A 572,282-nucleotide genomic window follows, 5' to 3' on the forward strand; every position below is an offset into this window, starting at 1 on the left:
CAAAAGTTTCACCAAATCCAAAGTAGAGTTAGCCCATGATCAGAATCCTTGGAAGTCACTGCCAGATCTCTGCCTTTGGGGGAAATGTGCACAGAAGAAATCCTGCAAGGAAGGCAAGGGACAGTTAAAAGGAAAAATCAGGAAAAAAAATTAAATTGTTTGCTCAGATTTATACCAAAATTACCTGTCAAAAGAATCATGTTTCCCCTAAACATGAAGCCTTGCTGGGGTTTTTTTTTCAGTAGGACTCCAGTGACATGCTCTGTCACCCTATTCTTGAGACTTTTGTCACGAATTGCTCTCCTGATAAGATTCAAGATCCTAACATGCAAAATGAGACAAAGAAGATGGATATGGTGGGCTGGTAATTTCATGTAGCACCAATAAGTTGGTGCTATATGAAAGTCTTAACGAAAATATGGCATGTCTTCTTAATGAAAAAGTTCTTTTTCATTTTGGTTAAGACATTTCAGTTCATCTAGACACCTGGACAACAGCTGGGTTGCCTTCTGAACAACAGGTGCTTAAAACCAGGGTTCAACTCAAAAGTGGCCACAGGGTGGGGGGAGCTGAGAAAAAAAACACAAATCTGACTCAAAATTTTGCACAGAATTTGGTCAACGTAGACCAAATCAGTGCTGAGGCAGGGAGATGGGTGGATGCTCAGCAGTGTGCAACAACTAAGGAGAATGGGTTTTCAGTTGAAGGGGGAGAAGTATTTTTAAAGGGCTCCTGGCTGAGCTCCACATCTTTATTTTTGCTTGGTTGAATGCAGCTGAGAAACTGGTCACAGAAAGGTTTGCACCTCATGAATCCCTAGGAGACTACACCTGCAGTGACTACCCCCATTCCAGGTACAAGCAAAATAAAAGAACTCAGGGCCAATTTACTTGAAAATCTTTTCCAAGTCCAGCACTGTCTTTGGATGCATCAGTAAATTTTATCTCTAGGCCCACCTCTGAGCTAGACTAGCATCCTTGTCAAGTTAGTATCCACCATACAGCATTACTTTCCACCGCCTTTTTTCAGATCTCTGGAGTGGCTGTCGATGCTGGGGTGTACGGCCACCTCTTTATTTTATCTGGCAATGTCAGCTGCAGCATGCTGTCACCTGGCTGAGTTCTCAAAATGAAGTCCAGGGCTGGAAATACTGAGGCCTGCTGAGAAATGTGGTACCAGCTGAAGGCATTGTTCAACATGGCCTTCGTTGGGGTATTTTCTGTCAAAATAAGGTAGGGGGTGTGTGTGTCAAAATTGATGACTTTTCCACGGGATAATTCTACCCAGCTCTGAAATGCTCCTTTTTCTGTCCAAAATACCTCAGGCATGTCATCTGAAGCATCAATATTTCCTTCCCACTGAAAATATTTGGGGTTTTTTTGGAATTGCAGGCATGGGATTGTGTGTGTGTGTATGTCATCTGTGTTGTCATTTGGTGGCAGAGGCAGGTCTGAAAATGCCAGGGACATTGTTCCTATAAACAAGTTTCTGTGTGTGCACTAGTGTGTCTGTGAAAGAAAAGAAATGTGAGCTTAACCGTGGTGATGCTGGACACCTTCCAGCTCTGTAGCAGGCTGCAATGTGGGTCACAGGCTGTTTTATGAAAGCTGTCTCTTGCATTGCCTTTTCTCTGGCTGATGCTCTTTAAGCATCACCACTGCCAGATCACGTTCCCTAGGAAGCAGAGAGGTGCCAGGTCTGTGCAGCCAGTTTGCTTTGCCAGGCAGCATTCAGGACAGGTAACAGCATCCTTGTTCTGAATACATTCAGGCAAAACTTAAAGCCAGAATAATTAAAAAAAAAAATAGTGCCATCCTGCAAGCAAGCACTGCTCAGTGCCACCGTGCTGCTGGCAGGGCAGCACAGAGCCAGTGATTCAGCTTCAAAATGTTGTCTAGTAAATCAGCAGCAGTGCAGGGTGTCAGCTAATGCCCTGCAAGGACAAGGTACCTAAGAAGAAAGGACCTTCCAAAACAAAACCAGGGGATGCTGCTTAATGTGGGATAATGGAAGGACTTCTAGGTTTTGAGTGATGCAAATAGACAGAGAGGAGATCACTTCTTCACCTGTGGGAGCAGTTCTTCTCTGCCCATCAAGAAGGCTAAACCCTGGTCTGGTATGTTGTTTCGCCTCCCTCTCACCAAACAGGAGAGGACAAGCTGGTGTCAGAGACTGCATCGTGAGCATGTTTGAATTTAAACTTGTAGTTAAGGACATTGCTGGATCTGGATCTAAATTTCTGAGGGTGAGGTTGGTGCAGTGAGCAACACCACGGCTTCTCCTGGCTGCTCCCATGGTGTCTGTTTCTGCCAAACTTCTTGACTGCCTTTGTATGCACGTGTGGCCCCCTCTGCAGAAAGAAGACCAGCAGTTTAAAACTTTAAGATAATTCTTATTTTAGCTTAAAAAGCACATACACCCTGCCTAAAAGAAGAGTTTCGTGTTCATACCCAGAGCGAGAGAAGCCACATGGGGATCTCTGAATGAATATCCCTGAATGGAGCTGAAGGAAGACCTCTTTAAAAGACTCAGGTTTGAGAAGATGAATAAACATGGAAGCCGAGCTGCTTGGGATTCACTCTGGGCTCTCTCTGTGTCCTGTAAGTGCCTGCTGGCCTCTGAGGCTGGAGCAAAGGCTGGTGCATCTGGAGGCGATGCTGAAATAATGAAGATTTTGCTTCTGCAGAGAATCACGAAGCTGTGCCATGGGGAAAACAAACATGCAATGTCTAGAGAACAGAAAAAAATAATCACAGAATTGGACCAGAAAGCCCTCTTTTATTCTGTGTTTTCCATGAACCACAAGGCTACATATTACTGATTTAAAAAAAAAAAAAATATGCTGTCAACCACATTATGGGGATCTGCAGATTTTTGATTGACCTTACAACTTCTACTCCTCCTGTCAAACCAAATCAAAGCCCAAATCCCAGTCCTTCCCCCAAAATGCCTGTATTGGAGAGATGTTTTGGATCCGAAGACAGATCCACAGGCGAGGGAGCCCAGCAGATATTGGTGGGTCTTCTCAGCACACAGGGCAACACGTGAGGAGTGACAGGGCCCTGCCAGGGCTGAGCAAGAGGGAAGGTGTGTGGCAGAAAGACACAGTCTCCGTGACCCATGTGGGTGGATTTGGCTCCTTTCTTTGGAAATGCTATCGACGGTGGCAGACACTCCCTCTGGATGCTGTGAACCAGGCTCCCAAACCACCCTCACATGTGCAACGTGGCTTTCTCACCTTCTGCCAGCCAGAAGCTCCCATGGGGCGATTTGCCAAGTACAGGGAGGGACGGGAAGCAAAGGTGGCATTAGGGTCTTCAGCATGTGCATTGGCTCTAGTCTATGGGGCAGCAACCTCCAAAAATATGCAGAAAGCAAGCTTTGGAGCTACTTTTTCCTCCATTTCCCACCAGTGAATGGTCTTGAAGGGATTTTGCACCTTCATACCAAAGAACTGGGAAGTCTCAGGGAAATACGCCTGCACTACACAAGCAGTGTCCAGATGCGTAATATTCAGAGCAGCATCTGCCAGGATGATGGTCTCTAAGGCCCCTCTGATCCCCCAGCTAGGATGTGTCCTCACCTTGGTGGTACAGCTAGCAACACAGGCACTGAAAAGCCCCACCAGTTCCACCCATGGGAGACAGCAGTGATCACCTGGGACAGGTGAGCGCATCCCTGTGTATTTGCTTTCTTTCTGAAACTAGTCATTAGAGAGGGTGTCACTTGCTTTCAGCTGACAGCAAGCAAGGCGTTGTTACAGGAGTCTTCTTTACATGTCAGAACTTTCTCACGGTCAGAAGTGCTCCTGGGCATGGGAAGGGTAGAGAAAGGAGTGGTGTCGCCCTCTTCAATGTATGTCTCATGCATTGAGGAAACACTCACACAAGCCAGGAGGAACAGGAACTGTGCTGAGGTGATTGCATCAGGTCCTTTGCATCAGTATCTCACCATCCCAGCCATTTCAGTACCTCTTTCTCTACCTTGACCTGCTTCTCTCAAAATGAGGAGGGTTTTCCTGTTTTCCTCAGGCCTTTCTCCCTGTTCATGAGGCACCTTGTGCTCTCCCTTCAACAAGCCTGCCAAGCCCTGTGGTACTAGGGGAGCTGGTCTGCTTCTAGGTATCTCTGACCATTTCAGAGCAATGGTAGCACCTCACAGCTGAGCTGGAGAAGACAACTCCAAGGGGCAAGTTAGTGCATCTGGTGCCCCCACAACATGCAGCTGTCCCTTTAGGGTTACCCACAGACTCAGTCCTCCTTTAGCAGCTCTTCTTGTTGCTCTGCTGTGAGTCCTGTAAAGTCGTCCCTCCGTGGAGCCAGATCTTGTTTCCAAATCCTGCTGCATTGCTCCCAGGCCCTCCTCCCACCTTCCTTCAGCACAGCACACCTTTCTGGCCAGAATCCATCCAGTATCATCATTAGAAGGTTCGTTGATCCCCAGAATAATACCTGCATGTTCTTTAGCAAGCACTGACTTTAGTTCATGGCTGTTTTGCCCTATGTGTACTTTCATTGAGTCACACAGTGCTTGCTGACTCACAGAGAGCATTCACGTGAAAAGTGGCAAGAATAGTAGGATGCAGGCTGGATAGCCTCTCTCTGATAGCTTCTCTCCCAATGGGAGGTGAATGAGGCTCATCTGTTTAGTTTAGAAAAAGCCCTCACGCCTTTGTGTGCATCCATATGGAAGGAAAGTTTCTGACAGATGAGGTTTCTAATTTATAGGCAAACACAAAACCGAATCTAGAGGCTGGACATGGATACCAGATGAATGTAGGCTGAAAGCAAAGCCAAATGTTTTCTATACAAGGTAGCAGAGTACCTGGGGAGCGTGGAGAGCCCTCCATTATTTAACATCTCAAGTAAGTACTTGTCATGGAAGGGAGAAAGGCACACTATATATGAAATCTCAGAAGCAGCCCTGCTATGTGCTTCTAGTGAAATCTTAGTCCTTCCTTGTGTTCTGGTCAAACTTTACCATATTATGTCAGTAAAGGCCAGAGATATGGTACCTTTGCTCCGAACCACTCCCAAAAGGGGTGAGACCCTTGCAAGACTCAGGGTACACTAACCCTACAGCCCCCCCCCTCCTTCATCCCTGCAGGCATTGCAGCTCTACCAGGAGTGAAGAAGAAAAACACTATCCATTCACATGTACAGGATGCCCTGGCAGACCTCCCGTGGGATATGTTCAGGGCACTCCAACTCGGAAAGGCCAGGCGGGTGCTGCTCATCTCCCCGCAGTGCTCGATCTGGGACTCAAACACAGTGATGTATGTCTCTTGCAAGCTCCTTTCGGAGAAGGTTTTGGCAGACAGGATAACCTCCACCAGAATGGAGGCTGAGCCAAAGCCAGCTAAAGCAGGTGGAGTGATTTATCGTGCTGGAATAGCTATTTCATATTTCCCAGCTCAGCCCTTTTGCCTGGCTTGCAGATACTCACCCTGGGTGTGTGAAGGTTCCCTGTGCCTGCACAGTGTCTGTGCAGCTTTAAGCAGGCCCTTGATCAAAACATCCGAAGCAAAGCAGACGTAATTTCTCTAGCTAGCTGTGCTGGACCCTGAGGACTCTGGAAAACTGCAGTAAGGTCCCCACAGCTTCTGGGATGAATGAGGGCCATGTTAGCGGCACTGAAGGGATGACAGCCAGCTGTGAGTTTTGCTGGCTGCACGTGTGTTTACCTCATTCATTCACATCTCACATGTAGGGAGCTGTGGATTCAATTAGAAAATAATACCCATTTGCAGCTGATTGCCTGAGACATCAGCTTTAATAGCAGCTGGAGAGAGTTAGATGCCTGAATGGGTTCTGAGCTGCACTTCCTAGTTATTATGCTTCTAATTATGGCAAACCTGCTATTTGTCAACAATGTTTTATCAAAGGTGGGGAGACATGACACTCATCTTTTGGGAGGTGGCTCAGACTTTCTATTAGGTATTACACAAGATGGAGTCTGCCATATACCTGCTTGCCTTTCAAAGAAGCATCTGGGCTTTTTCTGTGGCAATGAGAATGTGTAGACAGCCTCGGAACAGTCAGTCTGGCAGCTTGGTGGCATACCTGTTTCTCTTCTGATACACAGGGAGCTTACACAGGCTCTAGGTTATTTTTTACTCCATCTGGACCAAATCTGTGAGATCGGTTCTAGAAGCCCTTAAAATTTTCATTCCAATCACACAGCAAACAGCTGAGGGCAAAACTTTGCTAAGAGGTTATATGTCTGTAAAGAGGGCATGAACAGTACTTCTTGTTCCTGTTACAGCAATTCAGCAAGGGTTAGTCAGCGGATGTTGGTAGTTTGGTCTTGAGAACTCCCTAAGACACAACTTTTCCTGCTGGAACTTGGTTCAGAAAAGCAGCACTTGTCCGTTATACAAGAGTGTGATATGCTCTGCTTGGCTTGACGTGGAACATACAGCAGGAGATCTCAGGCTGTCTAATCCAGCCTCCTGCAGTCAGAGGCAACCACTGAGTAGTCATTCAGTCCTGATAGGGACACAGGGTTGCGCTCCATAAGCTATAGAGCAGTTCTAACACTCTTAAGCAAGCTTAAGATTCTTTCCTCCCCCTGCCCCCCCCCCCCCCCAAACAAAACCCTCCCCCAAAAGCAACAAAAAAGCCTACTCCAGAAAGACAGCAAGAGAGTTGAAGGTTATTGCCAATGTCCTCAGTACCTGCAAGGGAGAGGAATTTTGTAACTGAAGTTCCCATGTAACAGACAGCAAAACAACTAACCCAACCCTGCTTTTACTAGCCAATTTGATTTTAAATTCCTTCCTGATTCCAGATTTGATGGTCTGTTGAACTCTGGGCAAAACATGCCAGCCAGGCACTTGGCAAGCTCACTAGCATCCATAGATGCAGCATCCTCCTCCATACTTAGCTGAGGTCAATCTCCAATGTTCAAGCAAGGTTCGTTTCGAGTCTTTCTGTCAAGCACGATTTCTGCTTGCCTTTTTCATGTGGCAGTCCTAGCTGTGGCAACTGCCTCAGGCACTGACAAAGTCTATCTCAGGACATGCAAAGACAACTCTTTTTGGAGTGTCCTTGGTAGGGTACCCATCACTGGCTTCATGATGAACCAGCATCTTGCTCTTGCAGAGGGATACAAACAATGCCATTGGTGATACTAGCCACTTTCAGGACAAAAAGAGACCAAAGATCCCAGAGAACTGGAGCTTCAAAACAGCAGCACTGACAAAAAACAGCCTGTCCTGTGAAAATCACAGGAACCAGTTCTGGGCAGAGTAGAGGCATAGTAAGCAACTTTCACCTTTCTGTGACTCTACTGCACATCACTGTAGCCCATGTGCAATGTATTAGGGGTATATAATAATCCCACAAAGAACAGGTGACTATAAAACTACAAAACACCAAAAAGCATGTAGTTAAACCAGAAACTTAAGTGTTAACATGTAATGAGGTCTCGTGGTATTTCCTACAATCTCTGAAGCCCCGAGGCCCCTGTGGATCTGAGAAAATCTCAGTATTTTATTTAAAATACCTCCAGAAGATAGAAATTTATTTCCCACCTTGTGGAAAAACTTGAGTTTGTTCTAAAGGCATTTATTACCTGTTTTAGATCTTGTGAGGTTTTAGGGGCTGGCAAGACATAAACCACCTTGTTCATCAGCTGGATTTGTGAGACTGAGCTTACTCTTTCCAGTTTCAAGGATGACACCAGACTGGGAGGAGCAGCTGATACACTGGCAGGCAGGCAGGGCTGTGATCCAGGGGTACTGCAATGGGCTGGAGTACCGTGCCAGCAAGAATCTTAGGAAGTTTAGCCTGGGGTGAAGCAACCCCTCACACCAGGACAGACTGGGGGCTGGCTGACTGGGAAGCAGCTCTGCAGAAAAAGGCCTGAGGATCTTGGTAGACAAGAAGTTGAACATGAGTCAGCAGTGTGCCTACACAACCATGAAGCTCAACTGCGTCTCAGTTAACGTTAGCAAAAACACAGCCAGCAGAGTGAAAGAAATTATTATTCCTGTTTCACACTGATGAGGCTGCCTCTGAAGGGTTGTGTCCAGTTTTGAGTCCCTTCAATGCAAGAGAGGTATCAACAAACTGGAACAAGTCTGGCAGAGGCCACCGAGATGGTCAGGACCTGGAGCACACGGCATATGAGGACAGAAGCTGAAGGACTTGTCCTTGTTAAGCATGAAGAAGACTCTGACTCTATCGTCCCTATAATCCCCTGTTTGGCAGAAGCAGACAGCAGCTAGATTCCACCCCTACACACACATCTTGCTCTTCTCCAGGCTGAGCATACCCAGCTCCCTCAGCATCTCCATGTACATCATGAGCTTCTCCTCATATCCCAGCTGACTGCATCTGTCCTACTTGTGAGAGCTGCCACCACTGCAGTTTGTGAATGCCACCGCAGGGCAAAGAGCTGGGGGCTAGGGGGACGAGGAGCAAATGAAGTCACCAATGAAGCACTGATGTCAGTCTTTGCACCAGGATCCCTTCGCTTTGCAGAAGCTGAGGGCTGTGACTAGAAGAGGCAGAGAACCCGCTCTGCTCCGAACTGCTTCCCGAGCCCCATCACTGGTGTTCATCCATACCAGTTGCCTCTCAGAAGAGGATGAGGTTTTCTCACTGTACTTCAGGCACACCATGAGCTATGAGCAATCATTTGGACTGGATGGCTGTTCTGCAATCCACTGCCTACTCTAGGGGGATTAGCGTATCTAATGAGTCTCCTGCCTCTTCTAATTGTTGCCCCTATACAATTACTGAAAAACCTGCCTCAACATGACCCACTATTCTCTCCCCGCACTTGCTAATTGCCACAGGTCCTTACTCCTGTGCACGTGGCTATAGCTACTGGGAAATGTTCTCTTGCTCAGATAAAAATTGTAACACAGGCATTTAAACTGGGTGGCTGTGTTTACTCATTCAGCTAGAAAGAAATAGCTGGGGGAAGAGCCAGCTGAGCAAACAGCATGAGATGAGGTGAGACACTAATACTTTGTTCAGGCCTGTGCCATGCAGCAGGATCCAGAAGACGTGTCCCCAGTGAAGGGCCCCAAAGGGAAGCGCTCCTAACCAACCTATCTATGGTTTAAGAAATGGCCCGTTTTGGGATACTGAGCATGGACTGGCTCCAGAGAAAGCACCAAATCTGTAGGTGTTAAGCTCCTCTGAATAAGCCTAAGGTACGGCAGAGTGAATCTACTTGTGGCTGACAGCATTGACGTGTCTGAAAGAAGCTGAAATAAGTCCTTGAGGTCCAACACAGGTACTCCAGTCATGGGTGCCTCTATCAGGAAGTATTTGTCAGTCATTTTTGTGTACTGTTATTCTGTTTTGTCTACTAATCCCCTGCCCAAATTCCTTATCTTCTATGACATGGCTCTGGCCAGTTGCTTTCCAAAGTTGAGAAGTGAGCAACCACCTGACAATCTTCCATTTTCAGATATCCTCTTCAGGCATCCTCAGATGTTTCTTCACCCTTAGTGCTCTGTTAGGGAATTGAAACAGGGATGAAGTTCCTTGGTTTAATTTACCGAAGACTGTGATAAGAAAGAACAAGGACTGCAGACTCCTCTCCAGCCAACAGATTTGCTGATGGGGTGAGACAAGTCCCTGAAGAAGTTTGTTGTTTTTTTCCTACAATGCCTGCTTCTCATCACTAGCTATGTTGGCACCAAGCACAAGCAGCAGTTTTAGATTGCAGACCGCTGAAGCCAGGCAGAATGACCCCCTGTCCTGGGTCTGCATCATGGGGTTTATGTGAAACTGAAGCCATCTCTTTTCTTTCTCTCTCTTTTTTTTTTTTTTGTTTCATTTAAGTTTCATTCAGGATTCCAAAGGAAAAACAAACAGTGGACACACGTGTACCAGGTACCAGTTGTATTTGGAGTGCATCATCCCAGATTTTTGCTCAGATTAATCTGAAAACTTCCTTCTGCTGCCCTAACAATTCAGAGACCAGTCAGATTCGGTAGTACAGGTACGTGCAGATGCACATATGTTTCAGATACAAAGAGGGAACAATGAAAAGGTGCCTGTAAGAGTAATCATCATATCCCGATTGCACGTGTATTTTAATTTAGTTTCTTTCTACTTCAGAGGACTGGCACCTTTTACACAACAGGCCACAAGTTCACAAAGTGCTGTGCCTTGAAATGTTGGGTAAAGAATGTCCATTTATGAACTATATAAACCATACAGAAAACTTCAGTGCATGCTGGCCACCCATGTATCTCAGCAATGACTGGTCAAATTACACCTTGAAGAGAAAGTAGAGCCACGGAGTATGACTCCTACAATGAACAGGCTTCATCTAAACACAGTAATTAAAGTGTTGTGCAACCACTCTGCTACTAAGTATCTGTAATAATTATGCCCCAGGAAAGTAAGCCCAACACATGTTCACAACCTTCCCCTAACATATGGGTTGTTTGCACATTCAAGTTCCCATCCCATCTTCTTGGCAGCTTAGGAAAAGCATCTAAAAATATGCAGCCACACTGATGAAATGGCCCTCTGACAATGCCACTCAATTCAAAGGCTTTGGAAAATCATCCTGGAAACAAAACTGGGTGGTAGGTTCAAGGTTCAGACATGAGCTTCTATACTCATACGTTCAAATAACAGCCACCATTCCACGCACACCAGTGTCACCAGCTCTTGCTGGTGTTTCAGCCCAAGTCTTGTTCTCCTGTTTCCCCAGTGACTGTCACACACTCATTCTCAAGCAAGAAGTCCCAGGAATCCGTCTTGCAGACTTCAGGATCCCGCCGTGAATCAAGTCTAGAAAAGATCGAAAAGTTCTGCCTTCTGGTGAGAGGGCTCAGTCATGGTGAAAGGGCAGCCAAGAGGATACAAAGACCTGGGATTTTATTTGAGCCCTGCTGTGTGCTAACAGTACAGCCACAACTAGCTCAAATCTGTTGTGACTGACAAATGAAGTCTGCTCAGATACCTGGTCAGGGTTTGGCTGAATCCGTGTCACTCTGATAGCCTGGAAGCTGACAGCTGGTAGAAATAAGCCCAGTTTCTTTCTTGTTTTAAGCCTGTGGTTACTAAGGTCCTCCTACTACCACTTTTTCCTGTTTGTGATCTTGAGGTCCAAGACCAACAATTGTAACATGGGAACATTTCCAAAAAGCTCACAGATAAAAGATATACAGTACCAAAAAACCACAGAAACCCCCAAATAGCCATTGCTCCTGAGACTCTAATACTGATCCTTAAACATCCTTCTTTTCTTCACACACGGGCTATTTCATTTGCATTTCTTATTAATCTTTTTCCTTCCTTTTTTTAAGACTGTTTCACATGGCTGGATTTCACAGTGGTATAAGCAGGACAGAAGACAAACAAACACATGTAACATAGACTGCACCGTTCAAGTAGTCGGGTAGACAAGGAATGGGGCTTGTTGCATTCTTTCTGGCATAATTTCGCCAATTTACTGCTTCTGAATTACCTGGAAGCCTATTTTTTCTCCAGCCCAATATCTGCTAGGTGTGTATCAGCCAGTGGACCCTCATCTTCATCTGAGTGCGACTGCATTTGTTATTTAGACTGTGTGACTGGTCACTGATGTCACCTATCATTTCTTCCAGCTCACTGCATAATAATAAACCACAAATAAGACCAGTTCCTGCTGAAACAACCTGAGCTTGCCCACAGACCTGAGGTTCTTAAATAAGACAGCCTTTCCCCGGGGGATACTTGACAAGTTATGATCAAACCTCTGCAAGCTGAACACCAAGTATTTTCAATTTCCACAGCAGTAATGCCATAAGCCTCCGCCACAAGATTATAAAGAAGCAGGAGGAAACTCTTTCTGGAGAAGTGGCCTCTGAAGAGATGGTAAGGAGACGAACCCCTGTCATGCCAGAAAATGCCCCAGTTTTTTGGAAGGACATGGCTTTTCCTGGGCTAATATTTGATATAGGTTTGGGCTTAACAGTGAATTCTGGAGATCAAAGGGATGTTTATGCTTAGCTGCCCCTTCATTCTTCTGCTTAATAGGAAGGAAGAAGAATATTTATGTCAAGTCTGGATGTTCATATTCTTGTCACTGTTGTTGTTATTATATATATATATATATATATATATAAATCATAGGAAAAGAAGAATTGCATACTGACGTTCCCTCTGCATTGCTGCTCTTTACCACATCAAGGGCAAGCCAGAGAAGAGGCGTTGCAATATTCCATCGGTTTGATGAATATGGAAACAACCCAAGGCCCCTGGGACTTGATGGCTGCCACCACTCTCTTTGCTTGCTCCATGCCATGCGCTGCCTCGAGAGCAAGATGGACTGGCCATAAAGAAAGGATGCAAAATGTCCCAGACAAATCCAGATAAACTACCAAATCTGGGAATGCCTTGTGGAGCCCAGCCCACATTCCAAGCCTGGTTGAGGTTCACTCCTCTTGACTCATAGCACAAAGTTGACAAACTAGCCACAAAGGCCTCTGAATTCTCTCTGTAATTAATTAGCCACAGGAAAACCTCAGAGAAGAGAGAAGGGAACAATTTAACACAGCTCTCAGAATGACACAGGATGCTGCAATTCTGAAGAGTCAAACTTGTCCCTTCTTCTGTCCCAGAGGCCATCCCTCTGAAGGGAAAGGTCCCATCTCCAGGACAGATGGTGATTTGGGGGTTAGTTTTCCAAGTCATGAGTCTGGCTTCCTTCCACCTTGCAAGTTTTATTCAACAGACGACAAAACCAAGCAGTATTACTCAATGGAAAGCTTCCCGTCCACTTCCATGGCAATTGAAAGAGGCCTCATTCCGTTGCTGACCTTCCTGAGATGCCGCTCCTGAGACATGGTCTGTCCCTCTGCTGCCCCAAACACCTTCTGCTGCCTTAAGATCCACATCTAGACAACAGCATGCCTTGTGTGCAAGGCTCCTGCCTTCTTCCCCTTGCCTCCATCTCATGGCTTTATCATGATACTGGTTTGGGACATGACGAGAGCTTTTTCTTATACAACCCTGCATCCACAGTCATCTTTGGTCACATCATCCTATGTTGTTGGTATTTCCCTCAAATACATCCGCTTAAAGGGTTTGAGAATAATTTAAGTCTGCTGAGTGAAGAGGAACTTCTACTGTGAGGGGAATTCTTCGTCTCCACTCCAGCCTGCATCTCTGGTGAGTGAGTCCCCTCATTCTGGGCTTGCATCTGTAACCATCTGTGACATTTAAGAAGAAGCTGAATGGATTCATCATCACAACATGGTGTGCAGCAAAGAGTTTATAATTTCCCAGCCATTTACTTAAATTACTATACAATAAGTGAATTGAGCTAAATAACAATGGAGAGAGGGGAGAAAACGGTCTTGTTGTCTTCCATTTCAATACCCCACCTAAGTCCCAAATTTACTACCTCATTACATCTTCTGATGTGTTCAAGAAACAGGAAGAAGAGGGACATGCATATGCTTTAAACCACTTATCTAATCAAACCTTCTGCTAATTTTGGAGTGGGAAGGTTGCAAAATAAAAGATATATTTTTCTCTCCCAAATGCATACTGTTAAAATGGCATCTGGTGTACATTTTTCCTCTTGCCCTAGCCCATCCTACTGTCACCTCAGTGGAAGCTTCTTCTCCGTGGGTGCGTAAGCCATGATTCAGCATGTTGCCCTGCCGTGAGGAGGAAGCCCATTTCAGCCAGGTATCGGTCTGTGCATTGGCTGCTCTGGGAAATCAGCCTCTAGCAGCAAAAGCATCAGGGTAGTCAAAGCCCAGCAGGGATCTTGCTGTCCAGGCTGTACCCACAAAATTTCCAAGTGGAGATCTGCAGCCAACCTGCTGCAGAACAAGTAGCATCAAGCCTAAGAAGGCAGGATTTCACGTTGGATGGTTTCTTCTAGGTTTCCTGTGCAAAGCCCCTGCTTGCAGGTGCTAACACATCTTTTTGACTCCCCTGTCTGACTCATGCCACTCTGATTCTTCTGTTCTCCTAACAAACAACAGCTGTGTGGACACATAGCAAGTTCAAAACTGGTGGACTGTTCCAGACCCTTTCCAACCTATTGCTCCGAGCTAAGCTGGTCTCACCTGCCTTTCTACAGACTTTTGCAATTGTGTAGCTCAGTTTAAGGTCCAAACTGGAGGGCACAGTTGCTCGTTGAGGGTTGCTGGGCTGCTCTTCCAGAGCCCTCTTGTGGCAATGAGAGCCAAGTAAAGGCCCTTGTATCCCTGAAAGACAAGAGGATTTGGGGAGGTGCCCTGGATGGGTTTTGCCATCCTGCAATGCACACCAAGGACGGAACTCAGAGCTGACCTCAGCAGACATCTCTGCTTGGCCGGAACAGGAACGTTTACACCACAGACCAATTGATGCAAAACCCCAAACAGTCTTCTGTTCCCAATATTTGTTGCTGTCCTTCTCTCAGTTTGCCAGGGAAGAAGTTCTAGCTGATGCTTCCAGTATCAGGCAACACAGTAATTTTGAATGCGTTGGGAGCTTAAGGAGGCTCACAGATTTTAACAGAAACGCCTCATCTGCTAAATCTGGATTGGGTGCATTTCCAGGTTAACCTACATGTGACCGCAGCCAACCAGGACTCAAAGTTCAGCCAGAGATTAACCTAAACTTCACCTCAGATTTTCACCCAGAGCCTACCTGAGATATGGTAGACCATATCTCAGGTGAAAAATAGACCCAGGAGGCTCACATCATGTGGCTTCTGGAGCTGTCACCACAGTAATACTGAACAGTGGGACAGGTGGATGTCACTGATAGCATCCTACTGCTCCTGCACCATGCCTAAGAGCCTCTCAGGTCTAATTCTCAAGGAAGATGACAATTCATAGTTCTCCTTCCACTCCAAAACACAGGTGTGCATCTTACTCTTCTACAGCCTCTTGTACAAAGGAGGCTGTGGGTTTTTTTAAGGTTTATTACTGTCATCAAAAGAGGCAAACTCTATGTGTCCAGTCAAATAAACCAGAAGGTAATGGGCTTGCAATGCATCTTTTCCCCAAAATGCACAATGTCAGTGTTACAGCAATTCCTGCTCCATCTCATTGTTTTATCTATCCAAGGCCAACCAAAAAACACATCTTCTTTAGCACAGTGATCCAGATAAAAATGTGACCTTGCAACTGAAGCACCACAAAAGTGTCTTTTTTCCTACACAGAGCAGTTTGATCTGCTAGGAAAGGTGCACACAGCACAAGCTGTTATCCTTGCTCCCAGTTCTGAAGCAAGAAGGGAGCGCTTTTGTTCAGTTAACATGGTGGTTTCCATAGGATAGAAATTCCTGCTGGAGCTGAAGATAATGACTGTCTGGTCTTGACTCAAGAAGTCCACAGGGCAAAGGGTCCTTCAAACTGTAGAGGTGTGCTGTTCCTGTGAGTAATTAAACATCTGTGCTGTTAAAGATGCAGGCTTGCATTTATTTGTATTGTGCAAATGATTTACTTTGTAAGATTTCTTGTGATTTTATTTCACAGGATTGGAGAGGTATGATGACAGCTTCATTTACCTAGTCCAACCTCTGTTAGCCAAAGAAACCCCATCATCATCTCACCTTGGGAGGAGGGAAATTTTCTGTTTAATGGAGACAAGAGGACACATTGTCCAGGCAGCATATTACATTCTTCCTCCTGAATCAAAGTTTCATTTTCTTTTTCTTTTGACTCTTCAGGATCACAAGCTGAAAGGCAGACAACAACGCTGCTAGTGCGTCCCTGAGCCCTGCCTTGATTTTTACAGCAGAATGACACTCACAGCTCACATTTGGTGTGTATTCCTCTACAACCCCCAGATGCTTTTCTGAAGTACTGCTCAGACAGTTATTTTCCATTCATAAAAAAATCATAGCTCACACACTCACAAGGTCTTTAATTCCATCCAGCTAGCATGGCATTGGGAATTTAATTTCTTCTGAAGTACAAAGTGCTACACCTGTCTTTTATTAAATTCTTTTCTCACTGATTTCAGACCTCTGCAGTTAAACTGATCGTGCTGGACTTCTAATCCTTGCTGTCAAAATTTTTGTGATCTGGCCCCACAAATTAAATACATGCCCCTTAGTCTTTTGTCCAAATTATTAACAGAAATTTGAAATGGCATCTAGGCTGTGGCACATCTGTTGAAGGTGTATCTGTAAAATTCTTCCAGTTTGACAGTTACCAGCAAACTGCTGGTAACTACTTTTTTTCCTCTGTTTTAAATAAGGATGCATATAGAAGGCATGCCTGGTGAGGAGCAGGTGAGGACTTTGGGCCTGTCTAGTTTGGAGAGAAGGAGACTGAGGGGCGATCTCGTTGCTCTCTGCAGCTCCCTGAGGAGGGGAGGTGGAGAGGGAGATGCTGAGCTCTTCCCCCTGGTATCCAGTGACAGGACACACAGCAATGGCTCAAAGTTGCATCAGGGAAGGTTTAGACTTGACATTAGGAGGCACTTCTGTACCAAGAGGATGGTCAAACACTACAGCTGCCTTCCTAGAGAGGTGGTTGATGTCCCAGACCTGTCAATGTTGAAGAGGCATTTGGACAATGCTTTAATATGCTTTAACTTGTGGTCCGCCCTGAAGGCAGCTGGACTAGATGATCATCATCAGTCCCTTCCAACTGAACTATTCTGTTCTGTTCTGATCTATTCTATGCTATTCTATACTTTTAACAAGAGTCTAACCTGTGCTATAATTCCTGACTTGATCCTGAGACTGCCACCTGGGGCAACCTTGAAACATCTTCTGTCAAGACGCATCACACTTATAACCTGCCCTGGTTTCAAGGCCAGCTGACCTACCATACGAGAACATTAGGTTAACTTGGTATAATCTCCCATACCAACCATAAATGTATTGGCAGCACTGAAATGTTTCCATAGAATTTTCATTTCATGCAACATTTGCTGTTGAAGGCTCTTGACAATCAGGCTGCTTTTCAGTAAATGCTTCAGTGGAAGCACAGGTTTTGATTTTGACCATATTCAGTATATAATTCATTAAATGGTATGACAGAGCCAAAGAAAAACAGATTATGCATCTTGGTCACCCACATGACACCCACTCCTACTTGCTCACCATCCCAGAGGCCACCAGCAAGGGTGTCCCCACAGCAAAGTGTTCAGCTCTCCTTTACAACATCTGTGGCCACTACAGGAGCACAGTGCTTCCCATCACAACATTCTTTAATCTCACATCAAAATCCATGCCAAAAATACACCTGGAAACAAAAAAAAAAAAAAAAAAAAAAAAGTTTGGGTATTTTCTTCTGCTGCACCATTTAAAGGCAAAAAGACTTTTCTTTCCCATCACAAATGGAAACAATTCCTATGTTTCCATCTGTCAGTGAGTGATACTGCCCTGAAAATGCACAAACCACTCCAAGACAGAGGCAACAATTGCACTGAGAGGCACTTCTCAGAAAATAAAATTTACAAGTGTTTTCCATTTTTACGATATTAATTAAAGCACAGGGGGAAGTGGTTTCTAGTCCTGTTCTGTGAACTAGCTTTTTCCATTTTCCTATAGATTCAGGGAGGTGTGGGAAGCTGTTAGTATGCAGATAATTAAAAGAAGATTAATTCCAACTTGATTCGCTCTGATGCTCAAGTCTCAAAGAGAAAGAAGAAGCTGCAATGCACAGGGAGCTACCTGAACACTACCCCTGTCTTCTGCTGCTCAGAGCTTTTCCAGGCAGAAGCTGCATTCAAAGTGAGCCCTGTGGGGTGGGAGATGCTGAAAGGGTCTCTGGTGCTGCTTCCTAAAAAGCCTGTTATCCTGATGTCAGGGTTCCTACGGCAATGGGAAAACTGAGTCATCACAGTGGTAGAGGAGCGGGGTTGGCATTGAACACTTCCCCACATAAGCCACTGCTTATATGAAGTATCCAGCTCATACCTATGCCTTCCACACCCCTGTCATGCACTTGAGGTGATCAGAGGGGTTCCAGCTCTTGCCACCAAATTTAGGGGGTTTTTGGCTTTCCTATTTTAGTAAAAAACTCTTTTGGGGGCTGTTGGTATCTTTTTTTCTTTGAAAAGACATAAAGTATTTTTTCCAAGGTGGCAATTTAATGAGAAGGAATTTAAAAAGCAGGCCAGCTCTCAGTAACCCAGGCTGACTGCATGACCCCCACACCATTTGGAGCTCATGGCCAGCCACTGCTCTCCGTACAGGACCACAGAACAGGTGGCCACCATAAGGACATTCCCTGTTTACTCCCTGCACAAAGTGGGCAAGATCTGATCCACTTTCCTTGGGAAACAGTTGCTGAAAGTGTGTCTTCAGTCTCTGCCAGCAGATGCCCAATGTCCCATCTGCTCATGGAGCTCAGCCTGTCTTCAGATGCACTACTTTTTCATCACCTGCTCCTTCATCACTGTCATTTCCATTAGCAATTTCCAGCCTTCCCGGAGGAGCTATTGGGTCTGTTTGCCATCTGTCTTTCTCCTTCCCCTGAGAACATTTGGACAATGTTTCATTTAGTAGTGTTGGTTTTTTAAGTAAGTTCAACATCTTTTGATAATAAATTGCTCTTTATATCCCTTGGAGGCACTTCCGTCTCCTTTGGTGACCTCTTGCTCTTTCTGGGTATTACCATGGCTTCATGTTCGCCTGCCCCCTTGCCATTTCATCAGTCCAATTTGATGACAGAACAACCCCTCAGCCATGATCCTGTTCTTCTGGAGAACGCTTACTACTACCCAAGATTACTTTTCCCCTTAGCACCTTAGCACTGCTCTTTTCTCATTTGCATTCTTTTTGCATGAAATCTCCATTTCATTCCTTGAATTTCACTTCACATCTTTACTTCTGGTACTCCCTTTTCTTTTGCCTTTGAAAAACAAAGATAATAAAAGATTAAAAAATATTATTTTTTCTAATTAAACTTTTATCAGTTTTGTTTGAGACAATAAAAAGGATTTGTGGATACCGAACACAGAAAGGGACAAATATGAATAAACCTGAAGATTCATCTCTGTTAAATAATTGGAACAGGTGGACAAGATTATATTTAAGGCAATGCACAGAGGAGAGAAGAGCAGGAAATGAATGCAAAATCAGAGTGCTTTCACTTAGCCAACTTCTACAGGCGAAAATAAAGCAAAGTTCTTCTAATCTGATAAAAATACAGAATTGGGCAAATGTATCACTTCACCTAAAACTGATTTTTGTCTGTCTTTTCCATGTGGGGATTAACAGAATTTTTCAAATTTCCTTTAAAATATTTAAAAAAAAAAAAAAAAAAGAAGCTCAGATTTCCTCCATCACATGCCTGCTAAAGCTGAAGCTTGAAGAAAGACTTCAAGCACAAGGCTCAAACTAATACTGCAAAAGGTAGCAATGCTGGAATTTGCTTTACAGCAGCAGTCTCACTTCACCTCCTAAACCAAGATTTTGCTCTGAAAATTCCAGACTGAGTTATTGGTTACTGGAGATGAAAATGCAAAGTGTTGAGGGAAACACCAAAGGGAAGCCTACAGAGGAGCTCGGCAGCATTTCTGAGCTGTCTGCTCAGCTTCCATGGTTTCCTTTGGTGACTCCAAAGAGAGATGTCTCCTCTTCCATGTCCTACCTCTTCTTATCCTTTCTTCTTTCATCACCAGTTCTTCTCAGAGCAGCAAGGGACTTTCCCTAGGCAGGTATTACCAGAGTGCAGACCCTTGGCCACCATGGTCCTTTGCTATCCTTCCTTCTCTCCCAGGTAATTTTTTCTTGGTACCAGCGCACTGTTTGTGGTCTGCTTGATATTTCAGTACTTTGAAGCAAGAAGTCACAACAGACTCCTAAAACTATTTTGCTTGCTGTATGCAAAAGCCATCCCTTGGAGGCTGTTGCTTTGTTTGCAGAGGGGCTGTTGGGCTGCCGTTGCCCAAGTGCATCAATGCATCAAGGATGTCATACCTGTAGTATCGCAGGAGACAGCTTTCCCTGACGATCCAGGAGGCTCTGAAGGGGATGTTCACTAGCCTGTGGCTCTTCTGGGCTTTATATGTTCAAGATGTAAGTTGTGGTCTAGTCATGGTATGTGCTATGGTTTTTGCTGAAGCGTGGGTACTGTACTTGGGCTGCAGGTTACTTCTGCAGCCCTGTCCTTTCTAGCAGGCAGCGTGCAAAATAAATGCGTCGTCAGTAGAGGGGCTCCTGAAACCGGGCTGATCTCTGCTCTGCTCCCTCTTACAGAAAAACCCTGACTATGAAATGTAAGACACATCTCCTCTTACCCTCCCAGCACTGCTATCATCCAGACAGCGGTATGCAAAGCTGAACCAGTCTCCTGAGATTCCTAAAATCATCCTGGCTCCCAGACCGAGCCTTTCCTTCTTCCACTTCCTTTTTTTCCAGAGCTCTGTTCCTCACTTCTGTATGCAGCTAGTGAGAGCTATGTGGCTTGAATTTCGGGGGGGGGGGGGGGGGGGGGGGGTGCGGGTCTGATGACCACCTGTAGCCTCCATTGGGAGCTGACACCTCCTAAACTTAGCAAGCAAAATTTTATAGCAGGCTGCCCCACCAGCTGTCCCATCCTACCACACCAATAGAGCCAAAACCATTCCCCAGCTATGGCGTTTCAGTCGAGAATCACAACTGTACCTTGCGTTTTTTGTTTAGGGTTGCGAGGGCTTTTTTTTACAAGAAGAGGGAATACATCCTCTACTTATGTATTAGTGCCAAGCTGGTGAACTTCTGGCTCAGGTGAGTGACATAGCGAAATTCTGACTCATTTGCAACAAGGAAGGAAGCAGAGTATACTGTGTGCTCAGAATTAGGGGCAGCAGGCAAGATTATAGCTGGAAAGGCTGCCTGCTGAGAGCACAGTGTATTTAGAATCATCTAAAATTATTTGTGTGACTCAATACTGTTTTCCTAACACTGAGAGCTGCATGTGGCAACTCTGCCCCTTAGGATGCTCTTTTTATCCTCCTTGATTTTTTTACTTGTGGATGAGAAGGGGGAAGAAAAATGAAGAAGAAGGAAACTTCCCCTGTTGTTTAATCAAAAACAAACAACACTTTGCACTTCTGCAGCAATTCAAGGTGTTTTACAGATGAGCTTGGAGGTGTTGGACGTGGACCTGGGTTGGTATCACCTGTTATCTGCTGCTGTACACAAGAGCAAAGTGAGCTGAAGGGTTTGTTTGTCCTGTCCCTTTCTTTCTGCCTTGCAAAGGGAGTTTTACACAGTCAAAGCCATGGCAACATGTGAGCCCCACTGTGATACCTGCAATGTCTAATACCGCAATTTGAGGAGCCAGAAGGACCCAACAGTAGTAGCACTAGGAAGTGTTAAGGTCAGAGAGCAAGGACTCTACTACAACTTATTCACCTTCATATTACAGAGGTCTTTGGCCATCCAGAACTACCAAATAGCATTTAATTTTCTTCCCATTTTGGTCAGCTGCTCAAACCCCATTCTCCCCTCACCCATATCAGTGTGCATCTTCAGACAAATCTCATCTGATGCGATTATGTAGAAAGTGATACCTCCTCGCAGGGCACAGACTTCTCTTCAGAGAATCTACTGAATGAGCTGTCGCAGGATTTCATTTCCTTCCCAGGTAATAAAACCAGGTATCTCCTGTCTTTTCTTAACCTGCTTCACATCTGGTTCCAGCCATTATATTTGCTTCTGTCTACTGGATCAAGCAGTACTTGGCTGTCAGGAATGCTCTGAGGGTTCCCAGTGGTTGGAGATCAGGACCGAGCTACCTCTTTGACAGCTCATTTGAGCCCAGCGCTTGCTGGGAAGCTTAAAGGCGAGACAGTTTAATATCACAGTGTGTCTCTGCGGGTCCAAATGGACCTCATGCCAGGTGGGTGAGTGGGCACAGACACTGCTGTGCAGTCATGATGATAACATGGCAGTGCCTGAGCCAGCTACTCCCTTCAGTGAGTCATTATTTCCCCTCTTACCTCCTTCCCTAAACAGCTTTGCTGACAAAATTAGCAGCTACCTGCTGTATGCTTAGTACTACCATTCACGGCACAGAAGAAAATATTAATTCATCATAAATGGAAGCAAATGGACCCACATTAAGCAGGAAGCAGCTTATACTTGTATTATTGCATCAAAGTCAATGGTATGCTTTGACTCATCTAATAGAGGCCATCGCAGAGAAGAGCCTGTTAGGCAGAACAGAGGAAGTCCAGATCTGGATGAGAAAGCAGCTAGTGACACCAGGAGCCATCTCCAAAGCTGTGCAAGTATCAACCACAGCATGTTTCTTTCTTCAGATCCCCTTGCACATCACGTAGCTATCTGGGCTGGAGCTCCCCCGATCTGCTTAAACCACAGAAAAGGGCAAATGGGCCCACAGCAAGAGGCGTCTTAGCCTTCTCCCTCTCCACAAACACCTCCAGTGCCCAACACTTGTACTCTGAAAACTAAAACTGCAGAGAGCCAGAAAATCCAACTGAGAAGAAGCATGGATTAATGTGCAACCCGTGTAGCTGGATGCTCTACCTGACTTCTTTTGGATTCATTCTTTTTGTCTGGGTACTTGTCATCTATCCAGGATCTACTGGTGGAAAGAATCTACTTTCCATTCACGGAAAGAGCTTTTTTCATCCTAGAGGAAAGACATCAAAATGAGATGTCAAGATGAGAAATGGGGGCTGTCCATATAGGCAACTGACTGCTACCTGCTCACAGCCAGAACATCTGCACAGAGATCATCACAACAATGAACGAGGCCTTAGCTAATCAGGTCCTTTTCCAGATGTCTTACAGTCATACTGCAGAGGATACAAGAAGTCACAGAAATGCTCTTTAAGGGCAGTCAATACATTGATGAAACAATTGTTCCACCACCAAAATGTTGCTCCCACCTTGCCTTCTTCCCCTAAATTGCTTTCTCCATAATTAGCATCCCAACAGAAGCACATTTCAGCCTGCAAAGAGACAAGCCACAGATACGATGGCTTTTCCTTCTTGTTCATTCAAGGTCAGCTCCAGTCCTAAGGCACCAGCTTATTTTTTCCAGCAAAGCGTTACAAAACCATGGTAATGGGATCGACCTCTGCCTGCAAGCTGCTAATGACTTCCTGGGTGAGCACCCAGGGAATGGAACCACTCTGGTCTGCATGCCGCTGGGGGAATTCATTTGCTGGAAGAGCATTACTTAGCTGACTTTCAGCACTTTCACGGAAAAAAGGGGCTCAGCAATGACTGGGTGAAACCCACAGCTTGCCGGGGGGCTGGCTGTTGTCAGATGTTGTTAAATCTCACAATGCTGCACAGCCACTGCATGTCCCTAGCAGACAGGGTGTTTTCGTTCAACAACTATTTGGGAGCAAAGTGCACCAAGTACCTTAGGCAAGCATTATTATTAACTCCGATTATTCACCACTGGTTTTGCTAATACTCTACACCTAAGAGAGGCCACAGTGACTCAGATCCCAGGAGGCCAGTGAAGGAATGCACAGACCACGGTACAAGCAGGCATGAGCTCATGTTGCAAGCAGGCACAGCAAGGTAGATGTGGTCCAGAGACCTCGCATGCTGTCTGCAGCCCCGACCTGGCTGCAGAGCCCCCCTCGGGCATATGGCAGGCACGTGAGGAGGCTGCATCCCTCATTCCATGTGATGCGGATCAGGAAAAGGAAGGGAAGACGTTTTCCTGAGAACAACATCTGTCACAAGATGAGACTGAGCCAGACTTGTGTGTTAAGCTGCCTTATGGATAAGGTCTAGCAATTGAAATGGCTCTTCAGAAAATTAAATAAACCGAAAGCATGTTGAAAACAGGCCTGTTCCTGTTGGCATTTTGAACCCAGATTCGTTCTGAGCTCTGACTTGCAGAGGCATTCCATAAGTTCAGAGGATGGAAGAGATGAGCTTCTCTACTTCAAAATGTCCTGAACAACCTGATCTAGCAGTTAGGGTGACCCTGCCTGGTGCAGGGTTTGGAGACAATGCTCCAAATCTCTTTATGATACTACATTTCCTGCTGAAAACTGTATGAAGGGAAAAGCACAATACCTCTAAGTTTTACAGGTCTCCTCTTTTGGCACAGGTGTTTTCAGCCTCTAACAGCCAGCACAGGCCTCTCAGGAAGTGTATGTCCCTCTCCAAAGAAACATGCACGGGCACCAACCCTTCCAGGACTGCTTATTAGCACCTTCTCAGTGTCCTGTATTTTTTTGCAATTGCTGGATAAGCAAAAAAATCAATAACGGTTTCTCTTGTCCTTCTGCTGAACTCACAGAAGGACCAGTTTACCCTGGAATAACTCAACTGGCTTTGCAGCCCTTCAGCTGCACAGGGATCCGCAGGGACCTACAAAGACGGTCCAACTTGAATATTGCAAGTCAATAAATGTGGGAATCCAGTGCACTTGATTTTCAAGTTGCCTGGTTTATTAACTCAACAGCATGGTCCGGTTGCCACAGAAAAGGGCCGTGAGCCAAGTGTCCTGACTTGTCAGGGCCCGGAGTGCACACAAACATACACCCAAAGGCTCCAGTTCAGACCAGCCCTGGCCCTTCGGTTCCTGCTGGAGCTGTGCTGGGGTTTTGCTCAGCCACAGCTGTGCCTCTGCCTGGCCACGGACCCTATTGGTCCAGCCTCTCATCTGCACACTGGCTTCCTGAGTGGACCTGGAGCATGTCTTGTCACCGTGAACTCACCTGATGTTCTTCATTCTTGGCTGAACCTGGCTGTCATCTAGCCCTGCCTTGCCTGGGTGCTGTGAGTTGGGGTTTGCAAAGCCCCTGCCTTGCTGGCTGTGTTACCATGCTTGGCTCCTGTCCTTTAGGGAGGACCTAAGGCTGGTCTTCACTGCTCCTGGATGCTAGCTCTGCTATTGAGGTCCTCGATCACCTTGGGGAAGTTTTTCCCATCCCTGCTTGCTTTAGCTCTGGGTCTTTCCAATGCAGCAATTAATGATGGATGGGGACTGCAGCCCAAGCCAGGCTCGAGTCACCAGAGGAGCCAGCCAGGTATGTGGCTGTCCTCCCTCGTGTGGCTGTCTTCAGTTTAGCACTAGATTAGACTTGTTCAGGATTTTCCCTAGACTTAGCTGTTGTTCACATAGTGCAGAAAATGGGCTTGTCACATCTTGTCCCATCAGCAGAGGGGACAATCGGCAGCACCCAAATCTGGCTGGGCACTGTGAGCTGAGCGTTTAGCACCAGGAGCTTGTTAGGAGCTGGGAGGTCTTCTGTGGAGACACACAAAGGTGGGCACAGGCCAAAGTGTGACTGATTTCACTGTCTGTCTTTATCTGTGGTTTGAAGATACGCAAGCAATTATTTTAGTTTTGTGAATGTGCACCAAAGGTGTGGCTTTCTCATAAGAGAAAGAATTGGCTTAAAAAAAATTATCAAGATCACAAACCTGGTTCTAATGCTGCTTCAACTTCCAGCTGACCAGGCAATCCCTTTCCTCTGTGAAGAGGTGGTGGATATTTTTGCTAATTGTGCTTTCTGGTGAAGTTTCCCAGTGCAGTCAGACTTCTGCCTGGGCTCCCTCAATTTTTCCCCCACCAGTGAAAGCCATATTTACAGCTGGTGGAATCTTCAAAACCAAAAAGAAAACAGGGCAACCAAAGCCTAGATTGCTGTGACAGTGTGACAGCTCTAAGTCTGTAACATTAGATTTGCTTATGAACCCTTTCCCTCGTGTCTGATGGATCATCTGACATATATGCATCCAAACTGAGTGAGCTGGTGTAGCTGTTTCCAGCTGGGCTTCGTCTCATCCCAGGGTGGGTGTATAAGCTGAGCAGATGATTCATTCTCTGCAGGTATTAGTCTTTACAGTCTTTACAGTCCTATCATAAGCTTCAGAAATGTTGCTTTGTTGTTTATCAGCACCTGCTTAAAAACAAACAAGTACAAAACCAGTAATGCTTCATTGCAACAATCTCATCAAATTTGGAGCTGAGCATCTAACAGCAGAGAGATGTAGGTGTGCTACACTGCCTTCTTTCTGCCACCCAAAAACATGGATGAACAAATGAAATTTTAATGCTATTCTAAATGGGGGAAAATCCCTACTGGCAGGAAAGGGTTAAGTTCCAATGGAATCACCCAAAAAGGAAGACCAAGGTAGTTTTTCAAACTTTTTTTTTTTTTCCCAACCTTTTTTTTTTTTCTTCTCCATCTTCTTTCCCCAGACCTTTCTCTGGGTGGCAGTCTCTTTTTCTTCATTCCCACAGAAAAAAATAATCTTTTACCTTGACTGAGGAAATAATGTGTGCTTACAAAAGCAAAGAACTACCTTAAATTGCTTGGGCAGCAGGAGTGGTTAGTTCAATTAATTGCCTTAACTTTGCAGAAACATCTGGCATGCTGTTTACATCCTGTGAGAAGCAGAGTTCCTTTAGGAACGGAGTAAAGAAGATGAATGAAAATCTGCAAAGACTCACCCACACACTTCAGCAAGCATAAGATCTTTAGCCTCTTGAAACCACCCTGCAAAATGCATCTGCTCACACAGAATTTCAGAGTAACACAGCTTTCAGGTGCTCACAGGAGCTTTGATCCTAAGAATGGCAGCAAATGGGGATGATGAACAGAGTCTAATTATCATAATTGTTATTATTATTTATTATTATTATTATTGCAGGTAGAGTTAGACTGTCTGACACTGGGAAGTGTTCCTGGACTTCATCCAGATGTGTTCCAGCAAGGACACAAGGACCAGAGACAACATGATGCACACTGAACCACAGGCTGGAGCCTTCATCCACAACCCGTATGTGTGTGAGCTCGAAAAACATGACCAGCATGGCACAGAGGGCTTCACAGGGTTCATTGTAAAAGCTCTGTGTGTGTGGAGGAGGTGGAAGAAACTGCAAAAGCAGCCGGAGAAGACAGCGGGGAACAAGAACCAGAGCCATGGACAACTTGACCCCTGACAAAAGAAATTTAGTTTCTTGAATGGAATGCTGGCAAAAAGAGGTTTCATTTGTTTCCAGGCTTCTCTTCCAGGAGACAGGATGCTGTGTCCTCCTCAGAAACAACATTGCTCCTCATCAAAGTTAAAGGACTGATTTCTAAACCACAAGGATGTTTTGAAAAGTCAGGGCAGATTATCTGGCTTTGCATGTGCTGTGGTATGCAGTGGGTGCTCCAAAATGTAAGGTACCTGGCAGGTGAAGACCTTGGTCTCTGACTGATGGGAAGCTCCAGGGAAGGTGGCTGGCTCAGGGACCCTTTCCTGACCCACAGCACGATAAGCTGGCTCCCCTTGCTTGGAATCAGTTGTGAAACACACATCTTCCCCAAGGCTCCAAATGGCGAAGACTTGGGTCAGAATAAAGAAAGTGACTCCAAAAGTGGTATAGACCCAGTAAGAGCCATTCCCAAACCTCCTGATGAGTTAAAACTCTTCATGCTCAATACTTCCAAGAGGCAAAGACCTGGTGAACTAAGAAATCTTTCCCATGTTTACCAAACACAAAGCGACAGGGAGAAAGCAATTTTTTAAAAAAATAATCTTGTAAATAATTTATTTACCAGTGAAGGGACCAACTCCTTCTGTCTTTCTCCCTGCATCTGGTGTTGCTATTATCTTGAGCAGGCCACCAGCACAGAGCAAGTGGAGACGTGTAGAATGGGTGGGTTGGTATGGTTCATCTCATACATCATCTGCAGCTAACTGCTGGGACTGTATGGAGCTTGCAGGCTGCAGGAGATTTAATTAGAAAGAGATGTATGCTGCACTGGGGACAGGGCTCTTGCCTTGGCATGCTGTGTTTCTACACATGCTTTTGACACCGAATGTAAATGTTTTTCCTTCTTCCTAACGTCAGTTCTTCTTCCAATAAAACTGATGCCTGACTGGTCCTGTGAGAGCACAAGTCCCAGTGTACTCCCTTAACGCAGTGGGGAAGCTATTTTGAGACTCTCAGCCTCACTTGTTCCTTTCTTTCTTTCTTGCCAGGAAGGATGTTTGTAGCCCACACTGTTCCTGGAGCCCATTTCAGGACAAAGCAGCAGGCAAAGCCCACTGAAGTGGGGAACCCTGATGGGGAGCCCAGGAACACCCCCAGCTTGCTGGGTCACAGCCACCACCTGAATGCTACCCTTCCAGCAAGCATCTGCTTCCCTGCATTTCAGTGCACTGCCATGCAGGAACATTCATCATATGCAGGCAGCAATGCTGAGCCAAAATTAGAAAGAATCATTTCTAACAGGCTAATAAATTAAAGGTGTCTTTTGCAGAACCTTCCCCTGTGCAGGTTAGAAGGTGGTGTAGCTTCAGTTTAGCCATGGTGTATCGGTGGTCTCACCTTGTGCCTTCCCTGATGCTTTCCAGCTCTGCCTTCTCTACCTGTCTTTCAGACCCTTCAGCCACCTTCCTTCATTATTGCTAAAGCCTAACCAACAACAACTTCAGTCCTTTATCTTGAGGGGGCAGCTCATGTACACAGCTACCCGATCCAGCTCGTGTACTTGAATATGGAGAAAGAAAATGGTTGCTCTGGAGTGAATACAGGATAGCGACACACTGGGAGGATTCTGCTGACACCACACGCCAAGGCCATGGCATGCACTGCTGGAGAGCTTTAACAGAGCCCGTTCAGAGGTTTCCCAGTCTCAGGACTGGTTTCTGTTCTTTTTATTGATGGTATATTATTTTCCAAGCTCTCCTCTGAACTGAACAGGCATCACTGAATTTTGAAATGATGGATGGCTTCAATGTCTCTCACTGTTGAATTCCCAAAGGAGCAGAGTGGAAGCCACAATAACTGCCACTTTGAGGCTTGCCTTGGCCACCACATTAAGTTGTATCTTCATCAGGAGTGATCTCTCATTCCCTGAGTGGGCAGAGATCTTCCACTCTCTGGAGTTTCTTGTCAGTGACATTTTTAATACAGTCTGTGCTCAGCCAGGGTGTGACAGCCATCAACCTGTGTCCAAACACTGTAACACTTCGTATCACTAGGCATCATATCACCACAAGTAAAGATCTCTCAACAACCCTGGTTCTGTCATGCTTCTTGCAACCTGTGGTCATCATCTTCCTCACTTGCTGTAGCTTTATCTCCTCAGCTCCCACAGAGCAGCTACCCGGAAAGCAGCCAGTACCACCAGGTTCTGCATCCAACAGAGCCCAAGAGGAAAACCTGAGACAAGCCTTGAGACCACTGGCATTTCCTCCTGACTGTTTGGCCCTCTGCTACCCCCGTGCCAAAGACCCTGGAGAGTCCATTGCCTGTTCCTCAAAAGGCTAGATCCCAGAAACCTGTCCTCCTCTTGTCTAGGACCTTTGGTGCAGATGGACTGGAGTATTGATTCTCACAGTTGTCACCTCATTCCTCCAGGTGGGGAATCTTGCCCCCTACCTTATATCCACGAAGGAAGAGCTGAACCCATCTAGGAGATGAGGTATTTGGACTAAAAGGTATGTCTGTGTGCTCTTGCTCTAAGGTGCAGACTCCATCCCCTCCGGGAGTGACCTAACAGTAATCAGTCCCCGCTTTCGAGAGCCATCTTCTGCCAAGAGACTAATGGACGAGCTTTTCTTGGGTTCCCTCAGGCTTTCTCCAAGCTAAGTCTAGGCTCTGGGACTATGTCAGACACCTGCTCTTCACAGTCAGGGCACGAGGAGACCTGAAAAAGCTCCACCACTGCTGACAGTCTCAACCCCATCCCAGTGCTTTGGGCTCAGTGAAGCCAGGCAGTGCTGGACTTTTGCCTCAAGCTCCTTCCCAGCAGTGTATACAAAAGTGTCACCATGTGTGGCCCAACTGGACTAGTCTAGTTATGGAAAACACCTTGGTACGTACCCCTGGATACCAGCTATGACCTCTTTTACACATTTTCATCAACCCACTCTTCCTAAAGCACAAGCCAGAAATAGACTGTGGCAGTGACTCAGAAAGGGAAAGACGAGGAGAAGAGTCATTCTGACTCAAATACTGAGGTGGGCCTCCAGAGGATGGCACGTAGGACTCTTTGCACCAGCACTCACGGCTCTCCGTGTCTCAGCTGCCAAAGTTCCCTCCCCAAAACCTGCAGCATGCTGGAAATGTTGCTGCTTCTCAGTAGAGGAGGTGATGCTGTGCTGACTCCGCAGCGTGACTCAAAGGCATCACTTCTCCAATAGGTCTTGACCATGGGCTGAAGTCCCAGTACCTTTATCTGGGCTGGTAAATAAAATGGGCCAAAGCTTTCTATCTGGCCTAGAGGGCAAGCAGCATAGGAGCTCACATCTGCACAACTAAATTGTCTTCTCTGTCTATACATCCTGCAAATATCACTGTGCTGTTGTTTCACCTGAACCGCGGCCAGGCACTGCTGCGAGCTGGGACAGTCAGAGCCACAAGTCCCACAACTGAGTTCACAGCCCAGATCTAATTAGGAAAGCCAAGATAAAGACCACTCATGTTTAACTGCTTTCCTAAGCTGGTCCAACTCTTCTTAGCACCAACTGCCCAGCTAACAACATCTCATCCACAAACAACCCCACTCCATTGCTCCACTTGCTGAAGGTGTAGCTGAATGGGAGGCTTTCCCATGGGAAAGAGGAGATAATTCACACCAGGATGAACACATTTCCCCAGAAGGAGAGAGCAGGCCTTCATTATCAGAACCTAAGTGATTTCCCTTTTCTTTCCATTCCTGTTTTTCTCATGTTTCTCCCCTTTGTCTGGCAATATAAGCTCAGGCAACAATATCACATGGACTCCCTGGGTCTAGAAGCATGTGTTAGATGGCTGTGTAAAACAGGGCAAAGTATCACAAAATACAGAGAAGGGTAGTGCCAGAGAATAGTCCTATCCCCATCCCCTCCATATCATCAGGAGCAATGGGATCTCTTCCCAGTCTGCTCAACAAACAAGCAGGGACTCGGTCCACCAGCCCAGGGCAGGCTCACCTACAGCAGGGAAAGCAGGTTGACAGAAGATGCAACCACATCCTCACCTCTTAAAGAAGCACCTTTGGCTTCCCATGCTTTCCTCACCATCTAAAGCCTAGTCCACAGGAGTGTTAGTTCCTCTGGCTGGTTGTGAAAGATCATCAGAGACCAGAAGGAGCTGAGCAGTCCTCTGGTTCCTGGATAGTCATCTCATCTATTCAAATGTCCTTCCTTTTGCAACTTGGGGACTGAGGAAATATCTGTCCCAGCCATCACTTCCCTTCAGCAGAGGTCAGGAGAAAATAGCTTCTATGAACTAGCTAGAGCACTTCTGAGATCAGTTTCATGTCCGTGACCACTTACAGTCCTTCAGCCCCTTCCACTCCAGAATTGCTCTGCCCGAACCATTCAAAATCAAGATGGTCTTTGCGTCCCCCAAAATACAAGGATGTTTGTGACCTGAGCTGAGAAGAGGAGTTGCTTGCTTTCAGACTTTGTCCCAGTGCTTGATTTTTTACAGCAGGAGGTTTTGACTCAAAAAAAAAAAAATTATAGCTTTTATCAATGCAAACACTAGCTAGAACTAGGAAAGCCTCAGCTTTTCATTTTCAGAAAGAAACCCGTAGCTGCCTTCCTTCTACCAAATGTCATATTCTGCTTCAAAGCTGGAAGGGTCTTGAAGATGTCAGAATTTTTTTAATCCATCATTTTGCCTCACATCCTTCTGGGAAACAGACAACTCACCTGAGCTACAACTTTCTAAAAAGGTCAAGCCTGGGCCAGGCAGGCACCAAGGACATTGTTGCTTGAGTGAATAACATTTTGCCTAGAGATCAACCCCATCTTTTAAAGGAAAGCATCAAGGAAATCTCAATGCACCTTTCTGCACCTGGACCAGCACAGCTCTTTCAGGGAAGGAAGCCAAACTGCTGCCTAGCTCGTTAGTGCTGTGCAGAACCCCAGCAAAAGGCTTTCCCATCTGGCTGTCCACATCCATACAGGTGATGTGCAGCCACCGGAATTGCTCTCTCGTGCTTGCTTTTCCTGGCTTTTCAGAAATGAGCAGCATCTAATGTATCTCAAGGGCCAGGTCCTCTGATTTTAGAAAAACCTGACCAGTACCACTGTTCTTTAATTTAAAAAGTCGTTTAGTGTCTGATCACAACAAATGGGTCCATATTTTTAAGGTCCCACTGAGAAACAGCAAAAAAATAATACTTTAAATAGAGACACATTGCTTTTCTCAGGAAATCAGATAAATTCTTGAAATTTATTTAATTCAGCAATTATGGAGCCTTCTGGCAGTGTTCCTAGTCATACAGGTGGTAGATCTGTGTGCACACAGGTGCATTCCTCTGATCTGTTTCTGACCTTGATTACGCCAGAGTTAATTCAAGTGAGTATTGCTGGCCAGGAGGTGCTTCAAACTTATGCTGAGGTGGCAAGAGTTTCCTCTGAGAACTTTATTGTCACATCAGCAGCACAGAGCAAAACCAAGCACATCAACTTTCTGTGGCGTGCATCTCATGACACCCCAGTTTGCAGCGTGAGCCAAGCCCTCCTCATGAACATGTAATTGTCTCTGCAGTTTGATGAGATGGGCATATAATTGCTTTTGTTATTGCCATCTGTGGGTTAACCACAGCTGACCCTTAACATTTTTCCCTGTGCACAAAGGAACTTCAGCTTCTGTGTCATAAAGGTTTGTTGCTAAATGGAAACTAAGCTGGTCACAAGGCTCTCAGTGACAGAGAGAGCACGTCGCTCCTTCTTCTTACTCTCCCACTGGGGTGGCTTATAATTAGCACAGCCCTACCAACAAAGCAGTGTCAGATTGCAAACACGCTTCTGGAAGTTATTTATGGGCAGGAGCAAACACGTTTTGTGTAAACTTGCATTGTGGTCTGGCAGGTTACCTCTGGGAATTTCTTGGTTGGAGCTGCAGTTTCAGCTGGCACTCTGCTCCAAGCAGCACAACATTCACCAGCCCTTGGCAGTGCGCTAGGAAGGTGCCTTGTCCCTCTCATCCCTGGGAGAATGTGGCTTGTGTTTGCTTTGGCATGGGCAAATTGCACCCTTTGATGAGTACTTTCTCCCTTTTCAGTGCAGGTCTGCAGCCTTCCTACCGTTTCACTCACATTTTGGCCTGGCAAGAGAGAAAAGAATGGAGAGGACCATCCAACTGACTGCTCTTCCTTCGCTCAGTCTGATGTTAAGTTCTGTGACACCGTGCCGTTTTGCATTTCAGCAGACCGACACAAAAGTCATGTGTTTGGCACCTTAACAGGATGCTAGAAAGAGAGAGGGAGGTGGAAAGAAATAAAGACCTTTTTGCTAGGTGTCCAGGAGACACAACAGCAAGGGCGGTTCCCCAAGAAAGCATGGGAGGGAGGGTTGAAGACCGTCTGTAGTCGCCTCTCACAATCTGGTGTAGTACTTACTTCAGGATGGTCATTTTACCCAGGAAAGCATATCTTTCTCAGATCATCCTTGGAACTGGCCATCACTCAAGCCTGACTCAGAAGGCAAGGGAACAGATTCCAGGGCAACACATTGGCTAGGGGAGGAACTGATCCCTTGGCTAGTTTAGGTCTCTCCCAAGGTTTAGACAGCGGCTGAGCAGGATGGGTGAAGATTTGCCTGAGGTCATTTGTTGGTGCCCAGGGAGATCACATTCCCTGTGCCCTAACTTCCCTCTTTACTCTCTTGCCACTATAAGGAGAGGGAGGCAGGGGAAGGAAATTGAAGTGCTGAGCTCCCACAGTAAGAGGGGCCATGCCCATAACTGGAAAGCAACCTTCCAATGTCTCATGTCTGAGGAACGTCCCTGAGATCTATTTATTTGCTCCTCAAACCATCTCTTCCTGGCTGAGGCCCCTGCAGCTTGAGCTATCACCTGGAAAAGACATCCCAGGGCAGGAGACAGACTGTGGCACTGAGAAGCACCTGGGGAGTGTGAGGCTGACAGCTGGCATTGCTCTTGAAAATTGTCTTGGCTGAGGCCCTGACATTTTGTCCCTTTTCCTGACATGGGACTTGATATACATGCAATGTTGAATCATCATGGACCACCAGCCTGACCTGATACGTGCAGGAAGATGCATGTCCCTGCTCATCCTAGACACCTGACAGAAAACTGCACCTGGAAGCACCAAAGGTCTTACTTGCTTTGGAAAAGCTGGTTAATCCAGTTTGTTTGGTGTGAAATAACATTTCCCACTCCTTACCAAAGGGAAGGCCTAAAACTAATTATCTGGAAGAAATCAAAGGCTGAAGTGCCTTATATCTCAGGTACTCTAATGTGAGCTGGAAGCTGTATTTAATGATTTTTGAATGTATCAGAAAAGGAAAAGCCATAGGGCTGGTATCATGGAAGGCGGCAAATCCATCCTTGTAAAGACAATGGATTTAATCTGGTTCTAACATTTTTGGTTAGATTTTCTCCTTATGAACATTTTGATTGTTTGAACCTTGCTCATTTACTTACTGATTTTTTGATGCAATTAATACTCATTTCAGCATTGCCATCAAGAGCATCTTTTCCTTTGCTTTTACAAACAGAAAGCTGACGCCTGCTCTAATCAAAAGATGCACTCACTCCAGACATGTGAAATACAGTACCACAATGTGCATTACAATGCAATTGATAAATTACATCAGCTTGTCACTCCCAGGAAGGGTTTGTTACTGAGGTAAAAGGAACAAACAGTTGCAGCAAGAGATGGTTTGTTTTTTCTTGCTGATTTATGTAAAAGCTCTGTTCCAGCACTCACTTAAATGGAAGTGTTAAGAGAAGAATACATTGTCATATGAATTCATGTAGGGAAATGCTCTGCAGCGTATAGAAGAAGAGATGCTCACAATGCTGTCTTCATCACTTGGTCCACTTAGTTGCTTCCATTAGGAACAAAAGTTGGATTGTTTAATGTGGAGGGAAATGGAAGGAATAAAATCTTATGAAGAAAAATGTCATAAAGAAAAAAGAAGAAGTATAAAAGATGATTTAAAAGCAAAGAAAAAGAAGAATGGATTCAAATTTACTCTAACAAACTTCTATCACATCAAGACATTTTTCACTTTGTTGTCTCAGGAGATTCTTTAAAACTTTTTCATTTTCATTCTGAGCAAGTTGCAAGAAAACACCGAAACCTGGAGAATCTTTGTCTGGTTTCCTCCCCTTGCCATTGCTATTCTCAGCATGGCTTGAACAATTAAAGGCTCTACAGCCTTTAATCCAACCGAGGACCCCAGAAGGAATCTAGTCTCTCCCTCTGCTGCCTTGCATATGCAGGCAGTACTTTAAGGCAGTACTGGTTGATAGCTGTGTCTGTAAGAACTACAATGTACGGACAGGTGAGGACATGTCAGGACCACAAATGTGGCAGGAAATATACGTCTTGAAGAGCTCACACCTACCCATAACTTTGGCTGAGGAACATCAAAAATCCATTTTTATTAGGGTCAGGAGGAAAACTGTCACATGTGGTAGGGAAAACTAGCATATAACTCCTGCTCCAACTCTCCTTGAGTCTTTTTGTGCCTTTCTGAGCCAACCCGGCTGTATTTTTGCAGTGTGCCTCATAATCTTCTAAATACTGGACCAGACATTCACCTAGGGAGCCACTCCTGGCTGCCTGCCATCATTTTGCAGTAACGAGCTCATGCATGGAAAGTCACCTCAGCCCCAGGTTGGAATCTCTCCTGGCGTAAATTCTGCTTGCCTCTTAGATGGCATCAATCATTCATAGCCTCGTCCTGCTCAGAGCATCTGCTTCCCATTCTCTTCCTTAGTTTCCTCCTGATTAATTAATGAAATTGTTGAGTGTGGTTGCCGGAGAAACTGCCATTTCCTTAAGCATTTTTGCCCCTCTTTATGGGAGAAATCAGGACATCTTCACAGGAACCCTGAAAGGACAGCAAGCTTGAACAGGACCCACCTTTCACCTTTCACCGGCACAAAAGAGGCTAAGACACCAAAATAGAGCCAGGCTGTTCCCAGGCTGCCACAGTGCCTAAGGGCAGAGGTGAGAGCACAAGGAGAGGAAGGACTATGTGCTTTTCCTGTCATACTCAGCATCCAAGGGGCAAATAAGCCACTCTCCAGGCAGTTTTCCCCTCGGGTAACATCTACAGTGGCTCTCAAACTCCTACCCCTGATATCACATGGATAACGTGAACCTTGGTGCAAGGCAGAAGTGGGAAACCTTGCACTACCACTGCCTGCCCTCTTCCACCCCTGCAGTTCGGCACCTAAACTCCCTGGCTGTATGATCCTGATCACCTGGGCAGCTTGCAGGTGACCAGCACCTCAACCAGGGAAAGGCACCACTAGGAGAGATGCGGCTTATGTGAGCACAAAAGTATGGCGGCTTCTCCGGGAGCCTATGGCAATGCTTCCTCATCCAAACGAGCCCCAGGGCCAGCACAGTCAGGGTTTTCCAAGAGGAGCTGGGGGCAGAAACAACAGTGATATTAAATGCCCTCTTCAGCTGCAGAGCTGGGAAAGAGGGCCTGGAGAGGCTGAGCCTCAGGTCTGTGGTGGTTTTCCCCCTCTCCAATGCCCACACATCGTGCTTCCTGCAAGGTCCAGGCTGCACAAAGAAGACTGCAGAGTGATGCAAATCCTGCCTCCCAGGGCTGCCAGGGGACCGCTTCCATCCTTTGCAAAGGCAGCAGACATGCCTACCCTGTGCTGAAGAATGACCATGGAGCTTACTGATGTGATGAGATAATGGACAACATTGGTTCATTTATGGGTGAAACTCATTACAAGACAGCAATTGAGACATAATGTGAAGATAAGTGCCTCGTGGCACAATTTCGTAACTGATGAGAAGTCCGGTGAACCACAGTATCTTCTCTGGATGCATTCTGGCTGCGCTCCTGCATGAGACAAGAACCAGCATTGGAAAGACCCTGAAGTGGATGCTGCTGGGGGTTGTCTCTCCTTTAGCACCGAAGGCAGGAGCTTTGATTTCAGCCTGCTTGTGTCACCGCCACTACTCAAAGCTATTAGTGCCAGTGCTTTTCTGCTATTGTTCTTTTTCAGAAGTGTTTGCTGATGACCGAAAGGGCTCATGGCATGCTGCTTTCTTAGGCTGACTCTCTCTTATTTGGCTGAAGGAGAGAGTAAAAATCACCTCTGGCAGCCCAGGGATGCTTATGGTCCCACTAGCTTTCACTCACAGCAACAGAATAATCCTTAAAAATGGGACTTGAATTCTACTTGATGTTAAAAAGCAAGTAGTACAGCCACTGGAGGCTGATGAGATATGACACAAGACAGCAAAATCACTGAATTTTGATATTGGTCAGCAGAGATGTTCCAAATGTCCCTCACCAACTTTTCGTTCTCAAGCAGGCAAGTACAGTGTTACATGCACTGGCCCAACCATGGGAGACCACTGGATGGGTCCAAGCAAGCACCAGCACTGGCAAGTGACATGTTTTTTTGACCTGCCATCATTTTGGATGGGAGGTGGCTTGCATCTGAGACAACTTTGACTATTACAGCTCTCAGTAGCTTTTAGTACCCCAAGCTCTAGGCTGGATCCCAGAGCAACTAAAATCAGTGTGTGGGGGCATCATTATCCATCTTTCAAGGGAAGTTAAATTAAGCAACCTGGTCTATGCAGAAGGAGTCCTGGCTTGGGAACCAGGAGCTCCAATTTCTAACTTTGCTACTCACCTTGGTAGTCTTGGTCTCCTCTCCCAGTCCCTTCTCTGGCCACAAAACCTTTCAGTAGGGGCTGCTTCCCACTCTGCATATTCACAACCTCTAGCGCTCTGAGCACCGAGCCACTAGAACTTTACGTAAGCTAAAAACAAACAGGAAAACTCAAGTCTTTGGCTTTGTCTCTGCAGAGCTTTTGGATTAAATTCACCATTTCCCTGGGGAGAGCAAACCTTCAGAGCTAGTTACATCAATAAAAGAAGAAAGGAGGGTCCAGCCCATCACTGTTCTCTCAGCCCCAGAGCCTGTGTATTCTGTGTCACCTCTGCTTTCCCATTTACAGCCCAGCTTCCCCCGCTATGGAAACAGGGGTTTGCAAGCCAAGTACCGCACCGACACTCATAAAGAAAAAGGGAAGAAAACAAGCAGGGCTAGTGGGTATGAGCTATATGGTCTGGAGCTCCCCTGATGCCCAGAGTAGCACTGGGTACCCAGCCTAAGGGACAGAGACTTGCTGTAGGAAAGAAGAACCTGCTTGGTTTACAAGCAGAAATATCTGAGAATTTTTTAATGAGGATTTCAGTGGATACAAATTGTTTCCTGGATAATGGCTAATGACAGCTAATAGGGACCCCAGAAACAATACGACAGCACCTTCTTGTTTTCCGTTGCCTGTAATTACAGTGTCCAGCTGTTATTTTCATCCTCCTAAGTAGTATAATGGACAATTGCATTCACATTTCTACTCCCTTATTTTGCCAGAGATGTCACCATTCCTATTTTTTCTATAAACATAGCAGTGCAAGATTTCTTCCCCCTCCCATTGCTTCAGTTCTCATCTAAAGTAAAGAGGCAGAAGCCAGTAAAAAGTTTATTAGCAGACCTCTCTGGAGGATCAATTTAGCATAGTTATGCATAATACAGCTTTACTTCTTTTATTTTTCCTTAAATAAAAAAAGATATAAAGGGAGTTGTTTTGAATTTATAAGCTGATGAGACAGTGAGTAACGGTGAATCACTGTTTAATATTTTAGTCAACCATCTGCAAGGTGAGCTGTACTCCCATCTCATATTGCTAGAGCTAAGAAGTCACCTCAAGTTTCATGAATAGAATCAGCCTTGCATGATCCCCAAAAGGCTGTATTCAGCACCAAAACCAATCATCTCCCATCCAGGAGAAAACAAGCACAACTATAAGCTGGGGGGGTGGGGGGTGGGGAGGTGGGAGCAGCAGAGGGTGTGAATAACACTGAATTTAAAAAGCCGCAAGGGTGAAGCTGACTTTTTGGTTAGCTCTCAGTGATGCTGCAGGAAGAGCAGGGAAGTTACAGGGATGTCACAGGGATGCAGCTTTCTGGCCGTGCATGGAGGACAGTTCTTATGGCTGCTGTGGCTGGCTTGTGCTTGCCTCATCTTCCTGTGCTTCCAACACTGCTACTAGCGCTCCAGAGGCACTAAACTTCCAGACTGGGATTTTCCAGCCAGTTTCCCAGAAAAAGCAAGTACAATCTTCTCTCTCCTGTTTCTTCTTCCTCCAGCCCAGGGACATACGCGGAACATCTCGTGTCTCAGTGACACAGCCACCCCAGGAGAAAGCACGACAGTGCTTGCAAGGGAGGAGGATGCAGCACATTCCTGTGCAAAGGAGGTTTGCCAGCAGTCTGGCACCTGCAGATCCACACTGCCAGGGGACACACACGCTGTGCAGACCAGTCACCTGCCCCACCTGCAGGGACAGCGCCAAAGCAGAGAAGGTGCAGAGCCAACTGTATCCCTTCCAGTCTTCACATGGTGCCTCTCCCACTGGGATCAGCCCAAAGACTGAAATCCCAGGTGGCTCAGGAAAGCTTGCTGTTTCCAAATTTCCCCTTCCTTCTGCTCCCAGTGTTGAAATCCTCATCAGCCTCTTGGTCTTAGCCACTTTCATGATAGCTTGTCTCTCCAACTGGCTACTTAATGTCTCCTGCCCACTGCTCATACCCAGCTCTTCTGCTGCCATTAACAAGAGCTGTCTCTCCAGTACATGCTACCCCAAAAAAAAACAGGCTCTAGGCCCAGCCTCTCAGTCTGTCTTTCTCCAAGGGCATCTTCAAGTTCCTTCCCTTGATTAATGCATGTTAAGACTGACTGATTTCATACCTTCCATCTCTGTAGCTGCTTTACAGCAGGTAAAAATGCAATTTCCTCTCATTTTTCAAGTGTCACGAGCTTTGTGAACCATGACAATGTACATTGCTTACTGCTGTTCAAACCCCCCCCCCCCCAAAAAAAAAAAAGTCTAATGGGATATGAATAACAGTTTTGCAATAAATGTGAAGTTATTAAATCACTGTAGAGAGCCAATGCTACAGAGAAGGGTACTGCAAGCCTCTGTGACCAAGCAGAAGTGTGGCTCTCTGTACGGTGCAGGCAGAGCAAGACAGCTCCAAAGGAAACTACATCAGTCACCCTGGGGCTGATTTTAAGGGAGAGGGGAAACCTTCACAGCTTTTTACACATCTTTTACATCTGGAGGAAGACCACTTGAATCCACTCTCTTTATGTTGCTGTGAATGACAGAAAAACTTCTGGTGCAACCAGCTCCTCCACAATGTTTTACTTATATACACGTGAACGAGCAGTTTAGTCTCTGCATTGGTTTGCAGACCTTTCTTCCACAGCAAGCGTTTCAACCACGATGCAGTGAAATCTGATGTCAGCATGAAGTTAATGGTCATTCCTTCACTCCCTAAAAATAACCTGCTTCATAATGTGTAACAGACATTTTTAGAAGCTTAGGGGAGCCAATTTAGACAAGAAAGGTGCCTCCCTCTCTTCTCATGCCAATGGTTCACCACCCAATCCTGTAAAATAGTACGCAAACTTGATTTTCCATAGCTATTTCTCAATGTCCATTTTTTTATTGAACATAATGAATTATTTTTTTTTTTTGCCTCCAACTGAAGGAGGCATGTGGTGTCTTATCTCAAACAACATGTGGAGGCACCATGTTCATGTCACCTCCTGGACTTCTCACTTAATTGGGCAGATTTGGCATTGTTTTAGTGCTAAAGCAGCCCCTGATACTATCCAGGGTTCTTGCCTCAGAGATATTATCTGGCACTCCAAAAAGCGTAGATTTGTTCTCTGAATGCTCTGTTTCCTCCATAAAAATTCAAAAAGCTTGCTCGCAAGCTTGAAGGTCGTATCTTCAAGGACAGTAACAGAACAAAACCAAATATTCAAAGCAGTACTTTCATTCGTCTTTTCTAGGTCTTCCAAGTGAAGCAAAATAAAGAACAAGGGACCTTCCCACCCTTTCAGTTTTTCAGACATAAGAAAAATCTCCAAGCAAACACATTTCCCTGTTTTTTTGAGGTGAAAGAAGCAAAGGAAAGAGCTGGTAAAGAAAAACAGAATCTTCCCTATCTCCTTAACATTTAAGGAAGGAAAATGTTATGGATTTTTAAAATTGAACATGAAGCCCTCTTATTTTGATCCTTTCCCCAAGCTATACATGCCCTGATGTGCTCAGGAACACCTTCCCAAAGTCCTCTCGAGCCACCCTTGACTCTCCATGCATTCACCCACCCTGCGGTGCAGTAAGCATGGCCTGAGTGATAGTGACCGCTCAGTGAGACAGGGGCCCCCATCTTCACACCATACCAACGCCCTTTTCTCACTGAATCCACCACAGGACAAGATAAGGAAAGAGAGGGTGAAACACTATCATAATGCTCCAGTTCTGCCAGAAAAGTCCAGTGTGAGAGTGGAAAAAAGACACCCTCCCACCAGCACGTACGGTCATTTTGCTTTCCTGGATTTGTCTGAATCTCTTATTGTTCCCTTTTCTCCGCTCACTCGTCGTACCACACAGAGCTGCGATCTGAAAGCCTTGTGTGTATTCATCAGTGCTTCAGAGCAGATGATTCACCTGCCCCTTTTTATAATTTTATCTCCCATCAGCTGAGAAGTCAAAGTCTGTATAATGCACCATTGTTGTTTCCAGGAGCGGGCTTGTCGCTGTGATACGAATGATACCAGGAAAAAGGTATGATTTGAATTGAAACAGAGTTGGCGAGTAGCATCCTAAAGCTCCAGAGCTAGCAGATTAAAAATAACAACAATGAAATCGTGTCTTCTAACAGCTGGGAGGGAAATAATAATGAATACAATAGCCGTGACTGCAGCACTGCGTGGGAAGATGAAGTTTAGAGGGTGTATTGTCCGCTCTGGGTAGCAAATAAACAGTGCTGCTTGTTTTACATCCTTTACAACCAATTGTATCTACACTCAAGCTCTGCCTCCAGCCTGGCTCCCACCCTGTGTCTGGGAGACCTGTATGGGTCTCCAGGAGAGGAGGTCTGAGAGGGGCATCTGCCCCGTGGGCCAGCAGCTGCCCTTGCTTGGCATAGAAATATCGAGGAGGACAGGGACAGAGAATACATCTGTGTCAGCTCCAGCTCAGGCTCTACCCTGGGTTATTAATCCCTGAAGGGCATGAGGTAGCCATGCAGAAGAATGGATTAGCCCCTCTGGCAGGGAAACCTGACATAGTTCAGGGTGACGCGCAAGGGACTGAGGTTTTTTCCTGCATGATCAGCAAGCATCAGTGGGGTTTGCTCCACGGCAAAGTGCTCTCATGCCACAGATGGGCAAGCAGCAACTCAGGTCAGGTACTAACAGCACCCTACAGCTCTTTGGAGCTGAGCTCTGCTCTCCTAGGCATCATATTTTTTTGTTTACCTCAGTGCACCTCCGCCAGCTTCAGTAGAAATGTCACCTTCTGGCAGCTCTAGGAAATTCTAGATGGGTCCTTGAAGGCCACAACTCCCAAGCTGATCCTTCAGCTTCCTCAGTTCAGCTTTTTCAACATCCAAGCACCAGCTCCCAGAACAACACGTGAAGCACTGTTGCCTTCTAACCCTCAATCTATGAGCCTCCCTCTCCCACCTATTGCATTGGTGTTATCCCTAAAGCCAATGATGTTTGGCCTTTAAAATCCACCCCAAATACCCATTTCCCCCACCTGTGCAAAGCCATGTTGCTCACCCATCTACTGAACATCTGAGTTACTTCCTCAGATAAAACACGATAAACATCACTTTAGCAGCCAAGCATTTTGAGACAGGTGAGTCAGGGCTAATTCGTTCTCAGCCCTCCGAGGAAAATGTTGTAAATGAAGATGACATGCACATCCCTAGATGTTAATATACAAGGCCTAGAGAGCAGCACCCCACTATTCAGGTCTCCCTGCCCAGAGAACAGCTTTTTGTCAGGATGTTTCCCTGTTACCCCAGCCAACAGGCTGTGAAACACCCCAGCACCATGGGGCACCTCTTGCCATTCAGCTGGCTTAGCATGGAGCTGATGACAGTGCCAGTTGCTGTGCCTGGAAAAAGATGGAATGACAGAAACCAGTGGCTTTTGCCAGCTGCTGGGCTAGAGTGGCCTGATCTGAGAGAGCATTCAACCCTCCCATAGTGTCCAGATGATGAAATGCATGTTTGTTTCCCTGGTTGCTGGTGTTGTCACCCTCTGTCCTGCTAACTGAATGGTGAGGGCAGAGTCCTGAACACAGCTGTAACTTCCCTGCTCCACTCTGCTCACAGAATTGAATTATCTATCACAAAGGATTTACCTTGTTTTTTTCTGAATTGTTACTGGATTTTGCATGAAAGTAGGCCAGGTGGAAGCAAACAGCCTCTCCATTGTTGCTGGATGCCTGCCAGCAGGGCCAGATTCACACACACGGGAGCCATAGGAAGGACACTGAAGGCATGCCTCCCTGGGGACCACCTTGCAGAACATGGAATGGGGAACGCCCTCATCTCCTCTAAATGTTGACTGAGATTGTTTCTTAGTTAAACCAGAGCTTATTCATTCTTGCAGGAGAAGCATTCACCCATTGTGCTGATGTTATTGATGGTAGGTAGGTTGTAAAGCTGCACAAGACATGCCAGAACCTCACAGGGCTCACAGCAGCCAGCTTTTAATGTGATGCCACACACTGGTGTAGAGCAATTGCTATCCTTGCCTAAGCAGCACATTGAGGATCCTGCAGGCATGCCCCTTTTTCACTATGAACCTTCATTTTCAGGGCAATGGTTGAGGCAACATCTTCCCCTCCATCCATCCCAACCTGCCTCATCTTGTAACATTTTGGGATTTAAGGCCTGGCCCAGCTTGTGGCTTCTTCTGACAAAGGTGACCACTGCCCTGAGACTTCTCATCCTGCTCACCATTTTCATTGCATCAACCCTGATGTTTGTGGGGTTAGGCTGGGAGCAGGATCAGGGAAGTGATGTTGCTGGTGGGGGGTGGAGAGATAGAGAAAAAAAGTTTTGTTTTGAGGGGAATCAGTTCCCCAGACGGTTTGATTCAGGGAGATGGAGAAGTAGGAGGCATACTCAGGGGGAAAGGCAATTAATGACACTTCAGGTGGCAAGACCTTAGAAGGTGGCCCCACGGCTCCACCTGTAGTTAAAGGAGGAAAAAAGGATGTATAACAGCTCCCAGGCTGGGCTTTGGCTCCCAACCACCCTCCCTGGAGGCAACATATGATAAGCATCTTAAAAGACAGAGGTGGTGCTAATATCCTCCTACAGTGGCAAGAAATCTTTCACTGCTCTAAGCTGTGATTTCACACAGGTTGGATTGATCCTTCAGTTGCATTGCCACCAGCAGAGCTATTAATCACTTCTAGTACGAATTAGCCTTCAGTGACTATAAATTCTAAGCTGTTCCTGGGGGCAGCTGCATCACGTAACCCTCACTGCCCCATGGCGTGAAAGGGACAGTAACGTGAAAAGCAGTGACTTGCATAGCCACCTGGTGTTCTTGGAAAAAGCAAGCTTTAAAACGGAAATTGGCCAAGAAACAAGTATCCCACAAGAGTATCCAAGAATTGGCATGCTCCTGCATGAGGTGCTCAGGATAATATAACAATGTGTTATCCTTCTAAGCACAGCCCAAAATTCATCCCTAGCGCTACTCAAATAAAACAAGCTCTGAAAGCAGTGTCACTGCCACAACATCAGCTGCAATATAACTTCCGAAACAGTCTGTCCTCCTGTGCCCATCAGGATCATGTATTGCCTACCCACTGATCAACAGAGCAATGCGGTCAGGTATGTGTCACGTAGACCTGGCCAACGGAAATCTGAAACATCCACTAGAGCATGACTGCTGCTTGTTCTCCACAAAGACAGCACACCCAAGAAATCACATCTGCACTTATTTCCTAATGACAGCCATCCTGCAAGGCAAACCAGAGCACTACACAGTATTTACTATATTCCTTCCTCCTTAAAAGAACTGCTCCCTTTGCCTTGAAATCATCAGCAGACTTCATCTTACTCTTTGGTTGGTAAAGCCAGTATTTATCATTCAGAATACACTATGGCTAAAAGCCACCTTACACTTCATCACCAGGACAAAGCATCCCACACCACCACCATTCCAACAGAGAACCCAGCGCAGCCCTCCATGCTTTCTAAGGTTCCCCTGTCATCTGGGAAAAGTCTCCAGACGTGGCATGGGAATCCTCCAGTACAGATGGATCTGGTTCTTTCTTGTGGCTGGCTGATGGATGTGGTGCTGAGCACCAGCTGCAATGGTACACCTGCGGCAACTGTCTCCAAAGGCTACTATTTTTGGAAACACAGCCTGCTTGGAGAAAGTAAATGGGTTAATTTTGCTTGAGAAGAGCCCACCAGAAGCTAAGGACCTGCCTTGGTTTACTGTCTACTTCTTCACTGCAAATCCACAGGAAACTCAGCTAACTGTAAACACGAGGATTTTGTAGTTATTGAGTGAGCAGGTCAAAGCAGACCCCATCTGTGCTCCATTTTCTGCAGAGGAACATGCATACCTCCAAAACAGTGCTACTAGGTCTTAAACCTTTTCCATCTGCTGCCTGCAATGGTTGCCTGGACCGTAACAAACATGTTGGTGCTTCCAGCACCCAGCAGTGATTGATGATGTGTTAAGAGGACACCAGTGGTTCCGGTCTATTTACGTTTCCAAGGAGCTTGGCTGGGCTTTGTGCTGTCATTTTCTTTTGGTATACCAGCTGTGGGAGACCAAAGGGTACAAAAATTACTGCGATGCTCAAGCAAGGAAATGCTAGTGTTGAGAAAACATCCTATTTATGCCACATTTTAAAAGGAACCCATCTTTAAGAGTTTTAAAGAGCTGCCACTAGCAACAAATGAGGCTGCTAATTTGGCCTGGCAAGCAGCGTTTGCTAAACACCATTTCAGGTTTTAATTCATCACATGTAGATTTGGAATTGGAATTCGACTAGCAAAACCATCATCAATGTGTTTTTGCAATCCCAGCTCCCTTTCTTTTCACATCAAGCCTGTCTCCCCCTCTCCCTCTGCCTTGCACAGCTGTCAGCTGTCATCAGCCGGGAAGGCAGATGAGCCAGTGCCAGCCCTGCAGATCCGACCCAATCTCCTGCGGAACAGATGCCCAGGCCCCAGGTCCTCTTTGCTCCCCAGCCCCTTGTTTGTCTGCAGAAAGCGCATGTGCTGCTTGCCCCCTGCAAAGGGAGGAAGAACAATTTGTTTCCTGGGAAGCAGACAAGGGATAAAAAGCTGCACGTATTTGGGTATGCTGAGAACTCACATCCAGGAGCCTGCTCGTGCCACCACAGAGCAGAGGAGGAACAACCGCTGTGTCCCCCCTTCCCCCCACAGGGAGCTCTCCTGTTTTCTCTCAGTTTCACCACCATCACGAGATTGCTCATAGAAGGACGTACTGATGCTAGCTTGACTCCAGCTGTGCCAAAGCAATGGCAATTCGTGGGGAAAACTCTGAGGAGTTAGATCCTCCCTCCAGCACAGATCTCTGCTTCAGGGCAAAGTGGACCCTTCCAAGAGCTCTGTGAATAAAATTCCCCTTTTTCTCACCCAGGTGTTTCACCACCACCACAACTGCAGCTGGGGGGGAAGGTTGCAATGGTTCTGGCACTAAACATTTGCTGTGGAAAGAGTCCTGGTACCAAAAGGGAGCTCTTGGAGGAAATGTGACTGTTTGGGCTGTCCCCCAGCACAGCCCTCTCACTAGTCTGATCACCCCGGTAGCTTTCCCTGATCCGTGCCCAAGTGAAATACTCCTTCACACCCACAGGACAGATACAGCCATGGTCTCTAGCTAGGAACTAGGTCAAGGACTCCGACTTCACTTGCACAGAAAGGACCATTCGACATGCTGTACTGCCAGCACACTGCCTCCCGCAGCAGCCAGGAGGGCATCTGCCCGTACACAGCCTGCCGTGGGACAAGCACAGAGCCACCCCTTTCCTGGCATGTCCTGCCAGGGACAGAATTTGTATGTTTAAAGCAGGGAGTCATATTTACATTGCACCATGCTCCAGTCTTCATATATTGGAAAACAAACATTTTAAACGGGAAAGAACTGAACCAGCAGTCTCTTCTCTTTCACGTTTCTGGCATTTTGATATCTACTTATTCAGTATTTTACATAGCTTGCTACCATAGAGCACAGGAGATGAACATGACATTGGAGCAACTTCCAAAAATCAGACCCCAGCTTTTTTTGCAATTGGGCTTTTGAGAATTAAACGTAGACTAAGGAGTGGGGGATGCCTGTGCCAAGAGAGCTGAGCTGGTGGCCAGGCAAGAGCCGTGCTGCAGGAGGAGGGCAGGATTCCCACCCTGCCTCTGCTCAGCTGGGCTGCTATTCCCAGGGAAAGGAGCTGTCTGGATCCCAGTGAAGGAGTCATGTTTTGAAAACCGCTTTCTGAATGAGTCAGCAGAGCCATCTCCCAAGGCCCTGGAGCCTGCCACAGGAAAGAGCAGATAGTTTTGTTGGGGTTTTTTTTCCCTTCTGCTGTTGAAGTCGATTATTCACCATCCTGAAGCATGTCACCAGCCTTGGGAAGCCATTTTTTGAGTAGAATACTTCCTGACTTTTCTATTTCTGAGGAAGTTTTCCAGCCTGTCTTGCTGCTGTTTTGTCAAAGCCAGTTTGTGACAGCAAGGTCTGCAGGAAAAAACAGAGCAGGGCAATACGTTACCCCTGGTGTACAGATGCTTTTCCCTTCCAGGTGGGGAAAGCTGCAGCCACCGCAACCCTCTTTATCAGAGGGACACACTGAAACCTCTCTCCCTTCAGAGACACCCCCTTCCACTTCTCTCTCCCCTCCTCTATTTCACAGATGTCGAATACCTTTCCTTTCAGAGGTGACCTCACTGGCACACACCTAATTCAATGAGCAGCTTGGATTTACCCTCAAGTCTGCTGCTTCTATTTCAGGCCTGTGGAAGGACCAACAATGTGTCCTTTATCCAGTGATAGCTATTGCTTTAAGAAAGATATGCGCTCTCTTGCCTTGAGTTTCTCCAGTCAAGGTAACTGACAAAGTTAAAACGACTTAGGGACACAGTAAGTGCTTCCTTCAGCTCTTCAAGTTAAGACTCATTCAAGTTAAGAACATTTTCAGAAGAGAGATGCCTGATCCAAAACAGACAGCTCTCTGTGCTGTTCCTTCATCCTGGCTATGCAGATTTGACACCCCCAAAGGGCTAGCATCTCTCATCTCCACTGTGGCACAGGGCTACAAGAGTTAGCTTTTCAACCTTGGTCACATTCTGGCTTGACTGTCATTCTCTGGACAGTTTTGAACCCATGGCTGTGTCAGGCACAAAACCATGGCTGAAAGGCAGTTTGTGAATAGCTGGGGCAGGAGGTACCGCGTTTGCACACTATGAGATGGTCAAAACGTGACATTCCCCTGGTTGGCACAATGGCAAATGTGAAAAAATGAGCTCTGTTTTACATACCCATGCAAAACAACATAGCCTGGCTGGTCCCAGAGAATGAGCTAGAGTTTTCTCTCTCAGCCTGGGGACAGGGAGGGGGTCTTCTGCAATACAAATACATAGAAACAAAGAACACTGATACTCCAATGCATCTGCCAGCATCAGCTTGGAGCAGGCAGCAGCCAGGAAAAACAGTACCTCCACAGTATATCTTAACACATGGCAAAGTGTAAGCTCTTGATGAGGCCAAAATCTAAAACTCATAACCCCCTCCAGACATCTAAAGTCACAGACACAACCAGAGATTCTTATTTCAATCTTCCCCACTACCTCTTCTTTTCTCAGCCCAAACTAAGCTAATTACTAGCTCCTCTCTTTTCCCAGAAAGGCTGGGTATCTCTTCATACTTGCAAGCCAGCCACCCCTATCCCTCTAGTTGCTTGATTGATTAGCATAATTAAGTTGAAACCAGAGTAATTGCTTCTGACCTGCCTCTACTTGGAAGAAGCAGCTTCCATTCCCGACCTGGGAATGGACTTGTGTGCTGGCAAGCATGTCTGCCCCCTGCCCCTCCCCCCAGCAATGCATCTGTCAGCCTGCTAAAAGATATGAGCTCTTCCTACAGACCACGCTCCACTGGCTTCCTAAGGCAGGATGCTAGGCTGCTTTTTGTAGGCCCTTTGCCATTAATAAATGTACATCACTAAGAAACGGCTTGATAGCAAAACGGTCAGAATGGCAGTACACAAAAATCAGCATCTGGCTGCACTTGGCTAGGATTAGCTCCATCAGATGAAGCACAATTAATGCTAATTTGTTGCTGCTGCAGCCAGCTTTCCTACCTCTGACATCCTATGGGAGCAGGGATTACCATTGAGCTACCAAGATCATCTGAAAAACAGTCGTGGTCTGCTCCTGGAAACAAGTTTTACATCCAATCCTTTATAGTCCAATACCTCTTTTTGTAATACTTTTAAACTCAAGCAGAATTACTGTGATCCCTTATTCTTATCAGCATAGCACAAGGCCAGGTAATTTGCACCAGCAATTTCTGCACTGACTTCATTCATTTATGATCGCTTTGCAAAGCCATCCAGTACCACATTATTCCCTGAAAATGACTGTGTTTTCACACAGATCAACTACTAGGGTGTCAAATACTCTGTGCTATCACAACTCAGTAGCTCTGACTTCAATCTATACTCAGACCACCTTGCTTTAGTGTGGAAAAACAGCTGGCATTGTATTTTATCCACAGCTCCTGATTTCCCTGGGCTCAAGGCACCTGCAGCAATCAGAAGCAACAAAAACAATAGATATGACAGAAATATCCAAATGCCATTAAAACAGAAGGCTCCTGTCTGCTTTTTCCAAGTCAGTATGCAGTGGAAGTTAAAAGACAATGTCTTTTCAACCCCTAGCTAATGCATCCTGCAGACCACAGAAGAGGGTTCAGGGTACACTGGTATATCTCAGAGGGGGTTTGTGGGCTTTTTCTTTTTAGTTTCTCCCTCCTGTGATAACCTTTTACCCCAGGCTTTGTGCTCTTTGCGTGTTTATCAGCAAAGCACATCCAGATGCCCTTCAAGGGAGAAATGACTCATACCTGACTCACAATCGCTCAGGCAAAGCTGCAACCTTTAGTTCATTTCCTGGGAGAAGCATCTGTTAGTTTCATCTTGGAAGATTAAGCATTTCTCACTGTCATTTTACAGATCGAGGCATTTGTGACTGGCTGAGGGAGGGTCAACCGATTCTCTGCGATGGATGGAAAACAAACTTCTCTGGGTAGTTGAAGCGATGCACTCAGGATTGTGAAGATGCTCTTCAGCAAGTGTTGCCAGCCCCCTCCCTGTATGTAACTCTCACCTACCAAAGGACCTCTAACTTCATCGAATGCCTTCAAAAAAAAAATCACCCTCCCCATGACAAGTGTGCAACTGTGTGAAGCAGGCAGCCGGCACGCTCCCTGCCCACATTATCCCCACGCTGTCACTGTCCCTCTCGCTGGCTGATGAACTGCCACTTGGGAAAGGCAAAGTGCCCTCCTGTCTGTGCTCCCTGACTGCGGCCACAGCCCCCAAGCTGCCTATCTGGCAATAAATAACGCACACACAGAGAGGCCACTGCAGAAACCACCTTGTTTCACCAGGCCAGCAACTTTTCACCCCCAAAGGTTTCCCAGCTGTTTCTGCCCAGCCAAGGGCCTCTTCCTGACATGACCTTTCATTCCCAGAGGACGAAAAGGAGCAGATCCACCAGGCACACAAAACCAGGGCAGAGCTGGAAATCTATTGGTATCATTCTATCTTCCCTTGGCAAAGCCTTAGCTCCTCTTTAGGCTAAGTCCCTGTATACAGGACTTGTTTCACATAACTTTAGAACTTGAAAAGAGAGAGGTATCTGCCATGTATCCCCCTTTTGAAAAAACAAAACAAAACAGAGAGAGACCTAGTGAGGTTACTGCCCCATCCTTTGAATGCACAAGTCTTAGGACCAGAGGAAGATAGCCCGTTCCCCCCCGTGAGGACTTGATCACATGGATGGTTATACACAGACATCCCAATAAGCCCAAGCCTGCCATGGTATATGGCTTTGCTTTCCTCCTTATGCTTCCAAATAGCACGGAAATGCTAATAATTATGTGTAGCCCTTGGTGTGCACATTCCTCTCCTTACCACTGTCTCCCGTCTTGGCTGAATAATCACAGATAATTCACTTGTCTGGATATGACTCACAGCTACTTTATTTCACACAAAGCAATTTCTAATTGCATGTTGTATATCTGTGTTATGAAACCCAGTGCTAACTGTTATTACAAAATTAGTGCAGAAAACTCAAGGGGAAGGAAAACCACAGTGAGAAACCAAGTAGCAGCCCAAAACTGTGTCGGGTTTCCCATCCCTAGTACAGGAAGTTTTCCCACACGGATCCAAGCATTTCCTAGTCACTCACAAGGTAACTCAGTCAGTGAGACAGCTAGAGTCCTTCTTCCTTTACCCACAGATGGGCTGAAAGTATTTTAGCAACAGAATACAATGGGGATTTGGTCTGGCTCTGCTCGTCCTTGTATCTGAGCTCAATATGCTTTAGAGCAACACTGACGCAGTCACACGTGGCAGCGGTGAGCTACCAGGGAGGCAGGTCCTGGCCCCTGCCAGGTGTCCCAGTTCTCATGGCACTTTCACAACACTTTTCTGTACCTCTGAAGGGGCAGTCGGTCTACCAGAACGTATCATGGCTGGAGAAAACACAGCTGATGTTATAGACCGGACATTTTTTCCCGTTTCTGGGTAGGGCCAAGTTGGGAACATGTGAGTTTTCAGCTCTGCTCAAAGCCTAGCTCCATCTGCTCCTGTGACCTCCTTCAGAGCATTGCCATTGCCACACACTTTGGACAAAGTTGGGTGAAGCCTAGTGGCAGGCAGAGAAGGGATTCAGCAGTTGGCTGAATTTTGTCCCCACTTCTAATGCAATGGCTAGACGGCTCAATAAAACAGAGCCAGGGAGAAAGATGAACTCCAGAACCCCGATCATCCAAACTACCTAACCACTCATACACTACAGGTAGGATTTTGGCCCACACCGACTGCATCTTTCCGTAGGACGTGGCTCGAAGGACAGCGCACACTGGTGACCACTCCCAACAGCTATATAAACAAGGTCAGTTCAGGCTCTGTGACCCTGTATGTTCCTCTGACACCGTCCCAGCAGGCTGTACTTCCTCACAGTCCTACATACCACATGCTCTCAGTTTTGTGCTATGAAAACATTACTCTTGGATACTTAAACACATCCCTCTTGTTACTTTGAATACTTTGAGCTAGAAAAACAGTCTTACAAATGAAGACAGGCATGTCTTGCTATCCACTGAGGATGTATTTCTTCTCTAAATATTTACAACAAGATGTGGGCAGAATGGTGAGCTCGGGGCAAATCATCAACCATCCATCTGCATCCACAGAGACTAGAAAGGATTCCAACCCTGTGTGAAGAAGGGAGCTGCTAGATGCTGTGAGGAAGCGCCCACAGGCAGTCAAAGACCACACAAGGGAAAAGCAATGCCAAGCAAGACTCCCCATGCATGCTGGGGAGGCAGATTTTCAGCAGCAAGGGGTGCTTAAACACCTGGACTAATTGCCACGGGGCGCAGCGTTCTCCATCACTATGAATATTTATACAAAGATGGGACAGCTTCTGAGAAGGAAACCACAGCTCAGCCCGAAGCTTTGAGGCATGAGGCAGAAGGCATTGGGTGGGAGTCACTGATCTATACTACGCAGGTGGCCAGCCTGGAAGAGTTAATGGTCCTTTCTGGCTTCGGAGCCAGAGGAAATACTGTGATTGAATCAAACACAGAAAACCCACAGCAGCAGAGGCTCAGCTCTAGAAGACTGCCAAGCCTGCAGCTGGGCTGCAAATGAAGCACCCAGTCCTCCACTTGCACCGTTGGCAGTGAGAGCTGGTCCCAGGACCCCAGAATAACACATGTGCTCAGAATAATCAGGATTTGAGCTGTAAGAAACCACCAAAAACAAATAGGATGGATATGAGGCAGACGTCTTGTACCCAAGGAAAGCAAAACATGGGGACAGGGCCAAGTGACCATTCAGGCCCACAAGGGAACAGGCATGGTGGGGAAATGGGCGTCATCTTCCCTCGAGTGCCTCTCCGCCTAACCCTGTGATCCCCTCTGGCTTCATTCATGTAAAACACAAGAATATGAACGAGAAACCCTGTGAAGTGGAGAGGAGGAGGGGGAAAGGAGGAGAAAGGATTTCACGTTACCAGGGCAACCGTCACCAGGGCAACTATTTAATTAATGAGCTGCTGATGAACCCTACCAATATGGTTCCAGTGAAGTCATGCTGTAGTAATTGCCAGAGTTTCATTCATCCTGTCCTGGTGGGGGCTGTGCGGGCAGCCGGGAGAAGCCTGCGAGTTCTGACAGCCGGGAGCACCCAGCTTGCTGAATGAATGGAAAGAGCGCGCGTGCCTGGGAGCGTGCTCCATTCCTCCTCCAAGCCAGCTCCCCAGGCGCTCCAGCACGGAGACCGCGTGCTGCCCGATCCGTTTTACAGTCCCACACTGCCAAAGGGCAACCCGGCTGGCCTCGTGCCACCAGCACAGGCAGCGTTCACAAGCGGTCTGCAGAGCCAGCTCTCCTCCTCCCCGCTCTGCCTTCCACCCCCAGAAGATGATAAGGGAAAATAAGTAAATGAGCTGGTGATTTGCCTTCTCTGGCTGGAGGATTTCTCTTTGCACTCAGCAGACAGCAGCATAACAACTGTACGGGCTTCTCAAGTGGAAAAAAAGCTCCTGAAAAACACAGGGAGGTCTTGACAAGCTACATACGTACCAGGAACTCTAAGGAGATGAGGGGCATTTTGTATGGGAGGAGGATAAATAAAATACCACAAACGAGATATATAAAGCAAAAAATACTACCAAAAGTAAGCATCAGGCCAGATAATTTACCTGTTCTTATGAGATGAGAAGACGCCTCTTGATACTGCAAGTCCCGAAAACACATCACACCGCTACCCCGAGGTGCTACCTGCTCCACAAAGATCCGCAAACTTCACAACACATGGGCATGATTTAGACTGATAACAAGGACAGGACATCTTACAGTCATATTTGAAAGTCATGACTGAAAGGCATGGAAGGGTAGAAACTCAAGTGCTACAGGACATACCCTGTTTTAGCATTTGCTGTTGACAAGCTCATTTTGCCCACTTTAGAAAACATAAATTAGCCTACCAAATATTTTCATGGCAGCTGGGAGAAATCACAAGGATATACATCCCATTCACCTAAATCTCAGCCCACAGGATTAGCTTTGCACCCTGGAACTGCCACCACAGTAAGCATAACCATACATTGTATAGAATTCACTGCACACAATACTGACCATCCTGGAGATCAAAGATCAGGGCCAGAAGTGGTGAGATTTGTTTTCCCAGCCTTTAAACAAGCACATCTACATCTGAACTGATCATCCAGACCCCCTTTATATCAACAGAGAGAGTTAAGCCCCTCCTGTTGGCAGTTTCAGATGTCTATCCAAGGATAATTTTCTTCTAGAAGCACCCAGGTCTCCTCCCAGAGAACACAGCATCTATCAAATCAGTGAGTATGGATGGAAACATGATGGACCTCTGTACGCAGAGGGACCTGTTCTGATACAGCATCCTCATGCCTCATTCTCCACATGAGCACTAAGTTGGTCTGAGCCAATGGTTAATTATAGGAGCATGGTTAAGTATACCTGGCAGGAAACAGTCCACGCGCTCGTGTGAAATACCGAAGCACCATCCAGGCTGAGTTGTCTCTGAGATCATATTGGCTGATCTTCGATTGTCTGGTACTTCAGGAGCACAGCAGGAGAGAAAAAGAGGAGTCCGGATCACGCCTGCCTTCTGGGGTGGCATGTCCTGTCTGAACTCTGAAGAAAAACATTTACTCCATAGCCTAGGATCCAGATCACAGGGGAAAAGCGATCTTCCAGCATCTCTCCTTTCCCAAAGAGCTAGGCGTAAAGCACAAATACTGGCTGAACAGACAGAGACAGATTCTTTTCCATACTACAGAGAATTCCCATTCAGGTCAACACGATATATTCAGAACCAAGCTAAAACTCGCCACATCAACCTGAGTCCCAGGGTGCTTTGGTATGTCTTGTGCCAGCTGCTGAGGAACACCAGCTCTGCTTTCTGACACCATCAAACACTTTCCAAAGAATTTGTTTTTGAGGCTTCCATTTTCAGCAGGGTCCAACACTGTATTTTGGATAAAATGGTGCTGACAGAGCAAGGGAACATGGCAACATCCCTGATCTCAGCGGCACACGGCTACCATCTTCTGCCGGCTAGTAGGACATGAGGTCTTCTGGTTTGGGCTGCAGATGAAACAGTGAGACAAGTTAGCCTCAGCAAGGCACCTGTGAAGTCTGTTAAGAGGAACACAAGAATTCTTCTCTGAGCAATTACTTTCAATTTCCTTGGTCAGGCCAACTGGGGACAGGATCAGCAGCAGTGCCATGGGTCCCACAAGAACACCATGCTTGCAGCAACCCTCAGCTCTTAGGGTCGCTTTTAGATGGGTGTATTTAAAAGTGAACAGAAGTTTGAAAGACAGATTATATACAATTTGTGAGTACACAGCAATTAGCTGTCGGCTAATACACTCACATAAAATGGCTGGGACTAACATGCAGCCCAACTAAGGGGACCCAGGGCTGACTGCCTGGACAGTAGGCTCAGTCACGTGGAAGAGGGCTAGTTTTTACTGCTGCTTGGAGTGGGCTACACCTTCATCTTGCTGAGCTGCAATCTTCCAACTCCCTGCTGCTTTCCCTCATGTTTTTTCCACCTTTTAACATCAGTATGCGCCCAACTGAACCAGGAAAATCAAACATACTCATTTGCCCAAAGAGCAAAACTTGGCTGTTTCCCAGAACCTTGTCAGCCATGGAAATCAGTACTTGTGTAGGTCCCAGTCTGCATTATTATAGGGAACATCCACGTTATAAGCCACCTAGAAACACCACTGCTCACAAGGAAGTTCATGCTGTTTTTCCACCATAAGGACCTGAGCCTCCATGACTGCAACTTCGTTAGTAAACCATGGCTCCCTGTGAGCTAGGAACTGGATGTGAGAGGGGAGACATCTCACCTGACTTTAGGTGCCCATCTTAGAATGAGACAAAGTCCAGAGTCTGTAGGGGGGAATTCAGGCGGCTAGCACAGGGGTAGAGCATGGTACTGGAGGTATCTGAACCTGGACAGATGAATCATAACAAAGACACTAACAGTTACACCGAGCAATGAATTCAGGCATGCATTGCAACACTTAGGTGGAAATGAAGTGCCTAAATCCACACTTAGTACCCAAGATCTCCAGCCAGCATCCTTCTCACCCCACTGACATTTAACTCACCTGCCAACACTCAACCTGGCTGGCCAACTACTGCCAAATCTGAGCACTGTCTGTTCGAGACCAGATCCACGCCTGAAAACAAGGTGCTGTTCTAGGTGATGTTCTGAAAGATGTGGGCAGAGAAGCGCACTAGAAGTGTCTCTACCAGAGTGCCTCTCTCCTATTATTATTGCACACTGATAGCGCTTGTACAAGAGTCTGGTTGAAACATTGCTCAAATCCCATAAAATCTAAATTCAGTTTCCTTTAAACTTCATTTTGGGGCTCTAAATACAAACAACACAGTCACTCTGATCCTAATCTGGCACCACTGAATCACTCTTAATTCCTCTGGTGGAGAAGAAAAAAAAATAAAATCAGGATACACCTATTGCCCAGCTTCCAGGCTCATTCTTTCCAACATCCAAAAATGAGGCAAGGCAGCAGCTTCAAAATTTCTTTTAGAAAAAGTAAATCATTTATTTTTTAGAAAACTAAAATCTTCCCATCGGTGCTGTACTAAAACATCCAGGGCAAAGCACTGCTTTGAAGCAAGAGCCACCAGGACCCCTCAAAACCCAGCACACACAGGTTCTGCAGCGGAGGTCTACCATTTTTTCCCTGAAAGCCCTTCTATTTATACTCATCTTGGCAGGCTTGAAAGTACCTGCCAGATGGACAGATAACTGACATCCGGAAACGACACTCCACCAGCTGCTGTTAGCAGGGGTTGGGAAGTGTGGGGGCTGGTTAATAAGAAACCACTTACTTCCTCACGGCTGCTGGCTGCCCGCTGCCTTCCTAGGGCTTAATGGAATTTGGAGAGAGAGTATTTCAAGTCAGACCATCTGTCAGCACACATATATATCAGAGCAGTCCCCGCACCTTACTTGCATGTTAAGCCCAAGCGTTGTTTCCTCGCAGGAGTCTTTGTTGGTGCACTCTCCCTCCTCTCTCTGGCTCCCAGAGTGATTCCCACGGGGCAGGGTCTGACCATGGATGGTACTTGCTGCTGAGCTGAGACCCACGCCAGCGAGCAGAGGGCTCCTCGGAGAGCTGTCAGCTGCAAGATAAGAGGCAGCCGTGCCCAACAGAGGGGAAAGAGGAGAGAACTCACTTTCACACCGCTCTGAAGCTGTAAGCATTCAGACCACAGGCAGCCCTGGGTTGAAAGACCCTGGGGGTGATGCTGGACACAATGCTGAAGGAGGTGGCAGACCACTTTCCTTGCAAATAGAGCAAACCATGTCCTGGCCTACGTTAGATGAGTGGTCAGCAGAGCAAGAAGAGTAGTTAAAAAGTCATGCCAGCTCTTTACTCACTGCAATAATCACAAAATTTGAAAACATACCCATATCTGGGAATTTTCTAACAGTTTTCCTGATTTTATGTTCTTTGCCACTTAGTTTTGCCAAGAATTTCCCACTAGGCAACATACAAACTGTGTTTTTTAACATCCTGAAAGAAGATTTCTTAACCTTTCTGCATTTGGTTTTTCATCTGTAATTTCAAAAACTGAACACGTGCTTTTCCTTAAGCTGCAGGTAGCCTAGCATCATCACAGGACTTCAGGAACAGGGGCTTTAAGACTAACTGCAACTTGTGGGAGCCCCCTGAAAAATTCACAGGCATTTTCCCCATGTTTCTCTTAAACACAGTGTTTTATTCTTCTTTTTAACCTGAAGGAAGAGAATAACATTTTAACAATGCTTAGGCTCCCATGGCAGGTTGAACAACTGGGCAATAAGCTACAAGCGTTTTTGCAGTCTGTTGATTGAGAGGACCACTGGAACAATGCCACACGTGCCTTTACGCCGCATCGGTGCCTGTAGTTGGCTAAATTCCCTCATTTCTCCCTCTGCCTCCACATCCCCATTTGTTAAACAGCACTGTGATGCCATCCTCCTTCATGAGCTCCCGAGAAGCATGATTTATAACAGCAAGGGACTGCCCTCCTTCTGCTTAAAGGGAAAGACCCCTGCCTGCACGCAGAACCTAATTAAAGGGAGTTTGACCGATAGATTAGTTTTCAGCTATTTTTGTTCTCCAAAAACCTAGGCATAAAAGCAACTACTCTGTTCTCATGCATTAAAATGGCACTTACCTGTAGTTCATTCACTGCATTTATTACTATCTTATTAATGCATTTGCCAGCAGAAGAATAATAAATAGGAACAAACAATTGTTTGGATATTTCTTTTTCTGGGCCACATTATTTCAGAAAACTGCTTTATACTAATAAGATACATAAGTGACAAACAATGCAGCTCCTCTGGGTCTATAATCCCATTTATAACTAGAATAATCTTCAGTAACTCTGCTGAAATCAAAGGAGCTACTTAGAGTTTAAGGGCTGGTGCTGAGATCAGCATTTACCTAATGCAATACCAGCTACACATTCCACTGCTCCTTGACAGTTTTGCGGGCACTTCCAATTTCACCCAAGAGTGCCATTTTTCTTAAAGCACCAGATCTTGAAGCCTTAATTTGTCTTTTTTTTTTTTTTCTTTCCCCTGTCTATTTCAATCCCACTGAGTTAGAAAGAAGTCCGAGACATTCCAACAGGAAGAGGCAATTGACAGCAAATTATTTTAGATAGTTTCACATTTTCCCAGGTGATTTCACATCTCTGAAGGTGTGCTTGAGTTTGGAATTTAGCAATGCCAGACTAATTCACTGAGTTGCTGCAAGCCAGTAAATGGCCACTGCTGACCCCTTGAAAGCCACAGCTTTAGAGGCAGCGGCATCAGTATCAGGTACATTGGACAGCCCAGTAACTTAACAAGGCTGATGATCATGCTTCAAACTTCTTCTTCAATACACTGGGTCTAAAAAAAATCCAAAGCCGCTCTTTGTCTCTCCCTAGATCCTGCCTTGTAAATTAATTTAGTTTAAATTCCTCCTATCTAAGAGAGGCCAGGGCTCCATTAAAAATCGCGCACTGGCACCAATGTGAAGCATTTGCTTTGGTAACCTTACTAGGCTGACAAAAAGGGATACGTAGAGTTAAAACTCATTAATTTCTTGCAGCTTGTTTTGCTCAGATGAGTCTGTCGTTCCTGCTGCAGCAGCATGACCTTGAAAAGACCTTGCTGAATGCATGTTCTGTCAGACTCCCACTGCCCATATTCACCTCCTTCATGTCCAGGAAGATACTCTAGAAGTGAGGAGCTCCTTATCCACAAGATGGCAAGGGATGTTCAGGGATGGCAAGAGCTGCCCTGAACAGTATGTTGCTGCCTACTTGTTGGGGCAGTTGTAGTAATACATGGGTGGTCACCAGCAATGAGTGAACGATATTCTGGGCGTGGAAACCAGAGGAATGAAACAGGAGAAGGCAATCCTGGCCTTCCAGTGAGCTCTAGGGATGGTAGTGCAAACCTCAGTGGTACCAATGCCACAAGCACAAGGGGACGAACAGCATGATGCAGGCAGAAACAAGTCTGGAGGAATTTAGGGCTTCTTCCCTGTTAACATTTAGATGTCTCAGCTGAAAAATTCAGGAAATAGCTGGTTTTCTGCTGGGACAAAATTCCTATTTTAAGGTAAGTAAGCCGCAAACAGGCCCCATTGCTGAAGAATGCTGGCTCTGGTTCTCTTCAGTACAGCACAGCCTCTGTTCAAACTTGGTTCGGTTTTACATTCTTCCTGTGCTTCGCAGCTGTCAGCACGACAAAGTCACACTCCTAACCTCCCAGTCCTATCGCCAACAGCCAAGGCAATGACAACCTTCCACTGTAGTGTCAGCCTAGGAATGATGAAGGAAGACCTGTAGGTAGTCACTAGGAATAGGACATAACTATTAAAAGTTGCCAGTTGATATAAGTACTCCATTTTCATTCATTCCAGCATGAAATTTGCTGTAAGGGCATAGTCTCAAGTGTTCTGGAACAATAATCTACAGCACTGCAATTCTTGAAGACCTCTTAATGAAGAGAAACACTTAAAATTAATACTTGGCTACTAGAGGAATTGGCTGGTTCATCAGCACTTTATTACTGTTAACATATTATCTTTCCCACATAAAGTTTAATTCAAGCAATGAGAGAAGAGAGTGACACAAGCAGCAGCAAGCCCAGAAATGTCAGAAGGGGCAGTAAGCCCCACCAGCCACCCCAGACTTGTCCTGGACAGGGACAGCTGATAGAAAGCAAAGCCACACTAGAATCAGAGAGCTAAAGATAAGTTTAACCTATTTTTAAAATAGTTGAAATCTCATAGGCAATGTCCCTTATTTTGAGAGTTAACATTTCAAAACAGCCCAGTAGAAACTAGGCCACAACAAAGATATTAAGAGATTAGGTATCAGTTCTGGAAGATTTGTTCAGTTTTAGTAGATGTATAGTAGATCACATGATGAAGTGAAAAAAATCTGAAAATCCCCAAGTTCAGGATCTGGGCATTCTGGTGAATTCCAGTCATATTCTGGAATTACCTAAACTTCTGGAATTCAAAGTAGGAGGATGTTCAACAGAAATTTTTTTGTAGCAGTTACCGATTTATTTATGGAGGAATTGTTTGCATTAGTCTGCTTTTTGTCAGTTTGGCAATTTTGGTATATACTGATGAATATTTAAAGAAATACTAAATCTATATGCATTCCTTACACTTAATTTCATCAGAGTATACAAGATTCTTTAAATGTCTGCTCCTAACTGTAAAGCAAGCAACATTTCTAACAGTATTTCAGAAAGAGCTTCGCATCCAAAATGATTCCTTGGTTTCTGCAAGAACACTTGAAGCCACCAAGAAATCCCTCAATATACCTTCACTTTTGCTTTGACAAAAGGACCCTGGCAGGCCCAATTTCTTCTTGAGTATGTGCGTCTCCCAGTTTGTCAGTAAATATAGGTGAACAAAAAAGGCCATTGCTTGAAACTGCTGTCCAACTCAATTTGGCTATTGCCTTTGTATGAAGGGTGTGAAAAGGCCCTTTTGTATTTGCAGAGGCTTGGAAAAGGGAAATAAGGACCAAGATAAAACCATGAAAGCACACAGATATTCAAAGACAGCGTGTTAAAATGAAACTGTCCTGGACAGTCACGTTGCTTCCTTCCTTATGGGAGGTTTACTGGGCAGAGAGCACTCTGCACTGAGCAACACCGCCCGGTGAGGGGCTGAGAGCAGACCTGGTGTCCAGATCCTACAGAGGCTTCTGCCCGTGATGGATCAAGTTCTCCACTTCTCCCAAGCAAAGTCAATGCACTAATGCACTAGGAAATGAGTTGCACACTTTGGTTCAGATAGAGATGAGTCGTCTTTACCTTCCCCTGAACAGGATTTACACAAAAAAGAATTCATTCTCATGCCAAACTCATAACCCAGTTCAATTACTTGATATAATAAATTGCTGAATCCAGTGATGTATTGATTCAGTCTTAATTGTGACTTTATTTTCATCCTTGTCTTGTTCTTCTTTAATTAGTTTTATGAAACTGTAGTAAATTAGCCTAATAACGTGCTTGATAAGCACATACTTGCTCATTTTTTTTCTTTTAGTAAAATCCATAAAGAGTACACGTGGCTAGTCTACCCCTTAAAGTCACATGAACATTTGATTCTGCCTAATATCTAATGCCCAAATTCAAAGGCACGTAGGACCCAATGCCCTCCCTCCATTTTGCTGAAGGCTTGGTGAACCCAGCATGAAAAAATTAGTGCTGCTTCATTCTGCACAGGACTCCTGCTTGTAGGTTAGTTGTGTTGGCATTTGGCTAATTCCCAGTCACCATACAAGCCATCCCACCAAGCAATGCCAAGGGCTAGTGCATGCTTTCCACAATCACATGCTGCTCTAGGAAAGGTGTCAATTATGTGGAGGAAACAGTCCATGCACTCATGCCAGAAACAAGTCTGAGCTTTATAGATGGGCTCATTATCAGACCAAACCAAAATGCTCAGTCCGGAAGGTCTCTGTTCCCCAGTCTATAAGAGCCCATTCCTTTGTCTGTGCTGGACTTTCTGCACCAAATCGGAATGCCTTCTGGTAAGCAAGTTCCCTGACTAACTTGTCTTCTTTCCACTTCACCATCCATCACCCAAAAGGTTGGTTCCACTACCTCTTTCCAGATACCTTCCTCACTGCATTGCACAAGTACTACCAAGTCTCTGCATCCCAAAGACTGGGGACCGGCTAGGACTGTTGTGTCCTCACAGAGGGGACTGGGACCTTCAAAGAGAGACTGGAACAGCAAAGCCCTGAAAACATCCTGTGCCCCCTACCACTTCCACCTGAAAAACACACTTCCTAGTCTGGAGGAAGGGAGAATGCGAACAGATGTCTGTGCAGACATGCAGCCTAGCTCCAGGTGCACAGCATCAGAAATAAATGTTTAGTGAAGAGTGTCATTCATAAGCATCCTTTATTCTTTGACTGTGTTAGCCTCTGACATAGGTTGTTTTCTGTGTCCAGAACAAACAACTTAAATCCATTAAAAAAAGAAGTGGACAATAAAATTCATAAGGATCTTCTTTAATGAAAGGGAAATCTATCAGTTGCTGCCAGAAGAGCTGTGTTATCATAGCATTGTGTGTCTAACCATGTAGTTTAAGCCATATTTCAAGAAGGGAGGGTGTTCATTAGCTTTTGTTCCAATCTGTAGTTTTCTTGTCCCTGGAGCAACCTTACATAACACACCCATGCCAGAAACAAAAACAGAGGGCAAACGTTCCTTCCTTTTTCTTTCAGTGTAACTCCACTGGCATGTGGTCCCCAGGGTAAACCCCCAGTAAGATCTGGCTCTTCCCCCACCCCAAATGAGTCCTTAGCCTCCCTCAATTCTCTGTCTGTCTGACTGCCAAGTTAAAGAACAATTACCAGCAGAACGATCCCCAGATGAGCGCTGAACAGGAAACAGGGTCGATTAACAAAGGCAGAAAGATCTCCAAACCACAATCAGGGTCTTCTGCTCACTTGGAGCTCTGCCTGGCACCACTGGGGGCAGCCCCAACACATCCACACCACCCTGGTGCAAAAGGGACCTCTGCTTAGCAGAAGGGAGTAGAAGGGGGTAAGACAGTGGGAAGCTGATCCTTAATGCAGGCACAAAATGAGACACTCATCCGTAACAGTCTGGAAATCCACAGGTGGATCCACATACCCTGGGAACCATTACCTGGAGTATTTAAATCCAGACTGAGCCAGCACACACTCCGTAGGAAAATGCCACACTGGGAAGTCTCATGGTTCAGACCACTGCAGCCCTCCCAGGCCTTCCAATCTCTTTCTATACAGCCCTCACAAAGCACTATGGTGATTTTTCCTCTTTTGAAAACTGCGTTTCTCACCTATACCATATTACCTTGTGAGGAGAGAGCCCCTGAGGTCCCTGGACCACAACCAACCCTGGGGACAGGGCGCAAAGGCTCAGCCACAGTCAGGACTTTTACCCTCCAGGCAGACAGTCAAAGACAATTTAGCCCTTTATTACTGTAAGCCAATGGTCACATCTCTAGCAACAGAACAATCATGCCAAATACCATTTCCAGTTTGTGAGCCTTCCCAACAAATGAATCAGTTACCACCCCTAGCTGGGATCATTACACAGCCTTGTTCCCTCCTGCATTGTTTGCTCAGTAATACTGCTCTGTGTCTTCATTAACTAGCAGTCATTTGGAAAGAAAAAACCATAATTCATATTGCAGAAGTCATCGTCCCATGTACCCATTCACTCACCATTCCTAATTAAGTTCATGAAAGATTAATTCCTTAATGATTATGATTTGTAATGTTAATTAATTAGCTGCTTTTCCATTAAGCATTCAGAGGTTTACAGCATTACATCGATTCCTTAATTAGCCTGTGGCAAGTATTAAAAAAAAAGTAACCTGCTTCATTCTCTTTGTCCCTTAGGCAAATTATCTGCTGCTTGGTCTTCCAGTCCATCTCCTTTCCGACTCCATGCAGAATCCCTTTTCTCCACTGCAAATGTGCCTGCTGTACTCACTCATCTCTCTAAGAGGACAACATAACCAAGGAACAGGCACAGTTGACTCATGCCACTCTTTCCCTGGGGAGAAACTACTTTGATACGAACCCTGCCTCTCTTCATGCCCCCCAGGGTGGGCAGACCTGCAACTGAAAAGCTGCCTAGCATCCTGCTACACCAGGACAGCCCTTTCCAACTTTTGGCTTGGCATGAGAAACCCCAGGATTACTGAGCTCTGCCCGATGGCAGCATCAGGGACAGTATCCACACTGCAATTCCAGTTAGCCTGCCAGGAACTCCCTGCATCTTCAGCTTCATCACAGTTTCCAAGGCAATTTCTTCAGCTCCTGGTGTTGATAGGGCTTTGGAGGATGCCCACAGGGGGTTTGCAAGCTCAGCCTCTCCTCTCTGCCCTGATGGCAGCAACTAGAAGCTCCACTAGTCATTAGGCTGAGGCTGTAATTTGGAGTGAAAATTTTAAATTTCTCCAAGACTTCTGGACAAGCTCTAATTCTCAGCAATGCTTTTGGTTGGGTGCATGCTCTAGATCTGGCACTGAATGAGCACAGAGCACAGGCATTCCCCTTTAGCCCTTGCTGCATTTTGGGAGACTCAAACCAATGCCTAAGCTGCTCTGAATAGTGGTCCCAGGCCCAAATTCCCACTGCACTTTCTGCTCCATGTCTGGTCCCCGGCTGCCTGCGGAAGAAGACTGCTGATCTCTCCTAGAAACTGCAGAGGTGTCCATGTCAGGTATGGTCACCATGCAAATGGGGATGCAGAAGACAGGAGAAGGGACTCATTCCCTACTTACTGCACTACACTCAGTTCCTACAACAAATCAATCCCATAGCTGCAAGCCCTCCGCTTGAAGTCCAAAGCCACCTGTACTATGTAGATCTCCTCCAATCCCCTCTGTGTGGTAAGCAAAGAAAGGAAACCCACCAGCACAGACTCAGTTGTCCAAATAATTTAAATGTACGTGTAAGAAAGGTGCGAGATCAACTTCTGTCTACCTTCCCCCTCCCCTGTCTTCTCTGCAGGTTTTTCTACTGTGGTCGTTACCACGGGGTTAGCCCCTGCAAACAACAGGGTCTGTAAATGTAGGAAAACTGGGATTTGCAGGTTCCCACATAACACCAACGTGCCCACAAGGTACCAGTCCTCAGTGGGGGACACCTGTCAGAAGCACAACAAACATGGAGGGAACAGAGCTCCCTCATTTAGGCCACCTGGCCAGCATATATTGTAGAGGGATAACAGCAGCAGTAGTCTTGCATTTGCCAAAATGCAGCCTACGGAGTATTTCCTAACTAATTACTATCCCATGCATGCACCTCTGATCAGAAACAGCAGTGAAAGCCAAAATTAAGTGGAAAAAACAATATTGTAAACCACACACATCCTTTCTGCTGGGGCTCAGTAAGTGTAAACCAGTTGCGACACACTAATCTCCATGCAGGCACTTCCATTACAGCAGTGCTTTTCTGTTTAAATATGAGGTGTTTGGATGATTTCTAGTAAAACCATCTTGCACTGAAGCAAACATGCCTTCGGACAGCCACATCAGCCTGATGAGATTGTTGGTGGCTAAAAAAAGTAGAAAGTTATCCCGTCAACATCATATGCATCTGCCAGGAAGACTCCACACCAGCTGGTGACAGGGACACATGAGGATTTGAGACAGAGACCACAACTGAGCCACGTCACCGGATCACCTCAGGTGACTTTTCAGTTTAGATGTTTCTGCCACTCTAAGTAAATCTTGTCCCTGTGCCTGGCTCCCAGCAGGAAAAGCTGAACAGCTCTTGAAGCATTTCTCTTCTGCTCTTCCTACTGTCATTACTGCTTGGTGACTCACTCCCAAGTATGCCTACAACCTGCTAAGCCATTGCTGCTGGAAAGCCCTGCCAAACACAACAGTGCAGCATAATCGGATTAAATACCACCTGTCTCCCTCCTCCCCTCCAGCACCAGCACAGGCAAGCCTGTGAGCAGAGGAGACCCCAGCCCTCCAAAATGGGGCTCTAAGTGAGACACAACAGGGAGCAGACAAATCCTGCACAAATTAGCAGGGGAAAGGGGAAGGGAGGCAGCCAGGAACAGCCCTTGCTACCTGCTACCAGTCCTTGTTCCTAGCTCCTGGAAGCCTGTGGGATTGCCAAGCAGGGATCTGAAAGGCTGGGTGAGGTCTTGCATGCTGCCAGCATCCTCAGCTCCCCATCCTGCACAGCCTTGCCGCTCGCGTGGTGCTGACAGTTCGTGCTGGAGCACCCAGGCCAATGGAATGGGCTGTTTCACACTGAATTATAGATGCCTCCAGCACGGCAAGGAAAGGAAGCAGTTGTGCATTACTGATTCTGTGGGGATGAACACACTACATTAAAGTACAGTATTTTCCAGCTGACAGCATACGTGGTCCATTGAGCTCTTCATCCTAAAAAAAACGTTGCGAGCAGGCAACACAGAGTACGTGCTGCGAGCAAGGCTGCCACCACATGGTACAAAGACAAGCCTGTAGACTCCCTGAGCCAGAGCAGGGACCAGGGAAAAAACACCCTCACACCTCTAACCAGCACTGGCCTCATTAACCAGCTATGGCCAAATCCTGATGTTTCACCCGGATCAATTAATTTGGTCAGGAATTGTCCCTTTTGCACCCTTCCCTCACCTCCAAATCACTAAAATCTGTTGCAAAGAAACCACCAGAGTCTTGCAAAACTGGGATTCCTAAGACACAGGTGAGATCTGGCTGTTCTCACTAGGGAAGATTTGAATCAAGTGAACCGGTTCAAAAGTCCCCACAGATCAGAAAAGTCTGAGCTCAGCAGAGCCTGAGAGAACTGACAGGCAAAAATATACCAAGCTCCTGCAGTTCCTAAACTCACATTGCTTGCAGGCGTGGAACTAATCCAAAAGCATGATACTTCAAATAATGGCTGGGGAGCCTTGGCCTCTCGTGTCGAACTACAGAGCAGTTCGGGTAACTGTGATTCTGCTCTACAATAACAAAACCATCTGCAAAAGACAGAAAATATTTTTTCTTCTTCCTTTTCAGCCACCTCAAAATATTCCCTAGAAGTATGGGGGAGATAGGAGTTCAAACCTAGAGGAAAAATAAGATTTTTCCATTACACATGAAAACTGCCTTTTTCATGCCACATGGAAAAAGATCATGCAGGCAACAAAAACATTTCAAATACTGTTTCAAAAAAAACCCCTTTCCCTAGAACACGGACCTACCAATATACACCCTAGATGCTGCCCCAAATGTAGAAGCAAGAAAAGTAAGAGAAACTACAACTCTGTAACAGAGGAGTATGGGGCGGGGCAGGGCAGGTCATAAGAGGGTAAGGGAGAAGCAAAGCTGAGATTTACCTTCCTCCAGCATCCTCAAGGCCAGACAGTGTTTGGGGGATTCCTGCCTTCTGCAGGTCTTCCATCCAGCAGCACCACTCAGAAAACGTGCTTCCAACAAGCCCCAGGCTTTGTCACCTCCTCCTCGTTGTGTTGTTCTCCTCCCTTGATGGCTGGCAGGTTTCTCAGAGCGCACAGGTGCTGCAGCTGTGGCTGGCAGGGGTGCAGGCAGCAGGATGCACACATGCCCGCCGTGGGGTGGTACCCGGACACTGGCCTTCGGAGGTGATGCACAGCTTTCGGCAGCGCTGAGCCTTCGTGGGGATGGTGTCTGCCACCTTTGCAGCAAACCCCTCTCCATCTTCAAGCCGTCACTTAACTTCCTCGATTAATTCAGGTCTTTTTACCCTCCATTTTACCAGACAATCCATCAGGCAGACAGACATCAAAGCCTGACTGACCCTGACCGTCATATACCAGTCAACTTTGAAATTCTAATGTGTAGTTCATCCTCACTCCTGGAGACTATAAAGTACCTTGGTTAGATTTTCCCAGGACACGAATCCCTTCGTTTATGGGGTCAGAGAGAGCTGCAGTGCACATTGCCACGAAATATGCTCAGGGCACAGCACTGCATTAACAGGGCACAGGGAAAATGGAGATGCTGACCCTACTGTCTGCCCTCCCTTCCACCTGCCCTCCCTCTGCCATGGTGATAACTACCAGCAGACCTTTCCCTGTGCCATGAATCAGATACAGTGCCCTTGTCCTACAAACCCAGCCCAAGGGCACTAGAAGCTGGACAGAAGCTCTTCTGGGATTGAGAAGGGGACCATCGGCTTTGCCTGCATTAGGCATTTCTCGAATGACCGCTCTATTCACAGAGCCTTTTCCTGCAGGGTGAGGAGACAGAAGAGGGTGCGAGCCTGCCTCTGAAAGCAGCTTTGGATGGACACTGCCCTGGCTGAAATCATCCACTTTGTGAGAAATAGGTAGACATTAAGGAAGATGCCTTTGACTTTTCAAAGTGTCTTCATATACAAAAAGGTAGTACTGGATCAATTAACTTTCAAGCACTGTGCTGATTCAGTAGCAGCTTTGCTCCCACCCCCATGGATGACCTCCACCTTTTCACAGCTGAAAAGAGTTTCTGCTGACCCACCAGCCTGGTTGTTGTTCTACAGCTGCAGCTTATCTGTGGGGCTTAGACTCAGCACCTAGGAAAAGTTGAGTAGTCTTCCAGGCAGATACCTTAACCCTGTCTCCTTTTAACAGCTTGAGCAGTCAGAAGAAACTTTTACAGCCTGTCTTAAAAGTTTCTGCTCCTTGAGAAAACTTTTGACATAAGAAATGCCACCAGGACCAGCCACCTCCCTCCAAAGTGGTTATGATCCCAGGGCAAATCACTAAGACCAAGTGCATTTCCCCCCAGCGGGATGGGTGGTCCTGCTCTGCCATTCATTATTTGAACCGGTGCACAGACAGACAGGGGAAGGCAAAGCCAGCCCCTGCAAATCTGTCCATGACCGATCAAGATGTGCTTAGTCAAGTTGAAAAAAACAGCAGAAAAAAAATTGTGGAGGAGAGAGGAAAGGAAAACCACGTTGATTTCTGCCGATCAGGGCACCCCTTCGGAGCTTTTGGAGGCTCCAGGGACTATTAAAGCCCTTGTTCCAGACTGAGTATCACAGCAATCCACACGCGTTTCTCTGCTGGGCAGAAGGTTGTCGCTTTGTGCTGCGATGGTGACTGGCGGCATGAGCAGATCCTCCAGGAGCAGGTGGGTAACTCACAGCAGCCCTTTCCCCACCGTCCCACAGCACGTGCAGCGGTCTCATCCAGCAGCACTGCCCCAGAGGTCAGCAGCACTCCACAGGGCCATAGTATGCTGCAGAACATGCAGCCACCAGGAGATGCTCACCACCTTCTGGGGAGCAACCGCCACGTTACACACAGATGGGAGGGAGCCAGGAATGGATGGTGGGCAGCTGGCCAGCCAGTAAATTAATTTCAAAGACAAGCAGGTGATAGATGGAGTTCATGTTGGAAACAGGAGAGGATAAATTGCCCATCTGTGACTGATACAGCAGAGAACAGCGCAGGATGGAGCAAAATGAATGGGCACAGAGGGATCAGGGAATAGACTGTATATATAATTGAATCCCTGAGGCCTGGATCCTGTCCTTTGGGCTACACGGGATTGCAAATGTAGGAGCACCGCTGAAGTGAATGATTCATGGGCTGTGTGTGACAGATAGGACCCCCAGAGCAATCTTTTATTGGTGTGGGGGCGGGAATGCCACTGACAAGATGGTGAGGGAATGTGATGAGATGAGGAGCTTCCTCCACATCTTGCTGTGAACCTTTGCACACAGCCTCTACAAAAACAGCTTGGAGGAGTCTACCAAAATTAGAGGTGATGCCACAGCCCAATGCCTGGGACCTGGCCAGGGAGGCAGCTTGTCAGCTGGAACCGGTCCCCCCTGCCCAAACCCAGACTTACACCAAGAGCTTATTCATTGGCTCGGTGCTGCTGACTTCTTCCCTACAGGAATCATTGTCAGGGAGACAAAAATCAGCTCTTTCCCCTCTGTCCTTCTCTGTGCTGCTGCTGTGCCGTGTTCAAGTTGGCAGAAAGGGCCAATTAGCAAGTGTCAAACCATTTCTAGGGCATTCCCAGTCTCACCAGAAGCAGGGGGCCTTCAGTGCCTTAGGAATGAGGCTTTTGGCATTGCCACCTCATGTTGATGTGCTAAAAGGCAGCTTGGAAGCATTTTTTGATTGTTCTGTGCTATGTTCCTTCAAGGGTGTTGATTGCTTTCACCCCAGTAATTACTCAGGTGGAAAGACAAGTGCCAATACTTATGGCAAGAGACCGGCACGCATGGCACAAGCACAGCTGGGACGTGCCCAAGCACTGTGCCCTGCCAGTCCGCCTGAAGCAGTGCAGGCAAGCCAGCTGCACCGCAGTGCTGCTTCAGTGGATGTAAACATCCTCTGCCATATGACTGGGCATATGACTATGTGGATGTAAACATCCTATGCCATATGACTGTGTCCTCTGCCACAAGAGGACATTAACTGCAGGTTATGTGTGATTGTAGCACCCTGCTCACCAGCCTCTACTCTGCAATAGAGGCCATCAGCCATGGCCAGGAGAAAACTGGAGCAAATGAGCCACCTGTGTCACCTTCCTGCCTGCAGCATCCTGCAGGAACCTGTTCAAGTGGGAATTTTCCTGCTATTAAGGCCACCTATGGTTTCTTGCTCTGCAACTTTATTTTTTTCTTCCATTTTTAAATTTTTAGCATCCACCACAAGCTGTGGTGGAAGAGGATATTCCATGTCACACTGCTGAACCATCCACTTCAAGGCAGCAGGCAATCCAGCACCTTAGTCTCAATCCTCCTGGCACCTGGACCTCTCCCTGTATCTGTTTTAAGCAGATGAGGTGACACATCAGCTTTCTTTCGAGACTGTGAACTAATTCTATACTGAGAACTGATGTCTCCTAGCTTGTTTCCAACTCACCCTGCCACCTAAGCCCTGTGTGGTGAATGTGTGAAGGATGAATCCATTCCACAATCAACCAAATTCTTTTTGCTGCACTTTGTTGATATCTGCCTTAATCACTGGCTACTTCTTTTATGACATGCTTATTACTGACTGTATATAAAACCTATTCCTATTTTGCTTAGCCTGGTTGGGGGAGATAGGGAACAAACTTTCTCACCCTGGAGTAAGCTGGGGTCACTCATGCCATGACCTTGTGCCAGAGGTTGCCACTTCAATCCAACATGGCTAGGGTACTTGGAGATTTTTAGCAGTAGGTCTTTGCTCATCTAGCTGATTTGCACAGCTGATTTGGAATGAATTCATCATCAAGAAAAGCTTTTAGACAAAGAACGATAAATGCCATTATAGAATCATAGAATGGTTTGGGTTGGAAGAGGTCTTTAAAGGTCATCTAGTCCAACCCCACGGCAATGATCAGGGACACCTTCAACTAGATCAGGTTGCTCAAAGCCCCATCCACCTGGCCTTGAACACTTCCAGGGATGGGGCATCCACAGCTTCCCTGGGCAACCTGTTCCAGTGTCTCACCACCCTCATCGTAAATAATTTCTTTCTAATATCTAACCTAGATCTACCCTCTTCTAGTTCAAAACCATTACCCCTTGTCCTATCACTACAGGCCCTAATAAAATGTCTGTCCCCATCCTTCTTATAAGCCCCCTTTAAGTATTGAAAGGCTGCAATAAGGTACTTTCTCTTCTCCAGGCTGAACAACCCCAACTCTCTCAGCCTTTCTTCATAAGAGAGGTGCCCCAGCCATCTGATCATCTTCGTGGCCCTCTTCTGGACCCGCTCCACAAGGATCATGTCTTTCCTGTACTAAGGACCTTGGAGCTGGACCCAACACTCCAGGGGGGTCTCACGGGAGCAGAGCAAAGGGTCAGAATCACCTCCCTCGACTTGTTGGTCACGCTTCTTTTGATGCAGCCCAGGACACGGCTGGCTTTCTGGGCTGCAGGCGCACATTGCTGGCTCATGTCCAGCTTTTCACCCACCAGCATCCCCAAGCCCTTCTCCTCAGGGCTGCTTTCAATTTATTCTCTGCCCAGCCTGTATTGATACTGGGTTGTCTTGGGTCACAGCCTTGCTGGTATCTAACTGCTGGACAGCAGAAGAGTATGAAGTACACGTAAACTCACTAAAGGAACTTTTTTCTTTCAGGGAGTCATATACATTTACATAGAAAAGTGACTGAAGTCCAAATAAATTCTAGCTGCCAAGCGCAGAGGGTTATTCCACTAAGCATAAGACAGCAACAGACCTTATCTGTAGGGATGTAACTCCTAATTATGTATTCCTTCCTGCGGCCTATATGCAGGGATCATTATTTTCTTCCGTGTTTATTAATCAGCTACCTGATGTTAACAAGAAGATAACTTCTAGGAGATATGCAAATAATTCTGCAATTTTCTTTTCCAGTGACTCAGCATTCATATAAGAAATGTGTTAACAGGATACAAAGGCTGTTAAGAAGCCCTCTGTGTAATTATCCTCTTCCCTGCCTCCAGTTCTGAACAATTTATGGAAGAAAAAAGGCATTTTCTAACAGATATTCCATCTTGCCAGAAGAAAATTTGTGTAAGTTATCTTTTCTTTCTCATTTTAAAATCTCATTTCTTTCATTTTCCCTTCTCTAAAGACCTGTCTCTCAAACTTTATTCAGATTAGGCAAAGTTAAATACTCTCAATGGAAATAATTTAAATGAAATTAAATGCCTTGAGTACTGAGGAGGCTGGACTGGCACCAACTTAAAATACAAGTGCCACACTGAGAGTTAACAGAGCACCTGCAGGTTACTTTTCCACATTTTCCCTGCAATATCGAGAGGAAGCATCCAGGACAGAACACATGGCTGCGAATGAGTTCATGGTACTGTCAGAGAGAGGCAACTGAAGCCACATTTAACCAAAACGCTCTGGTTCAACCCATTTATCTGGGATCAAGTGCCTCAAATTGATGAGCACATAGTTAACTCATTGGAAAATACATTAGCGTGGAGAACGTTTTTTGTGGGGTAGCTATTCTCTTAGGTGACATGATGACAGTACATATCCATCTTGTGTTTGCTGTGCTGGAGTTGTTCAGGAGAAAGCTTGGTCGGGCTGCCAACAGCTGGGGCACTGAGCTCTTACAAGAGCTTTACACTTAACTGTTTAGTGACGTGAACTTAAGAAATGAGCAACTTAAGAGGTAACTCCTACCCTTGGTTTTGCTTTCTTCACCTTCAGCTGGCAGCTTTTCCTTTGAAAAATGACACGTTCGAGAAGTAAGGGAACCCACCACAACCTAACTCTCCAGTATTTAACCCTCTGATACTCCTTCTCCCAAGGAAAGCGCTCTGGGACCTAAAGGTCCCCCAAGGATGGCAAATACGGCAACTACCACACCGATAACGAGGTGGCAGAAAGATGCCCTCTTCTCAAATGACTTAGCAGGCAAAGCTGGGGCAAAAACTTGAGCAAAGCTAGGGCAGGAGAGCAAGCAGAGACAAAGACCCCCCTACATGCTTCGCCAGCCTCGAAACATTCTGATTAGGCATCTTGCTTAAAATATCCAAGCCAGAGGCTTTTGCTCGGAACACCCCTTGTGATGGGTGGTAATGTCAAAGGTGTGCTCTGAATGGAAATCTAACATTGCAATCAGTTGGCAGAGGTTACCTGGAGGAATAAGAACATATTCAGCAGGTAATAAAATCATCTCCCTGGGATGCCATGCGGGCAGGACACGCTATCGGAAACACCCAGGAGAAGAAAAGCCGTGCTTGGAAGGACTCGGCAGCTGACACGGAGACAAGAAGGATGTTTGTGATGCCTACGTATGTACCTATATGGTACCTCAGAACACTTGGTGGGTCTCAGCCCCAGCTTTTTACACAGGCACAGCCCATCCCACAAGGAACCCATACCCTAGATTTTAGGAACTGCATAAAAGCAATTCCGGTGCCAGCCTCTGTGTAAAGCTAACCTCTGGGCTCTGCAAAGCTAACCACTCCTACCAGCGACTAACAAGTGAGATACTCCTTGGACAGCAGGGCTGCCGAGACACCCAGCCATGCTGGCAGGGCAGCGTGCCGAGGTTTTCCAGCCCCCGTTGGCCTGGATTCCCATGACTTCGGATGCGAGCGGTTTGGCTTTATCGCTGGGGCTGTATCCATTTTCTCTCCCTCTCCACTCATAGCTCCACATGGGCCACCTCATCCCTTTATGATGGGACAGGGGCTATGACCTTAACAGCCACATGGCACTGCACACATTTCCAGCTTCCCCACGCAGCCAAGACACTGCAATCAAAGCACAACTCCAACGAGGCCAAGTCCAGCCGGGAAGCCGGGAATGCTGGCGTTACAGCCCACCACTGGTTCCGCTGCCCTCCTGCCCAGCCCGGAGGGGAGCGCGGGTGCAGAGCTGGTAGGGCTTCGGCGCTTGAGGAGCCGCTGGCGACTGGGTACCCCGTGGGGACCTGCTGCTAGGGGAGGCACGGACTCGCTGGCCCAGGACAGCACCGGGGCACCGTATCCCCACGTCCCCCAGCAGCACAGGGGAGGGTCCCTGCCCTCGCTGCACCCGCGGAGGTGCTGCCCGACCCCCGGAGGTGCTGCCCGCCCCCCGAGCCCGCGGGTGAAGCAGGGACACGTCCCTCCCCACGGGTGCCACCGCTCCCCGCGGCGGGTCCTGTCTCCCTCCCTCTCCCGTATGGCGCGGGGCCGTCCCGCTCCTGTGGGTGCCCCGCGGGTCCTCAGCCCTCGGGTCCCCCCCGTGGCACCCCCGGCCGGCCCCGGCGCTCCCGCCCGCCCCCGCCCCCGCCCGCGCCGCGCCCCGCGCCCCCCGCGGCCGTTGCGCCCCACGCCCCGCCCCGCCCGCTGCCGTTAGTCTGTCCGCGGACATGGCGCTGTCGGTGCCGGTGCTGGTGCTGCTGCCCGTCCTCCTCGCCGGTACCGGGCGCACGGCGCCGAGGCAGGGCGGTCGGGGGAGGGGAGCCGGTGCCGGGGAAGCGGGCCCGTACTGTGCCCCGGCCGGTCCGGTCTCGGGGAGGGGGAAACATGAGCCGGTACCGGGCACCGGCCGGCTTGCGGGTGCGGGATCGAAGCCGGTAGCGGGCGTCAGCCGTCCGGGGGCAGGGTGGAGAACCGGCACAAAACGGGGCCGGACAGCGGCTGGCCGGGGGGAGCCAGGAGCGGACAGCGGCTGGGGTCGGGGGGAGCCGGGAGCGGACAGCGGCTGGTCGGGGCCGGGGGAGGCCGGTAACGGGCGCTGGCTGGTGCCAGGGGGACCGGGAGCGGACAGAGGCTGCTCGGGGGGGCCGGTAACTGGCACTGGCTGGTGTCAGGGGGGCCGTTACGCTGGTTGGTGCCGGGGGGGGGCCGTTAACGGGCACCGGCTGGTGTCGGGGGTCCGTTAACGGGCGCTGGCTGGTGCCGGGGGCGGACAGCGGCTGGGGCCGGGAGGAGCCGGGAGCGGACAGCGGCTGGTCGGGGCTGGGGGGGGGCCGGTAACGGGCGCTGGCTGGTGCCAGGGGGACCGGGAGCGAACAGAGGCTGCTCGGGGGGGGGGGGGGCGTTAACGGGCGCTGGCTGGTGCCGGCGCGGGCCGTTAACGGGCGCTGGCTGGTGCCGGGGCGACCGGGAGCGGACAGAGGCTGCTCGTGGGGGGGCCGTTAACGGGCGCTGGCTGGTGCCGGGGGGGGACGGGGGCGGACAGAGGCCGCTCGGGGCGGGGGGCGGTAACTGGCACTGGCTGGTGTCAGGGGGGCAGTTACGCTGGTTGGTGCCGGGGGGGGCCGTTAACGGGCACCGGCTGGTGTCGGGGGTCCGTTAACGGGCGCTGGCTGGTGCCGGGGGCGGACAGCGGCTGGGGCCGGCGAGGGCCGGGGGCGGACAGCGGCTGGACGGGGGGGCCGGTAACGGGCGCCGGCTGGTGCGGGGGGAGGTCGGGGGGATCCGGGCGCCACGCGGCGCCGTTAACGCCGGTTACTCTCCACAGGGCTCCTCTCGACTCCCGGAGCCGTTGCCAGCGTCCCGGTGAGTGCCACCCCCGCGTCCTCCCCGGGAAGGACGGTCCCAGCTGCCCTCCCGGCGCCGGGCGGCCCCTTCCCCAGAGCCCCGGGCCCGACGCCGGGCGGGAGATCCTGGCCTTGGCTCCGGACCCCGGGGCTGCGCGGGGGCTCCCCCGCACCCGGGGGACCCCGGGAGCCCGGCACCCCCGGTGATCCCGTCTTTTACCAGCTCCATCTGCCGTTCCCTTCACGGGGACTCGCTGCCCCCGTGTCCCGCTAAGGTTACGACGTCTGGAGGAGCGGTGCCTTGTCGCACACGTGTGTCCTGACACCGCAGCCAAGCCGCGAGCGATAAATGCCCATAAGAGCATGAAAGATAAGGTGGCAGCTCACGATTGCTGTGGCAACTCCTCTTGAGCGCTGCCCTTCGGTATGAGCGTGCCAGCGTTATTCAGGAGCCCCCAGAGCAGAAAGCTGGTCAGGGACCCCTGTCAAATGGTGTTTTCTTAGATTTCTTATGTACCTGTCTTCCCTAGCCCGCCTGCTACAAGTATGGTGGTGTGCCTGGATGCCCAAAGGACTACAATCCAGTTTGCGGGACCAATGGAAAGACCTACTCGAATGAGTGTGTGCTCTGCTTTTCGAACAGGTAGTGGCTCGACGGGCATCCCAACCTTCCCTTCCCTATTTGCAAGCAAAATATTCCCTCTGACACCCCAGTTAACGGATAGATTAGTGGCTTTGGGTCATTCCCACTCTGAGGAATGCAGTTTTAGCAGCCTCCTCTCAACTGTCAGCCCCTTGCAATAGTTTTATACCTGTAAATGGCTTAGGTCGGATTCAGTTAGCTGGGATTACCGAATATTCGCTTTTGTGATTCTTGAGGAGGAGCATCATAGAGGGGGGTTGCCTGTTGTGTTCATACAGTGCCACATTACCATTAAATATAATGCTGGACTCTTCCACACTCGCCATCAAAAAACATGAAAGATCCCCCACAAAATGCAGGTTTTATGACAAAATGTTTACATTCAAGATCCAATCTCCTGTACTTGCTTTCACAGAGAAGAGTAAGAATGCCTAACGGAGAAAATACCATTTTGCCATTCAGATTTTCTAGAAATCAAGATGGCTTGATATTTGAGAGAGGGTATTTTATTCTTTTATAATTTAATAATTTTTTACAACAATTTGAAACCAGAAAATCAGTATTTAATGAGCAGTGTTACCCCCCATCACAATTGACTGGAAACCTCTACAAAACACCCTCTCAGTACAAACTGAGAAGAACTGCTTGTGGATTGAATTTCATGGTGAAAGGCAATTTATATTAACGAAATAACAGAATTTCTGTTTCCAGCAGAGGAGAGAAGCATGAGTAGCAGAACAGCAGTGATGGGCATTTACAAAATTACAGATAGATCTTAAGAAAGGGAAGGCTGAAATATGTTTCTGATTTTGGGGCAGGGGGAAGATAGTGACCAGATAATTTAAAAAATTCAAATGATCAAGAAAGAGGGAACACAGGCCAGAATAAGAAAAGTGTCAAAGGTGTCAAAGAGCATTTAAGGAAATAATATTTTCAAGTGTTGAAGTGTGTCAAAGGATGCTTAATGGTATGCAGATCTGCAGAATTTGGTGACGTTTTCACCACAGTACAGCACAAACTACCTTAGCAAATGACAAACTGCAAAGAGAACTGGTAAACTTACAGTTGGGGGCTGGGGAGGGGAAAACAGGGAATCAAAGGGCACACACAGTACAGTCTGTGGAAAGGCAAGAAAAGAGGTGCTGGCATATTACATATTAGGAGCCTATCCATCTTTGTTGCCTAGAATGATGTTAGAGTAAGTTATTAAGCAATTGACCTGTAGACAGCCAGAGGTAAAAAAGAGAGTAAGTAAAGCTAATACAGATTTGTCAGAGATAATCTGATCACATCTGTGAGATTTAGGTTTTTGGCAAGATAACTGGCCTAGCAGAGTAGGAGGAAACAGTAGTGTTGCTCCATGACATTAATAAGGCATTTTACATAGCTCCACTTGACATTCACATAAACAGACAAAGCAGACAATTAATGATTCAGCTGAAATTTTTAAAGGATGAAAACAGCCGTTTGAAATGGTGTGGTTTAAAAGCAGTAATCAGCATTTTACAGTCAAATGGTAAAGTGAGTTTTCCTTTAGGTGTAGTATATAACTCATGATTTTTGTAATGCATTTGGTATTGGCACAAGACAATACAATTTGTAAAATAGCATAAGATACAATGATCTGTGCAGGGCAGTGTCAAAATTCCCAGGGATCTGGAAAAATGGACTGAAATCAGTACAATAAAAGTCAAAGAGAGGTGCTAAGTATCACACAGAGAGAGTGAAAATCCATGTCATAGAGATACAGGCAGGAGAGTGGCTCACGACCTAAACAGTGTATTTGATCCTTTGTCAGAGCAGAATGACAGTTTTTGAGATCCAGCCTTACATTTCTAGGATGTTTCATTTTTTCAACATGATCCCTCAGTTCCAGATGGGTGCATGGCAGATTCCCGAATACAGCACTGCACACAGCACAAAGGGCTCTCTAGCCAAACCTGCTGTTCGCTTCCACTCAATTCCTTAAGTGATTTGTGATGGGGCTTACATCTTATTAATATAAGATGTAATAATGTACATGTTTTGTGTGATGGGATTTAATCCAGTTACACACACAAGATAGATTTTTATCTTAACCATCTTTTTTTGCTGTCTTTTACATGCTCAGAAACATATTTTGGTCTGAAGGGACACCAGGTGGTCAGATACTATCCTGATTATTTTAATAATTCAGTAGTTGGTGTACTCAATGGCTTTCCAGTTCAGTCTGGAGTTGTTGTTCTGAAGTGTTTAATGTGGCACAAACACAACACGGTTAAAACACTTTGTCTTATTGGAAGAATTTCAGCTTTGATAAACAGTTCACAGCCATAAGCAATGGTCATTTCACTTCGAGGAGTCCAAGGTACAGGCTGTCACACCCCTTAGGAGGGGAGAACAAAGAGATCTTTCTGCCCTGCTTAACAAGCTGCATGACCAGTAGTTGCTGAGATAAATAGTGTAATGTGGTGATGTAGAAACAGATATATAGGCATAGCCCATAGCGAATTACAAAACAATTACTTCTAAATTAACTTAGGTGATTCTCAACAGCCAACTTCCAGGTCACTTCCAGCCTGTGTTTAAGCCCATTAAAGGACTTTTTAGAGGGAGTTGTTTTTCCCTCAATGGCCAAGACAGTACTGTCCATGGGTTCTTTTAGCCATGCAAGATGATGCAGGCACCTGGAAGGCCCCACCTGCATCAACAGTACTGCAGGAGAGGTGGCTGTGGCTGATCCATGATAACATGAGACGCCTGGAGCAAAAGTGCAGCACAAACTCTGCCCATCCTGGTTCCGCAGTGCAGGCTGTTAACTGTAAGAGCAAAGTCACTGTAAGACCAAAGTTGGTCTTCTTCCCTCCCTTTTTCTTTTTTTTTTTTTTTTTTTTAGATGAGATCTAATCCATTCTTAAGTAGGTGCTCAAATGTGCATCCCGGGTCTCCTCCATACGTAGTGCCCAGTAGCATTGACAACAGCTGATCTTAATTTAAACCTAGTCTGGCTGTACCACAAGCTCCTTGGAAACAGATGCAGCAGCCTGAGCTGCCTCTGCAGGGTTTAGCCTAAGGGCTGTCCTTCAGCCGGAACTTTTCCTTACATCTTTACATGTGTTTTACATTCCCTGGGCTTGGTTTTTCCTTTCATATTCCTAATCTGCTCCACTACTTCTGGTTAAAAGATCCCTGATACAACTATTAGTAGAGATTATCCCTGCTTTTGGGTGGGTAGTCATAAGCCTCTTGAACTTCATGAGGGATAAACCAGCTTGATTCTATTAACACAGGGAAGCAAACTGAAGATCTAGGGCAGTTTGCATTCTATCACTTTCTTTTTGTGTCTGCACTTGTTTGGTAAACTGGGATTTGTAAATGGAGTGCCCCAAAGTACTATGTATGGGACTTCCAAAGGAAAAAAATATCTGATGTTCCCCAGCAAAGGGACACTTGGCTAAAATTTCCTTAAGGAAGATTCCAATGTTCACATTCACATTTTAGTGAAGCCCGAGATACAGAAATGCATCAGGATGCACACCCTTCCCACTGAATTCATGTGAAAGGGAGAAATGTGTCAGCATTAGAACTGGCTCCCACGTCAGGGACTGTGAAGTTTGACTCGCATTAGTGCTTTGTGATGGACACGTTAGTCCTCATGGCAAGACCTGTCATGTGGTTTGATACTTCTCGGATTTGCAGATGGCTTTACCAGGTTTTTATAGGTAGCAAAGCCTGAAGTGAAGCTGTCTCTGTTAAGTTACCAGAGTGTGATTCATAAATCTTTGCATAACAGTTACTTCGTGGTGATGTTTGCCATAAGTGATGCAATTAAATGCATCGCTGCATTTAATTGAACACACAGAAAGACATGGGAGAGTTTGCTTTATAAAATGTTTCTGTTAAATTCAAGTGTAGTGCTTCTCTTCTAAATTATTTTTCTTCTGTTTGCAGTGAAAATAAAAAGAATGTCCAAATTTTCAAGATGGGAAGGTGCTGATATGGCAGACGGCCACTTTTCAAGAAAATGAGAGAGGGACACAGGCAGTCCAAATGGAAACAATGCCTTAAATGTACCTTCTGTTTAGCCTGTCTTAATGAATAAACTTGCTGGTTTAAACAAAATAGTGTTACTGTGATAAACCTGAAGTTTATAAACATAGCCATTGTACACTTACCATCGAACCCTGATTTATTTTCTCACGTAAGACAGATCATAGGGTAAGAAAGAGATGCCCTGACTGTATGCCACTAGGTCAGTTGTTTGGGGAAGGAAATGAATGTGTACCCAGCACCATTCCCACAGCACCACCTGGCAGCAAGGGGCCCCAGCACCTCCACTGCTGGCAGCACTGGCTGCAGTAGCTGCTCATTGTTTCTGGGAGGATCTGAGCCCACAAGTGCCACTGGCGGGATTTTCTGTGGCAGCTACCACACTGGTGATGGCAGCCAGACATGTACCAAGCCTCTGCCCCACTGCAGGTCCTGCTGGTGGAGGGCAACAAACTGGTCACTCTCTGCTTCTACCCCAAGGAAGGGCAGTTTTGGAGCGCTGGAGGCATGGGCAAGGGTACACACTGCCCTTGAGGCCCCCAGCCCTCTGGGCTCTGTTCCCTGGGGCACAGGTGTCACCACCCTGGGCTGGCACCTAAGAACCACTTTCCATGGTAAACATCAAAGCAAAGTCAGAAAACTCAAGACTGATGTAAAAGGGTGCGCTCCGGAGTGGGTCTGGCAGACCTTCCCACAGTGAGAGTGTGAGAGCACCGAGGTTCAGTCTGTTCTGCTGAACACCTCTGTTCTCGGCGTGTTGCTTGAGATGAATTGTATTTTGTTTGTCTTACGGTGCCTTGGTAATACACGGATGACTTCTACCTTTGATCCAAGCCAAGTGGCACCTGCTTTAGCCCTGGCCCCACACAATGGCTTCGTCAGGCTTTGCTGGGCAGCAGAAGCGCAGGCAGAGACACACGGCACACCACGCCTGACAAACGTTCACAGGTCAGTGGCTTTGGTTTTGAAAAACAACAATGCTTTTGTCTTATAGTTCCTTTAAAGGGTCAAAGCTATCCTGATCTTCCAGCACATGGGCAAAAGCCTGCTTTCATTTCCTTCATGCAAAGACTAATCGTTGATGGATGTCGTATGTGGCACAACTGGAGGAGGGCTGGATGCTTAGGATAAAGCAGTGAAGTGGAGACATGAATATGTGGCTGGAAAAGAAAGATGACCAGTGCCTCCCAACAAAATATCAGTTGTGGATGGAAAATTAATATCTCTTGGTGGCAAATCCATTTGAGAAAGTTCCTGTGTGCTCCCAGCTGTGTTTCCACATCCACATCTGGAAATTTTCACTTTTTCAGATTGTACCAAATGCCAAAGCAGTTGTGTGCTATGATGTGAATTAACAAGTGGATGGAAACAATAAGCTGGTTTGTTTTGGTTTTTTTTTTCTATTTTGATAACTAACTGTGCTTATAGGAACTTAACAACTCCAGTCTCATTAACTGTAAAAATGTTTCTACTGTATTTGACGGAAGCGTGCATAACATTGCATTGTTTTTGCAAAACTCAGGAAAAATATCTGGTTTTGTGAACACCACTAAAAGAAACAAGTCGAAATAAAAAACAACATGTAGACTGACAATTATAAACACACTAGAGCAGAGCTCCCAGCATATGAATGCTTAAGTTATAACCTAGCTTTTTTTTAAATCTTCCAAAACCTTGTTGTACTCCAGTTTGGTGTTTATGAACCTTCATAGATCAAAAAATTGATGTCTCAGAATTTCAGTATGGTAGATTTAATTTTTGTTTTAAAACAGTTTTGTAGTGTGTGTGGGACAGTGATAGAAAGGCTTAATCATATCATAGTCCTCACTCAGAAAAAATCCATTTCAAACTCAGGAAAAAAAAAACCTGTAAGTACTCCAGTTGGGTGTTTATGAAGCTTTATAGCTCAAAAAGATGGTGAATTTCATAATGATGGGCTTCATTTTCCTTTGATGTTAAAAATGTACATTACATTTATGACAATGCTGGTCTTATTCATGTGAAGAGTAGGACTCACACTTCTGGAGTAAGACTCTAAGGCTTCCCATGAAACCTTAAGACAAAGCTTTCAAGTACAAAGAGCCCTCACCTTTCGTTTAATACGATTGCCTCCAGTGGTGCTCTTAGAGGTCCATTTTACATGCAGGTGAGGTAGGAAGGCATCTAGATGACAGAGTGCTAGAGCAGCAAAAGTAGCAAAGAGGGAAAGACAGCCTGTGGGTCTTGCATCAGTGGCTGCAGTGGCTTGACACTGCTGATTTGCATATGCTCTGATTGCCCAAAATCTGGATAACAATCCAGTTGTTACCAAGATTGTCACCCAGCTGCCTCTTTGGCTGCAGCAATGGTTTCACTGCTGGCGACTCTAGCCTCTGCTGCTCAGGGAAGTCACCCAGAAAGGAGATTTTTGAAGCCAGACTATGCTCTCGTCCTTCCTATTTCTGGAGTCACTGAATTCTGAAGGTGTGTTATTTGGAGGGGAAGGTGATCAGACAGGGTCAGAGCGTGATGAAGTACCCAGGCGCTGAGGCTGCAGCCACACTGCACTGGGTCTAGCAACCCTCTCAGTCTTGGCACCCGGAGCTACTTGGAGCTGGCATCAACTTTTCCACTAAATCAAGGCAGAAGTATTTCTTTTCTTTTGAGATTACTTTTCTTTTAAACTTTTTACATTGCTCTTCTTATTGTAATAAATAAATGGAATCATGGAAAGCAAGAGTTCCCCAGAATCTCCTGATCTTTGCAAACTTCTTTTAATTTGACTTTTATTTTCATGTATCTTACTGTTATTTGCCCTCCCCAGGCAAACTGTTTTTTGGATGGAACAGTTCTGAAAGTTTGTTGCGACTGCTGTAGCTATGTTGCCCAACTTTCCTTTTGCTCTCTCTTGTTGCATTTTAAATTGAGTTCTTTCTGTTCTTCAAACTGTTTAAACATACAATTCCAGCTGGAGCAAAGTGTATTTCTCTTTAACAGAGGGACTGGTGTATAGCATTGAGTCATGCTGTACCTGGCTCTGGTGGGAATTGATAAAATCCCAGCCTCCCTGAAAATAAAAATTGACTAGTATTGGACTACTCACCAGTGCTTGGTGACCACATTTAATTTATCAGATGCATTAAAATCCATATGTCACTTCGCTTGCTCAAAGTGTTGACTGGCTTCTACTCATGGCATCTATGCCCTAGCTCAAATCAGTAACATTGAAGGATGTTACTGTAACCTTTAGACACCAGCAAACCTTATGCCAAGCATCCTCATTAGCTTATTACATTTGTATGAAGCTAACAAGGGGTTATACTAGCTGAATAGCATGGTTGTGAAACAAGGTATGAAAGGATCTCTTTTCTGTCAGAGCTCGGACGGTTCAATAATATTTTGATTAGGATTTTATGATATTTTCTAGCTTCCCCAGATCAGCATGGTCTTGATCTGACTGAGAAGAAAATGTGCAAACATGCAGCTAGGTCAAACACAGATCAGAAGATGTCTTATGACTTTTGCTAATGAAGGGTAGATATGGTTTTGTTCCTGGTTGAGCTACAAGAAGAGCTTTTTTAATTGATTAAATTCCCAGCTCTCCCTCCTGTGGAAATATTAAAAAAAAAATTGTCCAGGAAACACATGTAAACAAAATGTTCCCTGGACTCCACGCACTGTTGCCCAGTAGACCTGTGGGTGTATTTACTGGGACAGCTGGGTTCTAGCCCCCAGCTGGGCTGTGGGTAGTTTGGAAGCACTCAGCCCCTTTGCCCTAGGCACTCTTTGGAGGGTTTCCAGGTTTTCTGAACCAGAGGCAGTAACACACTTGGGTTTGAACAAGGAGGAAAGCATCTCACCTCAAATTTCTGGCAGAGCCTTTCAGGACTGGAGATCCTGAAGTTCTCTTGGGTGTGATAGAAACGTATCAGACCCACCACGCTTCCACTTAAATGCTTAAGGCTCAACAAATATTGCTAGCTGTTGAAAACTCTTGTCTATTGGAGAACATCTATCCAAAGGTGCTGGCCACTAGCAGTGACCCAGGAGTGACTCCCTCTGCCTCTCAGGTACCAGTGCAGTGTTAGCCCGTGCTCTCACATAGCTGCTCCCTCCGGCCTGGGTGGCACAGAGCCAGGAGCAAGAGCAGAAAGGAGAGGGGAGCCAAGGTCTGAACCCTGTGGGAGACAAGTCAGCATGAAGGGCTTGAACTTGGGGTTTGCATCTTTCTCCCTAGGTGGCAGCATTTGTTTTCTTGTCAATCTCATTATATTTCGTGTTCTCAGTACGGGTGTAGGAAAGACCTGTTATTAATAACTATCATTTGTACACATAAACATACGTGTTTCTTTTCATCCGTATTATTAGTGTTACCAGTGCGCAGTCAATCTCATTTACCTGGCAAAGCTAACTTGCTTTTTTCCTCATCATGGAATCCAGATATGTTTGCTGAAAGAGACTCTACAGTACACCATTTTGTAAAAAATTTATTCTGTGGGTAAATGCCTCATAGATGAACCTGTGGCATTCATTGCCATGCGCAGGATTGCATTGGGTTCTCTCTTAGCTTTACGATTTTCTAGCCGGTCATGCAGCAGTTGCTTCATTTTCTAAACCATAAACATTTATAGAAGCAGCACAGGTTTCTGGACAGAGCATTCTTAGCTAGATAGCCTCAGAAAAAAATAGTAATTTTCCTCTATGACTGAGTCTCACCTTTACATTGAGGAACAATTAACCCTTTAAAAGTGGTTTTTTTTGTCAGCTGTTGAGAAATTAAAATTCTTGGACACTCGTTTTATTTTACCTTTTAAGCAGATCTGAATTCTTCTTCCTGACATTAGATGCAAAAGTATTTAGAACTGACTTAAACTTATTCCTGCTTAAGCCAGTGTGTTCCAGCTTCCCCAGTGACAGAGGAGAAGAGACTGAAAAATCCTTCCATGAAGCTCTCTGGAGAAGAGAATAGGGCAGGGATTGAGATGTTGCACTTGTCTAGTAATAGTCCAGTGTCATTGTAGATCCTGTGGGATATTGCAGAAAGCCTCAAACTGCTGTCCTGGAAAAGCCTGGGTTTCCTGGGGGTCCTTTTTCTTATCTGCCAGTCCCCTTCAAATATTTTGGATACCCAGCAAGCTGCAGATATCTGTAAATGGACATCTGAAGTGAGCTCTCTCCATTTCTTTTTGAAAAGCATCCGTCAAAGTGGTGAGTGGCTCCTTTAGGAAACTTTGGGGCTGTCTACATTAGCTATCTGGATGCATACCCTTACAGTCCGGTAAGCACCAGGAAATTCCAGGTAGCTTGGTTTTCTATGTTAATTTCTAAAAATCAGCTTTGCAATCACATGGGATTCAGCACTTTCCTGCGGATCTTTTTTTTTGATGGAGTAGGTAGTGGTTTGTAAATGTACGGATATGCTTGCCCCACAATGTTCTTGTCTTCCCTAAGCTTATGCTGGGAGACATAAATACAACTAGAATACACAAATCAGTAGTGAAATGATTGTGAGTGGGAAGTCATGTCAGTGATTAAGTTTGTCTAGTAAGAATCATAGAATCATTTAGGTTGGAAAAGACCCTTAAGATCATCAAGTCCAACCATAAAACTAACACTGCCAAATCCGTCACTAAACCATGTCCCTAAGCACCACATCTACGCATCTTTTAAATACCTCCAGGGGTGGTGACTCCACCACCTCTCTGGGCAGCCTCTTCCAATGTGTGACCACCCTTTCAGTGAAGAAATTTTTCCTCCGGCACAGCTTGAGGGCATTTGCTCTTCTTGTATCATTTGTTACTTAGGAAAAGAGACCAACACCACCCTTGATACAACCTCCTTTCAGGTAGCTGTGGAGAGTGATACTGTCGCCCCTGAGTCTCCTCCTCTCCAGACTAAATCCCAGTTCCCTCGGCTGCTCCTTAAAAGACTTGAGCTCCAGACCCGTTGCTGGCTTCATCGCTGTTCTCTGGACACGCTCCAGCACCTCAGCATCTTGTAGTGAGAGGCCTGAACTGAACCCAGGATTCAATGTGCAGCCTCACCAGTGCCCAGTACAGGGGGACGATCACTGCCCTGGTCCTGCTGGCCACACTGTTTGTGATACAAGCCAGGCTGCTGTTGGCCTCCTTGGCCACGCTGGCTCATGTTCATCTGGCCACCAGCCAGCACCCCCAGGGCCTTTCCCACCAGGCAGCTTTCCAGCCACTCCCCCAGCCTGCAGCATTGCATGGAGTAGTTGTGATACAAGTGCAGGACCTGGCACTTCTCCCTGTTGAACCTCATACAATTGCCCTCAGCCCACTGGTCCAGCCTACCCAGATCCCCCTGCAGACCCTTCCAGCTCTCTCAGCCCAGCCCCGCTGTGCACAACCCACTGAGCAGGGTTCCCTGTGGCCAGGTCATAGAATTAAGAAACAGGAGACCCATCTGCCAGCCCAGTCACTGCATCCTGAGAGAGATAGAGATGGCAAGGAGCATCCTCCTCCATCCTGGAGCCTCTCTGCCAGACATGCTGGGTACAACCAACCCTCTGACAGCCCGGTGCCCTGGCCCCACAAAGCTGGAGCAGGGGGAGCTCCCAGGAGCAGGGGATGTCCTGCTGCAGGTGACCTGCTCCCTAGGGTGATGAGGCTGTCAGAGCAATGAGGGAGCCAGCCATTAGCACCTCTGTTGTGCTCACCCAGCTGTCCCCATGGCCAGCCATGTAGACAAGACTGTCAGCAGCTAGCACCCAGGTAGCTGCAACGTCTTCGTCCCAAAAGCAGCAAAACCCAGGTTGCTAAAGGGGAAAAAAAAATTAAGTTAGTTACACAGGGCCTCTGAAACCCCTCTGTGACACCCAGCAGCTGGAGCAGAGAGCCAGTCTCCGTTACATCCTTCACTGTCACCCTGCAAGTCATTGTGGTCATCTGCCAGTGCCACAGGGGCTCCGGTGGTGCCCCAGGCTCTGTGGCATGTGTCATATGGAGACAACCCAACCTGTTCGCAGTCCTGAGGCCTGCAGCGATGCCCCAGAAGCTGATGGCACCAGAGTCACCTCTCAGCAGGTGCCCACCGTGGCCTCGTGCCACCTGCCCAAACTGGCCCAACAGAAACCACAGGGACCACTGCCGGCCAGTGTGCCTGGTGCCACAAGGCGGGCACAGGGGCCAGGGGCACTCTCCCTGCCCCTCACAATCAGCAGCACCCCTGGGCTGCCCAGCCTGAGACAACACAGGGCAAAATGTCGTCCTTGTCCCTCACGGTGAAGGCTGAGGAAAGCGCCTGGTCCCAGCGGCGCAGCTACAGGCTGGTGCGTACCCATGCTCACGCCACTACGGCCCTTCGCCCTCCTCGCCATGGACCCTCAGCACAGCATCCCTGCTGCAAACAAGAGGGCCATGCTGGTGGCAGGTTCGTGGTCTGGCAGAGCTCATCCCTGCTCCAGGGAGGGAAAAAGTCCCCTCCCTGACCTGTATACAAGTATTTGACTCAGGGCTTCCAAAATCCGGCAGCTTCAGCCTAGAGGTTTAGACCAGGACAGATTTCAGGAGGCATTTTCCAGCCTCCCCACCTCCCTGACTCACTCCCTAGAAAATGCACAGCCATCAGAGTCTCTGGGAGGGCACTCGCTCCTCTCCACATCCCTCTGGCACTCCAGGAGTAGAAAGCAGATCTGCATGTCTCCTCTAGCCTCTTCCCTGCCTCCCACCAGTGCCAGACCCCATGCTTTCCTGGGCTGGGCACGGCGGGCAGCTGGCACGTGTGATGCCCTGCTGGCTCGCTGCACATGCTAGGGCACGCTCTGCCTACAGGCAATGGCAGAGCTGCTGAAAAGCCTCCTGGCAAGAAACTGCACGTATCTGCGCCTGGTTTAGTCACTTCAAAACAATCTGGTTAGTAAGAGGGAGAGAAGGGAGGAAGACTGTACCCCAGGCAGAGATCGCACATGGAAATACCAATGAGATGACACGGTTCTCTGGGAAGCATTGGAACAACTGGAAGAGCAATAAAACACCACAGTTTCCATCCACGCAGCTATATCCCACAGACAAAGAAAAGGCAAGAATCCTATTGGAAGTCACATTTGATTTGTATCTATCCGGCCTGGATCAGTTCTGATGCTGAGGAGAGACAGGTTGAGCACTAAAAGGAAAGGAAAAAGCATGAAGAAGAGTGCAGCCGAGGGAGTCGCTGAGCTGGGGTGGGCAGCAGGCAGCCCTGCCCCAGCAACCAGGGCAGCAAGGAGCCACCTGTGCCCACCTCCTCCTCCTCTTCCCCCTCCTGAAGTACGGTCTGAGTGAACACTGTGTGCTGCTGGCGCTCAGGCTGCAGCTAGTGTTGCCGCTCTCCCAGGAGAAAACTGATCAAAAGATCAATGATTCAGTCAGGTCCTTGTGTTTTGGGGCATCCAACAAAGGCAATTGTTAGCTGCACCTTGCAGAGCAACTGATCTCTTACGCTGTTCTGGGGAAAGTGAGTTTTGCAGGTAGAAATCTCGTCTGATTACCTGCAAGAATTGTCCTGTGAGTCAGTATTGGCTGGTTAGGGAACTCTTCTCTAACTGAATGGAAGCCAAAACATTCTGTAAAGCCTTGTTTCCAGCCACATTTTTTGGGTTAGTAGCCAGAAAACCCGAGCACATCAAGAAAGAAACACTGGAAAACAAAACAGAAGATGGGTTTTGTGGTTTTCCTTTGCATTGGTGCGTTCAGGTGGAGAAGGGGAGGTTTTGCTCTCTCTCTCTCTAACAACTGGGTTGCTGTGGGGAATCTCTGGAAAGCACACATTTTTCAGCTCATATACTCAGAAAAAGACAAAAATCTCTGCTTTACGTCCAGACAAGAGGAGCCTCATTTTCAGGAAGGAAAACATGGACAAATTCAGGAGAGACACACGCACAGGCAGTATGAACAAGTCAGAAAAGCTGAACTGTATCCCATTCTCTCCTGGTGGCTTGAAATGTTGCTTCCTTGTGCTCTTCATCTTCTTTCCATCCTGTCTCCATGCAGCATTAGGACAACATTTGGGCCAGGATGGCCATGAGCTGTGTGCCCAATGCCCCCACAAAGTGACTGCAGCCAACATGTTGCCGTAGTGCAAGCGCTGGATGATATTCAAGCCTGTGCAAGAGGTGTCCAGAGGACTGGGATGCTGAACACACACTTTCACACTGTCACTGCAGGACTCCCAGCACCTCTGAAGCAATTCCAGTGGCATGTCTCAGCCTGAAACACATCGCTCCCAGTGCAAGTCTGGGCTGGGTTCACAGGCTAAGGGAAAAGGCTTTTTTCCACATTAAAGACTTTCTCTCTGTTGACAGTAATGAACAAGGGAAAAGAGGAGCCGATCCCGCTCCTGCAGGCCAGGTTACTCACATTTTGCAATGCTTGGGGCACACGCATGGAAGAAAATAAAAGAGAGCCTACAAACATCAGAAAATCTTTCTGCGATCTATCCTGTCTCCAAGCATGGACAAAAGCAGGTACCGGAGCAGAGCACAGGCACGGGGCAGGTAAGTAGCAATTACCCACCAGAGCTCCCCCAAGCACATGGCAGCATGCAGTTCAGGGCCTCTGCCTGGACCTCCCCTCCCACGTGGGGTCTGAAACCCAGGGCTGTGTCCTGCTGGCAGGGGTCTGCTCCAGCCCCCTTGAATGCACCGCAGTCCCTCCAGCAACGGCTACTGGAACCATCCCATCAGACACGTCTTCCAGCCTGCTTGCCTCCACCCATCGCTACCCATGCTCCTGTCGCTTAGCACCAGTGATAAACAGTATATAGCCCCTTGGCCAGGCGCCTGCCCAAGGCATGCAGGATCAAGTCTTGTCCCGAAAACCTCCTCTGGCAGCCACTGAACAGCACCACTTGGTTTATCAGGCAGTGAGGCTATCCCTGTAGCAAAAAAGCACTCTTCCTTGATCAATATAATCCTGCTAGGAAAATTGGCACAGATCTGCCTGCCCTTTGGCACAGATGCCTTCACAATCCCCTTGTCTTGGCCTGTGTTTCCCACCACGTTACAAAACCACTCAATCTTCAGGACAGTTTTGGCTCATTGCTAAGCATATGGCAGGTCTCTGGCCGGGGTTTGTCCAGCCACTTCTCCCCAGGGGCAGGGCTCGCTGCCCCTGGCTCCAGCCAGCTCCACAGCTTTCTATATCGAGCGCCAGTTTGCCTTTTGCTCTGGCAGATAATCTCAGCCATTGCAACCCCTACTCAGCTTCTCATCAGCCCTTTCTCCAGCCCTTCTGATTTTCCAGCATCCTCTTCCAGCTGCCTGTGAGCTGAGTGAAAAATCTGCTCCTCCCCACTGCACCCCACCCTGCAAGGTGCCTCTTTTTAAGCTGTTGTCTAATGCTTCCAGCCCACCCCACCGGGAACCGCAGGCTCCTGGGCGCTTTAACCGAGGAGAGCACAGGTATTTGGCAGAAGAGGATGCCCTGCCCTTCTCCCCATCCCCAGCCACGCTCCTGCCCTGTGTCTCAGTGGGCTACAGCCGCAGGTCAGACCCAGGACCCGGTCCTGCCCCCCCTATACACAGCCTGGCAGGATCATAGGGCTGGCCAAGGTGACAGCAGGGTCAAGAACGTTACACCTGGACAAACCATTTTGTGGGGGACGTGGTGAGATGAGAAGCCAGCCCCACGCTGTCGTGGCTGCTGCCGTGCTCCATCAGCAAAGCCAGGAGCCGGGGTCCCCGCAGCAGGGCAGCGGGTGACAGCCTGGCCAAGGGGGCAGCGGCGGGGACCCCAGGGCCCCCGTGGGGGCAGGAGGGCTCGGTTGGAGCACAGATGAGCAGCTGAGCGTGGTTTCCGCCTCACCCCGCCTTCACCCTTCCTGTACCCCTGCAGGAAACAGCCCCAGCGGCCCTCGCTCGGCACCCGCAGGACGACGGCCACCAGCCCAGAGCGTGGTGGGACAAGACCCGAGGACTCCGGTGCCACCCGTCCGCAGAGACCCGCAGCGTGCACCAACCATGCGTTGAGCCCTGCCAAGGAGAGTGGATGCCAAACCTGAATTACCAGCCCAGAGAGTGGCTGTGGATCCCGGGAGCTCCTGTGATTTGCGGCAGGTTTTTCAGGTCCCCGCCTGTCACACACACGTGGATACTTAAGCAGTCACCCAAGGACCTGCGGGGTTCTTCTTTTACACCCTCCTAGTCCGTGCCAGCTCCAGGTAAGCACCGGCTTTGAGCTGGGGGTGCTGGGGTGGATTTGCAGTTTGGGATGGGGAGGGGGGTGGAAGGAGGAGCTGACCTGTGCTTGCTGGTGCTTGAGAGGTTGGAGCAGCACCCAGCAAGGCTGTGGTGGGAAAGCTGCATGCAGGGAGGGGGACACACAGGCAGGCAGAGACCCCAGGCTGGGGGTACCACGGGGACCTGCCTCTGCTTAGGCAGCCACTGTGCTCGTTTGCTTTGTTCCCATCCGATGTTATCTCTAAAAGGCTGAACAGCTAGTTTACAGGATGCATGACAGGTGTTTTTTCCTTATTTATGGCAGGGTCTGGTTTATTTTTAAAGCCTCGGTCCCACCTTATCCTGTGCGCCATGCTGGCTGATGTTATCCACAGCCATCCCACAGCAGGAGGACAAGCAAAGCTTGGGACAGGACACAGCTCTGCAGCAGAGCAAGGGAGGGCAGGAGGGCTCGTTTGCATTGAGAACTGCTATTTTGATCCCTGCAGTGGCAGGAAATAACTGCAAGCTCAAACCACACACAGGTGCCTCCAGCCTGATCCCAGCCCTGACAGTGGGGAGGGTACTGGGGAAGGGGTGAAGAAGACCAGCAGGGTCTATGGGGCCCCATCAGCTGGGCAGGAACTACTGCTCAGAGAGTTTTCCAGGGGCTTCAGGTGCAGAAAATCATTAGAAAGCCGCACAGCCCGCCAGCTATTGTGTCTGCCGTTCAAAAAAGCAAAGCTGAGCAAACAGAAACCATGTCCTTGCTGGAAAAGTGGCTGCTTTCTGCCAGGAGAGTAAACGCTGACTGCAGCAGCGCTGCTCGGCCGGCATGGTGGGAGACAGACGGGATGTTTCTCTCCCATCTCAAGGCTGAGCTGGGAGCCCTGCTAGTAACCCCAGGGTGTCTCTGGGGAGCTGGGTGCAACCACAGGACACAGCATAATTGCAGAGGGACATCTCTCTCCACCCCGCTGCTCCTACCTAGGTCAGGTCAATGAGGACCGTGTCCAGCTGATTTTTAGAGACCACCAAGAATGGAGGTGCCCCCATCTCTCTGGTCCCTGTCCCCATGTTGTACCCCTCCACACTATGAGTACTTTTTCCCAATATCTGATCAGGCTTTCTCTTGCTGCAACTTCCATCTATCAGCCACTGCCTTTTGTCTTCTCCTTCCAAAATGACCCTGAAGGCGCATTTAAATGCCCCATCAGCCACACTAAGAGCACCAGGTGCTGCCTGCACAGCCTCCGTGTACACAGTGATGCTGGCTGGAGCCACCCGCTGCCCAGGCAACCCCTGAACCCCTTGCGAGCTTCGGCTGGTGGCTGCTCTCACGTTGCTCCACCTAAAACCAAGACAGGCAGAGCCAAGTGTGAATTCCCCAGGGCTCTCTGGCTCTACACGTAGGACAAAGTAGGTGTCACCAGTGCTGCGGTTTCACTGTAACAGTGCATCTGGCGTTGTCATTTCCGCCTGGGTGTGTAACCCCCAGCCACCCAGCTCTCATCCCCATGCTGCCCAGGGGAGACAGCAGCAGGCATGGGACTGCTCACAGAGCTGAAGGATGACCACAGCTCCCCAGCCTTTCTGAAAGCCAAAGAGATGGTTTACATCTTTTTCACCGAAGAAGCCATTTTTTTTTCCAATGCCTGCAAAAAAAGGTAGGCAGAAAAAAGTAGTGAGCAGTGGTGCTTCTCAGCAGCTGAGTGGAACAGTTGTGATACTCCATATTTCTGTCAGGCTTAGAGAAATGTAAGGAAGAAAAATCACCTCTCCTGTATAGGGGAGAGGTCCTGTGCAGCCTGAGGGCCAGGCTCCAGGCCTGTCTTTAAATGTGGCTCCATTTAAGCAGCTGATAGTTGAGCAGTGGTCCATATGGCCAGTCAGTCCCTAAAGGGACTCCTGGTACCCTCAAGTCCTGTCATATATCCCATTTTTAGCACCCAAGAGGTTCCACATGCTGGGTGCCACATGGTGCACAGGAGCCACATGGCTCCTGAAGACCTCCAGGACCTAATGGAGCGATATGGGGAGACCTGCAGAGCCCTCCAGGACCCCCAGAGGTTTGACCTTTTCCTGAAAGTCATCTCACAGCCGTCAGAAGTAGGAACTTTTCTCCCTCCAGAGCAGGGTAGAGGGGAAACAAGGGTAAACCATCAGGCATCACATCCTGGGTGCCGGGGCACCCTGAACTGCCAGCAGGTAGAAGATACTGTATCCTACAGGGAAATGCCTCAGGAATCTGGAGATTATCAGAAAGAGAAACAGTTGTGTAGATGAAACATGAAAGTTAAAGCACATATTCCCTATGCAAATCAATGCACACATGTTAATGTACATTAATGCAGCAGGCTGCAAACGACGATTTATGAGCCACCAGGACATGTGGCTGCTGTTGGTCCAGCCTGGATGTGATCCAGAGCTGATAGGAGCCCTGAGGTGACTGGGCTTTCTAGGAGAAGAGCAGGTGGCTCCATGGGGTGCTGATCAAGGAGCAGATGAAGAACTTGTGGCCTGAGCTTGGCCTCATCTGCACTTTGCCCTCCTGGAACGCCTGGCAGCCACGGTGCTGGAGAGCAGCACCTCAAGTCCATGGGATCTCCTTTTCCACCTGCACCTTTTCCAGAGGTCTCCAAATGCCCAAGCTAGGTGAGAAGCGTTCACCTGGTCCCCACCAGCTCACACACGTGAGGGTCTGCCCTTTGTCTGCCCCTTCCTCTAAGGACACCTCCGAACTGAGCCGACCCCAGGGTAGCCCAGGCAGCTGCTGCCACACACCAGTGGCCACAACGCTCCGCAGACAAGGCCAGCTCAGCTCGCAGCACCTGGGGTTGAAGATGGCCTTTCCCTAGCCTATCTCGGGGGGTGGGGTGGGTGATGCCATCTGCCAGCACCATCATGCTCAGAGCTGCTCCAGCCCTGCGCAACCACTGTGTTAAAATCAGGTTTTACCAAGTGACTCAAGGAGAGTGGGTTGTTTCACAATCAGCCCTGGTCTATTTATAAGCCTCTACTCAAATGCCAAAGGATCCTTTTATTAGTCAAAGCACCTCCTGCAGATGAGGCTTAGTGGGGCCTTTGCTTTTTGAGGTAAACCTCAAAGAAGAAGCTCTCTCCAGCCTCTTGTGAATAGCAGAGCTGGCTCTCTGCAAGCTGCAAGGCAGTTTCGGAGCCGAGCCCCATCCCAGCACTGCTGTCAGCAAGTGAGAGCCCTGGGGCACTCGGTACACCCCAGGGTACCCAGTGAGCTAAGGTGAGTTATCCATCAACGAGGAAAGCAGTTGGGTTTAAAGCTACACAGCAGAGGTGCAGCATGATGGAGGTGCCCGGGTTCCTCCCAGAGCCAAAGGGAAGGAGAAGCTGGACTGCAAGGTGGAGGCAGGCAGCAGGCAGCCCAGAGGAGTCCCAAGGTGGGCCAAGGGCTCCTGGCAGCCCCCGAAAGCCAGCAACACCAACTGCCCGCCTGACAGGGACGGGCCAGGCAGCTCGGACAGCAGGAGAGCAGATCAAGAAAGGCCACATTTTTGCACCCAGCTCCTCCCCCGCCAACACCCCACAGCTCGGTTTCGGAAACACCAAAATGATTCAGCATCAAGGGACTCCTGCATGCTTTGTGGGGGCAACGCCTCGCATTTTAGTTGACTGAATTGGCAGGCTCGACCCTCTGCCATGCGGGAGCCAGCTCGGAGCCCTGCAGAAGAGAGGTGTGGGACTTCGCCACGGTGTACTTACTTGTTTTGCTTGTGCTTTTGTGCCAAGTCTGCCAGAGATTCGTGCAAAGCACCAGTGGGACAAAAGTTACTCTGGAGGGGAATGTGGGTCCCTTGCTCCTGCCATTGCTGGGAGCACCTATCACTGACCACAGCTGAGGGCACTGAGGGCTTGAGCAACGGACACGCACAGGGTAAGGTCCTCCAAGGACTGACCCTTCACTTATACACTGAAAAACAAATAAATAGTTGAGTGATGCTCAGGAACGTGACTAACTGTTTATGCCCATGCGTGATAACATTAAATATTGGTAAAAACAAAGCAGCTCATTGCCAGCTTTGTGTGATGTCTGGCCGTGCCGCTAGGAGTAGGACCAGGACAATGATCAGCAGGGAAAATGGGGTGATTGCTGGGTCTAAGCCCACACTCCCAAAAGAGCCTGTGTCCTCTGGTTTGTGATTTCCTTGCACAAACTTGCCTGGTTGCTGGGGAGAAGGAAAAAGAAAACCCAAAAATGCTAGGCTGGATGCCAGATACTGGCCCCTTACCCAGAAGATGAATAATATTTTTTAAACTAATGTATTTAAATTAACCGACTCAACACGCCTGGTGCTGTGACATCCCTCCCAAGTGACGCTCAGGCCTAAATATGGCTCTAAACAGGAATCATCCCCACGGGAGTCACACTGGCTATAAATACAGCAACGGGAGCGCTGAGCAGAGGACGGGCTGCTGCTTCCTGCCAGCCGAGGATGGTGAGGCAGCTCTGCTGGGCAGGCACCACAGCGGGGAAACCGAGGCAGGAGCTGCTGGGGGGGCTGCGACTCCCGGCTGCGCTCCCCTGCATGCCTTTGGTACACAGGACTTGTGCCCTGAGGTGGCCAGAGGCCACTGGGAGGGGCAGAGCTAGTGGGGACAGGGATGGCAAATCTGGGGCTCAGCAAGTGTGGCCTCACCAGCCGCTCCCAGCTTGGGCCGTGACGCTGGCTCCTCTTCACAGTGACTGGCCCACAGCCCTGCCCCAGGAGGAGATGGCCACTGAGAAGCCAGTGACTCTCACTGAGGAGCAGCTGGAGATCCTGGAGTACAACTTCAGCAAGGTGAACAAACATCCTGACGGCACCACGCTGTCCCTCATCGCAGCCGAGACCGGGCTCTCTGAGGAGCAGACCCTGGTGAGTGTGTGCCCCTCGCCCTTGCCTTGGCACCAGCCCTGCTCCCCCTGTGTGCCTCTGTGCCCCACACACTCCCTGCATCTCCTGCTTATCCCATCCCCAGCTCTTTATCATACTCCCAGCACCCTTCTGTCCCCCCACATGCTTCCTACTGCACCCTCTGCACCTCTCATGCTCCCCACTTACTTGCTCCTTACTTGCACTCCTGCACCGCTCTGCACCCTGCATACCCCTTACCACCTCCCACACTGCATCCACAAGTCTCCTCTGCACCTCTGCAACCCCCACTGCACCCCTAAACCCACACTGCACCCACAGGGCTCTACTGCCCCACTGCATCTCCGTGTACCCCACAGCCACCCTGTACCCACATTCCTCACATGTTTCTGCCCCTGCATCCCCAAAGACCCTTTCCCCTCTAATTGCAGCCCCTTCACTCACTGTTGTGGCCTCCCACACAGCAGCCCTGTGCCCCCCTGGGACCCCTGTGCCCACCCTGCCTGGGAGCCCCATCCCCAGCCTGCCTGGAGACCACACTAGTGCTTCCCACAGCCAGAACAAGGGCACACCTTGAAGGTCACCAGCTGTCTGTGGAGCCCCAAATATACAACCCAGGCATGCTGTCCTGTCCTTCCAACCCACTCCTGATAGTCTCAGGTGCCTAAACCACTGCTGGCTTTATAGTCTGAAGAAACTACGATCATTTTAAAGCAGATACAGGATAGATGCAACTCCTGCAGGTTGTGCCATGGGACACACTCCTGCTGTGCACACGCACCCTCACTGCAATTAGCTACTTCAGCATCCCTAAGGCCAGATACTGGGCAAGACTTTCAGCCTCCCCAGGAGACATAGAGGCCTCCAGATGTCCCTTCACAGGGACAGACTGCCACGATCTGGGACTTCCACCAAGTCCTGTGCTCCACTAGACCCATAGCAGCATTGATGGGTATAGAAAAGAAATCCAACCCACTGAAAAGTACCCATAGCAGCATTGATGGGTATAGAAAAGAAATCCAACCCACTGAAAAGTTAGCAGCATTTTGCAGAGAGCTGCCAAGCCTGGCTCTCTTTGGGCAAAGCCAAAGGAGATAGGAGAGACAAGCTGGCAATGCCCCCATTTCATCTGTCCCAGGGAAGGATGCTGGTATAACACCCATTGTACTGATAGCCCTTGGATGGACTGGAAAAGGAGACCAAGGAGACCCTTCCTTTCTGGCGTTTGTGACAGGCAGGTACCACTGCTTGTTTGAGGCAGCAAGGAGGCAGTACCCCTGAAATACATTTTCTTCCTTAGAAATGGCACTGCTTCATTTTTTTTTTCCCTAAAGCAAGTTGTAAACACAGGCCATATATGCCAGGACACCTCTGGAGATGTCTTAAAATCTTCCCTGATAGCCACCTTCACTATGAATCCAGGGTGCTCCCAGAGATCTGGAGATGAAGGTCATGTTAGGGACAGGACTGAGACTGGGATGGTAAGCTGCAAAGTGCCTGCATTGCGTATGGCACAGAGAATCGTTGCTCCTGACATCTGCCGTGCTTTATCGACTAGATATACCAGCTATTTTAATAAAAAGATTAGTAAAAATGAGATGCAAAGAGCTATTGAGTCAACAGGAGATGATGGTTTGGGGCAGGAAGGGAAATTTTCGGGAGGAGGCTGGGCAGGCAATCATCTGACTGGATGTGGTCCAAAGCAGCGTTAGTGCTGGAGCTGCTTGTAGAGAGTGCCGTGGTTGTGCCATTACAGACCACAATAGCTTCAAAAACAGCCATGAACAAATATAGCAACAAAACGAACAGCAACAAAGCAAATCACAGGCACATTCCCAAACAAGAGGCTGAGCTGTGCTTCCGGCACGCACGTTGTATTTCTCCTTTTACTGAGGTAGTGTGGCTTTATGCAGCTGCATTTTATCTGATATTTGAAATTGTGGCTGTGTTCAAGTGGCATCAGCAGCTCCGGGAATTGGCTTAGAGATGTTAAATTACTACAGAATAACGTAGCCATGCATATTGCTTGAGGACTAAGATAATCTTTAACCCATTTTTTAAATCTATTTGTTCTTAAATTTGTTGAAAGCCACTGTGTTGTCTCTCATCCTTTCTGAAGCAGGCCAGCTTTTGATTCCTGTAATTTTTGGACCAGCAGTGACTGTTTCACTGCTCCAGCCATTTAAACTGACACCACCCAGCAGCTCCTTACCCAAACTCTTACTCTGTTTGCAAGAAAAACGTGGACTCACAGCAATAAAATAAGGACCCACTCATGCCGTCAAGGTCTGAAGTGAGCAAGAGAAACGAGTTTGAGAGTGCACACCTAGGTAACAAGCCCGTTTGGTGAGAAGCAGCTGTCCTGCTGCCTGTGCTGCCTGGGAACAGTGCAGCACCTTTCTACAAGCTAGCAGCACCGTGAGTTTCCCTCGCCTGGTCCGACGTGCTGGCTACATCTGCACCTTTAGCAAGGTTATTTGCAGCCCAGAGCACTCAATCTCTGTGTTTGGGGGTTTGTTTTTTTTTCTTTCTCCAGAAGTGGTTCAAGCAGCGCCTGGCAGAGTGGAGGAAGTCTGAAGGGCTGCCCTCAGAAAGCGGTTCTGTCAGGGACTAGAGGACGCTGCTCCGATCCCCAAGCCTGATGTAAATGATGCTGAAGCTCTTCAGAGTGGGTTTCCTTGGGGTTCTTCTGTTGCAATAGGTTTTGAGATACAAAGTAATACCCTGCTATTTAACATAAGTTTTATTTAAAGTGTACATAACCAGGAAAAAAAATTATATATATATATATCTATGTGTGTGTATACAGCTTCTGATGGCTGCATAACCTGTTTAGTGATTTCCATCCGTTAACAGCAGCTGCAGAGGGCAAGACAATCTCATGCCCTTGTCCCAGGCTTGCAGAAAAGCTGTCCTGAAAGATTCAAACATAGAAGTGCGGAAAAAAAGTTTCTTTTCCTTATGATCAATAGAGGCAAAGTATGTGTGCTAGCTTTAATATCATCCAGAGAGGAGGGCATCTGGAAAAGCAGATGTTTTTCAGGTGATCTTAAGTCAAGATGCCTGAGTCAGCTCTGGATATTGGCAAATCAGTGCCTACACCATAACCAGACCAAGCCAAGCCCCCCTTGAACGTTCCTCACATTTCTGTTAAAGGTCACCACAGGAAAAGAACTGGGCTTTTTTTTTTTTTTTTCCCAATGCATTAATAAAGAAAAAGTTTTTTTGCTGAAAGGAACTGTGTTATGTCCCTGCTTGTGCTCCCTGCCCCAATGGCAGGAGGCAGACTCCTTCCTCTGGGAGGGCAACTCTTCTCCAAGGCAACCTCAATGGGAACTGCATGTTTTCCCTCTTACCACAGGGATAGCCCACAGACATGGGCAACCTCCTCTTCTAGGGCACCCACAGGTCCATCCATGGCAGCCCACACAGCCCCCAAGCCCTGAGGCGGCAGAGGCTGGTGGTGCTGGGTTCCTCCGCAGGGTGAGAGGCCAGACCCCCACCTCCTTCTGGCCATTCTCAAGCCTGAGGGATGGAGGTGTGCTGGGGCTCTTGCACAAAGCCCAGACCCTCATCCATCCTGGGACAGAACAACGCATGGGCTAAAAAATAACCAGTGCTGTTTCCCAGTGACCTTACCTTGTTCAAAGGGTTCAAAAATCCTCTGCTTAAGTGGATTATTGAATCAATTAGTAGATCCTCTGATTAATCCTCTTCTGGTTTGTGGCCACCTGCCTCTACTCCTTTGGAAGGAGAATCAGCTTTAACACAGGGAAGATTAAGATACACTGGCACTGAAACTGCCACATGCTCTCATTCATGGGTTTTGTCCCTTGCTGGAGAGCATCTCTCCTGCCTCAGTGTCTCCAGCCCCTCACCAGCAGTTGGGCTGCCAGCGCGAAGCACTCCAAACCCATAGGACACAGATAAAATCAATCTCCCTGTGCCATGTCCCACACAGGTTGCGGCGTTCCCCTGCAATCCAGCTGCCAAACTGACTCGCACTCAGACTCGACTGGAGCTCAGAGTTAGTTCTGCAGAGTCTGGCACCGGTATCTGTTTTCTCCTTAGTGTTTGCAATGTGCCTCCTCCCTTACACCGAGGTGAACTCTGCTTTTTTGAGTCAGGCTCCAGAAATCCCAGTGCAGAGCTCCATTATTTTGCCCAGGGTCACACAACTGAGTAACTGAAACGCAGAGATTTAACCTGCCCGGGTAACTTGTATCAAAGCTGCATGCAAAGCAAAAGGCTGGATCTGCCGATTCTCCAGACATTTGAGAAAACGGGCCCCAGATCCAAGCCGACTCCATGCACATGCCACCCCAACGTTTCCAAAGTCTGGACAAAAGCTTTGCACCTTACCAAATCCAGGCCTGGATCTGGAATTTTGCAGCCTTTTGTGTTTCTACTTCTGCCACAAGCACAAACCTTTGAGTCTCACTAAGAAGATCTCTAAACTTCAGCAAAAATTTTGAAACCCAAGGTCAGAAGTTGTGTTGCATCAACCTACTGTGTGCTGTCGGCCTTGGTTTGCCGCACTTCCTCGTGTGAAAGAACAGTTCTTGTGCTGGCTTCCCCCAGCAGTTGTTTCATTACTTCTTTCACTATTACAGCAAAAAAATAAGAGAGAGAAACTCCAGACACAACCTGTCCTAGGGGGAGGGCTTCCCGTATTATGTCAAATCCTGCTCATTTCCCCTAGTGACTATTTCGCCTTAAGGAATGACCATTTTATGTAACTCCCCAGATGCTTGTAAGAAAGTGTTGCTGCTGGGTGCTGCCTCTGCGCCAAGTTCAAGGAGGTTTTCCAGCCACAGCCCAGCCCAAAGGGGATGTTCCGAGGGGTGGCGGGGGCAGCTGGCACCAGCAGTGGGTTGTGTTTCTGGGCGAGCTCAGTGGTTAATTGGATGAGCCAAATCTTGGATCCGAGCAGGACAAGCTGCCTTCTTAGCAGTGTCCTTCACCGTGAACGCATCTGGGTCGCATCGAACCAAGCCTGCGGGAGGCCGGGGGGAGCAAGGACAGGGCTGGACAATTCCGACCGGAGCAGGGCCAGCTCCCAAAGCGGCCGGCCAGCTAACACACCTCCACCTCCTCAAGGGAGGACAAAAGCGGCCATGCCTTCGCTGCTGTCACCAGCACACCAGTGAGAGGGGCTGCCCCACCTCTCAGTGAAGCTGTCCCAGCCAGGCATTCCCTCACCCTCTTTGGAACATCCCACCCAGCACTTCCAGCAGCCCAGGCTGAGGCCAGATGCGTCATGCTGGGTGGCATTAATGTGCTACACTGTGCTATGTGTCAGCTGGTTGCTTTTTATAATTGCAACTAATAATTAAGAAGTCCCAACCAATCATTCCTACTGGTATTAGAAAGTTCCTAATTATTCTTTTTTGATCCTACTTCCACCTCGAAAAATGCTTCTAAAATCACAATCCATGTAGCATTAGCACACCCAACCATGTAAAATCCACACATTTTGGAAGTGGAAGGGCAGTGGCTGGATCACACTGGCCAAACCCAAATCAACAAGGTGCCATGGCCTGCACAAAATGGGCTGACAGCTGATCATCTCCCCGTGGGAGGGGAGCAGCACCTACCTTTTGCAAGGCTGGACCAGTTTCACAAGCCTTGGTGTGGCCACCACATGCTTTGCAGCCTTCATCACTGGCCACTCAGCATCCCACAGGAGCACATAGTCAGAATGCAACCTCTTTTCCCTAGTCAGCTCCAAGGTCCAAGGGCTCGCAATTGCCTCCCGAGCCAACTTGGAAACGTGTGGAAGAACAGGGAGGAAGGTCCTTAACATGCTTCTGGCATTCAAGGGTGACTAGCCTGCAACTCAGCGTACTCAGGTTCACAGCCACTAACTGCACACAGATGGGACATGATCCTGCTCACAGCTGTGTCTGGCACCAGACAAGCTGTGGAAGGAGAAACCACTGTCCGGCCAGTCCCACCGCCTGCCCTCCAGCCTCTTCTTTCTCACAGTCCTTCGTCCACCTCATCCCCCAGCACTGGAGATCCCAATTAGACACTTGTTCACCTCCCCCCATCCCCACAGCTGCAGCCTAGGCACAGGTCTGCTGTTCTCTGGGGATGTCTCTGGGGGTCAGTTCATGCTCTGGATGGAGGGTGAGTCCTGCTCTCCAGCCCAGGAAGCAGCTACTTCAGCCGTGCAGACAACAGCATGCTGAGGGCTGCCATGAGGAGTGCCAGCAGCACCTGTGCCCTCCCATGCAAGCTTCAGGTGATGCTGCCTTTCCCCACGAATGACAGATTCAGGAAAGCTGCACCCATAGCAGCAGCTCACCCTCCTGACCCAGGGCTCTGTGAGATGCTGGAACCGGGAGGATGCTCTGGCCAAGGCCACGATGTTTGTAACCCGTGCTGGCACCTGCATGGATTGAAGGATGGAGGAGGGATGTGCGGACACAGCTCACCGCAGCAGCCCACAGGGACACACTCCCTTCCCAAAGGGGTGGGCTCCCAGCACCCTTCCTCTGCAGACATGGGCACATGAAGGAACGCTCCTACTTTCTCAGCACCCATTATTTTTCTTTCACCTGAACCATCAGGTAATTTTGGCACTATTGGGATTTGTATGTTTTAGCCAGTATCACTTTTTTCCCCTGCTGTCACCCACTCACAGCCAGGAGAGGAATGCCTGTAATGAGAGCCTGTGAAGGCAGGTGAAAGCGCAGAGAAATTTCTTTCAGCATAATGTTTTTCATATTCATCTTCCTGGCTGAAATAATATCATTTTCCTGCAAAGGAAAGAGGTTCAGATTTCAGGCTAAAAGTGCTAGTGTAGTTAACCGCATTCCTACAGCAAAAGTGATTACTGCTCCAGCATGGGACTTCTTCCCCTATTTTATTTTGGTTAGATGCCAAGGTCGCTCCAGCACAGCCTGACTTATTTCCCAGCGGGAGACTCCATCCAGAAAGCCTAGCCTTTGCCATGGAAATGAGCGTAATCGGAGATTGCCCCCAGCCCTTTCACCCCTGCCAAAGCAATGACCCGCCTGAAAGGAGCGAGTTCAGAAATATGTCTCTAAATTAGGCTTCTGGTAAAACACTATTAAAATATAGATAGTGTTTGCAGGCTCATGTCCCCTGCATACACAGATAGGAGCACAGCTGCCCAAGTACAAACATGCCTGTACTCCCTGGGAGCTAAACAGCCCATTCCTATCAGGTTTCTCCACTTTCCCAGGCTGCTTTATCAGGGGATGCAGCCCAGATGACTCCCTTGGCTCTCCTGCTATTCTAGGCTGCTCCAGCCTGGCTGTTTTCTGTCTCTCAGCAGGGAGATTTGCTTTCAAAGGCAGCATCTCACCCCAAAAAGGCAGTTTCTCTCTGCACACAAACCCCAGCAGAACCAGGCAGCTTCTCCCCTCCATAGCACATCCATGGGCAGGACGCAGAGTGTAAAAACTCAGGACAGTTTGCTACATCACTGTCCCCTCTAAATGTCCCTCAGCCACCTCCTCACCTCTCTGGGCAGCAGGAACTCTGGGTGCAGCACCTTTGGCCGGGCAAGATCCAGGATCTGTGGGGAGGCCTTACTGCTCAGTGCAGCTGGTGAGATGGGCTGGGCAGGGGACTGGTGAGGTCTGGAAACAAGAGTCACAGCATCGCCGCTCGGATATTCTCCCACACCAGTTAAACCAGGTTGCCGCTGGGATGTTTAAGCCTCATGTTTGCTGCGGTAGAAGGCAGCTTTATCTTGTGGCCATTTCCAGTGTAGACGCCACTCATCCCATGCAAGAATCCAGAGGTCCCAATCCCAGCAGAGCCCCTGCTCTGCATTTTGCCCTCTGTTATACCCACCCTCTGTTCCTGTATTTATCACTTTGAAGTTGCACTGATGCTACAAGACCCAAGGGCCTACCTGCAGCACCCTATCGGCTCTCTGGCCTCCCACCTTTGCTGCAGGTAAGCAGCCTGGTATTTTTTATGTTCAGACAACTTCTGCAGCTGATCAGAAGGGAAGCAAAAATCTACTAGGGGAGGACAGTCCCAGATCATTGATTCCCATCTGCAGCTGTACAAGAAGACAGATCTTGAGGAACAGCACAGAAGAGTTAGTAAAAGGCAACTGACAGAGAACGTGATCCTAGCAGATGGTATCCTAAGTCTGGTTAAACATCCGTGCCTGCTGCGTGTACAAAAGTTGGCACTGGTGCACATGAAAAAGCCACGAACAAATGGGCATTTACACTTGACATGTCCTGACTTTAAAGGTAAATGCCGTTTGCATATGCAGAGTCCTCTTTTAAGCGCTCTCAGTACATTGCTTTCAAAGTCTAGGCCTTTCCCTGGACCATTTCAAGAAACCACTCTGCAACACAAACCTGGCAGCATCTCTGTTGTTCAGCTCTGCCAATTTAGAAACCTCTTTGTTGCAATGGCTTAATAACACCTTGTGCTCTTGCAGTTCCTTTCATCTTGGGATCTCCCAAGGCTTGCCTAGTGCATGCTCATCCAGCTTTCCAACAGCCACAACTGTTGGAAGATGCCCGTCATCACCAAGGAAGAGGTGAACAGAGGTGAGCAGAAAGGGCTGTCAGACAGGCACCGTTAGTCAGAGGCACAAGCTCTCAGGAGGATGACAGCCCCTGAATCGATGGCAGTGGCAGAGGAAAAAAACCTACAGACATACGTGTCTTGACATCCCTCCAGGTAGGGGGAAGCCAGAAATGCAACACAGTTTCATCTCCATTCTTATTGCTAGGACTTCTTACAGACTAGCAACCACCATCCCGTCTCCGAGAGCTTCACCCCCTCCAACAGAGCTACAGATGAGCTCTTCAAGTAATGCAGCATCACCCAGCACCACCGAAGTTTACATTTTTTACATAATTTTTCACTCCTATTGCCAAACAGGCTGGGTTTTCACCATGCAGTGACAGCAGAGGTTTAACATGAGGCAAGAGACCTGGATTCCTTCCAGGATGCTGCGAGATTTCTCTGCTCATGGCATTTCCTAACCTTTATCCTCAAGATTTAGGCCAGGCTCCAAAAGGATGCAGGGGATCACTAATTGTGTCCAGGTGCCTGGCTGGGCTGCATCAGCCCCAATACAGACAGGGAACACTCTAGGGACAGTCCCTCTATAGGCACAGGTGTGACACATACATGTTTCCATCAAGGCATACATGCATGCACATGACATCTCTGCCTCCAAGCCAAAGCAGAGCTGTTGGCTGCGGGAGGTTTGTTACAGCAGAGGAACATGCTCCCATGTGCTTGGAGACTGAGATCAGGGCTGGCTCCTGTGGCAGCTGATCCAAACCCAGAGCTCTAATCAGACCAGTAACGACCACATGTTGCAGAAGCCCTTCCCACAGGCAGGAAGCAGGCATGAGGAAGGAAAAAGGCACCAAAACCTAGTAACCCCCAGTTCCTCCTAATTCTGAGAGTCAAGCACTCAGGGTTAACTGTGCTCCCATAGCACTTTATTCCCTGCTACAGACAACCACTGTTCCAAGCACAGCCTGATGGGTCTCAGGGCATAGAGCTCCCTGTGGGGCAGCAGTGGAAGGAGAGGGACATGGCATCTCCCTGTCCTCGTTTCAGCTGGGGTAGAGTTAATTTTCTTCTCCGTAGCTTGTGCAGTGCTGATTTGGAGTGAGAATAATGTTGATAACACGCTGATGTTCTTACTTGTTGCTAGGTAATGTTTACACTAAGTCACAGACTTTTCAGTTCCTTGGGCCCTGCCAGCGAGAGGGCTGGAGGGGCACAAGAAATCAGGAGGGGACACAGCCAGGGCAGCCGAGCCAAACAAGCCAAAGGGTTATTCCATACCACAGAACATCATGCTGAAATAAACTGGGGGGGACTTGGCCAGGGCCTGCCAGTCGTTGCTCGGGGACGTGCTGGGCATCAGTCAGTGGGTGGTGAGCAGCTGTATTGTACATCACTTGGGTTTTTTTCCCTTCCCTTTCGATTTTATTCCCCTCCCCTTCTCTCTCCTTTTCATTACAATTGTTGTTGCTATTGTTGTTATATTATTTCAATAATCAAATTGTTCTTATCTCAACCCTTGAGTTTTACCTTTTTTTTCCTGATTCTCCTCCCCATCCCTCGGGGGGAAGGGGGGAGCAAGCGAGCAAGCAGCTGTGTGGTACTTAGTTGCTGGTAGGGTTTAAACCACAACGCTCCCCTTCCCCTGGGAGCCAGCACATCCCCCGATTAGAGAACACCTCTGAGCTGCCTCCTTCCCCAGGATGTGCTACCACATCACTGACCTGCACTGGTGCTTGCCAAAATCTCACTTGGGTTTGGCCAACACCACTGTTCTTGATGATGGTCGAGCTGTCACAGCTCCCCATGAGAGGGTCCAGATGGTCTCCTGGTTTCCCCACACAAGCCTGGCAAGAACAACAAGGGTGTGAAATTTTAGAAACATGCACAAGTGTGAAATGTGCTTGCTGGGGTCATCCTTCCCTGCCTAGGATGGGATGCACACACAGTCCTCGTGGCTCCCTGCAGCTATAGTGCTGCTGCCTAAGTACTCACCTTCTCTGGCACTGAATTTCCTAATGCTGTCCAGGTGGTTGCTGCCAACTCAAAAAGGAAAGAGCCTTCAAGTTATGAGTCTGATTTTACAGTTACCAGTAGATGCGCAGAAAGGGTCATTTCATTACATCTCTGAAACCCCTGGGGGAGTTTCATGATTGCATTTTTCTTGCCTCACCATTACCACCTAACTATACCACAGGTATGACAGCAAAAATAATAATAATGTTACAGCCAGGGTGTGCCATGGAAAGTGGGTGAGGTTTTGCAGCACGTTAGTGGTTACCCTCCTGTGCCCAGGGCAACTTTGGAGTTGCTCATCCTCCACCGAGAGAGAGGCCATGGTGGGAGAAGGTACCAGGGTAGTCAGGACAGGGAACAGCACGACGATGAGTTTGTGGAGCCTTTTCTGAGCACAATGACCCACATCCAGACAGGGGAGAAAAGATGTTACCAAGAGACTGTTGCTCTGGCTTGTCAAGCCATAGTTTGACTGTGTAATGCAGACAGCAACTCTGTTGCTAATGCTGGACCATGTCCTTCAGGACACAGCAGCTTGTGGGTCCGATGAGGTCCAGTCTCTTTGCACCACAGCACCATCACACCCCACAACATCTCCATGGGGCTCCGCAGGTGGGGCAGCAAAGGCAAGAGTTGGGTCAAACCCAGTTTTTGGATTGAAAACAAGACCAAGCTGAAGAGAGCCCCTCACGCACTGAACATCTCAATCTGGGTTTTTGGAGCCACTTCTACTCGAAGGGAACACAGTAGCAAGACAAGGCAAAAGTTCTGTGTTGGCTGAGGCCACATCAGTCCCCAGCCTTCGTGCAAGGGCTGTCTGAGCACCATCTCCCCTGGGATCATTTGCACAAGCTGCTTTCTTGGGTTCTGCAAGTTCTTGTACCCTGTCGAAATTGCAGAAAAGGCCAAACATGCCATTAAACATACAGTTCAACCAACAAAGCATAAAGAAGCTACTGCTGTACTCAAGGCCATACAAGCCACTCTTGAATCCCCCTCCCTCTGCCTCCATCCCTTGCGAGAGTGCAATTAAGGGGTATCTCTCTCTCTCCAAGTAACTTACCACCTATTTAATCTGGTGAACTCACCAGCCCGTGGATTTTTGTGCTATCTCTTGGATTGCAGAGACGTGAATTTGCAATTCTGCCCTCACTGCAGGGTCCCTTTGGGACATGGCAGGGAGAGGGGGAAGGTACTTTTCTGATTAATAATGTGCCATGCAACACCAGCAGGTAGGAGATGGATGATCTCCCAGCCCACAGGAGCCCAGACAAACAGAAACGTGTTATCAACACTCCTGTGGTTTACTGAAAGGCACCATGGAGACAGCACTGTTCCCACATGGCTTTGGGAACACAGATGAAGATGTATTTTTTTAATTTATCATTTTATTTCAGTCTATTTAGCACAGAGGTCTTAGATGCTATAGAGACATAGGAACACAAATGGTCTGTGCCCTAGGAACAGCACTAAAAATGTTTTTACTGAATATTCATCAGACCAAAACCTTTCAGGAAGATCAGATATCACAGTCTGCTCCTACTGACCAAGTGTCCCTGGCTCGAAATCCCAGTGGCTGGGAAGCACTTGTGCTTTGTGAGCCGCGGTACAAAGAGAAGGACAAGACAATGCCAGTGCCACAAGTGCGTTGCAGAATTCCCTGGTGTTATGGACCAAGCCTATACCCAGCCACTGGGGCTGCAGGTGCCTGCCCCCAGCCAGCTGGGGGACAACCACACGATGCAGGCAGCTGTACAAGTGCCCCACCGTGGAAAAAGCAGAGAAGGTGAAAGCCTGGGGTATTGCTTCCCTGATTAGTATCACCTGGCAAAAAAAGCCGCATAGCTCTACAGAGGAGCAGGGACACCAACAGAGATGCTTTGCTGACAGAAAACAGTCTATGCTTTGGGCACACACTGCGGTTTCTCCGATGGAGCAGATACCTCTAGTGAGACGCCAAGCCCTAACAAACACTTGCCAGAGAGCTCAGCACCACAGAGACCCTTGCAATGGCAGGCTGCTGTTAGAGCACCCTCGGTGCATGCTTCCTGCGAGATGCCTGCTGAGTTATCTCCCCATCACATCTAACCGCCGGTCACAGCCAGCACTGCAAACACGGCTCCCATTAAGATCCCACAGACAGAACTGCCTGTAGGACTTTGGCACCCTGCCACCAGTTCAAGACGGGACATGCTCATGAAGGCAGCCGTCATTTCAGGAGCCAAAAATGAGTTTCAGCTGTTCATTCCCAAGCAGTTCCCCAGAGGCTTTTCCTTGCAAAGGTGCAAGGAGGTAAAGGATTACCACAGGAAGGTGTCCCCCTCAGCCTAGCAGCGTCGCAGAGCTGGCACCGTCTCTGCAGGCAGGCTCATTGCTTTTCCTCCACTGCTGTCACAGATCCACAGCCAAACCCTGTGCAAAGTGCACGTGGCATTCGTGACCCACACCGCTGCCTTGGTCACTGCTGCACAAAGCTTGCACCGTGACCCAGCCAAGGAATGAGTCACACGTACATCCAAATCAGATCCCTCAACTCACTTGACAATTGTTGGTTTGTTTTCCAATTACAAAAAAAAAAAAAAAAAAAAAAAAAAAAAAGATTCCTCTCTACTTTTTTATCATGGCAAAAGCTCTGGACAGACAGGGGTACCCACACAGGATGCACCTGCAGCAGCTCTGCAACTTGACAGAGTTAAGCTGCCTCACTCACAAGGGGACAGCCCTGGGGGAGCCTTTGCCTTTTGTGCTTGCCAGCAGGGAAAACTCTGCTGCAGACAGACACAGACACACCTCCCCTCTGCCCCTGAGCCCACAGACTCATTGCTTAAGGGGGATCAGGTCCCTTTGAGACCAATTCCTCGTAAAGCAGAGTCCCAGCTTCCATTTTGAAGAAGCAGGACAGAGTTGTTTGTCATGAGAAGCAGAGGGAAGGGCAAAACCAGGCATCATTTCCTCTGTGTGTTTATCATCGCGTCATCCAACATATCAACTCACCGCTCAAAGTAAATCCCTGAGACCTCCCTGAGAGATGTGGGGCACAGCCTGGACACCAGCCAGGAGGCTGAGCCTGGGAGGGTTTCTTACCTGTGGCATGAGCTTGCAGACAAGTAACAAGAAGCTGCAAAGACAAGAAGAGGTGAATTTAAAGGCTGGGTAACTTCTGCAGCTCAGGCTGCCTGCTCTTCAGCGTGAAATAATCACAAGGCAGATTAACTTTGTGCATCTCCTTAGGATACAGTTGCTTGCAGGTATTTGTGTTGGGTTTCCCCAACAGCTTCCCGGTGCAGTTGCACAGCAGCGCAATTGCACATGAAGTGCTCCCCTCCCACGAAATGCTCCTCTCCAGGGGTGCTAGCAGCCCCCGAGGCTGCAGGACAGAGCACCCCAGCACCACCTCCCCTCACCAGCACCCTCCCCCTGGGACGAGTCACAGCACCCACTGCTAACCCGCAGGCTCCCACCTGCCTCAGTGTGGCCGCCCCTTATTCCTGTCTTCAAGCACTTGAAGGGGACGTTTCAAGAGCGTCGGGGGACCAGCAGCCGTACTAAACTGGGACTCCGCAGCAATGCGAAACAAGCTGGCATGTTTTAGGGGTGGGGGGCAACAGAAGAACTAGAGATGTGGTGACACCAGTGCCATGGTGAAACCAGGGGCAACTTCGGGGAGCCACGTGTCCTGACGGTGGCTGCAGCCCCACCAGGGGCTGGCATCGCTTTGCCCAGCAGACACTCTCAGCTACAGTGCCAGGGGGCTGCCAGCACCGCCAGCTGTGCCGTGCCCAGGAGCCCTCCTGCCATCACAGCCCCGAGACCTGCCATGGCTGGGGGAGGGGCCAGGGGGAGATGCCACCAGAGCGGGAAGGGCTGCCCCACTGCCTCCGCCACTTCATCCCCACCCACCGGCACGGGGCCAGGCCACCACCATGGCGTGAGCTCCCAGGTCTAAAGGCGAGACCTGCTTTAAAGGTGGCCATCCGAGTAAGGCCTCCAGGGTCCCCAGCAGCACTCCTCATTGGAGTAAATGAAGCCCAGACCACTGGTTAGGGCAAAATTTTCTGCTTTATGCATCTGTTCCAAAGGACAAAACCGTAAAACGCTCATACAATAAACACAGCTGCAAATCAGGTCCTTGACAGATCTGCTCCCAGATCACGCTTCCTGGAGCGTAATTATGAGGACACCGGGAGAGTGACACGCATCAGCCACTCACATTCCTCAGCTGCTACGCTAACAGGAATTACTCTCAAAAAACAACAGGTTTTTCATATGTAAGGCTGATCGCTCGAGGACAACCTGGACTAAACTGAAATAAGCCGCTCAGCCTGATGAGGGAGTCTCCCACCTTTGGTGCCAATTTAACTTAAACGCTTCCAGTCACTAACTTAAATTACAGTTTTGTTTTTCCCCTGTAGGCAAAGAAACACCTCATATCTTATTGCTTTCATTTTTCTTGTTCTTACCCACTAAAGAAGCAGTAACCAACCCAATTTCCACAGATTACTCGTTTGCCACTCCCTTAAAAGCTGGCTCCAGTACAGCAACAACAAAAATTGTCACTGTCAAAACTACTAGTCACAGCACTTCAAATTTCTGACACTGTCAAGAAGCGAGGTCTCCTTTTTAACACAACACCGCTGTTAACAGGGTTCTGTAAAACCTGTGAAGTAAATGTATTTGAATTTTAGCCTGAGACACCAACCCAGGTTAAATTCACTGGATACGACTTTGTTCCTTTGAAATCAATGCTCGATTCCCACCTGGCAAGAAGACATCTCAGCCCACCTAAGCTATATATCCCCTTAACTCTACTGTCTGAGAGACTAATTTACCCCTAAAAATACGCTAAAAAATAGACTACTTTTCAAATGTATTTTCAAACCACTATAAATTACATTTTCTTACCAATTAGACATCATTTTCAGAGGAATTCCACACCCACAAGGAAAAGATACCTGAACATTTCAGTCACCATGTGGCAAAGTGACCAAACACTAACACCTTGTTTCCCTCAGCTGCAAATACGACATTGTAGGAGAAGAGTTGTCACTGTGTTTCCAAAATGAGCTGCGCTATCAGCTCCTTGGCATCCTTCATGCCAGAGGAGATCTCGGAGCCATCTTCAGCCACGTGGGTACCAATCAAGAACATCTTTCTCTTGTCCCCAATATCAGACAGTGCCAGAGCATCATGGATATCGGTGATGCAATATGCACCTTCGAGGTCCTGGTAAGACAAAACCAAAATGAGCCTGTTAGCTGCAAGAGGCGGCGGCACCATTCCTGCGTTGCAAGAGGTGGCAGAGCTGTTCCCACTTTGAGCTGCTGCTTTTGTCCAGGGAGGGGAAGTGTCTCAAAGGCTCTGGGGGCACCATTCTTAGGTACCTTCTATAAGATCAGGTTCCCATGCCCTAAAATACTTCGGGCGGGGAAAGATGTTCATCCTTAACTAACTTCTTCCCAAAGGAATATGGGTACAGTTCTGTTTCTAGTAATTTCAGTGTTTTTGAGAACAATGGAAGACTTCCTGTACAAGGCAGACAAAAGTCTTGCTGGCCCAAGACACCAAGCGCCTAGCACAGAGTTATAAGAACAGGGCAAACGTACAAGAGCCATACCCTGCATACCTTCTCAGCTACCAGCACTTCTAACCCTGGGACCTAGAGAATCAACAGTAAGATTTGTGTTTCATGAAGCCAAAGCTTGCACTCGTGTTCAAGAGTAACACAAACGACTACTAGCAACATGCCTAAGTTACTAGAAATTTAGGAGGTAACAACATGAAGCAAACTGAGCACATGGCACCCCTAAAAGAAAATCTGGGCATAAAAACCGTGGGCTGTTCTGTCACCTGAACATACCACAGGCACAACTATATTCTAGGTATAGCACCAGTCACTGACACTTTCACAAAGATCTCAGGAGAAAGCACTGCCTTGGGAAGAAAGCTGCTCTTTCATGCTTCAGCAGCAGCCGTAGGAGCAACCAATCAGACAAGTGCTTCGCTTTTCAGTTGCTGCTAGGTAAAGCAGCACTTCTAGACAGATATTCAGAACAGAAACTTGACTCCCATTCTAACTCCTCTCCCTTGCAGCTCTCAAACCTTGCAACTCTACAGCAGTTTCCACCAGTATTTCCACCCACAGCTCTGCACATCTCCCGAGCACAGGACGTGCATTTTGCAGGTCCAAAACTCAACCTCAGACTATTTTATTTTGGCGTCAACAGGTGTCCCAGAAAGACCCTCAGCTCCCAGCCACGTGGCTTCCTTACTAGCACGAAGTCTCCTTTGAAAGGTGTTGTTGCTGGTTTTGGAGCTGCTGCCAGCCCAAGCTCAGCTAGCAGCAGGGAACTCATACCTGCTTGTTAGCCAGAACCACCACCGGCAGGGTGGAGTTGCTCTGGATCAGTTGATGAAGCAGCTGTTTCGCCACAGGCAGTCGGGCATGATCGGCCGAGTCCACCACATAGATCAGCAACAGCACTCTTGGCAAGTACATCTTCCAGTAGGAACGCAGAGATTCACTGCCCCCGACTGGAAGAGAAGACAGCAGCACAGGATTCACCAAGTAACCCAAGCAGCACTGCTCCCCGAGGTGCTGACAGCAGGCCCCGAGCTGAAAACCCGAGGTATTTGGGTTACCAAAACTCAAGGTATTTGGGCTACTGTATAGGAGACTGGAAATAGCTTTATTTTTTCCTGTCAAGTCTCATGCAGGCATATGTGTATGCTCGGGGGGGTGGGGATATCTTTCCATTTTAAGCCATTGAGAGGATTCTGGACTCAGATTCTTTATGGTTGCTTTCTGCCTTGTTGGTTCTTGCTCTCAAGCAAGTAGGGAGAGTAGAAAGAGGGTCAGTGTCCATAAACACCACGTGAGAATGTCCCCATATAACCTATCTCCACATATCCACCTCATCTTAAGACAACGCAGGCCTACAATTTCCAAAGAAGACATTTAGCTCTGAGGTGGGGAGAGCTCTCATCAGATCTGTGTGACACTAGGGACTAGTTCAGAACTCCCACAGCTTTCATACCGTCAATAACCAGAGGTGCTTAGGAAGAGAGAAAAATCAAGCCCCAGCAGACTCTTCAGGGAATCCTTGGGAGAAGTCTTTGCACAGGATACATTTCTACCTCGGTTCTTCTCTGCTGGATACAGAGGAAAACCATCCACCCTCAAAACCAGGCTTCATAACAATTCTGTGGTGAAACCATATACAGAAAGTTACTCGAGATTGTTGTTCCCATCTGGGGACAAAAAGAGTTTGGGAGTTTGCTGAGCTTAATAGGAGCAGGACTAGCTAACAGTATATTAAATATTTCCGATGTGTTTTCAGCTCTCCAGGTCTTCTCCTAAGTACACCGCAGAACCACTCGCTCAAAAGTACCGAGGTGCTCAAAAGACACGGGTGAGCCTCCCAAAAATAGCAAGTTTTCAAAGCAATACATCTGGGATTGCCTATACCTGTCTCCTGCCTTACACAGGAGCTCTTGAAAAAACTGACTGGCCGGTCAGCCATCTTTTACTGCCCTCAGTGACTCTGTTCTGTTTCAAAGCCATTTTGCTTTCGCTTAAGTCAAAATGATTCAGTAGTTTCAAGAATGTAGCAGGGGAAGCAGGGCATGTCCACCTCTTCTTCAAGAGCCCCAGTGTATCTGCAGGCAGAACTACAAACCTGCCACTGCAGAAAGGAGACAAAGGGCTGTGACTGACACATCACACTTGGGACAGATGCCTCTGATTCTGTACTGTGATGTTGTGGGGGCTCACCACCATTCCCTTTGTTAAGTGCATTCATGCATAGCATAACCCAGGGGTCAGCAACCTCACAGGGAACTCTTTCCCAAACCAGTAAGAACTCAGCAGAAGCCAAGAGCTCCTATTCCTTGCAGAGACAAAGTACCACCCACTTATCTATATGATGGTACAAGGATGGAACAGTTTCCTGTTTGTCTAAGCCAGCAAAATAAAAACCCTGCTGATTGCTGCTCACCTTGTGCCACAAGATCACAGCATAGGCTGCTAACCCCTGGACTAGGCGATGGTGCAGACTGAATAAGTAACCAGATTAGAGAGCCATGCACGGATTTACCTGGCTGAAACTGGCCTGAGACATTTCATTTCCCATGGGTCTGATTGCAGCCATCACATCTCAGTCACTACCAACCTGGACCAGAGAGGGAAGGACGACTCAGAAACAACAGGTTCTGCCATGCGGTGTGCAGCCCTGGGCCCAGGCCATCCCCAGGCAGGAGCAGAGATACTGTGGGTTTCTCCAGGCTCGGCTAGGCCAAGCACTTCCACACAGGAAACACAGGTATCTCATACCTCCTAGGAGAGTGACACAGACTACAGGCATCTCTGGAGGGATGATTTCCCCAAGCCACTGCAGAGATTCCTATGGTAGTAGGACTAGGAATGAAACTGCCTTAGTGGCCTCCTCCTCACATCCCAAAAACTTACCTGGGAACAGCACAACTCCTTTAGGCCTGCTGACAAAGGTACAGAGGTGTCTATGGGCTAGCTGCTAACTGAGCCAGTCGAGCACTGGTACGGTGAAGTGCAGAAACAGCAGGAACAAAGAGCAGCTTCTGCCCCCACAGAAGGCAGGCACCGATGAGGCTAAGATGTCAGCCTCTCTGTACCAGGGACTGATGCGACTGCAGGGCCTCTACCTTCCCCACCGGCTAGCTGCACCTAGAATAGCTGTGACACTCCAACAGCATCATAGATGCTCTCTGCAGGCACAGATAACACCCAAAAATCAGTGCTAAGGACAACACAGAAAGTTCAGCAAAAACCTACAAACACTCACAAGCCAATAAAGACTAGAAAACACAGCTTATGAGGCTTTTAACAAAAAAGTATGAAGGTTTTCTCCTCCTCCTCTCTTCTTTCACGCTATTGACTCTTCTTCAGCTCTTGCCCTTTGCCAGGCGTGAGCCACAAGGGGAAACCGTACAACACACACTGGCCCACTGGCCAAGGACCACGACACAGGGCTTACTGGGGAGACCTCCGCTTTGGGCTGGTTTAATGCCACCAGGCTTGCTACCCTTCCCTCTCTGGGAGCAGAACTCCCTGGAGGACACGGCTGAACGAACAGAGACCTTCTCTAGCACGAAGTCTATCATGTCCTTCAAAAAGCAGGGTAGGAAAGCTGAATCCCCAAGGAGAAAATAATCACAATTTCACATTATCTGAGCAGGCATAAGGGAACTTGGGGCTTTGAAAACACGGGCCTGACCGAACCCTAGGGCACAGGACAGGAACTGATTCTATGTTCCGTACTAAAACAGGTGCACTCACTCTCCAGGAATTCCATCTGGGTCTCTTCAGTGTTGATGCAGATGGCATTGAAGCCCTCGGTGGGAGTCACGCTGCGCTTGCCACGGTTGGTCGCCAGGGCCTGGAGCACGCTGGTCTTCCCAGCCCCATCCAGGCCCAGCACCAGGATCTGCTTGCCGTGTCCCTGACCCTGCAAAGCGAGGGGCAGCAGGCTGAGCCGGGTGGCCGGGGCAGCGCACAGCTCGGTGGGGCTCCGGAGGGAACAGCGACAGCCACTGCACAGCGGCGGAGAGACGGGGCCCGCCGGGCACGAGCGCACGGCGCCGGGAAGCCGGGCCGGCCTGCCCGGCGCGGCCGCATGGGGCTGGGGAGGCCAGCGGAGGCCGCGGCCCGGCCCGCCCGCCCAGCCCACCCCGCCGCGCTGCCAGCGCAGCCCCGCCGACCGGCCCCGCCGGCGCCCCGCGCCCCCGCGGCCTCACCCGCCGCCCCGGCCCGGCCCCGGTACCTGGTCGGCGGCGGGCGGCGCGGTCCGGCTCCGCTGGCAGGCTCGGTCCCGCGCCCGGGCCCACCAGGCCCAGGCCGCCACGGCCGCACCGCCCGCCACGGCCAGGGCCGCCCCCCACCGGGCGGCGGGCGGCGGGCGGGTGCACATGGCCGCCCCGCGAACCGGCCCCGGCCCCCCCTGCACGCGCACAGGCGCGCGCGCGCGGCGCCCCCCGGCGCCAGCCGCGCTCCCCGCTGCGGGCGCACCGGCCCCGCGCGCCGCCGCCCCCCGCCCCCGCCCCGCAGCGGGGTTTGCCCCCGCCCCCGGCACCGCGCCGCTCCCGGCCGGCCGGGGCTCCGGCCACGCGTGCCCAGAGGGGGCGCGGGGAGGGCGCAGCGCTGCGTTCCCCGCTCCGGGTCACCCTCCAGCAACCGCACCCGCCGGGCACCCCCGCTCCCCGGGCACCCCCGAGAGCGCCATCTCCAGCAACGGCCGCTGCCAGCGCCTCCCAACGCTGCTCCTCCGCGCCCCGCTCTTCCTCCTTCAGACCCAGCCCCCTCCCCAGATGCTCCCAGTCAAGGGTAAAGGCCGGATTCCACTTCGGCTTTGACTCCGTGGGCACTCAGGCTGTGCTGTCGGGGTTTTTTAAGCCACAGCAACACTCCCCTTGCTTCCCACCTCTTCGGGCCCTTTACATTCTTCCCGGGACAGCAGCCTTTCCCTTTTAGCCTGACATCTGACTACTCTCCCCCAGGCGCTATTTCTACACACTGAACATCCATGTACGGTGTCCTGGTTTCAGCTGGGATGGAGTTAATTTTCCTCTTAGTAGCTGGTGCAGTGCTGTGTTCTGGCTCTGATGTTTTTAGTTGTTGCTGGGTGATGTTTATGCTAAACTTGTCAGTTCCTTGGGCCCTGCTAGCCAGAGGGCTGGGGGAGCACAGGGAACTGGGAGGGGACACAGCCAGGGCAGGTGACCCAAACTGGCCAAAGGGATATTCCATACCATATGGCATCATACCGAGTACATAAACTGGGGGAAGAAGGAGGAAGGGGACTTCTGGCATTATGGCATTTGTCTTCCCAAGTCACCATTACGCGTGATGGAGCCCTGCCTTCCTGGGATGGCCAAACACCTGCCTGCCCATGGGGAGTGGTGAATGAATTCCTTGGTTTGCTTGCGTGCACGGCTTTTGCTTTACCTATTAAATTGTTCTTATCTCAGCCCCCGAGTTTTACATTCCTTTCCAATCTTCCTTCCCATCCCTCTGGGTGAGGGGGAGCCAGCAAGCAGCTGCATGGTACTTGGGTGCCGGCTGGGGTTAAACCTCAACATATTGAAAAAAGTTTTTGCTACATTCAGACCAAAGCACGTGTTTCAAGAGATGCTTAGGGGGTCCCTGTGGGGCACCAGGAGAGCAGACACATCTTCCATCTCACCACCAGATCCCACTTGGGAAGTGCAATGCCTCTTCAATGCAGCCCATCACCACAACCAGCCGCTTTGTTTTAGCTCACTCCTGTTTTGCCAAGCCCCCCAGGATAAGGCAGCCGGCTTGCAGAAAAGGGGACGCCAAGTCAGCTGCCACATGCTTTGCCGCGCTTTCTCCTAACAGCCTTGTTGTCCCCCTTCACATTACCTTCTCCTGCATAATCCAGCCCATATGTTGTTTTCCAAGACCCTTTGTGCCTGTGCTTGTTAGTGGTCGATGACTGACTGGGATGAGACAGAGAAGACAGTGCTTGTGTCACACAGACACACTGTCAGATAATCTGTTGAATGCCTTCACTAACATACAGAGGAGGAACATACATTTCAAGTTCTTGATTATTCCACATCTTTTAAATGTTTGGCAACACAGATTTCTTCTCAGGGGCCGCGTCTGAGTTTGATGGCAATACCCTAAGTCACAGTGAGGGCAAGCACGAGGAAGGAAATACGGTGAGCAGACACAGCATGGTGCTTATACCAGCCCACCTCCCCCCAGAACACTGACAGGCAGGACAGAGATCTGGATGCCAAGAGTCTTTCGCCAGCGCTTGCTTTTGACCTTTATTCTGCAACCAGCATCACCTATTGAAGGAGGGAGGTTACACATCCTGCTTTTTACCATCCTCCTTTAGCCCCTTTCTTCTTCTTCTGTTGCTGTTTCTTCTTGGTAGCTGGGGCACCAGCTGGTTTTTGGTGCCGGGGAGGGATGACGTTACTTGTGGCCGATACAGCTGCAGCGCTGCCGGGCCGAGGGGAGGTAGGTGGGCTGCTGGCAGTCCTACTGGCATCCCTGCAGGGAAGATGAGAGAAAGAGGTATCACATGTGCTCACAACCACCTGCAAGATGTGGCAGTACTGCAGGAAGCTGACAGCAAAAAAAATAGCAGCTGCCCCATAAGACAGCATTAGGTAGTGTTATGTATGGGAGGGCACTCACGCAAGGAGATCTTAAATAAGCTTCAACATATATAGAATGCTGATGGATGATGGGAACATGTCTGAAAGGGCAGGCAATCCCCTTCTAACTGATGTTCACTAGACAGCGTAAGTCCTCAACACTGAAAGCAAAGCTAAGTTTTGAACAGACACAGGACAGCTCACACAACACATGGGAAGCCTTTCAGGCCCCCACGCTCAGGCAGTACAAACCCAACATACTTTCTCTCTCCTTAAACACAAAGGCATGTTTGTGCCAGCTCTCCTTGCAAACACTGCTCAAGCCAACAGTGCCACAAAAGGCTTTTCATGCTTCTGTTTTGAGACGGCTGCATAAAGAGAAACTATCAGACAGCACTGGCAATTCCCTGTGTTGCTATTATTTTAGAAGTACTTCCTTCTCTCAGATGCTAGTAAGTCACCATCTTGCTGTCAGGCCTCATACACAATGGTAAACCCTGATTCCAGCTTGAATAGAGTCAGCTTAGAAGGAAATAGAGTGTTTTCCAAAATCATGGCTAATTGCTCTCCAGCTGGCAAAAGACTTGAAAGCAAATAGCTTGAGAGAAAGCATGCAAAATCAATCTCATCATCAAAGCTAAAAAAGCACACTGAAAGACTATGGGCATTTTATTTGCACCCTGGCACCTTCAAGCACAACTATAATATAATTTTGGGTTTCAGTAACCTATAGGGATCTTCAGGAAGAACAGATGGTAGAAGGTTCCAGTGGCAAGGTACAGTTTCACTTGTGCTACCCACAGCTGGCATGACAAGAGGCACAGAAAAGCAGCACAAACCCAGCCCTCCCAGCCACCCAGGAGCGATTCCCCACACCAAACCCTGCAAAATGGGTACTTACAGTTCAGAGGAGCCAGCTGTGGTTGAACCCTGAGTCCCCTTGCCAACCTGATCCTTCTTCTTGCCCTTCTTCCGTCCACGATAGTAGGAACGCTCTCGCATTGGAAGCCACCGCTCAGGGTCGGGAGTCACCTTGGGGTCATAGTTCTTAGGCAGCTTTCCTGCAGAACATGCAGTGCCGGCACATGAGAGTCGGGTCAACGCACTAGAGAGGCATCACCAATGGATACACGTGGGGGGTGGGGTGGGGGGTGGGGGTGGGGGGTGGGGGTGGGGGGGGTGGGCGGGGCAAAGAGCCCAGCAACCCGCATCAGCCTATCTGGGTGTTGCTCTCACTTCGATGGAAAAATGCCCCATCCAAACAAGCTATCATGAAGATCTAGGTTCACAGGGACCCAGTCCCAGCAAGGGCTCCTGCTCCTGGGAAGCTGAAGGGTGGCTATTTGAAGAAACAATCTGGCTAGCTCTCTGGAGCTGTGCCCTGTCAACAGCTAGGAAATGCAACTTACCCTTCTTTTTTTTCTTCTTCTTCTTCATATCCCCTTGGCTGAAAAGCAAGAAGGGAAACAGCCACTGTGACACAGCAGACAAGTCAACAAAAAATAGCTCTGGAAGAAGCTAAACCATTCTCATCTTTCTCAAACCTTGGTCTGCTGCTACCTGAAGCTCCTTGCAGTTAAAACAGCGGTCTCCCTTTCCACCAGTCTCCCGTCAACAGCAATGCCCCCACCACACCAGGTGTAGTTCTTGTGGCAGCCCAAAAAGTGACTGCACCAGAGCTACAGCAGCCTGATTTACCCTTGCTCCTTCTGCTGGTTGTCTCCAGTGAGCTTCCCAGCTTTCTTCCGAACATAGGTTGCTCCATGGGAGTTTTCCAGCGCATCAACATCTACTTTCAGTGACAGGGTGTCCGAGGAAGGCAAGTGTTTGCTAAGACTGCAAGGGGCAAGTTCAGGAATGCAAACTAGCAAGCAAAAAGATAATCATCCAGGTTTGTCCAGATACCAACAGACAACTTCAGCTTGAACAGATCTGGCCTGTAAGCAATGCAGACACCAGGCAGACCTACAAGCCTAGTTCTGTCTCTCTCACCAGCTTCCCACACAAACTGGGATGAGCTGCTTAATTGCCATCTGCCTCATTTTTCCCTCCTTTGATACAGGGACAGAAGCAGCAACCACCTCTGAAACCTGCACAGGGTGGCAAAAGCAGTATATGAACCTGGTATTTTGGGTCAGTGAGAGCTTATTTTATCAGGCACTTTTTTTTTTTTTTTATCCTGCATTACTACCACAGGTTTAAGATTCCAACACAACAGACTGGGAAGAGCTCCTATTTTGGTTCCACCTAGTCTTAAGTTACTAATTCTCAGAGAGAAGGAGGCCAAAGACAAAATGATCCTGGGATCCCACAGTAATCAAGGCAATTAGGGAAATAATCTAGCTCCAGACAACTTGACCTGGATATATAGCTGTTCTGGAGATGTTCCTTGCCTTTCTTCAGGTGAGAGTGAGTCTGTATTCCCCGCACAGCAGAAATCCAAGGGAGCAATGTCCAAACATCTCTTTCTTTGCTCTTATACCACCATCAAAAGGATACACTTTAGCTTTTTCAGGGTCTACCAGGGAGTAGGCAGAGATGAGCTGTGCCAGAGTATGCACATCTTTTGGGTTTTGCCTTTGTAGGGGGGGAAAGAAAAAAAAAATGAAAAGGACCAAGTTACCAAGGTACACACTCATCCCAAAGGCTGGTATCACCATGCAGTGCTTGCTGCTGCAGCATAGCTGCTATCTGTGGAGACAGGCATGTCAAGTCCATGGTCTCCTCCAGAGCACTAAACATCACTGGTGTGGACAAAAAGAGGTGCAGACATCTCCACAGTATCATGAAGCAGGCAATGTGTCCTGGTTTCAGCTAGGATAGTTAATTTTCTTAGTAACTGGTGCAGTGGTGTGTTTTGGATTTGGAGTGAAAATAATGTTCATAGCACACAGATTTTTTAGTTGTTGCTAAGTACTATTTATACTAATTCAAGGACTTTCCAGTTTCTCAGGCTTTGCTAGCAAGAGGTCTGAAGGGGCACAAGAAATTGGGAGGGGACGCAGCCAGAACAGCAGACCCGAACAAACCAAAGGGATACTCCATACCATAGAACATCATGCTGAGTATATAAAGCTGGGGGAATAAGAAGGAGGAAGGGGGACATCTGGAGCCATGATGTTTGTCTTCCCAAGTCACCATTACGCGTGATGGAGCCCTGCCTTCCTGGGGATGGCTGAACACCTGCCTGCCCATGGGGAGTGGGGAATGAATCCCTTGTTCTGCTCTGCTTGCACAGCTTTTGCTTTACCTATTAAACTGCCTTTATCTCAACCCACATGCTTTCTCACTTTTACTTTTCTAATTCTCTCCCCCACCCCACTTGGGAGAGTGAGCAAGCAGCTGTGTGGTGCTTAGTCACTGGCTGGGGTTAAACCATGACACAATAAAAGACAAAAATCTCTCAGTTCATAATAGCAAAAGCAAGTCAGCAATCCCCCAGAAAAGATTCCATCAAGTGCGTAACAAAAACTAAAACCTAGACATCCACAGTTCATGTAGCACTACAAAAAACGATGCATCCCAGTCTCCAAAACAACCTTCACTGCACACAAGAGGTTTCTGGGACAAGTCAAGCAGGGTTTCAAGTGAACATTAGCTATAGATCAAATTAATTCTCCTTCCAAAATATGGCTTTTCATTGCAAAAATGCCCCTGTGCAAAATCAACTCTAAAGGACAGTTACCAGTCAACCAACCAGTCAACATCAACACACACAGTCAAGACACTGTCTCACTCCAGAGAGCTCCCTGTTCAGCAACCACCCAACTCACTTCCAGAGCTCCTCCAAGTCGCTGATTGCTTCCTTCTTCCTGCCGTGCTTTAGTTTGAAGTTGGCAGCTTCCCTTATCAGTGACAAATGGACAGGAGACTTTGGCTGAAAGACACAGCAGCCACCATTAGCTCCTCATTATCACAGCATGGAGCCCAGCTCTAGCTGGCTTTAATGCCCAAGACCTGACCAAGGAGAACTGAGTTAGCATCCTGTCACACAGAAAGGACACCACCTTTGTACTCTAGGATGTGAGGCAGAACTGCATGGCACAAGGCAGCCTGCTGCTCCACAACACTTTCTTATCAGGAAGAGGGCCTGATTGCTACCTTTGGGCACCCACAGCCACCACTCTCCCCATCTGACAGGTGTTGCACAGCTTATCTAAAATAAAACGAACGCTCACAAAACAGGAGCCAACAGGTCTCTAAAACCCCAACTGGATGAGCCGCTGGGGCTAAGCATAAACAGGAGAAGCTGAGCTGGACCAGCTAGAAAAAAACTGAGACAAATCCTTGCACGTTAACTCCTCTGGTTTTACTTGCCTGGAATTGCTGATACCACTGGATAGCCTGTGTGAAGACCTCAATTGCACTGTCAATGTCCTCTTCGTGACTGTACATAGTCACCAACGCAGACACCTGCAAACATTCAAGAGCTGCTTACAGCACATCTTCAAACAAGCCATCTATAGCCAGAGAGTCAGCAGTTAACTGACGGGATTTCCTAAAAGTATTGTTAATGTAAGCCTCCTGCTCTGTCCCTAAAAACCAGCTGTGCTAACAGGCAGGATACCCAGGTGATACCTTCCTACCCAGGTCACTCCCAAAGAAATGACCCCAACAATCCTCCTCCTACGGTACAACCTTAAGACTGCATTCACGGAAAGAACCTCCTTGTCTTGGCACTTTCTTTGCTTGCCACTGGACAGTTTTGTTAGAAACCCCTTTTCTTCCCACATTCTCTATCCTAAGAGCCACAAAAAAAGAAATTGGCACTGAAGAGACGATACAGACACCACCTGTTTGTCTACATCCCAGTCACAACCAGAGGTGACTCAAGGCAAAGAGCTGGTGTTGCTGACTGCCCCTATAAATTACTTTGACCATTCACACTTGCAATTGGAACAGATCTACAACTATCAGCCTCCACACAAAAGGCTTATACAGTACATGAGCATTTTCAAGGTCATCAAACATGAATACCGTATGAGGACATGTGTGCAGATCGGGCTGATGCTGTGGGGATGGAACACACGGCACTTTCTCCCCAATATCTGTTGTTCTAAAGCTGCTTCAAGAACATCCCAAAAGTACATACCAGGGAAGCAGCTCCAGTCATGTTATGCAAGTAAATCCAGGCAACACGCAGGTCTAAGGGACTGTGAGAGAGTGGGAACATAGCCAGAGAGCATCTCTGCTGACAGGCAGAGTACATCTCTGCTGACAGGCAGAGTACTTCTGTGGCTAAGTTCAGGCCACCTGATGCAAGTTATAATCCCACCTTTGTCCAAAACAAGGAAGATGGGCTCAAAATCCCTGCAAACACTCAGTTCAAGTGAAAACCACAGGGAAGAGGCAACAAGGAGCGGGCAGTACAAAGCTGTGCTACAAGGGAAAAACCTCACACAGTTCAGACTGAGTTTTGCTTACCATACCAGGCTTGTGCTGCAGTTCTTCTATGCTCCTCAGGATCATGCAGGCTTTGGTTACACTGCCTATAAGAGAGACCAGAGGAATATGCTCTGAATGGTGTGGTAACACTTCACCCCGCCAGTAAACTTCCAGCCAAAGGTAAACAATGGGGACATAACAGTCCCCTTCTCAGAACACCTCCCCCTTTCCCAGGAATAAAGGGCAGGCCTCCACACAAAGGACTCTTCCACCCTTGCCACATCCTGCAAGGGTTCAGAAGCAAGCTTTTGCAGGCAGGGTCTTCTCTTCCAAGAGCAACTCTGCCATCTGACTGTACACAGGAATGGTACCATCAGAGAGCCCCCACTGCTCCCAAGACCCTCCTGCTCCAGAACAGATTTAGCCCTATTACTCACAAAGACTGTGTGCCAGAGACCTGTGGAGCATGGACATCCAGACATTAAGCCGTGAGCACATTCTGCCATAGCCATATATATAGAATACCTGACTGAAAGCATCTCTGCTCGCCCCCTGTCACAACTGTAACTGCAGCAAAGATCACCCTAAAGCCTGTTTTTCTCATCCCTTGTACCATTATCACGTGCAAACATCTTGCAACAATGGAGGACACTGGATACCTTGAGCAATTTTTAGCTGGGCCATCGTCAGCTTGATCTCAGCTGCACTGGCAGGGTGCTGGTCTGCAAAGTCCTGAGAGACAGAAGAAAGAATTCAACATGTGTGTGGGTACCAGGTTGCTGCTCTGCTGAATCATATCTCAAGCTCAGTCACAGCAAACCGGCAACAGCCAAAGGAAGCTTTCCAGCACTGGCAGGCTTCAGCACACAGCAGAAGGTTCCAAAGTGTACCAGTGGCCCATCATCCTCTCAGATTTCTGTCCCAGGCCACTCACTCCCTCCAAAACAGAGACTGTTGCAAAGCACTTGCAAGCAGGGCAGCAGAGCCCACTGCTTACCCTAGAAGTCTACTACAGCTTCCCAAGCCTAAAAATCAAGAGGTGCAAGGGAACTATTTCCCCTTAAAAGCAGCATCGTTCAGTTGGGTATAAATGCTTTCCAGCAGCGTTAAACCAAACCAAAATAAGCACAGTCAGATACCCTGCAAAATTTAAACCAGACAAAAACTAAAGGATACAGCAAAGGAGACCACAAAGCACAAGTTTAAATAGAGCTTGGCCAACTTTCTCTGAACCTACCTGCAGAAGCCCTACAGCCTTTGCATGCTGCTTCTCGCGACACAGTTGGGCTGCCTGGATAAGCACAGGGAGCAGATGCTCAGGACTCTGTGACTGCAGGCTTGCTGACAGCTTGCGGCACTGATCTGCCTGAGAAGTGGGAAGAGAGAACACATTTTTCTTAACCTCTGCAAGCACCTAATGCAAGGCTAACATACCAGTTTTATCTAAGATGTTATTGATGGCTTCCCTGAAATGCATACACAGAACAAGACAAGTCCTCTTGGCGGCACTTCAGATGCATCTAAGAACCCCACACAGCCCTTCTGTCTCTAGTCATCTCCACACCACCCTCCCTACAGCAACACTCAAGTCACTACACAATAAGCTGGCTGTTCTTTTAGGGATAATTTTTTTTTCTCCTCACTTATGTGCCTAAAACAAGTTGTCTTATCTTCTGACACAGAACAGCTGCATATTCATTTTTGCCTAGCCAAACTCCTGTGGAGTACATCTGTAGCTATTTACTGCAGATCAGTTTCGCCCACCTGGTTAGTGTACATTGCCAGCAAAGCTTTGTTGAATTCAATCGCCTGAAGCTGTTTCTTAGAAAGTTTATGCTCAACACCTTCTGCATTGGTCAGCTTCACCTTCTTCTTTGAGTCAAAAACATTTTGGTCCTGGGGAAATGACACATCATTAGAAGATTTCACTACATTCCTTGAAGAAGAAAAGGTCTCTGGGTCTGCAAATTAACTACTCTTTAGGAAAGAGTCTTTCCTAGTTATTTCCCTTCTCTAGACAGAAGCAGAGAAGCAAGCTGAGTAACCCCCTTGAAAGCAGCAAGGTAATTCTATACCTTGTTAATGGTGATGATGTTATTCGCAATGACAGCAAGGAGTCCTACATCTGTTGGCCTGCAGGTAAGAAAAGTAGAAAGCACATCGTTATTAAGCAGTGGTCTTTCTACAAATGCAAGACTGAGCATTTGTTTTAGAAAAGCCCTTACTTCAACTTGATTATTTGATTGTAGAGCTGTAGAGCATCCTCTGTACGACCCTGCAGTTGCATGATATAAGCCATCTGACCATGAATAATGGCCAGTTCAGCCTCAATGTCTTCCTCTGTCACATCCTGAAAGCAAATCAAGGCAAAAAGAAATGAAGCTGCCATCTCACCTCTCTTCCCCTGGCTTCAGCATTCTGCTAGCAACCATCTATGAGCTATCCTGGGCAGTATTAGCAGCAAGGTATCCCAGCTACTACAGGTGAAGGCTGTAACCACAGCACAAACACAAGCATATCTGGGTTAAACCAGGAGAAAAGAAAGCTTCACCTGCTCCTGCAAGAATCTGAAGATACCCTTAATTTGTGCACTGAATCTGCCCCTCTGCTTGAACCAACAACCGTGATTACAAATTTCCTGTTTCCCACCACCCACCCAGCGTGTTCATCCTCAGCAGGGGTGGGTCACAGGGAGGTTTCGAATGACCTGTACCCCTCCTGCCCGCACCAGCACAGGCAACTGTGCAAGGCACACAGCAGCAATCAGTTTGCAGCATTAGCTCCCCTTCTGCAAACAGCCATGGCTGCTGCCCCAGCCTCACAAGCTGGAACCAGCAGCAGTAGCAGGTCTTGCAGGGTAACCCTGCACCGCAGCTTCGGCTATCCTCTGGCTATCTGCAGTACACTTTATGAGAGCACCCTCGTTCATGCTGGTGCAAAGCGAGCACTTTCCAGAACAACATCAAGAACTTACAGAATCTTCTGACAGCGATTGGCGACACAGGTCTAGAAGGAAAACCAAATTGAAGAACACAATTCAGAAGGCTTTAGGGCAAAAAACTGCCTAGAAGCATGGGGGACCATATACTTTTTTTTATGTATCCCTGAAACTTCTGCAGCATTACAAAGGCACATCAGACTACAAGACTGATTAGGGATGGGACTGAGCCTGAGCAAGATGACTAGATGATGCAGAAGAAATACTAAATGCACAGGAGATACTGTCTCTCCCAGAGCTGCCTTCTGGGAATGGAGTCACACACTCATTTTCCACCCCTGAGCAAATTTCCTTAAACCTAGCTCCTCATCTTTTCCATAGGGATCACTCAGCTGCAACTGCACTCACCATCTTAGGAGTTATTTTAAGTGCTGCAAAACTGCAATACTCACATTACACCACCCTTTACGGAGCAGCAATTCCATCACTTTTCTGTACACACACCAGCCACTTAACTTTCCCATATACCTCACCGTAACATCACTTGCTTTGCTCTCCAAAGGACTATTATCACATATAGGCTCAAATTACACATGCTTAATAAACCAGTTATATGGGAAAGCTGCTATTCTACCATCAAAATCGGGACAACAGACTGACCTATATACCTGCAAGAGCAATTAGATCAGAAAGAAACTAATTCTTCCTAATTCTCCTCCCCAGCCTTTTTTTTTTTTTTTTGCCTTTTTTTTTTTAAACACATACAAAATCCCCCTTTCACCTCGTAGGAAAAAAATCCTCTTTACAAAAAGGTTCATTTATTGGCTTATACTAATTTCATATCTAATTCAGACCATGAAGTTGTTGGGTTTTTTTTATAGTGTATGTTTACATATATACATATACTAAAAAACCAGACATTAGAATAGGTGAAACATTTCATGCTTATGAGAACAGACCACACTCATGTCTACTTCCTACTTCAAAAAACTGCTTAAAGGCACTGAACACCAACCAGGGGGCTGTAACAGAGTTAGGAGACTCTACGTGCTGCATGGCTCTGGAAAAGAGCTGCAGAGGAACGCTTCTACAGAAACACCAGTTCTGTCAGGAAACATCGGGAAAGCTACAACAAAAACTGACCAGCAGCAGGATTTAAGTTTTCAGAATCTCTTTCCCTCTAAGTAAGTTTGTCTATAGAGAACAAGTAACTACTTCTACCACACAAAGCTTCCCTCTCACCTCACCATGTTTTTACCTTCTGCTTTCTGTAGTTTTTTCATTGCTTCATTCAACTTTCCTTGCCCAATCAATGCACATGCACTGTTATAACACAGCTCGTAGGTAGCTTCTCGAAGGCCCAAATCCTCCTAGCATGAAAAGCAAATGTAATACTGAATAAACACCAATTGATCTAGACAGATTTAACAGGCAACGGACACAAACTACAGTTTTCATGTACATTCAAACTAGTCCTTGCAAAATACAATCAGAGGCAATTTTAAAAGGGCACACACCTGGCAAATAAGTCACAGTGCAAAGGATCTTCCCTCACACTGTACAAAGTCAGAGGCAACTGACAAGGCATGAATGACACTCAAGCCTGAACTTGGGGACTACTCAGGCTGCTGGAAGAAGGCAGGTAAGGACCACTACTCTAGAGAACTAGAAAGTGGATCCACAACACTGAATAGAAAGCTGAGAATGCTGTGCACACCCCTCCAAAGACAAAGACTTCTGAAAAAATGAAAACATTACAGTCTGCACTGTTCATTAATAAAAATATTCCCAAGCACAGCTAGGTAATCCGGCCAGTTAACTTTACCCTGGGCAAGAGGGTAATGAGACAGGGGGAAACGCTAGTCATCACAGGTGTTCTGCCTAACGCAGGCTCAGAGAGATGTACTTGTGCTCTGCTTTGACATCTAATAATATGAGTCTACTAGAGATCAAGTGATGTGTAAGTGTAACTCATGAACAATAACAACATTTATTCCTCCATACAAGAAAAGCACTAGGTGATCTTCAATACGCTCAGAAGTCATTAAGAGACATGAACACATTTCTATTCTGTTAAATATCTATGATTCCATACCCTTTATTCGTTGGCTCTCACTCCTACACACATACACACACACACTTACTTACTGGCATCACCTTCTCCCACGTGCTTTGTGCTGCCACAACAGCAGAGAGGTTGGTTTTTCTCTCTTCCTCATACTCATCCTGAGAGTTGCGGATGAGATCCCTGTATGCAGCCAGACAATCATCATAACGCTCCAACCTGTACAACTGAGAAGGGAAAGGGATTAGCTTCAGAATAGTATTTCCCTGTGTACACTAGTAACTACAGCCCCCTTACTCCCTCCCCGTGAACTGGGGACAGGGGACCATCATATGTTTTCAGCTGACAGAACTAAAATTTTGCATCTACTTTTAAGGGCAAACTCTACAGATATTTGTACAAGGACTCAAGCAATGACACCAGACACCTGCACAGAAACAGCACAGTTCTTACTCCTAAAATAGCTTCTTCAAAAGCAGCAGTTTACACAGTTTTGCCTTCAAACAGCCTTTTTCCAGATCACTTCACATCTCTGTGAGAGGTATTAAAGGAATGGTCTTTCATGCAGCTAAAAGACGACAGCCAGTTCTTCACAAAACTGTGCTGATTAACCAGGGAGAACCAGAGAAGAAACAGAACTTCTTTTCTGCTTCCCTCCCAACACCCAAGATGTCAGGTCCCACAAACCATTCCTGGACAAGTACCTAATGCAGGCAAATGGCTCAACCACAAATAAATCTCATCAGCTCTCTTCCATCCCCCATGAGCCAGATTACTATTATCAGGCCAGACCCAGGAAGGGAGAGGGAGTCACAAATGTACTGCTTTGGTTCAGTGGCAGTAAGATGACAACTCTGTCTCTAGCAACAGGTGACTGAAGCTCAACAGAAGCTGGACCAGTTGGGAACTGCACCTCTTCTTACCTTCAAAGCAGAGAAGGAAATTCTGTCCCCACACTTGCCCTACATTAGAAGGGGGACAAGGCATCCAGCATATAAAACTCCCACCAGGAAGAAAAGCTTGTAATTACCACTTGTCCATAAAGCTCCTTCAGTTTGTCTGTCTGCTGGCTGGCACTCTGAATGGTCTTGAGAGCATTTTCAATACGATTCAACCTGTATTCACAGTAGGCCTTCTCAAAGGCAATAATGTCACTGCAAAGACAAGACAAAGGCTGACAGCACGCCCTGTAGTCTTCATTCAAAGCATTCACCCACTTGAACACACTTGCTTAAGCAGCCCTTACTACTCACCGCTACATAACCAGAGCCAAACACCAGAGGTGAGAGCACATGATCCCAGATTACTGAATTATGTATCTGCCCAGCACTGAAAATACATTACATCTGCTTTGTGTTCAACAGAGAAGGAATATCAAAACTTCACCTAAAACAAGAGGTTCCTTTTGTCTGGTGTTTCCAGACACACGGCATTTCAAATCCGTCCCTCCAAGCCCACCCTGCCCTCCTACTTACTATGCAAATCGCATGCTTAAGGATAGAACAATACTAAACTTCATTATATGACTCCTTTTTAAGGAGAAAGCATAACATTACAGAAAAAGAATGGTTACTGCAAACTTTCGAAGACAACTGCCTCACACAGAGAAAGGAAATTGTATAAAACACAGTCCCTCTTATAGTTTGATACTAAGCCAATGGTAACATTAACCTATTTTGAAATATCAGTGCAGGAGAAGTGCAGCAAAAGGGTTTGTTGATGTTAACATAAAATTGGCTTCAAAGCAAGCTCACACCAGCAGGGAAGCTTTATCAAATGAGCAGAGCCTTGAATACTATGTTCCACCTACACCGCAAGTTACCACTTAAGCCAAAAGAAAATTAATCAGTGATTCCCTTAGTTCACGACTGCTGCCACTTGTCACCGGCTATTTCTTTGCCTATTTACAATTATCTCAGTCCAGCTGAGTATTAAGGGAGTCTGAAAAGAAATGAATGGCATTAAGAATTAAAGCAAAGCAGTGGGCCAGCCTCAGTACGGGACAGGACAACTTCAAGACAGAGCAAGAACCACCACTTTCCCTGCTCTGCAAGATACACAGACAGACACACGGCAGAGCAAAGCTAAAGAAATTCTAGAGAACTCTGAAGCCAGTTGAATTTAGAGAAATTACTCCTACTCCTCACCATCTACTAAAAAAACAAGCTAAGAAACTTGTAAGCGTTGACCTACAGCTCAGTCAGATGGCAACATACATGCTGCAACTACTCTTTCAGGTTTCAGAAAGCAGTTGTGGCCCTAATGGGACCCCTGGCATTAGAAGTGCTCTGTCCACAAGCATATACACTTGTGTTTTACCTCAGGTCTCTTCCAGCTCCCTCTCAGCACAGCATGTAAGCTGGAGCCACTTCCCCACCTTTTGTCTGACACGTGTACGAAAGAAAAGTACTGGTACATAATAACTAGGTAAAAGAAATTCGCTCTTCTAGAAGAGGCATTACTCCCTGTCGCTCCAGGAAATAATGGATTTGTGAATAAGGTAATTACATTTTATAGAGCTGTGAACAAAAATGAGGGTGTATTTCATCACACTGATACTAGAAAGTCCTTAATAGAACCAGTATCTGAAATACAAAAATTTTGTTGCCAGGCAGTTCTTAGGTAGCAGTTTTCATCCTAGTCATTGCACAAAGAGCACCTTTTTTAGGAAGAAAATTAGATTCTGCTTAAATGACACAAATAGGAAGCCTGACCTGTTCCCAGACACAAGTGGTCTCCAAGGTCCTGATTTTGCGAACGTACACAAAGGGCTTGCATCACCCCAAAAGCTAAGCAGTACCTTCAGACTGTTGAAGAAAGGACCCCAAGGAGCAGCATGATGAGACAGACAAGCAAAGCTAACAGCTCTTACTGCCACTGGCAAGGGCTTTTTCCTTCTCTCTTCACTCCCTGTGAGACCCGTCTTCTTCCCTTGTACCAGCTATGGTGTTCAACCACGTCAATGAGCAGAATCAGCTCATGAAGGTGGCTGAAAACTAGATTAGAAACAATCCCTTCAACAGTAACAGCAAGATATTAGACTCTCTCAGACTCATCCAGACCACCTCTCACACCTTGAATAAATCAATGTTTCACTGAGAAGCCCAATCCCAAGGGCTGTGAGCACCTCCTGCTCTTTATTTTGCTGCCTATTAGTCCCTACCACTGAAGCTGCAGCAGCTTCTCAAGGACTTGCTGTTTCATATTTCGTGGAGTACAGCAAAACACAACTCACCTGGTTAACACTTTAGTGTGGGTGTTTATTACACTGAGGGCTTCCTTGAAGTTCCCGTTCTGGATAAGACACACTACTTTACACTGAAGTGCAGTCACATCGTCTTTGTTGATCTGCAGTACTGGAGGGAAAATCAGTTTCAACACAATGCTCTAACTCATTATTAGTCACACTATGGGTCCATAAGAGCCATATGCTTTTACAGTTGCAAAAACCCATCACAGAGAGCTGTCACGTCAATTTAAAATGGTCCTGGTATGGGTTGCTTTGGCTCAGATCATGAAACAAATTCTGTCAGGATAAAGAATCCAGTATAAATACTAAACTAACCCAAAGTGACCACTGTGCTAACATGCCTGGAGCAGAGCTGCACCAAAGGAGCTGTACACAGCGGAACAAACCTTTCACTGGCATTTCACTTCCAAGCAGAGAACACAGTGCCAAAGCCTGAGTGCCACGTAAAGCGTATGCAGGAAGAAAAACACCTGATATAGAAGAACAGCATGGCTCTAGACAGGCACCCACTTTATATGCCTTCTGCCAGTGGAAGACAGTGAGGGAGAAGAACTAACGAGAGAGAAATATGTTTTGGTGGTTTGATTTGTTCATGTGATCCCAACTCTCAGATGCGCTGGAACAGGAGAGGAGCCCCTACTCCCTACAAATGGCAAAGACAGAACTTTAAGCCATAACATGCCCTCTATTGCAGTCCCATTTTGGATGCCAAACTATCAAAGCAAAACATCTCAGTGTGGACTCCCACACTCGAGCACGTTATCGCTCCCGACTCTACTGGTCCATACACACACCACTACTCCTCTAGTTCCCAGGGGAAAAGCTCTTCCTCCTACGCTCAAAACTGAAGGAAAACCCAGGAGTAGCTCGGAAGGCTTGGCCCACAGCAAGGGCTGCGGGATGCAACAGAAGCCACCGATGGTCCCGGGGCAGGAGCAGGGCCTGGGGGGCTGCCCTGCTCGGCTCCCCCACCCGCTTCTGCCTCCCCCCCCCCAGCCCAGGAAAGCCTCGGGAAGCGCGCCGGGCCGCCGCCGGGACCCGCAACCCTGCTCCCGGGCCCGGCACGGAACCCACAGGCGGCAACCGGAGCGCAGCCGTGTCCCCGCCGCCCTGCCCCCGTGCTAGGTCAAGCCCGCCCGGGCAGAGACCGCGGGGAGCGGCGCCCCGGGAGAGATGTGAGGCGGGGAGGGCGGGGGCGGGACACGGGCGCCCGGCCCGCAGGCCGCCTTCTCCCGGCGGTGCGCGACCCCGCGGCGCGGCAGGGCCCGGCCCGACGCGGCGGCGGGGGGCGGCACTCCTGTACTCACTCACTTTTGTTAACGGACTTGAGCGCGCGGGCGAAGTCGCCGTTCTGGCCGCAGCGGTTCACCTCGCTCCACAGCGCCGCCGCGGCCCCCGCGCCGCCGGCCGCCGCCGCTGCTGCCGCCATCTTGGAACGGGGTGGAGAAACACGCCGGGGGGCGGGGCCGGCGGCTGCCCCGGAAGCGGAAGTGCCGCGCGCACGGGCCGCCACGTCGCGGCGCCTGCGGGCCTCCTGCGGTTCCGCGGCGGGCCCCGGCCCGGCCCCTCAGCCGCCCCCCCCCCGGCCTCCCGAGCGCGGCCGGTACCGGGGGCCCGCCCGCGGGGCTGGTGCACGGCCGCGTCCGCCGCCGCGCTCAGCCTCTGCCCTGGTACGTCCGGCAGCGCGCGTGCGGTTTGGCTTCGTGAAAACATTGCGCGCAGCTCTGGCCCCTCGGTTACTGCCCAGTCCCTCGGCTCCGCTTCTCTTCCAGTGTTTTTTCTGAGGAACTTTTTTTTTTTTCTGCCGGTTAAGACTTTAACCAACGCTTTTCCCCCTCTCAGAGTAAACTAAAAAAACCAAGACCATTTCCTTTCTCTGTGTAAGGCAGTTGTCTTCGAAAGTTTGCAGTAACCATTCTTTTTCTGTAATGTTATGCTTTCTCCTTAAAAAGGAGTCATATAATGAAGTTTAGTATTGTTCTATCCTTAAGCATGCGATTTGCATAGTAAGTAGGAGGGCAGGGTGGGCTTGGAGGGACGGATTTGAAATGCCGTGTGTCTGGAAACACCAGACAAAAGGAACCTCTTGTTTTAGGTAAAGTTTTGATATTCCTTCTCTGTTGAAGATGTAATGTATTTTCAGTGCTGGGTAAATACATAATTGTGGTATGAAACACAGTCCCTCTTACAGTTTGATACTAAGCCAATGGTAACATTAACCTATTTTGAAGTATCAGTGCAGCAGAACTGAAGCAAAAGGGTTTGTTGATGTTAACATAAAATCGGCTTCAAAGCATGGGGAGGGGGAAGGGAGCAACTGCCCCCACCGAGGGGATTTTCCACCAATTCCCCTTGCTTCTGCTAAAAGGCAGCTGTCAGGTTTCAGAAATGTCACCAGTGATTACAAATGTTTCAAAGGCTGTTTCTCTTCAATAAAAATTTGTCAGAAGGTGAAGGTAGCTATCGCTTTTTATAGCAATACCAACATAGCAGAATTTGGACTTCAAACACAAACTGAAGATAAACTGCAGGTGTGAGGTGGGACCAGCAAAGCCAGCACAGCGCAACTCCTACTGTGCTGGAGTACTGAACCTCTTCTTATAGAGTAGCCCAAAGTAAACGAGACAAACATCACTTGCTCCAAAGGACTACGGAGTAATCTGTTGACATCTCTTCAACAGGAACGACAGCCACATTAAATAAGAGAAAAAAACCCCAATAAATACTTTAAACAAAATACTCTTTTTATTAGAGTATTTTTGATGAAGCATACAGAACAAGATTGCTATTTAAAATTTTTACTGTTCAAAGTTTTTCCTTCTAGAAGGATGGTAATGCTATCTCAGTGCATATTATATGGAAGGATCATACCTCTCAAGTGTCTAGCTCATAAATCATATCAATGCTGCACATACTCAGTGTGCAAGCAAAAGAAGGGAACACTATAATGCAATTAACATACCAAAAATGCACCACCAATACATACATGATCAGCTCCGTGGACATGTAGGCTTAGCAGCACAGGAATGAAAAATAAAACAGTTCCTGACCACAAATAAGGAGTCTGTAACAGATTCAGAAGATTTGTACAAGACCTAAGTGTTCCTCCTCTGCAAGGACTGCAAATTTAGTCACTGGTTTGGAAGATTTTCCAAAGCATCCATTGTGCTGGGGACAGGGATGCAGAAGTCTCACTGAAAAAGGTGACAAAACAGCCCTCACACACCTCTGAACGTCACCATTCCAGGCAGTCTGGTGAAACACTTACTCGTGGCTGCAAGTCCATCTGCTATGGGCAGGCTTCTGCGCTGGGGTCTTGGCACCTATTTCTTCCTCTACCAGCACTGATAAATTTGAGCTCGCATTTTATACACAGGGTGACACTAACAAAGCAGCGCATGTAGGGAGCTTCATCCCTGCTGCCTCTACCTGCTGGTACCAGTTCCTTGAGCATATTGTGTAAGTAACTACCATTACTACCAGACTTCAAATATTCAAGCTTTATTCTTTGTCTACATCTGTGCACAAATACTACAGCTAGGACCTGCAATTCCATGCCTTTTCATACTGCTCCACTGTTAAGCAAAACCTAAGCAATCATCAGCTTTTATTTATGCAGCGTAAGTTTCCTTAACTTTTTTTTAAAGAATTGAACAAAAATTAGTTTATAAGTATGTTTGGTCAAGTTTATCACTGCATGTGTTATAACTGAACTTGGTTAACTAGCACTTCTCAACTATCTTGTGATGGAATGTCTACTGGCAGATTTCTTTAAATGAAAAATCCAGACAACTGAGAGGTATGCAGAAAACTTGTCTTAAATATTTGAATATACATGTGCAATCTTACAGAACACAAGCTACAGTTACAGACATAACATTAAATCTTATCAACCAATAGTGCATAAGAACTTAAAAACAAGTCAGTGAAATCAGTTCAGCCATTGACTTCCTAAAGAAGTCATGCCTCAACTGCATTGTGTGTGGGGGAAGGAAAAAAAACAGAGGGGAAAAAAAATCATTCTTAGGCTTAATAGAGTTTTAATCTACATTTGAAAAGCTGTTTTATTACATATATATACTATGTATAAAATAAATTAAAAAGGGGAAGGAGTAAATAGCTTTGTATATGCTTCAAATTAACACAGACCAGTAGTTCCATAAATGAACATTTTACCATCTTTGTGGTAAAAAGTTGACATAAAAGTTCAAAACCATACAATACTTATAAATAGAAAGAGTTCAAAAGATTTTTTTTAAAAAATTGAATTTAAACATCATTTTCCCTTACCCTACAATACACATTTTGTATGTCAGAGCATTGATAACATTTACAGAGTATTTGAATGTCACATCCACACAAGAATCTGTTACAACGCAGGTAAAAGTACTAGTGGTGTTAAAAGTTAGGACTTCTCCCAAACAACTCTACCTGCTCCTCAGCCTTCTCCTGAAATGAAGGCTATCAACATTCATCACCCAGTTTGAGGTATGGGCAGATGAAAAATCTGCAACTGGTACTCCCTGCCCCGCCTTGCCTCTGCTAAAATAACAGCAACAATCTATTGATCTGGTAATTGACAATGGTGGTGCACAATCTCTTACCTCCATTCAGCATTGATATAACTTAATCACTATATATAAAAAAAGTTATTTTGAAACATAGTATTAATGCTTAACTTAAAAAAAAACAACAAAAAACCCCATCCACCCCAACTTTAAATCTTCTTTGAAACCATGTTTAAATGTTCTTCCAGATTTAAAGCTTCACATAAACACCAGACAGAAGGATGACAATTTTAAACCAAGAGAGCACCTAAAAACATACCATAGGCAAAAATGAAATCAATCATCTCTCCACTTCATAAAAACGTAGAAACCCTGTCAGCAACAGTAGTACACTCAGAACAAACAAGGTGAAAAGGAGCATCTAGAATACTCAAGAGGCTTGCTACGCTACTTCTCTTTATTGCCCATTCTCTCATTTGTATGGATGGCCACTGCATGACAAGATGCCTGTGATAGTTCTCTTATCTTCCTTTCACCACTGCTGCCAGCTGAAGTCGTCATTGCTGCCAAAGACCAAGAAAAATCCTAGGATCGTGGCAAAGATGACTGTATTCCCCGTAAGAACAAGTGCACACGCGCCCCAGTAAATCTGTGAACAAGGGGACTTTAGTTAGACACTTTGAAATTAATACTGATAAGACAAAAGGTAACATCTTAACATCAACTTCTATGGGCCATGATGCAAGAAGGTGGCATCTCATTATTTGTGGTTATGCCAAGAAGGCTGGGTTTACCCTAAATGAGTCAACCAATTCACATATATATATATATATAAAAACACACACACTTAGCCAAGCAGCACTGCAAGTTTCTTCTAGCCGCATTCAAAGCGCCTGCTCTAGCAGGCACAGCTGTTTTGCTGTAGCATCCAAAAATAGTAAAGTAAGGCTAGGCAACAGCATCACACACATCTGCAGCCCAACTATACTTGCTAACCATGCTACAAGACTCTTTTAAACAGATAGTTAAGGATGCAGGTCTTCCACATGCCATCAGGTATCCCAGTAGCAAAATAGGAGGTGAATGTTTTCCAAGGAGAGTAAGTGGATTACTCAAAGGGTGTGAGGCATTCAAACCACTCGTCTGAGGTGTTCTTGCCTAAAGAGATTTTATGAACATGCACTCCATGTTTTTTTACTTAGTAATGCTCCCTGAAATTCACACAAATAAGGTCATCTTTTAAATTATTTTAACGAAAAGTCGTATACTGGGGAAGATATAACAACTCAGAAATTTAAAAAATAACACCAATATCATTTACAGGGAGTGCAAAAAGTGCATTTTCTATTTGGTTACTTGCCTGTTAAGTTTTCACACTATTTTCTACCTTGTTTTCCCTGCATTGCATAAAGGCTGTTAGATTCATTCCATGACCACATGAAGCAACTAGCCATCATGACATTCTGCCATGCTTCCATTTCTGGTTATCAGTTTTTCTTGCCAAATGAATTCTTATTCCACTGCAAGCATCTTAAGTACTTAAATATTTATAAGAGTTGCTTAGTGCACGAGAGCTTTATTTTCAGTAAAAAAAAACCCAAAACATAAAGAACAAGGTTTTCTAGGGGGGGAAAAAATCATAGATTGAAATATTACTAACCAGTTCTGCTCTCGCAAACACTATCGGTAGCCCAAATGCTGAGACAACAATGCCTGTTGTAAGAAATATTGCTAGCTCCTTGCAGGCATTACTTGTAGCATCTGTGTCATCTACTAATCTTCTTGCTATGCAGTACGGGATAGGAGAAAGGATGTAAAAAAACAATACAAACAGTGGCCAGTACTGGCTGAAAAAGAAAGAAGAAAAGTTAAAGTTAACTCTATTACTTCCTGTTCTTCCTAAAATCAATACAAGGCATTTTCCCCACTGAGCATCCACATTTGGGAAAGACAGACAACATGCCCAGAGAAAGCAAATCCTTCACTTTGGAACAAGCTGACATTAATCCAATAGACCACATTTGTGAGCGGCTTCAGCTGACCTCAATGGCAGCAACAAAGCACTCACTAATAGGATATTCATAAAGCACGATGTCACTCTGCAAGCCTAAACCTAACGCCATCTCACAAGATGAGGTTAACTCTTCAGTTTAGTGTGTTAGCTTTACATCAGAATTGCAGAGATACCTTTGTAGAGCCCTCACATCATTTTGCCCATAAGATTTCAGTGCACATTCATGGAAGAGTATTATTCTTAGCCAATACTCAGCCACCATGGGGCACGGAGACTTTTTTTATTTTTAAATCTGAACATAACCAACAAAAACATACAGAAATTACACCACCATATTTAGCAACATTTTCTTTTATTGCTTGCAGCTGCACATTGTTTCAGTAAAACCTCACTGCACTGTTCGAGGGGTGACTGCACAGCAATCTTCCTAAGGGTTTGTGTCACCAGCCCTGGTTTTATAACAAAAGAAAGCTGGCATAAGAAAACTAGTCGTATATGTAGAGATCTGCAATTCACAACCACTAACAGAACTATCAACAGGATTTTTGATTCTTATTTATCAGTAAATAAGTCAATTTAAAAGATTTTCTGTAAAGTCAGCATTCACTTGCAAAGGCCTAACCTTCTGAACATTTGGTCTACTACTTCATAACTCCTGAAAACTAAGAAATGGGAATCAGTAGCCCAAAAGTACAGGTAACAGCTGCCATTATGCCCAGGTGCTACGTTACTGAGTGTGCACAGCCAGGGTTCCACCTGATAGGCACTGACAGCCCAGCTACTGCAGGGTACCCAGAGAAAATGCAAATGCTTCCCTGATAATAAATACATACTTGCTACCTACTTCAGGAGGTGCTGTCTGCTTATCAGCCAAGAGGGACAACACTGGAGACGTGTCAGAGGACAGTGCATCTTTAACAGTTTGCAGGTGGTAATTTAACTTTCATTGACTTCGCTTTGATGTTCATGGATGAACACATGGCTGGTCTTTTTTTTTTTTCTGTCTCAATCTTTTGGAAGGAAAAAAAAAAAAAAAGAAACCCCCAAACCCCACCTACACACAGAGGGCTCACCAGTCTACAGTTCTGAAAGGCAAACCATTCTGGAGTTACAGACATGCAAAAAGAAATGAAGAATAGGAAGAGAGTGCACGTTACTTGTATTGCGGAAGGGCACATCCAAGCATCAAGAACATTAGTCCGACTGCTCCCCCAAAGGACAGGCTAATCAAGGCTACAACGAGAACACAAATCGACAGCAGGTCAGGGCTCCAGCGCAAAGCAGCGGCCGCGACCTCCGAACGAGCGCCACCGAGAGCCCGGCGTAGCGCTATCCCCCGCCGAGCCAGAGCCCCCACCGCCCCCCGGACGCCCGGCGCCTCCCGCCAGGCGGAGGGGGCTCAGCGCGGCCCCGGGCGCCCGGCGGAGCGGAGCTGACCGGCTCCCGCGGCGGCTGCCGGCCCCTCCCGCCCCAGGAGGGCCTCACGGCTCCATCTCCTCACGGCCCGCACCGCCTCCCGCGGGGGCGCGGACCCGCCGGCGGAGGCCCAGGGCCGCCCCCGCCCGCCCCGCCCGGCCTCAGTAGGTTCCCGGGGCGCTCGGCGGCCCACCAGGGGAGGGGGCCCTCGCCGTTGACCAGGGCAACCGCTCCGCCGCCGCGTACCTTTGATGCCGGCCATGGCGCCGCCCGTCCCGCGAGCCGCACAGGCGGAGGGGCGCGCGCCGGGAAGCGGAACTGGCGCGGCCGGGAGCCGCTTCCGGGAAGGGAGTGCGCAGGCGCTGAGCGCGCCCCGCCCGCCGCCGAGCCCGCTCCGGCCACGTGACCCACCCCACCAAGCCCGCTGCCGCGCCGTCACCCAAAGGAAAAGTCCCCTCCCTTCGCCGCGCACCGCTCCCTCGCCCCTATTGGCCCTGGGGGCTACCGGGGCGGGGCTTCGGGGCGGGGCCGCAGTGCGCGTGCTCCCTGTCAGGCCCCGCCTTTTCCGGTAGGCTTATCCAATGAGAGGTGCCTCCCCAGGAGAAGGGGGTTGACTCACCTCCGGGCTGTCAGGGGCGCTGTCATGGTGGCCGTCGGGCGGGCCGGGGTCTCCCCCGGGCTCCTGCTCCTCCTGTGTGCTGCCGCCGGCCCCGCGCGGTGCTGGGACCAGCCGGGTGAGATGTGTGGGGCTGAGCATGTCTCTGCGAGCCCCGCTGCTGTCCCTTCCATGGCGGCAGGGTGGGGGCTTCTCCTCACGGCCTAGCGCTGCGCAGCGCCGCTGGGGTGGCGACGGCGGCCTGGGGCGGGGGCGTAGCGGGGCCCGGGCAGGAGGGCTTTTTGGCTTGAGCTCCCTTTAAATCGGCCTGTGCCGCAGCAGTTGCCCCGCCGCGCGGTCCCCGGCAGCTGCGCGCTCAGGGGGGTGGCCCAGCGCCCCCACCGAGGGCAGCGGGGAGCCGCCGCCTTCCCCTCGGCGCGGCGGGCGCTTGCTGGAGCTTCGCTTCACGGCTTTGTGCCGTCAGCCCCTTCCCGAGGGGAGGCCCCGGTGGCTGCGGTGACCTTTGTGCTGCCTATTGCAGGGAGGGTGCTGCTGCGGGAGGTGCGGGCGCTCACCCTGCGCCGAGGCCAGCACACCGCGTCCCGGCGGACACCTGCCGTCCCGCAGCTGCAGTGCACGGGAGGCACGGCTGGATGTTCCCGTACCCCTGAGGTTGTCCAGTGTTACAACAAAGGTTGGGATGGCTATGATGTGCAGGTAACTGTTTAAAACTTGGTAAATGTTTAATGGCATCCTATTCCCCCAGATTTGGTAACTTTTGAAGGAGGGTATAGTCGTGGGCTAGCGTACCCGTTCAGTTTGCTTTTTGTTAGAGGACCTTTGACAACTAAAACAACCTAAATACTTCTTGGGTTTGGATTTTCCAGAACTGCTGCGGGTATATCCCTGAAGGCCCTAATGTAAAAACACAGCATAGCAAACCTTCGCTGGCTTTAATTAAAATGTTCCTCAAGTTTATAAAACCAAAGTTTTGTGAACCCCAAAGGGTGCTCTTGCTACTGCTGCATGATTTCCATTTTTTTGTGAACCTCAAAGGGTGCTCTTGCTTTGATATTGCTGCATGGGTTTCCAATTTTTATTAGAGTTGGAAACGCAATAAATATTTGCATCTCTTCAGCCCTACCTTTTAAAAACTAAATTTCAGACATAATTACTTCCTCTTGCATGTTAGTGCGTCAGTACTAGTCAGTAAATAATTATGTATTTCTGTTTTGATAGCTATTACGTACATTTATGCCAATAGATTAACCAGGAATCGAGCATAAAGATAATTGTTAAAACTGATACAATATTGTAAAATTACAGTCAATTTTGAATTGGCAGTTGGTACTGCTGTCCTGGACTATTAATGCAGAAACTACTTCCACCCACCCCCATTACGTGTCACTTGCAGTTAGAGGCGATACCTAAGTTCTGTTACTTCAAGGAAATGTGGGACTGAGGAATCCTCATATATTGAACTGTCAAATCGCATTCTGATTGTGAAGTGTTGCATATGAGTGACGAATGATGTCTGTCCCAATTTTTCATGATTTCTGTGTGGATGCAAATGGAATCAGGTGCAGTGAATTTCAGGCTTCCATATTACGTTTTTGTAGATGCCGTCCAGTTTATGTGGGACAGGCATTTATTAAGTAACTGTCGCACAGGGTACAGAGGTTTGGGTTTTTTTAAAGTGTTCCTATACCAAAGAAGGGATACTTGAAAAACTTGTTCTGTGAAGAAAAACAAAATCTTCCAGAGTTGTAACTGTTCTGTGTTCTGAAAGATCGGATTTTTTTTTTAACTTTAGGATTTGAAAAAACATTCTTATTTAACGTCAGTTTGCTAGTCCTTTTCAAAATAAGAGTGCTCAAAAATTTCTTACCCTGTGGCCTTTTACATAATTTGTTAGTAATTATAGCCTTATTTCAGAGCATATTTGGAGAATAAAACAGGTATTTTCATCTCTGGAGCAGGTTTTACTTTGTATTGTGTTTATCTTTTCAGTGGGAGTGCAAAGCAGACTTGGAAAATACCGACCGTTTCGGACAAATGGAAGTGAGCTGTGAAGGTTACGATTATCCAGATGATCCTTACATCTTAAGAGGCTCCTGTAGTTTGCTGTTCAGGCTAGAGCTGACTGAGGAAGGTGAAAGGAAAGTGAAGAACTCTGGAAGCTTTGGCTCTAGCTATTATCAGTCAAGAAAAGAATCTTCCGATTCTGGTGCTGGAGCGATCGTTATAATTGTTCTTCTGGTTCTTGCTTTTGGAGTGTACAAGCTCTTCCTTGGTAACCAGCAGCCTCAAACCCAGAGTTTTGGGGGCAGTGATGGATTCACTAGGCCTTCCTGGCAGAGTCAGCAAACACCTCCTCCTCCTGGTTTTAAGTCCACCTTCACAGGTAGGGTTCTCAGCCATTTAGAATACTCAAAAGAGCAAGCAGTGTTGTACTGTTTTATGTGCAGTAACTGCGGGTGGGATAGACTTAGAACCAATGCATTGGCAGTTGACTCTGCTGCACTGGCTGCAGCGTTGCATTCTGTTGTTCTTTGTTCAAAAGTGAAAATAAGAACTTGGTTTCCCATAGGCTTTCAGGGCAGGCTATGCAACAAGCTGCCCTTTGAGCCTTTGGAAATGCTCAGCAAGTGTTCTTTTCAAATGCTGTGAAACAGGAGGGTAGTGGGAGGGAAGAGTAATTTTCGTAAGTGATCTGGAAGAGAGAATAGTCTTGCCCAGGCAGAAACAAACGGGTGCCAAAGAAGCACTTTAAAACTTTGCAGAAGGATCTTTAAGCCATTGGGCTGCTGACTCCTGATTTCATTCACAGAGCAGTTGATGCAGTTGAGTGCCATGTAGCAGTCCTCCGTTTTAATAGGTGCTTCAGTGTAGTCCCAGTGGCTGGAAGATTTGGTTCCCAGAGCAAATAACAGTGTCTGTGAACTATCATTAGAGGTGCAGCACCTCAGCCTCATGTGATGCCTTTCATCTGAAGTTGGAAATTGTATAAGCAGTGACCGAGCTACTGCTAGGAAAAGACGCATTTTATCTTTTCCCAGAAAACTGATGACTTTTGTCACTTGAAAGTGGTCAGCCTTAGGTGGTCATGGTGTCTAAGGGAAATAAATGTTATCCATCGCGTGTCTGACCGACTCATTTAACCCTGCAAACATGAGATGCTCACAGCACTGGAATGCAAATTACATTCTGACAAGTCGCATAATCTCAATCTTTTCCTTTTTGGTTTTTGTTTGTTTGTTTGTTTGTTTGTTTGTTTTTGTGGGTTTTTTCATGAGAGAAAGGGGTCTATCAAGTCAAAAAATAGAACAGATAAGGCTTAGTCAAAAGCTTGTATTTTAGTGATGCTTGTTAATGCTTTCTTCCAGGTTTCCTCGAGCCACTTGGCCAACAGAGGGTGCCAGTATAACTCTTTTGGATACCCTTATGCAGGGCATGTGCCCCAGAAACTTTCAGATGTACCTGCAGCAGAAAATTAAAGGGATTCTGCTTCTGTGTTACTAGTGGCTTTGCAAATCGGTTTCGATGTAGTTCTTTCAGACTTCAGACAGTCTGCCTATCCTGCATGTGCATCTGTGACTTTGTGTGGGCATGCCACTTGCCACTGGCATTACTGAAACAGTTACTAAGAACCATGGTTATAAGAGAGGTCTTTGTCATACTGGGAGCAAGCAAAACGAATGAAGAGTTACTTTCTCTTTTTCCATCCTGTTTGTTGTCAGTTAACTGCATCACTGCATTTGTCATTGCAAGAGTCTGAAATCTAGCGAGGGTAGGGCCTTGAAAATAAGTTTTCGTGGTAATTACTGAAAATACTTTGCACTTACATGGCTCCCAATGTGCATGTTAAGGCTTAAGTTATGACATTTTTAATAATTAATGTCAATGATTTTTCCTTAGATTTCAAAGTAAGGAGGAAAACTCCTTGAATGTGGGGCCAGCTTAAAAATATGAAGTGTTATGCTACTTCATGCATTTAGTGTCTGCCTTACATTTAAGCAGATCTCTGAATGTGTACATCTTTGTGTTCGGGAATGTATTTTTAGTCTTTGAAAATCTGCACAGTAATGGAAAGCAATGTTGTTGACTTATTGCTGTTAATATTTTATTTGCTTCATTTTAAAATCCCCTTAACGTGCAGAATGTGTCCTGTGAAACTTGTTTAGCTAGCCTATCTTAATTAAATTCTACTTTTTCTCTGTTAGTGGTTTGACATGTTCCTTAATGTTTACTCTAGATATTTCAGTAAAAAATGACTCAGTTTTCTGAGTCAACATTCAGCCATGGTGCTTTTGAACAAACGAGTTGGTTCATCTCCCTGATTAACATTGTTTTTATAGTAAATTAAGTACTTTTTTGTTGTTGTTGTTGTTGGTAGTGTTCCAGATCAGCATAGTTTAATGGTTATTGACCCAATAAGCATTCATTTTTCCCCCAATGCATTCAAAATGAAATTCAACATCAAATCGAATGTAGATGTAAACTGATTGTTTAAACGGGGGGTGGGGGTGGGGGTGTCTCTTCCGTAACTATAAACAATCCACACCAGTTTGGTGACAAACTAAGTCCTGTAGAACTTTTACATAGTAAATCTTGCCCGCTTGTGTAGGTGGGCATATTTCAGAGAGGCCCTGATGTTATTTTCAGTCCTTGCCTTTTACACTTCCTTACGTGTTAAATCTGTGGTTGAAGCTTATTCTTGCACCCATGTTTTTCTCTAGACCAGCAAATGATTCTACTTCGGTTTTGCATTTTCTCTTTTTTTTTTTAAATGGAAGGCATTTTGTTCTGAGTCAGAACCTCATGTTATGCAGGTCACAGGTAAAAAAATGTGTCTTTCCTCCCCCCCACAACCCACTTGATACGCTTGCAGTTTCAGCAAGGTATTTGTCAAGCTTGGTGACTCACGCATAATAAAAACTTTGCAATGTGATTGCAGTTAGCATATCTTTTGATAACAGATACCAGACTAGGATTACCAGAAATGAAACAATACGAAGTAGTTTAGCCTTTAGGCTGAGCCACTGTTACTCAAAATGTGCAGCTGTTCTGAGTGAGATTAGAAGCTCTGTGTTTTAGTGGTTATTTCACTGTTTGGTTTTATGTATTTGATTTCTGTTCCTGTGTCTGCTTCTGGCTTGCTATGTGACCTTGAGCAGATTATTCTTTCTCCATTTCCTTTTCTATTTTTAATCTAATTTGTCTGTTTGTAAATCTGCAGGCAGGAATTCTTTGCCATGTTTTGCAAACATCAGGGCTGTGAGATTGAACGGAAGCTAATTTTAATGTAAAACTCTTTACATTTGTGTTCATTTATGTTTTTTCCTGCTTTCTGAACTGTGAGGCCTTTCAAGTTAAACTTGATCAAGGATCTACTGAAATCAGGTGGAGTTTATTGTTTAATTTTCCATTATCTTTAACAGGGGAGAGTCTTGTTGCAAGAGCTAGCCTGAGGATTAGGTGGCACTAACAGATGTTTCCCATTTTTGTTTTGTTTAAGAAGACAACAGCTTTGGGACTCATTCATCTCCTGGAACCGATTCAGGACCAGGATTTTGGACTGGGTTAGGAGCGGGAGGCTTGCTAGGCTACTTGGCTGGCAGTCACAGGTAAAATATGCATGCTCTCAGACTCCAAGTGTTTAAGCTTTCAGGGGGTATGTCATATATACTCTGTTTACATTGTTTCTAAGCTTTCAGGCCTGTATTGTTCAAGCTGTAAAATCCTACCTCTAGAACAATAGAGGAGCAGTCTATAGCTCCACCAGCAGAGCCATTTTAAACATGTTTCTGGGGAACTAAAATTGGGAGGACGGAGGTTCTTTATTCTGCTTTAGCTAGCTGATTACTCTGACTGGGCATGGCTTGCAAATTTAAGATGATTTTACATTTAAATGTTCCATCTGCAGACTTCACAGATGATAATAAGCATAAAACTGTCTGCAGATAGGTCTCCTGTATCAGTGTTATCTCTCCTAAAGTCAGTCTGGATGGCAGCTGCTCTTCTGTGATACCTGGTGTGGTCAGATTAAACTGCCTTTAATCTAATCTCCTGAAGGCCCATGTGTTTAAATACAGGAGGTGTGGTCTTCCAAAGGACTTGCAGGTCATACATAAGTTGCATTTTTGGAAAAACGTAACAGAAACAGCATTCAAAAGCATTTTCAGTGCTGGAGTAAACATCTGTTCATCATATTTGCTAAACACTTTTAAAATGCGTTAGGTTTAGATAAACAGTTTAAAGGGAGCAATTGCTGCCATTTCAGCCTTCGCTAAAGAAAATACATGGCTCCTGCAGGGAATCTTTAGAGCCCAGGCAGTTTCCTTTAGTGATCAAATAACTGCATGTGTATCAAGTCTAATCCTGGAGGAATTCAGTAATGTAAGAGATTAAATATAATAACAGAAGTTATTATACATAAGGGGTTTTTATATTGAAAGTTTGGGAGTAAGATCATGTAGACAGGAGTGTGTTAAATCATCTTCCTCCATTGTAAAGTGCGGGGTTTTGGTAATGACAGAAGCCTTATCAGGGTTGCCTGTTGAGGAAGTGAAAACTTGGAAGATAAGATAATTTAGACCTAAAGTGTCTAATGTGCAGTCTTGATCTCAGAGTCAAGTAAAATGAAACTGGGACCGTGATGCTATCAACAGTGGAAATTAACTACAAAATTACTTTGAATAGAGCTTTAGATGTCATATCTTGGATTCAATTACCTTTAAGGTCTTTTCCAACCAAAAGGATATTATGATCTTGTTTTATTACATTAATCCCACTGCAAATTCTTAAAAGGTATAATGTGTTCAAGGTTTTATTGACTATTTCTTAAGTCTCAAAACCATGAGCCTTGTGTTTAAGCATTATATTTATGTGTTATCTACATGCAGGTTGGTTCCTTGATTTACACACACACCCCATTTCAGTAGCCACCTCTTATGGTACAAGATTAGAGGCCTAACTGAATATGCAAGTCCAAGTGCATGAACAAGCTTCCTAACTTGGGCATCTCTTCCTTTAAAACAGTCTTTGGCCCACTATTTTTTTTTTTTTAATTTTTAGTTGTTTGAAATGATGTGCCTGAAAATGCTGGTGTCAGAAAGTGTGAGAGAGTTCTTCATAAATTTAAACAGCAGGAAATTCCATATCTATAGAAGCAAGTAATGTAGATCAGCGAGTCAAACACTGATATATAACCCTAGATATCCTTGCTCTCAACATGTTAATTACATTAAATAAGGAGGTTTCCAGCTTTGAAACAACTGTCTGCTTACAGTTTTCCCTCAGAGATGCAGTCCACTTGTTTGGAATGGTAACTTCTTAATTTTTCATAAGGTCACTACCAAAGTCTTCCTTCTACTCTGTCTCTCACCAGAGCACAGCCACGTTCCCCATACTGCAGTATGTGGACAGATCCCGCAGCAGCACCTCCAATGAATGGGCAGTCAAGCAATTCCACACAAAGCAGCAGTTCGGGAACAAGAACCGCTTCTGGTAAGGCGAAATACCTTTTAATCTCCTGAAGCTTGAGAGGCTTTGATCTATCAAAATTAAACCTCAGATGTTAGCTGAGGTTTAGCAAACATTCTTTGTTTTATTTTACCAATTGGTATAGGTGGGCATGTAACAATGTCCCTTATTTCCATTTCCTGTGGAAGTAGGGCAGCACTGTGGGATGTGAAGCTCCCCAGGCCTACAGTGAGCATGGTACCACTGTTACTGGGTTTGTCTTCATCTGTAAGGTGCATTAGTTTAAAGCTTTCCCCTTTGGTGTGCACTATACATGCCCTTCTCTAGAAAACATCAAAAAAACTGATTTCTTTGTAGAAAGCAGGTTGTCTAATCTGCAAGAACAGAGTATTTCAGGCCAGTCAGCCCACAGTTGTTTGCTGTTCTACTTTATGTAAATATGTTTAATTCATCTTGCTTGCCTCCTTTAGCCTTTTTAGAACTAGAGAGCTCAGTGGAAAGATTATGGTGGAGCTGACAGTGTTTTTGGTTTTTTTCTTTGCAGGCTTTGGGGGCACAAAACGAAGATGAAATTCTTGATGTTACAGGATCTGAGTGATTGAACTAACTCTTCCTGTGTACTAGTACTTTTTTTTATTAGTAGTAGGCTTCAGAATGGATATGAGGTATGAAGGACTAGGCAAAGGATTCCTCTCTTTCCCTGTGGAAACGTGGACCTTCACTCTTGTTTAGAGTATCACAGGTGCTGGAACATCCACTGTTTCAAACCAGCAGCTTCTCATAAGACACAAAATAAACTCATCCAGGTTAAGAATGATGTTACAGTGCCTATATATCTGTCTATGCTTGAGGAATTACGGCAATGATAGCCTTACCAGATTTTCAAAGCAAGTGGCTTACTTGTGTTTGGGGCTTAACTTTGTTGAATTTGGAATTTCTCAGTGTTCTTCTTTTTCTTGGTGGTCCAGCATCTGAAAGGCCTAGTGTGTAATCCACCTGATACCTAAGGGGTGCTGGTTTTTTGAAGCTACTTCTGTTTGTCTTCATAAAATTCATGTGAACGTTACTGTAAGTGCAGTCAGCTACGAAGATGAGCATTGGCATTTTTCATTAGTGGAAAAAAGCAAAACTATAGATATACAGAGACTAACATTACCATAATGCTTGTATCTGTGCTATATGACAGATATAAAATTGGAGCCAAAATTTGCAGATTTGAGGACACTCCCATGTTTTAGGGTTTATTCAAGTGGCTGTGCAAACCTGGGGAATTCTGTGTATAAATTGGAGGGGGGGGGACCCTGAAATGAGTTGAGATGGTCCTTGTCTGATTTGGACAATTTTTCTGGAAGGTGGGTCACTTAAATTCAGGTGGCTACAGACGCTTTGCCCATATTGAGGCTCTGGACTTTCATTTTTACAGTGGCTGTCAGCAGTGCTGTGACAACTTACGTGAACAATCTGTCCTGCTAAATGATCTGTCCAGGACACAGTAATCCAAAGATGCTCCTTGCTAAAGGGAAGGGAGCAGTCTTAATCCAAAGCTGATAGTATCTCTAGAGCATGGCAGGCCCTGAGACTAAGCAAAGAGAGGAAATTGAATGTCTAATGAGATGTAAACTCCCTCAAATGTGGTTTTTAAAAAAGAAGTGCTGTCAAAGAGCAAGAGGCAGAGAGGGTTTGATGTTTTGGGGCTCTGAGAAGTGTCATATAGTTCTGGCATGATTGACTGTGCCCTGGGAGAGGCATTTCTGCAAAAAACCAAGAGAAACTACTCAGGACTGGGGTAGGGGGAAGGACTGAAAAATGGGCTGCTTGATCACCAGGTCTTCTCCAGAGGCCATCCTAATACCGCTTAGAAGCGTGTGTGTGCACAGCTTTTCTGTGCCGGTAGCAGTCTGAGAACCACAACTTTCATTCTTGTGAAAATACTGTCTTGCAGTTGATGTAAACTATTACAGCAAAAGCAAAGCACTGTTTTGCTGCTACAGGCTGCACCTCCACAAGGAGATTTAGCAGGGATGGTTAGTCTGAGGTGGTGACTTCAGTGTTACTCATCAAACAGCAGCTATGTCCATTCATGAGTACAGAAATAATTGGCTCAAATGATAATACTTGAGTTCAATGTGTGGTTTAAGCAACAACCACAAAAAATACATAGAAATCTTTAAGGAGTCAATGGAAGCTATAAAAAAGTGTAGAGCTTGCACTGAAAACATGAGCATTGTGATAAAATTGATAAATTGAGGATAAAATACTGGTTTGCTTCTCAGAGCTGCTTGAGGACTGGGGGGGAAATTTCTTCATTAATAGCCTGTTCTGTCAACCTAGAAAGGAAATAGCAAAGACCTTACTGTTGGCCTATTAGAAAGTTTTACTGTTTGTTAGGGACAGAATATGATAAATCTTTATCTTTGTGACCAAATATAGCAAAATAATTTACTTTAAATTCAGAGTTTTTACTTATTTCTAGGTGTATTCAGGTTGCAACTTGTACAGTCAATACTCCCTGCCAACTAATTACGCAACAATGAAACTGGATTTTTGCTAACTGGGTAGTTTGAAGTGAGGTTTGCTCTCAAATTATGATGTGTTGTGAAATGTTTTGGACAATGTTTTTACTTGTATTTATAGTTTCTGTATGAAATGTGATCTGATGCATAAACCTGATGAATTACCATAGTTCGTGAATCTGTTTATAGCACGTTTTTACCCTTCCCTTTAATAAAGTAATGAAATAAGTAAATAAGGAGTGTTTTTGTCCTTAAAGCACTATTCTAAGACCTGCAGGGATGGCACTGTCTGCTTTTCAGGGTCAGCTCTGTCTCATTGTCCACTTCTCAGGTGGTATAATAACATCATTTACCCCCAGTTGCAGAGCTGCTAAGCTGCATATTGTTTTACCAGAACAAAACCAGACTGAGTTATTTTACTGGTTGGATTTTCAATAGCAAAATAATGCACCACGTAAGGAAATGAAAGATTTCTTATAAATCAAAGTTTCACATATGTCTGCAGAAAAGCTCCGTTATGTCGGGGAGTTCCTGGTTTTACAAGGTAATTAGCTGAAGCTTTCAGAAGCAGTTAACGATCGCTGCCGCTGTTCCCAGTTGTGGATATAGCAGAGCTTTACCCTGGGGACAGCAGCTGATGGATCTGCTTCTTATACTGAGAATGCATCCCTGCTGAAGAGGGACATGGCCTGCTCATAGAGGCAGTTCAGCTTCTTGGCAGTGGTAAAGCAGGGTTAAATGGAGGCCTGCAAATTCTGATATAAAAGTTTCCTTGATCAGTGATCAAGGATGTTGGTGAGGCTCCTGAATGAAAAGGACTTGTGGAAGAACTGATGCTTGTGAGAAATCTTAAGCTTCCTTCCTAAACATCTGATCGGAAGGTCCTAGTCTTCCTCCTCCTCCCGGACAGAGTTTTTGGCAGTATCTTCACAGCAGCTTCATAGTTGCAAGGCATATGTAAATGCCTAAACTGTTAAATGCTGTTGTAGGATAATTGCAGTTCTGTTTGGCACCTTGGACTAGTTCTGCTCACACGCTGACATGGCTTACATCCTCACACAAAGCTAAAGCTCATTACAGGAACGAAACTCCTGGTTTTACAGCTGACTTCCCCTGAAGCATGTGATGAAAGAAAAAAAAAAGATGCACAGAGATAAGCTTTCTCTGTGCCATTCTGTCTTGTGACTCAGCTCCCAGGTCAGATCTTCGCTAGTTCTGCAGACTGGCATGCTATGCAACTTGGTTTTTTCTCTGGGTACAAGGTGTGTGTTAGATTTACCAGCAAGGTGAGATGGTTGGTTGGTTTTCTTAATAAAAAATAATAATCTTCTGTGATCATCACTTTACATCATTAAGTTCCAAAAAGGAAATTAAGTCAGGTGGCATGATTTCCAGCACTAGAAGTTGTTGCACAGAGAAATTGCTGGAATAAAGTAGCATGCAATGGCTGCCTGCACAGCTATGTAAAAGCTGAAAGCACAGTATTTGTACACAGGCTGTTGTCCATTTAGCACCAATTACAAATGTTGTATTTTCCCCTCTGTAGTAAATTAGTATCAGTTCTTGGTATTTTCAGAGTATGTATCAACCAGTGATTCTGGCACAGAAATAGCCCAGCTCCTTCCAAACTGAAGTATATGAGCAAAACCACAACAGTTTAAAAAAAAAAAAAAAGTCTCACGGAGGTGCAATCTGTTCCAAGAGACAGTGCTGCTGTTTAGTGTTGTGTGTAATAAAGCATACTGCTGGGTCCTTTGTTCTCCTTTCATACCTATTGGGGCAGTTCAGGGCTAAGTGTTGTGCAGGAGAGGCTCCATAACCCTCAGCATTTTGCCGAAACCTTCCTTTGCAGCCAATTTTCTTGTTTTTGCAAATTTGTGCCTGACACAGGTAAACTTCTCTTTCTGACATCTCTGTTTCTATTGCAGCTGTGTTTTGCTGGTGCTGATGAAAATAATCAGTAGACTGTTTATGTGGCCTGTATTTCTTCTCTCCCACAGTCTTCCACCTTACAGTTCCCCCTGCTCCTGCTGAGTATCAATGTTTCTTCAGTAGGGAAGTGACAAGCACTTGCAAAAAGTACATTGAGCTGGGAAGGACTGGAAGAGGTTGAGGTGAAGTCAAGGGAGCAAAATGTCAGGCTGCAAATTTACCTTCGTGGGCAGTATGTCTGTGAAAAGAACTTTTTCAGCGGTCTGTCAGAGAGACGTTTTTGCCAAGGGTACAGTATTGGCAGCTGGTGGCTGGAGCAGGTCAAGGACTGGTGAACTGGCAGCATGGAGAAAACCTGAAAACATCCTCTCCATCCTACCTTAGGAATGACTAAGACTTGTACAACCAGGAAGCTGGCCTAGGTTGTGCTATCTCAGCCATTCCACAGGCATGCCATTGCAAATCCTGCAGGTAGATGTGCGTTTAAAGATACCAGATGCTTCTGAAAATGCCACAATGCTATCGCCAAGCACAAGAAAGGGGACTTGGCCCTGCATCTGTGTGTTTTCCCCGCTGCAGTGTGTCTTGGAATGAACCAAGAAGGCCAGAAATGGGAAGAGCAGCGAGCAAGCATGGTGAAGGGTAGCAAGTTTACACCTGCGCTAGCCAAAGTCAGGCTTGCAGGTGGAGTCTTTGCCCCCAGTATGTCCTGCTGGATTGCTCTTCTTCCACAACAGCAGGAAATATTAGGCAGCTCTGACAGCAGTTGTGTCGGGATTGTTTTACTGGGGCTGAAAGTTTCATCCTGTATCTCTAAAGAAGTCCTAAGGGCGATTATCAGAGCTATGTGCTGACACCTTGTGCTCCGAGGGCCACCTGAGCCATAGCCCAGTTCAGTCTTCACCCACTGTGAAGTTTGGTGGATGCAAATCACTGTCTGCTTGAACAGCAGTTCCTGCACAGGGAGTTGGTGCTTGTTCACTGGATTTGCTGGGACTTCCCTGGCACAGAGACTCTTGTGCAGTCTTTGCTCTCCAGCTGCATTTGGATGTCGTACAGGATCCTCTGAGATTTGGCCTTGAGATCATGGCCCCGAGATCATGGCCCCTGCTAGCCATCTTTTGTATGTCTCCTGTACCCTTGTAATCAGCATGTGGACTTACTTATTGAGGCAGCACTGAAATTATCAGCAATCCAAAATACCTCTTGCTGCTGTAATGGGAGTTATTCATCTCCCAGTCAACTCCTGTAGTCATTTTTGTGTCATTTAGCAGCTGTAAACGCATCACATCTGCTTTAATGGACAGAAAACAATTATGGTTGAGGGGAAAATAAAAAAAAAAATTAACAGATAAAATGTTGAGGTGGGACAGCTTTGCAGAGCTGACCTTCATGCTGGGAATACTTTATCAACATTCTTTTTCCAGGAGGAGGAGGATTACTTTATTGCTGTGGATTTATATAATACCACCAGTGCTTTCTGCACCACTCCAGCAAGAGTAGGAGACTTGGAACGGTAACAGGTTTGGTGTTCAATAAGGTCAGACCTGTTTGGGGGCTCTTTGTAGCTTGCAAGGAACTGGTAGCACTAACAAGTGGAGTTAGATCAGTGCAGAAATTCACGTGGTTGCAGCACAGAGAAAACAAACTGCTCTGTGCTGTTCCTGAAATTGAGGTAAAAATCAAGCTCAAAGCAGGCTGAAACAGCTCAGAAAGTTGTTCCTGTCTTTGCTTTGGAGTCAAGGAGATCCTGTTCAGCATAAATTGTCATCTGCTGCTGACACCTACTGTCAGCAGCGAAGGGCTCTTTTCCTTATGTAGGTAAATCCTGCATCCTCATCCTGACTACTGGAAAAGCAGCCAGCCCGCCTGGGTCACAGTGCAGTGTGATTCTCTCCTGGCAAGCTTGGGTGGTTAATTCTACTTGCTCTCCTTCATAACAGGTGGAAGGATTTATTTCCTTTTTAGCAAGGAGTGGAGGATTAGGCTGTAACTTAAGCGAATGTGTATAGAGCTGAAACAGCGCAAACGTAAGTGATGAGAGGAAGACCACACTTGAATGAAGTAATCCAGTTTTACCCAAGGTACTAATACATTTCTTTTAGTTCAACTCATGCAGCTGCTAAAGAGAAATTAGGTTTTGGACAGATACTGACTTTTACATTGCAAAGCTGCTTTGGGCATAACTGAGAAACAGAACTTTCTGCAGCAGCTGAGAGAGAAACATGAGAGAAACGTGAGCTGCTCCGACAGCGTTCAGCCTGAGAAGAGCAGGGAGAGCAAGGAGTCCCGGGCTGGAACCAGGGAGTGTTTCTAGCCTGAACGTGCTGCAGAGGCATCTGTTCCTCTCCAGTCTCTGTTTGCTCAAGCACCTGAGAGGCCTCATGAAGCAACGAGAGCTACCACTTCACCTCAGCTTGGCAGACCTCCAAGCCGAGAGGCTGTGGGTGAGGGAAGGTTGTGTTTGATGACCTTTGGACAGCACGTCAGGAGAGGCCCAGGAAGACAGCTGAGCTATGGGAATGTTTTATGCCCTGGAATGACAAATGAAGCAAGGGCAAGGAACAATCAGCAACCTTTGAAAAACGATGTGGGATGCTCTGGAGAAGGCAGTCGATATGCTGGAGTGTGATGCTAAAGGAGCTGCATCCCCCGGTCTGCACGTGGCTTACAAGGACACTGTATGCATTCAGCTGCTGGGTCAGGCCAGCCCTGCCATTCTCTTCCTCTCCTTCCAAATGTATGGCCTAACCATACACGTTTACAATCTTGCCAGCTCAGAGAGACATGCACCTCCAAATACAAACCCTCCGGTTTAGGAAACTCCTTACCGCAGCATATTTTAGAGGCCAAAACCACAGATGAAATGGAAACGATTAGGTGATTTCTCAGAAAGTCAACACATCAGTGACTGAGCCATTATGTGACTTCTGGCTCAAAAATCCCTAGATCTTGAATTCCAGAAGCAGAAGGTGTTAATGGCCTCTATCAGAGTCCAGTATTGGGGTAGACAGAGCCTTCCTCTGAGGCAGCGTGACAGTTCTTACATCCTTATATACAAAGACAAGTCTCCTAGCACCACTTCCTAGTGCAGAAAGGTAATGCTAGCTGATAAGCACTTTTCCCAGCGCAATGTACTGAAATTCTGCAAACAGCATGCCTGTAACTGCACAAGAGCTTTTGCTGGCATAGGTGGAAAGAGAGAAGAGTACAGGTATTTTGCATTCCTGACCCAATATATGTGCTGGGTAAAAAATTTAAATGTAGACCAAACTTCATAATAAAGTTCAGATGGTTGGCACCCCCTTACTCAGCATTTCTGTTAGACAGATGTTTTGAATAAGCAGTTGCCCTTACTGCATTCAGACACCTTCACACTTTGCTAAACAAGTGTTAATTTTTCAAAGTGTCAGACAAGGGCAGGTAACATTACCATCTTCCAGGAAAATTTATGCGTGAGACATTAATGTTAGGACTTTGATGATGAAGTAAAATCCACGTTCTTTCATCTCGGTAAGTGGCCTGATCACCCACTGAAATCGGGAGAAAAGGCATGGTTAACATTTTGGATGACTATGCCATTTGTACCGAACATCCTAAATAAATGAAAAGCCAATTATGAAATACTTCGTTTGTGTTTCAAGAGATGGAGCTGTAGTCTGTGCTATTACACCATGTGCTGTTATTACAGTGGTCACGTAACATCTAGATCTAGAGAAGATCTTAAAATGTCACAGATCTTAACAAATCTCATGGATCTTAACAAATGAAATCTCAGCACACTAGTCTGCTTTTCCACCCAGGACAGGGGGGTTGCAGGAGCTGCTTCTAGCCTTAGCAGTCTACTTTTGTAAGTCATGCAAGATCTGGAGGGAGAAATACCTTTAATTAGCGTGGAACAGAGCTTGCATTTTGCTTTTTCTTCACTATTTTTCTTCCATAAGCTTTTTCAGCTTATTTTTCCCTAACGATGCACCGTGCTACTCAAGCCCACAGATTTCAGGTTACAACTGCATCTGTCCTGGAGAAGGTCTCCGAGCAGGCTGGCTGCCTGGCAAGGGGAGAGTTAACAGGGCTGGCATGATTTTACTATCCTGCAGTAGTGCCTCAGGGCCCCAAGCCCAAACTGGGGGAGGAAACCGATGTACCAGGCTCGGTATCTCCCCAGTAAGGCACCATCCCTGTCCAGCTGGTGCCCCAGACAAAAAGCTGGGGGCAGAGGTCGCCCTGCAAGGGGGGGAGGTGGGGGCAGGGAGGCGTTATGTCCATTCCTTCGCTACCTTGTGGGCAGTTTTGTTAGTCCAAGATGAGCTGCAGAGGTACTCAAAAGAAGAGTGAAAAGGGAGAGAGTCCTAACTGAACTGGGGTGTCTGTCTGGGAAGTGGCAGCTGGTGCCCAGAGCTGTCAGTTTGGGGCTTTTTGGTTTTTCAGGAAAAAAAAGGGGACACACACACACACACACACACTAGAAAAGTAATTTTCTCTGCACAGAGCACTGAATGCTCCGTATTTAAAAGAAACGTTAGGCCTGGTTCAAACCTGGCCATTAGCCAGTATTGCACTGGTGCAGCTGCATCAGTGAAACCTCTGGAAACTGTGCTGCAGCCCCGCAGCTTACCCTGGGAACAAAAAGGCAAAAAACACCCTCGGGGGCTTCGTCCAGCCGGTAAGCAGGTGTCCTGCCCTGTGTGCCTTCCCCAGTGCCGAAAGCCACAGCATCACCACCAGTGATGACCTTTGGAAAAGCCTGTAAAACTCCAGGGAAGAGCACACAGAGTGTGCTTGGGAAAATGCTCATCCACTTCACTGCTTCTGGGGGATTATTTCAGGCTGGTGAAACGATGTTTCTGTTGACTGAACAATTACCAGAGCCAAAGAGGAAAGGACACATAGCTTATGTGTTTAGCTAGGCCATGTTTTCAATTTTTCCCCCCACCCCTGGTACAGTCGTGCTGGTGCAAACAGTGAAAGTTGGAGAGCTGGGCCGGAGTGAACAGGGACTTGATAGAATGAGATACATCCTCATGTCTTCTGGAAAAAAACAAGTGGCAAAGACGTTTTTACTGCATTTCTGCCTCTAACACTGGGTGTAGTTCTGTCTTACTGCACGGTTTCAGGTACCCTCCCCTCATCACTGTCCGACCCCAACCCCTTTTGCCCCTCGGACTGCAAAAGTAGAGCTCTCCCAGGTAGTCAGGCTCAGGGATAAATATTGCCTGGGTGTCAGAGGGTGAGCCTGTGCCCGCAGGAGGTGCGAGAACAGGCAGTGGCTGCTGTGCTGCGGAAGATGTGGCAAAGGCTCAGTGCAGGAGGGCATGGAGGAAGAAAGCACTCGATTAAAGATGGGGTGAACATCCCAAATGGGTTTGGCTGAGTGACACTCGCAAGGCAGTGGGCATAGGAAGCCTGGGGAGAAGCAGGCATGAGAGGACTGTGGGTTAAACCCAGAGGTGTTCAGGGAAGTTTGGTGGAATTTCTGAACCTGAGTGGAATAAGCCAGGCTCTTCCCAGCAGGAGAGTTACTGACAGCAGGCGTGCAGCATGGAGTTTGACTTGCTGGGAATGAAGGGGCAACCAAGGGACAGGATCATGATCAGAACAGCTGAGCCCCACCACACAACGAACCTCATGTTCTTTCTAAAGAGGGCCTTCCTCCTCCCTTATTCTTTCTCTTACCCAGTAACTGCCCATTACATCCCCTCTCCTGCCCACGTAATCCCTGTCGCTGTCAATTAGCCATGGCAAAGAGCTGAGGGCTGTTGCTTAAGAAACAGTTGCTCATCCAGATAACTGTTGTCAAACACCAGGCACACTATTTCCTACCCTGCCGTCACCCAAGACAAAAGATGTACAGCTCCAAATCCAGTTATACCAGTGCAATCTCCCCTGCTCCTGTAAGAGAAAGGCATTTAAAAACAGGTTTATGTGTTGCAGCTGCACCTCTGTTCAGGCTGTAGCACTGTAACTCCAAATACAACATTACCCTCCCCTCAAAACAGTTACTTGGGCAACTTTATTTGTCCAGCTCAGAAGCCAGGAATCGCTCCAGAGGATCGGGTGCTGTGTGCCTAGCCCTGACACCCAGCCGTACAGCTTCCAGCTGCAAACTGGGGAGCAGGTTTTCCACAGCACTCAGTACCTACCAGCTCTCCCTTCCATGGCCTGAAATCATTTGGAAACCGCATAAATGGGAGCTGTGTAAGTCTGGTGGCACAAAATTAACCATTCCGAGCATCTTGCAATGAACTGGACTTGACAGCATGTGTTTGTGCCAGGTTTGTGCTTGGAGCCAGGTGGCTGTGGTGGGTCAGGTCCGGCAGTGGCAGCCTGAACACTGGATTTAACTGCTCGGTAAAATCACAGCCACAGCAGTTGATAACAGGCATACTTTAGCAGCCAAAAGACATTTTCAAAAGGCTGTGTAAAAATAGGTAGAAATATTAAGCCTGATGGCTTTTAAGGAAATGCCCTGTGAGTAGAAAAATTATTTTCAGTAAGTACTTATCTCAAGAGTCTCTGCCTTATTTGAGCATGATATTTTGTACTGAATAAAATTATGGTTTTGCCAGTTTGCCCCTTCACAGTATCAACTCCTATCCAAGAAGGTAGCAAAGCCATAATAGATGCAATCTATTCTGTGTGCTTTTCTGAAAGAGCTTAAGAATGAGTAGCTGAGTCTCGATAACCATCTGTAAACTGGTATTCCCACAAAGTGTCTCCGTATTACACTTGGTTTTAGGCAGAAGAGCTAACGTGGCATTTCCACTGACCCTGCAAGGTGAGGTAAGTCAGCCTTGCTGACCAAAGAGGAGCTTTTTGCAGAGGTAGTTTTAATATGGTTTGTTTTTTTTTTTACTGATCCTGTTCACCACACAGATGCAGAAACCTTCCTGCTGGAAGGAAGGAGGTGCCACAGCAGAATGGCTAGGCGTCAGAGAATTTTACTGACCATTAAAAAAAAAAATGTATTAGATTCTTGTTGTCATGAGACCTGCATATTCTGAAAGCTGCAGAATGAGCTTCTTCAAAAGGATTAAAAGCAGAATTTCTGAAGTGCAAATGATGCTGCAAATGGCTTGAAATTTTGGCCCATTCTGGCCTTCAAACAGGAGGTGTGTTTTAAGTAGCATATGACACAAAACAAAAAAAAGGAGACCTTTTTTAAACCAGGCAGCAATGCTTTTTCTCCACTAGCACCAAAAGAGAGTCCTCTTGGAGCACAATGCTGCGAAGTCTATGTATCCTGTGAGGCTCTGAATAGCTTTTTAGAAGTTAATAGATCCTACATTATATTTTTAAAGCAAGTGCTTGTAGGGCCTATTTTCCTGGCAGTGAAGCAATTAATATGTAAGTTTTTTAGAACATTGGAACCATAAACACATATTTACAACACTAACATAGACAGTTACAGCAAACTGGCATAGAGTACAAAAGTTGAGAAATCTGGTCAGACTGGTTTCTGAAAGGTAAAGAGATCTCTGTTGAAGTGATAAACATTAAAATACTATTAAGATAACACTAATAGTGGTGCTTTCAGAGAAGCCTAAGCAATCTGGTCACTCAAAAAAACCAACAAAAAGACACAACAGATGAGGAAAACCAGGCTGTGAAAAAAAGCAACCCCGAACCAAAACAACTGCTTCCAGAGAATGAATGGGGAAGGACACTTACGTCAAATCCAATCGTGAAATTATACACAAAGGAAAGAACCTAAGTTCCCTTAGGAACCTCGAGTCATCTAAAACACTTTAACAGTTCTAAATGTGGTGCCTTTATTTTTGTAACAGATGGATGTTAATATTGCAGTATGCTTTCTATTACAAACCCAGTTTCGACTCCCTGCTTCCCAGCTGATCCAGAATGGAAACAATCCATCTTAGCGTTAACGTCAAGTTCCTTGTTTTGGCAGAAGTTTTTATTTACCATTGCATTTTTCTGCAGACATTACAGGCTTTGATGTGGATCATTTCTTTCAGGATACATATTCACTGCAGAATTATTTACATTCAAGCTGCTCGAAAGCATCCCAACCACAAAATAATTGCTGTAGCCACTTCCGTGTGCCACTAAGATTTCTTGGGGTGTACATGTGGGATTTTTTGGAAAGCACTGGAGAACAGCACTTGACTGCTGTCACAGCTAAGGAGTGGTGCAACTCAAGTTTTAACCTATAAATCTGATGGGGCACCCACTAGAGTTAAGGGGGTTTGTGAATGGCTCAGACTTGACTTAGGGACAATGTTCAATTTAGAGCTCAAAGGAGCTTTTCACTGGGGAGCGCATCTTTTGTGTGGGGCTGGGATAAGGAGAGCATTGAGCAAAGAGCTGTCTGTGAATAAGGCAAGTTCATCAGGAAGAGGGGTAGGCAACGGTGATGTCAAAACTACTTACGGAAGCTAGACTAAAATTGTGTTGGATTTTGCAGAGCCAGGTATATTTTCTAAAATACAGCGAGTCGCATCCATGTATTTTGGAAAGGCAAAGCTTTGCTGTGAGTCTGTCCTCCCAGGCACTCGAGTTTCTCTGCCTGAAGAGCAGCTCAGGCCTGCTGCCTGTTAACACCAGAGCACAGCTGTGGTCTGAGCACCCCCGCTGCAAACTGGAGCAAAGCAGGAGGAAAGATGCATGGAGGTGGCAAAAGCGCGATGCTTTGGCAATAGACCTCAGGTCAAGATTTTAGGGGGACCTCTTTCAAATAAATCTGTAACATAGCATATATATAAAAATTTATATAAAAAATTATATAAATATATATAAATCCATCCCATGTCATACCCGTATTACAGAGTTCCTCTTCTGGATGAAGGAAATGACAGGCAGGCATATATGGAGGCTGGAGAAAGGGGCTTGCCCTTGGGAACTAGAAATACCTAAGTAGAAGCAGGGCCAGCTGGGAAGATTTGCAAGCGCAGAAACATTTCTGTAATGGCTACCAAATGAGTTTTGAGGGTGTGCAGGGGAATTATATGATGAAGAAACTCTTCTAGAAATGTGAATTGTAAAAGGCGTTTAAAAATTTTTTGCAAGAGGTGGGAAACATCAAAACACCGTTAAACCAATCTAGAAAATGAAGCCTCATTGAAATAAAATTACATTCTTAGGTTATTTACGTGCTTTGCGGAGTTTGACTCAGAAGCTTTCTGAAAGCTGGAAGTGCCACATTACAGCTGAATTACACTGAAGTGGTGCAAGGGTCCATTTTTATATTTCCCTGGAAAAAACTCCCAAACCTGCCGCATAAAGCCCAAATCACCACAGGTCTTCACCAGACACTGAAAAGAAAGATGCAAATAATTGAGCTGTGATCAAACCATGGCAGGGTTTTAAGCCAAAGGGTGTGTGGTGGCAAAGAGGGTGCCCAGGCGCACCCCGAAGCCCTGCTGCACAGGCTGGGAAGGTTACTGCTCGCCATCTGCCACCGTACTCGTCATGCTTTGGGGCGAGCTTTAAAACCTTGACGTTTGCCTAAATAGCGATTTAAAGTAATTATGTGGGCTTGGATTCTGATAAAACACGGGTCGAAGTGCCTCTGGAGGAGTTAGCAGGCTGTAGTCTGCATCCCGCGGTCTGGTACTCGCAGCCTGACCCCGGCACCTGTACGGTTCGATTAAATTAAATACGGTGCAGTCGCTTTGAAGCTGAAGTCCTCGACCTGGCCTTAAAGCCCCCGGGCGGTGTGTTCTGTGCTGGTCTTTACTGAACAACCACTACAAACCCCCCCAGTTTTCAAAACCCGGGGAAGAAAAGGGCGTATGAAATCCCTCAGCCAGCCGGGGGAGAAGCCACAAAATGTTCTGCAACTTGACTTGACGCACCACGGGGCCTGGGCGTATTGGCAGCTCAGCTGAGGTGGAATTGCTGTCGGGATATGGACTAAACAGGAACAGAGCAGGGATGCTCGTGAGATATCCACTTTAAATATCCGCTAAAACATCTTTGTCCTCCTTCATTGCCAAGCTTTGAATTCTCTACTGCTTTCCGTACCGAGGACAAAACCCTCCTGTGCTTTCCCCGGCCCCGGAGAGCTTTCCCCGGCCAGGGAGGCCGCCCGTGTGCTGCCCGCGGCCCGGTGCAAGGCTGGCTTCAAGCTGCCCAACGGGACAAGGAGGCTTCGGTTTCCGTGCACTTCCCGGTGGTGCCGGTTCGTTAAGCACCGGGCTCCCGCCGAAAGGCTCCGGAGCGCCAGTCGGCTCAGCCTGAGGAATCTCGGGCCCAGCGGGACTCTTCAGACCCCGGCGCGGGCCCGGGAGGGGAAAGCACCACCCGGGCGCCGGGGTTCCCCAATGGGGACCGGAGCCTCCCGGCGCGCCGGCGGGGCCGGCCGCTTTCCTGGCGCGCCCCGCTGCAGAGACCCGCCGCCCCGGGTCTCCTTCCCGGTTTCGGAACAAAGAGGCGGGCCCCGCCGCCGGGGAGCTCCGGGGGAGGCCCGCGGCCCCACGGCCGCCCCGCGCTGCCAGGGCCGCGGCCCGCCCGGGCGGAGCGGGGTGGGGGCGGCGCCGGGGGCAGCACCTGGCGCGGCCGCCCGGCCCTGCCCGCCCCGCGCCGGACAAAGGCGGCCGCGGTCAGCCCGCCGCGATCCGCCCCGGGGACGAACCGGCACCGCGGGCAGGGGCCGCCACCGGCACCTCGGGGGGTGGGGGCTTCCCCCGTGTGACCCCGCGGCCCGCCCCGCTCCCGGGTCACCCCATCGGCCCCGGCCCAGCCCGCGCCAGGCCCCGCGCCCCCTCCCTCCCTGGCGAAGGCCGGGGGCGGGGCGGGGCGCGCGGCGCCGGTGGGGGCGGGCGGGGCGGGGCGGTGCCGCCGCTGCGCGCTGTGTGCTGGAATGCGCGGCGCCTCCCGCCGCGCCGCCGCCGCCAGCAGCGCCTCCCCGCCTCGCGCGCGCCCGGCCCCGCGCGCCCCGCCCCGCGCCCCGCAGCAGCCGCGCGGCCGGGCGGCCCCGCGCCGCCGGTGAGTGCGGCGGGGCCCGGCGGGACCCGGGCCCGCGGGAGGGGGGAGCTGGGCCGGGCCGGGCCGGGCCGGGCGAGAGGCGCTGTCCAGGGCTGATCTGCGGCCGGCGGGCGGGCGGGCGGGCGGGCGGGGGTGGCCGGGCCCGGCGGGGCGGGCCGGGCCGCGCCGCGGGGGGATCAGCACCACGGCTAAGGAGCCGTGGCCGCCGCCTGCCGTCGCGCCGGCCGCGGGGGCGCTCGCCGGGCCTCGCCGCCGCCGGAAGGCGATGCCGCCGCCGCCGCCGGCCGGGCCGGGCCGGGCCGGGCCGGGCGCAGCCCCAGGCCTCGGGCCCGGGCGGAGGCCCGGGGCGCCGCTCGCCCTCCCGCCGCCGGGCACCGGGTGGGCGCGGCCGCGGTGACCTTGCCGGTACCGAGCCGCTTCCCCCGCGCCGCGCCCCGGCCCCGGGGCCGCTGCCCTGCCCTGCCCTGCCCGCCGCGGGGGGGAGGAGGAAGCCGAGCCCGTGCCTCGCCTCCCGGCCCCGGGGCGGGCGGCAGGGGGAGCGGCGGGCCGGTCGTGCCCGGCCAGGCCCCCCCGGCGGCGGCGGCGGCGGCGGTCGGGCCGGGGGCGGCGCGGGGAGGGCTGCTTTGTGTGGGCAGGCAGAAAATGGCCGCATGCCTGGCAGGGAGGGCGGCGGCGGCGGCGGGGGCACGGCCCGGCCCGGCTCCCCCGGCCGCCTCCCCCGGCGGATGTGCGCCGGGGCCGCGGGGGGGGAGCGGGCGGCGGCCGTGCCGGGCCGCCCCCTTTTGTTGGCGGCCTTGGGCCCGGCGGGGTCCCTGGGCAGTCGGGGGGGGGCCCTCGGAGGGGCCCGACGGCCTCAGCACCCACCCGCGGGCGCCTGCGCCGCCCCCGGTGTCCGACATGGCGGGCCCCGCGGGAGCTGCTGGGTCCCGGCCGCCCCGTGGGAGCGGGTAGCGCTGCCGGGCGGCCCGGAGCCCGGCCGGGGCCCTGCGGGACCAGGGACGTGGGGTCCCGCTGTCAGCGCCCCCCCACCTGGCCGCCGCACGGCGGGGCCCTGCACCCGTCGTCGGGCGGAACTGGACGGCCCTTGTGGGGGAGGAACGGGACCCCCCCGCCCCCCCGATGCCGAGCGTGGCCTGTGGGAGCGGGGAGGACCCGGCCCCGCGTTCTGCCTCTGCCGGCCCGGTGCCTCGGCCCGGAGGTCTCGTTTTCTGGTGTTACCTGGAGGGCAGCTTGGGTAGCACGAAGCAGAGGGGGCTTCTCTGTCACACTGGGGTACTTAGCGGTGTGCCTTTTGTCTTCCAACAGAGTTCCTGCCATGGCAACTCAAGTGCTGGGACAGTCTGGTGGCAACAGCCTCTTTCCTGGCAGCGCTAATATCGGCATGGCATTGTCCAATGACATGTATGACTTACACGACCTTTCCAAAGCTGAGCTGGCAGCTCCTCAGCTTATTATGTTGGCAAATGTGGCCTTGACAGGAGAAGTCAATGGCAACTGCTGCGATTACCTGGTTGGGGAAGAGAGACAAATGGCAGAACTGACAACGGTAGGGGACAGCAACTTCTCAGACAGCGATGGAGAGGGTATGGAAGATACCCAGGCTGCGGAGAGTGACCGCGAGGCACCTGAAAACGTGGAATTAAGCTCTCTTGACGTTCCTTGTGCAGAAACCCAAAGTCCAGCTGTTTGCCCCCCTCCTAAGGCTCCCAGTGTGGACAAAGATGTCTCACTGGAAGTGCTGGGTACTCCAGAAAGCACAGAGGACAAGTGTAAGAGCTTGAAGAGCAAGCCGTTTCGTTGTAAGCCTTGCCAGTATGAGGCAGAGTCTGAAGAAGAGTTTGTGCATCATATCAGGGTTCACAGTGCTAAGAAATTCTTTGTGGAAGAAAACGCAGAAAAGCAAGCCCAGGTGAAGGAGTCTGATTCTTGCACTGCAGAAGAAGTGGATTTCTCTAAGGGCCCAATCCGTTGTGACCGTTGTGGCTATAACACTAACAGATATGATCACTATCTGGCTCACTTGAAGCACCACAACAAAGCAGGGGAAAATGAGAGAGTCTACAAGTGTACCATATGCACTTACACTACCGTCAGTGAATATCACTGGAAGAAACACCTAAGAAATCATTTTCCCAGGAAAGTGTATACCTGCTCACAATGCTCCTATTTTTCAGACAGGAAAAACAATTATATTCAACATATTCGAACTCACACAGGTAAGTCTTTTAATCTTCTTTGATTTAAGCGTGGTAAAGAGTACTGAGAAACTGATAAATGAAGCAAGCCCAGAGTCATCTGTTTGCCAAGTTTGTTCCACCCCGATAAAGCTTCGTGCTCTCTCTTGGTGCTACCAGATTAATGCCTTGTGGAAGTGTGGATTTGGTTTGAGCTCCAGTCTGCAGTCTTTGAGGACTGAGAAAATCTCTCCGTGTCAGGGGCCCAAGAGGAGATGAAGAGCATCCCATTTAGTAATTTTAAGCCAGTTTTTTGAAGGGGGCATGACAAAGCGTGCCTGTGATGATTGTCAGGGTCGACAACACAAAAGCCCAACGCATTGTAAAAACAAAACAGGCAGGTTGACAAAAGGCGCCTGAATCCCATGGGTAGTTTTGGAAATGGTATGTTCAGACTGAGCTGAAACTCTACTAAGCTGTAATTACAGAGAAGGAAGAGCTGATACACAGACTGAAAGGAGCCCTCCACCATCTACAAAGTCAGAATAGGAGTTGAATAGTGTTGCCAGTGAATTAATTCCTCTTAATGTACAGGGGCCCCATTTTTTCTAAGGTCTACATCAGTGCAGTAGCCAGAAGTAGACATATAACTTTTGTTGGCCTATAGGAAGCCCTCGAGGGAGTCTTTGGCCTGATTTCCTGTCTTCTGCTAACACCGGTTTGTAATCTCAGGGGGAAGCGTGAGGCCCCCTTCTACTCTGGTTTATACCAAGCGGAGTCGGCGGACCTCCAGTGGTGTTGTCGTCTGGCGAGCTGGGGCCACAGCTGATTTAGGAAGTACCTTGCTTTGTATCAGAGCCTCGCCAGCCTCTCACGTGGGGAGTCCTGGAGCATACCCAAACTTGAGACTCCTCTCTAGAAGAAGATTTAATAGCCACCTCACCTCTTCAGGTGGTGAGGTGCACTTGCTTTGCCTCCTGATCCCTTTTGTGGAAGCTGGAGGGCAGTTCAAACCTTTCTTGCAACTTCTTAGAAGCTTTTTATTTCCACCTTGTCAAGGCTTTTTCCACCTTGTCGAGGCTTTCTGAGGAGAGCTCAGACTTGCCAACCATCTTCTAGCGTGCTGACCTGGCCCGGTTCCTCTTTATTGTAGGCTGTGCTGGCTGAGCGAAACACTGGGGAATTTCTCCTTTGAAGTCATGTTTTGTCACAGCAGTGACATGAATGGTTTGGAGGCTTCAGTTCGGTTGTCTGCAGCTGTCTGGAAGGGGAGGGCAGCACTCGGGCTGCCTCAGGGCTGGGCTTGAGCTCAAGTGTGCAGAAGTTTGTGTTCGTCAGCATGCTTTGGTATCTGCTTTGACGGGGTTGGGAGGGTCTGCTGGGATTTTTAGTGCGTTAAGGCATACTTTTTTCTCTTGACAATAGCCACGTTTAGAGGATACCATCCGTTTAAAAATCAGTCCTGTCTAAATACTTTCCCTCAAACAAGTAAACGAAGATTATTGTGAGAGATGTTGGGAAAATGGTGTGGTTTACATCCTCTGGTTTGTTTTCTTTGTTTGTATTGTGGGAGATAACAGGAAAGAGACCAGGTAAAACTGACAAAATTACAGGAGGAAACCCTAAATAAATCTTACGGGGAACTCTTGGCCAAATGTAAGCCTATCCTGTGGTGCCTGTCTGTTTTACATTTGTCTCGACTTCAAATTCATCCCTGCTTGTGTTTGTACACGGCTTTAGGTTCCCACTCTGATCTCTGGAAGTTCTTGTTGAGTTTTACAGGAACTAACCATAAAAGCATGTTTGCTGAGGAAGTGCTCTGTTATCACTGCATTTCACCAATTAACAGGGAACTGTATTAAAATTAAAAAAAAAAATTCAACCAAGTTAAATTATGTGGGATATTGTTCAGTTCCTCTTTTCTCCTTTAAAAATAGTGGTGCCATCGAGGTTTCTTGTTCTTTGGTTTGTCACGTCTTTGCATTATTTTAATTAAGCTGAAATGAGTGATTATGATTTCAGCATTCTTTAGTCTGCCCTGGTAGTTGTTTCTTTGCTAGCTCTTAACTAAAAAATTAAGATCTTTTAGCCAGTTCTCACTTGATAAAAATCTTTCATGTATGTTAGTAGACTGATTTAGGAATGTGCCTTGTTTCCCAGTAACACTAATTTTGTGGAGAAGAGCTAAGGGAAGAGTGTTAGAAGAATGAATAAGCTACAGGCAGTTATGTTTATATGCCAGGCTCGAAGTTTCTGATGGTATTAATGTGTAATCAATTGCCTTAAAAAACCACAAACAAATCCACAATACACAACCCCCCCAAACAATCTTCTAAAAAACAAAAAAAAAAACCACCCACAGATTTTATAGTCAAAAGTATTTGCAGACTGTTAATATAACAGTACTGAATTTTATGAAACCTGAATGATTCTAAAATATCTTTGGATTATAGTTTTCATTTAAATCTTAAGAAAAATATTTGTTGGAGAAGGGAGGGGTCATACAAACTTAATTTTCTTCCTATGTTATGGGTTCAGAATGTTAAGAAGAAAGCTGGAATTGTTTCTTTGGTTTCCTGATTGCCAATAGGTGAAATAATTTTGGATAGATGCTTGTATTTCTCTCCTATTTTTTGTACTTCACCTGACTTTCTCTCTGTGGGAAAACCCCTCCTTGGAGATAATTGGTTTCTGCCGTGTTTGAGCTATCCATTTTTCTGAAACACTGACTGTACAGAGTACAGTTTCACAGGATCAAATGCTCTGCTGCTGCTGGAGAAAGGCATTCTCAGTTTCCTCCCCATATCCTGGGACTGGTTGATTCAGCTCAGTAAAATGGCAGTAAAATACTCCTTTCCTCTTCCTCAGGTTGATTTTTCTGCTGGTTAGTGAGCTGAATCGACTAAGGACACATAGAAATGCCGGAGCTTGCGGCCAGGGGCAGGGAGGGAGGGTTGCATGCTAGTACCTTGCTTGGTGGGAGAAATACCTATCCTCTGCCTGTTCGGGACCACGGGAAGGCAGGCAGAAGTTACCTGCTTTCCTGCTGTTTGCATCCCTGTTGGCAAACAGGTGATTGTGAACCCGCCCTGTCATGGAAGATAACCTTGTGCCTGTGGCAGGCTGCTGACAAATATGGGGGACCTTGGGCAGGGGTGGTTTCAGGACCCTGCAGCTGGTCATGAGCTTGTCAGCTGGGAAAGCTACATCTGGAAGAGCCTGTGTGCTGCCCAGGAGGGGGTGGCTGCAGATGTTCAGGGCTGGTGGGGCAGAAAGATCTGTCCTTGTGGCAGGGACAGATCTACCTGGACTTGTTTGTGCTCATTAGATACGTTAGACCAAGATTTGACTTGATTTACCCTATCATCCACACTGCTGATCCTGGAACTGTACTATACGCAGGACAGTGCAGCATTGTTCTCTATTTTTTTCCAATTTATTTGTTAGAAGCAATTTCTAGAAAACGTCTTATTTACATAGCCCTGCAGATGATTTTTCAATTACATCTACTTCAGGCAGTCACAGGGTGTTCAGTGCCTAGCTTTGGGCTGTCTTTTTTGGTTGTCATAGGGGATCTTTCTTGCTTGTCACTGTGTTGGAAGTCTGGTGGAAGCAGTTTCATTTCAAGCAGACAGAACTTTTAATGGCATTATAGAGAGATGATCTTAAAGTTGTTCACTGGTGTCAGTCTGCCTGTTCATTTGCATAGAGTTAAGTGCCTGCTTAAGCTTTTTCTAGGTTGGGGCTTATTGAAGTGTCTTGTGGAGAGGTTTTTTTGGTGGCTTGTTTGCATATAATGAGCTTGTAAAATTACAATAAAAATCCTTTGGGGAACAGCATTTTATAAAACAGCCCTTACAATGTAGTCAGGCATTTAATTCTCAAGGGGCAAAACCACATTTTGAATTAATTGCATTCATCATACTTTAAATCTAGTACATTTTGTTGCTGTGCCCTATATAAAATACCTGAAAGAAAGCCTTTTCCACATTCCTGAGGTTTTAGGTAACTTTAAAGACAGGAAATTTCAGGTAATGGGAAGAAGACCTGACTGAATATTTCCAGGACCTTTGGCCGCATATTTTCAGATTGTAAGGAGTCATTTAAAAACAAAATAATTTCTTTATAATGAAAGGACTACCCTTCCCTTGTACATGACAATCTTATTATGTGCCTTGCACCAATCTTCCACCTTGTTTTAACTTGTAGGGGGGTGGGGTGGGGGATTATGGTTGTTAGGGTGAATTTACCTTTAAACTGCTGATCTAATCAAGAACAGTAGTCTAAATGTTTGATGGGAGGAAGAAACGTGGGATTAGTCTGCACTGCAAAGACCACTTCTACTCCTGTTTTGGCAAAGGCCAGCAGTGGAGCCTCCCATCACACATTGGTAGATGAAGGTCTGTGCTGCTGCAGATAGAGCTATGGAAAGTGAACAAGTAGCCAGTGTGCAGGGCTTTTGCTGACAACCAGGACTCGGTGATTTGGAGAGCATTTGGTTGTGTGCTTCAACTGATGCAGCAAAATGCTGTAGTGTAATTCTAACTGTGATTGGAATAAATATTACAGCTGAGTAACTTACTTTTCCCTTCCCAGCTTCACTCCTCTCTTCTGTTGGGAGTATCCACCTGAGGCTAACAAGTGTTTTTACAACTTGCAGTGGAGACAAGGCCACCTAGATCTCTCAGCTGTGCTAGCAGTTTGGGGCAAACACTCCTGGTACTTACCTGGACCTGCCTAACAGATAGTAATTCTAAAACTGTCTGCCTTTATTTGGGGCTTGTCTTCACTTGAAAAGGATTTTCAAGTGTCATTGTACACTGAGAGTTACACAAGCTAACTGTCCCTTGTGGAGACCTAATTTATGACAGGTTAGTTTCCATTAGTTCTCCAGAAACAATAACTCTGCAGGCGGAGGGATTTGAGTCGTCAAAATAAGTGTTGCTGCTACACTTGAACTTTTGCTAGCAGCATTGTTTCACTGAGCAGGGCATCATGCTTTTCCATGCTCCAAGCTAATTTTACTCTGCCAATAAAACTTTGGAAGGAGAGACCTAGTCTCTATCTGCACTTGTGTTCTGGCAAATGCAGGTCCATGCTGAGTGGATGGTTGCTCCTATCTTAATCCAGATGAAACATGGAGTTTCAGTTAAGGTGTTACATGAAGCAAGAACATACCTGGTTTCTTATCGGGTCTGTATCTTTTGTGCATCTTTTGAGTGCTGGGAGAAAATACTGTAGGAAAGTCAGTTCTGTTGGTTTAGGGCTTCCTAAAGGTGGCTGTCCTCATCACCTTTTGGCTGAGGTTACTGTCTGACCCCAGATGGACATGAGGCTGTGCCTCTCTTATATTCTTCCTCTTCACTATCCTCGTTCACGCGGGAAGACAACGTTGCACTGGTCCAGCTCAGGCATATGCTTCTTGCTGTGTCCCTTTGGTGAGAGATGATGTACCCTCAAATACAGCTTGGGGAGCTGTCACAGCCTCACGTGTATGGCTCAGTAACGAAGTTCGGGGATCGGCTGTGTTTCAGTAACTAATTTGCTGTTTGTTTTTGCAGGAGAGCGACCCTATCAATGTGCGATGTGTCCTTATTCCAGCTCTCAGAAGACCCATTTAACCAGGCACATGCGCACCCACTCAGGTTGGTAAGGGGCGGCAGCAGCATGACTCGGGGAAAAAGGGGGTGGTTTGCAGAATCACAGCATGGTTGGAGTTGGAAGGGATCTCTGGAGGTCATCTGGTTCAGCCCTGCCTGCTCAAGCAGGGACACCTAGAGCAGGCCGCCCGGTTCCCTGTGAGATATCTCATCCAGTACAATCTGAGCTTTAGCTCCTATTTTAACATGGAAGGTTGTCTTTACCTGCTAAGGAAATCCTAAGTGTCTGTAATAGAAGTGATATCTTTTTCTTTCCTTTTTACTTTCCAAGGTGTATTCTGAGGTTCACAGGGCTGCCCTAGTAGTCCTAGTAATCTAGTAGAAAATACAACATTGTGATGATATAGGAGCAGATTCTTGTCTTCCCTCTGCTGCCATCACTCTGCTCAAATCAGTGAAGCTGGGAAAATTTTGAGCAGCTGAGAGTGTCCTCTGTGATGTTTGTGATTTCATCTCAGCTGGGGTTCTGAGGGAACCTTAGCTTTTGCTTAGTATTACAGAAAGATGTAAAATAGTGTCTGCTTATGGCAAGGAGGCACAGAGGAGAAAAAGCAAACCCAGAGGGTGTTCACAAGTGACTCAGTCTTGTGGCATTAAAAGACAAATTAGCAATTTTCACTAGCCTTTATTTCCCCTTACTGGTCGTAAGTTCTGGTGTTACAAACATCTGCTCTCACTCTCTTGCAAATCTCTTGTAGAATAAATTAATAGCATTTTTGTGAGTTGTAAGAGCACAGGCATGCCAGACACAAGTACCATTGTCCTTTGTGACCCTTGCAGGGGAGTTCAGGTAGATCTCAGCCTGCGCTTTTGGTTTGCTAATATCTGAATTGACCAGACCTAGGTGAATTCCTAATCCCAGGAAACAGTAGTGGAAGTCTCCTGAGCAGTAATTGTTTCAGTTTCAACAGATGAGGCTTTTAATTGAAACCAGAAGGCAGGCAGTTTTAACTATAGTGGAGGCAGGGTTTGGACCGATTAAAAATAGCCAGCTTTAAAATGACATGACAGTATTCTCGTTTGGGAATTTTGTGAATGAAGTATTCTGCTTCCAGAAACAAAAATAATTTTTCACTGAACCTCTGGGCTAAATGTGAATTTGTAAATGGTTTTGTCAATACTGAGCCTGGAAACCATTTCATGAACATCTTACTCTCCCCTTTTCTGTGCAATGAAGTCTCAAAGCCAAAGCATATGAGTAGTGGGATCTGCCCTTGGCCCTTGACTCAAAGGTCTGGCAGGGAGGGTGTGAGTTGTGCCGACAGAAGTGGGAGTGCACTCTTGCTATCAGGGGTGTTTTATTAATAGCTATCATAACTTCTGTTGCATGTCTTGCTGCATTGTCCAGGCAGCTGAACCTTTTCTGTGGCAATTTCTGGACTTCTGCACTTTACAGGCTGGCCTTTTAAGGCAAACTGGTGCTGTATCTTTCTTCAAATGTCAGACAGTGAACAACAGTGGCTTAGAGCCTAATTCACAGCTGTATTGCTACATGTCCTTTCCACTTGTGCAACAAAACCCCTGGATTTAGTAGAAGTGATGGACAGAAACTCTTCACGTAGAACCTTTGAGTTACCCTGTTGCATCTACCTCTGAATGCTCTGTGCCGTTAGAACAGCTTGTTCGTGTGTATGTAAGAGAGGCTGTTCCTGTTGTCCTCACGCTGTTGATAAAGGTCCGTACTTGCGAGAAGGATGAGCAGTGAAGTACATCAAGCTTTAACTTGTGAAAAATGTCACCAGCAAGTGGGTGGGAAAAGGAAGGAAGGAAAGAAGATAGGCTGAAGGTAATAGGGAATCGGAGTAACCCTTCTTGAAACAATAAAGAGATGCTGCAGGCAGATGTGAAATGATCTGGAGTCTTAAGCAAGTGTCCCCATTCCTTCCTGCCAGGGAGGCAGCAGGAATTACAGAGTTTGTGAGGGCATTGCAGATCAGTAATGTGGCTAACGCTGGCTAACACAAACAGACAATGCAGGCACAGTGATTTCATCTTCACTGCTAGCTGCTCTGGTCTCCTGAGTCATGCTGCAGAGGAGCAGCACGAGTACGGGCAGTATTGGAGCAGTGGGTTGCAGGGCTGGGATAAGTACTGTTGTGCTGTGAACAGAAGGGGCTGGAGTCAATTTTCAGTGTACTTGGGAAGTGGCACGTGTTAGTTCTGCAGGTCAGTTTTGAGATGCTGGTTCAGAGCTCAGGAGCGTCCCAAATTCCTCAACTGAATCTGCGCATGCACAGATGTTCTCAAGGTATTTCTGGACTTGAGTTGTTGGGCTAGAAGTGTTTTTCCTATTTGCTTTGATGTGTAAATGAAAAGCCACTTCTGCTGCAGCAGCATGTACTAAGCAGAACATGTCAGGAACACTTCTGCAAGAGTCATTGCACAGCTGTAAATGCAGATGTCAGTAGTAACATGATGGCTTTAGACTGCATCTGGCTGGCTTGCCAAGAGTAGCCTGCAACCAGTATGTCACGTGTTTGAGACATTATAAGAGTGAATTGAATTATCAGAGGTAAAGATCATCTGAGCAGTGTGCCCTTTTCACATGCTTTGGTATTAGCTAGCTTCTTTTCCCTCATTTCCTTTTCAATGCAAACTTGAAGTATGCTAAATCTGTGTAAAGTTGGACTTTTTTGAAACGTTTGTGTGAAACTGCTATTCATCAAATGTTACATTTCCATTTTTCTACAATGCATTCAATGGACCAGTTGGGTATGGATTCCATTTGCTAATATTACTGTAGAGAGATCTCTGCCGGTATGTATGCATAGCCAGAACCTGTGACGTTGTTACTGCTTGTTTGGTTTTGGACCCCCTTCCTCCCACCCCTCACCCCTTCTCTCTTTTTTGTATTTTGTTCTTAGTGTCTTGTGAATGTGTTTGTGACTTGTGGATTTCTTATGTTGACTTCACCTAATTTTAAAGGCGCATGGATCATTTTTTTTTTTTCCTTTTTGAGTTTCATATTCCTGTATCTGTATTAGCGGGAAGTGATTGCCCCACCCACCCGCCCCCCATGCTTAATAATCACCGTCATTCCCTTCCGCCCTTCCTTCCTTAGGTGAGAAGCCGTTCAAATGTGATCAGTGCAGCTATGTGGCCTCAAACCAGCACGAAGTAACTCGTCACGCAAGGCAGGTTCACAATGGGCCGAAGCCTCTGACTTGCCCACACTGTGACTACAAAACAGCTGACCGCAGCAATTTCAAAAAGCATGTCGAGCTCCACATCAATCCGCGCCAGTTTCTCTGTCCTGTATGTGATTACGCAGCATCTAAAAAATGTAACCTGCAGTATCACATCAAATCCAGGCATCCCGATTGTTCTGACATCACCATGGATGTTTCAAAGGTGAAGCTACGGACTAAAAAGAGCGAAGCTGACTTTTCTGAGAGCATTAATGACAAAGCAGAGAAGGAACAAACAAAAGGTGATTCAGCCGCAAAGAAAACTGAGAAAATTGTGAAAGTGGAGAAAAAAGATAATTTGGCAAAGGAAAAGAAGCCGACGAGCAATGTTTCTGCAGGCCAGGTGACAACCAGAAGTCGGAAATCAGCTTCAGAAAACAAGGAGGTGGATATTAAAACTGAGAAAAGTACTGAGAAAACATGTAAAACAAAGAAGAACAAAAGAAAGGCAGAGGCTGAAGTAACCTCCTCAAGGCAAGAGCCTGCAAATGATACCTCAGCAGTAACAAAAAAGAAAAAGAAAGTGGAAGCTAAACCCAGAGACTGTCAGGAAGCTCAGAAAAGTGATGCTGTACCAGAGGAGGAGCCTAAAAAGCAAAATTCATGCCTTAAGAAAAACAGAAAAAAGAAAGCTCTGAAAAATAAGCACACTAAGAAAAGCAGTAAACCTGATCAGGAGAAGATCGAGGAAGAGGAGATGCCAGAGGAGTGTCATAGCACAGAAGAAGATGGATGTGTGAAGCCCGACACTGAGGGCAGCAACCAGAAGGAGCAAGATGCCACTGACACAGTGGCATTAAACAACGATGGTGATCATGCTCTCAAGGGGGAGAGCACCGATCCCAAAGGAAGCTGCGTACAAGACTCAGGGCAGCTTTGTCTGCCAGCTCAGGATGCAAACACAGAAGCTGAGGTAGAGGACCAAGAAATGCCTGCTGCAGCAGGAGAGAGCGAAGGCACTGTTGTTGAAAAAGAGGAGGAGAGAAAGGTAGAGAGAGGGGAAGACACTTGCTCTGAGGAATCTTCCGAGGCAGCGTCTTCTGAAAAAAGCTTGGATGTGCTCATGGATGGGGTACCAGATCTGGTGCCTGAGAAGGAGCCGGAGGAAACCTTCGTGGCAGAAACTGTGAGTAGCTCAGACCCGATGGACCTGACCAAAACGTGCCTGCCAGCGACAGAGCCAACAGGAGATGCCGTGCCAGCACCTGCGCCCCCAGAAGGGTGTACGCAAAGCCCTGAGGTTGCTCTGGCCTTATCATCTCGGGATAACACAGCAGTGAGTGAATCTCAGGAAATGGATGAGGACGAGGGCATCCACAGCCACGAAGGCAGCGACATAAGTGACAACATATCAGAAGGAAGCGATGACTCGGGGTTAAACGGCGCTCGCTCTGTACAAGAGGAAACAAGTCCAAAGACGTCACAAGGAGCTGGGGACACCACAGTGGCCAGGGAGAACTATGTGTGCATTTTTTGTGACCGCTCATTTAAAAAGGAAGGTGAATACAGCAAGCACCTCAATCGCCACTTAGTCAATGTCTATTACCTTGAGAAAGCAACAAAAGGGCAGGAGTAGAAATAGCTGTGGTTTGGGGGAATCTTCTTTTGTAAGATCTTATACAGCTTAATGTACAGATACTGTAGATTTATTTTTTTTTTCTTTTAAGAGCAGTTTGCTTTAGTGTCTGCATTGGTTTGTTTTTTGGATTAGTTTTTTTTTTAAGTTGAAAATATTTTTGACAACTTTTTGTGTAATTGTGAACTCATTAACTATTGGATCTCTTCATTAGAGAAGGCAGGTAGGGTGTTTGAGACTGTGTGCTGTAAAGTCAGTGTAAGCTTCTAGCTGTTAGCTTATGCAATTCTTTTATAAATTGAGTTTTAGGAAGAAGACTGTAGCTAACAATACACAAGTTGGATGTTTGTAGAGCCATTGGCATTAGTTGCTTTTTATTCTAGCAGCCAGCTCTTCTCTCTGTCCCCTTCTCCCCCACCACCTTTTTTTTTTTTTTTTTAGTTCTTCTCAATGTGTCTTGATGTTCAAAGTGTTAAACTACTTGATGGTTTTTCTACCAGGAGGATAGCTAGATAGCTTCTATTACATAAAGAGCACTTTGTAAAAGAAATCAGAGTTGGCTAGTGATGAACATAACTGTTTAAGATAATTGTAATTGTGAACGTACATTTCAGATCCCCTAAGCGTGAATGGTGAGCCAAAATCTGGGAGTAGTCCTTCCAACTTTTGATTGGAGAACCTCTGTCTTGATTAATATCTTAATGACTATGATATGTAATTGGCTTTGTTGTGGGGGAGCAAGTTTGTTATTTTTAATTTCTGCTTTTTTTTTTTTTGATTGTGCTTTAAGGGCTTAAAATATTGCACATTGTTTTTGATTTTTACCTATGCAGTTTAATCCTTTAGGAATAGCGCTTGTGCAGTACGTGTACACTTTATATATGCATGTTTGGTTTTGTTTGTGTAAGGTTTTTTTTTATTTGGAAACGTTCAGATTCGTTGCTTACCATGGGACAGTTTTCTGTGATGCTCTTTACTGCAGATTTTACTTGTTTTCCTGGGGTATTATTAGTTTTGCATGAAGTTGCTGAAATTGTGAACTGCTTGGCTATATATTTTTGACTGGCTTTAAAATTGTATAGTTTTTGAGCAAAAGGATACCAATGCAATTTCTAAACACTTTTATAGGATTTGTTTTATCATGGAAATGCCACTTCTGATATTTTGAATACACATACAGAACAATAAATTCTAATTTATAATTTGGGATCACCAGACAGGAAAATACTCACTCTCGGTGGGAATGGTCCATGGATTCCTCAAGCCCAGGTGACTATTTTTTTCCCCTCTCCTTTTCATTTCTGTGGTGGATGGCAGTCAACTTTCATGAGCTTAAAACAAAATAAAATAGTAGCAGTGACAGAAGTACGGTTCATCAAAATCTAACATCTCACCCACCAAAAAAACACAGATAAAGATAAATCAACTGGTAAGCAACAAACCTGGCATTAAAAACTGTAGGAATTCCTGCTCCTTATTCATTCAAGTTGTATTTAATAAAATCATCCTGCTTCCATGCAGAGAGAAACATGTAAGTGATCAGATTGTCATCTCAGGTCTACATGACATACCAGGAGTTTTTAATTCTAAACAGATTTAATTTCTGGCACACACAAACCCAAGAGAGATTGTATACTTACTGCTTGTAGTCAACCAGTGCCAAAATGTAAACAAAATCCAAACCAGCAGGGAAAAAGCAAAACCCTCCAGTCCCATCTTACATTCTCCTGACTGTCATTAGCCGCCTTTCCAGTGGGAGCAGTTTGGGGCAGCTTCTCTGGTTGTCAGCTCCAAAGAAGCAAATCTGGAGGCAGGTGTTACTTGGAGAGTGGATTTGAGGAGCTCAGTGTTTGTCAGAGCACTTTATGGCAAATACTCTCAACGTAAGCTTTGGAATAAACCCTATTCTTCTCTGCGTGTCCCCGCAGCATCTTCCCCTCCGAACAACCCCACTGCCTTGAATGAATAGCGAGCAACAATACTACGTTGCTTCTGCTTTTGGGAGAGATTGGTAATAGGAGGCCAAAGATTTGAGAGGGAAGGTATCCCTCGTGGCAGAAATAAATTGTATAATGTATAGTGAGTTTTTGTTTGCTTAGATAGTGTTCAATCCTTACCTTGGCTGTGACAATCATTGTCAACTGAAGATCAAGTTGCAACTATATTTATGTTAAACATTAAGAAAATAAACCTAGTTGAATTGTTTTCCTAAACAACCAGTTGTAATAGTCTTAGATGTAATTTTTTTCTTCATAATACTGTTTCCTTTATATATAAATGTTGCCACCATTTGTGAGCGATGTGAGCAGATGCTTGATATTCCAGTACTGTGTAGAGGTTTTTATAGCTCCCTTCAGATCCTTGCAAAGAGCCTTTGCCATCCTGTGAGAGACTTCAAGGACTTTAGCTGTGTTCAAATAAACTTGTGGACTGGCCTGATAATTTTTCTGGTTTGTTTTTAAATGAAAATAATGGTGTCAACTGACTAAATCTCTCTCTGTGAGTTAAAAACAAAGATGTGGTTCTCTGAGATCCTCTGCTGCAGATTTCCGTGAAGTGGTCAAAGTTTCAATGCTTTATCCGACAAGAACTCTTTGAAGACGGCAGTCAGCTCCTGTTCAGCAGTGTTTCTTACCACAAGATTAGAAACTGAAAATAAATTATTAACATATTGAGAAGAAAAGTTCACTATTTCTATCTGAGACCCATGAACAATGTCCTGAAATGCCTAACGGTGGTGCAGAACAGTGTTGGAATTCTCTGTTTGGTTAAGACCAAGGTTTGGGAGCATGTTATGGTAAAGCAGCAAGGATGTAATGCGTTATGTGTATCTAAAATGTTAGACATTGCTAATATTGAGTATTTGAGGGGGGATGCAGGTCAGGTAACCCACCATATACGGTGGTCTTACATTGGTATAGCTCCCTTTAAACAATGCCTTTTTTTTTTGTGTGTGTGTGTGTGTGTGGTCTTTTTCAATATTCTTAAATTATTTTGTGTTGGTTTTGCCAATGCTAGTGTTTTTGTGTTTTCTTGGCAATAATACCTGTATGAGTGTTCAACCTCCAGTATGTGGTTGGAAGGATTAGCACATGGACACCCCTACACTGACAGCCCTCTGTTGAGCAGCGCAGTGTTTTGGGCTTTTGCTGTATGAATCCATACAAAGTCACTGCCCTGAGAAATGGTCTAGAAGTGGGTAGGTAGGTATTAATAATCCGTGGTGTTGTAATTGCTATTTCTGGATTTTGATGATCTAGTCTGGAACTTTAGTCATTGAAAGAACAAGAACGTTTAACAACTGACAGGCCAGTTAAGACATGGTAACACCATTGATATCAACAGTTATAATTGATTTCAACAGATTTAATGTAGCTGAAAGGTATTAAATCGAATTCAAGAGTTTTCTTGAATGTCAGTTGTGTAGATATGTGGCGTGCGTACAATATTAACAGAATCCAAATAGCTAATGGAATTGTTTTATGTGTACATATATTCCCCACCCCCCCTAAAATTACACTAGCTAACTTTTGTAAGCTGGCATGGAAACATGTTTATGATGTTTAGTTGCACCATGTTTGATGCTTTTTCAGTGCAATACTTGTATTCTCTGAATTAAACCAAAGGTAATTTTTTTTCATGCTCTCTCTACTGTAGTGCATGACAAGTCTTTTCTACGTTTGTAATAGATGTAAAACAAGCCAGATCATACATCCTGTTTTTACCTAAAACATGTATAAGAAGTCTTTTGTTCAAAATGTAGTATAAAGTTGAACTAAATTGCATTATATTAACCCTTACAAGTGTATTTTCCTAAGCATAGTTATGATTAAATAAACTTTATTAAGGAACTTGCAGTTTCTATCTCCCACTTATTAATGGCTATGCAAACCATTTGTAACTCAAGGCAGGAGCAGCGCAGGCTCAGGACCTCCAGCCAGCACAGTCTGGTGGAGCCGGTACGTATGTGCCATGTGTGTGCACACACAGACCTGACTGCAGGCGGGATCAGCGACTCCAGAAGTAGGTTCTGCTTCAATGGACTGCATTTGTTTCCCTGTCCAGTGAGGTCGGGGCAGAAGGGGGGAGGCGCGTGCGTACAGGCAAGGTTCAAACCATAATGCCAGACCTGTTTGTGACTTGGCAGGACGGGCCCGATGGGCAGAAATGCAGCTTGGTGGAAGCTGCAGAATTTAAACTTGGGGTTAATTCCATTTTATTCCTGCATTCCAAAAGGGTCTGTGGTGCTTTCTCATTTGGGGAATTAACAGCTTTAAAAATTATGTCACCTGTCATCTCTACGGCTACAATACTGTATAGACTGGAAATATCTTGAGAGCTGTGGAGCCTGGTATAGCTGCAAGGGTGACTTCTCATATCTCTGCCAGCCTGGACCTTTTAGAAAACCTGAGCTGTATTAGCCTGTGATGCTAACCTGCATTCTATGGCTTGGTCATTCTTCCCTCCTACTAACGCAGAACAACTCCTATTTGCCCAGGGATCAAGGTAAAGAATATTTGATGAACTTACGGAGATAATTGTATATGCAGCTGCTGCAGCTTTGAACAATTAGGGACGCTCCTGGAAGTGTAAGAATTGAGCTATTGTCTTCTCTGATTAAATGTTTCCTCATAAGCGATGCTCTCCCCACCCCCCGTCATTTTTGTCTGTCAGTGGGAATTTGGGTTTCTGACCATGCAGTTTGTCAGCAGCAAAGCGCAGGGTGCGGCGCTACGGTGGGACACAGCCTTGGAGGGCTGCAGGGTGGCAGGGGCTGTCGTCACCTGGGCAAGGGACAAGTTTGGGGTTGCTCCCCTTGAAGTCTTGTAGAGAGCATGCATGCAGTGTTTGGTAAAGCCTGTGTAAGGACGGAGCGGGGGTGGTAGCCGAGCCCACCCAGGGGCTGGGAGGGAGATGCTGTGAGCACATGGCTTGGAGGCGGCAGGGTCTGGGTACTTGGGTGCCTCCTCGCCCGTGCTGGGTGAGTTAATGATTTCAGACTGGATCGATGGAGGCGGCCCTGCCCTTTGTACCACCAGCTAGCGCTGCCCCCCACCCCCAGCAAGGTGTTCCGGGGACAAGCTCAATGAAATGAAAGAACACAGGTGGGTTGGCAACCTAAGAAACCATTTTCCCTTAAACCTGTAGTCAGCTAATCTTTTGCCTTGACTAACTCCTTGCACTTTGGCAGAAAACCTGCTCGTTTTCTCCTGGTAGACAGCCAGGAGAAAACCTGCTAGGCTGAAAAGATGCTTAGAAACTGCTTTATGCTAAGGGGTTTTTTTTACAGAACTGGGAAGCCGAGCACAAGTGCACGGCTCTGTGGTACCTTGCAGGCCAGCTTGAGCTCCTGCCCACACACCGAGGTGCCCAAAAAGTGAGTTAGCTCAAGTGGGGGATGGCTTGTATGGGGTCAGAGCAAGCTCATGTTGTAATTCAGCTGCCTTATTCAGGCTTTGCTGATGCTCGGAAGGAGCCAAAATGTTCCTGATTTTGGTTTGGTGGTTGGGCTTTGTTTGTTTTTAAAGCTTAGCCATGCTGACACAAGTGGCTTTGCCTTGTTCGTGTACACTATAACCCATACGGAGGAAAAGGTAATTCCAGAAGGGCAAAACCCTTCCCTTGGGGAGGTTATATTTTTGAGCTTGGTAGAGTGAGTTGCCTGCAACTCCCTCCTTTGCTGGAAGCACCAGACCTGCAGCAAGGCAGTGTTGAGGCAGTGCCCTAACACCCCTGGGCTCAAGCCAGGCGACTGAACTTGTCCCTTGCCCCCAGGCTGGTCAAAGGAGCCATTCTTGGTCTCCTTTAGCCCTGCATATGTCAGAGCACTCAAACTGCTGTCGCCCGCAGCAGAGGCTGTGCTGGAGGTGAGGGGACAGGCGAGCTTTGTGGCGGGGTTCATTTCCGTCACACGCAGGCCAAGGAGAGCTGTGGCAAAAAACTGAGTGGGAAGATGGTGACTGGTCCCTTGGTGAGGACGCCAGGGACAGGAACGTCGGCAGTGCCCTGTGGCTGGTTACAGAGCGGCAGGGCCACCTCCTGAGTGCTGGCGTAGGTGTGTGCTGCCTTAAGCAAGGACTCAGGACGTGAAACCGCCCAGGGGCAGTAATTTTTAAGCGAATATTTCAGGAGCCTATGCTTGCAGCACAGCATGCACTTGTGTGCACTTGCACGGCGCCGCTAACACACAGCTGTGGCATGGCAGGCAGCACCGCTCGCAGCATAGCACGTGCTCCCCCGCCATAGCACACGGTTGCCTGCCCTGGCTGCGCTGTGTTCAGCATCCCTGAGCCTGGCAGTTGTGGAGGAAAACCAAAAAGAAGGCTGAGCCCCTCTCCAATTACGGTGCTGGGTGTCCAGGTTCTAATAAAGGCCTCTATGCTACTGTAGTCCTTCCAAAGGGCACAAAGCTCGGAGCTGGCCAGAAAAACCCTGCAGGTTTGAGGGTTTCTTTTTTTTTTTTTCTTTTTCTCGTCTTTCTTGATTTCAGTGCTGCCTGGTGAGGCTGGTCTGGGGACCTGAGGCACAGAATAATTCAATGATGTGGCCGCAGCCACACCGTGGCACCCAATATGTGGCATGGGACATTACCACCAACTCATCCTCAGCAGCAGCTGGTCAAGAATTTCCCCTGGTGCTTGAGGACACTGCTAGCTGACCTGCACAGATACAGCTGTCCCCTGCCACTGGAGGAACCACTGGGACAGGTCAATGCACCACCAAGGGCATGGACCTACCACCGAGTTTCTGCTCCAGCACCAGTCGTGTGTTGGGCAACCTCCAGCAGTTCAGCTACAAGATCAGTGAAGACAGTTGCTGGTGAGAGATGTTTATGGGCAATTACAAGTTGTGAATCACACGAAAATCAGCAGGAAGCAGATGCTCCATACTTCTAGTCCATCAGGCTCCCAGCCCCATGCACTTCTCCCCACGTTACAGGCTATTTTGGGAGCATTGACAGTGGGCAAAATTTCAGACTTTGCATGGGACTTGTTCTGCTCTCACCATGAAGAGCAGCAGCTATTTTTCTAGGCTGGGAGTCCCCAGCCATGGGCAGCTCTGAAAAGAGAATAGCCACCGGGCAGGGAAAGGAAGCTGCTTTTTTTTTGGGGGGGGGTGAGCTGGCGCCACATCGGATGCGTGCCAAAGCAAACCAACCCGCAGGCTCCCAGCTGTGGTGGCACGTCCCTGCTTGCAGGGCAGCGGGGAGATGCAGCCCTGCCTTGCCTGGCCCAGCTTTGCACTTTGCCGGGAGGTCAAGGAGCACCCTCGTCCAGGTACGCAGACCCCCCCAGGTGCTGTAACCCCCCCACTGGCACACCCAGCCAGCTTTAGCCCTTACCCATTCGAACCTGTCCTTCTGTAGGATTTCACCTGCGTTTTAACTAACTACCCCATGGGGAGCTGTGAGCTGGTTTTCTGTGCAGTTCTCCTGCAAACTGAGCGGTTCTGCTGAATCTGCTCTTCTGGTGCAGCCGGAGATGATTGCACCCTGCTAGTGCACACTGGGACACCCATGAAGAGCAGACCTTTCCAGGCGCTTGGACCTTCCCAGCCTTCTCCTTATACCTCAGTTTTGCACAGACTCAAACCACCTTCGCTTTTGACTCCTGTGCAAAGATGAAATTGGCCATGGTCCACAGGCATGGTAAAAATTGTCTTACCTTTCAGGCTGTCTGGCATAAACCAGACATGAACCCTCCCTTTGAGAAGCATTTCCAAGCAGGTCTTCAGCTCCAGTGTAATTCAGCCCTGGGAGCTTATAAAAGGCATGTCTTTGCTTTCATTGAGGCACTAATTGCTTCCACATTACAACCTCCTGCGTGCGGAGGTTTAGCACGGGTCAGGAGCACCCGTTTTTTGTTCCCAGCTGGGGCTGTCGCTAGCTGGCTGCTGCTTTTGTGGCACAGCACGGCTTTTGCAAAAGCCCTACAGCACCCGCCCAGCACCAAGCCCCTGTGCTGCCCCAGCTCACTGCTTGCATGTCTGGGTTGGATGCAAAAGGATGCTGGGCATGGGAGGTGTGCATGCCCCCTCCCTGCACATCTCCATTCTGGCAGCAAGACTTTTCTCCTGGGTATGCCTCCGGCACCCCCTGAGCCCACGTGCAGCCCACCTGTCCTTATAGAAAGGCTTGGGGTTTTTTTGTTTTGGGTTTTTTTGTTTTTTTTTTTAATTATTATTTCAAAACCAGGGGACCTGCTACACCAGACACTTGCCTTGGCTGCAGTTTTTCACATCCAGCCCCTGGGCTGAGGACCACCGCTGTGACAGAGGCAGGTCTTCCAGCTGCTCTTTCTGCATGCAGAGCTTGTTTGCCTTTCATGTTGTGCTTTTCCCAGACGTACAGCAGCAGAGGAATGTTATAGGGGATGCCTGGTTTGGATTTGTCAAGCTAGTTTGAACAGACCGCAGCCAGACCCTTGTCGTGCCTCCCAGTTTAGCTGAAAGCAACGTGCCTTTTTCCATGCCTTTTTCCATGCCTGCTTGCCTGGGATTGCTCCACATAACCCCAACAAGTGAGGAGGTGCAAGCTTCTGCTTTCCACTGTTTTACCCCCCCCCACCCCCACCCCCACCCCATTACATCAACTGTGTTACTGGCATGAGACAGGTTCTCCTCAAGGCACAAAATGTTGTGTATCTGTGCGACAGTGTAAGCAAAACCCAGTGCCTGTGTTAGCTCTGGCTGGAAATGTCATTTTAGGCAGCAAGATGGGGCTGGTGCCAGGTTTCTGCAGGCTGGCCCTGTTGAGCTGTCTGAACATAGCTGCAGTGCAGGCTGGTGAAAAGGCAGGTTTTGCCATCAGCCAAATTAAAGCGACTTCTCCAGCCCAGGCTGCACACCCACCAAGGAGCGTGGACAGACAGTGTTGGGAGGGGGAGCTGGAGTAATGCCCCGCCGGGCTACTCCCAGGCCCAGCACTGGGGCCAGCAGCCCATCAAAGGTCCATCTGCACAAGCCTAGAGATGGACAGGGGCACAATGGCAGACAGGAACCCAACTGAAGGACTCCTGAGGAACGAACAGCCCTTTCAGGCCATCAGCCCCTCTGTCCAGGAGCAAAACCCATCACTGTACGTCTTTGTCTTGGAGGAGTTCATCAATGTTTATAAACACTTGGAGGGATGGTGCATAGAGGACGGAGCCAGGCTCTTTCCAGCGGTGCCCAGTGACAGGACCTGAGGCAATGGGCACAAACAGAAACACGGGAGGTGCAGTCTGAACATCAGGTAGCGCTTCTTTACCGTGAGGGTGATGCAGCCCTGGCACAGGTTGCCCAGGGAGGTTGTGGAGTCTCCATCCTTAGAGAGGATGGTAAAAAAACAGCTAGACGCAGCACTGGGGAGGCTGCTCTAGGTGGCCCTGCTTGAGCAGGGGACTTGGACCAGGAGACCTCTAGAGGTCACTTCAACCTCAACCGTACCATGAGTCTGTGTATCATGGAGCTCTCCAGGTCACCTTTTGGGCTAAGGAGGATAGCTGTCTAGGGGCATGGCACATATCAGGGCATGCAGGGGAAGAACACCTCGAGATTGCACAGGACTTGTTCAGGGGAGGAATCAAAGGTGAGAAAAGGAAGGGATTTAGGGGACAAGTGTGGGAAATAAGAGGGGTAAGGGGTTAAAGAGGGCTAGCTGTGTGTAGTGAGCTCACCAGTATGCTTGTCTGGCCGTGTCCTGCACCTGATCAGCACAATCTGTCCTCTGTCCTCATTAAATGCCTTTCCTTCCTGGGTGAGGGCTCTGTACTCTGTGTCCACGTGTGTGTACGGGAACGTGAAGGCAGCAACTGGAATCAGACCGTGTGTGTCTGCGTGCTGTGTGTCCCTGGTGCTGCAGCTGAAGTGGGGACAGGCACGCTACCGCTGGTGAAGATCAAGCTGGACTAGCTGGAGAACAGGTGAAACAGACTGGGAGAAAAGGGATGTGGGAGTCTCCAAGGGCCAGCTCAGGGCATCAGAGCACCTGGATGGCTCAATGAGAGCGTAAGGCATCAGTAGTGTGGCCAGCTGTGGGTATATTGGCAAGACCAACTGTACCCATAACTGGAGTGGGGCTGCAGCCGCAGGGCCTCACATCTCCAGGTGTCAGCAACTGGGCAAGTGGCATCACCATCTGGCCCAGCAGCTGGAGGGATCCACCGTGTGTGTGTGTCTCTGTGTGCACACATGCATGCATACAGGCCATTGGCGCTGTCTGTGTTTGCATTAAGGGCCGTGTGTCTGCCTGTGATCTGTGTGGCCAGACACGTATGTGGTGTATATGTTGCACTCTGTGCCTACTGGGAATACATCTTCAGCCTCGCTAGTGGCTGGACCTGGCAGGATGGAACGGCAGCAGCCTCACCTCTCTTCAACTGTCAGGCCCGGCATGATACGCTTTTCTCTAACACTGGCCTTCCTGCCGGAGCTTTCATGTAGTTAGCAGGATGCTTATGCCCACACAAGCATGCTTTGTCAGCGATTTGAAAACGATACGAAGGAGTAAAGTTTTTGAAATGTTTTATTCTACACCTCAGTTTCAGAAACCTTTACACAAGCTACAGAAACCAAATCAAAGCAGTGAGTTGCAAAAGTTTCCTCTTCAGGCATATGAGCTGACCTGCTTTTCATTAGTTTACCCTTCCTATGTCCAAGAGCAGGGCATTGCACTCCCTTGGACTGAAAGAACCTGATTTCTGGTCAATGTTGTTGAATTCCTATCAGCCACTAGTAGGGTCATATCCACACTGGAGCAATTCCCCGCTCCTCCCCACTCCCTCCACCTCCTTCACCCTTGGAAACACTGTAACACCTCCAAGACAAGTTGATTTCTGACCTGTGGGAGCATGTCTGCAAGAGAAGGCCTACTCTATCAGCAGCAACACCAGCCCAGGGCAGGCAGGTGAGCTTCCATCCTGTATTTCAAGAGGGAACAGGTACGTGGATTTGCTCACAGGTACTGGCAGGTCCCAGGGAGAAGCTGTTTCACCTCTCACAGCAAGGCACCAGCCAGGCAGCTCATTCAGAACGGCTGCAGTGCAGCAGCTGGATCAGGCGTGGACTTGCAGAGTTCCCCCAGGCCTGCTTTCAAATATGTGCCCATCTGCCTTTAAAAAGGAGTCCAAGCTCCCTGGAACAACAATAAGCAACAAGGCTCTCCAGAGGCTGTTCTGTCTTCTGCCTTGCTCAGATGATGGGAAGTGCTATCTCCTCCCTGTGATTTTCAGGTTTTCCACTGTGGAGGGAGGCCTTTTGGTCCTGTAGGCAGCAGTGCCTGCGATGCGGGCTCCTCTGATGGTACTGATGTATGGCAAAAGGGGAGGCTCCCGCACCACCAGTGCGGTGCCCCTGGGAGTATAGGCTCGGAGCAGCAGTTCCTCTTTCGCGTGAGCCGTCACAGCCACCCAGCCTGCACAGCCAAGAAACCCACAGTCAGCCAGACAATCACTAGGATCAAAATGAGGGTTCTGACACAAACGCAGTGCCTCCCATGTTGGCTAAGAACCTGAGCTACCCAAGTGTGATTTGTTTGAGAAATCAAGCTCAAAGGTAATACCCAGCCCTTTCCCAACAGAAGGCAGCACCTAACCACAACTTACACTCCCCAGACACAGTTCTTTCCTGATGAACAGAAGAGGAACGGTGGGAACTACCAAAACCACAGTAATAAAGCTTTCCAATCCATGGTGCTTTCCCTCTCAGCTGGACAGCTGACAGTGTCACAGCCATTCCTGATGCTGTGGAACTTGCATGGCAGCCAGAGCATAAAGTATTCCAGTGCTGTTGTCCTGTACAAGCACGGCTGCCAATCTCCATTCTTGGAGGTTGCCAAGCCTCAGCTGGACAAAGTCAAGGCTGCCCTGATTTTGTGTTGGTAACAGTACTGCTCTGAGCAGGAAATACGGCTTCAACCCTTCAGAGGCCTCTTCCCATCAAAGTTTCTACGATGCAGACTCCATAAAGCAAACTAATGAAAAAATATTATATTACCTGCAGAGGAAAGCTTGATATCTGCGACTGCCTCAGTGGTACCAACTCCTTTCAGTGTAATGTCCTGAGGGACAAGTGGGGGGAACTCTTTCATTCGTTCTTCCCCACCCATGGGAACCTAAGATCAAAACATGGAGAAAAGATGTAACAGTCAAGAGATGCTTCAGCACTCCTACCTTAAACTGGTGAACAAGGCACAAGTAGGAATAAAGATATTAGACCACTGTTAGCCAAGAGCTGGCCTGAATACCCTACAGAAGTTATTTCGGGTTTGCCAAGACCAGAATCAAGATCACACCTGGACCAATCCAGTGAGAGCTCAAGATGTAAGCAAAGATGGGAGTGCCCACTGCAGGACCCAGCTGGCGGCTCAAGCCAGCCAGCTTGATGTGAGTGACAGCACTTGCTCTCGATGTGCACAGGAATGGAGCTACCACTCAAGAACAGTTCACCCTGTCCCACTCGATCTGCACATGCTACACAGTATGTGGCAACAGCAAGGAAAAAGTCAGACCACCAAAAGATGAAGGGAAGTGCAAAGGATGCGGTAGGGAAAGAATAAGGAAGGTACATTTTTTAGCTGCAATCTGTTCTAAAACCTCAACCTGAAGTTTGCCATTGAAAATATCCCCATTGCTGCCTGCGCTTTAAGGCTGTTCAAAAAAACCCAAGCATCACAGAACACAGCACTGCAAATCTTATCAGCCTGAACAGAGGCTCTGCTGAAAATGCATCATCTTGCGTGCTCTCTCCTAACACAGCCGCAGCCAGGCAGTCTGCAAGACTGCTCCACATTGCAGATCTCTACTCACCCACTACAGAAGTCCCAAACTCCTGACACATGCTGGGTTTCCCCATCTGCTGCACCCCAGACAGGGCACTTCACCAGGTGGGATGGCCTGCCTGCCACCAAGAGCCCACAACAGCACCTCCTCTTACCTTTAGGAACTCTTCGGCAGCATGCTTCTCATAGATGGCATCTGCATTACTCAGGGTAGCAATGCGGACTGGCAACAGGTTAGAAGCCATGACAGTAAACCAGGCAGGCTTTTCTCCCTGAAATAAATAACAAGGAGAGACTGTTACTTATGACGACATAAAAGCAGCCCTGAATTGCTCTTTCCTGCTCCGTTTCTCTTCTGCATGTTGAAAATGTTTGGCTGATGTCCCCTCCTTGTCTGAGGGGCCCTTACCTCTGTCACTGCAGACCAGCCAGGGTTTACATAAACAGGGGAGCTGAGCTTTCAGGAGAGAAGTGCCCATGGCTTGACCATCCTGCCTCAAAGTACCCCCAATAACACATCCCCTGCCATCACACCTGCTCAGCTCAGGCAAATCATCCAAGAGTTATCTTTGCTCTTGTTTAATCCCAAAGAATAAACTCAGTGTGGTTATTTAGCATGAGAGGTGATGGATGTCTCCTGTTTGGTGCTTCTTCTGCCACTTTACATTTCTAACACGCACCTCTCATCAAACCATACTTGGTTCCAAGCTGCTCTCAAGCTATGCAAAGACTGAACGTGGAACAATTTCAGCAGGCACTCTCATCACTTCTGCATGCACAGCAAACAAGATCAGAGAGGGGAGAGACATCTACAAAAACTGCTAGCAACCTGAAATAAGGAAACTCAAGTATGGCAATTCCTTCAAGTTCATCAAAGACCTAATCTGAGGCAGAGGCTCCTCTGTCATGATCTGAGCACAACTGTCTTCCTTCAAGGTCTCTGGAGGATGTAGATACACAAGACATACAGCAATGCAGGGAGATAGATACCAAGGACTTGCAGGGCCTAAACATGCACAGCTCAGCTTGGTAGGAGCAGCATTACATGGAGAACAGGCTTATAGCACAAAGCCTAACTGCCAACCCTGCTGCACTGGACACGTCTCTGAGCCTGATCCTCTCATCAGGAGATGATGTGACACTTCTTTACCCTGACCTCAGGTTCCCCAGGCTGCCACCAGCTGTGTTCTCGACAACTCCCAAGAACATAAGTCATCCCTCATGACAGAACAAGCCTTGGACAGCCCTGCGATTGCCTGACCTTGCAGTGTTTCTGCAGAGGGTGTTTACTGCCAGCAAGTTGTCACCTGCACCACCATCGTACTCTGTCAGGAATGCAAATTCAGGTGCTTTCTTGAGTCCCTGACAGTGCCCAACCAACCTGCCTAGGAAGTTCTTTTCCGAGGGCTTTGCCCAAGACAGCATTGATAAAGACAGTTTGTCTTCTGCTGGGTTGCTATCCTCACAAACAGCATTTTTTCCGAGTAAGGCATTATTCCTCTGTGCTGCCAAGCCATTTTTTGGGATGGGGCTCTGTATGCTCACCTTAACTATGATGGTGTTATGCCATACTGGTGTGCTATTACTTACAGAATGCGGCCCCCTCCATCTTTCTGGCTTTCTTCCAGCAAGTTGAGAGTGTCCCAAGAAAAGTACCAATTCAACATTTCTATGGTGATCTTAGAAAGCTGACTGAAACAAAGTAATAGCCATACACACACTCCCTTCCCAAAATAGGGCAAACTACTGAGGAAGGCATTATTCTAAGTGCTAGACCCAAAACTCAAAGAAACCACCCCTTCCAGAGGAAACATAATGGGAAGTCAGCTCCGCACAGTTCAGTAAAGGTGTATGGCATGAGATTTCTAATAAATGGAAGAAATCAGCAGGGACACACACACAGCACCTTTAAAAATATTTTTACAGAATACATGTACGTTTAATTGCTTCCCTGGGCAAATTCTTCAGAGAGGTCTGTGTCAGGGAAGAAAAACACCCATGGCTTTTCTCTCTTGGAGGACAGCTTTCACAAAACACAGAAATGAGGAAATCCACCTATCTTCCCAGTTAATTCTGTCACCCTCCTTCCTTCGTCCCTCCCTCCCTCCCTCGTGTCTTTGTAGGGTTATGGGAAGCATGTTAAAATGAAGGCCTTTGCCAGCACTCAAAAGCAGTTACTGTTATACAATAAATATTGCACATTGGTAACAAGTATCAAACCTTTCTAAGGCAACTCCCCATCCCAAGGCATTTTGACTTTATGCAGTGCTTGATGAACAGATTCATCATCTCAAAAGCAGCAAAGAAAGGTTCTAGGAAAGCTACCCAGAAAGACTTGTATCATCTAGTACTATAGTAAGAGATGAAGGGCTTGCTCACAAAATCCTTTCTTCTTCCCTTACCTGCAAGTAGTCTACACGTCCCAAGGCTGCTAAAAACAAGACCATTCCTGGTCTGAGAATAAAGGTCCGTGGAATGATGGCCTGTGTTGGCAAAACCAGCTTTACTTCTTTCTCTGTCAGGAGATTTAAAACCTGCAAAATAAATTGTACTGCTGCAACTCATTCCAGATGTTTCAATGGGGACAATGAAATGAATATTGGCATTATATTGATAGAAGAAAAAGATCAAGTAGAGCAGTGTGAAAAACATCTGACAGAACAGTTCAATTCTGGTCCACACAGTAAGTGAGAAGCAGGAGGAGGCAGGGATGTCACCAGTCCCCATGGCAATGCAGGGTCCATAACAACTACACAGCCTCAGTACAGTCCTTGCACTTCATGCTCTTCAGAACTTTCCTATCTCCTTGCACTTTTTAATCTTCCCAAAAAAGATGACCTGCAGCTCTGCACAGATATCAAAGCAATCAAAAATCAAAACATGACTTTTTTTGGATGTGTGCGCTACACCAGCACTGGCTTCAGAGCCACTGCTCTACTGAAACACTGAGGTAGGCCTGATGTATTTGAGCTATTAACAGGAGCACTGCAGATCCTGTTAGCTTTGGGAGAATGCTTTTGCAAAGATTTGTTTCAGTCACACCCTGGTTATTCTCCTAAGCTCCACCTTTTTCAGTAGGCTGGTAGAGCTAAAAGAGTGCAAACTTCATTGGGTGATGCTGGTATAAACTTGCTTACAGCCTTATCGCTTACTTCCCTTCATTTAGACGTTAAAGAAAGTTTGATGATGCAATCACATAGTTCCTTTGCAAAGATCACAGTATGTGCTATTCAGAAATGCAGCAGTGTTAACACAATGAACCCTTCCCAAGTAAATACAAACCATATTTTAAAACAACTGCCCAAACCAAAAGAATCTCAACCCCAGGACTGCTGCATGAATACTCTCATAAGCACAGCTAAGGCAGAACAGTCCTCCCAAACCATGTCATCCCAAAACACAATACCACAGGGTACCTACACAGTTTTCCTTTATGATCCCTGGAGTGTCAAAACACCAGCGAGCATCCTTCACTTCGTTGTCTGAGAACTCCTCTCTTTCCTCACGCTTCCCAGGGGAATGTCTGGGATCTTCATCTATGCTGTAGGAGAGCATGTCAGGATCAAAGTCAACCACAGAGCTAGACTTCTGCCGTTGAAATGTTCTTCCAACTCTTCCTGGATTAAAATGAAAGGTTTTCTGGTAATTAACTTGCCTTTCCTTCAACGGGACATCTGTCCCTTCCCTTGCTTAAGAGATGCACGCTGGTAAAATAAAGGTGATACAGATACTATGTGGCTAGAAATGTCTGTGTTCAAAAGCCAAGATGCTAAGAAATCCCTTCAATAATTCTTGCTTGGTACTCCTCAAGCCCCAAAATCTTAGCAGGGGCCAGATTACACACACTCCATTTTTTCCATTTTACAGTGAAGGAGGCTGCCTTTTTTCAGTGCCTTACACTGTCAAACACAGAAATACTTGAAAATCAGAGCTACCTGCTGGCAACCCCCTCTTCTGGATACATACTAAAATGATATACAAGCACCGTGGCCTGCAGCCAAAACATGATTATTTCAAAATGAAACTTGTTTTCTTCCTTTGGGAATGAGAATGGCCTATAATGCAGTATCACTGTGAACTACTAAGCTATCAGAACTAGGTTAGCAGATGCTGATGGGAGGTGCACTGCACAGAGGAAACCTCTGCAATGCTACTACAACAGCCAAAAACAAGTACTCAAAATAAATATTAATGATGCTATTTACAGAGGAGCTAGAGATCTTGCATCCATTACTCAGGGAACAAAACTAGTCAAAATAACCTGAATGCAAGTTTGGGAAATTTTTATTGCTACTATAGAGAGCATGTTCTTCCTACAATTAAATGGAAATCAGCTCTTTCAGAGTGGGAAGAAATTACTTGCCAAAACCAGCTGTGTTCTACAGCAAATTGAAGAGTTAACAGTACTTTGTGTAATGCAGTACTTACATAGGGGCAGAGGGGCAATTCCTTTTACTAAGGCAATACTCACCCACTAAGTAACCTTGTTTTTTAAGGCGATTAAGGTACTTTTTTTCTTCACTGCTTAGCTGATCTTCTGTTTTTGTTGCCTCCTCTTTCAACCTCTCCTGCCTTCGGAATATCCTGTCACATGTAGGATTAATAATTGGAAATTTCAACAGGTTCAGTGTTGTTCCTGCAAAAAACCAGAATGCACATTTGGGCCTCTGACTACCTAGCACATTTAAGTTCCGAGGAGAAGAAAAAAAAACAAAACCAAAACTTCGCAACTTTTGGATGAAACCCAGTAACATCAAGTTGGAGGTGGAACTACAGCTGTTCCCATAAAGTACTAGTCTCTCCAGCCAGGGTAGCACACGAGGCATCCATCTGCTTGAGATCTGCTCTCACCTATGGCTTGATGAAATGGGTCTCTAAGCCAAGTGGTGCCAAAAGACTGACCATACACCCCAGGCAAGTCCCACCTCCAGGAAGCTTGGTTTGGCCTATGACTGTTTTACAGGTGCTCACCAGCTTGCCTCCTGGTCTCTCTAGACCTGAGGGCACCCCCAGTTGCTAGGGACATGGCAAGGCACAAAGACTGGGTACTGTCCCCACTGGCAGGGGAGCACGCAGCCCAGCTCTGGTTTACCAGCCCCCTTAGCGCTGAGATGTACGGCACCCTCTGTGCGCACTTCCCACCCTCGCTGCCCCAAGGAAGGTGACGACTGAAAGCACGGCACAGCACTGGAGCTTGCTGCCCCGAGGAAGGTGATTGAAATCACAGCACAGCACTGGAGCTTGCTGCCCACAATAGTGATGCTTCAAGGTGGTGGGCACCCATTCGGTGACAGGTCCTCTCGCCCCAGGGCAGCCCTGCGGGAGGCCCGGGGCTAGGCAGCCCGAGTGCCCAACACTGTGTGTGATTCCACCGTGAGGGGAAAAGCGGCGCCCCTGACCTGGCCAAGAGGAGATGGTGGCCCTGTTGATGATGTCAGGGGCACGGGTCTTGCAGTAGTCAGAGTACAAGAGGATGTTGAAGAGCGTTGACTTGCCGGAGTTGGTGGCACCCAGCAGGTAGACGTCACCGGCGCACTTCCAGGACTGCTGCAGCCGGCTGATCAGCCCCTCCAGACCGAAGCCCGTCTTAGCACTCACCAGGCGGATGTCCACCAGCGGGGCTCCGTGCAGGCCGGCCTGGGCGCAGGCCGCCGCCACCCGCTGCCGCAGCCGCCCCAGGTGCCCGGGGGAGTCGGCGGGCAGCAGGTCTACCTTGTTGCCTACCACCAGCAGCCCGGCAGCGTTGGCGTCGGGGCCCAGCAGCCCCAGTAGCTGGGGGAGCACCGGGTCGGGCAGCTCCAGCACGTCGAGGAGGTAGAGGAGGAGCGGGCCGCGGCCGTGGCGCGGGGGGCGGCGCAGAGCGGCGCTCACCACCTGCCGGTGCTGCTCGGGCGGCAGCTGCAGCCGCAGGGCCCGGCCGTAGCGGGCCAGCCACCAGCACCGCTGGCAGACGGCGCCCCGCAGCCCCGCCGCGCCCTCCGACAGGCTCCGGTACTTCTCCGCCGGCACGAAGCCTGGCGCCGCACCGTCGCGGCACTGCAGCTCGGCCCCGCAGCCCGAGCAGCTCACGCCGCTCGGCGGCACCGAAGGGTCGGGCCGCCCCGCCGCCACCGGGCCCCGCTCCCGCCGCTCCCTGCCCGGCTTCCCCTCCCGGCGGCGCGCCGCTACCGCCGCTGCCTCGTCCGGGTCCGGCTCATACTCGAGGAAGACAAACCGCTCCTCCTCACCCCTGCCCGCCGCCCCACGCCGCGGCAGCGGGAGCCAGGGCCGGGCGCGGCCCAGGCGGGCCAGCAGCGCCGGGGCCAGGCGGTGCATGGCGGGCCCGGCGCCCAACGGCGGGGCGGGGGGGAAGGGGAGGGGAGGGCAGGGCAGGGGAGGGGAGGGCAGGGCAGGGCAGGGGGCGGCTGCCAGCCGCGCGTGCGCAGCCCCGCTGCCTTCTGGGAGACGGCGCGCACAGCCGCCCCGCCCCGCCCCGCCCCGCGTGTGAGGTGCGCAGGCGCCGCCGTGCCGCGCTCTCGCCGCCGCAGTCCCGGGCCGTTGGGCGCCGTTCCCCGCCAAGCCCCCAACCCCCTCCGAGTCCCGCTTTCGGCCGCCGCCTCCCGCGGCTCATCCCGCCGCCACCATGTACGACGCCGATGAAGGTGAGGGTGCCGCGGCTGCGGGCCGTTCCCCGCTGGGCCTTTCCCGCGGTTCAGGCCGGCGGGGAGGGAGGGAGCGGGGCGGCGGGGTGGGGGGCACGGTGGGGTTTCTGGGCTGCCGGGGGAGTGCCGGGGGGTCCCTCAGGATCCCTTCGGTCGCCGTGTGCCGGCGTCGCCTCAGCAGGTGAGGAGGGATGCGGAGGTGGTGGGAGCTGGGCTTAAGTGTTGTGCTTCCACGGCAGATATGCAGTATGATGAAGACGATGATGAAATCACCCCCGACTTGTGGCAAGAAGCCTGCTGGATTGTTATTAGGTGAGCTGCTAAAACTTACTTTTCCTCACACTTCAGCTATACGAGCCCTTGGGCTTACAGGTGACATCCAGTTCGTTCACTACACGTCACAGAAGCTGCAGGCTTGGTTATGCTGAATATGGTGTGTTGTAGCATGTTCAGAGCAGAAGGGCTTTAAGCAGAAGCAGCAGGGTTGTCAGGGGTTAAGAAGCCCTACTGATCCCTGGTGGGATAGGATGCGCTGTTTCGAATGAAGTAAGAAGTGATTTTGATTCCATACCAAGCACGTGCTTTTGCCCACCACCCTCACAGCTGATGCTGGTATGAGAAAATAGATACGTGGCTTTTTCACTGTGTTATGTTTTTCTAGCGAGACATGAACAGGCCTTGCAGCTCCTTGTGACTGTTAAAGAGTGGGATGCTGTGTGGAACTGAGTAAAAAGTGTTTTTCTTGCTAAGTGCATAATTTGTAAAATGTATATGACTGATGCCTTAGAGTAGCAGATGCAAATGAAAGAATAGACCCGTGGGTTTGGTCCCATAGGCAATCTGGATGGAGAGCAGAGATGAGAAACTTTGGAGGCAGAAGGAGATCTTTTCTTTTGCAGTCCAGTGGAAAGTGCTACCTTTGCTTTCAGTCAGGTGAGAGGTAATTAAGGGAAGTCCTTCAGCCAAAGCTGCACATCACTCCATATGATGAAACACTTCTTTTGCTGTGGAGGTGACCAAGCACTGGTGTGGGTTCCCCAGAGTCTCTGTCTCCATCCTTGGTAGTATTCAAAACCTCTCTGGACATGGTCTTGGGCAGTCAGCTCTAGGTGACGTTGCTTGAGCAGGGTGAAGGGACTCCAGAGGTCCTTTCTAACCTTAATTGTTCTGTGATACAGGTTGCCCTTCCTCTTTCCCCTTGTGCGATAGGGGAGTGTGCCAGCAAGATTCACTGTGGCACAGAATGATAGCCAAGGGTGTGTTGTCTTCTTTGGTGAAGCCTGAAGTTATTGGTAGGGAGATAGTTCTTACATTTTCTCTAGAGATCTTGGCAGCAACGGGGCAGAAGCTGAGGCAGTGCAGGTTCCCTGGCTGTCTTCAGGAATGTGAGGTAGAGGAGCTTGCTGGTAGGAGCTAGTGCAGCAGACATGTTTAGGTCATCCCATTAAAAGTTAGGATGTGGGTCTTCCAATTTAGACTTTGATTTTTACTGTTAGGTTGTGCTGGGTTGAAGCTAGGTGACACAAAGGCTAAGGCAAATCTGGAGGAGTGAAGCTGGGAATCTCTGTGTGACTGGAACAGAGGGTATCCAAGCTAAGGAAAGTTCTGAGAATTGTTACTGACTTAGGGGTATGCACTCAGATTACTGCAGCTTGCAAAAACAGTTAAAGCAAAGTAATTTACGTACATTATTGAAAACTAAAGTGGAAGCTGCTTTTGCTGAGGTTTGTCATGATGCTTCCCTTCTAATTTAAGTAGATTGTGCGTACAGTTGTGGCTCAGACAAAAGGTGGCAGCATGTCTGTCTTTCAAGCAGTGAGAGAATTGTTAAACATTTTTGAGCATCTGTGTTTGAAACTCTTACCTCAGGAGAAGTGAATGTGTTTGATTCTGTGCTGTATTTCATGGAGTTCGGATTATTTTGTAATATATCTTAAGTTTGTTGATGTATGAAGTACATGAATAAAATTAAGATCTTTTATTCATTAATGGCTTTTTTTTTTAGCTCCTATTTTGATGAAAAGGGTTTAGTCAGGCAACAGTTGGATTCTTTTGATGAGTTTATTCAGATGTCTGTGCAGAGAATTGTTGAAGATGCTCCACCAATTGATTTACAAGCTGAAGCCCAGCATGCCACAGGAGAAGTGGAAGAGCCGGTAAGTGGAGACCCCCAGCAAAGGTGATGTGTTTTTACAATGTAAAATTATTTTAGGTGGGTTTTATTCAACCCCCCCAACCCAAGAGACAGAAATAAGTCTGAGTTATGACACTGCTTATGTAGTCAATAGGACAGAAGTATGAACTCCTTGGAGTCTATGAGATACATGGACAAGTTTCCAGATAGTCAGGTACATGGCTGAGAAACATGTGCAAGAGCTTTGTTATCTGTAGAATCAAACTTTCCTCTCCTGTAGAGTTACTCTCTCTTGCTGGTTGAGTTGAGAATTTGTTGGTTGCGTTGTGAGATGACCAAGAACAACTGGCTGCTGCAGCTCATGTTTTCAGTTACTGTATGCAACCGCATTGACAGGGATGCTACTACTTGCTCTACTGAGCAAGTCAGATAGCCAAAAGCAAACGATATTTTGGTGGGATTTTGATTTTCAGTAGCTTTACTGTGGCAATAAAGGTTTATAGCTGAAGAGTTCTCTGTTAGCTTTCTTTGGCCAAAATTAGGTCCAAGTTTTCAGAGTGCCATTGCTTGTCACCTTCCATTGGCACGACATTCCAAAAGGAGAACAAATTATCTAAGGTCTATGCTGCATGACGGCTCTTCTACAATGTGTGTAGGAGGTGTGTCCACCTTCTACAGTGTCTATGGTGCTTTCATCTGTGTCCCTCATGTGGTGTGATCCCTGTTCCATAAGTGCAGATAGTGATGATCTGTTGCCCTGCTGTCAGTCACTACCTTGCTGCTTCCCTCTAGAGATTTAATGGAACTTTAGGACACCCAAGCATCGAATGTGTTACATGTTTTGGCTGTTCCTTTGTATCTTTTGGTTGGCAGACAGCTATCCTGTAGAGAGAATAACAGATTTCTTTTAGTTTGTTAGACAAACAGTTCTTAAACATTTATCTCCCTGTAATTCTTTTTATTGATTCTTCTGTTATTCTGTGGATATTATTGTGGAATTCTCTAGCCGTGCAGTTGTGTAGTTGCTATATGCACTGTAAGTGATTATGGTTCAGATTGCAAGCATCATTTGTGCCTGGCTTCTTTTTGCCCAAAAGCTACTATTTTACTTTCTCAAATCAGAGAGGTTAGTGTCTTACTCTTATTTAGCAAATTAAAGTTCTTAGGAATAAGTCTAGATATGAGAAAAAGGAAACTTGCTTTTTCCTTCAGAGTCACTTGCTAGCAATCTCTTGCCTTGTTTGAAGATACTGGATTAATTTAAGGAGGCTGAGTATATAGGATTAATTAGACTTTTTGTTTCTTTCTCCTGACGCTTCAGCCTCAAATTTTGAAGGCAATTTAGAGCACATCAGAGGGTTTAATGACTGTGTTCAGAGATAGGAATCACAGTAAATGAGTTCTCCTTGAGTGCTTGCCTGAGAACTTGGGAGACTTGGTACTATGCAAATCCTGGAAAAAGGTATTTCTTTGGGTAAGAATTGAGAGAAAATTTTTGACCTACAAAATATTTGCCAACAAGGCTCTGCTACCTACTATTATAGGAAGCTTTTGTGCCTTATAAATATCAGATTGTTTTCAGGTCTTTCTAACAATTCAAGTCTTAAAACTGATCCTATAGAATCATCCTAAGAACTGTTCTTACCCAACTTGCTGTGTTTTCAGTTATTGATAACGGTTATTCTTCTCCAGTAACGGTTTTAGTTAATAGTAAGTGAGAGAGAAGATAGTGAATGGAGAATGCTAGTTACTAGTATATCTTGGGGATAGAGCAGCAATGACTCTTCAGTTTGTCTGAAAGCTGTGGGGTTTTTAATGAATTGATGCAATAATCCGTTTAATCTCTAGAGGAAACAAAACCACTTAGCACAGATGTTAAAAAGGTGGTTCCTGTGCCTCTGTGCAAGACAAAACATATGGGATAGATAATTTGCACTTTAGCCTTTAATAATGAGTCCAAAGAAAAGGCTGAATATAAGGACTTGAAAATACATTTTAGAAAGGCTAAAGCCACTTGTGACATGAACCATAAGCCAACATTTTTTTTCTCTGCATTGGAGCTTGCTCTGCTAGAGCAAGTGTTGCTTTGGTGGTGTGCTGCAGCAGAGTCCTTATGGCTGAGATAAGGTAAAACACCTGCATGGAATTCAAGTTTTGTTTTCCTAATAGATACTCTCAACTGGCTTCTAGGCAGATACTTAGGTGGGGTGGCAGCACTGTAGTTCTTTATTTGTGTTAGTTTCTATTCTGCAAAGGGACATGGTGGGAAATAGCAACTTGAAAGGCTTGTACAACGCTTTCTTCAAGCTGTATACATGCAGGTCTGGTGATCTGCTTATGTTTCTTTGCATGTGTGGATTTTGGTCTGTGAAGGAACGCTTCGTGAGTAGCGTGGCTCATCTCTAGGTCATTTTACATGTAAGGAGGCCAAGAGCCAAGCTGCCTCGGCATGCTTGTGCATCAGGACTGAGACCACACATATGAAACACTTGAACAAAGCTACTGTTGGGTAACTGCTGGCTTGCTTTTAAGTTCTAACTCCCCCTACCAGATACACAAGTGCACTTTGAGTATTGTTTTAAAACTTTTACCACTTTATTTTAAATGCAAGGTGAACTGAATGCTCTAAATCTCCTTGCACTAGGATTCTGAGGAGTGAGTGGCTCTCGGAGCAAAGTGAAGAACATGAGAATTGTTTGGTTGCTGAAAGGTATCTGTCCTTTCATCCCCACAGTTTCACTGTAACACTTGAAAAGATTTATGTGGAACTGAAATAAAGCTATTGAGATGTTTTATACATGGGAGCAAAGCTTTATGAAGCCTCACGCCTTGTTTGATATGTCACTATCTCGTATGTGTTGAAGCAGATTCACCTTTTTATGTCATAAACCCAACAGTTTTATTTATTTACATAATAAATATCAAAGTAGACATATGCATGGCATATTCTGTTTGTTAATATATTTACAGACTTGGAAGATTTTGAGTTTGTTAGCTACTTTGTAGGAAGAAGACCTTTTCGGGTACTTTGTTCTTCTCTTACCAATGTTTTTGACCCTTCAGTCTCTTTTGTTTTTTTCATTAATGAGGTGTTCAGAAATTATAGAATCATAGACTCATTTAGGTTGGAAGAGACCTTTGAGATCATCAAGTCCAACTGTTAACCCATGACTGCCAAGTCCACCACTAAACCATGTCCCTAATGCCACTTATAGGCATTTTTTTTAAATAGCTCCAGGGGTGGTGATTCTACCACCTCCCTGAGCAGCCAGTTCTAATGCTTGACCACCCTTTCAGTGAAGAAATTTTTTTTAATACCCCATCTAAACCTCCCCTGCTGCAAGTTGAGGCCGTTTTCTCTTATCCTGTTGCTAGTTATCTGGGAGAGGAGAACGGCCCCCACCTGCCTACAACCTCCTTTCAGGCAGCTGTAGAGAGCAACAAGGTCCCTCCTGAGTCTGCTCTTCTCCAGGCTAAACAGCCCCAGTTCCCTTAGGTGCTCCTCCCTAAGACTTGTGCTCCAGACCCTTCACCAGCTTTGTTGCCCTTCTCTGGACATGCTCCAGCACCTCAACGTCTTCTTTGTAGTGAGGGGCCCAAAACAGGATTCGAGGTGCAGCTTCATCAGTGCCAAGTACAGGGAGACAATCACTGCCCTTGTCCTGCTGGCCACACTGTTTCTGACACAAGCCAGGCTGCTGTTGGCCTCCTTGGCCACCTGGGCACACTGCTGGCTCATGTTCATCTGGCCACCAGCCAGCACCCCCAGGGCCTTTCCCACCAGGCAGCTTTCCAGCCACTCTCCCCGAGCCTGTAGCATTGTGTGGGGTTGTTGTGACCCAGGGGCAGGACCCGGCACTTCTCCCTGTTGAACCTCATGCAACTGGCCTCAGCCCATTGATCCAGCCCATCCAGACCCCTCTGCAGAGCCTGCATGCCCTCAAGCAGATCAACAGTCCCCTGCAACTTGGTGTCATCTGCAAGCTTACTGAGGGTGCGCTTGATCGTGTCCTCCAGATCATCGATGAAGTTACTAAACAGAACTGGCCCAAACACTAAGCCCTGGGGAAGACCACTTGTGACTGGTTGCCAGCCAGATGTAACTCCATTTACCTCCGCTCCTTGGGCTTGGCTGTCCAGCCAGCTTTTTACCCAGCATAAAGTACACCTGCCATGAGCAGCCATTTCCTTCAGGAGAATGCTGTAGGAGACAGTGTCAAAGGCTTTACTAAGGTCCAGGCAGACAACATCCACAGCCCTCATTCACTAGGTAGGTAGTCTTGTAGAAGATCAGGTTTGTCAAGCAGGATCTGTCTTTCATAAACCCTTTGCTTTGAGTAGTTTTTTGATTTAGTAATCTGGAGGGGGATTGTTTTCGTACCTTCAGCTGAGGACATGTGGCAGCATTGATTGTTAAACTTTAGGGCCACTCTTGAACAACCAAAATGGATGTTTCTTCCAGTACAGGTAAATGTCTTTTTATTTTCCAGCCCCGGTATCTGTTGAAGTTTGAACAAATCTATCTCTCCAAACCTACACATTGGGAAAGAGATGGAGCACCCTCACCTATGATGCCCAATGAAGCCAGACTGAGAAACCTTACGTAAGAATGAACTCTGTGGTGGATAAACACAAAGAAGGACTGGCTCTGCATTATTTATTGATAGTCTTTTTCAATTTATTAGTGCCTTGAAAATGTAATAATTACTGCTGTATTTATATTTTGATGTCTAGTTGTTAAGTCCAGGTGATGATTTGGTAATAATGGTTAATATACCAGTGAGTGCTTGAATAACTGCATTCATTATCTTCTGTACAACCTCGAGTAATAACTGACAGATAACACAGTGGTGTTTTCATTCTGTAGGTATTCAGCCCCCTTGTATGTGGATATAACTAAAACAGTTATTAAAGAAGGGGAGGATCAGTTACAGACACAGCATCAGAAAACTTTTATAGGAAAAATTCCTATTATGTTACGTTCAACATACTGTTTGTTGAATGGCTTAACTGACCGTGATCTTTGTGAACTGAATGAATGCCCGCTTGATCCTGGTGGCTACTTTATCATTAATGGATCAGAAAAGGTAAGGGATTATACCTTCCACAGCCATCTTTACAGACACTCAAGTTCTGTTACTTGTTTCAATACGTTTTGCCATAAGGATAAGCACTCTTATTCCAGTGTATCAAGGTTACTCTAGGCGCTTGTGATCTTGTAGAAAGATGGGCTTTTAGTCCTCTGTCAGATATTGAGACACCTTTTCTTCTCTGAGGCATGCATCCCTTCAGTTTCACGAACTGTTTTGCGTTGAATGCCACTAAGTATTCTAGATATTTTCCTTTCCATTTTCAACATTGCAGAGGAGCATGCACTCTAATATGAGGTACTTCTTCACTCAAGAATCTCCTCCAGTTTGTTCACAGCTGTGTAGATACATTTTGTTCTAAGAATAGGTTCTTCCCTCCATTGCTGTGGATTCAGCTTTAGCAAAATCATATCCTGACCACGCTTGTGCCTCACTAATGAAACTGCTGGGTTTTTTGTAACTGACACTTGGGCAAACACAGCAAAAGAAATAGAATTGTATTTTTTTTCTTGGGGAGGAAAAAAAAATAATCTGGCTTTGACTGTCAGAGCTGGGATTAAAATTTAAATGCCTCTGTAGTGCTTTGGCCTTGGAAACAGCGAAGTGCTTTATCAGTGTTGTGCCTAAAGCTAACAAAAGTGTCTCAGCACAGCTAGTAGATGTGGTAAGTACATCATAGAGAACAGTGTTCTCAGAGGCTTTTATTTTGGTTATTCTATCTTATCTAGGTGTATGTTTTGCTTAGTACTATATTTTTAAAATGTAGTGTAATCCTTTTGAGTTTGGCAAATTGACTTCATGCTGTGCGGTGCTCTTAAGGCACCTAAAGCACTGTACTTGTTACTTTCAACATGCCCTTTTGTCAGTTATTTACTAATGTTTTTGTTTCTAACACAGGTTCTGATTGCTCAAGAGAAAATGGCTACAAACACAGTGTATGTGTTTGCAAAGAAAGATTCAAAATATGCGTACACAGGAGAGTGCAGATCTTGTCTGGAAAATTCCTCTCGACCAACCAGTACTATATGGGTTAGCATGCTGGCCAGAGGTGGGCAGGTATGCCTAAGCGTTAATTACCCCTGCCCTGGGGCTTACAACAAAGATTGTGTTAGGAGTTTTGTTACTGTCCTTTCTCTTCGTGTTATTTACCTTTGGGATTTGGAGAAGAGATTGCTTCTGATGCTAAGTTGTAAAGAAGGTAAAATTAAATGAAAATATATTGTTTGTCACAGATTACGCCTGTCTCTGGGACAAATAATTTGAGGATTGAAATGAAGACTCCATTTGTGGCAGGTTTTAGAGCAAGGCTAAAAAACAATTTTAGTATTACTGTAAATGAGTTTTTAGAAAATCCAGAGAAGCTGAGTCCTGTTTTTTTTTGACAAAGGATGAGAATAGGAGCAGGGACCCTGTCTTTGCTGACGGCCAAGCTAGTGTTTAGATGTGTTTTGCAGACCACATATTAATTCATATTTAACATCTAATTGTGCCACCTGTGAGGGGCAGTAAGTGCTGTTCATCACTTCAAAAGCAGAAGGTACCAGTACCCATTTACCATTGCACTGATGTTTGGAAACTCCCAGGCATCTTCCAAGAGTAACTTTAATAGAAGCCTTACACCACTCTAGCTCCTGATGGCTGGGGCACTCTTTAATGGTTGTCCCTCAGCATTCCACAGTGTTTGTTTCTTTCTGGGAGGAGGGAGCAGCTATTGAATAATTGCAAGAATGGAGAGTCTTACATAGTGGATTAGAAAAGCTGGGCTGAAGCTGACAGAAGGAAACATGGATGGGATTGCTCTTTGCAAATACATAAAGGGAGAGAAATGATCCATATGGGTGAACAAGTAGTAGTACTTAAATTCCTTTGTATCAGCAAAAACCTTCCAAGTTTTTGCAGACTTCTAAAGTTAGAAATGTTTTTAAAATAAAAAAGTCACTACTGGAGTAAAGTTTCAGAATAGCTCCTTAGCTGGCCTGCTGAGAAGTCATGGTTTCCTGCAGTGCTTGAATAAATACACTTACGATGCATCATCCAAATCCAGAGAGATACACTTATTAAAGGCAAGGTCATTTAAGACTAATGTATGTTTTTCCCCATCTTTTCAGGGTGCGAAGAAGAGTGCTATTGGTCAGCGCATTGTAGCGACTTTGCCATATATCAAACAAGAAGTCCCCATCATAATTGTCTTCCGTGCACTAGGCTTTGTGTCTGACAGGGACATTTTAGAGCACATCATATATGATTTTGAAGATCCAGAAATGATGGAAATGGTAACATATGTTAAATAAGTTATATCCTGGCTTGACATTTGGTGATGTGTAGGTGTGGCTAATCATCATTCAAAGTACTGTTCGTTTTCCAATTTAAATGTATTACTTTATTGTTTTTGTGGGATGCCTGTTGGAAATGTCAAAAGTTATCTGCCTAAGCCTATTCTAATGAGTATTTTAAGTGAACAGAGTGCAATGGACATTTCAAAGAGTTAATATGTATTTGGAGAGGTAGGGTCTTATCCTGCTGCCATTGACTAATTGTAAAATCCTGATTTATACCTGAAACAGCAACAGGCCTAGAATGTAGTTGAATGAGAACTATTTTCAGATGTCTAAACTATTTTTGTGTGCTTCCTGCATGCTCCCTTACTGTTTTCTGCTGCTCTTGAAAGAGCTACTACAGTAAAGCCAGAAAGAACTGGATTGGTAATTAGCAGTTCCTGAAAAGAATCGTTAGCAAACTACTGCATAGTTTCTTTCAACTCCAACAGGCACTAGATACTACAGGATTTTGCTGTATTTTGTGCATTAGGTCAAACCTTCTCTGGATGAAGCATTTGTCATTCAGGAGCAAAATGTTGCTCTAAACTTTATTGGATCAAGAGGTGCAAAGCCAGGTGTCACCAAAGAAAAGAGAATCAAGTATGCTAAAGAAGTCTTGCAGAAAGAAATGCTCCCGCACGTTGGTGTCAGTGACTTCTGTGAAACCAAAAAGGCCTATTTTCTAGGGTATGTCAATATTTTTTGTCACACATCTGCACATGGACCCTGAACACAGATTTTATTCACATACATGGCTGGAAGAATGCACTGAATGGTAGTTTGTTTTTAACTTCAGCCTTCTGGATACTCAGTGATAAACTTAAGGGCACTGGTATATTTTCATAGCTGAGAAAATGCAAATGCTGATAACAGGAAAAAAAATTAAACAAAACAAGCCTCTAGCATGTTCTGAATCTTAAGTTAGATATGATGTCAGTGATAAGCCTCTAACACATTCTGGATCTTAAGTTAGATATGAATGTCATTGATGATTCTTTGACATCACATTGCATGGACCACACATAGAAGTTGATAACTAATGTGTAGATAATTACTGATAAGCTGTCTGTAATGTAGACCCACTCTAAAATTACTAGCACATCCTTTTGATCGCTGCTCATTGGTATGCAGATGAACTGTAGCATCAGGAGACTTACCATTTTACACTTGATTCTATGAGCTTAAACATAGCCTGTATTACAGTACAGGACAGACATGCAGCAGAAGATGCATTATCATCATGATGTAAAAATTTAACTTCTCTCAGTAGTTACCTGAACTTTCAGTGTGTCATTCACCTCTAAGGACGTAGGTGCTGAAGAGGTCTGTTTTAGGACATAAGTATCCTAAAGATCTAGAATGGACAGCCTCTAGGAAACAGTTCACTTGATATATCTATGAAAGCATGTAATCTTTGTTGTGACTGTCTGCTGTCAGTTTAAAACATAAACTATCTTATTTGCTTAGGTATATGGTTCATAGATTGTTGCTGGCAGCACTGGGAAGAAGAGAGCTTGATGACAGAGATCATTATGGCAACAAAAGACTGGATCTTGCTGGGCCACTGTTAGCTTTCCTGTTCAGAGGGTAATTATAATTTATACATTTTCTTTGGACATAATTAATGGTAGAGGCATTGCCAAGTCTGTGCTTCTAAATTAGTCAGACTATTCTGCTGCCTCTGATAGTCGGTCTTCGGCTGCACAGCCTGTATCTGATTAGACTTTTTTGTGGAGTGGGTACTTTAACAGTAAGTGGTTAGCATCAACTTGTTTTGAAGCATATTTTGTGCATGTTCACAAACAGGTTAATTTGTTGTGGGTTTTTTTTCCTCCTCCTCCTCTAGTTACAAATTACTTGCTTCTTTTCAGGAGGCCAGCGACATTTTTTCCAAATAGTGCTGAGTAAGCTGAATTGCTACTGTACTGTTTAATCATGTTTCTTGGCATCTTCTACAGAATGTTTAAGAATTTACTGAAGGAAGTGAGAATATACGCACAAAAGTTTATTGACAGAGGGAAAGATTTCAACTTGGAGCTGGCAATTAAAACAAGAATTATTTCAGATGGTTTGAAGTATTCGTTGGCAACTGGCAACTGGGGTGACCAGAAGAAAGCTCATCAGGCCAGAGCAGGAGTATCTCAGGTACAATAGCTGAATAAGGCATGGTAATACTTGTCAGTTTACAGAGGAGTGAAGCTATATCATGGAAGAGTTTAATACTGCTTGGCAGCCGTGAATATTGTATGTTAAACAGAACCATTTTTAAAAGGAAGCTTTCATAGCTGAAACAGATGAAGATCCAAATAGTTGAGCCCAGTGTGGGGTTTGGGGGGGGTTTGTTGTTGTTCGGTTTTGGCTTTAGCTGTTGTGTTCACTGCTAAACAGTTGGTGTAAGTCTTGTAAAGGCTTCTTGTGTTACAGCATATGCTTGTGTGCCTGGTCAAGTCCTAGTCCCAGGGAACCTTTAGGGAGGATGGATTTCTTCACTTTAATTACTTCCAGTGCTTCACAGGTGGTTAAAGAAACTTGAGTGACACCTTGTAATATAAGTTATTCATTCCATACCTAATGACGATGAGCACTAATTTTATTAGCCCAGAGAAGTGCTTAGTTGAGCCTGTTTCTCATAAAAGTGGAAACAGGAAAGAGGTGACGGTTTTTAATGCTAGCACATTTTGTTGTCAGGAGCCCTGGTGAGATCATTAATTTGGGGAGAGCAGACTTAGGAAAGGGGCAAAGATGGTAGCTGTCCCTGGATGGTATGTTGTTGGTGTAGGAGGGGCTGGTTTGCTTTTTAAATAAACTCTCACATTTCAGGCTGTAAAAATAAATTTTCTTAAATTTTTGAGAAGCCTTGAGCAGACTCAGAGAAGAATGTAAATGCTGATTTGCTTGTGACAACTAAATTGTTAGTGTTTCAAACTAAGTTTGAAAAGATCTGTATCATTGTACTGGTAGCCCCTCCTGGTGAAAACACAGCTTAAAAAGTATTTTTACAAGTATCACTCATTCTAGTTACCTGATCAGAGTAAGCTATACTACAAAAACCAGCTCTCTGCTTGGATAACTGTGTTTATGCTGGGCTTTGCTGTGGTATAAGCATGCTCTGAAGACTTCTGTCATTACAACACCGGTTAGGAGCTTGTGATTTTAAGGGTAAACTTAGTCTAAGATTAGTGGAGGTGAACTGAAAAGTGTAGCTAACAAAAATCAGAGCTATTTTAGTTCAAGTACATCATTTCTAGAGGGCATTGATCCTTTGCTCTAATGTATCATGATGCCTGTCCACAACACACTTAAACGTTGACTGACTGAATTCCTTACTACACGTAGGTGTTAAACCGTCTGACTTTTGCATCTACACTTTCCCATCTGAGACGCCTGAATTCTCCAATTGGTAGAGATGGTAAACTAGCCAAGCCCAGACAGCTGCACAATACACTGTGGGGGATGGTTTGCCCTGCTGAAACCCCAGAGGTAACAGAAGTAATATTTATGTCAGTACTTAGTCATGTCTAACTGCTTTTATCTGCTAGTCATTTTATAGCCGTGGCACTTCTGATGATCACTTGCACTTGTTTTATTTTTTTAAAAAACTGCTGACATGAATATTTAGCCTTGTAGCTAACTCTGAATTTGAATGGTAGAAATTAATGAAGTACTTTCTACATAGCATGTTTTGTGTCCAGTTCCTTGAGGACTTGAAGTTTTAAGTCCTTGCATCTTCTTGGGGGATCTCTTTATTTGGAAATGCAAATTAACTTTGTGTTTCTACCAGGGTCATGCAGTAGGACTTGTGAAGAACTTAGCCCTGATGGCTTACATTTCTGTGGGGTCTCAGCCGTCCCCAATTTTGGAATTCTTGGAAGAATGGAGTATGGAAAACTTGGAAGAAATATCTCCAGCAGCAATAGCTGAGTATGTGCAAGTGAAACCATTTAAACAGACCTAAGCTTTTGCTCCTGCACAACATTTCAAGTGTTTGGGGTTTTTGTTTTATTTGTTTGGGTTTCCCTTTTTCTAGTGCTACCAAGATCTTTGTTAATGGCTGCTGGGTAGGAATACACAAAGATCCAGAGCAGCTCATGAATACCCTAAGGAAGCTCCGTCGTCAGATGGACATCATTGTGTCAGAGGTATAAATTTTACATAGAGTTTGGGTGTCTTTTTAGATGAGAATGATGTCTTGATACTATTTTGCAAGTTCCAAACAGCATTATTTGCAAGTCTCTTTCTGAATATACTTCACATTGCCTGGAATTTTTTTGTTTTAGGGATTTTGGAGGGGTTGGTCCTTTTTGGGTTTGTTTGTTTGTTTGACGTTGTGTGTGGTTTCTTGTTTGGTTGTGGGGTTGTTTTATTCATTTTGGGGGTTGGATTTTGTTTTTTTTTAAGAGAGGATCCAGTTGAAAAAAACAGTTGAAAACACTCTTTTGAAATGCTTCTGTTTGTAGGAGTGTTAATGTTCTGTGTTGCTGCTAGCACCTCTGAGGTCTTTGCTTTAGGGAGCTTTGTTATCCTATTTTGTTTTCTGTAGTTCTGATTGCAGCTAAGACTTTGTACTCATGGAGTGCTGCTTTCTTGTACAGGTCTCAATGATTAGAGATATTCGTGAGCGAGAAATCCGCATCTATACTGATGCAGGCAGAATTTGTCGACCTCTTTTAATTGTGGAAAAACAGAAGTTGCTGTTGAAGAAGAGGCACATTGACCAGCTGAAGGAACGAGAGTATAACAATTACAGGTGAGATATGCTCCTGAAGTTCACTGCGAGTCTCATTTTCCATTTTGGAAGCTGCAAGTTCCCTCAGCTTGGAGAGAGAAATGTTTAAAGCTTTGTGCAGCACAAAGATGCTTTCTCTGCCTAATTAATTTTTATTAGTTTAATTAATTTTTTTATCACACTGAGGCAGTGCTAGTAATAATAAGCTAGGGAAGGCCTTGTTCTTGTTGCTGCTGAAGAGAATAATTTTATGTTAGCTGAGTATTTCAGACACTGGTTATTCAGTTGGCAGGATCTCGTGGCCAGCGGTGTAGTAGAGTACATTGATACGCTGGAAGAAGAGACTGTGATGCTGGCAATGACTCCCGATGACTTGCAAGAGAAAGGTGTGGCATATTGTTCAACATACACACACTGTGAGATTCACCCATCTATGATCCTGGGAGTATGTGCATCTATTATCCCGTTCCCTGATCACAACCAGGTCAGTGCATCACTTCTGACATCCTGCTTTTAAAGTTGATAGAAAACCCACAGATGTATATGTAAAGAGCTTTACATACATATATACTGATCTTCCCTTGTCTGTCTAGTCTCCCAGGAACACATACCAGTCTGCTATGGGTAAACAGGCTATGGGAGTTTACATTACAAACTTTCATGTTCGTATGGATACACTGGCACACGTGTTGTATTATCCTCAGAAGCCCCTTGTAACTACACGCTCCATGGAGTATTTGCGATTTAGAGAGTTACCAGCAGGTATGTTGTTAGTTAATGTTTAATTAATAATTAAATTAATAATTAAAAATAAAAATTTAAATATTAAAAAGTTATTAAATAAAAATACTACGGTTTAGTTTAAACTATGTTACAGATGTTGTGTGTAGAATACCTGAATATTTAGCAAATGCGTGTAATTTAAAAATTAATTGTAAGTTAATAGTTAACTTGTAGCTGGGCACCTAGACTGCAAAAAATAACGTTGCTCGTGTTGCAGCTGTAATCACTTCATCCATATAAGTCTGCTAAAATCTTAACTGGAAAAAAATGCATTTGCTGTATCTGTATTTGCTAGTTCTTCACAAGGGGTCACTCTTGACTCTTTTCTACCCAAAGTTGCACTTGGTGATACTACATGGGTTTTGTGTGTGGGATGTGGAGATTTTATTTTAGAAAGCACAGAACAGCTTCACTGTAGAGAATACAGCTTACAGAGTTACAAGTAATGCCTGTTTGGTATGTGTGCATCCTGTCAAAGTATTTGTTCTGTGTATTATAGGTATCAACTCGATTGTAGCCATTGCGTCATACACGGGCTATAACCAGGAGGACTCTGTCATCATGAACCGTTCTGCTGTTGACAGAGGCTTCTTCAGGTAAGACTTTGTAAGATTTTTTAACTGCTTGGAAGAGAAGGGGGGGAAAAAAAAAGGTATACTGAATTGTCCAGAGGCTCAAGAAAAGTTTATCTTATACTGGAAGACACTATTTTCCAGATCTTTCTAACCTGAGAAGCACTTTAGTATTTTTTTCTTTCTTTTTTTTTTTTTTTTTTTTTTTAATGGGGGTGGAGAGAGCAGCACAGTGAAAATGGTGAAATGTGCATCTTAGCAAAACACAGTGAGGAACGGTTCATCCTTTGTGTAACCTGACTTCCCACTTTGTCTTCCCAACTCTTTCATTTGGATCTTTACTACGTTTACTGTTCTTTGTACGATAGTTAAATGAAAAAATATTTGGACTCCTTGCTGTTATATTTTCATATAACTCTTGCCAGTTATGAAAACAGTTATGAACTCCTTAATGGCAATATTGCAGCTTTGTAATACAGTCTTGTCCTCAGTAGCGTGACAGTTGCACCAGTAAAGATTGGCAGGTTCCTCTCCTTAGTAGACCCTGCTGTTGGGACAACTGATGTGACTTTGTGCATTATAATTTTTAGATGGCTGTGCTTAGCTGTATAGCTGGTCAATGGGTTTCTAGTTTTGCTCATTTTCTTCTTTTGTCCAAGTTGAGCCCCAGAAGTGTGTGCTTGGTATCTTGGATCTACTGCCTTCCAACGTAGAATAAGTATGAGACTATTAGACTTTTACGGCTCACATGAATCTTTTCTAGAACCTCCTGTGTGCAGTAGAACAATTAAATGTGGATAATACTTATCTGAAAGGCTGTGGCTTTGGTGTGCTGGCAACTGATGCAGCAAACAAAAACCCTTAAAGCCCCAGAAAAAAGCCTGTTTAAATTGAAAGTTTTCCACTACAGCTCGGTTGTACTGAGTGTGGTACTGCAAGGTAGCAGCAGAAGCCTAAAAATGCTTGCAAAATGGCAGGTATAAGGAGAAAAGTAATACGAAAATGGTATGGTGAAAATATGAATAATCTTTAGGAATAAATACTTCTGAGATGTCCAAAAGTCTCTGCCATTCATCAAAAATTAGCGTGCTATCTATAGGTACTTTGGCAGTATATGAAAAGTGACCAGCAAAATGCCATCTGAAGCTTTTTTGTTTGGTGAGGTGTTTTTTGGTTTTGTGTCCATCCCCACCTTCCCCTGTGTCGTCCTCCCCCATGATGGTCAGATTAACAAGACTTTAGAGGAAAGGCGGTGTGGCATATGAACATTATTTGTTTTGGTTGTCATTAGTAACAGTAGCCATAATAGTGGTAAAAGGATGATTCCAGTGAAATTGAGATGCACAGATGAGGAAAAAATGATGCTGGTTTCACTGGAGAAGGCTTTGTAACTTTGTTTCAGATCTGTGTTCTACCGCTCATATAAAGAGCAAGAATCTAAAAAAGGATATGACCAAGAGGAAGTCTTCGAAAAGCCTACACGTGAAACTTGTCAAGGTAATACACAGGAGAGTATGAAGGCTGAGGTTTTAAATGAAATTTTTGTGGGTGAGATTGTTACTGCTGTCAAACTGATTCAGTCTTTATTTTGGGACCTACAAAATAGCAGAAATGTCTGTATTAATAGCATAATACATCAGTGTGAGATATTTGCATAAAATTGTCTTTAGACATTTTAGCAGTCATCTAAAGTTGCAAGCAGATTTGTTGAATTTCTACAGAACATCAAAGTCAGTATGTTGAAAAATTTGGGAGTCTAACTTCTTTTTGTCTTTTTTCCCCAAGGTATGAGACATGCAATCTATGACAAACTTGATGATGATGGTTTGATAGCACCTGGGGTACGTGTGTCTGGGGATGATGTGATCATTGGCAAAACAGTAACGCTGCCAGAAAACGAAGACGAACTGGAAAGCACTAACAGACGTTTCACAAAGAGAGACTGTAGCACTTTTCTGCGAACTAGTGAAACTGGCATTGTAGATCAGGTCATGGTAACCCTTAACCAGGAAGGATACAAGTTCTGCAAGATTAGGGTGAGCACTGATGTGTGTGCTTTCTACTTTTAATTATTTTTGTTCTGTATTTAAATTACCAATTGAATATTTTCCTATGGCTTACAGGTACGCTCTGTGAGAATCCCACAAATTGGAGATAAATTTGCCAGCAGACATGGTCAGAAAGGAACTTGTGGTATCCAGTACAGGCAAGAGGTAATTATTTTTATTTTTTTTTTCTCTTTCCTTCTTAACATTTTATCTCTGATCTTCTTAGCATTGGAACTGCCTTCAGTGAGTTGTCTGTGGAATATGTACTTGGGCACATTGACTTAAATTTAGCTAAAGTATTTTTTAGAAGGGGACACAGCTGCTTCTTACATGGTACTTCAGTGCCTTTGAAATGCTTTAAAAGATATCTGAATCCATGCAACTGCTTATCTTAAAGCTGATATTCTGGGAAGTACTGACTCTGTTTCCCTGTTCTAGGATATGCCTTTCACCTGTGAAGGCATCACACCTGATATAATTATCAACCCCCATGCCATCCCTTCCCGTATGACCATTGGTCACTTGATTGAGTGTCTTCAGGGGAAGGTAAGAGGAATCTTTTACACTGCATGTCTAAGCAATGTGATTTTTTTAATTTTATTTTATTTTATTTTTGGTAAAGATACTACTCCTTAGTAGGTGTTGATCCACTAAAAAATAAGGATTGTTCTCCAGTTACTTGATAGCAAAAGCAGGTTTGTTGGGGAAGACCAACAGTCCTGTAAATTTTGTCCAGCATGTCAGACTTAAAGTGTGCAGTCTGATCTGCTGCTTTTATTCCAAATATTTCCTGTGACCTAGAAAAAGGGGTAGCAATATTGATGATACTGTGCATTTTAAAGAATCTCACTATAAATTGTATAGCTGATAAACAACCAAGAGAGGGTACTGTCACAGGCATGGAAGCTCAAGTTCTGGCATTAAGAGTTAAAACTGAAGCAGCTTAGTGTTGTCTAACCAGTCCTTCAGAAATCTGACAAGCTTTTGCAAATACCTTCTCTGTAGGTGTCTGCAAACAAGGGAGAAATTGGTGATGCTACACCTTTTAATGATGCTGTGAACGTGCAGAAGATTTCCAATCTTTTATCAGATTATGGCTATCATCTAAGAGGAAATGAGGTATAATCAAAATATCAATTCACTGTAACTTTTTAAATATACATTTGATGGATAGTAAGGCTTATGATTCAGTGATTGCATTGACTGTTTCAGGTCCTCTACAATGGCTTCACTGGTCGCAAAATCACATCACAGATCTTCATCGGTCCTACATATTATCAGCGGTTGAAGCACATGGTAGATGACAAAATCCATTCTCGTGCAAGAGGGCCAATCCAGATACTTAACAGACAGCCCATGGAAGGTAGATCTCGGTAAGGATGTTTATTAGTTTCTATACAGTGTTTTCTTTTTCACTGATGTTTTTAGCCCTAAAAATTAGTTGCCTCAGCTTTGCAGCTAGAACTTCATTAGCTCACCCCAGTTAGCTACCCATTTTTGTGTGTTTGGCTTAAGATGATGTACTGGGTGCAGGTGTCAAGGTTTTGGTAGCAGGAGGTACTGCTGGGATGGCCTCTCTGAGAAAGGACCAGGGACCCTGTGCTGGACGCAGCCAATTACAGCTGGCTCCAACAGATCCACCACTGGCCAAAGCTGAGCCCATCAGCGATGCCGGTGGTGCCTCTGTGGTAACATACTTAAGAAAGGGTAAAAACCAGTGTGCAGCAGCTGTGAGAGAAGAGTGAGAAAATGTGAGGGCAACAGCCCTGCAGATACCCAGCTCAGTGAAGGAGGGGGAGCAGGCGTTCCAGGCACTAGAGCAGAGCTTTCCCCTGCAGCCCATGGTGAAGCAGGTTGGTCCCCCTGCAAGTTCATGGGGGACCATGCCAGACCACCTCCAGCCTGTGGAAAGCCAATGCTGGAGCAGGCTCCTGGCAAGAGCTGTGATCTGGGGGGGGACCTATGCTGCAGCAATCTGTTCCTGAAAGATTATACCCCGTGGGAAGGGCTGAGGCTGGAGCAGTTTGTGAAGGACTATCCCATGGGAAGGACCCCATGCTGGAGCAGAGAAAAAGTGTGAGGAGGAATGTGTGGCAGAAAGGAGCTGTTATGGACTGAATGCAGCTGCCGTTCCCCCTGTGACCACAGGGAGGGGAGGAAGGAGTTGGGAGTGAAGGAGCAAAGTTGAGTCTGGGAAGAAGGTACAGGAGATGTTTTTAGTTTTGTCCTTGTTTCTCACCATCCTACTCCATTTTTAATGGGCAATAAATTAAACTAACTTTCTCCATGCTGAGTCTGTTTTAGCTGTGATGGTAATGGGTAAGTGATCTCCCTGTTTTTATGTTGACCCACGAGCTTTTCCATCTTACTTTTTCCCCGTCCTGTCAACATGGGGGAGAGTGCTGCTTGGTAGGCACCCGGCAGCTAGCCAGGGTTAAATCCACCACAGATAAGCAGAGAATGATTTAATTGTTTACCTCATTTTGCTCTACAGTTGTGCTGTGCTGTTCGCTGTCTGACATCTGCTTTAGAAATGCTCAGCAGCAGTTACAAATTACCGTGTTCGCATTCTCCCTACCAGTTTTATTCTGAGTTGTTACAGGAAAATTAATGCAGAGCTTTACTCCTGCCTTGTAATACTGCTGTTGTGTTTCTGATAAGTTACTTGTTCCACCACTAAGAACTGACGTATTTTGCCAATGAACTCAAAAGTTGAGGCTTTTTTTTCCTCTTTTTTTTTTCAGTGATGGTGGCCTTCGTTTTGGAGAAATGGAACGAGATTGCCAGATTGCCCATGGAGCAGCCCAGTTCTTGAGAGAAAGATTGTTTGAAGCTTCAGACCCATACCAAGTCCATGTCTGTAACCTCTGTGGGATCATGGCGATTGCAAACACAAGGACTCATACCTATGAGTGCCGGGGATGTCGTAATAAGACTCAGGTACGTGTGGTCTTTTTAAGCCAGAATCATGGGAATTCAGAGCCATTGCCCTTGTGACTGCCCCCATTAAGATATTTATGCTTGCAGAGCTGGGTCCCCATGGGAGGTCTTTTGTGTTGCACTTTTTTTTTTTTTTTTTTTTTTTTAAAAAAAGTGCTCTGTAGTGTGTACAGAACTTGGTTACAGAACTATGTCAGGGGAGAGTGGCATCAGAGATAAAAATAGTTGCCTTAAACAGGCTTGTCCTGCTAGGGACTTTAGCGACTCTTAACAGTGGCATTGGGGTTACTGAAGAGATGTGTGCTGGAAATCTTAACTGCATCTACTGCACATCGGGCACACTTTGTTATGCGCATGTTCCCTTGTTCAATGGCTCTTGTTTAAGATCAGCTCCCTTGGCTGCAGGTTTTTCATTAGAAATGTGTTCTGGCTAGCTGCTCTGTAGCTTCTACAGACAGTCTCTAGCTTTCCTCTTGCTTTGTTACTGTCTGTGAGTAACTCCTGTTAAGTGTTTTCATGGGTAATTTCAGATTCACTTTTGAGCCAAAAACTTGCCAAGTGATTTGTGTAGAGGGTGGTGGAAGTTGATGATTTTGGGGTGCTTATCACAAGCCTTTTGAAATCTCTTTTCAGATATCTTTGGTTCGAATGCCCTATGCCTGCAAGCTCCTCTTCCAAGAACTGATGTCTATGAGTATTGCACCTCGTATGATGAGCGTTTAGCCTTTAAAAGGGCTCTCTGCTCTCATCTTTTTGGTTTTTTTAAAGTGCTCAGGTTTTGTTTCATTTTGTGTAGGTTGCGTTTCAAATAGTTTTACTCATCTGCTGTGTGCTGTTCAAGAGTACGTTTATTTCCTGTAAATAGAATTAAAATTTGTAATCAGACTTGTGAATTTCTTTATTTGTGTATCTGTGAAAGAAGTATGCAAGCAAATTGGTAATCAAAGAATAAGGAACTTAAGAGGGAATGATTAGTGAGCCAGAAAAAGCCAGAGGTTGCAGCTTTCCAAAATACTAATCTGAAACTGTGTGTAAGTGAAAGTCCTCACATCACACCACATCACAGCTCTGCACCATCATCTGTGGAAAAACAAAAACATGTTATGCTCTGTACTGTTCCAAGGGGCAATATCACAACTTGGGCAGTAGCACAGTGCACAGGTTTTCTGATGTCTTAGCTGACAATGTGGTCCTGACCCCGTCTTTCCTTCCTTCCTTCCCTACCGCAGGACTACAGCAGCAGGGGGATGGTAACAGATGGCATTTTTCTGGGCTGAGATCACCTGGACATGGGACACAGACTCCCTAATCCCTGTAGTGTGTAGCTGTGATGTCTTGACAGTTTGTTCAATTAATGTTATCACTTTCCTTTAAGGCATTGTGGACTGCCAGTTTATTGTTTAGCTACAGCATGCTTACTTGAGAGCTCTCCTACAGCTGAAAAGAAACAGCTGTAACATGCGGTGTGCATACAAGGAATAAACCACGAGGCAATACGCTGTGAGACTGCAGTACTGCGTAGAGCTGCTGCGAGAAGGTGAACAAACACCTTCTATTCTGGGGTGTAGGTAACGCTGCTCATATGAGGCACAACTCAGTAAAACTCCATTTCATTCACATCCATAAATAAGATGTTTGAAAAGGGATTAAGAGACTAGCTAAAAACCTTTAGCAAAGTTCCTACACGTAAGGGATACTGGGATTAATCTACTTTTATTTCAATGCCAGGTGCCATTAATATTCTCCTAAAGGAAGTTGTGCAGCTACTCAGGGATATAAGGATACAGAAAATCAAGACTATATAGTTTGGATAAAGTTACTGGGATTAAAGCTAAGGATTATATCCTGAAAGTGAATTTGGACAACACAGTATTCTCTAGCTGGATGCTTTCTTTCCAGTGCCTCTGCCTCTAGCATGGTCACAGTCACTGTTCCAGCTCTCTGCATTTATTCTGAAGCACACATGGCTGTGGCACTAAGCCATCCTCTTTGCAGCTGGAATCAGGGTGGGTGGTTTGCCATCAGCTTTGCACACAGCCTGGTACAGAGGACCTGGGTTTGAAAACTGGCTGCAGGGTAAAGGCTTCAGGTCTTGCCTGGAGGCCTGCTGTGGCGTATCTATACCCTCCCCGGTTTGACACCGCAGCATGGAGAGAGAATGGCAGGGACTGGGATGTTTCTAGGATGAGGAAGAATAAGAAAGTGCAGGGATGTGGCAGGAATTTTAAGTGCTTGAAGTTCCCCCTCTGTCTTGGGGCTGGTTGTGTCACCAGCGCTCCCAGGAAAGATGGGCAGGTTTGGAAGTGTCCAGAAAGCACTAAAAAGATAAATTTAGGTCTGGAAAAACACTGAAAGTCATTTTGTAAGAACCCCAAAAGGTGTTTTTAATTTGGTATCTTTATCTCCAGTACTTTACAGCAGTTGGGGGGTTATTTAACGATCCCTTGAGAACTGTAGCAGCTGAGATTTACTGGAAATGTTTTGTCAAACCCTGTAAAAACTGCATGTTAGACTGGTATTTCTAGTGTGCCTTCCCCCCCCCCGCAAAAGGCATTAAAGGGAGGTGGTCCTTCAGTATGAAATAACTGAGCAAATTGTTAGGGGACAGAGCTGCTGAGTGTTCAGCCACGCTACCTACCTTTGGCCAGGGCTATTTCATGCAGAGCTTCCACAACATGGATTTTTGCAGAAGCTGTTGCCTCTCCTTTGGCATTTGATGCATGACACTCATATTCTCCAGCATCCTCTTTGCTCAGAGGAGATATCTAGGGAAGAAACACACACCCCCCATCGCGCAGTAAGTATCCTGTGCATAGGTAAAGCTGATTCTGTTTTAAGATATCTTCTGTAACCTGTCAATTGCTGGAGACATAACGAGATGACCAGAGTGCATGAAGTAGCAGGTTAACCCTTAGGAACCCCGTGGTATTTCTTCTGCTTGTCCTCAACAGTCTGGTGTGGATTGCAGTGGCTCTCTCCAGCGGGGTTTGGGACAAGCACCCACTCCCGTGGATCGGCCCAGCTTTCTTTGCTGCTGGGCCAGGCTCCATGTGCTGTAACACTCCCTCCTTGTCTTCTGTTGCCTCCCTAGTTTGGAGATGTCAGAGCACTGCGTGCTTGGTAAGGGCAGGGAGAGAGGAAGAAAAGGCCTTCCTACAATACGCTCAATCCAGTCAGTCAGTTCAGCAAAAGCACTGGCTCAGACCCTTCCTTCTCTCCCCTTGTTTCTACCTCTGCTCTTGCAAACACACCCTAAGCTGTGCTCCCCTGCTGCCAGCTTCTCTGCCGCTGGGAACCATCTTGCAATTCCCTTACTGGGATGCACAGCAGCTCCCTCTGATGTGTGGCAATCACCGGTTAGCCTGCAGGTACGATTGTAGCTCCGGGGTCTGTTGAGTGAGAGCTGATGGCTTCTGTGCTGTGCTAGTCTGAGGCAGGTGATGTGCTTTGCTGAGGAAAGGCCAGTTGTGCCAGATCTACAAGGGCTCCTCAGCTGTGGGTGGCTCTTAGGGATGCCTTGCATCTGTACTGATTCCTTCCTAGACAGGGCAAGTGTCTTTCCCACAAATGGCAGCAGGAAAGTAATGACATACAGAAAGGAGATTTTTTTTATTTAAGGCTAGCCTTCCCTGATCACAGAACGCCTGCTTCTGCATGCTAGATGGAGGTGAAAAACTGCAATGGATAAGGCTAGAGCCAGCAGTCTTCACGCCTTACCCTTCATGCCTAATTCACACCGGTTGTTTTCCTCTAAATGCCCTGTCCATTGCCATGTGTCTTCTGTACAGTTCTTTGTTCATGACCTGTTTGCAAACTGTCCTACTGTTTGTGCAGCTCTATGCATACAGCAAGTACTTACGAGCACCCAGCCAGTCACTTCGTGTTTCTCAGGGCCGCCTCGGGTCTGGATAGCCAAGTTTTCCCGGTCCCCAGGCAGAAGCTCCATCCTCTGGACACCATACTGTCCCCGAATTATCTAAAAAGAAGGGCAGGAAGGGGTAAGAATTTTGGGGCTAATTTACGCTAGAACTGGTGGGACCATACCTGCACACAGACAAGACCAATGCTAGTTTCACATCAATGTGTTTCGGGCAGTAGCAGTGTTTTTTCTAGTGCCAGCGTTTCTTCTTGGCCTCCGTGTGCTGCAGCCCCAGCACCCCAAGTGCCTCAGCATCTGCACTGAGGCTGCATTTCCCTGGCCTCAGACGGAACGGACAGAGCAGCACAGCCTTCTGGCGTGGATGGTGCGGGGCAGTGGGGCGTGCGAACGTGCCCTGCACTGACTGGGTCTGACAGAACTCGTGCTTGTTCCCAAGGCTGTGCTTAGCCGGGAAGCGGTGCCTGTGCTGAAGGAGGATTTGGCTGCCTGCAGCTGCTGGTAGCCATACCTCAATCCAGTGCAGCAGGCTGGAGGAGCTGCCTTCTGGCTCAGGACTGCGAGGACAGCAGGAGATGACTGATGTCCTTGTTTGGAGAGGCTCCCCTGCAACTTCCCTGATGATCAGGCTGTTTAGCGTGACAGTAGCAAAGAACTGAGTGTCTGCATGTCGCTGCTGGAATGGGCTCTCCCTGCGTGACCAACAGGCCACAGCAGCCCTGTAGGTTTCTGCTGCAGCAAACCAGGCCACCCCTCCTGCTGGGCTCAGCGTCGATGGGACAGCAGCAGTGCAGTTACCCCAGTGCTGCATATCTGAGCCCAGAGCATGGATATCCAGCATGGGCTAAGCGGTATGCAGCCCTCGTTATCACCAGGTCGAGCATCTCTCGGCCATGAGGAAGAGGCACAAAAGGCAGAGAGTGCTGACAGTCAATGTAAATACAACATCTGCTTGTAAACAAGCAGAAAATCCTGCCTGAGTCAACGTGCCTACGTTGTGTGCTCACACAACAGTCTGCCCTGGGACCCCTAGGAATAAAGTTTGCTGCCTCAGAGCACAGCAATCTTTGGGCCAATCTATTTTTTTTTTTCTTCTCTGTAGTATTCTTAAGCTAGTATTGTTTCAGCTTTATTGTAAGACCCCTCCCAAGTGTCCACAAACCTGTGGCATTTGAGGAGGCTACAGGTGCCATGCAGCGGCTCTCAGCCCCTCAGCAAGGGTCCCCCCTGCCCCAAGCCAGGTGTTACCAGCATGCTGCCGACATCGGTGTGCTGCTGGAGGTAACTGCCCCATGCCGTTCCTGTTCTGACATGGGTGAGCCGTGTCCAGCCACCTCGGAGTCACTGCCGCCCGCGGGGTGACAGCAGGTCAAGGGACATTCCCCGCGTGCTCTGAATACCAGGCGCTACCAAGAGAAACACAAGTCCTGCTCTGCCTCGGGATCAACAAGAGTTTAGGAAAAGCAAAGCCTGAAGACTAAGCAAAGCCAGATGTTTGGGGGCGGACAGATCTGCACAGATGAGAGAACTCATCGGATGTCTGTGTCTAAGGAGGGATCTGCTACGGCTCATTTTTATTTTATGCTCACCAGGCAGTTTCAGCTGCCTCAGGTTTGCTGTGCTCTAAGAGCTCCTAGTAGGGCCCTTACCTTGTTCCAGGTGAGGACAGGGGTTGGGATGCCCATGACTTCACAGCTCAGGTAGATCTGTGCTCCTGTCACATTCCAGATGTCCTTAGGAGGGGTCACAATGGAGGGTCCTGCAAAAAGAGAGAAATTCTTTTAAGGACTGGGTGACTGCAAGCCTGTCTCCTTGCTAGCCTTTTAAGTGGGGCCAGTCAAGTCTGATGTGTTTTGAAGATGAGGTGGAGGGGTCCCTGCCTGGAGCAAAGCTTGCTGGACTGATCCCACATCACAGCACTTCCCAAAGCTACACGTGTGTCCGACCTTCAGCTGTTGAGGCTGATGGGCGCTTGCCCCAGATGGAAGCTCAGGTGCTGAGCAGTTCAGGTGCTCAGTCCACCTACTTGCAAGCCTGAGGTCAGAGGTAAGACAGTGTTTGTTATCTCAGGGGCTGAGCAGGACTTTACCGACGGCTGCCTCTGCTCACCGTGCAGCCAACCAAGTGCAAGGTGACACTCAGCTGGCATGGAAGAAAGGACCCCCACAGGAGACTGGGATCCCCAGCTTCGCAGCATCCTTCTTCCCAGCATTATTTTAACATGCAGCGAAGCCCGTGGCAGCTGGCTAGCAGAAATCAGTGTTACGCTGCTCCTGTTTCACCTGTGTGCAGTACCCAGCCGAAGGAGGCTGGCTGGAGGGTGGCGGAGCTCTCCCTGGGGGGGATCTGGGAAACGACCAGGTGAATGCAGGGCTCCGTTTTTCCCCACGGGTTTCCAATCCCTGGTTAAACAGGGAATTGTTTCCAAAGCCAGATGGGAACAGAACTGTTTTGCAGATCTGTCTGGGGATGTTTACCCCTCGGGCTGGGAAATGTTGGAGACGTGACCCATATCCCAGGAAGGGAAGAATGGCCTTTTCTGTTCAGTCCCTCTTTAGTGGGGCTGTTTTGCAAAACGTGGCTATTAATTCCCCACAATAGGAAGTGCAGACCAAAGGAGCACATAGTGTTTATTTCCACTTATTGACAGCTTGAAGAACACAGCAGCTTTTCTCCTTCTGCTCTGAAGATGCAGGCAGTTACAGGAAACTGAAGCTCCCATTAGGCTCCACAAGGAGAAGGCATTTCCTATGTGAACATGTGCTCCAGAGCCAGCCTGACTGAAGCCCCTGGGTATGCTGGCTCATAGACCATGGCGCATTCCCAGCTCCATAAAAGAGGGGCAGATTTGGGTCCTGATGCTCTTTCTCGGGTCCTAAGCATGCACTGACCTCAGCCCTGCATGCACACCCGGCCCTGCAGCCCTCTCGCAGGCACTGGGGAGCAGGGTTCAGGTGCATCCCACTGCACCAACGTCTTCCAGCAGAAAGCTGGTATCTTTTTACCTCCTTGGGATCCAAGGGCAGATCCACACCAGTATCATCAGCCAGGGGATGCTGTGGTGGCTCCCCACTCCTGAGCAGCTGGTATAATCCCTGAGAAGTATTTGGTCTTCTGAGACTTTCCTGTCCAGGAATGAGTGTACACAGCCTGATGGTGGGAAGCTGCTAAAAGACCACAGGTGACTGCAATCCGAATTCTCCATTAGAGAGGTATCCCAGTCCTGGTTTTAATAGGAGGTAGCTGTGTAGAAGCAGGAAAATCTTATGTGTAGCCCTGGGCGATGGTTAAACCCACACCTAATGATCCGTATGGGCTGGTTTCCTGGCAGACATCACAACCCAGGTGCTCCTCATCTGCACTGAACTGAGTCTCTCAGCTGAAAAAAGAATTTAATCAGCATTTCGTTACCTCTCTTGCCCTGTTGTTGGTTCTGCTGCTGCATGAATTGATTCCTGTGCACTGGCCAGAAGAGGGATGTGTCAGAGCCACAGCACCCTTTCCCATCTGGAAGGGTGCTGCAGTTATCCTTGCTCTGGATGGCCCAGAGCAGATCCGTGCCTCTGGACGGTGCCCAGCTCTGCACTCTCTGCAACACCCCGCTGGAGGCTGCTCCCCTGGGTACAACCATAGCACAGTACGGCGGGGTGACCCCTGGGGCTGGCACCCCCAGTGCACCCCTGCCCGAAACACCGCCTGGCACCTGTGAGCAGCAGGGCTGTGGCCAGCCCAGGCAGGGCACTGCCAGCCACGACAGGGCCACCTCAGGTCACACACTCTGCTCCCCTTCCCCAGGGCAGCCGTTTCCTGCACAGCCCTCCTGTTCTTTTTCTGGTGTCCCTTGAACAATAGGGACAACAGGGCACTCAGCAGCTCTGGGGTGGGACCTGGATGTCCCCAGGCTTCTTAGCTTACACCATGCTCTGCAAGGACCTTCAGCAGATGTGCCCTTGGCACAGCCTCCTGCTGCTGCTGCTGCCGCCTCCTGCTCCGAGCCATGCAGAACCTCCCACACGCAAGGTGCCTTTCCTAGGGCACAGCCTGGGGTCTGCCCCTGTGTGACACCGTCCTCTTTACCACCAGTTGCTGGGGCTCTCCATGAAGCAGTAGAAACACAGCTGCCCCCAAATGACCACCATCTCCCACCACAGACAAGGAAATATCCTGATTCTCAAGTTAAAGCCAGGTGGATGTTAAGGCACCATTATGCTTTTCTAGGATCTGGCTCAATTCCTTCCTGGCTGGGAACTGCTAGCATCCAGCACACCGCCAAATCCACTGCCGAGGTGTCGCCTTAGCTGCCGCTCAGTTTTCCCCTGCATCAAGGACCCAGACACCCTCTGCCCACGGATGTCCGCCTGCCCTGCCAGGAGCAGGTCACATCACGAGAAACTGCTGGCAGGGAAAAAGAGAGATTTTTCTACCCACCTCCTGGGTGAGGAGAAACCTCCCCTGGAAAGGGGACTGGCCTGCACAGCTCTGCAGCAAAGCTGCAGCTGGCTCAGCACAGCAAGAGCCCGGCTATTAGAGGCAGCCCAGAACGCCAGCGCAGGATGTACATCCTGATCGAACCGGGAACGGGAACATAAGACTCTGCCTTTGGCTGCAACATCAACTGGGAGCATCCACAGGCCTCGGCTTCTGTGCCTGGGCTGGGAGGGAATACACATCCCGAGAGATGCAAGTGTCATGGGAAGAGTCAGTGCGGTCTCTCGGGATAGTTGATTTACATCCAGCCAGCCAAAACCCTAGAGCTGAGCCTCTTCCTCCACTAAAAATAAATGAGAAAGGCCAAGAAGTCAGCAGATTTAAAACAAAATCACGACAGGCCACAGCAGCAGCTAGATTCCCACCACTGTGAGCCCACACCCAGATGCATGGCAGCCACCCTGCTTTACTGCCTGCATGGGTCCCGCTCACGTTCTCTCCCACAGTTCCCCCAAAGAAGCCAGAGACGGACACGGGACACGGCAACCTGCCACAACGGGGCAGGCAGGGGATGCTTGAGCCTTGCAAGGACTTCAGCGGATGCAAGGACATCCCTTCCTGCAAGTCACCCCTCTTGCTTTGGGGGTCCTTGTGAAGGCAGCAAGGCCACCATGCGCTCAGCTGGACTGGAAACAAGCCCACCTTGTACAGAGCAGATGACTTGATTCCTTCCAGCGAGGAGTCCCCTGGCCCCGCAGCCTGTATCTTAGAGACCTTGCTGCTCTACTTGCAGCACTGCCCGGGACGTTTTTCCGCCTGCTTCCTTCAGGCTGGGGACTTGTGGGTTGCACCTGCTGACAAAAATGGTCACCACCATCAAAGTGGCAGAGTGGTCTCCGCTCCCCACCAGGACCGAGCCCGGGGCACTGGGGATGATGTACAGGCTGCTTGCCCCGACTGCGGAGGAGCTCCCTGGCCAAGAGGACGTGTTGATGGAGATGAGCTGCTCTCTGCAGGCACTTCAGGCATTTCCTCCCTGCTCTGCCCCATTGTTCGTTAAGACAAACGGCCCTCCCTGGCCCTGGAAGGGGGTTATATACGGAGCCAGCGAGCTCATTCACCTCGGGACAGGAGCCTGAAAGCACAGGGACTGTTTTTCCTGCAGATGACAGGGAGCTGACAGCCTGCGTTATGTCAAACGCAGCATCCGGAGAGGAGTTCCCGTTGCTGCCCATGTAGTCGTTTTTCTGCTGCAGCAGCAAACTGCAGAGCCTGTGACTTCCTCAGCGATGAGGCTATCATTTGGCATCTGCTCCTGACACCCCTGCCACGCCAGGCACCTCTTCCTCTGCTCAGCCACAGCTGGCAGAGATCTGGCTTCTCCCAGCCCCTCACCTGCCCCTGGACGGTCTATCACAGCTCAGGGTTCCTCGCTGACCTTCCTTTGATGTCCACATACACACAAATAAATCACACTCCAGCAAGCAGAGCAATAACTTTTCTGCTAAAAAGGGGCTACAGGTATGTCACTAAAGGCAAAAATAAGCTTGACGTTAAGTACTGTGGTGTATGCCCTGGTGCTGAGGCGCACATGGGAAGTCCCAACCACAAACGTATGAAGCTGTGTCCCTCACGGTGAAGCTTGCGTGGGTGCCAGCTCGGTTCCCACCAGCCCTCCTGAGCACTCCACAGCCATGCCACAGCCCCGGGTGAAACACAGACTGGGAACACTTCCCATCAGACGGCAAATCGAAGCAAAAGCTAGACATTGTTCACACCCACAAGCTCTGGCAAGTCTGAAAATAGACCCACTCCAGTCCCCTGAGTTGCTGGGAAAGTATTTTCCCTTCAAAATAACTTTATAAGGAGAAGGGGAAACCTTCCGTAAGCAGCGTCTACTCATTCTAGCTGGCACGACCTCAGCCGCTCCCTCCCCAGGTCCCTCTGCAAGAGGCAGCAGCGGATGGGAAATGCATGTGGTTTTTCCCCCATTCCCAAAGCTGCCTGCTGCTTTTTTTCCTTCTTCACCTCCTTCTGAAGGCATTGCTCCTCCTCCTGTAACTTGGCCTTGAAGAGACTAAGGAGTTTCAGAAGGAAGTTCCAAGACATCTCGACCAAAGGTGATGCTGGATGGTAAGACCTGCTCAGACGGTCCCCCGCAGACTTCAGCAACCCAGTGACCCAGGGAAGGCTGCGAACATGAACACAGATCTTCCCCAAGCCCTGGAGGCTTGAGACCGAGTCAGCGTGAGGTAGGGCCCTGGGCCATCATCTATCTGCCATGGATCTCCTCCTGCTTCCCACTCCACCAGGCTCACCGTGGAGCAGACCAATACCGCTGGAAATCCCAGCTCTGCTGTTTCACCATGGTTCGGGAACGCTGCCTTCGGAGACCTTGTGCATGACCTTTCTATGAATACTTACCAGTCCTCCACAGGGTTTATGCGTAGGTGGGACGGAGAATGGTATGGCCCTGCAAAGAACAACACCCCAAGCCCCTTCTCCCCTACCCAGCATGCCGGATGGGTCTGCGCTGCCCCCAGCACTGCATCCTCGTGCAGCATCCTCAACCTGCATCTCCGAGCGGGGGCAATGGGAAGGCCAACATGGCTGAGGCTGCTCTGAAGCTCAACTGCAAGCTTATAGCCACACTTGCCCCTGGAAGCAGCCAAATGGGGAAAGGGCAAGCCCTCTGAGCAGAGACAACACTGCCCTTCCCAGCGGGCTGCCACAGACTAACCTCTCTCTTGCCTCTTCCCCCTGTCCTACCCTGTTTGCCACCTTCCCTCCCGTTTGCTGAAGTATGCTGTCCCCAGGGTCCAACAGGCAGTAGCTTTCTGCAAACACGTTTGCTGCTTCCCAGCCACATCCGGATGCACCTCTGGATTTTTTTGTCCCAGACCTCCCAGACAAGCTCTATCAAGAAACTTCCCTCCTCCCGGCTGCCACCTCCCCTCTTCTCTTCGTGTGACCTCAACTGAGAAGAAAACTGTCATTATGGCACAAGGATGACCAGGAGCTAAAGCCTGGAAAAAATGTGAAAAGCTTATGGTAGGAGACATGGAAACAAGGCATGCCAGCATTTATGCAGGGAAAAGCAAGCAAGGCTTTCAAAAGTCCGACCTGATTAGACTTGTTAGGTGGTAATCTCCTGTTTAATATGAACCTCAATCAACCTCAGCCCAACAAAGGATTAAACACTTTTTTTTTTTTTTTTTAAACACAGCATGCCTTTGCAGCAACAGAAAAAACAAACACGGGGAGGAATTTGCTGATCTGTAATCATTCCTTCCTAGTGATTCTGCCTATGCTGTGATGATTGAGCATGAAGACACAGGTGAAATATAGGATCCTCTCGGGCAGTGGAGGTATTTGCGTAGTGCTCAGCATACTGGTGCTCGCCAAGGCTCTGAGCTGCCAAGTAATATATTAAACAGCTTTGCTAATGAGATTTTAGCATAGCAACCATAAAAACTCAAGCTCCAATGAACCAAGAACTTTTCAAATAATTAAAAGCATTCTAAGGCAGATTTTATGGCCTACCCTACAACAGTGGAAAACCCCAAAGTTACAGATTAATTTAAAAAATATCAGCATAAAGCTTCAGCCCTAGAAACTCTGTCTCGAAATCTCAATGCACTGTGTGCTGGGAAAGGAAGCACCATGCTGAAAAATGTCATATTCCCACACCATGCTCCACCTGCAAAGAGGCCGTGGTACAAAACAAAAGGTGTAACCTTACCACACACCTGCACAGCTCTGCTCTGCCACAGACTCTCTGGACACAGCACAAAAATGCTGCCAAGATCTACCTGCAAATGCAACGCCTTCCTTTGTTGTGAGAGAAAGCAAGTGGCAGGCCACTGCTGCATGCCCCCCACTCCCAGCTGATGCAGAAACCCCAACCAGCTTCCCAGGAAAACTAGAGATTTCAGTTCATTTCCAACCACAGATGACTTCGCAAAAATGTCTCCAAATCTCTCTTTCATCAGCAAAGAAGGAAGCACTCATAAAATGGGGATATTACGTGCCTTAAAATCCAGGAGAGGAAAAATGGGAGGAAAGAACTAAAGCAATCAAAGTAATTTGTGAACTAAAAAGCACAAATTCAGAAGTTTCTTGAAATATGTGATTGGATATGAACTGTGCTCTCTGGTGTCTAAAACAGCTAGCTGTATCAGGAGGAGGTGAGCCAACGTCAGTAATAACAGCCGTCTGCCATCTCCCAGAAGGTTTTCCCCCAAACCCCTGTTTCTGCTCTACTCTGGCACTGGATTAAAAAAACCAACAAAAATCAAACACCAAACCACCCTCAAAACTAAAATATTTCTGGCAAAGCCTCAACAGCTGAATGTGCACGGAAGGAGCCAACAGATGTGATTTATGTTTCTTGTTTTAAAATTGATCTATGGGAACCCTTTGTTTGCAGTGCAGATGTAGCTTCGTAGGACACTGAGGCACCAGCAAAGCAAAACCACTGCTGGGGTCAAGTGGCAGGAATTTTGGGGGAGCGTACTTGCCCCTGGGGCCATCAGTCTCCATGGGAGCCTGGCAGCCATGATCCTACATCCATCAGCCCATCTTTAAGCCCTGCAGACAGCCCAGAGACCTTGCACCCACCTTCCCGAGCCCCAGAGCTGGCGGGTGGTACCTTAGCAAAAAACCCCTTCTAGGAGAGACGCTGTCTGGGCTTCTAGCAAGCCAAAACGATACCCCTCTGGGGGTTCAGCTCAGCTCGGTGACTGGGATCTTTCTGCTGGTGAAAGAGAGATTTAGGCAAATTTAGCGCTGGTTACAGTCTGCTTTAAAAGAATCTCTCCTGGTCCTGCTGTTCATAAGCTATGCAGCCTGTGGGCTGGATCCTGTAAGGTGCTGAGCCCTCACCACCACAGGGCAAACCCCTGCACGTTCCCAATGCTGGGAAAAGACTTTAACGGAGCCACAGACATTCAAGCCACGTTCAGATCAACAGGAATAAAGCAGGCTGCTTGGTGAGCTGGCAAATCTACCTTCGCCCACAGAGACGCCAAGTTTCTTCCTCGGGGAGGTCCTTGTAGGTAGGTACCAAGGAGAGGCAGGTACCAGTTCCCTGGAGAGTGAAACGCTGCTCTCCGGTGTCTGCCGAGCACTGCTCTGGGGTACGCTGCACTGGGGCAAGCACAGGCACTTGGCTTCCACCAAAAGAGAAGTGAGCGTAACATATAGAAGCCTTGACTCAACGGCAAACAACTTGGAGACCCAAACCCTGCTGGAACAGGTATCAGGGACTTCAAACCATAATGAGGCAAGTTCAGCAATATTTCCAGCAGCCACGACATGTCCCTTGAAGCACGTTTTGGCTGGTAGCTAATGATAACAGATACTCAGGGGTATTTTCCCTTCTTGCGCTGGTTAGGCAACAAGTCTGTGCCTGGTATTTTTCAGCTCAGAGAGATCATCGTGCCGAAAACCCTGCTAGCTTTTCGATGGGGGTTGGTGCTTTGAAGCTGTTTTTCTGCCTGGCTTGAGCTAAGCCATGCAGCCCTAACTCTTCATGCCAGCTGGCTCTGCATGACAGTGGGCACCATGGTCCTCCCACCCCAGGTCCTAGCTGGCCGTAAACAGCCTCAGTGAGGGCACTGCAAAACTAATTTCAGCCTAAATCACCGAAGCCACCAACTCCATAAGAGGCTCTTCCAAACATCTGTGCCCAGGCAGGAGAGAGCGGTGGCAGAGGGCAGCTCCCCAGATGTCGCAGCAGCCTCCCCTCCTGCCAAGGAGGCCACTGGAGGTGGCACCCCTGACCGCTCGTCCCTGCCTCACCAGCGGGCTTCTGCTTCGTGCCTGGGCCTGCCCTGCCTGCAAGAGCTGGCAGCAGACCTGAGCGGAGCTGTGCGTATCCACAAGCAGAGTGCAAAGGGCCAATCCATTCAGTGCGGGAAAGCAGCTGGAAAACTTCACAGCATCCACCTCCTGCATGGCCTCAGCACCAGGATTAGCTAAAAAGAGGCTGCTGGGGCGCAAGGGTAGAGACAGGATGCAGGCAGTGGCTCCCTGGCAGGGAGCAGGGCAAACCCTGAGCCAGCTGTGAGCGCAAGCGTGAGGGCACAGGACAAGCCCAGCCAGAAGGAAGCACCACAGCATCGCTTCTGACTCCCCCAGAACAAACACAGGCAGCTTGGCCACGCTCTGCTAACACAGCACCACCAGCAGCCAGACAGCCTCAAGGAGCTGGGAATCAAGTAGGGTGCCTTCTTCTAGCTGCTCCCAACAGTCCTGTCCATGTGCAACCCACTCCAGGAAGGACGGGCTGGATCCCTGCATCTGCCAAGCGCAGGCATAGCAAGGGTTATTTCCATCCTCCCAGTCTCTTCTCAACTGTGTCTTCCTTTGCCCTCCAGCAGGAAGTTTTGGCTGCAATGGAAATACCTTTTTCTGCATGGCTTCACTATTTTTGTACAAAGAACACAGGCATCAGACCCGAGATGTCTGGGAAACAAGCAGTGGAAAGAGAATCCCAAGGACAGGGTCAAGGCAAATAATGTAGGGCTGAGAACTGGCTCCTTTCTTTTGCTATTTAACAACAAAGAAACATCCAAGTTTTTCCCAGTCAATGGACAGCATCTCTTAGCAAGCAAAAGCTGCCGAGCATTGCACAGAAAACCTGCGATAGGCACCATCATGAATATGGAAAGCTCGACTAGACGTGCACTTGGTCAGCTCTGTCAAATATAGTTTTAATGAACTTTCATCCCCCTCGAAATACGGTGGAAAACCATGCGTCTCAAGGAGTATTTTGCATGTTAAGCCTTACGTAGCCGAGTGCTTTGTTTTCCAGCGGCTTCACTCATGCCCACATGGTGCTGCCTATGCAAGTCGGTAGGACCGCCCCTCCCAGCAGGTATACATCCTTCGGACCCTCTGAATACCTGGTACATACAGGACAGAGAGGGAGACAAGGTGAGAAAGAGGGTATGAAATGCAACCTCAGTTAACCAAGGAACAGGAGCCTGTCTTTCAACTGCTTGTGGGCGATCCCTGTCTCAAGCACGTACTTCAAGGCACAAGAAGAGAAGGTGGCTGCAGTTAAGTCTCATTCCCACCTTGTCTGGGAGGTGACATTTGAGCAAACAGCGGCAGGAATCATGAAAAGGAGAACCTGGCAGCATTAGCCCCATTTGCACCTGTCCCTGCCCTGTCTCCTGTCCTGCCACCCTCAGCATGCTGTAATGCCAGGCTGCGTGAAGAGGAGCATCTATCAATTAAACCATTCCCAGATGTGTTCCCTTCTTCCCCTGGATATCTCATCTCCAGCTGCCACCCTTCCTGCTGATGACAGCAAAGGCCAATGGCAGCCACAGCTCTGCATTTACTCTTCCCGAGGACCAGTTTTCAAACAGGATGTACACAAAGCCCTCCCTCTCCAGCTCTATTTGGGGGAAAAAAAACCCAACAGCAACAAAAGAGCAATCAAACACAGTTAGGAACCACTGCTGGAAGCATGTTTTTCTGAATCTCTTGTCAGACTTGAAAGGCTGCTCACTCTTGGACCCAAAGGATGCATCCTGATCATCCAGTGCCTGCATGCAGACACCTCGGAGCCCACTGGCCTTGAGCAGACAGCCCAGGTCCCCCATCCCCCAAGGATTTCCCTCTGTGCAAAAGCTGTCACACAAATGACTGATGCAGGCAGGATCCTGCCTGTTTGTGGCCTCCCTGTGCAGGATCCCACCCTAGGCAGTGCCTTAAGGAGATCATGTCCATTTGCAGCAGGGAAACGGCAAAAGCCAGAATTTCCACTTTTTGACCCCCACAGCATCTAGGTTCTTTTAGAAACCCAGAAAAGTGCTGCCTCCTGTCTGGAGAGATATTGAAAGAGGCTCTGCCCTGGGGGGCTGATGGGGTGGATGTCCTCTCCTACCATAGTTCCAAAATCCCTGTGGAGATTACAACTCCCCTCCTCTCCCCACCCAACAGTCCTAACTGCCAGGCTACAGAAATACTTCCAGATGTCTGCCCCGTGTGTGGGCTAAGCCCCTGCCTCAGCTGCGAACCACAGAGCTCTGCGTATCACCAGAAGGTCCACAGCACCAGGGAGGCTCACGCAGCCAAGGGAAGGCTCAGAAGAGTGAGTTGCAACACTGCTGAGCAGCAGTCCACGTCCCTCCTGCTCCCTTCCGCGAGCTGCTGGGTCAGAGCTCTGCCAGTAGCAGGAGCCAAAAGAAGAGCAGCTCCCCAGAGCGACAGAGGAGGGGACATCTGGCCAGTGGCTCAGCACCACATGCTTCAGCAAAGTTCTCAAACAACAGGTAACAGCCTGCAAAGGTGTCCTGCTGCACATCCCAAGGGATCTTCTCCAAGGAACGGATGCAGTTTGTGCATGGAGTGGCTGTCCCACACTGTGACCCTCTTCAGAGAAGCTGCTGCTGTGATGACCAGAGGATGGAGAAAGTCTTGTGGGAGCTGTTGTTTGAGGCTGGCAGGTCGGTGGCTTCCCACCATGCTCTCTAGCTGCTATGTTTGCATTGACCTCATCAAACTCTGTCTCTGTAGTCTGGGTCAAAGCCCCACCAGGCCCAGCCAGCAGCCAGGGTCCGAGGAGGAAAGTGCACTCAAGGCTTGGGGCAGTAGGTTGTAAGTACCAACACCTGTTTTGCCACAATTTTGCATGCATTTTTAGGACTGCTGCAACGGTCTCTTGAGTCTGCTGGCCAGGAAATGCTCCTCCAAATGCTAGACAGAGGCCGTTCCAGTCTCATCCCACATCAACCTGAGGGCTGAAGCTCCTGCCCTCCAAGAGTTAACGCTGTACCACAATGTTCCTGGCTAATATATAAGCCTGATGTTTTGCACAAGGTTTGTGAAAAGCCACACAGGACATTTAATGGGCAACATCAAAGTGCATAACCCAATCCTTACCTAGCCCTTCATGCTCTCCTGGGGAGTTTCTGAAACTTTTTTTGCAAGACATGCTTGGCCTCGGTTATGGGAAGAAAGAGGAGGAGGAGGTGGAGGCTGTGACCCTACACATACTGTGTTTATGAAAACACTCCTCCACCAAAACGGCATTGGCGCCAAGTACTGTCCTTGAGACGTTCCATAAATAGCTGCACGCTACGTCCCGGCAAAACCCACTCCCTGAAGCAGCCTGAATTTCTAGCAAAGGCTCTGTGGCAGAACAATTTCTTCTTTGAGCACCATCCCTAAGCTAAAGCTTGGGAAGAATCTAGCTCTTGGCTGGAAACGTTGCAAGCGCAAACCTCTCTGCGCAGCTTGCTGGAAAGTCACTGCTGTTTTCACTTCGCACCAAAGCAAGCCAGCAAATGTTGGCTCCGAATTTCTGGGGTGTTCATATCCATTTAGCAACTTCCTTTTCTCACTGTCTGCAACCTTCCTCTGCCCGACCCTGCCCTGGATCGCTCAACCCTTTTGTCCCATGTCGGAACATCCCAAATCGCGAGCTGCGGGCCAAGTACGGAAAGCAGGGCAGTGTGGTTCCAGCACTGCGGGAAGCCGCGAGCGGGCGGCCAAGCTGCTCCGCATTTCTGGGGCTGCTCCAAAGTCTCACTCCAAGTTGAGGCAGCACCGTCCGACCGGGGCTCTCGAGGCCCTTTACGGTGGTTTCGAAATCCACCCGACTTTGCAAACAAGCGCCCCGAGGGGACCCAACAGAACAAGGCGTACCGCCACCAGCTTTCCCACCGTGAATCCAGGGCAGCGCAGCCGGACATCCACCCGCCCTCCCCGACGGCAGCGCCCGCCACCCACCCCGGCCCCCCGGGCCGCTCCCTGCCGCGGGCGCCCGGCCGCGCTCCCGCCGCCGCCCCCGCTCCCGCTCCCGCTCCCGGCCCCGCTCCCGCTGCCGCCCCCGCCCCGCACCTTGCTCGCAGGCGCCCTTGCTGCGCTGGCTGATGGCGGGCTCGCCGCGGCTCTGGGCGCGCAGGCTGGCGGCGCGGAGCTGGCAACCGCTGCCGTAGGTGAGCCCGTCGCTGCCGCACACCGGGTACCGGCTCTTGCAGAGGCACACGCCGGGGGGACCGGCGGCGGCGGGGGGTCCCGGGGCCGGGCCGCCCTTGGCCTTGCGGCGCTGGCGGCTCTTCACACACTCGAGGCCGGGGGCGCAGCGTCCCCCCGCCGCGCCGCCGCCGCCGCACGCCTCGCCCTCGCCGCGGCCGCACTGCCAGCAGCAGCCGCAGGCGTCCCGCACCCGGCCCAGCGGGCAGCCCCGCGGCGGCAGCGCCGGGCACCGCGCCGGCTCGCAGGGCCCGCAGCCCCCCGCCGCCGGGGCGGGCACCGCCAGCAGCAGCGGCAGCAGCAGCAGCGCGGAGGGCGGCATGGCGGCACGGCGATCCGCCCCCGGCAGCCACTTAAGCCGCGGCGGGGGAAACCCCTCCCCGGCGGCGCCGGCCCCGGCCCGGCCCCGGTCACGGCTGCGGTCACGGCCCCCGAGGCGGCACCGGGGCGCCGCCGCCCTCGCGCGGTCTCGGCTCTCGGGGTGCCGTCCCGGCTGCCCCGCAGCTCTGGCATCACGTCGGTGCCCCCGTCCCTGCCGGGCTCAGCCCCCAGCCGCGGGGCTGCAGGGCCCCGGTGACCGCCCGAGCCGCCGGCCTCCAGCGGGAGCGGGGAGGGGAGCACAGCTGTCAGGTTCAAGCGCACATACTGGGGACAACGTTGTCGCCCGCTGCCTTTGTTCACCTTGGCTTGTCGCACCTGCCCCCGGGTGGCTCCTGAGGGATCCCCGAGGGGCTGGGGGATGTTGTCACCAGCAGAAACTGCGAGTATTCCTCGGGCAGCACTGGGAGATGCTGCTTGAGTCTGTCGGGATGGTGCTGAGAAAGTGCAGCGCCCCAAAGCATGGCAACGCTGTTAGACCCCGAGGGCGGTGGGGCGTGCAGGGGTCTCTCATCTGCCCTCAAGCTCATTCCCCCTCCCCGGGCCTGGCTGCACCTGTGGGGCTTCATCTCGGGCAAGCAGTGCAGGCTGAGGCGATGCTCAGCCCCGGTACTGCTGGACCAGCACCGCGGGCACTGCCTCGGCACTGCAAGAGGGAAGGATGGCAGTCATCGGTGTCCCTCGCTGCGAAACACGGGGATGCGGCACTGCCCAGTATGGGTTGTCAGAGGTTGTGTCCTACTGGGTGGCCCCTGCGTCACCGTGTCCTTTCCCATGTGGAGCAGCTGGGGGCTGTGAGTCAGACAGACTGGCTGAGGGGGGCTGCCAGTTCCCCACGCTCCCAAATTTGCACTGGAAGGACTGACCCGATTGTGCCTGCTCAGCTGCTGACACTGTGGGAATGGGCTTCCACTGTGTGCTTCCTTGGCTCCCTGGGGCCCACCAAGGGATGGACATTCCACCTGGGACATCATGGCAACTGCAGCCATTTCCTTGGATTTCTCCATTCCCCTCACCCTGGATGTGCTTTGTGCTGTTCTCCTGGGAAAGGGGCTGCCCTCATAACCAAGCAGTACACCAAGCGCAAGGTTTGACACATGGGAATTTGGGGTTTTGCTTTTGGTTTGTGGTTTTTGTCGTGTGGTGGTTTTTTGTTGGTTTTTTTTTTTTTTTTTTTTTTTTCTGGGTAAGTCACACAAAAAGGGGTGAAATGGACAAAGTATTAACAGACATCTGTGAAACCCAGTTCTAGCTATGAAATCCATTTTGCACAGTTCACCTCTTTCCTCTGTCTCCTGCTAGTTGCCAGGCATCTCCCTCACGGACCCCCAGATTCCTGTTGATCAGACTATCACCAGCCCTGATACCCCTTGGGCAGAGACCCACAGGGTGTTTCAGGAACCTGCAGCAGGTTACCAGAGTGAGCCTTTCTGACATGAAGTCACTGTCAACGGTCCGTTTGGTGGGAGGAAAGATGTAGCTCCAAAAGGAAGAAGGACATCAACGTGTTTCCTTTCCTCCCCTCAAATCTCTTAATTTGAGCCTCTTCAATCTCTTCAATCTCCAAGCCTCTGCTTGGAGCGGTTTTTCCTCCCAAGGAGGAGACGGTTCATACTGTGGTGCAGAAGGACCTCTAGTGTCCCTTTGTAGCTCGTGCTTTGGCCTCACAGCTCTGGCTCTGCATTTCTAGATCTCAAGACCTTCCTACATACTGTGGAAGGAGATAAGGTCCCCATAGTGGGTGTAGGGAGGTGGCTGGGAAACACAGACTGGGTTGCACCTCCCTGGGGGGAAGTCAGCTACTGTAAGCCCCAGGGTCACCTTGCTTTGCTTCCATGGCTCCTCCACATTCTTCTTTCTTCACGCCAGGGACTTCCGCGTGCCTTTTTGTGCGCCACAGGCTGCTCCATTCAAATGTATTCTATTAAATGCTCCTGGCATCTCAGTAGTGAATTTTCCACTGTGTTTCAGTGGATGCCAGCATAAATCTGGGGATCCATGTTGTGCTTCTTGGGTCTTTTGTTGGGTTCCCCGCCAAGATCTGTGCTTAGTGTTCAGCAGCATTAAATTTTCTTGAGCAGACTGAATTCAGTTAATCAGTGGACGCTACGAGGAATACAGTGAAAAGGCTCTTAGGTGTTTTGATCCACTTCATCACGGGCATCCCCGATTTCACCATCACGATGGGCCTGCGTGCACCACTCCTGTGAGAAAGCGTGGGGGGTGGGCAGGTGGGGTGGCCTTTCCCGGGGGGAAGCTTCCAGGGTCTCTGAAGGTAAGGGGGAGGTTGAGCAGACGGTAGGAGAGACTGTCCAAGAATGGACGCAGACGGCTTTCAGATGTTGATACATTCCTGAAGCGGCCATTTCACCTGTGCTCGGCTTCACCCCGCCAGGCAGCCCCCCGGCTTCGCACGGGCTCTCAGGATCCAGGGAGCAGCAGGGCAGGTCTCTGAGCCCATGGAAAGCTGTGGAGGGACACGGGCGGGTCACTCGCCGAGACGAGTAATTAAGGCAAACGGGTGCCTTTTCCCCACTGCACCCCGCGGTGCCCTGCCCGCCCTCCGCCCTCCCGCCGCCGGCCGGGGGGACCAGGCAGCGCCCCCAGCCCGGCAGCGCCCCCAGCCCGGCAGCGCCCCCAGCCCGGCAGCCCCCCCAGCCCGGCAGCCCCCCCAGCCCGGCAGCGCCCCCAGCCCGGCAGCGCCCCCAGCCCGGCAGCCCCCCCAGCCCGGCAGCGCCCCCAGCCCGGCAGCCCCCCCAGCCCGGCAGCGCCCCCAGCCCGGCAGCTCACGCGTGCTCAGGCAGGGCTGCGTGTTTACCGCTCCGGGGGCGGTCGCGCCCGCTGCGGCTCCTCCCGCTGCCGCGGCACCCGCCAAGTTTCGGTTTCGGTTCCGTTTCCCCGCCGGGGCGGGGCGTTCCCGGGGCTGCCGCCGAGCTGCCGGGCGGCCGGCGGGGACCGGCGAACGGGGAGATGGCGGCGGGACGGCGGCAGCAGCAGCGGCGTCGGCGGGGCCGGGGAAGCGGCTCCGCGCAGCGGCCGCGGCAGACGGGAGGTAGCGACCGGGGGAGCGGGGGGGGCGGCCGGGGGCCGGGGCCGGGAGCCTCCCGGCTGCGGGCTGCACTCGCCCCCGGAGCCGAGCGCGCCGAGGGAGGCTGTGCTGGGCAATGGGCACGGATCTCCCTCAGGCTGCACGCACGGGGGAGGTGCGAGCAGGGTGGACGGCGAGCCTCCAGCAGCGAGTGGGGGCAGGCTGTGCCGGGGCGCACCTTTCAGCTTGGGCATCCCGGGTCTCAGGCGCCTGTGCTGCGGTGGGGCTGCACACGAATGACGGTGTCTGGCTGGTGCCCCGGGGTCGGGGGAGCACCTGCAGCCCCTCAGCTGCAGACCAGAAGGGACATCCTTCAGCTCTACGTAGGCGGTTTCTGAATTCTCCGTCATTGCTTCTCCAGTAAAACATCCGACTTCAAGGCATCCCACCCCCAAGGCTGTGACAAATCTGGGGTGATCAGGTACCTCAAGAAGTGCTTTATCTCCCCGGGACACTCTCCACAGCTGTGCAAAAGTAACGGAGTGTGCTTCTTGCTGACGTTTCGCTGATCGTCTTGGCAGCTGGTGGCAGAGCAGCCTAAGAGATGGAGAAATGTCTTTTAGTGCTAGTCAGGAGAGTCATCTGGCATGAAGTGGGTAGGACACTGAAACCCCAAGGGGCTGGAGAAAATAAGTTGTACACGCTTGTCTCACTTTTTCCTGAGGAGCAGAAGCTCTTGGTGAAGGCGGTAACACACAGAGAACTTGGGGAGGGGGCCAAGATGGTTAGGATGCCCGCTGCCTTGGCGTGACTGTCGTGCCTGTCTGTATTTGTTCTGCAGAACACGTGCAGTCGCAGAGGAACGAGAAGGTGCAATGCTCAAACCACGATGCAACACATACCCTTGTTCTCTCCCCTGATGGGAAGCTTTCCGAAGGCTGGGTTACAGCTTCAGCCGCCGGCTCTAAGACAAGGTAAGAAGCTTTCATGGGGTGGAGGTTGGGATGGGAGCTCTCAGAAAATGCGGCCCGCTTTTCCTGAAGGTAACGTCCCTGAAACGGAGGCACGCTCCTGTTGTAGAGAGGGAACTGGAACTTTAACCTTCCATTACTAGGTAGTAGAGTGAATCAGCTTACAGGCGACCTATATTTTTCCGTGTAATTCCCGCTAAATGTGCTGGGATTCGGTGAGCAGACGATCTTCATCCTTTACTTTGTCTCATGGCACAGCATCTATCTATTTTTTTTCTCCTTATTTTTGTAGGCTGGTGAAAGAACTAGGAAACAAAGATATTGTTCAAATAGCATGTGGGGACGAGCATGCCATGGCGCTAACCAGAGGTAACCTCTTTCAACCACATTTTTTCCTCCAGATGGGAGTCACATTATGGCAGGCTTGCTCTCAGAAGGGAGTGTTTGAACAACTTCCAGTAGTTGGTGACACCATTAGAGAGCAATGAGCGGTGGGTAGGGGACACAAAGTGTGCTGGCTGTCCCAGTACCCAGGGACCTGCAGCTCTGTCTCCCTCTGGTCCCTGAGCACAACCCCTCTGCAAAGGTGCATTGTGGAAAGCAGACATAGCCACCTCGCTCTGCGGTCACCAGACCTGCTCACTCTTAAGTTGGAGCACCTCTCTGGTTGGTTTTAGAGGTGGAAGCACACCCTGCCTTTATTCTTGCTGTGCTCCATCACACGGGCAGTATGGGACCACCCCAAAGGGGTCAGAAGCAAAGAGGGACTTCTAGCTGCAGGTGATGGTCTCACCTTGGAGCTCGGTCTCTGAAAACAGCGCTGATTTTCGCTCCCACTCCCAAAATGCAAACACTCAAAGGAAGCAGTGAGGCTGACCTGTTTTCTTTTGTTCTGTGTGTGAAGGAGGTGAGCTCTTCACCTGGGGCCAGAACGCCCATGGACAGCTCGGAGTGGGGAGCCAAACCACGTGCATTCCCAAACCACAGCTGGTAGAAAGACTGAAGGGCATCTCGCTCGCTCAAATTGCTGCTGGAAGAGCTCACAGTGCTGTTGTATCACTCTCTGGAGCTGTGTACTCCTGGGGAAAAAACGATTTTGGACAGCTGGGACTTGGAGACACAGAAGGTAAGGAAGGACAGCAGTAGGAAGGTGTTTTCCTGGCCAGTGAGCTTCCCGCAGACACAGGAGTGGCTCCTCAGGACTGTCAAGCCCCTTTAGAGCAGCGGTGGATGGTAAAGTCATTTGGAGAAAGTATATCTGGGTAAGTTCTGTTTCCTGACCAGAAAGGTCATGCAGGGACTTTCTACAGAGAATTTCCATTCATTTTATGTGGCCGACTGGATAGCACAGGCTCTTAAAACCTCATGTCTCAGAGGTCTCTTTCCACTCCCATTCTCTCTCCAGGCAGTCTTGCATGAAATAAACTAATTTTATACCTCTCTGCCTTCTGTAATTCTCTGTAAACACAAGGTGAGAGAAGAATTAAAATCACCCATTGTCTTCAAACCTAGAAGGCTACAGCAGAGGTGCCCTAGCCAGAGACAACCTGAAGTCAGTGGGATCTGAATGAGCCCACACCCTTGAGAGTCAGATATTTTGAAGCCAAGTGCCTTTTGGCAAGCAGATGTGAAAGCACTGCGTTGTTTCAGATCAAATGTAAATGAAAAGACAATCCTATGAAAAAAGACAGAACATTGTAAGAAAGAATATGTTATCATGGAGGGTAGAAAACAACTTAAACCCAAGCTGTAAATGCATGAATTCCTGTAAGAGAGGACTGAAAAGTGCAAACCCTCCGTATTTTCTAAATCTTTCTTTGTGTGAGACCCCCCAGCACTCTTTCACTTTAGCAGCACTATCTTCTTTCCAGACAGGAGCTGCCCATCGTACATCGGAGCGTTGGAGCACTGGAAGACTGTATTTATCTCATGTGGGGCAGATCATACTGCAGTTCTCTCCAAGGTGAGTCTGAAATGGAAATTCAGCGTCTGAGACCTCACCCTGCAATAAAAGATAACATTGCTGAAAGTCAGCACAGAGAAACTGGGACGGCAATGCCTGCTTCCATCCGAGTTTGAAGCCGATCCCCAAGGGATGCTTACTAAGCTATTGGGAAAACTGGCCTTTTCTCACATTCCCGTCACCTGCACGCAAACTTTTGCAGGGATGTGGTGAATGGGAGTTCTGGGGCAAAGAGGTGCAGTTCCACTTACAGTACTTTTTGAAAATATTTTCTTTTTTTATAGCATATTGGGGACTTCAGAAAATGTGACCAATACCTAATTCACTTGGGTTCACTCATAAAAGTAAAATTCTTAAGTGACAGGGAGTTATTCTCAGGAGCTAAATTGCTTTTCTCAGGAGTTAAATGATTTGGCCATTACAGTGTAGGGTTAGGCTTGATGTGAACGCCACCTGGCCACCTGCGTTTGAATCGGGGATGTTTTGTATCAAGTCCCGTTTAACTGTGTCATGCCGGCTGTCACTCCGTGGTGACCATCTGAACATCATTAATGATGCGGCGATCCTGTTGTTTGTTCCTTCACCTTCAAGGAGGGGTTGGTGTGCACCTTTGGAGCTGGAGGGGCCGGCCAGCTTGGTCACAACTCCACCCGGAATGAACTCGTGCCTCGTGTGGTGGCTGAGCTGTGGGGAGCGAGAGTCTCGCAGGTTGCCTGCGGCAGGTGGGACAGTACCAATAACATCCCTTCTAAGGTCAAGGTCCTAGGGGAATCACTGGAGAACAGTAGGGAGGGGAGTCACCGGGATGTTGAACCTGCATCCCGGTAGGTCAGCACTGTCAGAATATTGACCACTCTCCAAGTGTAAGCCACCCTTCTGCCCCAGCAAAAGCAAAACCCTCAGCCCCTGCCAAGCAGAGGGAGAGGGCAAAACCCCAGAAGCCCTTGGTTTTTCGATCTTGTAAGAAATGAAGGGTGTACTGGGTTCCAAAGGGCAAAAGCCTGTCAAAAGCCTTTGTCAGGAAGGTCACCGAATTCCTTTTCGCTTTGACAAACTGGTGCGTCCTTAGAAAGAGTTAAAGAGCGGTGGTAATTACCCAATTTCATTCTGCCTTTCTGGAACTGGGCCAGAAAAAGTGTCCTGTCAACTTTCCTGGGCTTTGTATCATGCTCAGCAGCACAAAAGTTGTGCTTGTAAAAACGGCAGGACGTGAATCTAGCAAGGCATAACCCTTTATTTTTGTATGTGGAACCCGGGTAAATCACTAATATTAGAGGACAGTATAGATTTGAGTCCTGATGTTCCTTTATTGCTGCCTGTTTATGCAAGGAAGGGTTCTAAGACTTTGGTTAAAAGGATTCTGCAGCTGGACCTTCAGGGCTTCTAAAGACAAGCCTCAGCTATCCCCTCTGAAAACATTATCTGTAAATTTGGTTCTGACTAGCCCAGTGGTATTAGCTTAGTATGACCATTTTTCTTTTTCTGAACAGACAGCACACCCTGGTCTATGTCCCTTCCTTGGACAAAGTCTATTTCTTTGGTTCTGGTGAAGAAGGACAGCTGGGAGATGAGAGAAAGCCTAATCAGTTGATACCACTTCCCATCGATTTACCAGTGAACTCTGGAAAATCCTGTCAGGGTAATGACCACTGCAGATGTGTACAATCTGTATCTGTTTCTCCCAGGGAGATGCTTGCTTTCTTGATTTCATGTTTACACCGCGAGACTAACATTACATCTCATGCTTGCTTGGTCATCCCAATAGATTCTACAACGGATAATTCCATTTGCTGCTTGATTTATCATTGTGGGTAATGGCTGCATAGAATCAACTTTTAGACAGACAGCTACTATCTGAGGGCTTTTTTTTACTGTGTGCTGTGTGCTGAACTCTCTGAAGATAATGACTGTTTCATCTTTTTTATTTGTTCACAGAAAGCAACATGTCACAAAAGGTGATCAAAATTATCGCAGGAGGAAACCAAAGTATTGTCCTTTGCAAGGACAACCAGGTATGTGCATATTTGATCATGGCTTCTAATTTAACCATCGTTCACGTTACTGCTGGAAACATTTGGATTTTCTGTCCTGCTTTTAGTGCTCCAAGTTCATATACATCTCTTGCAGTTCTTTCCAGGCTTACCCAGAAACTAACTTGTATGCAATACTATATATCTGTTCTGTGGTTAGTGCATCTGGATCATGCTGTGATTGACCATTAATTTGTTCATACTTAGGCCGAAATCTTGTAATGATTGGCTTGAAAAAAAGAATCCCATCTGCTAGACCTGTAATCTTGCCAATATTTTCATGCATTTCACACAGAATTCCTATTTGAATGGAATTGCCACTCTGAAGGGTGAAGAAGTGGATGCATGGATTTCTAATTCCAGTTTGCAAGATTGGAACAGTATAAGAAAGTAAGTCAGAAACCTGCTGGTTTGTTGGTTTTTTTTCCTCTGATACATGATCTTCTCTAAAAATTCTTATTTCTGGAGACTGTTGTAGGAACTGATGTTCAGGAATTTAGCTGAGATGGAGTCTTGTACCAGCACTTCTTACCTAGTTTTTTGCACAGGAAAAGAAGAGCTGTTCATAAGCAACAACCCTTCAATAACCCTTTTGCAAGAACAGAGCAGACTTACTGCTTGCCTTTGGAAGCCTGTCCTCCCCCTCGTCTTGAGCAGAATGGTTATTAAGTTGATGAAGAGCCGACAGGTTAAATCACCAAAAGATTCAGTCTGCAGACAGACCGAGACCTTGTGCAAAAATTGTAATCCAGAGTACCCAAACTGGAATGTTTTGTGTGTGTCAGCATTTAAAAATCAGTGATCCCTTCTTTAGTTACCCATTTTCAAAAGCACTTGAAAAAGGGTAACACATTTTCAAAAAAAAATTACCCATTTTCAAAAGCAGTAAGTATATACTACTGTGGGAAACCTTACACTTAGGGCTGAGAATTATGATTATGTAGCCTTTTTTCAGATCTTACGTGGGAGGTTATTTTCTTTGGCCAAGTCTAATCCCAGCTGCTGATTTTGAGCATTTAAAAGTGTTGGCTGATTTGGATCTAAGCGTTTCCCTGACCATTTTTAGTGTGGTTTGGATCATCTGGAAAGTGGTTGTTGAGAGGGTTCTTTCCAGATCTCAATAGGAAGGGCCTGACAGCAAATATCTTAATAAAATAGCTGCTTTAATAAGAGTAGAACCAGGAATACAGGTAGTGAGTAAGCCTAGTGTCCCTTCAGATGCTGGGAACCCAGCTTTCACACAGCAGCAAATGGATACTCTGATGGATTTTCCCCCAGCCTGCTACAAAGGCCCTGCCAGTGGAGGGGTTCCTCCTCCAGTGCCTTTTATTTTGTATAACAAACCTAACCAGATGTTGAGGTTTAACCCCAGCTGGCAGCTAAGCACCACACAGCTGCTTGCTTACTCCGCCCAGTGGGATGGGGGAGAGAATCAGAAGAGTGGAAGTGAGAAAACTTGTGGGTTGAGATAAAGGCAGTTTAATAGGTAAAGCAAAAGCTGTGCAAGCAGAGCAGAACAAGGGATTCATTCCCCACTCCCCATGGGCAGGCAGGTGTTCAGCCATCCCCAGGAAGGCAGGGCTCCATCACGCGTAATGGTGGCTTGGGAAGACAAATGCTATCGCTCCAAACATCCCCCTTCCTCCTTCTTCCCCCAGTTTATATATACTCAGCACGACATCCTATGTTATGGAATATCCCTTTGGCCAGTTTGGGTCACCTGTCCCGGCTGTGTCCCCTCCCAGTTTCTAAGAAACTGAAAAGCCCTTGACAGGGTCTGACCCTCACCCAGCAACAACCAAACCCACCCGTGTGCTGTCAGCAGTGTTCTCACACCGAACCCAAACCACAGCACTGCACCAGCTACCGAGGAGAAAATTAACTCTGTCCCAGCCGAAACCAGGACACCAGATACCATCCCAGCCTGTCAGGGGAAGGTATCTCCATCATAACACCCACCGACAGGAGCAGGTTCCCTTACAAGGCCCAGGAGAGCAGGGCTGGCTTGCTGGAGATCGCCAACTCCTTGAATACAATCTCTTCTGCAACACTGTCAGTACAGTGGTGCTAAGAAAACTTTCATGTGGTTGAGTGCAGACACACTCGTATACACATTTTTTGTTCTTTCAGTATTAAAAACGTGAAGTTGAAAGGATTGACTTTGGTTTCTTTTTTACCATCAGGAATATCAGACTCATCTTTTCATCTGAGGCTTGCATCAATGGAAGCTTCCTGGAGAAAAGGTAGTGTGCACGACTTAGACATAACAGAATGTATTGGCTGCGTGAAAACTGATACGGAGGAGTGAAAATTGGCTACTGAATGCATTTGGTGCAACTGGCGTCACAGGAAGGAGTATGAAATGGAAACATGGATAGTAGGGGCTTCCTTAGGCAAAAAATGCACTTTTCTGGCAACTCGTCTGGAATTTGCAGGGCAACTGCTTAACTCCTTCATAAGCTTTAATTTCCTTATGTACCAAATTTGTACCAAACATGACGCAGAAAGTGTTATTTTAGGCTTCGTATGTAGAGAAGATTAGTCGTATCTGAATTTGCGAGAAGCAAGTCTGTATTTTTCAAAACCCAAGCTAAAATTAAGGGGTTTATCCCCCCAGCCATATTGAAATTTGCTATAGAAGCTCACATCTGGCAGATTATCCTACGGTGACTTTTCACAGAGGATGGTAATCCCTTTAGGCAATGTTACAGGTCCCAAAGGCTCCACAATAGCTCCTCCCAGCGCAGAAGTGCAAGTCATTTTAGGGTGAAATACAGGAACCCCACCATTAACAGTACACAGCCACACAAGGCAGGAAAGACAGAATATTCAACAGGTCACACCACAGTGAGGATATCTTCTTAGAACAGATGAAATTATACCCGCTGGAGCTGGGGCTGAACTTTCCAAGTATTTTCTGATGTTAGGGTGTTTCACTGCTTCGTCAGTAACAAACCCAGCTTCTCACATGAGTTGGTTTTATTTTTTTCCTTTGTGATAGAGACAAACATTTCAAAACTTCCAAAGAAGTCTCAGGTGTAGACGTGTCAGAAGTGAAACATTTTTATGAGAAGATCAGCATGCAGCCAAAAGTCTTTCAGGAGGTAAGGATCTGATATAAAGATTCTCACTACACAGTTACTGAGGAGCCCTGGATTTGTGCTTGAAACTTGGGAATTTCATGCCAACCTAATTCATAGATGATTTTGGCAAAACATAATTGCCTTTTTAATTCTTGTCTTTTTTTTTTTTTTCCTTTGAAGGTGCAAAGGGAGGTGGAGAAGTTACTGCCATCATTGTCTTCCTCTCCCATCTCACCTGAAAATTTCAGAGTCTACTTGATCTTGCCTTTCCTTCTGCAGGGAGAGGATGACAGCTCTTACCATTCTCTCAGGCTTCTAGCACAAGCTATCTTGAAGCTCCAGCCAAAGGACCTACAAACTCTTGGTAGGGTTTTATGATGATAGAACCAAATGATTTAAATGCTTGGTCATTTTCGTCTGCAGAGCAAGAGTTAGTATTGCTGATGTAATTTGTTCCAGAGTTCAGCCTGAAAGAAATGCTTTTGGTAGAAACATGGGGACTATGCAGCAAGACATAAGAAAAAAAAAATCTCAGTCTGAGATTTCCTAATTTTTGTAGTGCAAAATTGAGCCTTTTTTTTGGGTTTTTTTTTTTTTTTGTTTAGTTCATTTGATTAAAAGAGAAAATGTAGCTTTTTCCAGAAATGGCAGTTATTTGCATGTTACCTGTGACAGATACTTCACTAGCTGTTTTCTTTGCAGAATGCCTATGGTCAAATCTAGAAACAGCCTTTTTCAAGGAGCTGGTCACTATATATCAGAGGGTTTCGGAGAAAAACCTGATTGATTTTTTCCTGGAAGTCACAGAAAGCCTAAGAGACCCCTTCAGCCTGCACCCACATGAAACAGTGACTCTGCAAATACTGCAGATTCTTTACCAGGTGAGAGAGTCTTTGGACCCTGATCAGATAGGGTGTATCAGTATGAGCTAGAGTATTTTAATCCTTTTTTACTTGAATTTTCTGGGTTTCCTTCTTACAAGGGAACATGTCACTTGACATGGTTTCAGGAATCTTTTCTGCTGTACACCAGCATAGCTTTGAAGGAATCCTGCTCTGGAGTTGAGTCTGGTTGACCCTCTATAGAAATGAAGAGCTGAAGGACGTTACAGGCCCTGCCAGGGGGAGGGATGCTTTCGGTGGTGTGAGGAGCACATGCATCGATGTGTACAGGGCTGTGGACGTGGTGTCCCATTCCCCTTTCTGCTGGTGAGATCCCTCACCCCAGTAACTGCTTACAGCACTTGAAAGACAACCCTCCTGCTTGGCGCATCGTGGGTGCCACAGTAATGCTGTGTGATGCTTTAAGAACCTGTTGCCTGAGAAATTTTCTGGGACAACAGAGCATCTTCAGCTGCACACAAGCAAGGGGAATAAAAGGGGCAATAACTGCATTCTTCTTGACAACCATCCTTTCTCCTGCTGAGATGTTCAAAGTTTAGGAAAGTCAAGAGCTCAAGCATGCACTTAGTATGAATCAAAGAGTCGTTAAATTTTGTTCAGAGTTGAATATCCTTTTGTCTGAGAATGCAGATTTGGGCCTCAAAGTTTAGACTTTTGAATCTGCATTTATCTAGATAAATAAACTCAGAAGTGCAGCAGGCCTGCTCCTCCGTAAGTGGCTACATCATTTGGAGCTTTACATGTTCACCGTCCTCCCAAAGATCCTACCTTTGCCAGGCAACAAGTATGAACGTGAATAGGGAACTTCAGATTGTCCTGCAACATGAAAGATACCCAAAGTGAAACATACCTTTCCTCATGGAGTCTTGTTAAGGGATCTTCACTGTAAATGAAAATTGCTTTCCTACTAGTTTATACGTGGCTTTCTGAGACTGGTCACTGCTGAGCGCTGTGCTACTCGTAGCACTTCTATCCTGCTTCTGTGCAGGGTCTCAGAGCTCTTTCTGCTGAAAGCCCTGTTACTCCTTAGTTCTGTCTTGCCACACAGGCGCACAGCTCGCTAGATCTGCTCACACCCCTTTTCATATTGCATGTATCAATGCAGGTGAACTCCAGAACTGGTTTCAGAGTACAAGCAAACAACTTCTATGTGCCTCCAGTGAAAGCGATTGTCGCATTATGTTGGTCCTTCAATAAAGAAGTAAGTATATAACCTTACCAGCCGTGCAAAACACTCCCCCCCCCCCCTGTTTTATTGGCATGAGTTGATATATATGAAGTCAACTCTAGATGCTAGCCCAGTACCTCTCAAAGACAATGTATTTTCCCTAGTCCTCCAGCTGTTCTAAATTATGCAAACCATTCACCATCCCAGTTTTTTAGCAGCTACAATAACACCTTCCTTGAGATGACCCAGAGCTGTCCTCCAACATCTTAAGCAGCTCTGTTTGTGTTGAACTGATGGTCAGTGTGAAACAGCACCATGAGAGGATGGTTGCTATACTTCTTGTTCCTCTGGGTTTTATTATGTTTAATTAACAGAAATATTGTGAGGTCTCTTTAAACTTCTACATAGAAACCCTATTGAGCATTTCAATTTATTTAAATCTAAAAACAAAGCCGTGGTAATAAAAGATAATCTGTGAAATGGTTCATTTCTTGATGATACGGAGGAGCGAAAATTGGCTACCAAATGCATTTGGTGCAACTGGCGTCACAGGAAGGAGTATGAAATGGGAACCTGGATAGTAGGGGCTTCCTTAGGCAAAAAATGCAGTTTTCTGGTAGCTTGTCTGGAATTTGCAGGGCAACTGCTTAACTCCTTCATAAGCTTTAATTTCCTAATGTACCAAATTTGTACCAATTAACCAGAGTGGAGGAGGTCTGAGAAACAGTATAGAATCAAAAGCCAAAAAGGACATTATCTGAAGTTGCTTCCTTATCACACTGGAGGTGTAACACTTTGAAGTAGATTATTTTGTATACCAATATCTACTGTTGAGATTACAGATAATAAATGCAACAGGTTTTAACAACAATGTACCATGACCTGGGTATCCAGGACATTTTTACAGTGTGTTTTGGTTTAGCTGAATTACAGAAGAAGCTATTAAAATCACAATCTGTTTTATTCCTGGGGCACTGTAACACAAGTGTCTGCTTGCGCAGACAGCTCAGGTGCCTCTCCAGCGGGGTTTCCCACTCACAGAGGTGTTTAGAAGCTGGTTTTAGAAAGCGTGCCTCTGTTGGTGTAGCATTGATGTACAGAACAAGGGCATATTTCAGAGATACGGGAGTTTGCCAGGGTACAGACTGGCAGTTCAGTCTACACATGTATCCCCAAACTCTGATTTTGCAAGAGAAAAATCAACACATCTTTTTCTTTTCCTTGTCATTTCAGACGTCCCTATGGATGCTGAGCAAATATCCATGCATCTTTGACATGCAAGACAAGGTCATTGTTCATTATACAGAATGCAAGACTCTGGCCAGCACCTTTAGAGATGTAAGTGTGGCCGATTTTTTTTCAATCTAGAAGAGATAAACACACTGCTAACAGACTGTTACTTCTGTCTTCAGAGACACTTAACAGCATTAGTCCAGGAACACTGGGATTTTCCAGTCAGAAGATGGTGCCTTCTGCAAGACATATGGACCCATCTAAATGATGCATCAACGCAGCAATTCAGAAAGATCTTAAAGGTAAGATACCAAAGTATATTATTTGTTAGCTCCAAATACATTGCTGCAGTGTTCTTTGGTTTTCAGTGTTACTAAAGTATTGGTAGAAGGGTTTCAGTATTACTGAGCATACAGCAGAACAGCTACTCATTGAATTATTACAAAACATGTTCTATGGGGGATGCACAGTAAATCCGGAGGGCAGTATCTTACATTCTTATTCCAGGTAGCCATCAAGCTTTGTTGCGGTAAGTCAAATGCAAGTGGCAGTGCTATTTACTGTGAGGTTGCTTTGGAGTCATGTAATAGGATTGCTCAGGAAACCGGTAATTGGTGAAGTCCATTACTACTACTGCTAGGCTGACTTTAAAGACTCTAGGCTGGTTTGCTGTACGTGAAAAACCTGGTCGCTGGGGTGCCAGCCTTAAGAGGGCAGCAAGCAACGTAGCCACAAAAGCCATTTCTCTCATGGAGATGCTGCCTGAAGGGAAAGAAGGATAGTAACAGCAAGAGAGACGAAATACAGCTGTATTTCTAGCCCTGCCCTGCAAAAGCTGTTAGATTGCTGACGTGGGAGCAGGGCACCTGCCCAGAGAAGAGCTCAGCTCAGGGACCATGTGCCATGTCAGTCACTGACACAAGGGCTGTCAAGAGTCTGGCACCACACCTGCGCAGCGGGAACTATAAACATCAGTACCCTGTTACCCAGTTCTGGTTCTTTCCAAGTGAGCCTTCTTGCCAACCAGAGCTGTCAAAGCTTTTCCTTCCTGTACACTTAGAAGATTCACAATGGGTCCGAGAGTTACCTTTCCTTCCCCCTTCCTCACAACATCAGCTGAAAGAGGCATGTATTTATGGAGGTGAGAAGGCTTGCCTCTGTACTGTCCTCTAGATCTAGTCTCTCTCCACTGATTGTACAAGGAGCCCCGATAAACAGTTGCACTTAGCTAGTCAGCTCTCGAATACACCTCTTGTGGGCACTGCCTTTCATACTGCCCATCAAAGCATTATTTGCTCAGCAGCAGCCTGATAATTTAACTGCACTGTTAGTATCCCACCAAGAGACACTTAAGTCTGTAGTATTTACAACTTGGTGCTGCATTCCTCCACTTTTCAGCAGGTAAGGGACATTAATGTGTTTGCATTGCAGCTACAAACCACTCAGGAGCAAAACATAAACCAGAAAGCTTTGTAATAGATTATTGTAGCATTAGCCTGTCCCCCTCGTAGCTGTGTCCCATTAAGACATTTTGGCAGACAGTACCAAGAACTCTGCATGTGACATCCTCATAGTGGTCTGTCACTCCATTCTCCAGTGTTGCTGTAAATGAAAACAAGGAAGGTTGAAGTATTTAGCAAAAGTATCTTCTGTTCCTGCACTACTGAGGAGAAGATAGTGCTAAGGGGAAAGATACTCTACATACTTAACATTTGTAGCTGCCAACCTGGCTACCAAATTCTGGGCTCAGTTTGAGTGATTTTTACTCTAACATGTAAGCAGATGCCTCTTTAACAAAGATGACCTAGCCTGGCTATGAAACCAGGGCAATCAGACACATTTAACAAATAGTGCAGGGACACACATCTCCTAAACAGACACTGGAATATGTTGGAGGCCACTCTGACAAAACCCCCAAATGCAGAAGTACATCCTTTCTGTAGTGCTGTCATTTCCCCATCTTTTTCTTACCAACCCCCACCCCAACAAACCCCCCAACCCCTGAAAAAAAACAGCAAACAAACCAAAAAACCCAAGCAAGCAGCTATTGGACACACAGACATGGCTATCATCCAAGTAAATGTGTCTTCATTTAACTCAAGTTTTGTTATTAAACGTCAGCCTAATTATGTTCTTCTGACAGTGAGAGAAATACATTTCAGTACACACATCGGTTCAAAACAAAGCCAAAGCTTGTAATTCAAAGAACAATTCCTATCGCTGCATAGTTATTGCTTATTATTTAAGATCAGTTATTTCAGACAGGGTACAGTTGTTCCTCATAAAACCAATCACCACCTAGAAGATATTAATTTGTGCCACTACAAACACACAACGCTCTTGAAGGGATACACTAGAAAGAATTGATGCTTCTTGTTATTCCTCCTCTTTATCTGCCTTAGTAGTAATTAACAGGCTGCTGCAGATGACTTCATACAGTTCCAGCTACTACTAGGAAAATGATGACAGTCACTAGCGCCAGAAGGGAAATCTCTCAAATCAGCTGCAATACCTGATGAGATTAAATAAATGGAGCTGCTTTAGAGAAGCCCAGGGGTTAGCAAATGCATCGCACTAGTTGTGCCTAAAAAGCTTAATCCCCATCCAGGTCCACAGGTGGAAGAATACATAAACCGGTATTGTAACAGGAAGGAGGAGACTGTAGAAACATAAGCTGTTTGTGCTGGTGCAGCCCTGTGGGAAGGTTTCATCGACACTGGCCGAGTAAAACAAGCCCGCTAGGGACAGGAGGGGCACCAGCACAGTCAGCGTGGGCAGGGAGGGGAGCACGCCTCCTCCCGCCATCAGTCCCACCAGTCCCAGTAGGCTGCTGTGGCTGGCGAGGCCTCAGGGCTGCTTCAAGCCCTCGGCTGGGGGCTTCTTCTGAGTCGTCCTGGCAGCCTCCGGGATCATGTTCGGGATGCCATCGATGACGGGGTACGCAATGCCCAGCTCCTCGTTAATGAGCTCGTTGGTAGCCTCTTCGTACCTGGCCAGGCAAGCCGGGGAAAAAAACCCAAAACAAACAACAAACCACAATGAAAAGAGGCGTGAGTAACCTGGCCCGGCCCCTCGGCAGCCCCCCTCGCTCGACCGGGGGCAGCAGCGGGCCGAGGGCGGGCAGCGGGGCGCTCACCTCAGAGGCCGCTTGGACAACGGGCACACCAGGAAGCGCAGCAGCGACGGCTCCAGCGGCTGCGGCCGCGCCGATCCCGATCCCTGCCCCGGGTCGGGGTCCCGGCCCTGCCCGCCGCTCGCTGCGCGGCCGCCCGCCGCCCCCCGCAGCACCGCCGCCCCCCGCAGCACCGCCGCCGCTCCGCGCCCGCCGCCGCGCAGCATGGCCGCCGCCCCCGCCCGCCGCGCCGCTTCCGGTGCGCCGCCGGCCCGGCCCGGGCTGCGCCGCGGTGCGCCACGGGGGTTCCGCTCCGCCCGCGGGTGCCGCTGCCGCCGGCGCTATGGGTGTCTCGGGGCTTGCAGGTGTCCTTCGTGGGCGAGGCCGGCCAGGACGGAGGCGGGCTGACCCAGGAGCTCTTCAGCGTGGCCGCCAGGACCCTCTGCCAGCCCGGTACCGGGGCCTTCTGCCGCCTGGCCTCCGGCCTGGCCTGGTTCCCCACCCAGGTAAGGAGCCGGCCCACGGGGGCGGGGAGCCCGGGGCGGGGGCAGTCACGGCTTTTCTTACCTGCTTGTTTTTTAACCAGGTGCCGAGCTGTGAGGACACCTTCCACCGGGTCGGGACGCTGTTCGGAATGGCCCTGTATCACGGGAGCGTGGTGCCTGTCCCCTTCCCCAGGGCTCTCTATAAAAAGCTGCTGGGCCTGGCGCCCACCCTGCAGGACCTCGAGGAGCTGATGCCAGTCGCAGCCCGGTACGAGCCAGCCGTGGGCCCGGTGCAGGCCAGCCGCAGCCTGAGCTCTTGCTGGGAGGCCATGGCCAAGGCTGGGCTCACAGCTCAACACTGGGCGCGGAGATCCCCAGGGCTGTGTTCAGGGTGCCCGTGGCAGCTACGTTGGCCACCATGGAGCTGCTGAAGGCCACAGCTTCCCAAGGTGGCCCTTGCCCAAGGCACAGATGTTGCTCTTAAACAGAGGCCGGCACTGCCAAAACTAAAAGCCAAGCCCCATGGCTTAGGAGGGGTCAGATTTCTGCTCCGTGTAAGCTTAAGTCCACGGAGTGAACATATAGTTCCAAACGCTCTGAGCTGTAGTTGAGACTTGAAAGAACTAAGCACCCAATTACTAATGTTGGTTTTTTCTCTGATTTGCTAATTATCAGTTTCCACAATGTTACACACAAGCACGGTGTTACCATACGCTGCAGTTGTGCCAGATTTGAGAGCCCGCATGCAGGGTTTCCACGAGCTGGGAAAGGAGGTTTCAGGCAGATACAACAGGGACAGGTGCTGCTGCCACCAACGTAAAGCCTCTAGGTCTCTGATGCCCAGTTTTCTGTGCAAGTGCTATAAATAGCCGAGAAGATGGGAACCCCATCCAACAAGCCAATGACTGTGTCAAGGTGCAAAAGAGTCCTCAGTGAAGTGAAATGTCAGCTCACCTGCAATACTTTGAGAGGTGCTGCACCCCAAAACAGTTCTTTCAGATCATCCCTCTGATCCACAGTTCCTCGCTAGATGATATCTGGAAGAACTCGGCTGTGGTCCAAGCGCACTTGCTACTGAACTTTGTGTAAAGTTATCCCCACAGGGTGTGGTGATGGACTTGCCTGGAGTCCTTTGAGGTGAAGGCATTTGCCCTCATCTCTTGGCAGCAGTGGGATGTAAGTGTATAGATCAGTTTAGGGCCATACATAAAGGTTCTGTGTGAGTATAGGTGTTGTGTATATACGTGCATTTAAATACTGCTTGTGAAAGGGTGGTTTTCAGCAGAATTTGAAAGTGCATTGAATGGTCACGTTTCTTCTCTGTTTTTTCCTCCTTGTTTTTTGAAAGGAGTCTTCAGGGAATTTTGGATGAAGAATGCGATCAAATCCTCGAGAGCCTGGACATGGACTTCACGGTAAAACATTATTTTGCCCTTCAGACATGCCATGTATGTACTCGGGCAAGATGGTGTCCCACTGCAAATGACACAACTTGTCTGTAAACTCAAACTAGTAAGAGTACCATGTCAGACCCTGTAGAAAGAAAGAATGATAGATGTAGCACATATGTATCTGTCATTTATAGATGTAACATCCAATGTTTTCATTTGTTTACGTAGATAATGGAAGAAGGAGGTTCCGCGGTTGCCATTGAACTAAAAAAAAATGGTGCCAACATTCCTGTCACTAGGGATAACAGGTCAGTTTTATTTTTCCTATATCTGTTGTCTTGTTGTGAGTGTATGAAATACCATATCTATATCCAGAAAGTACTGAACATCAGCATTGTGCTGTTGGTCTTGGTCCAACAGGTTGTATGCTTTCAGTTCTTGATTTACTTTCTGCATATGTACCAGACATTGGCAGTTTGTGTAAGCAGTGGGTAAGAAGGGGATCCTTGGACATCCTGGCATCTGCATATACAGACATGCTTGGCCTTATCAGGGGAATTCCTAACAAATGTATAAAATACCCCGAAACAATATTTTCTTGGAAATACAGACAGTTTGTCTGGGAGCTCCAGCTATAGGTACACCTGTATAAGTTTCTTCTTAAAAGCAAAATGCTGCCTGCTTATTTGCATATATGGAATGTATCTTGTATATAACAGAGAAAGAGCGATCTATCAATCTGTTGTGTCAATATTAACTTCAGCACAGGGGAGAGAGAGAAATTCTATGGCCTGAGTTTGAGGACCAATAGGGATGCGTGAAAGGGCTGTTTAGGAAGCTTGAAGTATAGTGTTTACATTGAGTTGATTGTACGAGTGCAATGTCACTAGACAAATCCCCATCACAAATGCAAGGGTAAAACTGTACTGATAAGCAGCTGTGCAAATACCTATTTTGATTTCAGGGCATTGAATTCCTCAGCATTCAGTGGGGGGTTTGCTGAATTTACACCATTTAGGGCTGCTAGGTTCCATCTTACTAGTGACATGTCTGATAGGATTTCATTGGACTGTTCACATGAAGTACAAGGAGTGTTATCAAAATGAATCCATGTTGGCCAGCATTCTCTTTTATTTGTGATGATCCTCCCAGCTTATTCAGTGAATAAATAATTGGCAGTGTTGACTGCTTTCAGTAAGGACTGAATCTTTACAGTAGAGCAGGTCATACGGAATAAAGGAATAAGGAATAAAGTCCTCTATAATTCCCCTTTTAAAAAAGCACCTATTGCATTGCTTGTTTGATGAATGTATCTTTGCAGGAAAGAATTTGTTGACTTGTATGTGAATTACGTGTTCAATGAATCAATACGGAAGCCATTTGAGGACTTTATGCAAGGGTTTTTAAGAGGCTGCCCAGCTAGAAAGTGGAAGATGTTTCTCCCTGCAGAGCTCCAGATTGTTCTTCAGGGACATACAAAATTTGACTGGCATCTGCTGGAAGAGGTATTGGATACAAGCACAGCGCTTTCTGCTATATCTGCTGAGCATAAGCTCTTGACATGTTCCTTTGCTGAGTGCATAGGTCATGAACAAAAACCAGAAGCTCAAGGGACTTTTTGTTTTTTGTTTTTTTTTTTTAATTGTGTCACCATTTTGAGTCTGTTTCTAAACTACATCAGGTACAAGAACAGAGAGGACTAAAAATCAAATCATAGCTCAAGGGTTGTCATATGAATCTTTGAAAAACAAATGAACAAACAGATTCTAGACACTAAGAGGATTTGAATATCTATGAACAGGATTATAAAATTTATCGGATAAACTGTTGTTATTTTAAATAAAAATGGAAATAGTGAGGATTAACTGACCTGTTTTATTTTTATCTCTTCGACAGAATGTGATTTACATACAGTATAAAAAGCTAGATCAAATCATTGGGAATTTTTGGACGGTGTTTCACAAGCTCCCAGAAGAAAAAAAGAAAATGTTTCTTGGTAATGTATCAAGCATTTTAATTTTTTCATAGCCCTTTTCTTTCCCCCACAACACACATTTTAGGTGCACATGAAAAATGCGATAGTTCCAAACAGCTTTTTGACACATCCCTGTGTCTGCCTGCCATATTTTCTAGTGAAAGCCACAAAGAAATGGCACAAAAAATTGCACAGGCACAGCTCTGACCCTCCCTACATCCCTTGAGGCTTGCCTGAGTGCTTCTGACTACCTTGAAACTTGCAATTACTTTATGCCTTAATTTTATGGTTACTGGTTTTTGGTCAGAGGCCTCGACTCGTGTGAGCAGACTATGTTGACGTAAGCAGTTTAGCTTTCTCAAAGGATTACAGAAGGTAGCTCATCCTTTTTAAATGCAGAAGGTCAAACATAGCCTGGCCTTTGTCATCCACAGGGTCTGTATAAGTAAAAGTAAAAGAGGGCTTATAATGATTATGAATCAGCAAGAGGCTTTATCATATTCAGGTACAAATTCAACAAAGCAAAATGATTAGCTTATGGAAATAGCCATATTTTTACACTTAATTTTCCCTCATGATTTTCATCCTGTGATAACATTATCATGTTTTTTCTAAATTTGCTAATGTTTTTTTGTTTTTCTTTTTCCCCTTCCTTCAGCTTTTTTGTCAGGGTCTGATCGAATCCCTTGCTATGCACTGGACTGTTTTAGATTTTCTATTGCAGATCCTCAAGTAGAAAATCCAGATGAGATGTATCCTTTTGTCAATACCTGCAGCCATATTTTGTTTCTCCCCAGATACAGAAATAAAAGAATACTCAAGAAAAAGTTGCTTGATGCTATAGAGCATAATGAAAATTTTGGCTTGCCCTAACTCTTGGTCAGGAGCACTTTAAAGCAAAAACAAAAACCCAAGTCTTTGTTTCCCTTGTCATATTTTTCTCTTAATAACTCCAGTTGACTTACTGGTTTCTACCCTGCCTTATTTTCACTGCACTTTATAAACATTTGGGTGTGTGCATTCACTAAGATTTTATATTGATTATAAAAATGAGCGTAGACTGGATACCTGATTGTTAGATTATAAAGTTAGGAAAGAAGAATCCTATTTAACCCACTTCCAAGAAGCAAGCTGATAACCAAGTATATTTAAATATATGTGCAACCTGTCTACGCTGTGCTGATCTTGTTTAGCTGGTGAGCTTTCAGCAGCAGGGGTTTTGCGATTTGTACATTACCAAACATGCAACCAGTATATGCTAGTCAGTCATTGTTGCAAGAGTAAATGCTAGGGTAAAGTTTTCATCTGCATTAGTTAAGAATTCTTTTGGGGAACAGCTAACGCTAAAGAGACATGTTCCTGCAGACTGTGAATTGAAGGAGCAGCCTGTGCTTACCTGCATATGGCCTTTGACTTACCTGAGAGAAGTTCTTAGGATAAGGATTTGATCACTCCTAGACTTTGTCAAAAGCTGTATTTGTAATGCATTAATGGACTTTTAATTATTTAGTGCAATAAAACTGTGGTATTTGTCATGTTTCTTTATATCTTCTGAGGAGATACTTGGCAATTAAATCAAAATTTCAGGCTTGCAGAACAGCTCTGTCTACAGAACCCTGCGGGCTTGAGGCCTGCAGGGCTGCTGGAAGCTCATTGTGGAAACAGTGCCTAACCCTGGCAGGATGCTGACACTGTCAGGCGGGATGTGAGGGCAGGATGTGTGGTTTTCTGTGTATTTTGCTTCGTGTGAAATATATGGAGAGAGAGAGAGAACAGTCATGATTTTTCAGCAGTCTTATCTGTCCGTTTGTATGTTAAATGTGTCAGTGGATAAACTTATGTACAGAAAACTTTTATTGTGTTGAATTAAATGATGATTGATTAATTTTCACACCTGTAGTTGTGTTCTTCCTTGGTTATGCAGCCTATGCTTGATTCTATCTGTGTTTTCTGTCCTCATTGTTACCAGGAAGACATTCACAAGAGGAGTCAAAGGCTGATATAAGTCTAATTCAAATAGAAGGATTGCATAGGCTGAACCAGTCAAGGTCTTTCACGTTTGGTGCAGATTGTGCTTTAAATGAATGTAAAAATTGAAAGCGAGAAGACGACAGGAATTTTTACTTCCTGTTCTGTCTTGACTTTGTGTTGGGTATCACATGCACACCCTCTTGGACCAGGGAGGCTGCCTCTCTGAAATGCCAGTAAATGATATAAACCTTTTTTGGAAGTGACTGTTAGGCTAGTGATATTTTTTTTTTTCTTTAGGAAAGTAAATGTTTCCTAGGAAAGACATAAGCATTATTTATGAATTTATGAATAGTAAAAAGGATATTGTTACATACTAAGAAAAAGAGAGCTTCCTTTTAAGTTACAGTATAGTAATTAGTAAAGAAAAACTTAAAGCACTCACCTCAAGTACCAGGGTGATATGGGAAAGCAGGTGACACAGTTGTGGCGACAGGAAGAGGGGAAGTAGTGCCTAGGAGGATGCCAGCTGCCAGCCAAGGGGAGCAAGGGGACATGCCCTGTGGAGAGCTAACCCCTGTCCCCCTCACCCTCCTGGGGCAGACAATGCACCAGAGGGATGCTTGCGTCCTCTGGGAAAGGCACTACCCTGCTGCAGGTGTATCTTTGTGGAAAGAGGGAACTGGCAGAAACCCCAAGCTGTTGTCCCCATTGAGCCAGAGGGTCCCCATCCCATGCCCAGCTGATGCTGCCACACCATCGCAGCTTTCTGTTGTGGCAGCTTAGCCCACTGTTCTTCACCAGCCTGTTCCTGGCTGCTTATTTCATTTTTCATGGTTTTTTTCTAAGCCTCCTTTAGGCCTTGGAAATCCAGAGTGATCTTCTGTGCTGTGCAACTGCACAAAAGATGCATTCTGTTTGGATTTCAAAATAGCCCATTAGCGATTAAATGATAATAGGTTTATTTAGAGCCTAGAGGAATTTCCTTCTCATCATGTATGATGCAACATCACATGGGAGATTAAAGCTCAGCGTAACTTTCAAGGCTATTTTTAATTTGTCCTCAAATAAGCCCCACTTTCATAAAAAAAAAAAAAGACCTTCAGAGGGAGGAGAGTATTTTTTTTCTGTATTACTGTTTTCTGAAATGAATTTGAGCACCAAGCTGTGTCTATATTTTCTCAAGCGATGCTCATTATAAAGTATGCAGGGGAATACAACATGAGTGAGTTTAAAAGGCTTTACACAGGCAGCAAAAGTATATTGAACCTGCAGCAGGAATTATTTTTAGACCACTTGCCTAATCTCAGCATCACCTGTAGAGAAGTGCAAGAGCCTGGCAGAGTAGCTGATGTAACCAGGGTGCATCTGGGGTGATCAGGACACCCCAGCAGCTTGTAAGCCATGGGAAATGAAGGAGGTAGCCTGGTGAAGTGTGTTAGGGGTGAGCTTCATGCTGGATTTGCTGCAGAGGACACCATGCAGAAATACTGCTTCCATAGGAGGTAGTGAGACCTTGCTTTGGCTGGCTAATCCCTAGCTGAGCCCCTCTGAAAAATAGTTCCTTAACATGTGAAGGGCCAAAAGAGAAAGAATACAGAAGAGTTTATTGCTTCCAGAGCAACACAGAGGCATCAGTGGCCCCATAGAAGGATTTTTCCCATCCACAACAGCTTTCTAGCCCAGATGCCTGGGGCATAGACTTGTGGCCTTTGTGGTGGTTTCCCTGCGGCGGCGGGCTCTGTGGCTAGCTTTCCTGCCCTCCTCAGGCTGCTATATTGGTGACAAGCTCTGACAACAAGCAGGACTGATTAGGCATAAAGCATCACTACCACTGCAGAGCCCCGTTAAAAGGTCTGTGCTGTGGCCTGTCGGAGCAGAAGGCTACCAACAGCACCTCGTGAAGGATGCTGGAGGAAAACACCAGCTGGAAGAGGGATCTCAAGGCAGGTGAAAGCTCCACCACAGAACACTAATGAGGAGTAACTTGTATTACCACAACGTGAAGGAGACCTCACCTCACCGACGCAGCCTGACCACCCATGGTGAGGAAGACCCACAAGGTTCTTAGGAAGAAATCCGCCGTGGCAGCAGCCCGCAGAGGGAGCTGTGCACAGCGGAGTGCGGACACACACGGAACCGGCTTGTTTTGGTGTTATTTAGAATTTTATCCATTCATGAAGGAGCAGCCTCGGAAGCTCTCCGCGAAGCTGACATGTAGCCAGTTGGAAATTGATTTAAGCAAGAGACTCCTGGCTCCTTCGGGCGAATTGCAGGCTTTGCTCTCTCCTCTGCTTCTTTTTTTTGCTTTTTTGTCTGTACTGTCTCCTCCTTGATTACTCAGAGGAAACCCCAGTATAAAGGGAAACGCTGATTATTTTGCAAAGGCCTCCAGATGATGAAATAAATAAAAACAAAACAAAAACCAAAGGACATTTTTTCCTCTGTGCTTTTAGTTATTCTAGAAGCTTCTTGTAGCACTGGTTAAGTAAAAGCTGTTATGTCACAGGTGTAATTTTACACTAGAGAGTAGCTCTTTTTATGCTAAGCATGCAGGATCCATGCAAACACAGGTGAATTTTTATCTGATACGTGGCACATTGCATGCTGAGTATGTAAATACTGCAGACTGTCAGACTGTAGCGTAAGGGAGATGAATACTGTGGTCACCGGACTTGCTTTAGGGACCTCTTTCCCCAGCCCAAGCCCTTGCAAACATCTCTGTGTGGTTTGCTCAAATATTGGCTGTCATTTTGATGAGGTGAGTGGGATCCAGCTTGTGCATTGGTCTAGCAGCGTACATAGTCTTCTTCTAAATGGATGGCATTAAAATCAGAAAATGAGTACTCAGGAGTTATGTAAGTGCTTGCTCATTGGTGTCTTTTTTTTTTTTTCTTCCCCCTCTTTCTCCCGAAGAGATTTATACTTTGACCGCAAATATTTTCCTAAGGTCGAAACTCTGTATAAAATGTGTGAGTTCACCAAATAAACAAGCCCACCAGGTGCCTAGAGGCCACCTAAAATTCAAGCTGAAAAAAAAGGAGAGGGGAAAGGAACTGACTATTGTTATTAATAAGTGGTATTTCACGCTTAACAAAGCAACGAGTGTCATTCCAAACCGTGGAGAGCGGGCTTGCCCTTGAGACCTTCGGTTAGAATAGCTTAAATCGTAGCTTATTTGCACAGGCTGAGCTTTGCCCATGGATTTCTGCTGCCCCAGCGCTGCACCGACGGGCTCACTGGCCTGGGCTTTGCGGTCACAGCCCTCGGCCGCAGTTTGCGGCCTGAGCGGGTTACCCGCAGGCTCGGCCCTGGCAGCCTCAGCCCCGGCGGCACAGCGGGACGGCGGGCGGCCACCAGGAGCTCCCGGCGCCAGGCAAAGGGGGTTCCCTGAGGAGACCTTCCTGGGGGTCCAGGCAGAAATAGCGACACAGCGTCCCCCAGGAATTGGCGCCCCGCTGCCCCAAGAAGCGGGCCGCAGTCACTGCCAGCCGCCAGCAGGCCGGGGGGGGCCGGCTGGCTCCCGTCTCGCCGCTGCTTCCGCCAGGCTGCCGGGCCTGGCCCGCCCCGAGCCAGCCGCCCCAGCCTGGGGCTGCCCGTCGCGGTGCCGGGGACTGCCCGGGAGAAGCGTGCCCGGTAAAGCGCCGAGCGGCTGCGGGGGGGCCGCAGCAGGCACCGACACCGCCCGCCGGCGGGCACCCACCGACTGACAGAGCGCCCCGCCCCGCTCTGCGCGGAGCGAGGCGGGGCGGGGTGTAGCGCCCGGCTCCGATTTGTGCTCGGGGTCCGGCCCCGCGCTTCCCATTGGCTGCCTGGCGCCGTCACTCCCGCCGGCGGCAGCGGCATCAGGGGGCTGGACTTCCTCGTTGCCGCGGCGGCAGCGGCGGGGCCGGTGGCAGGTGAGCGGAGGGGTGCGGGGCCGCGGCGGGTCGGGGCGCGGGGTCGGCGGCAGCTGCTTGCCTCAGGTGTCCTGCTGGCCGTCGGAGCCCCGCTGGCGTGGGCCCGAGCTCGGACCCGCCGCGCTAGGGCTGGGCCGGGCCTGGCCTCGCTCAGCGCGGCGACGGCCGGGGTAGGGAGAGCCCGGCTCCCCGGTGGGGCTGCTGCCGTCGTCCCGGTACCGAAGGGGTGTGTGTGGGGTGCGGCGCTAGGGGCGACAGCGCGGGGGGGCGCGGAGCGGTGCGGCGGCATGGCGGAGCCCCGCGGCCCACCCCCAGCTCGCCGCCTTCTCTGGCGCTGGACGCGCGTCCCCGGGCGGGGCCTCCCCGGGCCGGTGCGGGGCGCCGGGGGCTGCGGTGGGGCCTGCCCGGCGCGGCTGCCTGCGGGGGGTGACTGTGGCCGCCGCTGTCCGTCCCCGGGAGCGGGGGGTTGGTGGCAGACGGGAAGCGCCGGCCTAGGCGGGGGGCGGCGGCGGGGAGCGCGGAAACCGAGAAGCCTGTGGCTGGGGTGGGAGCAGGGAGGTGCTCTTACGGGGTGGCAGGTGGGGGCGATGCGGGTCTCCTGTGACTTTATTTATCTGTTTGGGGTTGTTTTTTTTTTTTTCTGCGGGGCCGCCTCTGGCTGTGAGGGCATGTGGTTATGCAATGGAAGGGCTTTGTTTCTGCCTTGGCTCCTGTGCCGTTACACCTTGAGTTTTCTTGCTTTACAGCCTGGTCTACACTGGACAGTGAGTTGGAGTAGGGTGAAGGCAAAAGGAAGAAGAAAGCGGGCTTGGAGGCTTAGTGGCAGAAAAGAAGCAGTAAACCCCTTCGGTATTGGGCAATGCTGATAAAAGGAGCACATTTTCTTGCTGAAATCTCACAAACAGCAGGGAGGGAAAAAAACTTGTTTGTTTGTACCTTGCCAGTTGGCAGGTCTCTTTGTTCAGAGAGCGTTCAGTCTTGAGTGTTGCTTGATGCAAGCACGGTTTTTATTTAACTTTCTCAGAAGGGGTGTAGTTGTGATCACAGCTATGGCTTTAGAATATGTTTGTACCATGGTGTGAAGAGTCTGTACGGTCGTGATAGCTATTGAAAACGAAAAAACCTCACAAAATAAAACACATCCTGTCATGATTTTGCATGCAGCATTATTATTTTTCCAAACCACCAGGGCTGTTCTGTCTCCAAGGGATATGTACTTATTATGTCATCTGAGCCTTATTATGGCAGAGGGTGGATCTTCCACCCACAAGAGATTTCCTCAAAATATTCTCCACAGTGTGGGGCTTTCCTATCTCTAGTTGTGCTGTGTACATCCTTCACTGTTTTGATGGTGAATTATTCCTGGAATGTCAGGGTTCGAGGATGCTGGGTTATATCTTTACGTCTCCCTTCCCTCCCATGTTTGGTTTTTTTTTTTTTTCTGTATGGGGAGCATCTGCAAGTGATCAGCTTTGTTGCATTACATCTGTTCTTATCTCTAAAACATGAGTACCAAACTGGCTGTGTTGTGGTCTGTGAAGAACAGGAACATGTGATGTGGATGGGTACTGCAGCTCTTGCCCTTTTTGCAACCCAATTTTTAAAAGTGACTGGAAACTTTAATGCCGTAACTAATGCATTCAAAGAAAGACAACTTCCTTGAGAGCTTCTTCCTGAAGATAAAAACATTTTTAAGGTGTTTCAAGTTGAGCACTAGGAATAGTCACTTGTAAAATTTCAGATAAGTGAATATAACCCTTACCTATATGTTATATATGTGTGTGTATGTGCACATATGTCTGTGTTAGTGCCTGCCCACACTAGAGACTTTTTATGTAATTGTTTTGGTGTGAGGAGGGTATGCGGTTTGTAGGGGTAGCTTGCAGTGTGTAACATGCATTTTTATTTTTTCTGCTAATGTCAAAGAAGAGTAACTGCCTTAACCAGGTTAGAAATGGAGTGTGAAATTGTCATTTGAAGCCCTGTGTTTCAGGATACAGCTCCTACTTGAATACATGATGTATTAAGGCTTGGAGCAGCTTTTCTGGGGGGAGGAAAAAACCAAACATTAAACGTTTGTGGCTTTAAAAATGTGCTATGTCTTCAAAATAAGTGAATTAAAAATGTGGTTCAGCAGGCCACCAGGAAATATTTAGCTGTGCCTGTATGCTCAAATGGAAAGTGGCTATCTTGGCTTTTGCTCTTGAGTGGGAAGTGCTGCTGCTCTGTGCCCTTTGGAAAAGAGCTGCACAGGGATTTATCAGCAAAATGTTTGGCTGGTAGGGGGGGTGGCATTAAATGGAGATGGTTTAAAAAGCTAACCAAAAATCTGGTTAAGACCAGATTTTCTAAAGGGTCTGGTGTGCCTCGTCATCTGCTGTAGGGATTGATAAACTTAAGGGTGCTTCAGAAAATCTGGCTGCTAGCATGAATTGAGGGTTGGACTCCTCCGAAATAGCAGCCTAGTGTGCATGTGAATTACTGGGAGTTTGAACTTTTCCTGTTTTAAATAGCATCTTACCCAGAGGGAAAAACCACCTCTTACCAATTGTGTTGCATCCCCTCCCTGTTACAGCAACTTCTTGTGTGGAATGTGAATACAAGGAAAGTAATTAAAGTATTTTTAGCATTTTAAATGAAATTAGGGCTAGGAAATATGACTGTACTCTATGGGGATTTGACTGTTCAGAAACCCTTTTAGAAAGAGATCCCAAATTAATATTTAGCTCATGTTGCACAATGTCATTGTGGTTCAAGTCATATGGTGGTGGAGTCTTCAGCTCAGAGGCAACATCCACTTATACTAGCAGGGAATATGATCTTTGGATCGTCAGGTTTGCTGCTATTGTGTTGCTTTCATCTTTGTATTGAGGTAGTTCCCCAGGCTGAGAGAAATGGCAGTCCTACATTTCTGCTGTTTCTGATGTCAGTTTTGAAATAATTCCCTCCCTTAGTGTTGCCACCTTCAGGGTGTTGCTTCTGCTGTTCGGTGGGTTTTTTTTTGAGGCGGAACATGAAGTTCTCTATAAATATAGCAGTTGTGTCATTTAAGGCACATGCATGCACTTCCAATTTTACTGTGTCCCACAGCATTCCTATTCTTAGTGTAGGAAATAGTGTAGCCAGCATAGAGGGCATCTTCTGTCAGGCTTTTGTGCTGAGGGGCAACTAAGTACAGAGTATACACAATGACAAATTTAACTAGACGGAGCCTTGTAACCTCCTGCTTTTTCCTGTGGGTGCTCTGGAGCTGGCAAGTGATAAGCACATGTGTAGGTGGGAACTGAATTATGCTATAAAGGAATAAGGGCTGTTGGAGATCAATGGGATTCATAGTGTGCTTTAAAGCCCCTAATAAGAGATCCTGGTAAACAGTTCGTGGTAGGAAATAGCACCACTGATGAAGTACAGCTGGAAAATCCAATCTTCTCCCTCCCCCATCCAGCTCCGTCTTGCCTCAGTGGAAGACACCACACCTGTCTGTGTGACCACAGCTGACAGGCAAGGATAGTGGGGTAAGAGATGAACACCCATTGCTTAGGGCTTAGATTAGGAAAGGCTTTACTACTAATACCTAGAGCTTGAATTAGCACCAGGCTTTGGAAACAAGCCAAATGCATGCATTTCCTACCTGCTCAGAGTGTGAGGAGTCGTCTTGTTTCTTTGAGGAATCTGTGGCACTTAAAGGGTTACCTTTTGCTTTTTAATCCTGTGCTAAGATAGTAAATGCTGCTGTGGTAAATTGCCTTAGTTTGAAACTTGGCACAGGTTTGTTTGAGGAGACTTGATGTCTCAGGTCTTTCATTCTTTTATCTTCTTCCCTTTACAAAAAAAGCTTTAATCGGTTTCTGGTTCCAGCAAAGGAGTTCTCATTATCCTAATAATATAGTGTGTTTAACAAGTAACCCAAACCTATTGAGGTTAGGAGTGACAAGGGAGTGTTACTAACATTTTTCATGTGCTTCTTTTGGAATAAGAGTGGTTTCCCTACCCCTCGCTCTTCTGCACTAGCATGCTGTTGTCGTTATCAAGTTCAGGCTGAGCAATTCCTTGGGCCTTTTATTGCTGTTTTTTTTTTTTTCTCTAACCATGTTACACCGCTCTCTGAAATCCCTGGCTTTCACTGAGCGCAGTACAAAAGATGACACCTCACTGCTGACAGGTTGCATCAGTGTTATCTGCCCGTTACTGTTGGGGCCAAGCTGTCAGTGTGCTGCTGCATGTGAACTGCTGCTTCTGGGGACGTTCTTGCTGTGGTTTAGGGATGTGTGTGTACACGCACGTATTTGGGATTGCGAGAACATGTTCAGTTGAGCAAAATATTTCTTGATACGGATTTAACAGAAACAACAGTTCTGCATTGGGCAATACACCACAAATGCCTGTGTCAGTCTGTTCAGGACAGTATGATCACCTTTGAGATAAAAAAAAAAAAGTCTTTAAAAATTTTAATAATGGCCTCAAATGTGACACTAACTCTAAAAGTTCGCATTTAGACCTGTTAGTCTAAAAAGCAGTACAGTTGGTTTGGGGGGTTGATTGATTTTTGGATTTTGAAGTAGAGTGATTTTGCTGAAATAAAAGCTCGGGGCTGCTGGGTTTCAGAATGCTTCTAGTGCCTTACAGATGGAGATGATCATGGCACCAAGGTGCTGACTCAGCACCTGAGCTGTTTTGATTCTTTGTATAATGAAATCCCGTTTTACTGGCAGTCTGCAAGCCTGACAGTCATGCAGGAAATGCATTTTTTTGGTTGTTTCCACCTCCTAATCTGACCGTCTTATCTCTGTAGGTTCACTTGTTAAGAACTCACATAATTCACGCTCCTCCCCCTGTTTCTCTTGCCCAGGAAGGATACATGACTTGCTGAAAAGGGAGAAAATGCTATGCTGGGGTTACTCGTCTTTTGGACAGCCTGGGATAGGTAGCAACCTCCAGGTCATCATTCCTGAACCACAGGTGTATGGATTCATTCATGACAGAAATGTCAAGGAGGTGGCATGTGGAGGAAACCACTCCGTGTTCCTGTTGGAAGATGGCGAAGTGTATACCTGTGGCTTGAACACCAAAGGCCAACTGGGGCATGACTGTGAAGGAAGTAAGCCAGGTAAGCCTGCTTTCTATATGTTCTTCAAACCAACTTGAGCCTGGTGGGACACAAGATTATGGAAGCTGCTTTGTGCTGATTGTTCTGGAGCTGAAATAGGTAACAGAGCTGAAAATCATGTGTAATAACAGAGTGATGATGCTGAATAATATATTTGTTGGCTCTGGAAAGCCAAAGCTGAGCAGCATGGATCAGGAGGCAGGTCTGCTCAGTTTGTCTGGGAAATGCATCAAAACAGAGGCAAGCGCAGATGGTCTCTCAGGGCAGACTTTGTTATTTGGCATTATGTTGTCATCTTATAAAAGGAAAGAGAGGGCTATGAGTCACATGTTTTCTGCTTTGCCTTTCCAATTGCACTGCATCATTATGCCAACTCTTGTTCAGTTATTGTTGGGGAATTTTGTCGTTTACATCAAAGGGAAGAGATCTGTGTTGTGATTAGTTGTGGAGAAAAAACCTGGGTTTTGGCCAAGGGGGTTTATAAGTTGTTTTCCCCTCTTGGAGATCTCTTGTCAACTAGTGCCTTCACGCTTTCTTAATCTAGAAGGTCATTGTAGCCTTGTGTTCTTCAGACTCAAATTGCATTTTCTTCATTGTGTTTCAATGGGCAGAACCTGTGTGTGCAGAGCCACAGGCAGCTAATGCCTCCCCTTCTCAGGGTGGGGTGGTTTAATTGTGTATTGTTGAGAAACCCTAAAGCCTTTCTTACGGATGTTCTCTTGAACGTTGGCCTTCCAATTCACCTTGGAAGGTGAATTGGAACTTCTTGGTTTTGGCATGTGGTAAAGGTACAGGTATTCTGTTTCCATAATACAATAAAAATCCCTCTGTAGATAATTGGAGCAATAAGACATCTTTCCTCAAACTGCAGGCTACCCTCTGCAGGGATTGGGGCTTTTGTAGCGTACACTGTTACTGCATGATAGAGCTATGGGATGGGTACAAAATAACCAGTTCCCCATGTAGCATGTGCAAACCTGACCTGACTGATTCCACTGCTCCTTTGTCCTGTCAGTGTGCCTTTTGGTTCTTTCTTTCAAAATGAGGTGGTACCTGTTGGATGCTGTATGTCCGTGGTGCTGGATTAGAGGAGTTGACCTTGAATCTGGCCTCCCGTGCTTTTCCTATAAATGTTTTCTAGGCAATTACTAAAGGAGGTTGGCATTCAGGAGTGCTTAAGTCCTCTCTGTGTGCAACCACTATTCATCTTCTGAGGACTTGTAAATTTAGGCTCTGGAATTAATGAGATGCTTGTAAAGGGAAGCCAAGCCTAGTGAATATTCCATCCAACCTGATGAGGATACTTCATCCTGCAAATAGCCTAACTAGCTGCATGACTCTAGTGCAGAGGCCCCAGAAATTCAGCTCTGAGTTCTGTAAAAAGATACGTATTAGGAGAAGCATCTTTGGGCTAGCCTGCTATTTAGCTATGAAATAAAACAAGCATAAGATGATAATGAAAATGTGGGCTTCACAGTGAGTAGATGATCAGAACTGGAAATGGATCTCATGAATCCTGAAGTGTAGACCTCTAGCAGCTAGGCAACCCTGCCTTCAGCTAGGGCTATGGAAGAGGGGCGGTCTGAGATTTGGAAATAGAAATAAGTTATTTGGGTTTGATCTCAAGTGCCCTTCTCCTACCCCTTTAATTAAGGGACTGTCACTAAGATGTGACACCAACTCCCAGTTACCTTGCAAGTTTTGCATATTCTGAAAAAGGTTCTGCAGTGCTGCTCTCTAAGGACCCTGTGACCACCCTTGAGAAACCATATCTCTACCGTAAACATGGCCTTACTGGCCGTGCCTGCAGTGGGGTTTCTGCTGACTGGGACAGGTGGAAGGGGTGTGCTGTAAAGCAAGGAACAGCTTCTTTTTTTTTTTTTAGCTCATGGTGAACAGTCACAGAAGTCTTTACAATAACAGCAGTAAACTGGGGAGAGTCCTGTCCTAAGTGCTGCTTTGTGTGGGTCTGCTTTGGCTTGCGGCAATGGGAGCTGAATTTTGTAGTTCTCCTTTGCAAGTAGGAATGACAAGAATCGAGCCCTCCTCTTTCACCCCACCTCCCCTGCATGGGATAAAGACAACCTTACACCTTCTGTGTAGAAAGGCATGTCAAAGATCATCTTTCTCATTTTCCATTAGTTGTGAACCTATGAATGAAGCAGTGTCTGATAAGAGGTGAAGAGGTATGTGTGGGGCATGGGCCCTGAGCTGTTGAAGGTGGTAGGGAGGAGGCTGTCAGGAGGTCTCTGAGGTAGAAAATGGAAGAAATGCCTGGAACTGGGAGTCTTGCAGCTGCATCTCTCCAGCCTCTGCTGGACAGGGCAGGGTGGGCTGTGGCCTCTTGGTTTTACTATCTTATGGCTTAATTCTGCCTAGCCTGTGTGGGCAGCTGGAGTGGCTAACCTCTGCCTGGCTCTGGAGGTGAGCTGCATCTCCTGCTGCAGGAGGCTGGGACGCAATACTGATTGCCCCCTCTGGGCAGCCCCTGGAGAGCCCCCTCTGGACTTCAGAAATGCTTGGCATGGCCTGAAGAGTGGCTTCGTTGTGTTGGCGAGTAACATCAAGACATGAAAATATACAGGTCTTGGACCTTTTGAAGGCTGGATGGCTTCAGAGGAGTGGACCTTCTGCCCCGGTCAGTACTCGCAAGAGGAAGCTCCCTCTTACCTGTCTCACTTCTTCATGTGTGTGTCTGTACAGCTTATGCTGCCAGCATACTGAAAGCTCCTGTTAGTGTTTTCAGAATATACGATCACATTGTTTAATCGGTGATGGTTATTTCCCAGAATGGTGTCTGCTTGTGAATAAAATTCTCGGACTTTGCAATGCGCTGAACATGGATCTAACCCTGTTCTCCTTGCAAAGCTTGCAGGTTTTGCTAATGACTTCCAGTGGGAGAAGAGTTACTATATTTGCAGTGAGTGCTTTTGAAGACTTTGCATCCTTTTCTTCCCTTACTATGTCTTCCAAATAATTATTCTTTTCTTTTGTTCTACCTGTTTACACATACCTGTAGTAAGAGGATTCAATTTTGCTTCTCATTCATGCTACTCACAATGTCAAACAGTGGCACAGAGTTTTTCCAGCAATTCCTGTTAGAGGAGCCCGTTAGAGGGCACTTTTTGAAATGAAGAAAATGTGTTAATTAAAAAGCTGTGTTTCCTGTCACATCAGCTGAGTATGTGGATGTAATGCCAAGACAGGGTAGCAGCTGGCAAAGTGGTTCTTGTGCCCCTCTGCTACAGGGAGCAGAAATTACTGGGGAAGTATGCACCACTGAAAAGAATATGAGTCAATGGAGGTTTATTTTCTGGAAGTGCCCTTTCCTTAGATTTTACATTGTGGTGCTAAAATTAATGTTTAAGATGTCTAAGAAGCTTATCCTAACTAAAAGAACGTTCCTTTTGACTACAAGTTAATAGCCTGTGATTGTTTCCAGCTCCCTACTTCTGAGCTAGGGGTAATACTACTACGGGTTCCACCAAAAGCCATCTCCCACACTGTCACACTATTTATAGTTTCATTCCTCCTTTGAATTGTGCTGCTTAGCAAGCTACTTGAGGAGCCCATCCTTCTCGGGGATGGGTACCTGGCTTTGTTAATATTGAAATGACTGTTCTTGCTCATCTCTTTTTTTTTTTTTTTTTTATCTTTTGCCCTGAAACAGCCTGTAGTTCCTCTGCAGTCAATTGGCAGGGATATGCAGGGGGAGATGCTGTCCCAGCATGTTCTCTCACCATGACCATGGTTTATAAAGCTTCTGTCTGACTTGTCCTCATTCTTATTTGTGTTGTTATGCACTTGGGGGCCTCAGTCTCTGACAATGCCTTACGAGAAGCAGCTCTGCCACTTTAGTTGTGAAGTACTAAGCTCGCTGTTCTGCAAAATCAGTCTGCACTAATTTCCTGAGCATCATCAGTTGTTAACATGATGTCTTAACGGGAAGTGATAATTTTGTACTGCAATTGTTTTAGGAAACAAGAAATTTATTCTCTGTAACTAAATTTCCACTTCAGCCCTGTAATTGCACTTGGTTTGATTTTTCTGCGGGTCTGACATGTCTTGAGTTCCTGTGATGATTTTTAGTTAAGTGTCTTATCTGAATGTGTGTGCATATGCTGGGGAACAAAAGACGGGCCCAAGTGCCTAAGGTAAAGGCTCTTCTGGGATTTGGGCTGATTTGTAGAGGAGTGTGAAACGGCTAACTGATTGTTAACCATTTGTAAAGCTTTAAAAACATGATTGAGCCTGAGATGTGGAACTTGTTTTCTGGTCTAGAGAACTGTTCTCTGCAAGTCATTTGGACTTCATTTGACTTCTACTAGTGAGAACCTGGGCTTTTGGTAATTAGTGTCTCAGGTGAGTTACGGGAAAATGTCTGGTGCCAAATTTGTCTCAGACCTTTCTTCTGGTAACATACAGTTGACAAAACCATGTTGTTTTTTTAACCAGACTTCCTGTCTGGATGCAAATGTGTAGGGTAGCATTGCTTCTGTGTGCATTGTGGAATCTATCTGCTCATAGCTGCAGGGCTAGAAATATCATAATTATGTTCAGTCTCCTTCAAAAAGCAGGAAAACCCCACCAAAACAAACAGAAATGCCCCAAACACAAACCCACTAAAATCTCAATCTCCTGGATTTCTCTGAACGCATTGGCCTTTCTTTTCAAACGTAGATCTTCTTGTCCTGAACTTCAGTGCAGGATTGCAGTGACCAGAGACCTCGATGCTCACTGCAGCATGCCTGTTAATCATAAACCCTGTAACAGCTGAGAATTCAGATGTGACACCTGCTTGGAAGGACAGTCTGTATCAATCTCCCTCTTGTAGCCTTTTCCTGTTGGGTGACAGGTCAGCCAGGAGGCCCTGGTTCCTCAGGAGGAGGAGAGGTGGCCAGGCTTCTGTTTGTCAGAACCAGCCATGGAAGTGAGCAGGTTGCAGATGAGGAGGTGTGGGTGCTTCATGGAATAGGTAAGGTTGAGAGCTGCTCACAGGTGGTGTGACAGTGGCAGGGGAATGGTTAGTTCTCCCTACCTTCCTCCTCTTTGCATGAGGAGTGAAGGAATTAAAAAAAAAAAAAAAAAGCTTGATCACCAGTAACTCCAGGAGGTTCCACTAAATGGGCTTTTCAGAGAGGATCTGGGATGGTTTTATGCAGTGGGCATGGAGCTGAGGCTCAGCGTGCAGCTATTGCAGCATTTCCCAGGTGCTGTCGTCTGGAAGAGTCTTGCTTCACATTCATCACATTCTGTCTACATTTCCAAAGCAGACTCGCGTGCCCTGAAAGATGTAGTAGAGGCATGGCAGCACTGCTTGTAGGCATCAGTGCTGCCAAAGCCTGGGAGGCTGTGCCAGGGAATGAGCATGCTGAGGGATCTGTGGGGCAGAGGTGCCCTTGCAGGGTCAGGCCTTCGGTGCTGGCCTGCAGCAGCTGACTTTAAACCAGAAAAATAATAAAGGAAGGATTAGGACATAATCTATGTTTAAGTGCCTATTGTGAATGTTATTTGTAAGCAGAGTCAGGTTATTAAGCTGGCCATCCTTTGCAGAGCTGGGTGTGTTAGTTTGTACTCATCCCTTCCCCTCCCTTGATGGCTCACAGGAGCTGACCAGGCTACTCGGGGTTGTGATGCCTTCACCAGTGACTGCAGCAGCGTGGGCTCGTTAGGGGTGTCCATCTCTGCCGAACTGGAGCAACTCGGGCTTCAGGATGGTTTTAGGCCTCAAAAATCAGAAGGCTGGATTTAAAAATGACTTCCTTTAGAAACAGTATGTATATGGTCGAATGAGAAATAGAATCAAAGGAAGGGCTTTCCCTCAGATACCTTCAATATGCATGGGTTGTGTTGAATTGCTTGGCTGAGGGCTTTGAATGTGCCATGTATTCAGTGGGCTGTTTTAAAATTGGTGTGGTCCAGATCATGAGAACTGACTTCTACACCAATAGTCTCTGTGACCACAGGATTAGGAGAGCCTACACTGAGGTGAATAAGGCTTTCCAGGAGAGCCTGAACCAGAAGTCGTATGTTGTCTTGTCAGTAAAGAAACTTCCTACAGTCATTTCGTGCTCAGATTATGTGTTCTCAAATGTAACTCTAAAGTGCTGTCTCTAAAATCACATGTATTATTACAATCATCAGATTTCTCTCTTGATTTTACTTTGAGGAGTGAAAACAAGAGTGAGCCCTGGGAAGAAAGGTACTGGCTGGTTTTTTTTTTTGTTTTTTTTTTTTTTTTTTTAGAATCAGTACAGCCTATTTTACTGAGAACATGAGGGACCATTTTAATGTCCCTTGTCTCAAAAGGCAGAGCTGTAATAGGAATGACCAGCTTTTTGACTTTAATTGGGGATTTGTAGGGCAGTTTAGCAACCTGAACTTCCATGTATCTTGGTCACGTTTGTTATTCCTGTATTGTGTACAATTTGGAGGCTTTCTGAAGGTACAACAGAAATGAAGGCTGTCTGCATGCCTGGCCTGGAAGGAGTGTGAAATGCTGGTGTTGGCGTGATGTGTGGCATTAGTGACTGTCGCCTCTCCTGCAGCCATACTGAAGCTGAAAGGCTCAGGATAAAACAGATGGGTAGCTGTGTGTGTGGTGAGGTAAAGAGAGAGGGGAGGGAAGAAGCTGGGGGCGATAGATGCAAGTTTTTCCAAATGCCCCAACATTTTTGTGCTCAGTAGTTGTCTGTGCTTGGCAAAAGTGATGACTTCATGAAGCTAAATGGAGAAGTAAAGCTGAGTGTCCTGGCTTCTGGGAGGCATTTCAGTAGTTTGGTGGCTGTTGATGCTGGAAGTTCATCGTTCTCATTGTCAAGATATGTTATATGACAACCATAGATGATGATGATATGCAGTTATTAAGGAGCTTTTCTGTAGCTGGGGGTTAATGAATGGAGATCTGAAATAAGAAATCTATCCCTACCAACACCAAAAACTCTGTTCTCATTCCCAATAAAGCAGCCCAGGTCGTTTTCCTCAGTAAGGATATTTTTTCCCTTGCCTTAATATCCAATGTTTCCTTTGCATGAAAACATGCAGGCATGTGTTTTGAGTTAACAAAGCCTGAGTTTGATAAAGGTGAATATAAAGCGTTCTGTATCATTTGATCTCGAAGGCTCACAGAAGTGTTTAGGGTCTTCAGGATGAATGTCCCCTTTCCTGATTGAAAAGGGGTTGGCTTGTTTTTCAGTGTGTAATAATTATATGGAAAGACTGAGTTGGCTTTTGGCTCATGGTGCATGCTTGTTGCTTGCTCTCTTGTCTATAGATGTCAAATCTTTCAGAAGATGCATAACTATGTGATGATTTTAAGGCTGGCTCAGTCAACATTAAACAGCCTGATACTTCTCCTTAAGCTGTGTTGGAAAGAAGAATTTGTCTCAAAGATCTTTGTGAAATTCTTTTTCTTCTCCAAAATAAAGTATTTGTGATGCTTAAGGCTGCTAGCTGTTCTGACAGCAGAGCTGTGAAGAAATGCTCACTCTTAACACCTGACCTGCCTTTTAAACAGCTCCCTGCATATATAAACTCACTGAAAAAGAATGTGTAGATGCTCATAGCTCCTTTTCTCAAAATGGCCTTCAGATCTTACAGTAGAGAAAATTAATAAACTCTTGTAAAAGTTTAATAGGACTGCGTTAATTACCTCCCTTTCCCAGTCACCATGCTTCTTTGCAGTAATGTATTTTCAAGCAGTATTTGTGAACCTGAAGGGGATGTCATTGAAAGCAAGGGCAAGGGTACTGTACTGAGTCGGCACTGTGCAGGTGTGGCTTTTCAGGAATGTATGGCTTTGTCCTGCTCCCATGCAGATCATTGCAGGATTGAAATAAATGGGAACAGTGAGGAGCACACTGAGTGCTTTTGAAAATCACATGCTACAAGGCCTGGGGCTGCCAGCAGTGAGACTCTGCCAAGCACAGCTACCTAGAAAATGTAGCCTCCCTTCTGGAAGAGAATATAAAACACCCATGTGAAGGCTAAATGCTTACTGTTGAGCAGAACTGTGCCAATAATGTGAAAAGATAGCAAAATAGCACTTTGCAGAGGCAAAGGGTGAAGCCCTTGTGACATGCTTGAAGTGTGTATAGTCTACAGCAATGTGCGCTGTCTTGCAGGGACTTGGAGGTGCTTCACTTGGAGCCGTCTGCTCAGACATGATCACCTGCTGCGGGAGGACACGCATACAGCAGTGACCTGCAGGACTGAGTACAGCAAACTAATAGTGAAGTCTTGTCTTACCGACTGGGGCAGTGATTTGCTGCCTGGAGCAACTGACTGAGCCTCAAGGACAGGCTGTGGGTGTTCCTTGGTCCTCAAGCCTTAAATCCATTGTGGTTTGCCAGCATGTATACTGGAAGGGGCTGTGTTAAGGCATCTGGGAAGGGAGCAATGCTGTGTGTGGGAGCACTGTAGGGGAGAAGCAAACAGATCTCTCATCCTTGCAGGGCTGGGAGGTGAAAGTGCTGTTTAAGTGGAGCTGTCAATTTTACCTTGCTTGCCTTTTTCTTCTGCATTTATAAAGTTGGCTTGATAGTTGCCACGGTTAATTCTTCCAGGGGTCTGTGATGGACTGTAGTGAAGGACGTATTCTTCTGTTCTGCTGCCCTTGCTTACCACCACTGACCTTTGTTGCAGCTCTCCAGATTGCTGTGGCTTTGCCTGGAATTTCTCAGGCAGAAATACAGCTTCACACTGTGTAGTACCAGCACATTGAATCCACTAGCTACATACCCATCTCCATAATTCCTCCTTGAACCTCTGAAGATCGTCCTCAGTACGTCACCCTGAGATCTAGTGCATCGTGGCCACACTGGAGGAGTTGCCCTGGAGCCGTGACATTTGCCAGGATGTGCATGGTGGACCTTGGGTGGGCTCTGACTGTGGAGAAACATCCACGACTTCTGTGTTGCCAGTGGCCACGAGCCTGGCTGAGTGACCACCTCTGCAGCTCTCTGCAATAACCTGAAGAGGAAAACGGGTGCTTTCTGGGTTTCCTGAACATACATTTTTCCTGTGTTTCTTTCACAAGTCTTGGTGCCTTCCCTCTTTGAAAGATCTTCCCTTACTTGTTTACCTCTAGGATCTGAAGGTGGATTCTTCACTTTGCCAGCTGATGCTTGTCAGACTGAAGCCGCCTCTGCCTGGCCAGCCTCTCCCGGAGCCTTCTCTGGCTGGCTTCTGGCTGTGCCAGTGTCAGTCTGCCTGTGGCCTCTCAGAGGCACTTGGAGAGGCTATGTCCCCTAGAAAAAAGGCAGCAGTGTGGGGAAGTAAAAAGCTTTCCATGGCTATGTCCAGGGAAGCGGTTTGCTTTCTCAGGGTAGGTGTCTGCTTTCACAGTTGTGAGGGGGAGTAGCTGGCAAAGCGTATGTGAAGTGACATGCTGGGGTGTCACGGTGGCCTCTTGATTCTTGCTCTTACATTCCTGCCCTGATGTGACCACAGGCAGCTTTTATAAAGTGAAGGCAGCGTTAATAACTAAGCCAGCCTCTCTCTCTCAGATCTAAGCCTGTAAGTAGCCATGCTAAATAAATATGAGCAGTATAGTACTTGTTGTGCAGGGAAGCAGTCATCTTGATAAGCTTCATTACTGTCTCTGGATGAAAGGGGACTGCAGAATCATTGTATCTATTATTTAGAGCTTCTCAGCCTTGACCTATGGACACTGTTCCCACCCCTGTGACCAGCAGTGTTCCTGGGAATGTCACCTGCTTTTTGTCTGTCCTTTACTGTCCCCTGCTCTGGTTTTTGTTCAGTGAGTCTGTTTACATTTCCTACTTTAACCAAATTATCAGAGCCTTATCACCTTCAGTGCTGCTGTTGTCAGTCTGTGCAATCAGGCTGCTCTGCTTTACTGCTGCAAGTGTAGCAGCAGTTCATGAAAGTAAGACCTTGAGATTTGAGAGTTGGACGTGTAAAACCCAGTCTCTTCTGGATATAGTAAACTTCCGTTGTCAAAAGCTGGAGGAGGTTAAATCCTCATGCAGGCGTTTGCTTGCTGCATACTTCTAAGTTTTTGTCTTACACTAAAAGAAGTTTGAGAATAAGGTGGGCTGTGTAGTGGGGATGTGGTCTCCCCATAAGGTTTGTTTGAAACGTTTGCAGAGCACAATGTTTCTCACACCCTCGTGTGCAGTAGTCTCACGTAGTCTGAAAGTAAGGCACGACAAGCATAGAATGTTTTCTTAGAGAGGCTTGGCAAGGAGGAGGAGGGTAGTGGTGGTGAAATTGTGGGGCTGGTGTTGGGCAGGGCGGTTCCAGCTGCCTACGTGTTGTGCGTGTGATATGCCTGGCCATGTCAGACACTGTCTGCAGTCATGAAGGTGTGTTCCCGAAACTGTCCTGCAGCCCTCGCCTCCTCACTGTGAGCCTTCCTCTGGTGTCACTGCTGACAAACCACAGCCCGCAGAGGTATGCGAGTGAAGCCATAGGAGCAGTGTTAGCTGGTTAGGTTAGATTAAGTTTTCAAGAGCACCCTGATAGCTTTGGAAAGTCTGTATTTTGCTGTATTTATAGAGTCTGATTTCTTCCTTCCTCCAGATATTGTCCATGGCAGCCATAAGCACAAGACACCCAGGTGGTAGGAGGTGAAAGTATCCAGAGGGAAAGCAGGGGCTCGTTCCTGGGGTCTTTGAAGGTGAAAGGAAGAGACAAAAAGGCTCTGACAAACAGCATTATTTTCCCCTCCCCAGTTACCAGTTTGAGTGGCAGAATTACACTTCTACTGGGGATGATATTTCCCAGAAAAGCTGGTAAGCATACTTATGCTGCTAATACTGGTAAAAGCACTGAATAGGTAAGATGTTGAAGTTATGCTGACAAAATAAGGAGAAACCTTCATAAGGGGAGGGGGACGTCTTGGGTGTGCTTCTCTCTTAGTGCACTTTGGGTTGGGAGCGTTTCAGTTGCTGGACTTTTTCTCTTCTCCTGTTTCCAGTTTTATTAAAACAGACATGTTTTAATGCTCAGCTGGCTTCATTAGGACTGAAATCATGAAGCTCTTCATAGCCTAGAAATACAGCCAGGATGTCTGTGTGCAGAAACATCTCTGGTATGTGCTGGTGGATACTGGGGAGACTCTTTATGTTGTGAGGATATATCAAGCTGTAGCCCTATATATAGTACCAAATTTGCCTTGATACAATCCTGCTGAAGACAAAAGTCAGCTGAAGTTTCCTACTTAATAATCTTGTCGGGGAGTTTGGTGATTCGCTGCTGTTTACTTGTTTTTTTTGTACGGTGGTTTAATGAAATGCTGTTGACTGGTAAGTTTGGGCCGTAGTGTCTTATTTTCTCGTATTACTGGTTGAAGGCAGTAGCAGGTTCCCCATGGACTTTTTGGCTCTTGAATCAGACTTCCATAAGTGCTAATGCTGTTAGTGTCACCTTGTTAGATGGTTTAATGCGTTTGTGTAATTCATCTCCAAAAAAAAGAGAACTCTCCTCCTTTCCTCTAAGAATTAAGGCTTTTCACTACCAAGAGAACAGAAAGATGATATGGGTGAAGTTTAGGTTGTGGTTGGTGTCTGATTAAATATTCAGCTGCCTGTGCATTAAAACATTGTATCTCACACTTCTGATACAGTGCCTGGGCATCCTTGATGTGGACTGTATTAACAAGCATGGCAATACAAAGAAATGTGGCTTGTCTGTCCTCTGATGCGCAAGCTGCTAGCATTTAACCCAGAGGAATTTCTTGCTAACAGTTTTTTTTTCTTCTCCCTTCCCTGTGTTTCTACTGCTATCTTTATTATCCGGACAGGCTAGAAAGATACATCTTAGAATCTGTGAGCACTTTCTTAGCAGACAGCAACAACCAAGATAAGCAAATGCTCGGTCACTTATTGTCAAGTGGGGGAGGCAATGAGGCATTCTGGCCGGGTGTCCAAGCAGTCTGAAAACACTTTATTTCTTTCAAGCCACAGCTTCTCTTCTGCGGTGAAGAAATCTAGATGTTGCCGCTGAAGGTGTAACCTCAGGGCTGATACCTTCTGTACGTTGTTTTCAGATGGTAGAAACCATCTGGTGCTGTTTGTGTACATCCTGGTACACATATGGCTGAAGGATTCTGCCATGTCCTCTAGCAAAAGCCTGTCTTGCAAGCAGCTGGAAGCGATACGTAGAAAGGGTGTACCAGTTCTCTGATAAACTTACTAGGAGTAGGAAAGCTAATTAATCACCCATTGCCCGTGCGTTCTAATTGGTGCAGTGTAACAGGGTGCTTTGCGCTTCCAGCAGTTGCAGATGGTGAAGAGCTTGCATAGCTTTCCAACACCGGGGGCAAAACATAAGCCCTGTCTTATAAATAGTGAAGCTATGGATTGAAAGTGGGCTTTTCAGGGGTCTTCATTCTTGGCCCAACTTTACTGCTGTTTGCAAACCTTCAAGCTAAACGCACTGGCTGTCAGAAAGCTTACACAAACATACAGCACCTGTCCTCAACTCTTGCCAGAGTGTCCCTGCAAACCAGACAGGCAAAAAATCACAAGAGCGCTCCTGGGATCCAGGCCTGTCACCATTCAGGGAAGGGCTTTCCTTCAAGGCATTTTTGCCTGGACTTCATTCTTTGGTCCAGAGTGTATTTTATGAAAAAAATCTAACAAGCTTAGGACCAAAAGAAGTCAAACCTTGATATGTCTGTTTAAGTTGAGATCTGTGAGTTAAATTGTACAGAAAAGAAATGAAAACTGGAGCTCCACCAGATATGAAGAACTTGATAAATGACTTCTGAGCATTGGTGCTGTTCAGAGACAGCTGATGGCTTCAGAAGGAAAAGATTGGGTAGGTGTGTACTTCTTGGAACTTAGACTTTTTTGTTTTTGAAAGCTGTATGACATGTTGAAACACTGTATTGCATAACTCCTTCAGCCCTTCCCTGTTGTTTTCAGGGTTTTGTTCTGCTTGGCATTGTATACAGTAGTACCTGTAAAGCTCCAATTGACTAGTTTTATTCATCAGTTACTGAAGACACAATACTGAGAATAAACTTCACCCTTTGTACCCTTCATCTTGGTGCAGTGATGCATCTTTTCTAAGGGATGATTAATGGTGCTGTGATGCTCTAGAAATTAAATGTATATCAACCAGTAAACCACCTCATTTTGGTAAGAGGAAGGAAGGGGAGGTCAACAAAGCAATTACCAGATATTTTTGACAATACTATCCATGTTAGCAGGGAGATGGTATATTTGGTAGCTTGGCAAGCTTGACAGTGAACTGGAAGCCTTGTTGGACTGGCTGAGCAGTCTGTGCCCATAGGGCAAGGCTGGCTTTTTTCCATCTCTGGAAACAGATGTGTATGAGCATGTAAAGCTTATTTCTGGCGTTTGTTTCTTCTTGACTTTGCAGGCAAGCTGTGATTGACAGGGTCTTGGGAATGTATTGTGGTGAGATGAGCCATGTTTGTATATTTCTAAAGGCAAAGATCTTCAGTTCCAAGACAGGCATGTTCTTGCTGTCTGTGGTCATCCAGGGAGTCCAGGTGAGCCTGGGTGAGAAGTGCAGTCACTGAAGGCTTTCAGTGATGTAGGGAAGCCTTTCAAAACAAGTTGGTATTTCTTAGTCCCCTGGGATGGCACACAGAGGGAGGTCAGGCTTGTGTTGATAAATTAAACTTTAGATGAAGTTTGTGGGGACTGAAGCAACCGCTCTGTATTTCTAAACCCATTGGATGGCCACTCTGTCTCAGAGTGTGAAGCCCTCGCCACAGCCTCCTGATACCTCAGGGCACTTTTTCTCCAGTTGCAGTACATCTGCGGTCAGTCCTCCCTCCACCAGCTGCTGATCTTTGCTCACTGAGTCTTCTGTCACCTCCCCAAGGTGCTCTGGCTCAGAGGCAGCTCACAATAGTCCTTCCACAGCAAGTGAGAAGTATACTTATTGTGGCAAATACTGCTTTCCCAGGGAGGAAACTAGCTCAGTCATGCCTGCAGGTAGTAAAACACAGTCTCCATTATGGATGCCCTAGCCTCCCATATCATCCATGTTTGTTGTTTTGTCAGGCTTGTTTTCTGCCCTGGAATACTTGGCAGTGTGCAGGGACCAGCTCTGGAAGAAGGGCATGTTCTCCCAAATCTGGGTTCTTTACCGTGTGTGCAAGAGCTGACCCACACACAAAGCAGAGATCCTTATTTATTGCATGTCTATGCAGAGATGGGTGCTGGGTTGGGAGAACCAGTTGGGAGTGCCAGTTGTCATTGGTTTTTATGAACTTCGTCTCCATTTAAAAGTACAGTATTCTCTTTTCAGTGTGTTTGATGGGTAGGGCGCTTTCTTTGCTCCAGGGTGGATTTTTTTAATATACTAACTAGGGTAGCTCACACATACACAAGTAATTTTCTGTTTAGTCTTATTAACCATTTGAATCTCCTTGAGTTTATCTTGTTATTTCTTAGCTTGATATATTTATGGTGTCTATTCCTTCTCCCAAGGCCATGTCTTGTTAACTATTTGTTGTAGTTTAACCCCAGCTGGCAACCAAGCACCACACAGCTGCTCACTCACTCCCCCCTCCTCAAAGGGATGGGGAGGAGAATCGGAAAGGAATGTAGAACTCGGGAATTAAAATAAGAACAATTTAATAAGTAAAGCGAAAGCCACATATGGAAGCAAAGCAAAACAAAGAATTCATTCACTACTTCCCCTCGGCAGGCAGGTGTTCAGCCATCCCCAGGAAGGCAGGGCTCCATCGTGCATAATGGTTACTCGGGAAGACAAACACTATAATGCCAGATGTCCCCTGCTTCCTCCTCCTTCCCCAACTTATATACTCAGCATGACACCATACGGTATGGAATATCCCTGTGGCCAGTTCGGGCCAGCTGCCCTGGCTGTGTCCCCTCCCAGCTCCCCGTGCCCCCCAGCCCTCTCACTGGCAGGGCTAGAGAAGCTGAAAAGCCCTTGACTGGGTCTGACCCTCACCCAGCAGCAACCAAACCCACCCGTGTGCTGTCAGCAGTGTTCTCACACCAAACCCAAACCACAGCACTGCACCAGCTACCGAGGAGAAAATTAACTCTGTCCCAGCCGAAACCAGGACAGTATCCACCCCTTATTCCATACTGTTGATGTCGTGCCCCACTTTCCAATACATCCTCATTAACCACCATCACCCTTCCCATGCTTTGATGTAATACACAGGTATCATTCCCCTGGTCTCTGGGCTGCCCCAGTATAAATGTCTGTAAAATGTCCATTGAGTTCATTTAGTCCATGAACATGACCTCTTATGGTGGTCACTCAGGAGAGGAGAAGTTGTGTTGTATGGGGTTATCGGGCACCACAGCCAGCTCAGCTTGTGTCACTGCTGCGCTTGTACTGCTTCTTGTAAGGCTTGTTCTCCAGGGGTTCAGGTGGTTCCTGCTATAGTAATTCCTATACTGTGAAACTGAAATCATGGGTTACATCAATTTAAAGGTATACCCTTTACAGTCTCCACCCCTGGTCCCTTCAGACCAGCCTGCAGGGTTTAACATCGCAACGACCTCCCCACCCTTGCCCCTGCTTTGGAGCAGATACAACCCTGACAGACTGCAGTCTGTGGATAAGTCCTAGCTAAGTGAAGCCTCAGCTATGAAGCACAGTCTCTGCAGAGATATACCTGCTGCAGCATAGCCTCATCCACAGCCATGGTTGTGTTGATGTACACCTGTTCCACTGTGGCCTTATCTGTGGGCCATGACCACACACCTGCTCCAGCATGGCCTTATCCCTGGCCACAATCCCTCCAGGGGTGTACCTGCTCTGTCGTGGGCTTGTCCATATCCACATGCTTTGAGGTGCCCCAGCATGACCTCGTGCACAGCCACAGATACTTTGAGGTGTATCTTCTCCAGTGTGGGTTTGTCTTTGGGCCACAGTTCCTTCAGAGGCATACCTACTGCAGCTCAGGCATAACCATGGCCACAGACACTTTGAGCTGTACTTGCTGTGGCATGGACCTATTCACAGCCACAGATTCTTGGAGGTGTCCTGCTCCCATATGGACTCATCCGCAGGTCACAGTCCCTTTGACTCAAGTTCACACTGGAGTTCCAGCCTGTCCAGTGCAGCAGCACAGAAAGAGCAGCACTGCCCTGGCCATCTGCCAGCCCTGGTGCATCGCCATCACTGTTATCAAAATGTTCCTGGGCACAGCACAGTAAGATAAGCAGTACAGCAAGCATCAAAAGCAAAAAGCAGCCACTAACAAGCACTAGACTCTAATATACGGTGGGGCAAGCAAGCCACAGGGCAAGCGCGGAAACCTCATGACTAATAGCTAAAAAGCAATAACAGCTATACATTCAGACTAGCACATTCCAGTCACATCTATGGTTGTCTCGAACCCTTCGAGCCCAATGTTGGGCACCAGAAGGGACTGTTGTGGTTTAACTCTGGCTGGTAAAGTGCCATGCAGCTGCTTGCTCACTTGCCCCCTCACCCAGAGGGGTGGGGAGGAGAATTGTAAAGGAATATAAAACTCTAGGGTTGAGATAAGAACCATTTCATAAGTAAAGCAAAAGCCACACAAGCAAAGCAAAACAAGGAATTCATTCACTACTTCCCCTCGGCCAGCAGGTGTTCAGCCATCCCCAGGAAGGCAGGGCTCCGTCACGTGTAACGGTTACTCGGGAAGACAAACGCCATAATGCTGGATGTCCCCCCGCTTCCTCCTCCTTCCCCCAGCTTATATACTCAGTGTGACATCCTATGGTATGGAATATCCCTGTGGCCAGTTCAGGCCAGCTGCCCTGGCTGTGTCCCCTCCCAGCTCCCCGTGCCCCGCCAGCCCTCTCGCTGGCAGGGCCCAAGGAACTGAAAAGTCCTTGACTGGGTCTGACCCTCACCCAGCAGCAACCAAACCCACCCGTGTGCTGTCAGCAGTGTTCTCACACCAAACCCAAACCACAGCACTGCACCAGCTACCGAGGAGAAAATTAACCCTATCCCAGCCGAAACCAGGACATGATATATAAGCATTAATTAACATCCTCTGTTTTTCAAATTCTTTTGACCTCTTGTCTTTCATTATTGGTATTTCTTTAAAGTAAGTAGTCCTTGTATCAGGCAGGCTGGTGGGTTCGTGACCAGTTTTAAGAGCTCAGGTGCTCTAGATACTGGCCAGTCTCACTGCATCCTGGCCAGCAAGCTTACGGCAAAGTGATGGGTTCATAAATCAGAGGGATTTCATGCAGAGATAAGGATGGTTTCGTCCCTCTCCTTTTGATGGTGGGATCCTCTCCAGTGGGAGCTTTGGTTTTGGACCTTCAGGTCCCAGTAAAGAAACGCCACCTAATTTTAGCCAAGCATGTGTCAGACGCTGCAGCAGGGTTTTTTTTGTCTTGCTGGCTGGCTGAGAGCAAGAGAGGATAGCCACATGTGCTTCTGTGGTGTTTGTGATTGACCTTGACCAGCCTGTACAGCTGCTGGTTGTTTAGAGCTCACAGATAAAAATAGGCTACCTCAGTTATATATATGCAAATGAACATAAACCGGGCTGCCAGGCAGTGCTACAGTTGGATGCTTATGGGCCCAAGCGTGGAATCTGTATCTGTAAATTGAGTTACTGCTCTTAAAACCTGTCTGTGCCTTTGCCTGGGGTTGGTAGTGGGACTGGGTAAAATTAGTCCTGCTGGGCAAAGGGCAGTAATTGATGGCAGGGCTAAAGGATGGCCGGACTGCATGTAGGCCCCGTCCTCAAGCCCTCCTAGATGCTTGTGTGCTTATTGCTGGTAAACTGCATCTAATTATTGCCACGAATTATTTTGAGTGAAAGGAAGCACATGTTCAGGTAGCACTTTCCTCTGTTAGAATGTATATTTAAATAACCGTCACCTTTCTCATCCGTAACATCCGTTAGGGATTCTTCTCATTTTCTGACTTCCCAGACTTAGAAGGCAAGCCTTCCTAGGGGTGTCTTCCTTTGAAATTATTTTAATATATTTGGATTGGTCGGTACAGAAATTTTGGTGTTAAATACATTAATGACTTCTGGATGTCCTTGATGTGGGGTATCACTTTCATAGAATGGCGTGTAACTACTCCCTCTCATGTCACAGGCACATGGGACTTTTTAGAAGACTGATCGCTGCCTTGTAGCTTACATGGTGAAATCTTTCTTTATCTACCTGAAACACTTGTATCTGGAGAAGAAAAAAGAAAACCAGCTTTGCTTCTGTCTGGCTTGTGGGGAATTTTTCCACCAGATGTGTGGATCTTTTATTTGCATCTGTTTGTAAAAACTCGGTGTAATGAATAAGATTTAGTTGTTGATGTTGTAAGAGTAGTTGTCAAAACCCTACTTCAGTTGCCTAACATAATGTAATGATGAAAAGTCAATTGTAGGGGATCTTCCAGAGGACTGTGATTTCTGCCTCCATAAGGCCACCTTGCTTTGCTTCTATTTTATGAGACTCATTTAAGAGCGTCTGACAGTGGTAATAATAGGTTGATAGGTTCCAATTTGTTCCAAGCTTAGCACAGAGGATGTTGTAATGCACATGCTTTCATGCATCAAGCAACAAAGCAAGGGGTGGGTGTGTTGGTTAGCTTTGTGGATGACTCGTCCTCATTCAGCGTGAGAGCCGTGGAAGGTCGACTATGTTTTACAGGGTCTGCCAACTTCTGGGTACTGGCTGAGCCCCACGTCAAAACTGAGTGAGAAAACCTCAGATCCGGGAAGTGTGGTTGTTCTTAAATAACCTGACAGGTTTCCCTGTATCTGTGAGGCTGGCTGGGTGTAGACTGTCATTGTGCTTGGGGACATGTGCGTGCCTTTCTCCTATGATTTGCAGACCAGGCTTTCAGATGAGCTCAGCAGCTACATGTTTTCAGTAAAACCTGGTGCTTTCCTGTTATAGGAAGCATTTTAAAACTAAATTGGGGATCAGTGCACCCATCTGAATGGCTTTGCATACAGATTTGTCCAGACCTGATGTCTGCATGTCACTGAGATGAATCCCGTGACTGGAGAGGTTTTCTGTTTTCAGAGCAAATTGGAGCCCTGGCTGGGCAGCACATCGTGCATGTGGCCTGCGGAGAGTCTCACAGTGTGGCACTCAGTGACCAGGGCCAGCTCTTCTCCTGGGGTGCCGGCAGCGATGGACAGTTGGGCCTCACCACTATAGAAGACGCAGTGACGGTACCAAGGTAAACTTTTAACAGGTTCAGGTTTCCTTCAGGTAGCTGCTTGGAGGGGATGCATCAAGGGTTGTTACCTTCCAGCCTGGAGTTGGTGGGAGTGTTGCTTTCTCTGGGGGGCAGTAATTGGGCACTTATCACATAGGGGGGTAAGGGTGATTCCTCCTCCTTTTCTGTGCTGTACTGGTGGTGCTCCTGAGCCTCCCCGGGACTCGGACAAGTCCTTGGGAGGCTTGGGCAGGACAGGCTGCCTGCTGATGGGTGTGTGGCTCACAGAAAAGAAAATCCTCAATGAGAAGTGCAACCGCAACTGTGTCTTATACAGAGCAAGGAGGTGCACAAGGGACAGCCCAAAAATAGAAAAGCAGTGTGATACCTATCTCTGTTCCAGTCCTTAGGAAGTCCTCTGAGGTAGGAGATACATTTCAAGAGCAGGGGAAAAAAATACATGGCTGTGTGAACTGGCACTTCAGCTCTGACACTCTCCTGCAGTGTTGCCTGTTAGCATCAAAGCTACTGAACCAGCCTGCTGCCATTCGGAATAGCAAATGTTGCTCAGAAACTTTAGGGTAGTGCTCAATTTTCTTGTTTTACTTATTTATTGCATTTTACCTGTGCCAGAGCACTAGTAGGGTTAAGTGCAAGGACACGTAGATGGTGGTAGTGGCAGAGGCTGGTGGCAGACGCCAAGACTTCTCTACCCAGAGCAGTTCACAATGATAGGTTTTAGCTTATCACCATAATAAAGATAACTGGTCCCTTTGAACTTCATGGTGTTGTATCATGCTACATTAATAATAGATGTAGTCTGTCGCTTATTCAGTCTGCACAGTTCCAGTGTAGAGAGAAGTTTGGGACGTCTGTCTACGGTGGCTGTCATTGTTGAAACAATATTTAAAGGAAGAGTTTCAGTCAGAAAAGATTAATGTTTGAGCTGAAGGGCTCAAACTGTGGAAAGACAGTCCTTAACTTGGAGGTGGCTCTGATGTAACGGAGAAAGACAGGCTCACATGTCAATGTGATAGTGCTATTTTAAAAATAATGGCTTTATGAAATAACTTGAAACTTTGACATGCTATTTTACCTGTACAAGGTACTGAAGAGGTTTTGATGCTGTAACTCATACGAACTGCTGGGCCTCTGACAGCATGAAAAATGTCAATGCCTGAAAAAGAATAGAGGGAGAGACACCAGGAACCAGCTATTTCCACCATTTCCAGATGGCTGGATTCAGTGTTCTAGCGGGAAATGCAGTTGGGGTTAGTAGTCAAGTGTCTGGAGGTCTCCACAGATTTGCATCTGTTATGTATGGATTTGTATCACCTTCAAGACCCTGTTCCTCAGCCTCAAAACAGTAGGTTATGTGTAGAACAAATACCTGAATGGAAATCGTAACTTTGACCTAAGGTGATACTGTATTTGTGGACACGTTTTCTAAAATAGTGTTGTCTTTAGGCTGATAAAGAAATTGAACCAACAGACGATACTGCAGGTTTCCTGTGGAAATTGGCATTGCCTGGCTCTGGCAGCAGGTACCGTAACATTCACTATTTATTACCAAGATTTGTGCTGTTATTTTGCACAGTGTCCAAGATAGCTTATTTCTGCATAATAAACCAAGGACGTCCCTGTCCCAGCTGCTTTCAGGCCAAATGGGAGGCTATAAAATGGATCAGGTACCATGAATACTAAAGAGCTTTGCCAGTACTGTCAAGAAAGAAAACGTTACACACAGGCCACCCACTGTCTCACTGGTGAATGATAGCAGGAACACTTAAAGACTTTCCATCTTCATGTAGAGAAATGTGTGTAATTTCTTCATGTTGAAATTATCCTTGGTATTGCTCTTACGTGTGCAACATGTGGACTGTTCTTCATTACACTGTTAACAGCAGTCCGATGCTGTATTTTGCACTTAGTTACATGTCTGCTTATTTTTCTGGTGGCTTCAGACTGTGCTTTCATTTTAGCAAAGAATGTCTTGATTTTTTTTTTTTCCCTCCATCATGAGGCTTGGGTGGGAGCAAAGCCCCCAGCACTGGTTCTTGTTCACTTCGACAAACTTGCTTTTCTGTTGACCGGCTTTTACTCTGTTCTCTTTCTTTCCTTGCAGATGGCCAGTTCTTCACATGGGGGCAGAACAGCTATGGTCAGCTGGGCTTGGGCAAAGAATGTCCCTCCCAAGCCAGTCCACAACGTGTCAAGTCTCTTGATGGGATCCCTTTGGCTCAGGTTGCTGCAGGTGGAGCCCACAGTTTTGCCCTCTCTCTCTCAGGAGCTGTGTTTGGCTGGGGGAAGAACAGCTCAGGACAGCTGGGACTAAGTGATGAACGAGGTATTAAAATTATGCTCCTGGGTGAAAGAAGGATGGACTTCTCTTTTTGCATTGATGGTATATTTTCACTGACCAGATGTGTAACCCTCAGCAACTCCTCTTGGAAGGAGAGGGCAGAGGAACAGTCTCTGGTGGGCTCTACAGGCTCTTCGTACTTAGTAGGAACAGAAACAACTTTTCCCCTTGTGGATGTTAGTGGAAGTGAGGAAGGTCAGAAAGAAAGATGTTTCAAATGTGGGTGTTAACATGCAGGCATCAAAGGAAGTGTGTGTATTTCTTTCTCTTCTTAAAAATGCTTTGTCCTTACTTTGTTTGAAGTTGGTGCGGAGCAAAGGCTCTCACTGTGGAACATCAGGCTGAACCCATCCCCTTGCTTGCCAACATTTTTGACTGGTGAGCATCTATATGCTACAAAATGATGGCAACACAGAGTATCTCAGTATTGTAAAATGTTGTCTAGTTTATTTGTTACACAATTTTCTAGACATACAGGGCCAATGGTAGTTTTTTTCAGGTGGCCATGTTGAGTGAAGCCTAGCCATCAACAGACTTAAAATACTACTTATAAATGAGACTGAAGAGTGGTTGTGACATTACCGCTAGTGTGAAAAGCCCGGGTCTCCTCTGCTTGTTGTTAACACATTCTTAACTTTTTGCAAAGGCGAGTGAGTGAAAGATTTTCTCTGGAGCTCCAAATCAACATCTTTATTGTTTTCTGCATGATGGCTGAGTAGCTTTAATTATTTAGGCAAGTTACTGAGTGTGGATGTGATACCTAGCATACGTGGATAATTTATTTTGCTTGGGTGAGCGTGAGATGTATGTATTTGTAAATGTTATGTTGCATAATGTAGCATATAAACACTGTACGTTGCAAGAGAAAAGTGTTACCTCACATTTTGTGTCCCTATAATGGAATAATGCATTTTGACAACCCACCCTACCACCTGAAACTTACTTAAAGCAATTACTCAAAACCAGCCTGTAGTTTAGCAGAGAAGGCTCATATGTTGTATGCGCTGTTTCATCTTGCTTTACACTTTTAGAAACGGGAAACACAATTGTAAGACTTGTGGCACGTTTTGTGTTCTCTCAAAAATGCTTCAGATCTATTCTCTTGTATCGTACGTAAGCTAGAGCTGATCTGCTATAAGAGCAGCGATGGTCTTTCTACGCAGACTGGCAGATAAATGCTTCTAATTTCAACAAAGCTGCAGTTTATACGTGAGAGGCTTGCTTTGACTTGGTGCTAATCTTAAATGAACATAGAAAGGGCATCTGCTTGTGGGGCTGTGTTGGCCAGGGTTCATAATCTGCTTACATGGCACTGTAGTAAATACGTGATATTTATGGTAAGTGAATCATGGTAAGGCAGTGTGAATTGTACTTAGTGAACAGCAAAGTCTACAAACATGAGTATTCTGCAGCACTGTTACTTAAACAATTATGCTGTAGAGGTAAGTGAAATTCCTGTCAAAATAAAGATCAAAGTGCTAAAACACAAATCAAATGAAAAATTTGCTCTCGTTTCTAAATCCCTGAAATTGTGACCATTTTCCTTTCACTACCCAGAAAAAAGCACCTGTCAAATCCTTGGGTGAGAGTCTTAAAAACTGGACAACTGCTCTAGGTAGGAACCCGATTTTTTGTTGGTATGAAGTAAGCAGCTGCTCCCCTTAATGTCCAACTGTTTTGAGGTACCTGCTGCTCCTTGAAATGTTTAGCTTTTATTTTTACATAAGTAAAACATGTAACCTTGCTTAGTGTAGTCATCCTCAGGAGACCCACTTTTAATGATTAGAATGTCAGAGTGAAGGAGAAAAGCATCATTTAACGGTTGACAGTGATTAGCCTTTGCAAGTAGGAGGATCTTCTTAAAGGATGACAACAGAAGGGAGGCAGGCATTTAAATACACCTTGGGACTCAGCTTGTTCTGTGTGTGGTGCTAGCGTCTCCCATGTGTCAGGATTGTTCTGTATGGGAAAGGTCTAAGCAAGGGTTTGGAACAAACGTTTGCAGTCATCAGTGAGGAGACTGGAACAGAGCATGAGGCCGAAGGCAGGCATAGCTAGGCCACACTCATCACACCTCCCAAAAACTGCAAGTGCATCTTGAGTTTGTACAAGGTTCTCAATATGAGCATTCTTGCTCTGGACAATTTTCTTTGAGCCAGGACAAATCTTTTAAGAATTGGAGGGGGAAAAGCAGCAGTGAAGCACTCAAGTACGTGGGTTTCCCCCCCCCCCCCCATATTTTTTTTTTCATTGCACACGTAGACCACATCTGAAAATCAGATTGCCAGTGGCTTTCTCAGACACTCATGTTTGTGTTTATGAAACAGCTCCTTTATTTGTCTTCAATGCAGACCGAGAATCCCCTTGCCATGTGAAGCTGTTGCGGTCTCAGAAGGTTGTTTACATCAGCTGTGGAGAGGAACACACAGCAGTTCTGACAAAGGTAAAGATGCTTACCTGGGAACACTGCCTGCTGTTGATGGTTTCACGTTAGTTTCCTGGGTAATAGTGAAAAGAACAGGTTGACTTACTGTATCCCATCCAACCCCAGTGCAGGAAACTAAATGGAAAGTGTAGTCTTACTATAACTGTCATTGCCAACATGATTCATTGCTGTTTTTGAAGATGAAGATGTTGATAATCCATGACAATGAATAGTAAAACTCAAGTGAATCGCTCAAAGAGATTAGATTTGAGCAAGAAAAAAATAATTAGCAAATATACATCCAAGGGGTTGAAAATAGTGTTTTGTTGGAAGATAAACAGAGTGTGATATTGTGCATCAGAATGAAATGCAAGTCAAAACAAATGAGTGTTTAAATGAAACATTAGTAGTCACTCACAGCACTTACAAGAGGTTTTCAGTTCTGAGCCTGCTGTTTCCCAATGGTGTATAGTTTAGTGGACAGAGGACAGGGCTGGGATTTGGAAGATCACTGCTCAGTTTTGTCTTGCCTCTGCCACTTACTAGGTGTTCCTTCATTTTTTGGTGCCTCAGTGTTTTCCACTGTAAAATGAATTAAACAGCTGGGTTTGGGATTCGTGTGGGGAAGAACACCACTGTAGATTAGTTCTGTAGAAGCTCTGGTTCAGAGAAAAAGCTCACGGTCTTTTTGATCAGCAGCTGACAAAGATGGATGTAAAGTGCTGTGGAAATGGGTGCTACTCAGCTGTGTTTAAACCTGCTGGGGTTTCAGACTCATCTGGTGGTGGTCGTGGTGGCGGTGGGAAGCTTGTCTAATGTAGACATACCTGAAGATAATTCTGTTACTCTCTGATGGGTGACAAGGTAGTTTATTTGGAAGCTGCATTAGCAGAGCCCAAGTTTCTTTTCTGAATCCTTTGGAAATCCTCAGCAATCTCTGCCTAAGCTTGGGCTCGTACTGAAACTGGAGTCGGAGATGCACTGCTGGGTTATGGGTCCCTAAATGGAGAATATGCTGTTTGATTTGCTAACAGAGTGGAGGGGTGTTCACGTTCGGTGCAGGTTCCTGTGGGCAACTGGGACATGACTCCATGAATGATGAAGTGAACCCCCGAAGAGTTCTTGAGCTAATGGGCAGTGAAGTATCCCAAATCGCTTGTGGCAGGTGAGTCCTGTATGCAGACAGAAATTTTCTTTGGTGGTGATTAATGCTAACACTGAGTCTTGTAAATAGTCTCGCTTCTGTATCCTATGTGTCAAAACTAATTTACATTTTACTTCTCATGAGAATTTTAAGACCCTCTAAAGGAGGCTTTTTTTAATTGGGGTTGTTCCCTGGTAACAGATACCTTTACATCTTAATTCAGCAAGATTCAATAAGAGCAGCAGCCCCTTTGGTTACAAGTTTGCAGCCTTTTTCATAAAAAGGGTTAGGAACACTGGTGCTGTGTTGTTGCCTTTTGATATATACAGGCTTAGCAAATGACTAAGCTAATTCTGTGAGCCTGATACCAGCTGTATGCTGGCTTTAGCTGCCCTTTGTCACTTCCCTAAAGAGCTCCATCCCATAAACTGGTGCCATCAGGTGGCAAAACCTGAGCATTGGTGCTGGTGTAAAGACTGCTTTGCACCGGCTTCTGGCCTAGGGGAACAGAGAATAAGTTTTAGGCTGTTTGTGGTTTGTTTGTTTTCTTTTAATGTTAAACAAGGCCCAAACTTTGTACCCATCTCTGTTCCAGACATCACACTTTAGCCTTTGTGCCTTCCTCAGGAATGATCTATGCATTTGGCTGTGGAACAAGAGGCCAGCTGGGAACAGGGCACACTTGCAATGTTAAGTGTCCCTCTCCTGTCAAGGGTCACTGGGCAGCCCACAATGGGCAACTCTCAGGGAAACCTGGTACGTACTGTGCACCGCTTGGAGTCGCAGATGGACATAAATGATTTCAGTTCACTCATCGCTGTCTAAAGGCGTCTTGACGTTGTTCTGTGAAAGTTCTTGAATTGGCAAAAGAAACCCGTCCTGTCCCAAATGCACTATGGTGATTACTGGGTGACCTCTGTTAATGCGTACCCTCTCCCTTTCTCTTTTCATGGTAGAGATAACATCTGGCGATCTTGAGCCTTCTGAAATGGTACTAATACTGATTTCAGAAGGATTTGGTTTCTCTTTAAAACCCTCATTGCAGTTTAAAAATTGCAACTTTCCCTCCTGCCAGGCCCTCTGTATCTCTCAAGAAAGGTCAACGGTGCTTGAGTTCCGGCTGATTTCAGCCTGGTCTTCAAGAGACCCAGGTGCCTCCTTGTAGTGTAAAGCCTGAGAGGCTGGCAGTGCAAACGTGGGGAAAAGGCCCAGCAGGAACTTGCATTCATCAGCCTCTAACACAACTGTGTCTCTTCAACAGATGCCTGTAAATACCACATTGTTAAACATATCTTCTCTGGAGGAGACCAAACATTTGTGCTTTGCTCGGAATATGAGGTAAATCAAATCAAGTATCTTCTCAAGTCTGCTCCCTTGTCCCAGCCTTCACAATGCATCTCTCGTTTTGGCAGTATCTCTGGCAAATGAGGCGTTGCTTTGGAGTCCATTCCGCCTTACGACCCTTACCAGTGATGGCAGTTGTTACAGGGACTGAAAACTGTTTTAGCTGTGGCTGAAAGTTGCCTTCCTTTAGCGGCACGTTGGAGCCGTTGGGAAGACACCGATTTCAGTTTGATCCGCAGGGAGGGGAGTCCAGTCGCCTTTGCAGATTGGAAGTGAGGGGCTGCTCTCCTCCTGAGACAGTGGGGTCCCCACGATTAGAGTGTAGGGCCGTGAACCAAAGACACTGGGGTTTTGTCAAGATGTGCTGGATGGAGGGCTGAATGCTGAATTGGGTTTTCTGCTTCTAACTTCTTTCAAGAAGTTTTTGACATGCTTTTTTGAGGCATGGAAATAAGTCTAGAATAAACGTACTGTGCCTGTAGTTATATGTGGTGGTATTTAAGAGGGCTTTGATGCATTTAAGGAAATTATATTTTTGTTTTTCCTGTTCCTCTTTTTAAAATGTATTTGATGGTGATCTTGGGTTTCTTTCCATACCTTCCTATGCCTTTCGTTTTGCACTCCTCAGTAATGCCACAACGGCCTAACCAAACCTGTTCAGAGACCACACTAAGGAAGCTCTCAGTTATATATAGAAAACGGAGATTATGGATAAGAAGGAATTGTTTTACAAGCCTTGTTTTTGCTGAAATCTGTATCTTCTCACAGAATTCCTTGCCTGCTGATGATTTCCGGACCATAAATGAAACACGTTACACCTGTTTAATAAATGATGAAACTATAGATGTCTGGAGGCAAAAGCTTTTAGAAAAGAACAGTTCTAATTCTGTCAAGTAGGTATTGTGGCACTGGATAAGCCTTTTGTTGAAAGTTTTATTTAAATAATTTTGTTGGCTTCCGTGCCATGTTTTCACTTGAAATGTAGCAGCCTTTTCAAGTGTCGTTCTTGGTCATTTTGAAGGGGAGGACAATTGCCAGTCACAAGGCTGCCAAGTTAGAGCTTTTGAGCAAAACCGGAGGAATTTGAGGCTGCCTCAGAACATTGCAAATGGTGGGTGGGGAAATGGATTTTAAAGTTATCCTTCATCCTGTGCTTAGAGTTCATGAAAAGCAGCAAGAACTTGTGAACAGACTTATTAAATTCCTTCCCCTGTGTGCCTGCCATGAGAAGGGCAGAGTAGGTGGAAAGGAGGCAGTGCTAACATCCCCCCTTTCAAGAGGGATGTTACATGATCCTGAATAAACTGCTTAACCCCTGTGGCTCTGAAGGGCCGATCCTGACCTTGTTTCCCATAGAAGGAAGGGAAGAGAGCTGAAGAGGTTTGCTGGGACATCTGTTCATCACCTCTATCTCTCTTTTCTTTTGTCTTCCTGCTGAAAACAGTAATGTTGTTCAGATACTGTCCTCAGCTGCCTGCTGGAATGGAAGCTTCTTGGAGAAGAAGTAAGTGGCAAACTTACAGAAGTGTGGCTTTCCCTTGAGGCAGGCTGGAATACCTTTACTTCACTCGCTGCTACTGTGGGATTTCATTTTTCTGATCAGACAGGAGACAGGAGCAGAGAGCATCCACTAAAGTAGTGGGTGATCAGAGCTGGGTAAGGAAGGCAGAAGGTCTAAAAGTACATGGTGAGTGTACTGTAAGTGGCACCAGATTCCTTGGAGCTGTCACAATGTTTTCCTTATGAAATTAATATCAACATCTTTAAAATGAGGGAGAGGGGTAGGAATGTGACATTAAGGGAAATGAGTGATGCCAGGCATCTGAATAGTAGTGTCTTACCTAGCTGATCTGGCTGGTGCATGTGCAGGTACACTTCAACACAGGCTGCTCTTAAAAAGTACATCTGGGGCAGCATGGAAGCACTCTCCTTTTAGGTGACATCAGTTGTGGAAAGGTTTGTGCTCCTGCTTACAAAAGCAGGAATCTCAAGTGGGTGTAACCAACAACAGGTGGTGACAAGGATGTAATATGCGTAGCTGAGTCAAGGGCTGTGGGTGGGGAAGGGTTGTGTTGGCCGTGTCTGTAAATGTTGGAGGTAACGGCATAAGGTGAGGAGGAGAAATCTATGGTGATGTGATGAGTAAATGACCTGTAACTAGGTGAAGAAAAGCTTAGTTACTCTGAGTAATCCTTGAGTAATATTTTCCAAGAGCAACTTGAAAAAGAGAACAGCTTACTCATTCTTGCGTTTTTCTGCTTGTCCAATGGTTTCTTCTCTAGTGGTGTGACAAGGCAGTGTGTTACTCCATCAGGAGAGTTGTGTCATGTTGGTTTAAAACACTTGTTGAGGTATCCACGTTGTAGAGTCACTGTACATAGTCCAACATCTCCTTTGAATGTGGAAGTGGAGTTTGACTTCATCACCCCCGTGCAGTTCTCCTTCCACTTTAGTGATGCCCTGGCTAGTGCAGGACTTTTACAGAAAATCTTTGACAAACCGAATGATAGAATTTGAAGCCACCATACACTGAGGTGAGGCTGTATTTAACAACGTACCGCTGTGTGTGAAGTCTCATGTCATTGCCCTAGTATATCCCTCCAGTATCCTAATGCCATATAGGCCTGTTTGCAGTATGGCATTGTGGTACCCAGGGTTAGATGGAAAAGTGGCTTTTCTAGGGCTGTGTGACTGGGCACGCTCCAGTATGGCTTCTGCACGTCACAGCCTGAAGTGCTTTGTACCACAGTGAGACTCGGAGGTGCGATTTCCAGCCTGGTGCCATTCTGCTGCAGCAGGCTGGCCTTAAGTTCTCGTGTTGTTACAGTCACACCAGCCAACCGACAAATGCATCCCATCTTTAATAGATAACTTTTCCTTAGATTTCCTTAGATTAAGACCGTGTCTTAATCCAGCACGGTCTCAGATGAGTAGTGACGGACTTGGGAAATCCTTGAGGTCAATGGAATTTTAGCAATGACTTTTTTTTCCTAGTGACTGAAAAGTTTTGGCTGTAGCTTTCCTGCAGACAATGGTGCTGAGAGCCTCTGCTGCAGATGCTGATCCTGCTTTAGATGCTGAGCAAGCTGTCTTACCTGCTGGATTGCACATTCAGTGTTGCTAGATCTGGCTGTTAGACTGTTGTCCTCCGCAGGCTTGCCTTCATTATCCGTCCTACGCCCGTAGCCTGAGTAAATTGCAGCCTTTCAAGCGCAGCAGAAAGTGTGATAATACAACCATCAATCAGAAAAAGGAGGGGTGACAAAGGAAAATAATTAGGCTGTAGCTTCAGTTGTGCTTTCTCGTAGCACATCTTTGCTACAACTAAAGACCATGTGAAGACCGTTGTCAGCTGTACTGTGTTTTGATTGTGACCATTGTTTAGTTTTAGAAAAATTGAGAGTGGAATTACCGAAAAGCTGCTCTGAATGATCTTCCCGTTTTCTTGTGAAAACCCTCATCTGCTGTCCCCTTGCAGAGCAGTCAGGTGTCATCTTACGTATCAGCCTTCCCTTTCTTACTGGGTGTGATTAAACAGATTTTGTTGTAAAAGTAGCGTATGGAAGACAGCATAGAAGATCCTGACATAGATGATACATATTTTACAGATTTTTAAGCAACCTGGCCTGTCTAGGCAGGCTCTTAGGTCAGTGAAGGAGGCTTGGGGGAGTCAGAGGCTTTGATAAAGTGTTTCTCTGCAAGACCCGGGGGGGTTCAGAAGGGAGAGTTGTCCATCTTGTCTTTAGCAAGAAGATTCCAACTTCCGCGTTATTTCTAGTCTGATAAATTCCCTAGAGGTCATTCCTCCATTGCTTGCTCTCAGGACATGCCAATACATGGGTAATGGTGTCTCTTTCTTAAACTTATGCCTGTCTGTCTGGGATTTTTTTTTAAGAATTGACGAACATTTTAAAACCAGTCCGAAGATCCCAGGGATTGATCTGAACTCCACCAGAGTGCTGTTTGAGAAGCTGATGAACTCCCAGCACTCCATTCTACTAGACCAGGTATTGCACTTCTGGGGTCTTGTGTGTTTGGAGGGGGAAATAAAGGCTTTGTCCTTCTGTAACATGCAAGTAACAGCAGATTTTTTGGGGGGAAGGGTTGTACTGCATATCTGCAGGCCAGATCCTTCATGGTATCAATGGATGCTTCTCCATTGACCTGGGCAGATTTTCACTTTCCCAGAATGTGTCTGTAAGACTTGATTTTAAAAACAAGGTTTATCTCATGGCATTTAATATGTGAAATGGCTGCTGAAATGAATCCTGTGTATGTTATACTTGTAAATAATGACTATGTACTCATTTGGTGCCTGTCAGGAGTAGAGTACTTTATGGTTATAAAACTTATTCTAAGGATTTTTTTTTCCCCAAGTGCAGAGCTGTGGGATAAAATCATTTATGTTCCCCATGCCATTTTTTAGCTATATTTTTATAGCTTTTTTACTCTGGGTTTGACTTTTATAGCAGGGGTGTGACCTTAACAAGAGGGGTTAACTAAACTCTAGCCAGCCCTGGAAAAACCTATCCAAACATTCATGCATTTTGGAAAAATTGGAGTTTAGCCCTGTCCTATGGAGTCTTTTTAAGAGGTTGCCAGGAAAAGCTGTCAAGTCCACCCATTCTGAACATGCTCCAGTTCATCAGTTCTCACGCATCTGCATTGTTAGGTGCTCTATCGCCCAGGATAAGTTGTCTTTTCTCTTGTTTTCTGCTAGATACTGAAGAGCTTTGAAAGTTTTTTGATTCCTCAGCTGTCCAGCTCACCACCAGATGTCGAGGCAATGAGAATCTATCTGATTCTTCCCGAATTCCCACCCTTCCAAGACTCCAAGTATTATATCACGTTAACGCTTCCTCTAGCAATGGCTATCCTGCGCCTAGACACCAACCCCAGCAAAGTTCTCGGTAAGAGGCTGGCACTTCGGGTGCATGTTGCTCTCAGTATCCAACTGGGACACAGTGTTGCCTTGAGGTTTTTCAGTCATGTTTTTGTGTGGGTTTAATTTTTCTATTCTGTTATAACGCCTGCAATGATAATTGGGTATTATTTGTGATACAGTGTTATAAAGCAGTCGCCTCTAAAAAGCAGCTGGGAACCAAAAGAACTCAAGGAATCCTCCCCCAAAACCTGTGTTCCCACGTAAAAGGATTATAAGCATAAAATTTGAATTTTAAACATGAACTGTGAGGAAATGAAGAATGTGCCATGCGGGTAAGATATGGGAAGTTAGTTACAATAGTGTAAAACTTACAGTGTTGTGGATAATAAATGAGAAAAAAATCAAGTTAAGAATTGTTTTAATTTAGAAGTAAAATACCATTTCAAAGAACTCTTACTATGGAGGTTTATCCAATTTACCTTATTGAGTTTGCCTACATTCAAAGACTCTGTTCCAGAGAAATTTGCATGCCTCTCTGTGAACACGAACTTTATATATCATGAAGATTAAATGATCTTACTCTCTTAAATTTAATCAGACATTGTCACATTAGAATCTGTTTTCTGTATAAGTTAAATAAAAGTATATGCTAAATATATTATAAAGTTACTTTGCCCTGTATAAGGGGCAGAAAAACCTATTGGCTGGTCTGTGACCAAGCTGAACACCCCACCTCTTGTACTTCGGAATATTCTCATTTCTACTAAAATTTTTTCCTTTGAGCTCATTTTAAGCTAAGCAGCACGTGTGCTGCTCAATAATTGTTACTCATGTTTGCTAAGCTATTACTTTTCTTGTTGCCTTATTCTGTTTCTTAAGGTTGTCTGATACGAAATCTCATAATTGTGTAAAATGTTATGTAATGCATTCAGACCTCCAGGAGCATTGTTACGGTGAAATTTATTTTGAGGTTTAGTAATATTTTTTTTATTCAAAGAGGCTTTGGAACCGAGTTTCCTCCTCTACTCGGGGTAGTCCACTGTGATTGTTAGCATACAGAAATGTAAAGGATTCTCATACTTTTGCCTGCCAGAATATGGTTTTGTGTTGACACTTTGAGAGGATAAACTGGTGTTTGTTTCTAACAGTTGACATGATGGTTTCCCAGGCTCCAGCTTCTACTTTGCAGGTGGATTGGTTCTAGCAAAGAAGCTAATAGTCAGGGTCCCTTCAGAGGAGAGGTAAGGGTTACCTGCCCTTGGCAGGAAAGAAGTCAGCCTTTCTAAGGAGGGGGCATTTCAGGCCTTTGATGCAGATGTGCCAGGAGACCTGCTGGGACACCTGCTAGGAAAGTAAGTGGTGCTACAGAGAACTGCCCAGGCAACTGCTTTCTTACCATACATGAGAACCAGTAGTCTGCCTGCAAGATCAAGTGTCTTGAACTGAAACTTGAAAAACTTTGAATTCAGGCTCCCACACCGATCAGGGATTGGGGCTGGGAAGTGGCTAGGGTGGTTGTATGAGAATGGAAGGGGAAAAGCTTTTTAGTTTCTGTTATCTAGCTGACTCCTAGCTCACTTTCCTATTCCTACAGTTAGGACAGAAATAAGGAAATTTTTGAAACAATCTTCAGGTGTGTTCTCCTAAGTTCAGCTGTAGCCTCCTATTTAGAGGTTACTCTGGCCTTTAGTTCAGGATTTGTATTGATGTTCTTCTGCTTTCCAGATAACTGGTGGTCTCAAGTGTGCCCAAGATACTTCCTCAGGCTAGTGGACCTCTATAAAGGTGCGGTGGTTTATCTCCTCAGTGGAAGAAAGACGCTGTTGATCCCGGTCCTGTTCAGTAGTTACATTACAGCTGCTCTCAGACTGCTGGAGAAACTCCACAAGGTAAGAGGAAAGCCTGGGGGGTGTGTTGGCTCAAGATGATTCAGCCTTGTCTGCCCTTTGTTGATTGGCAGGGGCAGAGTGGTCATGGCCCTGGCTTGTGAGCTGTGTCATTGTCCACTGAGTCACCACATGGGTAAGATGTTAGTGGTTTTCCTGGATTCAAGACGCTTGAAGGTTGTTAGTCCTGGCTCAAACACTAGGGAAAAAATTACCCTAAAGACTGCTCCTGCGGAGCCACCAGACTGCCTGCACTTGTGGCATCACCAGTACCTGTCCCTTGATGCTTTCTGTTACCACTGTGTTGGTACTGGGTAGTCCTGGTGAGGATGAGAAGGAATTAAAATAAGTCAGAAGTTTATCTCTATTCTTCTTGGCTTTTACTGAAGTGTAATAGACCATGTGATTTTGCAAGACTTCCTGGGTCCTATTGGTGCAAGCTGCTGTAATTGATTTTATGAAAGCAAACCGGCGTGTTCTAAAATGCTGAATATATCTATGTTTTAAAAAAGGTTGTTTTCTTCACTAGGTAAATCAGAAGGTTAAACACATAGAATATGATAAGTTTTATATCCCTGAGATTTCCAGCTTGGTGGACATTCAGGAGGATTATCTCATGTGGTTCTTACATCAGGCTGGAATGGTAAGAGGTTTTATGTATAGTCATGAAATAGCTGTCCATGTTTGTCTCTCTGGTTGTAGATCTCTATTTTTAATATCCTTAATGGGTGTAATATATTCGGTATAGGAGTTACCTGTATGTTAAGTATCTCAGATTTGGGTACTCGGTGGCTTGACAAAGTTGACTTAATATAAGGCTGTCAGAAGAGCTAGACCTTAACGTTTAACAAGCGCTTGCAACAGTTTCTGATTATTTATGTGAATTTCACTCAATCCTTACACAAGGTGATTAATTCAGTCACTGCTGGATCCTTTTAATGTAATCGAGACCTCAGGAGCCAAATCCTGTATTCTAAAATTATAATTTTTACCCTTTACTTCTGCTGTTTAGGCAGGTTTTGTGAATAATGTAGCCAGTGATCTTAAAATGTTGCTCTGTAAGAGGAGGCAGTGTGGCGTTCTGGCTAGGGGGCTGAACCAAGACTCAAGAGATGTGGGTTCTGTTCCTGGCTCTTCCAGTAACCTGCTGGGTGATCTTGGGTAAGACCCTTCACCTCTTTTATGCCTCACTTTTCCATCTGTAAGAAAGGAAATAACTAAACTGAGGGCTGGAATGTGCTGTGTAGGAACTTTGTGAGATTACTAAATTATAGCAAGGGAAGGAATCCCAAGTGTGAGAAAACACCAAAAAACCATCAGCCCGGGGATGCTGCAAGAGTAAAACCTGACTGTAGCAAGAATTTTTGTGTGTGTGTGTGTTCATGGACTTTCTAAATGTTGCGTGTGCTGTGTCCCCTGTCCCCTGCTTTCCATCATTTAAATAGTGCTGCTTTGTTTAGTGAGCAGAACAATAAAATCCTGACTCAAATTTATGTAACAGTGATAGTTAAAAATAGTTGAAAATGGTTTAAAAATGTATTGATGTGGCTACTGAGAAGAGTAATTTGCATTGCCGGAGTGGTCTTACATTGTTATGTTGCGGCCTTATGGTCTCTCCTGTTTTGCATGGCCTCTGCTCTGGGTCTAGTTTTCTTGTTTTTCTTCAGGAAAGTAAATTTCATCTAGGGCAGGCTAACACAGGCTTCTGTGCTGGTTAATTTTCTTAGTTTGTTCAAATCTTCTATTAGACTTGTGCATTTTCTTAAGAAGGAAGTTCCCATGCTTTTCTTAAAGAGGAAAAACTGGGTTTGTTGAACCCAGAGGAGAAAAAATTTTCTTTGGGTCACCTTTGAACTAGTCCATCCCCTAAAAAAGACACGAAATAAAGAGTAAAATATTTTTGTATTTCTTTTTTCCTTCACAGAAAGTAAGACCATCTATCATGCAGGTGAGAAAATTGTTTTTCATGACTTTTATTTAAATAAAAGTGCTATGGAAGCTGTACATAGGGAACCAATCTGCCTGCCTTTCTTGCAGGATGCTGTGACACTCTGTTCTTATCCTTTCATCTTTGATGCTCAGGCTAAGACCAAGATGTTACAGACAGATGCAGAGCTGCAGATGCAGGTAATCCTTCTCTCTCCCAATTTTCCCTCCCACTTCACTTTCTCTGCCTTTTGCCTTGGTGCTGCAAGGGAAGGTGTTCACTGGGAGTTAGTGTGTGCAGCATTTTATTGTTTCGGTGATACGGGAGAGCAGATTAGCTGGAGAACCTCTTTGCCTGGGCTATTTCAGAGGCAGTGCTCGGTGTCTTTCACTTCAAAACGTTAGGTAACATCAGAACTGCTAGATGTACGTGTGGTGGAAATTTAAACTATAGGGAAGGAGTACTTGCTTATTTTATGAGAGTCCAAGGATAAGAAGTAAGGTGAGATCTCAAGAGTTGTAAGGCTGGAAAAGCAGACAAACTTTTAGGTAAGTGGGCACTTCTTTCAAGTTTCTCTGGTGCAGGAGGAGTAGTTGTGAGAAGTGAGGGTTGAAGACCAGTTCCTGACACTGTTCGTGGTTGCAAGCAGCAGCTGCCAGCAGCTCAGCTCTCCGGGAGCGTGTTGGCAGCAGGGTGCTGAGCTCCAGCACCGTTACCCTGCAGGTGGCAGCCGAGCCAGCTCACAGCCCGGCTGGGGCAAGGACAGCTGGCCCCTGGGCTCAGCTTCTCTGTAGCTGCTTGGACACACAGGGCACCGCCAGGCAGAGATTGCTCAGCCCACACTCAAAAGCTGGAGTTACCTCCTCACAGCACTGCACTGCTCACAAGCTGGGCAGCTGAAAATACACACAAAAGGGTGACGAAATGAAAGCAGGGGAAGGTATCTACTGTACCTTGGCAGGACAGCAGGCTGGTAAAGGTTTTGCCACCCCGAGAGATAGGGTCTTTATGAAGACAACCACTTAGTCCAAAGAAATCAGTACTTCTGTGAGTGCTGAAATGGAGGAAGCGTGGTTTCCAGTGGATTTTTGTCTCAGGTTTAACCCACTTTTAAACTGAACTTAGAAATGTGAATTTCCCATTTGCTATGAACAGTGCATGAAAATGAATATACTGTGTGTGGTCAAAGATTTGCCTGGACTTTGTGCCTTACTGGACTCCAGAAAATCCATGTACATGAGAACTTTGAGTTGTGTGCAGTTGGGTTCCCTGGTGCCTTGCCAGGTGTGGTTGTCAGCTGGCTCCTTGCTTGGTATGTTAATAACACTGCTTTCCCTCATGGACCGGGTGACTCTTACCGGGGTGTGTTTGCACTGAGTTCCTTGACTTAATAAGAGCATGAATAAAGCCTCTTTTCCCTACCCACCTGCCTAACATCAAAAAACATTCAGGAATTTGATCTCTCTGATTCATGAAATTTGAGCAGCAACGAGGGGACTCAGCAGGTGTTGGTGTGGGAAATGGCATACAGGTAGGTGTACAGGCACACATACTTGTACAGGGTGGGTATGTAATCCTTGGGGGAGCCAGGCTAGAAGAGTAAGGGAGAAAGGAACACCAGGCATATAGTTGTTAATAGTTTTCTTTCCATAGGAGGAAAGGAGCTGAGCAGTGGCTGGTTTTCACCCATCTCTTATTTTCAGGTTGCAATAAATGGTGCAAATTTGCAGAATGTCTTCATGCTTCTCACCCTGGAGCCTCTGCTGGCCAGAAGCCCTTTCCTGGTACTTCACGTTCGCAGGAGTAACTTAGTCGGTGATGCTTTAAGGGAGTTGAGCATCCATTCAGACATTGATTTGAAAAAGCCTCTTAAAGTAAGTTCCCGCCCCACCCCCCACCCCCATCTTTAGCATCCTCTCATCCAGCTGACACTTCTGCAGCCTTTCAGCTGTTCACGTTACTACTTCTGCAGTGTACAGTGGCTTCTCCGTAGGTATAGCACACGGGGACACTTGATCCAATCAGTGCAAGGGTTGAGTCTTTCTCCTCTCTGACTCCTGGAGAGTTTTGGCGGTGGACAGCTTACAAGAAGACAAGCCGGGGGTTGACACTCTCTTCCTGATGCGTCTAATGTATAAGGGGCAGGGAGGAAACAGTTCTATATTGTGCAGCCTCTGTTTTGTTCTTCTGCAGGAACAGGCCACTTAGAGATAAAACATGTCCTACTCTGAGAGGTTGCCACAAAATTCAGCAGCTGCTGCCATGTTTCTGCTTTGGTTGTTGGGAGGACGGGTGGTTATTTACTATTTGCATAAGGAGTTAAACATTTTCAAAATACCTGATTTGCCCCCTCATTCCCTTTCCCTCCTTGCCAGCAGAGCACTGGGACAGGTTCATGGGTTGCAGTGGGTTTGGGCACGTTAAGATAAATCCCTTTGCGTGGCTCACCATTAGAAAGATGTCTGATTCACGTAGTCTCAGCTCTGCATCCCCGTTACTGACCTGCTTTTTCTACAGGTCATCTTTGATGGTGAGGAAGCTGTTGACGCTGGAGGAGTGACAAAGGAATTTTTCCTCCTGTTGTTGAAAGAGCTCCTCAACCCCATCTATGGCATGTTCACTTACTACCCAGAGTCAAACCTGCTGTGGTTTTCAGACACGGTAAGTCCTTGCCTTCTATACATGCAGGTTGAAACATTACGCTGCATTTGAATGACAAGAAAGTTAGTGGCAAACTGTTGGAAAGAAATGATCTTCCTCTCATTTCCCACCCGTGCCACAACGTGAGCTCTGTTTTCAGCCAGCCTAAATTAGCGCAGGTCCGTTAACTTTAGCAGAATGGTGATGGTTGTGCCTCTTAAGCAGCTGGCTCTTTCTCCTGATTCTTATCCCCATAATAAAACTTCTGTTAACTATCAGCTGATGGTTAATACAACTCTTATTATCATGAATGTGATAATCATGTGCTGTTTTACAGAACTAGAGGTTTGGGTTGCAACGACATTAGAATTCTGTGGTTCCCTTGCTGTTCACGTAATTGCAACCAATCCACTTACTGACGCATCACTATCGCCTTCAGGGTCTAAACTTATTAATGCTTTATGTGAGGGAGCTCTTCAATGGCAAGAAATGCTGTTTGTACTGACGGCTGGTTGGTTTTGGAAGACTGGAATGCAAATTCTGTACCTGTCAGATAGCATTATGCTGGAAGTGGTGGGTTATGTCCTTTTTCCTTCACCTTCCTAGGTAGCAAGGTGGGGAAATGATGTTGTCGGTCTTCCCTTAAGGTGTGGCTGCCATGGTGGGGTTCTTGATTTATTAATTATATTTTACAAGGAAGGAAATTACATGGTACCTTTTGTAATTTATAAACAGTATTACAGAGCAATCGCTGGTTATGTCAAGGCTATAAAACCAAGTCTTTTGATGCTAAGAATGATGACAGAAAGCACTGAAAACGAGTCAGATATTTACATCACTTAACGCAGATACAGGCAGACAGTCTGTGACTGGCATGCCAGTGTGAGAGTAACCATGTGAAGGAATGCAGGGCAGTGTACCAACACCTGTGTTGGTGTATTTGCCTGAGTGGCACTGTGATTTGCATAATAAATAAGCTTTTAATCGAAAATAGGATGGGTGATAGGGAGAGAATTGTTAACACGTTCCCTTGCAGCACATAGACAGCACACATCAAAGCGTTGTTAATGTCTAAATGCAGAGGTATGTGAAAAGGAAATAAAAGGCAGATAAAGCGGAAAGCAGCTGTTGCTGTTTCCACAGCTAATCATGGCTTACAAAAGTAATAGGACTTGGTTTCTGAATCTTCGTTTTTGTGCCAGTCTCCAGCAAGGAATTCACAACCCAACTGGGACCTGATGGGAGCTCTCAGCTGGAAAAGCAGTTGAGTTGGCTGGTTGCTTAGTGCGTGGGGGAAAGGGTACCGTGCGTTGCACCAGTGACTCTGTCTCATCAGGATTTTCTCTGTGTGGTTTTGCAGTGTTTTGTAGAACACAACTGGTTTCATTTGATTGGCATCATATGCGGTCTTGCAATATACAACTTCACAGTGGTAGACCTTCACTTTCCCTTGGCTCTGTACAAAAAACTCTTGAATGTGAAGCCCTGCCTAGAGGATTTGAAGGAGCTATCCCCTACAGAAGGAAGGTATGAAAAATCAAAGTTGCAGCCTTTCTGGGAAGGGAAACCATCCAGCTGAGAATCAGGAATGCCAAACTGGGTAAAAGCTGTTCAATAAAACATCTCCCAGTCCTTTTGAGTGACTGGTTCAATTGGGGGCCGGGGGGGGGGGGGGGGGGGGGGCGGGGCTGTGATCCTAGCAGGTACATAAGCCAGTGGTGATTTTAATGTAAGGCTTCTCTCCCACTAGTTACTGGATCCATTTGCTTAGACTCTAACCTCTGTACCCACCTTTCTGACCCCCGGAAACTGGGTATTGACACAGCCAAAAGATACCTACCACGCTCCTTTGAAAGCAGGGCTGGGGGGACCTCTCCCTCCACTCCGTGGTTGCATGCGTGGTCCCAGATCCTAGTCTCAGCCTCTCCCCTCAAGCCAGGCTTGGGTTAGCAAGCAGTTCCACTCCACGTCTCGTGGTGTAGGACTGTCCTATCCCTGTAATTCTGACCTGCTGTCATGCCGGAAAGAAGTTGAATGGAATGAAGGAATGACTTTTTCTAAACGGCCTATTGAATATTTTCTAATAATTGCGTGGGGATATTGGTTGCCTCTGACACTGAGCAGCTAAGATCCTACTGTCTGCTGACTTTTTTTTTTTTTTCCTTCTGAGTTGCTGCCTGATTTATCCACACAAAGTGACAGCTCTATTTTAACAATAATGAGGTAAAAGGCCGGGAAGACAGCAGCAGGATTTTGAGGGATAGGAGAAGAATATTTTCTGCATGATGGGGATACAGACATAATCCACCACCCTCTGTTCCTCCACTCCATCAGACTTCTGCGTGGTGATGGCATAAATATTTAGCAGTCCTTAAGAACTAAAAATGTAATTCTATTGTAAGGCCAGGATCATTAAAGGGGGTCCATGTACTAGGTATGCATGGGCTGCACTGATAACTTGTGTGGACTGGCATCTTCCTGCTTCTAACAAAGCACCTTTACTTGAGGTGTAGTTATTTCTTACTCCTTCAGGTGGCTCGGAGCTTCTCTCTTGGAATCCTGTTACCCAGATGAATGATGCTGTTTACTTCTGCTGAATTCCTTTTCCCCTTTAGATGTATAGCTTTCTGAATCTTTGATTTCTTTTTCTCATTTTTCTCCACCTGTTATGTAGGAGTCTTCAGCAACTTTTGGATTACCCTGGGGAAGATGTAGAAGAGACATTCTGCTTGAATTTTACAGTAAGACGCATTTAACATATCAGCTCTGTGACTATGGTACAGTTGAATCTACTTATTTGTGTGTATTATGGTTTATTCCAAACTATATTCCTGCAGTACACCCCCCATGATAATGTTAAAAGTCAATGTTAAAATACTTTGTCATCTCCCGTGTTCTTTTGTTAAGTGGTCATGAAAATTGAGCTTGTAAGTAGATTAAACTGACTGGTTTTCAGAATAGCCTTGTTGTCACTGTGGCATGTGACTTAAATGCCAGTGGCCCACTTGTCACACTAGACAGTAAGAAGTAGATTAGTAAATCCTCCTTGAAAATGGAAGTTAGGTTTTGACATCACTGGGTCAATTCTTGAAATGCTAACACAATTTAGAATTTTCATTGCTGTCATAGTATTAATATTTTAACTTGAAAATTTATTTTTTTTGTTGGTCAGACTTCGAGAAGCAAAATGCTGGAGGCTGTTGCTAGGAGGCATGCTGAGGTAGTCAGCTCTCCCGTGCTACTACAGCAGTAAAAGAATCTTTCTCTAGCTAGTAACCTAGGTGCTCTAGTTTCTATTACACAGTGGAGAGTCCCTGAAATTAAGAGTTTGATCTTGATGTACGTTGGAATATCAGGTATGTCCCTTGACACATGCAAGCATTTGGAACCTTACAAAGATTACGGCATCGTTATTCTCCGAGCTGGTTTCCTCTGACTCGGGCAGGGCAAGGGCTTCCATCTTCCCGTGTCTCTGTCTTAAAGTTCTGGTGCTCTAAAAGTTGTGAGTGTTGGGTTCATCTGGAGCTTGATCTGGGTTCTCGACTCTGTCCAGGGCCTGCCTGGGGTAAAAACAAGGTACCAGGAAACTGCTACGCACTGACAAAAATCCTTGCTGAGCTAGGAGAATGTCCACCTCATTGTTTCGTGATGAGAGCGCATGAAGTCTCTTAGATCCACCTTACGCTGGAGTGAGTCAGACCTGGGTCCAACCTTCTCATGCAGATCAGAGCTACAATTCAGGATGGGTGAAGTGAAGCCATAATGTTGATAATGCAGACTGTGTAAAAAAAGAATACCTTTGAAATAACACAGGAGATTTTTCTTCAAACTCTCCTTTTACACAAAAGGGTTTTCTTACTCTCTTTCTTGTGCTATGTACTGCATAATGTATAAAGATGTGCAGATATATCTGCTAAAACGTTGAAATGAATAACTGATATCTGAAACATTGGAAGTATTAACTCACCTTGCATATCAAAATCTGAGCTTCTTTTGTGTATAACAACTTGAAAATTGATCCTTTTGCATTTTTTTCCACATGACCAGTTTTGCATGTACAGAATGGGTTTGTACTGGTGCCATTCTAGGCCAGGCAAATGCAGAAAGCTGTGGTCATGCCATCTTGCAGTGAGAGTGGATTAATTAGCCTACTGAGCTTCTATTATAAAGAAGGGAGTCCTCATTGCTGGAGCATGTGGGCTTAGTTAAAGGCAGATTTTTACTTGTCAGGCTTTTGTGTGTGTTTGGTGGTTCCCCCCCCAAGAAATTTACTTCAAAGGATAATTATTTTTTTCAATTCTGACTTTGGATTTAGACTTAATAGCTGTCCTACAGCAAATTTAAGTGATGGAAGGTGGTGAAGTGCGCAGGGAGTTTGGAACAGAGAAAGTGTTCTGCCTATACCCTTTTCTCTGGCCCACCCTTCACATGCCAGTCAGCAACTGTGAAAAAAGAACTCATACTTTCTGCAGACATGCAGCCTGAAAAGTACTTCTGGTAGAATTAGTTTTCTGGTTTTGTATAGATCTGCAGGGAAAGCTACGGTGTGACGGAGCAGAAGAACCTGATCGAAGATGGAGATAAAATCCTGGTGCAGAAGGACAATAGGTAAGCGGGGTGTAGGTGGGGATGGGCTGGTAGGTGTGAGGTCAGGTGCAATGCCACGGAAACTCTGGCTGAGGTGAAATGTGAGAGAGAATCAGAAGTCACTGTGAGCAGACTCTAAGATCAGTTGTTCAGAAGTTACTGGGTGCCAGCAGCACTTGACTAAAGTAAGTTGACATCATCTTTCCACCAGCCCACATGGAAAGATGGGAAGTACCCCACAGCCTTTTGGATGGACGTATTCCTTCCTGCAAAAGACCTTCATACAGAGCCGTGGCAGTTTTCTCATGGTAGATATTGCAGCATGATTTTGCCCCTTGAAAGTTAATCTCCCTGATGGTTTAGAGAGGAACTGTACGTGACCAGCAAAACTGAGCCTGGCAAACTTGTATAAAATCCGGATCCAGAAATGCTTGCCCTTGAATATGCCTTACAGAGAACCACCATCCCTGATTAGAGCCATAAGGCCCTACTGTACATGGATTCCTTTCTGTTTGAACACTTAAAGAGTTATTACTAGCACAGCTACCATTCCCCCCCCCGCCCTTTTTCCAGCTGCTAAACTATTTTCTTCTCTTAATCCTGTAATTGGATTTCTACAAATGCCTTTCTTGCTTGGAGCAGCATTCACATTCTTTCTCTGCTGGCAAAACAGTGTGATCCAGCGACCGGTCAGCAGCACGGTCAGGGGCTTGTGCTAGGATTGCTGAAGACCTTGCTGGAAGGTCTGGAGATGAAGTAATTTCCTATTAATCTGATTATTTAAAAGGGTTCTGATTGTGTCTAAAGCCAATGCCATAACAAAAGCTTTGTCTGTATTACCTTCTTACCTACTTGACTGCTGCCCAAAAGGATGCAATTTTACAACTAAACAGCTGCCTCCATGCAAAACCCACGCGGAGGTGGAGCAGTGTAGGTCTGGCTCCCTGCAAAGAGAAGGTGGCCTTCAGGTAAATGGAGCAGAGTTTAATTTGTGCTTGTGACGGTGAAGTAAAGAGGAAAATGCAGTGATAGGACCCTTTAGGTTCTTAGCCTGGGCATGGACACTTAAAAGAAAACTTGGGTTTTTTTCTACTGTGTGCCATACTGGCCTAGGGGAGGAAAAAAGATCTTAGCTGACCAAATGTTTAGGAAGAGCATCCAGGTTAGCTCTTGCAACTGTTTATTAAGTCAGGATAGGCAACGAGAGAAGAAAATCCTGAAGGACAAAGGCTAGTGTGTAGCTCCAGCAGCTTAACATGTTCCAAAATGCAATTGCTTCGTCTTGACCAGAGTTTTGACCTCAAGCTAACCTCTAAATCTAAGTCTAGACGTGGCTGTCAATTTATCAGTGCTTAATGACTTCCTCCACCCCTACACTTAGAGGCCAAGGACCAATTTGCTGCCCTCCTGGCCTGAATAGTTTGCCGAGTGCTTGTCTTTGGGCACTGCCCTTTGTGCGTGAGGGAAGTTCACTGGGAACAGAAGAATGCACAGGATTGCTTTGACTGAAAAATGCAAAATAGGAAATACCTGCATTTTCCCTTTCTCCTTTGTAGTTCATGTTTGGGTGCCAGAACATAAAAATGTTCTTAATAAAGGGTTCATGACCATAACAGCCAGGGAGGTATTAAGCAACAGTTAAGTGCTTAATCAGCTTGGATTTCCCTAATGCTCAGGTGACTATCGGGAAAATGGCAACGAAGCGAACGCAGTGGAAAGCAACTCTCCCTTTGCTCTGTGGTTTCTTATTCCAAGTTTTCATTTTTGTCAGTCTGCTTCCTTATCTTTCCTTTTCATTTTCTCCTCCATGGTCGCTGCTTTTACAGAGCATATCCATTGAGAATTCCTCCACCAAAAGCTCAAAATACTTTTCAGCTGTGACCTCCTCAGCTAGAGATGGAGATACTGGGTTCTGTAGTGTTCCCCGATCTTCTTATCCTCTGAGTGCAAGTGTGAGCTGCTCTCAAATGTCAGGCAAAAATGACACCTCCACCCACAGAGAGCAGTTTCGTGTCCCAGTTTGCTGGTACATTATTGTCAGGTGTTCAAAAAAAGAGTCGGGGGAGCATTGCAAGTCATTGCACAAATAAAGTTCTAGTGTTGCACTCTGATCATGGTGCTTTGAGAATCGGAAAGAGAGTAGGATAAAGACGCTTCACCTCCTAACAAAATCCTGAGACGGGGTTTGGCCCGGGCCTGCCACAAGTTTCTTGCCAGTGACTACAGAATGTTGTTTTTACTTCAGTGCTGTTCTTGAGAACTCTTGAAGCCCAACAGAGGGTTGTCATTCTGAGAGGAATCGTTCTTTTTGCCAGATACTCCCAAGTGCACGAGTCCTGTATTTCTTTAACCAGAGCGTGAAGGCTGAAGAGGAGGTTTCCATGCTAAGCCTGTTTTCTTGCTCTGTAGTGAGGGGTGTTTCTTGATTTCTCCTGGTGGCTTTCCCTTGGGGGCCAGGAGGGAGGGCACTGGCCGTGCAGTTTCAGATCAAGACTTTTCAGAGCAGGGTTTCCTCCATCTGCCTCTAGGCTACAGCTTTGGCTTTGAAAGTGCGGAACCACCGGCAAGACTCGCTGGGGACGGAGTCAGCAGGTGCTGCCTCCGAAAATCCACCTGACTGGGGCTCTGTGCGTCTCTTGGCTTCGGAAGCGGTAGTCCTCTGAGCACTGTCTGTCCCCTCTCCCCAGCAGAGCGCTTGCTCCGACCAACCTGGCAGTCTGAGGTCATGGCAGGTGGGCGCAGAGCCCCAGTAACCCCAGATGCCTGCAGGATGAAGAGCTCATGTCCTGGGCTTCCTGAACGCAGGGTTGCAGATGCTGGGCCGGGGGTGGATATGTTCCTCTGGTGAGGGAATCCTCATGCTTGTTAAACACAACCCCTGTGCAGGCCGTGGGTTCCGTAGAGAAGAGGGCATCCCAGTGCTTGGTGTCACTCTGGCTCCCTCCTGGCCCCCTGGGCAACTGGATGCAAGGCCACTGGGTGGGTTTACTGGTAGTATAGAGCCTGGGCTGCTGGGGCACCTCCCACGCTGCCACTGCCAGGGAAGAAGCAGACACTTGGTGGCACTTGCTGCCTAATACTTTGTCGGTGTTGCAGTGACTCAGCTCAGTGAGAGGAGGGCAGTGGGCTGAACCTGTTGGAGACTCATGTTTGTGAGCCACATTTACAGGCAGAAACAGGAGAACTTCGCAGTGCTGCTGCCCAGGCGTATGATTAAAAGTGCTTTCCTTTGCCTGATCTCTCTGTGCACTAGGGAAGAGTTTGTTGAAGCCTACGTAAATTACATCTTCAACCTTTCCATCCATGAGTGGTACACGGCCTTTTCCACTGGCTTCCTGAAAGTGTGTGGTGGGAAAGTCCTGGAACTCTTCCAGCCCACAGAGCTCAGGGCCATGATAGTTGGAAACAGTAACTACAACTGGGAGGAACTGGAGGAGGTAAAGCTTCCCTTTTGTCATATTTTACTACTTTTTCACAATTACTGGGATTGTGCAGTTGCATGAGTAGGGCAACAGCCTGGCTCATGAGGCGTGATAAAGCACAGATGTCTTTTTTTTTTTTTTTTTTTTTTTTTTTTCCTTCTCTCTAATGCTCCTTGTACATCTTGCCGTCATTCACACAAAAAGTTTCTTATTGGGCTGTCCTGCTACTGGTATAACTCAGGGAGGAAATTCAGGATGAGAAAGGACAAAGGAGAAGGACTTCTGTCTGCTTTTTTTAGGGATGAAACCTAAGACAGAAGGGAAGAGAAAGTCAGGGTCTTAATTTGCAGTAGAACTCACTGCACTGTACAGGGGCAAGAAGCACACAGCCAAGGGTTCAGAGGGGAGTCTGGACACAAAGTAAGAGTTATATTCTCTCAAAATGCGTAGACCAGCAAGTTACTTGCTCTGTGTCTGCCTCAGCAGCAAAAGTGGCTTTGCAATGGAGATCACACAATCTTGTCCACGAGCCCAGCCTGTGAACAGGTACTCCAGGATTCTTCATGACATGTGTAATTAGGTGGATAGCTGGAAGCCTAACGCCTACCTTCCACGTATTGCTAGGAGAACACTTGGCTGGGTCTTTGAGCCCTGCTATTGCCCATGACCCGTTCTGCTCTCCATAACTATCAGACATCAGTCTGATGTCAGATACTGGGGGAGATCAGGTCTGGGTTCTGCTTAGTCTTTGCTTTCTAGTGCCAGATGAAATGATGTGACTTTGGTTTTCAATAGAGCGCTGTCTATAAGGGAGACTACACTGCAACACATCCAACTGTGAGAATGTTTTGGGAAACCTTTCATGCATTTCCCTTGGAAAAGAAGAAGAAATTTCTCTGTAAGTATCTTGCAGTGGTGCAGATTTCCTGAAATTAAAGACTCAGGTGGGAGTGTGTGCGAGCTCCGGGGTTATGGCATGTTGCATTAAGTGCTAGAAGATGATCCAGCATGAATGCTTATCTCCTGACTTATCTGCTAGTCTGATAACCAGGAGAGGGAGAAAACATCTATTTTTTTCCCCCTTTGTGTTCATTTTTACCCTCAGAATCGCTGGGTGATATCTGCAGTGCCAGACCAAATGCAGTCTCTCACAAGGGAGTGCAGTATCCATGTGTTTGCTTTTCCAGATGGTGAATTCATAGCAGTCCCCAGAGCCCGTACTTAATCTGGTTCCTTTTTCTGCAAGCTGAGCTTCCAGGCACCACAGGGCTTTTTTTTATGGACCATGGGGCAGTTGTAGGGTGACAGCTGAGTGGAGAAGCTGGTGTATAATGTGGCAGGAAAATGAGACCACGCGTTGGTGTGACTGAGTAGCAGATACCTCTCCTCCTGATGGTGGTCACCTTGTGCTATTGTGGTGGGTGGTGTGCCGAGGAGGAGAGGGAATCCTCTGCAGAAGCGGCCGTGGAAGCGTGTGTGTATGTGTGTGTTGCTTCGAGTGTCCCAGCCACACACAGATCCGAGGTGCTGTGTGTGGGTGACTGGGGAAAAAAGGGGAGACAAGGAGAAACACGTGGTTTTAAGGGCAGGTGACTCTGAGTTTGTTACTGCAGCCAGCCATTTTTGCTCCCTGGAGAGTCCTGGTGGACACCTAGTTGACCAAGAGCCAGCGATGTGCTCCTGCTGCAAAAGTGACACGTGGCTGTGTTAGGGGGAGTGTTGCCAGCAGGTCTTGCTCCTCTGCGCAGCACCGGTGAGGCTACAGCTGGAGTGCTGGGACCGGTTCTGGGTTCCTCAGTGTGCAAGGCATGGATATACCGGAGAGACTCCAGTGAAGGGCTGCTAAAACGGCTGGGGGACTAGAGCATCCCTGCTGTGAGGAAGGGCTGCGAGGGCTGGGGCTGTTCAGCCTGGAGAAGAGTCACAGGGGGCTTCAGTGAGTACAAATACTCAAAGGGAGGGTGCAGAGAGGAGGGAGCCAGGCTTTGGTGGTGGTGCCCAGTGACAGGACCAGAGACAGTAGGCACAAACTGAAACACAGAAGCTTCCTTCTGAACATCAGGAAACGTTTTTTTTTTCATGTGAGGGGTACAGAGCACTGGCACAGTTAACCAGAGAGGTTAATGTGGAGTCTCCATCCTTGGAGACACTCAAAAGCTGGAGACAGTCCTAGGCATCCTGCTCTAGGTGGCCCTGCTTGAGCAGGGGAGTGGCCCAGAGGTCGTTTCAACATCAGCTGCTCTATGATTCTGTGGCTACTGGAACGATAAAGGCCAGTGTTCTTATCTGAGGGTTTTTTTCCCCCAAAGAAAGCAGCAGCCAGCTAGTTGTCCTGCATGTTCGAGTTAGAGAAATTTGCACGCTGAAGTTAGCAGCTGTGTAGAGAGGGACCCGGGAGTCCCGGGTCACAGCAGGGGCTTTTGTGGGTAACTTCTCCACCAACCAGCATGGCAGGGACACTGCACACGGGTCACGCGCAGGGGGAGCACGGATACGATGGGGGCAACAGGGAGGAACCAACCCTGGTCCTGGCATCGAGGTGCTGTGCCTGGGAGGGGTGGCCGCAGGGGGGGTGCCCCTGCAGTGGGTACCTGGCAGCCCTGGCTTTCCTCCTTTTTATCCTGCCTGGACATAAGAGGGGGCGTTTAAGGGAAGGGGGGTGCTGTGGGCTGCTTTACTTACTCATCTGCGCGCCCCGCGATGGCCAGCACCTCCCCAGCGAGGCCAGCGGTGCCCTGCGTGGGGGCTGGGCAGCGTTTCCCTTCCAGGCAGGGTCCCGCTGTGCAGGTGGGGATGGGCTTTGCCATTAGGAGAAGCTGCCCACCCTAACTGGCCGCCTGCCCTCTGCTTCTCCTAGTGTTTCTGACGGGCAGTGACCGCATTCCCATCTACGGCATGTCCAGCCTGCGCATCGTCATCCAGTCCACGGCCAGCGGTGAGCAGTACCTGCCGGTGGCGCACACCTGCTACAACCTCCTGGACCTGCCCAAGTACAGCAGCAAGGAAATCCTCTGCGCCCGGCTGGTGCAAGCCATCGATCACTATGAGGGCTTCAGCTTAGCTTGACCGCACCGGTGTGGGAGAGGCACAGACACTTGGGTACGGAGGAAGAAAACGATGGGCTTGGCTTTATTTTTATAAGGGAATGGATCAGAGCATTTTTCGGGGAAAAAGATAATAATAATAATAATAGATTGAGATGACGCAGTCTCAGCTTGATGCTGCCAGCGTTTTGCAGGGCTTCGGCAGGGAGAGGCTATTGCTTTGAATTTTCTCAACTACTGAACAAAGTAAGTTCAGTGGGCGTTTCTGTTGTTTCCCCTCCAACTTGACATCGGTGCCCTCCTGGCTGGCAGTTCCTTATAGTTTCTTTTTATTGCCCCTACACACACACGCAGAGTTACCTTTTAATTCAGTTTAAATATTTTGATGTTCCTTGCATTTAGGCTATGGTGGAAATTGAGGATGAAATAGTGATCTTCTTTTTGAAAAGCTGTGACTAGCCCCCCCACCCCCCTCCTTTTTTCCCCCTCCATCTTTTTTAAAACGCAAGCTGGTTCTTGCTTGCTTTGAATGGAAATATCCCCTGTGCCCTTTGGTTCTTGGTGGATGGTACTGGGCAGGGATGTTATTTGTGACCCCCAGGGGTGGTGTATTAGTGATGCTCTGTCTCTTTGCACCAGGATGTCTCATGGAGAGTGTGATGATTTGGGACGCTTGGCTTGTTTTTCCTCAGTTGTCTCAAATTTTGTTTCCAAGCAGTGTCTTCTTAACAAAACCTCAAAATCCTCTGGAGCAGGGTTTGTGTTCGGGCTGGTGGAAGGACAAACCCTACCTATAATAACGGGTTTCTCAAATTGCATCTCTCTTGCGTTGTGTTTCTGTCTTGGCAAGCCTGCCAATTAGGCAGGTGGGCTTTGCAGAGCCGTTTTTCCATCCGAACTGACCTGTTATTCCAACACAAGGTGAGGTGGCAGCTCTCACCCACTGCCGCCTTTCTCCAGAGGAGTCACGCGTGCGTGCGTGTGTGTGAGCGTGCAGGGGTGTACGAGGTGTGTACGAGTTCTCCAGTCTCATCAGGTCAGAGAAAAGAAAGAAGCATGAAATCCACTTCTGAGTGATAACCCTCTGTTTGGAGATTGGCTTTGGGTTTGCAATTACGGTTACTTTATTTTGCAAAAAGCCAATGTGTGAGAATTAGACTGGAAAGGTACATTAGGACTTGAGTAGGCAAAATCATTACCAAAAATTCTATCCTGTAAGATTGGAGAGCCTTTATCCCCTTTCCCCCAGTCTCAGACAGCCCCCCCCCCCCCCCCCCCCCTTAAATGAAGTTTGAATGATACCCCCTCCCCCATTTTTCAGGTCTTGATGTAAATCTCATTTTAAGCCTAGGGTGGTTTTGACATTGACTTGTTATTAGGACATAGTATTTATGCACCGTGTTCAATATACAGTATTGAACTTTGCACCTCATAACAAAAGGTTTTAGGCTTCTGGGTTTTTTTAAGAAAGGCTGTGGGCTACACTGAGAGCCCTCCAGCCTCTTTCTAATGCAGCACTGAAGACGAATATACAATTATATCAAATGTTTATTTTCGATGTGTGTGTACATAGTACAGTATTATGCAATAAATTTGATGTTTAATTCTGCCTGAGTGGCTGCCTTTGTGTCGGGAAGCAAAGGAGGGGCTGCTCCAGGCACCGGCACTGCCTCTCCCCCTGGTCTCACTGTACCTCTGAGCATCTGGAAGAACCTCTGCCTTGGCCCGGCTGCTGGTGAGCACCCCAGTCCATCCCCTTGTTGCTCGCTTTGGTCAAATGCTGCCCTTCCCCTTCTTCCCCTGGATTCGGCTAAAGGCGAGCGAGGCAGGAGGTAGCCCCAGCCCCGGGGGATTTGCTGTCTCCACAGCCAGAGCAGGAGGAGTTTTATCTGCCTGTCCTGGCTCAGCTGAAGTCGGGCAGGTCCCCTGCGGAAGAGCTCACAGGGAGCTGAGCCCAGGCCTGTCTATCCATCCCTGTCCCTTCATCCCCGCATCCCCCGTATTTCTTCTCCTTTCCTCTCGCCTCACAGGCACCAAGGCACACGCAGTTGGTGCCTCTCCTCATGGCGCTGAAGGCCGCCGAGGCTTCTGCAGCCTGTAGCCCCTCCTGCCCAGTCCCACAGCCCTGCCAGGTGCAGGCAGGACCCCAGGGACAATGTCCCCATGTCCCCTGTGGTCTGAGCACCCTGGGATGCACAGGGCTCCAGCTGGGTGCTGCAGGCGGCAAGGCTGCGGCGGCCCTGTGGTACCCTATGCCCCTCCTACGCTGGACTCGCCTCAGAGCTGCTGCTTCATTATTTAATAGCAAATAATTAATTAACGAGGGGCCTGTGTCTGCAGGAGCTGTGGCAGCCATACCAGAGGAATTCTAATGCTAGACCGAGCGAGAGTGGACGGCTGCGGGGTGTGTGTGGCCGAGGCGAAGCCTGGCAGCTGAGATGTTCCCTCCGGTGCCAGGGCCCGTCACCCCGTTTGCCTGGGGAAGCCCCCCCCAGAATGGGCCTGGGGAGGGGGTGCTCAGCACCCGCTTGTAGCTGCTGCGAGCTGCAGCCTGGGGACTCGGCCAGCAATGACATGGCCTGGTGGTGCTGGCCCAGCTCTGGCGCATCACTAGTCTAAGTAAATAATAGTTAATTTACTGGCTTAATACAGGGTTTCTATCATGTGGCCTCACGGCTTCAGCTTCCCTGAGTTACGAAGGAAGGGTGCTGCTCGCTTGCCTTAGCTGTGCGCCTAAACACGCAGCTCCTGGGTAGGATTAATAATGAGCTACCACGTGTGCACAGGTATGTTTGGGAGTGTGCATCTATAAGTACACTTAGATGTACGTTTGCAGCATCATTTGTAATGTGTTACTTACGGTACTGCATCCGTTATACCTACTAGTAACTTACCAAACTAAAAGAAATACGTATTCGAAGTATTTGTGTTGTATCAGCAAGATGGGCAAGCTGACGTGAACCGAACAGACTTGATGCCAGACTCAGCTGGGTGGCTGGGAAACGGCTGCCGGGGCACAGGCGAGCGTTTGGTGGCAGATGGTGGCGCTGCTCAAATGCCAGATGTGAAAAGGAATTTTCTGTCAGAAAGTTTGTTTAAAAACAAAGTAAAATACTTCCCTGCCTCTGTGGGAAACGTAAATACATACGCAGTTAAGAGACACATTGCAGTGCGTATATATGGATGGATCTGTATGTGCATTAGGTATATGCACATACCCTATCTATACACTTTCTAGAAAGTCAATATAATGCATATACTTTACTGTGTGGTCCGGATTATATAATTGTGTAAGGTTTATATATAGTTGTCTATAGATACATCATATAGTGTGTATTTTCTGTACGTCTTGCATGTTGTGTACATGCATTATCTACAATAATACATTACACACACTATACAGGTAAGTGTGTATACTTTCTATAGATACTTACACGCACAGTGTGTGTACATACGTATTTATATCTCCAGTAGCAGATGCCAGCCGTGGCGGCGGTGAGGTCTGTGTCACAGCCCCCTGGGTGGCCTGTGCCCCACGCGCCTGGCCCCCTCAGCGTGGGGCAGTGTGGTGTGTGACCCGAGGTGCAGGGCAGCGAAAGGTCCTCTCCTTTTTTTGGCGAGACCAAAAAGAAAGTTGCCAGCTCAGGGCAGCTGGGGCAAAGGCAGGGCCATCGCTGCTGCCTGGCCACTCGTGTACTGCGCTGAGACACCCGCAGCGGCGTCTGACACGTAACAAAAACTGTCACCGAACACCTGCAGTCAAAATAGTTTTATTTTCTCATTTTATATAAAATATACACGTAACGTTTGATCCATTTATGTTAAAAAAGACACCCACCCCACCTCTACCAGCCTCCGCACTCCGATCAATTCAAATATTTGATATATACCAAGGTATTTGTGTAAATATAGCATGTTTGATGTATATACATATCCATATATGTATATGCTTCACCACTGCATGCAGGTATCCGAAGGGAGGCAGGCACAGGGATCACTCCAAACATACAAGGTTCAGCAAGTGTACAACACCCTGTGCTGCAAGGAGGTGCGCAGGCTGGCGCGACTCGACGGCCTCCCCCTGTAGCGGGAGGCGCTGCTCTGCCCCCAGCTCCGAGGTTGCAAGTTTTTTCTATGAATCTTCTGCATTTGGGGTGCAGGTGGGCTGTTCGCAATTGGACTCTGGGAGCCAGTCAGTGTGTCTTACAGCCCGAGCAAGGGGCCTTTGACACCGTGATGGTCAGAGGCAGCAATACCTCAGTAACCCCCTGAAGGAGAAACGGGAGGAGACGAGGAAACAGCGAAGCCAAAGGACGTTGAAAACCAAGCAGCCGTACGGCTCCGCACCCTGGATGTGCAGCAAGCACAGCTGGCCTGATGCAGGACAAGACTCGGGCGGGGGGCCCAGCCTCTGGCAGCTTGCTCTGCGTGGTTGCCGCCAGCCAGCAAGGGCCACTGAAGTAGCCACCTGAAGCAGCCACCACTTCAAGCCCAGCACTGGGCCAGTGGCTGGCATGGCCCAGCCCCACAAACAGGACAAGCTTCACCTCTGGGCACGGTGGGGACAGCTGGGGGCTACAGCCTGGCTCTCACCTTGGCAGCTCATTTCCAGCACCGCTGAATCACGCATTTGCAAACGTCTCCAAAGAGGACTTGGGAAGCACCTTGGGCTGGAGGACGTCTGGCAGCGCTTACCCTCTGAAACTTGCACATACCAGGAATAACAACTGAGGTCTTAGCAGAATGATTAAAAGGTAAGATGCTTTAATTTCACTGCCTTTAACATAAACATCCGTTATTTGACTGTTTACTCGAGAGTAAACAGAGTAAAACCAAATGCAACTTGTAAGGATGGCAAGTCTTCCTCTGTCTTTAAGTCTTGCAATCTTATTTTGTCTGCAAGCCATTCCTCATGTAAACAAGGGGTGATGATTTACGGTGTGGTAACACAGACACGCGTGTCTGAAATGGCCCCGGTAAATGGGAAGCCCAACAGACCGTACTGCCGTCCTACAGCAGACAGTTTGTTCTGGTGACAGGGAAAGAGGTTGTCTTATACTAACCAGCTTATTTATATCACATAAAGTACATTTTTGTACAGTACTTCACACCTTTTAAAAAACAGTCTTGTATTTAATCTTCTCCAGTCAATAGACATTGATGTTGGCATAGACAACTCATCAAACAAAACACAGAGATGTTGCTTGGATTGACTTAGGAGTGTGGTGGGGCAAACGTCATTTCTGGCTATTTGTGGTTAGTGGGAAGTCAGATCAGCTGTGGGAGATACAAAGACAACATTTTAGTGCTCAGGTCTTGGAGCCCTGCTCCTGTGCAGGCTTGGGAGAGGGGAGTTGCAGCATCTGCAAACCCAGGACAGAAAGTTGAGCATTTATACGTATCCTTCCACGACTGGAATTTAAAAAAATCACTTCTTCTCTACGATTATCTTTCCTAGCAGTTCCCTTTGCAACAAAGCAGATGATGATTATTTTTTTTTTCTTCTTGCCACAGGGAAAAACTTGAAAAGAACAGTTTAAGAATAGAGATAGCTAGGTGTGGTTTGTTTTTTTTTTTTTTCTTTTAATGTACAATCTCAGTTAACAGGTTTTGTTACTTTTAGCTCTCAAAGTTCAAAAATAGAAACTCTCTAAAGTGCATAATTGTACTTACATTTCATATAAACTATCTGAAATTCTAGCAATATACCATGTAAACAGCGGTAACTAAGCATCAGAAAATGCTACAATCTCATCAGTTTAAAAATAAAATGGACTGTTCCCTACTTATCATTTATCAAGATTTGTCAGGGGCAAAACCCAGCAAACAAGATAATTTATCAGTACACAGTGCAAACAGGCTTTTAAAAATAAGCAGAGAAAACATACTCCTGGGAAGCCTTGGCTCACTGGAAAAATGTGTGACTATGAAAAAGGGCAGAAACTGCTTCTCCTGTCCAGATAAAGATGCTCGGATTCAGCAAAGCACCCAAGCTTCAGTCCATTGTGATTCAGCAAAATCTCAAAGGTTGAGGCACGTGCTCACCACCTGTTTTTGCTTTGCTGAACTGGGCATGAACAACAGAAAACTGAGCCCAGCGCCAAGGACTTTCTGGCAATCCAACATCCTTTCTCATCCCACACTTCTACTCGTAGAGTGACATCCCAGCCAGTTTGCCTTAGCTGCTTAGAATGACTCGGGAGAGCCGACTGTGGACTCAGAGGAAGAGCCCGTACAGCTCTGATTTCCCGGGCTGCCTTGTGTTCGGATGGGTTTACCCTGGTCAGGCTTCCCTTCCAGTCAAACATCTTCAAAAAGCAGTTTTTGAGCCCATTTGTCAGCTCAGTTAACACACTTAAAGGATCAGTTTTGCCGAGGCAAAGCCCCACATCTCTCAAGTGATGGGAACTAAAGCACCTCTGAAAAGCCAAGCCCTAAATTCAGTCTTCACTGATCTTCTATAAAACAGGCAATTTGCAATCAGTAAAAAGAAAACCAAAAACCAAACAACGTGGGAGTCCCCGGCGCAAGTGCTTTCACTAACGCACATCACTGCTTTACCCATCCAGACCAGCAATGGGCACGCGCAGACCCACTGGGAGAAGGTTGCCTTGTGAAGCGTTTATGGGATCCTGGAGAGACCAAACCAGCATCGGTGCTGGCAAGAATTAACACAGCACATACAGCAAGTGCAAGGGGGTAAGTCTAAGCACCACAACCCAAATACATCTATTTGTGAGCCCACTTGCCCGTATAAAGAAGGAAAGGGGTGAAGTTCTGCGAGTCCTCTGGCACAACCTCTGCGAGGCCTGGCTATGACGACTGGCACCGCATTTGATCTCAGCCACCTGGCTTCTGCCCGTTAGCTCCCCAGGGACCAACGCGAAAGCAAGGCGGTACAGAAATGCTCTCCCTGGGGCAGCAGGATTGAGCCCTGGCTCGGGGCTGAGCGGGTCGTGCGTGCAAGCCTCCGGAGCGGGAGAGCGAGTCCAGGGGGCCTGGGACTGCGGAGCTGCAGGCCCTCAGCTACTTGGTACGTCCCTGAACTTGCTGCCTTTCACTCCTTCAGGCAGCACGTTTGGCATGAGCACCTGAATCTTTTCTGAAAGTCATGAACAAGTTCAAAAACAATGAATTGTCAAAACCCGCACCTAACACACAGGCCCTTTCCATAGGCAGAGCACGGCTCTAGGCTTTCCGTTCCCTTGCAGTATCCTCTGCTGGTACACTACCTAAATACACCGGGAAAAGACCATCCCCTGTTGCCACCATCGCAGTGTCATTGCTGCTGCCCACATCGTCTGATAGTGGACATAAAATAATAAAATTTAGGCTAGCAAGTATGTATGACACTCACACGGACGGTTCAGCTTAGATCTTACGTTTGTGTCGGGTGATGAAGCACATGTACTAACAGGGTGGGTCTTCCAGGTATCTTCCACATACTTGACACCAGATATTTAACCAATCGGCCAACCAAAATCCCAAGGGATTCTGACTTAAAGCTTTTAAAACCTCTTTTCTTCCCAGTTGCCCACCCGTGGTCATAATGTTACAGTATTACCTTCCAAGCAGAACAAGTCGGCAAGAACCTTTCTGTATGGCTCGTTTTCTTTGCTATCCTAAAGAGATGTAGGTACTTTCTTCTATTTCAGTCGAATCTGCCATCAAAAAAGTGGGAAGAAAGTCCAACTCGAGCCTGGGCAAAACCGTAACTCACACCACCTCTGGGTGATGACGAGGAGATTCTTACAGCATTTCTCTAGAGCAACAGAAGATGTTGGACTCCAAACAGCCAGGTCAAAAGTCTGAGCAAACCTTTACTGTAGCTACAAGAGAACAGTCTTGGTGCTATCTGACCTGTGCCTTCACATCAGATCAGTCAGGGCACTTGTCTGTGAAACTAAAGTAGAAGCTATTTGATGATTTAATCAGTATTCAACCTGCTTTGCCTCTTGCTACGATATCCTGGGAAAAAAAAGAATAGCATGGCTGGTTTTGATATTCTAAATATTACAGGATCTGTAAGCAAATCAAAACAGAAGGATCCCTTCAGTGCAGCCACTGAGTGCAGTGTCATGCCTCCTGCACTGGCAAACTCCATTTTGGGCATCAGGCCTGGAAAAAAAGACTGGACAACAGCAAGGGTAGGGAGTGATGGAAAGCCACCTTTCCTCCCCCTCCCATCTCTGGGAATGGCCCATCAGTTCCCAGGGAGCTCCTCAGCTCTCCCCAGCCAGGCTTCTGCTGCATCCGCTTCATGCGTTTGTCCATTTGGTGCTCTCTCCTCTTTGTTTGCTGGCAAAAACAATCTCTTCCTTTACATGATCTTGGAGCTAATATCTCTTTTACTGATCAGGACCTCCAGCAGCCTCAGCTTGGCCTTAATCTGCTTGTATTCATTGTATTCTTCAGCCATAGGAGTGCGGTCTTCCTTCTGCACGTTCCTAGTGGGAGTGAAAGCAGATCATGAGGATTTCTGTAACAGTCTTGCCTCAGCAACCTCCCTCTGTCCCTCAACAAGACCTACAAAGTAGCTCCTCTCCTCCGCTCCTCATCAGGGAATGAGACCAAACTTCCCTCCCCTCCCAAAAAGGAATAAAAGAGGGGCAAACAAACTGCTCTAACAAAGCATGGGACGTTTGCATATCGAGGCTGAACTCAATTCTGTGGTTCCAAACGCAAAACCTTATTTGAAGCATGCCCTGATTCTCTGAAATTGCCAACCTCTGCACGTTTCAGGAGACATCTGAATGTCAGCCTGCTAGCATGGGCAACATAAAATACAGCTGCTCCGGGCTTGGCACCACATCACTTACATCAACAGGGACACTTGTGAAAAGGAAGGTGCTGTTTGATCAGGTTGGTCTTAGCTTACATGAAAGTTTTCAGTGATTTTACAAGAACCTCTAAGGATGATAGCTGGTGGCAAGAAACTAACACGGTAACTTAGGAGTATAAATATATTAAAACATTCCCTCAGCTTATTAATGCGGGACATTTTCTGAAAACAATAAACTCAGCTTCACTGAAGCAGAAATACTTGTTAAACTGGTGTCTGAATACTTCATAGACAAGCAAGAATAGGACAGAAATCTAAACATATATCGTTAGGAAAAAACCAAATTATTCTATCACCGAGAACCTATTCCACCATTCCTGGCAGCTGTGCTAGAGGCAGCGAGATTTTCACAATCTGTACTTTTGCTTTCCACTGCTTGTCCTAAGATAAAATTTTCAAAGAGGCTGTTGTCCCTGAAGTTCTCTGGGGGGCAGGGGGCAGAGAAGAACCTAATTTTAATGGGCAACTGTAATGAATGTGGGTAAAACATTGATGATGATGAAGAAATACATAATAGTGAATTCAGGTGTCTTTCTGTATCTGGAGGTCTTTGTGGATGCCAAACATTAAAAATAGCTGAAGGACAGGGAGACAGCTGAGAAATTATTACCTTCCATTTTGTCGGAAAAAATTATCTTCAAAGTCTCTCAATTTTTTCCTGATTCGCTTTTTCTCTTCCCTGACTTCTTGGAGCTGTTCTAACAGTTCAGGGCTGTTGGGTTCAAATATAAACAAGATTATACACGTGTACACAATTAGAGCAGGAAATATACAGTAACTCCACAATGTATGGTTGTACCTATGCCAAGCAATGGAGCTGCTCCTGCAAGCAGCTCTAGCAACCTGATGTTACTTGCAACAAAAAACTCTCTGAATTTTGTTCAGCAAAACGACCATACACTTAAGCTGAAGCCTCTAAGGAGATCAAGTGTGCATTTCACAATTCACCACTAACTCCTATGAAAGAGTTATGCTGAAGATGGGTCTAGTTTTGGTGACTTTTACAAGACCAAGATTCAATGGTGACAGCTTAAGGCTACCACCTACATGCGTTTGCATCAGACCCAGCTGCTAGAAACTAGCAAAGCTAGTTCAACTTGATCTCTCCAAAAGCTGAAAAGCCTTGTAGAGTACAGGGTTGTTTTCATGATAAAGCCTTGCCACTGGTGAAGCGCAGCTACTATTTAGTGCTAGAATCCAAAGATGCAGAAGTCCAATATCAGTATCATGACAAGGCAGTTTCTTCCCCAACCTTCATATGAGGGTCTACTGCATTTAAAAATAAAGCTCAAAACCGTCCAACTCAGATCATAAATGGGGGAAAAAAATTCTAGACACTTCTCTGACAAATAAAATGCTATCTTAGCAAGAAATAACTTTTTGAAGTTGTCTGTGAATTCAACATACATGGATGCTTCATGGAGATTTGAAAGCCCCATATCCTGATTGCTCCTAGATGGCATCTTATCATCCACCGGGGAAACAAAGCCGTCAGCATCATCTTCTAGTTGATCCAAGAAGCTACGCACGTTGAAATCTGTTTTCATGGTAATTGTGAGATCTGCCTTCACGTTGCTGTCCTCCTCTGACCCCTCCTCTTCCTCCTACAGAGAGGGACAGAGCACCCCCGTAACAGAACAGGTTACTGCTTTCCTTCTTAGAAACAGGCACCTCCTTTCACCACATGCACTGGGGAACAAGTACAAAAAGAGGTGGATAGGCAGAGCAAGCACTTTAATTGCCAAGCAATACGGGACACCAGAAGACCATCAGTAAGCCACCCTGTACCCAAAGCATGTCAGAGAAACTGCAACCACCAGCTCAAGACCAGTTAAGGAGACCCAGGGCAACAAAACCAGGTGGAAAAAAACCCTGGAGTTCTTAGCAACGTGTCGCTTTGTTTATGTATCCTGATGTAAATAAAAACACTTCCAGTCATTATGCATACTGTCTAAAGCATACCAGCCATCCTCTAGGTTTCCCTACAAATACACCTGGCAGCATACAGATTGCCAGGTTAAAATGTGAAACATTCCCTCAATAGATGCAGCTCAACAGCTCGCTGTAACGGCTGAATTCCAGACCTCAAACACTTGCGCAGCGATAGCGATGAGCTCAGATGTCTTTCAGTGGCCCAGATGTGGGATATGATTGACTGTAAAAGGACTGCTGTTGCTAACATGTTCCCAACGTCAGCTCTGCACCATTTAGTTGGAATACACTAAAACTGGAGTAGAAACTCTGCCCAGTGCAATTTCCCTGAAGTACACTGATCATTGGGTTGTTTCAAATTTTTTTTTGCAAAATTTAGAGGCACAAGATTTGAAAGTGTCTGCTGTGCTTGCTAATTCACAGTATCACTTGTCCTGTGACACTGTCCAGAAATCATTTGGATTATCAGGGAACGGCGCCCAGTTTTCTCTTACTTACAGAGACATTTCTAGAAGGCAGTTTTCAACCTTAATATAAGGCATGAGGCATAAGCATGAGAGGAAGGTAATAAATGCCAGCATGGACAGTAAGCCTCTTAAATATGTATGTGTGTATATATATCTATCTTAACAAGCACGTAACTCTAGCCAGGAAGGATTTAAGCACATGCAATTCTTTGAAGGCTTTTGAGGTCTAGTATCACCAAAGTCTTCAAGTGTATGCAAAAATACATTGTTGCACTGGGATCAAAAAAAGCCATTTTCTTTACTTTTTTTCACGCGATTCCTTGTGAGTAGTTCAATTATTCCTACGCGACTGCTCCCATATTTCGAGCAAAAAGGGAGAAAGTAACACTAGGACCTGGCATAGTCCCATTAGATCCTCAAAGTCAAAGATTTATGAACCTGTACATTTACATGAAATCAGAGTTTGCCCAGAGTATTCTTCTTTTGTTAAAGCTCTAGGCCATGAAAATGCACTGCAAAGCCACAGGCTGAGAATTACAACTAAGGTGGAGGCTTGAGGATGAAAAAAAGGTGAGCTGAGGAGAAGTTTTGAGTAATAATAATAAAAGATACAGATAAATTGGAATACATCTCAGGAAAATCTGCAGTGAACTTGCAAAAGTTAAAGCAATATTTAGCATACAATTAGACAAAACCATTTCTCCAGATGTAAATTATATAGTTTAAACAGAAGGCCTAAACCAGCAGTCAGGTACTGTCCTTAAACCCTGCAAACAACTTCATGCTGGGTGGGGGAGGGGAGACCATCGCTCGGTGCCATTTACCGGTCCCCAAGCATGCCGCCCTGCCCTGCCGGGTAAGGGCAACCAGGGCTGAGGCAGGAGAACGCCAATCCTGCTGTGGCGTGGAGGAGGATTTGCGAAGTCAATCTAAGCAGTAAAAGCGGTGCGCTTTATTGTAGAGGAATCTCTCTGGCACCAAAGGAGGAGCTCCCGTGCCCTTTCCTGGAAGACCCAAGTTGCTTCTGGAAAGAAAGGGAAGGGACAATTTTCCTAAGCGTTGTGACAAACCGCTTCCGAGGACATATGCAAGGTGTGTTCCCCACAGATGCCCACGAGCCCATCTCACTTGCTCCACGCCAAGGCCCCAGTGCACTGCCCCTGCCAGCAAGGATTATTCTGGCCCAGAGCTCAGGACAAACCTCCTGCCAACGGAAGCCCATGGGAGGAAAAGAACGTGTAGAAATTTCACTTGTCTTGACCTCAGTGCCAAAACACTAAATCTGGATGTCACAAGACCTCTTAAAGCATTTTGCTGTTTAAAACAAAGGAGTGAATTACAAGTATTCTTAGTAAGAACTCGAATGGAAATGGCCATCTAAGGCCTTTGCTTTAAACAAGTCTCACACGGGAATCTTATTTTAAACCTGCACTGGCATTTACACTGCAAACCAGAATGATCTTCACTGACCAGATCTATTTGGCTTGCACCTACTTGGATCTTTACGCAGTCATGAAGCATCTGAATTTTCCAGAGTTACAAATATAGAATCTCCAGAGCATCTCATCATCGGCACTTCCAAAAAGCAAACTTTGCAATCGTTTTTTCAACACAGACAATATTCAAGATATCATATCCAAATGTTTGGTAAGGCTTCACCTCAAATCAATTCCAAGGTTTTATCCAGCTCTCCCAAATGCTTAGAAAACCAAACCAAACCAAGAAACCACAACACCAAACCCCCGAAAACCCAAGAGTGACAGGGCCTGTCAAGGCAGGCAGTGCTCTGCCCATAGCGGACCTATGCAGGGGGCACGTTTCGGAGCCTTTTGGCAATTTCCTCCCTTTAGTTCTGAATGTGGTCCAGTGCAAAGCTGCCACATGCAGCTTCACAGGGCCCTACTTCAGTGTTAATAGGCATCGAAGTGTTCACAGGCTTCAGGCTGTCACCCCGATCTTCAGTCAGAAACCCGCCAGGGTTTGCATTCCCCGCAGGTCACTGCTGAGCTGGTGTGATGCTGCCCGGCACAGCACCAGCCATGCTGCGCAGCAGAGATCACCGTAACTGACAGCTCTAAGTTCTGACTCTGGGTGCAAGCATAGGTGAAAAATAAGAGGACACACTAAAAGAAAGAAACGAACCCAAACCAAACTACCCACACCAGACCACTATTGCAGATTTGATCCAGCAGTTATCTAGAAAATACTGGTTGCTCAGTGACGATTAACTAGCCTCCAACCAGCAGCTTAACACCTTCATTCTGCGATCTGGTTTTAATGAACACGTGCCTTGAACAGTCCCATTAATATGCAATCTACTGTAACTGCCTAATAATCAAATCACCTTGGATATCTAGGTCTGCAGTATTCACACCGTTAACCAAACTCTGGCTGATTTAACGGATAAGTGACCCAAGTGTGCTGAAGCACTTTTTCCCCGTTAAATCGCAAAGGTAACAAAAGAAAGCCAGGGCCACCCAGCTCCACACTGCATGTCCCGGTCAACTGTTGGACAACTTCTCAGGGGAAGGCGGCCCGATATCACAGCTGTCTTCAGCATCAAGAATGACCACCCCGCAGCAGCGCGACAAACAATAATCCTCCCATCCAAATCTAACCAAGCGTTAACTAGCAGAACCAAGTTGTTCTTACTTCCGTCCTCACGTAACTTGGTTAGAAATACCCTTCACAAGGTGGTGACCAAAGAGCCCTGGATAAAATAAGCATGTGAATGGGAGCAGGTAAAGGATCCACAGGTGCCCCAGTTGGCTCCACGTGCGAGTGTTAGTTTTGTGAGAGCTCATTCCTGCCACGGTGCTGTGTGCAAGCCACAGAGCTTTGGAGTGAGAAAAACTACCGCAAAACAAGTTAGTGTCATTAAAAAGAAAGGAGGAAAGGAAGAAAAAAGCAAGGTACAAAGGTAATTGTGATTTCTTTTTTTTAAAGCAAAATAAATTATGTGCAGGTGGAGGGGGAAGGAGAAGGATGGGAAAGAAAGCAAAGCCAGGGAAATACTGTACTCTTATCTACAAGGGAAGAATTTGATCAGAACTGGCGAGGCTTAAAGCAGCTACTGATTTTTCAGGAGGACACTGCGAAAAAATCAACACTGATGGAAAAAAATAAATCAATCATTCTTTTTCATTGGTATAAGGGGAAAATTGATGCAAACTGAGCAATTAGTTAGCAGCTGGAGGTCTTCACCTTTATCTCCTTGAAGAAGGAAGCTGTTTCGCCCTCGATAATTGGCTGCAGCAAAGGGCTTCTCCGCTTGCTGGAGGGGGAACCCTGTGACAGGTGTTAACAAGTATGTTACATTATGAACCCCTTTCTCCTCCACCACCTGCTCTCAGCTCATTCTCACCCATACATTCACTCTCAGCTCATTGCTGGACCATCAGGAGAAATCTACTTCTTAAACATGCCTGGCAAACCCCCTGAACCTTGGGCTGTTTTCTCTCAGGACACTGGACATTGCTTAGGAAGGGACATCGCTGCCAAACACTTTTAAGAAAAAAAACTTGGATGCTGGAATACTAGCTGGGCAGGAACTACAAAGGAAAGGCTGCAAGAAAATAGTCCCCAGCCCACGGCCCATACACACACCCCACATCTGGCTGGCTCTCCAGAGCTACAGTACAAGCCCAGCTAGGCTTCCCAGGCTTGGTTTCCAGGACCCTGATTTCCCACTGAATTGTCTAACGATGGTAGAGATGGATTTTCAAATGTGTCCCGCCTCTGCATGAGTCTCTCGCTGTTCTCACTTAAGGGGCTGGGGAAAGCCAGTCTTGTCTCTCCTCTGCTAGCCACCATACAATTTCAGTTTCACATCTAAATGGGATCTGACCTCTCTCTTTTCAGAGCTTTGCATTAAACTGCCCATGCACAGCTACACAGTTTCTTCCTTCTTGATTGCCAGCACCATCTTCACAGCACACATTTTGGGGAGTACTCTGCATATTCAAGGAGGATCAGCTTTTTGTTTTGTTTTAAATGCAGGACCATCTCCCACTATTTACAGAAAACAATGCCACTTCCCAGTGTGACTGAACTGAGCAATGCTGTGCCAGCCCATTCACTTCACTGCCCCTCTACAAGAAGTGGCCAGGACATAAGCGCTGCTTGGGAACAGCAAAAAAAGTGAAGGATCATACATGACAGAGTAAACAGGAACCATGATAAAACAATTCTCTTTCCACAGACAGGCTAAAAGTGTTCTGTGTGGGTTTTTTAGATCAAATAATTTTTAGAAAGTGGCCTACACAAGTTGTCTAAAATTAGAGATAGTGCATTTACTCCCTAGATGGGTGCACTGGATTCCTGGCTGGTGGCAGTGCCTCCTTGCCAAAGCACCACCTCAAAAGAGGTCCGCCACTTGCAGGATTTATTTAATACACACAAAGCGTTAGGAGACTGTTGGCCCTTTCTCTCAGCCAAGGAGACTGGTATCTCCTGCGGGACCCACACAAGTCTGTGTTCCTCACATACCAGCCTATGTAACCAAGCAGCATGGAAGACCTACAGCTCAGAGGATTGGTAAGAAAAGGGAAGTGAGGCTGTAGCCAAACACAAGATGATGAAGTAACAGCAGCAGCTCAATGGAAAGAGAAGAAACAACACAAGGTGAGATGTGCCCCATGGCTCATGGGTGGGCAGCTAGAGGCCCCTGACCAGCTTTGCGCGACTTCAGTAAACGGTGTGTCATAGATTGACTCATTTGCTTGGTCTTTGAGTGATAAGGGAGGCTGGGACTTGGCCTTAGTGACTGTGTTGTATGCAAAGTGTGGTGATTGCTGTTTCCTCAGCCCAAAACTGAAGAAATAGCCCCGAAAACAACACTCTACTCACAATGATAGGGATGGTGTTCGCTCTGGAGAGGATCTGCTTGACCAAGCGATACCTGTCATACAAAGGCTTCATCACCTGTCGTTCGTTTTTGGTAACCTGAAAAGGAAAAAGATTTGAGAACCATGAAGCTTGCAGCAGATGCTCCACTCTATAATGCATGTGCTTGTGATCGCTGTTAGTCAGAGGGGGCCTGAACAGAATCTCCTGAGGATGATGGGTTAGCAGCATTAACCCTGAAACTGGTAATGCAAGTGCTCCCATACATCATTACATCTCCTGTCGCAGGTGCCAGATGAAGCAGCACCCAAGCTGTGGGATGTCTTGTAATGGGGCTGTATGAGACAGGTTGTTTAAATGACCGGTTTAGGTATGTCCACAGCACAAAATGACCCACAGAGGCAACAGTCTGTGCCTGTAATCACGTCTACCATTATAAGGCACAACATGAGCTTTCCCACCCTTGTTCTTGTGGCTGGGGCCTCAGAGGCAATGTTTATGACGCACAAAAAGAGAAAAGAGGTGCAATGACTGGATACTGCAACGTAAGGAGTCTTTCTCAGGGTAGCTAAACTACAGGTATCACAAAAGCTGACCTGGCTTCGCTATTCCTCCTAATTTCCTGTCCAAGGCCGCAGTTCTTCATCTTTTGAACAACCTAACCTTGCTCTCCACCCCTCCTCCCAGCAACCTTGCTGAGGAGAAGTTACCACAGAGCTGAGAAGGGATGAAGGTGCCAGGGCTGTGTGGCACAGAGAAGACAGACTAGTGCTGTAATGCCCACCCCAAGCCCTCCTTACACTGCTCTGCCCCTGACTCTACTCTCCCTAGCTGTGGTCATGCTCCCTCCCCCGTGTGACAGTGTTACAAACTGCCAGTGTTTATTTCTGGTTTCTTTCAGACCCAAGCTAAGCTGAAAATCTTAGTACCGATAGTGCAGGAGAAGGGAAGACCTAACAGCTAGTAACTCATGTGGTAAAAGCAAAGGTCTGTCCAACCAGGTACTAGCTGTGAGGAAGTCAGGGTTTATTTCTTCAGTGTTTTGTTACAGCAGGCTTAGAAAACAGAGTACTCGGCAGAACCAACCTGACCATCACCTGTCTTTGTATTCAGTACTGTCTGACCCACATCCTATGACTGTCTTTCCATTAGCTCTTTTGTCTAACTTTAGATTATAAAGCTCTTACAAGGTGAAGCTTTAACTGATTCTGATGCCTATCTTCCTCAAGGCTTTTTGCTGCTGCTAATCACCAAAGCATCTGAACAGCCGCCACACAAAAATCAACAGTGTAACCCCCTAGGGAGCTTTGTACAGTCTCCTTTTCTGCAACAGAAATAGGAAGGAAGGGAATACAGCTTAAGACAGGGAGGAGATTTTAAAATGAACGGTCTTTTATTTTGTCTGCAGTTGACTTTCATTGGAGTGAGCTTCCTAAAACTTTCTCATCCTCCCTCCAAGCAGGGCAGGGTGCTGGTTTGCAAGGGGCAGAAGAGCTCCGAGCACTCCCAGGAGTGGGACTGGCAGGGAAGAACTCTTACGAATCTGGAGGCAGCATCTTCCTCCTGATAATCAAGTTTCTTTCTTATGTTGGGGGCAGATGAACAGGGAGGAAGGAGGAGGAAGGCCTTTTTATTCCTTTCTGGGTTCAATACGAACATCCCCAAGCCTGACAAGGGGCGTACAGAGGGGCAGTCCCAGCTCTGGGGCCTGCATGCCCCACACCTCTGGAGCACAGGCCAGCTCCAACACCCTCAGGCTGGCTGTTGGTTGCATAAGTAGCACATATGGATTAGAGGGATGTGAGCAGCATCAGACAGTTCACTCGGCCCTCTCTGTATTGAGTGTTGTGTTGATCTGTTGCATTCAATGGCACTGGCTAGCAAGTTGCCTCCAACTTAGGGTATTTGTCTGCAACCCGTCAAGCATGCTACTGGAAAAACTGGGTAGCCTGCCTCTCTCTCATTCTCCCTAGCTTTACTAGGTTAGCGGTTAGTAGATCAGGAGGCACAGCACTACTGTTAGCTCAGTCTCTTACTAAAAAAATAAAACAAAAAAAAAATGACTACTGAGGCTGAGAACTAAACCTTCAATTAACAACATTTCAAAGCCGATAAATAGCACTGTTCTGCACAGAAAAATAAACATAAGCCTTGGAATGGGCAAAAGATCCTTAGGTATGTGGAAGAATGGAAATAAACGACATGCCTCAGTGTCTGAATATCAGCGTGGAGAGAGAACACAGAGAATTAATTCAGGCATTAGAAGTGTATGGGGCCTGAGTCAGCCCTGCTGATTTACACCAGCACACTTAACAGAAGGCAGATTCTGAAAGAAAATGTTTATCACACAGGCAAACTGTCTCAGTAGGTAAACATAAGTAATACCAGCAAAACCTAGGTATATTTTGGGAGAACATTAAAATGTAAAAAGCCTGTTGGAATAATGGAGCCTTTGACACAACTCTGGGGCACACTCCACATGGCAGAAGAGCAGCAGCTGAGGAACAGACCACTGCTTGCATTGTCACAGCAGCTCCAGAATTTCTGCAGAGATGGTCTTTTTGGCTTAAACAGTTCAGTTCCACCTTTGCAGGTTCATCTACCACTGGTGCAGAAAGACCCGGTTGCACGATAAATGTCAGCTCCATTGTTTATCTTATTTAGTTAAAATATCTTTAAGAAAAAAAAAAAATACTTGGCTGAACTATCCCCATTCTCCTCAGGCTCTCAGTACTTTTCCACTGCTGCAGTGCCAAGCGCTGGGAACAGCAAAAGCTGATCAGCTGCAGTCCTCCTTGCCATGCAGCGTTGCTAGGTATAGACTGCTTACTTAAACCCAAACAAATTAAAAAGCAGTTGTATAAATAAAGCATCAGAAAGGGGAGGAAAAAATAAAAGGTATGCTGACAAGCTAGGCTCTGGACTTGCCCTCTTTTTTAAACAGATTTAAGTGAGTTCACTTCAACGAGATGCCACCTGTTGATTTATGTCATTGTAAAAGCAGAAAAGCAGACTGTCTCGGGGGGAGGCAGGGAAGGTGAAGTGGATTCCCTTGTGCTGGCCTTTTGCTCCTTCACCCAAGAATAAAACTGCACGTCCTCTCATACAATTATGCTGTTTTAAGTTGCCAGTATATGTGACTGTGCAATATTAGCCCTTCACAAAGGTATTTAAGTAAATTAGCAATACTTTTTTTAAAACAATGGACAAAGGAGGAAATAATTCAGGAGCAAAAGGAAGGAAGCGATCAGGAATCCCGTGCAGCAGCAGAATGACAGATTTGTCAGCTGCACTAATCAATTTGCTGCTCCCGAGCCGCTGCTCAAGGGATTAGCACCACTCTGAAATTAAGTTACTTCACCTATACAGCGGGTAGCAAAGATTATAACGCCGTCAGTGAAAGAGGAGGAGGGATTCATACAAAGCCAACAATGGTGTCCTGGAAGCCACAGTGTTTCTGCCATGGCAGGGACACAAATACTTAATCCTCTGTCTTCACAAATAATTTTCCTTTGTTAAGATCAAATGTGCAAGAAACCTCATGACCTTTGCTTCCCTGGCACTTGGAAAAAAACATTGGTTTCTCAGAAGAAGAATGAAATTGCCTTTCAACTTATGCTGGGCTGCTTAGGAGACAAACTTGCATGAACCTTTTGGCACAAGCAAATTGTGCAAATAGCAAGGTGCTGGCACCTCCCTGCAAACAGCAAGGTGCTGGGAGAAACATGCTGTAGCTCCTCCAAGAAGGAGCAATGTATGCACACCTGTCTTCCCAGTTAGCCACTAATACTAGCAAATTGCAAAATTCCTGGTTGGATGGGGGACCACACACAACTATTCACATGCAGACTATATCCCCAGTAAAGGTGGCTGAGTCCACTGGGCCACAAACTGGGTATCTGTGGATCCTGGTGAGTGTGATGCTAAAATAATGCACATTCTGCCTCAGTCAGCCTGGAGGCTCGGTCCTACGGGTATCTGCCAAGCACAGCGCCGCGTGCAGACATCGCCTTGCTGAGAACACACTCTTGGGTAGCGATGGCCGCGAAGGATCAGAGAGGTAGATTAGAGGATGCACGTGTGGTTTGAACAGCAAGAAGTCTAATGACTGTGACATCAAAGGAGCATTAGGGGGATCATTTACCACAGACAAAGACATATAAAGATGTACTTTATAAAAAAAAATGCTGCTGTACATACCGGTCTGCCATGAATGCTTTCATAATACAGCAAAGCTTTTTGAAGAGCCACTTTTTCAGCTGCTATCTGATCTCTTGTCATGTCCTATGAAGAACGGCATACAGAGAGAGGAGGAAGAAAAAAGAAGTCAAGATTCCTGGACTGAACAATATTGATCTGTGGCCTAACCGAGTCACGCCATTTTGTCATTAAAATGTTCTGAAGATGGGTCTCTGCCTTCCAGTCCTCTCTTCCCAGCTATATTGCCAAAGAGACTGTTAACATGAGTGGCACCCTATGCACAATGCAGGAAGATTAGAACCATATAAAATTTGTATATGAAGGTGTTTTATGTACATATCGGGGACTTACCAATTATCAATGTGCTCTGAGAAAACAATGGCATGCAACTTTTAATCACAGCGCCTCTTTTTCAGTTAAAATCCAACATGTAAATTCTACACCAAAACACATTTTCCTTCTTTTTCTCCCAATCTGGGGCAAGCTCCAGCACCTCTTGCAAAGCTTGCCATCTTTGCTTTGACTGCCATAAACAGACTACCAAGAACTGAATTGCAGTCAGACCATCTCCTTCTGCCAGTTCTGCTATAGAGTGAGAAGCTCTGGCAGACAGGCTGAGGGGACCAAGCCAAAAAACCAAAGGGCAGACAGTTAGGGAACTCTTTTAAGTAAGTTTGCCAGAGCTCCCCCACTGAACTTGCCTGACACCAGGCCTTCTCTCCCTATCATAGCACCAAAGACTATCACAGACCCTCTTTTAAACAGCCAGGCTGTGGATTCTTGCTACCACCAGAAAACAGCCGAACACACGCTGTGTATCATCTTCTGAAGATCTAGTAAACAAAGATAATGCTGTCTGCCCCTCTCTTACAAAGCATGCACAATTTATGTGTCAACAGACTAAAGGACTTCACTTCCAAGGCTGCCCAAACCTCAGGAACTAGCAACATCAGACACAAAGATCTCCCTGCTCACAACCCTCAGAGATCACAGCAGCTAACACAGCTCAATGCAAAACTCTGAAGAGTAGTGACAAAAACCCTGAGAGAAGAGCATTCAGCTTTGGAGCGATAACTAGAAGAAAACAGATGACCCGATGTCCAGAATCACTGGAAGACTCAGAATTTGCCAAAAGCCTTTGTGGATAACAACAGAAATAGCCAAATACAGGGCAGGAAATATTGCAATAATTCAGAAACTTTACGTGGAATATACAAGGATCAGGAAAAGCACACACAGTGACATTCAACAGAAATGAAGGTCTGGAAAAAAAATCAGGTACTAAAGGCAGAGGGAAAGAAACTAAAGCAAGTGAGCCAGGAGTAAAGGCTGTAGACTTTGCAACAAAACACAGAAGACCACAAGGCTTTCCCAAATGACTCTGCAGCCATGAGTGACCCACTTGTACTTAAAGGCCTAAATTTGATCTGTCTAAATCGTACCTTAATATCTTCAGGTCGGTTTGTCTCTGTTCGTTTTTCTTGAAGCTTCTTCTGGATAGAATCAAGGGTCGCTTCCACTGCAGGCTTGGCAGAGTTATCTGACAGGTCTTGCTTCTTGTCATCGTCCTTCTCGAGCTGAGAGCCGAAGCTCTTGGGGAGCGTGTTGCTTCGCTGACGCACAACAGGGCCAAGGTCTTCCTCCGATATCTTTAGTTTTGACTCTAAACGGGGCATTCGGGGGAAGAGGAGTAATTTTTCTATTTAAAAATGTGGCAATGACAAGATCGCTGCCTAACATCAAATTTAAATGAGGCAGAGTCCAGCTGCCCCACAAAGGCGCACCAGTGGTGGTTGCTCACCTTTAAGTTGCTTTCGGAATTTGGCCAAATCATTTGTCCATTTGAGCACTTCAGGGTTGGCTGCTTTGTCGCTGTGGGAAGGCTGGGAGGAAAAAAACAGTAATGCTGAATCTGTGTTAAACCAACAGGAGAGACCCACTGAAACAAGTATATGTCACAGAAGTAGGTACAACAGAATTCGGACCCGGCATGGACCATGAGCACTAGCTTCTGACTGGCACCCTGCAGGCCTCTGACCAGCTCATTTCAGACCTTGTTTTAATTGCTCCTCCCTGTCACAGCACTGACTCTTCAGGGCATCGTAAGATTGATTTTCTTTTTAGAAAACACAAAACTTTTGATGGCAAACATGAATTTGCAGGAGTGCCTCAGAGGGCCAGATGAACGTTGGAATCCTTGTGCCTACTGTTTTCTAACAAGACGGCACCTCCAAAATAGTTAGCCTAGCCTGAACAGTTTGAGAAGTGTTAGGGTGATGCACATATTCACACCAAAAGCTTCCTTACATCCAAAGACAGCAAAATAACGCAAATGCTAGGCTACAGCAAGCTCTGAGCATTTCTTCCAGCCTTTTCTAGTGCAGGAAGATCCTTTCAGCACATTCCTTTGTAGTTTAGATCCCCAGCAAAGCTTTATTTCCTTAAAAAGCTTTCTATGCATCAGAAGGGCATGTCAGGAACAATTAACAGTACAGTACACTGCTGCTGCTCAGCAGCACTTGACTGTGGTTCCTGGCTCAGAAGTAAGGCGGCTGTTCTCTCTCCTCTGCAATGCACTGCTGTCCTGGGAGTACCATCATGCAAATGAGATGTGCAATTGTGCTTCCCATAAGCTGAACTTTAATAAACAAACAATCAGAATAGCATAGCTATTCCTACACACTGAGTCTGTGCTTGTGGCACACAGTCTTACGTGTTGATCCAATTCTTACCGGTTTATTAGGCTATCCCTTGTTTTGCACTGATAATGCATAATGCTTGGAAAGGCAATTTGCTTAGTACAGATGCATGTTTTCTTTTTTCGGGCAGTAGCTTTTTTCATTTTTTCTTTTTCAGACCTTATAAAAGCTTTCAAGCGCTCTGTATGTTTGACAGACTTGCCTGATGTCCCTTCCCTTTGTTGCTAATGCATAACTCTCCATACAAATGCTTAACTCCTAGAGACTCACTCTGTATTTCCTCTCCTCTTCAAATTTGTCCTCAAATCTCCTGATCTTTTTCTTCAGTCCCTGAATCCTCCGGGTGAGTTGTGCAGGGGTAAGGTCCTCTCTGTCGTCTTCATAAGATCCCAAAGATGAACTCCGCCTCCTACCAAGAGCAGAGAAGAGCTTATCCAAACAGCCACAGTACGTCTTCATGCAAAGAAGGCCACTTAAAACTTTGTGCAAATAATGGGAAATCCCACAGAAGTGAGAATGCTATGTTGCTACTCTGTAATGACAGCAAAAGATGCTGCAACAGCACTTTTCAGCAACAGCCACTCCCTAGATGTCAATTCACAAACTCAGAAACTATTAGTTACCAAGAGTTTTTCTAAAAATATCTCTTTCCCATCAGCAGGAACAGAAACCAAACACAGCACAGCTATCTGGCATTGTGGCTTGATGCAACTGTGCACACCCTTTACAGCTGGGTTTGAGAACCAGGACAGGGAAATCACAACCCACCTCATGAAGGAATGAGAATTGGGAGGGGAAGGAGGCACTTCTGTATCATCCAGGTACTGTTGGCTCTGTCCATAGGCATAGAAGCGAGGGGACAGCATGGGATCGCTGTCCTCATCCAGAAGCTGGCGAATTAAGCGACCGGCCTGCGGGGAAAGGCGAGCCTCATCTGAGTCTAAGCCGTCTCGCTGCCATGAGGAAAGAGCAGGGATGGGCTCTGGGAACAGTAAGACAAAGGCTGGTTTTATCGTTTTTGTTTTACACGTACGACAGACTCCAGGCAACTTTTCTAATGAACCCTGACCTGTTTGTCCCGCACAGTGATTCCTTGTCATCAGGCATTCTCTGGGTCATTATTTGCATCTATCTGCCCAGCGTGCAAAGCATCGCCTGGCCATGGTGGGTACTCTCCAGAAACACAAATGATCACCTAGGCACAACAGAAAACTGTACCCAGAAGTTGGCCAGCAATTACCATGGACTGACACCAAACGAGGCTATCGCCAGCCAGCACCTCTGAGGGAAAAGTTACGCTGGACAAGAGAAAATTATTGGCACACTGCAGTATAAAGGAGGTAACTGGATTACAGGAGGGGTTTTTTTCAATTTCAGGGTGTACAAATGCTGTAAATGAGTTGCGTATTAATTGTCCTGCCATAGCCTCCAGCACTCCAGTACAACCCTGCTACCCACTATTGGAAATTCAAAGACTGGGAATAAGCCTAGGTTCTTCTAGTCTGCAAGGAAAAGCTGTCTCACATTACACCCAGTTCCACAGGGTGCTTAGCCTCGAAATGAACAATGATGGTAATACGGTCTGAGTTTCCCCCTTCTCTATCCCGTGTGCAATCCTGCTGCTTAACAGCATGGTGGAAAAGTGGAGATCTTCAGCCACCTGGACAACCTCACCAGCTGGAAGTAAAAGCAATGTTCTACAGGGAGATGGTGGACTGGGAGAGAAAGGGAAACCAAACGTAGCAGTAGCATTGCTAATTAGCATAACGGAGCCCAAGGAAAGCTACCACCTCAATCTTGTGATCGCTCCCTCCAGATGCCATAAGAAGTCCAACATTTTGTGTTCAGATAGTTTACTAAGCTGATTTGCATGCTCCTACTTAGCACCACGGGATTAGACAGTTTAAGAGCCAGGCTTTGAACTTACAAATCTAACAAATAGTTTGAGAGTCAAGTAAGAAAACAAAAACCTTATAGAAAGCTCCCAGACCAGTTGCAGAGCTACGGACTCATGATTTCCCATGCCTCGTGCATCTATTCTTCCATGAAGAGAAGGGGCTTTTGAAGTTACCGGTTTTTGAATAAAAAGCAGTATTTCCTTTTGCTGAACAAGGTTAACATTTTCATAGCTCCGAATGGATTACATAAGGCTTCCCTTACAGAATCTGTATGCTGTTTAATATTCCCACCCATGTACAATTCAGACAGCACAAGATCATCCACAATTCAGTAATGACAGGCTCAGCGGTATTTTGCCTGCACACGGCATCAAATAACGCTCTTCCCCCCTTCTTCCTTAGCACATGAATATAAATGGCACGCCTCTGCTTAGAGGTTGGTGCTGCATGCAAACTGATGTGCTGCTCTGAAAGGGATGGCTGGAGGTTTTTGCAGAGAGCCTCTTGCAAGTGTTGTGCTAAGTGAAGCACATACAAGCCTGGCTCACAGAGGCTACTTTGATGAGGTGTGTAAGTCCCAAGTGTATGTAGGCTGTTTTGCCACGGACTGGAAAGCTAATGCAGCCTGCACTTCTCAATTAATTTCTAGAACAAGAGTGTTTTCTTAGCTGCGTTCAACCTTGGCAGTTCCTAATACCTGAAATATTTTGCTCAAGGAATCTGATAAGGAGGAGGGTGAAACAAAGGGCAAACTCTTCAGCCAAACTGCGACACTTTGGTGTTGCACACTTCCCTGATCTCTCATGATTTCAGGAAGGTCCTCAACAAGATCTCTTGTAGCAAAATAATGGCTAGTAACACTAAAGGAACAAATCTGATAACTTCATTCCTGCTAGTCAAATGTAAGTGATGCACACAATTCTTGCAGACATCTCTCTTGTCTGATTTTTGGAATACATTCTCACCCCAAAACAGAATTTGCTCTTGGAAATGGTTAAATCACACCTCCATGGGATTTATATACATGGAATAAACTTGGAAGAAATCAGCAGCATACTTAGCAGTAACCAAATTAAGCTGCTACACCACACTGGCTAACAAAGCCATTATTAATCATGCATGATGCATGTGACTTTGTCCCAAGGTGGATTTATACACCAGATAGCATGCGACATTCAGGGAATTGTAGTGGCTCAAAGAGCTTCTGATCAAACCCCAAAGACAGCAAAGCACTTTATGCAAGCTACCGGAGGCTGAGGTATGTCTACTTTCTCTTTTGTTAATTTCAGTATACTGCCCAAAAAGATAAACTCACATTCCACAGAAGAAAGTGTTAAAAAGGAGATGGGAAAAAGGAATAAAAGGAAAAATCAGACTTGGGACTTGATAGAAGAAATGGTTGCTATAGCAAATCAGCTGGTTTTAACCCTCACTCCTGGAGGGCCTGAGTCCACGCGTAACTTGTTTCCCTTACTGACTCTTAAGTATTTGAAAGAAAAAAGATCTCATTTGGACACAAAAAATGGATAACCCCCTAGAATGTTGCACAGCAATTAATTAAGGAACATATTTAGGTAAGTAGAATTATGGATTTTATCTACATCTGATCACAAAGTGGACCAGAGCTGTAGTCCAACTTCCTTCCCTCATACTGGCCCGGTGCCAGGTGCTTCAGCTGGAAGCACTGGAATTGATGGATTGAATAAATATATAGGAACCTGCTAAGGGTAAGCTGCCACTTTTTCTGACAGGGCACAACGGATCAATTAGTGTTTAACAGAATACGTAATACCTTTTGTTACTCATTTACCCAAAATAGCTATCAGAGTGTTGAGCCTTTTCGGAAGGCTGCTAAATTCCTGGACTTAATGACTCAGGTTTGAAGTATTTGCTCTCAGGATTAATATTGTTACCCTTTCCCCTTTCTGCTACCTGAAGAACAAAATCTCAGTAAGGAATGTAAAAGTTCCACCTTTTCTTTGCCATTAGCTTGACAGAACAGTTACCCTTATTCATGTTCTGTCTTGAACAGATCTGTCTTGCTCAGAGAAAACTCAGTTTTCTACTCACCTCCACAGTCTTTCCATGTACTATTCCCCACCCTCCCCTTCTCCATAATGAAAATCTTTTGTGAAAATAAATATATTTGGGAATATTTAACCAGCATGGCTATACCAGTGCAGAGAAAAGGTGAAAAAAATTTCTGTTTATTGGTCAGACTCTCAGTGCATTTCTTTTAGGTACACTTTCTCTAAGTCGGCACTGAAGAGATGAATTATGCTGGTATTGAGCCTGCAGTCCTTCAGAACTGCTGCACTCCCTCTCAAAATCCCACAACCAGCTAATCTTTCAACAAAGCTGTCAGCCATCTGCCAGGTGTTGCTCTGCAGAACTCTGTAGGCACACATACGCCTACGGCAATACAACCTCTCTGCAACCTGCCACACAGAGGGCTGGAGATATTAATAAACCTGTGTCATGCAAGAAGGGAGGAAGGAAGATTTAATTGTACCAAATTGGTGTATTATTGCTGAGCTCCAAGCCGCCACGCTGATAAAACCTGACTTTTTTTTTATCACCGTATTGTACATTTGCCACAGGGTTACTGGGGGCTGCAGGGCCAACAGAGGGGTGGCCACACACACACACACACGCAGCCCATGTCAGATGCAGCCAGCAAAATGCCGCAGGCATCTCCTGTTTCCCTTTCCTCTGCAGCCACACAGCTGATGCATGCTGCTCACACCGCTTTTACACAACCCCGTCTAACAAAGGAGGCCAAATCTCAGCTGCTGCAAACCCAAGTAGGTCCAGAGGGATTAAAAAGTCTGAACTCATTACCACACCTGAGGTCCTACTATTAAATCCCACCTGAAAGACCCCAGAAAGATCTCTCATAATAAAGTGAAAAAAGCAATTTTAAACCCCAAAACATTCACTAGCTCAGTAACAACCTATTTTACTCATCTTATAAATAACTGTTTGAAAACATCCTTGTTTGAATACATCAAGAGGTATTCTTCCTACACAGATCAAAAATGATCCAAATAAAGTGCTACCATGCCTTTTCAGTTAGTGAGATGACACATCTCTCAGCTACCAAACCAACTTTGTGTTTTGTTTATAACATCATAATAACCAATGAGAAAATAGTTTTTAAAATATTTGTGCTATCAAATAAAATCAGTACACAATGCAATTATTCTTTTCTACACATAGTAATAAAAATGCAATGTGTTTCATCACCTTTTGATTCCTTATGCTAAAGGGTGTTACACAAATACATTGATGTATCTTAAGTCCACAGTGTTGAGAAAAAGAAATCCAAATCTAGCTTCCCTGTTGCTGTACTCTTCGGATTTTTTTGGGGTGGGTTTTTTTTTTTCCCATGGGAAATTACCAATTAAGTCAGTGTTGAAACTATTCGTAGATCAGCTTCACCCTCAGGGTCTCAGTGCTGCAATCCTTGAGTTCTCAACACTGAGAACCCAAATTGTGTTTTGAATTTCTGCTTCTATCCTTTTTTTTTTTTTCCCCCCAAGCTTCAAAGGTTGTAGAAAAATGTCTGCTGATTGTTTCCTAAGTGCTTGTTACTGCAAACTGCTTGAAATCTCATCCACAGAACCTTTTTTAAAGCGTCAGTAATGGGGCGATGTAGGCAGCAATCACATGCATCGTATTGATTTACTGAACTGCCAGCCGCCGTTACGGAGAGTAACATACTTGCAGATTTTCCTTGAGGGCAGGATAGCAAGTTCTGGGCTCGAATTAGAAACATTTGGTAAGAAATTTGTACAATAGTGCTGGACTGTGAAAGAACACTCTGTCCTCCTCGCTCACAGCACTCCATTCAAACGTAATCCGCAACAATTAAAAACTTTTTGCTAGGGAAGCAGCTCTGAAAACGCTTGCTCGCAAGCTGTCTCAGCTGGCACTGACTGACCCACCAGCTTAGCATGCAAGCCCAGCAGTCACACATCCCAGTTCACAGAGACAGCTCAGTTCACACCCAGCCCGGGAATAAAACGATTTGATTTGTGTCTGCCAAATGCACACTAGTCAAATATTTCTCCTGGATCATGGGAAACACACCTAGGCTTAGTGTTCAGAACTTGACTGTGGCTGGGGCACTGCTCACGCCCTGCATCCTACATCAGCAGCGTGATGACTACCACACATATGCCCTTACAGGCAGCAGGCGAGGCAGGTAGAGAAGGCAGGCACACAGCAGAGCGCCGAGCAGCCTACGCACCGGAGGAAGCGCGAAGCCGTCGTCTTTGTCCTTTCTCTGCCCAGCTTTAGGTAAAGGGAACATAGCCTGGAGAAGTACAGCACTTCTCTCCTATTGTGTACAGATTGGACGATGTGGTGAACCTTAAAAAAAATACCTGGTAAGAATTACTTCTAGCGTAAGATAAAAGGCGGGGGGGGGGGGGGGGCCTGGCAGCAGCTATCACAGTTCTGTGCCCCTGAAGGAGGGCTTTTAAGGTAGCTCTGGTCTTAACGTGATGGAGAGCCTGCCTGAGAGACAAATAAGAGCTAGTCAGTGGACAAGGCTGTCTTGTGTAATTCTGTGCCCACTCTTGAAGGCTCTTCCCTCACATTTGACTGGAGGCAGTGACAGCTACAGCTGAAGGCAACCCCTCAACCTGTAACTGTTCTCACAAGCCACTTTAAAAGGCGCAGCTGTTGTCCTGATCACTAGATGCTCTGTCTCCTGCGGTATGATACAGAGGACCCGGCACCCAGAAGTCAGCTCCACTATGCCCCAGAAGAACAGGTAATTTCCTGAGAGAAGGACCTACCAAATTTGCTAGAGCAAAGCAATAAACTCCTCAAGTGTTACTGTATTTGGAGGCACAGTCCTTTTCCTTTTCACTGGGGATGCAACCAGAGCTGCAGCACAGATCCTGAGAGGTCTGTGAAGGTCTGAGTGACACAGGCTGGCTGGCAGAGGAAGGGAGGATGCCCTGGCTGCTAGAGCTGTGGATGGGTGGTACAACCCTGCCTTGCAAAGCCAGTCTCAATTACAGACTCTGTCGTTAGCTGCAGAAGCAGCCTGAGAGTTGATGTTAAGATCTTCCACCTCCTGGATGCCGCAAGCTTGATTTCACGCCCACAGCTATGGAAGACTCAGAAGGCACCATTTTGCTGCTTTTTCATCTGCATCAACAAAATGGTGATTCTGGAAGGCATGCCTTTTAGAAGATGGCATCTCTCTCACCACAGACAGCTGTCCATCTCCTCCTCTTGTGAAATGCATGTGAGCAGAACAGAGGAAGGAAGGATCAAAGAGAAGCACTCTTCAAGCACAGCCACACATGCATAATCCTGTTTCATATTTGCAGGGCAAGAAAGCTAGAATCCGTAAGAGCACACCTATGAAGAAGGAATTGTACCAAAGGTGCAACTTATTTTGTATGATGGGAAAGCCTCTCTGGCAGATCTCTGTTCTCCCCTTCATGCGTTCATATGACTCCCATTAGTAACCCAAGAAGACAAAAAAAAAAAAAAAAAAAAAAAGAAAGAGAGTCATTATTTCCAAAGGTTCACATGACTGCTGAAGCCACACATCACCTCTGAGAACACAGACATGCTCACCCTGGCCTGAGACCCTGTGGGGCAGTGCTAATTAGCATCCCAGCAAACACATACAGCAGCCAAGGCCTCCTGGGAGCCTTTCCATGGTGCTTTGATCAACCATGCTGCACACGTGGTGATACCACCCAGGGAATCCCCGCCTAGCAAGCAAATGGAGAAATGCTCTCCCAACCATGGTGACTAGTTGCTTGGTGAATCAAAGGCAGCCACGGCTGCAAGTTTTCTTTACTCATGCTCAAAGTGTCATAACTACTCCACTCCTAGAGGGAAAGGCAAAATATACTAGGTCACGTATTCTGTGGAGGCAGGAGCAGATTTAGAGCAATAAACTAGTTACACATTTTCCCCTCTCTTGCTTATTAGAATACCGTACTCCCCCTTTTCCTGCTTCTTCCCTGTCAAAGCCCTTCTTTCACTCCTAAAGCACAAACAGAATTCTTGCTTGCACATGGAAACCGTGTAACTGGAAAAGGGTTTGATCCCAGAGGTGCTGGACACCTTAAATTTATCTCAAGTTCAAATGAAACTGAGGTTCACGGCACCCACAGAGCTCCCCCAGATTTCCCACCCTTAATTGAGTCAGTGCAGCCACTAAGAACCACTATTAAAATAATTTAAAGCACACACAATTTAACACTGCTGTTTGAGCTGGCAATCAGAATTTTTTCACAGCATACATAAAAAAGTTGTTTGTAAGAGCTATCAAAAGACAAAACAGCAGACAGACAGCCTTTTTTCCAGCTACGCTTTTCAGATCTGAATCATTATTTCCAAATAGCGATTGAAGTGGAAGAAAAGGAAGAAAGAAGGAAGCTCCTTTCAGACTGTGAAACACCCAGCTTCTTTGAAGTATAGGGCCACCTAGCTTAATATGAGTGACCAGCCACCAAGAAATAAGTTATCCTGAAATGCTCCGGGACTTAAGAGTACTAAACAACATGTGAAAGTAACTTCAAGAATAAACCAACTAATTTTCTTCCTCTAAGTGACAATTAGAATTCGTACCCATCCAGTATTTTGCTTCCAGTTTCTCCAAACTTTCAGTTCCATATTAAGGACCAAATTGCTTTCCTGTTGTTTTTGGCAAGGGAAAATGATCACATAAAGACATATGCAGCTCACTCAGGTCTCCCTCTCTCCCTTTTCACTTGTACGACCAGCCATCACACAATCCTACCTTCCCAGTTGTTGTCATCACACAGCGCTGTCAAATCCAGCTGAGGCACTTCCGACACAAAGCTGTTTTCCTGGTCATCGGCATCTTGATTTCTTTGCAACTTGTTTTCAGGAATGCTTGGATGCTCTTGAATCTTCATACTTGAAGTCAGCTATATTCCCATATACCCGCAGAAATGAGAAAGAAAAAAAAAAAAAAAAAGGATGTTTCAGGAGGCAGAGGAGGAAAAAAACCCACCACCCTGCAGTCACAGCAGCAGTAAGCTCACACCTTTAGCTAAAAACATCCAAACAAACAGACCCTGGTGCTTCCAGCTCCAAATCCAAATCCCCTGCGTGGTGACCCCTACGTACTAACTGCTCACTCACACCGGTAAAAACATCCATCCATCTGTCTTCCTTGGATTTTTCCTTCAGGAATAGCCACTGCAAGTTCCCAAGACTACCTGCCCTGACAACTGCATGCAGCTGAAAAAGCCTCCGGTAATCGATTGGGATGAAAAGGGAGGGAGGAAGGCAGGGAGAAAGGGAGAGAGAGGGGGGCGGCTGCATACACTTCCTAAAGGAGCACAACTCCTTGGAGCAACAACAAAAACGCTGCTGCTGCTCTAAGTCTGTAGCAATATGGTGTCTTCTAAAAAGCAGGCACCAGAGCTCCTGAGGTAGCAGCCGCAGCCAGCCAGCAGCGCAGGCTACGTACATGAATGCTCTCATGCAGGCTGTGCTGGCTCAGATCAATTAGTGCCAGCTAAGCTGTGCTGGCTGCACATTCCCCGATTTCCTGTGGTTGTTTTCTAGCTGGGCGTGGGGAGAGCAGAACTATTTATGGAGGAGCTCTGGGTATTAAAGCAGTGTTGCGCAAATCCAAACGGCAGTGGGGTTTGGCATCTCAGCTGGAAGCAGTGTGGACTCTGGGAAAAAGCCAAAAAATTCACACAAGCATCCAATGACTTAGGAGGGGAAAAAAAAAAAAAAAAAAAAAGCATGCTGTCAAGTAAATGATTCATCATTTAGCGCTACCTAGAAGCAACCGCTGTTTGCTTCACCACTATTCACCCCTGCACATACCACACGTCGTGTGCATTTATGCAGAAATCACTGCCATTCCCACAATGCAGATACACAGTGCGCGTGTCTGCAACAGTGTGCTTGATGACATGGGCAGTTTTGTCACTCTACCATGAAATAGCTGTAATGCCTCACAGAGGGCAGTCGGGAAAAGGAAGCGTAAGGCGTGTACATAAACATATAGTGTGATAATGTATAAACCCACCAACAAACGGAGCTATCCGAATAGACAGCGGCACATTACTACGTAAGCTATTTGATCTTGGTAAGAACAGCTTGGGTATAATTCTCTCAAACAGAGTCCAGCAGGTAGCCAACATGCAGATGTCCCCCTGCAGGAATTCTGATAATCTAGTTAGCCACCTGCATATGCTGATGTGTGAAGAAAACGGGCCTGAAGAAAATAACCAGTACATTTGGACATGTTTTATTTGTGAATCCAGAAGCATGGCCAAACTGTATTAAATCAATATCCTTAGTATATGCCAGTACGGCACATTTAATTTTTTTCATCTGCATAGAGCTAATGATGGGTTGTGGGTTTTTTCCACTCTGAGCAGAGGAAAAACAAGTAAACTTCATGCTGGGAGGGGAAAAATCTGCCCAGTAGACAAATTATATGAATCAATGTTTTTATCTGGATTCAATCCCATCAATCCCTGCAACTGGACAGGGTGCTGGACTATCTCATCTAGGCTCCCTTTCCTGTGAAAGGTTGGCCTAGGTGATCTTCCAAGGTCCCTCCCAGCCGGGGCTGTTCTACGGTTCTAAAAACCTGAGTGATGAACACACTGGTACTTGTAAAAAGTGTTCTGCATTGTATTTGTGTAAGGTTTGTATTTCCTTTTCATTTCAATAAATTGTCTTTTTGAATCTTTATAACAAAAGAAACACTAAATGACAGTTTGCCAAGCACTAATAACTTGTACAGCTTGACACTAAATCTGATTACAAATGTGTTTATTGTGAGAGCTGTAGATGGAAAAATTGCTAATTCATTATTCAATATCTTTTAAGCTGCTTCCAGGTTGGAAGGACTGAAATACTTCAAGGTCCAAGAACAAATTTCTTGCCAGGATCTAAATAGTCAGCGTACATTACAAACATAAAGACTGGTCAGTGGCCAGAAACAGGCAGTCTTCTACATTTAGTAAAGAACAAACTGTACCAGTTGATAAACTGCATTTAAATTGCCAGCACAGTATTTTAAGGCTGAAAGAAATAAATCAGTTAAGTTTCAAAGTAGGTGCTACTTTTAATATCATCAAGAAGCGTGAAGAGAGGAACTTACCTAGATTTTAAAAATTTCAAAGGTAATTTCAAAAGAAAATACCATCCTGTCACCACCACTGATACCAACTTCAGAGTTAAATGTCTTTCTATGAAGAGTGTACAACCTCCTGACTTCTACAAAGACTTGTTAAAAATATCTGTAGCAGACATAAGAGCACTTCCCAGATGGGTAAATGTTTCCATTACACATATATTAGAAAGATCGTATCAACGCTGTCTTCCTTCTAAAGTCACTTCAGCTGTTGGAAACATTTAAAAGCTGTTTAAAAAACAGACGTGTGCTGTGCCTGCAGCCGGTTACTCTCCTTGCTCACTGATGTAGCCTCTAACACAATAAATCATTAGGTGTTCTGGAGAACAGTGGTGGTACAAATCCAGGAGACTCAAGAAAGCAGATGTTTAACCTTCTTTGCACTAACGCTCCAAACCCATGCAGTGGTGGATGATTCAGTATTTGATTTCCTGATGCCACCAGTTGCCAACCCCCAGGACCAAAACCAAGTAAGGGAGAACCACTGTGCTTTAGGTATGGATGTGCCACAACTGCCCACAAACCCAAGGGGCAGCAAGTTCATGATTTCAGTAGCAGGTGGCAGTCACAACGTACACATAAATGACCACCCAAAAATCTTCAAACTAGGCACCTGATTTCTATTTTTTAGAAGCTTCTCCTGCAGCCGTGCTTTGCAGGTACCTCTAACTACAGATCTAAGTAACCAAGTCAGCTGCTTTGATTCTCCCTGCTCCAAAAGAGACTCAGCATAAAGAGCAGCTTAAGCAGCTAGAAGTAAAAGGCAACATAAAGGTCTTTGAATTCTGATCAGGAAGTTGTATTCTGTTTGATTACACGTGGACTGAAATCAATTTTATTTAAAAGGCTTGCTTCCCCCACATCTGACCATCCACTACAACCACAAGCAGGAAGTATCCTTAAGCACCTGTTGCTAACACCGTCTGACGCAAGCACGCAGCCATGCTGCTGCCTTACTCCTGAGTCATGCTAATCCCCCTCTACACCTGTTGCCACGCTGCTGTGAATCCTCAACACCCTTCCCCTACCAAGACTTGGGTACTAGAAACCTGTGTTTTTCAAATCAGTCTACATCCTAGAGCTTAGCTGCTTCCGAGGGCACATTACGAAGGCTACAAAAGCACCGAAAATTCATTCAGGACACGTGTTTCAAGGTATTTTTACTGCACCATGGACATGCAAGTCTGCACAACTGGTAGCTACGGCAAATTCCAAATACCTTTCCTAATATCTTCAGACTGGAGACAAGGTGAGAAAGAGTATGAAAGTCCCTGTCCCTTCCTCATCCTGAATGAGCTTTTTGTTACGGAAGGTACGTCTTTAAGCTGCCCTAAGCTAAAGCCTTACAAGGGACAAGGAATGTAAAATTACCCTGCAGGAATGTAACATTTTCTGGACCTTGTAATTCGTACATAATACAATCTCTGGGTTAAGGTTACATCTTCTCCCGCAGTTAAAATTCTAAATTTTAAAACTCTTCCTAAGGAGAAGTTTGTTTTAAGATTATGATTTCATATTCACATATACCTCGCCCAGATTAATTTAAAAGCTTAATGGGAGTATTGTGTGGCATGGCAGTGACAGCACCTTCTCCACATGCAAGCTGGTACGTGAGGAACAAGGTGTTGCAAAATCCATGCTCTGGAAAACACAACAGCTCGTAAGCAAGTGCAGGATCATTGGGAATTACTACTGACCCTCTGGGAGCAAAGTAGGAGATCCACCTAAAGCCCAGTTAGAGCAGTGATCAAAGGCAACACTGAACACCCCTCGCACAGTTTACAAGTTTCAGTGTCCCCTGAACTTCTGCAGTTACAAACACAGCTGGTCAGAGCCCAGCTGTTAGCAAATAATCTCTTTTACCTTTCCTGCTAGATGGAAATAATACCTACCAGAAACAAAGTCTTTCAAAGGCTATAAATGCATAGAGGCTGTTATTAAAAACAAACACACACCACCACCCCCCAAAAAAACCCAAAACAACCAAAAACACAAGAGGAGGCTATTTTAAAAATACTACCAGCCCTCAGTTAACTTCCAGACGGCCACAGAAACCAGACATTGTCCACAGCTGTTTTAGTGTGCTCCTCTGAAACGGGTGCACAGCTGAGGGAGAGGCACCTCGGATAACTCTCCCCAGTATTTTAGATGCTTGGCTGCCTGGAAGTGTTTCAAGCAAACTCAAACGAACCACTGACTGCAACGGTGTTCACCTAATCCAACCCCAGCCTTTCCATTGCGGAACAGTTAGATGAAAAACACCATAAAGTGAATGCCGGAGTGTGGTACTGAGCAGAAATGGAAAGTTTTGGAAAAAACTTTTGCCATCAATGTCACATCTCCCCTCCTGACAGCCATCCAACTACCAATTCCTACAGAGAAGCAGGAGATGTTCCAGTTTTCTAAGACAAATGGAAGACCCGCATTCAAAGGCAACATTGGGAATGCATAAATAAAAGACCAAATGATTTTAGAGAAATCAAGAGAGACAAGCTGATCTTCTACCCTGGGAGATAACCAGTCACACACCCTGTTTGTAATGATTAACAAGGGAACTCAGCGTCACTTAAACCAAAGTGCTGACTTCAGTGACGCTTCCCTTTTTGGCAAGGAGGGATCGAAGGGACTGAAGCAGATGCTTTCAGATTCCTCAGCAGCTGAGAGGCTCCCTAAATTATGTAAATAAAAAGCAGAAGGAAGGAAAGGAAAGAAAAAAGCAAACGCTAACTCCATTTCTCTGGGAGAAATGCAATTTCACAGAACTAGATGCCTAACTACCTGTTTCCACTCAATAAAAAGCCCATTTAGAGACCACAAAACTGAAACACAAAATCCAAAAAATACCAACCTGAGGGTGCCTGAAAAAAACCTCATCGTTTTCACTTTCTTTGCTACAAAAAAACACAAAAAACACACCAACATATTACAAATGCAAAACCAGACTTGTCTTATAACAAAAACAAGCAGGACTTCTGCACACACAGGTTTTTAGATTCTTGCTATGGCTGCACACATTAATTCATTCAGTAGACAAAGGGACAGGAGCTATTTGTGGAAAATATAATGTCAATTAATTCTAGTGCCCTTAATCCAAACCTTAATCTCTCCACAAACATAACTGTGGAGAGAAACTGTCGTTTCAGGTGAGCAGAGTGGGGCTGTACAGCTCTCGCAGAGGAGCAAAGCACAAAGAAAAGGGCTGGACCCCGCGGCCAGGTGAGACAGGCCCTGCAGCCCTCCGTGTGCAGCGCGCTGGTTCAGGTGCTTCACAGCTGACTTCTCAAGTCTGCATCATCAGCATCTTCAGTGCTGTGCTTAACGGGCTGGGAGAAGAGTCTTGGTGGCATACGCTGCTGTGCAGAGCCCACACAACATATGCAGGGCCTCCATACAGCTCTACTTTGAAGCTAACACAGTGGATAATGCTGTTCTGCAGCATAACTACATGTCACCCTCATAGTCTGTGGTGGAAGATCTCTTAGGCTGTACTACAACCACAGGGAAAATAAAACTTACATATATTTAAAGAAAAAAAAAAATCACCTTTCTTCAGATAAAATTTCCATGTCATCAGGTCCTGTTCTGTCTATAGGCCTGGATGAGCTAAAGCTTTCCATAGTCTGTAATACAGCAAATGTTAAAGCAGTAAGATACATAAGAGAAATGGAGTCCAGCTGCAGGCCATTAAACAGATCAAATACAGGAATATCCAACAGGACTTCTAGAAACAAGACAACCACCAGACTATTGCCTATTGCACGTTTATAACAAAACAAACCCCAGACTTTGTTGCCCATAACCTGCAAAAACCCACAACTGCTCACTGCTTTGTTGCTTTTATCAGATGACCTCAAGATAATGTAAGTAATGTAATAATGCTGCATGGTACTCTGTCTGTTCCCATTTTACAGACTGAGAGACAGGCTGAACTTGAGAGTAATTCTGCGGTGTGTACAAGTCCTGTAAGAGCAGATACCAAAATCCACAGCATCTTCCCAGCAGGACTACTTATGCCCATCTTAGAAAATACCCTCCTTCTTAGCCAAACCCTTCCCTAGTTTCTTCTTAAACAGGCAGAAGAACGCAAAGAGACTGTCATGTACACAGAGGTAATGTTAAGTTGTCCCAATACAAATGCAGGGCAAGAAATTCAACTGGTTATGACAACTTGTTCTGGAATTTGTCTTGGCTACCTTTAGAAACATTAACACTATTGTCTTCTAAGAGCTTGAGAAACTACTGTGAAGACAAGCCACTTGGGGCACATGTCCAGGAGGTCTTCTACCCTGGCTGTGGGCAAACCCCTCTTAAATAGAAGGACGTCAGTAAGCAGAATGGAGCGTGGTTCCTGCCCCAGCCCTGGGAACTGTATGTACAGACTTCTTGGGGCACTCACAGCCCTCTCTCACCTGCTACACCTCCAGCCCCATAAGGTGACACAGCTCAGCCATTCCAGCCCTGCCCAAAGTGATTCTTCAAGTCCTACTGGCACCTGGCTACTGTGCCTCTGAAGTGCGGTTACAAGCTTTTAATGCTTTGTGGTTGATTTGCTCAGGAGAGTAAGCGGAACTGACAGTTCTTCCACCGCTGACTTACGCTTTTGAGTCAGATGCAATTAGACAGCTAAGAGGAAAGCTTCCACACACTGTCCTACATACTCTTTCAGGCTTTGAAAAGCAGGAAAGCTCAGAAAAGGGTAGCTAAGAAGATGCAACATCACAGGTTTGTTTACGTGATGAAGGCCTATTAGCAAATGCTAAGGAGCAGGTTATGTCCCCAAAGCAGGTAGTCTAATTTGGGTTATTACTTGAAGTGTACAGATGTAGCCAAAAGAGAGCTGAACCACCACACATCTTGCCAGTAGTCTCTGAAATGCAACTATGAAATAAGCCACACTCATGAAAATTTAAAAAGCAGCCTTTGCTCTTCAAAAAGAGTAGCACCATGCTCTCTGCCAGCTGTTTCATAACAATACTCCCAGCTGACAATCCCACTGCAACACCTCCTCTAGCAAAGCAAGAACCACACTGACAGTCATCTTGGTCAAAGTGCTTTTTGTGCAAGGTTAGTCCATTTTATGTTCCTTTCAGCCTCTGCCCCTCAGGAGATCCAAAAATGAGAGGCAGGGTGAATTCCAGTGGACATACTAACTTTGAGGACATTTCAATACTTCATGGATGTTTTTCAGGTCCACAGCAAAAGCAGACACTTCTGTCAGTCTTTCCTAAATCCCGAGCGAAATTCTCATTTAAACTGCTTTACGCTCCACAGGTACACAGAAGAGATGCAGAAAAGAATGTAAGCACTCGACCTTTGCCTATCAAAGTCCACTGCTACAAGCAAAGACGCAAAGTGCGCGTGTGCCTATCTCACCATGCTATTTCATGAAGTATCATGATTACTGATATAGAGCACTGAATCTCTACAGCCTACAATTTTTGGCAACTTCCCATCTTTTCATCACAAAGAGAAGTCAAATCCGCCTCTCTCTAGAATGCCTGCACAGGGTAACAGCATCAGGTAATTGCAATTTTGTGACCTAAACAAAATGACTCCCAACGCAATGTCACATGAAGAAGGAACTCACACACAGCAGGCTCTAAAAATTAATCAAGTACAACTGAAGGAAATGTCCTACAGCTCAGAAGGACAGTCTCTTCACACTGCTTTCACTCTACTGACCATGTAATGCATGCCTGGTGCTAGGCACCGGGATGCACAGCACTTCTGCCACTGCAAGTAGACCCTGCACTGAAGCGCAGTACAGTTTCTCAACTGCTGACACTACAACAAGTGTCTGGTTTGGTTGAAAGTGAAGGAGGGTGCATCAGTTTTACTCTACAGCTTGTAAAAGTTGACAAATTGTCTTCTATTGTGACGGTCACACACGAATATGATGGGCAAATTCTATAGCATTCCAGATTTTTAGGACATTCTATCAGTCTCATTTACCTCCTCCGTAAAAGGTAGCTAGAGGGATCATTTTTTGGACCAACACACTCCAAAGCGTTCTGTAAACTGTAAACAGCACAGTAACTCACAGACTTCAGGGAAAAGGCATAAAACACCTTTGTCATCTTACCAAGAAGTCACTTGCAATCTACAGTTTCGGAACTTAGCAGGAATATAAAAATAAACTTGACCTAAAGATGTGAGAACCTGCATCTGAGGTTCCAACCTCCTTGCAAGACTTTTGAATGACTAGGAAAAAGATTGACTCTCTTTTTCCTTTTCCAACGTTCTTTGGCAAATTCAAAAGGAAAAAGCAAAAAGTTGGGGAAAGAGAAAATGACTGCAGATGGAGTAAGAGGATCATAGCAGAAATACGGTTTCTAAGTTGCCTCATCACAGGTTACAAGGGCGGGATCCAGTGTTCCCCATAGTCCAAAGTAGCCACTTATGCTTGCATTGTAGGCAAAAATGGCTACCCAAGGGAACCAGATTGCACTGAAATAAAAAAATACTTTTCCCCACCCTAGTACTAGGCATCAAATAGTACAGCACGCCAGCTTACCACAGGACTGTCCTGGTTGTCATTAAGCTCTGAAAGCTTGGTGCTGGATTTCTGCCGTTTTGGCTTATTCCTTTCACTAAGATATCCAGAGCTGTTGTCCTGTAATTTTTCTACTTCTTGAGTAGCTAGAATACAGTCTTCAAGATTGCTGAATCCAGAAGGAATGTTTTCTTTGTTGACGACTTCCCTAAAAAGAAAAAGGACATTACAAGAGGTTGTTTAAAACACTCTACCGCTACATTTACGGTAGCAATAGAGAAATGCATCACGGTGATTGACTCAGTTCCGTCAATGTCTTCTACAGCCTATGAAACCAGTATCTCTGGTTCTTCCTACTGCAGCAAACACCACACACTGTGCAATGCTAAATCCCATTGAGGAGTGAAAGCCAGGTGTATACACCTCAGATGAGAAAGCTGTGAGGATCAACATTTGGGACTTGATTCACTTCCCACTAAAGCCAATGCAGAGAATCCCACTGACTTCACAAGGAGACTGGACTAGCTACTGGTTGTCTGTGGTATTTTTATAGAGAATATGCAGCATATTTTCCTTTGAGACACGTGCTTTTAACTTAGAAAAGTGATTCACAGCTGCAGTCCAAGGATCTCCTTTGGTGCATGCCACCACATAATCGCCCCTCTTACTCATCTTCTTAACTGCAAGAGCAGGACTGCGGTGCTTTAGCCAAATGCTTGATTCCTATTTGGAAATTACAAAAAACAGAAAAGGGAATGCAACTCTGCAACGGCAACGCAATGGCTAAGACAGAGAACTGTTCTGCTATGTTGGGAAGTGAATGGGACAGGTAGCTTGAAGTCATCCCATGGTGCTGGGACACTCTGGGCTAGCAGGGTTTAGGCATGTTTTCCAGAAGCCTGGCCTATGGTTTACCTTGCCCAGCACAATTAGCCTGCTGGGTCCTTTAGCATGCAGTTTTCCCTTCACAGCCTTCCCCCTACTTTGTGCAATAACGAAGATGCACATACATAACACATCACTGCATTACGGGAACAAGAGAAACCCAACACATCTCATTCTACGCTGTCCTACCCTGCTGGAGGCTAAAGGCAGGCTGCTTACACTTGACATTGAAAGTGGAACATTTGCTAACTGTTGTATGTGCAGCTCCCTCATACAGCGTTGTGCAACTCCAAAGCCTGCTGTCACGAACAGCAGGAGAATTTATCTAGACTTACACTGGTGTGACAAGAAACCCATTCCTCTGTAGTATCTGCACAGTGCCAGCACGAGAAAGTTTTCAGATCAAAAACGAAACCAGAAAATTTCAGAGGTTTTCTAGATCATGAATCTCTAGGGTTTGTTGGTGGAAGAGATTTCTAATACTTCTTTGTATCTCTATGATTAAACTTCTAAGGTAAGACATCTGCCTTTGTGGAAGTTTTTACAAACCCCTGAGCAGACCAATTACATATACATAGTGTCTAGATCACGTAGTCTGCAAAGCCTGGGAGTTCACCTATGTGTTTTTGTGATAAACATTCTTCCTGTCTTAAGTCCCATCTTGTGGCATTACAAATCCTCTTGTGATACATCACAAGGCAAAGAGATTAAATCACTGACAATCAAACCAACAACCGAAAGAAGTTTTGAAAGGAACTCCCAAGTTTGACAGTTCACCCCAAAGAGTTTCAGCAATCTACCTAAGGGAACCAGGGAAAACAATCTGAACCATAGAGAGCATTCAAAACTTCCAGCGAGCTTTAAATCCTTGTCTCCAGCTTTACGGACCGAGCCTGAGCTACTGTGTCAACCATGTCTAAAGGCAGCTCTGTAACTCAATGTTGAAAAAAAAGCCCTGCAGTACTATATGCTTCCGAACACGTACACTAGCCTGTCCCTGACCTACTTACCTGAGAAGCCTGTCGGCAGGGCTACTAAACAAGAAAAACTACTTCAGAGCTGCTGCCAGATACTTGGGTGACTTGCAAACGCTGATTTCCCAGTCCATCTTCACAGCGTATTTTCATTCACTATGGATATGGCTTATTATTTTGTAACTACAGACTTTTTTACAACAGTAGCATTGATGCATTTTGGGAAATACCACGGCTGCAGCATTAACACAAGGTATTGCTGGTTATGCACCTGTACAGAAGTGGCTTTGTATAGGAAGGTGCAGATCCAATAGGATTTGGGGAATTCAGCACCCAGAGAAAAAACCCAAGAAACTAAATGTTTGTTTTGGAATCTAACTTGAAATCCTAGCAATCCAATACTACAGTCAAATATACACACTCTTTACAAGAAGAAGTGCTGTGTTAAAAGCTAGATATATGTGTAAGCACTGTTTAGATCACGGCCTTGCAAAGTCTGTCGTTACAGTTCCTCAAAGATAGCTATGCCTTGGGGAAGTGTTTGTTAAGGCTGCGATGGTAATACATTTGTACCACACAATATATGCCCCAAGCAGAGGGGCATAAAAGGAAAAACAGGTATTATTTTTACTCTTTGACAGACATTTGATGAAACTCACCACTAAATAATTCTTAAATTTTGTGTAACAGGGTGGATAAAAATTCTTAAATTGATTAAGCAAAAGGAAGTTTTTTCTACTTTCAGACAAACTCCCAAGTCTCTTCAATAAACCTAAACATAAGCTGTGCCTCCGCATACAAAAGGGGAACTTGATCTCATTTCTGAAGGCATTCTGAATTCAGAAAAGCATCTAAACGCAGTGTTTTTATCTAAAGAAAGTTACAGGCAATGGGGCCAACTGCTTGGGAATTTCCACTAAAGCAACAAATACTGTAATTAAAAACTCCACTATATTGTGAAAAAAAACGGATTCTTATCATGCTTTGCGCATGGTAAGATCCATGACCTCTAACAAACTACATTTTCCAGCTCTAACTGATGCAATGGAGCTCTGCACAGGCACTGCAGCCTGCTCTGCACTTTCAACACAGGGCAAGGGCCAGTGCATTTCATAACAGAACTAAGCATTGCCTTGATAAGAGGACATGACTAGGGTACACTTAATCAAATATACTTTCCAGAACAAAGAAATCAGGCTCATACATGTCTCTGTTTCTCCGGGCTTCCTCCTGCTCTTTGTGGTATCGCCTCCTCTGCCTGGCAGACACATTAGAAGAGGCTGAAGATGTTCCCGATTCAGAGTCATCTGAACTCTGGCCGCCTGAGCCATGAACATCAAAGAGATGCTGCTCCACGGCTGAGCGGATTGTCTTCTCTAAATACCTGTCAAGCCGAAAAATAAGGTCAATTGAGCTCAAAGACTGTGGAGCTCCCTCTCTGCAACATTAAATAAAGCAAGGGTATCTGAGGGTTATGTTTTACGATGGCAAGGCAGTATAAAAATGTCCTAGCACTCTGACATCTGCAAAGAGCTAAGCCAAAATCTTCAGATACCCTGATGACCCTTAGAAGAGCTAAGCCTTCCCAATTCATCTTGTTCTTTTTTATTTTTAGGGATGTTTGAACCTTCAGTAAAACAGCTAATTTCACTTACTGCACTAGACATTGGTGCCTAACTTTCACTCTCCACTTTAACAGTCCTTGCCCTGACAAAATTGTATTTGATATCCAGCCATGCTGACACCGGCCAAGCCTCTTGGACAATCCGAGCTCAGCGAGGCAATGAGGATCATCTGCAAGGTGATTCACTGCTCTCCCACAGAGGGATGAGAACATGCAAACAGCACTTCACTACAACCTCCTCACACACTTAACTCGGTGACCAAGCATGCGTTTGGTTCTGAGTTCACCTGAGTTCATGCTGCTTTCGCACTGTTCTTACGCCATGAATGCACCCACAACGAAACTTGACTTGCTCTGGAGTGCGATCACCAGCACGCCCACCGGCAGTAAGAGGGCTTCCACACAAGCCACAGCAAGGGACCCTCTGCAGTTGCATCAGTTAAAGATGTGAGACTACTTCAACTTTCAACACAATCAAATCTCCTTCATTTTGGTACTAACATTTTCTTGTAATATATCCTTCCTTCCGAGGAAGTTTTTATGGGCAAACTCTAAATGTGTGTGTGTGTATGTTAAAAGATCATTTAGAAACACATTTTTGCATACCCCACCCCTGTTTCTTGCAATGCTTTAAGCAGTCTACTGAAGAATGAGTTTTTCAAAAACATGCCTGTCCAAAGTCCATATATTGCTTCTAGTGCTTTCTCCATAACTAAAAAAGTTATTTGCAGGATTTGCTGGTTAATTTTCAACTGAGTAGCTATGAGTATGGGAACCTGTACCTGTGCTGACTTCTCCCGAGAATTTACAGAAGTTGTTGCTAAGTTGCTATAGTTAGAAGTCTGCTGAGACTGCAGTTCCCAAAAATGTCAAAAGGTCTTGCAACTGCAAAACCCCATGTGGTTTAACCAGGCAAGTATGTCTGTGTTTCATGTATTGACAAGAATCAGTTCTGCAAACCCATCAACCATTGGGAATTTCCAGCTCCAGCAAGGGAACCAACTTGTTAACTCTGCTGCTCCCAGTTATGGTAGTGGGGTCAAGCCCTGTCCTCTGCTGGGGTACAACAAGGTGCAAACAAGAGCAAGAGGATGACACAGTATGAATGGCTTCTCCAAATATGCAAGTCCTGCCTAACCAAAACATCACAGGCACAGTGTGAGAAAAGAACCAAGGGCCTGAGAATTTTTCAGAAGGATGTGATTTATTATCATTGCAGATGCTTTGGTTTGGGAAACATTGTCTTTTTGTTTGTGTAAGCACAATTCTTAAAGAGAAATCAATGAATAACCAGCAATACTTTAAAAAGCTCTGACATACAAAAAAGGCAGCTACAAAAATTGTAGGAGATACTTACTCTCCTGTAGCAGGAATGTTACTGCTGACTTGTGATACATGGGCACTGTGGAAAAGAAAAAAAGCAGAGAAAGTTAGATCTAAGTATCATAACAAGGTCTTAAAAACCCCTTTTCTTTGCAGTACTAAGATTTAAAGGTCTGAGTCGTCTCAACAGCAATTGCATGTGTGTGCACATGACTTGTAAAAGGGTTTTCCCCTTAAGGAATTTTCACTCCCATGGTATTGTGGCGCATTTTGACAATGCCAATATCCTAAAGAATTAATTTTCCTGTCATGCCCTTGCAGTAGGCCAAGGTGTAACAGAAAATATTTCAACCTCAACATGCTCCAGATTATTGGCTTTCTTCTTACCCTTCTGCTGCTGCAGGTTGTTTTTAGCCTTATCACAAAAGTCCTTGTCTTTTGAAAATGTATGGTCTGTGAAAGGTGACTTAATATTTAAGAATCTTTAAATATTAATGGACGACAAAGTCAAAATACATATTTTGCACAGTTCTCCTGCTACTCTGATACTCGTGTTCTTTGCCTCACGTTTTAAAAAATAAAACATATGCTCTCTTCTTTCTCTTTTCCCTCTGTCTGTTTTCAGGCTCAGGCAGAGCCAACGTGACTGTAGGTGTCATCGCTTGCTGTTTAAAGCCCTTCTGAACAAGCTGACGTGCCACTTTGCGCAGCTGAGGTCTGCCTTACACTGTCACTGCTCGCCTCCCTTTGCCAAGCTGAGTCCCATCCTGCCCCTTCTTCCCCCACACTGACTCGGCTCTGCAGACAAGGTGACACTTTTTGCCTATTCATTCCTCTTGTGATCTTTGTTAAGTCAAGTAAGTTACATGCCTAGGGGCTTCATTTTGATTTAGCCCTGTTATCAGCAACGGAATTAGCAGTACCACCGACTGATCTATCCCAATGAAATGGCACTGCATGGCCAGGGTATGAGCCAGGCTGGGCACAAATTCTGCCTCCTGCCAAAACCACCATCCATTACTTTCAGCCTTTACCACCTTCTCCCAAACCGTTTCAATGCAGAAGAACCACCAACGGCTGACTTCCCTCCACCAGCCAAAGGTTTCCTCCTCTGCTTCCCTCAAATATTTCACGCTTCACCATACAGACCCAGAGCCAGCCAAGACGCTGCAGCACTCTCAGGTCATAACCGCTCTGTGGCTTTCCTGGGTTTGAGTGTCACTTGTGGCGGAAGGCAGGTGACAGAGGACAAGAAGGGTAAATGAAGAGCCACTACAGCCAGTTTAACCAAACTAACAAACCAGGCTAACTCCTGCAGTGAAGTACAACCCCCACAAACACTCAACTACAAATCAGAGTCCCCATACGCTTCAGCTTCCCTTGGCTGAGCCAGTGCTCCCCTCGGTGTGAGCAAAGCAGTGTGCCCGAAGCACATGTGCTTCTCTTCCAGTCCCAGTTTCACCCGGTGCTCGTCTCCAGCCCAGGGACAGGTCCCTGCAGCAGTGGCACCGTGTGAAAAACATCGATTTGCCAGTATATCCCACATCACCTGCACAGCATCCCAGCAGCTGTGTCATTCAGATGATTTCATGAACAGAAGACATACAAACAAATATTACCGTATTTATTATTATGGGCATGCAATCTGCACATAGGAAAACAAAATATTTGCAAGATCCCTCTCTTTCCACATGTGATATCTTGACTATTAACTACTGGTTGGCTTTGAAATTTGAAGAGTAAATGTCAAGTACCCTACTTGCTTTCCCGTTCACTTACATGAACTATTCGGGCTCTTCACAGCCTGAAACCATTTTTTAAGATGTGGCCTCCCGTGGGAGATGAATTAGGAAGAAAGATGCTAGTGTGGTAGGCTAAACCATGTTCCAAGATACAATTCATACACTGACTACTGTTCCTACATGCGTGGGAGTAAGTTAATATTGTATCAACTTCCTATAATATTTACTTGCAATTCATACTGAGTGGGGGTGTCTTTCATATCACACCTTTCTTCTCTGTTTTCATTTCACAAAAGTGGTGGTGGGGAGGAGATCGGATTGTTTGGATTCTGTTTTTTTTAAAACATCCCCAGGATGTAGGTATATATACTCATCAGACAAGACAGAAGATCTCAGGAAATAGCTCTTCCCTCTATTTCCAACGGAATTAACACTGTGCAAAAATGCAAACTCCTCTTTCACATAAACTTGATGAAAGGCTAGATACCGTATGTAAGTAAAACTTCATGCTGATAACTCTGTGGTGTTCAAGGCCAACTGACTATCTGCAAACCACTCGCATCAGTACTGAAAACGCACCAGCTTCTTTACGCAAAAAGTAATAAAAAGAAGAAATAAAAGATAAAGCTGCAAAAATACCTAAATAAAATGCCAAAAAAATCCCTAACACCCCAATAAATACTGTAGTTGTCCATTTCTCAGTGAATCATGTGCTTTACTAACACCAATGCAGTTTTAAGTCCATTAACCTTGCTAATTCATAATGATGCTGTATCTGTGTAACAACTACTTTGTGGTATCTAGAAAAGCCCTACTGAGATGATACAGATTCTGTTGGAGAGCCACTAATACGGTGATTTTCAAACTACCAATAAATCACAAGAAAATATGTATACAGCTACATGCCAGCGGGGTGGATGACTACAAAATGAAGCTGTGATATTCTGATTTTACTGTATTTCCCTCCTAAATACTGCTTCCTGGCATACCGAATATAGCTTTATTCATAGCCCTGTGATATTTTAATGCTCTTTTATTAGCTTTCTCTCAATAAGATGGAGACTTTAAACCAGAGTTTTTCCAGATCCACTAAATTCCTTTTAATTCCGCAATTGGTAATTTTCCTTGCTATTTCATTTTGAAGCTTAATTTAAATGCATTGCTAAGTTGCTTTATTTACTCTGCACCAACCTTTTTTACATCAAGGAAGCTGACAGTCAAAACAAATGGTGGAGGGGAGAGTTACACAGTGGCTTTAGAAATTGAGCCTGCTCAGGGACAGAGGACAGAGCAGGAGGTGCTCCAGCGCGTTACTAAACGCAGGGAAAGGCACAGCCCTGTAAGGATTTCACAGCCCAGAAGAGCAACCAGGCAGGCAGGGCATATCCTGTGGGGTTTTCCAAACTTCTTGGGTGGCAAAAGTTGCTCTGCCTTTGGATTTAAGCTTCACAGAGCACGAGAGAAGAGCCATGCCCCGAAGAGCCCTCTTGGCATGCCCGCCTGTATGGGCAGCTGCCTCGGAAGGGCTGCTTTGCTCAGTAAATCATCCGGACAATGGGAACTCATGTTCTGCTTTGCTTAATTATTTTCTCCTCATGTCTGCTCCACTTCACTGATATGTATAGTCAATTATCTCCACAGCTAGATCATCTTTATTAAATTATGCAGCTGCTACAGAGCAAGCTGAGAAATAGTGACTTTCGATAGAAATTAAAGGTTCTCCTCAGCTGATGGAAAGCAGCAGGAGTGTTTCCCAGTTCTGGGGACTTTGACTTTCAGAAAGCCAGCCACAAAACCTGCATCAAGGCACACAGCTCTTTTAAGCGCTATAAACTTTTGAACTGGCTTCTTACAACCTTCTTGCTTTTCCTTTTGGGAAGTCTGACCTTTAGCACTTCCCAGTGTTAACTTGTTTACTGAAGTCTCTTGCTCACTTTCCGAGGTGTCACCAGCTCTGGATAACACCTTGCTCCACACACAAGGTCAACTCTTACTGCATGGCCTCTCGTCCCATTCTGGTTCTACCTCAAGTATGGGAAGGTTGTATTTTCCATCACCTTTAACACATTTAACCTCCCTTGCCTCCCCTGACTAGTACTCTCTAGGTTTAAAAGATACGCACTGGAGTAAGAATTCTCTCATGCAATACCTGCACCCTATTTGATCTGCATTGTGCATCCTGTGACAGCAGGCAACTAACAGTTGGACATCCACCCCACTCACCTGTTTTTTTTTTTTCATTCAAGGTACTACTGAGCAAAACGTTAGGGCATCCAGGTATAAAAGAGCAAAGTAAAAATATCAGCCAGAGCAAACTTAGTGACGTAGTACTTTTCCAGACTGAGTTTTCATTTATGAAGTTAATGAATTAATTCTTGACCATACTTAATGGCCTAAATCATAAGCTATACTTGCGATCTGGAACTAAGGTCCTTCATTGCGTTATTAATCTCCATCTGCTTTACGCAGGAAGCAAAGCTATTTTTTCCCCTGTTTTTGTTTGTTTCTTTGTTTTTTAAAGCCAAGCACAACAGTAAGAAAGCCTCAACAGATGCAAAAGCTTCTTACCATTTTGCCATTCCAGCACAGAGGAAGATGTTTAAATGGCTCTGGCATTTCAGATGGTAAATTTCTGAAGTCCTTCCAAATACATTATTCCAACCTGTGGCCTAGGAAATTCCTATTTCATAGGTACTTACATAGCTGAAACACTTTTCACTCTCCACAACTGTGGCAATACTGCAGACTCACATTGGATCTATTTTAAGACAACTACTTCAACTGACACACATTTCCCAAAAAGGAGGATTGTGTCTCCATACAAAATGTGAAAATAATTAGTTTAAGAATAGAGATGTGCTTTTAGTTACTGGGATGTCCCATCACACAGAGGACAGACTTTCAGTGTTTTCTGAAACATTTCATCTTAATGCTTTTGTGAGCTCAGATTCAGTTACCCTTTCTTTAAATGCAGTACATTATATTTGACACTACCTTCTTACCATGCAGAAAACTAAACCCACTGAAAGCAACTGTCTTGTTTTCTTCAGGATTCCTGCTGTTTCACTTGTACTGGGATCACCCTTTATGATGGGTGCACACTGACACCTACTGCTTGGAGCAGAGACAAGCCTGAAGGGGATTCATACAAGCCACTCAACTTACCTTGGAGAATTTGGATGGCTGAGTCTGTACAGGTTCCTCTACAGAGAAGGGAAATACTCCTAAGGGGAACTCTGACCTGCACAGTAGCTGGACATGTGAGCAGATGCATCCAGCAGGCCGGTGTTTATTTTCAGCCAGTGCCAATGTGATACAGGACGTTAATGTGCATCACACAACGTAATCATGACTTGTAAAAGGGTCCAGCAATCCTGTGGGCCTTTTCTGGTATGTCCCACTCAGGGGGCGGCATCCAGTGGGAAGGCGGCCAAGCAAATTTGTGAGCAGGCACGAGAACTAGAACAAGAATTTTCAGTTTCTTCAGAAAACTGACCTGAGAACAAACAGACCAAACCACCTTACCCAATATACTACAGGCTAAGAATACCTGACTTGCATTATATAAAAAGAGTTGTCTCAAATAACAACTGCTAAAAGAAGAAACAGTCAGCTGTACTGAATACTGCCAACAGGATATTAGTACTTCAAGGAAAAGAAGTACTAAACCAGGTGAAACTGTCCAGTGCCTTGCCTTGCACTCATGGGTATCTGCAATGCAGATTTTTGGCACTGCTTGTGATGTCAGCTCTCATCCCAATTTCAGTTGAATGCTCTGTACGTTAACAAGAAAGCTCCGCACTACAAAGCTTTTGCTTTTTTCCCTGTAATATCACTCTGGTTTATCTCAGGATATAGTCATCAGGAAACTCCTCTGAAACCATCTATGTGACTGATGTCAAATCTAAAGCATATACACCAGCACGAAGCACATCTGTAGATTCCCTGTCTTCTAAAAACTCACTGCACACGTTGAGTGGAAGTGTGCTTACAGGGAATTGCCATTGCCAGATGCTGCTCTCATTACCCAAAACTGCAGAGTGTTTCTCAGTACCGATTACTCAGTACAGCTGGCGTTCACAGTCTCACTACAGAATTATACAAGGAACAGCACTACGTATTTTTTAACAATCTCAACTCCCTTTGCCACAAGGTTTTGCAACAAAAGGTTTTGGAACATAAATGGCCTTCAGGCATGGCTCTCTGGAACAATCAATCACCCAGCAAGGCTCTTCTTTTAACAGCCCAGAAATCTCTTTGCCTGCTATTGGGCACAGCTGAGTCAACAAATCATCTTACCAAGGCGTACAGGGAGGGAGAGAATAACCCTGGTCAGCAGTAGATGAATGGACACAAACCCCAGATCTTACAAACTAGTCAAGCCCATCTCATCCTTGCAGTGCCAAACAAAAGAGGGCTCCAGTTACAAAATTTCTGATTTTCTGCCCAAATTTATTCATAGCCTGTTTGTACACATTTTCTCTTGCGTCAGTATTGTTACTTAACATAAACAATCCTTCCCCCTCTCTAAAGTCTGAAGGGAATATGTGTACTCTGGTTTATCTCTTATGGTGAATAAGCCTTCCCTGCTATTTTCTCCATCTTATACCAGGGTCTGCCTGCTTCTCTAATCATCTTCACAAATCTAATGCCATTGGAACATGGAGTTACTGAAACTGTACGAGGCTTCATCTGACTCTTGTGCAAGGGCATCCATTCTTTCTCTAAGTATACTGAAAACACTTCACTTTATATATCCACTGTCATGTGATTACTTCAACTTGATTATTTCATTTTCATCTCATACCTCCCTTCCATCCCTCCACAAACAAGAATGCCCACATCTTTTTCTTCCCTGCCATTTCCAAATGTGAGGAACTCCCCTTTCATGTAATGGATTTTCAGTATTAGTCCTGAGATGTATGACTTTATTACCTATGTTACTATTTTTCATCCCGTATTTTATATTTCATGCTTATCTTTATCTGTATCTACCTCAACCATCCTGTATCATAGCTCATCGTCATATATTTTCTCCTGAAGGACACCCTCATCCCATTCACCTTTCCTAGATTTCTGCTATAAGCCCAATTCATGAGCATGACTCTATTTTATTATGCCAGTGGCTATCAATGAAAAAAAAGTCAATGACACTTAAGGAACTCCACCAGCAACCTCCCTCCTCTCCTACAGCAGTACCTGTAGGTCTCACACCCTCTCTACCCATCTTGAAGCTCTAGTATAATGCCCATTCTCCCCATATAGATAGCATGACATATAAAGCATTTTACTGACATCAGACAGATTAAGTATACTCCTTTTCTTCCACTCTCTGGAAAGTCTTATAAAAAATAATTTAGTTGTACTGCTACCACCTCTCTTGACAAACCTATGTCACATTTTGTCTCATTTACCACTTACCCACTGCTTATTCAGTTACAAAGCAGCAGTGGTAATTAATTCTACACTTGGTCATGACTTTCCCAATGTCTAAAGAAAAAAACTCAAACAAATCGACAACCCCTAAATCAGTGCCATTTTAAGAAATAGCGTATAGAATAGTGAGTAAGTCTCTGGCCTGATCCTACCAAAACTCGTTTACGGAGGGACATGATGCTCCTTCAGTCTGGCAAAAGCCAAGTATTGTGCAGTGTTTGGAAGCTAAAGAGCTCTCATTCCTATTTAATTACCTTGTTGCATAATTACCTGTACAGCCCTCTGTGTGCAGCAATGGCCGCTCTGTACATACACATTCTTGATTCACTTGAAGGATTACTTGAACAGTATTTCAAACTATGAAGTGTGGTTGGTAGCAATACAAATAGATTTGACCATCAGACAGCTAAAGCAGACTGTCTCCCCTTCCTTTTCCATGGTCTGAAACACAATTCCTACATACGTCATGCACAACTCAGGGGCAACAATTAGAACATTCAAAGTTGCACAGAAAAAACTGGCCACCCACTCAAGTTCTCAGTTGTTGAAGCACCATGAATTGCCCAGCCAGCACCAGCTGTCCTGCCAAATTAACTGCACTTGGCAACTGACCTCAGAAGTACACATTTCTGATGTGTGACAAACAGCAGCAAGACTTACAAGCTGCTAGCTTTACTTACAAGTAATTGTGTCTCAGCAATGTTACAGAAGACACAAGGTTGGCATGAAGCCTTATGTTGCAAGGTGTGCTGCTCTCTCTCTGCCCCTACTAGCCATTTCTTCACTTTCCCACTATGTGTTTATTCCTGACTGTTATATTTCTATTTGCAAGAAATATTCTAATGGAAAGCCGTCCCTTCATTCCAATGGACACACTCATCCTTTGTTCCCCATCCTAATACGCCCACATGTCCATTTAACATTTCCAAACCCGCTCCCTGCCTCTCAGAAATGCCTTTGTTTTGACACCAGTTTCCCTGGGTCCACTCCTCGTCTCCCCATCTCCTTGGCAATCTCTTCAGCTGACCTTGCAGGAATCTCCTACCTGGATCATCTTTCCATGACCCAGGAAAGGGCTTGAAAGTACAGTTTTAAGCAGTAAGACATATAGAAATGTAACAAAAGCCTACCATCATTTCAAGGTCACATTCAGCCAGAAAGAAAAGGAAAGAAAGGGACCATTTTCAATGGAAAGACAGGATGAGGATTTAAACTGGGGAAAACTTATGATAACGGAAGGTATGCAGCTACAAAATAATCTCCCAAAGGAAAAGGCAGAACCTCCTCAGACAGTTTGGAGCTTTTGAAGCACAGACTAAGCAACATCTGCACAAATACACTGCAGGGAATGATGGTGCATCAACAGGAAGGAAGGCAAGACCATGGACTAGCCTGGCTGCATAAACGGTTCACTGACCCACAGTTTTAATGGAAGTCTGCATATTAAAAGTATGCATGAAATGCACACTTTCTGTAGATTACGTTAGAAAAATTCTCTAAGAAAAAACTCAAGCTACAAAGATAAATAGGAATATATGCAAGTGAATGAACAAATTTAAGAGACCACTGTAAGAATCCGAAATATCACTGCTCTCACAAAAAGCACCACAGGGATTTCTTTCTATTTGTTTAAACTCTACAGAGATCAAAGCACCCAATTATAATATCTGGCCCGCCCTCCTCTGCAGCCCTTCACTGTTAATTGCCCTGGCTCCTGTTCTTCTACTAAGTATAAATGAAAGTACTGGAATTGAGCCTGCTACTGAAGCAAGCAGAGCAAACTTTCACTGATGTCAATAGAATGAGAGGCCTTTTACAAGCAGTGACTTTGCCCTCCAGTTGGCAAAACAAGAAACGCAATTTGTTCAAATGCAGCATGAGCCCTATTCCCTCCAGGCAGGCACGCTGGGGACCCAGGCACTCTCCTGCTTTTCTGGGCTGCAGCAGCGGAGCAGTTGCTCTATGGGCTGCTGACTCACCATCTGGTTCCTGGTTTCTTTCTGAGCAGCACACGCTGCCAGTTCCTCAAAGCTTGTGGCAAAAATCTCTCCTGTGCCCACAGATTACAAGTTACTCATGACAGGCATCTATGCTGCATAATGACTGAAGAAAAGAGGAAGCGAATGTCCATCTTCTAATTAAGATCTTACAAGACTGGCACTAAACCCTGAGCCTCATCTCTAAATACAAAATACAACAGAGTTTGCATCTCTGAAGACTCATTCATCCCACTAGCTGAGCAATAATTAAGAGTTTAACATTAATCCTCAGTCTGATTACAGTCTGTTCAGCATTTCTGGCATCACTCCCCACATGAAACTCCAATAACGAGTCAATCCCACACAGAAAAATAAAGTAAAACAAATGAGTAAATACCTCACATAGAAGGGTGACATAGGCCGCTCATCTTCCTGGGAGCTAAAAATAAAACATATTTTTAAAGTTAGTATGCAGCTCTGTCTTGTATTTGCAGTTCAAGATACTCTTATAAAGCAGAGATAACAAAAGTGAAACAGAGGTAACACTTATGTCTACTTTGTCCTCTGACTGTGCTCGTGGAAGAAAACTTTTAAGTTACATTCCTTAAATCCTGAGAATCCAATTCATTTCTCAGTGTCCACAAACATGGCATAACAGATCTCCTGCTAGTGGCCAGGAGTCACTCCAGCTCTGTAGCATGCGAGGACTATTCCCATAGCAACAATAAAGCATTTTGCCAGCAAAACCACCAAAGCCTTTCGCTGTCTGCTGTTCCAGAATTAAACAACTTATCTATTACAGCAAAATTTGAGAAAAAAACCAAATGACATCTTCAGAGATGAAAGAAATGGCTGTTGGTGTATGCATTAGGCTATGAATTCCCCAGTTTTACTGCACCTGTGGCAAGTCGATTTGACTATGCTGCAATCTCCCCAGGCTTCTGAGATCAGAGGCTGCCACCGGCTGGCTTGGAGCTCCCCTGACAAAATGGTGCTTCAGCGGTCAACTGACCTTGCTCAAACATAACTACCTGGTGTATGGCCAACCAGTTCCCTGATCCAGCTCATCACGCCTGTACTGGCACAAGGGTAAGAATGAGCTGCTGGGATGCTGAAGCTTAAAGGTGTGGTGGACTGATGGTTTAAGTCAATTTAAGACTGTGCTGCTCTAAGAAGGGCCTTCACATGAATTTCACCTAGTTGTTCCAACCAGATAAAAGGGTCGCCCTGCTGGGCATTTAAGCCTTGTAACCCTCCAGAGCAGGACACTTGTCCTCTTCTAATCATGCGGGAAATGCCACCCAGGTCATTTCGCCCCCAAAGGACTATTAACTGGATCTGCTGAAGAGCACAGCATGTTGACAGAAAAGATGGGAAGCTGCATAAATTACTTTAAACAAAAGCAGAAAGGATAACGCCGCACAGGTGCTGGAAACCAAGCACCTCCCTGCTGCTTTCCCCTGGGGCTGCGCCAGCACTCGGCATTGCCAGCACTCGGCATTGCCACAGGTGCTGAGCCACAGGTGCCGGTGCATTGACATGCTGTGAAGGCACCTATTACTTCTGAGCTTGTTCAGAAGATGAGAGAATATGGGAGAATGCTCTAGGTGAGGTCAGCTCAGCTTCAAACTCAAGTCACTCAGCAGATTTGATCACCCCAACCAACTTCAACAGAGATCTGAAGTAGATCAAGCTTGGATGATTTTTGAAAAGCCTGCCTGAGCCCATTAATCTCTTGAATTTTGAAGGATTTTATTTATTGATTTATAAAAGCTTCTCCACGCACAGAATAAAGTGGAAAGGAACATCTCCGCAGGTTTTGTAGCTAGGAGATGAAACACCCAATATTTTTTGCAGCTTCTACCGGGCCGGAGGAAGCTCCCTGTGCAAGCTGAGCTGATGCTGGCCTGCGGCCAGGTAAGCACCCTGCTCCGCCACTGTATATAGCCAGAGGCAGACTGCAACGCCGCTTATTTTGAACCCAGCCAATGTTGTAACAGATCCACAAATATGAACGCCAAATTCATCAGGGGGCAAGAGCACGAGGGAGGAGGCAAGGATGCAAGGGAATCAGAAAGGCCACGAAGGCAGACGGGCAGATGAGCAAGCCAGCATGCCAGAGAAAAATCACAGGAGTTCAATTCTGCGTCATTTTGACCCCCCATACGGTACACAGAGATTCATAGAGAGATAGCCACAGACATCTACAGAACAGACCTTCCAGCACGTTGCACGGGAAGCCCGAAATACCAGTTCAAGGGTAACACCAAATACCACAGCCCGGAAGGAAGACAGGCTGCTTGTGCAATCGGTGTGGTCTGCCAAAACTCACATTGCCTCTACCGCAACAGTGACCAGGCAGCTCTCAGCAGCTCCCCAAGAAGACTGGGAGCACAGCTGCTACCGGAAACTTTGCTGCCACTTCCACAAGCCTGTCTCCAGCACCCAGAGTGAGCTGCAGTCGGCTGCCGCTGTCGTCCCTCCTCCAAGACCCGCACAGCCATGGAGCAGTGCAGAGCAGGCTGGCAGCGCCTGCTTGCAGCAAGGTAGGTAACGCAGCTGTCTGTGTGTGAGTGAGGCAAACGTCACCTGAGGGGAGGGAAATGGAAGGAAGGGAAACACAGAAGTGTCCATCATTGCCCTCACTAGAAGATGACCTGCAACAACAGCACAGGGTAAGAACCTCTGCCAGGTACAGGCTCCCTCCTCTGATGGCATGCAGTCTCTCAGCTTGCACACATTATCTATTTACCACTTATGGAATATACTTTTTTTTTTAAAGTGTGAAGAAGCTATTTAAACTCACAAAGCTGCCAGTAAAGTGTTTTGTTATGTTCAGTTCATTACATTAATGACTGTACTTGTAATCTCGATGTGAATAAGACCCAGTAGTGGACACAAAACATGAAAAATGTTTTCTTATGTACAGAAAAGTTCACATCACCATCAAGATTTCTGTGCATCCATGCAAATTCAAACGACACCAAATGCTGCTTTGTGTACAAGTGGCAGCTGTCAAAGCTGCAGCAAACATGCTTTCTTTTCCACAGTAAAAACCCTTCCTCATCTCAGGGTTTGTAATTAACTTCCAAGTCACAGAAGCACAACCATACTGAAAAAGCCCAAATAACTTTTATATTCACACTCCCACTAGTTCCTTTGACAGATCAGATGGAAAAGCGGTATTCAGCAGGAACTCTGAAACCTCTTGCATTTCCTTCCTTTTCTTCCACAGCAAGCACAACCGCTGCTCCACAAGTTCAAGTAAGTTTTATACCTCTTTATGTTTATAAACATTATCCACTCACACAAAGCAACTGAGAAGAAAAAATATTTTAAAATCATTAGCTGGTAATAGGGAAGAAAGAAGCTCTAGAAGTCAGAAACCAAATACTAGTTTCATTTAGACCATCCTGTTTCAGAATTTCACATGGTTGACAATAACTGTAGCTGTGTACAACCTCTTTTATCCCAATAGTGCTTTATAGTTTTGCACGTGCAGCACTGATCAGTAGCTGTATCTGGGATGAAGAGCTCTAAGCTAACTAGGAAATCTAGACTTTTGAGGAAACCATAAAAATTTTCTGACTTCAGAAAGATCTCCTGCATCTGAGTAAAGCACACTACCTATTTCACCACTAAATCACTGCAAACAACATAACCCAAACATCTTTCCCAAACTTCATGTACCTTAGTCAACCCACCTGTGCAAGCTGGAAGACATGAGCTGTGTAAATTGCAAACAGATTTAAACCAGCTATTCACATAATTCACAATCCCTCGAATTAGACGTGAGACTACCAAGCCCTACCACAATCACTTAGTGCACATGGATTGTTTTGATTAAAATACTTTAAGGAATAAAAAATTATTCATACTGTAAGATAATAAACGGATATGTTTTCATATTATACACGCAAACACAGATTAATTTAATGGACGAAATAAGAATTGTGTGTGAGAAGTTTTAAACCTGTGTATACCTAATCACATGGCTTCAGATGCAAGCGACAGGCAAGCAAGCAAAACCATATGAGATATGAATCATAAACCATCATCAGTTAATATTACACAATAAACAGGCTAGAAATTGGTTTAAAACCTTCCACGCAGGAGACTATCACTATCATTCACACTATGCTGACTAAAAAACAACTGCTTACTTGTTTTTAGAACACCTTGTACTGAAGCGTTTATTGATACTGCTAGGTAGCCCTATCTACCATGTATACTTTCAGAAGAAAATGCTAGAAGTCATTAAGATACGCCAAGCATTTAACTGTACTTTACTTGGGCTGCATCATTCCTCTCTGGTTAAAGGGATATACAACCCTTCCAGAAAGAAAGGGACGCCTAATGCCTGGCACAGTGACCTAGCAAAGCAAGTCAGCTGGCCACAGCATGGAGGGGACAAGTCATTCTGATGTGCTTCTCTTCTACAGTCTAAATTTCCACCTTGCCCAGCAAAGAACTTATCCAATAAGGTTGGCAAGCAGGTTTAGTAGTAAATTAGGTGGTTTGGGTTTCAGTTTTTTGTAGGTTTGGGGTTTTTTTATACCCTCAAAGTTTTGTCCAGCTTTACACATGCTTTATGGCCAGAAGGCACTGAAGGGACGACATAACTTTTAAAAAAATAAATTTATTTATTCAGCTATCACTGACTATATAGCCAAGCAGGTGAGTGCAAAATACATGTCTCTTTCTTCTCAGACACATACACAGCTTCCCTAAACCAAGGGATTAAACAGAAGTTAACTGCTGTTTCATGTAATACCCGAGACAGCAATCTCTCACACTCCTAAAGGACATCTAAATATTTGATCACGTCCTTCTTGCTAAAAACCAAAACAAAAACCAGCCAAACCAAAATAAGTTGTTCTCTTTATTTTACGGCCAAAGAAGTAATACTATTATGTTTGTGACCTTCATTGAGCTGACAAAAAAGTTTGTCGGACTGGAAGGAACGCCAGTATCGCCCACCAGTTAGTTTAGCTGGTGATTTTCAGGCACATGTATTTTACAGCATTCATGCAACACAGCCTTTCGATCTCTAAAGAAGGAAATAGTAAAGCTCGGGTGAAGTGTAACAGTTAAACAATATATTTCCATTACAGAACCACAGTTACCTTTTTTTGCCTCCCCCTTTTGCAACAGGAATGTTAAGGGCAACCGTTCACCCATGGCATTCTCAAATACCCAACGATGAGTTTCCTTTTTTTTTTTTTTTTTTTGTTTTTCTGATGTCTCATCTTGCCCTTCAGAAAGAATACAGGAGCTGCTGAGCCCGTTCCAGAGCTGAAGCTGTAATACACCCATTTAGACTGAGAGTTCCCAATTTATTTACAGGATACTCCAGTCCCGACCCCCTCGCTGGCCTGAGCTCTCACCCCAGGTCAGAGGGTGCCTCAGGGATCCTCGCCCTTGTTTTATTTGCACTTAGTTATCAGCAGTTTTTCTATCCTGACTTGCTGGCACTGGAACTTCCACTGGAAAGCTATCACTGCTTTCCTACTCCACATCTCTTTTCAAAAGTTAAATGGGACATTTACTCAAATTTTAAAAAATAAAAATAATCACCACTTTTTTTTATAGTCATGAAAACCTACTTTGACTCAAGCATCTACACGTTGCACCAGAGTTGAAGGGCCCATGCTGCTCAGCCAAGGTCATGTTTTCCTAATGCCTTGCCATAGGCTCTATTTGTTCTGACCTCAAAAGTGAGATAAAGAAATGGCTCACTTTCTGTTCCACCACAGATATTCTGGACTTAAAAATAAATGAATTCTTTTTTAGTGACAATACATTTTTAAGGCAATGAGATAGCTGCTTCTAATTTTAAGGCAATCAAACAAAAAGGCATTGAAAATTCAGTAGTGTCAAATCACTAACGATATCAAAAGTTAACGCAGCTTCTAGGGGGAGGAGAAGGAAGGCTAAGTTTGGGTGACTTATTAAGACGTTAAAGTTCTCTCCCTCTTGTTTTCTTCTCACCATTTAGAACCACTGTGCCACCCTGGATTAACTGACATGCCATTTTTGCAATTGCAGAGGATTTTAACAATCTCATTTATTTACTTATTCTGACATCCAACGTTAACACCACTAAAAACAGCTTCAAGGAAGCCTCAATTTTGAGGCCACAGTAGTGCTGTGTCTTATTCACAATTTTTTCAGCATTTCTTCCCCCCTCCAAGGTCATTTCCCCATAAGTTATTTCAAGCTTGTGGCAAACGCAAGATGAAACTGCTCATGAAAATTTATCGCATACTTATTTTCTCAATAGAGTGATTTACTCATAGCTTGTGCTTCATAGCAGTGGGTAAAAGGTAATGTTTTTGCAAATGAGAAATAGCAGGCAATATAAGCTTCTTCCTTCAAATAAAGCCTTCAAAACAAATTTCCTTCAAATAAATATTGAGGTATGTTATGCAAAAGAATGAAGAAAAGCATCACCCTTGATGCAAAAGTAACCATAAATTTAATCTAACATGATAACACCGCGGTGATACAATGATCATCATTACAAGTCAGCACTCACCATCAATTGTTGAGCAATGCCACTCTTGTTTATAACCTTAATCAGAGGAGGAGGGAGGGGGAATGCACCATATAGTCACTTTAGCAGCTATTTCTCTGTGAGAGTTACTTCCATGCAAACATTTGCATTTTCCCTGAAGAGTAACTTTTATAGTCAAAACTGTAACACTTTGTTTCAGATACTTATCTTCAGTCTTCACAACAGTTACACGTAACACCTAGCCATGCTTACCACTGAAACCAAGTTAAGCTCATGCTTAAGTACTTGTGTAAGCCACTCACCAAATGAGCCACATGTCAAAATACCAGGTGGACAACGCCACTTCTTTATTCTGAGCTCACATACTCTGAAAAACGTCTCCAGTAACTTGGGCGGGGGTGGACTGGTGTTGGTTTAAATATTAATCTCCAAAGGATGCTACCACCTTCCCCAAAGCTGTTTCTTCAGCAGTGTTTTTCCTAAGGGTGTCTCAACTACGTCTTAAGCCTGCAACATCACGGTGTGCAGCAATGTCACTGCAGGGCCAGAGAAAGTGTCCTCTTTGGGGGAGAATTCCCTATTAGCTTTCCAAACGCGTGAGCTTCTGTCTCCTGTTTTACCTGGCATTCAAAATACAGCATTGCTATTTCATAGACACAAACCGAGGTGAATACAAAGGATGACTCTCACACATTTGAGAGGCATGTACTATTTCTTGTTCTGTTTTCCACCTGCAAGATTAAGGCACGAGTACCCAAATGTAGAAGAGGATCTTTTTAATTCTAGGAAAGGCTAACCTACAGCACAGCTGTAGGCATTGAGAATATACTGCATTATCCACAGGTGTAGCTGCGCAGGCTGTGCGTGAGGGGGCACTGAGACCGAGGCACATTACCTGAATAGGAAAAAAAAAAAATACACTGAAGCTTTCTTGCACACCTTCTCCCACTTCAAAGCAACGTCAGAGAAGTACAGGCTATCCCATGACAAGCTCAAAGGAGTAGAACTCCTTGCTGATTAAATGCCACTGTGAGCAAGTGGCTGATTTTCCATTTATATTAACATATCTGAATCTACTGAAACCCTTGACAGCATAATTTTGTATAATTATTTTCTACTCACTATCCTCCTGGATTGCAAATATGTTTATCTTTTATAAAATGACGTCAATGTTAAACAGCTTGCTTTTGTTGTTTTACTTCTTAAACTAGTTGGGGCTTATTATGAAAGACAGGGCAGTGTCTTGTCTTCTACTTGTGGTTTGGCAATAGTCTTCACTAGGATAAAGCTAGAAAATGGGTCAGAAAGAGGCGGAATGAATGTACCAGCCAAAGTCTCACCTCTTCTCCGAATTTAACAGTGTGAAGTTGCATAACGCACACATACCTGTTGCATTATGATGGTGAAGAACTGTTACTAGGTAACCACCGATTTTGATTGCAGGATTGTTTGTTAAAGCTTGCATTCCTCAAATAAAGATATCTAAGAGTCCATTTTTTAGGTAAATACTCATATTTTCTTGCTTAATCAGGTGGATACCCCGACCGCAAAGACCACAGAAAATCTCCATATAATTTTCCTTTCTGTCAGAGCCCTCACCACCATCCACCCAGTGGTACCCTGAAAGTGCTTCCACATGCTCCTACACCCATCACGTCACAGCTGTGACAAGACAGGGTACCCTGCTGTGGGTCAAATGTGAGCCCAGAAGGCCAAAAAGTCACGTAGCCTTTTGCAATAGCCTATGAGTAGAGGAAGATCAGAACCACGGGTTTGAACTTCTCTTCATTCTTCCACCAGAAAAAAAAAACAACAAACCAAACCCCAAACAAACAAAAATCAGACACAAGTTCTCTCCACCCTCAGAGATCACACTTCACGTACGTTTTCCAGAACATACTTCACTAGGGCTTGTCAAGCACTCCCAGCACCTTGGATAGAAAGTGATAAAGTCCAAAGGATCAGACTTATTTACAATACAACTTTACACAGAAAAACGCTCACTAATCTGTTAAAGAGAACACAGCCATCATTCAAAAAAAAAAAAAAAAAAGTCCAGTGGAATACAAACGGTGTTCTCAGGCTAAAATACTGGGTATTTGTCAAAGACCCCCAAGCAAACAAACCGATGAGGTAAATCAAACAACCCCGATGAGGACTGCAAGTGAGACAGCCCATGCAGACAACTGCTACTGTACGGGTTAGAAACAGATCAGTCACACTCCCTAATTCTATCAGATGCACTTTCTAAAAATATTTGTGATGGCTTCATTCTTCCTTTGCTTTGATTTGTTTCAGCAAAGTGCAGAGCAAGAGAGGCCACTGATCACAAACGAGGCCTGAACATGCACCCGCCTTTCTTAAGCAGCCACCACAGGTTTCAGCTCGGCACAGCTTTCGTAAAACCTGCAACAGACTGAGCTAGAATAAATGAATTAACCCATACATTAACAGCACTAGTAATACTCTAACTTCCTAGGAATCTAGGTTATTAAAGTAAGCTAATGCTATTCAGAAAACACATTAGCCTATTAGCAATAGAAGAGACATTACTGGCGGGTAGGTTGACGGAAAATCAGTAGTGCAACTTGTGTGACATTCACAGATGCCTTTTACAGTGCTTGTGCAACGCAGGACCTATTGCAGTGGAGGGGTCAACACATTTGGTCTTCCACCTCTTCCCATGCAACGAAACATAACCCCGACATCCCCACTGTCACTCCCTTGCAGCAGGCGACCATATCCCATCATGTGCTATTCCACAAACTTCTATATATAGAATAAAATGACACCATATAATACATTTGGCTCTGTAAGAGCACATTATACGATTTTTAGGAAGACAGACTCACAGTTTAGATACCTTAACAGATACAATACTTTGCCGCTCTAGTGCCAAACGCTATGTATTCATCACAGCTGCTTAAACAAAGCCCTTCTCCCTCTCCCAAGTTTTACACACCAGCCATACAGAAATGCATTCGTATCGCTTCAGCACGGGAGGTTTCCCATGGCAGGCACAGCATGGCAGCAATCTGTGGCCCAAAGAGAGCAGAGAGGGGCACCTGCAGGAAACGGGCAGGAGAGAGTTCATCCACCATGGAAGGGAATCAAGCGTGATTACTGCTGGCAGCTCATTCCCTTTCTTGAGAGAGGAAGGTGCATGCTCTCAACTTGGGAAGTGCCCCAAGCCACAGCACCTGGAGGTTGCCACTAGTCTGCTTTAGACCCAGCAACAGGAATCATGTACCACAAGCTGTCCATGCCGAGCCAAAACAGCACCATCAGCCTGTCCACCTCACAGGAACCTCAAGGATACTGCTACCCATAACCGGTGGCTACTGCTGGGTACCACCTTTCTGAAACTGCAAAAAAATGCTCAAAGCCAGCAAGGCCCTCTTCTGCAGCAAACCTCTGCACTGAAAATGGAGGAGACAAAGCTCCAAGAGGAAGAACAGGAAAATAAAGATGCAACCTGGAGAACTGTAAAGGGGTCTAGTAGTCTATGCTTGTCTGCCCCTAGGTCCAAAGAAAATCAGGTGCTAAAAGTGTAGTATACATATAGTAAGAACAGATCAAGAAGATGGAAAAGACGACAGAATTTTATGAATAATTTTTTTTTAACAGCAAAGCTCAAACAATTCTGTACTGTGCTCAAGGCTTAATAGGAGTTTGAAGAAAAAATTTTGGTGTTGAAGTGCAGAGCACACTTCTAATTGATCAAGAGTTAACCCTTGCAACAAACAAAACCAAAGAGCCTAATTAGACCTACCCTGTGAGACCTATCTTCCCCTAGGGTGAACAGTCAAGAGCACAGTAACAACCACTTGTTATGACTCCTGCTAGGACAGTTAGATCCTTGGGAACATAGAAAAGGTTAAAAATATTATGTGAGACTGGTCCTTCAAATAGGAATGGTGCACTATGACTACTTCTTTAAGACATTCAAACCGCATTTCTGTTTCTCTGCAGTCATCAACATGGAACGCCGTGACTGCACTACTGCAAAGGAGACTTCCTCCACATCTCCTCTGCAGTGGACCCCGCGCTTTATCGAGACATTAACAGTTTGGGCAGCAATTTCGGTTACTATTTTATCGTGTCCAAGCAAGCAGCAACTCCGCAGCTTCTGCTGAAACAGCACCCCCCCCTCCCTGCCCCCGCAGTGCTGAAGCGGCGTGCTGAATTACTATTTGGTAGGTTTACATAAAGATTGATAGTCAGCCCATTTGAGTAAGACTACGGGAGATATGGACCGCTTAATTTTGAAAGTAGCAATAACAAAAAAATTGAAATGAATGACTCGGTAAAAGGCCTGTGCCCGCTCCCCTCTCCCCCGGGTCCGTGCCCTGCCGTTTCCCAGCCGGACCGCGGTCAGGAACGCATGCCGGCACAGGTAGCTCCCAGCCGGTGCCGAAGGCAGGTGTGTCTCGGCATCGTGGAAGAACACCAGCCCTTTCCTAAGGGCTGAACCCCTAACTTCTCCCAGGGTTTAAGAAAAACTACACCTCTCGCCCGTGCCGCTGCAGCCGGCGCCGGGTGTGTAAGCCGACAGCTGCAGGGGGCTGCAGGGGCAGGCCCGGCCGGGCTCCCCCACGGCTGCACGGCCCCCGGGAGGGGAGGGCCCCGCAGCGCCCGCACCCCCACACCCCCAGGCAGGCTCCCTGCAAGGGAAGGGCTACACCGAGCTCCCACCCCACCCCCGGAGCCCCCGCGAACACGCCGGCTGGTTCCGCTGCCCCGGCGCCCGGGCAGCCGGCCTGGAGCGGCGCTGCCCTCCCCGGCAGGGCCGGAGCCGCGGCTCCCTGTGCCGGGCAGCCCGGGGCCGGGGGCCGCCCCGGCGGACACGTACCTCTGCAGCGGCATGACTTCGCACGCCATGCTGGCCATCGAGCCGCCGCCCGCCTTGCCTCTCGCCTCGCCGCGGGGAGCCGGCGGCGCGGCCCGGCCCCGGGGAGGGGCGAAGGGGCCGCCCGGCCCGGGGTGGCGGCTGACGGGGACCCGCCCCGCCGCCAGGGCCCCGGCCCGGCCCCCTCCGCTGCCGCCGGGGAGCGAAGCTGGCGGCGGCCCGGCCCCGGCCCGCCCCGCCGGCTAACCGAAAGTGGTTTACGATGCCCGGTCGGTCCCGGACCTGCGAGAAATGCCGCCAGCTGAGGGCTAATGACCACGGGAGGCCTTTTCACAACAACACCCTACCCTTGTACCCCTTTCAGTGACTACAACCCGACACCCCCCCCCACCCCTTCTTCCTAAATGTCACCCCGGGCGCCATCCCATCACCCCCAGTTTCCCCCCAAGGCGGCGGCGCTGGGCCCTCCGCCCGCCCCCTGCGAGCGGCACCGAGCCCCGCTGCTGCATTCACCCTACACAGGTGTCTATAGGGGCTGGTACTGCTGGGCCTTTGACCTTACCCCCCCTTCGCGCTGCAGTAGATGCTACTGGGGTTCAGAATTTGTGGGTTCAGCAGGTTTGTGCCACAGCTGGCCAGCCGCTGTGGTCACGCAGCCAAGAGGCGCAGAGGAGAACTCTCCCCTTCACCTTTGAAATGAAGAGGTAAGTGTTGCAGAGGCTGAACTTAGTTTACTGATGTTCCTAGTGGGCCGCTTTCAAGCACTCCTGCTTCCACATCCGTGGCTGCTGCTGCTGACCAAACCCTCTTCTGGAACAACGAATCACGCCATTTCATGTGGTGGAAGTTCAGGGCTGGGAAGAGCAGCAGGTAGCAGAAGAACCCCACGCCATGGCTGTGCCACTTTCCAGGACACAGCAGCCTTAGGAAACAAACGGCACAAAATCCCTAAGGAAGTCTTGCACTGGAACATTTGATGGGTACTGAAGGAGCATACTGAAAGTTTTATTTTTCACCTTTGCACCTGCTCTGCCCAGAGTGCCTAAGGAATTGCCTTCAGCTTCCCCTGACACTGGACAGAAACCCTTCTGCTGCTGCCCTGCCTATGAACAGTGTTCCAAGTTGCACACTGGAAGGGGACAGTCTCAAACTGATAAGAAGGGGCATAACAGAATGGATCCTTTCAACATTTTAGGTGGTAAAAGCCTAATGGCTAATTCTGGCACAGCCAGACATGCCAGTCTTCACAAATTCAAGTCAAGCACCATCAACCTTCAACCCCTGCAACGACTGGCACTGGTTTGGGACAATGCTGCGGCAAGAGCTTAGTGCCTGCGTGTTTAAGACTTCCATACAGATGATTCCATACAGATGTAGATCATGTGAATTAAACACGAGCCACATCAGTTTTCTGGAGAAGCAGCAGACACAGGTTAGCAGAAGGGTATCAGACATTTCACAGGGATGTCTGACCGATCCTGACCTTTCTCAGCAGGAGACAGGAGTGTCTTCTGTCAAAACCAAGAGCAGCGGGCTTCTGCGGTCTCAGAGAGTGGTGGCACGGAGTAGAGATGCAGAGATCAATCGAGAAGTGGCTTCGCTTCAGTACACTGAACTGTTTAATATTTGCTCCTGTCAGCAGGCTGGCTGGAAGAAGTGCATTAGTAATGCTTCTGCCTGTTGCCTCAGCGCAAGCCTGTTCTGCTGCGCCAGGCACAGCACAGGGCCCCTTTTCAGGAGAGTCAGCAGTGCTGATAAAGCACTCCGCCACCATGGATCTGGGCTGCTTTTATCTGTGGCAATTAAAAGAATATCTTGATGACGTCCTGTTAAATTAAATGCACCATATGCGCTCTTAAGTGACTAAAACCATAAGAGAAAGATTTTTTTACTCTGATACGTAAAACTGCTTCAGTATAAAACAAAAGGGCCTTGTACTATTTCACAATTCGGCAATAAATCATATTGCTTCTTCCTGGCCAGTCTTCTTTTTATGCACACAATTATTTATAGTTTATTACACTTCTATAAACCAAGTATTATCAACATGATGCAAATTAAAAAAAAAAATAATTTTCCACATTTACTCAGGATCCATCTACATGGGGAAGGAGCCCAAGTTCTCCAGAACAGGTTGCTGAATAAACAGAAGTGGAATAACTCAAATAGCTGCTGTGCTCTGAATTTATTCCCTAGCTATTTTGTCATAACTTCTGGGGGACTTGCCCATATAAATGAGCTTAAAAGTATTAAGATCCTCAACAAAGAATTCACTAACAAAAAGATAGTGTAATAACTAGAAAGATTACTTTATGAATTAAGTGCAGAAGATTAGTTCATGGCATCATGCTGATATCAACCAGATGCCTTGGGAGAACATTAGAGTTGCCCAGAGATCCCTGTACCACCAGTACCTTCAGATCCACCTTTTGTTTCTGTCCTTTTATTTTAGAGTCCCTTCAATGGGGTACCATTTTTCTCCTCTCCATCCTCATCTGCTTCTAACACTGCCAAAAAAGCGGAGCTACCCCAGCTCACATTTCCCTGCACACCCACTGGCATGCAACTTCAACACCCATTAAAAGGAAGGAGATCAAAGGTGGAAAAATGCAGCTGGTGGACTTTTGTTATTAGCACTGCTGGTTTCTCAAGTTTTTAATTATTTCTGGAGCAGCTGTGGATATTGCAATAAAAGTTTTTTAGTGGAGAAATGTCAAAGAGAGTGAAATTTTAAGAAGTACTTTGGGGCACAGTGGCCAACTGTCAGTAACAGCAGTAGTACTTGCTACTCAAACAGCAGGAAATCGCCCCCTGGTACACATCACCTTACTTCAGTTCACATCATCTCCATGGGCCCTTTGAATCTCTCACTCTGCTAAAGGAGCACACAACTCCTTAGTTCTTCACCTACCCTGTTCATGGGTACGGGCCACAAGTGATGTATTTGTGGCACAAAGCAGGTAGACAAAAGCTGCCAGAAAACTGCAGTCTTCAAACAATTCCACTTCCTTCTCACAGATATTTATGTTAAAGCCAACTTGCTACTTGACAGAGGCAGGAATTCCTACCCTCCCCCTGCCCTCTTATGCCCTTTTTAACTTGCATAAATCAGGCTGAGTTATCACGCATAAAACCTGGGACTAGACATTTTGTTTTGGATTTGTTTGTACTGGTTGAATTTGTTCTCCCATATTAAACACGGACAACAAAACCTCTTCTGCAGGTTTCATACAATTCTTGCATTCCTGTTGCTCAGAAAGGCAAAACTCATCTGCTGGCAGCCACAATGTACTGCAGTGGCTATTTACAGTACCATCAAACGTACATACAGAGGATGGGAAAAAAACCCAGCCTCTCTCAGGAAAGGCACAGCATCCTCTCCACTGACTGTATGCTCCTTAGTGTATTGTGAATAATTCAGGAAAACAGACAGCAAATAAAAACAAGAATTACAAACCCTCCTAAAATACCAATACATGCCACCACACTTCAGCACCTACCCCAAGGCAACACCTGGGTTCAAACTATTTGATCTGCAAATTTCTTACTGAGATTCAACAAAGGAAAAAAGACACTGGCTGGAATTAAATATGAATAATGACTTTTCTCCACCACCATCAACGTTTAAAGAATGCACACATGTTTGGAAAGGAAGTCTCCTGTCAATCATCATTACAGAAGTGCTTTCTCCTTTGTCTTCCCTTTTCATACTTAGCTGCACATCAAGTAACGTTCTCAGTGTATAAAGCAACAAGAGGATCTGTGAACAGCACCAGAGGACATGAGATATAAGTGATCTAGATAATGGATTTTATGAGGTTGTGGCTGCGTTTGCCTCCTGAAAAGCAGCTATCCCTTGCCTCCCTGCACTGTCATACACAAATCAGATACTATTTTTTAAAGAAAGAAAGAAAAAAAAAAGATCTTGCCTGGTCTGATAAAATCTGAGGGTTTTTAAGATGCTGGAGTTCTGCTCAGTACCATCAATGTATTCCCACAGTGTTTACTAAGTTACGCAATAATTTCCCTCTGGCAGAAACATGAAATGCAAAGCAAAGATATCATCAGACTGAAAATTAAAGAATGTACTTTTCAAAATAAGACCAATACAAAAATTCTAAATGCCATTATTTATGTACATATACATACATTGATACATGCATTTTTCTCTTTAGAGTATCTGTGCATACAAACATCTGCAATTATAAATAATAAATAACCTGGAAAATCTCCCTCAGGCCAGAAGATTTGTGAGCACACATGAAATAAGCAAGTCACATGTAAATAGAAACCATATCTGGAAACTGTAGCCCTTCATGTCCAAACAAAGCAGAGAGAGGATTAAATAGGCCCTGTCCAAAAGAGCACAAACAGGAAGAAAGAGCAACTAATATGTCAAAAACATAATTTAGTAAGAGGGTAATCCTCGGAAAGGGGGTAAGTGCTAACAGTGACTTTCCAAGGTTGGCAGTCAGCCCTATATCACTTAATGCTTTTATCAACGATCTGAAAGGAAACGTAAAATAATACCGATGGTTTGTTTTTTTATGTTGTGTGCAAGCCAGCATTAGAAGTTTCAGTACAGCCATAGAAGAGTCCAATCTGGGAACTATATGCAAGGGGATGGGTCCTACTTGGGGATACAACGTCACACCAGATCAGCACTCCTACACAAGCCCTGAGTGACTGTGTGGCTAAAGAAATTAACATTGTTCTCAGAGGCATCAGCATGAATATTGTGTGGAAAAGGTGTATTACGTATATGTATTATTTCCTACTGGGATGGTTGCTACAGAAGACTGATCAGTTCAGGAATTCCCATTCTCAAGCAAGTTGTGTAAAACTCAAGAGTGCTCAGAGACAACCATGCAGGGAACACAAGAACTAAACCCCACACATTTAGTGCTTTTCAAACAGAAGAGCCTATGCATGCAGTAAACATTAATACTTGACTTAGTACTCAGAGGCTGAACAAGCTCCAATGCTTGGGAGTCAAAGACAGACAAATTATGACTAGAAATGAGACATTTTTAAATGGCAAAGATAACCAACTACTGAAAATTCATCAATGATGATGATAGATTTTTAACATTATTACAACTTAGTTGCCTCTGTTTAAGAACACCAAGCCTTAGATAAACAGCCCAGATGTAATTTTCAGAATTTTCTTAACTAATATTCCTCTTGTCCAACAGAGAAGCAGGTTGCTCTCATTTTACCCTTTCCCTTTTTGCACTGGCATAGAAATAGACGTATTGTTGGCATATCTGTGGGGAATATACTGGGGTTTTGCAAGCTCTTCTGTTCCTTCCTGCAACTTGGAGGCTAAATTACCTTTTAAACAAAGCTAGGTAAAAGCTATTAAGGAGTAAACGTATTCCAGAATTGTTCCTTAAACTTGCTGGGACAGGAGAAAAGTAAACACCAAGCTGAAAGCTTCTCAAGAGTTCCTGATCTCAGCCAACAGATAAGCATGCAAGCACATTTCCCATGGAGAGGGACACCCCAGGCTCCCAGGAGACTTGGATTAGCTGCTGTGGCTGCTCTTCACTAAGCAGCAGTGTCCTTTGCAAGCACTGCCACACCCGCTTCTCAGCCGCTTTAACTTGTTCCAAAGGACTCTCGCCCCATGGGACAGCCCAGAAGTTTCCTGGCCTCCCTCCTGGAGAAGGGGGAGGGATTGGGAGTAGGTTCCTAAAGGGTTTTCTGGGAAAGCACCAAGTAATGAATGGCTGTGCCAGCTAATGCGCTGTGGGAACAAGGTAAAGCATGCCGTGCGACAGGTCACTAGGTTCTTCGTTTACACCGGTCAGTTCAAGTGCCAGAGCATGAGAGAGCAAGCAAACAAGCAGGAGTCTGGTTGTGCACACGTTATTTTCAAAGCAGCCTTTTTCCAAAGCTCTGCTGATCTAATGAAATTCCTAAATATTAATGTCTAATGAAATTTGTCCCACTCCTCTAAACTGTTGTTTTTATAAAACAGTTTGCACAAACACCCTTTAAAAATTCAGCTGTTTCAGACCAATGAAAATGTTTGTCATAGAAAACACTGAAGAAAAAGCATTCGTTTCTCAGCAAAAAGATTCCAAAAGAAATTAAATGAGCCCTTGGTAACCCCTGCATTATTTGTATTCCCTACCAAAAATGTCACTGGTTTCACACTTCCCCACCTTCCAAAACCATCCTTCCAATCCTCTACAAAATTACTATCCTTTCAACTCCATGCCTCTGCAGTCCCCATGTTTCCTGCTTTCTAAAGCATCTTGAAATGCAATGTTTGTAGTTCACCCTTAGCCTTACGAAAATAACCACCATATCAGAAGGGGCTGAGCAAAGTGCACATTCATGTTTGGTGCAGACGGCTTTTTACTCCACTGAAAGATGAATTGCCATTTGCGTTGGCAAGGGAGGCAGTCTGGCAGAGCTACCCTCCAGAAAGACCCTCTTGAAATAGCTCCTCTTCTGCAGCTGATTATGTGACCGAAAGGAGTCCTCCCTTTGCACAATGTCCCAGCGGCTGGCCTGGCTCCCAGGAGAGGTGGAGGCGAAAGACGACTAGGTAGGAGAGACCAACTCCAGCTGGAAGGCACTAAGAGAAAAGTGAGCTGGGTGAGAATAACCCCATCTCTCTGCCTAAAGCAGGACGATGCATCTGCCGTGGAAGCAAGGGAGATCCTGGCTAAAAGACAACTATGACCAGGTCTATTAAAACCTGACTGCATTTGACTGAAGCACAGCCCTCTCAGACCAGTCCTAGGGCTTGTTCCTGCACCCAGCGGTGTGTACATCAAGAAACACAAATTATTGTTTATGCACAGCCAGAAACAGCGATGCTGGGCTCAATCAGTGCAGCTCACTGCTGTGCCCCTCATTTGCAACATCAGCCTCATGTCTAACCGCTCTGTACGTGTCCAGCCTGCACAAACACATTCCTATCCTGCTGCAGGGCAGTCCGAGCAATGTTAGGAGTGGCACAAGTGGACACTGAAGGGAAACAAAGTTCAGCATAAGCCTACGTTTAGTTACCCACAACGTTCAGAACAACAAGAGAAAGGTCTATAAGCTTGCAACTTCCCAACCCGCCTTCACAGTCCTGGGAAAAGTCCAAGTTTTTCTACCCAACGGGCATAAATTCAGCAAAAGCTAACGACAGGAGGAAACTTATTTTCTGTGATGCTCAGTAGCCCTCTCAGAATGATGGCCACTTGATTTTTTTTGCAATTTTATGCTTTCCAGAGTTCTGAGGTTTTTTTTTTTTTGAAGGAAAGATCTATAAATTTTATAAAACATGGTGCACTGTTAGTAGTGCTGCCAAGACAGTAATTATTTCATGGTGGTTAGGTGGTTCCTAACCATAATGCAGGACAATAAAAATGTTACTTTATTAGCTATTAATCCCTCCCTACATGACTCAAACTTTCTGAATGCTGAGAGCTTGCAGACTGTGAAAGGGCCTGAGGAATTGGTGGTGGAATCTCTTGTTTCCAGGAATCCTGTCAAAGCCTTAATGACTGGAAGTCATTAACACCCAAATGGCTTTTAGTAATTTCTTTGCAATCATCCCTAGTGCAAATATACTTCTTGCAGCAGGTGCAGAATGAAAAGGAAAGCTTTTGTACAGAAATGCGACTATCTCCACACTTTGCAACTGCAGCCCTCTCAGGCCAGGAGGAAGGCAGTGAGCCAATGTGAGAAAGTGCAATTTGTAGATAAGCAGTCAGCTTGGGATCACATTCCTCACAACAGAAAAAATGAGAGGAAATCTGTCATGGCCACTGGCTATGAAAGAGGAGGATTTTACAGCACTGAAACAGCTCAGAGACAAACAGATGAAAGCAAAGTGACAAGAGCAGTGAGTGACAACCCTGCCCTGCCACCCCCAGCCTTTTCTTATTAGACAGCCAGCTGACTGCTTTAATTAAAAATATACATGTGTGTCATGGGAAGTCCCAGCTGAACTCCATCAGCCTACACCGCAACGTGCTGAACACGGCGTCCAAGTGCACAGTTCTTTCAGCTGAACCAGGAAATGGCAGCAGCAAACAAGCCTGGCTGAGAACTCGGTGACCTCTGCCCACTCATCTTCCTGCGGACTGCCTGCAGGACACGAGCCCAGGTCCCTTCTGGGCAGCTGCACAGGAAGGAGTACCTCACTGCTTCAGGTGGTAGAAAACTGCTTACTCTGCAAAGCTGCGGGAAACAGGCACGCTCTGCTGAACCGCCTTAGCTGCACAAGGCACCAGCCACCTGAGGAGACAGGCTAAGGAAGCTGCAGGAGGGGGAACTACTCACTTACTGCCATAAAAATAAGTCAAGTCATGGTGCAGAGGCTCTGCCTTTTCCCTCGTTGCTGGTAAGACAGGTTAGTGATGGGTGACTTGGGTTTTGGAAACACAAATTCTAAAAGCACAGGATTTCCAAGGCTGGCTTAAACTCCTTATCATCCACTGTGTGTTCTCCCATATGAGGTCACTGATCTTTTCATTTGAAAATTACTTCAAAAGTATCACAGATGTTTGCACCTTAATTCCTACAGCAAAAACTATTATCTGACCCAGTTGGTATCAGAAAGTCACTAAGCCTCATGAGACAAAGGGACTTTCTCCTCACAGCAAAAGTAGATTAAAAAACCCCCAACCAACAAAACGACAAGATAAAGGATCCTTCTAGCTGAGAGGGCAATGCCTGAGACACAGAAAGGGAGTCAGTGTTCTTCAGCTTTGTTACTCAACTGCTGTAAACTTAACTGTAGATCCTTTCTGGTTTCTGAAGAGGCTGGATGCTGTCCCAGGAAACAAGAAAAAACTAATATACTTGGCTCATGGACTGAAAGAAGAACTTTTGTTTCCATATGCACGTTATGGCATTAAAGTGCTGCTTTCTACATCTAACAGTCGTGAGACCTTTGTGTCATTTATGATTCCTGTTGCTTCCAAGATGAACCTCCGCTTCCGTGCTACAGGTCGGGCATCAAATTCAAAATGTTCTCCATTCCACAAGCCAGAATTTGTCACCAGGTAAATGCTGCATAAAGAGGCAAAGACAAGATGGCTAGAGGAAGGTTAGAATAGCATAATGGACAAGGCCTAATCTAAACGAGGAACCTGTGCAGGGTGGAAGACAAAGGGCAAATGCTTGTAAAAGTAAACTGAAATCCACCCAGGTGACTTGCATGGAAAAAATCTACATAATTACACGTTTCTGTGACTCTCATTACATCTTGGCTACAGACAGGGGAGAAGAACCCAGGAAGAGCTCAGACCACACCCTGCCTTGCCATTCACAGTCACCTACCTTGGAGAAACACATAAATCACATGTCTTTGTGGCTGTGGTTTTAGAAAACTGAATGCTTTTCTTAACAACTCATTATGTAAGGCAGTTCCTACTGCCAGCATCTCACAATGCAAGCAAGAAGGGAATTGATTGCATAGGAGGGTGGAGACAAATGTACTCTCAAAGTTAAATGAGTCAGCTTGGAAAAACTAACTCAACACAACCTAAAGAGGCAAGTGACAAACAGCAACACCACCTTACATAAAAAGTCTTCTCTGAGGGCTCAGGGTAGAGGCTGCTGCTGCACAACGCAGAAGGCAACTGCCCTCACCAGCTCCCCACTGACCTCATTCCAGACCTTTGCTCCGTTTCTGAGCAGTTTTCTCGAAAAATCCACGGCTGTTGGAGGGCAGCTCTGTCGGCTGCCTGGCTGCAATCCCTTATGTAAACCTGGCAGCAAGGCTCCTGAGTGATAAGGCAAATTATTGCTTTGGATAGGGACTGAATGTACTGGCATGACAGACTTCAAAAACAAAAAAACCCCAAATCTAAACAAAAATAGTCAGCTAAGTAAACAACACCAGCCCCCCCTGTTCCATTTGTTCTGGCAACAACAGGCACCCAAGTTCTTATCACATGCCAGAGAATAATGGTAAGTTTTGGCTTGCCTTGGTTTTAAACCGCAGCTGCTAAAAGGAAAGCCAACAAATAGAGAAAGTGTTTATACTAAGCACAAACTTCTCAGTATATAAATACATGTGTTTTCAGACCTCAACAATTAACAGTGAGAACAGTGTCATTAAGAAGAGGGCGCAGCAGGGTACATTAACCCACCCCTTATTTTAGGAAGGCTACTAGAGCATGTGATCCCTTTATTTGCAGGACATAGGCCAGATATAAGGATCTTTGTGAACAAAAGGTTGATATAAACAAACCTTCTCTTTGAGAACATGCACATGTTTAAAAGCCAGCACAGGGTATCTGTGCTGGCAAATCTTACTGCAGCTGTGACTGCAGCCACAAACAGGAATTTATGATCTTTGGCACGCACCAAGACTAGAAAGCACGGGAGAAGGCAGCTTGCTTACTGAATGACTGCCACGGTTGCTTTAAGCTTTAGCTTTCAGGAACCACACAAGGTTTTTCCACGAAGTTTGGCTGCCATACACACACCCATTCCCCAGCACCTGACCACTACTAGCAGGAAAGGGTACCCAGATGCACAGTTTTGATCAGTATTTCCACCTAGGGTACATACACAGAGCCTAACAGCACTGCCAACAGCAGGGTGCCCTCCCATGGAGGGATACTCCTTCAAAACAGTACCAGGACTGCAAAGAGATGCAGCTCCAGCAAGTGTGAGCACAGCCATATACAACAGCACAGCATATTTCGGCACCCTTTCTCGGGCAAAAGATCCAGGAGGGTAACAACAAAAGTCTGCAGACAGCATGTGTGCCTGAGCCAGCATTAGGAAAGAAATTTCTGCTCACCATCAACAATCCCTCGCCGCACATTTTGGCTGCAGGATGCATGCATTTTCCCTCCTGCCTGAAGGCTATCCCTTTTTTCTTGTATACAAAGTTTAGCATGAAAGCCCAAGAGCACTGCTTGCAAGAGGCCCTCCTACCTTTGTATCCACTTAAATCTTAATATATCCTGTCCCTGAAGTAAAATTCATTTGAATCTGTTATTGGAAGCACTTCAGTTCTAGCACCTGTAGACACATCCAGAATCGTACCAGTTCCTACTGCAGGTACGTATGCCCTTTCTGAACCAGAGCTTTGAGCAGACTTTTGCCTTCTAGATAGTAGAAAGAAAGATGGACCTGAACAGGGACTCTGAGCTTCACAGGGCTGCAAGCCCAACCTAGCTCCCCCTGCACTGAGGGTCTGGTAAGGCCCCAGGAAGCCCTCTTCCCTCCTGCCTACACCCTAGGTCCAAAGCTGCTGCCTCCCCTGGCTCCTGAGAGCTGTGGTGCAGGTCTTGTGGCTCTCAGCCAGGTAAAGATCAAGTATGTGCATGGTTCCCAGGGGCCAGGAGTTTGGCTGCCATGCTCTGAAGCTCTGCACAGGAGCTCTTGCAAAAACGAGATAAACCTCGCAGAAATATGGACCAGGCTGCATATTGCCAGCAGACTTTCATCCTTCTTCCAGAGAACCAGTCTCTTCTCTCCTGCCCCTTCCTTTCTTTCTTTCTCCACTGTTTTGGGATTTACTTGAAGATTGTATTCAGATACAGTTTTTCGCTACTCCAGAATTATCAGTTTGCCCTTGGCACACAGCTATAATCATGAGGCAATTTTCAAGAGAACACAAATTATATTTTAGCGGGGATTATGGGTACCTATAGTTAATCCACCTATTTTGGTCAAAAAAAAAAAAAAGAACATATCGACTTTACAAATATAATTTTCTTAAGAAAAGTTGTGAACAGAAGGTGACACAGATTTTATGCTCTGCAATATGCTTTGATTGCAACTGATAATATCACATATTTAAAATGACAGCAGCACCTTCAAAAAATTCCTGTGATGAGGAATTTCATACCTGCAAAGAGGCATAACATGTCTTTCAATATTTAAAAAAACTGATAAGCCATTCTAGAAGACATTGTCACTATAGCTGCTACTTAATAAGTGAATGTTCATTATAAGGTCAACTGTATGAAGACACATACTGAGAGGTATTTTAAACAGTATCAAAAATTACTAATCAACCAGAAGTCTCTCATTTTCTCCCTGAAGACTTCTGCTCACATGTCAAATGAAACTGACTGAAAATTTATTAAAGATTACAGTCCTTTGCGGGGGGAGGGGGCCTTACAGGCTTAGTGTACGTGGTTATTTCTTCCCTGTTACACTTCTGAGCCTGCTAAAGGGGTTCTGCATCTACCATTCTGTGTAGCACTTCATCCTCTTCTGATCTACCCCTATCGTGGTATCTGAGCATGGAAAGGGAAAAAACACAAGCATTTTCATGAAACAGCAAATGATTATCATTGCCAAGAACAACCTTTATTCTTTTCTAACAAAGATCACATCATAGCTGAGCAGATACACTCATTTCACTAAAACATATCTGATAATTACATATAATTAATGATAACATTTACTTAAAAACTATTAGTACCTTGTGACAGAACACACACACCCCAACAAGAATATCAGTGTGTTTGCAAAGCACTTTACAGTCTAGGTCAAATGCCAGAGTCCTGCTGAAAAAGGTGAAAACTCCTAACGTTGCCTTGCGCAGAGATAATACCAGGTAATACCTCACTGTGAGCTTAGATTACACAGGACTGACACAAGGCTACCAAAAGCATGTTTAAACACACTCCTGATATATCAGAGCAATACATTAATACCCGGGAATCAGGGTTTCTGACTGTTGCACAGACAGCTATCCCCTACATATGTTAGGTCTGCTAGAGACCTCTCTCCCCTCTTCCTCTTAGGGGTGGTCCAGGGCTTCCTCTCCATCCCATCCTGCCCAACAACCTGTCATCCTGGAGCTGGGTAGAAAACAGCAAGCACTACCTACTCCTCTTTCAGCAGCAGCAGATCACTGACAGAAAAATACTGGAAGCTAACAGTAGTGCAGATGCTCAACCCAATTAGGTAAATATGTGCAGAAGTGTGATACAGGACAGAAAATGAGGGCGTTCTTGAACAAAACGGGATTGCAAGGGAATTAATTTCTACAGTTTATTAATTTCCCAGATAAAATCAGAGATGTGGACAGCTTCCATCTCAATGCCTGAGCATGGAGACGAGGCTTCTGCCTAATTACAAACGCAAGTCATTTGGTATTTATGTCCTGTGCCAGTATTGGCCCAACTGTCTCATCCTTCAACACTTCAGCAGTACTCTTCTAAGGAGTTACACATTGATGGCGAAGTATGAATACCTACAGGAAATAATTACATCTTTTGGAGAATATTCTCCTTGAAGAATCAAAAATTTTGGGGGCACCTCATGAAGCATGTCAGTTACACATCCCTTCCCAGACATAAGACTCAGCAGTCTTTGTTTGAACTCTCCAGCACCTGATTTCCCTTTACAGCTTGCAACACGTAGCGCGGTATGGGCAGGGGCACGCTCTCTGCCAAGTTCCAGCCCACCAATCCAAGAGGCTGTAACTCCTGACCCAGCACCACCTGCATGGTGGTAGAACTGTACTGCCTTCTCAGTTTTGCCAGCCGACTTGCTTCGCTAATAGTTTCCTAGCTCATCTCAGTCTAAAAGAGCTGGTTTAATGAACAGGTGTAAATGAACATGATGTCTCCTGGCTGCAGGAGTTCTGGGGGCAGGCTTGGGGACAGTAAACCACACAGCTGGCACAGCTAGAAGTCAAAGAGCGTGTGTGCCTGCAAGGTCTAGAAACCGAATTTGACATCTATGCTTCACCACCATCATTATGAATCAGAATCTGGTGTTGGTGCATAATTTGCTAACTTGTCTCACAAGCTGAGTGCTGTCTGTCTGTACTAGTGCTGAGAATAGCACTCGTCTCCTGCTTACACAGTGAAGTCACTCGGTTACGTGTCTGGCAGCACTGCCTCTGCTTTGTGCTCTGCGTTGGTATGCAGAGACACCACGGTGTCCTGTTCCATGACATGTAAATATCACTATTTCCCACATTAGGCCAACCCCACGTTTCAGCAGCATACAGCAATTTCCCACAGTAACCTGAATCCTTCATGTACTGCACTAGTCATGAGAAGAAAGGGAATGACAGACCCAATATCCCAAGAACAAAAAGATACCGATTCAGTCTGATGTTCAGGGAAAGACTTTACAAGAAACCAAATTGCCCATTACCTGTTCACCTCATTGACAAGGTGCCAGCAATCACAACTAAAAATACTGTTTTAGATAGATACTCTTAGACTCATAAATTCAGATAGAGACACTTCATTCTCTGTCTTCTGTGAAGAACACTAGGACTATCGTCATTCCTGCCAGAAAGATAAAACCCCTCAAAAGCCCCTTCCTTTTTGGACTGAAAATGGGAATAAAGTCAGCCATCTGCTAAAACTAAAACTGGGCAGATAAAATGCGCTTAATTACTCAGAGGAGACACTTTACATTTCATTGAATCTTCTACTCAGTGTAATTTCTAGTGCCTTATCTTAGATCCGTCCTGTCCACCTGCACTTCACCAAGCTGGCCACCTTCATATGCTTGAAAATTCATATTGGAAAGGCAAACTAAAGCACACAGATGACTTTGTAAGGAACTTGTTGGAATGTGTGGCTTCAACAGGGATATGCACGTTAATTTACCTTACACCCCAGCATACCGACTTTGTAAACATCAATGGAAGTGTTCAAAATGCTCCAGTTCAAAAGAGCTGGAGGTGCAGACACACAACAAAGAAAGAAACAAACACAAAGACAAAAGAGGAGCACTAACCTGGAGAAAAACGTATCACTGTTAATGAAGGAGATTTCATCTGTTAAATCCATCTCCTTCCAATGTGAACCACTGTCTGTTAATTGGAGGCTGACCTGAGGTATTCCATCTGACAGGCCTGGTTGTGGCACTAAGCGTGTTTGGCTGGATCCTTCCGTTGTGGACTTTGTCATCTACAGAAGCAAAGAGAGAGAAAAATGAAATATGAAAGGCAGAAAGGGCAGTGCAGCCTTTTCAGATCATCTGTAACAGAAGGACCATTCCGTACCAGTGTACAAACAGCAGAGAATATGACAACATGAAAAATCATAATATAAAATACATACAAATCAGGCATTCTGCTTGATAAGGACTATTTAAAGAAAAATAAAGGTGTGTATTGAAATAGCAGGGGCAAGACTGGAAGTAAAAAAAGGCAGGCAAGTAAAATAAACAGAAAGTTATTTTCTGCATCACAGAAGACAGACTAAAAACCTTCCCATTGAATTTGCTTCTTGACATAATTGGAGAAACAGATGGTAAAAGCAATTATCCACCTCTTCTCAACCCCCCTCCCATCCTTTTTAATGGCAACTGATGTTAACGTGTGTGCTGGAAAGAAATTTCTTAGGCCAATGTTCTGGATTGGCGTTTTTGCTGCCACAGCCAGGACAGAGAACTGGAAGTGCAGTCAGTGCTGCGTCAGGCAGGTGTCCAGTACCAGTGGCAGAGAAGGATGTTCAGGGGAAAAGAGCAAGTCTGGAGGTCTGCCCCTCATGCACCACCACAGCTTTGGGCAGGCTGTGGTTTAGGGCTTTTTTTTACTTGGAGGTTGCACCTGGTTGGTTCACTGTGTTTAACAGCAAACATCAAACATAACCTTTGTGATTTCATTCAGTTTTCTTGTCTTTAGCCTTTGCAAGATCCTATAGCTGGGAGTTTCACAACGTTGTTACACATTGATTAAAATAGAAAAACCCCACACTTCTGTTTAAGATATGGTGACAGATATTCTTTCCCTTGTTTTTGAATGATGAGAATTTGCAAATAATTTTCCTTACCCACCCACCCCATACCATTTTTGACTTTATACTACTCCACTAGTAGTACGTAATCAGACTGATAAGAATCCAGTTCATAGAGTGTTTCATTTTACAGCAGTAATTCTGGCGCATTTGATTGTTTTTGCTGCTTTTCTCTACACCTTTTTACCTTCTACTAAGTCTCTTTTGAAAAATGTAGCCAGAACTGCAGGCAGCATTATATACATAGGAAGATTTGTGGTGGCTTCTCATGAAAATCCAACTTTTAATTTGCTTTCATGGTTGCTTACCGAGCTGACAGCTTTGTGACCTCTTCGCAGTATTAAGAGATCTTTTCTGAAAACAATAGCTAATTTGGTGTTCGTCAGTACACACACGTATATAATTTGTGGGGTTTTGTAGACATCAGTCAGCATACAGTGATGGAAATTCAACTAATCATTTTTTTCAGCCAATACAGAGTATATTAGGAGCCCTCTGTAAATCCCTATAGCCAGCTTTTAGTTTTTCCTACTTTGAGTCATTTACTATTATCAGGACATTCAGTCTCTTTCTGGGTCATATTGAAATGACTGAATAGCACAGATTCCAGCAAAGATCCTTGAGGGACTTCCCAGGAAACCTCTCTCCACTGACAAAGCACTCATATATTTTTATTGCTTTCTAACTATTAATCCATAAAAAGTCTTTCCTTCTAATCACAAGACATCTTTGCTTCTTTGAAAACCTTTGATAATCCTATCAAAACCTTTTCAAAGTTCAAGTGCACTAGATTGACTATACCCGTCCACATGCTCGCTGGCTCCTCTCTGACAGTTTTTTCTCTAAAGAAGTAATGTTCGTGACTCCTAATGACTCTGATTATCCATTTGTTTATTGATTCTGCTGCCTGCTATAGTTTCTACAAATGTGCTGGACAGTAAGTCAGACTTTCTGGATCACTCCTAAAGTCTTTTCATACCTGGCTTACCCTAAGATATTTTTGTAAAATTCTTGATTTTACCTCTGTTTCATAATGCTTTGTTTCACTCACAATTGTTTTCTAATGCTTTGTGTGTGTTGAAAAGTTTCCTGGGACAGAAAGCCGCTCCTTACTGAGCTCTGAAGAGAACAAACTGAAAAATAGTATGTGTATCAGAGGCAAAGGGAAACCAGAAAGGTACAGTGAGACACCTTCCCGGTTTCAGCTTCTGGACACTGCCCACTCTCCACAAGATCCTGCCTTTGCTGATGTCAACAGGTATTTTGCTTGGAGTGAAGACCTCACCTTTGGACCACCTCTAGCTTCCAGCAATTCTCTGTTAGCGCACTGCCTACAGTGGTCACCGACTGTTACCACCACCGAACTGGGCGCACAGCATGCCAGCACCAGGCTGTGGCTCTCAGCTGCTACTAAGTGCCAGCGGTGCTGTGATTTAGAAGGGGAAGACCATGTCTGTGGAGAGGAGGGGAGGCAGGGAGCTACACATCCACAGCATTACAGGAGGGAATCACAACGGGAGGCAGCAGGGCCTGGGATCTGGAGGCAGCAACTCAATTCTGCTGGAATGGCTGTTAAGCCTTTCTTTCCCACTGGAAACTTGCAGTCACTCAGTTTAGCTTTTCTGCAGCTGGAGGTGACTGTTACCTGTTGTGCCTGCACAGGGACATCTCTCACCATGGGCTTTTGATGTTACTTCACCACCACCTGCTAGAGCTGATGCCATGCACACTAGAAAAGCTCTCAACCAGAGTAACAAGAAATGGTGACTATACACATGCACAAACCTCTAAACTAAAACAGTTCCTACACTGTCCCATTAGTACTTTAGAGAAACATACTTGGGTGTAAGCAAAACAGGCAACTTCTATGATGTACCACATACACCAGCAGCAATTGAAGCCTGGAAAACATCAGGAAGCCAGCCTTTCCACCTCTACCATACTGTGTGCATCCTGATTTAAGAATGCAATTAAAAAAGCTAAGTGATTTTGCTACCAGAATCTGCTTTACCCAACAAGAAGTGCAAGGGAACGGGCAACATCTGCTAAACAGCATGTACCAGATTCCCTCTGTGCATATTGTTCATGAACTTTACACTGATTTACAGAAGTTCCTTATACTGGAGAATTCAAGATAAAACCTATTTATTGTTCTGGTGCTTTAAAAGTAAAAAAAAAATAATGTTTTGGTACAGTCTTCTATTCTTTTTGTTTTCTGGCAGTATAAGATCACTTGGACGCAACCACTTCTGACAAAAGGCATGCCAATCACATACAAGTTCTACAGGAAAATTCTGTTTGAAAGATCAGATTCAAATTTAGCATTACCACTGCATTTTTAGGGCACTTCAAAATCATTAAGAGGTAGAAGGAACCAGTGTTCTCCATCCTCTGTTCCAGATGATCCATAAGCTAGCTGATAGCTTTGGAAAACAGTATCATAGCATTGTAGTTATTTCTTCAGCAATATAGGCTACAAGTAATGGCAACTTATATCTGAATTAAACTTACATTTACTTTCTTTTTGGACAAAACTGCTTTCAGTTGCATCAGTATAAAAATGCAGGTAAAGTATTCACTGAACTCACACATGGAAACTTAAAAAAAATTTTCATTTAAGTAACTTGTCTTTAATCCTTACCAACAATAGAAAGGAACAATGTTCACTATCTCATTCTACAGTTAGCAACTGTGTGAGAAAGCCACCTGTGCAACTACTGTAACAGCAGCACTTCACTGGGTGCCACTGAGATGAAGGCATGCCTGTGGGTAGACAAAGACTTATGTAATTTGAATTCCTTACAAAGCAGATTAACAAACTATGGACAGAGGCAGCTGAAATGCTTTTTGGGTGGTGGAGCTCTGGTGAAAAAAATTTGGCAGATTTCTTTGTTCATACACATGTGTATGTTTCATGCAATGAAGTCTGAAAGAACAATACCTTCCAAAATGAGGACCGCGCTTTGCAAAACAGCAATGCTACAAGTTACTCATTATCAAGACGATACTGGGAAGACAAATTTATTTAGCTGTTAAATGATAGGAAAGAGAAGAAAAAAAACAAAAAGAGGAACACTTTCTAAACTATATTCTAATATTCTCCAATTTCTCCTTTTTGTGATCAGTCTAATGTGCAACCTCCCCCTCTGGGGACATGGAGGATAGCCAGTGGAAACCCCAGGGCGTGACCATTATAAAGTCACACAAGAAATCCCTAAGAGTTCAAGGATTAGTTTACAAGGAAACAACAACAACAAAAAAAGTCCCTATAGAAACTTGTTGCATGTTGTAACACATTTCTACAGGCTGTTACACTCTTTAAGAAGCATTGCAGGAGGTTTGTAGCTCCCTGTGCAACACACCTTCATTTGCGTTTTGCCTCCAGAGCAGACAATCCACCAAATGACAAAAAAAGACTCAAGCAAGGTTTAAAAAGGTCACCAGTGGAAGAATCCCCACATGTGGTGTGGCATGTGTCAAAGAAGCATTTTGTCCCAGGTGAATTCTAACTGACATGTTCTGCCAAAGAGAAATCTATAAATCTTTGTAAATAAATAAAAAGCTTCACTTTGGAAGAAGACACCAATAAATGCAAGGACAATCCCAAAGATGAGGGATGTTTTGGTTGAAGAGCAAGTTATTTGATATTTGTCTCCCGCAAGTTTTTTATCTGGTGAAGTTTAACCTCACACTTCATTTGGCAAAGATCAGATTCACTCTGAACCAGGTATGTTGTAGGCTGTAACATTATAGTTCCAGACTGTGGCTGCTGAAAGCATGGGCTATGCCTAAGTCTGTTTTAAAATACATCTTCATCCTCAGCTAAATACAAGTAAAATAGTATCAGGTGCTACTGACAATCAAAGGGACCATCCCAATAAAGGATAATCCAAACACCAAAGAGCAGACAACTACAAGGAATTATTACAATTATTACACCATACATCCTGCATTTGGCTTTCAAATTTTGCTGTCTCATAAAGTTCAGATGCAAGGAACTGTGTTTGCAGTTTTAATAGAGACTAGTCAGTTTTGTGACCAGTATAAACATGTATCATGACGGGTGTTAAAGAAAGCGCAAGAAAATTTTTCCCCTAGAGGCACACGCTGACCAGTCAAGGTGGCACCATCCCACACAATACCACTGCCAAGATCCTTCGTAACTGACTGGGTGCATCACAGAGATGTTTCATCTCCTGATGAGGTGTCCTAAGTTCCTGGGTTCAAAGACAAATATGCCATATTTTCTAATGATCTGATGTGGTATGGTGACTGATCTTTCTCTGTTCTTGAAGAACAGGGACTGCTCCATACCAAGATCAGTCTGGAGAGCTCCGTGCATATGCATCAACATGGAGTAAGACATTGATCCTTAGCACAGGTCATCCTGCTTTTCCAAGTACCTTACTCGTCTTCTCAAGGAGGAAAAAGAAACTTCCAGTATCACAAGTTATGCGTGAACACATTCAATAATTAGGACAATTCATACCACTTGAGTAAGTAATTATGAAGTCTAAACGCAGAACTTTTGGAAGAAACTAGCTATGAGTTTATATTTAAATGTCATAATTGAAAGGATGATAAAGATGTTTCCACAAAGTTGTAATAAACAAACAGGAGGTATTTAAAACATATACAGCACATTATTTAATACTGCATGAACATAGTACTCTTTCAGACAAGAGAGCAACCGCTCTCAAAAACTCCATTAACAAACAAATGGTACTCTCAGAGCTGTGCACCAAAACAAAGAGGTCCATATTACCTTTTGAAGAGCTTCATATTTTGTCAGCCCGAGACTCTTTCGGCTTACAAGTTGTATGTATCAATGCAAATATTGTACAGAATAGAAAAAGGCACATTTCTGTGCAAAAACCTAGGTGTGGACGAGAAATGCAGGGGAAATTAGAATGTTTTCTTTCTCACTCCAGTCTCAATCTGGCTAGCTATCAGCACAAACCTTACACATCAATCTATCCACTCATCAGTGTTACCTCTGCCTCATGAATGACTGAGAAACGGGAACCATTAGCCAGAGGTACCTCTTGCCCGACAGCTAACCAACCTGATTCAACCAGTTCCGTTCAGTCAAATAACTGGGGATGAGCCACCTGCCAAAGTTACCCAGGCTTGGTATTTGGCCACTGATATATTACACCGACTCCATTTTAAACACCAACTGTTTCAAAGGGTTTTCTAATCACACGTACACAGAGCTGTAAGCTCTCTACCAAGGTTACTTAATGGTAACAACAATGATGGCGAATTTTATCAGGCTTTGCTTGGAAATACACACTTTTGCTGGAGGGTTTAGGTTGTCCTAAGTTGTTCCAGAGGATCAGGGGGAAATTCCTTGGTCTATTCACTGAATGACTTGAAGGGCTTTGCTGTCTCAGCAGGAGTTATGCTGTACTTGTGTTGTTCTCTAAAGCTTCAGAGTGCAGCCAGCTCTCACACAGCACCAGCTTCAGCACCATTTTACTGCAGTCAGGGACTTCTGGGATGAATCTGGATAGGATGCATCTCCTGCAGCTATGAGGACCATTTATCTTTCAGGCCCAAAGGGCTTTCAAAGGCAGGGCTAATTCTGCAGTGAGATTTTTCAGTTACAGTCACCTCATGCTTCTGACATTACTCTCTCACTTTTCTATTCTTGTGCTCCAAAGGTGGGCCTGATTCATTATGTTACTGGCCACAGCACGGAATTTCTGTGTGTGAGGAACCAAGTGCCAAAGTCGTTTAAATGCTATGTGTACTACACTAGCAGGAACAAAGACGCCCCGAGAGGCTGTGGAACAACATCATCTAAACACACCTGAACTATGCTGGCATTTTTTTCCTTAACAGTAGAGCTTAAGGCAAGGGAAAAGCTACAGATGTCATTTATCTGGACTTCTTGAAGGTTTTTTGACATAGTCCCCCACAACATCCTCCTCTCTGAATTGGAGAGATGATTTGATGGGTAGACTGTTCAGTGGAGGAGTTGGCCGGATGGTTGCATCCAGAGAGTAGCGGTCAATGGCTCAATGTCCAGACGGAGATCAGTGACCCCTCAGGGGTCTGTTTTGGGACCACTACTGTTTAATATCGTCATCAATGACACAGCACGATCAAGTCCATCCTCAGCAAGTCTGCAAATAAGACCAAGCTGCGTGGTGCAGCTGACACGCTGGAGGGACAGGATGCCATTCAGAGGGACCTAGACAAGCTTGAGAAGTTGGTCCCATGTGACCTTCATGAGGTTCAACAAGGCCAAGTGCAAGGTCCTGCACCCGGGTCAGGGCAACACCTGACATCAATACAAGCTGGCGGATGAAGGGATTAAGGACAGTCCTGTGGAGAAGGACTTGCATGTACTGGCGCATGAAAAACTGGCCATGAACCAGCAATGTGAGCTTGCAGCCCAGAAAACCAACAGCATCCTGGGCTGCATCAAAAGAAGCGTGGCCAGCAGATCGAGGGAGATTATTCTGCCCCTCTAGTCCACTCTGGTGAGAGCCCACCTGGAGCACTGCATCAAGCTCTGGGGTCCTTAGTACAAGAAAGACATGGGCCTGTTGGAGCAGTTCCAGAGGAGGGCCACAAAAATGATCAGAGGGATGGAACACCCCTCTTATGAGGAAAGGCTGAGAGAGTTGGGGTTGTTCAGCCTCTAGAAGAGAAAGGTTTGGGGACACCTTATTGCAGCCTTTCAGTATTTAAAGGGGGCTTTTACGAAAGGTGGGGACAGACATTTTTAGTAGGGCCTGTTGTGACAGGGCAAGAGGTAATGGTTTTAAACTAAAAGAGGGTAGATTCAGACTAGATAGAAGGAAGAAACTGTTTATGATGAGGGTGGTGAAACATTGGCACAGGTTGTTCAGAGAGGTGGCAGATGCCCCACCCCTGGAAACATTCAAGGTCAAGTTGGATGTGGCTCTCAGAAACCTGATCAGAGGTTGAAGATGCCCTTGCTCATTGTACAGGGTTGGACTTGACCATTAAAGGTCCCTTCCAACCCAAACCATTCTATAATTCTAAGTCCTTAAGCCTGGACTAAACTTAAAGCAAGAGAACAGTTAAAGACTGCTGCAAGTGCTAAAAATGGGCTTGGGTTTAAATACTTGCCAAAGCACAGACTCAGTTCTGAAAGTAATAAAATGTAAAAAGGTAATTAAAACCCCCTCAATTCATCACTTCACCTACCACCTGCAATATTGATTTTAAAACCACATAGGCATATTACAGCTGACAAGTTCTTCTCAAAGAAAGAATGCCTCATCATCCTAAATACACTGACACTGGGAGACAAAGATCAATACCTCCATAATTCTTCCCAGGTTTAGCAGAGAGGCAGCACAGATAACATAAGCAATAACACATACTTGCAAAGCTCAGTTACCAGCTCTCTTCCATACTCGGAACCAAGTCCCAAATCCTTCCTTGATTAACTGCCACACTGAAATCATAAAGTCACGATGAATGTAGTCATCCTTACAATCTGTGCAGCTGCCACTGCCAAATTTGGATTTCTCTTACTCTACTCGTATTTTTAGGTATTAGATCACTAAAACACCTCCTCTGTACTCCGCCCTACTCGGATATCAAAGTTATAAATTTCATGCAATCCCGAAGCATATGATGCTTTAAAGTTCAACCAAGTTCTGATGTTTTATGCAAATTCCTGCCTCTTCATGAGGACAAGACCGGCTGGAATCAAACAGCTGAGAAGTATCTTCCTTTAAACCACATCACCACAGTCTCCATATTTGACAGAAGCCACTGCAAATAGCAGAACTGCTTAAATGCTTAGAAGTAAACACACGTTTAAAACTTCGTTAACGCAGCATGATTCCAGAGGTATCTGAGAGCAAATGCTCTCAGAAAGCCTACAACATTCAAGCACAGCTATGCAGATACTGCATTTCTAGCTCCAGAGTTAGTTCACTTGTTACTGGCTGTGAATCCCGTAACTTTGTTCAGTAAACCTTCTCAAAGTTAGTCATGTCTCTGTTATAGACTGGTCAAAACCCATGGACTTCAAATTATATAGGAATCACTTGCAATTTGACTTATGACCATAATCCTGTTTTTAACTGCTATACCGAATTTTGACTTGTCTTCAGTGAAGTTTTAAATAAAGGCTGTAACAGCAATTACTGATGGTGTTGCAGATATCCAAATCACAATAAACTCGCTGTCTCTAACTGCACCAGATCCACAGAGCTAACTGAAATGAAGAGCAGTAGACACTTATTTTATTTATTAAAGTTAATAGACAGGATTCTGAATATAGACTGAGACTCACTGAGATGGTAACAGATCTCCCCAGTTACTTCCCTACCAAAAAAAATCCCTTGAAACCTCAGAAATGCTGCTGATAGAAAAGCCTGGAGAAAAAGAAAACTGTACAGTATGGCTGATTCTGGTCTAAGGCCTCATGAAACCACTACAGGAAACAGCACCTGTGGTTTATCAAAGCTGTTTAAATTATAATGTCTCAATGAGTGTATTTGAGCTTGCTACTCATTGTTCTTTGTACCAACAAGAATAAAAAGAGATACATAGAGGAATCAGTTCCAGCTGCTCTCATCTTTCGACAGAAATTGGGCATCTGAGACTCTGCATACTTTGGCTACATAATTCAAATACCTGCACTAAATTTAATGCATCAACGAACATGACTTTAGTAGTACCTACCCTGTGGACCACCTACCTACTGTTACCCCGGCTTTTAGCGCATTAACTGGAAAACGTTTGGTTACATTTACCTTCTTCCCAGACTCACTGCCCAAACACTTTGTCAAACCAGCCTACTCAGTGAACCCTGTAATACAGAAAGGGAAAAGCCCTATATATATATATGTTCACTGTGTCTTCGTTTCCCAGTGTTTACCCACGCTACCTGTGTTTCCATACTTATTTAGGCAGCCACTATCTTGGTTTAAACTATCCATGTGTGACTAAGAACGCTAGACTTAATGACAAGTAGAAGCTCCCTAAAAGATGTCAATAATACTGACCCTATCAGCTCTATTTCCTAAGACGCATCATATAACTTACTGAATCATTTTGCCACCAGTGAAAAAGGCTTTTTACCATAAATATATTGCTGCATGATATGTAAGAAAAATAAATCCAATGCAAAATACTTTGACAGCAAAGTGGCCGTTTATTATGACCTGGGACAACACTCACATTATTGATATTTAAGGAGAACAAAATTTGCCGGTTTTCTCTGTGCAACTGGCAATTCCAAGTATCAAAGAGCTTGATTAAGTGCTTTACCAAAAATAACCGACACACTGGTACTCAAGTAAGGTCTGAATGAACAGTGAAAAAGTTGTTGGAGACAGTTCCACTAGGGCAGATTCAGTGAACAAATCCCAAATTCTCCCTGAAGGCTAAACATAAAAATTGTACGCTCCAGAAAGATGTAATACAAACTGAAAGCTATCCTGTCCTAAAAATGTTCAAATTCCAGGAATCAACCCAGTAGTAAGATTACCTTCAAACCTGGGACTCTCCATGGTACAAAAGGTTGTTGCAGTGAACCAACAATACCTTGCAGCCCCTTTTCTGCAGGAGGCCAGGTGCATTTGCCTAAGGAAATCCCTTCAGCCTCTACCCTGTGCCCCTCTACAGGCAGCTTTGTCAAGACGCCACAAGCTTGCAGCACGCATGGGATGGAGGCCAAAAAGCAACATGATGTATGGGCCTCAAGCCAGAAGATACAACAACCTCCCAGCAATTGACAGCTGCTAGAGTTTTCTGCAGTTTTTTTGCAGAAGCACACCTTGCATGGGCAATGTTCTGAACCATGGGTGGAGAGAACTTTCTCCAAGCGGAGAGGAAAGAGCAGGATTGATGCAGACCTTGCAAGTCAGGGGTCTGCAGGTGCAGCAGAGAACAGCAGCCTGCAGCTGAGCCACAACCAGTTCATTGCAAATTAAAATGAAATGTTTTAAGCGTCTGATTTAGCAACCGCATCCATCAACGAGGAATCTCAGTGAAAGTTAATGTTGAGGACCAACCTCATATGGAAAACAAGTATGCATGCCTTCACATCAGGGAGATATTCTGCCTAGTTTCAAAGAAATATACAGGAAAAATTACATAATAACAAAAATAACTTCTTCTTGAGGCAATACCAAATCACTTATGCGTATGCTTTCTAGCACAATATTAAATAATCCTCTCTTGCACTCCCTTCCTAGAGATTTCCATCAGCTAATGATTTGGCACATACTGTCTGTGTGTCTCAAAATTATCTTACTGCCCTGAGAAAGACTATAGTTTGGTGGTTTTTTTTTCAGTTCCCCCTTTTAAATTTATGTAATTACTTCCGTACATGAACTTCTGGTAACCTAGATCTGCCCCATGTGTAAGCCTGGTTCCACATACTCTTGCAAAGTCACTCACAAATTCATTTTTGAACTCCAAGGACCTCAAACTCCCCCTTTTCATCTCCTGTGTCCACACTCCCAGGCAATGCACTAACACATCAGACTGGCTGTGTTTTCTCTTACAGGATTTCTCTCTAGAATTGTGTCTATGCATGTATGAACATCATTATCAAGTATAAAGCAGGGGCAAATCAGCCTCATAGGTAAAACCAGTTAGTGGACTGTAAAAGGTATTTACCTTCTTTCCTTTGCATCTCTGTTTCACATACGGAGACTGGAAAGATGGATCTACCATTGGCCACAGTAACAGTATCTCTTAAGGCCTTTGCTCCATACTGGTGGCTATTCTTCAGCTTCAGTATTTTTAAGCAATGTCAAGCACAGTAGAGATGCTGATGAGGTATCAGGCATCCTACTACCTCAAACTACCAAGTGAAGCTTTGGTTAATGAGTCCCAAGGTTGCTTTCATAAGCAGACACCTTGCACCAACCAGGAATTCTGTCACAGGCTTGACAAAGACAAAGAATCAGCTTAATCTTCTTTTGGGCATGCTTAGGTGGGGTCAGCACTACAAGTCAAGCAATTACTGCTAAACAGTTGGTCTGTACCAACTCCTTGTGTGGACTCATATAGCACAGAGCATACCTTGGTGCAGCAGCAAAGCTTATGGCCCCTTAAGAAATATCAAAATTAAGCCTCAGTTGCTACCCTGAACGTAAAGTCAGAGCATACCCACAGACAGCAACGATAACCTAAATATTTGTATCCAACTCTGCTGACCACAGAGATGCTGCTCTGCTGGGAATAACTTCTGACTGTCATTCCCTTGGTTTCTTTGGACTGTCCTAGCTTGAAAGTAGGTATCTAGAGTAAGAAGTACAAATACAGCCAGGTGATCACAATCGGAGAAGAGATGTAAGAATGAACTTAGAAGGCTGACTATGGTAATGTTTTCAGTTTCCCACAGGGCAGGCCTTCTGCTCATGTCTGTATCCAGCTGCCCATCCAGAACAATAGTGAGAGCCATAAAAATGATGCTAGGTTACTGTAGTTACAATGGGCATCATTTGGTATTTCAATATACTCTTAAAATAAATATGCCACCTCTGGTGAAGAAATCTTAAAGCAAACGCTCTGTAAACATCAGCTATGCTGTGAAAGGGCAAATGTTAATGAGAGCATCAAAAGCCAGAAAACAGAGGTAAGTCAGTACAGCACCCATCACATTCCTCCAACCTTCCTGCTGGCTGACCGAGGTGTGAAAAAGTGTTTGCCAAAGGATTTCTGCGTTTGAAAAGCGTGAAGCTGTGCCAAAATTCAGAGCTGCTCCACTGAAGTCCATGTAAGTAGGTTGGAAAGTCTCACACAAGCTGCTGAGAAACCTGTCTTTCTCCATGTATGGTACTTCTTGCCTTCACAGCATGACAATGAATTACACAGTAATGAAAGAATTTGCTGCCTAAAAGACTCTGTTGACACTGGCCTGAACTGTACTATATCCCATAAAGTGCAGATAGATCCTTCAAGGAAAATAGTTTTCTCTCTGTATTTCTCCTGTCCTGCAATACCATATGGCTGACATTAATAAAGGAACTTAAGAACTGAAATGACTACTGCAAAGGTCCACTCCAGCTACCCAATCACTTTTCCTTCCCAGTAATAAAGCAAGCTGTTTGCGAAGTCTGTAAAAAAAAAAAAAAGCAGGTTCAGGCTTTGGGGATTTTGAAGAGAGGGGGAGCAGCACGTTCAAGTATACCATTAAACTGGTACTACACGTGCCTGAGCTCAACTAGTACATTTTTTATGGCCCTCTGAATCAACACAGTAATACAGATAAGCTGAGACTCCACTAGAAATTCCACTAGACCATGTAACAATCCAGCAAAAAGGGCTATAAACTTCCTGTTCTTGCAGCATTCACCTCTAAACTAGAAATAGTATCACAAAATACATTCTGTACTCTAACACTATCTTCAAGGTGATCTCATAGGTCTTTTCCATTGCCCATTTTCATGGCACTGTATCTTTGTTTTCAGTAATTATACCTCTAATTTTAAATACAAGTCATTGCAGACAAATGACTCAAGAGTCATGTAGGTGTGTTATATCAGATTCTTCTGTCACTTGCCAGCAAAAGTTAGAAATAACATTCCTGCAGTTAGCATAGGACCAGGCTTGCCACTGACTGAATACTATTAAGATGAGCATGTGATTGCAGGAATCACGCAGTACAATAATTGTTTTCATTATCTTGGAGATGAAAAAATGAGAACAGTGTGTGTAACTAAAAGTAGCACACTTAAGTGGGCTATCAAAGCGTGCAGTTAACGGATTCTGTAACAGCACAGGTAGATTGATGTGTTTCAGTATAAAAATGCATTTCGTTTACTCAAAATAATGCTTCCAAGGGAACAGGAGATCCGTATACTGAGAACACAGCAAGCAGCTCTAGCTAAGAACCTGTTAAACATTAACCTCCACAAGTCTGCCAACACAGGCTGTGGCAAGAGAACTTCTTTGCGCTGGGAAGAGTGCACACAAGAATATTTTTGTGGTTGTCTAAAAAAAGATGGTATTTACAGTTTATTCCAACACTTGCAAATCTCCTGTCCCCTCCTTATTGTCCTCCAATCCATGCTGGTTTTTACAAGGCAGTCGTTAGCACAAGATTATACCACTCCTACAAACTGGCTGTTTTCTCTTAATTTTGCAGCATATCTTTACATTAATTAAGACACGGGGAAAAACTCACCACCATTAAAACAAAAGACGCAGCTGAAAGGCAAAAGCTAGTAGAAGGTACCAGGCAGGCCCAACAGTCACATTTTCAGGCTGCCTAGGTTCCTAGGCTACTTGGAAAACTTACAACAAACAAAGCAAAATCAGAACCTCAAACACAGTTCAAGCTGAGAATCTGCTGTTGTCAATGTTTTATTCTTAAATATTAGCTCCCAAAGGACTGGCAGTCTGTTTGATGTTACCCTTTAAAATCCATAAAGTAGAAAGAACATGTGCTCATTTCCAATAATATATCACACTTCAGTAACTAAGCATATTTTGTAATATATTTTGTTTTTTAAACATCCTGTGAACTGGCAGCTCAAAAAAATTAAATCATTCTGATTCCTAACTCTACTAGCAAAGATTAAATAGCTGTAGATCTTGCGAAATCTGATCCTGACGCTCTCAGAACACACTCTGGTATTGGGATTCAAACAATAAACATAAATCATAATTTTCAGATGTGAGTATTTAAAGTCAGGCACCTGCATTCCACATGGAGAAATAAAAATGTCGAAATTTAGTCAAGTCACATTTGCAAAGACTTAAAGAGCAGATGTCTGACTGTGTTTCTGATAAGAAAGATTATGGAACTACACCAACTATTGTACTTGCATAAAAAAATAATTATGTAGTTACCTATATGCATTTCTCTGCATCTCTCAATTACTGAAGTTTGAAAATCCTTTGAGATTTCTATTTATTCATTTCTAGTGTTGCTTGTGAAATTTGTGAAACTACAGGATGGAATCTGTTTGGAAGCCTATTTTCCTTTAAAACCAATGAAATGGCTACTATACAGCTGGGATATATCAACTTGGACCCATAACATGACTAGCATGCATCCCATGCAGGAGTAGTACCCAAGAATCACTCTTCTAAACCATTAGAGACACCCAGAGAATGCTGTGAGCAGTCAGGCTTATTAGCAATTGCATAATTTCCATTCTCATATGAAGAAAAAAAATCTCCAGTACAGCATACAGGATACAAACAAGCTCAAGGTGTGTTTTGCCCAATTGTGTATGCTCAATGATCAGTGTAACTTAACTGTCTACATCAGAAAAATTACCCAAGTCTTGCTTACTGTCAATAGCTGCCTGCAACCACCTCTCCATCCCAAACAGACAATCCCACCTGGAAAAACTGCCACCTCCCACCTATCAACTCTGAATGATGCAGGAGCCTCTCCAAAACCTGCCCAGAGGAGAGTACCTGCTCATTATGGCATCAGGTCTCGCCGTCAAGCCCAACTACTGTTACTAAGGGAAATGTTCTACTATCAAGAATATTTGGGCCAAAGAAAATAGCATCTGTACAGGACCACTGTCAAATCCCAGGTTTTGAACTAAGCTTCTTTAATGATTTTCTAAGAAAGAATTGAAAAGTTCATGGGACAGCCAGAGACTATTGATCTAGTTTCCTAACTTTGACAGGCAATGTTTATTGGCAAATGGTCCAGTCAGAAGTATGTCAGCATAAAGCAAAGCCTCTAGTCATCTTCTAAACTCATGAATGCAGAAAATTCAGAGACTTCCAAATCTTCCTAACCTGACACTGTAATAACTTCCATTCTAAATCATGGCCTGTTATTTTCCATGAGATGCATTATCATTGTACCAAAACTCCCAAATACTTTATATTGCTCAAACAGCTCAACAAATCTGTAAGCTCCCTTCAGGCATGCCTGAGACCATCCTTTAGCTCTGGGTTAACGTAGCAGCACTTCCTGACCCTCAAGATGAGATTTTTAGGTATGACTCTGCTACAAATACTAATAATTATCAAAACCTACTACACAGCACAGCTGACTTGCTCATACAACCCAAACCAGAGGAGAACTCCTCATTCAAGTCGCAGCCCAGTGTTCTTACACCTGGAACAGATGAATTACACTGGCCCGAGGAACAGGTCCTCTTCCTTAAGAAGGCTATTGTGCCGATAAAGATTTTTTTCTCTCTCTGGCAGATTCTTTGCAAGTCATACAAACTGCAGATTTTACAATTTACAATGCAAGAGACTCCACCTCAATAAAAGCTTTAAACCAATTAACTATGGAGACCTCCGTGGTAAGGAAAGATTAGAACATCCCTACAATACTCTTTGACCTATTCATTCTTCAAGAGAATAACCCTTTCATGTCAAAAAGCGCTGATGCTAATACAGACAGGGGGTTGAGTACTCCAGCTCCTACCTTTGTCCCACATGAATGAAGAAACACAATAGGTCAAGGACATCCTTAAAGCAGAGACTAAATAATGGCAGGGTATAAGACACTTAGCAATGTCTCTTTGTTATTCTCCCTGTACTTCTCCTCATGTTTATCTCTTTGGACAGACAGACCGACTGGGATTAGTGGTAGAAGGGTGAGAGTGTTCAAATACACATATATTTTCAATTACATATTTTAATTAATTTTATGGAGATAACTAACATCAGCAGAAAAGACTAAGAAAGACCCTAGCACAGAAAGACCTGACCTCCCACCATCCTGAATAGTTAGCGCTACTGGCTCTAGATGAGAACCTTGGCAAATTTTCAGTAACTTTCAATGGAATGAGAAAATACTTGCTACAGTAGTTCAGCTTGAGTTATTCATTATACCTTCTCTTCAAACAATAAACTGTGCTGGGTCCTATATCCATGGCCATTACTAAGTAAGAGGGATTCATACAGCATACTTGCATGTTGCACTGTTATCTGGCTAGGATGCAAAGTTCAAACTGAACATAATATTACCCTTGCTTTTATCCTTTTCAACAAATTGTTCAATGGGCATAAAAATCGTTACATTTCAGCCTCAGTCAGCTGTAGCCCCAGAAATACTGAACTGCACATTGAATTTAGTCTTTTGTATTTGCAGCACACTACCACACCATAACAAGAGTTCAAATGCATCTGATTACAACTGTCCCAGGAAGGAATAAGGAAAAAAAGTTAGTAAAAACAATGGTTATACACTGTGCTCTATTTTAATGACAGAGATAAACTTATTTGTTGATAATTTGGTATTCCAAGATATCTTTGTAACAACCTCATTATTACTGCTGTGCCCAACCTCTCTTTCCTACTTGGTTCAGTAATTAATCTCTTTTTGGCCTCACAAACTGCATAATCAAAGGAAACCGGCCTGTGGGATTTTCAGTTTGAAATGCTGCTAGAAAGCATCAGATCTATTTTGTTAGCTGTTAATACCTAGAAAATGACCTTAATTAAAACAAACTTGAATTTTTGCAATGTGAAGCTTTTTCTTAACTAAGGCATAAATTAGGCCTTTTTTTTTACAGAATGAGTCAGATTGCCTTCTGATATAAAGAAGGTGCATCTCTGAACTTCACCAAAACATCATCCAATTTACTGCATCAAAGTATTTGGCCTTGTACCCCAAAAAAAGAGCTATTACAAATGACTGTTTGCTCACTGATTCTATGCAGCAGCTTGACAGAAAAACCAGTTATTGTCAGTGCAGTAATTACGGCTGCAAATGTGAGTACTAATTTTTCATTAGAAAAAAGAAATCATGGTAGCTTGTAGGGAGGATCTGACAGAGATATACAAAGTCATGAGTGGTAGAGAGAAGATGGACTGTTCACCATCTCCTTCAGTTAACAAAAATAAAGAAAACCAAGAAAAAAATAAAGAAAAAAAAAACCCAGGTGACCTTCAAATGACTCTAGTAAAAGCCATGTGTATAACAAACAAAAGCAGTCAGTTCTTCACGTGAGAGGAAGCAATTTGTGGCACTTTGCCAGATGTCATGTTGGAAGCAAAAAGCTTACACATGTGCAAGGGGTACACAAGACAATTACTTCGGACATCACTAAGTACACAATCCACATCAAAACCAGGAAAGCTTCTGAGAATGGCCACAAATTGTAGAGTAATTGAAGGAAACACCTTGGTGCCCTATTCTTACTCCTCCCCAGACATCTGCTTATGGCCAGTGTGTAACAGGCTAGACGGATCCCAAGTCTGAGCCAGTGCAGCCAGTCTTATTATGTAGGACGAGCAACCATTAAGGGGATTATTCAGTGAATTCAATGCTGCAAATGACTGCAGAAATGATGCATTAGCTGACTGCACTGGGATAGCCTGCGCCAGCTGACTCTTTACTGGGTCAGCAGCTGTAAACCATAGAGGAGGGAATATTCTGTTTCTCCCAGCAGCACCCCATGTAACAGTGCAATGCAGCCCTTGCTTCAGGTAGGTGTCAGCAGGGTCACACCTGGGATTTTTCCCTCAGCTACAACAAAAGCACACAACAGTGCTGGCTGTGGAGCAGTACAGAAGAAACGGTGAATTTCAGAGTTCCTGGCTCTCCCTTCATTTGATGTTGGAGAGTACTACCCAAACCAATGCTGTCCCCTGCATAAAGTTCCCTGGAGCACAGCAGTGCAGACATGACACGTAGCAGTGCTGTCAAGGGTGCCAACATAGAAGCAAAAGGGTCACAGCAATTACAGAGCTGCTCTTCCTTCCACTCACAAGGTGAAGAAAATATGGAATGTCTTCCCCTCTGTGATCATGCAAGATAGCTCATGGCTGATTAAGGTTCTGCAAGACACACAAAGTATCAAATACTCTATATTTTTAAGATTAAAATTGCGTAGCTGATGGCATGGGGAATTTCAAAGCCATTTTCTAATTCATGTGGTCACAGGTATTTTCATACTGGATGAAATAACTGATTTTTACTCAGGTGTCAGTTCCAAGAGTTGTCATTCAGTGGCACAGATACCTCTGGGAAAAACAGAGACAATGTTTTAATGTGAACAGTAATTAAAAAAAAATAATAAAATCTCTTCATAATGTATTAGGCTTCCTTCCCATTTTGTACCCAAAAAGTGATGAAAACATCCTTGTTAGAAGGGGGAACAACATTAGCAAAGCCGTTAAACATTATCTTATCTAAACAAACGGTATAATGAAGACTGAAACAGCTAGTATTTGTATATGGGATTTTTGCCTTGGTTGCTGTTGGCGTATAGGAAGAAAAGCGAAGCTGACTCGGTGTCTATATGCCGTTCTACCTCGCTATCATTTACATTATACTTTATCAATCAGAATTCAGCAGAGCTGTTTCAGAGAGAAGTAATAAAAAGCAAAATCTCAGTTTGCAAAAGCACATCACTGCTTTTCAATATGAAACAATACGCTATTCAGCTCTCCTTTCATTTCCTTTTGTTCTCCCAAGACTATTTATATATATGACCTTTTACCTGAGACCATATCTCTTAATAAACAGCTAAAGGTTACTCTGCCTTGCTTCGGTACAACCTTAACCTACTGCAATTATTGCCACAAAACATGTACAAAGGTCATGAGTTGTGATACAAACGCAAGAGAGAGAGGCGGAAATCCATTATTTTTAGAGAGGACTGCAGTACAGAAAAGGAAATGACAAACATAGTAATAATCCCGTGATATATCTCAGTGCTGGCAACTACATCTGTGGAATATCGTGGTATTTTCTAGGAGGAAAAGAAAAATGTGTATCCAGCCATCCAGGAGGAGCAGTTACTGAATGCTGCAAAAAGTTCAACTAGTAATGCTGGAATCAAATATTCAAATTCCAGAACTTGTAAAAGGTTACCAGGACTTCACTGAGTGAAAACATTCATCTTCCGTGACCATCCCCACAATCTGTGTCTGTGTGTGTGTGTGTGTTCAGTAACAACAGAGCAAAGATCTGTTCCAGGGGAACATTTTATTCTCTTCTGTAATTTTAAAAATTGGAGTCTGTTTTACCTATTTATTATAATGTTATTCATGAATAGAAAAAGTATGATCTAAAAGAAACACATGACCTAGCTGTGGGAGAAACCCGGGCTCTCTAGACCTGCATCTCACGTTACTGTTGCTTAAACTCAGTTTTGAAAAAGCTAAATTGCATTTCTGATCTAAAAATCAGAATACTCACAAGGAAAAAAAAGCTTTTCACACCTGAAATTCAGCAACATTACATTTAAAAGGAGTATCTGACGTTGCAGTAAATTAGGGAGTCCTAAGTATCCCTATATTGTTCTAGTTACTAGTGTAAGATTACCAGCATACAGAAAACAGACCCCTTTCTCAACACTGAAACGGAGATGCTCACTGCTGGCAATTACAGTCAAACGCTGCTGGGATCTGCTCCATAGATCAGATTTTCACATGTGTACATATTCAGACACATATGAAGCGTCGTACTCCTGTTGCTCTCAGACTGTCCTGAGCCCTGTTTATCACTGGTAAGTTTTGGGGCACCAGTCGATATTACAGGCGCACCAGTGTGAACCAACCAGCTACTGCTGCACAGACTGTGATCTCCAGAGCACTCAGAGGAGGGCTTTTCAAAAATGCATAGGACTTCTGAAGTCAACAAGCATTTCACTACTATTATAACATGGAAAAGAATTACTTCATCACTGAGCCCTTCTGAAGCTCCCACCTTGAAAGTACTACAGATGAAGCTAACGGCGGAGGTCAGTGAGAACTGAACCCCCACAGGCTGAGAAATGTCTTACACTTCACTTTGGATCAGTTCTGACTGCCTGCAATATGTCCTTGTTACAAAGACAGCGCTGACTGCTGATTTATACAGAGGGAATAATGCTGATAATTTTGTGTAACCTGATTAACTGAATGACTAATTAATGAGAAACAGAATAAACATTGGGGAATCTCAGCAGGAGGAACTGAGAGGTTTTTTTTTCTTCGTAGAAAAATTCTCATCCTTCCTGCTAACTTGCTTTTTTCCCCATGAGTACTACAAGGATACTCAGAAACAGCTGGCTAGAGCAGGGGCTCACATGCTTATCTTACTATACCTTGTTTCTTGGTGCTGACTTTGATGCTTCCCTTTCAAGAGATGCTGTGTACTGAGTGAGAAGGCTGCAACCAAGCGCTACGTTATGATGTCCCATCGCCCCCCACACCAAAAAAACCCCTCCAACCTCAAACCGAACAAAACAAAACAGACAATGAAGGAAAAACTTACCAAGTAAAACGTGCAAATACAGACCAGGACACACATACACATATGGATCTTATTTTCTCTACCTTTTGGCTATGTGGTATTATCATGGGGCAATGATAGTATCATGGGGCATTTGTTTAAAGAAAAAAATTGTAAGAAAGTAAAGTTACAAGCATCTCAACTGCAATATTTGCCAGCTGGGTTAAAAAAATTTATACACTAGAAATATGGACAGGACGATAGAAAGAGACATTTGTTATATACCCCTGTTCCCTTTAAACATGCTAAATCTTGGCAATTTCATTCCTGTAATGTTTTAAAATGAAAATATTGTTGGTGAAATCCTAGCTTAAAAATATTAGCATAATCATTTGTTACTTTATAGAGTTTAGCATTAACATATTTGTGTAAATATTCAGGACTGCATTTAGTAACACCCCAAGTGACAGATTTGTAATCTCATGAATGCTTTAATGAACTTCAAGAGCAGAAACATTCTGTTTTAATAATACATATACGGAGTTGTTGAGAACAGCAAACCTAGCAGCCCTGGAAAGCTATTTCAAAACTCACACATGGAATTGTTCAGGGATCATCTGATTTTTCGCTTGCTTTTCTGAATCACAACCTAACTATAACCATCCTCCTCACTCCACATGAATCTACTCTAGGTGAAGGGTTTGGAGGCTTATAAACTTTCCCCTACAGATCTCATATTGCTCGTTTCCTGTCAGCTCGCATCTTAAAATGTCATTCTGGCTGAATCACTATATACCCTTACTGTAAACATGCCCATCTGCTCACTGGTGGACAACTGCAAAGTGAATTCTAGCTGAAGAAATACTGAACAGAAAACCGAAGACAGACTTCCACAGGTGCTCCTTCTCCTCACACACTTTCCACCCACCTTCACATCTTCCATGTGAACCCACTCCCATCCCTGGGGGCTCCCCGGCCACGGCAGGAGTAAACTGGTGTAACTTGCCCAAATCAGGCGATACTGAACAAAATGTAAACTTTTGTTGAGACCTTCAGAGAGGATTTTCAAAGGAGATCAGTTCCCTCTACCTCCTGATGGGAAAGAATTAATCCCGTACTGAAAGCTGACCATTAGCATGAAGCTAAAATGGTCCCAAACATGAAAGAAGAATAAAGGAAACTACCTAGACCCTGCAGGCTTAGCTAGCGCAGCGTAACATGGATTAGAAGTGGATATCTTTTTTCCTGACGTAAATGAGGGATTGCTCTTGTGTCTGCTGCACGTATAACCACGGGGCCAGAGCACTGAACTGCCAGGGAAGGGTGACTTATTTAGGGGGAGCCCACCCAGCCATAGCACTGGTGAGTTTTCAGCAGTTTCTCCTAAATCTTGTCACAGGTTTAGATCCTCATGCTAAGGTATTTAAATGAAAAAGCTGAGGAAGGAAAAGTAGTATTCATTAATGAAGATCTTGCTTTACCCATCTGGGGAAGCAGTCTGAATGAAACATTGTGGCTTTCAGTGGAGACAGTGCTTTGTAACTGACTGCAGAGGGAGCAAAGTCAAGCCAAAATGGAGAACTTTCTGACCATCTTACCTTGCCTCTCTCTCCTCCGGAATGAAAGGCTTAAATCCAATGAAGGGCTGAATGATCCGGTCTGAGTGTTCAACCAGAAGGAGCAAGCAAGCACTCCACTTTAAAACAGTGCTGCCAAAGCCAGCTGGAGCACTCTCTTTGGCATAAAAATGCAATTAGGGGCTTGCCGGGCTGGGCACCACACGCTTTGCACACACCAAGCACCAACACACACAGCTACACACAGTGGAGTGCTTGGATCATTAGAAATCTAACAGCAGGCTTGCAGAACACAGTCCATGCACTTTTGCTGCCGTTGCCATTTAAAATATAAGGAATTATTTTGCCAGCTAATCCTGACAATCGAAACGGCAGCTTTTGTTAGGAGACTGGAAACAAACAGGATAAAAATGCAAGAAGTTAATTGCATCTAAATTAAAAGGGTTGTTTGGAAGCTACTAGTTTTTGCAAAAGCCAGCAAGAGACTGATTTCTATGGCTCTTCAGGGAGTGAAATCTGCCTGTTCAGAGGCAGTTGAAATTGTGCATTTATGATTTTACTTTACTTTGTAACACCAATTTTTAATTTAATTTAAATGTTATAATTTTCATTTTATAAATGGACTTGCTTTCTCTTCTACATCAGGTGAACAGGGCTATGTATTCTACCACCCAGCAGGGGAAGAAAGGGAAGAGTCTTTTGCACTCCTGTGCCAAATATGTGATCAAGCCAGGAACACCATTACATCCTCATCACATCAGTGCTTGTGTTCCAGTGCAAACATTTATGTGCTCCGAGCTGACTGGTTCTTAAGACTAGAAAGTGCTCTCTCAAGAACGCATTAGAGAGAAAAAAAATTATCTTGTAACCTTGCATGACTAGGTAATAGGTTGTAGGTTTTATTCGAACACAATACTGAGCTAAAAACCCTCACACTACTAAAGATTACGTTTCACCTGAAACTGATGGAAGGGCTAATTCCAGAAATCTCCCAAGAGTGAGTCTCACAATAGTTTGCCTGCCCAGATTTCCCTTGCCACTTGAACTAAATAAAAATCTTCTTCACTGCCTATTTTCGATCATTAGAGAAACCTAATCACTGTTACCCAAAGGTCCCATTTCATTGCAGTTTTAACAATACACCACTGGCTAGCTATACAACATAGGACTACATGCAGCTGCAGTTTGAACAGCACCAAGACCTTTGGAAATGAAAGGTCCTCATTCAAAATTATCTTTTTTGTGGTTACTGTAGGTTTTGTAAACCTATTTATTCAAGATGATGATGAAATTGGCAATACTGCAACTCAAAACTGACTAATCTTTCATTGCATGAGTTATCACTCAGTTTAGTGCCACAAAAATTTATCAGGACTATACATACCCACACTAGGAATTCTGTTCCAAAACAAAACATACACAACATCTTATTGTAATACCCTCACACATAACATGATAAGTGCACAGCAGTGCAGATAGACTGTCAGAGAATTAATTGTTCACACATAGCACTGCCCAATAAAAAATAGCTATTTATGATCCTGAAAATATGAACACAGAGCAGATTGCTATCAGAACACTCAACCCACTTCTCCACCCATTGCTCTCTAACTAGCAGAACTTATCGATCAACAGACTGAGATTCTTCCAGACCTTCACTGGGTTAGGAAATTAAACTGAAGATTGGATAAGAGTCTTAAGAACTATAACAATAGCTAGCTGCAAATAAGACCTGTAAATCCCAACAACCCCCAACTTATTTTGGGATAACAGGAAAAAAAATAAATCGAACCCCCTAATTTTTATGGGAAGGGATCTCCAAATATATATATATCTATATATCTGTAATTTCTGAAGAAAGTACATGTTATACTTCCACCTGCTGGCCACCTGTCTGGAAGATCATATGGATCTCATTCTACTAGGTGGAGTGAGAAACTAACGACGTCCTTCCAGGCAAGGCATCAGGAACTTACTTGACAGTACAAATTCCCACTGAAAGAGAGACTATTCCAAGATAAATTCCCTACTTTGTGAAAAATGCATTATTTTTTTTTTTTAACAAAGAGGTTTCCAAAGAAAAACTCCCCACCATTTCTAACTATAATCCTACAATATGTCTAAGCAATGAGTAAGAGGAGGATTTACAGTCCTGGGAACAAAGCAGGGACTGGAATGCAGCTTGGAGAGTATTTCATCTCCCTTCTTTCTGAATTATGAGCCACTGAGAAAGCAAGCTATGAAATCCCTTTACCTGGCACAACTTGTCTTTCCCAATGACTGAGCAATCGTTGAAAGAAGAAATATAACTGGGGTGAAGGTGTTCCTGTGCCTCCTCAATGCACATATGCAGCAAGAATGGTAGCTCAGCTACCAACAGCCCTACAGAACCATGTCTCTCCCACCTCTAAAATTTACTAACTTTTGGTTTCCTTAAAACAGATTTTCTTTAAGCTGTCGCAACCTGTACCTGATCAAAATGCTCTTATTCCTTCTGGAAGTCTGTAGCATTGTGGATTTCCCCTTGCTATGACCAACATGGTAGACAAGATGCAACTTGCTCTATTCCAGCAATTTTTCCTTTCCTGAACTTTCCACTGCTGAAAGAGAAGCCTGATGCTTTTGTGACTTTATTGGAATAATCCACATATTCTTGTTTTCATTTTAAAAAGCAGTACTTCCTGCTCTTAAAAATTCACTGATTTTATGATTAAGTGTGGGAAAACCTTAAGATATCCAGACCATGAAGTGTCATTCAAGTTCAGGAAGACGGTAAACATGACTAAGCACATGACAGGAGATACATTCCCATATTGGAATGGGATGGCACGAGCCACTACTTCCCTGTTTCTGCGTATTTGCTCAAAATTAATGATTTAGTGTTGATGTTGACTTCAAAAAGATGATTATGAGTGGATGATGTGAAGCAACAGGCACCTAAGCCATCTCAAGAATGACCTAAGACTGCAAGGAGAATATTCTTGCAATACCTTTAGACACTAACTGAAGGCAGGTACCTGTTTTTCCAGTTGCGATTTCAGCACCAAAGTAACAGCCCGAAGCCATGAAAAAGAGATAAGAAAAAGCAGGGCTGATTTTGTAATGCAGTAAGCCAGAAAGGCACAGTAGAGCACTGAGAGAAGTGCATTGTTCAATGTTGTATTTTCTGATGTCTTTCCTTATTTTTTTAAACCACTGTCATTGGGCTTCAAATTTTGATCCGAGTCAGTCTTTCTGCAAATTTGTGGTATTCTTCTCCCTATATAAGAGCTTTCATGCTTATAGGTGCTCTTTCCAAAGTCTTAATCAAGAAATACCTGGATCAGCACTGATGGTTTTGACCATCATATCTCTTAACACAGTAATTTCTTCCTGTAAGTATCTCCACCCCCATTTTTGGAACCTTACCTTTGGGTAAGGCTAAAGCAGCATTCCAACCAAAAGGAGGCACTGAGGCTTGTGTAGGAGAAGTGCCTCAATAAGCCCTAGCCACAGACTACACACCACACAGGGGAGGCCACGTTACCACAAACACTGTACTAACCTCGACGAAAAGTTATCTCCCTATTCAAGAACGTAAACGAAAGGATGGCAAAGAAATACAGGCTGTGGAGGGGCTACAGCATGTGTGCAGTGACGGGAGGTGATGGAAGACCATGTATCAAAAGAGTGCTGGAGCTTTTGCCATTCACTACAGACTGCCAGCCTTTTCTCTGGAGTGGGAATCAAGGGCTATCAAATTTGAGTACAGGAAGAACGGTGGGACAGGGCTGGAGAGAGAGTGAAGGCAATCACAGGAAAGGCAGCAGTGTAATGTCTCAGGGTGAAGCGCTGGCAATACAGCCAGTGATTTGGGGAGAAGGTTGACAGAAATAGTCCAGAAGGAACTGAGCAAGGTCATCTAAATCTCCCCTCCTCACCCTCTTGCTACTCACAGCGTAGTAAAAGCTAAAAAAGCCATTTAGATAAATGCAGCTGAGTGCGGTAAAAGGGCAGGTCCTCGTTTTCTTCCCTTTCCTTGCTGTCTGCTCCCCCGTTCTACCATGGTCATGCCTGAACGCAACACCCTTAAAATCAATAGGGCCTCAGTTTACGACAGCGTTGACCTGAACATCCTACACTATTCATTCTTTCCAACAGGATCGCTTGGCAAATCTCTCTCCATCTACCTGTAGATAGGAATTCATCAGTGGCTTTTCAAGAAGCAGTAACTTTGCTGACAAATAGCTTGCTATTTTCTGGATACTGTGACCCAGGTCATGCCAAATAATTCTCTGAGGCATTTGTTCTTTTATGACACAGGTCAGCTAGTTCCTACTGTATGTAACAGTTCATGCATTGGCAAACTGGTAATCACTTTTCTATTGAATCTCATTTACTACCACATGGTTTTCTCTTTGAGTGCACGATCTCTAATTTATTATACAAATTGGCTAGGATAGGGGATATCTTCTAGGATACAAGAAAAGTAACCTTCAGGAACAGTATAAAGTATCCTTTTAAAGAGCCACCTGACAAATTTCAACAAGCACTTTTTATGTAGCTTTCCTACATTAAGTTGTAGATGGTTGTATTTGTTGTGTTTGAGTATTTGTCTTGGTTAAGCTAGAAAACTTCCCACCCAAATTAGATGGCAGAGGAACAAGGGCAAATTTTTGCAGCTGACTGCCAGCAGAATTTAGAAGCTATCAACAAGATCCAAAGACACAAACACAATGTAAGCCCTTGTGTTTAGGCATGGCTCATTCCTCTCAGGCAGTCATCTCTCTCCTGATGGAAGGAGATGGGCAACACTTCTCATCCCACTTGAGTAACTATATCTTTCAGACTATCTTGTTGCAGTAATTCTGGTATTTTGATAGCTCAGATCTCTGAACTGCTGTGGGAAACCTCCCAGGTCTCCAGCTTTGTGCATTCTCAATTACTAATAAGTCCTTAGAAGTAAAAGACTACCTTGGCTTTTGCAGCTGGCTGAGGCTTGAAGGAGATGGAGACATACCTGAAGTCTTTCTTCTGGGCTCTTTAAAGTACCACATCTTTTTACAATTACATTCTTCTTTACCTGTTTTTTTTACTGAAGTGACCATCACAGCCTCTAAACATCACTCCCGTCTGCCAGGCAGATCATTTCCATTACCCAGAAGTTACTGGGACTTCAATAACATGTATTAGCGAGGACGCTGCAAGTAGCCAGTCATTCTATCTCCTTCCACAGAAGGATTTTAGATGAATGTTAGTAACAGCTAAAAGACTAAACAGCTAAAGACTTCCTCACTGATTCACCACATAAGAAAACCGCCAACCCTTCTAAAGGCAGCTGGGTCCGACTTGTACAGATTGCCCTGCAGTTTAGATTCAACAGACCCTCCTGAGATACAGCGCAAAGACAGAGACATTTTCAGCTGATTCCACTCGAGTGGCAGAACTTAAGCTCACACCAAACTTCTTGTTCTGTAAATGTCAAAGACACTGTATTTTTATAACTTCTTTTCTGACAACTTTCATTCCAGTCAATGAAGGCTACAGATCCTTGCAAAACCTTACCAAGAAGGCATGTATAGTCCAACCCTCTTGAACTCAAGAGTTCACACCTTGGAAGGGAGTCATTATCTGCACAGCTAACACACAAAGGAAATTAGGGTACTGCAAACCATCCTCAGGACCGTTTCCTGCACAGGCTTGAGGTTGCTTCCTGTAGTAGAGACAGCCTGCCCTACTTGTTGACTTTTTCTGAACTTCAGAATCCTTTGACGTTACACACAGGCCCTCTTCCCATGAAAGATACAATACTATAATTACATCACTTTTCCTTAACAGCTCCAATGTACTTTCTATAATAGTAACTACTCTTTAATGTTTCTCTTCAAGTGCACTCAGAAATGGCTGTTCTGAGTCAAAGCACATGATTTTTAAATTCAGGTAAGCGCTTGAGACAAGCAGACTTCATAGTGGCAAAGGCTCAAGACCTCATACATGTCCTAACACATGAAAGCTCATAATCACTGATGTACACCATAAATGATCACCATGTCAGAAAGCTTGAACACTTCCTAGAATTATTCTGCCTCCTCATTTAAAAACACTTAAATTTTAGTGAATGTGTCGTATATAAGTAACAGTGAATAGCTAACAAAGAATAAAGATGTTTAACAGAATCAGCTTCCAGACTAGTAATGAAAATTAGCCTATCAGCAGAATCGATCTGTAAACCGTATACCAATCAATAACACAGAACATTATTACAACAGTGCCTGTCTCCTACTTACCTAAAAGACTTCTGCATTGAAGCCTGCAATGAGCCTACATTATTGATTTGCTATAAGAAAATGAAATATTAGAGATACTCACTTTTACCAAAATAATTCTTGCAAGCTCTTCACATACAGGCTTTTCTTCATCCTTCTTCAAACCTTCCAATTCAAACAAGGTATTGTAATTTTCCAGCATTTTTGTCATGATCTTATTGCAGATCTCCTGTTCTTTTATACCTTCAAATCCAGAGGGCACGCTAAAATTTGAAAGAACACAAAGCAGAATGTTATAGATACTCACATAAAAAGTTCCTGCACAGAGTCTCTGAAACGTTCCAGTTGTGGATACAGGCTGGCTAGCAGGCACAGGAAACTTCGTCTTGGAAAGGATTGTGTCTATGGTGGTAACAACTATCACAGGAAGTTTGCAGGTTTTCTTACCTATACCAAACACCCTATCTGTTGGTCAGACTGTCTACTTCACAGAATCTAGATAGAGATCTAATTGAGACAACCATCAAATGACACACCACCAACTTTGCTAGAAGCTGGGCTCATCACTGCAACACAGCACTAACATTTAAATGCTCTGAACTGTTAATGGGAAGAGTCAGATTCCTCCAAAAAGCGGTCTGTGATAACCTCAAAAGGTATACAGGAAGGATGAGTAAAAAACTTAAGAAAACCCACATGGCTAAGCAGAACACTAAAAGTTAAGCAAGATCTTCACAGCTTCAGGTGGTCCCATGCTGTACACCAGATTTCATTATCTGATTTATCAGTTGCCATTTCTTCTGAAAGTAGGCACATAACTCACAGGGCTTTTCAAAACATGAAAATGGAGGCTGCCTTCTGCAGAACAGCCTAAAAGATTCATATAAAAAGAGGTTCCTAACCTCCAGTTCCTGGGAGAATAATCAACTACTGGGCTGCAGAAGCAGCAACTTCTTGCTTCCTTGAAACGAGCCCCTTAAAGGCACACACAAATGAAAAGGCAAGATACTGACTTGGAAGGAGTGTCTTGGTCCAGTCTATGCTCCTTTGCCTTCCTTATGCATTTTCCACAACTCTGTCATGTGGTAAAAATGCATATTACTCACAACAGAGCACACAATTCACTGACGCATCGAATGATCATCTGTTGAAATGTAGGCTTTCTACACATCTTATTGGACTTCAGTGCCCCAAATTTACTTAACTTCTGTTTTAATACAAAAGAAAGACCTCTGAAGAATTTTTTTCAGCATTTAAAATATTTCTGCAACCATCCGGTGTTTCCCATTGTACAGGACTTCCAGCAGATGCACTTTGCTCTCAATAATCCACAAAGCGGCTGCATGGATTTTATAAAGACCTTATAAAGTGGCAGGGACTGTAGATCAGGAGGTACAGAAAACACAAGAAAGATTTAAAGGGAAGAAGCAGGGAAGCAAAAACCAGAAACAAAAAAAGTTTCAAGTATTTTTTGCCTGAAGACAACTAGTGGTTGCACAAGAGGCAAAACCAACCTAAATCCCCAAAACTTAAATAAATGCCATCTAAGCTATTTTGCAGGGATGTAACTTGAAAGTAAATCATTGTTTACTATAACCAGCAAATAAAATTTTACAAACAATTACCTACTGTAAAATTGTAACTGTAATTTATTGGGGCCAGATGTGCATTTCAACAAGAAGGCTCTGAAAGCAGACGCTCCCAGAAATTTGCCATCAAAAAGTGCCTTCTTGTAGGGGTTCATGCTACTGATCCTTCTCAATATTTTACTTTCTACATATCAACAGGGAGAGGATTCCGTTGCAGCAGAATGCATCTTTGTAAACTCCAGAAGAGAATCTTTACAGCTCTCATTTCAACATTCAGTACATGTTAAGAGTCGCAGGACCTGAACTTTAGAATCCTTAAAATTCCTAAGTTTAAAGGAATTGTATTATTTTACACGGCAGAACATTGCCAACTATAAAATGGGTCAGTCTCAGCTGACTGATGTCATTAGTGTGGAACCTGGCCTCAAACTAAATAAAGAAAAAAATGAGACAACTTCTATCGATGGATGTGCATGTACACTTGGGCCAATTCACTATAAAGAATGTCACATTCACTACAAGATAGTAACTGGCCTGGCTAGAAGTGTATGTATGCAATAGGCCTGTGCAACCACCCTGATTTAAGGAACCCCTCTTCCTATGCTAAATGATGTGCTCCGGAGTTGCCACGGCACAGACCTTGCTTGATAATTCAAGCAAATCCTGTTACCTTCCTGATGTATTTCTTCAAAACAGGGTCTCACTTAAATAAGCCTGGCACACCTATGAACCTCATTCCTAGGAAACAGACTGAACATGTACTAGAGCGAGTTCAAGTCAAAGTAAAGACTCCAAATAGCTTCAATGAATTTTAGAGCAGAACCTTCACCTAAACCACATTTGCTGGGAACTACAGCCAGCACCTCCCTACTGGCAACAGCTAACACCAAAAACCTCTTTGTGGTTGAAAAACCATCCAGGCTTTAAAGTTCCCACACAAACAGTATTTAATTTCTGCACAATTCTATGGCTTTCTTGCCCTCCCTTCCCCACATTACTTTGTCAGTTATTAAACTTTATTAAATCAAATTTGTGATAAGTCCAACCTCTTATTTTTTATTACCCCTCTCTAAATGTAACCAAGCAGAGCAGCATGAATTGTTTTATTTTAACGGCAGTGTAACGAACTTTAGCTATTGCCATCTCTCTGCCACTTGAACAAGCATATTTTACAGTTTCTCATTTATTTTCTCCTTTAATTGCTGCTATTAGACCTCCATCATTACAAGGACTATTACACTCTTTGAGCTATTGATGGTGACCTTTTCCTTGCAATAAATCTTCAGCTCAGCATATACAAGAAATTTAGATTATAAGCACGCACCACCCCGCATATTTATACAAGTTACAATCCATCTGTTGCCACACTGCATGATTCACCAGTCTGATCAGACTTTTCTGAAAATGTGTGTAAAAAAAGAGTATCTTGCTTTAGCTTTTCTTACTCTGAAAAGTCGTGATATTGACAAATTTCACTGCCACTCACTAGAAAAACTCAGTCCTATGAGAAACTATTCTCTCACCCTACCACTTTCATTATCGACACCCTACTCCTTGGAAATTTTTCACGTTCTTTTGTAAAGACCTTGTTAAAATATTACAGTAAGACGATGTTCATAGTCATGGTTCCTTTATGTCTAACTTGCATGTTAATTAGGCATTATAACTGTGTTGCTTTTAGAGTTAGACATACATCTTACTCCAGTTACAAAATCCCTGAAGGCAGGACTTGACCCCCTTACAGCCACCTATGTACAAACCACTTCAGTAGCAGCAGCAGAACATCAGCTTTGCTACCAGAAATACATTTTCTAGAAGGGAGGAATAAACTTGTAATTTCTGTGGTCATTTCTAAAAGAAAACCTGTTGATGGGTTCAGGTCTATCTCAGAGATTTCAGCTGGAAAACTCCCACTGAGTTCTCGCAGCAGCTTTCCAAGTTATGAACAGATACATAGCATAGGCAGTGACAGAAACAAATTCTCTGATGTTCCCCTCTGAGATTCCTCGGACACCCTGCCCTTCCTAGAGAGAGATCAAAGTGCTCTGGGTGCAAAGCACAGCAGCTCCACATTAAGTATTTGGAAAAAAATGTGCTTTTGTCTAAACAAGGCACCAGCATAACAGTATCTGACTCAGCCCAGCAGTGCTGAGGGCAAAGGTGCATTAGTACCACAAGTTTTACAGGGTATTAAGTTTGAAATTATTGATGAAGCCAATTTAAAGAAGGAAAACCAGTAGTTCTCAAAGTTAAAACATGACTTGGGAACAGGATCAAGTTGTTAGCCCTTCACTTCAAAATAGGACACCCGGCAGTATTTCACGCTTCTGCGCAATGTCCTACCAGCATGCCTGGCCCCTGGCTCACCCACCACAGCTCCACGCCACTCATTTCCATGCAGTCCCATGCTCACTTTTCTTTAGGTTCTTCCAGACCACTTTAAGCCAAGAATGTCTCCTTCCATGGCAATGCTCCAGAAAGCTAGTCTCAAACAGGTTAAACCACATCAAAGCCCTGTGTCACAACTATTACTCAGAACTAAAGTGACCTGAGGTCAATTTAGCTCACTGTGAAAAAATTACTTGCATTTAATGTTTTAAATGAATTTACTCCAGGGTCCCTGTGAACAAGCTGTAACAGGCTAAATGCTGAGTGGGCTTATGAGACAGTGAATCTCCAGACTCTGCTGAGAGTGGTGCAGTAACACATCCAAACACGACTCCATCCAGCACGAGACAGGCATCACCACAAGGCTCTGTCACCCATGCACCACACCTGAGAAACCGGCTTCAAGAGGAAATGAGGACTGGGAGGACTTGGGATGTAGTCATCTGCCTGTAATGAGTTGGACTGAGATCACTGAGCTGATTTCCCCAGGCAACAACTGCTGACAGCTCCCTGTTAGCACCAAACCAGCGATTTCTCATGTGAAACTGTGTGTCTCATTATAAATTCCCCACGGTGTTTGACCCCACCCTGCCCAAGATGAAGAATGCACATTATCATTTCCTTAAGTAGCTTTGCAGAAGCAGTTTGCATGGAACGACAGCACTGTAATCCTAATTTACAAACCACTGAGGGCTATATGCTCTGTATTCTCTGATTGCTGCTTTTGCCGTTTGTACAGCACCCTTTGTAAAGCAGCACCACAAAGTGACTTTACCGTTCTCCTAAGGGATCCTGCAAAAAATTAAGGGACTTGGGGGACAAGTAACACTGGGGTTTGGGTATTTTGTTTCTCCAGGCCTTGCAAAACATTTTCATTAGTACCTCAAATGCCCATGAGCTCCTCAACAAGCATGACTGAAGACTTTGAGAGCAGAGCTGCAGTAATCTGAAAAGGTTACAACTTCAGATGATCCGCTCTGTCTCTCTAGACAGATGTTACTGTATCCATAACAGATGTGGCCTTATGGCCACAACTTGGCCCTTTACTTCAGCTGATGAAAGTGATTTGTCTTAACACACTGGATCACAAATTAGCGCAGCTGAAACCAGGCATATATCCAAGTCTGCAGACTCTGCTGCAAGATAGAAGCTTAGGTTGCTAAAGATACAGCAACACTAACTTGAGGCAGGTGTCCATCTCAGTGTGTGTGACTCATTTACATGCTCTGCATCATTTACAGATTTATGCCTCAACAGTTTGGACCAAATGTAAGGCCATATATCACTACTGAGATTTTACAGAAGTGTCTTAGCTTCTGAGGCACTGGAGAATCCCATTATCATCTAACTGCCTGCCTTTTAAAATCTGTTCCAGGTTATCTTCTGTAACATCAAATTTAAGAGCCTAAATTAACTTGGTAATTTATCTCTGCCTACATTACTTGCAGTAGATGCAAAATGGAGGTAACTCAGGTAACACAAAGCAGTTAAGACTGATGCTGCCACAAAGACTTTACTGACTGGCTTCACTTGCATGCAAAATCTTTTGCTCCAGCAAAAGCTCAATTTTTCATCAGGAAATTGCAGTGATAGTAGGCATCTTTGACAGCATGACCTATGCAAAGAGGGACAAAGGACAATCCATAGCCTAACGCCCACTCACAAAGTACATCAATCTCATCTCCAAAACATTTCTAAACAGAGGCTCTTCAAAAATGCTTTGTATTGTATTTGAGCTGTATTGTTGATCGAAAACACAATTTTGTTTTGCACATATTAGGAAAAAGTTCTTCACTAAGAGGGTGGCCAAACACTAGTACAAGGTCCCTGGGGAAGTGGCTGTGGCCCCAAGGCTGTCAGTGTTCAAGAAGCGTTTTGACAACATTCTTAGATGTGTGGAGACAGGAGTTGGACTTTATGATCCTCATGGGTGCCCTCCAACTGAGAATATTCAATGATTCTATCATAGTTTTTCCTGTGAAACTGTTCCTCCACTTTAATTCTGGGTGTATGCTTTATTGCCAATCCTCAATCAAGATCAGAAGAAAGAACATGGTCAACCAAGAGCAGTAACTTACTTTCATGGAGTTATTCAACCAAAAAACAAACTGAAACACAAACAAACAAAAAAACCCACCCCAAAACAAAACAGAGCATTTCCTATTGAAATAATCACTACTTCATTCAAGAGATGAAATAGGAAATACCTGACAGATCATAAAACAGAAACTATCTCGACTAAAATTTTAAGGGGTGGGTGTTCACTAGTAGAACTGATGACTTGAGATGGAATTTGGCCAGGACACCCCTCTACTTACGAGGACGCCAATGCATCTTTAGTAATCTTCAGTTTATTTTACACATATGCCATTCAGTGGACTCCAGATGACAGACAAAGCTGAGTACACAACAGAAAAGAAACAGGAGAAGAAAACATAAAATATATCACAGAAAGGCTCGGCAATATAGTCCCTTACGCACTTCCCAAACAGGAGGCAAGCACCCACGAGTATTTAATATGATTATGGATGAGAGTATTTATGGCCTTCCTATATTATGCTTGATGATTTAAACTTGCATCATAGGGTGTAGCATACTGGATTCTTATGAAAAACAACTCCTTTAATCTGCTGGCAAACAGGACATAAAATCTATACAGACCCTGTAAGAAAGGTTATGTTGCATGCTCCAATTTGCAATAATGATTGTTAGAAAAACAATTTTCAGTATTCACTTTGACCCTGATCCTGGATGTATATTTTTTTTTAAGACTGGTGCAGGACTGGGACTGCACTGCCTGAATACAAACTTTAATCACATAATGTTTCAAAAGCCAGTATTTCTCACTGAGGAGTTCTAGTTCAGCCCTTACGCTTTCACCTCAGCTTCATACACCCAATCTGTGTAGGCTCCAAGGCTGCTACAAACCAAGCTAAGCCATTCATGCAGAACTTCAGATCAGATTTTACTTCTTACAAATTCAGCAACACTGAAAATTTTTTTGCATCTCTGAAATACCTACAGCTACCCTACAGAAGATCTACATTTGCTCCATACCGAAAGATGATCTACCTTTCCTCCATAACAAATACTTTCTTGTAGAACCCTTCAGGTAACTTCTGTTACGTAGTCATCATACAGAAATAACTGCCTCTAACTCCAGCATTTTAACTGGATGCCTGCATTTGCCAGCCACTTTTGGAGGGATGGAGCAAGCCCTCACAACATGCTTAATCTCCGTTGGAATGAAACGGTCAGGGTAGCGAAGGCTTGAATTATGGAGGCCATACACAGAGATCATTCTCAGAGAGAGAGGCAAAAAAGGGTGCAAATGGATCCCCTGCTTACTCTGTAACTGGTAGACCTCATGTCTCCTACCACCCCAACGGAAGGACAGGATGAGTGCTGCAGCCCCTCTGACACCCAGCTCCAAGAGAGCAGAGAGGAGGAGAGCAAACCCAGCTGGTCCTCTCCTTCCTCTTCAGCACAAGCTGTGAGAGCCGAGCAGAGGCACACAGCAGGCCACAGCTAAGGCTGCAGCTCCACAGGCGCTGAAATTCAGGTCAATGGACAATAGCTTCCTCCAAGAGTAACCACACTGCAAGTGTTAATACTCTACACAGATTAGCTCAGTGACAGAAAAGACAACTATTTATGTTCCTTCATGCTCACTGTTCCTCAAGGGCTGTATTTCTCTGCGTACTTGACCTTTGGTTTCCATCACAATAAATCTGAACATTCCAAGTTGGAAGACAACAGTGCACTAAATCTCAAACCATCAAACTTTCCTTTCTTGAGCTGTTTGACCTTGCCCTTTACATCTTCCTGTACCCTACATCACACTTCATTACAAGGACTGGAAATAGCCATTTTCTCCCTTCTTCCACTCATTAGAAATACAGAAAGCACAAGATAATCTTTCATTAGAAAAGCACCAGTGCAGTTTATCAAACAGCAAGAAAAGAAACAGCAGACATAGTGGATAAGATAAAAGTAATAAGGGTCGAACGTTTAGGAGATGAGATAAATTACAGAGAACATGACATAGAAAAATAGAATGAGATGAACACAATCAAAATTAAGTCTAAATGTCTGGAGAGTGGTCCAACAGTGAGATTTATTCAATTATTAAACAGCTTCAGTTATGATGTAGGAGATAATATGTTTAAATAGCTAAAATGTCACTAAAAGTATCTTGTAGAAAGTAATCCTTTGCTATCAGCAGATGGGCTTTATCTTCTCTGACACTGTGCATTAACTACATGGACTCTAACATTGATTTTAGACATGAGTATGAACTTCTGACAAAAAAAATCTCTGATCTTCCTGCTTCAGCAGTGTAATTGCTGACAAGCCGGATGCTAAGCCTTCTTTCCTTGTCCCAGAGAAACACCGCATACACTGCTCTGAACAATGTAAAGTGAGAGGAGTGTTTGCTTCAACCACCTGCTGATATTAATTTCTACGGCTAGTCTCCCCAGGGGCTGCCTGTAGCCAGCAGTAAGACAGCCCTGGCCAGGCAGGCTTCAGACAGCCTTACTCCAGAGCTCTGAATTGTGTTCTGAGGATCTCTGACTGCTTAGCCAACCATCTGGCTAAGCCCAATCCTTAAAGTTCACTGCTGTTAAGTTCCTTCCTCCTCCTATCAAGTCTTTGTTGATAGAGATGGTCACGGTTCCAGCAATTTAAGACTGCATCCGTTAACGCAGGAGAAAAGGGTATTTGAACTGTTGCTCACAATCTTTGTGTTTGGACCACAATCCTGAACTACCTTGAAAAGATCAAGATGTGATGAAACACATAGCTGAATTACCAGATGGTGAAACTTAAGCAAAAATCTACATCCATAATTCTGCATATTAGGCTCTTCTAAAAAATGCATTAGCCATTTGTTAAGCGTCAAGCCTTGCTTTCACTGCCTCTTTTCCTACGTGAGCACTTATTTCAACGTGTGTCACAACTGCAGGGCTGGCTGCATTCACATACAGCCACAAGAGCCCTTGTGTTTTCACCTCCAGTGAACTCTGCCTTTCTCAGTCTTCTGCAGTGGAATAACGCGATTCCGTCCCTCTTGCACACAGACCCTGTACTTTACAAAAATTACTACATCTTTTCTATGCCATGTTTGGAGCAGAGATCAGCTGAGGCAACAACTATGCAGCTTTTAAGAAGTATGCTTTGGCTTAATCTTAGGAATGCCAATTGCAATTCCAATCTGCAACACTGCATTCTACGCCAAAAAGTATGCAGAGCTAATTTTTAAACTTTCCTGAACAAAGTGATGAGTAAACTAAAAATTATTCTAATAGCCACTTGGGAGTTTGATTTATATAGAGATTCAGCCATTGGACTCAGATTCTTCTAATCTATTTTGTTTGCTCTTAACTCTACTAATACATTTAGACAGAAATTCCCAAACCACCCATACAAATGTAATCTTTAAAAATTGTTTTGCTTTTCCTTGTCAGAAATTTGCAGTATTGTGCTTCCACTAACTCTCACATTCAGGCATTTCTGCACCTACTACTGTCTTTTGAGTTTCTTTCTTTTTGAGAGGAACACATTTTTTTTTCCAAATCGGCTTTATTTTTTTGTACTAACACAGCAAATGCTTTAATTCTGACATATTCACCATTATTATCCATGAGCAACATCTTAAGATGAGGCAGCAATGTAGTCAGAAGGACAAGCTTTGGTTTAAATGTCTCATCTTGTGTTTTCTCTCCCTAATCAATGGAAAAAAATACGCTTCTTTAAAAAGAGAGCAGGTGGCATCTAGCCTAGGTATGTGGAACTGGCTCAATACATTACAAGGAGCCTAATTTCTGTTTTCTCTGTTTAAAGATGTCTACTTCTTTCCACTGCCTACAGAGTAGGGAGATAGTCTCATTAGGCAATTAATCTAGTAAGTCTCATTAGGCAATTCAGTATTACTCCAGAGTAAAATTTTACATAGATCAATATAAACCTGACATTTGTTTCAAGGAATTCACTTGTCTCTTTTCGCTGATACCACACACCTTTCAAGACTGATGACTGAACTAAATTCCCTGCGTGTCTCCTGTGCCTTAGATCTTGGATGCCAGCCAGTGGGAGTACCACAGACAAGACCAGGGTGAAGATGCTAACCGTGCACTGCATCACAGCAGTGACTCAACAGAAACATTCTCACTCGGGATGCGTTCTCACACCTGGAAATAACTGTTCGCGGTACTGCTGCAAGCTCCACAAGCATGTACATGTCTTCACCACAAGCACCAAAGAACTGGGCCCAATGAAAGAAACTAGTAAAACTAGTGAGTCCAGTAAGAAGTCTCAAGAGACTGGTGGAACTCCATAACCTCCAGAGCAGTTCCTGAATGTACTAGAAGGATAAAGAGCCCAGAATTATTAGTATCTTGAGGACAGACACCAGATCAGAAGGCCAAATCTACAGAGAGTGTGCAGTATCCACCTCTAGAAATTACACAGCACCTGGGTGCTGCACAGGAGTCCTCCCCCAGATATCCTTTCTCAAAGCCTTCTACAGAGAAGCATCCATATTATCTGACAGCAAAGGAAGAAAGCTGTATGAGCGCACATCTCCTTGCACTTACACAGTCTGAAAGCCTTTCATTGTTACACTCCTGCTTTGCTGTCAATGCAGCAACAGGAAACTGACCAACTGTTGAGCAAAATAGCAAGAGGAGATGGGAGAGCAACTCAACTCCCATTCAGCTCAAACAAAAGCTTTAGCACTAAAATTTATCACAAAGCCCCAGTCGTTGCCTCTGTTAGATCATCCTGACAAATTAGGGTTCTGAGTTACATTTCTGGCCATCTGCTCCGTTACACTCTCCGTCAACATATGGAGAAAAGTGAAAACCCCAACTTACTGAAAGCAGTTTGGTCCAAATACAGTGGCAAGATTGCAAAGGTTCATCCTGTTCTCTACATGATGTTCAGCAACCTTTACCAGGAACTGGCACAGATACTTCAGCAGGCAGTAATGAGCATCAGGCAGCTCTTTAAGGAGTTCTTTCAAGTTACTTTCCTTCTGCTTGTCGTTTCTAGGATCTAGGAAAAACAAGAGAAGAAAAAACATACGTATATGGTTTTCTACATTGCTGCCAATCTACTTACATGGGTGAGCAAGCAGTGGGATCTAAAATTTAATATAATTTCTGTACAGAGACAGAATCCCTCAACCCCCTCAGTTTTCCTCAGGAAATCTGCACCTTTCTCCTGAAGCTCATCTTGGCCACCACTGGCACTGCTTTATGCTCACCTTTAAGTTGTTAACTTTTCCTGAGCAGAATCAGCAGAAGTCATAGGTAACAGCATTAGAGCATATTTATTCCCACTCTGTACACAGCTACGGATTTAACTCCAGCTCTATCAGATCTCCTGCTTCCGTGCTTCTTCTGGATGTTAACGCTACTTCCCCAGCCCTCTCTCACAGTTTTAGTTTCCCCTCCCATGAAAGTCTTCAAAAATAGGAAAGCAAGAACAGTAGAACAAAGAGTGTCCTAAAATGCAGGTGTCCTCAGAATACCAGTACTCCAGTACTTTCTGTGGGTACATTTTATGAAATGCTCAGCTTTGTATCTTTTGTCAGTGGCAACTCGTCTTAGGTGAGGAGTCCTGCCTATGGAAAAAAGGCTGTGCAGGGCAGCGTCATACTCTGTAACAACTGGTCTGGTGTTAAGAGAGCAAGCTTGTTACACCGTAGAATCTTCTGGAATGCAAGTATGGATACAGGTTTCCCATACTGAACTGAGCAAAGTCAAAGCCTGACTAAAGTCAGTCTTCTTTCATGCAGGATTTTGCTGCTTTTTTTAAAGCAAAAATTGCATGAACTTCACAGATGCTGTGCTTACACAGACCCAGGCAGAGAACACAAGCCTGGTGTCACACACAGCTTCTAGTTAATAGCATTCTGCTTCTGAAATTGAACTAAAAACCTGCAAAATTCTTTGCTTCCCTCCTGCAGCCCAAAAATACTTTCTAAAAAGTAAATGGTACCCACCAAAATCTTGGGTTTGCATGTTAACAAAAGCAAAGTTTTGAAAATAATTCAGTATTTCCTTCCCTTTATGCCAAAACAGGATGCCTTAATGCTTGGAAATACTAATTTCTACTCTCCACCAAAATGGAATTTCTCTGAAATTCTCACATATGCAGAGTTCTTGGGTTTTTGTGCAACAGCATTTTCAGACAGAAGACCTCAATCCCTAAAGCTTTTCCTCACCAATCTAATTATAAGCAGGATCCATTAACTGTTAATACCCAACTGAGGGCAGCTGTGCATTTCCAGTGCTTTTTTTTAATTATTATTTATCAGCCTTATAGGTTGACAGTGTTAATGATGTAATACTGTTGATAGGTAACTGCTTTTTTCTTAGAGATGTACTGTAAGGTTTAAAAACCGTTCTAGTGGTTGGAAGGATATCTTTATGCCAGAAAGAAAAAGTGAGCTCACGCTAAATGCAAACCTTCTGTGTTCTCTGTAACAGATTGCCTTGTCCCAAAGCAGCTAGCTGCCTGCTTACCATGGGAATACAGACATCCTCTTCATGCTTAGGGTAACAAGGTATTTTTTCATTCAGAGCATATTATAATCCTTAGCAAGGAGATTCACCCAGCATTCAATCAAACCCAAACCTCGCTCAGTCTTCAAGACTCAATTTCAGTCAAGAAGATGAAGCCAGCTGATTCTGAAACAGTTCAGGAAGTAGTTGCTGCCTCTGCTGTATGCCCTGCTACCAGCATGCAAAGGAGAAGTGGTAGGAAAACATTCCATGCCTTGTGTTGCAGGAACAAAGAACATTTTATATTTCCCCAACATTTTTGTGAGGGTAAAAATAAACAAACAAATAAATAGGAGGGGAAAAAAAGGAGAGGGTGAGAAGGAGGAGAAATAAGGAAGAAAAACTGAAAAGCTTTGAACACAGAAGTTTCATCTTCATTTTTACTTTTCATTTCCCAGAAATATTCCAGGGCCAGACCGCACAGTATTCCAGGGTAGAGTGCTTCGAAAAGTGGTTTAGCTGTGTAAATTAGCAGTCTGTATAAAATATTTGAAACTGACTCCTGAAAACTCAACCATTAAGTTGCAATATGAATTCTGCTTTACAATCAGCCATTTTTGTGGCTAATAAACAGGATTTATGAGTTTGTTTGTTTTGGGAAACTAATGAGTTCTGTATGTACATACTTGCTACTTCGTACAGTTGAACCTGTGGGATTTCATCTACTTCCAGGCTCAGGTTTCCTGCCTTACACGCCATGCATAATACAGTATATAGTGAAAGAAGCCTTTTTAAGTTTTATGTGCATGGAGAATTCATTTTTATGTATCTGTTTTGGTACAACAGACTTAAGATGAATTCTTTCATGACAGCAGGCCAAAGTTTAAAATGCCAGTCACATTAAAAGACCAAATGTTTCAGCCAACTGATTAATTATATCCTTTTCTTCTACAGCTAATAAATTAGCTCCTTCAGAAAAGCCGAATATCAAATATGCATGGAGCAGATAACCAAAAATCTTATTTGTTTATTTATTATAAGTATTTCTTTCAGAATTTGTTTAGTTATACAGAATAAAAACAATCTGACTTTGCTAATATGAATCAGCTTGGTAACAGTAAGCAATTAAATTTATTATTTTTATTTCTGCAGCAAAATTTCAGGATGCTTCTGAAGGCTGTGTTAAATGGCATAACAATAAAGAATTTAATTGTATTTGCACTGATCAAAGTGGACTGGACAGTCTCTGACCTGATTACTAATTGCCTTTTCAGGAAGCTTAAAGAAAATAACACACAACTAATTTCCACATTGCCAGAACATCAAAATTCACCTAACACACCTTCATTTAGATAAGAAAACAACTAGCACATAGTGTTTTCTACTATAAATTGCTTGCAGTTATGATAAGGAAAGCCAAAGCCAACTCCTAGAAAAAATGCACCTCTTCCACCACCATCACCCCACCACCTAATTAGGGAATGCCCTTGAGAACTAATTGCGTCTCTGAGACTCCCACTGGGGCTTTAGACTGACAGGTACTTTTCCATTCACTTTTTTTCAGTGAATTCAAGGCTTTTTCATCCCTTCCAAATTAGAAAGATGATAACCTCCACAAAACATTCTGAACACAGGTTTGCACTCTGACAACAAACAAAGCTACTGGCCTCGTGGCAGCAGTTGCGTTTGGTGGGTAGGATGTCCCTGTTCATTAACCATGATACATTACGTGGTGCAGATCAACATCAGAGATGCTTATCACTGGGCACAGCCAAACCTTTGTTCATTTCTGTACTTTCAAGAACTGAGACAGGTATCAGATCATAAAATCTTGAGAAATTACCCTAATTGAAGGACACAGAGACACTGAACAACATGCAGCAGCAAACCCCACTTACTGAGTCATGAAATTCCTTGTCCTTGTGAAATGGAAGAAAGAAAATATGGCTTTTATCTCTCCTTTTCCAGTGAAAAACCAAGGGAAGGAACTCAAGCTTTTCTCCCAATACAATCCAAAACACAAAACTAACTTGCTAATTCTCCTGCTGCTGACACATTTTTCATGGATTTCAGCTTAATTTTTTAAAATCACGATTAAGATTTGTGGTGATCTGCTATCCCTGACCAAATTACTTCAAATAAAACAGCTTTTCAACTTACATGAGAGCAAAAAATAGTCTTGAGTCATAACAACCAATTGCTCAGAGCATTCCTCCTCCTTTTGTTCACCTGCTAGACAATTTTTCAATTTGCTTCAAAATCAATCACTGGGTTTACTCAGCTGGTACTGACCATCACAGAAACATTAGAGCACCAGAGCTGTTTATGCCACCATGCAGACAAGCATCAAGCGTACCAAAGCCCTAAGCTTGTGTACCTGCCTAATTCTGTGAAGTACAAGCTGTCCCGTGGAAGTCAAGGTTACCAAATGCAGTCTTTTTTAGTCGATTAAAGAGGGTGGCATGAAGCTAAACATATGCTTCAGTCTCTGCAGCATCCTAAGATGAGAGAAACAAGCTTGTCAATAATGGAAACAACAGAGTGCCAGACTTTCAAAGGCAATTCAAGAACCTATATTCAAGCCATATTTCCACATATGCTCAGCTACAAACACACTCGGGATTTTCAAGCACAGCACATGAAGCTCTTTTGACAATTTTGCCCAATACAGCAGAGCGAAGGAGCAAGGAGTAAAAGAAGAATGAAGGCTAAGGGGAAGGTGGTCTCAAAGCAGTCAAAGGCATTCACTTTTTTATTTTGGGAGCCTACCAGAAGCCACATGAAACAGACAGCACCCCAGAAGAGGTCTGCAAGAGAAGTCTAGCTAGATGAGCAGCCAGGAAGAGCTTGAAACCAGGGGTGAGATGGTGGTTTCTGGGCTGAGGAAGGGAACAAAACCAGCAGCCTCAGGCCACATGCAGGTTCAGCAGCTGGAGGACACAGAACACAGTATGACACAGGTAGAGGGCCAAGGAAGCCAGCAAGGGCAGTGTGGCACGTCAAACCTGAGCAAGGGACTCACTAGTGAGGGACAAGTCAAGGAGACAACTGAAAACAACAGGCAGTCTCTCTAAAAATGTTAATTAACTAGCAACAGAAGCCTCAACAGTGTAGGAGGCACAGACACATTTGCAAGGGTGTTTTCAGTCTCATTTAATTTCAGTATACACCCACAGATCACAACAAGGGGGACATATTTTCCAGTGGTTCATCCTATTTCTGAACATATTGAATTTCTTTGACATGCTACTGACACGATTTAATTGCCCAGTTCATCCCTCATGCTACCCCTTCCCCCTGCAGAGCATGCTGCCTGAACATCACTAAAGGTATGGATGCCTGTAGACAGGTGTGTGTGCAATTACTTTGCTCGTATCTCAGATGGTCTGACCCCAAAAAACTCCAGCCTGGAAGCACTGAAACTCTATCAGCATGGTGCTGTGCCCTAGCTAATTATCTTTGCTTTGAGATGAGGAGGAGAGCCTAGGGCTCAGTGTCATGCTACCACGTCTGCATAGCTTTCAAATGCCTTGCGTACTGCCAGCTTGGAGGGCAGACAGAAAAGCTTGCATCTGTCTGTAGCTATCAACATGCTCTAGGAAGTTCATCTTTGGCACACAGGCAGCAGGTTGTACATTGCACTACTGCTGCACCCACCGGGCTGTTGGAGGAATCAAAGCATTTCTTTCCACCTCCACAATCTACAGGCAGTGGGACTCCAGTCTCTTTCTGCCAAGAAGCAATTGCTTCAGACACTATCCTGCCCCAGAGAAGAAAAAACAAAACAAAAAAAGAAAATCATGCCATGTTGCCGTCAGTAGCAGAAGTGCTGGAAGTCCTCATCATAAGAAGGCTGTCATTACAACCCAACTTGAGACCCATCGCTCTGCATCACTATGGCACTTTGCAGCACTGTATTTATACTTCATGCCAACATATTGGGAGCAGAGCACTCTCCCTTTCTTTTGCAGCTCTGCCAAGTGTCATCATCTGCATAAGAAATACAGTTCCAAGAGTTTTTACTGTGTAACAAACATCATCTGCATGTGGAAACCAGCAGCTACTTCTCTAGTTTGGAACTAGCCCTAACAACACCAAAATGACAATAAAAGCCAAAGAAAAAGGCTAAAATTATGCCACAGGAGCCTGGAGAACCACAGACACCTAGTGAAACTGATTTGCTGCACTGCTGCAGATACCATGGTTAAAGGGTCAGCTCTCACCTATTGATTTTCGCACTCACTTATTCATTTTCACAGTCACTGTTCAGGTTGATACTTGACCTCTAAAATCCCCCAACACAACCTGTATTTTTTGGTTCTGCTTGTTCATGTAACTCAAACGGCTGCTGACCACTAAGCGTTCCCCAAAACTGACCTGCTGATCCAGAAGGGAGCTGCTCCTTCCCTTCCACCACCTCTCATCCCTTCTCCCTGAAACTAGTAGGGCTGCTGCTGGGTACCAGACAAAACTTTGCCAGCCATGGCAGGTTGTGAGCAGGAGGAGGTATATGAGATAGAACCTGCATCTAGCTGCTGCCCACTGAAAAATATAAATTCTTTAGGATGGAGCAATGTCAGAAAGACAGAGTGATCAGATAGCATTCACCTTAATTAGACTGAGTACCAAAGGAAGACAGGAACCCACTTTTCACTGTATCCCTGCTGGAGGAGGGAATGCAATGATGAACAAAAGAGAAATTCACTTAAGGGGAAAGCTTTCTGTATGCTAAAAAGGGAAAGTACAATAGCAACCTAGTTTCTAGTATGTACAAATGTCTTAAGAGTCAGTGATCACTATATGAAAGATAAAGAATGAAGAGCCAGAAGGAACAAACAAGCTCAGGCAGGGATTGCTGTATGGGAGCTGCTGATTTCTTCCAACTGAGGTTTCTGAAAGAGACTTTGACCGCTGTGTAAGCACAGCCATTTTGCACAGGCAGGCACGGATCTGCTCTGCAGTGAAGGCTCAGTCACAAGAGATTGCGATGGACATTTTTTACCCCAGGATTCCCTGAAATGGGCAGCCTTCATATCTGTCATGTGCTCCAAGGAGACTGGAGCAACACCAAGATCACTATCAGCGCGTCCCTGGCCTGCACTTGCTTCACACATCTCCAATCAACATCATTTACAGAGGGAGGCCCTTCTTAATTCCCACTGCCACGGCTCTTCTCCGAGGTCAGAGAGAGAATGTCCGGACACACCAAACAGTCTTTAGGATATGCTACGTGATGTTTTCTGGAACTGCATAGTCTTGGCATTATGCTGAACATCTATATAAACAGCAGTGCATCAAGATTTGGGGAGAGTGCAGAGCTCTGTTTCATGTGACAATGCACAGGTTGCAGAGCGCATGCCAAACCAGCTGCATGGGCTTCCTGAACTACCAATGGGTCAGGTTCTCTCTTTTTCATAAAAGGGCAGATTATTTACTTCTTAGTTTGGTAACAAAGACTACACCTGGAATTAAAAAGGGTTACAGCTACTGGTAAAATCGGTAATTTTCAGTCCAACTATTCTTAACTAGAGGAATCCCTCCCTAACAGTTTTTATAGGAAGAAATTGTGTTTATTCTCAGGCCAAGATCTCAACTGGTTTAAAAAAATGCCCATACCAAGCCCTGAAAATATTCCAAAGGAACCCTAACGTAATAATGAAAAAAACATTTCTCATGGAAAGCTTCAACAGGAGAGAATACAGAGGTTGTAACAGAGCTTGTAATTGTCTTCACGGTAGACATGCAGCAAAATGGCTCCAGATTCAAAGTTATTTTTTAATAACCTGTTGGCTCATAAGCAGCTTGACCTACTTTCTTCATAGTTTACAAGAAGAACACCCAGGCATGTGCTCTCTTGGTACCATTTTGCAACAAATACCCTTGTACGTACTTTGGTAAGTGAACAGATAACTCCTCCAGTCCTGCATAGCTGGTTGACCATTCAACTGTAAACAAAGGCCCACCTACCCCTTAAACTAATCTGAACCCAATGAGAGTCACCAGTGCCTTTCATAGCAACTCAATTATGCTGTATTTTCTAGGCCATGAAAACAAAAATCTGTTTTCTTCAAACTTTACAAGAGCTTCCTCTTGCCATAACAGCCAATCTGGCATTTTTCAAATAAGAATTTCTTTTCCCCTAATCAAAATCATAATGGGACTATAACTGGAGCCTATTGCGCAATACAGGCAAACAGTTATGAAAACACATCACAGTTAGACTGGCTTTTGCAGAACTGGGTTCATAAGTTACACCAGTAGGGTTTTTTTTCTAAAACAAGAAAGCTTGGTGGGTAAACCTGCTAAGTAATGATAACTATTTCATTTCCACAGAAATTACTGGGGAGATTTTGCATTTCCTGTGGGAAGCAGGCACAAATTAAACTTTCCACAAACAGCACTGTTCACAAAGTACATTGGAAGCTCCCAGCACAATGCACCAGTATGACCTTTGTGAGGACAGGGATGTAGAACAGCAAAGATGCAATTTAAATAAAATTTCCACTTAAACAGTGATTTCTGAGAAAGAACACAATACATACAGATCATGAGTCAGACCCCGTGAAGTTTAAAAGACCCAAACGAAAGCACAATGATGACCAGAAAAAAGGGACTTTCTAAAACAATGGCATCTTCCTACACAACATTTCCTGAACCCTATCCTTGGGCCTCAGGCAACTTTACTGAACGAGGAATGTATTTTACACAGCCCGCACACAACCTGATTACAGCTGAAATGTCTGCACTTAAGGGAAGGCACTGAGATCTTCTCTACTGCAGCCTCAAAAATCTGTACCGCCCCAAACAGGGAAGAAAGAAAACACATAGTCATGTTCTCCATCCTCCAGGCTATGGCTAAACTTCACCTCCACTGCAGGCAAGAAAAGCTGAAGCGAGACCTCCGGACAAGAGAGCGAGGACTTTGTACCATCCTCCACTAGGGATGCATGTCAGAACGCACGTTCCTCCTCTGCATCATGCCATCACATTTGCTGCTCTGCTGTAAAGAGCAGATCTCTAGTAACCTTTACCCACCCACTCTGCAGCTTCTTAAGAAGACAGGAAGAAGACGCATCAACTACCTGCAGCAAGAGAAAAGAACTGCCACTGACATATGCTTAGGGAACAGGACCAATCCCCTATTCCACTAATACCACTGACTGTCTGATACGGATGAATTAGATTGAGAAATCATTTGACAGACAGTTGTGCAAGTTTCAGCTTTCCAAAGCAGAACTGATGTTCTTTTTTATGACTGATCAATCACTTGAAGGGGTTGGGGGGGCAGAGAGAAAGAAAAAAGAAAGAAAAACAGAAGTCTTCCAAGTTGTGTGCTATGATGCAGAATAGAAGTTAAATGTTAGCTGTTACTTGCAAACTGGCTCATTTTTTGATGGGCAATTACTTAATGAGAAGCAGAAACTTAGACAATGTGTGCTTTGGACCCAATGGATATTCAATTTAATCAGCAGATGAAGTTGTTGGAACTTTCCTGAGTCCATTGGAATGAAATTGCCAGAAACCACTCTAGCTAAACAGAAGCACTGTGTTATAAAGAGACTGCAGCTATTGTCTACAAGCTTGTCCAAAAGAAACCAGCTGATCATTTCAGTTTATGTTCAGCAGATTTAACTGGATTAGAAATTCATAAATAGTCCAGACTTTACTGAACACATAAGAAACAATTTTCTGTCTCTTGTAACAGAACTCCACATCTGGGAGCACTCTGGGAGCAGGTGAGAGCTGAAGTCAAAGGAAATACAGAACGAAGCAGGTAAAGTAAGAAACAGAGAGGACTGGTTATGCTTACTGCATAACCAATTACCCAGAAAGAAAGCACATTGAAGGATGGAGATTTAACCTCTCACTTACCCTGGTAAAGCTCAATGAACCTGGGATGTAAGGCAGAGGTGATAATCCCATCTGGCAACTCTCTCAAAAATAATTTCAACAGACTGGCTGCTGAGTACACATCACCATCTTTAACAAGTTCCACCTCTTCTCCACGCTCGTATTGCAGACGCAACTGTTCTACCATTTTCATGCTGCCATTTACCCTGAAGAGGCCTTCCTGTGTCATACCTGTAATCATATATTGCGTATGAGATTGAACTGAACTAAGACATCCCCAGTGACATGATGAAACAACAATGAATACAACACAGTTTTTTAAAAAATACTATTTTCCCCCCAGAAACCTCCTCTAGTCAAGTAATTGGATTATGATAATTAGCAAATACTAACAACCAGATCTTGAGGCCTGGGATACTCTTTAAGAACCCACAAAACTCAGTGGCATTGCTGTAACCTCACACCTTACAGAAATCAATTGAGACAGGCACATTTTGCATTGGTATATTTCAACAGAAAAGGATCCAGGCTCTACAAAACAGTTCTGTTGTTTCACTTTTGCAAGTAGCCCATCACCTTGAATGGGACTCTGCCAAATTCACACACATGACTACTTCCAGCTTCACGTTTTAGGGTGACAGCTTCTTACCTGTGACCATCACAAAGCAAAAACATCTGAATACGTGCTGATTGCAGCACTAACTCCATCGTGAGTGCTGCAACTTTATGACAGCAGAAAATCTCAGCAAGCAAATGTGTATTTTGGACAGCACAAAGCCCAAAGTATTTCACAATGAAAAAAAGGTATCGATGACTTCAGGCCAGACACTTCACATGCAGTGAAGGAGATGCAGAAAGGTTTCCACAGAGGAAGCCAGATGAATCATACTGTATCAAACATCACTTTCTAGGCATATGCTGAGATACAAAACCTTCAGTGAAGTGCCAAAAACTGAACCCAGTAAATCAATTTTTCTTAGAACACTTTCACCTTAAACATTCTGCCTTTTCTAATACCGCGTCTCAAGACCTGCTTATTCTTCTTCAGAAGTGTAACACTAAAAGTATCAAATTATATATGGTTTTGATCAGTTCAGAGTAGACATCATGAAACAGCAGTCTGATAGAACATCTCCAGTCCAAGAAACCGATACTGATGCAGCAGAGTTTGCAGAGAGAAATAATCTCTTTTATTGGACCAGGAGACAAACTATGTAGTAAGGGGAAAAAAATGGACAACCACTGAAGCATTTTACTTAATTAATATCAGATACTGCTTACAGATCTTATATGCCTGTAATCACAGCAAAACGCATTCTTATGTGGCATGCTGTACTGCCATCTTGAGGGCAGCAGAAAACAAAAAATATTTTCATTTCTGCAGCACTAAGCGAGCAAAGGACATAGTCCTCACACAGATAAAACTTCCTTTTCTCTTCCTCAGTCATTTATGGAAATAAAGGCTAGAACATACTATACTCCTAAATTCAGCATAGCAAAACTTGGCTTCACCTATGAATTTGAAAACAGGCCTCTTAATGCAAATTTAGTTCAAGGATGTAGCTGCCCAACAGTCAGCTCAGCTTTTTCAAATGGGTAGTCAGTTTCTCATGAGCTGGAAGAGAGACTCTGAAATGTTCTGGCTTTAAAAAGCCCTACAATGTGTATTAAAACAACTTCTCTGAATAGAAGTTTTAAGACAACACCATTATTCACAGAACACTCTGCCTCCAAATAGTTTGAATTCTTACCTGGGCCTCTGTTAAAAATGTCTTCACAGTTAACTTCACCATTAATTCACAAAACAAACTTTATGCAAGCTAAGGACACCCGTTTCAAGAACTCCCCACGTGAGGGGGCATCTTTGAAATCTTGCTTGCACTTCTGAGAAAAAGAATGGATTCTGTCTGTACTGGGGCTGGATAATCACCTTGGCATTCAGAAGCCTAGTTAATCTTTCTGCACAGTAGAGGACTTTGCCTGTTTAGTTCATATTTGGGACACAGTCATGAGGGATTCAGATCTTTTTATAGAACACAGCACAGCCCACAAGAGTGGTCAAAGGTGCTTATCAGCTTCTGGATTTAATTGACCCCTAAATGATGCAAAAACTTGTTCCATCCTTGCTCTTTTGGTGTTCTAGCAGACCACTTCAAGGCAAGTTGAAGTAGATCAAGCAAGATGATGCTGTGTGAAGGTAGGATCACATTTTAAATTTGCACTATACCTTAATTCAAGCTAACAAAAAACTCATGTTTGCATCTACCAGCTTCTGAGGGTCTATCAAGATACAGACATAGAATCTAAGGTTCTGCAACTGGATTATCATTACTAAGGGGCTAAAAGAAAAACCTTAGTGTAAAACCAGATGCAGGTTCTTAAAAGATGAAATTACCTCCACAAAATCTTTTCCATTGCTGAACAACTGCCACAGAATACATCTGTGCACCAACGGTGCTCTAGATTTCTGCAAAGAGATATGTTTTAACAATAGGAACTAAAGTTCCATTAAACGAATGAAAGAGAAGCTAAGAATTGTACACCTGCTTCCTTGGGGAATTAATAACAACTGGAATATATCTGAAAACCTGCAAGAACACATATTCCTATTCAGTAATGTTCTCTGATGGGTGTGTGCGTGTATGCACATGAATATCTCTATATAGATAGATATGTCTTCTTACTGTCAGAAAGCGTTAAAGACAAATGTTTTGCAACTAGAAAATTACACATACCTTCACAAATGAAACATCTAATTTATAAACTGTACAGCTTGTTTATGAGAGTGTGCTGCTTCATAACACTGTAGTTTACCTTTATAAACATCCTACTAAAAAGCAAGTTCAGAATGGAGGCAGAAAAAGAAAGCAGCAAACCACACACAGTAATAACTATACGTGTAATAGGACATAAAAGAATAACTTGCCTGTGGTTAGTGCCACAACCCTGTTTAGCCCCTATACAACCAAAAATATGGATCCCTCCCTCCGAAATACATAAAGAGCGCTACTAAACAAAAGTGATTCCATCAAGCTTACCATGCTGGGTGAGGTACTCAACTATATTCCACACAATTATTGGGATGCCGTTCTTGCTCAGTCCCTGCTGCTGGAGCTCCAGAAGACTCACACCAAACACCTTCGGACAGGTCGTGTCCCTCTGTTTGTTCAGTGGAAGTACAGCTATCTTTTTCATGTCCTCCTTCAATCTCACAGTTGATTTGCTTTGCTTAAAGGAGCAGAGGAAAAAAAGTGCATGAGTCACATTTGTTGCAGAAGGTTGCAGTCTCAATGTATGCACAGCCATCAAAACTGGCTTCTACGCTCTGGAATAAGGTTTTGTTCTTACTTCCCTTTAATCCACAGTAAAAACTCTGTGCAGTAGGAAAATAAAAAAGAACAGAGAAAAAACTAGAAGAGTAACTAACAGGAGAAGAGTGTAAGTAGTCTGTAGTTAAGATAAGGGAGAAAGACATGCTTATGTATGCAAGCTTGTTACTAAATTAACAAATACTTCGGAATCGCAGGAGACTGCTGTTGTAACTCATGCAGTTCACATGGGTTACAAAAGCAACTGGACAAACATGAACATGAAAAATCCCAATATCCCACCATTAGCTCAGGTTGCCTCCAGGATGCCTGTCAGAGTCTGGGAGACTACATACTCTGGGGAAAGTTCACTGCACCCTTCTCCCAGAAGCTGCTCCCTAGGGATTACTTTTGGCCACTGTCAGGTGAGATCTTTACGGAAAGTCTTATGTTATGCTTGGTATCTGCTAAGCCTGAAATTTAATTACCAAGGTTTTAAGGTTAGAAAGGGACTATGCAATCTAATTACACATAATAAGGAGAGTGGAAAACCCACTCCACAATAAACCCTTAATTGCATACATCCCATAGGTTCTTCTGGAGGCACAACATTCTCACACATTTTGAGTTGCAGTGCCAGAGAAAACATGACAGCATAGCCAATAAAATCCAAGGGAATAACTTAATATAGGATTAATTTATAGAATCAATAATAGGCAGAAATCTAAATCTGCATACAGTGTTGCACATTTGGAAACACAGCTCAAGGCAGAGCAGCAGCATCACCCAGTACAGTTGTGATTTCCAGACACACCTAAGCATTATTTCACTAATACGGACAAACACATACAACTCAGAAAACCTCACTAGGGGAAAAAAGAAAAAGTAAGTTTTTTTATTGATTCATTTCCTCACGTTTCTGACATCACATTGCAGGAACCGTGGGCCACTCCTACCATGGAGATCAATCTTATTTTTTTAAGAAGTCCACCACTAGCATGATGCTTAAAAATAAACTAATCCTTACTGTGTTTTATTACCAGACAGGTAGTAGAAACCTTACACATAGGGAATATTGTGCAGTAACACAAAAAAGAGCTCAGACTCTTGCCTAAGTCTTGGCACTTGACTGTGTAAGACAGGTTTTAGCAAGATATGGATCTTTAAACAAATCCTTGAAATCTCTTCATTTGTGAGATGACACTTTTCCTACAGTCTGTAAGCAACATGAACATCTGCATCGGTGCTGCAGTTAAGCAAGACTGTCCTTTCAGATATAAAAGGATCTAGCAGTTCATGTCACTCACTCTGCTGTGGTTTTCCCATTAAACACAGCTATTTGGAGCACACCGTGTTCTATAGTCCCAGGTCCTATGCAACGCTTACCTGATCTTTACAACAGATGTTACTTATATTAATATGTTTTATTATGTGTGAAAGGAAATGGAAATATATAAACAAACACAGTATTATTGTGACCACTTTATAAATATTTATGATAAACAGTACACGCCTCTGTTTGAAACTAAAATTTGACTGACTTGTTAAAATATCAAATTTATTTTTAAAAAAAGAGATGTTCCCATTCAGGATTAAATGAATAATACATGATTTTCACTCCAGGCAGACACATGCCAAAGCAAAAATCATGTAGCCTGGGTTAAATGCAGAAGACAGCAAAAATCCTCTGAGCAGTTTCTGAGCAGATGTGATGCTCAGAGAGCTTTTCCAATTAAGGCCTCCAATTAGCCTCACCATCTTGCTCAGTTACAGGTTTCCAGCCTGTTCCTGCCTCAGCATTCAAAAACCTCAGTCATAGAGTGGGATTCACTTGGGGAAACTCATGATTTAAATTTGCAAGAGAACCAAGAGACATTTCCCATGCCCACAGGCACTGCAGATGAAATTTCTGAGCTTGTTTCAGGATCTGGAGAGGATGCACTAACTAAGAACAAAAAATTCATAGAATTACAGAATGGTTTGAGTTGGAAAGGGACCTTAAAAATCATCTAGTTCCAACCTCCCTGCCATGGGCAGGGACATCTTCGTCTAGACCAGGTTGCTCAAAGCCCCATCCAGCCTGGCCTTGAGCATGTCCAGGGATGGGGCATCCACAGCTTCTCTGGGCAACCTGTTCCAGTGCCTCACCACCCTCACAGGAAAGAATTTCTTCCTAATATCGAATCTAAATCTTCCCACTTTCAGTTTAAAGCCATTCCCCCTTGTCCTACCACTACACGCCCTTGTAAAAAGTCCCTCTCCAGCTTTCCTGTAGCCCCTTTTAGGCACTGGCAGCTGCTCTAAGGTCTCCTCAGAGCCTTTTGTTCTCCAGACCGAACCACCCCGACTCTCTCAGCCTGTCTTCATAGGAGAGGTGCCCCAGCCCTCTGATTATCTTCATAGCTCTGGTCTGGACTTGCTCCAACAGGTCCATGTCCTTTTTATGTTGGGGGACACAGAGCTGGACACAGTGCTCCAGGTATGGTCTCAGGAGAGCAGAATCACCTCCCTCAACCTGCTAGCCACCCTTCTCCTGAGGCAGCCCAGGATTCAATTGAGTTTCTGGGCTGCAAGTGCACGTTGTTGGGCCATGTTGAGCTTCTCATCCATCACCACCCTAAGTCTTCCTCCTCAGGGCTGCTCTCAATCCATTCCCCACCCAGCCTGTGCTTGGGGGTTGCCTTGATTCATATGCAGGACCTTGCGCTTGGTCTTGTTGAACTTAATGAGATTTGCACTGGCCCAACTTCAAGGCTGCCAAGGTCACCCTGGATGGCATGTCCTCCCTTCAGCAGGTTGACCACACCACACAGCTTGGTGTCATTGGCAAACTTGCTGAGCATGCACTCAATCTCACTGTCCATGTTGCTGATGAAGGTGTTGAACAGTGCTGGTCCCAGTACTGACCCCTGAGGAACACCACTCATCACCAGTCTCCATTTGGACACCGAGCCATTGACCACAACTCTTTGAGTATGACCATCCAGCCAATTTCTTATCCACCAAGTGGTCCATCTGTCAAACCCACATCTCTCCAGTTTAGAGACAAGGATGTCGTGCAGGACTGTGTCAAATGCTTTGCACAAGTCCAGCTAGATGACATCAGTTGCTCTTCTCTCATCCATCAACACTGTAACCCCATCACAGAAGGCCACCAAATTTGTCAGGCATGATTTGCTCTTAGTGAAGCCACGTTGGCTGTCACCAATCACCTCCTTATTTTCCATGTCCTTAGCACAGTTTCCAGGAGCATCTGCCACACGATCTTGCCAGGCACAGAGGTGAGATTGAGCAGCCTGTACTCCCCCAGGTCTTCCTTATAAAAAAGGGGCCGCCTTTTCCAGTCAGTGGGTCTTTACCAGACTGCCACAACTTCTCAAATATGATGGATAGTAGCTCAGCCACTTTAACAGCCAGTTCCCTCAGGATCCGCAGATGCATCTTCTCCAGTCCCAAGGACCCGTGCACCTTTCACGTTCCTTAGATGGTCTCAAACCAGATCTCCTCCTACAGTGGGTGGTTCTTCCTTCTCCCAGTCCCTGCCTTTGCCTTCTGTGGCTTGGGCAGTGTGACTGAAGAACTTGCTGGTGAAGACTGAGGCAAAAAAGTCATTTGGTACCTCAGCCTTGTCCATGTCCCAGGTAACCAGGTCTCCCATTTCCTTCTGGAGAGGGCCCACGGTTTCCCTAGTCTTCCTTTTATCACTGATATACTTGTAGAAGCTTTTCTTGTTACCCTTGATGTCCCTAGCCAGATTTAATTCTATCAGAGCTTAAGCTTTCCTATCGTGATCCCTGCCTGATTGGACAACTTCTCTGTATTCCTTCCAGGCTACCTGTCCTTGCTTCCATCCTCCACAGGCTTCTTTTCTATGTTTGACTTTCTGCAGGAGCTCCTTGTTCATCCATGCAGGCCTCTTGGCATTTTTGCCCAACTTTGTCTTTGTTGGGACGCATTCCTCCTGAGCTTGGAGGAGGTGATCCTTGAATATTAACCAGCTTTCTTGGGCCTCTTCCCTCCAGGGCTTTATCCCATGGTACTCTACCAAGCAGATCCCTGAAGAGGCCAGTCTGCTCTCCTGAGGTCCAGGGAAATGAGCTTGCTGTGCATCTTCCTCACTGCCCTAAGGATCTCAAACTCCACCATTTCATGGTCACTGCAGCCAAGGCTGTCCTTGAGCTTCACATTTCCCACCAGCCCCTTCCTTGCTGGTGAGAACAAGGTTCAGTGTAGCACCTCTCCTTGTTGGTTCTTCTATTACTTGGAGAAGGTAGTTACCATCAATGCATTCCAGGAACCTCCTGGGTTGCCTATGCCCTGCTGTGCTGTCCCCCCAACAGATATCGGCGTGGCTGAAGTCCCCTAGGAGGACACCAAGGCTTGTGAACATGCGGCTGCTCCCACCTGCCTATAGAAGGCCTCATCCCCTCGGGTCCTCCTAGTTGGGTGGCCTGCAGCAGACCCTCACTGCAATGTCACCTGTCCCTGCCCTCCCTTTGATCCTGACCCATAAACTCTGGGTCGGCTCCTCACCCACCCCCCCAGGCTCCATGGACCCCAGCGGGTCACTGACAGCAGCAGACACCCCCTCCTCACCTCCCCTGGCTGTCCTCCTCACAGGGCCTGACCCCTTCCATTCCAACACACACAGTTACACAGAGTTATCCAAAACATACATCTAAGCAAAATAAAAATGAAATCCCACCCACAAAACAGCTCCAAAACAAGGAGTTCCATGCTGTATGATCTTACAGATGGAAGATCTGATTTTACACAGGGAAAAGCTGTCCAAATGTTAATGCAACCATTAGCGATCACCAACACTGGAAAAAGCAACTTAATCATCTCTGCACAATGCCGCTGCAAAGTGCCGCCCAGGCATGGCTGGAGTTGAGAAAAGCTATTTATATGCCATAGGGGCACAATTTTCCAGCTATCCAACCACCTCAACTCAACCCTGGGAACGATGCAGAGCAGTTACTTGCCGACTTTAAAAATGGAGAAAAAGAGAAAGAAAGAAAGAAAGAAAAAAAGAAGAAGCCTGGAACGGCCTTCATCAGCCTTCACCTCTCCCAAGGGAGAGGCAGCTGCCGAGAGGGGAGGAGAGCGCTCCGGATGAGGCGAGGGCACCGGGCCCGGGCGCAGGCCGGCCGCTTTCTTCCCCCGCCTCACACGGAGCCCCGGCGGGAGGGAGGCGGCAGCTGGTAGCCAGCCGTACCCCGCTCCCCACGGCCCGGCCACGCTCCGCGGCCGCTCGCCCAGGAGCGCCGCCGCCGCCCTCCCACCCCCTACTCACGCGTATGGCCAGCGCCCCGGCGCCCATGCCGGCCGGCGGGGCCGGCTCCCGCAGCCTGCCCTCGGCGCCCGCCTTCGCTGGGCCCAGCGGCACCCGCCAGGCGGGAGGCCCGGCCCCGGGGTGCCGCCCGCCCTGCCGGCCCGCCCCCGCGGCCTGCGGGGGGAGCGGGGCCTGCCCCCTGCCCCTCCCGCGGGAGCCGCCGGCGGGGCGCGGCGAAGAGGGCTCTCCCTCACGGAGGCTCCCCGGGTCATGGCGGACGAGGGGCAGGCCCTGCGGCTGGCCCGGGCGGGCCCCCCGCCATCCCCGGCAGCTGCCGCTCGGTGCCGAGCAGGGAGAGGGGACGCGCCACGGGTGTGAGGGCCTGGCCGCCATCAGCAGCGGTCCGCCGCTGGAAGCGCCACGGCACAACCGGCCGTCGGCCAAGAAGTAGTAGCGGGGCTGTGGTGAAAATCGCCAGCAGCTCTAGGCCCTACATGCTTAAAGGTTAACAGAGCCGGCCAGCGTGGCGGGGAGTCACGTTAGCGAAGCAAAACAAACACCTGTGCCAGGGCAGCCTCTGACGGCACAGCCAGGCGCGCCGGGGCCCAGGAGAGCATGACGCAGTGCAATATTTGGCCCGAAATTAGAAAGTGTGAAGCAGTGCAGACATAACCCCTCTGAGATTTTCCATGTAGGGCTATGTTGGTGAAATAACAGAAAGGTTAAACTGAAAAGGGGAGGGGGAGGGCACCCACACAGCTGGCGACTGCCAGCAGTCACATCACGGTGGGAAGAGGAATTAGTTCCCCCAGCACCCCGCTCCCAGTCGCTGCAGGCTGGAAGCAGTATTTGTCCTAGAAATTTAAAGCACATTCCAGAACAGAGCTGTGGAGTTGCACGTTTCACACGTTTGAACCTTTTTTGTGGAAGAAAAGCACATAACACCACATGCGTATTTCTGTATCCGCCTGTATGCAGCCAATGCTCAGCAGGGCATTAGCAATGGTAGGAGCAAAGGTCTTTGGAAAGTGCCTCTCAGAAATACCTGACTCTCATACAGGGACAAAAGAAAATCTGTCCAAGTAGAAAAAAGGGAAGAAGAAGATTTTATCAGTCTCTCCATTAGAGGGAAAATGCTACCCTGCAGATTGGAGTTTTCATTCAAAATTTATTTTTTATTAAGTACCGCAATCAGAATGTCCTTCCTACTCAGTTTCTGTTTTCCTCTCTCAGCTAGTCTAACCTCAAAAAACAAGTACTTTCTCAGTTTGCGAGTTTACAACAGAAAGTTAAGACTATGGATTAGTGTTTCCTTTTAAGTCCACTATGGGACTCTGAAAGTGAGCTGATGTAACATCCTCATCCTCCTCTATCCGTCTCTTTACTGTAAGCCTCTAACATGCTTTTCGCATAAATCACACACAGCTCTCTTCTTAGTCCTAATTGCAGCTTCACAGTAAAACCCAATGGCATGCTTCAAACTGTAATCTAGAGGGTGAATGATGAGAAACTGCAACTCCCTGGAGGCTCTGAGGGTGAAGAGTTCAGATACGAACCCACAGCAAACAGCAGCTATGGCATTAAGGCTTTTATAAATGTATGTTGAGAGGCAGCAGGTACAGTCTCATTCTATAAAAAGGACAAGCACGAGCAGCAGCAGCCCCAGAGCCCGTACTCTGGCTGGATGCAGTATTTTTCCACCACAGCTGTTTATCAGAGCCAGGAAAGTCATAGTTCTGTTAAGTCACTGGAGCATCTGGGGTTGTGACATGCTGGTAACTTCTTTGTGTTAGAAAAGACACTCCTGTACTTGCTTAAAGTCATGAGAGAGCTGAAGGCCAGCACACTCATCTGCTGTGTAGCAAAAGAATGGGAACCACACTGAAACTTCCTCAATGTGTTTGTCTCCTCTTAACTTTTCCTCATCAGCACCTCACAGGGCCAGCTTCCTCTGTGCAGGGCAGGGTAAGATTTACCTGAACTTTTTCTTAACCCCACTCTAGAACTAAGTAGATTCCTTCCTGCCCCTTCCACCCTCCCCAGGGATGTGTTTTTTATATATATCCTGAGGTTCCTCCACTCCCTTCAGTGAACCACCACCCTTCAGGATGACTGTTCAAAAGAAAGGTGTGATGAACAGGGAACACCCCGCATGTACTTCTGGCACCACAGAAATCAGCCAAGACGTGCTCTGGTGTTTGACTGTAGGTTGCACCCTACTCAAGAAACCTTCACTGTTTTCCTGTAAGCAACTCAGAAAACCCTTTAGAAAACAAAAAATCAGAAGCAGTCATGACTACCACAGAGAAACAAAAAACTCCCTAAACCCAACAGCAAAGCACACCTCTGTATAAGATCCCCATTGTGCTATTTCATGTTCTCTGGCTAAGGTGTTGCGTCAAACCACTGTCTCTTCCCTTTTCTACTCATAAGGAGTTTTATACTGTATGGGCAGTGCAACTGCAGGATGAATATTCATACAACTTGTCATAAATATGTCTAGAGCCACGAGAGCTCAAATCAGAGCAAACATGTTGTGAAAGACTAATGAAAAGTCTATGAGACCCACGAGCTGAGGATCACTCGCTTTTATGACACACCATGCCTACCGACCCTTGGTCACACAGTTGTTTCCTACAGCTCTCAGCCACACCGTCATCTGTGTGCAAGAAGTGCTCGCTGGCTTTTTAACGTGCCTGTATTTATGGAGGCCAACAGAATATATTCTCTGGCCGAGATACACACGTCCATCATCTACACTCTTAATTTCACGTACCAGCTAAAAGGTAATGTAAAAACACTGCAAAGGACAGACTAATAAAATCATGCAATGAATCAAGAAAGGAAAAAATTACATTTTTTTCCCTTCCACTTGTTTACAAATAAGGCATTTAATCTCAGATGTTGAAACAACATTCCCAGAGAGAAAGAACAGCTGGGGTTCAAAGGAACTTCCTCACGCTATTTCTGTGAATAATCCCTTTATCTCTGCTATGCAATATGTTGCTTTAACCTGACTATTATTCATCGTTTCCACTGTGACATCAGAATTCAGTACTCATTTCACAACAGACCGCATAAAAGCAGCCTGCTGTGAAATAAATGTCTACTGCAGCTCTGACATCCTTGAACATTACTCTGTTCTGTCCTGGCTAGCCCAAGTAGCCAGCCACAGGACACTTGCTGTGACCTTCCAGGGCACTCATGAGGAGGCCAGTCCAATTAAACATGGGGTGTACTGCAGTGACGAGCACAGTGTAGGAGCTGGCAGCTGCAGGTAAGAGAAGGAGGCAAATCAAGGCATCAAGAAGCATGCAAGTACAGCTGGAAACTGCCAGGCCAAAGCATCTGGTTGACAGGTTTCAATACCATTGTGTAACTAACCAGGACTTCTCATCCAAAAAGCAATAACAAGGCACTTTTAAAGAAAGAAAGAAAGAAAAAAGGCAAAAGAAAAGCATGCAATAAAAAGCATATGATTCATTTTGATCAAGACATCTATGTGAAGTATTACTGAACTAACTTAGCATAGTAAAATACAACTCCAAGGATAAGGAACCAAGGAAAAAGAAATAGCTATCAAACAGCTGAGTACAAAATTAACCTATACTTAAGCAGTGGGATTACCAACCTACTGAATCAATGAGATGGAGACAGTCAAACTAATTACAAAATTATTTCAATTAATACTAGGCTTATTCAGGTTTACCTAATTACAAAGTTAAACATGTCTGTGCAAAACTGTTTGACGTATGAGGATTTGGCGATCTGAGTAATTTTGCCATGCACAGAAACAATACCATTGCAGGGCTGTGTGATAATTTAGGTTATGATCCAGGAAAGCTGGTTTTTTAAAAGAGCAATAAAGTACCAGGAACAGGAGTCACCCCAGCTCCTAGCTTGTAGCATGAAATGTCACTCCCCTCTCCAAACCAAAACTGTATCACAGCAATTAACTTTTGCCCAGGCAAATCGCTACGCCTGCATGAAGTCATACTAAAAATCACAGTAGTTGTTAAACATATGTGGGAGACTAAAAGCACAAAGCATGTTCCACAATTTCTGCCTAAATGCAAGCGCAAGGCAAGTTGCCCGACAGCAAACTGCTTCTGAGGATTTTACTCCACAGTAACACAGCCTGCACCTGCGCTACAAAGAAATATCCTCAGAGACTGGTGATGATACTGGCACTTGGGCTCAACCTGCCAGCAGCCCAGGATAGCAGCAGGGCCCTGCATCCCACTCCCTCTGGTGCCAGTGCTAAAGGACACAAAATAAGTATAAATAAACAAATAGACTAACTTCTCCAAGCAGCCTGGCAAAATGCTGCCTTCTGTCCCACTGGCTCTAATTTGATCAGCCTTGCTTACCTTTGCTTGGTAACGATAGTGCTAGCCCTTCAGTAACACTCAACCAAAATACACTGGGGTTTTGGAGTCAAAAGGATGACTTTCCCCAGGATGCTGTTGACGTAGACAGATTAAACTGATATAAATGGTTTTGTTTGTTTGCTTGCTTGCTTTTGTGAACAAATACATGGCTGCCTTGCACTTCTGCATGAAAATGAGAAAGTGACTAGAAATGAGCTTGTTTTCACTTCATTGCATTGTCTGAATGGAGAAACACTGAAAGCCACCAGGCAGCACATACAAGACAGAAAATTAAATCCAGCATTTTTGAGGCTTTCACTGAAAGATTGGGCAGGCCTTTGTTGTGTGGCTCTTTTGCAATGTAAACCCTATGAAATGGCAGGATGACTTTTGAATGTCTTCACAGCACCTTTGCCCCTCAAGGCAGGGAAGGACGTATGGAGAAGAAGAATTCTGATATGAAATATTATGATCGCATATTATGATTGCAAAGTAAAAACCCCAAATTCTTGCCCGTGAAACACAATTTACAGTTTAATCAAGCCTGAATAATGTTATTCTGCTGCTCAACATCATCTTGTTATCTATGACATGCCACTTTATTTATACAAAATTTTCTTTAAAAAATGTCAGTATTTGTTGGAGGCAGTCATGACTTCATGGGATTTATCTGAACGTAGAATACTCTGAATGAGTACTTCATCATATAAACAGGACTGTAAAAGAAAGCCCAGAAATAATCAGTGGTAATAGAGAAAGGATTTATAAATACATTATTTTTTATTGTAGGTAAACAATGAAGAATGTCCAGTACCTACATTTGTAATATAGTGTTTGGGGGTGTGTGGTGTATGTGTATTTTTAAGGTTTATGGTACTTAAAGTTTCATTTTCTTCCCCTCCTCTCCTCTCCTTTGCTTTTATCCCCCCTCCCAATAACCATAAACACAAATTTCATCAAAGTGCTGCAGTGTTTGATCTTTGTAGAGCTCCCACATCCTGGAGCAGACCTGTGAGAGTGATTAAAGCTATTCACAAAGATACCAGTGGTCCCAAACTGGTGATGAAAGGATGTATCACCTCATAAAATGGATGACGCAAGATGGGATTTTGGGTGCTCAAGTCCCTTTCAACAACCTGCATGTGTGCAAAGCCTAAGAAAAAGCTGGCTAAATGAATGGCTGAGTATGCTAAACACTTGCCCTTAGCTCAGAAGGAATGAGAAGCTTCCTTACAGCAACATAAAGAAAATAAGTACATATGTGACACAATACTTTCTACCAAAACCTTTCATGGCTGCCCATTTGCTATGTTATGAAGTGTAGCCTGTTACTCATTTCAGCCAAGCTGCCAACCCCTGCCAGCTAAATACCAGATCTGCAGGACAAGGGCCTGCCCCAGCCACATTGTAGCCTGGCTTCCTTCTCTTGGCCACTTGGAACAGAACATTTGTGAGTATTTGATAAGTCAAAGTTGAAAACAAAAAAAAAAAAAGCACAGCTTATGTAAGTTTAGAATTGATTCAGGTGACTGTATCAATAGTCAGCTATTAGCTGACTAATCATTAGCTCCCTAGTCTGTACTTAGTGACATATATTCACATAGGTATTTTTAGAAAGATGTTTGCCTGTTACTATCGCTGCAACGACCTAAAATTTGACCTGGAGATGCAAGGAGCTCAAATGATTTACGGCCAACTACATCACAGAGATGTTTAAATTTCAGCAAAGATAAGAAACAGAACTGTTTCAGATCCAAGCATCCCTCCATAGCGGCAAAGCAGTCCACCAGCTATTGTCTATGAATTAATGTATCTTGTCAGTATGCACGTGCCAAAGAACAGCAACCAGACGAGGTCCCTGAGTGGGAAAGGATCGTGGAGAGTCAGTCCTGCAGGGGAAGCAGCAGGTTCATACCTGGCCTAAACTCGTGCTTACGTCCCCATCTCGTGGCAAAAGACAGTGGTTGCAAAGCAGCAAGAGAAAATGCTTTAGCGGTCTCGGGTAACCCCGGTTTCCCAACCAGCCAAGCAGCAGGGATGCATGAGGCATCTCGCTAACCCCTGTCATGCAGTTTCTAAGCTCACACCGGGTTCTCTGCTTCCAGTTCTCCTGCACATCAATAAGAGAGGCCCAAGGAAAATCCTTTCTTTGTCAAAATGAAATCAATCAATCAATCAATCAATCCTTGTTTCTAAAGTCTCAGCAAAGTTGCAATCTAAAGACTTTTTTTGGTTGGCGTAGAAAAGGTCTCCATTCCAGGATTGTGCCAACTCAATTAGGAAACCTGCTAGCCCTACTTTAAGAACAATATCTTCTCCTGAGCCCCATCTTAGCAGGGGACACCTGAGCTTAAGTCCATTAGTTTCATAGACTGCTGGTAAATTTTGGATCAGGGCGGTAAGTAAAACAAGACTTAAGAGGTGTGGTCTGCTGTGAAGATCAGAACAGGGAATAGGTCCATTTTTCTTGAAGGCTAGTCCTGTGTTTGCATGGCAAAGCCTTGACTGAGGCTTGTGGGCTCAGGCTGTACAGACAACCTTGTTACGAAGTCTGTATGCACACCATTTCTTTCTTAAGCCAGTTTCTAGTTACTGGAGATTATAGCGTGAACCGACACTGATGATTACATGATGTTACCTGCTCACAGTGCACCGTACATCAAAAGCATCCAGTATTATTTTGGAGGTAGTCTACTTGGTTGTTCCCATGTTTTTTTGTGTCTTTGTTCTTAGCTTTTAGGAAAGTATTTTCTGTCCTTAGTGATATACTTTTGCCAAAGTTCTTTCCTTTTTTTCCTTAAAAATGTTAATCTTTCAGTGACCAGTTACATGCAGCAGACCAGGTTAATTTTTTTGTCTGGAAACATCACTCATTATGTGAATGAGCTTAATGTTGCAGCCCTTTCTCAGGCAAAGCTGGCAGCTATGTCCCCACTGCTGCTTGCCCAGGAGGTGGCTGGCAGCAAAAACCACACAAGGCTTTGTGGCAGCAGCGTTGGCTATGCCCAGCACTCAAGATTTTCTGCTCTTCAGTAACTTTGTGGTTTTCATTGTCTCTCTGCATTACAGATGTAAAAGCCCAGGCTTTTCCTTCAAAGAAGCTATTTCCCAGTATCGCTGAAGATATCCCTGATTTTGCTGACACAACCAATAGTCAACCCCCGCCTCTCAAAATCTATTGAAACTATTCAGTTTGTTTGCTGAGGATTTTTGCAACGAGGGGAAGAGCCACAAAACACAGACCTTTGCCCTGACTGTGGCAGATGAACTTGGTGGCCTCAAAGGTGAGGCACCAGCTGGCAAATTACAATCAGAGTCATTTACCCCCTTTCAAGTGTAACTGGGGGGAAAAAAGCACATGCACATGTCTCCAAACTCAAAATATCGTGAAGTCTTACCCCGAGTGGACCATGGCTATGAGCTTCTATTAGTTTGTTAAAAAAATTTTGTTCTCACTGGCTTTGATCACTGCAAAAAGTGTGTTCTGAGCAGATGTTGCCCCAGAAGAGGCAAGCCAAAGAGGCAACAGAGATCATGTATCTCTACTGCAGGACAAAGTGAAGCATAATCAATAGGAGAGGAATACATGGGCTGAGCCTAAATAAAACTTGTATTTGGTGGGTTCTGCTGTTGTCTTCAAAATACAAGCCTATGTAAGTAACAAAAAAGTCTGCGTACCAGACTGCAGAGCACCACATCTGATACTGCTAAAGGATCCTGCCCATTGATTCATATGAGCAGAGAAGCCCAGAAGCCAGGATTTGGGCACTGGAGGTGAAAACTACTCAAGAGGGAATTTGTACTTAGGCTCTGTACTGCAAACAGCTAATACTTGCATTAAATCTGAGCTTGGTTTAGGAATCTCATGTCTATCAGGAGTTTGTCATTGCCTACAAGGAGAGCAAGAGATAACCTTCATGGTAAAGCTCTGAAGCCTTATTTTGGCTATGCAGAGATTAAGAAGGAAGATCTTGTGTTGGCTGCCATTGCCCTATGAGTTGGGTTTAGTTGTATTTTTAATTTATCAGGAATTTACCAAGTGTGTAAAATAAGCACTTCGAGAACGACTGGCATTTGACAAGTTGGTTTACTGTAAAAGTCAGCATCCCAGCTGAAGCCTACTCAAACAGCCTTCAAAAAGCAACTGTAACAGTGACACTGATTACCTGGTCTGCCTGGAAATGGCCATCCTAGAGCCAGGAGCCATGCAAAACTCAAGAGTCACATCAGAGGCAAGTTTTGCAAATATGATTTTGTCCAGGTTTTACAAACTTCTTTACTGGACTTGTTTACTGCCCTGAAAGCTAGTACCAGGAGAGATCTAGAGCTCAGCAGAGTTGCTCAGAGAAAGAGTTTAGTTCAGAAGAAAATAGTGTTGTTTTGGTGTGGGTTTTTTTTGTTTGTTTCTTGTAAAATGTTAGCACACACCATTTTGGCTGAAAATAAATTATTTCAACTCTACAACTCCCCCACCACATCTCATAGACATTCTGGCCCTATGACTTCTGCTCCTGTGCTTTAGCTGGAAGACCAGGACCTGTTTTGGCTGCAGTATGATAATGAACCCTGGTGCAAATCCCAAGATCTGAGATGTGATGTGTTTCCAACTGAATCAAAGAGCTATTAATTCTGCTGTTTGAGGAATGGGCACAAGCTCATGTGCAGTACTGTGTTCAGTCCTGCTTTGCGAGAGATTAATTTAAATGAAGACAAGTCCAGAAAAGAATGAGCACAATGAAATAGAGAGGAGAAAATTCAACTTGATGTTGCAAAATGAAGACAGAAAATAATTATGATTGCTTACTGCCACAATATAGTAGAGGTAAACACCGGAGAGGAGAGCGCTACAACGTATGGAACAACACAAGCAAAAAGTCAAACTGGTGTATGTGGCTAGTGAATAATTTTAGGGTGGAAATAATAAAAATATTTAAAACCTAGCAAAGTTCTGGAGTAGCTTTTTGGATGGAGGAGTAAAGGCAAGAAACCTAACTAGTCTGAAGGTGAATTATGTGATGGCGGTGCTGTTGGAGCAGGAAGCAGCCCTAGGGACCCAGCAAATTTTTTTCCTGTGCATGGTCCAAGGGGAGTCTCAATAGGGAAAGACACATGACACAGCAACCCCCGGTCACAGAGCTTTACAGGAACTGAGTTTCCAAATTTAATTTTTTTTTTTAGTTGGGATTTTCCCTTTTTCAGCAAAAGACAACTTATCCATGGGAAGCAGACACGTTCCACAAACATGCTCATTTAGTCAAGAAACTGTTTTCCACTGAAGAGTAGTTCATCTGGAAATTTTCAAGAAGCCCAAGCGCTAACATCTGCTTGGACTGTAAATCCCTCGGGCAATGGCCTCATCTCCTCATTTCTTCAGTGTAAAGACCCTTGGTGAAACAAAGGATGACCGGGCAAGGGAAGCAGAGAATCTGTCCAGCTACTGCCACCTTGCCTTTTCATGGGCTGTCCACAAGAGAAAAGGGTAGTGGGTGACCCTGACACACTCAGACAGCAGCCAGACAGAGCAGGGAGTTCTGTAATGATGTAAACCATACCATGGACCTGACCATAGAGAAGTCAAACACGACCTTGCAATGCACAAACTCTTAATGGAATAAATCTAAATGAAAGGGTAAAATAAGAAATAATAAGTCATTGTTTTCAACAAATCAGCCAAGGGTTGTCTCAGACAAAACAGGAGGCATTTCAGGAACCCTGGGTACAGTCAGAAGCCTGTAATTATTTGAGAAATAATTCTATTCCAAGAGGAGAAAAGGATGGGATTGAAGAGCGTGTTTTTAAATGATCCATTACAAAATTTTTCTGTTTAAGAAGCAATGTTTTATCCACTGCAGCAGAACCGTTCTACTTGCCTGCTTGCTCATCCTGTGAGTCACACAGAGCTCTATATATCTCATGCACCTGGAATAACAAGTTATCTTCCTGGAGAAAATGCATCCTCTGACAGATCCTCCACATTTTTGCCACCTATAGGTGTCTTGGGAAATGTAGTTCAACAAGCTTGAGTTTGCACAGAATACGGCTCAGCTCTTCCACACAGCTTTTTAAAATCTTGATTATCAGCGAGATGTGCAGGGGGTGCTCAGGCACAGATTTCAGAACAGCTCAGGAGTTCCAAGTATGATGCAGAACTCTGGGCTGCAACCCAGCTTCTTTGCAATGCCAGCTAGTCACAAAACGCATGCCCATGTGCATATACACTCACACATCGTGCTTCCTGTTGCAGAAAGAGAATTCTCCATGCCTGGGAGTTTCTGTGGGAAGCCGTGGAGACAGCAGCTCTCCTCCAGCATGTCCCCACTTGTCAGAGCCTGACCAAACAAAAAAAAAATGGACGTGCACAGATCTGACTTGGACGTGATTGATTGCTCTGATTTACCCTTGAGTTTTTTCCCACAGCCTTCTTTTCCTGCTGTAGCTGCCAACAGATTTAGTGCCTGTGCTGGCTCAGAGAGGCTATAAGGTCATTTTTACTGCATCTGTCCCACACAGTGCAGTGCCTAATCATCTGGAGTTGCAGCACCCTTGCCTACAGAAGTGCACATAAAGCAGTGGGGATTGCTGCCACTTGCTGTGCCCGTCCTCAGTGGAAGCAGGAAAGTCTTTATGCACAGATAATTCTACTTATGTTTTACCACTCATCGGGACATTTAGGGTCATACAGGCATCAGACAAGGTCAATGGAACCACTGTAGTTTGAATGTAGATGAAGCACAATTGTCACCTGAGAGCACTGCAATCATGAAGCCCGCTTTCATTGAGTGGTTGAATTCACTGTGACAGGAAAGGAGCAAAACCCCCATTTCACAGTGAAGGTAGAGACAGATCCTGTAGTGCCCTTCTAACAAGACCTCGGTATGCTTCTCAGGGGGAAAATAGTGGCGAGAGGGTATGCCCTGTGAGCAACCAAAGCAACTGCCACACACAGCTCCGGCCCCCAAAGGGCAACTACCGCTGCCCATCACCCCACCCCACTGTAGGCAGTCAGAGGTAGGAACACCAATGTCCTTCTGACAGTTTGACTCAGTGCTCTGAGTTCGCAAGGGGTACCCATTGCTAGTGGTATTAGACAAGTTTTCAGAGTGGTGGAATTACAGGGAGTTTAGGCTCGCCAGAGAACTCTGGTCCCAGAAATATGAATTCAGGTACCCTATAGATGTATATAACTCAATGACTCTAGCACTGTGAAAGCTAAACTAACCCTAAAAAGCCAACACAGCATACAGAGGTATATAGTAACCAGCACAGGGATGCGGCATTGATGTGCACTACTTGCTGAAGGACCTCACTGCACTCTCAGCTCCTTGGGATCTGTCTTGATGAGGTCCCCTCAGAGCCAGCTCAGGATTCAGAAGAGTAGAAAGCAGAAGGAAAGTAATTTTCACAGGTCTCTGGGGCTCGTTACCAGCTCTAAGTACATACTAATAATTGTTTCCATGCTGGATTACAGAACACATTTACATGCATACATACAGCACATGATGGCACATGATGGCACATGTCCTCCTCTATCCAACCTCATGGGTTTGTTCAGCCCACACTCTAATCTCCCCTGACCCAAGCAACTTCTTCCTTTCCCACTATTCAAAGCACAGTGGGGAAAAAAAAAGGTCCCTGGCTATCAGCACAGGGAGTCTCAGAGAAAACTTTCAGGTCATTGCCAATGGGCTGAAAACATTTTCACCTGTCCAGGAGTACCAGAAGGGGCCTGGAGTTTGCCTTGTGGCCATTAGACTGATCTTTGCTGAAAATTGCTTTTTACAGAGGTTAGTACTGGACAGAAACATGTGCCCATCAGGGCACTGAAAGCAAACCCTCTCCCGAGTGCTCAGAGTCCAGTGCTCTGCCTGCCAGCTCAGGGCTACAGGGGCAAAACCCTCTTTTTCGAGCCACCTGAATTCACAGGCAGCCAAATGAACAGCATGAAGGCTAACGGGTCCCATAAGAATTCCGGTTAGATACATTTGTGATTAACGGCCTGGCAAGACAGCAACAGGGTGGCTGGAGAAAGGCACAGAGCTGAAAAACACACTGCATATGCTGATGGGGAGGAAAGGGAGGTGCAGCATGAGGAAGCAGGGAGGCGAGGTCTTGCCAAGCCCAGGAACTACTCGATGGTAAAATTGCCTCCTGTTGCCTACAGTAAATGCCCAAGCGCTTCAGCGGTGGTTAGCAGTGCTGAAATACTCCACAAGCACTTGTCCATGCTTTAGCAATGTTGAATGATAGGTTAGCTGCTTAACTGACTAGTACAAGTAGGATGCCTGAGCTTCCCAAGGACTAAAGTGCTTGTTCACAGCATCACTGCTGCCCCATCAGACCATCACTACAGTTACGCCAATAGAAGCATCTCAGGTTTTAAGTCAGCTTCATAATTAATATTCAGATGTGGTCCTGAATGTCTTGTAAGCACTTGGATATTTTTTTTCTTCTGTTTGATATTAGCTATGAAGCTATCTAATCTTCAAATGCAGACAGGACTGATGTGTTCTTCAACTGTCTTTTTTTGTTGTTTGTGTTTTTTCTTGGATTTGTTTTTTCTTTTTTTTTTTTACTTTTCTGTTGAGCAGATCTTTAAACTGCTGTCTCTTACTGACTTTCTCATGGCATAAATTTATACCACATCCCCAAATCCTGCAACAAGAGAACATTATTTACTGCACAAACACTCAGAACCAAGGAGAAGCTATAACAAGGGCTATCTGCACAGCTTTAACTTGACCCCAAAGGCAGACACATCATTTTATAGCCCTTAATGATGTGATCATGCAATATTTTCCTCCAGAGAACACCATGGTCATTTACCACAAGGGGTGTCATCAGTTTTGTTGCAAAGCATCTGACCCTTATACTGGGCTATCAGGCTGGATCATTGCTGGAGAAGATTTGGTCAGAGGAGCACAAATGGACAATCTCAGTGTTCATCCCATCCCTTACCCCTAACCACAGTAACTGCTGAACCCAGGTGTTGGTTTCTACCAGGGTCAGGAGATTATCAGGCACCCCAGAGACATTAGGTTCCTACAGCTGACTAGGGAAAGAGAAAAGAGGTATTTTTCATGCCCATCTGCAGGGTTGGTAGACACATGGGCTTGCCCCTTTGCAGACACCAGAGATTCCCCCTGAAAATCCATGTCCATATCCCAGGTGTCCTTGGCTCTGCAGTATGGAAACAACTGGGTTTTTTCCTGGTGTGCCTCATTCCCATGTTGATGCTGGCCATTTCTGATTATTCTGTTTCCTTGCCTATGATTTTTTTTTCTTTCAGTTCCCTAGGGCAGAGCAGTGGCTCTGTGAATGCTGGAGAACAACTGGCAGCAGTGTGAGAAATTGAATTTCTCTTAAAAAAATAATAGTAATTAGATTTCTAAGTGAGACATCCTGTCCTGGAACAACAAAAAAAGACCAAGCAAAGGCACAAGAGAAGTTAGTTCATTTTGACAAGAAGGTAAATCTGGAGTGAATAATAAGGTGGTTGTTTTGCATAATCAGATCCCAGGGAAGGGGCTGGAGCATCTCGGAACCTCCATAACTGACACTCGCTTTGAGATGAAAAGCTTCCTTTTCATGGACTAGATAAGGGATCATGGCTCTGCAGAGCCAAGAGGGCCAAAGTCTTATGATATCCTGGGAGGGGAAAAGAAATTAAAGATTGCATCATAAGCAGGTCACAATTAATCTGACCTGTGCAATGGATGGGAACCTTGTCACCCCAATACTCAAGCAGCTGTTAGCACTGTGCACTGTGTTATGATCTCCTATTTACACATGTACACTTTATGGTTAACAAAATCCACAATGGCTTCTCTCAGCTCACGATTTTAGTTTGGGTCAGCAATATATGTCTTTTCATCTGCATTCCCTTGCCTGGCTTAGTTAGTCTGAACAAAGATTCAGGAGCATCCACAGCTTGTAGCTTGGGGAGGTGAGAAAGGAAATACCGTTGTGGTGGCCTTGCAGAGAGGCAGGCGCAGCAGGCTGGCAGTGAGGAGGAGGAGAAGGTGGTGCTGGCTTCCAAATGGGCTTTAAGACTGGCAAGAGCAAGTGGAAAAGACTAGGCAAAGTACTTGAAGAAATCATATTCCTGCTATTTATAACTAATTCAGATGGGGTGCTTTGGTGACACACATCTGAAAAGAGGGCTTCAATAGCTTGAAAACAGATGGTGAGGCAGTGACAGAGATTTGCCATCCTGGCTCCCAGCAAATTGCCTGTGTTGTGAAGGCAGGTAGATGCAGTGGCTCTCCAGCAGCGCTGCTGCCAGGGGGGTGAGGAGAGCAAGCTCTTTAGATACCCTCTTCTCATGCCGCTAGTTCTCTGCTATTATAATGCCGAACTTGTGTCCTGCTATCCTGAAGGCAGTAGATGGTGCTAGTGATAACACTATTACTGTGTATGTTAATCAAGTAAAAGTATACCTAGATGAGCAATGTTAAATACTTATTTTCCTCATAGTCCTCATCTCAAGGAGCCTCAAGGCACTTGTGAAAAATTGAAAACCTGCATTTTTGTGTCAGCTCACGTTGAGCCTCAGTGCAGCTACTTTGTGTGCCCCCACAGACTGGCTCTGGAGAGAAGACAGAAAGATATAGCAGACAGATGCCAAGTAGCAAAAAACCTTGTTACATCAAGCCTCACTGAGACTTCAAAGATAATTTCAGGAAGAAGGATGCAGACAGCCAGGTCGGAATGTGGCAGGGCTAATCTAAATCAAACTAATCTCTCAGTTTTACAAGAAAGCCCTTAACAACTGGGGACCAGGCTGTTATCTCTATGATCTCTTGGGAAAAGCTGTTCTCAACAGCTAGCACTCATCACCCTGTTGGCACATGGTAGCTGCTCTGCTGCTTTTCAGAATAGGGACTTGTGATCTTTGTCCCATTACAATAATTGACTTGTTACTCTCAGAAGTAGCAGATTAGGCAAAAGCTGTGGTTCCCAGCGGGGCAGAGACTGTGCTTTCACCGGAAACAACTTACAAAGACAACTCCTCCACCCTAAGAAATGAAATCAATAGCATCACAAAGTCGAAAACACTCACTTCTGACTTCCAGATCAGTCATATTTACAGGAAGCAGCAAACTCCTTTTCTACCCTGTACAAAGTTGTCATTACAATCAAGAACCATGCACCCTAGCAGAGAGGCTAATGAAGGAATGGGCCAAGATACACAGGCAGAGAAATGTCCCTAAGGATGCTGGACTGGCACACCCAGCAAGACATTCAGTGTGCTTTGTGTTACTGGGCTTAGAGGAAAACATCTCGGGCCCCATAGAACAGAGACTTTAATTTCTGTAGCTGAAAGTGTCAGTGCACATAGGAAAGGCAGCTGTCTGAGGAAAGGAGGTGCTCAGAGCTGAGATGAGTTTAACTTTTTTGTGTACCTTAGGTCTTCTATGTTTTACAGCCCTTTTCCAAATGCATCCAAAGAAAACACATTCAGCCTCGCAAAATGCATACTAAGCAGGAGAGTCACTCTGGTCCAGTTCCTAGTCCTCCTTAAAATCACCACTCTTCGCTGTTCTCTCATTTTCTATCATTTTCCTTTGCTAGCAGCAATCCTTTAAATTGATCTTTGAATGTGGACAATTTTGTACTCTGTAGATGTCTCAGACAAGATTTAAATAGCAACAGATTGTTTCAAGCATTTCACATTGATGGAAATTAAAGGCCCATTTCCCAAAGCTTTTAAATACATGCTTAACTTTGGGCACATGAGTAATGCTATTGACAGCAAAGGAATAATTCATATGCTTTGCTGTATTGCTGCCCAACAGCTGTACAGACAATACAAACTGCTTGAGTGATATCCATGGGGTAACTCTACATGGTTTCTTCAAGATAAGCCTACAGGAGGGATATAAGCTGGGAACATCTTTTAGCAAGGGGTAGGGGACAAAGGACAGAGAAAAGGCCAAGGTACACAGTTGTCTTTGTCTCAGTCTTTACCAGTAAGACCATCCTTAAGAAATATGAGGCCCCTGAGGCCAGTGGGAAACTCTGGAGCAAGGAAGGCTTATCCTTGGTTGCAGAGGATCAGGTTAAGGAACATCTAAACAAACTGGACATACATTAAGTCCACGGGCTCTGATGGGATGCACCCACAAGTGCTGGGGAGCCAGCTGATAGTACTGTGGGGCTACTCTTACCAGTCTTTGGAAGCCTTGCGGTCCTTGGGGAAGGGAGAAAAGGAAATTTAACTGCTGTCTTCAAGAAGGGTAAGAAAGAGGATCTGGGGAAAACACAAGCTAGTCTTCCTCACTTTGATCTCTGGAAAGCTGATTGAGGAAATAAACCTGAAAACCATTTCTAAACTTATGAAGGACTAGTCAGCATGGATTTTTGAATGGACAAGCATGCCTGACCAACCTGATAGTGAGGAGATTACCAGCTTGAGTAGATGAGAGGAGAGCAGATGTTGTTTATTTGTAGAATAGACTTTAGTAGCTTTCAATTCTGTTTCCCGTAGCATCCTCATAGACAAGTTGATGAAGTATGGGCTAGATAAATAGACAGTCAATGGAAAATTGACCAAACTGCTAGACTCAGCAAATCATGATCATGAAATCCAGTTGTGGCATGAAGCCTCGCTAAAGGCCAGTGACCAGCGGTGTACCCCAGAAGAGTATACTAAGGTCAATCAATACTGTTAAACATCTTCTTTAATGGTCTGGATGATGTGGCAAAGTCTACCATCAGCAAGCTTGCAGATGATGCAAAACAGAGAGGAGTGGCCAATATACCAGAGGATCATGCTGCTATCCAACAAGTCCTTGACAGACTGGAAAAATGGGCTGACAAGAACCTCATGCATCTGGGGAGGAACAGCACCATGCACCAGTACTTGCTGGGGCCAAGCGGGCATAAAGCACCTTTACAGAAAAGGACCTGGGGGTCCTGGTGGAAACCAAGTTGGCCATAAGCCAGCAATGTACCCTTGTGACAAGGAAGACCACCAGCTTCTTGGGTGGCTTTAGGAGTATTGCCAGCAGATCAAAGGAAGCAATCCCTCCTCCAGCACTGGTGAGACAAGTGGAGTGCTGGGTCCCGTCCTGGGCTCGTCGTACATGGAAGATACAGATTTACTGCAGCAAGAAGAAAGAACAGGTCACAAGATAATTAAGGGACTGAACCATCTGTCATACAAGGAGAGACAGAACTAGGACTGTACAGCCTCAAAAAGAGACAGATAATGGAGGATCTCATCAAAGTGTAAAAACATCCAATATGGGGAGAGGGGATAGAGAAGATGGAGTCCGACTAAGCACTATCCAGTGACAGGACAAGAGGCAATGGGCACAAATGGAAGTATAGGAAATCCTATTTAAGCATAAATTTAAACTTTTTTTTTTCCTCCCTCTTATGAGGATGGGCAGCCACTGGCACAGGTTTCCCAGAGAAGCTGTGAAGTCTCCATCACTGGGAAGACCCACAACTTGACTGGACATGGCCCCGAGAAACCTGCTTTGATTCTGCTCTGAGCTTGAGGGTTGGACTAGATGGTCTCCAGAGTCACCCTCCAGCACCCACCAGTATAGGATTGTGTGAACTGCATCTAGAGGGAAGAAATAAATTCTCACCGAGTATGAACAGGAAGCTCTTTAACAAAATTGGAAGTAGAATTTGATTGTGATTGACTAAGCAATTACTAAAATTGAGGGGTGGCTTCGTGAAAGAAATACCTGCCTAGTTTCATCAGTTTCTACAGTTCAGTCTTAATCACACACACAAAAAACCCCAAACCAACTCTGTCATTCCTATTTTGTATTGTTTGTTGGCTTTGGTGGGATATAACACAGATCCCAAAGATAAATCTTTGAATTGCAAAACCAAAAATGACGTTTGCCTTGCAATAAGTCATTGTTTTGACCAGGAACACTTAATGCCATTTATTCTCAACAGCCATTTCAGCAACAGCTGCCACAAAACCGACACTAAATTCAGATTTACATTAAGCTTTTTCATATTACTTTTCCTGGTGGGTAAAATACAACTTTTAAAGGCGGCAGCTATATGCTATAATTCAGCTCGCCCATGAAATATCGGTCATTGCAATATACTCAAGCTGAAGACACTAACAGCCAATTACCCCACAAGTGGTGGGTTTTGCAGAGCTAACCTTTTGGCTACGTCTTTACTATGTCTGCTCCACAGCTGCCAGTGCTGCTGTTTACACAAAGACTGAAATGGACAGTATGTATTTTCACTTTGGATACTGACATGAAATTCAGGTTTAAAATGCCTAGAAGAAAGTTACAGACTAACACAACAGAATTGCATCCAGTTCCCTTTCTTTTTGCCCTCTGCCTGCAAGGTTACAGGAACACTTTAAAAACACACCTGCTCTTGTGCAAAAGTCCTTTCTGTTGCCAACTGCACTAACGGTTGCTCTGTAGTTTCTTTTGTCACAAAAGCAGCAAATAGCTTTTAAACTTGCAGGAAATACTAGTAAACTCCTGGAATACTTATGTTTCCTCTAGCATCGGCTGAGTCATATTAGCACCAAGACGTTGGGAAGCCTGAAATGCTCTTAGATTGTTGTCTTTGTTGGTGAGTCAGTTCTCCAGGTCTGACTAATTGTCAGCTTGCTGCAGGCCTAGGAGGTTTGCTGGCCTCCCTCACCATCCGGGGGAAGTGTTAAACTGATGAAGCTGCTGAGAATTGCAGGAGAGAAAGCATGGAAGGTGGCTATGGAAGAGAACTGAGTATTAGATTTTAATGACTATGCTCAAACTCACTTCAGCTGTATGCCAGTCATACCCATTCAGTTCAGTCCCTAATTCCAACATCTCCATGGCTGAGTGGCAACATTAGGTTTACAGTTGGACTCGACCGTAAGGGTCTTTTCCTACCTAAATGATTACAATCTATAGCATACTAATTGCACACATACACTATTATCATGAGCGCTGAAGTTTGCGGCAAACCTTCCCAGCAGCAGAAGCATCAAAGCCAGGCAAACTCTGCATTAGCAGCAAATTACCTGAATCAACATTTACTTCTCTAAGAATCAAAACTAGGAACTTTTGCAGGCAAAGGGAAAATAAGAAATGTTGCTAACAGGTACGCAGAAGGGTCAGTAACAAGGTAACTGTATGGAGTAGCCTTAAGATTGATCTTCCTTTTCCTGTTGGGATCTAACACAGGGATCGTCCACCACTACTGACTGCAGCATTGCTCATGACTTGGCTATACTGCAACCACAGAAACTAGATGCTGCAAACAGCACCTCTCACTCATACACCGTGTAGATGACCATCCTACAAGGAGATTTTATTTGGTCAATATGAATGTTCCTTCTGCTGGCACTGGTACTGGTGCCACCGGTTGCTTGTTTGGAACCTCAAGCACTATTGAGACAAGAGTCAGTAAACTTGGATTTCTCCAGCCCTTGAGTTTACAAGCCAAGACATGAGGTGTAGTTTTAAGCCACTCTTCATATTAGAAGATATTTATAGTTGTGAACACTGCTGAGCACTGCCCTCATTTTCTCCTTAGTTCAAAAGAGAGGTGAAAACTAGGGACAATTTCTGCCAATTTTTCCCCTCCCCCTTCTTCACTCCCAGTTATAGAAACAAGCCAGAGCAAAAGGAAGGGCTAGGCTGAGCCCCACTCAAATCATGATGCTTGCAATTAGTACACAAACACGCTCATTAACCAAATGCATTGTAGACTGACTGGTGACAACATGGAGCAGGAGCTGAATCACAGCTGAGCCAGAGCCTAGGTTTTACATAGTAAACAAAAAGACATTTGTGGAGTCAGTCCAGCAAGACAAAACCTGCTTTCTAACTCAGCATGTCGTTAGTTGGCAGTCTGAACAGAGTAACCTACCAGGTACCAAGCAAATGTAGTGTCACTGAGGCTCCCAAAATTTCTGCTCACCACAAAAATAACCTCAGTGTTGGTGTTTCCCCCCGCCGTATAATTTGTTGTAGAAAGCTTTTACTTCGTTTTCAGCTGGTTGCTTCTATACCAAGTAGGACCACATTTTACTACACTGAATGAAGGAGGGATTAGAGCAGTGTTACAGAACACATGTTGCCCCATCACAGAAGGTGAACCATTATTTGACCCTATTTGAAGTGGCTTTGCTGCTACATGCAATGTTTTATGACCGCCTGATTACAAGTTGCTGGATCACTTAGCTATGGGCAAAAATCCCAGAGGCTTAAAAATTAGAAGACAGAGATAAATAGTTTATATGCACAGTGATGCAGATGCAATAAATTTCTGATCATATTTTAAACATTTGGGGTAGACAGTACTGACACAAAGTAACTAAATAGAAAACAATATAGGAATAGCCAAGATTATTACTTTATACATCCACTGGATACACTTTCCAATTGACCATGACGTTGATCTCTACACAGCTATTGTATTTCTTCTTAGCAGTGCCGATTACCATTTTTGCCTGCAAGAGCATATGCATCACACATTAAATTGCAGTAATTTGTGCCTCTTCCACAGCCAAGCCAAGAGCCAAAATACGAGGTCTGGGTGACACTGACCTCCCACAGCTGCTGTCAGGTGTTGGTGTCATTTGTAAAAACAGGCAACACATGGGGACTAAGCAAAGCCTCTGTAACCTTGGAGAGCTTTTGCATCATCACCTCAAAATTTTGAATGCCAAATGTTTTAAAATCAGTAACGAAAGTGTTTACACTCCCAGCCCACTGCAGCCAGTGTTTCTGTGGCAGTGTAAGTAGGAAAAGGCTCAGTACAGAAGCATTTAGAATATACATGCAAAAAGTATTTAATGAAGTGGAAGTGTTGCCTCAATGCTGCTGAAATAGCACAGCTCTTGATTCCAGGGATGGAGGCAAAACTGAAGTACCATAAAGCTACACTTGTCAAAAATTTTAGCAGTTCTTGATATCTTGTTTCTGTAACTCATTTGACCATGGCTAGAAAGAGTTTAAACACTCGCTGTTTGTCATTTTCCTGGACTCACTGGTTTGGTAGCATTTGCATTACACTGTAATAAGGTAAAGATAGCATACACATAAAGGTAGAAATAATTATTAAAAAAAAGGCAGCATACACAATCTGTAGCCAGATGTTGCTTCTTCCAGTAAGAGACAAAAGAACTTCTGTCTTCTTGATTTATGTAAGAGATGCTATTGCTAACATATATGGTCTAGCTCAAATAGGAGTAACAGGACTTCCAAGTCCAGCATACCTTGGCATTAGAGCTAAGTATGCCTTAAAATCCTTCTTGGACCAGACTTGGAAAACTGATGGGAAGATTTAAGAAAAATGTGTCAATAGAAAAACAGCCTGAACTGTCAGGAAGGAGTGAAGAGTCAGATTTGGTGATCATCAAATGAGGTCTGAGCTCTGTTTTAATGAAAAACATATCTGTTTCAAATCATAAGAGATTTATATTTTTTCTCTGGGCTCCACTATCACAATAAAATATTTTGTCTAGTTTCAAAGGCACTCCAGATACAAGAGGGGACAGATAGTGCTGATAGATGGCTCCTGTGGTACCTGTTACAGGGCATCTGTCACACACATCCTGGGCTGTTTCTCACTGCTGTTTTAAAGATGACAGACATGTTTTCATTCAACAAGGCTGTCTATTTATATCCCCTAGACACAGCTTCTTTCAGTGCTTGTAGAAGCTTCATCCAAACAGAAAGGAACCCTGTAAGGTCTGCAGGATGCTCTTCCCCCATTGAAATTCTGTATACAGGCCCATCTGCCTGGGAAGGTATGGGGGGCAAAGCTGGAGTTAGGGCTAATCCATAAATACTGGTCCCAGTTAGCTTAGCCATGCAGTTTTTAGCCAGGGACACCCATTCACTTTCTCAGAATGCATGCATGAAAAGCAGCGCCTGTATACCTGATGGTTTATAAACATGTTTTAAGAAATTAACATTAAGGGAAAAGTCACCAGGGACCTGCCAGGTACTGACCTGGGCACTGCAGTGAGGAAGGATGGAGTGAAGGAGCAGATTGTCTTCCTGAATCAACGTCCCAGCAGCAAGAAGGGATGTGTCCATGACGCATCTAAAGGCGAGTGCTTCACTAGATGTCCAACCACCAGAATAACCTCTCAGTTATCACTCAGGGCTGTTGCCCCACTCTGAGCTCTGTGCTGGATGTGGAGCTGTTTGAGGGTCCCAGCAACATCTTTTTGCTCTGGACCCCAATTATTATTCTGAACTTGTGCCAAAGACCCCCTGCAGGCTAGCCTGCTGCAGGAGGAACATCTTACTCAGGTGATGTGTTGCTGCCCACCAGCTCATCCTACAGACACCTGAAGATCGTCCCTGTAGGAAGCCACTTACAAGATAACCTGGTTTTCAGCTGGGCCTTAAGCTGGCACAGAGTTCTGTCTGATAGTTTTTTTCTGCTGGTAAATTAGAGGGAAAGACAACATACTCCTCAAGAAAAAAAACCTACAAAGCTTCTAACGTCAGAGGAAGCTTTCCAGTGACTTCAAAAAGGCCAGGATTTTGCAGTGATCTGAAAGTATAAATATAATGAATGAGCAACAAGTTTGAGTCATCCCTCTTGTACGGATTTTTGGTCTTTCTAGGCACCCATGTACCAGAAAGAAAAGCATTACAAATTAGCCTAGATGCAGTTGTCCAAGCTCTCCATTTCAGTTTCAACATAACAATGAAATTTTGCCTGGTAAAAATGATGGGCTTGTTGTTACTTTAGCCCTGCCTAAAATTACTACTTTAATAGTATGTTTCACTGCAAGACACTTATTCTCTATGAAGATTCAGCAAATGAGAATCTGACTGGGTATTAAAGCACTGGGATAACTTCATTAGTTCACTGCAGGGAATGATGTGGAAGAGACCCTCATAGCTTATGCTTTAAGCCCAACAATAACACTGAATAGCCTCAACTTTCTATCTGAAAAATAATTAAAATAAAAATCACAATGACCTGTCAAGACTCACTGAATTTCCTGCTGTTCTTATAATTTTTTCCTGAATCTGAATATATCTAAGGAGTTAAAGATATGTTATTAATGCCTTAAATCAAATCTTTGCTTATCTAATTCTTTCTACATATTTCTTTGAGTAACATAAGGAGCAGTTAGCTGGTAGATTTAAGGAGTATCAAAGTTATTGCTTAGAGCTAAGGCAGCACTGCACCTTTTCCCTTCCCATAGAGGCAAACTTCAAAAAATAGACAAAAAAATAAACATTGATGATGAAGTGATGTTTGCCGCACAGTGGAGATACACTTCAACCACAAAGCAGTCTTTCCCATACTGTCACGGACCACAGCCACTTCCTCTGCAACAAGCCAAAGACCGGCAGTAAAAGCCAGAACGCTGCAGAAATCAGTGCATTACGGATACAAAAAAGGAGATACTGTAAGAATCACAGAAGAAACACTTGTCCTTGGAATAAGGATGACCTCATCTGACGTTGAATTGTTTGCTACCTGTTGCTTCCACATGCACAAATCCCCTGAGTGTTTAAACACCCAGCCCCTGAGCTCTCACCGCCCCCCAGGGCTTAGCGCTGCCCTTAGAGCCTGCTGCTCCCTATCACTCAAGTTGGGTGTCAAAAATACCCAGGAGACAAGATCGAAGCTTTAGCATCTCCTGATGGTGCTGCATTCACAGAGACAAAAGCCACACTGGTGCAAACTGTTTCCCCCACCCCTCCATCTGCTTCAAGCGACTTCACAGGCTATGCCAGCTCCACCTTAGCTGGGCTGTTCCTTACCAGCCCAGCTGCATCAGGCTATCATTAGCTATTATGCTGCTGATCATCTTTATCTCTCAGGCACATCTTCAGAGAAGCTGGAATTTACAGATGCTTTCTGCCTCCCAAACCTTCTCTGCTTGAGAGCCATAAAATCTGGGATGCCAAATGCTCATTAGCATTGACCTTCACTGTGGCAGCATGCAGAAACCTCCTGATGACACCTGGTGAAGGGAAAGAGCTGCCCTCACAGCACTGCTGGAGATGCAACATGCTCACCCACAGCTGTGCACTGCCAGCTGAGAAATTAGCCTAATGCACGTCTGCGGGAACAGGATTAAAAGGTCATTTGATGGTGATCAGCAACACCCCAAACCTTCTGTTTAGTGCCGTTAGCAACAGCATATGGCAGCTATGAGATATTTCCCATGGCTTCCTAGCAGAGACCACAGCCCTGACCTGGATTTGCACAGAGAAATGCACACGTTAACCAGGCACAAAGCTGAAGCCGTGCCTGCAGGCAGGACCGCAGCCTCTCCTGGAGCAGAGGGGATGCAACAGGGCTGCGTGACATGGCCATGCGGCTGCAGTGATGTTTCCAGGCCCTGCATGTGGTGAGGATGGAAACCCCAAGGAGGCTTCAAGGGATCGGAGGGGGCTCATGCTGGTTGTAGTGGTGAGGATGTGGAAACAGCTACAGTGAACAACCAGCATCACCACCCCCACCCCCAGTCACTCCTGAACAGAAACACTACAGCAAGTGAATAACTAATTAAATCAAGGGCACTTCAGTGGAGGGACTGAATGACCCTACAAGTAGTACTAACAGCCACATCAGCTTCTCACAAACAGTGACTCCACGTTCAGGTAACAGCAAGCAGGTCATTCAGGAGGCAGAGCTCCTTGGCGGCAGCACCCAACGGTGTGAGGCAGGGGCAGTTATCCTGCCCCTCTGGGTCCATGGTCCCTGTCCTCAAGGACTGGAATGAAACAGAACAGTGAAACAAAGCGACTCAGGGCTGGGAGGTGAAAAAATAGCCAATATTTGGGCTCTGTCCACTCTGAACAGTGAATTTCTGGCAAGGGTGCTCAAGTTAAACCTCAAAATGAAACAGAGCGCTATGTCTAACCTCCCCTAGAAGGTGCAAAGCTCAGGCTCACCATCTACAGGACAGCAGCTGTGCAAGTCAGGTCAGGCCATACATTCACTAGCGTATGGAGTTATTCAGAATCAAAGTCAATTCATCAGCTACTATGAAGTGACTGAAGGTTTTGTTGCAGTCCATAGCACCATGTTCATTAGCTCCAGCTGATAATCTGGCCCTTGGGGCTTGATACAGACACAAATCTTTAATCAACTAAGCACTACCACGAGAAGCTGCAGATGCATTTGTGGACAGCCCATCGATTAGAACAGGAAGAAAGAGGCTATTTTTCCATGTACATTTAACAGCTGTGGTGGGTTTTGGTTTTGTTTTTTATTTTTTTCCTCCAATTTTAACATCAGTCAGACCCAATACGTCTCTTTAGAGCAACCTACATAAACCAAAGTCCCTGTCCTTACATACAAAAACAGTGCAGTGCAGCTGAGAGTATGATGCGTATTGTTATTCTTGATACACTGCAGTCTCATTATATTCCAGGGCAGTCATCCGAGTCGACTGCGATGCCCAGAGTGCTGGCGATCGCAGGACTGCAGAGATGGCACTGAAGACTAACCAAAGCATGTACTGCTTGGGGACAGCCTGGGCAGTACCGAGCAAGCGGCACAGATGGCGTGCCTTATTCACCCTTCTGCACAGAGCATGCTGTAAGGTGTCCTACATAACATCAGAGATGGCGAGGTGCCACAGGCAGCGCTGAGATGCGTCATAGGTCTGTTAGTGATGCTACTGCAGAGTTGGCTGGAAGGTGTCAATGTTTAGGCAGATTGTCAGACGAGCATCAATTTACAAATTCTTCCAGGAAGCAGCATTATTTAATGCATTTAATTAGCAAAAGTTCCCTGCTCATTTTGGCTGCTTAGCAAAGGGATGCAAAGGCTGTCTGCCTCCACTTACTGGGGACCCAGCCTGGAGGCCTTTGCTCTCTGTTGAGCCCTATGGCAGATGAGTGAGCTTGGCTTCTGGAAGGAACTGACTTCTGCAAGGTTATGTCCTTTGAGACATGGAAAACCTCAGTGAAGAGCAGGTCTGGTGCAGGTTTTATCACCCAAAGGGACCTCCTAGTCACCTGAACAGATTGTTTCTCTGGCATATATTAGACAGACACGTTAACCAGTTTCTGCACCCAGCTGACTGAGCTGGAGCTTGCTGGTCCTGCCTGAAACACTCTCAAGTGATTTAGTCGGACAACATTCCTAGACTCTGGCACTGACGCTATTCAATAACTCCCAGCCAGTATTGTCTCACTATGGCCTCCATACATTGCACACTGCCAACAGCTGAGTGCCTTTAAAAAAAAAACCACCCAAACTACTAAAACTGTAACTGAGCACTTTACATGTTGAAGTCAACAGGGGTAAAACACTTGGGCTCCGCACAGAAGCTGTAAAACGTCCTGCAGCATTTTCTGGCTCCCCTGCTATCAGCATACCCTAGAGAAAAAGGTTTTCTTAGGCTGGATTTAACAGAGAGCGTAGGCATTTGTTCAAGTAACATGGAAGGAAAGACTGCCTCAAAATATGGCAGGTAATTAGAAGATTAAGGAGCCTCTCTCTTTCAGACATTAAGGCCAAGGCTTAGAAGACCAGTGCTAGGTGCCTGGATGACTGGCTGAAACCTACCAACACAGCAGCGGCCAGGATTCCCTGACGCCTGATGGCTTTGGGATCGCCTACAGTAAAAGAAATGTCCAAGTAAGTAAGAATCAAAATTGCCAGGCTGACCGTTTTGATGGCAATTTGTTTGAAGAGACATAGTCCCAGGAGTAACCACTTTGCCTGCTGAACCAGTGAGGTAGTGAATGCTGCTGGGGGAGGGTTACTCACTACAGTGAAACGTATGAGCTCTAAACCCTGGGTCAACACACTTGCCCTCTTTACTACAAATTTGTTGCTCTTGTGAGCAAGAGGCTGTGTGCAAGCGCTGCATTACCATGACCTGAGAAGTCATGCTCAGTAGATGCTCCCTTTGGGTTTCAGTCATTTCCTTAAGAGAGAATGATCCATTTGCAAAATTCTCCAGAAAGGTCATCTCGGGAGGAGGGCGGAGCTCAGCCACGGAGCGTGCCAGCCCTGAGCCATGGCAGGAGGCCCTCAGAAGGGTGAGGGCATTTTTCCGTCGCTAAAAAGCACATTTACCAGGCTGCAATATTTTGCTGTTTGTAGCATGCGAGCTTTACTTTATGTGACGTTTCCAATTCCCTTGGGCTTGAAATACAGTTAAGCTTGTAGCTTGCTGAAACAGTTTATCATCGAGGATGTAAACTTGGTTGCATAGCCATAGAGACATAAGGAGGGTCACTCTTTCCAGAGGGGACAACTAGCTTTGCAGTGCAAGAGTCCTGCCAAGATGAGCTCTTTCCTCTTGGATTCTATCAGGATTTGACAGCTCATTAAAAGTTAGGAAGGAAAAAGATTTTATTTGCTTCGCCCAGAAGTGAAGCAAAGGCTCTTGCCATTTCGCTCAAAGAAAAAAAAGTGACCTTCACCCTTCCCAGCTTTTCCGTGCTATAGCTGTAAGCCATAGCTAACAGCAGGGGAGGACCAAATTCTGTGCACAATTATCGCCAATGGTCTTTCGGGGCTTTAAAATTGATTCTTCAGTCAGATACTAATTTGCACCGCAAGAAATGATTTGGAGCTACCCGCAGATTTAAGGTATAGAGCTGCATCGATTATGCCAAAGGCACAATTTCAAGGTAATCTTTGCAGTTTGGAGAGCTAAACATCAGGTTTTTTGGTTTGTTTTGGTTTTTTTGTTTGGTTTTTTTTTTGTTGTTTTGTTTTTTGTTGTTCCACCCCAGTTAGAAGTGGAGCCTCTGCTTCAGGCCCTGCATGCCAAAGGCACAGGGCAAGAAAGAATGAAACATCCATGCGATACCACAGCTGGTACTGCTCCCAAAAACTGTTATGGTGTTTGCATGCAGCATGTTAGACTGACATTAAAATCAATGTGTGCTGTGTATACCTGCAGGCAATGCTCAGTCCCTGGTAAACAGGGCAGGCAGAGCTAGGGCGAGAACGATGAGACAGAGGACTCAATAGTTTAGCTCAGTTTAAAAGAGATCTCATTTAAGATAGATGACAATCCCACATAACTAGCCAAGAACGTCCAAATTACCAGAGCACATTTTCATTCTTATATTAGAGTCTTAATACTAAACAAACCCCACAATAAATCCAAATAAAAACCCCTAGATTCTGCTGACAATACCTTTTTATGCATGCATGTAAAAGCTTTCATGCTGCATTCCTCTCATACCCTGGAAGGTTACCCCAATCAATTTGCATCTGCCTTTTCTAGCTATCAAAAACCCAGCCAACACATTTTTCTCCCACTAAAACCAATGCAAACTTAACATAAGGAGTCTACTAGGAACTTCATATTTCTTTTCACGGTTACGCATCTCTTAGCAAGAAAGAGAGGGAAACAAAACCTCTCGGGGAAATCCTGGCCATACAGGGGTTTGTGTCCCTCTCCAGCAAGCCCAGTCAGTCACGCCACTTTGCACTCCCTAGGCTGCCCTGGTTGGTGGGAGCACAGAAACACCTGGTGAAGCCTTAGCTCTTTTGTCCTTTTCTTTGGATCTAACTCCACCTGTTCTTACTCTCGATTAGCAAAACAAGAGCCAGGAGTCCAGCCCAACATCCCAAACCACTTCATCTCTGTGTCGGGAATCAAAGCCTCTCTGAGAAGCCACACCTTTTCCTTGCTATGCATGGATTACACTCTGCACTCCACGTAGCACGGTGACCCACCTCTGGGACTCTCCTCTCAACCCAAAGCCTCCATTTGCCAGATTCAAGTTTCACAACCCTTTGAACCAACCCTGAAAGAAGTCACCACATAAGCAAGAGATCAATATTGCACCTTACCTGTGGCTCACCTCATTCCCTCAGCTGTCCTGCAGGACAAATGGCCTCCTCACACCATCACCTCGGGCTTTCTCCATCTCTCCTGAGCGCCATCTCACCCACTCTTATACCTAGGTCTCTGCCACAACTCACTGCATCTTTATCAGCTATTGTTAGGCTCTTTGCCTCCCATCTCCCCTGCTCACTGGGATTAAGTAATGAAGAACAGTTGGGTCCCTGCCCTCCTCCCACCTGGCAGATCCTCTGTTGCCTCCTGAGCTTAATGCACACCACCAGCACACTTGTTTGCAAAGGTGGGGAGGCATGGAAGCCTCCTTTCTCACTGTCCTCCCTAGCCAGGTCCAATCTGCCCAGACCGCTGGTTAGAAACCAGTCTTACAGGAAAGCTGCTCAGAGATTTTTCATCCAAACCAGTAATGAGCTATTGCTCATTTCCATCCACATTGCAGCACTTTGGAAAACATGTCAATCACTTGATTTTTGAAAGCCAAACTGAACTGTTTTTACAGTGCTGAAATGCTTTTGCAAAATGTAATTCATTCACTTGGAAAGGCGTGGAGAATTTAAACTGGTCCATCCCTTCCCCTCTAGACCTTTCTCTTTACTACCGAAGTGAAGCTCTGTGCTGTGCTGTTCTTCTCAGCTGCACTTGTTGGTTGCACATGCTGCATTCTCAGACAGGGACACTGAAACCGGACCTCTTTTCCTTCCTAGCATCTGGAAATGTAGCAGGGTTTTTTGGTTTTGATTAGGCATATGACCTTTTAAGGAAACAAGCCACAACACTGAAAGACCCAAATAATTTATTCAAGCAAAACTTACCAAGCAAGTTACAGAAGTGTGGTATTGGATGCCTTGTGATGGTAGAAAAGCGTGCGATCGGAGCAGATTGCACATGTGCTTGGATGAATAAAAGAGGGAAGTGTGCCCTAGCAGAGGGAGGCTTCAGTGTAGTTTTTTTCTTTTTCTTTTTTAACCTGCACTGGAGACAGAAAGGACCAGCGGTGCTGGAGCTGGACACGATCTCCACATAGGTAGCTATAAAGAAAGCTGTAAGCTATACTATACAGTTCTCTTTCTGTCGGGGGCAGGTTCTATAAAAGCTCCAGCTTCTGTTTCAGGAGAGATTAGGATGTTTAGGGGCTTCCCTCAGTTTTGCATCTCTCTCTACAGTGCTGTCAATTCGTTTGCAGTAGCTATTCCAGCTTGTATGAGCCAAGCTAGAAAGAAAATGCACAAAAGAAATGAGACAGATTTTCTTCCGGCAAGCAAAGGGGTGGACCTTATGACATGGTTACTGGAGCTCTGTGCCGGTGGGAAGGGTGCCATCTCAGAGCAATAGCTGGTGGAGAAAATACGACTGCTTTCCGCTCCACCTGTGCTGCCATGGGGGAAGGGGCCAGAGAACCTGGCTTTGGCTTTGCAAGGGCATAGAGAACGTGAGAGATGAGAGGCAGGTGAGGAACAGGCTGCTCACCCCCATCCATCCCAGGGAGCAGCAGCCGTGTACCGGTTGTGTTGTTTGCACTCAGACTGGTGATCTCAGGGTATGTCCCCCCGAAAGCAGAGAAACCCACATAAGGGAATGCAAGACAGTCGTTAGTATCACTCATGGCAACATCCAAAAAGTGAAAAGCAGATGAGAGCGAGCAACCGAGTGCTTCACTCTTCCAAACAGCCTTTCAACATCAACAAAGCCAAGCTGGAAAGGCGGGTGAGTCTGGGAGGAGAGAGAGAGAGCACTGCTTAAGATGGGTGGATGAAGGAGGTATAGCCTGATGTAGCAGAAGCTGTGCAGCAGGGAAGTTAGGGTGAACAGCAGGAGTTTTCCCAGCAGAGAAATATATAAGCATGCAGAGCCATGTCAGTACAGGCAAGGAGGTAAACCTGTAATAAAGAATATTTCATATCATTAACCAAATTGGAGCATATACTGCATTTGCATTGCCTCAGATAGTTTGTAAGACTTATCTGATTATGGTGTCTTACCTAAACTGCCGTATACCTCTCAGCTTTTCTACTTCAAATAGCTGGTTTACATAAAGGTACAGTCACAGTGGGTGTGGGGAGACATTTGGTGCTCAGAGCATCCAAAAACCTAATGGGAGCCCAGGCGTTTCAGAAGGGTGAGTACACTAATGCATGCAGCCACTCTCTCCCCGAAGGCTTTTCTCTTAGCTTAAGACTTACTAAACCTAAGCAATTTGTCTCATTAATTAATTGCTCAGTAACAGCCCTTATAAAAGGAAGACACCCACATGTGAGGGAGGAAAGGTGAGGTGCTCCCAAATCACAGGAGGAGCAGCTTCGTGGATGGCCTCACCTCTGCCATCTCCCGGGCGGACCCCGTCTCTCCTTCCTGAGCCCGGGGTGAGGGCAGCCCAGCAGTCTCCAGCTCAGCACCGGCGTGGGGGCTTCGCAGAACCCGGCACCCATTCTGATACACCAGCCATTTCCCAACGGGTGCCGAGGAAGAGGCGGGCGCCGAGTGGCGGTGCTTTAGCTGCAGGTGTATTTTCCACCAGCTCGTGAGAAACACATCCTCAACTGCTCGGCTCGCTTCGGTCTTTCTGATGTTATGTAAGTGCATCTAGAGAAGAAGCACTGCCATAGGCAGGCTTCTAATTAGGAAAAGAAATAAATAGAATTATGGAATTAAGGCAGAACCTCAGCATGAATGACCCAAATCCCTTCCTTGTGCCGCAGTCCACAGCAGGCTATTAGAAAACACTTTTTTAAAAAAATAGTTAATTCATCACAAAGATGGCACAGCAAAGGCAAATTCCTTTGCAGGCTGGCACCCGTTCTCCCACGCTGATCCCACTTAATTTGACTTTTGTAAGTGCAAAAAGCAATGCAGCAGTACCCTCACTCCTACCGGCGCTGCTGGAATACGAGTGGCAATGGGAAATCCCGTACATTTACCATTTCCTTATGTGCGCTGACAGCTTTCTGTTGGTCCAAACATGCAGGCTGTCATTACAGAGCTGCCTACGATGAGTTACCTACTGTCACATGGGGTTATAGGTGCCTCATCAACAATGGCTTTCTTTGTAGAGATACCAAGCATCCACAGGGCTCTACAACCTGACCTCAACAGGAGATATGAGGCCCTACACTTCCCACAAATGAGGCTGTAGTTATCTGAACACTGAGTTGCAGTCTTCAGTGCCTGCTTTTTAAAACGTTGGCCAGCAAAACTAGCCGTTTATGGTTCTCAAAGGAGTAACTTGAAATTTGATGAGGAAATCTTTCAGTTTTCCACTCACAATACTGCCAGCTACCACAGAGTGGTTTTGATGGCATTTGAATCCCTAATGGCACGGCAGTTTCTGTAGCTGGTTGAAGAAGCGAAGCAGATATCCCAGGATGTAGTGCTGCTGGTGGAACCTCATATCCTCTGTAAATCAGCTGGTGCATGAGCAAGAAGCCAGACTTATTCTTTATATATGAAGGCACTATTCCCCTGAAACTGTGATGTTATATGGTCTAAAATCTGCCTCAGATGGAAAACATGCAGTGATGAGTATTGGTTTGATAGGATGCTAGCTTGTTTTCTGCACTGGTCTTTCCTCTGCTGGGTCAGTCCCCTGGGAGTGGGGCATCTCTGGGCTTTTTTCCTACTGCAGCAAGACTACAGGGATGAAGTAAGAAAGGGAGACCTGTTTTCCTGCCCCCAAAGAGAGCTTGCCAATTGCAGCACACAGCTGAATGAGCCCAGCTACCGTAGGGAAACACCCCTCTCCTGGCAGTTTGGGTTCAGGATTAATCTTCGGCAGCCACTAGCATGCAGGAACCTGAACCGTATGCCGTGGAATCCAGCAAAGCTAATTAATAAAATACCCTGCCCAGTTGCCCAAAGCAATGGGTATTTAGCTGAAGCAACCTGAACCCTACTGGCCAACCACCAGCCACAGAAATACAGCACAAGAAACGATGATTTTGGGGAAGAGGGCTCCAGTGTGGGGTGGGCAGCCAGGAGACCCCCAGTAGCAGAGGCACTGTGCAACCACATTATCTCGGGGCCTGTTCCGCTCCTCCTCCCTCACCATAGGAAAGAGCATGCTGAGGTGGGGGCTCATGCTCTTCAGCAGTAGACAGGCACATGGAAATACCATACTTGTAAGATCAGATACCATACTGCCAGATCAAACTACTTCACAGCCATCGCCTGTTATCTTATGCTCTTTTGTATTACGAGATAAAACTTCATTTCTTTTTCTGCGGAGGAAAATGGCTCAGGTTACTCTGCTGCTGATGCTCTCAGCTCTGTGCATGGTGTGCAGGCGTGCTGGTGGACAGTGGTGACCATTTGCTCCAGCAGTGACACCGCAGGGTTAAGCCGCTGCCCTTTCCACCTTGGCTCCTGGCCTGCTGAGCTGGGCCAGTGCTGTGGGGCAAGGGGCTGCTGCAAGGCTCAGTGAATTCATGCGAAAGGGTAGAGCAGCAGCTGCTGCTGGGAAGCTGGTGCTCATGAACCACCGTGAAAAGGCAACGGCAACCGTGAAAAGACATGGAAGGAAGCAGACAGGTCTCTGCTCTGGCAGGGACAGCGCGTGGTGGCTTCCACCACACCGAGCTTTGCAAGCCGCCAGGTCTGAATTCAGAAAGCCCTTTGTAGCTGCTCTGTCGTACAGACATTCACAGATTTAGCCAAAGGGCCACACTTCAAAGTCCTTTCTGTTCCCATGTCAGCCTACAAACAGAGACCCAGAATAATTAAGACAGTGTTCATTTTATTGTACTCGGCATGGAAACCAGGAGATGTAAAACAGCAAAACATTAAATTCCTAAGGGACTTGATCGGGCGGGTAACATCGCTTTAGTATCACTGTAAGACTTCTTCACATGCAAACTTCTGTTGGTATGTCTCGAATGAATGCCACGTACACCTGGATGCCTAATACTAGCTTTACTTTGTACAGTACATCACGTTCAGTCATTGTAATTATAAAAATAATAAAGCCACAATGATACCAGTTGTTAGAAGCCCACAAGCTGTTTTTCTTCTGCTGCTGAGTGATCTGTGGCCACCACTTCTGTGGTGCTTGCAGCAGCCAGGAATTCAAAGTTCACCGACCCTTTCTTCCTTTAACTCCAGACGCTTTCCAGTGTGCAACTGAGACCTTAACTTAGGATGTGATTTTATGTACCATGAACACATGGGTCTTTTTCTTCCATTTTACTGAAATTCCTAGGGCAGCGTCTAAACTTGCATTTGATGTACTTGAAACTATTGATTATGAAAAGGGCTAAGGGAAGCACTGTCAGGAGGACCCTCCAGCAGAAGGATCATTTGTTGTAGCAGAGCTGCTGAGAAGCATCTGAGAGACTCGTATTCTGCCGCAGACAACTGCTGGAGACTTTGCTGGCAGAACTGTCATTTATTTCTACTCCAGAGAGTGTCAGTCTAAGCAGAAAGCTAACAAAACCTTAGGTCTAGTATTTCAAATGGGACTCGGCTGATGCGATCCTATCCGTGATGAGCTCAGGTGCTTGCTGTCACCCATAGTCTTTGTGCAGAAACCAGTTTGTGCATACAAGTGTGGATTTCCACACAGCTCAGGAGCCAGCATGCATCTCTGTACACCCCTGCCACTGCACTTTCTGTTGACAGTCTAGACACGGAGGTTGGCCGACTGCTGGGGTTTTTGATATGGATGTGGGAATTGTTTTAGAGACCAGATAAGGAGAAAATCCTTGTTTCTGTATGAGTAATGCATGACACCTGCACACACGTACACCCACCTTACCACACACACCTTACTGCATACACACCAGAAGCTTACCTACAGCAAATGCTTTCCTAGAGGAAAAAATACTTCTTCTTTGTGTGATTTGGCTTAGTAATAACATCATTTTCTTCTTTAAGGAAGCCTGAATGATGAAAGATATGTTGCACATTGCGAAACCTTCCTTTCCAGGATTTGACGCAAAATCCACATTATAAACTCTAGGAAGGAAGAGCTGCTCAGAAAAGCACAAAATCCAATAAATCTCAGAGTTTGTTTTTTTTTTTTTTTCTTTAAAAGAAAGATTATATCAATTTCAGTTTGGCACAATTCAGCTGTAATACTTCATGCGTTCTTTTCAACATCTACACTGTCTCAAGTGGGATAATTTAGGCCCCTAAGAGAAAATTGCAGCCATTTCAACATACAGTACCTGACCTTCAGGCCTGTGGACCACTGCAGCATCCAGTGAGCCCAGAGATATTTGGTAGTGCGCAGCATTTGGCTAAGAATCTATGTGCATATCTTTGGGATTGCTGAAAATACCGACCACTCATACAGGCATCACAGAGTCACCAAAAAATAAACCAGCAGAGGTTGAGATGTTACAAAAACAGGGGAGAAAAAAAACCACACCAAAACCCCAAAAAACAGAGGGGAGAGTTTCCTTCCAACTACAGCCTTTAACTTCCCAAAACCACAGTCTGATGATCAGTTGTCTCTCAGCCATTTCCATAAGCTGGGTATGAAAGACTTGCTCTGTCCTGGTAACCTTTGCATTCATTTTTAAACGGTGTAGAATGATAGACATGGAACAAGACAATAGAGCTAATAAGCTAATAAAATTTGTGCTTTCATACAAACCTTGCATATACTGAGCTCAGTAATGAAACACTGGTATGGTAGATTCCATCTCGTTTCCAACCTGAAAACCAGTCGCAGCCAACTTGAATATTCCATCAACTTCAACACCAGTTTTCATTTGGATTTCTGCTTCTAAATGTAACACTTCAATATGGTCATGAAATTAAAGATAAAAGGTAGTGCTATCTTTAGAGCGTTTATTCACCTTTTCTGAACCCTTTGAAGATGCTTCTCCAAAGGGTCCATTTTACAAGCTTTTACATGGTAGTAGCGGTAATAAACTGAGGTTGTTTGCCTAGTGGTTTTGTGGAAATGCATTTAGATATATCTATACATACTAGCAAAATAGAAAGCTTTTGGAAATGTTCATTTTCCTAAAAGTCACGGGATGCCAACGATATGAAAACATCTGTGAGCTCAGAATGAACAAATGGGTGAAACTTAAGAAAAACATTGGCTTTATAGACATAGGAACAGGAATTCCTTGTGAAGTACCTACATCAACTTCATTTTACTTCATTTCAGTCCCTCTCTCTCCATGTTTCTCAGCAGTTCCTTCTTGCATACTCAAAAGAACGTTTTCTTCCTCTGAAATGGAAAAGGGAGATATTGTCCTCCTTGTCACTCCAGCTCTTTCCCCACTCTTTTTTTCCAAACTAAGTCAGCAGAAATGAGACAGGACTTTCAGCACTTGTGCCCAAGGCAACGCAAAGCTGGCAGGTACCAACCGAGTGCACAGAGACAGTAGTGGAGGTCACAACCTCACATGAATCCAGGACTACATCGCAAATTGCCTGCAATGAGATTCTGCTTCAACACAGGTTTTGTATTGGCAACATTGAAACGTGCTTATCTCATCTTGCCTAGTGGAAAACTCCTGAAGTGAAACCAGAAGTAACTCTTTCATTCTCATTCACTGCTTTTATTAATGGTTCTGTCCATGTTAACATTTCCAGAAGATGCAGCCAACAGAGAAGAATTTCCTGACAATTAGCTTGTTTCCCAACATTTCTGATCTTGCAACAAACCAAACTGAAGAGTTATTTCAACTGGCTGGGCTGCAACACAGGTCTTTTTTTCATACAGATTTTATTCTTGGGAATGAAAAATACTTTCTGTTTTCAACCTTCTTTTTACTAGCCCAAATTGATTTCCTTTGGTTGCTAACCATCCAACCAATGCAATGTGATTCTGAGTCACAGAGAGAAAAAGAGCAGGGTGGTGGCACACACATCACCTCTCCCTACCCCCTGCTATACCGTTACTCCAAGCACACTTTCATTTTCAATACTGATGTGACACCAAGAACAGTCCTTCTTGGCTGCTACAAGACCGCTCACATGCATAATATTTGCTAATTGCTACCCAAAACATTGTTCTGTTTTGCTGCTGGTGAAAGATGCATCATCCCTACAAGGATACACATTGTCATCTAGACATTGCACACAGGAGAAAGCATAAATTATCAGTATTAAACCAGCAGGTTGCCTACAGTCTGCCCTAGCAAGACAAAGTGAAAATCTAAAATATTTTCCATGAGATGCGCTGGTGATTATCGACTCATTTTTGTGTGTTGGTTTTTGGCACGTTATTGCTTGGCTTCAAACACATGCCTGCAGGCCTTCTGGGCCCACCAGGCAGCATCACCGACGTTTTGTGGTTTGTCTTTGCACTCCTATTTTCCTGGAATACAGAAGCACAGTGCTCTGCTGACCAGTACAGTTTTCCCAAGTATGCTCATGCTGTTGTTCAGATGCATCCACTTCATAACTTGCCCATCGGTGTTTTGTGGTATGTATGTATTGATGAAATCTTCCTGGAAGAAAGGTAATCGTTCGGGGTGGGGCGGGAGGTGCAGGTGGACTGGCTGGTGAAGACTCACAGCTGGAAGCAGCTGCAGGGAACCAGAAGAGATCTCCCATCCCTCATGAAGAAGAGTTAATTCCCGTGCTGGCCCAGCCCCCTGCTCACTCAGTGCCAAGCCCAGTTTGATCTCAATAAAGCAACTCATACCCATAAGCCAGAAATATTTTGGAGAGCTTAAGCTAAAGGATAAAGTTCATGGAAAGTGGTGAATGTGCAATAGCCATTTATTCTCCTCTGGCAAAAAATATAACAATGCATTTATATATTCAGACTGAGCGTATTTGTAAGGGGACAGTTCAGAGTAAGCTGGCTCACAACGCTACAGTGAGGGGGACACGGGAAAGGAGGACGCGAGCTGAGCCAAGAGCCACTGTTTCACGGGAAGACAGGCTGGGCAGCAGCTGGCGAGGGAGGGGGCAGAAGGGAGGCAAAAGGAGCAATGCAAAGCTTTGGACCTGGACAGGACACAGCAAACACTGCAGACAACTCAGGGAACCTCTTCAGGGCTGACATGGACACAACGTGGGAAGAGACACCGAACTTGTCAACTAACCTCACCTAATGATACTGCCAATATTGATCCCACAGAAAATTTCACATGAAACTCACATCTCTGCCACTGCTAGGAACGGGATGGAAAAAATAGTATTAACAGAAAAAAGGTAGGAGAGTTTCCTCCCAGTAGGCAGAGGTGGGAAGACACACTCTAATGTGGCACTTCAGAATTAGCAATTCAGCATCAAGTGGGACAGGACTTGACACAACATACAGAAATGGAGCAAGGACGTGCCATGAACTCCCTAAGCATATACCAGAGGAAAACCAGGAGTAAATTCAGTACTATACTTAGGGGCAACACCTTTCACTGATCAAATTATTGTATCTTACAGTATTTTACCTCTCTGCGGGGGAAAAAATTCCCCATAACAGCTGCTTTGAAGGCTTGGCAGTTGATATACTAAAAAAATTGCTAAATAAAAGGGGACCACCTCAGGTCTGCTTCAGACAAAAAAAAAAAAAAAATAAAAAAAAAATTCAATACTCATTTACACTGTGTAAACCTGTAAGATTTACAGAGTAAGTTGCAAGAGTAAGATCTACAGAGTAAGTCAGATGCGTGGTACTAGAGACAGAAATAAATTATCGTCATGATTCATGAAAAATCTTTAATGGAATAAAAATAACCCCTATTTTTAACTCTAGTACTCTGCAGGATTACAATATCCAAATCCTCACTGCTTTGCAGGATTGAAAACTAAATTTTCTACAAACTGCAGGAGTTCCCCAGCCTCCCATCATGAGCTCTAGTGGACAGAATAAAAAGCTAGTGGGAAACACATTTCCCAGGTTGAAAAACATTATTAAGGTGAGAAATGTGACCAACATACATTTGAGGCGTTATTGTATAGCACAATTCTGGAGAAACAGTGACTAAGCTACCTTTTATTAGCAGTTTCTACACCTTTTCTAACATTAGAAATACAGCAAAGATTGTCTCAAGACATCAGTACTTCTGTAAAGTAAATGTTTCAAGTTAACAATATAATGGTTTATAATATAGAGAGCATTAGGTAAAACAAAATACGCACAGGCTAAATAAATGGTATTTGGTTTATGAAAGGCAGCAAGAAAAGCACCAAAATACTGCAAAAAAAAAAAGTGGAGTTGGCTAAGGACCTAAAAAGAAAAAAAATCAGTGTAACACACTAGACGTGGGCTCATGGACCCAGATGCAGGGGATGGCCGGCTCCTACAGGAAAACGTTGTTGTGCATCCCTGGAGAGAGAAAAAAAGATCCATACCACTTTAAAGAGTGATTGAGAGCAGAGGTGCTCAGCACCACGGGAGGCTGGAAGCAGGGGCTGCCCACCCCAGCTGAGGAGCCAGAACGGCCTGCTGCTTTGGAAAGACTTGGCTGGAGCACCCTGGTGCAACTAAGGGCACCGTCCCCCTGGACGCGGGTACATCTACCGATGTGCTCCCTCGTGCCTCGCCTGCCCTGGGTGCGTCGCCTGCTTATGCTCTGCGTGGCTGACGCAGGACAGAAAAAGCCTGCAGAACAGATCCCTCTCACCTCCCCTTCTAGCCAGCAAAATCCCATTGACTTAACTTCTCCCAAAGAGATAATCCTTCAGCCTTGATCCTCCCTCTTTGCCTGGTCCTCCGTGTCCATGGGAGGGGAAGACCTGGCTCTCTGGGGCTCACATGAGAACAGTGCCCCATGGCATCAACAGGAGTGGGACCACGTCCATCGCCTTTTTGTGGACTTGCCCCAGCATGGGCGTCTCACACACCAGGAAGGTTGTTTTGCGTTAGGTCTTTACAGCTGCTGAACCTCAGTGTCACCTCACCCAGCTTCCCACAGCCCAACCCTTTGTGTAAGACCTCGTGATGCACACAAGTAATTTCCCGTAATAATTCTGACAATCCCTCTGCTTCTTGCTTTTTCAGAAGGTGCTGCTCTCCCTGCAGCAAGGTGGCAATTTAAATTTGTGCTTTTACTAAGTACCTAGCTTTTCATCTGACAGTAGTCGGGATGGGGCACAATGTGGCAATACACCAGCTGTGGCAATAATAATGGCATGACGGAGCATGTGGCTACTCAGAAAACAAAGGGGAATAATTTTCCACTGTTGCTGCATCATAACCCCAATAACACAACTGGACAGCAGGACTTGAGACTTGAGGGGAGGGATTCTCGCTACCACCACAGACATCTACGCACCCCCGCAAGCCACATCAGTCTAACACAGACGAGGGAGCAGGTCGGACGCAGCAATTAGGACGCCTAAAATTCTGCAGCATGGACTGGAACACGTTGTGCTGCCTCCCTTTCAGTTTTTTATTTGAGGATGTATCCGAGGAAATGGATTTCCGGGTCTGACTGTTCTGAGCCCGGATCAGTTTCTCGTGTTCCCGTATTTGTCTCTGTAAGTGGTTCTGGATGGCAATTCCCAGGGATTCCGGATCAAGAGAAGCACCGTAAACCTCCCACGTCATGCCCTGCTCATCCCAAACAACATCCCTGACGTGTTTGGACTGCTTCACCTGCACTTTCGCCTCCATGGCCGGGGTGGGCTGCTTTTTGTTTTCCCCCAGGTTCGGCAGGGCCTGAGCTGAAGCAGAAGGAGTCGCTGTGTGAAGCTTGCGCCCGGGCTCCTTGGCCTGGAAGCCTTGCTGCTGGGGAGCTGCCGATGTCTCCACAGGAGGGGTGGCATGTGTGGAGCTCACGCTCAGCTCGGGCACCAGCCCTGCCTGCAGGCTCCGGCTGCCAGCCATCTGAGCCCGGCCAGTGTCCCCCTGGCCTCTGCTCTCCTCCTTTCCACCTGCATCCTCTGAGCACGCCTTTACGTGGACAGCAGCAGGTTGGCTGCTGACATCCATCCCTCCTTTAGGATCAAGCACCACCGAGCTTTCTTCCTTTGGTTTTACCACAGATTGATTAGCAATGGCCTCCTCTTGACTCGCACCCTTACTTTGCACAGGCTTTTGCTCAGAGCCGCCCAGGACCTCCTTCTGCTCAGAGCTGCCCAGGACCTCCTTCTGCTCAGAGCTGCCCAGGACCTCCTTCTGCTTGACTTCACTGCCTGTGCTACAGAGTAAAGGTAACCGGTTGCTTGCCACATCGTGGACAGGGTCTTGCACATTGTTCCTGGATCCTGGGAGAGCAGCAGCAGAAGTGGTGCTTGGTTCACCAGCGCCAGACCCAGACTGTGCTGGAGTTTGATTACTGGAGTCAACTGCAAGCTGCTCCACAGGGATGGGCTTTGGTGGGACTTGAGCCTCCACTGGCAGGCCAGCAGCATCCTTGCTGTCGCGGGCTGCACCGATCACTGTAGTGTTACCCACAGATGTCCCTTGGGAGGAAACTGCTGAAGGGGAGGAGGGAAGAACAGGTTTTGCATTATCTGCTGCCACTGGGGACACGACGTCAGACTGGAGCCCAGGCAGTTTGATGGGCTGCGTTTGGGCCGAAGCAGTCACAGCCGTAACAACAGTTGATTTTGACGTGATACCAGGAGAACACAGAGACTTCTGTTGTAAGGATAAACTGTCAGTAGGTGCAGACTGGCTCAGCCCCATACCTCCTCGGTAAATTACGTGTAGTTCTTCCTCCTCCTCTGGAGGAGCATTCCCTTTTAAGAAGGCAACAAGGATGCTGGGGCTGGTGGAGGCCGACTTGCTTTCCACAGCAGCCACAGCCTGAACCTCAGCATCTCGCCACGTCCTGCTTGCTGCTTCCTGAGTTAAAGACCTGCTCTCTGGCTGAACTGTCATTGTACCCGTTTCTCTGAATTTGGAGAGCTGGGGGGTGCCTGGGCTCCCCGGCTCGGGGTCCGTGTTGTGTACTGGATGCGGACTCCGGTAGCTCGACGGGGCTGGTGCCTCACTGCTCTGCACCACTTCAGTCTTATCTGTGGGATGCAACTGCGTGGTGCCTGCAGCCCTGCGTTTTGCTTCCCAGCTAGCCTGCAGGTCTCTCCCCAGGTCAGCTTCAGTGTGCCTTGCTGGCGAGGCTGGCTGACATGCAGCAGAACCAGTTTTTTCTGCTCCCTTGTCTTTTTCCCCTCTTTGCAGAAGGTTTGCCTGAGAAGTATGACAGGACTCATTACCCCTGACAGGGTCGCCCGGGGAAGAATAATTTAACACCTCAAGTGCTGGCTGATTGTCAGTCCCCTGAGGTTTCAAGGCAGAGTCATCTATTTGTGTCAGGGAGCTTGGTTTTGCCTGGCTGCCTTGCACAAACTGCCGGGAGCTCTGGGGGGCTGGCATCATCTCTGGCCCCTGCCCCACCAAGGGGGCTCCTACCGCAGCGGGGGCTGGTGCTGCTGGTCCCTGGCTGCCTGCTGCCCGGGAGCAACCGGCTGGCTCTACGGCTGCAGGACGCCCCTCCACAGCTTTGCTGGCGAGCCTGGAAGGAAGGGTTTCCTGCTGGCTAGCATCGTCCTCGTGGCATTGCTCGCACCTCTGTGCGCTGGCAGCCGCCGTGCATTTCAGGTCGAACAAGCAGGCTCCAGCAGGGCCGGTCGGCGTGCACGGAAAGCCATTGCTGGCCCTCTCTCCTCCGCTGGGTAGTTGGGGCTGGTGCTTAGCAGACTGCAAGTTTCCCAGGTGGTCCTCCTCTGCAGAAGCTGTGACCAGGGAAAGCTTGGCAGATCTCAGAGGATCTGGTACAGTCCCCATGAACTGCCTGTGAGATGTGGTTTGTCCTCAGCTTCTCCTTGGAGTTTTCTTACTGGGTGGTGGGTACAACAGGGCAGGCTGTTGGTGACGGGTTTCCTGTAAAGCTAATCTGTTAATGAAAGAAACAACAGAGTTAGCAGCAGTCAGATTTAAGAAGAAAAAGTACCCAGAACAGATAGATTTTGCGGCTTGGAGAGAAATACTTGCAGGTAAGGGGGAAAGTGAAGCACCTCATTTGCCTATAAGTCACATAGAAGACAGGGATTTCAAGGATCTCCCAAGTCCAAGGTCTGGATTGAGAAGACAATACTAGGGCCAAAGCCACAACAGCTGCCCTGTTGTTGATATATTAATGAAAACATAATGACATGCCAAGAGAGGGAAAAAAAAAAAAAAAAAAAAAAAAAAGACATGCAAGCAGGGATGAAGGGGAAGGGGTGCAGACTTTGTGTGGCAGTTTGAGGCCACAAAATAAGCTCAGTGTGATTAAAGCCTCTAGCAAGCCACCTCTGGAAGGAAAGGTGCTACCTCACCTGTTGTGTCTATGTGAAGAACAGGTCTGATTCCCACCCCTGTGACGTGAATGAATCCCACACCTTCACTGAGCACCAGCTCCCCTTCCTCCTCACGGGCAGCCCTTCTCTAACTCCACTACCATCAAAGCCATGCTCACAGCGGGCAACAGGTCGGTTCAGACTGATGTGGATGAACCCAAACCCCACTGGCAAAAGGAACACCGAGGGATGACAACCTGTTGGGTGGTACAGATAAACACCAAGAGTAGCTACTGCACTGTACCGCACCAGGGCTGTGCACATACTTACTGCTTTCACATTTGAATCCTTTGAAATAATTACAAGAAAGCCAGCTCGATTACTAAATGGAGGCACAGATGATATAGAAATCAACTTACAAGCAGGTGATATGAAACTGCAAGGGGAACGCTGCAGCACCACAGAACAGTAGGGGCCCATGCCATAACCAGTGAAATACTAGGGAGGGATTTTAAGTCGGTGGAGCAGAGTTATCCAGGTGGAAGTCCAGCCAGGACTGCAGAGAAAACATCACTTCCAACAGGAGGCAATCTCCAAATGCACTCCTTGGCTGGGCTTTCAAAATGACTTGGCACTGCCTGACTTGGACCCTGCTGGAGGGCAAGGGCTGGATCCCTGTCAGTGTCAGCACAGTGGTAGTGGTCAGTGATAAAATCCCACCCCAGCCTTCTCCTAACTGCAGGCGACCTATGCTTGTTTAAAAGACTTTCCCCAGCTTACGCTGCTAGCAAAGCACAGGCATGAGATTTGGGAGACACCCTGAACATTTAGTTTTTATGTTAACCAGAGGGATGAAACTGGAAAAATCATCGTACCTCCGTGTGCCCATGTCCCTGCAGGCACACAGTAGGGTCTCCTTTGCAGCATTACTTGGGAGACACTGCTAGGAAGAGCTATGCAATCACTCAGCTGTTCCAGACCCTCCCTCGCCCAGTAGCAAAATCAGCAAAAGCCTTTTCCAGAAACACCCCTCCTCTCCTTCTCTCAGCCTGAATAGCAACAGTAAAACTTCCTTAGCTTCTTTAAAATTAATCCTAAATTTCAGCACATTAGGCTACTTAGAAAGAGAGGAGAAAAACGCTCAATGAAAGGAAAACTAAACCAAATACAGCGAGTCTATTTTTCTAAGAAAAGGAAAATACCACAACTAATTCATTAAGCTTTAAGTCTTCCCGATACTAATAGTTTATTATTTTTACACTGTCTCTTTGGGCTCTGTCCAACCACAGATATACACAGTCGGCTGGGTTAAGCCAGTCCTGGGGAACAGTGATCCTGATGCTGGAGGATCTGCAATCACCCCAAATGGCCTTCCAGCAAGGCTAACGATCGCTAAGCTTTTTGAGAAGTACTGAGGTTATGTAAACCAGACTGCAAATCGGTGGAAGTTTGTGTCCACCTACAAGATGCCTTCACTTCATTTTGTGCTCGCTTTAAAGCCAGCCAACACAGCCCTGAAGGACAGGAGAGCCGTTCCAAGTTCACGCTGTTGTACTATGAACGTCTAATGACCGTGAGGCGAGGAGCAGATGGCTTTGGGCATCTGTTTGTCTAAATTCTGTTACTCTTCTTTCCTTTTCCAAATATTGATGCAAACCAAACCAGTATATACAATTGGGCAGGTCACATGTTTTTGGTTTTTTTTTTTAAGATCCAGAGTTTACTTAAGAACAACTAAACACATAATGGAACACAACCAACCCCTGTTTTTAGGATGAGTCGTACTACTCAGCAAACAGTTTCAGGAGAAATAAAGATGGCAGAGCAAATCTGTTTGGCTCTTCACTACACAAAACCTGGGAAAGGCAATCTGCATTCCAGAGCACTGTCTTTAACTCACACCCAGTCAACGGGGGAATGATTCCTAATTTTTCAGTTAAGTGAATTAGTTCTGATCTGAACCCTCACATGAATTCTCCCCATCTGTTTAAGTGGCTCTTCACCAGCATCACTAGGAACACACATTTAAATGACTGCCACATGTGATAATTAGAAGTGATTCTATTACCGAGCAGTTGACACACAATGTCGACAGAGGAAATTCTGCCCCCAAAACCCCACGTAGGTCTCTTCTCTGATGTGGGACCCCAGAGCATAACCCAGACATTTCATGTGACCCTTTAAGGGACAGGGTCATTCTACTGCCTGGGATGACTCCGAAAACATGTTAGTTTATGAGAATAAGGTTTTTATAAAGACTTTGTTGTCATAGTCATATAAGCTACTTTCTTCTTACACTCTTCACTAAACCATCCTAGTGATGGGAGCCAAAGGCATCACAGTAGTCTACATAAATGCAGTAATTTTTGACAATGCTCTTTCTTAAGAATGAACAAAAATCAGAATGAAAGGTATGTCTTACACAAGAGAAAACCAATCAAACCCAACTAACTACAGAACTGGAAAGGCATTTTTATTATTGGAGTCTTATTTATGATAACTGTCTCATTTTTATTATTGGAATCCTATTATATAGGAATGAAGAACAATGCTGGAACCTGCGGGCAACACTGTTCAACTGCCAAGACAGTGAGGATTCAAACGAACAAGCAACATTACAAGCAGATATCTAGAAGAAACAGAAATACAAAATTCAGTAGCAGGCCAAAACCCATGTATCAAAACAAATCAAGATTGCTGATGAATTTTTCAAGTGTTATACGCCTGACCTGGCACAATCATCCAAAATTTTCTTTTATCAGGAGGTGAAATTAGTATCTCTACAAAGGCCAAAATCAATTTTTATTAATAAGAACAGATTTTCTACCCCAACACAGTTCTCCTTCGCCTTAATCTGTCAGACCAAATCAGTCTGCCTGACTGTGTCAATCTTCACACAGAATTTTTCTGGACCTTTTTTCAACAAGAAGTTTCTAACTTTGACAAAGCCTATGTTTGGCTTATATGGTCTGGGGGTGTCCCTGCATGGCCAGCAGACCTTCATGGACTCTTGTCACTGAGCAGGTCTTCTTTATGTGCTTTAAAAACAAAAAAGCAAAAACCCCCAAACCACTAAACCTCAAGAAGTTTTGAGGCAACTCAGTGCTGACAATATAAAGAAACTCCTCTTTATTTCAGTAACAGCTATTCCCCAGTAAAACAACACTTCAAATTTCCCTCTTGCTGCTTATGAGAACATCAACAAAACCAGAAAGTCTGCACATTTGATAAAACAAAACAAAAAAATTCCAGGAAATTCCAGCATAAGATTCTGCCTCCCATTCCCTCTTGAAAAATCCGAAAAGCTACAAAAGCACAAGCATCTCCACCTACCCTCAATTTTATAAAGAATTTTAAAACAAATAATGAAAAAATTAAAAAGAAGCTCCCAAACTAAGCAAGCATCCCCTCCTCAATTCTGGAATCTCACCAGCTTTCCATTCCTTGAGCCCCCCATTCTTGGAGCCCTCTCCTCACCTGTTTTTCTACAAATGTAAGAACTGAACACCTGCTCTCAACAGTTCTAATCTCATCGTATGTTCTCTGAGATCATCGTGAAAATCATCATACAACTGCATGGGTTAAGAACACAGATAAACATCTGTTGAAGCAGAAATTCAGCCTCCCTTCTTGCTCTTGATCTAAGGAAAAGACAACGGCATGCTTTAACTAGACCACTGAACATACAGAACATGAAGCACGTTTCTTTAAATTTTAAACATACACATGCACTTGAATCCTCCTAATTATGCATCCAGTGGTTCTTTTCCCATCTCATTAAGTTGCTGTTCTCTGTAAATACAGTAACTTCCTAGTTAATGTTGAAGGGTGTTTGTTATTCTGTCTGTGTGTGAGAAAATCTGCTTCGTGGGTTATTTTCTCTTAATTATCTGGGGGATCGAAGACCGGCACTACAAAGGAAGGACAGAGCAAACCAAGGACATATTCCTTAAAATACAAAAAGAGGCTGCCCGAAGACGTAAGATCCAAGATACACAGCTTCCATCTTTCAGCATGCCTTGGGATGCTGACAGGAGAAAAGGACCTTTATTTGTACAAGCCTGCTCACTGGAAGTCCAGCAGACTCATTTTAATATTAAAGCCAACACCACCAAACAAAACCCCACAGCCCCTCCTAAAACCCTTCCCAGCACCTGCACGAGAAGCACTTGTTAACCATCCATGATGCATGCTGCGGTATTAAAGCAGCTGAAACTGCCAACCGAAGGCACAGACAGACCCGAGGAAAACCCAGCTCCTGCCAGGGTTCTTGGGATACAGCCTGGCTCCTTCGCTGGACCCTGAGCCTCTTCCTCCTGGATGCTGAGGCAGAGCCTGCAGTGCCCAGCAGCTCTGCTCACACAGGTACCAAGACAGACTGCTGAAAAAGTGGAAAAGATGGAGGGCAAAATGGGAAGTGAGTCCAAAAGGAAAAACAGAGGGTAAGTACTGAAGAAAAATATCAGGGTCTCCTTGTCCTTGCTTTGTAATGGTAATACACAAACGAAAATTGGGTGAAAAATCAAGGGCAAGATGCACTGCCATTTTTTGCCAAGAAGAGGTGACTGCAGATCAGCCTAACAGCTACTGAAAATTTATCTAGCAATATTTTGTACGAGCTGAAGAAATGTATTTTTCTGGTTGTTGACTCTCTCATCTTGCATCGTATAGGCTTTAACTGCAAAGCGCAGAGCACGGGAGCTCCACTTTAGAAAGACAAAGCTCAGTTTAACCTCCTGCCCACAACCTGCAAATGAGAAAATGGGTTAAGCCAGTCCCACCGAACGGCAGAGCAGCCTCTGGGCCTAATCCAGAGCAAAGCAAACTGCTTTGCACCTTCCCGCATTACGCTGAGCTTTTGACAAAGTTTAAGTACACACTTTAAGTAACCTCACTGTGAATGAAACAGTCTACTCAACTAGATGCAAAAGCAATTCTGATTAAATAAATTTTAAAATCTAATATTTGCAATATTTTCTCACTGCAGCATGCAGACAGCATTGCCAGGTTTTGTTTCTGCAGGGAGCTTTCAGATGTGTTCTCTTTGTATCTATGCCCTCTGTGCTCCCTAGACTTTTTGCTGAATTCCTGGGAGTCCAGAAAGTGCAGTGTCCAGCAGGCTGCAGAAAAGGCTTGCTGAAATGGGATCTCTCCAAAGTGCTCTCAGGTACTTAGCAGTGAGCACAAGGGATCATCCATCTGTAATTTTGGTATTGCAGTGCTAATCCCAGTTTATAAGCAAGCATGTTACTCCATCCCTAGCATAACCTCAGGATTGTCAGAAAAATCAGTACTGGCCTGAGCAGTTTAGACTGGTATACAGAGAATCCATGCAGGCAGGGCTGAATCAGATTTGGGGTACACCTCTGCTCTGGCTTCAGGCCAAAGGGTGTGAACCAGTCCAAGTCGCACAGCTGCCTGAGTGCAGGACGGTGCTGACAAGCTCATCTGAGAGCCTGGGCTTGGGAGCTTGCGCAGAACCTCACCCCAACACTTCAAAATGGTCCAGAGATGCATGCGCTCCTCAGCAGCCACCCAGGAACAGACGTGTGGGAATATCTGCCGCTGGCTTTGAATAGGCAGGCCCATAACCACGGATGCATAAAAACTGTGCAGTGACCAAGCCTGATTCAGCTCTCCTGCTGGCAGTAGGATAATTAGTTACCCTTCAATCAGAAAGATGTCCATCCAAAAGGAAGTACGGCTGCAGCCCTGCTCTGGGCGGGTGTATTCTAGCCTGTGCTCCATCTGCTCCCTTGGGCAGTGCCTGTTTTGCCCCAGCCAGGAGACAAGCAGCGACCACCGCATCCAGTGCCGGTGCCTGTTCACGGAGCCCTGATGGGAGCCCAGGCACTGTTAGCAGCACCACGATGTCGATTTCCTGCGTAGGCGTAAACTTCACTCCTGGTTGCAGTTTGGATTTAATCTCTGCCAGCAAGTCATTGTATCAGAAGAGATCACGTTACCCTTTTCTGTGCCCTGATGCGTACAGCTACCACGGTCACCAGTGACTTTCATTCCGAGGTTCCCCAGCACCAAAGCTGGGCTGGCTCTGCTGACCAGGTCACTGTCCTCTGGCCACGGCCAAAGGGAGCACGCTGGCACGTGCTGCGGAAGTGCTGCAAGAGCAGCTTGTTTTCATGGGAGTAAGGACCAAACAGTTACGGATTTACAGGTGCACCACGGTTTTTGCAACATTCTGTCAGGTTTCCAGAAGGAAAACAGGGTTGCTTTGCACTCCAACACTCTGAAGTGAGGAAAAACAATATTTAGGAATGGTAGAAAATACAGTCTTTGAAAAGATAGCTAGAAATCAACATTTGGAAAGGAGGCTGATAATCCTGATTTAAATTAAGAACTGTGGTATCATCTGTTGCCACTGAAGTTTTGAGCCTTTGGAGTTCACCTCCTTCCCACAGATTAAAAGCCTTTTCTGGGGGAAGCAGAGATCCTTGCGTAGTCGCAGCCTCCAGAATCTCTCCAAGGAGCCCAGCGCATGGTCAGAGGGGGGTGATGTGGGAAAGAACCACAGGAGGGGTGGGTGGCAGCTTGAACACCTGCCACCTCCACACCCTTCTCCAACACTGTCCCCTCCTCTGCCCCACGCCCCCGTCCTGCCCCTCTACCTTCCCACTCAGCTCATGCTCTGCTGTGCTCCCGAGTGTCCCCCCTGCCAGCAGAGAGGGGTCTCAGGCAGCAAAGACAGAGTCTCTCTTAGCACGCTTCTTCCCAGGGTTCCAATGCCCTGTAAAAAGGCTTTCTTCAGCAAGGTGTCCAAGTATGTGGAAGCCCCTGCTGAACACCAGGCTTGCTGCAGAACACCGCCAAGAGCCTGTCAGCCTTCCTCCTCCAAGGTGAAAGGGAAGGATAAATGGCTTTATGAACAGATAAATCAACCAACTACACCAACCGGCAGCCAGCTGTATCAGCTGCACAAGCTACAGCGACATTCCTACCTCACATCCTGGGCTACCCTAAAGGGGATGTGACATGGATAAAACCCACAGGGATACGTATTTTGCCTTTTTTTTTTTTTTAAAAAAAAAGCACGTTACTCTGTTTAGCCTTATTCTTTATCAGTGCAAATTTTTATTTCAGTATCTGACACTGGAAGTCATTTTTAAGGAAATGCAGCCTGACTTCAAGGGTAAGCCAATTGCAGGAGGAACATCTGTACACACACTCTTGATGTGCACAGGAGTGGAAACCAGCAACCTGCTGTCCACATCAGGCAGGTGACTCCATTTCATACAGCTCACAGCCACATTACTTCAACTTATTATTGAGTAAAAACAAGAAGTGGTGTTAGAGGGCTGTGAACAGGAGGGTGATACGGACCTTTCAAACACCACTTTCACGTTTGATGTTGAAAGCAACAGAATTGTCTATTAACCAAGTGGGAATTTCATTCCTTATCTGTCCCACTATCTTCTTCTGTCTGATAAAAGCATGGTGAAATCTAACCCCTCATTAATGCATTTCATGCAACTGAATGCATTTGAACGTTGACAGCTGACAAACAAAAGCCCTGTTTTTCAAGAAGGCAGTTTAACAATAGCCCGTAATAAATACTTTTCTCCTACACAGAAATGCCAACGTGACTTCATTATAAAGCAGGGTGTTTGTCTTTAGGGGTGAAAGCATAATGCTGGCTTAGTGCTCATGCAATTCTTGCTTTCTGTGCTAAGACTCTCAGTTGACTAGCAGCAACCAGGATGGTGAGGTTTATGTAGACATCTCCAGCTACTGGGAGCTGGACCAGGACCAAAATCCCATTTTGTGTGGCCAGGAAAACATAACTACTGCTGAGTACGTGTGTATTGGAAAGGGTCTCTCTATGGGGCAAAGGATGTTACCTACTTCTAACATGCTTTCAGATCCTCCAAAGCAAATTTCCAGAATTTCACAATGACCTTCTCCTTAAGAACATTCCCCCAGCGCGCTGAATGCACTCACCAAGTGACTGAAGCAGCCCCAGTAGTGGTGGCAGCACTCTAGATAACTGGGACTCATTTGCTGCTGAGTAACCATATTATCAGTGTCCAGAGAAGTGTGTTGTAGCAGCACTTTTTTTTTTTAACCAATCTTACAAGTAAGGAAATTTTGTCTTGAAAGAGCTGATAGCAGGAGGAATGTCTTTTGCATAAGGTAAAACCCAACAACAATGTTTAACTCTCATGCACCATCTGAAAAATTAAGTTCTCCTCATATTATTTTAATGAAGACGCTGGGCTTAGTATTAGAGAAGGGAATAGTTCTGTACATAACAGGCACCTGGCAAAGGACATATCCATTGACATATACAGGCATTATCCTAACAGGAAAGAAGTACTCCAAATGGCATGTAATTAGAGAAGGAGGATGCAGAGCCTAACCAGTCATTACTCTAACAGAAATTTGCCATAGCGTGTGATTAACCTAAGAAAGGCATGATGATGATCTCACCATGTCTGTTCTTGCCTCCTGGCTATCAGAAACACAACTATTGTGAATAAAGAGGCTGGCAGCTGAAACAGCTGTCGCCATGGCTTTTGAAAAAAAAAAAGAAAAGAAAAAAAAACCCCACAAAAAACCCCAGTTAAAAATATCTTGCCTTCTTCCTGCCGCCACCTCAGCAGTTGCTTCCTGTTCCTTCACATTCTTACTGTGCTCCGCTGCTGTCTGTCATTGACAATAAGCAGTAAAAAGAACAGAATAATCTCCTTAGTAAACCGCCTCCTGCTAAACACCTTCTCAGCAGAACACGAGGAAGCGCCGTGTGCTGGGCCACGCGCTGTCTGATGGATTGGGGCCCTGCAGGAAACCAAACGGCTGCAGGTTGGAAGCCTTCGGCGTTCAGAAATAAAATCGGAGCGATTCAGTGGTATCTTTACAGTGCTGGTAAGGGCTCTTCTGAGGGCAATGACTCAAAGCTGTACATCCAGCTGAGGACTCTAACCTGCTCACCTCAGTCACACGAGCTTACGATGTGACTTCAGTGAAAGCTGTCATCTCAGACTCAGACTCTTTTTTCACTTGAGGCGACACGCTTCATTTTGTTGAATGTTTACCCTGGTGGAATTATCATAGAACCATTTAGGCTGGAAAAGACCTTTAAGATCATCAAGTCCAACTGGTAACCCAGGACTGCCAAGTCCATTATTATTGTTGAAGTGTACCAAACCAGAGACCAGCAACTCTCTAATTTTTTTTTTTTTAACTGATGAGGTGCTGCGTATGGGACATGGGGAAAGCAGATGGGCTAACCAAGCAGGGACAGGATGACACATCCTAAATGGCACTTTGCAAAGCCAGGAACAATGACACTTATCACATGCTGCAGATAATCAGTGACACCATCAATCTTTACATCCAGAAATGATGGAACAGCCTAACCGTGTACACAGCACTGCAGCCGTGTGAGGGCTTCCAGCCACTTGACCCTAACGAAGGCAAATGCTGGAGAAAAACTGTTGGTAAAATAGTACAACTATAAACCATGCCATGTCCTCCTCAGTCTCCACCCAGAGCTGACAGAAGGTATTGAAAGACACATCTGAGAAACCTCCCACACGATAGCTACTGCCACTGTGGCAGATATGATCAGGTAAAATTGAAAGAGATTGTTTTGCCTCTTGGCTTGAGAAAAAGAAGGTACTGGCATTGATACCAATCCCCAAACCTTACCTCACTAACTCTGAGTCCTGAAATTCATTATATAGTCAGAGAGCTCTTCAGGACAAAGAGAGGCACTTAAGTCTTCTCCATCCACTGTGTGGATGTGCTTGAACAAAGAGACTGCAGTGCTTTCACTGGGTGAAGAAGCCGACTCAGTCACCAAGTCACTCACTCAACACCTCTGCCTTCCTGCAGCAAAGAAAAACACCAACAGATGTGCTGTATGACAGCTTATTTTAGGAACAAGTCGTTATTTGCAGTCTATCCCACAGGTGTCTGATGGTAATAGCTTTTCAGAATTGCCCTTGCAGGCAGCCCAGGGGTGTAAAAATCTCTCGCGCTAACAGTCACAGGAACTGTCCTCCCTTCTGTTAGAATTGTCTCCTAACAATGGCTTATTCATAACACGTATTTTTATCCTTAGACTCAATGTGCTTCTATCCTTCCAGCTCTAACAAGGAGGACTAAAGTACCCAACTGCCTGCAGCTTTTCATACTATGTTTTAAATGGGGATTTTCACAGGCTTAAGAATAGTTACATTCTCTGCTTCTGAATTATTAAAACCAACAGTGTTCATAAGACAAACCCTTATTTAGTATCTGAGACTTGGGAAGCCCCATCTATGTCAGAACCAAACTAAAACCAGAAATAGTTTCTCAAGACAGCAAACATTTAAGAGAGGGTAATGCAAAATCTGGACTTCAATAAAGCATGCTGGAAACTGAGACCCAGCTTAACTTATTTTGTAAGCTCTTTCAAAGCTAGTAATAATAACATTGGGAGTCAGTTACTGGAGTTGTCATAAGCTAAAGCTTTGCCTGTTTGCTATGGCACAGCTGTATCCACACCCTGGACCTCTCCCTTACCCATACACACAGACCTCTGCCAGGCCATGACGGCTCACACCAGCTAATGTGACACCCCCACTCCTGTCGAGGACTAGGATCTTCCAGAGCTAGAGTTCAAGGTTTACACTGAGCCTGATGCTGGACATTCTTCTTCTTCTCATTTCTTCTGCATTTAAGCCAGGCACATTCACATTTCCAGTTATCAGACAACTGAAGCAACACACGCTGTGGTGGAGGCACTGGTAAAAGACACTCAACTTTGACTTGAATCACTGTCCGTCAGGATGATTGCCAAATTTGTTAATGAGTATAATTAGCATTAATTAAAATGACAGCTCAAACAAGATCTATCACATCTGGGTTTAACAAAGTCGCAGGTTTACTGACTGCCTTGACCACCTGGCCGAGGCCAAACCAGACAGCCCCATGGGCGGCGTGACTGGCACTCACTGCAGCAGCTATCCCTCCAGCTCACCTTCATGTATGGTAAAGCTACAAGCTCCTCAAGCTACACACAGCTGCTTCACAAAAGCAAAACGTGCCCAAGCATTAAGGAAAAAAAATAAATATATATATATAAAAAGATGTGGCAGCCCCAAGCAATTACTGCGTTTATCACCTAATGCCCAGCTCCTCACATCAGGCTGCATTGCCTTTTACTCCCCTGTGGAACAGCTCTCCTTCCTTGAGGAAGCTGCCCTTCCTCAAACTGCCAGCATATTTAACCTGCGAATCTTGGAAGTGACCTGTGGTCAGGTGGTACCTTGCTAGAGCAGAGCTGTGAGTGAGCTGGGCTGTGTGATAGCTTTGTCCTTGTTTCTAAGTCAGCTGGAGTGAAAGCTGGCAGGGCATCAAAAAGGATCATTCACAGCTTAGGGCTTAATTACCGGACTTGCATGGAATGTAGATGTCTCACACGCAGAGGCATACTCAGAGTGAGAAAACACACGACAACCTTAGAGCCAATAAGAATATCCAGACAAGACGGTTTATTTCTACACGTGACCTTCTTGAAGATAAGCACTAGATACTTCAACCAGTCATCTGACAGCTGCGGATGCACGGTAGGCTTCCTACCAGAGTTCATTTTTATTGACATCCTAATCATGGATACAATTTGTATTACCACAAACAATGTGAATGTATTTGCAGACAGACATATACGCATAAAATTAAATACATGCTAACATAGAGGTAGTCATCTAGCCTAATCTGGGTGATTAAAGCTAGGTGCTGAAATCAAAGAAGTCTGATTTGCAATAGAAATACCAGTAAAGCCAGAGGGAGTCAAAAATTGCTCAAAATTTTTGAGAATACCATTTCTTTTGTCCTTGTTCTTATCCAAGAAATGCCAGAAGACCCTAACGTACTCTACCATTTTGCTGGATGCTACATGTGAGCACAGAGATGCTAAACAGTCACAGCTTAAGCAGCCAAGATAAAAAGCAGAGGTAGGAACCGGTACTTTTTCTGCCTCTTCTTTAGAAGCTAACACAGCTGAAGATGACAGAGAAAACTATGCAACAGTCAGTATCTAACACCAGCAATTTAACTGCAGAACACCCTTCTCCTACATCTCATCATCGACTACCAAAAGCTCTTTGCAATCAGGAGCGTAAGAATCTGGCTTTAGAGATCCACCTCTGAAACATTAACAAAAACTATTCAAAGGACTGTCTCCCCTTGATGGATTACTGCCACACAGCAAGTCCTGCATCTATAAAGAGGTGAAGCAGACTGGTACCTCTGTTAAAGCACAAGCTAGAAAACCAAACAAGTGAGCAAAATACGCTGTTGTCAGAATTTGTGAAGGGAAAAAACCCCCAAACCCCAAAAGCACCACCTTAAAGCTGAACAAGCAAAGGATGCTACTGACCTAGGAAGGCCATCTAACCAAGAAAAGAACTTGCAACCACTGCATATCTGTAAGTGTTCATACAAGGAGGTAAGCACTTTCAGAAAAGGCTCTGTTCATGCTCCTGCTCTTCAGAAAGCTCAGGCAGGGCATGGGATCAGATGGAGTATGAACATTTGACAACCGAGAGGAGGACATGCGGTGTGAGCAGGGCAGCAGGCATTGAGATACTGAGTAAGCGACTTGACTCAATTATCTTTTTTCTTCTTGCAGGTGAGCTGCTGCTTTGTAGAGAGCCAGGCTAACAATTCGTTCTGAATGACCCCTCCTATAAACCTGTAGCTTGTGTGCTTGAGCATCGGGACTCAGCAGACCAAGAACAAATGGAAGTAGTATGTGGACAGGGAGGCAGATTGGGTTAGAAGATCAAGTTAAGCCCAGGCTGTAGAGCTAGGAAACTAATGGCAATTTATCAAGTATTCCTTGTACAACCATATTATCAAAAACTCAGGCCCCACCCCAAAAAACTTGGCTGTTTCTGCGGTGAGGAGCCTGCACCTTCCCCTCCATCCCTGCTCAGCTGCTGGTCAGCACTGTCCACGTTAACGACTGGAACTTGGTGCTCTCTGCCTCAGCTCTGTTCGCTCTGCTCCCTCATCTATTTATTAACAACTTTAAATTACAGGTGTGGGCAGCCACAGGAAAATGGCCGGGCTTGTTTGACTCCACGTCAACAGGAGAAAACCACTTTTGCAAATGCAGCCTGCCACAGGAGGTGGGTCACGAGCGAAAGATGTTTGGCTAGCACTGCAGATGGGCTGAAAAAATCTGCCAGCACCACCTCAAAACTCTCACCCTTTTCCTTTCTCAGGAGGACAGATTCTTTTCCCCTCGTGTGTAGGGGCTTTTAAAGGAAAAAAAGACACAATGTCTAGAAATTCCTTAGCCCCCTGCTCTTCTCTCCGGGTAGCAACTAGATTTGAATTGCTCAGCTGTTGAATGTCAAAGTTAGCATGCTTCAGTCCTACGTTTCTCCCACAAAATAAGAGAAGCAGACTAAATGCCGATCCCAGGAACACCAGCCTTTCTCCCCGAGGACTCAACAATTTTATTCCATTTATGAGGCTGACCTATCTCTACAACTGCTGAGTGAATTTTGGCCAGGTAAGAAGGCAGGAGGCGGTAAGAGATGAAGGGCAGAGCAGCTTTTTCAGGAAGAAGATGGAGAAGGTAGGTTGGTCGGTCCATGTGATACAGAAATTTGTTGGCCCTCTGCCTCCTGGACCTAGGCTTCAATGCTCTTCCAGCACTGACTCCCCATCTGTCTCTTACTGTGCTCCTTGCCAGACCATTCACAGCTTCATATAATTCAGGGCCAGGAAACTGCTCATAAGAAATGGACGTTTTTAAATCATGTTTTGCACCTTGGTATAGCATCATTTTGAAAGACAATTTTAACACTGCTTAAATACTTGTGATGCTGACCATGTTCGTACCTCTTGCTACCTCACATGGAATGCTCAGCTTGAACATCGTAAGCGCTGCTCTGTCTTTCCAAGACTCTGATGGGTATTTTTTCCCTTATTGCCTGATATTTTTTTTTAATTGGTTAAGTCTCTTTCAGTGGGTTGACTAACAGCAAACACTATTCAAAAAGCTGCTCTCTGACTACACAGAAAGTATTTTTCTGTATATAGGGACATAAGAAGCAAAAAAAGGAGAGCAAATAAGACTTAACTAAAAAAACCTGCCTATGTGCTGATGGGGAAAGCCCATTTTCCCCAAGATTGCCCTCTTTTCAGTCACAAACAGGAAACCCTCTCTCAAGAAAGGCAGCATTAGTCATTAAGTATATATGACTGATTAACCATTTCAACCGTCAGCAGTGAATAATTTCAAATCAAGATTAGGTGATTACAGGAGATTTAACTCTGTTAAATTCTGGTCATGGAGCTCAGCTCAGGAGCCCATGGATGAAATTCCACATGCCACACACAAAGTCAGCCTTCAAGAGGGGGAAGGAGAGATGGAAGTTCATTCAAGGGGTAATATATATTTTCATGCACATTTCTTCTTCAAAAAGCTCTCCAAAACTAAGCTAAAGGGTCCACCCCAAAACACGTTTAACTGTGTCTTTAACTCCACTGTGCAAAAGCTTAGCAGGAGCCACCATATGATCTGCTAGAAAACAGGTACTTCTACAGTCCTGTTTCCATTCAAGATGTGACAAGAAGAATCCCAAAAAGATTCAAAGAAGCTTCAGGAAGACTGCACAAAAGCGATCAGAAAACTCCTTTCTGCAACCAGACGCAGAACCGAGAAGGTCATGACAAGACCTGTTCAGTGTCTTTTTCTCTGTTGTTCTTAAATTCAGTGATAGGAAGCCACTGCAACAAACGATCGCATAGAAAACTCTGAGCTTGAAACCTTCTGCACAATGCATTGCATCCACGCAAAACACACTGGAGACATTCCGGCAGAAGCCCTGGAACGATCAAACTTTTAACTCTTGGGAGTTTATTATATAATCATAATATATAATTATTCATCATAATTATCTGCTGTTTAGGGTGGCAACATTTCTCTGTAGAAGCCAGGAGTGTTTCAGGAGCATCACCAAAGACTGTAGAGGACAAGGATTTCAAAGGGCATGCTACTGGCTGGGTGAAGTACCATGGCTAAGTGTTCTGTCCATTCATCTCTACCTCGTCTGCCCTAAATTCATTCTGAGTCAGCTGCCTACGACAGAATGACTGAAAGGATGATGCTGTTTGGCTTCATGTCAGAACAGCAACTATGATGTTTGGAATAATTTCATATAAATTTACTAACTCTAGTTAGATACATCTGGTAAAAGGCCAAATTTATACCTCATATAAATTACAGCAGCTCCATTAATGGGGTTTGCATCAAAGGAATTGCAGCCTTTAACTGCAGGGTCAAATTTCAACCATCTAATTAAGTTTTTTTCTGAGTAGCACATTAGCTACTGACTCTGATGTGATTTTACAATAACAGGTGTGACTTTGATCGTCAACTAGTCGAACTCATGTGATGTTAAAGACTAATTTGATTGCTGAAGTTGGATTATAAAGCACATTGAAAAAGAAGGAAGGTTTCAACAGACAAAACATGAGACAAACAGAGGCTGAGTAACTGGGATTCATTAGTCACTAGAAGGCAGGCTCTGCTACTGGAGAAGCAACAACACATGGGTTGCCTTGGAGCATCCATACAGACGGAACTGATGAGTAACAGCAAGTAACACTTGTTACACAGCTCACTACTTGGGATCATAGTATTAGAAGCTTGCTTTCTTAGTAAATACTTAACAAAACTATTATTAGCTTTGTCCTCCTTTTACTTTATTTTCTTCTCCCAAGGCTTTTTGAGGAGTGGCTCAAGCAGACATTGTGTGGGCTCTATCACCTGCGTGTTTGGGTTTGCCACTGATAGGAACATCTGCTCACATTCCGGCAGGCACATTGATTTGGATATAGCAGACACATACTAATAGCCTGCATGCAGGAACCTAGCTGAAAAAACTCCCTGTGCTGTATCATTAATAAATTCAGTCCACCCATCTTCTTGTTAGGGAGCAAGTGTGAGTGTGCTTATTGTCCATCCCTTTGGCAAGCCTCCTGCCACCTTCCTGCCTCCCCCCAGCATGGAAAAATAATTCTAAAATAGGTCATTTTATATTAAAATACATTTTCCAAGCAATATTCCCCTGGGGCTCTTCATATGAAGAGCATCTTTTGAACTGGATAAATACTGTTCTGCTATTTCCCAATACCAAATGCACGTGTTTCTATGATAACGGCCAAGCATGGTCCAGCTGGAAGCAACTGTTAAAGTAAGCCGTTTAATACAAGAGTATTTCTGAGGGAAGGCTCCCAGGACTTGCGATAGGATATTACCTGCTTTTATTGCACTGTGAGTGGTGTAAGGTGGTCCCATAACCTGAAGTTTGAATTGTTCCTTTTAAGTTGTGGTGTACACTGAACCCAGCCAAAATGTAAAGACCCCTCTCCTCAAGAAAGGGCAGCCCATCTCTCTGTTAACAGTTTCTATGCCTGCTACACACAGAGGAAACCGCTTGTCCCTTCCATTTCTTACGCATCAAGCTAATTCAGACTTAAGCAATCAATAAAGGCTGGATTAATTCCTAAGTGTCAAAAGCACATGCAGCTGAATTGGTGAAGTTAATCCTTCTGTAATACCCATTTGTTAAAACCTTCCTCTGCATCTCCTGATGGAGCTTGCTTGACTTCTCAGGAAATGAACAGCTTTTACTCCTCAGTCATAGTTTCAGTGCATCCTCATGCATTTCTCACACCGTTAGCACATGGCCAAAACTACAGGCTGAATTTGGCCCCATGAGCCCTATGTTCTCCGGCATGAGCTAAACAACACAAATTCTGCACAGTTCTGATGTGAAGTGACCACGTGCAGGTATGGCTCTTCCAAGTCTATTCAGCCCTTGGTTGAGGCAGGTGACAGCACATTTGCTATTAGTAGTGTTCACTCTTATGGCATGAACAGGTTTATTTGAAGGACCAGAGAGCAGGCAGGGCCAAAAAGCCTAGTCCTTTACTGTGCCACACCACAGCCTGGGGTGACCCTTTGAAATATCACCTACCTTTTCTGTGAAAATGCCTTTGGTGCCACAACTAAGAATTGTCAAATGTTGCTACAGCTGCATTTGTACCTGGGATACTTGTCCCTGCAGACTGGATGGAAACTGGTGCATTACCTTTGGGTACTGAAACAGGGGATCTTGTAAGGCTGCTGCTTAGCCCGAGCAGAAATCTGGGTTCTCAAACTTATGCAGACCTTCATAACCTGTTTACTGGCTTTTAACAGATACTCCCTAATTATTAACCTCAAGGGGAAGATTAACATTTTCTTTTCATAAATATGGAGATGCCATGGTGTGCTGCAGCATTATAAAAGAAGTTCAGCACTTGTGAAATCCCAGCCTTTCAGGGTGGAATAATTCTGTCATTTTGTTTCCATACAGCTCTTCTCAGAGCATCATCTTTCTGACAAACATTTTATCACATTACTTTACCCCTTCCTACACCCCCCAGCATGCTTATTGTATTTTATCATTTTCCTAATGACTCATCTCTAAAGCAAAGTCTGTCAACTGTGTGAAGTTTTTAGTGAAACTGATGCTTCAGAGGAACAGAAGTGATATTAGTGACAGCGACCCTTTAGTTCATTAAACGTTAAGGGCTGATTATCCTTCCACATTTTCTAGCCTAAGGGCTAACTAACTCCCCAACAGCCAAACTATGTCTAGGAGAGCTGAGACGGGATGATTTATAGGACTTTCACACCTCTCTGCTTCCTGAAGTTGGGACCTGGTGGTATTTAGTTCGTTCCTCAGTGCCCAAAGGACATTCTAAAAGCTGCTCTGAATAGTAGCTCCACCAGCCTAAGAAAATGGGGACTTGCTAAAATGCAACAGTGCCCTGTCCACATCATCTTCTTTGCTAGAAGATTTTCTGCCTAGTTTGTTAGACTGACTTTCGAGGTACACTCTGCTGTTCGACCCTAGTTTTGGAAATACTCCGCAGTCCCAGATCTGGAGCCCTGTGGAAGGGAGGGCCTGTTCCCTCAGCACTCGGCAGCCACGCTGCCTTTTGGACTAAGATCCCACTGGCAACACACAGGAGGTAAAGCACCAATTCTTGGACTTCAAAGAGTTCTACAGTTTCCTTACTAAGGCAAAACAACTGCCCTAGAGTAGAAAAATCACTTCCAGTCAGTCTGTCTTTAGGTTAAGGGACTCTGCTCACCCCCAAGCTGACAGATGCCACGTTTCTCTCATACAAACCATGCTCGAGCTCTACCCTCCACCAACAGGAACACTCATCTCTTCCCAAAACCACGTAAAATCAGATTAGCAACCAGTCTACTGTTCTCTTCCTTTCCTGTTCCACCCAGGAAAAAATCCATCCGTCTGAAACTTATGCCCAACCACATATTTTTTTTTGCACACAGATATCAAATTAATTTACTCCTGTTCATGCAAATTTAAAGTAACATCAGATTCCTTTGTTATCCTGTGTTGGATATTCCCACTGTTTCCATGATAACACCTTGATTGATTTTCTCACTTTTCTAGTGTTTTTTTCCATGGAGCACCAAGTCTAGCCTTGCATGTAAAAAGGGGGCCTGGAGCCACTGGAGAATTTCTGAATTAAATCTTCACTGTCATCATTTGAGAGAAGCCATTGCTTTTTATAGTATCCTTTTAAGAGCAGTCATAATGTAGCATAGTATTTGTGTCCTCTATTTGAATTTGTTGTCTTTTTGCATGAAGAGCAGTAAAAATAATTGCACAGCACCTTGTTTCATTTTGCCTTTTTTTTTTATTGAGTTCCCTTTTGAAAACTGAGCCATTTGTTTGTTTGCACATTAGCATCACTGGGAAAGAGATTTTCACCACTAGAATGCAATCTGTGATCCTGATCACAGTAACCAGTATTTGCTCAACTTTCTCCAAACGAAGAGGAAAACCACCTATGCATATAGAAAGCCATCCTGTTCTTCAGGACAACACACCAACTGGTGATAATGGTATGATAATTGTGAAGAGCTGACACTATTAATTACCATCACCAGCAGACTATCAAGAAACAGGTGCCAGAAAATTCAAGCAAACACTGATTACTTTCCAAGAGTTTTAGGAACACCTGGTCCATTTAGCAGGGGAAAAAAAAATGGTCAGAAAAAAGGGCAAATAATATGATCTGCCTTTCCAAAGCTGAATGTTTGGTCACTACTTTCTGCCTACGATTGGTATGTTGTTTTTTCAGACAATAAGAATACATTACCTCTGACTGCAGGCCCTTTTCAAGCATCCTTTCCTACACTTGTTACTGCTGTCCTAATCTATGCTTCAGCTGAACAAATACATAGTTGTAGCTACCTGAACTACTGAGGTAGCTTCGTTAACTCTTGCTAGGCTAGCTAGTAGCTACCAGCCCTTCACGGTACACTGCTCTTCCCCCCATTTGTGGGTGCATGTGCATTAACGTATAGGCACACAAATGAGAGTGCATACATTATTCTTATGTAGCTACAATCAATCTGTAGACAGTATGAATGATATTAAGTTCAGCAATGCTTCTGCTTCCTGGATCAGAAGTTCACCAGACCACAATGAAGATTGCTGTCTAGCCATGTGCTGCATTGAGTTTCCCCCCTTAGTAGTGACTGTGAGTGTGACCGGAGAGAGAGAAGAAATATCTCAGTTCAGAATACACTCTTCTTATGATCCTGTTCTAAAAAAAAATTCTTGTCTACTGCCTCAGCAGAATATTTTCATTTCCAAGGCTAGACAACAGTGATAAAACCCAGCTCGGAAAATGAATTGTTATCATTTGCCAAGTGATAAAAGTTTAAAGTCTCAGCTCAGAGCTGGTCTCCACTATGTTAGCTACAGCTACTAATAATACGTAGAAATGCTAACAGTACAGATAACAATAGTTTAACAAAGCACTGGGGTGTCTGTTTGTGCCCCCTCGATTAAATCCTCCTTGTCCTTCTAAGTGAACTGCTTTTAAAGGGAGGAAAGCAGACAAGGAAGTGAGCAAACTCGCCTGTTATTACCACATTTTACTAATGTATAATAAATATAGTAAGATGAATGTCAAAAGTAATGGGTGTTGCTAACAATTGCAACCACAGCTGTAATGGATGCAGACTCTTGTTCCTGGATCATTTAAAAATAAATAAATGACAGGATCTCCCTGGATGTCTGGTTGATACCAGCTGTGGTACTAAGTTTTCTAACACAGGATCACGGAGTTACAGATCAGGGGGGCGGGGGAAAGCAAGAATTCACTCTGTCCTCTGTGGACATGTCTGTAGCACCCTGACCGAAATTTTTACAGCAATTTATTATAATATTTGTGATTGTTGGCATTCTTCCCTCCACTTAATTTTATTTTCCCCAAGTACGCGTGTCTACTGCTGACCAAGGACAAATTGAGGCAAAATGCTATTATGCTGGTTCTTAGTCATTACTCCCTTGGTCTCCACCTTTCCCTTTGTCTCTCTCCCCCACACCCTGCATGGAGTTGCAAGTGTTGGCAGTGTGCTTTTTCACTATTTACTCAGCAGCGTGCTGACACCTCTGCCCTTCCAGACCTGCTGCCACTTTACAAACGTGAACTCTCAGCCATAGACTCCAAGAAACAAATCACTCAACTTTAATAAGTAACTGATAATCTGTGATTAATTTAACTACTACATGTGTTTGTTTCTATAGAACTGTTACTGAGTTCAAAGTCCATGTATAGAATAAAACAGATTATACACAGCCGTCTTCTATTTTTACTATTTGCAGAAGTAAACTGTGCTCAGACATGCTCTCAAAGGCTTTTCCTACTGGAACATAATTAAATTTCATTCAGAACATACCCAGATCTTGTTTTCCCCCAGTAGATATTAACAATCTTTGTTTTATTCTGACTCTCAAGAAGATTACGTTTACCTAAATGATCCAATGTAAAAGACCAACCACTGGATCCGGTTAGACCTCTTGTCACTTAGTACTGAGGCTTACAATTAGGGCACCCAATTTGTATCCAAGGTTAATACAGAAACAATCCTGGGCTACTTTTGTTACCTTTCTACTTTTCCATAATAATGTCTAAGTACTGCCAGTAACAACACAACCAATTTTAAAGAATTTAGCACAAATAGAACCAGTTCATAACCCTGTAGGGCAGGTATGAAAGTTTTATCAGCTATGAAGTCATTACATGCCATTAGACAATATCAGCTTTTAACACAGAATTGCTCTTAAATCCACAAAAGCAATAGATTCAGCCTATGCCCTACCTTAGCCTTTAATGTGTGAGTTACATAGAAATGATGTGCTGCTAGAAGCACAGTCATCCAACTTACAAAATTTTGCTTTGTTTGTAGCTGTAAGACTGTGAGCAGCTTGCTTTTACTCCTACATCAGTGACGATTTCACAGACAGTTCTTAATATAACTAGCTTCTCCTTAGCTTTGGCTGCATGTGGCAGAGAGGGTTTATGTTGTTAAAAATAAAGGTGGCAGTAACAGTTGTAGGACCCAAATCTGACAAATTTTACTACTGCAAACATATTTTGCTAACGATATCTGCCTAACTCTAACCTAGCACTTGCTGGACTGTCTTCAGCTGATGCTGTAAGTTTGAGACTTATAAAAACACTGCCTTCTGTCTGTCCTGGCCTTGTAAGATTAATTAAAAGCCATCGTTCTTAATGCCGGGCTGACCCTGGTTGGGCATCAAGATCCAAAAATATGTAAGTTTTGGGACCAGTCACCCTATGAAAACGTATGCATACTCTTCTGATTGTAAAAGGAGTTGAAGAGAAGATGCAACCCTAAGAAGGGAAAACATATGTTGAAAAGACTCAGGAGACATCAGCCCAGTTTGGAGGAGGGAAACTGAGTCTCAATGGATGGGGAACAGTATCTCGCAGATAATAAACTTTCAAAATTTCAGAGAGGAGGGGAGGGGGAATATGCAATTATATAAACAATTCCTAAGATGCTGACACCAGCCTGTAAAAAATTCACCACAATTCTTAAGCTCATAGGGTTATTCTAGTCAATCAGATGTGATATCAGCAATGATTTTTAGACCTTTTAAGGGTTGTTTATACTTAGTGCAATCTTTTGTATAGACATATTCCCAGGGACTTGAAAAGAAAAACAAAAAATTATTGTGCAATTTCAAGAAAGCTCTTTGTCCTAACACTTGTCATTACACAATCAGAATGGACTTTTTCTTAATTTTAACACTTTGAAGACAATTAGGTAATTTGAAAGGCTGAAACCTGCTATCTTCATTCACGCAAACAAACCTTACTCACAAGGATCATGACCTCACTTCATGGGATGGTCTGCATGTACAGGTGAGGTCTTTAATTTTTGGACCTTTCTTACATCACCCTCCCTCAGTGTGCATTAAGCTTGTAGACAGGGCATGTCAAGCGTGGTTACAAAAAACACTGTTCCTCCCCCTCCAAAAAAAACCCAAATAAAAACACCCCAAAACAAAACACAAAAGGAAAATAATAAAATCAAGAAAAGAGCCTTCTTCAAAGAACTTTATTATTTTGTACCATCTCCAACAGCAGGTGCCTTCAGACTACTCAATCTCATCCTTTCAGCCCCTTTCAAGCTGCTACATGCTATTGGAAAACTGGACATTATCTTGTCAAAGCCACCTACTTCTGGCCCATACTCTCAAACTTTGTTCTTTCTAAAGACAGCTATAAAGCCAGGCTTAAACACACTCCAGATTAAGTAAAACTCACAAAATTCCATTTGAATATAACGACAACATATGTATCAGCCTAGACATCACACCCAGCAGTAGGATTTACAATTCTGCAAGACAGAAAGCAAACCTTTCTCCCTTGCCAACACTCGAGGCACAGCTGAACAAAAGCAGTTACAAAACCGATTCACTGTAATGGGCACTTTCAGTTTGCAGTTTGTGTAACTCAGCATAACTTCTCCCCCAGTAAACATCAAATAACTTTAAGGTCATCTGCAGCCCATGCTACCACGACAGACAGGCAGTTTTAGCGTGGAGGTCCCAGGAAAAAGCTCAGCTTACTTCTAGGGGGAGAAACACCAGAGCTCTACCACCATTCCCCAGCTGAAGATTCCCTGGAAGTAAAGCGATAGGAGGAGAGAAAAATCCATATAATATAGGCAGATCCAAAGCCGTGCGTATAGGAAGATTTAATTTAAATGCCCCCTACAGGACAGGCAACTGGCTTCTGAGGAAACCCTGGCTCGCCAAGAACTGCAGGGATCACTGCATGCAGCTAACGGGAGAGAAGTTCCCACCGTGTAGTCGTGGGAAAGAGGAGTTTGTACCGTTGGGTGAATAGACAGGGGAATACTGAGCACGAGGTTATTATCTCCACACGTGACGTTAATGAGAGTCTTCCTGGAATCTACTGTGCAGTGCTGGTGGCCAGCAAGGCCAGCGGCGGGGGGCTTGGAGAAGAGCAGCCAAGCCCCTTCTCCTGGGGAGCATCTGCATTCTAGGGAGAGACCCAAGGAACACGGTCTATTTATCTCATCAGAGACAACCTTAAGTGGCTATTTAATTACTACCCTTAAATACTTGAGCACGGAGAGATGATCTGAGACTAGATAGCTATTTAATCTGACAGACAAAAGACATTACAAGATCCAGTTGCTAGAAGATGAAGTCAGAAGAGTTCAAAGTGGGGAAAAAAGATGCCAACAACGTTTAACAATGAGATTAACAATCAGAGCCAATTATCCAGGAATGTAGTCAATCCCCCGTTGGTGGAAGTCATTAAATCAAGACTGAAGAGGCCGGTGGGCTGGCCCTGGGGCTCCCTGCGGAACAGAATAGCCTGTGCTTTACATTACAGAAGAGACTATGGGATCATGGTAATTCTTTGTGACTCTAACAAACTGGCCAGCAGCATCGTTACCTTCTCCCGAGAAAAAGAGAAGGATAAAGGGGAAAAGTATTAACACAGCCAAGGCTTGCGTGGGGCACAAGAAGCGGGCTGAGGGCGGACAATACAAGCCACAGGCCGGGAGCGGGCAAGACCACCCGCAGCGCCGCCACCACCCCGGCAGGAGGAGAGGGCCCGCCCGGGACCCCAGCCCCGGCGGCTGCAGCCGGCAGCGCAGCTCCCACACGGGCGGTCACGGCCGGCCGAGCCGCCACATCCCGGCGCGGCGCCCCCAGGCCGGGCTCCGGCAGCCCCGGGGAGAGCCCTGCGGCGGCACATCGCTACACCCGCACGCCTCTCGCCGTGCGGCTTCACCCCGCCGAGGCGGCGGGAGCGGGCGGACCCCGGGGGACGCCCCTTGGCCGCGAACCCCAGCCGGGGCGGCACAAAGCGGGGGGCCGGGGCAGCCCCCCGCGGCGGCGGCGGCCTCCGGGACACCTTCCGCGCTGCGACACCGCGGCCGCCGACACGTTGCCGTGGCGACCGCGCCGCTGCCGCGGCGACCGCGCCGCGCATCCCCCCGGCCCGGCCCGCCGCAGTCCCCCGGCCCGGCGCGGTGGGGCACCTGGTTTTCATTTTTTAAGTTTTCCGCGCTCCCGGACACGCAGGAGCCGAAACCACTTCCAAGCGCCGGGAAAAATCAGCAGCGGGTCAGCGAGGCCCCTCGGACCTGGCCCGGCCCGGCCGCCCCCCGCCCCCGGGGTCTCCGCTCGGCGGGGCGGCCGCAGCCCCCGCCCGCCGCGGGGGGGTCACCGCCCCCCGGGCCGCGCTACCGGGCACGGCTCGGCTCGCCCGGCACCCCCGCGCCGGGCCAGGCCGGCACAGCGAGGCAGCCCCCGCCCCGCCACCCCGCCGGCACCTGTCCCCGCACCGACACCGCTTCTCGCCGGCGCCGAAAAAACTTGCCGGGGGAGCATGTGCGGAGGTGCTCGCCCCCCCCCCGCGCCCCTTACCTCCGCGGCGGAGCCCGGGGAGCCGCGGGCACGCCGCCGCCGCGGGCAGGGATGACCTTGCGGAGAAATTCATCATCCGGGCAGGAAAACAAGCCCTTCCTCGGGCCGTGCAGCGCGGGAGGAGGGCGGGCGAGCGGAGGGAGGAGGGCTCCGCGGTGGCGGACCGCCCCGCCGCGGGGGCAGGAGGGACGCGATTCGTGCCGACTGCGGAGGGGCCGCGGGGGGCTGGGGCAGCCCGGCCCCGGCCAGCCCCCGCCGCCGCCCGGGGAGCCGTGGGAGCGGGCGCCTCCCAGCCTCCCGCCGCTGCGGCTGGCGGCGGCTTGGGGAGGCGGCTGCGGCGCCGGGCCGGGGCCGGGCTCCCCCCCCGCGGCCTCAGGGAGCGCGGGGCAGCCCCCGGGGGCGCACCTCGCCCCCCCGCACCCCGCTCAGCCCCCGCACCCCGCCTCAGGCCCTCCCAGGTGCGGCGGCCGCGGGGCACGTACCTGCTTCCCGGGAGGCACCGCCGGCTGCCACCAGCCCCGCCAGGGCCTCGCCCGGCTTTTGTAGCCCGGGCGCTGGGGTCTCCTGCCCTCCGTCAGGCGCTGGGGGCCCGCGGGCCCCTCGGCAGCCCCCCGGCAGCGCTCGGCACCCCCAGAGCCCCGACGGTGCAACGGGGCTGGCGCCGCATCGCCTCCGCCGCCAGCCGGCGCTTCCCAGCTCCCCAGCCAAGCCTACAGGCTCAGCTGCTCCGCGGCGGAAGGGCTGGACCCGCACCCCCCGAACCCGCCGGCTCCATCCACCCTGGCCAGCCGAGGCGGAGCGCCTGCACCCGGACAGGCACCGCACCCACCGGCCGCTTGCGGGGTTGGACAGATTTCCATGGGGAATTGCGGTGTATGCGAATGCCGATCGGCTCTTGTCACGCTGTCGGTTTGGGTGATTGTGTTTGATAGGCAAACCTGACTTTCTGTACGAAGCGCTGCCCTGTTTGCCTGCAAAAAAAAAATAAAAAAAAATGGATCCAAGCACAAATATTAGCAGCAAAAGACATTGTGGGTTAGGACTCGGTTGTCTGGAAGCCTTTGAACTAATTTCAGTTTATTCCCACCCGTGTGGAATTTTCTCTCTCTCTGCTGCAATCGCAGAAAATGGTTCTGCAGTGCCCAGAGATTCAAGTCAAGTACAGGTTTTCAACCGGGAAGATTTTAACTCTTCTACCTTCCTTTAGGGATAAATAGCATCAGGATTTCCAAAACTATAGGACAAGCTGTGAGAACTCTGCTGGAATATGAAAAAGATTGAGGGGGAAAAAGAACAGTTGACTAAAGGACCTAAGAAAATATATTTTTATTTAATCACTAATCATCGTAAATATCAGTGAATCCTATTCCCTTGATCCATATGAGTGTACCCATATTTTTTCACTGCTCTGCAAAACACCTTCAGGCTTAGTTATTGATCCTAAATATCTTTGACTCATGGGTTAAGCGATCATGAAAAATGTCTTACATTTCCTACTGTGTCATCTGTAATTTCTTCCCCAACACTGGCCACTAAGATCAGCACATATTTATGTAACAGCAATTCCTGAATGTGGCTTTCAGACAGTTACTTAACCATGGAAAATGTAAGAGATGTTTTCAATATTCACCAACAATAAATACTTTTTTACATGTACCAGAACCAAAATGGCAGTAATCTTAAGAGCCTGAACATCTCAAGCAGATGGGAACCTCACTGGAGGGTGGGGAGTGTGGAGAGAGCGTCAAACCTTACCAGGAAAAGGAAAACATTTACAGCACTAGTGCAGGCAGGGGTTCCCGGCAGCTCTTCTTTACTTCATTCTCTTCCACGATCTTGCTGCATTGTTGGTGCTCTGGAGGGCTGTATAGCCTGGCCCTCATCCTGCTCGTGTCTGAATCAGGAATACAGGTTGGCAAAGTCAGTATTCAACTCCTCTTCATTATTCTGCTAAATGACCTACTTTTAAAGAAACATTGCCAAACTTCCTAGAATTAATCCTGCTTCCATTAACATTACTACACTGAAACTTCCCCTTTTTCGATAAAGAAGAAGAAAGGCTGGATGATGCAATTTCCTTTTGTCAGCTATTGTACTTTTACGATGAGGTAGCCATAGGCACTTGCAGATCTTGCCACTGCAAGGACTTCACGGGACTTCAGGGACTGCTCAGTGAGGGACAGCCGCAATTAGTGTAGTTTTCCTAAACTTTTCTAAACATAGAGTTCCTTATCTGGATTCTTGAAAGACACCCTTTCTGATAATAATACCCCCCTTAGCCTGAGATACTAGAATTGCAGTCTTGTTAACCAGTTAATTCTGCAAGCTAGCCAAGCTTCTTGATTCCTTTAATGTAGCTTTAACACCCCACTGCCATCTTTTCCTTTCTGTGTCTTTCTCCTCCTGTCCAAGTTACTGAGAAATATTAACACTATTCCCTTCGACAGCCATCATCCCTGCGCAGGAAGAAATAACCTGCCGCAGAAAGGTAAGAATCAGGCTTGTCTCTAGGCAGCCCTTATTTGGCTCTGAAATCATTTGCAAAGCAAGGGATTTCAACTCTTTTAGTATCCATAGCTATTACTTTCCTCTTCTTTGGAAAACAACTTTGAGATTAATTGAAATGGAAATATGGTAGGATTTTCAAAGGTATGTAAGGTATGACAAGGCTGTCAAGCCTTGAAAGTCACAGCAATTAAGAGTCATATACATTCAGCTGGAAAGACTGGGAAGCTTTTCTATGGGCTATTGTGCCCTTCCTATTTCAGGGTTGTGAAGCACCTTCAGAGCATGCGGAGGACTCAGGCCCAGCATCTGCAGGAAGGGAGCAACTGTAATTCTGAAGCAAAAAAGAGAGGGGTTGGGAGCTTTGTTTGCTCCAAGCCCCTCCATGCCCATGCACTTCACAACTGGTGCCCAAATATTTTCCTGCCAAGTTCAGATAAACATTTCCTTCTGTCTGTACAGAATTACTGAGAACCTGCATGCTGCTCTCAGCAGCCATAGCTGAGCACTCGAGCTACTTGTCTGGTGGACAAGGAAATCCAACAGGAACAAAGAAGTAATGTGACTGAAATACAGCTCAACTAATAATCTTTTCCCCATGCCCGGTAGGCCATGGATGCCTTTGTTTCCAAATGCAATGATGACCTAGGAGAAGAGGCTAAGAAGAGGCATCAAAGAGACTCAGATCATTACAGAAATTGGTTAAGGTGATGAAGTGTACACATGCACTCTGGGCATGGTCACTTTATTTATGAACTCTTCTCATGTACCTGTTTTTTCTCCTATGTCCTTTTCCCTGAACCACAGCCTACCATAGAATGGCTTCATTTGATACCTCACGCAATATTGGTACTAAAGACCTCTAAACCATTTTCCAAACCCTGTTATGAGCTCTGAACATCACTACCTGCTGTTAGGATAGTCTAAAGAAGTCATCATAACTCAACACACCAATGTGTCACCCTATCAATGCAAACCCCGTATTTAGATTATTCTGGTTTATTTGAGTTTTTAACTCATTCACTTGATCACCTGAGTCATGGCCACTTTACTACTATTTTCCCCCGTCCTTTTGTCTGTTTCAATCTCCAGCTATATACATTTGTTTCACATTAACTTTTTGTAGGTCTTAATGCAGAAAGGCACTCATACTGAGGGCAGCACACAGATGGTTGCTTAGCTTTAAGCATTGTGCTTAGCACTTACTAAAGTCAGTGGAACAGGCTTAAAATTAAGTGTGTGCATAGGTCTCAATAATGTCAAGAATAATAAAGAATTAAACCTTTTAAACTTGCTAGTATTGACCAGAGTGAAAGCATAAATTTAACTGTGGAGGGATTATCTTTTGATATGTATTAGTCCAGAGCTCATGGCAACAGGAGCCTGGATTTTCTAGGAGCTGCCAGAATACAATTAACTGTCACAAATGACAACCACACTTCTGCAGTGCCTTTGAAGGCTCTTGTAGAATGTTTAAAAATCTCATCTTCAAACTATATCACCATCTGGCTCAAAGAAAGTAAGTTACTTACTGTAGTTGAAAAAAGAGGCAATGACTTTTTAAAATAAGTAGTGGTATAACATGTTGAGAAGGTGTGTAATTGGCCTAAATTGGTGTAGTTTTGCTTACTTCAGTAGTGATACACAAATTTACATTGGTGTGGATGAGGCCTGTTGTTTACTGCACTGCTTCTACCATATTTCTCAATATATTTTCAGTTTTGATGACGTTGGTACCAACTTTAAATTCTATAGAAGCTTTTTTTTTTTTTTTTAATGCAGTATCTTTCATGTCTTCTTTAGGCAAAGTAGTTAAGGGTACTTCAAAAAGTAAATAAAAGCAAAACATTTCCCTAGCAAAACTCCAGTTGAAGATGGAACTGAAAACAGCAATGAAGAGCAAACTTGTGAATACAATCATTTAGCATTTGTATTTTTGTGAAGGCACTTACACCTTTGCTTCCCATTAACATGAAAAACAAGTGAATGACTGGATGAACAAGTTCATTTGGGACTGGGAGCTGAGCCAGAAAAGGTACGAGTCCTCTGGCGTGATAGCTGCGGTGAGCAGCTGCACCATTAGAGACAAACGTGTCAGGGAAGAAAACAACACATGAGGTGACGTGGTGCGTGTGTTTTGTGATCATGCACTTTCTGTATAACCAGAAGAGCAGAGCAAATATTCGTTCCACATGTTAACAGCATCTCCCTCTCCCTTTACCTCTCACGTACCTAATGGGCTGTACTGGGCATCTCACAAATGGATGTGCTGTTCAGCCACGGTAATAACACTCCTGGAACATTGGGCTGATAACACAGGCTGGAACTGGCGCTGATAACACAGTTTATGGCCAGAAAGAACAGGTTCTGTTGTTATATTTCCTTTAAGAATGTTTCGCTTAAACTTTATGGTCTTTATAAAAATAAAAAGGGATATAAAGAAACCCGCATGGAACAAATAGTATGCTATTATGAGTGAACTCAGTATTTGGGGTGGTTTTCCATTTCATGGTAGCTCAAAACTGCCATGAATCCAGACACTAGTTGCTGTACCTCAGGCAGCTATGTCAAATTTCAGTTGAAAATATGTAAGGGTGTGACTTTCTACAGTGCTGTGAAAACATCTTTGGCCCTCACCAGGCACCTCTTGACAGTATTTGCTTCTGACTGTGCTGTGGCGGTCCTCATGGGGAACTTCAACCACCCCAATATGTACAGGAGGGACAGCACAGCAGGGCATGGGCAATTCTGGGCATTCTTGCAGTGCATCAACTTCTTTACTCAAGTGACAGAGGAGCCGATGAATGGTTCTTGCTGGACCTCATACCCACCAACAAAGAGGAGCTCACTGGGACTGTGAAGGTCAAAGGCAGCCTTGGCTGCAGTGGCAAAGAGATGGTGTAGTCTGGGGTCCTGAAGAGAGGGAGAATGGTATAAAGCAAGGTCACAACACTGGACTTCAGGAGAGCAGAGTTTGACACTGTCAAAGATCTGGTAGTAGAATCCCACGGGGTAAAGCCATGGAGGGAGGAGGGGCCCACGAAAGCTGGTTAATATTCAAGCATCACCTCCTCCAAGCTCAAGAGCAGTCCATCCCAATGAGGAGGAAGTCAGGCAGAACGCCAGGAGGTGTGCATGGATGAACAAGGAGCTTCTTGCCAAGTTCAGACACAGAAAGGAAGCATACAGAGGAAGGAAGCAAGGACGGGTAACCTGACAGGAATACAGATACACTGTCAGAACATCCAGGGGGGAAGTTAAGACAGCTAAAGCTCAGCTGGAATTGAATCTGGCTAGGAATGTCAAAAACAACAAGAAAGGCTTCTACGGGCACATAGGTAACAAAAAGACAACTAGGGAAAATGTGGGTCCATTGCTGAACGAGATGGGGGACCTGGTTACACAGGACATGGAAAAGGCTGTAAGGATGCCTTCTTCACCTCAGTCTTTACTAACAAGACTGTCCTTCAGAAATCCCAGGTCCCAGAGACCAGAGGAAGTCTGGACCAAGGAAGACAGTGTCGGTGGATGAAGATCAGGTTAGATAATGCTTAAGCAGAGTGGACATACACAAGTCCATGGGCCCTGACAGGAGGCACCCACAACTGCTAGGGCAGCTGGCTGATGTCACTGCAAGGTCACTCTCAATTCTCTTCAAATGATCATGGTGACGGGGAGAAGTACCTGAAGACTAGAGGAAAACAAATACCACTCCTACCTTCAAGAAGGGCAGGAAGAAGGACCCAGGCCAGTCAGCCTCACCTGAGTCCTTGGAAGATGATGGAGCAGCTAATCCTGGAAACAGTTTCCAGGCACATGAAGGATCAAAGTCATCAGGAATAGCCCATATGGCTTCAACAAAGGGAAGTCGTGCTTGACCAACTTGATAAACTTCTATAGTGAAATGACTGCCTTGGTAGATGAGGAGAGAGCAGTGATTATTGTCTACCTAGACTTCAGGAAGTCTTTCAACACTGGCTCCCCTAAGATCTTCATAGAGAAGGTGATGAAGTGTGGGCTGGATGAACAGACTGTGAGGTTGGTTGAATAGCGGCTGAATGGCCATGTCCATAGGGTGGTGACCAGTGGCCAGTCTAGTTGTAGGCCAGTCACTAATGGTATAACCCGGGGGTGAAGACTGGGTTAATACTATTAAACATCCTCATTCATGACCTAGATGATGGAGGAGAGTATACCCTCAGCAACTTTGCTGATGACATAGGTCTGGTAGAAGTGGCTGATACGCCAGAGGGTTGTGCTGCCATCCAGAGGGACCCTGACAGGCTGGAGAAGTGGACTGACAGGAACCATTTCAGCAAGGGGAAGTGCAAAGCCCTGTGCCTGGGGAGGAATAACCCCAGGCACTAGTACATGATGGGGCCGAACATCTGAAAGGCAGCTTTGCTGGGAGGGTGACCAAGAACTGGCACAGCTGCCCAGGGAATCTGCAGAGTCTCTGTCCTTGGAAACATTCAGAAGCTATGTGGGCATGGTCCCAAGCAGCCTGATCTAGGTGGCCTTGCTTAAGCAGGGGGGTTGGACCAGATAACCTCCAGAGGTCCCTTCCAACCTCTATTAGTCTGTGACTCTCTGATTCCTTTGGTATGATGGGAACCTTTGGTCAATGTATTGTCACACTTATGTTTTCACCCTTAGTGTCTATGTAGTACATTTAAGCATGATTAATTTCACATTCTGCTATTCCTATTTAACACATACTCTGTATATTCATTACTGTGATTCTACATGTGAAACAGGCCACACAAAAAAATAACCTTCTCCCTTCTCAACAAATTAAAACAAACCATTTGATGAGTCAGTAATTTATACTGTTTACCTCCTTTTATGTCAACAATACTGAAATCTGGAACAACACATAATCATAATGATTATAGACATAATGAGGTGATTTATTACGTACTCACCACATGGTATTCTGGTGCATATTCAACTGTAAAGATGTCAAATAATACGACTGGAAAAAATATCTGCTCAGACAACCACTGCCTACTGTGAACAAGAAACTAGCGCAGTATTAGATACACGGGGTCTCTGGCTTCGGAGCCCTGTCTCTACTTAAATTATATTGACTGTATATATCAAAAGCCTTTGACATTTTCAGAATTTCAGGAAAAAAGAAAATCAGCCAGGGATTCTTTTAAGGAGTGGTTTTGACTGCTGAAGGTAAATGTAAATGAAGTACTCTCCCAATCCACTTCTGCGATGTGGGACCGCTCTGTAGCTTGTACATTTGTGCTGAGTTTAAGAAACTGTTTGTTCTAATTGAAAGTCTAGTTCTGTCTACTTCCTTGGCTGTGTAAAGTGTTATTCCAGAGGGGAACGTCCTTTGGCAAAGCTACTGCAGCTACTTTCGTACTTCCACATTTTGTCGCACAAGATGGGAACTTCCCACGCTACCAGAAGAATCATTCCCAGGGCCACCACCATGGCTGTTTATGGCTCACAGTTGCCTTCCCTACAACATGGATTGTTATGCTGATTCATACAAAAGGTGAGATGAAAAGCAGGTGTAATAGGTGCTGCAAGGTGAGTAGATAAATAATGGATAGGTGTAAGCATCAAGAATAAGTACCACGAACAGCAGAGACTGGACATGAAGAGAAAAGAACTGAAGAGGACCAGAGGCTCTTGTTTAAATATAAAGAATGCCATAAATCTGAGAATAACTACATATAACATAGGTCAGCCTAGAACCAGATGCTCAAAAAGAAAAAACTCCAAACCTGGAATGAAATCACATGTCAATATGATCTCTAAACACACCAGTACCTCGTTGGAACAGAAACATTCATTTACATTCATTTCAGGCAGCTGATAAAACAAAAAATCAGGTGTTTGTGTTTCCTGCATATATTCAATAATTTTCACCAGAATCTTACTGACATATGGTCTCAACTGTCTGTGATGCAACTGTGCATTGTGAAGCAGCATTCCTGGCTATCATCTTTAAATTTGCCTGTGCACCCATTATTCCTGAATTCTATATAAAAAATTTCTGATTTACTTTCTCTTGGCCATTCTTTGTGTTGTTGTGTCTATCATCATCATCTATCTATCAGTCATCCATCTATTATGTTGTTTCATCTAAAATAAGTCAGAACTTTCCAGATTTTTTGCCATTTCACGCATCTATTTCAGAAACAGGTAATTAAGTGCACTATTTATCTGAATAAATAGAAACAATATATTTGGCTAAAAAAGCTTAGTGGTGGCTCAGTTGTGCCCCAGTGTAGCTGTTTCTAGAAGCTGAGCTTGATCTCGTTTTGCCCTTTTTCCTCCTTTTCTCACCACAGAAGTAACTATTTCGGCTTGATCAAATTACCTGATTTTACAGTTCCTCAATTTAAAGTAGGTCAGGCCCTGTCTTCTGTTTCTCAGGATTATTTTCTGTTTAAGCTTCCACGCGTGCTGTAAACAGCTCAGTCCATTGACGCTGGACACCCTCCCCTACAGACCCAGTTAGCCCCGGCCGGAGGGCTGCCCGAATGGCCGTGCTGCGCCTTCCCCGTGGGCTTCCCCAAACCGGCTGCACCACGTTGCTCGCACTGGCTTCATTTCACTCAAACGGACAAAGTTTGCCTGGAGTTTCTCCCTCCCTCTTTGTCCTTGTAACGCTTTCTGCTAGGCTTATTGTCCACTTTTCCTTGGTTAATACCCCTTGTAAAATCTTTCCTTGCTACAGGGACCATCCAAACTGTCACTAACAGCAAGGATGTGAGTTACTCAAGCCAGGACTGAACTGATTCATCTGGGATATGTACAGGGTCCATTCTATATGATTTCAGCATTTTTATGACCTGTGAACCTATGGAAAGGATTTTGAGATGGGCTTTCTGCAGTATAGACCATCACTGTTTCCCATGCAAATTCTGAAAAAAAAAAAATGTCCATTTTGACTGTTGGTGAATTGCATTAGGGGTAGCAACATGGTTGCTTTGCCTGCATATTCTTTAAAGGTGTTTTTTCCCTCCAGAACATGAGCTAGTCAAGGTTCAGTGATTTGTGGGTAGATTTGGAAGATACCTGTCTCACAGCTGTCGAGGAAAAAGACATTTTCCTGTCATTCCTAAGGAAATGTATGGGTACCAAAAATTATCTTTGAGTTTAGCACAACTGACACTGAAGTTTCTAGGTGATTTCTTACTGATTTCAGTGGACAAGGCAAAAATAAAAGAATAAGTCACAGGTGGCAAATGAAAAAATGTTTTACTTCCCATTTAAAGCCAACATTCCTTAAAGTAATTTCAGAAGAGCTTGATCTTGTCTTTGAGCTAAAAAATCTTCAGACTCCTGTTAACTAGGGAAAAGGGGGAGGGAGAAATAGCTGAAAGTAATTCTAATCATTTTATATTATCTTGCCTACTGATAACATACTTGAATGGTGTTCAGCGTGGAAAAAAAAGTAATTTCTGCATCCACATCTAATGGGAATTTAATGTCACATTGCTTTATGACAGAAGGTTTGATTAATTAGCGACATTCTGAACTCAGAAACTGATGGTCTGTGAGTTTAGCTCAGCTCTAGAAAGCCATTAATGTAAAAAAACCCCACTGACTTGGTATTTATTAATTTCTGTCTATTCCTTCAGAATTCACGTTCAAGAAAATAGGCTCAGCAGGTATGCATTACCAACAGTCACAACCACACATCCTTGGCTTTGACCACATATACCAGACTTCATATCATCACGCAGAGCTAAGGAGCCCTCACACGCAGTGTCACTCTGGGACTTGCAGTCTTTGTTATTCTAAGTATGAATTGGATAAGTAGCGGAAAGAAGGAGTGAATGAATGAATGAATCAATGTGCATTTGGGCCCATTTGCAAAGCTAAGCTGTAGTCCAGCAGTGTGCCTTCCTACAATTCCTAGTACTGGGACTACACGTATACTAGGTGAAACACTAGCTGTGATGTTTGATATGTGCTGTGGAATTTTTCCTTTTCATGAAAGTTCAGTTTAAATACTGCTGTGCAACACTGAAGGAATGACAGAATAAAAAGAAAGCAAGCCACTTCTCTCCAGCATTCAGGATGTCAAAACATTCAAGATAAGTCAAAATGAGATGCTCGGAGTAGCATCCACCTTTTATCCCACATCAGGGCTAAATTACAAAACATCTCACTTCCATAGACCAACCTTAAGTCTTATCTTCCAATTCTGTTCCAACCTGTCATCTACCTGTCTGAGTCCAGTCACCTCCTGTGTCCTTTTCCTTTAGAACTGGTAGAGTATAAGGCATCTTCTACTAGGGAAGACATTATAACCTCTTCTTTTGAAGCAGTATTGATTTCTCAAAAGATGCTAATCTTCTCACCTGGGCATGAATGCAAATGCATTTTAAAGTGTAGCTTACCTGATAAAGCTGTTGTAAGAATCATAAAATCTCTTTCCCTAACATAGCAGAGGTAAGACAAATTTCTTGCTGAAGGTCAGTCGAGTATTTCAGGCATATTCTGGGGTAATAGCGCAGGAAGAGAAAGCATTTCACTGTTGCCTCCATGACATAAAGTCAGGCATTATATCTGACCAAATGACTTCAGTTTTTTTGCCTATGATGTAACAGTAAAGCAATAAATATTAATGCTTATGATGTACCTGAAAAAAAACCCCACCATGTGTGCATTTTGTTTTATTGACCTCAGGAAGCATTGTACAGATTAATCAAGAATAATTCTCGCAGTTCTGCTTAGGTACTGATAGTGGTGAAAACCCCCCATATTCCAGAAAGGGATAATATTTTAGAAGGCATAGGATCTAGAATACACAAGCCTGGATCTGCCTTTCATTTACTCCCTTACTATTGTAATTTGCCCTTTTTCTTAGCTGAATATTTAGTGATGTGTAGCTGAAGAGTGTTAAGATCAATGTTGCATGTGTAGCCAAAGGCATTAAATAGCACTTGCTAACATCAACCACACCAAACCACCAGCACATGAAGAGCAAAACCAAACCAAAACCACCCCCAAAAAGCCCCTCAAAACCCCCAAACTGTAAAATGGAAACAAATCACCTAGATGGCTAGCTGAGAGGCTGAATATTTTAGAACAACTTTGTTGAAGATGCACTCGTATGCCTTACTACAGTCTACAAAGTAGTCACCAGAACATTCCCAATATAAATGTGAGTGTTTTGGAGCTGGACAACTCTGAATGTTTTATTGTGCATTTGGGTATGAACTTTTACTAGGCTAACAAATGACTAAGGCTAGCTCAAGTGCTTTGGGAAAGAATTTTATTTATTTATTTTTTTTTACAAATACGAGAAAGACAGAAATGGTTCAGTGGTTGGGACACTGGATTCTGACATTATTTTATATCCATTTGAGGACCACAGACCTCCTTCATGACCCAAGTCAACCCCTCAGGGCCTTGGTTCTCTTTACAGGACAGCTGCAAAAAGAAATCCATAAGCACAGGGCAGGTGCGCAAGAATGACAGAATTGGGAGCAAAGGAGATAGCTCTTTGTCAAACAGGGCTGCTGGGGTTTCAGAGGTTTTTTTTCTTTGTTGCCAAGCTTGCAGTGGAATCTGACATATCTGAGTACTGTGATCACCAGAGCTGACAGAAAGGACTCAGTCTAGATTTGCTTTTTTCAGAGCTAGCATTGTGTGGAACAGCAAGAGGCAGAAAAAAATCAGTGGTAGCCATATTGCCAGTCCATTTTTTACAATATGCAGGATTGATATTTGGGAATAGGAACTACCTGAAACCTGCTTGATATACAAATTGGCTCCTTTTTTAATGGCTAAGAGGTTCTGACAGATTCTCTTGGACTTTGACATTGCTGCACACCAGGCACATGTGAAAGAAGCCAGCCAGCTCAGGCCTAGGACATCTCTGTCCCATCACAGCGGCTTGATTTTCCTCATTCTTGTTGTGAAAGGCTGATCAATCTCCCTACCTGTGATGCTTCTTTACCCAGCTTTCTCTGAACATGGTCCTAAGGCACTGATTTCCACTGTCTCCCAGGAAATAGAAATATTAAAAGCAAAGTACTACAAGAGTGGCATGGTTTGGGTTTAATATTGAGAAAATCTTTTCCAGATTCCCTTAACAGCAGCCCTGGTGGCAGCCTTATGCCCTGGGGCTTTGCAAAGGGAAATCACACATTTGCCCAGACAGCCAAACAAGCATGGCAAAATCCATTTGGCTGTGCTCTGAAGAAGCAGCTGCTGAGTATTAAGGGGTACATATTGACACCATGTTCTCGTGTCAAATAGCACAGAACAGTTTCCCAGCTGGCAAAAAAAAAAGAAAAAAGCCCAGTGGCTTTCCCCCGATCCAGTTGCCAACTCCTCCCAGTCTCCTGCTGCTAGAATAGCCACAAAATCCACTCGTTACTCTAACCCCACTATTAAACACACAGACAGGTCTCACCTTTACAAGTTTCCACCGGATCACAGTTCCCCATGCTCCCATTAGGAATGACCTCAGCCCTCAGGTGTTAGCACCTTTTGCCCTCCCGTCTTTTCCCTATTTGTGCTAAATGCTTATGAATCAGCTGCTGCTTTTTCCCTGCTCTGATGGCATCCTGATGGGATGACTCCAAAATCAAAGGCCTGGGTCTAGTCCTGCCTTCCGTCTCATCATCAGATTCAGCTGGCATGAGATCCTGGATGTGGTCACTGAATAGGATACCAAGGTAGCAAGAAAATAAGGCAAATAAAAATCCTCTTTCCACTATTGCTTCTGCATTGTAGATGAAAAACTGCAAAGCTCTCAGCTGTTATGGCCAATGCTTTCTATGGTTATATACACAAACACACACACACATGCATATATCTATCTATATAACCTTCTAGGCTAAGGTTTTGCATGCCTAACTCCTCATGCTGTGTGACTGATTGCTTCAAAAGAGCCGGACCTACTCATTTTTTTTTAATGCTCGGTACCCCAGATATAACCATGTTGAATTTAAATGAGAATGTTGTACCTGCTCTTCCTGCCAGAGTGCTCTGATCCTGCATCTTGATCAAAGTGAGGCCAACTGGTAACACTGTAAGAAGTCGTCATTATCAGTAAACCAAAATCAATGAATCTCAGGCAATTTAGAGTGGATAAGAATCTGCCTTCAGCAATAGGGAAAGGCTTAAAACTGATCTAAATGGTCCAGGAAGACACAGCAATCCTCAGCAGTCGTAAAGCTGTCATAATGGGCATAATGGTCTTTTCCAACCTTGCTGATTCTATAATTCTGTGAAGCTGAAAGCTCTGGGTGAACAGGGTGGCACTGCCAGGTACAGTGACCCCCTGGTTGCTGCAAAAGTCCTGAGAGATAAAGCAGGTGTCTGCAACTTCAAGTAGTCATGAAACTGCTCCTCCTCTTGCTGGGTATTGAGAGCTGTAAAGAGCAGGGGAACAAGGCAGTGACATGAACCAGGCTGGATCCCAGGAAGACACAGGGAAGTCCCGCCAGAAAAGATTCCTGAGTTTTCAAAAACAACTGTAAATTTTAACTCTTTTGGTATTACCTTTTAGCAATACTTAGAGGAAGCACATTTCTTACTTCCAACAAAACAGCACGTTTTTATGCCACTGGGGTAACAAACATTTTAAATTTATAGAGGTCTTTTATATCAGCTATTTGCCTAAGTATAAATCACTTTCACTCATTACAGGAGAAAAAACCCCATAAATATGACTTGACGTTCTTATCACCTACTCAGTTCCCAACCGAAAGATTTACTGCATTGCTCTCTGGGAAACATTCTTGTAGTTAAGGGACTCGTATAGAAAAACTCAGCTGTGAAGTAACCTTATAGATCTATCTGAGAGATGTAAGTCAAACTAGTCATCTCCATAAATCTATAGTATATTAACTGCCAGATTGCAAAGGATGGATAAGACTGCTATTGTTCACTTGACTTTGACATAACTACCATACAAACCACATTCTCCACAGAACATCGTGATCTTTGAGAGGTTTGTGGCCATCTCAATTTGCTAGAGAACAGCTTACTATTCAAAACAGAATCATTCAAGGCAGTGAATTCTTTGCTGACATAATATCTTCAGTATAATTGAAAAATTGATTTGTGTTTGCTAAATGTTATTTGCAGCTATAGTCATTACAGGTTTGTTCTAATCCCTTTGACTTGCATGACCATGGTGACCCAAGAGTCACCAATACCCTGTTTCAGGACTCACCACAGAGATTTTTTCCACTGGGATGTCCCCAGTTTTGTAAGAGTATGCGTTTACTTTGCATTATTCCTGCTCCTCTTTGGGAAGGGTCACGCTGCTCGTTGGAAAAGCAGTCTGTGAACTCTCTTCAGCATAGGAAATTCGGTTGTGACTAGTCTTTAAGTGGCTCATACTAGTGGAAACAAAGGCAGCGGCCTGTAACAGATGGCGTACAGCCATTTTGGCAGTACAGTCAGTAATAAAGCCTCATCCCTTGCACGTCCTCTGGGAGAAACTCTGCCCCTGCGTAACTTCTTTTGAGCTCAGCACAGCATCTACCTTTAACACAGCCAAAGATAAACGGTAACTTTAGTAATTATTGAAGACAGTCAGTATTGGCAAGTCTGCTTTTTAAGTAAGTCTGAACAGGATTATTTTTCACTAAGATGAATGAGTTTGCTATTGATACTAATGGCAGTAGGATTATCTCCCCGTACACGTTGTTGCCTATTATGCATATACATACAAAGAATTCATATTGTCAAGAGGAAAAAAGCTGAAGCTAAGTATGAACAAGTCACACATGGAGAAAACTTACTTCTGAATCTGTTCATCTGACTCAGCCCATCTTTTTTTGAGTGAGCTGAATTCTTTGCCCTAGAATAAATGACAGGCTGCTAGGGCATTTTCTAAATAAGCCCTGGAAATCCTCATTGAGAGATAGAAAGCTTCCTGTGGCCCATCCTTCCTGACAGGGATTGCCATCACCAGGTCTGAGGGAGCAAAGTATGTGATGCTTAAAGCCATTTTTACTATGATTTTAATAAAAATCTCTGAAGCCTCAGGGGTTCAAGGAGACATTTCTTTGTGATGACTTCATTCCGCACACAGTAACCTGCAGCGCAGGAGCGGAACAAGCAGATGGGGGAGGTGGAAAACAATAAAGGAGAAGTTAATTCCTGCTTTACCTGTACCAAGAAAAGTCACAAGTCTATTTATGAGTTCCTTGCAAACATTCGTTGGGACTCACACTGGGTGATGCTAGGAGCCCTTGTGCAATTGTTCATGTGGCTTTTTTCAGTTAGTGGTAACAAGTTTGGGGCACAAACTTATTTCATTCCTGTCAGACTTAGACACGCATTTGTCTATGCTAGTTTTGATGTAAGAAGAGTGACTATCTTTCTTATCTTTGAACTTGGTCCCTGTCTTGACAGCTGGGGTTTTTCTCACTCTTTTGTGGTTCCCTTTCCTCCTCCTGAATTGATTCTCTGCATTTACTTCTAGTTATGCCAATTACCTGTGTGTGAATCAGATACTGAATTTATCATCATTGCAGAATACTTCCAAGGAAGACTCATCCGTTAAGATTTCTATCAAAGGTCACAGTGCAATCTATGCCTTTTGCAGAAGATCTTCTTCTCTCCAGGATGCCATGCCAGGTTTTGAATAGAGTCCATTGCTGTTCCTTTCTTTCTCAGCCTAGGTTTACCTTTCTTTATCCCAGTGTATTCTCGTCAGATGATTTTGACAAATCTTTTGACCCACAAGCAAGCATCACTGTCACAGCACAACGATGCTGACAAGAACTATGTATTTAGCCTGCTTTCTCAGGAGTGTGGCCTTCAGAAGTGTCTCAACCAACAAGTTAGCAGAGCACGTCCTGTACTTTCCCTTAGCCACCGGTGACTCTTCAGCATCACTGCCCATGAGCTTGCACATATCCACCACTAACTAAATAATTCAATGGCTGCTGAGGGATATATTGGAAAAATTCAATTAGTCTTCTGAAAAGTGTATATTAATGAGGTGTGTCTATTTATGAAACTGCTTTAATAGGCAGCAGGAGAATTGTTAAGAATTCTGCCAAGGGCAACGGGTGCAATTTATACTGTTAACAGAGGTTATCACTCACAACTAGAAGAATAAATTGGTTATCACCAGTGCACTGAATGGCTCTCTTGAAATAGGTGTGGGGAATAGAAGGGAAAATCATATCCTGATAACATTAAAGAGTCTATCAAAGACTTTGAGGCTTTTTATTAAAAACTGTAGTCAAAGCTGGTTTGCATTGTGCTCTCACTCTAGCTTAATGGTTGCAATGCTTCTCTGATCTCAGTGACATTACTAAGAAGAGGCTCAGGTTCAGCTGAGCACAGTAAGAGGCAGATTCTTTTTAGTCTCATTTACTTAAAAGTGGGCTGAAGAGAAAAAGCTGTTTACCAAGACTGATGAGAAGAGGCTACAGGAATGAAAGCTATATTCCCTCCTGTGTTCATTTGTATTACACAACTGCACAGGTTAACCATACCATCTCTGGAGGCAGTCCCCTCCACACCACAGCGATGGGCCACGGGTATCAGCGGCATGGCACAGGGGAATCTGCGCTCTGTGTGCCTGCCTGCTTTCCCTGTGCTGCTGTATGACACCCGTGAAGGGGTACCACAGTGTTGATCAGGACTTCTGTTAGATGACAAGGGTCTTGACATGCATACCCTTTACCCTTGAGTATGTACAACTGGATCAAGTCATTACTGCCCAGCTGGGCTTCCTCAGCGAGGCCAGCCTCTCTCAGAAAGACTTGGTTTCTCCCTCAGTTTGGGTTGCTTCTCCCTCAGGATGCACACAGTCAGCACAAACAGCATCTTGCTCTCCAAAATCGGGAGCCTGGGTACCTTCTCCCTGCTTGGTCATGCCTCTCCCAGGCCACGGGTGTGTTCTGGGTGGTCCTGCCATTTCTTCCCCTCCAGGCTTGGGTGCACTTCTGCATATTAAGTATGGTGTGAAGATTGTTGCCCTGTTGCAGGGTACTGGGGTGGACCTGCCACAGCTCTCCATCCTAGGCTGACTCAGCCACTACGTTTTGCAATCATTCTAACTCCTGGACATCAGTTCTGAGGACATGCTTCTGGTCATTTCTGGTTTATAACACTTGGGCCTGGTTTTCTACTGGGTGAAGGCAAGATCAGGAGCAGGTCTTGGGGCTAAACAGTGCAAGCAGTGCCTTGAGTCACATTGCACTTGATTTTTTTCAGAGAAAATGGCACAGGTGACCTAAACTCAGTCAAAGTGACTGTGAAGGATTTGGCACCTTTAACACTACACACTGAGTTATCTCTGACATTTGGGATACTCCTATGAGATGAATGAGTCTTTATAGAATTAGACTAGATATACTGCCCTTTGAAACACTGGCCAAAGTTGAAGTTAGAATTTTCAAAAATTTTTTTAACTGCTTGGCACAGGCTAGCCTGGTGTAAGAGAAGAGTATTCAAGGGAAAAGAAGATGCAAGAAGATGCATCCCATGCTGGGAAGAGGTAGGACAAAGTCAGGCCCTTCTCTACAACTCACTGGGAATTCTGTAATATTCCAGAAGGAGCCGAACCAAGACCCTAATAACAAGACTCAGCAACCCTGTCGCGAAGGAGGGAAGACACAGTCACTCAATATGAGTGATCAGCAGACTTCGTTTATTGTGCCTTACAGTCACCTTTTATGCCTTGTTATAATTAGCTCATACATATTACAAACGTTAAGCTCATTATTGGTTAGTTGCCTAAATACCAAGCCCGCCCCTAGTTTCTCTTCTGTAGTTATCTGTTCCCACCTGCAACATTCTTTTCCCACCGCAATCTTCCTGTTACTGTGTAACAAGAACAGCCAGGGATAGTGTATTTTTGCTTTACTTCAGATAAGCTGAGAGCGATGTGCATTTTTGTCCAGCCAGCTGGACTTTGTCTATGTGACCTTTTTCAGCTAGCCAGTTAACCACACAACCCAACCTCTGAAAACACCCCAACCTTTAGAAATCTCACAAAAACATTGGAATCCATATAGTTTCCAAATGTTTAAATTCTGGAAAATACAATATGTTCCTAGTGAGGCCTCCTTTATACAGTCAATTATTTTTTGTTTGAGAAAATGTCATATCCGTCTGTGGGAAAGTAAGTTGGAAATATTTACATGGGCAGTTCTGTCAAATAACCTTGATGTACCAGCTTTTACTTACTGACTCTTAGAAAGTTAAACAAAATTGTGAAGTGAATGGAGACAAATGAGTAATTTTCAAGTATCTCATACAAAAGTGATGTGGGGTGTTTGTAGAGTCATCAACATGTTGCTTTTTGGTATAAGTCAGCAGCGTGCGGATTTTTTTCTCATGCTGCATGCGCTGTTTACTGATTCATTTTAATTGCATTTCCACAGAGGATAGCAATATGCTCGCTTTCCATAGCCACTGAGCTCAGACCTAGCCCAGGCTCCTCCAGGACTTTTCCCTGCCTGTGTGATAGAGGGGCAAGGATGGCAATTTCAGATACACAAAATAAAGGTGCAGAGGGAATTCAACAGGGAAAAAAAGGCACTTACCTAAGATGATGTTCTCCCTTTATATGGTTTTTCTAATCCTCATGCAACCCAGAAGGGTCATACAACACCAGGCATGCAGCTGGACTGTGGTTTTCCTGGAGAACTAATGTCGAACTGGCAAAGTTCAAGCTCTTGAGGGGTCCAGGAGGCACACTGATGTAACCTGACAGACCTGTAGACCAGAACATTGTGCCTTCCATGTATTTTATCTGTGCCAACTAGCACTTTCCCAGGCAATTCCTGGGCATGGCTGGCTGGCAGGTAGGATGCTCCAGGTCCATACCCAAGAGCACTTTGGGTGCAATTGCCCTGTTGTGGCGGATACAAGAATTTACAAAGTATGATAGAATTTGCTCCATGACATTTGGTCTCAGCCTTCAGCAGAGGGGCCACAGACACAGTCTTTGCTTGGGGACTGCCAGAAGGATGTGTGGGAGTGTAGTTTCAGGGAAGTCTGCAGTAGCCACAGTCCTGGCTGCCTCCTCCCTGCCAGCTGCATGCTGTTGCCTCTCCCCAGACCAGCACAAACACTCCCTTCCTTCCACTGTGAGCTGGACCAGAGGGCTAATCCATGCAAAAACTAGCACTCCCCAAATTATTTGTTTTAGCTGTACCAGCTCTCCAAACTCTATCACAACTGTGTAGGGACCCCCTGCCACGTCAAGTGAAGGGTGGGAAGAGGAGTGAAACCTCCTGATCATAGACTTAGCCTAAGCTGTTGTGGAACTATACCTAAGTCATGGGTAAGATCTCAGTGCTTCTCTACCACTTCTCTTTTCAATGCTGATATGAAAACCAATTGTTTCGCAGTTCTGCTTCAGAAACAAGAAGTGGGACTCTCAGTTTCTATAAATAAAACCATGCCCTTCTTACAATAAGACATCATACTTCAAGGTTTAATTCAAAGGAAAGGGTGGCTTTTGCAAGGTCTGAAAGTTTGAAGAAATATTTTCATGGATCTTACCACATAGTGGTTACTATTGAAGCAGGGAACTTATAAAAACCAGTGGACCTAGAAAAACAGATTGTCCTGGAAAGTCCGAGTGGTCCCATACAAGAGAATAACTTGTGATGGATACTGTAAACTCATTTGGCATATGATGTTCCTTATTCCATATTTGCACAACACTTTACCAGTGAAACCTCGCTCTCTGTTGCCACATAATACCACAATATGTCACAGAGCAGCTGAACAGGCAAAGTGGGAAGGTTTCCTGCAGAAATGAGGCTAGATGGCTCCAGGGCCCTGACCACTTTTCTTTCGACTGTCACTGAAAATGTCTTTACAGGAGTCACCAAAGCTTTTGCAGCTAAGAACTTCAAGTGGGTCTAGCATCCTTGCAGGACAACTTGATAGCTTGAAAATACCATTCAAATTTCACCCACAAAAGTAAAAACTTGCAGATTCTTCCCTGGAGAGGAACTTCAGGTGATGCCTGGTTGGCGGTCCTCTAGAAGATAGCCTTAGAAGCCCTAAAATATCCAGTTCCACAAGCAGTACATCTGTAAAGCGTGTCTATTATTCACTACTGTGCTACTCCAGCTGAATTCCAAAGCAGCTCTGTAACTGGTGCAAAATCTGACTAATGAAATACTAAATCAAGCCCAGCAAGTGGAAAGATTCAATTCTTTTTTAGTTCAAAGCTTTTGCAATTAGGGATAATTATGAACCAACATTTATACTGCTTCTGTTTCAGTTTTCCTGCAGATGAGATTTGGGTTTTACACACATACTACTGTTTTGTTTCAGTAAATATTTCAGTAATAGTATAACTGCTCTATTATCTCATAGTAAAATCTGTTGCAACATTTATTTGCTAATAGCTCTGAACTCTTCAGAAATGGCCAAAAAAAAAAAAAAAAAAAAAAAAAGGCCAGTCTGGAAATGCATGAATGAGTTTGCAAGAGCACTGTTTGCTTTTTTCCTGTAAGCTTCTGTAGCTGCAGGGAAATTTGATTTATGAAGCCTTGAGTCCATGTCTGCTTTAGACCCTGGCCTGTTGCTTAATTTAGCAACAAGGCATTGGCTGTGGATTGGCTGCCCTGGAGCAGCACAGTGGTTGGGCTAGCTCTCACTTTCCCTTGTGTAAGGTCACTTTCTCCACAAGCTTGAATGTGTGATGTGTTGCATACAAATGGACAGGAAAAGGCAAAAGCCTGTTGTGAAAACTGTCTGGCTGTCTGGTACTCATCAGTGATATTCAGCCTGCTGCAACTGAAGTGACACTGCCTTACTCCTCTTGTCTTGTACCTTAAATTTCCCTTTAACCCTATGCTGTTTCTGCAAGTCTCTCCCCTCCCACCCCCTTGTGCTTCTTGCTTGTGTTATTATTTTATAGCCCCTTTACCCAAGAGACTTTATCTTGCAGACGTTTTAGAGCAGAGACAGACCATCTGAGCTCCATAGTGTTCAGTTCAATGGACCAAAAGGAAGGTGATGTGACAGCCGATGTAAGTATCGTATCGTTAAACACACGTAGTGAGATGCAAGGAACTCTTAAGTCTCACAGCTTTACATGCTGAGTGCTTGGAAGAGGAGGTGCATTATATAAAAAACAAGTTACAGAAGGCCTAAAGGGTTCAGTACCTCAACTTTAGCTATATTTTTTCCAGAGCATTTCTCTGTACTTTCAGGACATCAAGTAAAGTTCCTTCCTATTTTTACCTTCTAGCCCCTTAAGTGTATATTCTTTCTAACCTATGTCAGTTTAGGACTGGAGTAGCTGCAGTCACTCCTAGGAATCAAATGGGGTAAATGGTCCGTTGTAAAAATTTGCATTTACCAGATGACAGAGAACAGAGGCAAAGCAATTTTTAATGTCCTCTTCCAGCAAGTGCAGAGCTTAAATCTCTTTGAAAGCTGCTGACCACTTTGGTTAGATGAACATTTTGGTTACTGACTTCAAGAGGTGACCTGTTTCAGTCTGTACCTTTTGGGATATACATATTGTTCGCATGGATGAGAGCTGTATGGAGCTCCATAAGCAAAGCAGAGTCATTCTACAGCCACAGGGCAGTCCTCCTGTCAAGCATCAGGCTTATTCAAGCAAAGAAAAAAGTCTCAAGAACCCATTATAATGAAATCTTTCACAGAATCTAAATATAGACATTTCTGTCAGCTCCCTCATTAATAAATCACAAAGAAGAAAACACGATTGCTGTTTACATAGGAGTCAAATCAAATCACCTAACCTTTATTTAGCATTGGCTTCTGCTATGAGTTTTTCCATAGTTGACCTTTTCTACTCCAAGAGAGATCTTTATAAAGAATAGGCAGGGACGGGAGGAAAAAAGAAATGAAATTATCTTGCTGAAGTGATAATTTAGCAAGACAAGGGCCATGAAAATAATGTCTTTTCATACAGCTTGCAAAGGTCTCTGCATATGCGGTCACCTTGGGCAACAGGACAAACTACATGATGCTCTGCCCTTCCTACAGCCCTTTCTGTCCCTGACATCAGCACGGCACTGTCATCAAAACTGTAGTAAAGAAATAGATGGGGCTGATGGGCTGGCTGAGAGAAGCTGTGACAGCTGCTTTGTGTGTGTCACTGGGTTTTATCACTCCATTACAGGATAATAATAATGATTAGCCTTGCCTTGCTTTCCAAATGGAAAGAGGTATTTTTGATGAAAGGAAATAAAAACTTGGTTTGGGCATCATGGCAAGATTTCAAGAATCAACAGCATCTGTCTGCACAACCCTGCATAGTTATTCTAACCTGTGTTACAATAACCCCCAGCTGGCAAATGTATGAGACAACCCCTGACCTGAAGGGCTCATAGGTTAAAAGATATTAAGCACATGGTGTGGAGGAAGCACTTTTTGGGTACATTAATGTGCAGTCCTAACTGAAATACGTCCATATGTATGTATGGTTTGTATACAAATATGGCACAAGCCAGTTTCTAACACTGCCTGCCGGATAGCTATTGCTTACAGGACACTGTGCTGCCCTTTACATGTTGGTTGCCCACTCAGCAGGGGAGGTGGCATCTCATGCAGTTTCCCTGAGCGTGTGGCAGGGACCAAGATCCTCCTGTTTTTTATATATGAAACCAGATTGTTCCAGGTTAGCTCCTCTGATTCAGTTTGTCATGTTTGTGATGTCCAACCTGCCATCTGAACTGACTCCCCAGTCGATGAGCTCCTAGGTTGATCAGAGATGTTAGTAGAGTGTACCCAACCACTTCTCTGCAATAACACCCTTCCTGCTTTAGTGGCCTTCTGCAAATTCTTCCTGCTACCTTTTCTATCTGCTAGAAAGGTTACAAAAAATATAAATGCAGCATTTTTCAGGTTGTGCAAAACTAAACACAAACACTGAACAAACTGATCTGGATAAGGAAGCCAGATAGCTGCTAAACTACTCCACCAAAGTAAAACCACTATCTACAATCTTATTATTCTTTTTTTTTTTTTTTTTTTTTGCTTCAGCCCTGAAGTGACTTTCCCAAGCATATTTAGGGAACTATGCCACTAGTTCTTTAACATACCAACTCCAGTCTCTGCCACAGCACCCTGTTGCAGATGACTAGAGGTAACACACTGGGGTTAGACATGGGTCTGTAAAACAGCAGGATCACATATACATCAACTCCTAGTAGGTAGTCTACATATGCCAAAAGCTATTCCTTTGTTACTTCTTTTCTACTAGTTATTTCCTTAGTGTAAACATTAGCAGTCTGTGTAAGAGATCTAAATGTCTTTTTTCCAATAATACACCAACACAATCTTTATTTTCTTCCTAGTGGCCCTGGGAGGTTGTTAACTCATGGAGTACACAGAGTGGGCAGTGCATGAGGAAGAGAACTGCAGGAAAAGACAGCTGGGTTTTTTTCTGGGCTCAAAGCATTAGAAAACAAGTCAGAGGTTCTGGGTCACTTGCAGCCTTCCTATTTGATGCTAAAGGTATAACACAAAAGACATACGCAGGGACCTAAACAAAAATGGCACAGATAATCTCAATTCCTGTATTTTCTGAGAGCTCAAAATTTCAGTCTTCATGCACATTAACACTGCATTTTAAGTTTTCAAACAAATCTGAAATGTTCCAGATAGTTATATCTGGCAACCACACGTACTGTGTGTATTCCCACAGTTCTGTTTCTAGCATCCCTCTCTTCACTCTTCCGCTTACAGAGGAAGCAGAGGTCTGACTGCAAACACATCACCACCAAATGACTTGGAAGCATGTGCCAGTACACTGACACATATTTTGTGGCTCGTCTTGGGCCATGGTCTACCATCTTTATTTAATTCAGTGTGTATCTTGCTCAGAAAAAAGTCCAAATGTAATTAAGTTTTCTTCTGATTTAAGTATAGGGGGAAACAGACTCATGTCTTTATCGGAGTGTTCCTCTCCACGAAGATGAAAGTTCGCAGCAAAGCAAGCACTTTAAGCCATATAGTAGGACCACGGTTGCTGATAATTGCTCAAATCGGATTCTCAGGTTTTCTCACAGGGTACCAGTGTAAGCTACTTTTTCCATGGTGATTATCTGTAAGCAAGCTTTATTTTTTCCTGGTTTTATGATTTTGTTTTTTATTTCAGTCAGAAGTTCCTTGGGCACGAAGTATTTTTCTTGTCTCATGAAATGTCAGGATTTCAGGAATCCTATCTGTTGCACACGCAAAAAAACTATGAACTTTTAAGGACAGAGTACTTTTTGGAAAAAGCAAAGCCAGTAAAAATGGCAGACAAAACACAGACAGCTTTCCCTTTAATGAAACGAGCTCCAAATCTGAGACTCCTCTATGGTGCAAGAGACCCAACTCTTCCTCTATCAGGTCAAAAAGGGGCTTGAGGTTGGTTCACCTCCTTTGCTACTTCGTAGTTGGTCTGTAGTGCTGTTCCACTGACCACAGAGCTCACGAGCAAGATGGACTCTGCATCCTGTGGTTATATCCCTCGTGGGTTCACAAGCCTTCTGAACTTCCAGCTCTTACCCTGCCTGATTCAAATCAGGCAGCAGTCAGGACTGAACCACCTGGGGTTTTTTGATCTTGGTACAATGGATATTGTCTCAGTACCGGCTGATGAAGGGTTTTTCCTTTGGAATAGTAAATTATTGCTCTGTAAGAACATTATTTTTTGTCTCCCAGACTCCTACACGTATGCCAGGGTTGATATGTTGTATAATCCCCGTATATAGGCCATAGCCAAAGAAGTCTACAGCACCGGCTCTTCTGAAGGACTCATTTCCTTGCAAAGCTGGCCCACTCCTTTCTAGCCAAGAGAGAACTGTGGGTGGGTTAAGCCATGAAGCAGGTAATTTGCGAGAAGGAGAAGGTTACAACTTCAAAATATCCTAGCAATTCAAGATTCTAGAAAAGCCCTGCCTGTGATCCACATGGTCAGCGTAGGATCTGACTGCACGCTCCTGTACCAGTGGAAGCCGAAGCAGCCACTCTCTGTGGGTGTGCAATGAAGTCAAATACAGTTTGGGAGTAATCCAAAGATATCAAGTTAATTGCTTAGTGCTACGTCTGTGTGCCGTGCAGAGGAAGCAAATGGCAATTTCATTAAGCTTTTTGTACCAACAACACACCTCTCTGTCTTGCTTGGTTCTTAAATGTTACTCAAAATTTGTTGCCCTCTTCGTATTTCATTTGTACAAATTGAACTGTCATTTTGCAAAAGGGACACCAGCTTCCATTTTGCAATCATTAGCATTAACTGCCACATTCTGTTTTTATTCCTAACAAGGCAAAATGTATGTGGTCTTCATAATTGACCCTTACACTTACAAGTTAACAGCATGAAGTGCAAAAATACGGTACTTTACAAGTTCCAGATTGTAACAGTATTCATGAAGCACCAACAAAGAAATAACACAATGTTCTGACCTATAATTACTTAAAAAATATAATTTGTGGTGGAAGTGCAGAACATTTCACAACGTAGTGACTTTTTAGTACCTGTGGATAAATTCCTTTGGGTATGCTTTGAAAAGCATCATTTTTAACAGCCAGACTCTCCCACTGACAGAGAAGGCAGACGGTTCTGTCACATGGAGATGTGGTGGAGGAGGCACAGCAGGCAGCAGAGGGACAGCCTGGACCTTTGGACAGAGTCTGCTTGATTCAAGAGAGGTGTAAACACCAGCACTGTTTTATCCGCTCTTTGTCATCCTCAGTTAAAGGAATGCAGCTCTTGTTTAAGTCCCAGCTGCTGCTTGAAGACTCAGTGAATTTTTTTTACCTTTAAATATACAGGCACCAGGCATGACCCATCTGCCTCTTGTCCACGGTTCCTCTCCAGAACCAGGTCTCCAGGCTGATTATTTCAGGGTGCCTCTACCTGTCAAAGCTTTTCTCCCTGACCCACACTATGCTTCATACCTGCAGTAGTTCCAAGCCTTCACTGCCTGCATCAAGCGTCCCACTTTGGCCCTTTGCTTGGTTACTCCTGCCAAGGCATTAAAGGGCTTCAAAATCACCTTAACTTTTGACCAGTGCCGACACACTGTCACTTCATCTTCCTATGCAATGGCAGCCACGTACTATATTTGTTTGGAGAGCCAAGGAAAAACTTAATGCAAAACTGTAAAAGCTGCCTCAGGGATTCCCCGTGTCTATTAAAGTGGATGGAACCACGCATCCCTATCTCCTAGTTATTTTAAAAACCTGCTTTAAGTGCATAATCTGTCATGATTTCATGCATTAGCACTGTCAAGAACAGCACTAGAGAAGAGGAAATCAAAATAGGTTTCTAACCTGAGCATATTTTTACAGTTTCCAATGTAAACCATATGGCATTCAGACTGGTAACTGCATGGAGTATGCTGCAATTTCTCTTTTCCCTGTACCTATGGGATATCTTACCCATTAAATTTTCATATTTTTTTTTAATTGGGACCACAATTTTCCCATGCCTGTGAGCAGAGCTTTATTCATTCCTGAAAATAAAAATATTTTGATGTTTCCTAGAATTAGTCAGAATTTAAAAATATTGCTTATTAATAGTATTTGGTTTTGAAATTGTAATTTTGATGACAAAAAGACCTATGCAAAAGTGATTTTTTTTGCTAAAACCACTTCAATTAGAGACAAAAGCTGTTAGTATTTCAATGCTCAAAGATGAAAAGAGGAAAATAACATGCCTTCTTTGACTACCTCTACTACCTGCTGTAGGAAATCTTTAGCAAAGAGCACGTGAACGTTGATTTGGAAGGCAAAATGTATCTACATGCTTTACCTATGCAGTTACACCATATCACTGCCGGGGTTTGCCTGCCTGTTTTCAGAACTGGACTCTTGTTTGGCAATTTGCCCTTTACATAATTATTTTACAAGAGGACCTCGAGAAAAAGACCTAAATTGAATTTAATCCCCACCTCAGCTCCCCCTCCCCTGCCCCCTAAACCGATTCCTAGGCTGTGGTTGCGTGCTCCTTGATGCCATAGCTGTACAAACAGAAACCAGCTGAATGAACTTAAACTGGATCAAGACTTTACATGTGGTTGTGGCATTTTAAAACCTGATTTAAGATTGATAGTTCCTTCAAAATTAGGCTTAATTAATTCCAGCCAAACTAGTTTAAAACAAAATAGTCTCATAGCCAGACACAACAGTTTAACCAAATGAGTAGAATTATGCCTTACCCAGGCTGTTGGTCCATGATAGGTTTTTCTAGGTAGCAAACATGGGTAGAGAAGACCTCAGAAAAACTGGTTATGCAAACCAAGGAGCACCTAGATCTTTGTTCTGACCCTTTACAGTCTTTCTCAGCTCATCCATCCCCCTGCCCTCTCCCAGCTCATCCTGTGCCAGTTACTATCCAGTTCACAGGTGAGCCACATAAAAAATTGACCTGATACAACCAAGGCAGACTGAACTGTAGGGCAGCTACAGACCAGAGGCACCCTTTGGGCCAGCTTCACTACCTTGCAGGTGAACACAAGGCAGGCTCAGGCACAGTCAGAGCACACCCTCTGCGGCAAGCAGAGCCTATGTGACCAACCAGGTGGGGAGGCGTGGGCACCCATCCCTCTGCACAAGCTAGCTGCGGCCCCACTGGGCTTTCCCTCTCCTTCGGTACAGCTGATGTTCAGAGACTTTGGCCAGATGTAAGGTCAACAGGTGGTTTTTCAGGGTCGTTGGGGAAAGGAATGAAATGGGTGATTTTGTGTGTTGTTTCTGTTGTATTTCACATCCTTTAGCCCAAGGAATGTGATGATGTTTTGTAATGTCCTTCATCACGGTGGGCAAATGAAATAGAAACAATGATGAGGTGTCTGATTGCGATTTTAAAAGGAAGCCGTGGAATGTTTCCAATCAGATTTAATCTCGCTTGTTATTTTTTCAAAAGCTAGCAGGCAGTGTCCCTTTTCATACTTCAATGAGAAAACAGATCACTGCTGAAATCCATAACACTCGGTAGCATACAGTAATTCCATAACCCTGGCATGACAAGCAGTACATTAAAACATGATGCTGAAGATCAAGATAGGACAATAGATGATAAACATACACATCACACATGCAGTCTCTGCAAGAGGGGCTCCAGCCTTCACATGCCGCGAACTAATACCCAATTGCCAGCCTCCTTCCCATCTCCAGGCATAATAAGGCACACAAACATGGGCACGTTAGTTTTATATCAGCCTTGTCAGGTATAAGCTTAAACTTTGGCTCCACACCAGCCGCCTGCTATTATTCTGGCTTTGCGCCAGGGTCTGTAAAAACAGGAGAAGAAAAACCTTTCAGTCCTAAAGGTTCACAGAGAAGATCTTTGTTTGATCCCATTTTCCTTTTAACATTAATTGCATATTTCATTTTGATGGGCAGGGGGCCAAAAAGCAAAATAACAGCTTCCACCATGAGAATGACTAGGGCCGAGCAACAGAATTTAAGGCCGTCCTGTTCCTGCTGCTTCTGGCAGTGAAAATCCCCGAGTCCAGCTCAGCCCTTCTCTCATCATCTTGGACGTGCATTACAGAATAACCTTGTGCATCAAAGAGTGCAGCATGAAATGAGGGTGTAGGTTACCAGAGTGCTTGGGACTATCTACACAAATGTAGCAGTTTGTTAATACCTCAGTTTACCCCCACTGCCATTCTGGCATCTCTCTTCCCCTTAGCACGTAAGATGCATTCACCTCAGTTTCCAGTCAAGAAGGGGCAGTGAAGACTTGATACGCTCATTTCTTATTTGAAAGTGTTTGTTCTTACCCTTTGCATGTTCCAGCAAACATAACCACCCTGCTCAAAAAGACAACAAGTTGTTGTAAAGTGAATATGCAGGAAAAGAGCCCATTTTCATTTGTTTAGCTCTCAGTAGGAAATGGATTTGGTTTCCAGCTGGATGCAGCATGTGATACAATGCAGACTGATACGGGTAATCAGTTCTTCATGTTTCAGAAAGAGTTAAACTTTATTCCATAGTTTGATGTCACCCCAGTTAAGAAAGAGGAATCCCAATACAAGATAGCCCAGGAAAGCAGGCCGTGAGGAAAGGGTGGTGGGTTGCAGAAAAGAATAAAAAGCATCAGCGGAAAATATGGGTGGGTATAGTTCCTCCTCCCCCAAACTGACCTGAGTCTCCGAGTCTGCTGTGTTTGACCTCAGGGGCTTGGTGAGAGCTAGAAGATGCCCTGTCATTGCCCAGCTCACGCTGGCTTTGTAGCACACCCAGAGAGATCCCTTTGCTCCCAGATCAGCTCACCCTAATGTCCAGGCAGTTCTGGAGGACCCTATGGCTTCCACCTGGGTCTCCAAAACAGGACACAGCTGAACCACTTGCAAAGGGCCCGAGTTCACCTTGGTGTGCCACAGCCCCTAATGCAAGCAGGAACAAGCTCATTCAGAGTTGTGTTTTTTCCTTCTCAGCATATTTTGGATATACTTATTACAAGATAAGCTCTTTTCTCTGCCACAAGCATAATAATAATTTCATCAACAGTTATCTACTGTATCATTTCCTTCCTTCCACCACCACTATCATCCTTATGTCCAAAGTCATTAGAAAAGCAATTAACCACAAACTTCATTTAGCTAACTAAAATGGAATGAGATATTTTTATTTGTTTGTATTACTGCAACAGTAGTAACAATTTTGCTTGTTTATTTTTGCAATGACTTAAGGGGAAACAAACAAATGTTTTCAAAGGTGTAATAAATACCTAGAGAAAAATAACAACTACACATTCAATATCAAATACGTGTTAACTCTCCCTATCCTCTATTTTACATTCTTAAGGTGTTTCCATTTTTAAAGACTGTTTTTAAAGCAAACCAGTGGATAAGTGGTTCCTAGAAAATACTGTATTTGATGGTGCTTTTTTTTTCATTTCTAAAAATGCAAGAAACGGTGCAGAACGGTCTAGGGGCAACTATTGAGTTTTCAGCTGTAAATGCAAATGTAAACCTATCCCAGCTTGTAGTTTGAATGTGTGCTATTTGCTCCACATGTTCTGCGTTTGCAAGGTGTGATTCAATCCCCTCTATCAAATGACACTGTTTAGGTTCTGTGGTTCTGGCAAAAACACTGAAAGGTGAAGAACGTGAAAGTGATTTCAAGGTAGCCAAATATATTTTTTCCTGGTTAGATATGTAGGCAAACCACTGCCTGCCCAAAAGGTTTATAGAGTTTTTGAACAACACATTTAGAGAATAGAAAGAACAGGTGTTTTTATCCCAATGAGACTTCTTTAAACTGTGGGGGAGTGGACAGGGAGAGGTTTGGGGCCCTGCTTCTACATTTTCTGGGGAGCTCCAGGTCTTTGGTTTTTCCTGTCCACTCTACCAGGAAGAAGTACATCTCTTTTTCATGCCAATAGTAAGCTTGCTCATCCAGCATGCTGAGCCTCCCCGACTGCTTGCAGTATACAATCAGGGAGTAAAGGCGTTCCCTGTGGGAGTAGGTATCTCAGCATAGTTACATTTTGCAGGCTGAGAAATCCTGGTAGAAGAGGCAGCTGGGATGCTGAGAAATCAATCCCAGACTGGTGAGGTTCGATGTTAAATAAGGCTCTCACATGCTGGAGATGGGAACGCAGTGTCAAGCTTTAAAGTAAAATCATGAATTGCATGGTCTTTTGGGGAGGGAACAGTTTTTTTCCTGGCTGAACTTGTAAGAAATCCATCTCTTGCCAGATGATCTGTAATACCAGAACACGGCTCTATGGGAGCAATGCCAGGGTTGGCGGAAGGGGTCTAACATGCAGAGCATGGGTCCTGCTCTGAACCTGCCCCAGGATCCCTGAGGTTTGATTGATGTTCATCCCAAAGCGTTTCATCATTTTGTTTACCTTTCAGCTTGGTGCTGCTACTGTTATTGCCACAGCACTGTACATCTTGAGCTGAACACATCTCCAGCTCTCCTAACATATCAGTTTGAATTATGTAGATCTCAGTCACTTTGGAGAATTTGTCTTGGGGCGGAGAGCCTGTTTATTTGAAATGCTGCTGAATCTACGCTCAGTCCACATTAGGGTTGTGCAACCAATAAAAAAACCCAACATGCAAATTGCTCTGAATGCCAGTTTACTTGGAAGCATAAATTAAATCTGGATACATGCATTGTCAGATTGATAGGCTCTGCTGCAGGAAAGAATAACTTTCATTTTATGGCAGTATTTGCTTATGAATCTACAGGGAAACTGTTTCTTTGTAGCACAGTCTCTGCCAGCAGCCTTGTGAAGTGAAGCTTTGACGTTCCCGGTGTTCCTCATCTTTCTGGTCAAGTGCAGAGACCGACCAGGACTCAGGAGACTGAGTTTCTGTTTCTAGCTCTGCTGCTGCGGAGCGGGACACAACCTGAGCTGACCGCAGCCAAATCAGCTACAGAAGCAGGCAAATTCTGCTTTCCTTCCCCTCCTCTTTGTCTGATGTGACTTTGAACGTTTGGAGTTAGAAGCAACCTCCAAAGGTACCTCTGTGCTGCATTGTTGCGGTGGAGCAGGGAGGGAGATAGCTGGGTTGTCCTGAACCAGCCACATCAAGCAGCTCAGCTGTGGCGGTGCCAAGCCGCACACCCTGCTAGGCACTGTGCAGCCAGAAGCACAGTGAGCTTCTACAGCTGACTAGTTGCTAGCAAGGATCTCGTCCAGCTCATTTTTCTATACTTTATGCAGTGTGCGCACACCTTTCCTATGTTTCTGCAGTCAAATATCACAAAGGGCTGACATTTTACAGTGGCTTTGTGGTGCAGGGAGCAAGTTCCTCCAGAGCATCATGGTCTGCTTTAATTTATTTGAGGTCAGGCTCAAGTAATGTGGACAAGCTGCAGTTTGTCTCATTAACACAAGCAAGACAGGGAGCAGTTTAAAGGCTTTGAAAGCTGAAGGAAAATAGCTTATAAGCAGTTTACCCCCATTGGCAGCTGTTGTAATGGCAGGTAAAAAATAACTGTCCTCAGCAAGCCCCTTTCCTGGCACTCAGAACCATGCCCCCACCACAAAGTAGCCCATAATAATAAAAAAGACAATCCAAAAGCCCAAACACCCAGAGTTCATTTTCAGCCACCTAATTCTGGCACTCTTTTTATCCCCCAAACCCCTTGCTTCTGCAACAGCCAAACATTAAAGCAAAGGGAAGAGTAGGAGTAAAAATGTCCTGCGGGAAGCCGGCCCATCGTCTGAAGTGGTGCTCCCTGCTTCCCTCCCTGGAGCTTGTGTCTTCTGGCGGTGTACCGTATGGCTTAGCAACTCCGCACATGGTGAGACAAGCGTGTTGTGGAGCAAAAAAGTGTTTCCTTCTAGCCGTGTCAGGCTGTCACTCCTCTGCCTCCCCCGCTGCCAGGAGCTGCTAGACTCTCTCAGCCATCTGGTGCAGGATCCGAGGCTTCCCGCGGATAACTCTGGCACTGCTGAGCACGTGGTGCGGGAAGATGAGACGGGTTGTGAAGTGTTTGTATAAAGCTGGAAAAGCAGGGGAAAGGCTGGAGGAAAAAGAGTGGGAAGGTGTGAGGTGGAAACAAGACACACTGGTGCTGAGGGAGGCCTCAGCATCCGTTTCCCTTCGGAAGGGGATAAAGGAACTGGCTTTGCCCACAGGCTCTAGTTGTCATGGGACGCAGCTATGGGAGTATAAGGTGGTAGATGTCACGCTTCTCTTTATTCCCTGCTGGGGAATGGAGATGCAGATGGATTTCCAGAGAAACACAAGGCCTTGAAGCCTTTTGGATGCAGAAGGGCCTGAGAAGCCATCTGCCTCAGTTTCCTTTGCCAGCTCCTCACCATTGGATGGTACTCACGTGTGACAATTGTGAAGCTAAAGAAATCCTTATGTGATGTATGTAGACTAGTGTGCCAGTGACTGGATCAGAACCAAGCTGTGCCTGCGTAGTTTGCACGGGCAAGAGAAAAAGCGGTTGCTGCTCTTTGTGCGGTGGCTCTCCCTGCTGCAGTCTGCTCTGACCCCTAGTTATGCTGCTTTGCTAATGCAGCGAGCTGCAAGGCAGGTGTTAGGCTACTTTGTTTACCCACTTTTTTCATCCTGTTGGCATTCGGGAACCTATCCCACTGAATAAATTATTAACTTGGCCACGTTAGAAGATGTAATTCTTCCCATAGACTCAGTGCTAACGGTGCTAGCAAAAGCACAGAACATCCCTTTCCCCGACAGACAGGTGACACCACTGCCACCCTAGATCAGGCTCTGTGATCCCAAACTGGCTGCTCACTGCTGTGCCAGGCTGTGCACGTGCCCCCTCATAGTCACTAGGATGAGTTCTGAGCTGGTCTTGGAATACCCTGCAGATTCCCATAAAGCTGTACAGGATTTGTTTTTAGTATAATAGTCAACCGGAGATATTATTTTCTATTTCCCAGTGAAATGTTGATGAAATTATTTACTGTCTTCCCACAGTTCTAATTTTTCCCTGTGTAGCCTTACAGGCTCTCTCCGTGTGTAACACATTTTATTCCTATATCTCCACACAGAAGGAAGAGTTTATTGGCACAAGCTGGCACAGCCCCACTGGCTTGAGCTACCTCAGTGACTTAGGTCGCAGTAGCTGGGGATGTGTCTCACATGAAGTGCATCTTTGCACCTCCCAACTTCATGCCCCTGGAAGTCAGCTGGAGTGCCCGTTAATTTGAACGCTGTTTAAGTCAGGCTCTTACAAACCTGCTACCTTGGTCCTGTTCAGGTCAACATCACATAGAATTCAAAGTGAATTCACTTCCTGAGTAAGGAACAAGTAATACCTGCCCTATTAAAGCTGCAGTTACAGCAGCTCTGAGAAGAGTACCCAGCTACATTAACAGCACAGAGATATTAGGGCTGCTTGTGACAAAGCTGTAAGATGCAGAGCAAAATCTCCTCAGACACGAAGCAGGTTTACAACTTGAGCAACCCAAGTGCTTCCCTGCACCAGCCCGTTTACACACGAAGAAACAAAAGGTTGCTTTTAAAGGTATCCTTAGAAAATCTTGAGGGGGAGCAAACAGATAAAAGTGTATGTTTTGCTTTTCTTTGCTGTTGTTCCATCTATTTTCACATTTCTTTTCTAATTCAGTTAGCTGTTGCTAGAAAAATAACAACGACAACAGTGTGGTGTCCTTTACCACCTTCAACCTCATCTCAAGCCAGTTGGTTTGGGCCAGAGAATCCGAAACCAGGCGTGGAACTGCTCAAAGCACAAACTTCACATCTGAACCGATTCAGGTCTACGCAGCAGAGCTGGTTCTGGGCCAGGTATCTACCACAGATGTGCTGAATTAATAGATCAGACAGTGGTTATATACTGAAAATCCAAAATCTCTTTCTGTACTACATCCCAAGAAGAGTTGAGATGGTGGAAGAATAAAGAACCTGTCTTTTCCACAAGAGCAGGTGCTTCTTAGAGCTTGGTGTGAAATAGAACACACATGAGTTTTGCACTAGCAAAAGGGTAGGGAGAATCATTTTATTAGAGAGGAAAATAAGACACCCTTTCTGTGATGTGAAAATTAATTTTATTACTTCCTACAGTGAATGTATAGGAAGAAGCTACCCTATCACAGCAAGTAAGAGTAAATATAGAGAAACTTTTCTCTGTATGTGAGATCAGCAGATTGCTATGCTCAGTCTTTTTGTTAGGCTACATTTCTTGCTAATATTCTTCCATCTCAAGAGTAATTTGCCAGTTTCACCAGCAAATTAAAAAATACAGCTATATGCTTAGCACCTTTAGAAGCCACCTGCTTAGCCAAAGATATTTGCCCTACAAAACAGAGGGTTGTGACTGTTCTAGCATTGTGTCTGTAATGCTGTAAGAAGCGCTTGCATATTATTATCAGCTAAAGAATCATCCAAGATTACAGAAAAGCTTTCAAATCTGGCAGAACTCTGTGCTTGGAGATGAACTTATAAAAAACACTCTCTGATTTACAGAGGTGAAAGAGAAACCCAGTGATTTCAACAAATTTTTGCATTGTAAGAACTTGGCTGTATTGAATTCCCTAAATATCTTTTTATTGACTTTAGAAGGGACAGGGTCTCATTTGTTGATATTTTGTATTTCTTAAAATTAAGAACCTTGACAGGGCCAGATGAAAACCCCTGGAGTCCAGGTCAGGTGGCAAAAGGAGGCTGCTCATTTGTCCCACTGAGTCTCAGTCACAGCTTCTGTTCCCAAGCACTCTCAACAGGTGACAGGTTGGACCCTGACCCAGAAATCCTTATTCATGCTCTGTTTGGATTAGCTACTATTTCTTCCTTCAAAAACTAAAAATATATCTAGATATAGGTGCATTTGCTTTTGCTATTGTTTCTGGAACTGGTTTGTTGGTGTTTGGGTTTTTTTGTTCGTTTGTTTGTTTGTTTTTTAATTTTGAGAGCAGAAAGAAGATTAAGATGTATCTGAACTTCAAAGAAAAATCTGACATTTCCTTTAAAGAACTTCCATTTCCTAACAATCCATGGAGATGGTGCTTTTACAGATCTGGTTTTGGGTCAACACATTATCACTCTTCATCTCGTTCTTCATCTTCCTGTGCATATTAAAGCTCATGGCTTGACAGACAGCTTGGTACCTATAAATGGCTATTTGTTATTTATGGTGATTATTAAGTGTCTGTGATTTCAGATCTATTACGTATGCAGTGATGTAAGGCTTCTATTTTAAAGATAATATTTATTTATCGTACCAGAAGTGGCCAATGTCTGGAAAGGTTATATCGGTAAAGTAAACATGAAGCACTACCGAACAAAGTATAACCTAAATGGTCTGTTTGCATTCAGTATTGAATTTATAATCTCATTTCCCCATTTTGTTACAAACAGTAAGGGGAAAAACCAATACAGAATCCATAGGAAAAAAATTCAGAGTACTGTACATTGCATCTGAGAAAAAAAGTCCTCCTTGTGTCCTTCTGCTTTGTTATTGACAACAGTTTGTTCCCTGTCAGTAACAGTAAGAGCAGCAGGGCTTGCTTTGAGTTCTCTTTTTCCTGTTTGTAGCCTAGCAAGTTTATCAGGGTGAAAAAATAAGGTGGAAAGGACAGGAAGGAAAGAAGGCCTTCATGGTGTGTAGGTTGCACTTTATATAATAAATTTTTAACTCCCTGGTACCCCATAAAGTCTGTGTTCCCAGGCAGATCTGCTTTCTTGGGTTGCAGCCAACAGATAAGGGAACATACTCTACTGGCAAGTCCCTTCTTGGTACAGCTCTGAAGGTCAGGGTAAATGAGAAATGGAAAAGGCAAGCAAAGGGTAGAGAGAAAGGTGACAAGAGGTTAGCTTGATCTGGAAAGGCATGGGAAGTCAGACTAAATTTCTGAGTCCTCTGTGGACTTAGTGCAAGCTATCTGAGAGAAAGTCCTATTTTCTCAGAAGACATATGAAAAGAGAGCTACAAGCCATGCTGACCGTACCAGGCAGCTAAAAGATTAAAATGCTTGCGTGATTAAGGTCAGGAGAAAACACTATGTGCATCTGGTCTAACCTCCTTCATAAACCTGGCCAGAGAAATTCATCCAGTGATTTCCACATCAGGACCCAAACACTTTTATGTAATCCATAAGACTTCTAGAAGACAGAGAATGTCAACTTTCTCGTGCAATTCCTCTCTTGCAAGAGTATCCTCATTTCAATAAACGTCCATCTGCTCTTTCCTCTCTTGATAAAATGTGTACGTTTAGTTACATGATTATTAGGTCTCATTATTTTTGATTCTCTGAATCAAATCCAGGATTCTAAAGTCTTTCCAGATGATCTTACAGGGAGATTAGTCTGTGTGCACAGCTGTAGAAACATCTCCATCTTCTACTTTGCTTCCAGTTTTGTCCTTAAATCTTGTGAAAGAAGGAGCTGCTGTCACTGTAGTCTTAAAAATAAAGAAGTCTTAAGTTGGATTATCGAGGTTAAAATCAATGGAAAGTCATAATTCTTACATGATTTCTGTAATGACACAAGGAAAATAAAAATGGTAGCTTGCAATAGGAAGCTCATGAAAGTGAAAGCAGGGTAAAATCCTGCAATTAAGGTTTGTCAAAATCTCTCTACAAAGCAAACTTAGCTGATTTCATGCACCTCAGCTGATAGACCCTCTTGACCTCATTTTTCCAACGAGAGTCCAACAGCCAGATCCACAAACATTTTTATAAACAGTGAAAGCAGCACAAAGTAAAGAAGAACAAGGCAAATCAGAACTGACTACTATTGATTTTGTGATAAAGGCTCCATGGAGACGAGCTGTTAATTACCTTTCCAGATACTTGTTTAGCTTGGAGCGAGGACTGGTTCCCCCCCAGCCCCCCTCTTTCCTCACAGGTACGGTAGACTGTACTGCTAGGATTAGCATAGGATTTAAACTATAAATGTGCATTGGGACAAAGTTATGATTATTCATCCGTTTTATTATGGTACTGCTAAAGACCAGGCAAGAATGAAGCAATACACAAAATAGGCACTCCCTGTCCCAACTGCTTTGCTAGTGAGCAACCTTTCCAGCAGCGTTTAGCATCACTTTCTTTCCTTTCCAGTCAAAGTTATGCCAAAGCAGCATGCATCTGTCTATCTCGTTTTCTTTTCCACTGCTGCATTTACATACATTAATGACTTAACCCTACCAGGTAAGGAGAATTAATAACTTAACCCTGCCAGGTACAGAGGTCTCTTGATGCCTACTGCCTTCAGCGTGGGAGCAGAGGGGGGACACAGTGCTGTGTCACTGTGCTTAGCTCCTTTCTGAATAAAACCACCGAGCCCTGGCTGTACGATCTGTTTGAGCTGTGCATGGTGGAAGACTAGCAAGTAGGGGCAAATGAGGCTTGAAGACCATCTGTTCACTCACCAGAGCCTGACATTGGCTGATTCAGTCCATGACATGGCTGCTGCAGCGTGTGCTGGCCTGCCCAGGTGATGTGAGCTGTTACTTATGGCAATAACAGGTGCAAAGCTTCCTGACAGAAGTGTTGTTTTTAAATCCCTGAGTGCCTTTAAATAACCCAGAGAGGCAGCAGGCTGAGCTCTCCAAAGCCATAGACTGACTTCGTACACGCAACCTGGGCAATTATGGATGCAAAACAAAGCGTGCAAGCAAAGTTGCGCTGTTCCTCGCTTCTCAGAATTACTGGGGATAGCACACAGAAAGCAGGGGCATACACAACAGGAGGATAACATTGTTAAAATTTGCAAACACACATGCTTTTCTCTGAAAACCTCTCTGCTGTTGCTAAGGCTGGCGCGGTTTTGCTGAAAGCCCTAGTGCAGAGATCTTCCAGTTTTTTAGCCACCTGGATAAAGAAGACCAAAGAGCAAGGACTTTGGTGGCCACAGACCACAAAGAAGATGAGGATTTAAATTACTCATTTTATAGAAAATCTCTCTATTCAAGATTTAAAAAAGGTGGTGCCTGGAACGGCAGCCCATAGCTGCTTTCTGATTGCCAATACTCAAACCATCATTATCCGTGGTGTAAGGAAAAAAGCTGTAGCAGATGCAGCTCTATACAACCAGAGAGCAGCAGACCAGACAGAAAAAGCATGGCTGTGCTTTAGGTTATGAGCTGTAAGCACAAATAGAATTATGGTTTTGACCCAAAGGGAGGACTGTGTGCAGTAAAACTTGGGAGCCTTCAAACACTGCAACTGCTCAAAGTAGACAGGTTGTTTTCTTAGTTGCTCTCCTCCCGTCCAGCACACATTTCTTTTTTTTTTCTTTTTTTTTTTTTTTTTTTTTTGTGCTTGTATAGCAGCACATCTAGTGCAAATTAAGCGAACGGTGTAAACAAGAAACAATCAGCATGATGATCTTGGTTCACACTTCAGCTCCCACGTAAACAGTCTCTCTACCTTAACAAGCTCCCACTCAGAAGGAAACCAGTGCAATCACAAATTAACAGTCTCTGCTTAGTTTTGATTCCAGATCTATCGTGCCTTGAGAAATATTACAACTAAAAATACTCTGTGTTAAATATCTCCTGTGTGCATCAAGCACGGTGTTCGAGAAACGATCTCTAACACCTTGCACGTTAAAGAACAGCAGTGGTCTTGGTGAAGAGCAGTTCGCTCATTTGTATTTATACACGCTCCCCGCTTAGTGAAGTGGCCAAGGTGACTTTGGGGGAAAACGCTGCCTGAGTACAGCTGGTGCAATCTGGGCCCACAACTTCCCGTGCATGTCAAAAGTCGTTTGCATATTTATTATGTTTTGATGAGCGCTGCATGGTCAGGGGAAATGTACTTTCCCCTTTGGTATATATTTCAATTTGCTCAGCCTTCTGTAAATCTCCCGTGCTCTGTATCAGTGTGTGTATAATGTAGCCCATTTCCTGTATGGATTAGGTCCTTCTCCCCAGATTACTGTGTTTTTAACTGTAAACAAAATATTTGGGGAGGCAAAAGCCTGGTGGGGAGTTTGCTGGGGGCAAATATATAATTGCTAACTGTTTAATTAGGACTGGTCCCTAGGACATTTCCAGGAGGTAAAAGTAGTTGCTCGCTCACCAGGGTAGAGTGGCAGAGGTGCCAAGCAGGGTTAGAAATAAATCCAAAAATATCTGTCATCAGAATCCATCCTCTGCTGAGGTTCAAAAACTCACAGCTCTTCTGTCCTCATGATGGAGGTGTGCGTTGTAGGAAAGCGACCGTTGAAGCAATTTGTGATCCACTCCTAGAAATGAGGCAGAAGCTTCAGAAGAAAGCGATGGGACTCACCAGACAAGCAGACCCCACCACAAGTGAATTTGGCCCTGGAGAGGTCACGTTACTGGAAGCTGGATGCACTTGGCCTGACCGCTTTCCTGTAGTAACTCAAGGAGCAGCCTGGCTTGTAGTTCTGTGGGAACCATCCTGTGTCTCTCTCAGGGCTATTGTTACAGGACAGCAATGCCACTCAGTGGCTTTTGTGAAAGCTATTCTCTCATGAAAAAAATTGCCTGTGTTAGAGAGCCAGAGATTCGATTGAATGGCAGCTCACTGCTGAATCCCCAGCGTAGAGTTACTGGTTTAAAAAGTGAAGCACAAATCCCAGTGTGCTGCAGAATAAGAAGAATAAGACACCGCTCAAATTTTCCTTCTTCATCATTTCCAGCTCTTACACAAGGCATAACCTCCCAGTGGGCCGTGCCCCATCCCCGCATGAGCGCACCTAGCAGACAGCACAAAGCCCACATGCCCTGGGAGGGTGACGGGGGAGGCTTTGGACACCAAAGCCCACCTTGTCTTAAGGAAGAGGTCCACCAGAAGGCTGGAATTAGAACAATTAACCACAATTCAGCAGGAAAAGCTGTTCTCAGGAGACAACTGGAGGCTGGCTGGCTCTCTGCTGTCCACGCTGTGTGTTCATTCCCAGATTTGTCAAGGTGCTGTGCCATCTAGAGGAATTCAATATGCATTTCCCTGGGCCTCTCCAAATTGCTCCTGGCTCGGCCAGTGGAGGGTGGCTGCTGAAGGACCCAAGCCGTGAGCCCTGCTCCTGGGCCAAAAGCACTTTCTGGCAGCCCCTGTGTCTGGTGGCCCTGCTCCAAGACAGCAACCAGGCCCAGCACCAAGTGCATTTGCACGAGTGACACGGAACGCCTTCGAAATGCGCTGCCTTAACAGTGTGAATGTGCCGATCGTGGTTTTCTTCACTGCTTCAGTTTATATCCAGATCTGACTTACAGCAACAAGGGCACATCTCTACCAAAATACCAGGCTGCTGCTGACGGAGTTACCTGTTACTAGATGAAACAAGGGCTTAATCTCTTTTTTTTTTTGCTTTATCACAGACAGTGTCACAGAGGGAACCGCTGTAATTTCCAGCTAACAGCCACTACAGGCAGAGAGGGCTTCATGGCTTTCGGGGTAAGGTAATTACAGAGCACGTTAATGCTCGTTAAGATGAAGTGGAAGCTGTGGCCTACAGACAGAGGCACTGCGTGTATGGTGGGTGAACGCTGCTATTGACTGAAAATGGTTGTTTAATCTTCAAAAATGTTAAGTTGCTGCAAAATCTTGCCTTCATGCCTTTCCTGCTTAACAACACCTCAGGCTTCACCTACCCCCTGAACCGGCCAGCTCATCCAAGTGTTCTCAGCTCTGTCCTGCCCCGTATGCCTGTCCTGATGCGCATCTGTCTCCTTTGACTGACAGCCATCCAAAGCAGATGGCCTGCCTGTGGCTTTCATTGGCATTGCCAGAGTAACCCTGTGCTCCCAGCCCTCTACAGCTCCTCTGGGCATCCTAATACCTACGTGACCCTGACCATCAGAGAGATGAACTATATATATGAATAAAAAAACAAAGTCCGTCCTATTTTCCATATGAAAAATGCAGGAATTCTTCACGTTCTCATCAGTTTGAAGTCATCAATTGACACAGCCTACTTCCTTTTTGGCTTGTCTCCAGTTTTGATGCCCTCTGCTCCTAAGTTTGACCCTAGTGACCTGCAGGGCACCACTGTGGTTCCCAGAAAAAGGCTGGGTCTCTTCTGATAGGAGGTGACTGTTACCAAGTGACTATCAAGGTGAAATGTTTGTTATGGGAGCCATCACCTCACACTGTTTGGAGTCTAGGTCCTGGGGTGGAGAAGAGTGCAAACGAAGCATTATTGCTGCAAGAAGTGATCCATTAACATCTTAATTTCATTCTGTGCTTTTAAATTAGCATGTGTCTGGGAGGTCACTTGGTAATCTTTACTCTGCTTTCTGGGAAGTCATCAAAGGATACCAGTAGCAAGCTCTAGCTGATGGTAAGCTAAGGACAGATGGTGCATATAAAAAAAGAAAGAATTTAAAGCTTCATCTGCCACCTGACATGGTCTTTACTGGAAGTTTAAGTGGGCTTTACAGGAAGTTTTAAACGGTCTCAACTCCTGGTGTTGAAAATATTTGCTCTGTTCTTAGAGGCTGAAATGCTGAAAATGGAAACACCAAGAACACAGAAAAACTGTCCTCACACTTGGCTTTTCATCTGGTTTAGTTGGTGACCTCCAGACATGGTGTGGCCAAAAGTTTAATATCAAGGGGAATATTATGAAGCAGGTTTAGATTTCTCAAGGAAAACTAACAATAGCAGCTTGAAGGAATTGTCTGGTCTTGGTGCACTAATTTAGAAACCACAGCCCTGTTGTTGCTGTGGGAGGAGCCCAGATAAGGAGAGTCCATCCTTTCCTAGCATGAAGCCCTGAAACTTCAGTGGAATTGTGCTGATCTGCACCAACTGAGGATCACCCGTGGCATTTTTATTTAACAAACGGCAAGCATTCCTGTTATAGAAACAAATCTATGGCTGAACCAAAACTGAACAGTTCAGGTGAATTTTGTCAATACTCGCCTCCACTTCTTAAAAAAAAATAAATAAATTATGTAGTGAAAGATGTTGGCAGAACTCTTCAGAGGTTATATCTTGTTTGATATTTACGGAAGAAAGAAACAGCTTTACCATTGCTACATTGTTGGTTATCTGGAGGTTTTACTCTATATGTCGTTATGCCAGAGGCAGCTGCATAGACTGCTGCTCTTTTCTGATGCTTCTCTGGTTAGCAAGTTCACAGATCTAGAATGGATTTACTTTCTCCTGGTTATCCAGCAGGTGAGGTCAGGGTCTCATGTCTCACGTGCTTGCACTCGAGGGGGCAGACAGCCCCACCGCCCCCCACGTGCTCTAGGGCTGAGATCTGCGGCTGACCGTCTTTAACTTCTGAGTAACTCTTATGAGTAAGTCACTTCCCTTCTGTCTTTTGATCTCTGTCCTGACCATGTAGGGGCATACAGCATGCAGGGTGGAAATGAGCTTTCACCGCATTTTCTTTCCTTCTGAGACTTCCACAATATGTTCAGAATGAATGTTTTTTTGGTTTTTTTTTTTTTTCTTACAATGAACAGCACAAACCCTTGTTCTTTTAACCTGGCCACTTCCTCATCTCAACCTCCACAGGAGAACAGAAATAATTATTTCAGGGAATAAGTTATGACCTTAGAAACACTGCTTGAGCAGCAAAACTCTTAATATTTTATTCTAATCCCATAGTATCTCAGACCTGCAAAACAAAGCAGAAGATGTTTTAAGCAAGTACTCCAACCACTATAATTTCAGAACCAAAGGGCAGATATATATATATATATAATCATCTGAATTCATCCCTGAAAAAGATGATACAGCTCCTCTGACTGTAGCTACTTCTGCCTTCCCCAAGCCAAACACAGTTGTGCTTATTCACTAGAATAGACTAGTGAAGCACGTTCAGTCAGTGCCCGGTAAGAAACAGCACCACTGACTTGAAAGTCAAGTTAGTGTACAAAGATAATATATATACATTTTGTGATATATTTATTAAAATTACCCTGTGTTCTATGAAATAAGACTATGTAGAATAGAGGGACTGTATGTAGGGAAACAAGAAATTAAAATGTGCCTAACTGGGTAAATGCAGCAAAGTAACTGGTTCCCTTCTAAAGAATGGAACATAAGGGACAAAAAGTCAAGTCTCAAGCCCTGGAATATAAAATATGTGCCAAAAGACATGGCAATTAGCAGTCTGGTAATCAGGATCATACGTCACATCAAACCTGTGCTGTTTCAGTCAGCCAGTTGCTAACTTGCTGGGAGTCTACAGTCATGTAAGGAGAACATACAGAACAGGAGCAAGGCTTGCAGGGGGAAGAGGGCTTACACCTCAGGTCTGGAGTTTGCTTGCAGAAGCCCAGTTCCAGCACATCCGATACAGTCTTCCTGAAAAATCACATTGCTTTTGCTTCCTCCTGTGTTGGGAGTCCCACACATTTTCTTATCTCACAAGAATGTAGGGAAGCAAATTAGTCACCTAGGCTAAGAAAAACAGTGCAGCACTTGTTCAGGTACTAAGGTAGTGGCACCTGGACCAGGATACCTTCATGGGTAACCACCTCTCCATTAGGCTAGTGAGCTAGACAGATACTGCAGTGGAGGAGGTGTGAGGAAGAGGGAGGATATATAGATGTATAGATAGGAAGCAGGTGGTGAAACCATTGAAGACAGATGGTTAGCAGCAGGTAGCAATATAACCTTTTTTTTTCTTTTTTCTTTTTTTTTTTTTCTTTCTTTCTCTCTGCCCGGCTCTGAAGCTCATAGCTGAGCTTGTAAGCCTGTTCCTGCTGCACCACAGGGATTCAGGGACCGACTCTGAGCTCCATGCACAGCAGCGCACTGTCCCTAGCTGCAGCTCCAACTTTCCTGAGCTGGAGGAGGCTCCAAGGAAATTGCAACTCTTTTCAGCTGGTGGTTTTCTAGAGAGAAGTTTCATAAAAAGCAATTGCCTGCGGAATTTCTTCCTTTAGCTGAGTGCTTGGCAGACAAATTAATAACTGAGGCAAGATTAGGCTGAAGACACTGTGCTAAATGGCCTGACACTTCATTTGTGAAACTGTGTTGTGCCATTCTCTACCAACCCTAGTATTCGTTGCTTACCTGCAAGGACTTTCTGAGAGCAGTTTGGACAAATGTACGCTTCTATAAGGTGTTAAAGGGCCTGATTTAATAGCACCTTGTAAGAATTCTCCTGTTTTTCCTCCAGTAAAATGTAGTAATTACTGTCCAGACTTTGATCAGTGTTGGTTAGGGCTTTCAAAGCTGTACTCTAAGTAGGGTGGCATCTTTGCATCCTGCAGTTAGGTTTGTCTGATGATTCACAGTTTGCTGTGTGACTCAAGAATGAACTTATTTACGTTCCTTAATCTTTTTACATTCACCCATCAAGCCCAGAAATCCTTTCCACCTTGTGTTCCCACTGCAACAGCTTCCATATGCTATCGCCTACAAGGACTGTTGTTACATGTATCATCTCTGCGTATTCTTTTTTAGATTATTATTGTTATTTTATATAATAATTATTTTTAGGTTGGCACCTAGAAGCCCAGATGGAGACAAGGGCTCCAACATGCTGAGTGCTGTGCAAACATGCAAGACTTTATCGACCTTGAAGGTGTTCAGGCTGAACAGGCAGGGGAGATAGAAAGTGGGGCAAGCAGTAGTGAAAAAAGCATTATCCAACGCAATGAAAGGGTTTGCCAGTAAAGCCAGAAAGGGTGACCAAGCTTCCCAAATCCCCATCTATGACCCTATCCCCTTGGTCAAACCTCGTTTGGCTGATATGAGTCTTTCCTGCTTTGTGACTTGCCTCATTGAAGAAAATCATAGGTAGGCATTATCACAGCAACAACATGAAGATTACAGAACAAGACTGTCCCTTGAGAGAAATCTGGGCAACTGCATAATGTAAATTGCATGTTGTAGCCAGGAACGTCTGTTTTCATGTCCTGATCTCTCCAGAGGACTTTAGGATTGTTATCTCTCTGTTTCAGTTGTCTTCATGCACTGGATTGTGGCCCTCTAGTAAAGGCACACCCATGTTTCCTCTGACATAGATCTATCTAGCTTTTAAATCAAATAACATGGCTGGAATGTAGTTCATACACATGCACTCACAAGTGTTGCTCAGTCACTGCTCTAAATCCCCTTCCCTCTATAGACTGTTGCCGAGCTCTAGCAACATATAGGGGAATGACAGAAGAGAAATGGGCCAGAACTTACTTCTACTAACAAGAGGAGGCTTGGCTTTGCTGGCACAAGTTCTCAGTCAAAGCAATCCAACTTTCACCATAAAGAGGACGTATCTTTTAACATGGTCACCTTGTAGCTGTTCTCTTACCACATGCTCCCTTTGCATTCGTGTAATCGGTCTGTTTGGCAGATGAAAAATGAGCATGCCACATGGATCCTTTGTGGACGGCTGAGAACAGCGAGGCTCCCCTGTCATGAGCACCTCTGCACACAGAGGGCTGCATCACTACACACAACAGGACTTTCTAAAGAGGTGGATTAAAAGCTTAAAGTAGCAACACAGGCGGCATAAAAAGAAAACATCCCTTTGGTTAGAGGTGATCAGAGAGAAAAAAAGAAAAAAGATGAAACACAAGAAGTCATAGAGCAATTTAAATAAAATAATTAGTTTAAGAAATTGCTGGTAAGCCTGGAAAACTCTATGCCCACACGCAAATCTGTGACTTCCCCAAGGCCTGGATGCAGTCACAGAGATAATGGCAGAACTTTTGCTTTCCATAAATTGTAGAGTACTTCACCTGAGACACACCTGCGTGCCTTGGATTGCCCTCCCATAAGAAATGGGAACATGGCACTAACTAGTGACAGGTGAAGGTCTGCAAACCTATGTTTATTTCGTTAGTGTATTGTAGCTATTTAAGGTTTGATCTCAGGTTTCCTCAATCCCAGTCCTTTTATTTTAACCCTCGTCTCGTTCTTCCACTTCCAAGAGCAATACTAGCACTAGAGGTAAAAAAAATAAATCCTCATTCCTGTTCCAATATATACTCCCATATATTTCTATTTCTGTACACAAAAAGCTTGTTATGACATTTATGTAAGCAGTGAAATTAGAAGTCTTTAGGTGTACATTTTAACAAGCACAAAATACAGCCATCAGCTCCTTCGGGGAAGCTAGATCCAGTGCCCCAGTCCTTTAAACATGCAAGAAGTTTCATTCATGTATCTTCTGCTAAGAAAAATTCCCCTTCCTCAGAGGGACTGATCATTAGTATTGGCAGTCTGTACCTTCAAACATGAATGGTTTACTGATGTCTGGCTGGATACACCTAAATCTTTTTAAGAGTTGTAGGTCTGTTAATGGTCACACTGATGGTTAAAGCTGTAGAAACAGCCAGTGAATATAACCCAATACAGTATTAGCGAGCATGTAGCGTGCACCATTTTTTTGGCAGCAGTTGCATTTATTTTATGAGATTACCCACAGCAGCTCAGCAGTTTCAACATGAATGGCACAGTTACATCTGGGGGAAAATACGTAAACATATTCTGAACCATACTTGTCTGCAGAGGGGGACATTTTATCATAAACTTAGCAATAAACCTCAGAAACAAACTCAGTCCTGGTTTTGCTTTATGGTAAGAGCTACCAGCACCTGCATGCCAGAGGTCAGGACTGAATTTGGTCAGGAAAAAAACAAACCAAAACAGAAAGATGACAGAATTGCTATTTTTAAAAATTTTAAAACTCAGAACAATCTCTAGAGATATAAAAATAATAGTGTGTGGGGAATTCCTCATAGTTCATGCCTGGATGTAGACAGCAAAGTAAGTTCCTGAATTTTAACTTCCCAACACACAGCATGGACTGTAACTGTAGGTTTTCAACAGCTGCTCATTTCCCCCCACTACCTTTCAAACACCATATTGTTTAAAGACACAGGAAGCATATTTACTCACTATAATTAAAGATCTGGAGGGTGAAATCCAAGGAAGGCTTGAACACTACCAGTGCTTCAAAAGATGATATGATTTCACCCTACCACAGGGAGTGGAGAGGAGAAATCCTGGCTTGCTTAGTAACACGTAACCATCAGCCTTTGCTTTTCCTCAAGCCTACAGATGAGCTTGCAGTGGACCCGTGCTCTTTGGAAAGTGTCTTCTAAGGCTGACAACATGTTGTGCTGCTTCATAGCCTGTCCTCAAAGCTAATCAGCATGGGTCCTGATGTGAAACAGCTGAACAGCACTGCTCTGGCTGGTGGCACTTTCGTCCTAACACTGCAGGTGTCACTGTAAAATAGAAAATCTGCACGTAACACATTCTGTTCTGGTGACTTTGCAGGGAGCTGTACACAACTAGGATTTATGTGAAAATATTTGTCCTTTGATGGTGGATTAGAAGCTAGCCTCTAGTCTAATCTTGCTGCTTGAACTGTATCTGGTGGTCATGGTTCTCATAGGAAGAACAAAACGTTGATGTTATAAAGGGAGATTTTCCCCTCTCCTATAATGTTGCTGTTCGTGAAAGGCACAGCATTCCTGGTCTGCAAAGCCAAAGTGTCGCTTTCTACAAGCACAGTGGAGTAGTGACAGTTCAGCAATGTAAAAAAGCAGTTTTTTTCTGTCTCCACAGGCATGTAATTGTCCATGGAGTTGTATCTTTCAGGGATGCCTGAGTAGTTCTGTGCAGAAGGAGGTTCAAATGCCTTAATTAGGGTGGGTATACTCACTCCACCAAGTTGTTAGGACACTATAATAGAGTAAATCCACAGCAGGCTCCTGTCTAGTAAATGTGAGAGGTACCTTAACTTTGCTGCAGCACAGTTCTGTAAGACAGGGAGATTGCCTCCCGCCTCAGAGGTTCATTGTGAGAATAAATGTATTAAAGAAAGTGAATCACTTAGACATTTTAGTTGTGAGGGTCAGACCATAGGCAAAGTGAGATTCACCTCTCACTCAGGAATACCAGTTTTCGCTTGTTGTCTCACTGCTGTCACTGTCTGATGAGAAGTCGCTCTTTGAAGGTCAAAAAACCCAGCCTGCCCCATTCCTCTCATTGTAAACAAAATTATCTCATTTACCCATAATCAACCTTATGTGTCCCATAGTATTGCTGCTGCCCAGAGCCCTAGATCTGCTGTGCCGGGCTGAATTATGAGCCATAGCCCACAGAAACTATTGCAAGTGTAGTCTGGTACCAGCCACAGATCAGAACTCTAGCATTTCCCTTCTCACATTGTAAAACCACCTCTTCACATTTGCCCTCTCTTTTC

At 45.6% G+C, this 572,282-nt stretch overlaps 16 protein-coding genes across 38 annotated transcripts; 7 read left to right on the forward strand and 9 right to left on the reverse strand.

Annotated features, from left to right (window-relative positions):
- Positions 1–74,832: 74,832 nt before the first annotated feature.
- On the forward strand, positions 74,833–80,722 carry SPINK2 (serine peptidase inhibitor Kazal type 2). Its single transcript, XM_056326846.1, has 4 exons — positions 74,833–74,911; positions 75,960–75,997; positions 76,509–76,621; positions 80,552–80,722. The coding sequence occupies exons 1-4, from the start codon at positions 74,863–74,865 to the stop codon at positions 80,595–80,597; spliced, it is 246 nt and encodes an 81-aa protein (XP_056182821.1). The 5' UTR covers positions 74,833–74,862; the 3' UTR covers positions 80,598–80,722.
- Positions 80,723–91,454: 10,732 nt separating this feature from the next.
- On the forward strand, positions 91,455–99,910 carry HOPX (HOP homeobox). Of its 2 annotated transcripts, none has more exons than XM_056342782.1 (3): positions 91,455–91,789; positions 96,505–96,679; positions 99,213–99,910. In XM_056342782.1, the coding sequence occupies exons 2-3, from the start codon at positions 96,536–96,538 to the stop codon at positions 99,288–99,290; spliced, it is 222 nt and encodes a 73-aa protein (XP_056198757.1). In that variant the 5' UTR covers positions 91,455–91,789; positions 96,505–96,535; the 3' UTR covers positions 99,291–99,910. The 2 variants fall into 2 exon arrangements, with proteins under 2 accessions (XP_056198757.1, XP_056198766.1); XM_056342791.1 differs by lacking the exon at positions 91,455–91,789 and adding an exon at positions 93,757–96,358.
- An 11,351-nt stretch (positions 99,911–111,261) lies between these two features.
- On the reverse strand, positions 111,262–117,186 carry ARL9 (ADP ribosylation factor like GTPase 9). 3 transcript variants are annotated; one of them, XM_056342749.1, is made up of 4 exons: positions 117,016–117,186; positions 116,532–116,700; positions 113,577–113,752; positions 111,262–112,444 (listed from the first exon to the last, which is right to left on the reverse strand). In XM_056342749.1, exons 1-4 carry the CDS (start codon positions 117,160–117,162, stop codon positions 112,265–112,267), a joined length of 672 nt encoding a protein of 223 aa, XP_056198724.1. In that variant the 5' UTR covers positions 117,163–117,186; the 3' UTR covers positions 111,262–112,264. The 3 variants fall into 3 exon arrangements, with proteins under 3 accessions (XP_056198724.1, XP_056198746.1, XP_056198736.1); XM_056342771.1 differs by lacking the exons at positions 116,532–116,700; positions 117,016–117,186 and adding an exon at positions 115,315–115,376; XM_056342761.1 differs by lacking the exons at positions 116,532–116,700; positions 117,016–117,186 and adding an exon at positions 114,256–115,270.
- A 1,833-nt stretch (positions 117,187–119,019) lies between these two features.
- Positions 119,020–134,513, reverse strand: SRP72 (signal recognition particle 72). Its single transcript, XM_056336999.1, has 19 exons — positions 134,333–134,513; positions 133,007–133,127; positions 130,802–130,925; positions 129,855–129,998; positions 128,965–129,076; positions 127,743–127,774; positions 126,994–127,118; positions 126,844–126,901; positions 126,533–126,664; positions 126,006–126,134; positions 125,428–125,500; positions 124,808–124,872; positions 123,701–123,796; positions 123,157–123,260; positions 121,883–121,960; positions 121,082–121,219; positions 120,793–120,830; positions 120,285–120,444; positions 119,020–119,276 (listed from the first exon to the last, which is right to left on the reverse strand). The coding sequence occupies exons 1-19, from the start codon at positions 134,448–134,450 to the stop codon at positions 119,102–119,104; spliced, it is 2,022 nt and encodes a 673-aa protein (XP_056192974.1). The 5' UTR covers positions 134,451–134,513; the 3' UTR covers positions 119,020–119,101.
- A 2,308-nt stretch (positions 134,514–136,821) lies between these two features.
- Positions 136,822–141,357, reverse strand: LEPROTL1 (leptin receptor overlapping transcript like 1). Its single transcript, XM_056337597.1, has 4 exons — positions 141,206–141,357; positions 140,701–140,776; positions 139,190–139,376; positions 136,822–138,178 (listed from the first exon to the last, which is right to left on the reverse strand). The coding sequence occupies exons 1-4, from the start codon at positions 141,219–141,221 to the stop codon at positions 138,062–138,064; spliced, it is 396 nt and encodes a 131-aa protein (XP_056193572.1). The 5' UTR covers positions 141,222–141,357; the 3' UTR covers positions 136,822–138,061.
- Positions 141,358–141,539: 182 nt separating this feature from the next.
- On the forward strand, positions 141,540–149,856 carry SARAF (store-operated calcium entry associated regulatory factor). 2 transcript variants are annotated; one of them, XM_056337262.1, is made up of 6 exons: positions 141,540–141,693; positions 142,096–142,271; positions 143,565–143,958; positions 147,073–147,181; positions 148,945–149,063; positions 149,584–149,856. In XM_056337262.1, exons 1-6 carry the CDS (start codon positions 141,603–141,605, stop codon positions 149,607–149,609), a joined length of 915 nt encoding a protein of 304 aa, XP_056193237.1. In that variant the 5' UTR covers positions 141,540–141,602; the 3' UTR covers positions 149,610–149,856. The 2 variants fall into 2 exon arrangements, with proteins under 2 accessions (XP_056193237.1, XP_056193329.1); XM_056337354.1 differs by having other exon boundaries at positions 147,076–147,181.
- Positions 149,857–164,307: 14,451 nt separating this feature from the next.
- REST (RE1 silencing transcription factor) lies at positions 164,308–180,886 on the forward strand. Its single transcript, XM_056336866.1, has 4 exons — positions 164,308–164,431; positions 165,737–166,647; positions 172,167–172,250; positions 175,327–180,886. The coding sequence occupies exons 2-4, from the start codon at positions 165,747–165,749 to the stop codon at positions 177,027–177,029; spliced, it is 2,688 nt and encodes an 895-aa protein (XP_056192841.1). The 5' UTR covers positions 164,308–164,431; positions 165,737–165,746; the 3' UTR covers positions 177,030–180,886.
- Positions 180,887–187,515: 6,629 nt separating this feature from the next.
- NOA1 (nitric oxide associated 1) lies at positions 187,516–196,162 on the reverse strand. The gene is made up of 7 exons (XM_056337136.1): positions 195,186–196,162; positions 194,258–194,422; positions 193,207–193,403; positions 192,189–192,320; positions 189,942–190,058; positions 189,003–189,120; positions 187,516–188,421 (listed from the first exon to the last, which is right to left on the reverse strand). The coding sequence occupies exons 1-7, from the start codon at positions 196,099–196,101 to the stop codon at positions 188,216–188,218; spliced, it is 1,851 nt and encodes a 616-aa protein (XP_056193111.1). The 5' UTR covers positions 196,102–196,162; the 3' UTR covers positions 187,516–188,215.
- A 95-nt stretch (positions 196,163–196,257) lies between these two features.
- On the forward strand, positions 196,258–217,923 carry POLR2B (RNA polymerase II subunit B). The gene is made up of 25 exons (XM_056336754.1): positions 196,258–196,427; positions 196,667–196,739; positions 198,433–198,583; positions 203,052–203,164; positions 203,429–203,648; positions 204,549–204,707; positions 205,760–205,924; positions 206,460–206,656; positions 207,437–207,556; positions 207,928–208,114; positions 209,306–209,449; positions 209,751–209,890; positions 209,997–210,108; positions 210,562–210,716; positions 210,981–211,179; positions 211,289–211,457; positions 211,978–212,074; positions 213,453–213,547; positions 213,836–214,086; positions 214,174–214,263; positions 214,537–214,644; positions 215,104–215,217; positions 215,311–215,471; positions 216,843–217,038; positions 217,672–217,923. The coding sequence occupies exons 1-25, from the start codon at positions 196,409–196,411 to the stop codon at positions 217,759–217,761; spliced, it is 3,525 nt and encodes a 1,174-aa protein (XP_056192729.1). The 5' UTR covers positions 196,258–196,408; the 3' UTR covers positions 217,762–217,923.
- On the reverse strand, positions 217,869–235,691 carry IGFBP7 (insulin like growth factor binding protein 7). Its single transcript, XM_056337473.1, has 5 exons — positions 235,202–235,691; positions 222,565–222,674; positions 220,898–221,014; positions 219,677–219,803; positions 217,869–218,118 (listed from the first exon to the last, which is right to left on the reverse strand). The coding sequence occupies exons 1-5, from the start codon at positions 235,656–235,658 to the stop codon at positions 218,099–218,101; spliced, it is 831 nt and encodes a 276-aa protein (XP_056193448.1). The 5' UTR covers positions 235,659–235,691; the 3' UTR covers positions 217,869–218,098.
- Positions 235,692–238,597: 2,906 nt separating this feature from the next.
- Positions 238,598–258,946, forward strand: LOC130153982 (probable E3 ubiquitin-protein ligase HERC3). Its single transcript, XM_056349519.1, has 23 exons — positions 238,598–238,766; positions 239,584–239,716; positions 240,006–240,082; positions 240,618–240,839; positions 241,585–241,676; positions 242,268–242,398; positions 243,167–243,315; positions 243,612–243,688; positions 244,002–244,096; positions 245,890–245,949; positions 246,708–246,810; positions 246,970–247,153; positions 247,492–247,670; positions 248,797–248,892; positions 250,093–250,197; positions 250,272–250,394; positions 253,570–253,710; positions 253,791–253,957; positions 255,038–255,104; positions 255,309–255,388; positions 256,402–256,585; positions 256,977–257,076; positions 257,714–258,946. The coding sequence occupies exons 1-23, from the start codon at positions 238,685–238,687 to the stop codon at positions 257,926–257,928; spliced, it is 2,862 nt and encodes a 953-aa protein (XP_056205494.1). The 5' UTR covers positions 238,598–238,684; the 3' UTR covers positions 257,929–258,946.
- Positions 252,176–252,897, reverse strand: PIGY (phosphatidylinositol glycan anchor biosynthesis class Y). Its single transcript, XM_056349550.1, has one exon. The coding sequence runs from the start codon at positions 252,895–252,897 to the stop codon at positions 252,667–252,669; it is 231 nt and encodes a 76-aa protein (XP_056205525.1). The 3' UTR covers positions 252,176–252,666.
- PYURF (PIGY upstream open reading frame) lies at positions 252,940–253,457 on the reverse strand. Its single transcript, XM_056349534.1, has 2 exons — positions 253,229–253,457; positions 252,940–253,081 (listed from the first exon to the last, which is right to left on the reverse strand). Exons 1-2 carry the CDS (start codon positions 253,429–253,431, stop codon positions 252,940–252,942), a joined length of 345 nt encoding a protein of 114 aa, XP_056205509.1. The 5' UTR covers positions 253,432–253,457.
- A 3,903-nt stretch (positions 258,947–262,849) lies between the features above and the next one.
- On the forward strand, positions 262,850–318,417 carry HERC3 (HECT and RLD domain containing E3 ubiquitin protein ligase 3). 5 transcript variants are annotated; one of them, XM_056332809.1, is made up of 25 exons: positions 262,850–262,922; positions 267,772–268,029; positions 287,004–287,163; positions 288,610–288,686; positions 289,268–289,489; positions 291,856–291,947; positions 292,964–293,094; positions 293,669–293,829; positions 294,335–294,411; positions 295,186–295,310; positions 295,862–295,921; positions 298,313–298,424; positions 299,138–299,327; positions 301,028–301,191; positions 301,718–301,831; positions 303,113–303,136; positions 303,226–303,315; positions 304,819–304,989; positions 305,633–305,776; positions 307,116–307,282; positions 308,430–308,496; positions 310,281–310,363; positions 313,596–313,779; positions 314,560–314,662; positions 316,622–318,417. In XM_056332809.1, exons 2-25 carry the CDS (start codon positions 267,804–267,806, stop codon positions 316,828–316,830), a joined length of 3,153 nt encoding a protein of 1,050 aa, XP_056188784.1. In that variant the 5' UTR covers positions 262,850–262,922; positions 267,772–267,803; the 3' UTR covers positions 316,831–318,417. The 5 variants fall into 5 exon arrangements, 4 of the variants coding, with proteins under 4 accessions (XP_056188784.1, XP_056188803.1, XP_056188808.1 ...); XM_056332819.1 differs by lacking the exons at positions 262,850–262,922; positions 267,772–268,029; positions 288,610–288,686 and adding an exon at positions 291,062–291,119 and having other exon boundaries at positions 287,028–287,163; XM_056332828.1 differs by lacking the exons at positions 262,850–262,922; positions 304,819–304,989; positions 305,633–305,776; ... (4 more) ...; positions 314,560–314,662; positions 316,622–318,417 and adding exons at positions 266,416–266,437; positions 302,201–302,349.
- A 3,138-nt stretch (positions 318,418–321,555) lies between these two features.
- Positions 321,556–455,379, reverse strand: FAM13A (family with sequence similarity 13 member A). 10 transcript variants are annotated; one of them, XR_008820990.1, is made up of 24 exons: positions 455,246–455,379; positions 449,680–449,869; positions 446,663–446,872; positions 437,156–437,336; positions 426,407–426,566; positions 397,374–397,546; positions 371,714–371,755; positions 362,194–362,238; positions 360,417–360,596; positions 357,375–357,561; positions 354,404–354,480; positions 353,709–353,751; positions 348,470–348,620; positions 340,562–340,775; positions 340,064–340,202; positions 338,896–338,977; positions 338,537–338,757; positions 337,095–337,178; positions 332,898–332,993; positions 331,254–331,337; positions 327,058–327,254; positions 326,261–326,362; positions 324,373–325,255; positions 321,556–322,085 (listed from the first exon to the last, which is right to left on the reverse strand). XR_008820990.1 is itself a non-coding variant. In XM_056333208.1 (23 exons), exons 1-23 carry the CDS (start codon positions 455,270–455,272, stop codon positions 325,129–325,131), a joined length of 3,012 nt encoding a protein of 1,003 aa, XP_056189183.1. In that variant the 5' UTR covers positions 455,273–455,379; the 3' UTR covers positions 321,556–325,128. The 10 variants fall into 10 exon arrangements, 9 of the variants coding, with proteins under 9 accessions (XP_056189183.1, XP_056189218.1, XP_056189212.1 ...); XM_056333208.1 differs by having other exon boundaries at positions 321,556–325,255; XM_056333243.1 differs by lacking the exon at positions 446,663–446,872 and having other exon boundaries at positions 321,556–325,255.
- A 35,735-nt stretch (positions 455,380–491,114) lies between these two features.
- On the reverse strand, positions 491,115–542,727 carry GPRIN3 (GPRIN family member 3). 6 transcript variants are annotated; one of them, XM_056342884.1, is made up of 6 exons: positions 542,334–542,727; positions 536,778–536,840; positions 525,073–525,211; positions 524,147–524,288; positions 496,362–498,090; positions 491,115–496,307 (listed from the first exon to the last, which is right to left on the reverse strand). In XM_056342884.1, the coding sequence occupies exons 5-6, from the start codon at positions 497,979–497,981 to the stop codon at positions 495,537–495,539; spliced, it is 2,391 nt and encodes a 796-aa protein (XP_056198859.1). In that variant the 5' UTR covers positions 497,982–498,090; positions 524,147–524,288; positions 525,073–525,211; positions 536,778–536,840; positions 542,334–542,727; the 3' UTR covers positions 491,115–495,536. The 6 variants fall into 6 exon arrangements, with proteins under 6 accessions (XP_056198859.1, XP_056198848.1, XP_056198884.1 ...); XM_056342873.1 differs by lacking the exons at positions 536,778–536,840; positions 542,334–542,727 and having other exon boundaries at positions 525,073–525,463; XM_056342909.1 differs by lacking the exons at positions 524,147–524,288; positions 525,073–525,211; positions 536,778–536,840; positions 542,334–542,727 and adding exons at positions 508,142–508,321; positions 523,318–523,658.
- Between the last annotated feature and the right edge of the window lie 29,555 nt (positions 542,728–572,282).

This window comes from Falco biarmicus, chromosome 1, assembly GCF_023638135.1.
Source record: "Falco biarmicus isolate bFalBia1 chromosome 1, bFalBia1.pri, whole genome shotgun sequence".
In the NCBI taxonomy this organism is placed as follows: Eukaryota; Metazoa; Chordata; class Aves; order Falconiformes; family Falconidae; genus Falco; species Falco biarmicus.

What these genes read in the sequence shown, in the direction of transcription:
- SPINK2 (XM_056326846.1), top strand. Translation starts at nt 74,863, where the DNA reads ATGGCGCTGTCGGTGCCGGTGCTGGTGCTGCTGCCCGTCCTCCTCGCC. An exon ending in GCTGCCCGTCCTCCTCGCCG is followed by an intron (nt 74,912 to 75,959) that starts GTACCGGGCGCA and finishes TACTCTCCACAG; the next exon opens with GGCTCCTCTCGACTCCCGGA. An exon ending in GTGCTCTGCTTTTCGAACAG is followed by an intron (nt 76,622 to 80,551) that starts GTAGTGGCTCGA and finishes TTCTGTTTGCAG; the next exon opens with TGAAAATAAAAAGAATGTCC.
- HOPX (XM_056342782.1), top strand. Translation starts at nt 96,536, where the DNA reads ATGGCCACTGAGAAGCCAGTGACTCTCACTGAGGAGCAGCTGGAGATC. An exon ending in TCTCTGAGGAGCAGACCCTG is followed by an intron (nt 96,680 to 99,212) that starts GTGAGTGTGTGC and finishes TTCTTTCTCCAG; the next exon opens with AAGTGGTTCAAGCAGCGCCT.
- ARL9 (XM_056342749.1), bottom strand. Translation starts at nt 117,162, where the DNA reads ATGTGCACCCGCCCGCCGCCCGCCGCCCGGTGGGGGGCGGCCCTGGCC. An exon ending in CCAGATGGAATTCCTGGAGA is followed by an intron (nt 113,753 to 116,531) that starts GTGAGTGCACCT and finishes CTTCTCTTCCAG; the next exon opens with TCGGGGGCAGTGAATCTCTG. An exon ending in TGGTTCTGGCTAACAAGCAG is followed by an intron (nt 112,445 to 113,576) that starts GTATGAGTTCCC and finishes TTGTCTTACCAG; the next exon opens with GACCTCGAAGGTGCATATTG.
- SRP72 (XM_056336999.1), bottom strand. Translation starts at nt 134,450, where the DNA reads ATGGCGGCAGCAGCGGCGGCGGCCGGCGGCGCGGGGGCCGCGGCGGCG. An exon ending in GCTCAAGTCCGTTAACAAAA is followed by an intron (nt 133,128 to 134,332) that starts GTGAGTGAGTAC and finishes TTTTCCCTCCAG; the next exon opens with TACTGCAGATCAACAAAGAC. An exon ending in AGTGGTATCAGCAATTCCAG is followed by an intron (nt 123,261 to 123,700) that starts GCAAGTAAAACC and finishes TGTGTCTTTCAG; the next exon opens with CCAAAGTCTCCTGTCCATTT.
- LEPROTL1 (XM_056337597.1), bottom strand. An exon ending in TGTGCCCTTCCGCAATACAA is followed by an intron (nt 139,377 to 140,700) that starts GTAACGTGCACT and finishes TTTCTTTTTCAG; the next exon opens with CCAGTACTGGCCACTGTTTG. An exon ending in TGTTTGCGAGAGCAGAACTG is followed by an intron (nt 138,179 to 139,189) that starts GTTAGTAATATT and finishes CCTTGTTCACAG; the next exon opens with ATTTACTGGGGCGCGTGTGC.
- SARAF (XM_056337262.1), top strand. Translation starts at nt 141,603, where the DNA reads ATGGTGGCCGTCGGGCGGGCCGGGGTCTCCCCCGGGCTCCTGCTCCTC. An exon ending in GCGGTGCTGGGACCAGCCGG is followed by an intron (nt 141,694 to 142,095) that starts GTGAGATGTGTG and finishes TGCCTATTGCAG; the next exon opens with GGAGGGTGCTGCTGCGGGAG. An exon ending in GGGATGGCTATGATGTGCAG is followed by an intron (nt 142,272 to 143,564) that starts GTAACTGTTTAA and finishes TTATCTTTTCAG; the next exon opens with TGGGAGTGCAAAGCAGACTT.
- REST (XM_056336866.1), top strand. Translation starts at nt 165,747, where the DNA reads ATGGCAACTCAAGTGCTGGGACAGTCTGGTGGCAACAGCCTCTTTCCT. An exon ending in ACATATTCGAACTCACACAG is followed by an intron (nt 166,648 to 172,166) that starts GTAAGTCTTTTA and finishes TTGTTTTTGCAG; the next exon opens with GAGAGCGACCCTATCAATGT. An exon ending in GCACATGCGCACCCACTCAG is followed by an intron (nt 172,251 to 175,326) that starts GTTGGTAAGGGG and finishes TTCCTTCCTTAG; the next exon opens with GTGAGAAGCCGTTCAAATGT.
- NOA1 (XM_056337136.1), bottom strand. Translation starts at nt 196,101, where the DNA reads ATGCACCGCCTGGCCCCGGCGCTGCTGGCCCGCCTGGGCCGCGCCCGG. An exon ending in GGATCATAAAGGAAAACTGT is followed by an intron (nt 192,321 to 193,206) that starts GTAGGTACCCTG and finishes TTTATTTTGCAG; the next exon opens with GTTTTAAATCTCCTGACAGA. An exon ending in TATCAAGCTTTCCTCTGCAG is followed by an intron (nt 188,422 to 189,002) that starts GTAATATAATAT and finishes TTGGCTGTGCAG; the next exon opens with GCTGGGTGGCTGTGACGGCT.
- POLR2B (XM_056336754.1), top strand. An exon ending in TCTCCAGCAGCAATAGCTGA is followed by an intron (nt 209,891 to 209,996) that starts GTATGTGCAAGT and finishes CCCTTTTTCTAG; the next exon opens with TGCTACCAAGATCTTTGTTA. An exon ending in CGAGAGTATAACAATTACAG is followed by an intron (nt 210,717 to 210,980) that starts GTGAGATATGCT and finishes CTGGTTATTCAG; the next exon opens with TTGGCAGGATCTCGTGGCCA.
- IGFBP7 (XM_056337473.1), bottom strand. Translation starts at nt 235,658, where the DNA reads ATGCCGCCCTCCGCGCTGCTGCTGCTGCCGCTGCTGCTGGCGGTGCCC. An exon ending in CTGTCCTCACCTGGAACAAG is followed by an intron (nt 221,015 to 222,564) that starts GTAAGGGCCCTA and finishes CCTTCTTTTTAG; the next exon opens with ATAATTCGGGGACAGTATGG. An exon ending in TGAAATAGCCCTGGCCAAAG is followed by an intron (nt 218,119 to 219,676) that starts GTAGGTAGCGTG and finishes GTTTTTCCACAG; the next exon opens with ATGATGGTGCAGAGCTGTGA.
- LOC130153982 (XM_056349519.1), top strand. Translation starts at nt 238,685, where the DNA reads ATGGCGGCGGGACGGCGGCAGCAGCAGCGGCGTCGGCGGGGCCGGGGA. An exon ending in CTCTGGAAAATCCTGTCAGG is followed by an intron (nt 243,316 to 243,611) that starts GTAATGACCACT and finishes ATTTGTTCACAG; the next exon opens with AAAGCAACATGTCACAAAAG. An exon ending in GTTGGTCCTTCAATAAAGAA is followed by an intron (nt 248,893 to 250,092) that starts GTAAGTATATAA and finishes TTGTCATTTCAG; the next exon opens with ACGTCCCTATGGATGCTGAG.
- PIGY (XM_056349550.1), bottom strand. Translation starts at nt 252,897, where the DNA reads ATGGCGGGAGGAGGCGTGCTCCCCTCCCTGCCCACGCTGACTGTGCTG.
- PYURF (XM_056349534.1), bottom strand. Translation starts at nt 253,431, where the DNA reads ATGCTGCGCGGCGGCGGGCGCGGAGCGGCGGCGGTGCTGCGGGGGGCG. An exon ending in TTGTCCAAGCGGCCTCTGAG is followed by an intron (nt 253,082 to 253,228) that starts GTGAGCGCCCCG and finishes TTGCCTGGCCAG; the next exon opens with GTACGAAGAGGCTACCAACG.
- HERC3 (XM_056332809.1), top strand. Translation starts at nt 267,804, where the DNA reads ATGCTATGCTGGGGTTACTCGTCTTTTGGACAGCCTGGGATAGGTAGC. An exon ending in GGAAGCTTCTTGGAGAAGAA is followed by an intron (nt 295,922 to 298,312) that starts GTAAGTGGCAAA and finishes TTTTTTTTTAAG; the next exon opens with AATTGACGAACATTTTAAAA. An exon ending in ATGCAGAGCTGCAGATGCAG is followed by an intron (nt 303,316 to 304,818) that starts GTAATCCTTCTC and finishes TCTTATTTTCAG; the next exon opens with GTTGCAATAAATGGTGCAAA.
- FAM13A (XM_056333208.1), bottom strand. Translation starts at nt 455,272, where the DNA reads ATGGGCGCCGGGGCGCTGGCCATACGC. An exon ending in GTTCATTGAGCTTTACCAGG is followed by an intron (nt 437,337 to 446,662) that starts GTAAGTGAGAGG and finishes TGTTTTTCCTAG; the next exon opens with ATCCTAGAAACGACAAGCAG. An exon ending in TTTTTTTCAGGCACCCTCAG is followed by an intron (nt 348,621 to 353,708) that starts GTTGGTATTTTT and finishes ATGGGAATATAG; the next exon opens with CTGACTTCAAGTATGAAGAT.
- GPRIN3 (XM_056342884.1), bottom strand. Translation starts at nt 497,981, where the DNA reads ATGGGGACTGTACCAGATCCTCTGAGATCTGCCAAGCTTTCCCTGGTC. An exon ending in GTGAAGTCAAGCAGAAGGAG is followed by an intron (nt 496,308 to 496,361) that starts GTCCTGGGCAGC and finishes GAGCAGAAGGAG; the next exon opens with GTCCTGGGCGGCTCTGAGCA.